The sequence below is a fragment of the Aotus nancymaae genome, unplaced genomic scaffold (assembly GCF_030222135.1).
Source record: "Aotus nancymaae isolate 86718 unplaced genomic scaffold, 86718_ANA_hifiasm-v0.15.2.pri h1tg000079l, whole genome shotgun sequence".
In the NCBI taxonomy this organism is placed as follows: Eukaryota; Metazoa; Chordata; class Mammalia; order Primates; family Aotidae; genus Aotus; species Aotus nancymaae.
Window position 1 is genome coordinate 28,599,383 of NW_026988494.1, and position 545,247 is coordinate 29,144,629.

General features: G+C 44.5%; 5 protein-coding genes, 1 long non-coding RNA gene, 1 other non-coding gene and 1 pseudogene across 9 annotated transcripts; 3 read left to right on the forward strand and 5 right to left on the reverse strand.

Moving 5' to 3' along the window:
• Nucleotides 1–4,091: 4,091 nt before the first annotated feature.
• PINX1 (PIN2 (TERF1) interacting telomerase inhibitor 1) lies at nt 4,092–80,936 on the reverse strand. Of its 3 annotated transcripts, XM_012457343.2 has the most exons (7): nt 80,804–80,936; nt 75,781–75,890; nt 72,729–72,821; nt 71,550–71,628; nt 61,051–61,143; nt 55,074–55,150; nt 4,092–4,848 (listed from the first exon to the last, which is right to left on the reverse strand). In XM_012457343.2, exons 1-7 carry the CDS (start codon nt 80,820–80,822, stop codon nt 4,330–4,332), a joined length of 990 nt encoding a protein of 329 aa, XP_012312766.2. In that variant the 5' UTR covers nt 80,823–80,936; the 3' UTR covers nt 4,092–4,329. The 3 variants fall into 3 exon arrangements, with proteins under 3 accessions (XP_012312766.2, XP_064224860.1, XP_021522840.1); XM_064368790.1 differs by lacking the exon at nt 61,051–61,143 and having other exon boundaries at nt 80,804–80,930; XM_021667165.2 differs by lacking the exon at nt 55,074–55,150 and having other exon boundaries at nt 4,730–4,848; nt 80,804–80,930.
• A 49,088-nt stretch (nt 80,937–130,024) lies between these two features.
• On the reverse strand, nt 130,025–410,568 carry XKR6 (XK related 6). The gene is made up of 3 exons (XM_012457344.3): nt 409,340–410,568; nt 156,906–157,102; nt 130,025–133,201 (listed from the first exon to the last, which is right to left on the reverse strand). Exons 1-3 carry the CDS (start codon nt 410,074–410,076, stop codon nt 132,237–132,239), a joined length of 1,899 nt encoding a protein of 632 aa, XP_012312767.3. The 5' UTR covers nt 410,077–410,568; the 3' UTR covers nt 130,025–132,236.
• Nucleotides 282,319–287,149, reverse strand: LOC110567504 (uncharacterized). Its single transcript, XR_002477906.2, has 2 exons — nt 286,542–287,149; nt 282,319–282,701 (listed from the first exon to the last, which is right to left on the reverse strand). It is a non-coding gene; the product is annotated as an uncharacterized LOC110567504 (long non-coding RNA).
• Nucleotides 378,092–379,179, forward strand: LOC105720702 (L-lactate dehydrogenase B chain-like; annotated as a pseudogene).
• Nucleotides 387,624–387,787, reverse strand: LOC135271481 (U1 spliceosomal RNA). The gene has a single exon (XR_010339647.1). It is a non-coding gene; the product is annotated as a U1 spliceosomal RNA (small nuclear RNA).
• Nucleotides 410,569–429,834: 19,266 nt separating the features above from the next.
• On the reverse strand, nt 429,835–430,581 carry LOC135271455 (translationally-controlled tumor protein-like). The gene has a single exon (XM_064368696.1). It carries the CDS (start codon nt 430,564–430,566, stop codon nt 430,048–430,050), a length of 519 nt encoding a protein of 172 aa, XP_064224766.1. The 5' UTR covers nt 430,567–430,581; the 3' UTR covers nt 429,835–430,047.
• Nucleotides 430,582–460,340: 29,759 nt separating this feature from the next.
• Nucleotides 460,341–461,218, forward strand: LOC105720678 (large ribosomal subunit protein eL19-like). Its single transcript, XM_064368720.1, is given in 3 exon segments — nt 460,341–460,830; nt 461,067–461,098; nt 461,168–461,218. Coding segments are annotated over 3 exon segments (573 nt in total).
• A 29,311-nt stretch (nt 461,219–490,529) lies between these two features.
• MTMR9 (myotubularin related protein 9) lies at nt 490,530–541,943 on the forward strand. The gene is made up of 10 exons (XM_012457345.2): nt 490,530–490,773; nt 499,777–499,885; nt 511,181–511,306; nt 515,804–515,977; nt 517,125–517,342; nt 520,460–520,621; nt 528,122–528,263; nt 529,986–530,206; nt 533,272–533,423; nt 536,466–541,943. The coding sequence occupies exons 1-10, from the start codon at nt 490,592–490,594 to the stop codon at nt 536,627–536,629; spliced, it is 1,650 nt and encodes a 549-aa protein (XP_012312768.2). The 5' UTR covers nt 490,530–490,591; the 3' UTR covers nt 536,630–541,943.
• The last annotated feature ends 3,304 nt before the right edge of the window (nt 541,944–545,247 follow it).

Sequence of the window (545,247 nt, forward strand, 5' to 3'; positions counted from 1 at the left end):
AATCAAGCACTGTAAAATCACACACTGAGCACCCAGTCTGACCTCCTGCCCTGCCCGCCGGCACAACAGGCTCTGAAACGCAGCGGCTGCAGAACCAGCGAGATAAACAGGGCAGTGGCAAGGAGGTTCTTACTCCAATGTAAGTACAGCCGCTGCCTGCTGATCCAAGGGCTGAGATCACCTGGACAGACTGTGCCGAAAGCCTTCTCTGATGCTGTTGCTTCTCAATAAACAGGTTCAATAAACAGGTCTCAGCATGTGCCTGCCAGTCAGTGAACAGGTGGAGGAGGAGGGAGGCAGAGGGCTGGCCTGTGCTAGGAAAGAGATGCTCATTGGGATCTCGTCTCTCAAAAGCATCAGTACTTTCTACAGATTGAAAACATTCTTTTTCACAGACTTGCAAACAGGTTTTAAGAAGCTGACTCACCCAATTTCCCATGCACCTCTTGACCAAGTTGGAAAAGAAAATCCACTGAGAATGTCTCATGTGCAGCATAGCTGAAAGTATTTTCTATGGCTCACCCGAATCATACCAACTCGAATTGATTGTGAAACTCTTTGCAGTTTGCCTGCTGCTTTCAAATCCACTCCCAGTTAAGAATTACAAGGACACATGAAGGGCATCTGCGACAGGGAACCGTGCAGGTGGAACTGGCTGTGGCAAGGATGGAGGAAAAGGGGCGGGTTTGTGACTATGGTAGAGGCTAGGGCATCACCGGGCCTCTGGGAGCAGCATCAGTCTGGTTATAAAAAGGCTGAGAGCTGGGCGCGGTGGCTCACGCCTGTAATCCCAGCACTTTGGGAGGCCGAGGCGGGCAGATCACCTGAGGTCAGGAGTTCGAGACCAGCTTGGCCAACATGGCGAAACCCTGTCTCTACTAAAAATACAAAAATTAGCCGGGCATGGTGGTGCACACCTGTAGTTCCAGATACTTGGGAGGCTGAGGCGGGAGAATCGCTTGAACCTGGGAGGTAGAGGTTGCAGTGAGCTGAGATAGCGCCACTTCACTCCAGCCTGGGCGACAGAGACTCCCTCTCAAATATAAAATAATAATAAAAGGCTGAGAGGCCCTTCTGTAAAAGGGGATGATAATGGTTACCTCCTGCGTTGTTTGAGGACTAAATGAGTTGACTTATTTAAAGTGTTTGGAATAAGGTCCGGCATCCAAGACCTCATACAATAAAAATAATCCATTAAAAATAACAGAAAATGAGAGAAGGCTGCTGCAGGACAACACAGAACCTTTTCAGTGGATAAATATTTTCTTGGGAGCCTACTTTTCCTCTTTAAACTCAAAGAACCAAGGAAAGCACTGGAGACTAAAATTGAGGTATTTTTACCGGGTGAAATAATTCAAGGCAAAAACAGGATTCATAGGCTACCCATTTTTAAAGTACCAAGCACAAAATGGTTTGTTGTTCTAATCTCCACTTAGATCCAGAAAACTAAGTGGACTGAAAAACAGACATGGAAAAACGAAAGCTGAGGGTATCTAGAGAAAATAGAGTCTCTGCCACCTTTGGATCCAATCTGCTGTTTGCTGAGCATATGACTCATTCTCACGCTGCCAACTCAATTATTAAAATCCTTCAGGAGCAGCCGGGAACAGTGGCTCACACCTATAATCCCAGCACTTTGGGAGGCTGAAGTGGGCGGATCACTTTGAGCTCAGGAGTTTGCGACCAGCCTGGGCAACATAGCGAAACCCTGTCTCTACTAACAATATAAAAATTAGCTGGGTGTGGTGGCGGGTGCCAGTAATCCCAGCTACTTGGGAGGCTGAGGCAGGAGAATCGCTTGAATCCAAGAGGCAGAGGTTGCAGTGAGCTGAGATTGCACCACTGCACTCCAACCTGGGCGACAGAGTGAGACTCCATCTCAAAAAAAAAAAAAAAAAAATCATTCAGGAGGCCTTTCTCTAGCCCTTGAAAACAATCATCATCACATTCTACATTCTCTCAATAAAAGTTGCATGTGGGCCAGATGTAGTGGCTCACACTTGTAATCCCAGCATTTTGGGAAGCCAAAGCAGGAGGATCACTGAAGGCCAGAAGTTCAAGACCAGCCTGGGCAACATAGCAAGACCGTGTATCTAGAAAAAATAAGAACATTAACCAGGTGTGGTGGCACATGCCTGCAGTCCCAGCACTCGGGAGGTGGAGGCAGGAGGATTGCTTGAGCCCAGGAGTTCAAGGATGCAGTGAGCTTTGATCAGGCCTCTGCAATCCAGCCTGGGCAACAGAAAGAGACCCTATCTCTGGAAAAAAACAAAAACCAAAAAAACCCCAAAAAACCAACAGTTGCACATGAAGTCTTACAGTTTGGCTGCCTTGGAATTCCTAACTCCAGGAACTACCAGGTCCCATCCGCACCTCCCTCCTCTGGTCTTCCCACCCAGCCCTGCACCCACGTCTGACCTAAATGCATCTCACTTGTCTCCTAAATACGCCTGCACACAATTGGGTATATTCTCTGGGATCTAATTTTTACTGGTAAAGGAAGTTAAAGCAAAAGGCCAAAAAAAAAAAAAAAAAAAAAAAAATCCAACCAGCATGTATTTATTTGTGAAAGTTAGCTCCCCTTGGGTTTCATGCATTCCCACTTCTCTCTGATCTCTGGCTTCACAGGCAAGATGGGACAGGCAGGGGAACTTGGGCATGTGCCCTCTGTGGAGTAAGTGACTTCAGAAACCTCTGAGGCTTTATAAGCCTGGGATTCTAACCTCTGGGGGACATGAAAACTCAGAGATGAGTCCTCAGGCTCTATATTCATAAGAATCTTTTCTCTGTGTGTGTGTGTGTCTTTTTAAACAAACAGCACTGCGCAGTATCCTTAGAGACTAAAGCCAAATGTCCTTCATGTTATTTTCTCTACATTTCAAGAATGTCGGGACCATGCTTCCTACCTAATGTGTGACCTTGAGAGTTAAAATCAAGGGCAAAAGATCACAGAATTGGGCGGCAAGTTTGGGTTCCCGTCACCAGCCACAATCTCTATATCAAATGGAGCATGACACACCTCCTGGGTTCTTCGTCCACATTTGCCTGAAGCAGGGCCAGGCAGTCTCAAGGCCTCCACGGCAGGCTGGGGACATGTGGTATGGGGAAAGGGGGTGCAGGGAAACTGGGTCCTAGGAGAGGAGTCTGAGAAAGAGAGAAGGAATACCTACGTGGATGAAAAGGAAAAGCAGGAGGAGATGAAGGCAACGCAGAGGGCAGAACAGCGGACACAGGGCTGAGAAGGCACAGGGCTGGACTCCAGAACCTCAGCAGAGCATTTCCTTCTCACGTGTCCCAGGGACGGTGTGAAGGGTCTGCAGGCATCTGAGTGAACCCACAGGCAGAGTTCAGCTGGCACACAGGGGGACAGCCAGGGCACGGCAGACGAGGGCGGCACAAAACATGGTGACGAGACGCCACTGCTGGGAGCGGGCTGAAAGGTGTCTTTTGCTCTAAGGACTTCCCAATCTGGAGACTAACTTTAGTTTCATGGCCTTAGCCTCTCAGTTTCTTGAGCCTTCTGAGGACCTCCTGATCATGACAAATAAGTAACTATTTACAACCATGTGACAGATAAATCAGTACAGGTGATTTTTCCTGAGGGACCCCAAAGGGAAACATATGAGACCACCCATTCTCGGCAGAGGAATGGCAAGAGTCCTCCTGTGAGAGCCGAGAGATGACACTGGCCCTGAGCCTGTCTACTACTGAAGCTTTGCAGTGGCGGGGGAGGCCTCAGAACCATCGGCTCTGCTGCTCAGTGGAGGGCGTTACGTTTCCCATCAAAACCACAACACCTCTCTGATTTGGGAATGTAATCATATAATTTCTACTTGGCAAAAATGCTGGTTGGCTACAGAACAAAAAGAACAATCTGAATCCAAGCTATTGCCTCTTAATCCTTTAATTAGACTGAGTCTTTCAGAAGAAAGCACCATTCATGGTTATTGAAGGGAACCAAGAGCAAACAGAGATAGTGACACACACACACACACATGCGCGCACAGACAAGCACGCACGTGCACACACGTGTGCACTTACATGAATGCATGTATTCATATGAATATAATTAAACACTCTTGCTGAAGGGCTCAGAGTTTATAAAAATTTATTTGTTTCTGAGAGCCATGATTTAGAACCTTAAAAAGGTCCTCCTGGGAACCTAACTTGGGGGAAATGTGGCGAGAGGGTGGGACTCGGCCGCCCATGGGCATGTCACAATATGCGCCCAGGCTCTCTGGGGTGAACTGTGCTCTGACTTCAGGCCAGAGTGTCTGCCCTGGCAGAGCCCTGACAGCTGAGTGGTTGGAAGGCCCCAGCTGGGGAGATTCATTTGAAATCTTTCTCCTTCTTCTTCTTCTTCTTTTTCACTGGCATTTCTTCTGGCGTAGCATCCTCTGCTATCTCTACTGGCTTTTGCAGCTTTTTCTTCCCTCTCCTCTTTTTGGGCTTCAGGGTGAAGTCTAGGCCCTCAGGCGGCTGCGCACAGTCGCCAGCATCCTGAGCAGAGGTCTCGGAACCCTGGTCCCAGCAGGGGCCTCTGAGCTGCTCCCCCGCACTCTTCTTCTTGGCCCCCTGCTCCTGGGCCCCATCCCTCTTGGGATTTTCCTCTGTATGCCTCTTGGCCTTGGGCTTCGGGGAACTCTTCACATCCTTACCTGCTGCCTCTTTGTTTCTTTTCTTCATCTTTTTTCTATCCACCTGAGTCTCGGAAAGGTCAGGCCCTGGATCTGGGACGTGGGGCTTGTTCTTCAGTGCTGCCATCCGCTGGGCAAAGTACTCCTGGATGGTGAAGGCACTGGTTGTCGTGCTTTCATTCTCGTCTGGAGTGGAGGAACTGGCATCGCCCTACGGTGGGGAGAGGAGTTAAAAGGCAGGTCAGCATCAACTGTTCATCCCTCGCTGCACCCGGGAGGCACTCACACCCAGCACTTAGGAGACAAGACTGAGTGCCAGGCTCCCTTCGGCCTCTCCCTTCTGGCCGGCCTGGACTGCAGGCCTGCAGCAAGGCGGCCGGCCACACGCTCCGGCTGAGTACTAGGTGGGGTGGGAGATGACAGGCAGAAGCTAATGTCAGAAGGGAGTTGGCAAGCCGCCTCCACGGAATTCTGAGTAAACATCTCCCTAGAAACAAGTGTTGTGGTGACTAAGCTCCCAGAATCTCCCATGAAAACAGAGACACTGGCATTCCAGAGTTTGGCGATTTTGTTAGACGTGGATGTCAGCTTCATTATGGATTATGCCGGCCTCTGTGTGCTGATCTAGAAACTTAGATGCCACCTGGATAGGTTAACCGTCCATGAGGACAGAAGCCGGATTCCACCCTAGACCCTGGCTTGCCGGGAGCACCCTTTCTCCCCGAAAGGCACAGCGTGGCCGTTTTGGCAGCTGCTCCCAAAGGGAGTGCAGAGAGAGACTGTGCGTGTCTCAGCCTCCCTGCAGAGGCACGGGCCAGCCTGGTGGCTTCTTTCCCTCTGCTGGGAACGGGGAGCAGAGAAATGCCTCATCTTTCCCCAACTAGATACTCAGGACTGTGTCTGTGCTGTTTTTAAATGTGAGGAGTTACTCACACATAACAGCTGGGATTAGGTGAGGCTTATATTTAATTTTAAATGAATATACTGCATTGTCAGGTAATTATCTAATATAAGAAAAAACATGAAAAAAAGTTATGTATCTAAAAGTACATTTTGCTCTAAAGCTTGGGAAGCAAGAGGAAATTCCCAAGGGGAGAATCTGGGATCAAGAATGAAATGCTGGGATCACCATTTGGGTTGAGGCTGCAGTAAGGTGAGGAGACGCGCCTGTGAGGCGGGAAGCGCCTTCAGCTTGAAGACTATAGGAAGATGCTCGGAGTCAGGTCAATGTCTGCAGCAACTCTGCCCATAGACTCTGGAAATAACCGAGTCATTAAACAGCCATGCTAAACAGGTTTTCAGTCACCCAGCTTCTTCCTTCATACTCATTTACTCCCACAAGAAGAGTCTGGTGTTCCACGCTTTCATGTTGGGAGGGTGAGAAAGGGCTTCTGAATAAAGCAATCTCCAAGGCAGGATTCTACTATTAATCTTCAATTTGACTGGCAAGGTTCTGCTTGTGCAGGTAACTGAATTACAAACCACCGATTCACAGTGGTCCTCAAAAAGCAGCTCAGTGGAATCCAAGATAACATCCCATTTGCAGTTCCAGCAGAATCGGTATTATCAGGTATCAATGGACAATTGGGCCTTGAGCGGCAAGTGTCCCACAGAGCTTTCACCAAAGGGTACATTAAAAAAAAATTATGTGGTTAGTTCTGGAATTTCAAAATAGGCGGAACATGTGGAATAAGTCAACTGAGTTTTGGGAAGAAGTTTACATTTTATCTATTACTATTCAATTTGTGCTGAAATTCCATCAGGTCATTTTGAGGAAAATAAAAAATATCTGCCCCAGGAGATCTTTTTGTTCTTCAAATTATTGAAAAAGATCTTCTCAAGGCTCTCCCGGCGCTAGCCAACCCCAATCTCATGAACAAGAAAGATCCTGCCTCCCAGGGACGGGCACCCTCACAGCCACACTGGGACAGGCTGGGTGACGGTGGCTGGCTCGTTTATGCAACAGAGGTCTCACTGACAATTTCACAGCACTACAGGAGCCTGCAGTCTGTGGGCCACTCTTTTGATATGTATTTGTAAGGTTGGAACTCACAACTGAGTCAAACCCTATAACTCCTTACCTTCCTCATCTATTTATTACCGTGTGAATTCCTGATTTTAATCATAGGAACCAACTAATGATATTAACCATATTTTTTATTACCAGGAAATTTAAGACCATTTTTGAGTCACTTGTTGAATTCAGTGGGACTTTCTAACCCCAGAAATAAGTATGCTTATAACCAACTCCTGGGATGTAAAGAGTTTAATGGGCACAGGCCATTGCATAGGCTTAGCAGGGCACGGAGACAGGCCAGAGAAGGCCAGCACCTGAATCCTGCTCCTTCGCAGCAAAGTGCTGGTCACACAACGATCGGCTGGCGAGAGCTGCCTAACGCGGGGTAGCCCCCGCCGACACCACAGAAACGTGCCTATTTTAAAGACCATGATGGACTCAAAGGAAAAATTTGTTGAAAATCTGACTCCTGCAGGAGCAACGGCCAGGACTCATCTTTCATACACCAAAGTCAGAAAGTCAGTTTCACTGCAGAGATTCTAATCCTGCTTCTGCATTCTTGGCCATGGCATCACATAAAAATAAACACATCTCTTCAAGAAAACTAATGCTTTTATATGTGGTCTCTATCAAAGTAAACAAGTATTGAGAAAAACAAGTTACTTTTAAGTATTTTGAAATGACAGTAACTTGCATTTTCCCACATGTCCATTAAACACACAATACAACCTCAAGAAATAAATTCTGATATTTAAATGTGACTCTTACTGCTTCACAAATGTTGAGAATGTCTCTGTTTGCTAATGGAGCTCCAAAAACTAATGAAACAAATTTACGAGTAACTTGAAAACTTCTGGTTGCACGTAAAATACTACCAAGAAATATGGTTAACTCATCATCTTGCCAAATGCGGTTTAAGCTTAGGGATTCAGGAAATGTCTCTCTCTCTTTTTGAAACTCCAATGCCTGCTGTCAACTAAAGGAAGTTTTTGCCACTAATGGGAAAAACCACGATTACTTTTGCACCAATGTAATAAAATAAGCAGAACTGGCCTGGTCTGTTCACAGCAAGCCTAATGGTCCTCTCCCTTCCTTAAGTGCTAATGAGTGCATCGCACGTGTCAAAAACATTTGATGACTGACTTTCCCAAATGGTAAGTGGGCCTTAATTTCTACCCAATCAATAAGTATCTTGTGGCTTTGAACAGAGATGACTCCAGAGCACCTGTTCCCCAGTTCACACAGCCCTAAGAATTTAAAGCCGGGCCCATGGGCACCCTGCTGAAACACGTAAGGAAGCTTCACCCAAAGTGATCGGGCCTGAGGGTCCTGCAGAAGGCAGCTATCACCAGCGTGTCAGGCACTTGACATCATGTGGCATCTCAGCCGACTCTTGCAGCAACCTGAGGAGAGGCATCCTCTCCACATGACAGGCAGAGAGTGAGACTCCCGGCACTTAATCCGCAGAAGGTCTCACAGCTGGGACACGGCAAGAGAGAGACGGCCCCAAGACTGCCAGGTGCAAAGCCCTTGCTCCCTCTACCACAGGACCCGACTCCTAGCTCCCATCTCATGGACTGCCTTGTCATCTTCCTTTCCCTTCAGAAGCCACCCTAAAACTAAAATATGTATCAACTGACCGCATAATCCAGAGACTAAGGTCCACACTCACCTAAGCTGACTGATGCAGAAAAAATATCCACAGAAATAGTATGTTCAGAAGAGAAAAACACTACATCATCTTGGTTTGCAATTCATATAAATAAAAAAAGCCTGAAGCCAGAATTAAGAGTTTTATAATTTATCAAACTAGCATGTACATTCACTTGAAAAAGTGTGACTGTCTTAAAGCAGAGAGTAAAACCCAAGTCCAGGCCTTCCACCCAGGCAGGAAGCCCTCTTGGGCAGTTGCTGGACAGCCTCCACCCGGACACTTCTGATATGGAAAGGTGGCTGCTCTGGTTCTCTGCCTCAGTTTCCTCCTCAGCAACAGGTAGATTCAGGTGGTTCATGGGCATACACCGTGTGCCATGGTTAGAGCTGGAGAATCTTAAGGCCATCTCTGGCAATTATAATTGATCTCTGAGGAAAAACAAACAGTGGGGACAAAGGCAAGCAGACCCTGCAGAGAGGCCCTGCAGGTATCAATTACAATCCACCACAGTCCTCTCCGGTCCCTGAAAGGCGCCTGAGGCTACACACACTTATCAACTTTTCTCAGATGTCTACAGAATTAGAGTCTGTCTGCCTCTTTTAGGATCCTCCATGTGGAGACTCCGTAGCTCCATGAGTATCTGCGCCAGCTCCTCTGCGCTCACGGAGGACTTGCTCTTGTGTCATTCAAATGTGTATACTGAGATGGATTACCAGTAAAATGCCCAGATACAGAGGGTTCTCCATTCTTCTCAGAAGAATCTTTTGGGGCAAGGACACGAAACAGTTTGCACAGAGACCTTAGTTAGGTCCCTGGAGCAGATGTGCTTTACCATAAAATCCCCTAGTGATGATCAACATGCCAGTCCAGGGATGGGCTTCAAAGGCAAGCCTTTCAGCTCGCCAGCCTTGCTCATACATCACTACTGATCTTTTTTTTTTTTTTTTTTCTTTTTGAGACGGAGTTTCACTCTTGTTGCCCAGGCTGGAGTACAATGGCATGATCTTGGCTCATTTCAACCTCCAAGTGATTCTCCTGCCTCAGCCTCCCGAGTAGCTGGGATTACAGGCATGCACCACCACGCCCGGCTAATTTTGTATTTTTACTAGAGATGGGGTTTCTCCATGTTGGTCAGGCTGGTCTCGAAATCCTGACCTCAGATGATCCACCTGCCTCAGCCTCCCAAACTGCTGGGATTACAGGCGTGAGCCACCGCGCCTGGTATCACTACTGGTCTTAAGTGACAAGATGATGGAATCTTTCTGATTTCTACGTTAAGACATAGAGGTCATGCTGTAACAGTAATCCTTCAATGAACTTTGTTATCAAAGTAGACAAGCAGAGCTCAATGGTAATGGATTTAGCAACTGGGGTTGTGAGCCCTGATGGCTACTGCCCATGATGAACAAATGCTCATTGCCACCACAGCCTGCCTGTCATCAGCCTGTGCTGGGTTAGTCTGTGAAAAGTTAAGAAAGCTTGGCAAGTGAGTAGTTTGACAGAACATTCTGTACCTTTTCCAAACTTTCCAGCAGGGCAGTTTTGACAAACACAAATTATGTCTCCATGTATCCCTTCAGGTACGAAGTGACTCTGTGTGACTTGTCAAGACACAGGGATTGTGAAGACCCACTGTCAGCTGTGTGTGAACTTTAAACTCCAACCAAAGGGGCAGGATGAACTGACCCAGTCACTCCCTCGCTATGCTGGCCTACAGTGCTCCTCCACATCCCCGTTCACGGTCACCTGCATCCCTTTCTTGAAGATCAAGTGCAAGACTGCTTCATTCCACAAGTCTGACCCCATGTGAGCATCCTTTCTTGTTCATTACCCATAAGAGCAATTTGTGGCTTCTATTTTCTGTATTCGTATAATTTGCTTTACACACATCTTCTCAAGGAAACAAGTTTCTTGAGGACAGGGCCATTTCTATTTCATTTGTATTCACACAATCCACAATCTCCCTAATGAGGAACAAGGTATGGTAAGTGCTCAAAAAAAGCACAAAGACACCAAACCCAGCTGGACCAAGGCTGTGAAGACCTCCCACCACCACCCACTGGCCACAGATGCTTTGTGTTTGTCAGCATGAACTCGTATGCACATCAGGCAGATCTAATGTGCAGAAGGGGCATGGGAGGGTAAGAAGAGAATCAGCATTTTGAGTGCAGATTCTTCCCAACCACAAGAAACCACTCCCTTCTCATCAGGTACCATCTTACCTTCCTCTTGATGCAAACTGCTTCTCTAAGACGTACTGCAAGGTACATCTGAGTGCTGTCTGCTGTCAGCCAGTTCCTTCCTGGCCCTTAGCAATAAATAGGAACTCAGTCCAGTGATCCATCCATTTCTCCTTCTTGCCTATCATTCCACACGTTACCACAGTCGCCTTCGAGGGGATAAGTCAATTGGAAAAAAGCAAGGTACCATGTGGTATGGGAACTGCCATGTTCTTTCTGTGGAATTAGTTGAACACAAGCAATGCTAGCAGGGGCTGAACTGTTCTTGCTGAAGAGAAGGGAGTTCTCGGGCATATCAGATACGAAGGTAGCTGCTCACTGGAAGAAGAACAGCATGGGATGGAAGTTCCACTAGCAGCCTCTGGTAGCAAGCTGTGAAGGTGCGTGCACCTACATTATAACTTAGCTGAAAACACAACCTGGGCAAGCTGATTCTAGGGAGTCATCGAAACGAGTTTGCCACTGAAGGCTGAGCTAGGCAGCAATTCACAGCAGTTGGTCAGAAAGCTTGCACTGAGCCACTATGGCGGGTGACCCTGCTCTTCTCTCTATGGCACTTCTGTGGTTTCATGCTTTTCCTTTGTGGTTTCCACAAAACTGAAAACATACAGTGTTCTACTGATGAACAGCTATTTTTACACTCACAAAAAGCTTTTCAGGTGTGAAATCTCGTACATTTTTCAAGACATCCATCACTCACATCCGGAATTAGGCTAAACACACAAAGTCTCGGTAATGAACAGCCTCAGGGAATCTGCCTGGGAGACGCGATTGGTTTTAGCATTATCAAGTATCACAAGAGTAAAAAACAAACATAAAATCCCACTGACTGAAGACAGCTGTGACTTGAAGTGGTGTTAAAAAAGTAAAGATATACTTTGGGAGGCCGAGGCGGGTGGATCACGAGGTCAAGAGATCGAGACCATCCTGGTCAACATGGTGAAACCCCGTCTCTACTAAAAATACAAAAATTAGCTGGGCACGGTGGCGCGTGCCTGTAATCCCAGCTACTCAGGAAGCTGAGGCAGGAGAATTGCCTGAACCCAGGAGGCGGAGGTTGCGGTGAGCTGAGATCGCGCCATTGCACTCCAGCCTGGGTAACAAGAGCGAAACTCCGTCTCAAAAAAAAAAAAAAAAAAAAAAAAAAAAAAAAAGTAAAGATATAATAACAGAATGAGAACTATGCAGCAACTCAACTGGAAAATACAGAAACTGTGTGTGTGTGCACACGTGCAAACAAGTATAAGAACCTGTAGCATGTATTAGGAGCCCAATCTGGAGAGGTTCCAGAGCGTTCTCTCTAGAACAGAGATTGGTGAACTTTGGCCGTGGGCCTAGTTTTTAATGATTTTTAAAAAATCATTTCTAAATGGTTAGAAGGAAACAAAAGGTTATTTTATGACATGTAAACATTATATGAACTTCAAATACCAGTGTCCTTAAAGTCTTGAATTTCCTGTAAAAAATCTTGTGAAAATTTGTTTTCTCTCTCATTAAAAATGTATACACAATAGGTGCTAAGTAAATAATCACTGAATAAATTTCTTATAAAATCTGCTCTGCGATTGTGAATACAGTACTGCTGACTTTTGGAAGTGGTAGGTGCTTTTTAAGGGCACACACATAATGTACCTTTATATGCACGTTTGGAACTGGAGGACACTGGGCTTTGACAAAGTCCTGAAGCTCCATCTCCTGCCAGCGACAGAATCCCTACTTTCCTGAACTGTGTCAGCAAACAGCAGAGAGGCTGCTAACTGCTGCCTGCTTTTCAGCAGCAAAGACAGCAGACAAAAAGTTTGGTGAAAAAGTGATCTGACATAAAAGAGAACCCTCAGCAACCCAGCAAGTATGCAGACATACCTTTCTTACAATCAGGCATCAGAACTCCACTTGGAATTCACAAACTCAACCACGGCTGACGTCGGAGTAGATAATGTGAACTAGAAGGGACAGAACAGCTTGCCATTCACTGGACTTTAGTAGAGAAATACAAAGAATGCCAAATTCCTCACATGAAGCCCAATGCTAACAGGGCTGTTAATTTTATGTCTTTTTCTCTTTGTTTTTCCCCATATGCCTAATCAGCTATTCCAATTGCCACTTATTAGGAAAAGCCGACATAAACATGTTTTAAAAGGATGGTTCTTTATGGCAACAGCTTCTCAAGTAACCAACATCAGGATCACTGACAAGAGTCATCCAGCCTCTGAGGAAAAAGAGGGAAAGAGACAGAGGAGCAGGCTTCTTGCCTCCCTGAAAGGTCCTCAGGCTCGGAGAGTCACAGTGACTCGTGTGACAACCTTTCTCGACACACTGGCCATGAAGATAAATGAGGCTCCTCCAGAGCTGGAGATGATCAATGTGACATAGGCCCCAACTTCTGAGAATGATGTCTAAAAATAATCCAAATTGACTGCATTTTATAATTCTAGGTCAACTGGTTCTCTCCCCTGCTCTCCGGAGGCAGGACAAACAGCTTTGATAAACAGCTGAGAGCCAGCACTGGCCTCTCACAGAACAGAGCAGAAGCTTCCAGCGGGTTCTGTCTCTTCCATCTTTACTCCACAGGAAGAGGTGAAAGTTGCTTAAGAACCGTGACAACTCAAATGCAGGCTCCTTACTATAGAAAGCACAGCAGTTACTGAAGGTTCTAGAAAATCTAAAATCTTCTATTCTAAAAAGAATATTTTTATAGAATAAAATCTTTATTTTGAAACTAGGAATAGGGTATGCATGGTTACATGGATTAACTAATCACTATTGTTTATAAAAGAAAAGTAAATTAGGTGAATACAGTTGACTAATTAAAAAAGCCTCCTCTTTCAATTCTTGTAAACTACATAAGGCTAATATTTTCACATACTCTTTCTTTCACCAGAAATCAATGTAGCAAATAAAAATACTTAAGAAATATTTTTATGAGTAAATTAGGGCAAGGCAAACTCATTACATGTTTAAAAGATACTAAAATTAGTAAGAATAAACAAAATTCTGAATTTAATCAAGTTAAAACAGTAAATGATGGCCGGGCGCGGTAGCTCAAGCCTGTAATCCCAGCACTTTGGGAGGCCGAGGCGGGCAGATCACGAGGCCAAGAGATCGAGACCATCCTGGCCAACATGGTGAAACTTGTCTCTACTAAAAATACAAAAATTAGCCGGGCATGGTGGCATGCGCCTGTAGTCCCAGCTACTTGGGAGGCTGAGGCAGGAGAATTGCTTTAACCCGGGAGGTGGAGGTTGCAGTGAGCCGAGATTGTGCCACTGCACTCCAGCCTGACACCTGGTGACAGAATGAGACTCTGTCTCAAAAAAAAAAAAAAAAAAAAAGTAAATGATATAAAATAATACAACAGATAGTGTTCTATCACAATAAAAAAGAGAATATACTGGGACAACTTATTTTTAGCATAGACAAAAACTAAACAACAACAAACCAACTACAAAGCCAATTCTACTCAGGAGAAAGCCTAACCAGTTACACTGAGGTTATAATTCCAATGAGCTCATAAAAAATATAAATCATTACTGCTATTAAATATATAATTCTATAATGACCTCTTCTCTTAGTTTTACACAAGCTATAATAATTTTTATTTTATAAACAAAAAAGATACCGAAAGCTTAAGTGAAAGAGTACAAGGCTGTCTCCCTGCATGCTCAGAATCCAAAACGGTGCTTGCAGCAAAACCTGCCTTGTTTGCAACAAAGCATTACTTGCAGTCCCGAACCGACCCAATCACCAGAAATTCAATGCCCTCCAGCATTCTGCTTCTCAAACTATCGGGGTAAAGGATGAGTTTTGTCTGTTCTGGTATTTTTTATTTTGCCTTTAAGAATTTCAATCCATTACAGGGCAAACTTTTTATAAAGTTAAAAAAGTTACTAGACAAATGAAATTTTAAAAAGACATCTAAAGCCCAAGCCCTAATTTATAAAAATTATTGTCAAATTACTATAAAAGCTTCTAAATGCTTACTCTGAATTTCTGTCTTTATCTTGTCTATGGACATACTTTGAGTGGCACTGCTATAAAATTTCAGCTACCAAAGGACAGAAAACAGGTGCTCAATTTAAGATAGCAGTGGCACTGACCTGGCTGTTGAAGATTGGACACACAACGGACAGAATGTGTGATCTAGGCCAAGTCAAACGCAATCATTTCCAAGACAGGGAAACAGGGTTCTTCAGTAACTTTTTTCAACATAGTTTCTTCCCATGCCTTTCTTCAAACACACTCTTAAACAGAAGGCCAAGCTGTATGACACATCAGGGAGCTTTGGCTCAGGTGGGTTGGGGGTAACCCAAAGCTCATGCCCCTCCCCTCCCCTCATTAAGGCCCCTGGGGATCCTAGAGCTCTATGGAATCCAGTTTGAAAATCAACAGCTACATTTTTAAGGTCCAATAAAATTCTAGCATTCATTATAGCACCCAGCAAAAGGAGAAGGCAAAAGCTTTCCAAGATAAAATTGGTCTTTGGCCAGAAGCGCTGGCTCACACCTGTAATCCCAGCACTTTGGGAGGCTGAGGCAGGTGGATCACCTGAGGTCAGGAGTTCAAGAGCAGCCTGGCCAACATGGCAAAACCCCGTCTCTACCAAAAATACAAAAATTAGCCAGGCATGGTGGTGCACACCTGTAATCCCAGCTATTTAGGAGGCTGAGACAGGAGAATTGCTTGAACCCAGGAGGAGGAATTGCAGTGAGCTGAGGTCACACCACTGCCCTCCAGTCTGGGCGGCACAGCAGGACTCCATCTCAAAAATAAATAAATAAATAAATAAAATAAATAAATAAATAAATAAATTTGGTCTTTAGCATTCATTATATAATATACATAACTCTTAACACTGTCATTAACCTTTCAGTCAACAATGGGCTGTTAGAATCGTCCAGCCAACCAATTTCTTCCAAAAATGGTAACAAAGAATCAAGACTAAGCTCCTCAATACTGCGAAGCCTCAAGTTGCAAACTGGGTCCTCCTGAGGCTCACAATGGCTGGTGATGACCTCAGGCTGCCCACTCTTCCGGCTCTGCCTGGTGAGGTCAGGAAGAGACCATGAGGAAGGGGAAGCAGGGGACGGGATAATGCTGTCCAGACCTGTCACCACAGTTGCCACCCTGCTCTCTTCAGACTACAGCTGGAGAAGCAGAGCTTCACCTTCTCTGCCAACCCTTCCCCCACACTGCAACCCAAAGAAAGGTCCCCCTTCTTCCTGTTTTCATGACGTCACAGAAGGAAAATCTGGGGAGGAATGTTACTTCTTCTTTCCTGGCAAGAGAGAAGGACAGAAGGAAAAATGAGCCAGTGTTTCCCTCCTCTCCTCCTGCAATAGGCCATGTGGATGTCAATTTCTTACTATCACAAAAGCTCTTAAAACCACTTGCTTCATCTGTCAACAAACAAAAAGCCAAATCTAATCCTTTCAGGTCAAACCTATGTCCTGGTGAAGCTCTAACCAAACAAAACAGCCCGGCGACTTTCAACCCTTGGGTGTGCTGGCAGGCCCTGCCCTCAGCTCACCCTCACTGCTTTCTCATTTCTTCTTTATGAGTGTCTTATTATGAAGTTATGTTTGCTGATCTACAAGACGACATAAATTTTTCCTGGTACTAAAACAACTTTCAAAAAAGCCATGACCCACTTTCTCCTTTCTGGCTCCTCTAGAAAGTAGAGGCAGGCCCAGGCCCCGTTTGAAGTCCTTGCTGCCGGGAGATGGCCAGTTTATGTCTCTCGTCCTAGGACAGGAAAAGGATGCACTCTCGGCACCATGTGCGAGGGTGAGATAAGACCAGAGATTCTGTCCTCAGCGCCTTATCAGCTTTTCCTGCCACTTTCCAGAGCAGACAGCACCATGGCTGGCAGTGAGCGAAGCTAGCTGGAGGGGGGCTATGTGTGCGAGGGGCTTGGGGACAGCAGCGAATGAGGTAGGCAGGGCGTAGAATGAGAAAAGGAAAGAGAAGAGGTTCTTCATGTATCTTAAAATGGTTTGGTCCCCTCAAAATTGCCTTTACCTTTTTTAAACACGTGGATTTGCATCTCTGGGAAAACAGCAGCAACCAGGATAGACGTTTTTATGAGGACTTCCGTTCTGGTTAGAAGGAACCACCACTTTCCTTGCTTTGAGCCCTGCCCCTCACTGCCTCGTGCGACTGGCTCCTGGGCACGTAGCACAGGACGGATCTGCTATCAGATGCTCCGTGGAATGCCTGCGGAGCCCAGGCTGCAGAGCGGGCGCCTTCCACACGCACTCGAGCCTGCATGTGGGTCTCCACCCGCACACCCACCATCTCTCAGGGCCAGGACAGTCTGCCTCACAGTGCAAAGGAACAAGGGAGGCTACGGGACACTCCTCCAAATACAGACGAATGGCATGGATGAGCTGCTTTGTTTCGCAACAAATAACTTCTGAGAATCCACGGATTACACTCTTTAGAAACCCTGGTCTCTTGAGGCTGGGTTAGGGAGGGAGTGAATATAACTCTTGGAAAAGAATCTAGACTAAGCAGGAAAATTTTAACTTAGTTATGGACTCATTTATAATGAACTCGTGAATGTTCAGGTTGAGTGTCCCTTATTTGAAATGCTTGGGACCAGAAGAGTTTCGGATTTTGGATTTAGGGATATTCGATCTGGAATATCAATATAAATATGCTAAATTGATATTCTAGGTTGAATATCCCTCTCTCGCTTTTGCAATTTGTTGCTGATGAAACCAAACCATTTGTCCTATAAAGTTCTCTCATAGTCAGATTTTGCTGACTGTATTGCTGTGGTCCAGGTAAACATACTTCTCTGTCTCATGTATCTCCTGTAGGGTTCATGCAAGAGGCAGCCTTACTTTCTAATGGAGCACTTTTCCAATGCCAGCACGTTGTTTTATGAAAAACTGGGCTGGATTTATGGTCTAGTAAGTTTGGGAAACAAGTCTGTGCTATTCCTCCCTTTGATTCATAGTGCACATCACCACCCGAGACACGTGGCGGCTGTGCTTCAGAACGACCCACATTTATTTGATCTTGAAACTCTTTTTGGTAAACACTCGCTGGTATCCCATGAAATCAGTGCTCTGCTGAACCTACTTTGAAAGGGCTATTCAAATAGATAGTTCCATTAACTGGATAAAATGAGTAGTTCTCTTGTTAAACTTGCAGTTAAATCTGTTTTCCCTAGCCTGTCCAACAGGGTGGGCTTGTGCCAAGGTATGTTTTTTGCAAAAATGACAAAAGCATAAAAGGGAAGTGAAAAGAGGACCTGGCATACCTGCCACTGTGGACACTAGCTTGCAGGGTGCCTCTGGGAGGAGAGGTGAGCACTTTCCTAGTTATCCCATGATTGAAGTGAGAATGTCTGTTCCTAGGTTTAGAGAAGTTACTCTTCCATTTTGGAATGGAGGGTAGTAAAGAAATAACATATCCTAAATGGTGCCAAGTATGGACGTATTTTCTTTGTTTACTTTGAAGGCTGCCTACAATCTAGCCATATTTTTTTAAGAATTGTGTGTAAGCAGTGAGCCTTGCAGAGTCTGACAGTGACATGACCACTGTGAAGAATTAAGATCTTGGGAGTCAGGTTCCACTTAAAGTCTGTGCAAAGTTCCAACCACAGAACCAAGAATAAATGTATAAAATAATCAAGTGAATAAAATATGGAACATAAGTCAATGGACATATAACAAAATCAAAATCAAAAAAGCAACTTCTAAAAGTGAAATGAAACAAACTTGATTCTGCAACTAGCTGGTGAACAGCCACACAAAAAGTAATTTCAAATGACTTAAAAGAGAATAATTTAGCTGTATACGCTGGATAGGAAATATGTAAAGACCAAAAGAACTGCCACACCCCCAAAACAAACCCTCTGAATCTCTCTCTCTCTTTTTAAATAATCGAGTAATTGGCATTATCCTGTGACTGTTGTGTATATAATGGGAAATAAGCACATGATTACTGCGATATTCTAATGTTCTTATTTCTGGAACCTATTGATTCCAGGAATCTTACTGTGGGTAAGTAAAGATAAAAGATGAATGGGGTTAAGCCCTTGTGGTCCTAAATCTAAATTGGCAATATGACTATAAACTCAGGATACATTTTATGATTAAAAAATTACAGTTGTATATGTAACAAGGCCTACAAATGAAGACCAATCTAGGAATAAGTGAACAACCCCAAAGCCTAAAGTGTGTCTCTAAATATCACTTACCACAAAAAAGGAATCAGGGAGAAATGGATGACTCCAAGCGTAGGGCAGCAAACGTACACAGAGGGCCTAGAAACTCTTACACTAGATTGGAAGGAAGCTATCAAATACCACTTAGGGTCATGTCAACAGTACTCAGGTCATTATCTGTGTATACAAATGCCACAGATTTTTGTACGTTCATCATGTATCCTGCAACTTTACTGCATTCATTTATCAGTTCTAACAGTTTTCTGGTAGTCTTTGGGGTTTTCTACACGTAGGATCAGGTCATCTGCAAACAGAGATAATTTTAACTTTTCCTTTTCAATTTAGAGATCTTTTAGTTCTTTTTCTCATCTGACTGCTCTTGATAGTACTTCCAGCATTATGTTGAACAGAAATGGAAAGAATGGGCATCCCTGTCTTGTACCAGATCTTAGAGGGAATGCTTTCACCTCCCCCTCCTCCCCATTGGTTATGACACTAGAGATACGTTTTTCGTAGATGGGCTTTATTTTGTTGAGAAATTTTCTTTCTATAACTAAACTGTTTAGAGTTTTTACCAAGAAAGGATGCTGAATGCTTTTTCTGTGTTAACAGAGATGATCATATGGTTTTGTCTTTCTGTTAATATGATGCATTACTTTGACTAACTTACACCATTAAACCAGCCTTATACACCAAAGAAAACTCCCAAACAAATAAAAACCTAGCCAAAAAAGAAATTAAAAAAAAAAAATCCCATTTATGATAGCATTACAAAAAAATCAAAATACTTAGGGATAAATTTAACATAGGAGGTAAAAGATCTGTACACTGAAAACTATAAAACACTGATGAACAAAAAAGGCCACAGATAAATGGAAAGATATTCCATGCTCATGAATTAAAATATTATTAAAATGTCTGTATTACCCAAAGCAACATATAGATTCAATGTAATCTGTCAAAATTCCAATAGCATTCTTAACAGAAATAGAAAAAATAATCCTAAAATCCACGTGGAAACACAAAAGACCTCAAATAACCAAAGTAATTTTCAGAAAGAAAAATAAAGCTGGAGACACCACACTTCCTGATCTAAAATTATACTACAAGCTACAGTAATTAAAACAGTATGGTACTGACATAAAAAACAGACACACAGACCAGTGGAAGAGGATAGAGAGCTGAAATAAATCTAAACATTTTTGACAAGAGCATGAAGATGACATGATGGGGAAAGGACAGTCTCTTCAATAAATGGTGCTGGAAAAACTGGGTTTCCCATGTAAAAGAATGAAATTGGACCTTATCTTACAACACACACAAAAATCAACTAAAAATGGATTAAAGATCTAAACATAGGACCTGAAACCATAAAACTACCACAAGAAAACACAGGAGAAAAGTTCCCTGACACTGCTTTTGGCAATGATGTTGTGGGTATCACACCAAAAGCTCAGGCTACAAAAGCAAACAGGACTACATCAAACTAAAAAGCTTCTGCACAGCAGAGAAACAGTCAGCAAAATGAAAAGGCAACCCACAAATTAGGAAAAAATACTTGCAGACCATGTATCTGACATAAAGGTAGTATCTAAAACTTAAAAAGAACTCAGGCAACTCAATAGCAAGAAAACATATAACCTGATTAAAAAGTGGGCTAAGGACCTGGACAGGTATTTCGCAAAAGATGACATACAAATGACCAAAAGATGCTCAACATCACTAACCATCAAGGAAATGCAAATCAGAACCACCATGAGATTTCACCCTACACCCATTAGGAGAGTTATTATCAAAAAGATAAGCGATAGTAAGTGTTGGCAAGAGTGTGGAGAAACAGGAACCCTTGTACACTGCTGGTGGGAATGCAGACTGGCATGCCCATCATAGCAAACAGTGTGGAGATTCCCAAAGGAATTAAATATAGAACTACCGTATGGCCCAGCAACCCCTCTTCTGGAAATATACCCAAAGCAAATCAAATCACCTTGTAAGATAGCTTCGCTCCCATATTCACTGCAGCAGTTTGCATAAAAGCCAAGAAATGGAAGCATCCTAAGTGTCTGTCCACAGATGAATGGATAAAGACACCGTGGTGTATGTATATATATACAACAGAATATAATCCAGCCTTTAAAAAGGAGACCTAGAGAACACTATGCTAAGTGAAATAAACCAGACAGGAAAGAAACATATGGCATGATCTCACTGATATGATGGAATCTTAAAAAAAGAGTAAGATAAAACAGTGGTTACTGGAGCAGTGTGGGGATGGAAATGGGGAGATGTAGCTCAAAGGATGCAAAGTAGCAGGTGTGTAGGTCCCCACGCCATACCTTAGATCTCTGGACTTCAGATCTAAGGTACGGTGTGGGGACTGTAGTTAATGAGAGTGTACTCTGTTAGGAGTTTCACTAAATGAGATTATAGCTGCTCTTGCCATGAAGGGAAAAATGGGTAACTATGTTACTTCATATGTGTAACTCATAACATGTTGTACAACTTAAATATACTCGATAAAAAAAAATTTTTTTTTAAAGTACTCAGAGCGGGGCGCAGTGGCTCACACCTGTAATTCTAGCACTTAGGGAGGCTGAGGCAGGCAGATTATCTGAGGTTGGGAGTTTGAGACCAACCCAGCCAACATGGTGAAACCTCCATCTCTACTAAAAATACAAAAATTAGCAGGGCGTGGTGGCTCACACCTGTAATCCCAGTCCCTCGGGAGGTTCAGACAGGAGAATTGCTTGAACCCGGGAGGAGGAGGCTGCAATAAGCCAAGACAGTATCACTGTACTCCAACCCGGGCAACAGAGCAAGACTCTATAGCAGAAAAAAAAAAGAAGAAAAAAAAAAAAGACAAGACTCAGGAGCCAGGTTCCCATTGGGTAGAAATGGAAAATTTGATCACCAATAAAGATAACAGCTGCAATGCACTGAAACATCAAACATTTCAATTCACGAGCAATACAAAAAAGGAAAACCTTCCAGTCACCTTTGGAGAATGCTAGAGCAGCTCCTCGTTTGGAAATTGCTAAATAAAGCACATAAATATTTATTCTTTCCCATATAAGGTGTTCCTCAGAGTAATCTACTAATAAGGGGAAATATACATTCCAAATTTCATTCTAAAAATGAAACAGGAACAAAGAAATATGGAGGGAGACTTCATAGATTGAAAGACATTTAAAAGATATATCAACCAATTGTTTTATGTGACCCTTATTTGAATCTTAATTCAATGAAAATCTAAAGAAAATTCAAATTTATGACATTTATGAACAATTGAACTTTGAACACTTACTAATAGTATGCAATGACTACCCATTTTTAGAGTATAATGGCATTGGAGTTATACATTTTAAAAAAGAATCCCTTAACCTTTAGAGATAAATACTCGAGTACTAAAACACCTGTGGATGAAATATTGATTTCTAGGATGGATTTGTTTCAAAGTAACAAAGAAAAGAGAAGTGTCTGGAGCACTTATAGACTAGCCATCAGTATGTTTGCTATTCCCCCAGAGGACCTGGGCTTTGTAGATATGGTCTTTTTTCCTCTCTGGAAAGCCTCTGAACCTGCCAGCTATTGCTCCTTCGAGACACTTGCAAAGGTTATCTTCCTTGATCTCTGCACGCTGAATCCAGCGCTACATCACATATGCCCCAGAGTCCTCTAGCGCAACACTCAAGGCCTTTGTTCCGGTTGACTGTGAATGTCCCAGACTTCCTGACTAGATTGTGAATAGGGATTATACCTTATTCATTTAATCGTCTGTCATGCAATCATGCTATTGGATGGCAAGAAAAACATCTGAGTTAAGGAGGAAAAGGAATTGGAGGGGAGAGGGAACCAGATAGGAAGAAAATGATTGAAGTACTATTACTTAGAAGAACTATGAAACGATGAGATGTTACCCTGAAGGGAGTCATTCTAAGACTATATATAGCCTTGTGTAAAGGCACTGAGTCAATTCAAGCCTAATCCTAGAATTTTAAAACATAAATGACTACCAGTAGGCTGTTTATGGCTCACTTATAACTTCAACTCAAAGGCAGCTGATTTTATTCACTAATTTTAAGAAGGCACCTATACGGTATGAACCTAACAGTGTAAAGCTTTGTAAGAATCCCTATAAGGAGTCTAAAATGAACTGTGACCAGTGATGGTTATGTGTCATGCATCATGACTAATCCAATGTAGAGTACCTGAGGTTCATTAAAAAACAAAATAATACGAAAGTCAGGTTTCTGCCTGTATAGTAACACACAGATCTCCACAGCAGGGAGGATAAGGTGGATGAGAGTGAGGAGGTTAATCTAGAACAAAATGACTGATTTAACTAAATGAGTAATGTCACTGTTTAACTTTATAAAGCACATCATACATTTTAGAAGATTTATAAGTAAGCCTCCCTTAGGATCACAAGGTAAGCAGGCACACAAATCCAATCTGCAACTTTAACAATTTGGGAATAAGAATTGGGTACAGTATTTTAAAGCTGATACTCCATTTACAAGTTTCATTGCTACCTAGATATAAAAGAAAACTAACGACACTGATTCCCAGCGTCTACTCAACAATTTCCTGTAAAATCTACTTTCCTCTTAGAAAGGGTGCTGACATGAAATGTCCAGATTTACTTAGGTAAAGTAGCTTTCCTAGGTCAGCTTTTCTGTTTCCAGAAAAAGAAACCTCACGAAATCTAGTTTACTGAAAGGCATAAAATAAGTTTAAGCATCTGTTAAAAAGCTACTTGGAGTTCAGGCCCACAAAATGCTTCAAAACCAGCCAGGTAAAACTTAAAACCTCCAGTCAGAATGAGAATTACAGGAGCCTGGACTAAAGTCAGGGGACAGAGGTGGCTGGAGGCAGGATGGCGTTACTGCTACTACTTTGCTTAAAACAAGCCTTTTTGATGCAGAAAAGATAAACTTGTCAAAGAACAACAGACGACAAATCAAAGACTAAAGCATTTCAGCCTTGTGCTCCTTGGCAGAGACTGCCGGCTGTTCGAAGAAATACAAACTCTGAGTGAACTTCCTAGAGGCTCAGGCGGCTTCAGATAAGAATTCACAGAACCTTGAAAAACAGAAAAACCTACCAGCACTCTGATCCCTAATAAACATAAAGAGCCATATCATTTAAATCTTAACAAAGAAAAAAAAAACTTTTTAGAAAACTCCGATAAAGTTTTAAGCTAGTTCAAGACTATGTTTTAAACAGAAATTCTGGTTGTTACAAAGTAATTCCAATGGAATTATGTAAGATTACAATATAATGACAGATAAGCATCAAGAGGTATTCTAAACTACATTTAGCACCATTAGGGAAATCCTACTAACTTCAGGCTAAGTTTAAGCTGCTCCTTGCATTATTCTATGGAAGGATTGGCCTAGCATATTAACCCATCAGAACCTTATTTTAATACTTTAAAACCAGTCTAGGAAAGACAAGTTTCTTAGTCTCCATCCAATCATGATTCAGTGATAAATTATCCAAATGACTTAATTACAAACAGTTTGAATTACAAAGAACTCCTAAGGCACAGGAAAATGTTTATTTAAATTACTATAAAAAAACACTTTCAGGTAGCTTCAAGCAATAGAGTAACACTCACTTACATAAATATTTGCTGTACTAATTACAATTAGTTCTTATTATAGCAATCCCATTGGGACACTTTGAACAATAAGCTGGGGTTGAAGCTGTTTTTTCCTCTAGAACAAAAGTTCTTAAACCCCAAACTCAAATAAGAAAGAAGAACTTGAATACAAATGCTCTTCACAACATTGAACTAACTCGTGTTGAAAGATCAATTTTTAAGTACTCAGTGTGTGGAGGTCTGTTGCTTGTGAGTACTTACCTACATATATGTGTGTATAGCACCTCCCTCCATGTAAGGAACAAATACTACGTACTCTAAAGGAACACAAATAATGGACTGAGAATAGTTCTTTTCTCTTTAGCTAGACAAGTGTTTAGGCTTGTTATATGAAAATCAAATTGAAGATGGAAGGATTACCTACCTGAAAAGATTCTGGACTGGGCATATCACTACCAGATCAAGGGAGTTTATATGGCGAACGCAGAACTAGGCCATGATGAGTAAAAAGGGAGGCAGCCACTTTCCTCACTGAGGGCATCCGGGTTGTATGTGGCTCCACTAGTGCCTTTGGTTTATAATCCTTCTTCATTTTTCACATTTTCATTGATTCAGAATGCCTTGTTATCTTACAAAAGTATTCTTAATCATTTGTTCACTTCCTTGCCAATATATTTAAAGAGCTGTTACATTTTAGGTGAATTTCTTGGGACTGATAAACCTGATAACTGAACATCAGGGTTAAGTCTATAAATGGCGTCAGTACCTTCCTAAAGCCAATACAGAAGTGAAGAGGCTTTGTGATTCCTTGCTCTTCTCTTGCATGGTTGGCGCTCTGTTTCTACAACACTAAGTAGCATGGCTGTCTTGGTAAACAGTGGAATGGCGCCAGCAAAAGCAGGGAGTTGCATGGTGCACACGTGACATATCCTAGGCAAGGGAAGCCAGGACAGTGTGAGCAGAACTACAACCCTAAGAAAGAAAGAAAAAGTCCCAAGTCTTGGCGTGGCTGCGGCATAGGAAGGACCCCTCCAGTCTATTTTAAGAAAATTAAGCATGAGCTATGCCCCCAAAGGGCTCACCCCACAGGGTTGGACCCTGTGACTGGTCAATGCAGGGGCACAAAGGCTCTGCCCCTTCCAAAGATCTGGGGCAGTTGGGAAGCGCTCCCTATGGAGTCAGCCGAAAACTTCAGTCTACACTGCAGGCTCAATCCTCTCCCTATGTAATCTTGCTTCCTCCCTCTTGCTCCCCCAGCAAGTGGTCCTGAAGGCACTCCTATGAACTTTCTGCAGGCCAACTCCCAGGAACCAATCTGCAACCCAGCACCTCTCCCCAGACAGCCCTCAGCTAGTGGCAGATTACACCCCACTGTGGCCCCTTAATGGGGAGCATGTCTATTCGACAGTCTTTGAACATTTTTAAGACTTCCAAGTAGCCCCCTGGTCTGAGTGAATTATCTCATGAGGAAACAATTACTGTGTGTGTGGAGGGGTAGGCAACATGTATTCTGGTTGTAAAACAAGATACATTTTAGCACTTTGACTCTTACCCAATTTCTCCCATGAGCTCTGTTACTTTTAATGTGGAACTTGGCAAAATGTAGTATTTTTCATGAATGCATAAATTGTGTTACAGTAGAAATGTCTGTATTTGACATATTTTATATATATATGTTTCTGCATGCACGTGCGCGCGCGCGCGCGCGCACACACACACACACACCCCTTTTTTCAAGAGACAGAGTCTTGCTCTATCACCAGGCTGGAGAGCAGTGGTGCAAACTTAGCTCACTGTAGCCTCGAACTCCTGGGCTCAAGCAATCCTCCCACCGCAGCCCCCACAGGGAGCTGGGACTGTAAGCACATGCACCACCACGCCCAGATAATTTTTAAATTTTTCATAGAAATGGGATCTTACTATGTTGCCTGGGCTGGTCTCCAAATTCTGGGCTCAAGCTACAGGCGTGAGCTACCATGCTTGGCTGACATATGTTGGCTGACAAAATACTATTTGACATTAGTATTTTGAAAGAGTTTACAATATTATTACCTTTCAGATTACACTGTAAGCTACATGGCAAAAACCATTTACCTTTTGGTAAAGAGCAACACAAGGGAAATTAAGGATAAACGTGGATTCAGCAGGGATGGTAATCTATGTGGTAAACTGAGTGAGTGCAGAGTCTCTTTACAAAGTGAATATATTAAAGCCCACTGGGAAGGTGAAATCAACAAAATTCAGGATATGGGAAATTCTGTAAGACAAGGAACCCAAAGTGTCTTCAACAATAAACTGCAAAGAAAAAAGAGAAGGAATGAGAACCTATTGGTTAAGAGAGTCTAAAAGACATTATCAAATAATCTATAATATAAAGACCTTGTTAGATTCAAACACTTACTCAAAGTAAAAAGTTAGACAGCAGGGGAAACTGGACTTGATGATATTGAGAAACTGTGGTTAATTTTTTTAGGTGTGATAACGGTACTGTGATTGTGTGTTATGGAGTCCTTATCGTTTAGATACATAATACATACAGCTAGAATGATATGATGTCTAGGAACTGCTTTGGTAATAGGGAAAAGCGGGTTGAGATACAGCTGGAATGAGGCTGGCCACAAACTGATCATTGTTAAGCTGGGTTTTGGGCACAGAGAGATTCCTTTATTATTCTCTCTACTTTTATACACATTTAAAGTTTTCTACAAGCAACAGTTTTAAAAGCGAATGTAGGTTAGAAACAATGGCTCATGCCTGTAATCCCAGCACTTTGGGAAGCCAAGGCGGACAGATCACATGAGGCCAGGAGTTCAAGACCAGCTTGGCCAACATGGTGAAACCCTGTCTCTACTAAAAATACAAAAAAATCAGCTAGGTGTGGTGGCATGTGCCTGTAATCCCAGCTACTCAGGAGGCAGAGGCAAGAAAATCGCCTGAACCCAGGAGGCAGAGGTTGCAGCGAGCCAAGATCGTACCTCTGCACTCCAGCACGGGAGACAGAGCAAGACCCTGTCTCAACAACAACAACAACAACAAGAAAAAAAAAAAAAAAAAAAGAAAGAAAGAAAGAAAAAGAAAATAAAAGTGAATGTGTATCTGTTGGTATAACATCATTAGAGTTTTTCCTGGAGTGCAGTAAGTAACCCAAGGCATCTGTATCTAAGTGAAAGTGGTCACAGAGAGTGGCCTACCTGAAGCCTGGCAGTTCCATTATCCTAGAAGAAATCATCGTGGTCTCTGACAGAAAAACAAGGCTGAGGGGAAGCCAACCAAGGCAGAAAGGTGACCCCATCTGTGCGCTGACTCAGACAGCAAAGCGGTGGGTTTCCCTTATGAGATCATGGATTGGCCGCCAGCGATGGCTACTAATGTTAGAACAGGGTTTTTCCCTGAAAGAGTCACAATTCCTCTCCCTGGCAAAACAGGAACTGGTCCTAACAGGAATATTATGTAATACCAGAACTGAGGCGTTCAGGAAAAGCAGGATGAGGGTGGGGGTGGGGATGGAAGAGCGGAACCCTTTGTGGGAGTGTGAAAGGGACAAGCCCAGCACCGGCTTCCTGCCAGCCTCCCCCTTCCTGCCTGCAGCACCTTCTCTCCCAGGATGGGCAGGCACCTCATAGGTGGACAGAGCACGGAGCGGGAATGAAAGGATCCCACCTTCTCCAGGACAATGTAACTGACTGTGTAACTGAGGGGACCCTGCATACAGAGAAGATGGGCCAGCAAGACGAGGAGCTATGCTGGACAAATGTCCTTTCTTTCTTTTTTCCAGCTGTACTAAGGTATAAGGACAGAGAAAATCTCTGTTTAAGGTGTGTCCTGTCATGTTCTGATCTACATACACATAGTGAAATGATCCCTACAGTCAAGCTAATTAACACACGCATCACTTCTCACAGTTACCTTTGTGTGTGGTGAGGATACCTAAGATCCACTTTCTTAGCAAATTACAAGTACACAATGTGTTCTTATTAGTTGTGGTCACCATGCTGTACGTTAGGTCTCCAGAACTCGTTCATCTTAGCCTCTGTCCAGAAGGGAGCCCCTTGCAATGCAGAGAGGGCAGTGGTCAAAGGGGTAGCATTTTAGGAATGTTCTCAAACAGCACAGGGACCACAGCAACAAGTCACAGGCCAAGTGGCAGAGCCGAAAATGCAAGCTGCTGAAGAGACAAAACGTCTCCATTTGTTTTCAGAGTTCAATATTGTCTGTATCCTATGACCCTGCTTTTGAGACAGACAGGAAGAGTGCACACCATTGAGACCCCACACGCACACCTCCTTGTGCCCCGCTTTTCACTGTGGTTATCTCTGGCTGTTTGGATCATAGATTTCTGCCCCCCTTCTTTAATGTATTATGTACAGGTCATGATTTTTCTAGAGTGGACAGGTACTGCTTTTGTAATTTAAAAATATGTAAAATTAAAACACACACACACACACACACACACACACACACACACACACACTAGAAAAACCCTACAAGCCTAGAACAGAGTGCTCTCTCTATGAGAACAACTGCATTCAGATCAGGCTGCTGCCAGAGCCAAGTGGCAGATGCTGGCCCTCCTCTCTGGACAAGACACAGGTTGGGGGTCCCTCTGTACTCACTCTCAGGACTCAGGTTCCCGCCTCATCTCTTTCACTTCCAGAAGGTCCCCATGTCTCTCTCAAAGTTCTTCTTCCACTACGCCCCACTGGCGTGTTTCCCGGCACACCATTCTGACCCTCTAACACTGCTGAGTGCCCACCATGCACGAATGATCCGTTAAGGGGAGATACATATAATGGCGAAAGCAAGGTCTTTCCCCTGAGGTGCTTCAAGAAGAGCTTGAGGAGTTCCCACCCCCAAGTCTATAACTCCTAGTGTCTGTATCCTCTAAACTATTTTAACAAGCATATTATCTACATCATGCTCAATTAACTGGTCTACAAACCAAATTATTATTCACAAGTTCTTCTGAGCCAAGAGTTATACTCCTGAGCTTAGTTTGCTCAAATGTCTTCCCCTAGACCAGGGGTATCCAATCTTGTTGCTTCCCTGAGCCATGTTGGAAGAAGAAGAATTGTCTTAGGCCACCCATAAAACACATTAACAATAATGACAGCTGATGCGCTTAAAAAAAAAAAAAAAACTGCAAAAAAAAAAAAAAAATCTCACAATGTTTTAAGAGACTTTACGAATTTGTGCTGGGCCACATTCAAAGCCGCCCTGGCAGCATGTAGCCCACTGGCCACGGGCTGGACAAGCTCGACCTGGACCATTACCTTTCCACCAAAAAGCTTCTAAGGAATTAATGCTAAAGAAAGGACATACACGTCCACTGGAATGGGGGCATTTGTTTTAATTTTAATTATGAAAGATCATTAATTTCAATTGCCAATTAAAAAAAAACCCTACTTGTAAAAATAAAAGTATAGTGAATTTACAGATCCTTTTGCCTCAGGGATCTCTATCAAAGCAGCAACATGAATACAGTTAATGCTGTGGTAACAAATCATGACAACATGAGTCACTTACGAGACTTTTAATATATTCTTTATAACCTGTGCAGATTTAACTTAAGATAAACTACAAACAAATATTGCAGTGAGTATCTAGTAACAGATTCAAAGAGGCAAAATAATTCCACTGGGGTGTGTGAAAGCTACACTGCTCGATGTAGCTTTTGTGTAAGCAGGTAACTACATTCAAAGATCTGGAATGGTTTTAAATTTGAACAAATGTAAACTGTTTTTAAAAAATGGACCTGCTAGTTGCTAAGCTGTTGTCATCATCAGAGTAACTCCCTTCAAAAGTGAGAATGTTATGAGTGGCAATGAAGGTGTATTTTTAGAAATGGGCTCAGATGTACCACAATATTAATGCTCAATCACTGGTAATCTACCACAGTTAAAAATTTAAATTGCAAATATATTTTAAAACATACAGATCTTAAAAATTCACACAAATATTTCCCTTAACCTACACAGAAAAATAATTTTTGTTCATTCACAAAAAGCAGCTTCATCATACATTGACTTAAAATATCTCAACAGTATTACAAAGTAAAAAGGAGCAAACCCTTCGCCTGTCACTACCTCTTTTTTTTGAGATGGAGTTTCGCTCTTGTGGCCCAGGCTGGAGGGCGGTGGTGCAATCTCGGCTCACTGCAACCTTCCACTTTCGGTTGCAAGCGATTCTCCTGCCTCAGCCTCCCAAAGTGCTGGCATTACAGGCGTGAGCTGCCTTGCCCACCCTCCTGTTACTATTTTTAAATGAGTGAAAAGATGTCTTCAAATTAGACTTTTAGGGATTTAAACCTAAAATCTGAGTGCATGTATGTCTTTAAGATGGCATTTTGTTTTTAGTGACATCAATATAACAAGTGCTCTGAATTCCTCCCAGAAACAGAAAGACCATTTATCTACTGTATGTATTCAGGGCAAGCTTCCTGTCTGGGTCAGACTGAGAAGTTTAACACTGCTGAAGAACACAAGCAGTGATAAAGGAGGTTGGCACTAGAAATGAACACCTCACATGTTTCCAAATACTTTTAAAAAGGATAAATATTATGCTTATTTAGAAAGTGGGTATGCATTCAGAGAATCGGAAGATAAAATCCAAAAGCTTCTGATTTTATAAATGCAAAATTCTAAGATTATTCATTCAAAAAAAATCACTTAGGTTGAGTGAAAATCCTATTGTCAAAGTAAGAAAACTCACCAAATCTACATGGCTAAGGATTATCAAACCTCTGCCTTTGCCAAAAGTTCACAGAAATGTCTCTGACCTGGCTACAAACAGAGGACTGGCTTGCTCCCAGGATGTCTTTCTTATCTGCTATAATCAATGAAGCAGAAAGGGTCCTTTCTAAAGATGCCGGCAAAATTTTTAACAATCAATGTCACCTTAAGTAAAAAATAAAAGTCTCTCCCCAACACTCTCACCTGGGAATGGAGCTCGCTGTGTCGCCCAGGCTGGAGTGCGATGGTGTGATCTGGACTCACCGCAATCTCCACCTCCTTGGTTGAAGCGATTCTCCTGCCTCAGCCTCCTGAGTAGCTGGGATTACAGGCACACACCATCACACCCAGCTAATTTTTGTATTCTTAGTAGAGACCGGGTTTCACCATGTTGGTCAGGCTGGTCTCAAACTCTTGACCTCGTGATTCACCTGCTCCGGCCTCCCAAAATGCTGTGATTACAGGCATGAGCCACCGTGCCAGGCCCAATAAAAGTCTTTAACTTGTGACTTTATGACTTATTTTATACTCACTGCTTGTAAGAAAAAAACCCAAGACTCTCAAGGCATACTGCATTACCTAAATAGGTAAAGTTAAAAGTAAAGTGATCTTACTTTTTAAACCAAAATCTACTCTATTAGGGAATGCCAAATATTATGATAGTTACCAAAAAACCACAAAAAGGCCCTAATTCACAAATGCCATTTGATTTTTTTTCTTCATGATGCCTAAGCTGCTGTCCCATTCAGCTGAACGCAGATGTGTATGGACAAATAAAATGGAGGTGTTGCTTTAGTTGCCTAAAGGTGGTTTAAGAAAAACTACTATTGTCGCAGAAGAAAAGTACAGGTATTTCAAAATGGGAACTGGCTGATGATTTTGGAGGTCAAAGGTGAAAGAACTTAGAGATCTGGAGAACCAGTCAGTTCAAATGATAATGGGATGGGAGATTCTGAAAAGAGCAGATAATGACATAGAAGAGCACACAGAATAACTGCTGAGTGCATGGAAGTAGCTTGTTTGCTCAGATAAGAGAGGCTTCCAAGGAACTGGGAGCAAAATCCAAGAGGCAGGGCAGCTTGGGGAAAAGGAGCTTCCATCTGAAGTCAAACACTCCAGGCATAAGAAAGGCACAGGATCCCCGGGTGGGGAAATGGAGAGTGAAAGAACTGTGATTTGTTTCATTTCAACCACAGTAGAGACATCTGCAAGAATCCAGTGAATTCCATTTCTACCTCATATCCAGTCTTTACCATAAGACTCACTCGACCACCAGCCCACCTTCCAGACAGAAGACTGGGAAAGTGAGTGAAAGAATTCTCTTTTATACGATGACTCAGCTAGTCAGGCACGCCTTCCGGGTTGCTGTTGTATTTGTTTAGTTCTATCTGATGATAGATTTTCTTTGAAACATGTAATGTTTGGAACATGGGAAGTCCTAGAAAACAAACTTGTTCCCTCCAGACAGGTGATAAAAATCCATTACTCTGCCTATATTTTTTAATCTGTGATCTTTTTTCCCTTAGTAACCTAGCCTAGCTTTCCTCAATTCTAAGAGCTGTTGAAAAGGGCTCCAGTAAAAAAAGTAACATTAAGTTTTAGAGATGTATCATGTTCATTACCATATAAAAGGCTCTAAGAAGGATACAATGAAAAACCTGCTAACAACCCATTTAATCTGTATCTCCCAAATGTATCTGAGCATGCTATCAGCACTCCCCTCTCCCACCCCAATCATCTGTTAGCAACACTGGTGGTTCCAAGGAACACATGTGGGAAACTCTGCCCTATAGCAATGCTGACAGTAAGATCCAAGCAGAAGAAACAGTCCCACAGCTTGAACGGAAGCTGATCCGGTCGCCGTCGCCCCTACCCTGCAACACCATGAACCTGCAGTACAGTAAAGCGGGCGACAGAGTGCATTGCTGCCGTGGAGGAAGAAGGGTCTGGTTTTTCAGCAGGGGTCTTCTCACTCACTAGTCTGAGTCTTCAGCCAGGTTACTTTAACCTTTGTCAGCTTCCTTGTCATTAATTAGTTCCCACCTCGCCCACCTCTCAGGGTTAGTGTCTCAGAGACCTAGAAGGAAACAGTGTTGCGACCACATTCTAAAAACCAAAAGCTCCCTCAAATACAAGGAAGGCACTGCTATTATCAGTAAGCCACTGAGTGTGTGATAGATAGGGTGTGCTGGGAGACACTGCTAACTCAAGCCTGCTAGCAGAGCCTGAAACACTCAACGGTGGCCTCTCCTGCTCTCAGTGTTTTGAACACATGGTTACAGGAAACAATACTGTTGTTTAAAACAAAAAAACAAAAACAACTTTCTAAAGACAAACAGCGCCTAAGTCATGTAGATTACTGCAGCTTCACAAATATTTATATATCACTATTTTATTCAAAATAAAAGAGAACCCCTGAATCTAGAGATTCAGAAGAAACCTAAGCTTTGAGGACCAGCAGGGGCACCTGAAATTCACTTTACTTCTAGCGCTTCATCATCACAGCAAAAAGTACCTCAAACCACCTTTTCATATTTTCAAGTAACTTGAAGAGGAAAAAAACAGCATATTTTCAGACAAAGAAATGTGCTAACTCATAACTCGTATGAGGAAAAAAACAGCACATTTTCAGAATATGCTAACTCATAATTCGTATGAGAAAAAAACAGCATATTTTCAGAATATGGTAACTCATATTCACAGAAATGTGCTAACTCATAATTGGTAATAATTTATTCAAACATTTGAATTCAGAAATGGTATAGCAGGAACCAGCAGCCTCTCTGCTATCTGATAAAGAGAAGAAATCTTCACTAACACAACCATGGCAGGACAATCTCAGCCGTCTCCCAATGCATGCACGCCTGACGTTCTAAATCATGAGTTGAACAGTACCTACTACTTCACTCTATCAGAAATAAAGCAAGTATTCGCAAAGAAAATAATGAAGTACTGAACTGACTTTTCAGGAGTAAGAGCCTCACTAGAAGTGAGGAATAGACAGTGAGACAGAGTCCATCCTGGAACTGCCCCATCGACACACTTGTTTCTGGGATGTTCGTAAGACACGGGTAGGCTGCCTTTGAATAAACTTGTCAGCCAACATTTTTGAAAACTTATCTGAATTTCTTTTCGAGTACATGTGGCCTGGGTAATGCTTATTAAATGCACATTGAAGTGTGCGTGTATGCAGGCTCGCATGTGTGTTGTTGAAATAATGAGAAAAGCACAGGCCCCAGCCTTAAGAAATTATTACTTCAAGTTGACTTCCACCCCTCCCAAATCCATTTCCCTCCAAACATAATTAGAAACAAATCAGAATGAGACTGTGGCAACATGTTATTTTTACCAGCTTTTAACTAGCACATGATTTAAAAAGTCAATATGAAGTTATACTTCCACTTGATACGTAGAAAAGAAAATATAGCAGTGGAAATTAAGAAGAGAAAAAAAACTTCTTTTTATCAGTCAAACATGTAGCTAGGACTCCCGGGTAGGAAAAGCCAACCAAGCAATTCAAAAGCTGCACTAATGGCCACTTAGGAACAGCCTCTTGGCAGTAAGCCGGGTAAAACGAAAATGCTTCCATCTCCTCCTCAATTACTTTTGCAACTCTCTCAAAAGGTAGAGCCACCTTTTCTACACTCAGAAATGGTAAATTCTTTTCAGCCTAATGCCCTGGTCAGTGTTTCTCAAATCACATACCATATTACCTGGGAGCTTGTTAAAAATGCTGTGGCCACAGCCTAAAATATGCATTTCTAGTAAGTTCACCAGGTTAGAACTGGAAGCAGTGAATCGATTACTGCTCAGTAGCTCCTCCCGGTGTTAGCTTTTCAGAAAATAATCAGTTTTCCCAAATTAAGCACAAGCAGCAATGATTTGACACTAGAATCATCATCCAAATCATCAGTAAGAGTGATCGGAGAAAAGCCCATCTGCTTGCCCTCTCAGAGAAAAACCCTTTTCCCTTTTCTCAGTTATGTATACTATTTATGACTCTCAAATTACATATTTTGTCTGCACATCATTTTCTGCCCTTTCTCTGTGAGAAAGACTGTTGCCCCTTCCATCACGTGATTTCTAAGAAAATGAGTTTGTACTCACATATAGTTACTTTCACAGCAAAGAAATGAGAGGTAACGACCCTTCCTACTTTCTTGGGAAATTGATAATCTGTACTGTAATATTTAAATTTTATTGCAATAAAACACAGTATGTAAAGAAAGGTTTTCTATTTTGTCAATTTTTTAATTTCAGTGCATTTGGAATCTATATCTGGACAGAATAACTACAAAAAATAAGACTCAGTTAAATAATTTTATTATAAACCTAAACTTATGTTTTATGCTATTAACTATATTTAAATACAATCATTAATTTAAGAGGGTCTCAGTAGAACTGATGCGACTTTAAAGGGTGTGTTCATGCTTCACATGTTTGCTGCTGCTTTTAAAAGTGAACAGTTTTCCTTGAGGCCCCCAGAGGCTTGACAGCTGCTGAGCAAATGACGGAACAGACATGCCTGCTCCTGCTTCCATCCTTCTTCTGCCTGGCTCTGTCATTTCTATTACTCTGCATTCTAGATGTGCCATCAAAGATGCCAGTTCATTCCCCACCATACCTGCTTGGCTCATGGAGGCCCATCTTCAATACGGTTTGAAATAGATGGGTCAGTGGGCTGACTGGGAGAGAGCATTCGGGGAAGAGCGGAGCCACTTGGACCACACTGGTGACCACCCACCGCTGTCTAATCCCACTCACTGTCTCTGTCTCTCAACTGGGATGCAGTAGACAAAACCACAACCCCTGCATGTGCCTGAGTGAAGGGACATGACACAGGGCCATTAGATAAGAGGAGCCTGCTGGCAGGGGATCAAGGGAGGACAGTGTCCAAGGACTATGGACTGGAACATGGATCCTGGGAATTTTACTGGGCAAAGTAGGTTTTTTCCAAGTTAGGGCCACTTCCAACAAAGCCGAACAGGCAACATGTTCGGAACTAGGGTCAGAGTTAGTCCTTACTGGGCTGTCTGTCATTCCACTAACTACTGCTAAGGCTCAGAAAGGTTAAATTCCTGTCTAAGGTCATATGACTCACGAGGGCAGAGCCGAGACTGCGACCCAGGTGTGTGTGATGACACAGCCCGGCTCTTTCTACTACACCTGTCACGCCATGCTTGCGTCTGTTACTGCCAGTCTGTAGCATTGTTTCCCTTCTCAGTTTTGATTTAAATAACTTTTTTCTATCTCCACTGTCACTTCCACAAAGTGAGACCTTGGGTGCAGGAATATTACCTAACAAGAGTCTGATGTACAGCATTTGGTATTATACTTAAGGATTCGTGAACAAGAACACTGTGTATGTATAAATGAACTTGTCCAACTGAAGAGTCACCCTGTTGCTAAACTGCACTGACGCAATCGGATGTTACCGCAGGGTTTTAAACAATGTCAACGATAATTATTTTGTGGTTCTTTTACTGAAAGTGCTGTTACAACTAACTTGGGTTTTTCTTGGTCACGGTCATTCTAAAACAATAGAATGAAGTTTATCTACATGATCTGACTGAGAATAAAGTAAAAATTCTTCTTTTTTTTTGAGAGCAAGTGTCACTCTGTTGCCCAGGCTGGAGTACAGTGGCGTGATCTAGGCTCACTGCAGCCTCCGCCTTCTGGGTTCAAGCAATTCTCCTGCCTCAGCCTCCTGAGTAGCTGGGATTACAGGTGCACACCACCACACACGGCTAATTTCTGTATTTTTAAAAGATACATCATGTTGGCCAGGCTAGTCTCAAACTCCTGACCTCAAGTGATAGCCTGCCTCAGCCTCCCAAAGTGCTGGGATTACTGGTGTGAGCCACTGCACCTGGACAAGAATAAAGTAAAAATTTGTAATGTTACACTAGCCTCAAATGAAAAAGGCTGGCACTCTCTTCTCTTTGCTTTTCCACCTCAGATCACAGCACTTGATCCAGGTGATTGGCTTACAGGACCCAAATATTGACGTATGCAGATGACACATCTGGCCCCACTCTCCTTTCTGCAAGACGGACACTAAGTCAGTGTGAAATGGAGGCCCGTGGGGGAGTCCCTGGCATCAGTCTCTTCAGCTCTCTCTATTTTCCTTATAGGAGGATAATGGAGTAGAAGCTCTATATTTTATCATGATCTCAGCAAGATAAAGAAAAGTATATTTTAGGAATACACTCTTACTGGAAAATTGAATCCTAGAACACAAAAACCTCAGTGAACTCTTCCCAGTATCACAGATTAATCATGCCTATCCTGCAGTGAGGGAAGGAAGGGGACATGAATAGAGGAAAGTGATGGACTTCCACTGATGGCTTACAAAAGCGTGCCTCCAACTCCACTCCCATATGCTAAACGAGGAGAGGATGATGGTGCCCCGGCTATCTGCTTACACCTACTTCTTTCAAGAGAATGTACATTTGCTTTACACCTTAAAGATTCTCCAGGTACTTTCAACACATATAATTTCTCAATTGGTAAGGTGAGCATAAGCTGTCATCCACATTTCCCAAGTGAGGAGGCAGAAGCTCAAGCAGATGTGGTGTGGTCCCCTTACCTAGAAGCAAAAAGCCAGAATTCTCTCTGCCCAGCTCTACAGTGGACAAGCTTAACCTCTATAAACTTCAGTTTCCTTTTCTGAAAGTCAAGAGAAGATCTAGATGGTCTTTTCCAGCTACAGAATTCTACCACTTGCCCAAAGTCACACTGAGGGTTCAGTGACAGAGCTGGGACTTGAGCCTCAGTTTCTGACTTTTAAAACAATCAGTCCTTACGGAACTGCACCAAACCACCTCTAATGAAAAAGAATTTCTGGTATCATTCTAACCTGGCTCCTGGATGCTTTAAACCTGTGAGCAGTATCTCAGGAATCCAGACTGCGAGAACAAGTTTGCCTAAAAGATAAAGGCACCTCCATCGGTGACAACAGGTACTGTCCTGGCCCCATGAGACTCTGCTGGTTACAGGAAGTGGCAAGGAAAACATCAAATGCACAAGCGCCACTGGAATGCAGCAATCTCACAGTACTGCCCCGTCCCTGCAACAGAGCAGCAGAAGACACGCTGTGTGCCGTACAAGTGCCAGCTGTATTCTACTGACAAACTGGAAGACAACCAAAGAAGAAAAAGCAAAGGACCCAAACACTTCAAAGAAATGAACAAATTCAAAAGGTAGTTTGGGGGATGGAAGAGCAGAGGAAAAAAAACCTTCAGCATAATCAAGAACCTCTTTGGAACACGCTGAAAAGCCTGTAGCATTCCATGCCAGGGAACTCCCTCCCCTGGAACAGAGAATCACTGTACAGTGAAGCTCATGAGGTTGACCGCACCTGGGTAACTGTCGCCAAGGAGACAAACTTCTGTGACTTACACACAGCAGGTTACTCCTCAGAGCACTTCACTCCACAGACAAGAACAAGGGTGACATGAATGAAGACAACCTTCACTCTGGAGACATCAATCAAATTTGGATATTTCAGTCCATCTTATGATTAAAAACTTCCTTTTTGGGCTTTCTCCCATTCTGGAACTCCTATGTCTTTGCCAGAACCCAGTATCGACAAAAACCTGTTGGTTACCCGGGATTCCTTAATCTTCCTAACTACCTGCTACTCCCAACCTTGATTTCCCCAGTAGCCAGGAGGGCACAGATGGCAGCGGCTAGAGGAACCAAGCACTCTATTGCTTCTATACCTCACTTCTGTCCCATGGGATCTGGGTGAAGAACCCTATGAAGGGAATGTGCTAGACCTCAGGGGTGAGGGATGCGGTGCTCTGCTCAGAGGACTGGGGAATTATATTCCAGGAAAGAACCAAGATATGGATTCTCTTGTGACAACTATCTTTCTTCTCTTTGTCTGCTTCCACCCTTGACTTCTATTAATATTAGTATACATGGCAAAAAGACTAATTGAAGGGATTTTAGGAGGAAATATACTAGGACATATGAGGGCAAAAAAATAAATTGTGCACTAACAACTTTGCACTTGAAGGATGACCATGACATCTTGAACTTATCACACAAAATTAAAGCATTCTGTGTGGGACTAAATAAATGTGAAAGAACATACATTAGATTTTAAAAACATTTTTATTGTGAAAAATTTCAAATGTACAAAAAAATTAATAAACCCTAATATTCATATTAACAATTAGCAAAGTTTCCATGCTGTTACATCATTGCTTTGTTCTTTGCTAACGTATTTTAAGGTGAATCCAGACACCAAGTCATTTCATCCTGAATGCTTCAGTAGAAACCACTAAAAAGTACAGAAATATCCTCACACAATCACAGTGCCATTAGCACATCTAACCAGACAGCAATTTCTTGGTATCTAATACAATCTCTAATCAGATTTCCTCACTAGCTCATGGATGTCTTTTTATGGTTCAAATCAGCTCATAAAGAAGACCGCCACTAGTGTGTGATACTTGTATCTTTGAGGGTTTTTCTAGTTACCACAACCTGTCCTCCCCCATGATCCCATATTTGTTTTCTTTCCACTGACTTACTGTAGAAATTGGGTCAATTGCCTTGAGCTCTGTCCCACATTTTGGATTTTTGTTGCTTTCTAAGGTTGCATCTCTGTAACTTGTACTTTCTGTGAATGAAAAATACTTCTAGAGATTTGATTAGATTTAGGTTCAGCATCTTGGCAAGAAGAGTTCACAGATTTATACTGCATTATGTCAGGAGCATACACGGTCTGACTGTTCTACTTCTGTGGTACTAACGCTGAACCATAAATAGTAGGTTCTTTATTAGACTGAAACATATTCTTTTCTGTTGAAAATAGATTTACTACGGAAGTGAATTCTGAATAACTCTTAAGATAGTGGATAATGTGTCCGGATTTTAGTAGGAAGTAGAAACTTAATAATTCTTTCATAGGGCTATCAGTTAAGAAGCCAGGAAATCAACCTGCAATACAGAACTACCCTTGATTTCCATGAGTATTAAAGAAGTTCAAACTAGCTGTCATTTTAACTATACCAATGAACTCATAAAAACTTTTACCTAGTTACCTAGTGAGCAACTACTAACAACCCTGAGCCAGGGCCTATGAAGGGACAAAGCCAGGACCTCCGTCATACGGGTTGAAGAGGAAGACGCACACTGGAGAGAGCAGAGCACCATCCCCTTCACTGCACAGCAGAGATTATAATTTAGGGGTCATAATGATTAGGAATGGTTTCATTGGTAGGCATGGAAACGCAGGATTAATGCTGGAGGTATTAAAAATACAAAATCAGCAGGCCTTGGTGATGTCAAAAGAGAAAAGGAAAGCGTAGATCTTGAGCTCACTCTCCAACAACTCTAGGTAAATAAGATATCCAACGATTAAACATGTGCTTGGTGCTTGCACTTTTCCCCCCACAACTCTGGGTATAGGTTTAATCCACTCACCCTCATTCTCACATGAAGTGACCCTGTCTATGCTTTAATCTAAAACTCAGGGCCAGAGAAGACTGGGTGTAACATTACAGAAGGAGCTGCCGACAGACCTCAGACTGAAGTGAAGACTCTGGTGCCACTCAGCTCATTCCTCTTTTCTCGTCCACATCACCACTATAGCTTCCACTAATCCTTCCCAATAGGGCAATTATTATTACTAAGAAGGGCAAACCTGCAACAGGTGAGGCCTGTCTCTCCTGGCAGAACACTTTGCATTCCTTCTGTGGGAAAGGAAAATGGAGCCAGGGGCAAGGTATCAGAGCTGGTGTGACCTCCTGCACGATGTGCTTGGAGCAGCCCCATCCAGCACAGACAGCCTGCCGGCTACCGGAGGCACATGCAGAAGACACCCACGTCAGGGTAATGACCACCACCATGTACTTATGGAGGCTCAGAGCACTTTCTGCAACCCACCCCATGCTTTGGCAAGATTAGTTAGGAATGGCAGAGTTCCATGACATACTTTAGACAACCAGAGCACTCGAAAGATTCATGCTTAACTTGCAGGAAGAAGCCACACTGGTGCTGAGGGACAGGAGGGTGGAGCACCACCTCCTTCACCGCACAGCGGGAGCTTTCTCGGGCCCCTTCAGGCTTGGATCCCGCGGGCTGCAGCGGGAGCTCTCAGATGCACGTGTGGACAGGAGGTCTGCACAAGACCATGGCCCTGCCTAAATACTACTCATAAGGAAGTCCATCTGAGGAGCACACAGAGTCAGTTTTTGTGTTTTCTGTTTATGTTTTAAAATGGGAATGATGCCAGGGCTAGTGTTTGAAAAAGCAGCCACTCCCACCCCTCCCACATCTATTGAGATGAAATAGTTTATTACATTTTGGAATTGATAGATGAGTAAAAGCGTTGTTACACTTTAAAATAAATATTTCTTTTGAATTGAGAGGGTTTTGTCTTAGCCTTTCTCCACTCCTTTCCTTCAATAAATATTTGCTGAATACCCTGAGCCTAACGGCCCTAACCACTTTACAGAGTGGGGAACAGCAGCCAATGTCTCCTCTACAAGAGAAACATGTGAGGCAAAAGAAGGTATAACCCCTGGGAAAACAGACCCCCAGAAACTCTGCCAGCAGCACCTGGGATGCAGCTGGAAGGCAGAGGAGGTGCTTCTGGCAGGAGGGAGGCCAGGACATGTAGGAGGACCCCCGACTTGTCCATCAGAGCCCAGGTCCATGGCCCCAGCAAGAGGGCTTCTCTAGAGAAGCCAAATCCCACTGACAGAAAGACCTGCCGACTCTGACATCTGGGGGTTCCCTAAGGAAACAGCCCCATCTGAGAAGGACTCCCTCTGCAAACAGCTTCCAACTGGCTCTTCATTAATTGTTATATTAGGCAGATGACAAGGGATCATCGGACTATGTGGGGGAAATCCTCCATCATGAAGGGAGCAAACCAAAACCAAGAGAAAAGAGGAACTCAGAGGACAAAGACAGAAAAACAATCTGTGAGTCTGTGAAAACCACAAGGCCTCCAGAGGCCGGGGAACGTATGATTGTATCTATCCATGAGACAAGAACAGGACATTATTAAAAAATAAGAAACGATGAGATGGTAAGAAATAGCTCTTGAAAATTAAAAATATGACAACAAAATTTACCTTATAATAAAAAGTTCAGAAAATTAAAATCAAGAAAATCTCCCCCTCGTCAGCCAAAGTAGAACAGAAAAATTGGAGACAAAAGAAAAATCTGAGGAGGAACTCACGATGTCAGTGCATTCAAGATGTCAATGCAACTACTGACTGCCTGACAAAACAGGGGGGAAAATTATGAAAGAGTTAATTTTCCAGAATTCATGAAAGGATATGAATCTTCACATTGAAAGTTCTACCAAGTGCTTGGTGAATAAAAACACCCAACAACTCATATTCCCATGAGGTTTTAGAATCTGAGCATATAATGGTTCTAAAACCTCCTAAAAACGAGATAAACAGTTCTGTGCAAACGACTAAAATAAGAACCGCAACAACAGCTATCAAGAGACACTAGATTAACACCTTCAAAATGCTGAAGGAAAATGATTTTCAACTCAGAATTCTATACCCAGACCATCTGCCATGGTATTAGAATAGAGATTTTCGGACCTGTGCCCTTCTCAGAAAGCTGCAGAAGATCAGTGAGGAGACATGGGAATCAGGACAGAGGAGCTAAAAGGACCAAGGATGGGGAAAAGTCCAGTAGGCCAAGGAAGTGGCTGACCCAGCAACCAGACCTGAGGGCACTGGGAGGGGAAAGTCCTAGGAGAGAGGTCTCCTGGGAGACAGATCCAGCTGACAGATGATCTGATGCAGCTGATGCTTTGGGAGTTTTATATTAAGAGGCTACCAGAGGGTCTAGAGGGAAAAAAACAAAATCACACAGATATATAGAATGCTTTTGTTTCCCATCAGAAAACAACCAAAAATTGCTGCAGGAAATGTTATTGTCGTACACTATTTGGCTTATCAGGGAATTATATTTACATAGCCATAAAAGTACAAACCCCAAATAACAAATTCACTAATTATTATACAATATGATTAGCAGTTTGAGTGGTGTAAAGGCCCAGATCCTAATCTACCAAAATACAAGTCCAAATTTTTAAAATTATGACATTGACAAATGTCAATGCAAGTTATTATTCTAAAATACAAAGGTAAACAGCACATAATTTCAGGAGAATTGAAAGTGCTGTATGGAGGAGGCGTGTGAGGTGACGTGGCATGGAGCATGACTGCAGAATGCCCTTTCTTTAAAAGCTGCTGGGTGGAGCTGAATTTTTTTACACCTGTGTGCAAATATTACTTTGATTAAAAAATAATAAGCATTTAATGTATACTCTCTCTGTATGAGACATTGTTCAAATGCTTTACAGGTGATCTCATTTAATTCTAAAAACAGTCCTAATAGATGATATTACTATTATCCCTGTTTTAAGATAAGAAAATTAAGGTACAGGGAGATTACACAGCACATCCAGTAGCACAGTGCTAGCAGCTGATGGAGCCAGGATTTTAACTCAGGCAGTGTCGATCAGAGTCTGGAGATCTTAACTCGGAAGGAAGCCAGGAAAAGATAATTTCATCTCGGGAAAAGCGATCTGATTTTCACCTACTGGTAAACCTAGATAGTCAGAACCAATCAGCCTACCTCACATGAATAAGTAGGAAGCATTTATTTTCTCCTATTTAAAATCCTGTATTTTTCTATCAACGACACAAAAACACAGCCTAAACAGCAAAAGCAGCAGAAAAGGAAAAGTTGGAAAAAAAATTGCAGTCACACAAACTGTAGTTAAAAAATGACTAAGTTTCCTTGATATATGAATTTGTTGGAAAACCATTTATCAACAGCCTGTTTCTCTCTAGCAGAGTCCCTCAAGCCGAGAGCCATGTCATTCCCCTTTGACTGATTAATTAGCCAATCAGGGGACATTTTTCATTGTGAGGTATGATGGTTTATTTCAGCTAATGTTTGGTCTCTAATGGCAACACATTAAAGCCAACTCGGCTATTTTAGCCCTGTGGAGTGACCAAAAGGCAGGAACAGAAGATAAATCAAAAGAGCTCCCTTCAGTTCCTCTTCAGTCCTTAACAAAACCCCTAAGGAGCAAGGGGCTGGAGGGGAGAGCCTCTACCAATAAGGAGAAAAAACAAATCAAAGAAAAGCACACATGTCTTCCAGTCAAAGAGTAGCCTTTCCACTTCCAAAGAGCAATAATTTATCCTCTGTTGATTTACAGACCACTGATAGAACAGGCCCCAAAAAGTCAATATCTAGCTCTTCTTCCTTTTATCAAAAGCTGTGCTCAATAGAAAATCTAGCTCTGTAATGCTTCTTACTCATGGGCTGATTTTCCCTGCACTCTGAATTAGAAGAGCTGTGAGTAACCCATCTCAAGCACTATTCACACCAAAGTCACTCCAGCCAGGAATACCCCACTGCACTGAAAGTTCTCTAAGCTCCTTACCTGTCCCTAAGCTGTGAGGGCACTGAAAACACCAAGACGTAGAAGTTTAGGAGGAGGGCAGATGGGAATATTCACATATCCAGCACAAGAAGCACATCTTCAACATGTCCACTGACAGCACAGTCACCAGGGCGGGTCTAACGAGCTGGTCTTTGCAATTACATACTTTATCATCACCATCATCACTCATCATTCTAATTTTATGAATGTTGGAAGCTGTGTTAGTCTGTTTTTGCATTGTTATAAATAAACATTTGAGGCTGGGTAATTTATAAAGAAAAGTGGTTTGATTTTGGCTCACAGTTCTGCAGGCTGCATAGGAGGTGTGCTGCTGGCATCTGCTCCTGGTGAGGCCTCAGGAGGCTTCCAATCATGGTGGAATGAGAAGGGGGAGCCAGCTCATCACATGGCCAGACGGCAGGAGGAGGTGCCAGGCTCTTTTAAAGAACCAGATCTCAAGTAAACTCGAGCAAGAACTCACTAATGATTATGAGGACATGAAGCCATGCATGAGGGATCCGCCCCACAAGCCAAACACTTCCCACCAGGCCAAACCTCCAACACTGGTGATTACAATTCAACATGGGGTTTGGAGGGGACACACCTCCAAACTGTATCAGAAGCCTTCAGACAAGACACCACTGGTTCCTTCCTTCCCAACTGATTTAAAGATGACTTCCATATTGGTAATCATATTCCTGCATCCCGCTGGCGTTTGTGTCTGAGGCCAGGACGAGTCATGGCTCATGTTGCTTCTGCCTTTTGATGCTTGTTCAGCCAGACAACTCCTGCCCTTCAGGCCTAGCTCAGTTTCCAAATCTTCTGTGTGTCTGTGTCTCCTGACAGACTCAGTGAGCATTAACAGCTCCCTGCCTGTGTCCCCATATTGTCTAAGGCATATTTCAACAAATGAATTCAATTCAGCAGAAACCTTACCAAGAACCCACCCCATGCCACACATGGTTCTAGATACAAGGAAGTATAAAAATTCCTGCCCTCATGGGGTTCCAGTCTCCTGAGGGAGGGCAGGCAGTCAACAAGGGAACTACTGAGCACGTCAGCTGGCACTCACTGCTGTGAAGGAACACAAGCACCAAATGTCTGTCCGTCCACCCAAAACCGCAAAGGACATGGTAGTAGAAGATGATTGGCACAGTCGTTACTTATCTTAAACACTAATTAAACCAACTCATGTGTTAGGAGGTCCTCTACCCTTGCTGTAATGGCAAAATGGCAGGCAGGAGCCACTTTTCTAGAGGACTCTGAGAAGGACTTGCTTCTCAGCAATGACCCTGTTTACTCAGTATGATTATATTAAATATTGTGACTATGCACAGATAGGTACAATTTTCTCAGTTCTAAAGGGTGTTTCATAGAAGTTATTTGCCATCCTAAAATATGAGAGTGCTGATGGCAACTGTGATGACAGTGGTCTTAGCAGCAGCAGCTAAGACGCACTGGGCACTTACTATGTGCTGGGCACTTCGCTAAGAGTTTTATGTGGCTTATCATTTAATCTTCCCTGGATCTTTTATTATCCCCATTTACAAATGAAGAAGCTGGGGATCATAGAGTTTAAATAACTTTCCCCAAATCACACAGTCTTCAAACTACTCTTGGGCTCAAATGCAGGCATATGAAACTCTCAAGTGCCTATTCACAACACTATATGCCCCTGAAGTGGCCCTCTAGAAGAAACCAGCACAGGACATTCATTAGATGATCTGATTTCCTCATTCTACTGGCTCAGATGTTTCTACCAGGTATATATATTTGATACCAGGTATCAACGTATAATCAAAGAACCACAGTAAGGTGAATCCTGAGACAGCCATTTCAGTTACCTACACAACAAACCATCCTATGTTTGAAGACACTCAGTGGCTTCAAACGTAACAGCCATTTCCCTGTTCACCCTATTTCTGTGCGTTAGCAATTCGAGGAAGGGCTGGGCTGGGCAGTTCTGGCTCAGGGTCTCTCACGCGGCTGTTGTCAAAGGTGGGGAGAGCTGGCAGAGCAGGGAGTTGGCCAGGCACCCCCTCCCAAGGGAAGCTCTGGGCGCCTGCGTAACTCAGTGATCAAGGTCTCTCCATGGGGGCGTGCCTGGGCACTGGGCCTCCTCACAGCTTGGGGCTTGGTGCAGCTGACTGTTTACATGAACGCTTCAAGAGCAAGTGTTCCAGCCAATGAGGCCGCAGAAGTCGCCTGGCACCCTACTGCTAGACTGTCTTGGCTAAAAGAGAATTCCAGGCCCAGCCGGGTAGAGCGAAGGGGACCAGACCCCACTTCCTGGTGCGGAGGCCGTAAGGGCCCACCTAGAAGAGCATGTGGAATGGGAGGTATTGCTGAGGCCATCTTTGGAAAACAGAATCTATTACAGAAGCATTCTACTACACAAAATGCAAGACTTACTTATAGATAGGAAAACTGAGTTTACAGATAAAATAGGAACACCCTACCCAAGGTGAAGGTAACTTCGCCTTGACACTCAACATTTCTAGTTACTCTTTTAAGTCTTGAATTTGCTAGAACAGATGACTTGCTATTTTACCTCAAGTCTATTTGACCTCTTGTTTGGACAAACCAAAAGCCTTTCACATTCATCTACTGGATAAAGCCAAAATTGCTCAGGTATACACAAATCAAGAAGAATACAAGTAATGTTCTCGCCTTTGCTGTCGTGGAAAACATAAAACTTCAAGTCAAGACTTAAACCTGCCAGCACCATTTCAAATGGGATCATTTCATGTGCTCTCTTTACTCCGTAATGGGAGAAAGTCAGAACTGGAAGGGCTTGAATGCATTTAGCTGGGACTCTTGCCTGGTACCAGAACCTGCACAAGGCGCTCCCCAGGAGGCATGCATTGTAGCCAGTGGCTCTGCCAGCCCACGCATGCTGCTTCCTTTTCCTGAGTTGTTACCTTTCTACCAATTTCATCGGTCAGTGCTAGTTCTTCCTTAGTCCTGATGCTCTGATAACCACACCCAATTCTTCCATCTGTTACTGTACATAACATGCTTTCCAGATGCCATGGTCCCCGAAGGCCATTCCCTAAATGTACTCCTTTAAAACATGACACCCAGGCCTGCACAGAGCCGTTGAGCACAGTCTCGAGGAACACAAGCAACAAGTCTATTGCTTTCTGCAAGTGGGCATGGCCTCCCTGGCACAGCCCAGCCTGCGCTCAGGACAGGTGCCACAGGACACAATTTGGCTTAGGTTAAACTTGTGGTCAGGAGACGTGTCCTATCTTCTAACTAATTTTCATCTAGCTGCTACCAAATTAGATCTTCCTAGAACTAAATGAGACTATACATACCTTCATAAACTTTCACCTGAAAACAGTGAAAATGTTTTGGCCAACTGTCCCAGCTTAGAGAGATTACTTTGAATCAGGATTCTGTTATCAATAGACAAAATGATGACAAGAATTACTGAAGTCATCATTGTTGGGAAAGATGAATTTTGGAACTCAAGTGTATATGTATTATCTGTCTTGTTTGTGGGCTTATATTTCTCCCTGACTAAAAGGGTCTTAATTAGAAAATGACTTTGGTGTCCAAATGTGGAGCAGTGAGAGGGTGGGCAGAGCAACAGGTGCAGGAAGGGGGGTCCACATTCTGTAAATCCCTCATGAAACTCACCTAACCATAAATGTCGGGTATCAGTGTGAAAATTCAAAACAAAGGAGAAACCCCCTTCAATTAAAAGGCATTTGAAAAATTAATGCAATAAAGAGACTCTTCTCAAAGATTTTCCTCCTGAGGAACTTAAGGCATTGAATCCAACCAGAAGAATGAATGGTCCAAAATACCTCGTGAACTCCACTAAGCCAAAGAGAAGCATCTGCTTGGAATTCATTTTCAGACGGGATAATCAGCAAGCAATGGGAAAGAAAGGGGACTGACAAAGAGAGACGAGAAAGGAACACAAACTACAAAGTCATTCTTTGCTTCAAAAAGCAAAAGCCAGCAGAAGAGTTCGGGGAAAATGATTATTGATTTGGTACCCTGGGAGAGTGAAACTCTCATGAGGTTACTAATTCAATCAAGTTAGAGAGGTGAAGAAATGGACAATTATTTTGCCAGGAGCCCATGCCAGAAGCACGATGTTCAGAGAAATGAAGTGAGAATGCTGGTAACACATTCTCCATCCTCACTCCGGTCTCGGAGTATTTTCTCTAGTGATAAGGCTCAATCCGGAAACAAGCTGGAGAGAGGAAGGAAACTGGGAAGGTGGGGGAGGGAAAAAATGAGAGAGAGAGGGGGAAAAAAAAAAAAGAGTAGCAGGAAGTTCAACCAGATAGGAACTGATGGAATTTGTTTTTCAGTGTCTCCAACTTCAACTTGCAAACCAAATGAGAAAAGACACACGCTCACGTACACCAGCCCGGCAGGCACTGGCCAGCCCAAGTACCTGCGCAGATCTCAAGGGGCCCTGGGAATCTCAATTCATTATCTTCGATCATTTCTTTGTCTCTGGAGAAAGCGCATACCTCTCCAATTTAGGAGCACTCCAAACCAGAGTTATTGTCTTCCAATCAATATAAAACAGAGATGGTGGGAAAGGGAGAACTTGGAAATCAGAAATGTGCAACCAGCCGCCCCCACACAGAACAGTTTATGAGAAGTTTTCTGAGCAATTGGCAGTTCCTGATGATCTTTCACTATTGAAGCGAGTACTTCTGAATAGCCGGATTCAGTAGGGAAACAGCGCCTCCTGACAGCTTCAGTGTCTTGAAGAAATACTAAGCACCAGTAAAGTCAGAGGAGAGTCCTTCAAGGAACAGGAATGCTTTATCTTCGGAGCAACGAAAAACAGCCAGAAAAACCATTCTAGAGTGAAATGCAAGGTCTGAAAGCCAGTTTCTGGCAAATTGGGTTGATTTTCAAAAACATTAAAAAAAAAATTTTTTTTTTATTTTTAAAAATTCTTTTAAAAAACAAAATGGCAAGAGCAAACATTTATTCAATAATTCTTTCTCGAGAATCCACACATAGATTATGCTTGGCATGGAATGTAGATTATGAATATTTCCTCTCTCAGAGAAGAAATACGTATTGATTAGAACATTTTAAAAGGAAAAGGCATTTCAAATATCAACCATGACGCTATACAAATCATGATTTTTATGGTAACACATCCATTTTTTAAAAAGACAAGTACAAGAACCTTCAACTGACTGAATCTCTACCACGTGCCAAGAACTAGAGCCAGTCTCATGCTGAGGACCCAGAAGTTAGAACACAAATCCTCTCTCTTGAAGGTGTTCGCTGGCCAGTATATGCCACGAATGAAAAAGTCCACATGTAAAACACAGTGAAGCGATTTCTTCTTCCTTTTCTTGTGTTTTTGAGACAGGGTCTCACTCTGTCCCCTAGGGTGGAGTGCATTGGCATGATTCTAGCTCAATGCCGCCTCCTCCCAGATTCAAGCAATCCTCCCATCACTAGTCTCCCGAGTAGCTGAGACTACACGTGGTTGCCACTGAGTCTGGCTAATTTTTAAATTTTTTATAGAGATGGTGTCTCACTACATTGCCCAGGCTGGTCTCAAACTCCTGAGCTCAGGCAATCCTCCTGTCTCAGCCTCCCCAAAGTGCTGGGATTATAGGCGTAAGCCACCATGCCCAGCTAACAATTTCTTCATTAGATGCAAAAAGGTCAGCAAGGACAGAAAGCATGATTTAAGTTTCATAAACATGTCCTAGGAATCTTGCAGTTAGCTTAGATTGTTTGTTGCTTCGTTTTGATGTGATTTTCTTTTTATTTCTATACATTATATTCAAAATAATTAACAGAGCACATTCTTGGCGTGGCATATTTGTTCCACTACACAACACAAAGTTCATTCCTACTATGCTCACAAAGAAAATTTACATTTTAAGTAATTTTTTTTTGAAATGAAGACTTTTAAATGCACAGTCTTAGATTTTAAAGCTTCTTTTTGGACCAAGGACACCTTTGAAAATCCACTGAAAGATCTGCATGTGTGCCCACACATTTTGCATGCAGTTTAAAGGAGGTCACAAACCTCACTATAGTGAGTGTACCATGAGCTATCACCAATCCCATGAGCTCTCCAACACCAACACACTCTGGATGACGAAACTGTCATGATACCACTTTGTACTTAAATATCACTTCACAGTTTAATATACTCCTGAAATTATTAAGTAAATGATTTAATCAATTGGAGCAAACTTTAAAGACATCAGATGATTTGATCTTTACAAGGAGTTCTCTAAAGACTCATAAGATACGTAACATTGAGCATGGCTAAGTGCAGGAAACAGATCATGGAAAGGACAACTGGCCTTTAGCACTGGGTAGTGACCCCTGGAGATCTGAGCAGACTCAGCATCAAACTGAGAGACCATGTGATCTGTACACACAACATTCCACTCTCATCAGACAATTCTGTCGGCAGACAATTCTCTCAGCTGCCAGGGTCACAGGTGGTGTTGGAGGGGTATGCAACTATGACTGGGGTTACCATGAGGGAGGCCTTGGTGGTAATGAAATAGTTCAGGATCTCCACTGAGATAATAATGGTTACACAATCCACAAATGTGATAAAGAGGCACAGAGCTACATGCACAGATGGTACCAATGGCAATTTCCTGGTTTCATCCTGTACTGTAGTTATGGAAGATGTAACCACTGGGGAAAACCAGACGACGGATGCACGGAGCCTCTCTACTATCTTTGCAACATCCTGTTAATCTATAATTATTTCAAAATAAAAAGTTAAAAAAACCCTCATGGCTATTAATCAAGGGCTGCAGATGTTTCTCGGATATAAATACATTCAGATCATCCAGTTCAATAGAGAGATGAAAAAAAAACACAAGCATCACAGCATCTATGCTCCAGACACTCAAGCTCTTTCTTAATTCAGCCTCCAGCTCCAACACAGAAGTCAAGTCGTTCTCCAGGCTCGCCGGGACACCTGGTCACGTGCTTCTCAAACCCTAACAGCTCACCTCTGACTAAAGGTAAGGCAAAGAAGTTTTAAAATTTAAACCATTATTTTCTACAAAACAGGAACAGCCAATCATTTTCTCACAATGTTATGCTACAGCATCAACCACTGGTGTCTCTGATGAAGCTCAACAGAAGCTGCTAAGGCCTAACTAAATCCCTTCGATGGAGATTTTTTGTTAAATGCAACTGAGTTCATTAACTTTGACAGGAGTGTGGTATGGGAGAAAGGCGGCTGATTTTGGAATTGCTGGAACACAGACTTGAAGCCCACGTGTGCCATTTTGGAGAGTTCTAACAATTCTCTCTGTGTCTCAGTTTCCTCACTGCTACAGAGGGGATGCCTATGTGACAGGATTGCTGTGACGATGAAATGAGAAAAATCCTAAGTGTCCAACACAGGAGGATTTGGCACACAGATGCTTAAAACTGGAATTCTATGACAGCAGTCAGGAGCTGTAGAAATTAAAATCGGCAGGCTTGGCTTAATGCAAGAGGGGTGCTGTTACCCAAGCCAACAATGTGGTTAACGCCAAGGTTCTGGAACTCCAGATGCTGAAGACAAATCAGCGTCAGCACCTAACTAGAGCACCCACAGAGCTCCTACTACCTTAACGGCCCACACTACCATGGTTTCTGGACTCTGGAGGTAGGTGACCTCCAGCAACACCTTGGCCTCTGCAATGCCAAATATAAACCCAGGTTGACGTGGCTATGAGAGTCAAGCAAAGCAACAACAAGCAATACTCCTGCCAACTGAGGACGGGAGCGAAACCGGTGGTATTTTCAAACAGATCTGATCAAAGGCCTCCAGTCTTTGGCTATAATAAGGGCTGTTGTAACTAAAAGGTAAAGTTTCTCAGCAACGGTCTACTCAAGGAAGGTACAGGTATACCTCAATAAAAGCAAACAATACATAAAAATCCACATGGATGTCAAAGATAAATTTACAGGTCATTTCGCTTTACAGAAAGATGTTCTTTTTGTCTTAAATGTGATTATATTTAAATAGATTCTGCTTTCTGCACACATGCGGGCATCCGTCTAATGGAAAACACTGCCTAGGCCCGACCTCCTCAGTGTGGCACATGGGCTAGCAGCAGTGTTGCCTGGGAGCTCCTCAGATGGGGATGTGCGGCTCTGGGGCCCCTCCCAAGCTTCATGAGTCGGAACCTGCAGTCTCACAAGGAAGGCCTGTGTCCATGGCAGGACTTGAGCTTTATCCTCAGGGTTATTCACGACCCCGAAGCCAGAAGCTCTCAGTACAGCTGCACGGCAGGCTGTCCCCACATTCTCAACCCTCACTCCTTACCAAACGAATGTTAGAGTAACTGCTGGAACCAGCTGGGGAGGCGTTGATTTTTTTTTTTTTCCTCCTTTTGTAATACAGACATCTGGACCCTAACCCAAGATTTAATGTAATTGGTGTTGGGCAGTACGCTGGCATTAGCCTTTTGTTTAAAGCTCAGTAGGCAGTGCCAGGGCAACGACCCTGTCGAGAACCATGGCCACAGACCGAGAGCAGAGCCTGGTAAAAGACAGCCTCACCGACACGTAGGGCCTAAATCCATCACCGGAAGAAAACATTGAACTGGAAAGAGAGAGGAAGACTGACTAACAGAAATCTTGCACAAAACACCATGCTGCATCGAGGTCGATCGTCTCTACACCAACCGGACCAGAAGACTTTCCTGGGGCTAGCATCAGGGAACTATTTCTCCTCAGACACAGGTGGGTGTCTCACTTTAACATGACTCAGCCACCAAAAAGTCGAGTAATAATAGTGTTGAAAACCTCAAGGCACCCAACACCAATAATTCCTCAAGCAGAAATCTGCCAGAGGGTCAGAAACCTCTAATCTCTTACAACTAAGAGCTTTCTGCAACAACCACATAAATCCTCTTAAAGTTCTACAAAAGTCTACAAGTACAAGTTGTCATTTCCTTCCCTGATCTGTTCAACTGTACATTTTCAAAAAGGATGCCCGGGAGGGCAAAGGCTGGGGGTGGTGGGTGGGTGGCAGGGAGAGAGAGGATCAACATGCAGGGATTTGGAGGCGCCAGTGAGAAGGCACGCGAGCCCACGGGAAGTATGGGAGGGATGTGGAGCTCAGGGTGTGACTGTGGGGTGGGGGCAGCTGTTGGGCACAGCAGAGGAGATGGAGTGCAAGAGACATGGGACTGGAATTCCAGTTCTTCCTGAGGACACGGAGACGACTGAGGAGAGTCAAGGGAGAGGACTGGAGAGGAGGCTGGGATAAGCCAGAGGCCACGTCCTCGGTGAACAGGAAGAGTAGCCTAGTCCAGGTCTCATGCTGAGCACTGAGGGCAGACATATAACCAGAAGCCGGCCTGTCTTACCAGGCTCTTTCCAGCAGCTCCTTGTGAAGGAGCAGCTGCCACGGCCTGATGTTAGAGCAGCTTCTCCCTAGTGACTGCTGCCTTTCCCGTGACTCAGCACAGGACACACAGGCACCAAAGCCAGGTCTCATTTCCCGGCCTGCTGCTTCCATCTGCTGAGGGTGTAGGGGCAGACAAGGGCTAAATTGGGACTCGGGAATTGAGTCCCAATCTGCACAGGGGATCGCCAAACAAGACTTCTAACCACTGTAATTCTGGACTCTCTAAAAACTGTTAAGAAACAAACAGCTACCACCCTAGAAATAAAGACGGCTGTCAGTCTGGAAAAATGCCAGGAATGAATAAACCAAGTCGTCTTTTTTGTTCTATGGTCACCGAAGGCCCTGGCTATGAACCAATAAAAGACCAGTACAACATACCAGGTTAGCTGAGTAATAGTGGTTGCAACCATATATTCCAGATTTTCTTAGACAATGCCAGTTCTAAATATTTTTAGCCTGTTATTTTCAGAAATCCCTATTTCAAAATCCTAATATATCTCAAACTATATCCAGGACTGTCTCTTACACTTAAAAACGGCACAAAAAATTCTTTGCGATATTATACAGCCCAATTTAATAATTAGGATTATAAATTAAGGAGTTTAGTCCATTTAGGGTGTAGTTTAGTCACTCCATTCTTTTCTTCCAGTTGCAAAGCAAATAATATTGTATAATACAGGAAATACCCCATCTAACCCCCTTACGGGTGGTGCTGATCCAGCGCTGTCTTAAAGGCTTTTACAATGGAATAGGCTGGTTCCAGAGGATGACGGGGACATTCTTTCTCCCTCCTCCACTCGAAAAGGAGTAACACAGTCTGAGCAGAACAGACAAAATCCCTCCCTCTCTCGGCCATGGAAGAGACATTTTCCCCTCTGATTATATCGGCAATGGGTATTCTTTCCCAAGTTTAATCTAGTCCTCACACCAAAACAAAAGGAACAAAAGCCAAACACCAGATGACACTTATTCTGTTTTTCTTTTTTTTTTTTTTAAGTTTCCATATAAAACATATCTACCCACTATTATTACCAAAAGGCTCATATCTAGGCTGTGTAAGAAGCCTCGAAAGTGTTTTGGAAACTTTGTCTGAAAAGTACTAGCCATAGATATAAACAGTCCTAGACACAGTTGAAAATCAGACAGTATTAAAGCGGAACATGGAACTGTATGTGGCTTTATACCTCAGGAGTCTTCTTACTCTGTCTTTTCCCAAAAATGCAGTCAAGATCTGTTTTGCTCCGAGATGATAGATCCTTCCCTAGAAAAACAATGTGATGCTTTTCAGTAAGACCATGCTTCCTAAAAGAAGGAGCACAAACATAATTCATGCAACACCTGAAAGGAAAATGAATTCTGGAAAAGAAATCAACAATTCTGTAACTACCGACTTTCTACCCACTTTTTCATTACAACTCTGTCATTAGCAAACTAAATTGATTGAATTTTAAAACCAAGAAAATGTTTTAGAACCAGAACTCTTGACATTCTCTTAATTGCAGAAACAATCCAGAGCATAGAGACTGCAAGGAAAGCTCAGTTCCACAGCTCACCCCACTCCTGCTATGTCCGCAAGGTACAATTCCTGCATCTCTGGGTTTCCCGTTTATAAAACAGATCTCATTTCCTTCAGAAACACAAGCTACTGACTTAGAAGACTGTAAAATACAGATTAAAAAATACTACTAGATACATAGCTTCAAACTCCACAAATGCACATGAATGAGAACACAGCATATTTGACCACAGGAGCTTAATAATCAACTCAACAAATAAAATCTTTAAAAGAATATATGTGAATAAAAAATACTGTATAAGGGTCACAGGGTTTCAGATTTTTCTCTTTAAAATGTTCTTTACTGCTCTAGCTATATTGTCTTTAAATAAAAGGCCGCATAAAGAGAGCAGGAAATTAAACGGCTCTACGAGTCTCATTTAAAACACTAAACTCTTTCCTTTCAAACCCACAAACCAACTGATTTAAAATTCACTTCTTTGGAATTTCCACTTCTACCCAATAATCCTCTATGAGCAGTCAGCCAAATCTATTCCCATTTGTCAATGGCATGGTAAATGGATTTTAAAACGTAACTACTCCATGTAAAGGCTTGAGGCTCTGGGTGAGGGAGGTTCTGGGTCAGACACAAGAATGTGAGTTTCACACTGGAAGCCCGAGTTCCACCGTCAAAGACTCATTTGTCTTCTTGGTTTCCTGTAGCACACTGACTTGGCAAAGTAATATCAAGACCCAGAAGGTTCTAGTTCAGTGACTATCACTGAGGCACTTAAATATGATATTGCTCAGTGACTCCGTGAAATTAAAAAAACAAAACACCCTTCAATTTAATGCAAAGCCAGGTGCCAAAACCAGTTTCCGAGGCAGCAGTACCAGATGAAGTGGCCCAGGCGGTATGACCTGTTCCCGACAGGAGGGCAGGCTCCCCGGGCTCTGCCTGCTGCTCTCCTTCCTACCTGAGCCCGACACTAGCCCTCCTGCCTCTAGTTTAGGAATAAATAGGATCCTACAAAGAAAGACCCAACAGAAAACCTACTTAAGAACAGAAGAAGCACATCACAGACGGTGCAGAAAATAAACCAGAAAAGTGGGGAAGAAAACTGGCTGTAGCGGGAAGAGGTGGACAAAGTCATCGGAGGTGCAGAGATGTCCTCACGGCTTTGCTGCCAGTACAACCCATTTTCCAATGCAAAGCACATTCAGGGTGGCAAACTGCTACTTCAGAAAAGGGAGCTGTACTTAATTCAAAATGTGTACTGGCCATCTGTCCCTATCCTCTGGAATACAGACACTCTAGAAAATGCAAATTATGATCTTTTTGACAGTCATTCGACTAAAAGGAATGCTGGAGGGATTAAGGAAGAGACAGTACATGCAAGATCACAATTCTGAAACACGACGTCAAAACATGAACACAGAGATTCAACACAGATCTCAAAGTCAAAGGCAACACTGTGAGGCTGGCAGTGACAGCAAGCTATACCAATGAAGGTGCAGCTGTGTCTAAAGTTTTGATGATGGGTTCTTGTATCAGAAATGTTTATCCTTTAGCAAAGTTCACTTAAGTAAGTGTAGAAACCAGGACTGTTACAGGCCTTGCTCTGGATTTGATCTGGAAAATAAGAACACAGACAAGAAGTAAGAGTCAGAGACCAGTGGAAAGGAACATGAAAGGTGGATAAAATGGTGAAGATGGAAGTGGCTTTGAGAGTTAAACTAATTAATGGTCCTGATGGAAAGCTTATAAACACCAGAAAATTATGGCCACTTTTGAATAAAAACCACAAATTTAAAAAGCATTTAAAAAGCTCATTTTGTTTCAGTTCTGAATTATGGTCAAATCATACAAAATACTGTTGATAAACTCAGAGAAAACAATTAAGAAAACTGAATAGGAAACAGATCTAGTTCATCTATTAGTCTTCAACCTGCGACATTTCCAAAACCAGTAAAAAAGGCCGAGAGGCAAACTGAAAGTTCCTGCAAGGATGAGCAGATCCTTTCATGGAAGAGTACTCTATTTAGGATCCTTTTAGCTGTTTGTCTAATGATGATGATGATCAGTTTCCCAGTCTATCAGAGCAGCTACTGGGAAGGAAGAAACGTGACTGCTATCGTCAGATCTGTTTACAGTTCCAACAAGCCCACATGGGAAGCAACTAAAACTATAAAAAACAGACACGAGAACTTAGGAATCATGTCTAGGATGGTTTAGGAACAGCTTAGCAATAACCCAACAAGCTCTAAGGAGCAAGCCGCGTTAGAACTGCGGTAGAACTGAGGCTCCAAAAAACCAAATCTATGGAACAGTAGAGTTGAGTTGCCCAGTGTAAAGAAGCAAAGAGCAAGGAATATGTCTGCTAAAATACAAAGCACTTAGGGTTTATGTAGGTAGCTTCAATTGTTTAGAAAATTCATTTACATTATTCAATCAAGAAGGACAAATACAATGACATACTTTTATTTTTTTTTTTTTCATTGCAAACACACAGAATTGGCAGTCAGCCTAGGGCAGAAGATAAAGGTAACTCCACTAAAAGGCACCGTTAGCAAACCAGGAAAGTGGAAAGAGTCAGTGTGGGCGACACAGGTCAGACCCTAATAACCAGTAATAAGAGTCGGAATTTTCAAAAAGCCTACTAGGTGCTATTTAATATTTACTTAAATGTCAAAAGAATCAGAAGAGGAAGTGTAAAGCTCCTCACTCCCAGTGCGCAACTGAGGGCAGGGCTAACAGCACTGTGAATACCAATTCTGTGATTCCAGACTGGAAGCCAAGCACCTGCAGCATGCGTTAGGCATGCGCTTTCCTTGTGTAAGAGGCACATAAAAAAACAGCCAAACTGTCACAGGAATAAGAAGTCTGCAAGATTCCCAGGAAAAAGCTGCACAATCACAGCTGATGCAACTTTCATCCAATGACCACACAACTGAGCGGGGAGGCGCTGTTCTCCTGACGTCTCACCATCCAGATAGAAAACCTCAAAAATGGCTTTGGATTAACTGACATTTTTCCTTCTGCAGAGATAGCCTCCATCTGCAGACATCTTTTGAACTAAAAAAACCCACAAACCATGCTGGAGTTGGCCTTTCAAATAAGTATGGCTAAAACTGACTTTTAAAATTACACAATAAATTAGCTCAAGCTAAAATTATTAACTTGGGACCAGGGAGAGGAATAAAACAATATAACTAAAACGATAGAACTAAAATGATAAAACCAACCGGGTGCAGTGGCTCACACCTGTAATCCCAGCACTTTGGGAGGCTGAGGCAGAAGGATCACTTGAGCCCAGGAGGTCAAGTCAGCAGTTAGCTGACATTGTACCTCTGTGCTCCAGCCAGAGCAACAGAGTGAGACCGTGTCTCAAAATAAAAATGATACAGCTGATATTTAGGCAGTAGCAAATTTTATAACACTTTTTGCTACTATAATCTTACCAGAGTAAAATTTTTATCTTCACTCTTAGCAAGCTATGTAAAATTCCATCTTCCTGTTTGATTTCCTGGACCATACCTGAGTTATAATATGAATCATCCTCATCAACTCAGTGAATGAGTTACTGTCATTATGAGCATACCCACTGGTTAAAATCCTTATCATCATATAAATGCTGAAAAAGCAAAAGTTCCATAAACCAGAACCTACCTTAGAATCTAACAGTCACTTACAAATGTGTCCACATTTTACAAAAGAGAAAACTGAGTCTGAAAGACGGGAAATGGGTAGATGACTCGTCAGAGTGAGTAATGGCCAGAAGCCAGATTTTCTGTGATCTAAGAGAGTCCACCTTAGAGGAGACTTTAAAATAAGCTTGCACCGTGGACTGCAAAGCTGGATGGTAAACCATTCTTTTCTTCACTACCTGGACTTTTGCTTGTCTCCTCTTTTCTACTTAGGACCAGTCTACACGTCCTTCATGTCTCCACTGGAGCTCCTCTCTGCGATCTAACAATAAATCCAGGACTCTTTCTGCTCTCCATACTGACTCCCCTCTTCTCCCCAGGCAAGGCTAATAGATACAGAACCCTCACTGGAAGACAGCAAAAGAAGGCACAAGAAACTGAGCGGTCTGACAGGGTCACCCAGCAAAGGAGTGGCTTAACTAGAAATAGAAAGCAGATGCTCCTGGCATCCATTAGATTAAAGCAGATTAACGAGGCTTATCCCAGCCTCCGCAAACGCTTCAGATCAAATCATGCATGCAGTCTGGCACCAAAGGAAAATCAGAAGATTCTACCTGCAAAAGTGAAAGTGTAAAAGGCTGCCACACCATCCGAAAGTTACAGGTCACTTTGAGTTTTACTAACTTGCTCTGCAACAGCACCTTCTGTGATCTCTAGTTTTTTTCTAGAGTCTAATGAAAAAAGAAGGGCTATTTCAGGGATTGGGTATGAAGTAAGCATTTACCCTCTCCTCAAAAGGACTGAGGGCCAACGAAGCCTGTTTCCTGTTCCGCAGCAGGCTGGAGTGGAGAGGAACCCCAGTCAGAGGGCATACAGGTGACAACCAAGAAAGTTCCTGCCTGAGAGGAAGAAGGGATGGAGCAGAAGAGCCACGGCTGCTGGAGAGGGAAGGGAGGCCCGGCCTTGCCCTGCACGCAATTCCCGACCCACTCAGCTCTGCATGGCCTCTCACCTCAACCAAATCCAGTCCTAACTTTTGGGCTCCTGGCCCGAAATGAAAAGCATCATCAATAGTGTAGAGTATGGGAATTCCAGCTCCCACTGCTATCCAGGCAGGTTCTACGAGGTAAGAGCTTCTCAGCAATGCCTTGATATGCATGACATTCATAGAAGACCAAAGCAAAGAGATATCGAGGTAGAAACACAGCCAACCTCCCAGAGAAGAACCATCAATAGACACTAGATATGACAGCGTCAGCATCATCACCATGCTTCTTATGTATACTATGTAATAAACAGGTTTTTAATTCATGATACTGTTCTACCAGCAAACAAGTGGGGAGTTGATTCTATTGCCTTAAATTGTTTCTTTCCAATGCAAGACCGCCACCTCGTGGCTAAAGAGGACAACCACACGCATAAATGATTTCACTTACTGGGAAGGGGCTGGGGAGGTGGTGATGGAAGAATAGGAATTCTCACCCAGTTCTCAAAGGGATTTCTCCCCAACTTGGCAATGACCACGGAATGCCTACCTTGTGAAATGGAGAAACTATGTGGAATAAAGGGTCAACCAGGGATTGTGCTTTATCACACTGGAGATCTCAACATAGAGCCTAATTCTCTAACCTGGCATATTAAGAGCTATTTAACACCAACATCCAGCTCTAAAAAAACCATGCAGCTAAAAATGTTGGACAAGAAATTAAAATTATTTTCTGATCTGGCCACAGAAAGTCCTTTTTTCCTCAAATAGAACCTGATTCCATTGTAGCTCAGCCACAGGACTGGTTGACAGTCTGAAGCCTAATCTGGGCCCCATCTCAGCTCTCCTGGATCTGATTCTAACAGGATCCTCGGGAAATCCATAGTCACTGCACAGACTCCAGCACTGCTTCGGAGCAGTTCAGCCGGCTGTCCACAACACATAAAGTCACTACTGACCAAGAGCAAGCATGCTGCAAGCAGCTCAGGACAAACACATAGATTTCAACAAGTGAAGAAATGCTTAATCTTACCTTTTGTGAATTTCATATAGTGAACACGGTTTTTGGAGATTTTGGACTTTTCCTCAAGGCTAAAAGATTTCTTTTCCTTCTTGTCTGAGGAGTCTTTAAAAAAGATGAAAAAAAATTACATGAAAGTCTTGTAATCCAATCTCATTTATTCTCCTAACAGTGAATGGTCCTCAAAGAAAATTGTAGGAGCCCATCATTCATGACTGAACTCTCATTAATTTGCTCTGCAACAGCACCATTCTGCTGGATCTCTGGTTTTCTTCTATGGGTCAAACAATTAGAAATATTTTCTTAATTTGCCTACTATGAATCAGGCAAGGCTGCCCTCCGGAAATTTAGAAAATCCTTGAGGAAGAAATGAAAACTTGTGTTCACACAAAAACATAGATATGAATGTTCATATTAGCCTTATTCATAATAGCAAAATACCAAAAATCGCCCCCAAGTCCTTCAACATGTGAATGAATGAACAGCTGAGCAACCCCTGAGCCATCCTTACAGTGGAATACCAATCCACTGTGAAGAGGGGGTGGCGGCTGCTACCGCAACAAATAGCCAGGAGACTTACTCAAAGAGGTCCATCTACAAAACATACCATACAACTCCATTTACAGAACATTCTAGACATGACAAAACGACAGAGGACAGACGAATGGTTTCCAGGGGACAGGGATGAAGGTATTAATGCAAACACAAAGCATGAGGTTGCTGTGCCGTCGTGGCCAATCCTGTATCTTCACTGTCGTGGTTGCTGCATGAACCTACACTTGCGATAAAATTGCACAGAACCATATGCCCATGCACAAATGAATGGAGACCAAAAAAATAATGAAAACTGGATTAGGTTCATGGTGCAGTTAACAGTAACACCAAGTGTCCACCTCCTGGTTTTGAAAAGCCACAGCAATAGAAGGCGCCACCCCCAGGAGGAGCAAGAGGAAAGGTATTCAGGACTCTTCGTACTATTTTGTGAACTCCTACAAGCCTGTAATTATTTCAAAATAAAAAGTTATTTTAAAAAGTGAATAAAGGTAAGACAGGTTAAATGACCATCTAAAAACAGATGAGAGATGGTGATGAGGTGACGTGTGACAGAGCAGCACCGGCTGTGAGCCACCACCTCCAACGTCGGGGCCTCGGGGAGGACCACTGGCAGGGGAAGAGGAGCAAAAACACACCGCTGAGGACAACATCTGAGTGGGAACTTCTCTGACAGAAGAGAAAACATGAGCCAGGAAGTATCTCTTGCCTGAAGTATCAGAGCAAGCTGATCTGGGGTTAGAGTCAATTACAAAGTAGCTAGCTGCCTGCATCCTCTCACCTGTATCTATTTGAGTTCAGACAGAAGAGTGCCTTAGAAACAGATCAGGGGTAGAAAGGAGACTAAATTTTCCTATAGTTTTAAGAACATTTAGCTATGAGATTAGAGAAAGTGGAAAAAAAGAAACGTTCACCCTAATACTGAGCACAACAAGCACGTCCATTCACTGGCATGTGAGTGACTGCAGTCCCTCCCCGGGGTGAGTAACTTCACAGGCAAAACGGGAACCATACAGCAGGCTTGGAAAGAGAAGACAGATGTGCCACACTCAAAGTAACGCCCAGCGTGGGCTCATTATTTCAACAAACTGAAACATCTCTTCTGCAGCTACTTCCCAGGGACATCCTGGATTTTTTTCAAAGACATCTACCAGTAAAGTCTTCTCTTTTGCACTTCCTATGGCACATAAAATTTTCAATGCCGATGTTCTAATCACAAATCCCTGAATCAGCTGAAAGTAGCTCCTGCTGACAGCAAGCTCATGCGGGACTAGGCGCAGGACTGGAGGCTCTCCACGCATTCTCAGATTTCCTTCCCACAGCCACTCCCTAAGAGAGCTGCTGCGATGCCTGAACTCACTGCAGAGGACGAAACTGATAGGGCACAGCCAGGAAGGAGCCGCGATGGGAAGCCCAGGCAGACATGACTGAGAGGCCACATCCTGAACCACCACACTGCACCCTTCACAGAGCTGCTCTCGCCCTTCAGAGAATAAAGCGATCACCTGGGAAGCTTCTGTACCTTCTCAGCATGCAGATAGACCGAAGGATGCCTGAGCACAGACAGGCCTTGAGGAATTACTTTCTATCTTTGTTCATGAGCACTCGTTCCTGAAAGTGCTTGGAGTCTGAGCGGATGCGCCACTCTGGCTGTCCTTTCCCGTCTGCCCCCTCCCACTTCATAAAAGAAAGGCACAACTTTCCGCTAACTGGGATCAATGAGGGACAAGTGAAAATGCTGGTGTCAAAGCAGCTGGACCAGTCCCCACATCCCTACCACCAACACAGCTCATCAAGAGGTGCACTGCCAAAGAGATGTGCTTGTTTAATAAGCATTCATCAAAATTTAAAACAGATCTGCTAATTTTACTAACTCTAATTTACCCATCATGAGGCCGGGTGCAGTCCCAGCACCTTGGGAGGCCAAGGCAGGCGGATCACCAGTTCAGGTGTTCGAGACCAGCCTGACCAACATGGTGAAACCCCCATCTCTACTAAAAATACAAAAATTAGCTGGGCATGGTGGTGGGTGCCTGTAATCCCAGCTACTCAGGAGGCTGAGGCAGAAGAATTGCTTGAACCCGGGAGGTGGAGGTTGCAGTGAGCCGAGATCAAGCCACTGCACTTCAGCTTGGGCAACAGAACAAGATTCTGTCTCAAAAAAAAAAAAAAAAAATCTACTAATCATGATGACAACTTAATCCAACTTTTTTTTCTTTTTTTACATTAAAGCCTTAGGTTATTAGAAATAAACCAAAAACTTAACATGTACTTGTTTTGTGGCAGAGAAATATAATAGGGTGGTCAATTTTTTAAAAAAGTTTAAGCATAAAAATGTATTAATATAAAATACTATGGGGTCTATGAAATGGAAATGCTATTTCGGGAGAAAAGATATTATGAATTATAACATTTCTGACTTTCTGTTGTTGTTGTTGAGACAGGGTCTCACTCTGTTACCCAAGCTGGAGTGCAGTGGCGTGATCACTGCTCATGGCAGCCTCGACCTCCTGGGCTCAAGGAATTCTCCTGCCTCAGCTTCCCAAGTAGCTGAAACCATAGGCACATATCACTATGCCAGGATAATTTTTTGATTCTTTGTAGAAATGGGGTCTCCCTTTGTTGCCCAGGCTAATCTCAGGCAACCTCCCCACCTTAGCCTCCCAATGTGCTGGGATTACAGATGTCTAGCTCATTTCTACTAAAGCAGCATTTCCTTCCTCCCCGATACGGACTCTCACTCTGTTGCCGAGGCTGGAGAGCAGTGGTGCGATCTTGGTTCACTACAACCTCTGCCTTCTGGGTTCAAGTGATTCTCCTATCTCAGCCTCCTGAGGAGCTAGGATTAGGCACATACCCCCATGTCCAGAGAATTTTTGTATTTTTAGTAGAGACAGGGTTTCACCATGTTGGCCAGACTGGTCTCCAAACTCCTGACCTCAGGTGATCCATCGACCTCGGCCTCCCAAAGCGCTGGGATTACAGCCGTGAGCCACCTCACCCAGCCAAAGCAGCACTTGTTGATGTATTTTAAATAGATGACAGTGGGCATCAATCTGCTATTGTGCTTATTGTAGTATACTGCAGACATTTAGGACTGACGTCACGGTTTTATTTTTAAATGCCATGCAATGTTCACTGGACACGTTTAAGAGTAATATAATGGTTTTATTTTAACATGTCGATATTTTCCAACAGGCCAGAAATTATATTCTTTGCAACTATGTACCTATGATTCAAAAAAAATCCTAGATGCAAATCTAAAAATGTGAGACAGGGTACACTGTTTTTCAAAATTCTCCTAGGAAATATGTGAGCAAAGCAAAAACTGAAAACAAAACCTGCTGTAAAGCACCCCTTTGCAGATCACAGGTGCCCTGCTTACTTCTAAAAATAACACATTCTTCTGTGGAATACAAGAATAAGTATGTTCCTTACAATTCATTAAAACAAAATTACCCTGTCTCATTTAGTTACTCCTTGTCACACTGAACTTAGTGTTGTAGCAGACTTAAGAGTTTTAGGAGATGCTTGTTAACTTTCATCACAGATTTTATCATCTGTGATTTTAAGTATTTAAGTGGCTCACTTCTGTAATCCCAGCACTTTGGGAGACCAAGGCAGAAGCATCACTTGAGGCCACGGGTTTGAGACCAGCCTGGTCAGCATGGCAAAACCTCATCTCTACTAAAGGATACAAAACTTAGACGGGTGTGGTGGCATGCCCCTGTAATCCCAGCTATTCAGGAGACTGGTGTGGGGGAATCCTTGGAACCCAGGAGGTGAAGGTCGCAGTGAGCCGAGACTGCCCCACTGCACTCCAGCCTGGGCGAGAGCAAGGCTGTGTTAGGAAGGAAAGGAAGGGAAGGAAGGGAGGAAGGGAGGGAGGCAGGGAGGGAGGCAGGGAGGGAGGAAGGGAGGGAGGAACACACTGGTGTGGTCTGGCTCTGCGTCCCCACCCAAATCTCACTCTGAACTGTAATAATGCTAAGGTGTGAAGGGTCGGACCAAATGGAGAGAACTGAATCCCAGGGGCAGTTTCCCCTGTGATAGTGAGTTCGCAGGATATCTGATGGTTTTATAAGGGGCTTCTCCCTTCACTCAGCTCTCACGCTTCTCCTTCCTGCCGCCATGTGAAGGATGTGTTTGCGTCCCCTTCCACCATTATTGTAAGTTTCCTGAGGCCTCCCAGCCATGCTGATCTGAGTCAATTAAACCTCTTTCCGTTATAAATTACCAGTCTTGGGTATGTCTTTATTAGCAGTGTGAGAACAGACTAATACAGACACCAAACAGAGTACCAGGTCAACTCAGTATCCTTGTTAGGACTGACAGAAATGGGGGTGCCTCTAAGAAATGGCCAGACTCAAGTTTCTGTCTCTATGACTGCAGTGGTGGGCCTAAAGGGCACCTCAAGTCTGACACCCTAATCATGTCATTGAACCTATTTAGGAAAAGTGACTGCATTTATACATGAGCAGACACTCATTAAGGTAGAAGCTGATGCCTGATATTCAAATTGCTGTATCTGCTACTATTTAATTAGCCTTAACCACAGCTTTAATATGACATCAATTGCACATGCCATATTTCACCTTACGTCTACCAGAAAGGGGACCACGTAGTTCTTCACTATTATTGTGACAAATACCAAAACACACACTACTTAAAATCTGCATAGTTAATTATAAAGCAACCCCCTAGGTAGCCACCTCCCAGGTTTGAGCCAGAATACCACCTGAATCTAGAAGCATCCAGCAACCCTGCACCCCTTCTCATTCTCTGCTCCTTCCTCCTAAAACAGTTTCTCAACTCCATGTTACTGAAATTCGGGGCTGTTCCTTTGCGGAGGGGGTGGAGGGGCACAGCTGTCCCAGGCATCACAGGATATTCAGCCAAGTCCCTGGCTCAACGGCCCCCTACTCGCCAGATGCCAGTAACATCCCCCTACTTGTGACAACCAAAAATGTTTTCAGACATTGCCAAATGTCCCATGAGGGGCAAAACTGCCCCCGGTTGAGAACCACCGTCTTAGGGGTAACCATTATTTTGCGTTTTGAGGTAACCACTCCCCTTGTTTTTCATTTGTGTCTTAACCATTTCTTTTTCTGGTGGGGGGCAGCAGGTGAAAAGGGAGCAACAGTCAGTGAAAGCGCAAAAAATCAGAATGTTCACAAATATCTGCGTAACTGCCAAGCAGGCCAGAAGCTCCTCACAAGCCCTTCTCAATCCCAAACTTCGCTCCCATGGCAATCACTACTTTCATAGTGGAGTACTCACGTCTCTGTTTTTAAAAAGTTTTACCACCTATGTATGGCACTAAACATCAGGTCTGTCTGCTATTTGTAGCTTATGTAAGTGGAATCAGCTGGATGTATCTTTGTGTCCAACTTCTTTTGGTCAACATTAAGTCAATGAGTCTTCTACACCAGAGGACACACAGTCTGTGGGGCAAATCCAGCACACCACCCTTTTTGTAAGAAACCTTTATGGAACATAGCCACATCCGCTGGTCTAAATCCTGTCTGTTGCTGTTTTCACACTCCAAGAGCCAAGGTGAGTAGTTTTGCAGAGGATTTGTGGTCTGAAAAATATTTCTATCTGGCCCTTTCTGGGAAATGTTTGTCAACCTGTTTTATAGTCTTGCATGCAACTATACTGCTTTACTAACCGTTCTATTGTCAGGGAGCATCTGGCTTATTGCCAGTTTGGGGATACCACGAATAATGGTATCAGTGTCGTTGTGCACATCTCCCAGGACACCTGTGCACAGGCTTCTGTTGGACAGGGGTCAGGTCAGGGGTATGCAGATCTTCAACTTTTGTAAATCATTCTAATCTGTTTCCAAACGGTCATACCAACTGACACTTCCACCAAGCTCTGTAAGAATTCTACTATTCCACATTGCCAGCAGAACGTGATATTGCCAGTCTTCCTCATTTCAGTGGCACGCAGTGGTATCACATGAGGTTTTATTTTGCATTTTCCTGATGACTAATGTGGCTGTGTACCCTGCCGCCTGGATATCTTCTCTTGTAAAATGCCTGTTAGACTCATGCTCACTTTTCTATCACATTGTCAATCGTTTTTTATGTATTGGCAGGGGTTGTTTATATATTCTGGATCTGAAACTTTTTCATTACATGTATTGGAAACATCTTCTGGTGGCTTCCAATTAATAACACTTCTTGATAAATAGAAATTCTTAATTTTAATAGAGTTCAAGTTACCAAGCTTTTTCTTTATGAAGTGTTCTAATGCTTTATGACCTGTTTAAGAAGTCTTTTCCTATCTCAAAGACATGTAGATATTCTTATTCTTCATCATCATCTCCTAAAAGCTTTACTGTTAGGTCCATCACATTCTTGCTAATAAATATACATGGAATTGATTTTGTGTGTGGTATGAGGGTGGGGTCAAGTTTGAGTTCTTTCTGAGGAGAGTTAACGGTCAAGGGTGGGACCAGTTAACTGTTCCAAAACCGTTTATTGAAAAGACCATCTACTTCCCACAGTCTATCTTTATGCAGTCTATCTTTATGCCAAAGTCCACTTACATTAAGCTACTCAGTCTATCTTTATGCCAAAACTATACTTACTTCAGTTGTTACAGTAGCTTTATAATAAATCTTGATAACTGGCTTTCTATAACTCCTCTCAATAATGTTTTACATTTTTTCAGGGAGAGGTTTTAAAGATCTCTTCTTAGATCTATTAAAAGAATCTGATGTCTTTTACCCTAAAAGATATAATAATATGTCATTTTATTTAATTTTTCATTTAAAATTTTAAATAATTTAAATAATATCATTTTATTTTAAACAATCCCATTATATTTTAAATTTTATTTTCTGTTCCTTTTAGATATATGGAAAGAAAATTAATGTTCATATATTGACTTTGTAACCAGCAACTCTGCTAAATTTAGCAATTATAATAAACCCATGAGTTCCAGTCTATATACAATACAGTCATATCAATAAATGATGATAATTTTATTTCTTTCTTCTTTTCTCAATCGATCCTCTTACCTTTTCTTTTTCTTCCCTTACTGCAGTTAAGATACCGAGGTAGTAAGGAAGGTCAGTTCCTAGCAGACCAGAAATCTTACAGATTGGAGAAACTTTAAGGGGAGTAGATTCTACCCACTTTTACAGACAACGCAGGCAAAATATGGTAGAGATAGATCTTGGGTTTGGTTTCCTAGTCTCAAAATAGAAGAGAACCAACCAAAAAAAAAACCAAAAAACAAAAGAAGGCTCAAGAGTGATGGAAACTATTAAAAATAAAACCCTAGGATGGGCGTGGTGGCTCATGCCTGTAATCACTCTGGGAGGCCAAGGTGGGTGGATCATCTGAGGTCAGGAGATCAAGACCAGCCTGGTCAATGTGGCAAAATCACACCTCTACTGAAAATACAAAACTTAGCTGGGCATGATAGTGGGTGCCTGTAATCCCAGCTATTCAGGAAGCTGAGGTAGGAGAATCGCTTGAACCTAGGAGGCGGAGGTTGCAGTGAGCCAAGATCAAGTCAATGCACTCCAGCCTGGACCACAGAGCAAGACTCGATCTCAAAAGGAAAAAAAAAAAAAAAAAAAAAAGAGAGAGAGAGAGAAAATAAAATCCCTAGATTCCTTATGAAATCCTCCAGAGCAAAGTAAATTTTCTGGCCATAATCGTGGCTTATGGCCCTAGATTTGCCGGCCATACGATCAGGAGGCCGACAGTGCTGAGTATCTCTGCTTGCTTTTCTCAGATGTTGTAAGGCATAACTTTCAAGGATGACACTATTGCTTCCATTTGACCAAAGAGGAAAACGAGGTACAGTCATGTTCAGCAATTTACCCAAGGTCATACAAATGAAGAGCCAGACCAGGAGTAAAATCCAGACAGTTTGACTCTGGTGTTTGTCTCTAAACCACTATACTCTATTTCTGCTTTAGTCAAAATCTCCAAGTCTTATATGGTCATTTTTTTTTTTTTGAGATGGAGTTTCACTCTTACTGCCCTGGCTGGAGTGCAGTGTCGGGATCTTGGCTCACTGCAACCTTGGCCTCCCGGGTTCAAGTGATTCTCCTGACTCAGCCTCCCGCCTCCCGAGTAGCTGGGATTATAGGCGTGCACCATTACGCCGGGCTAATTTTGTATTTTTAGCAGAGACAGGGTTTCTCAATGTTGATCAGGCTGGTCTGGAACTCCCAACCTCAAGTGATCACCCACCTCAGCCTCCCAAAGTGCTGGGATTACAGGCAAGAGCCACTGCACCCAGCCAAGCTTACATTCTAATCTGTATTTCTACTTAGTTCAACTGTGATCATAAATATAGAGATGCTTTTGTGTATAATTAGTAAGGAAGAATGTCCTTGAACTTTACTACTTCACAGATCCTGCATTTCCTAATATGCTTTCAGAAAGCATTTTCCTTATCTTTTTCTTCTGCTAATAAATTATTGCCCTTTATATTAGGACCACACACAAAACGGTTAGGATATTTCAAAATCATGATCCTATGGATAAGGAAAACTGTACAAGTTATATATTCCAACGGAAGTCCAATCTGGTTAGAAAAAATACCAACAAAGCACCTTTCCCTTCATGGTTGTGGGCTCACTTCTACACATAGCACTGCAATAAACCTTCCTGTGGTTAGATGTGTGCTGTGATTTTGCCAGATAATTACCAGCATATTCTGCTTGCTACCTCCAAGCAGGACTGTGTCTTATACCTCTGCATATCCTCACACATAAACTGGTACCCAGCACACAGCTCAATAAATGTTTGCTGAACTCAAGTCTAATACTATATTTCATCCACAAAATTCTCTTTCAATCTACCAAGTATCTATCGATTATTCACCCAAGATACACATTATACACCAGGAATAGATTGTTTATAAACTAGAATGTTTATAAAAATGCTTGCAGATTACAATAAAATCCAATTAAAAATGAGCAAAGGACTTAAATAGACATTTCTCCAAAGAAGATATAAAAATGGCCAATAAGCAGATGAAAAGATGCTTAACATCAGTCATTAAAGAAATGCAAATCCAAATCACAATGAGACATCATCTCACACTCATTAGGACGGCTACTCTCAAAGAATAAAAGATAATTATTGGCGAGGATATGGAGAAATTGGAACTCTTATGCACTGTTGATGCAGCCACTATAGAAAACAGGAAATAGTATGGCAGCTGCTCAAAAAATTAAAAATAGAATGACTAAATGATCCAGCAACCCACTTCCGGGTATCAGCCAAAGGAAAGGAAATCAGCACGTTGAAGAGATACTTGAACTTCCATGCTCACTATGGCACAACAGCCAAGAAATGGAATCAACCTAAGTGTCCACCAACAGATGAACGGGGAAGCAGCACGCGGTGCATATATGCAGTGGTAGCCTTACGAAAGAATGAGAGGTTTTCACTTGAGGCAAAATGGAAGAGCTTGGAGGACATTAAGTAAAATAAGCCAGGCACAGATAAGTATCACATATTCTCATTCACATGAAAAAGCTAAAAACGTTGAGCTCATAAAAGTAGATAGCAGAACAGTGGTTATTAGAGCTGGGTAAGGAGAAGGGGTAGGTGGAAATAGCTAAAGATTGGCTAATGGACATAAAAGCCCCACTAGATAGGAGGAAAAAGCTCTAGTGTTCTATAGCACTGTAGGTGACTACAATAAATAATACTTCACTGTATATTTTCAAATAGCTAGAAGAACAGATTTTAAATGTTCCCAACACAAGGAAATAAAAAATGTCTGAGTTGATGTATACGCTAATTACACTGATGAACACAACACAGGTGTAAGTTACAAACTGTGTACAGATATTGACATATCACACTCTACTCAATAAATATGTATAATTATGTATCAATTAAAAAATAAGAAAAGCAAAAAACAAAAAACTGATAAACATATTTTCACTGACACCTTAGGTCACCTTATTTCCCTACCTGCAGTTTCCTGCCCATGGCAAGTGTTCAGTTCAGCCAGAAGCTGGTTAAAATCATCCTGATGTGCAATCCAGTTGTCCTGAAAATACCGAAGAAATGAATGAGAGGTAAATCTGTAGTTTACCTACCTGACTGAGATGATGATATTTTGGAATCAAGGAAATCCAGTGATTAGTAAGAAATTTTAAATGTTTCATCAAAATACTATTTGATAAATTTAAGTGGATTCAAGAAATAATATAGTTAAAATGCTCTTTATTCAGATCAAGATTAAAAAGGGGCTTCCTGGAAGCCTAAGGCCTGATTTCAAATGTGAATGACTTATCAATCAATAGTCAATTTATAGCAAATAGGCAACCTGTGTGCTAAATATTAAAGTAAAACACAATGAAATTACTATATTTTTCCTCACTAGGGGAAATTATAGTTCAAAGGACAAGAACCATGAGGGACACAAATGCTCCTCTTTGCTCAGTAGAACTTAAAATATTCTAATTACTTGCATCAACCCAACTCTGAGGAAAGGGAGAAGGAAGAACCTCAAGTCTCCTGAATCAATGAGCACCCATTCATAAGGTGGTTACCTAATAAGGTCATTATAAAAAAATGAACCTGGCTTTTATAAGAGAATGAAGATCTCCCAAAACAGTGGGAAGCAGGGTTTCAATGTAGGAATCTGCCTTACTCACATTCTTAAGTGTTTTTAAGAATACTTAAGGTAAAGGAATATGGAATAGGTTTACTGGGTAACGTTTCTGCCAAGAAAATAAGTGTATCTGTGTTACCTATCCTTCAACAACTACATTTGAAATCAACCTTATGTAAACTCTTTCTTTAGTGGCTAAAAATTTTAGCTGCTCTAATCCACTACTCAGAGATACTGAACTAACCAAAGTAATTCAATTTACCTAAAGTAATTCTCCAGATTTCCTACCAGAGTCTGTTGGCTGCAAAAACTTAGGAACAAAAGTTTCAGTTTAGATAAAACCACAGTAGGCCACTGATTCTGAATTATGGCACCACACATTGAAAGTGTCAGTGCTCAGGAGGAAATGTGAATGAAATGAAGTGTGGCACCAACAGTCAGACGAATCAATCAACTGACTGGATTAAAATGTTTACATCTACAAGACTGAAGTCAATTATGCAAAGACACACAGGAGGCATGCTGCTGCTCACTTCGTTATTGATGGTGGCTCCGAGTCCCAGGTGGTTATTTTTCACTTGAACTTTAATATGATCTGTGGCTCCTTGCTCCTGAGCCCCTAAACCCTGTGGAGATTAAACACAGAGAGTCAGAACATGCCTCTGGCTGATACTCAGAAGCAGAGCACTGCTACAAAACTCACAGATGCAAATGGCAGTTGTTCTGAGTTTATGATTCTCTCCATCAAATATTTTCACAAAACAACATGGGGGAGGACTCTTAAGTACTCTGCATCAATTAACACACATGGTAAGATTTTCCAGGTAAGGGGAGATCAAGTGCAAAGACCATAAGGTGGGAAAAAAACTCAGTGTACTGGGAAACCTCAGAGGCACCCGCAGTGGCTTTTGCAGCAAATGAAGGAAATGAGATGGCAGAGGGGCTAGATCTCACATAACCTATGGGAGGAACTGGGATTTTATTTTAAATGCGATGGAAAACCACTGGTCTTTTAAGAATGACACAAGCTGATTTCCATATCTTAAAAGATCATTCTGGTTGCTGTATAGCAAATGGGCCAGAGGAGAAAAAGGAGAGAGGAAGGGAGACAGTTGAGAGTCTGAAGAGTCAATCAGTGCAAGTTACGACAGTGGCTGAAGCAGAGTGCTGCCTTGGCCGGAAAAGAATGATGACTGGGGATGGGAGAGGAAAGAAGGAAGACGGAGAAGGATGATGGCTGGGGATGCAGGAGGGAAGAAGGAAGATGGGAAGAGGGAGGACAGAGCAGGATGATGACTGGGGATGCGGAAGGGAAGAGGGAGGACGGAGAAGGATGATGACTGGGGATGCGGGAGTGAAGGGGGAGGACGGAGAAGGATGATGACTGGGGATGCGGGAGGGAAGAAGGAAGATGGGAAGAGGGAGGACAGAGCAGGATGATGACTGGGGATGCGGAAGGGAAGAGGGAGGACGGAGAAGGATGATGACTGGGGATGCGGAAGGGAAGAGGGAGGACGGAGAAGGATGATGACTGGGGATGCGGGAGGGAAGAGGGAGGATGGAGAAGGATGATGAATGGGGATGTGGGAGTGAAGGGGGAGGACGGAGAAGGATGATGACTGGGGATGCGGGAGTGAAGGGGGAGGATGGAGAAGGATGATGACTGGGGATGCGGGAGTGAAGGGGGAGGACGGAGCAAGATGATGACTGGGGATGTGGGAGGGAAGAGGGAGGATGGAGAAGGATGATGACTGGGGATGCGGGAGTGAAGGGGGAGGATGGAGAAGGATGATGACTGGGGATGTGGGAGTGAAGGGGGAGGACGGAGAAGGATGATGACTGGGGATGCGGGAGTGAAGGGGGAGGATGGAGAAGGATGATGACTGGGGATATGGGAGTGAAGGGGGAGGATGGAGCAGGATGATGACTGGGGATGCGGAAGGGAAGAGGGAGGATGGAGAAGGATGATGAAAGGGGATGTGAGAGTGAAGGAGGATGGAGAAGGATGATGACTGGGGATGTGGGAGTCAAGGGGGAGGACAGAGACGGATGATGACTGGGGATGCGGGAGTCAAGGGAGAGGACGGAGAAGGATGATGACTGGGGATGTGGAAGGGAAGAGGGAGGATGGAGAAGTATGATGAATGGGGATGTGGGAGTGAAGGAGGACGGAGAAGGATGATGACTGGGGATGCGGAAGGAAAGAGGGAGGATGGAGAAGGATGATGACTGGGAATGTGGGAGGGAAGAGGGAAGATGGTGAAGGATGATGACTGGGGATGTGGAAGGGAAGAGGGAGGATGGAGAAGGATGATGACTGGGGATGCAGGAGGGAAGAGGGAGGATGGAGAAGGATGATGAATGGCGATGTGGGACTGAAGGAGGACAGAGAAGGATGATGACTGGGAATGTGGGAGGGAAGAGGGAAGACGGTGAAGGATGATGACTGGGGATGCGGGAGGGAAGAGGGAGGATGAAGAAGGATGATGACTGAGGATGTGTGAGGGAGGATGGAGAAGGATGATGACTGGGTATGTGGGAGGGAAGAGGGAGGATGAAGAAGGATGATGACTGGGGATGCGGGAGAGAAGAGGGAGGACATAGGAGAATGACTGGGGATGTGGGAGTGAAGAGGGCGGAGGAACCAAGTAGGACTCTCAGGTTTCTGGCTTGTGTAAATGGCAGATGCTACCATGTATGAAAAATGGGGAAAACTTGGGGAAAATACATTTGGGGGAAACAAGAGTTTTATAATAGAAATGATAGCCTTGAGATGATTACTCAAGTGGAAATATCAAGCAGGCTGTTGAATTTACAAATCTGGAGCTCAGAGGACAGAAATGGACTAGATATAGAAAAATGACAGTTCCCAGATTTCAGCTAATTCAGTGTGGCAAGGGAACGAATGAGATCACCAGAGCAGAGTGCAGAAAAGGGGCCTGAGGTTGAGCCTCAAAGAGCTCTAACAATCAAAAGTCTACAGAAAAAAAGAGATAGCAACAAATTTAGGAACGGCGAGTGAAGTTAAAAGGAAGCGCAGATGAGACAATAGTACTGTGGAGGCCAAGACAAGTATTTCAAGGAGAGAGTAGTCAGCTACATCCAGCACTGCTGAGGAGTTAAGCAAAGTGAGAACAAAACAAGGGCCCACTGGATTTGGCTAATTCAAAGCATTAGATTTAAAGATCGCCAGAGACCTCAACAAGAACCATTTAAGTGTGAAGATATCAGCAGAAGCTCTACTGGAGTCAAGAACAAATGGGAAGTGAGGAAAGGGAAAAAGCGTGTAGCCTGGTTATACAGGGGCATAAAATGTACATCTCTGATGGTTAATTATAATTCCAGGTGCAACTAGTGAGAGGCACTGTCTACCAGAGATGCTAATCATGGCAGCTTAAATAAAGTGTTGACATTTTTGTTCAATCCTAATTTATCATCATAAGGTCACAACAATTTTTTATTTTGGATCGAAATCACTTACTGATCCAAAGCATAAATTTCTTCCAGCCTCCTAAGAAGGACGTTTTCCCCTAATTTCTAATCTCTTTTCATAGCTCAGATTTTTTCTGCTTTTCTCCAAAATACCTTTCCTTTAGACCACCCCATCTTCTCTAGCATCCTCTGGCCAAACTTGGAATCGTCATTACTCCAGGCAGTGTTCTGAGGATCCACAGCCCACTTCTGCTTCCGCCGACCTGTAAACGAAAAAGCATCTCATCAGCAATGCACCACCTTTCAGACCTGGAAAATACCACACAGACATACACATGCATAACTTTGTGTGTTTTATGTATGTACGTAAAATATGACCTACATTATAATACAGAAATTAATTCAACACCTAATAGAAGGTTAACACACTGCATCATTTATCCTGGTTTCCCCAATAAATGTAGATTCTAGACATATAAGTTGACTTCTTAAGATTAAAATTGAAATGTTCCCTCATTATGTGGCAAAGCAAATGCTCAATATCCTACAGCTGGGCCTTCCACACTCAGCCATCAGCACAAGTGAAAGCACCTGTGGACACCAGCGTCCTCAACACCGTCAGCAGCAGTTACAGCTTCCCATGCCATGAGCTACTACATACAAAACAATATGCAAGACCAAGGATTCAGTTAAAATAATAAATTCGTCAACGTGAGACCTGCTCCACACGCTGTACGTAATAAAGATTCAGTGTTCACAGTAACCCAATGAGGGTGGATAGCAGCGGCGTCACTGCCAGGTACGAAAATGTGAGACTTAGAGAAAGAAATTTACCTAACATCCCCAAGCAAAAACCAGATCCTTTAAACCAATCTTGGTCCTACTGACTTCAAAGCTTATATTCTTAATCCACAACATACAACAGTCATTACTCTACTGGGGAGAGTCAATTGTACCCTCCATACATGTGACCTACAGATACCACCACCATCCCTCTCACTGAGGTGTCCTGAAGCCCTCTGACCCCTCTTTGAACTTCTAAAATAACTTATCTATTTCTTAACATCTACTGTATTAGGGTATTTATATCCACCTTTCAGGTTTCCCATTAAAACATCTTCTCCTTAGGGCTCATATTCATGTCTTTTTTCTTAGGCTTCATTGCAAGAAGTAAAAAAAATATCACTTTGCCCACAGCAGTCACTCAATAAATATGTGAATGAAATAAATGAATAAAAATGAAGAATGGAAAGAGGGAAGAAAGGAGGAAGGAAGACAGGAAAAAAGAAAGGAAGGAGCATAACTGAATCAAGGGAACTGCTTTGAGTCTCATCGAAGTAACTTTTTTTAAGGCATATAAATTACTGATCATTATGAACTCAAGGTTTTATCACTGTAGGTTTTAAGGAAGACTATGGCAAAGCTAAAGAACTCGAAAGAATATGAAACCCAAAAGTCAACTGTGGCCAAATGAGAAATTTGGAGGTGTCATTATCATTTATCTGCCACATCAATCTAAACACATTGTCTCACCATCAACACAACCCCTCCTGCCTTGCCCATCTTATCACATAATTAAAAAGTAACACACCCCCTGCCAAAGAGGCTCACTGTGCCACACATAAAATCAATAGAGGCCCATAACTATGCACACTTCAGCAAAAGCGGAAGACCTTTACAAACACACAGGCAGAAAAAAGGCCACTTAACAAAGCAAAACAAGTTGGGCTCGAATTTGTAGGGTTTTGCAGAAAAAAAAAAGGTGACCCAAAAATGCTCCATCTGGCTAAGTTACCACTTTACTTACCTTGGCAAATACTCAGCATAACACTGCCTCTGCTATGAACAACACACCAGAGAGATGCCTGTTAACCAGTATTCTATATGCAAGCTGGCATCAGTGCGTCAGAGTTCCTGTCTCTATGTAGTGCTTGTCAGGAGTCTTCAACGAGGGCTTGTATGAAGGAGACAGTTTTGAGAACAAGCTCACAGTCCGCAGTAAGAACTGCACACGCTTCATATTATACACCCATATACAACAAACTATAATGCCTACACAAGAGATTAGCTATTCAAGATCAGGTCGTGTTTTCCCCGCCACCCGCCACCACAATGGCAGGTAGCTTCAACCAATGGGATCACACAAGTGTTTCCGAATAAGGATGTTAAAGGGGGAGGAGGGAAGCTTCCCATTGAAAATGAGTAACACTGGGTTAAACAAAATTTAATACTGAAGAATCTTCCAGAACGTTTACTATGCAAATGTGCAGATCCTATTAGAGGAGGCCAGCACAGGCCTGCCATGCTTCCCAGACTCACTAGACCAGAACCCTGCTTCCCTGGAACATTTCCTGGCTCAAAGGCTGCACAAGTTTCCAGGTACGGAAAATCATGGTAAGGAAAAGACTGCCTCTGAGCTGTTCCAATTGGATCACCTTTTACATGTCCTTTTTGATTCTCATGCCATAGTCTGTTCTGTGCTCTGATCTCAGTTTTGTTCGCTAACACAGTAGGCCTGACTGATATCCTGTGAAGGGCCTGTTTACAACAGGGAACCCAAGGGCTCCCACTACTGGCAGAACTGATAAGAGTGGCTCATGGTGCCTGTTCATACAAATGATATAAAGAAAATAAAAGATTTTAGTGGCTTCACAAACACTGATCAAAGGAACAGACATACACAAATAGCAGAGCTATATGGTTTATGCTGAACGCCTGCTTTCCTTCTGGGAGTCTGGAGTTTTGGTGCCTGCCAGGTAGAGGGTGCCTATGTGACCAGCCCCCAGGAAAATCCCTGGCACTGAGTTTCTCACTAGCTTCCCTGGTGGGCAATATTCCACATTTGCTATCATAACTCACTCCTGGGGGAATTAAGTGTGTCATGTGTGACTCACTGGGGGAGGGCTCTGGAAGTCTGATGCCTGGCTTCCCCTGGACTTTGCCCCATGCATCTTTTCCTTGTGCCGGCTTTGCTCTGTATCCTTTCGCTGTAATGAATCTTAGTGGTGAGAGTGACTAGATGCTGAGTCCCGTGCCTCAATCCCCCAGCACATCACTGAATCTGGGGATGATCTTGGGGACCCTTGACACAATCTGAACAGCCATGTTTACAGCATGGTGCTGCACCTCAGGTAGAAAGCTCTCAATCTGCAGATCACTACTTGGGATGTATTTAACCGGCCTCTAGCAGGACTCCCATGTGGAGATCTAACTGTAAATGGGTCTGTTGGGATACTTTTGGGGCAACTCCAGTAAAAACCATCCATACAACAGCTCAATTCCACATGACTTACGCTAGGATCCCATTTGCTCTAACGGGCGTGTTGAGTCCCAAGACCAAGGAGCAGAAGTTTTGAACAATCTCTCAAAATTCAGACGTTGACAGGAAGGATAGAATTGTTACACTAAATTAAATTTGGCCTGAGGATGCCTCCATACTTGAGTCCTTACATAAGGAACTGCATCTACTTTAGAACTTAAGCTAAGAGAAAGCCTATCTTAGGAGTATACTCTTGTAACATATAACTGAGTCTCAATTCATTACAGCAGCTGAGCTTCAGGCAATCACAGGCAGCCAGCTGATTCAAATAAGGCAAATCAGAGCAGCAACCCTAACCAAGTTGTCTCTGTATCTCACTTCTGTTTACTCTCCGTAAATGCTGCCTGGCCGAATAGCAAGCTGGATTTCTTAGAACCTGTTTCTAGTTCTGAAGGCTGCCCAATCCTCAAATCATTCTTTGCTCAATCAAACTCTGTTTAATTTGTCTAAGGTTTTTCTTATTAACAACACCAATCCTAAACATCTATTTACAGAAGATGCTATACCCATTTATCAAATGATGAAGAAAAACCCACAAAATATATATTACCATGACAAGGATCTGACAATTTGGAATAACGCTGGGAAGAGGAGAACTGAAACACTCTCTTGAAATCATGCAATCTGAATTATTGACGTCTACAAATAACATTTTACACCTCTATACTTCAGACTTTTCAAACCATGTTCATATTCACCATCTCATTAATTTAAGGGCACCTGGGGATAAAGACAGTAAGAGATTTTAGTGGTCTCACAAATGCTAATCATAAGGAACAGACATAAATGAATAGCAGAGCTAGGGCCAAAGTCGCCAAGTGCATACTGAAGTAAGCAAACATCAAAGAATACCAAAACCATAAGAGATCTTAGTTATCTAGGGTCTAATCCTGACTGCTCATTTTTACCGGTGAAAAAATAGAGCCCACAGATTCAATCTAATACATATTCAATTCTATGGGTCTCCGCTGGTCTTACTGGCAAGAATATAATGATACAGAGACAACTAGATCAATTTTGCCATTTTCTAGCTCAAATACTAGAGGCAAATTATTTTCCTTTGAACGTCAATTTCTGCCCCTGTAAACTCAGGATGGTGCCTGACCCATTTCGTTTTGTGCTCCTAGTTCTCCATCCTCTTAGAAAACAGAGTGCTAACAGCATTTATTTCACAAAATCCCTGTGCTGGTGTGGTTGATCTGTTGAATAAGCTGTTTTTGTTTATCGCTCACTACACAACTTTCAAGGACCCGCTTTTCAGGACCAAAGCACGACTGCCATCTGGTGGCAAGCGACCTTAGCTACAGGCACTATTGAGAAGTTCAGCAGCCTCTCCAGAGATAGGGGTTTCACCGATTCCACAAAGTGAAGATAAACTCATTTAGAATTACTTATCCACCCTGCACTCCCCCCATAAGTGGCTGACGTCCCATGTTTGCGACTTCTAACTCCTTTGCTTTTCTTTTTCTGGGTCCAATACATCTTGGACAATGTGATTACAGTTTGAAGTGATCCTTCTGCTCAACCTCTTTTTAACCTGAGTAAGCTGAAGTCTGGGGGAGTGAAGCAACCAGTACGGGTCCCCACGAAGGGCGGCGGCGGGACCAGTCCCGGGACCCGGTATTCTGACCCCCTTCGATTCCTCCGTGCGCGCCCCAGGGTGATTCTGAGGACGGCGTCTCCGAACAGTCGCGGTCTCTCTCACTAGCAGACCCGCGGCCAACTTCGGGGAGCTCTGAGGCAAGCGGACAAAACGAGCCCTAGGAACCCGCGCCCCCAGCCACTCAGGGCTGCCGTGCACGTCACCCGACACCTTCAGCTACGCGCCCGGGTCGGGCCTCCGCTTCCGACACTCACGCTCAGCCAGCATCGACATGTCGCAGAGTCTGTGATACCGCGACCTCTGGACCTGGGTGACTGCGGCCACTGGGCGGGCAGGAGGCTCGAGAAGAACCCGAACGCGCGTAACTCCCTCGCTGTCACACTGCAGAGCCCGGGACGCGTGCTGGTGACGTCAGTGGCGCGCGACTCCCTCCTCGAGCACGTGGCGACGAGGGGGCGGGGCGGGGCGGGGCAACCTGGGGCGTGGACGGGACTACCAGGGGCTGATGGGGCGGTGGCCGCCCGGAGGGAGGCGGAGAAAGGAGTACGTACTGGCTCATTGGCTGGAGGGAGTGTGCGTACTAAGTGATTGGATGTGGGCAAAGCCCACCTGGGCGCGTCTGCCGCGGAGCACGCGTTCACATTGGTTACCTGCAGGGTCTCCATGAGGAAGCCCTAGGTGCTGGCAGGGAGGGTAGTGGAAAGACGTGACCTGCCCTCAAACAGCTCAGTATGAACGCTATGGACAAGGAGTTTGAAAAACTTGGCCGGAGGGGAGGACTTTGCCCTGTAATGTCCCATCTCTTCTTCATACCCTACTTATGCTTTCTGAGATGAAGAGATGGATGATAGATAGATATCAGAAGATAGGTCTCCTATCTGTTTATCGGTTTTTGTGTGGGACCCCAAGTTAAACAGGTAGCTAGTTCTGGGGAAAATGTTATTTCTTTAATAAGGCGAAGAAGGTTTTATTGATTTTCTCCACCACAAGGCACACACTGAAATGTTGCCTTTATCATATCCATCTCTGTATTCCTACCAGCACCTCGCAAAATAATGGGAGTATAGTAAGGCTCCATAGATGTTTGCAAAATTTAATTGAAGTGTCCCTGTCTCCAGGGGAGTTCTAATAAGATCCTAGCAAAAACACTTTTAAGTATGGTCAAGACATGTTTTTGGATGAGTGACTCTCCAGTAAACTTCAGGGGACAGTGCACACAGAAGCCTTTCGCACATAAAAGGAAGGTAAAAAGAGAAAGAGCACCACTGAGGTGCTTCAATTGTCCTGAAGCAATTGAAGGACTAGATTCTTGTTTAAAATGAAATTCTCCCTTTAACTAGAAATCTGAACAAAAAACGTAAACTCTAGTTTCATAAAAGAAGAAACACAAAAGGATGCTTACAGCTATCAGTGAATACCCTGGGATCAGGGGAGGCAAGTGAATGGAATTTTCCCGGCCAAGGCAGGGAAGCTGTGACATAGGGAAAAAGGTTAAAAGTAGGGCGTTGGACTCAGGAAGCCAGGATCACAAGAATTGTAGGATAATTAGCCGATCTGTTTGATTATGCCAGAGAGAGTGGAAGGTAGTTATACAGAATGGAGAATACTGAATTGGTCAGGAAATCAGTGTTATTCAAGTACCTCCTATGCTGGTATATGATTTCAGAAAGGTAATCTTGTCTCTAAGTTGGCCAGGAAGATTGAAGCAGACATTTATGGCCTGTTGCCATGGTTCCAGTAGTAAATGGTTGAATTATCATTGGATCTTGTGTTACAATGAGGTGTCTCCTGGAAATACTCAGTTAGAGACCACAAAGGCATATTGTAGAAGGGACTCTGCCTTTTGATGAATGCAGTATGCTTTCCAAATTTTGTTCCAACTCCAGGAATCTGTATGGCTATAAAATATTAATGGAGATCATCTACTGAAAACGAATATTGTTAAGTTTGGGATTTAAAAAAAATTACAGATCCCAGCACTTTGTGAGGCCGAGGCGGGTGGATCACAAGGTCAAGAGATCGAGGCCATCCTGGTCAACATGGTGAAACCCCGTCTCTACTGAAAATACAAAAATTAGCTGGGCATGGTGGTGCATGCCTGTAGTCCCAGCTACTCGGGAGGCGGAGGCAGGAGAATTGCTTGAACCCAGGAGGCGGAGGTTGTGGTGAACCAAGATTGCAGTTCAGCCTGGGTAACGCCATTGCACTTCACCCTGGGTAACAAGAGCGAAACTCCATCTCAAAAAAAAAAAAAAAAATTACAGAATCTTGTTTGTATTTTAAACGGCCAGCTGGGAGTGGAAATTGCTTGCACTTGTCAAAAGAAGGTGATCCATCCAAAAGAAGGTAAGCCATTCCATCTTGTCCTTCAGTCTTTTACTAGATTCCCTAGCATAGTGCTTCACAGACATGACTGTGCATGCCAGTCACCCAGAGGTCATGCTAAAATGCACATATGGTTCAGCGGGCCTAGGGTGAGTCTGAGATTCCGCCTTTCTTATTTTATTTTATTTTATCTTGAGACAGGGCCTCACTGTGTTCCCATGCTGGAGTGTAATCATGTGACCATGGCTTGCTGTAGCCTCTACCTCTCTAACTTAGGCAGTCCTCCCACCTGAATGTCCTGAATAGCTATGACTATAGCCATGTGCCACAACGTCTAGTTAAATATTTTTATTTTTAATTTTTTAGAGATAGGATCTCCCTATGTTTCCCAGGCTGGTCTCAAATTCCTGGGCCAAAGTGATCCTCCCACCTCAGTCGCCCAAAGTTTTAGGATTACAGGTGTGAGCCAGATTCTGCATTTCTAACAAGTTCTAAAGATGTGGATGCCAATGATCCACAGACCTTTCTTTGCATAACAGTCCATGACATGAGCAAAGGTATGAATGGACTCAAGGATAAAGTATGTTCTCATTTTTTTTAACACAGGTAGTTGACTCTCCCAAGTACTTAGTTCTGCTGGTGTAGCCAAAAAGAAGCTAAACAATAGATAAATGGCTCCCAAAACCTAATATATTTACTGTCTGATCCGTTAAGGAAAATTTCGCTGGCCCCTGAATTAATTTCAAAAACACGATGCTCAGTGGAAGAAGTACATAGTGTATGATTCCATTTATATGAAATTGTAGAGTAGGCAACTCTAATCAGGCACACAGGATAGATTTGAGTGATCCACGCCAGAAGCCATTCCATACAACAGAAGAAGCCAGAAGATGTACAAAGACTAGGAAGGCTGAGATAATGAGGGACAGGTCTCCTTAAGGCAGGGCATTAGAGGGAACACTGATTCGCTAACAGCTTCTGCTGAAGCACTGGAGAGGCCCTGGGGCCCCAGCGAACTTGTTTTCAGAGCCTGGCTGCACTCTTGGTCCTTCACTCCCTGTGAGGTCCAGTTATTTGTCTTTTTTACTCCCTTGGTTCATTTAGCTGAGAGCCATATTTCCTGTTATACACTCCTTCTAATATACTTCCCATTACATAAGACAATCCAAGAGAGTGTTGGTTCTTACAAGTGGAAAAGTGAAATACACATGAGAAAGTGCTTAAGATATGTAAAGAAGAAAACATCTCTAGGACAACAAAGTTGTACCAATGGTTTGGTCATTCATAGTTAATTTAACTTCAGTAATTAAAATTCTAAAAGGTAGTACTCTAATTCTTAACTGAAAACCGTTTCTAGTTAGTAAGGTTATGGGTGATTGTTTCATCCTCCTAATGCTTTCGGTATAGTTTTCTCCTGGATGTCAGTCATATTTTCCTGCATCTTTCACACCTGGTAACCTTTTTATTTAACATCCCACATTGTGAGTGTTACTTTACTAGGGGCTGAAGGCTTTTGTATTCCTTTAAATATTTTGTTCTGGGATACAGTTATGTCCCTTGGGACAAATGTGTCCTTTGCAAGCCTTTTGTGTAAGCTTTGCTAGGTGGGCCCACAATAGTCTTTAAACTTAGGTATAATCTAGCCCCACTACTAAAGCAGTAGATTATTGCTAGTTGAGGGGTGTGATAAAGAGGAGGCCATGACCATCGAGCACAAATACTTGCATCAGACACTACATTAAGGAAGTCTCTGTAAGTCTCTTAGGACACTTTGTTAATTTATACAGTGTTAATTTATACATAGTCCCTTTAAAAAACTTTGTTGCAAGAGATATTAAGTCAAAACAATTTGCAAAACTGAAACTGTGGCACCCCATTTTTTAAAATACCACTTTTAAATAGAAAAAAGTATATATTATATATACACACACACACATATATGGTTAGTATATGCATGGAGAAAGTGGAGGAGACTCTATTCCAAATTATTAATACTGATATTTTCAGCAGAGGGGAAATGACATTACAGAAGACTTATTTTCTACAGTATGCATTTCTATATTGTCAGAACTTTTAAGTAATAATAATACATGTTACTTCTTTATTATATCAGAATAGTTTAAATACATCTATTCATTAATTTGAGAAAAGGGGCATGCAACTGTGGAAAATAAATGTGGTCTGCACATGGAATGGACATAAGTGTCTTGTCTGGAAATTTAACTCCATCTCATCTACTCACTCCAAGGCATGCTAGAAACCTGTTTATAGGCACCCATGACAGAAATGTGTCAACATTTTAGAAACCACTTGACCCCTATAGGATGCCTATGTGAATGCGGACCTGTTGGGAGTGCCATTCAGTTGACAACAGGTGGGTCCTCTGTAGATGCCCTGACTGCTGGTGCACATAGCATATGTGCAGCAGCTCTGCTCTGCTGTGGGTCCACATTTCATATTTCTTAGTAGCCTGGGAGAAGTTGGAATGGAATTAAGAAGACATATGCTGTGGGCTAACTCCAGCTTACTCCTCCATTAGACAACAATGTACTGAACTGGGGGGGATCAGATTCCAAGACACCAATTGGACCACATTTTTTAATGGTCAAAGTCACTGGTGGCAAAAGTCACAGGCCACACCCCTAAATGTGGCTTTCTCTCTGATGGCAAAAGGAATGGTCTGAGTCAGGGTTGTCTCTCGGGGAAGGCTTACCCATCTTGCTTTCCACGTCTCTCCCTGTCTGTGAGTATGAGGATGGCAGGCTTGTATATCTTCAGCCAGCTGGGGAAGCAGTTAGACTCAAGGCAGAGAAAGAGTCTCACTGAGGCCTGGAGCCTGGACGGGGACTCCTATTTGGTTTACCAGAAACCGTGCATCAGGGTAAACACCACATGTCCAGGTAACAGTGGAGTACAGTGAAGGGAAGAGTTTCATTCACTGATGTCAGCTCTGGCTTGGGGCCACTTCCTTTTTCACAGAATGAATGATTCTTTGAAGTCCAACTCTACATGGCACACCCAAAGGCTGTGATGACAGAGATGCCTCCTGACTCCAAAATTTGACTTCTAATGGAGGATGAGATTTACAAAATGCTGTTTTCTGCAACCAAAGGTGGGAAAGTCCTCACTTTTCCATAGTCTTCACAGAGTGAAGATGTCATGATATAGACACCTTTCGAAGTGCACTGGTCCCATCCAGTCCTAGATATCTCTCCCAGCCTCTTGGCACGCGTTCTCTGCCACTGCCTGACCTTCCTGAATGCTTTCGATGCCACATTCTGCTTGCCCTACATTTTCTTTTATTTTTAAAAAAAATTTAAGAGAGCATCTCACTCGGTGGCCCAGGCTGGACTGGAGTAGTGGGATCATAGCTTACTGCAGCCTTGAACTCCTGGGTTCAAGTGATCCTCCCACCTCAAACTCCTGAGTAGCAGGGACTACACGCCAGCACCACCACACCTGGCTAATTTTTTTTTAATTATTTTTTGTAGAGACCGTCTCACTATATTGCCCCAGCTGGTCTTGAACTCTGGGCTCAAGTGATCCTCCTGCCTCTGCCTCCTAAAGTGCTGGGATAACAGGACTCAGCCACCATGCCCAGGCAACTGAAAGGGGCAGGGAAATGGCCTGGTGGGATTCATCTCTCTTGGCCTAGTTGGAAAAGCCGGTAAAATATTGAAGAAAGCGGGGTTTTGGCAGCGGCCATGAGAAGATGCCCTCTGGATGGAGCCAGGCCAGAAACTGAGAAATGGAGGATTTGGGCACAGTGTCTGGTGCCTATGCCAACCCACTGGGGCCAGAGCGGAAATAGCTCAGAACATGCAGGGCAAGGCAGGCAGGGGGAAGGTGGGCAGGGGGAAGGCGGGCAGGGGCAAGGCGCCTGGCAGCTCAGCTGTTTCTATTTCCTTATCTGCTTGTTATTTGTCACCTGTGACAAATAACCTGATGCTCAGTGAGGGCACTTGGGAAGATCTAGCTCCCCTCTTTTGTGCCTATAGGGTTAAAGGAGAGCACCGCAGGGAAGGGAAGCTAAGCACGGGGAAGTGGCGGGGAGAAGAAGGGGAGCGCGGGGAAGGGAAGGGTCAGTGCAGGGAAGCGAAGGGTCAGTGCGGGGAAGGGAAGGGGAGGGCGGGGAAGGAAAGGGTCGAAGCAGGCAAGGGGGGGAAGGGCGGGGCAAGGGGAGGGGGGGCGCGGGCAAGGGGCGGAGAGGGAGGGGAAGGAAAGGGTCAGAGCTGGCTCCGGAAGGGGAGCGCGGGCAAGGGGAGGGCGGTGAAGGGGAGGGGAGGGGGCTCGGGGAAGGGGAGGAGAGGGGCCGCCGGGAAGGGAAGGGTCAGCGCGCAGAAGGAAAGGGGATCGTGCGGAAGGGAAAACCACAGTGGTGGTCTCAGAGTTACCAGGGAAGGTGACACTTGGAGGGGCAATGTTCGCCCCACAGGGAGATTCACTCTCCAGCCTAAACCCAGCCGACTGTGAGGTTGTTTTCTGCTGGTAGGAGCCATAGTTGGACCTAAACATTAATAGCAAATCCAGGACCATCCCTCACCAAGTAGGAGAATAAGGGAGAGAAGAAAACCTCCTGGGAGTCTAGGCTGTAATCAGACCTGATTTCTCAAAGAAACATATATTTTTTTCTTAAGGTTATCTAATATTATTTTATGATTCTAGGCCCTTGATTGGGACCTATACAGGACTAGCTACTCCCAGAAAAGAGAACATTTTCCAAGTGTTCTCTTTCCTTCTCTTGCTCTGTCTCTGTTATTTCCAGGCAGAGGGCAGGATCCATCCTAGGCCAGCTTCGAAAGCTCCTCCCCAGATGCTGAGACCACATTCCCTGTTGGAGGAGGTGGATGGGGAGCGTTCACACAAGGAGATGGGAGTGTAATTCAGGTAGAGTTGGGGTTTTTCAATGTACATATAAAAATCCTTAAATATTGCTTTGTGCTGTATATTTTTCCTAAGTATGACGTCGCGGAAGAAGCCTCTGAAGCCTCTTCCCTTCTTTATTCTGAGACCAACTTTCCCTTTCTGTGACCCGTGCACTCTGAAGCCTAGTCTGGAAACTCAGCATTGGCCTAGATCAGTTCTCCCTCCCCAGCATGAGTGGAGGGTGTCGAGGAGATCTATGAAGCTGCTCTGAAGGACAAGGTGTCTCCTGTAGCCAGTGATGGTGGCCGAAGTCTCCAGGGCTTCCCTTGCCCTTCCTGCACACAGTCTAGCCTCACAGTTTTGCAATCACTGAGCATGTGTGTGGGAGGGCAGGGAAGGCGGGTCTTTCTCTGAAGCAATGTAGGTAAAGGCCTTGAAGGAGGTAAAGTGAGGGGCTGGGGAGCTAGGAGAAGAATGTGAACTTACAGGAGTACGTGAACCCCACATCTCTCTGAAGAAAAAAAAATGCCGGCTCACTGCACCAGCCGGAAGACATCTTTTAAGGATGAGGATGGGCAGCAAGACCAGGAAGCAGCAGGAGCCTTAATCTTAAGAGTTCTAGCAGCCAAGAAGGTGTCAGGCAGGCCCCAGGCCACATGGAATTCTTTACCCCTCTCCCTGAGTTTAGGGCAGAGATGATGAGGTGAAGACCCCTGGCGCCCAGGGGCGATCTCTCCCTGCCCGTGGCATTGAGGTTCTGAGAAGGGACCATCATTCAAATCATTGGGCTGGCACCTGGGTGTAGAGGAGATCAGGCCAGGCCTGGGAGACAGTAAGCAGGAGAGGGAGCCGGCAGGAAGCAGGAAGCAGGATGAGGAAGAAGAGAGGGCACAAAGGAAGGAGTGGCTCAACTTCCATTTGCCTTGGCTTTAGAAGTGTGTCCAAACGGGCCTCCATAGTACATGATTAGGTGGCTGGGGCCAGGGGCCAGGGGGCTGATGGGAGTGGGGAGCCGTGTGTGTGTGTGTGTGTGTGTGTGTGTGTGTGTGTGTGTGTATGTACATATACTGAAGGTGGGGTGCAGGTGACTGAGGAAGCGAAGGAGTCCCCTCTACTTCCACTCAGTGTTTCTATCCTCCAAGGCATTCTCTTTTCTGACAAAGAAGCCCGAGATCTGGGTGTCTGCTCTGAAGGGGATGTACCTAGGAAGCAGGTATTGGAGATTATAAGTGTGTGTGTGTGTGTGTGTGCGCGCGCGCGCACGCATGCATACCAACAAGTGCAAACTGGACAGCAGTTCACTCGATGACAGGGTTTGCTCACGATAGTCCCCCCAGTCCCAACTACCAGGGAGCAAGGAAGCCCAAATGTCTCCATTTACCTCAGAGAAAAGAGGGTCTGCTATCATCTGAAGGCTTGTGTACCCTCAGAATTCAAGTGTGGAAATCCTAACCCCTAAGGCGATGGAATTAGGAGGTGAGGCCTTTGGGAGGTGATTATCCCTGAGGGTGGATTCCTTATGATGGGATTAGTGCCCTTAGAAAAAGGCCCAAGGGAGCCTCTTCACAGCTGCAGGGCACCATATATGAACTGGAAAGCTCTCATCAGACACAGAATCTGGCAGCACTTTAATCTTGGACTTCCCCACCTCCAGAACTGTCAGAAACACATTTCTGCTGTTTATAAGCCCCTCAGTCTATGGTATTTTGTTACAGCAGCCCAGACAGGCTAAGACAGAGTCCAGATTCACAAGCACAATTATACACTGGCACAGAAACAGAATCTTAAATTCCAGACCTAAATTCCCTTAGAGCCAGAATTCAGAAGAGTCCTCTCTAATTGCCTTTGATGAGAATTCAATTTAGGAAAGATTCTATTAATAGTTTAACCAGTAGGAGCTTCCCACATTTTCTCCGCAGAACCCAAATTCTCTCTAAACAGCTGAGCCTTCTGCAGGCTGAAGATTTCTCATCAGTTTAATAAGAGGTTTGGAAATGGGTGGATGGGAGGGGGCTTTCTGTTTCTTTCCTGGTAGATGTCTACCCTAATTGGCCCCTTCTTAGGCCCGAAGAGGCATTTATTTGGTATAATTGGTGACTGATTCCTTTCTAACATTTGGATTAGAACTTGAAAGAATCTAGTCACAGTCCCCTGCCCAGGGGTCATGTGTGTTCTCAGGAGAGACTGAAAATGGGGTGGGATTGAGGAAGCGAGAGCGACCCTCTACTTCGACTCAGCGTTTCTCTCCTCCAAGGGTCCTCTTTTCTGACAAAGAAGCCTGGGCTCTGGGTGCCTGCCCTGAAGGGGACATACCCAGGAGGCAGGTATCAAAGATTGTGAGTTGAAAATGTTGGGAAGGAGGGAGGGGAATGGCGAGAACAGGGGCGCTGAGGGAGACGGATCAATGATTGCTGAGAATGTGCCGTCTCTCCTCCCAGAGTCCTGGGCGCCCTATTTGATGAAAACTGTCTCTCCTCTCTCTATTCTCTCTCCTCAGAGGAGGCCCACTTTGGGACAACCTTCTGTCAAGGAGAAAGGGCTCATGCTGACATGGATTCCTTTCAGATAGTTGTTCCTCCCTTTCCTTCCAAAATAACACATTTTCAAAGTGGAGCAAGTCCAAGCACGCAGAGAAGAGTGGAGAATAATGACATGAGATCTGCTTACCACCCTGTTTGCCACATATGCTTTAAAAAATGTTTAAATCAAGCCGTCTGGATACAGTCGCTTTTGACATGCCCTCCCTCCCTCCTGGCCCTCCCTGGTCTTCCTTGCAACTGCCACCCACCATCCAGGAGAGTCCAGAATGAGTATGCTTGTATTCCATGCGGTGTTCCTCCTAATTCCGCAGTCAGAAATCCTCCTAATGGGGCAGTAAGAAACCTCTGCTGGATGTCAGTGGGGCTTGGTCTGAAGGCCATTTGCCCCAAGGATTTATTTGCAGAATTTCTAGCAAAAGGCATTAGGGGGAAAGAAAATGTTACATCAAGAAAATACAACCCAGGATGTTTCTGCCTTTCCCCACCTCTAGACCCTCATTTTCAGCACTGAGTTTTCTCTCCAGCTTCTTGTCTCAGCTTCCTTGGGTTGCCCCTACCTGGCCCCTCTCTGAACGTCCAATTGTCAGCCTGCATTTAGGCTCCAAAAGTGGGTAGTTTTGCTCTGTTCATGGCTTTTCCTGCCTGGCGGGAGGTGTGTGTCAGCAGAGAAGCAGCTGATGCCTGGAGATGTCACCACCCACTTACCTCCTCAATTTCCCTTTAACACCTCTTCTTCTCTCGGTACCAGCTGCTTCCAACTTCCAGGTGCAGGATGCATTTGGTCCAGCCAGAGGCCACCCTCTGCTCACCATGGATGCCCCTCAGCTGCCAGAATTTTCCAGTCCGCAATGATTTGTCCCTCCCCCACCATGCGTAAAGGAAAAGCCACACAAACTCATGTTATTAAAATGAACTGTTTATATTATCTCCGTTGAGTCAATACATTATAATGTATTAAAATGGAAAGGTACAAAATTGAAATAAATACTTTCTGATTCATGTATAAATCTTTTTTTTTGTCAAGATGACTTTTATCGTCAGTACATGTCACAAGAAAACATTTAAAATGACACCGAAACAATCATTGAAATCATGGTGCATGGAGGAAAAAGGTAAAGAAAACAACTTTTGGCTTGTTTTGGCATGAGACCTTGATACAATTTGGGTTCCCCAAAACCATGTGAAGGGTGGTAAAATAGAAATGCTCAAAACTGACTTAAAAAAATAAACAGGCTTTACAAAAACCCTCTTTTTTCTGAACCCAGCCACTTCTCGACACGGTCTGCACGTACAGTAGATACATTCATTATTGTCCAAGGGAAGACAGTAACTGCCTTTCATTTTAAAGAGCTTGGTGGAGAGGCTGAAGAAATGTGCTGCAGCTGAAGGTGAGTAGAATGTTCCAGAGAACAAAAAAGTCTAGATGGTCTTCAGGAACAGCACTGAGCATGATGGGGGGAGGGTCTCTGGGACGAGAGGTGGAGGTGGAGGAGGGTGCAGAGTCCAGATCTGAAGCCGTGGAGACTGAGGATGGAGTTGGGTTGTCAGTGGTGAACGTGGGTGCAGGGATCTCTCTGCCTGAGCAGTCCTGGGTTTGTCCTCAGCCTGGGAACGTCGCTCTTTCAGCAAGAGGCGAACCCTGGGCTTTGGAGACGGGGCTGGGGCTCTTTTCAGGCATAGCAGCACTGGGGAGGCTGGGGACAGGCTTGCGATGGATTCCACGGGAGGGGCTTCTCTCCTGGTTCTGACTGCTTATTAGGTGGTTATTAAGGCAATAAGGACTTAAGCAAACTAGAAGTTAAGGGCAGCTAAGTTCAGCCAGATCAAAGGTAAACAAAAGGTGAGAAGGAGTCCCTTTCTCCTCAGCTACCTTTCCCCCAAGCATAGGAGGCCTGGGCTCCTGAAGCTCTGAATTTACAGTACACAGTAGCAGACGGCTTGCCCTTTGGAAGGCTCCATGGAAAGAAGGCTCATCCCTGACTTGGGGCAGCTTGACCGAAGTTTCTACTCTCCAGAATCTCTTTCCTGTGGTCACCCGACTGGTGAGTGGAAGATGGAAGCACCAAGGTTCCTGCAGAAGATATATCAAGACCTTTGCTATCAACCTTTCAGCCCATCCCAATGGCCTTGAATGGCACATGTCCTGGAAAGCCAGGCCTGCTGCCTGTATGCCCCAGCGAGACCTGTGCTCAGCTGGAGAAGCGGGCAGCCTTTCGGGGTTCAGGAATGTTCCCCCTAGAACACATGGAATGACAGCTACAATCTCCCGGGAATGTGAGGTCCTGGGGGAGTCTCTGGAGAAGTGAAAGAAGCTCCTTTAACTTGACTCCACTCACAGGGTGATGTGCAGAAGACAGAACAGAATGGACAGAAGAAGCTTCTCCTTTCTGCTCGCTCTAGAGTGAAGAAGATGGACAGTTAGCTTGAAATGCTATGGGAAGGATGAGCACGGAGAGCTGCCTGTTATTCTGAGCCAACTTCTGGCAAGATGCTGGGCAAATCGACTGCCTGAAGTTGAAGAACTGGCTCTCAAGCCGTTGCTGCTAAAGAATGCCAGCAAATGAACCACACGCAACTGTGGCAAGTCAGGGGGACATCCCTCCACCCTCTGGCATGAGATGGCAGTCTGGGAAGGACTCTTCATGAGATGCTGGGGGCCTGAGGAGACAGAGGCATGGATGCATTGTGCTAGGATGGCTCAGGACCACCTGTGAGTGGGACATTCGTGGGGATGAGATGGGTGCAGGGAGAAATGGCAGTTGTAATGGCCACCCATCTGGGGACCAGTTCCCTGCCTGGCCTTTCTTTCTCTGGTGGAAGCCATCTTGTTTTGGTCCTAAGAAAACTGGGTGACATTTTATCCAGGAATCTAAGAATTATAATAATAAATTAAGAAAATGAATGTGATAATCAAACTGTGAGGTTACAAACAACATAAGATTGAATGACCATTGTCAAAATCAATTGGCAGGTCTGTGGAACTTTATTGTACAATCCTACTTTGATATGTGTTTAAATATATTTTCTAAGTTATCCACAACCCAAAACAGGACTCCTTGGAGGTAATCCCTCACGTTACAGCCAGAGCCACTGGTAAAGGGCTGAGAGCCACACAGGAGTTACTGCAGAATCAGTACTGGAACCCTGTGCTCTTTCTGCAGAATTCGGATATGTCGGTTGGATTCACATTCTTACATCCATGCCATGTTCTCCAGCTCTGCTCTTACATATTGAAAGGCAGGCAGCTATTTTTAAACACCCTGCCAATTAGCCTTAGGAACATAATAATATTGGCAAGTACCCTTTATTGCTTCGCTGAGCTGCAGACACCCTTCTAGGGTGTGAACAGAGCTCAGCAAAGACAGCAGCCTCAGGTCTGCATGTTGCTCTGAGCCACGAGCTGGTCTGCAGGCAGCACCAACGGGTCGTGCCTGTGTTAGGCATGTTTAAGAACATCAGGGAACACAGGAATTACATGGACTAAGTTTAGAAAACAAATAGTGACATACAAAAATGAAGGTTTGATATGGACTGCAAAGATGCAGAGGAGGTGCGCATGCGTGCACTGGCAGAATGGGTACACGGCGGAAAGGAACTCCAGAAGCATGTGAGAGACAGTTGTTAGGACAGTGCGATCGTGAAATACCACATTTCCAACTCTATCACATTTTCTATCACTCTATTTTAAAATAGATAATAATTATAATTTTTTATTAATATCAAACAAATTGGCTTTGGGACCTATGGCCCTAACTTAGGGGTCACAGCTGCAGTCCCCCTCTTGCAGAGCTGGCAGGTTGGGCAGATAACTGCCCCCAGCTTTGGCCAATTCTGGACGCTCTCATCTCCCATAAAGACACCAGGGAGCGCTCTTCAGCCTCAAGGTTTCAAGGGAAGAACCCACACCCATCCTAACTTCTGGCGACACAAAGCATGTACAGCTGCTCAACTCTTCACGGAGCACCCTCCACCAGGAAAGGTCACACTAAAGGGCCTGCCTGGGTCGTGGCACAGAGCCATGGTCAGTCTTCTCTGGAGCCTGAGTCAGGGTCTGGTGGGGAGAGGGGGTGTCACTGTAAGTGGGGAGTGGGGAGGTGGGGAGGTGGCACCCTTTTAAAGGAATAAAGCCCTTTAAAGATCTTCAGCTCAGGGGCTTGGTCTCTTTGAGAAACAGCACCATAATCTAATTGGAATAAAAAAAGTATCTATTTAATTAGAAAAAGACTCTAAGGAACTGGAGGCTGGGGAAAGGAGGGGGGACTCATGGGGCCCTTTGCAGGGATGACACAGAATCAAGGGCCTCAGTAGCACATTACAGACTTGATTTTGAAAATTCAAATAAAACCCCAAAGATTCACATTCTAGACCAGATCTTTGTAAGCTTTGGGGGACAAACCTCAAAGAGGCCTCCCAAAGGAAAACAGACCAGCTAAGCCAGTGCTCCAAGCTCGTATAAGGGGGAAGGTGAGGCCAGGAGGCCAACAGCCATTTTTCAGAAGAATGACGCCCCAGGAAGTTCCTGGTCTACTGCTTTGCATGAGGAAAACACACTTTGGCTTCTGGTGGCTCAACTGAGATAAAAGCAGAGAGAGGTCCAATAAAAGGAATTTATAGTAAATAATAGGAATACCTGCTTGAATTTAAAAGTTGAGGGTTTCCTGCTAAAATGGACTCTGCTAAAAGGGAATTCCTGGAGAAATCAGATGCCTCTAGAATGGAAGACGTCCAGGAAAGTTGGGATGGCTGAACAACAGATGGGGTTGCTGGGTGGATGGATGGACCACTGAGATTTTTTTAAAATAAGCTGTTCTCATAGGAGATTTAGTAAGGGCAGTTTATAGGTTTAGATTCTGCTATTCCTTCTTTTCATTGTTCTTCCTCATTCCTCAAAAATATAGGTGAATGAGACATCAGCTCATTTCACTTTGCAAATCTGAACCTTCTTCCCTTGGCTTACACGGGGCTGGGTTGGGAGAGAGGAATGTGGACATGTGTGTTCACACTGACCATGATCATTGAAAACAGAAAACTCTTTCCTTTTCTAGTAACTTCTATCAAACACGAGAATCTGGGAATGATATCTGAATTTCACAAATTAGAAGGACTCTGAGTTGCTGGTTGGGACAGAGGAGCATTGGGAAGCAGGGTCTGAGGGTGTCTCTGCTCCTTTTGAGCTGGGTTTCTTTGGGTAAATCACTTCATCTCTCTCTGGGCCTTGGTTTCCTCATCTGTAAAGGGAGGAAATGGGACCCCACATGCTCTCAGTCCTTTCTGACATTTGTAGTCTATGGTCCTGAAGAACTGATATCAGTCTGGAATAGACGTGAGGTAGGGGCTGAATTCTAGGATCATGAAGGGCTCTACCAGGCTTGTGTCCAAAGAGAGTCAACCTTGTTCCTGGGGAAAGGTGAGTACATTTTTAGCAGGTTTCTTGGGACTCCTGACTAATGTCAGCATGTTCACAATGCTCCATCTAGATTCTGGCTTTGAAAGAGCCAAGCAGGAGAGCAGCAGTGTCTGCCACATCTTCGTGGGATCCTGTCCTTTTGTGGTCAACCTCGACTCAGGGGAAGTAGGAAGTGCATTAGAACCTAATGAACATTTCAAAAGATCTTGAAAGGTGCCCACCAGCAGCAGACAGGGCCAGGATCAGAGCCCATGGCCAGGCATGTCATGGAGGCATGTAGTGGCTACGAGAAACAAGATGCTTGTAAAGAGCTCTGAGCTCTTAACTATGAAGAGTCAGAGAGGCAGAGGGATCCCAGTCCTGGTTTCTACTCAACTGGTCATCAAGGTTAACATTTCACTGCAGAACCACTAAGCCCAAGACCTCAGAGGACTGGCTGTGTCTCCAGGTTTGTGGAGGGAAGATGGCTCACTGTCAAGAGGTACGCTATTCTGCCAAAAGACCAATGTCTGCAAAAACACAGACACCAGAAAAATCTATCTAGGTGCTTTAATACCCCCTGTGCATGCTGGTTCCTAGCATTGGGGGTGGGGGAGATGTGTCTATCAGAGTTTGGGCTAGAAAAAATAGAATGGCAAACTCCTGTGTACCCAGGGGGAACAAAGAAGTCCATGATTCTGATTCCTTTAGGGAGAAGAACAAACTCTGCGCCAGAGATTCACCTCTATTTCCCAGAGATAATGCTTTCCAAATCTGCCTCCTTGCAAAAGCCATGTAGGAGCTACTTGGCTGAAGAGATGACTTGAAATCCCAGCAAGAATAAAATCAGGGTAATCTTGAACCAGAATAGTTTGTGCCTTTTAAGACATGCATTTCCCCTGAGCAAGTCCAGATATCCAAGGGGGAAGAGAAGATTCTGTGATCATTGTCTCTAAACATACAGCAATCCAATCTCTTAGGTACTTAAAGATCCACTTTTGCTTTAAATGCACTGAAGACCCAAGAAAATATAGATACCTCTCTCACCTAACACTGTCCTTCCTAATCTTACCTAGCATGAAACTGAGGCACAAGGAAGGCCACCCCATTTTTCTGCAGCTCTCCTATTGAAATGGTGTCACTCCTGGGAAGACAACCCAAGATCTCGCTTTCTGAGCCCTTCAATATCTTTCATTGCCTTTTTGCTTAATTCACATTTAAAGTCTGCCTATCTCTCTATATTATATGCACTTTTTGTATAAAATATAAGTAATTCTTATATTTTTGCTTAATTTCCTGTCTTTTTATCCTCCCTTATATAACTAGGTTAAAAAAAAAAAAAAAAGGATGTTCCATGTCAAGGGAAAAACCACAGCACTGCTCAAAGGAATACACCTCCAGAAGGAGAGATGACAGCCCTTGTCCACGGGCCCCAGGAGTGCTTCAGATCTGGACTGTACAGCAAATTAAATGGAACACATTTCAACAGAAATCGGCAATGGAGACATCCGAGTCAGACGAAGTGAACTACCACAACCTGGTTTTAAGGAACAGTAAATACAATAGAGATAGATAGATACACTATGCTGAATCTTGAGTACTAAAACAAGTTATAAATAGAAATATGCTAACTTAAAGAAGACGGACGTCATAGGGATTAGTCTGGTCAACAACCAATTACCATTAGGATCAAAAAGTAAACCGGCCTTTTCACTGAGTGCCTCCACAACATTTCTCAATGCACTAAGTACATTTTAACCATGCAAAAATACACAAACATCTTAACTAGGTTGTTTTTTTTTTTTTTTTGTAAAAAAAAATCAAACACCAACATTATGCATTTTGTTAATTATATTGGTTAAAGTAACAGCCAGTGGCTGCCAAATATCAGATACATCATATACATATTTTTATACAGAATCTGGACAACACAACATTACACATCAGAGAGAGAAAGAGAGAAAAAGAGAAAGAGATTATTTGTTCCTTTGTGGGTTTGTTGTTGTTGTTCAGTAAAAAAATAAAGTAAAATGTGAGAAGCAATGCTAAGAAGGTAAACACTTCAACAAGTTAAGAATACATAGGGAGAATTGCTAATCCGAAATACAGGAGGAAGAGTTCATATTTAGGTCTGTGTCTAGAATTTTCTTCACTAAGAAACAAAAGAGTACAACAGGTGTATTGGTTTGGAAAAGCAGAAAGAGCAATAACATCATGCTGTCTGCTTCCCAGCACGTTTCCAGCAAGAAGAAAAAAATCATAAGCACAAATTAACTTCACAAGTTTTGTTTTCAAAAATGTCCTCCCTTACCCAGGAAGCTGGGTAATGCAGGGGTGGGGGGCAGCTCAGTTGAGAGAGTCCTTGGCAAAGGTTTGGCCAAAACTGTTGGCCTTAAATTAGTTGGAGATATGAACTGTCTGTGGGAATTCACGCAATGAAATGCGACATCAGCTTGCTCCGTCTAGGCAAGATTTCCTGTTGCCAGCTCGTAATCTGGCCGAAGACACAACCCCCATGACAGGTTCTGCTAGCCAGGCCCCAGTCCTGCCCCTTAAACATCTGGCATCAACACAATCTTAAGAATTCAACCTGGAAAGAAAACAAGACCTTGAACACAAGCTATGGAAGCACTACCGTGGTCACGGTTAGATACAAAAACGTGAAAATTCAGATGTAATCAAAAATACAAAATCAGTTTCAATAAGATTTGCTTTTTTTTTAAACCATTACAGTGCAAGGTTTTTTCAAATTACAGTAAAAGTTATGTGTCTGCTTACAGTAACTAGAGTAAATAGCTGATTTTGTTCTGCTAGAATCAGAGGTCCCTGATAAGTGAGAATGCACCAATCTGAAATCAACCTAGCACAATAAATGGATATCTGAACATAAACACGGTTCACTGCAGTCTTTACCCCTTTAACTTAGAGTAACAAAAGAATGATGTCCTTTGCACAACTCATTAGCATGATGTTCTTCCTCCATTAAAAACAATCGTAGTAAATAGATGGTATTAAAATTCCACAAGAAAAGGACTGGGAAACCGGGGCTGAAGAATGGAGGATCTGAGGGGAGTTTCCCACATCACTGAGCTTTTCCCATGATACTTAAAAAAAAAAAATTTTTTTTTCCCCTGCATGAGCCTCTTTGGGGGTAATGTTGCTTTGCACTTCAACGCCCGTCACCCATACCATCCCACACTGTTGAGAGAGGATGAGGCACCACCTCACAGAATGAAAGCAAAACATAACGGGGTCACTCCTCAGGAAAGAAAAATGGATAGAATGAGAGCTGGGAGACCAGGCTGGGGAGGAGCCTTCAGCTGATACATGAGCGACCCTGTCAAGGCCATTGTGCCTCAGAGTCTCATGCTTGTCAAGAGAAGAAAGAAAAAGTCAATAACCCAAAAGTCTATCTGAGAACAAGAGCTGCTGTTCCCCAGAGAGCCTCAGCTTTGGGCAAGTAGCTGGCAGACAGCGAGAGGCTAAAGGCAGTGATCAGGTCTTCACATCCATGCCGAGGGACAGGAAGTGGGGCAAGGGGGACTGAGGGAGAATCCTCTTCTGAGATTTGTAGCAAGAAATAGTCTGGGACAGGTTGGGAAAGGCAGGATGCATTGAAATGCCTCCAGGAACCATCCCTCCATGCCTAAGAGGAGGGCGGATCATGGCTCCTTGACACCGACTGCAGGCCAGAAGCCCACGGAAGCCACACATTGTCCCTGTTGGTCTTTGGCTTTCCTTATGTGGCCCCTCTCTAGCCTTATCCTGAGGCCTAAACCCAAGAAAGCTGCTCTTTGAGCCATTTGGATTGGCCCCTTCTACCCTGCTCTAAGTCCCTCCTAACTGCACAGGGCAACTCTTCCTAGGTTAAGTGACTTAGAAAGGGGCAATTTTAGATAGAAAGAGGCTGCTGTTGAGGGCATGGGGGAGTGGGGCTGTCCAGCCCTGTGTAGGGTGTGGGTAGCACCCTCCCCTGTCTCCCCGGGCATGTGGCCTGTGGTTTGATCCACCTGCCTCCTACTAGTGACCTGCATTCAGGTAAGAGAACCCTTTACTCACACTCATGGCCTAAGAAAGGGAAGAAATGCAAACTCCTCTGCCACATTAGGAAGTTTTTCTAACTTTAAAATAGAGTTAGTGTGAGCTTAGGAAGCACTCGATCATTTGGTTAAGATATGGCCATTGCAGGAAGTTTGGGCTTCCTTTAAAAATTTTGCTACACTCCTCAAGAAGAAAAAAAGATCCCCCCAACCCTACAGGCTCAGTGTCCACTGGCATTCACACTGGTCTGCTACCTACTCTTATGGGTAGAAGTGGACACCTGTGCTCAGCCCAGCACATGGCCTCCTCCAGCAGGTACACGCCGGCATTTGTTTTAGGAGTCACGGAGTCAGGCAGAACTGGTGCCTCTGTCCCTCGCTTTTTGCATAAGGTGCCCACATTTATTCATTCCTTAGACCAGAGGAGATCCCACCGTACTTGGCTTCCGATTCCCACCTCTTACTAAGCTTTCCTAGACTTCAGTTTCCACCCATGACCTGTCATAGCAAAGTGGTTTTCCTGGAAACCTTCTCTGTACTCCTCACCCAGCCCTGGCTCAAAATGCAGCCACCACCTGGTCCTCTGCAGTTCAGAGGTGGTGCCCTTGCTCATTGCTCTGAGTTCCCCTAAGTGAGTGGTTCTGCAGAGCTAACTAAGGAACTGCTGACCATGGGTCTTCCCTTGAATGGAGAATTATTTTTTTTCAGACGGAGTCTCACACTGTCACCCAGGCTGAAGTGCAGTGGTGTGATCTCAGCTCAACTGCATCCTCTGCCTCCTGGGTTCAAGCAATTTTCCTGTCACAGCCCCCAGAGTAGCTGGGATTACAGATGTGTACCACCACACCCGCCTAATTTTTGTATTGGCTTCATCTTTTAATGCAAGAGAAAAATACAGTTGAATTGACTTAGGAGATGTTTGCCTTCTGTGTAAGGAGGATCTTTGGGTTCTCACGCTGATAAATATTGATATGGGTTTAAGGAGAAGCTAAATTTTCTTCCCGTTTGTTGGATGAGTGGGTATTGATAACAAACTCTTAGGATGGGAAGGAACTTTAAAGAGTGTCATCATTTTGCAGAAGAGGAAACTGCTTCAGCACATGGAGTGTTAATGTTGGTGGCAAATTCAGGACTTCAGCTGCTGCACTTGAATGTAGAAAGGGTTGATCCTGCTTGGAGGGGAGGTAGGGCTAACTGAGAGTTGGTGGTCCTGGGATGCAGCAGCATAGCTTCCTAACTCTTTAATTTCTGCTGACAGAAGTCATTTTCAACTTGCTCTACCCAGCTGCACTTAGAGAAATCACTAGACAAACTCCTAGTGGACTTTTAGTGGTCCAGTTTGCCCAATTGAACTAGGAAACTGGGGAAGAAACAACTATGTCTTGAAGATCAAAAAATAAACAATACTATTTCTCGTCACCATTAATCAGTGGACACTCACCATTGACATAATCTGTAGTGTTAAAAATGGACTTACTTGGAGATAAATATGTAATATTTTGGAAATGGGTGCCTGGTAAGTGATGGGTGCAATGAACGTGATATGACCTGATTCAGAAACTCTTTTGATAAATCACCTCAAGATATATCTCAGCATTTTCCATGAAAGTAGAACAGTGACAAAGAACGAACGAATGATTCTTAAGTGGAATTGACGAGAATTCATCATTGGCTTAAAGGGGCAATATGGGATTGGCCTGGAGCTTCTTATCTCACAGGGAACCTTTCAAGGTTAGTCAATGGATCCAAGGCCTGTGTCAAGACCTGTGTCATGCTGTTGTGTCCCATTTCTCTCTTGGCTCTTCCTAAGAGAATATATCCTTCTTCCTTGTTCTCTGTAAGCCATGTGCTTGTTCATAGTATGTTGCTTAACCTAAACTCAGGATGGAGGCATGGGATCTGTGGTCATGTAGAAACAATGGCTAGGAATGATAGCTAGAAAGGCATAGGGATGGTGAGTTTCAGGTCCTTCTTCTTTCCTGGGGGTGAGGGAGTAATGGGACCCTTTCTTCAGTTTCCAGACCAAGGCTAACATGATTATGGGTGAAGTACTCACTTTCTTTCTAAAGCAATCTGTCTCAAAGATAGAGGAATCTTTTCCTTATTCTTCCCTCCCCTTGTCTCTTCTTGATGTGGTTAAGCCATTTTTTTCCTATTTGAGAAGGACTCCTGGTGACCGATTGAGAAGGAAGATGATTGCAGGAAGCATCCTCTAACAATGGCTATTAAGGGAGCCAATATGTTGATGCACACTGGGAGTTACTTTTAGGGAAAAAAGGGGGCACATGTGTTAATTGTTTCCTTATAACTGTCTCAAATGTCCTTAACCCAGGACATTCTATTCATGAGGAACACTCAACAGTCCTTAATGCCTACATTGTCTCTTCTTTCTCTGAGCTTGGTGGTGCTAAGATGCCTTCCTTTCCTTTGAACTCGAGAGAGCTTTATCTGCACTCATTAATTTCATCTTACCTTTCAGCCCTGGATGTACAGAGGTTAGGTCCCCACCAGACTGTGAATCACTTATGGATAGGGTCTAGTCACAGGCCTGGGATACTTGCTAGATAAATAATGAGTGAGTAAGTTAGAAGACTAATGAACAGAATGAATTGACTGTGCATGAGTCCAGGAATTTCACTGAGCTCTTAGTTCTCAAGGGAAGAAATGTCCCCCTTTAACCTCAGGGAGATGGCTGCCAGTTTTGACAGGTGACATGGGGCAACATCAAGGTCTTTGCAAGCTTCCTGAAGCCAAGCTAGAGCCCAGTACTTCAGATCAGCAGTATTGGGGGCAGCAACTCCAGCTAGAGGCAGAGATTGGCTGTTTAGTTCCTTTAGAGCTTTTTGGGGTCCAAAATACAATGATGCCACCCAATGCCCTGATTTCTTCTCTACAACATAGAGAGATTCTGCCAAAAGACCTTCCTGGGAAAGATGAGAAGAACACGAATTGGCTTTAAAAGTAGATTCTCATAGGATTTATTTTAGGTACTATTTTCAGGGAAAATCTTTGGAAACAGAGAAAAAGGATGTCTTTTCCATATGCCAGTCTCAGACTGATGCCTCAAGCCCCTGCTCTTAGGCAATCTCAAGATGGATTGTTTATACACAGATCAAGCCATCCTTGGCTGCTGCAGCCTGAGATAAAATGTACCACACAGGGGAATGGCCTCTCAAAGTTCAGTGAGGGAGCAGGAAGAAAAGAAAGTTAGAATGTTCCATCAATAAAGCAAGGGAGTGTGTGGGCAGAGGTGTGGTGGAAAAGGCAGAAGACTTTCAGCCAAGACACTTGATACCACATCATGGTTTTTATCTCTTATGAATCAAGAGAAGTTGAGCAAATCATTCAAGTGCCTAAGTCACATTTTTCTCATTTGTCAAATAAAGCAATGTGTTCTATTTCTCTAGATGAAAAAGGTCATTACAAAGAATAAGTTAAATGAACTAAGAAAATATATATAAAAGCACTTAGCAACCTGGCATAAGGCAACTGCTCAGTAAATATGAGTTAAGTCTGAGATGAATAATGCTTTAGGTAACACACCCTTGAGCAGACATCATGGGTGTGGGGAACACGGGGTCCAGTGAGGGTCTGGGTCACCCTCAGCCTGTGGTCCAAGGTGGTCAGGCTCAGTAGAGCCCCAGATGGTGGGTGGTAAAGGGAATGATTAAAATTTAATATCTTGAAGTTTGGAGTTTAAAATGATTTGTGTAAAACCGAAGTCCAACTTTTCTGAATGTATGTGTGGCTGACATGGTTTGTCTATCAGCCCCAGGGATACAGGTGGTCACCATCCTACCCATTTTGAAGAGATTCCAGGCCATGGACTGGCAACAGTAGAGTTATTTTATGGAGGTTAAATAGATAATAATTATAAGGAATGAGACTAAGGGCATTTGGGGGGTTCCCATCAGGATTCCAAGCCTGCTTGTCCTATTAATAAGTTCTAAGGTTCAGAACTGCCACCCCCTGCATTTCCACCTAGACATGCTTTCTGAGGTCAAAGGCCAGGCCACACTTTAAATGCTAAGTACCAGTTCCAGGAGCAGATCTGTCTGTGGGGAGGTCCTCACATTTGTCTCGATTCTCTGTGCCTTTGCATCTCTCGTCTCAATGTCTGCATAGGGTTTTGTTTCTTTGTTTTTTAAAGTCTCAGAACATGAAATAAGGTGAACAAACTGTGGAGGAATCTATGTGTAGTGCTGAGAGAACTGGGGACCACTGAGGAAAGGATCAGAAAAGAAACTGTCTTGGCCTCATTTTCTATATACTTTTCTTATGGTATCTGGAGAGACCTGGAACCACTATATAAACTATAGGAGAAACTGGGCCTTAGCCTACATCCCAAAGACTCAATTCCTCATTAGGAAATGCTGTGCCCACAGTAACCAGTTCCTTGGCTACTACAGTGAAGGTCTGGGGCCAGTCAAGATCTGCATGGCTCAACCAATTCTGGGAGATTGCACTGGCCTCAAATATTCCAGAAGCTTGCCTGACCAGGTTTGAACTAAAACCCTATTAAGAAACAGAGACTGGAAACTTCTGTGTCTCTTGGGCAGCTTTAGGCTTAAAGAAATTCCATTTTTCATTCAAGTTCCTTCCCTTTGGTCTCAAAAACTCAGTGGTTCCAGGAATCACATGTAAAGTGGTCCACTGACACCTTCCACTCTTCTGATGTGCCCTTGCAGATGCAGACATGCAAATCACCACTTGAAGCCTCATTCCTCCTCTCTTCCACCACATGTGGAGAACTAGAGGAATGGGTTTAGATATATCAAAGCTGCAGGGGCTTAGCTTTGAGCCAAGGCATGCAAATGGATACATCTGAGCAACTGCAAGTCCAACTCTTGGGGTGTTCATGAAGTCTTTGAAGAGGGAGTGTGGTTATCTACAAGGAAGAGCCATTCCCTGAATCACATTTCTAAACCAAGAGTTAACCTAGCTTCAACTGAAGGGCTATTCTTTCAATAAGGTTGGGTGAATGTTAACAGACAGCAGAAGACACTGCATGGCTTGAATATGTGCTGCTGAAATTGTCTTGCTTTCTCATTGGAAGGAAATCAACATGGTAAGTGAATGAATGATGCATCATGACTATGGACGTGACCAGCCATATTCACCCATCTGCATGCAGGCTATGAATTCCTCAAAACTCAACTCAAATGTCATCATTTCAAAGCCTTCCCTTCTACCTTCACTTGGAAATATTTCTTCCTGTTCTGGATGTCCACAGTGTCTTGCACTTCTCCTTAGGCTCCATTTTCCACTGCATTATGGTTTTTAATGTACATGTCTTATCTCTTGTATTACATGCCTTGAGGTTTATTTAATCTTTATATCCCTGTAGTCCTAACCCTGTGCTTGGTAGAGTAAGTGTTCAATAAATATTTGACAATCAAATGATTAACTGAATTTGAAATGAGAATACTGTTCTGGCCCAAGGAAACTCCAGTGGGGTAAAATAGACGCATTATCTGTCACATAGTTCTTGCAGGGAAGGTCACTGGGCAGACCCAGTGGCCCGAGAACATAAAAAATATAAAAAAGCCTCTACCAGAGCCATAAATACCTTGAATTTAGGGTTAAAGAAATTCTTGCATCATCTGCCACATCCCATTGTAATACACCTGCTTCCTCTGGTCCAGTGATTTCAAAGCTCCTAAAGCATAGAAGCTGTTTTTGTCCAGAAGCAGAAAACCAATAACCCAACTAAGGAGTAAGAAATTGTTTCCAAATTGGAGATTTCCTTGGGAGTACACGAGCCACTAGCAACCATTAACAGAACTGAAAGCATCTCTATCTAGAATGATTACATCCTGGGGACAGTACCTTCTCCCTTTCCAGGCAACAAAAAGGTATAATAATGAGATTTAAGGCTGGGTGCGGTGGCTCACGCCTATAATCCCAGCACTTTGGGAGGCTGAGGCGGGTGGATCACGAGGTCAAGAGATCGAGACCATACTGGTAAACATGGTGAAACCCCCTCTCTACTAAAAATACAAAAAAATTAGCTGGGCGTGGTGGCGCACACCTGTAGTCCCAGTTACTTGGGAGGCTGAGGCAGGAGAATTGCTTGAACCCAGGAGGCAGAGGTTGTGGTGAGCTGAGATCGCGCCATTGCACTCCAGCCTGGGTAACAAGAGCGAAACTCCGTCTCAAAAAAAAAAAAAAAAAAATGAGATTTAAAACAAACAAACAAAACTACAGTATCCTCCCAGCAGTGCAGGAAACTCCCCACAATAACTCAACAGTGGTCCTACCCAAGGACCAGCCCACTCTGCAGAAATGTGGCCTACAAACAGAAAAGGAAAGAGAAAGAAGAAAATGCTTTTTACAGTTAATTGAAGTTCAGTTCCTTTTCCCTGTTCCCATACTGGCTCTCACATATCAGGGATTCCCTCTCAGCTAAGGGAGTTTTGCTCACGAGTAAGCAGAAGGTCACTATGAGAACAAAACTAATTGGTTTTCATCAGAAGTCCTGTTATGCCATCTCCTTGGGTTACCTTTAGAGTTTGGTCCATTGTGGACCCTTCTCTATAAGAAATAGATTAAACCTCATGCTTAGGACTATCAACATGTGTATCTAAAATTCCTTGATCACAGATACAGCAAGAAATTCCTTCTACTAACTCTGAAATTCCCATTATCTGTGTCCTGGGGAGCAATGGGGCTGGGAGTCCAGGAAGGGTGGCACCAGGTGTGGAGAGGGCCCAGAGCTAGCATGGAAAGAGAGGTCAGTCCAGTATTCAAACTTCAGAAGGGTCTCCAGGAAACAAGACCTCCCCTGTGGAAAAACTGGGGAACTGAGATGAACAGAAAGACAAGAGTCAAGATAGGCAGGTGTAGGTGGCTCTGTAGGTAATTTTCTCATGGCATTGGGTGAGCTGAAAGGTGATGATAAAAGAACCCCCAAAGTCTCCCTAAAAACAGGCTCTTCTGAGTGCACAATGGATATGTCACTGAAAGAATAGGGAATAATAATAATTGTGTTTTCTAGTACCTACAGAAAAGAAGCAAAACATTTCTTTCTTAAACATTTAATTATTTCAAAGGAAATCTTGGAATCTTGGGAAGCTCAGTGAGGTGGCAAATTCCTCAGAATAAAAAAACCAACCTTGAAAATATACTGTCATTGTGCCCATGTGTATGTTTCTGTGTGTGTGAATATATAATATATTCCCACTCACTTACTTACATATGTATATATATAAGTATATATATATTTATCATTATATTTTTCCCTTTAAATCAACATCAGCATGTTCTACCTTCAGTCATGTTTTATCTGCATTTCAATTCTTAGACGGACCTTTATATCATAAAAGGAGAGAAATAGTCAAGAACAGGCAAAGTCTAACCTAGCCAGGTTGTTTTAAATACTGACTCAGTATCATTACAGAACAAAGCAAACCTCCCCAAATACAAGTTAAAATGTCCATTACTATTACATACCAGCAATTATTTATGATAATCAAAATAAGAAAAACCAACATATTATGAAATGTTCATTTTTCTATAGCATTACATGTATTCAATGGGCAATGTCACCATTTGTGGAAATAATTCCCCCTTTGAATGACCACTTTTCCCTAGCTCCCTGGAGCTGGGGAATAATAAAATACTTAAAGGGTTTTGTTGAAGCATCATTTTAAAGGATCTTTTATTCTAACTTACAGACTTTTCTTTATACCTTTAAAACATATTGAATGAATTTAAGAAAAGCCTTACATATTTTGGCCAAAGACACAGAAAAACAAGGGTGGTTGAATCATACAAATTATTTAGGGCTCATAACCTATATGTGCTTAGTTAAAGGATGGTAATTCTGTCCAAGCACATAAATAAACGGAATCAATTGCAAACAATCCACCTTTTATTCAAGATCCCTTGAACCTGTACTGTAATTGGTCAGGATTCTTTTGAAAACCTTGAGTCTTTATGGCATCGTTGGCTTGTAGACTACAAAAGTTTCCAAATCATCGTTCCTCTGAACGTGTGGTATGAAAGAGAGTTCCAGAAGGTTTAGAGAAGAGGTGGGGGCTGGGCACAGGATAGTTCACCACCAAATAGCACAACACATAAAATCAACCTAGGGAAAATGGCGGAGTCAAAAAGTCAAAAGCAGCCAAATCACACAAGAATGCCAGGGAATCAATGAATACCGTATTTCATGCCAAGAAATTGAAATTTAAAAAAGAAGTAAAGTTGGACATAAATAAATACCAAAAGCGTCAAGAAGTCAAAGCCAAACCAATGTTTCCTTTTTCCCCCTACGCACGAACCTTTTGTTCTAAACCCAAAGCCCAATGGCATTGAGATCCATAATTTTTTCTGGAAGATTCAAGTCTGCAGAGATACTTCCCTTCCATTTGATCACTTGAGTCCACAGAAGTAAAGCACCTTTGAAACCAAGAGTTGTTCAAGAATCCTAGTGTCTTATTCAATGTGTCAAAAAAGTACAGTTAAAATAATTAGAATAATTCATCAAATGACAAACACAACAATATTGACTCTCGTGAATAGGCAAAAGGTTCCCGAGACAATTCACAACTAAGGAGACAGAGCACAGTAAAAGGCTATGATATTTCAGGAATATTCTGTGTTATAGCTTTGAACTTTATTGCAAAGCAAAAAATATATATTTATATATATATATATTTTTATCTACATTTCACCTCTGACATTGTACACAACACGAAAGCACAGGAAACCAAAAAAATCATAATGAGGTAGATACATAACACTTACAGATGGAGGAGACTAAGATTTTAAATTTGGCTTAATACTGCGGTCACTGATGTATGCATTTTCAATACAGCAGCAAGCATTGATTCACAAGGCAAGAAGCCCAGTGGTCTCAAATCCAAAAAACAAGCCCCATTTAAAAAAAATACCTGCTCCAAAATGAAAAAATATATATATATATTATTTTTTAAGTCAGGGAATCAGATGTATTCAATTGCAAACCCTGGTGAAATTAAGAAAGTTTTTATTTTTGCCTTTTGTGTCCACACAAAAAAATAAGTAATTTAAATGTATCTAATTAGGAGTAACCCATCCCATAGGGTTGTTCTATGTATTCTTGCCAGGTGGGGTTGGAGCACCTTGTGAGCTCAAAAGCCCAGCATCAATAGTAAGGGAGTCAGGGTTTCTTCATGTTCCCTAGAGTCAGCCCTCACTTCTGCAGCCACTGTGTTGGGGACTACTTTGAGCGCCCTTGGCACCTGTTGGCTGGAAATCAATTTGGCTGTGATGCATCTGGCCCAGATTTTCCTCTTTTGGGTCATCTGCACTCATAGTGGTTGAAGCAAGATCTACCAGATGGGGACATTGAGATGATCCCTTTCTCCTTCTCATTTCCAAGAACAACCCTTCCAACGGAGAGCTCAACAGGCCACCAAGAAGGCCTCGATCAGCCTTGCTCTTAACTGTAAACACATTCTTACTATAAAATGCTCTGTCAGGCAGTGATAGCTACTGCAGAGACCACTGTGTCCTCATATTTCTGTCCTGGATGGAAGGAAGATGGGGTGAGAAGAAAGCAGACATGGACTTTGGCTGGTTGAGGCAGTGACTCGGCCAAAAGAGCCATGAAACCACCAACCATGGAAGGGTCAGCTCAGATCAGTACAGTGGCCAAAAGGGAACTAAGGGACTTGAGCAAGAAAGCCAAGGAGTAACTTTTGGGTTTGTTGGACATGATTAGAAGGCTCTAGAGACTCTGGAGAAAATGTGGAAGATACAGGGCTCAGAGGCATCTGCAGGGCTAAAGGCTGAACTGAATCAAGCTCCTTGGATTGTTTAGTGGTTATTTTTACTCTGGACATGATCCTGCTTTTGGTGGGATTTGCTCTGATGAGAAATAACTGGGAATAGCTGCAGCCCAGGTTAGCCTCAGGTTAGGGGGAAGACTGAGGGGTCCCAGTGGAATGCCTGGTTCATTTGGGGATGATGGTAGATTGGAAGAGGGAACTGATCAGAGAGGCCCTCGATGAGAAGCCACGTGCACTTTGGGAGGCATGAAGTCAGCCCTGCTGCGCAGCACCACCCTGTCCTCCCAGAAGCCAGATTGTAGTGTCCCATAGGTTTGTGCTTTGTCTCCCTGCTGGACTGTGAGTGCTTTACAAGACAGTCTTTCCTCTTTGTCTTCCCAATGTCAAGCAGAGCTCCTGTTGTGTGGAGACCATCATCCAGGTTGAACTGGGTTTTTGGGAAATGCAACAGAGGATTGGTTTGGGGAAGAGGGAAAGGTATCAGCAGTGTTCCAAGGTCCTCAAAGACCCTGTGAATACATGTTCCCCTTTCCAGCAACACCCAGGGGCCTCCTTCTGCCTTCCTCAATTCATTTCAAGTCAAGACTTATATTCGAATTTTGAACACAAAACATTGGACCCGATAAATGGAAAGGAACAAGAAACAGTTCATCTGAGTCTTTTAACAACAGGACACGACAAAGATGGGCAGCTGCTTCCAGTGTGGCTGGGCTGTGAGGTTGGCAGGAGGATTGCCTTCAGGAGGCAAAGACAAGGTGAGGTACAATTTCTATTCTTGCCTTCAGGAGGAGGTTCTGGGCAAGACAAGGCCAAGGGCACTTCCAAGTGTCCCGGAGCTCATTAATCCAGACGCAGGGACTCCGTCCCCTTGGAAGCCCAAAGCAAAAGAAACCAGTCTGGATCACAACAGGCAGCAGTAGGCCAGTTCAAAGGGAAGACTGTCCAACTATAAGGTACTCAATCATGGAGGCAAGGAGCTTCTGTCCTTGGAGGCCTGTAACAATAAGTGTGATAGCCTTTTGTCAGTGACTGTGTAGAAGAGCAAAAATTAGGTGGTGTCTGAGTCTCCTTCAAACCCTGAGATTCCACTGTTCCTTGTGCTCTGAAGAAGCCCCAGCTATGCTCAAGGACTGAGGGGTTTTCCCCATAGGTAACCACTGGACATTGGCAGGATTAGAATAGTGTGTGTGTGTGTGTGTGTGTGTGTATGTAGTGTGTATAGTGTGTGTAGCGTGTGTAGTGTGTGTGTGTGCACGTCCTCACTCAGGGTGCTCGGTAGCCATTAAGCTGATTTAATTGTTGTAAACAAACATAAAACACGAGACTGCTGGTAGAGGAAGAACATGGCAGTCTTACCATTCCCTCCCTCCCACCAATCTCTTTAATCTCCCCTTTCTTCTTGCCCATTTCTGCTCTTCTCCCCACCGCCCTCTCCCTTGTGCTCCTCTCTCTCTCTCTCATTTTTTTTTCTTTTTTTGAGATGGAGTCTTGCTCTATCACCCAGACTGGAGTGTAGTGGTGTGACCTCTGCTCACTGCAATCTCCACCTCCTGGGTTCAAGCAATTCTCCTGCCTCAGCCTCCCAAGTAGCTGAGATTATAGATGCCTGCCACCACGCTTGGCTAATTTTTGTTTTTTAGTAGGGACAGGGTTTCAACATGTTGGCCAGGCTGGTCTCAAACTCCTGATCTCAGGTGATCCACCCACCTCAGCCTCCCAAAGTGCTGGGATTAGAGGTGTGAACCACCGCAGCTGGCATCTTTTCTCACTTCTATTGTTTTTAATCAGTTCACATGGAAGTGAAAATCACTGTCTTCAGCCTGCTAGTTTGATGTTGGTATTTGCATTCGTTGACTTAGGTTCTATAGTGGTTTCTGTTCCCAAATCCTAAGGTATCGGTTCATCATTCAAGAAATTCATCAAATGCATTTGCCTGGCTCACTGTTTCAGTATCTTTCTGGTTTGAATCAATCACAGAGGTTACCAAGCTCACCCCTGCATTTTAGAGATGGGGACACTGGGGCTGATGGAAGGCAATGGCCAGCCCAGGAGCAGTGAGGACAGGAGCAAACGCCGGTTCCCAGGCCCTGGCATGGTCATCCCCAACCTGAGCCTGCCTCCTCCCCAGCCCAGCACAGGGTCCATTCTGGACTGCTCCTTCTCACTGCTGAGTCACAGCCACTGTCTGCAAAAAACTCAGAACTGACCCTGTGAGGCTTAAATTTCTTAATTTGTTCTAACTCCAACTTCTCATCCCCTCTATATCCTTAGGGAAATAATCCATTTATCTGAAAGTCATCTCTCAAGGTCATGGAGAACAAAAATAAAACAAGACAGATAGAGACATAAAAGTTCTCAGGACAACCAAAGCAGACACCTTGAAGTGCTTCTGGGAAGACTCTAGTCCACAGAGCTCCTCCAGAACTTAACTGAAGAGGTAACTCAGGGTGACCTCTGGAAAGCAGGATTCTTCTTCCATGGTGACACCTTATTTTATTAATCATCCCTGAACTTTTCCCAACCTTCTCCTAGCTGCTCTGGCCAACTGAATGCAAACAAAAATGCTCGGGCTTCCTGGCTTTCATCCCAAACATTCCCCGCCAGGCACTGTGAGCTCCCTGGGGTTTGTGAGCCGTGGGGAAGCGGATGAGGTGGAGTCCACCTGGAAGAGGAGCAGGACCACTAGGGATGGAGCAGAACTGAGATATCGAGGTCTGCCCCCAGCTGAACCCCCGACTGACCATGGGACCCCATGCAAGTGTGAAGACGCCCTGAACCTCAGTTTCCTCATTTGTAAAATGGGGTGGGATATCGCACCTCACCAAATGATCCCCAGGATTTAGAGGAGATGATTCATATGGAGGCACTGGGTGCAGAGCATGACACATCTGTGGCCCTTGGTTACTGTCAGTGGAATCTGAGTCCTCTCATCCTCCCAAAAGGCCTCTGCATCACTGATGTCACCTGCTCAGACCACACTGAACTCGTTCTGACACGTGACATTCCTGAGACTACAGTAATTCTAAATGCTTCTTTCCTCTAATGGAACTGTCTTCTATTCCCATCAGGGGAAGCACAACATCTCTGACCAGATTCCTCCTTCAGAAGCAGCCAGCCCAGCAGGGCTCTGGGCTGTCTCTGACCTCTCTGGCCTGACATTCAGGACTGTACATCCATGGGCCACACAGGAGCTCAGGGCCGAGTGAATGGCAAGAACGCACATAACACAGGGCCACACTTATCCACTCTGACAGGGAAGATTTTTCCAGCAAAGGCTCTGTGTGCTGGGAATGAATTGTCAGGCTTCTGGACAGTGTCTAGATTTGGGCAGAAACTCAACAATGCTGCAGACTGCAGAGGAGGGCATGTCCCTTCCCAGAGAGGCCCCCAAATGGGTGTTGGGCACTCTGACTTGGCCCTGGGCAAGCAAGGAGTGAGGAATCTCAACCACTTCTAACCTTTGGCCACTCTTTACTCTGCCCAAGGTGGGTGAAGACCCAGAAGCCTGAGTGCCAACAGGGCAGGCTAGAGGGGACTGGGGTCATAGTCCCAGACCTTGGCAACCTCCAAGAGGCCCCTCCGAATCTACAGCTGATTTTTAGGGAAGGCCAGGAGTTGGGAAATTTCATGGTGTCCTGGAACAGATCTTCTGTGGAATTTCTGAGCCTTAAAGACAAGTCAGCTTTGGGTAAGCTTCTTGGGGTCTGGTTATGCAGGGCCAGGCCCCAGGGAAAACCCTGAAGGTCTCCAAAATACTCACTTGCAGGAAAAGAGGAACCCTTTGTTCCTATTATATATAAGGAAGAAAATCAAAGAATGAGTGAGAAATTCCCGGGATGGGTCTCAGCAGGTGTGATCTACAGAACAAGACAAAAACAAATGAATAGCTCTTCGTTCAGATCCCCTGAGTAGCTAAGAGAATGTGCAGGATTGGGAGAGGCAAGGAACGAGGCCCCTACAGGCAATGCACCTCAACAAAGGACCGACTTCCTTCCTCATTCCAAAGGAATTTCATCTCAGCTCCCACCAGCTGAGGAGTGGAAGCATGTTGTGCTGGAGCAGTTAGGCAGTGTCTGGATTTCTCTTTTAAAAACTGTCTTGGATGGCTCAGCCACCTTGTGCAAGATTTGTAAACCGTGTGCAAAACTCAGACTTGTGCAGACAACCAGAGAAGTTACAAAGCTGCCTTCTGCGTACAGGGCTTCTCCTGCTGAGTTTGTGCTTTGTGTAACCCTGTGACCTCTCTTCTTTCTCTCAACTATTTTTTTTTTTAAACCTCTCAAAGCCTTTCTCAGCCGAACTGTCTTGATGGTAGTTTGTAAATGGGCTAGAACCCGCTGCTCTCCTCTGCAACTATGCATCTGTTTCAAATGCTTCCAAATGGCACACAGTCTAGGGCCAATTTCCTGAGCACTTTTGACATTGGGCTCTCAAAGATTCCCTTTTTATCTAACTTCTGAAATGAAAGTAGATGCATTAACCCCACTTGGGCAAGTTGTCATCAGTGGCTGGCAGGGAAGGAAAGGTATTAGGAGTCCACAGTGCAACAGCAGGGACATGGGATTTGGCACTGGGTAGAGTAGCTGGGAAGGACACAGTTGGCCTAAAGCTAAGGCAGAAAATACTAGTCCACCCTCTGGGGACAGGTTACTCCATAGAGATGACCACAAAGAAAGAAAGAAAAACACCTAGGTCAGGTCCTCCCCAGAGTCCACCAGATTCCCTGCCATGGTCTTGACTCAGGACCATGATGTAGGTACTAATCCAGCTGCAGGTACATGTGATCTCCCCACTCCCAACCCCAGAGGTCACATGCTCATTTTTCCATTTAAGCCAAATTTGTTCTTGCCTTAAGTCAGCACATCCCCAAAACATATCTAAAAAGTAGAATCCATAAAGAAAATAAATATTTTGAACCAAGAAGAGGATGAAAACAAGTTGTAAACATGTAACCGAAACAAATACACATCAGTTCACTTACAGAACCAAACGAGGTTACATTGAATCATTTCCAATCAAAGAAAAGGAAAATTTTTTTTCTTTAGCTCTTAAATTTAGGAAAAGAATCACTGTAGCATGCTCACCTTGAACCAGGGATTGGATACTGTGGTTCTCGTACAAAGGAAAAAATCTGTGAGGGTTATGGAAAACAATTTGGAAATCTAAGGTGAAGGGTGGGGTGAAAAACGGGAAGATTGCATAGTTGTGAAACAGTGGCTTCTCATCAAGGTGAACAAGTGCATCATCTGATAAAATAGCATTTGATATATATTTATTCCTGTTCATTTCTGTTTGCAGTATTTTGTTCTCTGTCCACCAGACATTTCATACACTGAAACATATATACAGTACACACACACACACACACACACACACACACACACACACGCATGCTATCACAAAACATCTGAAGTACGCAGCCATCCTTTGAAAGGACCCTGCGCCGCTAGTTCTGGTGAAGTTTATATTCACCAATCATACACTTTTATCACATCCTAACCCACCTCTGGTCAAAACTCATCTCTTGTATTCTTTCATTAGTAACTAAAGCGGGTAGGGTGCAGTGGAAAAGGAAGGGGACAGGAAGGAAAGTCTCAGAAATGGTTCTCTTCTCTTGCTGAACTTCTGTGGAAATGCCTCACATTTTGGTTAGGGGGACACTATTTTTTAAGAGATGGGAAAAACAACTGCCTCTTTTTTTTTTTTTTAAGCTTTCTTGAGGTAAACATTGGTTAACGCCCTAGGCAGGAGATATATTTACAGAGCTGTAGAGACACCTTGGAAGAAAGAAGAATTGACACAAAAGCATAACATCAATGCTCAGAACATTTAAAAAAGCACATCTATGTCTTGATTGATTCTCCTTTTCTTACATTCAGCCTACTCTTTCTAATAACATGTGGAACAGAAAGATGAATAATTTCCCATATCTCACTGGGCATCCTTTATCCCATACCCAATGTAAACCTCTCTTGCGTGTATACTAAAAGTTGTGAATGAATTGACAAAATAAAGATGAGCATACTGTACATTTTTTCATTCTATCTGCCTCAAGCATATATATATATGTATATAAATATATATATATGATAGTTTACATTAATATAAGAAATAGCAAAGGTCTTTTCATTACACTTTATACAGAATCTCTGCATCTTATCTTTATTTTCTATTCTCTCTGTCTCACTTTTTGGATAAACAATTGGCTATAGCAATCTATAGTAAGGCTTCACAGAAAGAATTCTGCATGTTTTGTTTTTCTCTAAGAACCAAAGTATATAAAATGAGGTTTGATTCTAGCACCTTATACAGTATTAGTGATGTTGTTCCCTTGGGAGAAATGAGCACTACCTGACGCCCTAGGTGAATCTCCATCAGTCACAGAATGTTTAAGGTATTGCCAAAGGCAGGACAGAAAACAGAGCAGAGATGGAGAAATGCAAGGAGAACAAAACAAAACCCCAAGATTTAAGTCTTAGCAACATATAAACAAGATCTTAAAAACATGTCAAGTTGCTGTCTCCAAATTAATAATGATCTAGTGATTCAGTATCATCAATTAATCCTTTTAAGTTACTCTTGCCCATGAGGTAAGGAAATTTTATGATTCTCATTGTAGATAGAGAACCCATGTGTGGGACTTATGCAGGTCACAGGGGAAACTGAGTCAGGACATGAAGTGAGGGATGCCCAACTTCCAGCCTCTTATTCCCAAACTGTCCCCTGCCACCTTTGATTGGTGAGTCGAGATTTTGGAAAAAGCAGCTTATTGGCCACTAATGGGGAAGCAAAACAAACAAAGAATTAAAAGAAATATATATCAGCACCAAAGGAAGTTCAAAAGAAGCTGCACTTTGCTCCCTTGTCAAATATTCTGTGTTATGGAGACAGCAACTTTCACAAGAAGGAAGAAGAAAACTTGTCACAGGAGAGTAACCCATCTCATCTGTTGGTGCCCTTCCCAAATGTCAATATCCTCAAGACAGCCATTAGTTCCAGTTGAGTAATATATATTTTTGCAGAGGAATGATCAACTCCCACCAAAGCTGCATCAGAACCTCAATTATATAGTTATATAACTATAGTGATATATCTATACCTGTATCTATGTATATATTTATACATTAAATTCTTTTACTGCACTGGCACATAATACCAATTGCTGGCATTGCTGTTTGCTGCAAGTGGCCGCCTTGAGTGGAGTTACACAACAGAGAAGCACCACGAGAAAAGGCACCACAAGGTTCGAGAAGTTAAATTGTTCGTTGTCACTGCCCTGACCTCGCCATGGTGGGGGAACAGAAAAGTCTTTTGAGCAATTGATTCAAAAGCTCCCAGCCCATGTGCATCTGTCCCTTCCCACTCAGCAGGGAGAGAGGGAAGAAAGAGCATGACATTGTTCTTTTTAATGCGATTTTCTTTTTGGCTAATAGAAAAGAAAAAAGTCTCATTTTTTTTAAAAAATGAGGGGTCTCAGACACTGAAAACCCAGCCCTCCTAAAAAAATTAAAAAAAAAAAAAAAAAAAAAAAGGACAAAAGTCTTGTGCTAAGGAAAGTCCTACATGGAAATCTGCTTTTCTAGCATAGTTATTCATTTGCAAAGCATTAAAAAAAAAGAAAGAAAGAAAATGAAAGAAATTACATCCGTAGGCACAGTTTGCCACAAATAGCACCAGGTCTAGATTAGTGAGGACAGACAGATGTCCACATCTGTCCACATAGCTGAGAACCATGAGTATTGACTCTGAGTCAACATTACTCCATCCTCATAGTCTGGCCAAGAAAATGGAAGTCATTGGCCATCTGGAGCACCAAGAGTTAAATGTGCCGCTGACGAACTGGAAAAGGAGAGGAGGCAGTGGAGGACTGCAGAGTGGATATTAAATGGCATTTTAATTTTTATTAGCATACTTGCCGGCCTTGAAATACTCCTTCCTAGGTTCTCCTTCCATGCAGGGAGCCACATCCCACATGGCAATGGGGAACCTGAACAGGTGGCAGGAAGATCTGAACATGGTGTGGGGGATACAGGGACACAGCGTTCTCTACAGCCATTGTCCTTCCTGACTGTAGGTCTGGGTTGGGCAAGGGAGGTAGACTGGCCGTGCTGGTGTGACCTGCAGCGTCCCAGGACTTACTTTCTACTGTCCAAGCTGGTGGTGACAAGATAGGGAGACCTGTGGCCGGGATCAAAATGGCTCCCTGTGCTGGGGCCTTTCTTCCCAAACCTGAACCAATGCTTCTCCCAAAGACAAGAGGCTGCTTATCGGGTGGGGCAGGGTCCCACCCCATAGCCTCTGTGATATACTTATTTTCTTGAGCTGGAGGTTGTAGCTAAAACTGGTTTTCAAATTCTGATGCTTGTCTATACTAAAAGTGATGCTCCCAAGTTCAGTTTGAGGAAAAGGAATGATTCCTATCACCTTTCAACAATCTAAGTGATTTACCCAAGCCTACTTTTGGTGCATGGAAAACAGGGCCAAACAAAAGACTTCCACCAGAAGAGTTCTCCATTTGCAAGGAGACTTCTCTAGCCCCTTCATGGGAACAGAAAAGCCACCTTACCACCACCTCCCTTCCCCTGGGTCTCCTCTTAGGCTATTTTCCACTACACACCTCCTACAATAACAGACTAGAGTATCTGGGAGTCTCTGCCTGTGGTTCTAGGACAGTGGTCTCTGTCCATTTTGCTGTCTTTTATGCCTATGCCTTTCCATTTACATAAGGTTCTTGATGCTCCAAGAACCAGTCCAGCAACCATACTAGGTGAAGTCTAAATAGCAAAGAGCATTTTGAGCTGCTAGGAGTGAGAGGTGAAGATTTCGCTCTTAGTTTTTACACCTTGGGAATTTTCATTCAGAACTTTCCCTCCCTTTTGACTTTATCCATGGGCAAAGACTATGTTTTGCATGTAGTAGGTGCTCAGTTTAATTAATTAAGAATAAGGGCTTCTTTCCCCATCCAAAGGGTGCATTAGTTACGTAGCATGTCATCAATCATATGCATAAGGGCTCTCCCTGACCCATCATACAGGTGTCAATAAGCAATACCTGTGTAGTTTAAGGGTGATCAAGGGCAGGATTACTTCCTAGCCCTCCCCCAAAGCTTTGACTACATCACTTCCACAGAGATCTTCCCCAGAGAGACGAGGGCAAGAAATCAGCTCATTTCTGTTCCTTTAGGTTGAGACTTTGGTTAACAGGAGGTGGTCATGAAACTGCATCTAGGAAGGCCCAGCTCACAGGCTTTCTCCTTAGCCTGTAGTTCACTATAGACTATTTTTAATACCAGCAAACTCCAGAGTAAAGGAAGACATAGTATGAGCTTTGGAAGCTATATTCTACTCACTCAGCTCTTCTCAGGATGTAAGAACCAACCATGAGGACTGGATGCCATAAAGGCAAAGGGAAGAAGGAAAAGAATCCCAGCTGGAAAAGGTGAGTTTCACACAGTGACTAAAACTTCACGCAGTGAGCAAACTTCCTGTTCTAGTGAAACCGGAAGAGGAAACGGGGCACCTGCTATTAGCTTGGAGTTGCCAAGTCCTCAAACTTTCCTTTTATATGTGCATGCTTGCTCACTTACAGGTTCAGTGGTGGTGGGGGGAAATATTCGAAATCTCAAAAGTAATGATATTTATGACTCTGCTTCCTGAAAACCCAAAAGTACACACACACTAACCTGTTTGTCAGCTAGCCAATGTTCAGGGTGGACAGGAGCAGTGAGAATATTGTTAGCCCTTTAGGGAATATCACAAATTGTATGTACTCAAGGCTTTGAATTACCTGAGAAGTTCAACTAGTTTTGCTTTGGAGGCATCAGTTAGCAGCATCTTCACCCTTACAGAGTGAACATGGGAACGCTTCCTGGGAGAAAAGTATCCAAGAAAAGCTAAGCAAATGCAAGAAAACACCCAAGAAAATCACCATCATTATGAGAAGAGAGATTCGATTCCAGCCTCCTGGCCTCCGCTGGCTGCCTTCCTGTGGCAGGTGGAGGGGTTGAGAGAGCCAGTGACCAGGCGCAAGAGGAGCCCAAGATAACCCTGTGGGGCAAAGTCAGTGAGGCCAGAGCCAGGACCCTGTGGTCTGTTCTCAGGCACACAGGGAGCCAGAAAGTGCTGGAAAGCTCAGCCCAGCTGCAGGGAGAAAAATGGATTTGCTTTGAACAGCAAAGCACTGTGGCAGCCCCAGACATTAGGAGATGACAGTGACACTCAAAGGGCTCCTTTCTTTCTTCCCCTTCTCTCTCTTTCCTCACTTCCTTCTTGCCTTCTTTCCTCACTCCCTAAGCCCCCAACGTTTTTCTGCAACAAATGTGTAATTTTTTTAAAGTCAAAGAAAACCACCACATAGAAGGCAGAGTGGCACCATTAATCAACCCTTCCAGGATGGGACTGTCATCTTCCCATGTCGTCTTCAGATTTTTTTTTTCCTACCCCAAGAAGCCAATTTTCTGGGACACCAGAAAAACAAAACAAAACAAAAAAGTTTCTTAAAAACATGTCTTGGCACAAAAGAGTCTATGGGAGGAAAAAGATAATGAAAATTGTGTACACTAGAGATTGGGCTGGAGATAGGGGGTTGTGGAAGCTGGAATGTAGGGAAAGCAGAGTCAGTCTGCTGTCCTCATGACTGGGGCAACCATGCCAGGGGAAGGAGAGGAGATGGAGCAGGGAGACTGGGTGGTTGGTGCTGGCATGACCGTCTGCAGCCACTGGCCGCATGCCACACCCTGGGTGTCAGGAGACACAGGCTGTGCACACGTGACAGTTTAGAGGAGGGGACCCAAAGCTACCTCTGGGGATGTGGGCTTGAAAGGGTTTCTTCAGGCTTGGACAGACCCTGTGACTGCCTCACACCTGATACCAGGTCTTCCAAGTCGACTCTTACGAAGCCTCTGCCTGGATCAGAAACATCCAGAGACCACAGATTCCAACACTGCAGGTGACCTCCCTTGCTCCTCTAGTCAAAGAAGGAGGCTCAGAACCAGACTCTGCTCCAGAAAGAACCTCAGGGTTCAGCACACCCTGCTTCAGGACTGCCTGCTTCCTTCAGCTCACCTAAGTGCTCTTTTCACACATAACCAAGTATCATGTCTCTCTGGTCATGCCAATTCTGTCCAAGGGCAGAAGGGGCTCTGGGTGGCTTTTCATGCTGTGGGCACCTGGGTTTCTGCTGAAGTTTATCTGGAAGACCCCAGACTTGTCATCACCACCGCTGCTGTGGGGAGGTATGCAGTCCTGCCGAAACATGCGTTCTGCCTCCCGCAAAGCAGTTGCCCCACAGTGTCTCCTGTCTACCAGAGATGCCAGGAGGACTTCGTATTTAGGCAGGGGAGACACCTTCTCCAAGTCCTCATGGCTTCATGGGGCCAGGCTCGACCTTGCCTGCAGAGATCGTTGGTGTAGGGGAGCTGGACAGAGCAGGTTCGGTTGTCACCAGCCAGAGATCCTGGCAGCCAAAGATCATCTACCATTGGCCGGGCTCAGAGCGGTAATGTCCAAGCTTCCCTGTCCACAGCACATTCCCCTCTCTTTCCCTACTGTGGTGGCTGCTGCACTAATGAATCAGATGTACCTGGTATGATTTAAATGCCACAACTTCCAGGGAGTTGTTTAGAAAGATGCTTCCTGGGGCTCCCAGTTTGTTCTGCAAATCTGCTGAGAATACTGGCAGCAACTAAAGAATCTCTCAAGTTCCAGCAGAACCCTGCTATTGGCTTTCTGTCACTCATGGAGGAAATGAAGACAAACACCAGTTCAGGGGGGTTTCTTCATGACCCTGTGCCTGGGATAAGGAAAAAGCCATCTAGGCTAGGTCAATTTCAAGTCCGGCAAGAGCCCTAAACATTAGAATACTCTGTTTCATTAAACTGTTTCAGCCCTTTAAGAAAAAGATACATATGCATATATACATATAATATGCCCAAGACTGGCACATTTATGTATCTCGATGGATCAATAAGCTTTGAATGTAATTATATGGTCATGCACTCCTCTGTTCTGCATAATTCCCAGTAATTTCATAATCTCAGATCATCTCAGAGTTCATGTGGCTTTCAGCTCTCTCTCTCTCGCTCTCTGGCATTTAAAAATCAATGTAATTTCAAACAAATACAAAGGAAGCCATCAATAATAAGCAGGCGGCATGAGGTTAGCAGTCAGCAGGGGGAGATGTGAGCAACCACGTCACAAGGATTGCTGTTGTTGTTTTGAAGAGAGAATGACCTAGACAGCCCAGCCGCTGTGACAACAGCATTTTCACTTAGTGGCCCACATTGGCTTCACAAGTTATCAGTGAGTGTCCTAACTGCCTACATAACATCACCTGTTCCGCTCTCCAGCCCTCCACTTCTGTCAAGGCTCAACTAGGACCCAGGGCCACGCCTTTTAAAGGCACATGGATTTTAAAAAAGGAAAAAGCAGAGCCTGTCCTGGGTTTTAGGCAGGCTGGGCCCATGGCGATGCTGGAGGCCCTGTCTCAGTGGGGGTGAAATGACAGCTCCTGCAGGGGCGGGGGCGTATTTGGTGGAAGCATGCAGCAACAGTGGTGTCAAGGCAAGTGAAAAGGCTGCAGGGGTTGCATTTGGACAGACAGCTCTGACCTGAAGCAATGTGCGTGGAAGCATGGGCCTCGAAGAAGGCAGGCCTTTTGGAATCAACAATGCGAGCCACTCCTGAACACAGGCTGGAGAGGGGCAGAGACGTGGCTGAGACTCTCAGGATGATCTGGGCAAGTCAGCAGCACCAAAGCTGAAGCCCCCTTTCCTTGAGCCCAGGGTTGGTTGAAAGGAAAGGAGCATGGTGCCTCAGGACGGCCTCAGCTGCCTAAGGAAACTCACCACAGGCCTCGGCCGTCCCACATCCAAGGTACAGGCCACCATGGACCTCAGTCTCACGTCTCTTATAGCAACCAAAGACCAATTTTCAAATCAAATCACGTTTCCTTTCTCTCCATCCTTTCTTCCCTCTGAAGGAAAAGAAAGTAACTCTCTTCTTTTCTTAAAGGCTGGCATCATATAATGCTTTTCACAATACAAGTGGCTTCTCTCTGGTTCTAATATGCAGAGGAAGCCCCCACTGGCTTCTGAGGATGTTCTTCTGTGGCAGGAAGATTTCTGAGGATTCAGGGAGACTGCCCTAGCAATACTGAAAGGGCACTCCTAAAGCTAAAAGGCTCTGGGAGCATTTTTAGAAAGCTTCAATTTGGGGCTGGAATTCCAACCTGCTTAGTTCAGTAGGTGGTTTGGCTCTTTGTAGAAATTAGTGAACCTCTGGCACAGCACTGTACAAATCATTTGAATCCTCTGAGATGTGCTACAGTTTAGAATCCACACTTGGTTCACTGAGTGTGTTTGGGAAGGGAAGAATTTTTTGCACATGGAAAAATAAATGAGAAATTTTAAAAGGCTTTGCTTTATGTGAGGCAGCTAAGAAACTGAAAAATCCTCCCACCAAAAATAAAAAAAATGGCAGTCACATGTTTTGATTTGTTTTCGAGTAAAGACCCTTGTCTTTGGAAGCCAAGACTTTCCAGCAAACAACAGTGTACCAGACTCTCCAAGGAAACCAACCAGCCCAAATCCCCAGCTATGCCAGGACAGCATAAGTGAATTGTTCTCTGGGTCCGAAGACAGAAGAAAAAGGCTATGGCAAAACTGAAGCTGAGCCTAGAAGGAAAAACTGAAATAACAGAACCATATGTGCTGGTCACAAGGAATTGTCACTGCTATTTGCCTTCATTTTCCCACAGAGGAAGTAGAACAACCAGTATTTGTTTGCTTCCCACAAGAGCATTCTCTGATAGAAGTCAAAGAATGTAAAGCCCTTCCTTCTTGTCTAAATATTGGAGAAGGAAAGGAGAGTGAGTAACTTTTCTGGGGCAGAAAGACAGAGAACTCCTTTCTTGACCCACATTGAGACAACTCTGTTATTCTGTCCTCTTGGAATCTTTTAAAGATATACCCATTAATCAAAAGAGTGGAGGAACCTAATCAGGTTCCCTTCCTCCACTGCACCTTGCACACAGTAGGTGCTCAACTGGTGATTAGATTTTTAAATAGGAAGCAAGCCTGATCACCATGATACTTTTATCTTAAAAGCGCTTCACCTGCCAATGATTACTTAATCCTCACAACATCCCTGTGAGGTAGGTAAACGATATTCTTTCCATTTTACAGAAAGAGAAATTGGCCCTAAGAGTGACTTGACTTAGGTCTGTAGAAGGATAAAGTCCTGGATTTTTTACTTCCAATAACATGATCTGTTCTTGAGAATGTGCCTCTCCTTTCTTTAGATGTTTTCTCTGACCCTTTTGTTTTATTTTTAAAAAATGCTTAAGCACGTCACTCCGTAAAATCAATTTCCTCTGTTTGAAAAGAATATGTTTTTCTATTTCTGCCCCAGAGAGTATAGGAAGGAGTGACTAGATGGCCGCTAATGTTCTCCTCCCGCATACTTCAGGAAGCCTTCCTCTTCATCACCTTCTTCCAACCCATCTACTGAGTCCCGTTGTTCCCCGTGGCTCCATGTGTCCATCTTCAAAGTCAAATTTGGGACAGTTCATTCACCATCCATCCCAGTCAAAAGCAGGTGCTGATGAGAACGGAGAATCAGGTATGAGGGCTCATGCATTCTCTCCTTCTGTTACTATCAGAAATACCTTGTGGAAATAAACCATCCCAGCAGGACTTGACCTATCCACAGAACAGTCAGATGCACGGTCAAGCACAAGTCATTCCTGAATTCCAGACTATGATCTTGTCCCTTGTGCTGTCAAAACAATAATATTAACCTCAGAGAGCAGGGTCAGAGCAGGAGGGAAAGGAGTTCTGGTCAGGGCTCCGCTGGAAACGAGCAGGAGGCGTTGGCAGCAGCCACCGAGACCTGCTCGTGCAAGCTCCATCTCATTTAGGGACAGTTCCAGGATGGCCTTTTTTTCTGGGTGGGAATTTCTATAGCAAAATACACCTGAACTTTAAGGAAAAGGCCAGAGCCAGGTTGACTGATGCAGAATAGCTGAAGCTTCTGGAATTTTTCTTTCCAAGAAGATTCTCAGAACCGATAGAAAATCAGCCTCATGGCTGGCCCTCCTGGAACCCCAGTGACTCCTGGACTCCCACCTGCCCTCACTCCAGGTCCTGAGAAGAGTGGAGGCTCTCAGGACGGGTCTGTGTTCTTGCTCAGAGTGTATCTTGGTAGTTGAATTGATAACAGTCAAACCATAGTTCAAAAGAAAAAAAAAAGGAAAGAAAAAGAAATTCAACGTAACATTTCCAATTCGAATTATAAGAAAAGAATACCTGGATTTAGAAAAAAAAAATTAGTGCTATTCTCCAGCCCTGTTTGTCTCTGAATCCTTGACTGCAGGTTTCGCTCAAAGCACGCCAGGGAGGGAAGAAAACCCACATTTGGGACCCACATTTTGACAGATGGAGCAATTGCTTTTAAAAAAAAACCAAAGACGTGGTGTTTTTCTGTACTCTGCAGAGAGGGAAAGAGAAGGTGAGTCCATTTGATGATCTGAGCATCGAGATTGAAAAAGAGTGTAAGGAAGAACAAAGGTGAGAGAGATTTCCTGAAGAGCTTGCAACCACCTTAAAAACAGTCTCCAAATACTCCCCATTCACTCCTCTTGTCTGCTCAAAGCTCAATGAGTATCAGTGTTCGAATGCATCCTTTCATATATTTTCTGATACTTTAGGAAGAATTAACGTCGGGAGATTTAGTGTTGGAATTACAAGTGGCCGGCTTGAGTTAGGTGACTGGGGTCACCTGACCAGGGTACCACTGACCTGGGTTCACAGTGCTATGAAGTCTCTAAGAACTACAGGTATGTGAGACTCCTCCCTGTCCTGCTGTGCTCCCTGTTCATCCTGTGGCTTCTGGGTGCCATGGCACCTGGAAAACACTCTCTCCTCCTGTGGATCCATTTCCCAAGAAATGAAGTCACCACTTTTCCTCATATGATGACTTTGCTACAGGCAACAATGACGAATCCTCCAAGCATCCCTGAGCAGGAGAGAAGGAAGAGATTGGCCTTCTTTCTCTCCACTTTACAGATGGAGAAACCAAGGCACCAAGAGGTGAAGTGAGTTATCCACGATCACAGTGGGGACCCTGAATCAACCTGTGACACTTCCTGATCTTTCTGGGTCTAAAGGAAAGTCCCTAGGAAGTCTGCAGCTAAAACAAATCTCCTAAGCTCACTCTAGCCTGAGGATCCCAGTACTATGCTGAAGATGGACAGGCAGACCAGGGGAGCTCATTTAACAGATGATGGGCTGTCTATATCCGCTGTGACAGATGGTCAAATGTTGCATATAGAAGGATGTTCACTGGGTTACCAATTGACACTATACTAAAGGGAAGTTATTTCTTTGTCCTCATTGGTTTGAGAATGATTTTTAGGAGTAGGGGTCTTGGGATTTTTGTTAGGGATTGACAAGGCCAGCATCTCCTCCTGGTACCTATGCACTGTTCTACATGTGATGGGGCAGCCTGGGGCAGGTGTCCCTAGGTCCTGCCTGCTCATTTCCGATGTGGTCTATTCTTAGCCCTCGACACAAGGTGCTGGCCAAGAGCATGGGGAACTTCCACGGTGGTCCGTCTGCTGCCCTCAGGAGCTGTCATTAATAGCACTCACGACCTTTGGCTCCAGGACATACCAGCCATGGCCTGCCAGCCAGTGCAAGAAAAGCCACAGGAGTAAGGAGCAGATGGTGCCAGGGAGAGCTGAACAAGGCAGACAGGGTCAGGTGAGCCAAGGAAGGAGGCTGCAGCAGGATCAAGGCAGCACCCTTGTCTCTTGGTATCTGGCCAACAGCACAAGATACAGTGTTTAAGCAAGAAGTGAAACATTGAGAATAGCTAAGGATGGGTGAGAAAGGGGCTTGTGTTGCCACTGCAAGAATTCAGATTAAGCATCATCTTTTTTCCCAGTAAAGAGGCATAGGGAAAAAAAAATCTCTGGGAGGGTAGAGTTGCCTTTTTACCTTTTTAGATGTTTTGAAATTGGGAAAGGTACATATTGATTGAGGATGCTGGAAGAAATCCTCTTGCAAGCTCATGGGTTTATTTATAACCTGTGATTGGCTGGCCCCTGCCATTTCCATGTTCTGGAGGTTGAACCATGGGTGAGAATGGAATGTTGCTTCTGTGACAGTGACCAGTTTGGGCTGAGGAGAAAGAGAATAGAAGCTTTAAGAAGTTCCTACTGTGCTCATCTCGTTCTCAGCTGGACCTTGATAAGAGGAACCAATATCGATTTATGTTCACTTTCTAAGGGGTAACTGTGTTGTGCTCCATGCCGGGGGCTGCCCAACAGGGTCTAGCGACCAATCAGTGTTTGAGAGTGAAATGAATAGAACTGCTCCCTGTAAGACTGGTCCAGCCCCTAGGGTGAGCCCACCTCTCTGGGTCCTTCCATGTTACTCCTGCAGGGTCTTCCCCAGGTCTACCTTAAGCTCCTCCAGATTTCCCTGCACGGAGAGTTTCATGTGGATCTTGGCGAAATTAATTACAATGAGCTCTCTTCCTTTTACACTACCCAAATTTAAATTTCAACCTCCCCAACCAAGTCTGCTTGTGTTAATATTTTCCAGTTTGGCAAACAAAGAATAGATTTTAGCTTCTTGGTAAGAAAATCAAATTAAGGGTACACAAGGAGATTCCCCTCCTTCAGTCAGGAGGCCACCAACCAGAGCAGCTGTCATCACACATACAAGGGCTCAAGGGCTCATTTTGAGTAAGAAGCCACTTTTCTTGGCAAAGAAAATGCTATCATCTGTGCCAAACGAATGTAGGTGACAGTCCCCAGCCCAGCTCATCTGAGCAAGCCAGGAGCATGAGAATATGGCCTGCCTCATTCTCTTCTAGGAGCTGATATCCTTTGCTCCATGCCAAAGGCTCTGAGCCTGCACACTGTTGTGCTCTTCTTGCTCTGTCCCTGGATAATGGAGAGAGGAAACTGTGCTAAGGTCTGGGGGCATCAAGGCTTGGGGTTGGTTCTAGCCCTCCCGTGAGCAAGCAGCAGACCAGGTGGAGAGAAGGAAGGTGGTGTTTCCTCTAACTGGCTTGTGAAGACTGCAAAGGGGTTTAGATGTACAGGAAGAAGTGAGGCTGTGGCCCACCTAGTGCAGTTTCAAACCAGATCTGCATCAGAGACCTCCTCTTCCTCCCCTCTGTGCAGTGGGGGAAAAACTGGAAGAAGAATGGAGAAAATGATGTAATTTGGTGCTTTTTAAGAAACTGTAAATTCTTCTTTCTGAGAATCAGGCTTATATCTGGACAGGGTCAGACATCTCCGGCATGAGACGCCCCCCAGCCAGAAGAATCACCTTCATGACCATGGGCCAGACAGGATCATGGGACTCAGAGGGGCCACGGCTGCAGAGGGACTGGGTTGGGGACATGAGGATCATCAAGTCTTGGATGATTCTGCACCTGGGGAGGTGTGTGGGGGGGATCCCCAGGCCATGGGGAGGTGTGGTGTGGAGGATCCTCAGGCCATGGGGAAATGTCATCTTCCCTGCCCAAGGCTGTGTTATGATGGCGGCATGTCTGGGCAAGGGAGATGGGTCCTCTTTCATTCTGGCCCCAGATCTGCTTGGGTGAGTGTCCTACCCATCTCATTCCTGGTACCCATCTTGTTGGCATAGGCCTGACCCTGCAGAACCAGGTGATGCCTTCCAGAGGCAGAGTGCAGGAGAGCGTTGGAGACACGGGAAGATTTGGGGTGAGTGAGGCCAGTGGGGGCTGATCTGATAGCCTGAAGCCTCCCCAATACCCCTCATCATAGCCTTAAGAGACATGGAGCTCCCATTCTGAATGTCACAGGCTTGAGGCCATGAGCTCAGGGGACATCACCCCAATGTCATCTGAGGGGACTGAAGTTTCCTTTTTCACAGAGGCTGGGAAAAGAGGCAGACCTGCCGAGTAGGGGAGAAGCAGAGCTTGCAGAAACGACTCTAACACCATCAGTCATAGCTTGGCGATACTACCAAATTTCTGAGAACAAAAAGTAGAGCTAAATGTTCTATGTGGTCAGAGGAATAAAACATGGGGCTTAGTGGACATACTTGATGTGGGGGTCATTAGGGATTGAAAAGGAGATCGTTTTTGTATTCTCTATCTCTGGGCACCAACGTGCATACCAGGCCTAAATACTGCAATGGATTATTTTTCATCAGGGGGTCCTGGGAAAGAAATGGGCCCAGAGACTTAATATTTTTTAAAAAACCTAAAAACATCACAGGCATTCCTCTGGGAAGCAGCTGAAGCAGCAGCTGTGAGGGGTTGTCAGGGACTCAGACAAATGGTAGATTAAATGCTGATGCCCCATGTGGGACAGAGTGACCCTGCGACGGGGCAGCCTTACGTATCCGGGCTTTCAGGATCAAAGTCATCTGGGTCTGGAGACACAGTCACCAGGCAGTTTCAGCACTCAGTGTGTATGAAATCCTGCCTTGATGCCCAGGGCCAGCCACTGGAAGGGGAAGGGCCTGTGGGGAGGAGAAGAGCCTAGGGGAGAAGAGAAGAGCCCACGGGAGATGATGCCAGAGAGTTTCACAGTGGCTGGGAACACGGGGAGCGGCTAGAGGATGATGATAAGAGGACAGCGATAGCCTGGTCCTTGTCATCAGGTCTCCCCTGCCCCTTCCCTGCCTTGCTCTCTCCTTTCCTTGCTTTTTTTTCTTCCTTTCCCTGCTGCTGCTCACAGATACATATTTTCATTTCCTTTGTGAAGAAAGCCCTGGCATGAGGGAGGGATTCCAGGGAGGGGCGAGGATGCCTTTCCAAGCGAAAAGTGTGAAAATGAAGATTGCTGAAATGTCCTGTGATCTCCTCATTTGTTCCTAGCAGCTAAGACCCTGGAGGCCCTCCCTGAGTTGGAAGTTGCCGTCCCAACTCCTGGTGCTCATGGTCAGCTCAGCATCTGCCATTCTCTTTGTAAGTTTCATGTAAACATGGCAGGATGCCCACACATGCACTAAGTGTGCAAGAGAGAAAGAGAGGTGGCAAATCAAAATCTGTGACTGTGCTGAAACAAAAAGAAAGAAGAAAGGAAGAAATCCAAGAACAGACACACAAGCAGAAGTGGCAGACATCCCGAGGAGACGCATGAGAGTATTTCAAGGAAGATGTGCCAACGACAGATGTGGGCCAGCTCCAGGTGCACAGAGCCCCAGACCCAAGGCAGACAAGAGGTGGGACACCACCAGCTAAAGCGGATGCCCCGCCCTCCAATGGCCTCACCTTTCCCAGCCTAGCAGAGTACACCACGGAGCTCAGGTCTGAAGCCCTTGCGAGGCAGCACGCTGATGCAATTCAGAAAAGAGCCTCTGACTAGATTCCAATTCCCAAGTAACTCTCCAGGAGCCCACGTGTGGGTCCCTCTGATGGGCGTGCTGGGTCCTCCTGGTTGGTCTTCACTGCCGCCTGGCCTGCGTGTGCTCTGTTTGTCCTGCTTCCTAGAGATGGGGGCTCCTCCTCCTCCTGCCCACCAAGGAGGCCTGAGGGAACCCCTGAGTCAGGGATGGGAGAGGACCACACCACGATGCTTAGTAAGGACGCATGAAGTCCAGGAAGTCCAGACAAAGAAGAGAGCATTCAGTTTCACAACTGATATTTGAAACTTGTTCTTTTAAAAAAAAAGGTTATAGATAAACAATGAAAGGGGTGGGAAGGAGAAGCCTCACTGAATAATAATTGTTTAAAAATAAAAATAACTCCACAAACATTAAAAAAAATCCCTCAGTTATTGAACGTCTGTTAAGAATAGTTCAATGTGAGGTGTTGCACCCTAAACAGGTATATTTGGAAAAAAAATCGCAGCTACACACAGCAAAGACTAACAGTATTTACTTAAAAATATTGTGTGTGAGTCTATATATATATATATATATACTTATATATATATCTTTTTTATGATTTTTTTTCTTTTCCTTTTTTTTTTTGTGCCCAAGTAGAGACACGATGGGATTGAAACGATGCCCTAGAACTGAAATATTCTTTAAAGGAACAATACTTTCAAAAATAAAACTTTTTAAAATGATTTAACATACTTGCAACACCTGCAGAAATTCAACTTGATACAATGAGAAAACAAACAGTGGAATCAAATCCTCACCCAAACAGCACGGCCTCTAAGGCCTGGAGTCCGCTGCTGGTGTCAGCCTCACCACCCAAACCAGGGCTTGTGGGCAGGAAGCATCCCTTCCCCACAACTCCAGAGACCCCGCCCCCATGCTCTGCTGAACCAAGCCATAATCCAAGTCCGTCTTACATCAGTTTTTTTATATCTCTGGCAAGACCTCGCAGCAGGGACACACACATATATACGTGTGCTATGGGCACACACACACAGACACACAAACACACACATACTACAGACACAAAATTTCCCATTCAACCCAGATGCACCAGGTGAGCTGAATGATTTTCAGCCAACCACAATGGTGAAAGACAGAAGCACCAAACAGTCTTTGAAATGGGTCAGTTATTACAATTTTGACTTTTTATATATATGTATATATATATATATGTTCTAGTTTTCCTCTTTGTGTTATTTTTTTTTTAAAAAAAAGCACAAATGAAAAATGAAGAATTCTTTCCAGATCAATTTAAGGCTTCCCACCAAATGGAAACAGAAGAGGCTTTACACAGTATCACATGTGATAAATGTCTACCATTCACAGCCTTAAAATGATGGAACTAATTGTTGTTGCCAGTCACTGATTAAGTATTGTGCCTTTAAATTGATGTCGTTCTTTTTGCTACTATGCTGAGTTTTATTATTACTGATTATGTATATAGAAATCTCCTTTAATTGGCTTTAGAATGTCCTGTCCTTACCGAATTATTGGGGTGGCTTTTTGTTTTGTTCTGGTTTGCTTTTCACTGGGAAACGAATGTGATTCTTGCTAGGCAAATGTTAAAATGGCACATAGTCAGCCTTCAAGTAGCTTCTCCAGCCATTTGAGTTTCAAACAGCCCTTGAGCTCCTAGAAGGCTCTGCAAAGTGAGGAGAAGGTCAGGAGAAGAGGGGTAGAAACTGAATAGGAGGGAGGGGTTTTATGCATTTGCTTTTGGTAAATTTGTTTTCTTCAGTACAAATAATCAGATAGGAAGAATAATTGCTTTATGTTGTATTTGTCGGTTGGTTTTTGTTACGCTTTTAGATTTGTTTCATTTAATTGTTTAATTTTCCCTCTCCTGGTGCAAAAATCACCAGAGAGTTTTGCATGAGAAAACGTGACAGTACTTAATGAAACTCAGCACCTAAGGGCATAAGGCAGTTGAAGGTTTTTGTTTGTTTGTGTTTTTGTTCTGTTTTGTTTTGTTCTTTCAATCAGCACCAATCCCATAAATGATCTACACTTGGTGTAAGGTAAAAAACTTTTTTTTTCTTTTGGAGTGGAGACAGCTCCTCCTTCTCCACTCTATGAACCATAGCGTGGGATTTTTCAATACTGTTTCTTATGTGTAAAAAACAAAAGAAAGGTTTTCTTTTTGTTTTTACTTACAAAACATAGAGAATATCTTTGTATACATACAGCGACTGGAAAGAAAGCTTATTTGAAGGGGTCGTGACTTATTAATTTTTTTTGTAGTGGTGGTGTTGGTGTGGCGGTGGTGGTAGTGGTGGTGGTGGTGGTTCTGTGTACTGGGGGAAGGGAGGGTTATATTTCTTGCAAGCGGTGTTTACCGCAAACCAAACTTAAGGTCCCCTTCTCAACTTGGGTCAAGATGCTCTTAGAGTGAAGACTCATACTGTAGCAACTCATAGAGGAGTGGTCCGTCTCGATATCGAATGCCTACTGCGGTGGGGGTGACATACTGCAGAATGTTAATAGTCCTTCTTAGCCTCCTGTCTACAAAATGAGCATCCCAAGCTGGGTATCGCTTTCTTGGCATGTCAATCTTAATGAGGGGCCCTTCTGGGGGGTAAGGACGCCCCAACGGGGTAGGGGGCCCCATGGGTCTCACTTGGAAAACGGGCAAGCAAGTGTCAGCCGTGAGATCCTCCTGTTGTTCCGTTACGGCTCTGGTGGGCGTAACCTGGGTCCCCTGGTACCCAGGGGTCTGAGGCGCCATGGGCTCAACATCGGGGGGCAAAGGGATGCCCCAGAGCAGCTCGGCACAACAGGAGCTGGCAAGGATCTTAACTCGTGGCCCCATGGGATGCAGCACACCGTAGTATAAGAGCATCAGTGCGATCCCAGCCACAAAGCTAATAAAGACACAACACAGTGCTGGCACCGCATAGGAGTCAGTGGTCTCCGGGTCTCTATAAAAATACCAAAGGAACGTCAAGGCAGCATTCTCGGTCAAGACTATCGTATAATATGCAAACATTCGATATCGAGTCCGCCCTTCCTTGACGTTAAACCAGCAGAAAATGTACACAATCCCTACCACCATGTTGAAGAGGATCTCCTCCCACTTGGACATGCAGAAGTCTGTTCCGCCATGGATGATCCAGAAGGCCATGGCGCACCAGTGAACCACCACGAAGATCCCAAAATAGAGCTGGAAGATGGAAGCAAAGAGGGCAAAAGAGATCACTCGGGATGAGATGGTGAAGAGGCGCCAGAAGATTTGGATGACGGCCCCTCTGTAGCTCATGCTCTTCTTGTCGTCCCTGGAGTCCCGCAGCAGCTTGTGATAGGAGGCTAGCACCCAAGCCAGGGACATCAGGGAAGTCACAGAGGAGACACCTGCCGGAAAGACACAAACCCACACAGTCAAAACCTTGGACATCAACCACAGGGCACAGAGAAGCTGCCGGCTGAGGAGACGCCCACACACACCACGATCTAAAGGAGGAGGGAGAAAGAAACAGAATCAGAACCGAACTTGGAGGTCACAGCTGCTCCCTACGCTGATGGCTTGGGAGATGGAGCTTTGGTTTCGACAACCCCATTTGCCATTTTTGGGATCTCAGTGGCTCAAGGGTGATACCGAGCCCGGTGTGTTTTGCTAGGGGGCTGAGAGGTGGGGCCACCACATCTGCTGTAAACAGGCCTTGGTGGGTCCCATCTTAAGGAATCATACAATCCTTGTGGCACACAGACGTGTGGCCAGCACTGGTGTCCCTGTCACCAGCAGCCTGTGCTCCCAGAGGAGCCCACAGGAGGAATCACAATTCACTATTTAGTCAATAGTGAAGACCAAGGGTTTACTCATTGCCCTGAGTTCCACACTGTTCTCCTCTGAGAAGGTGCTGGAATCACACTTCTTCCTATTCCTCACTTCACTCAAAGTCCCAAGAGGCCCTTTCCTGAACCTTCTTCCATTTAGCTTCTCCCCCACCTGCCACCCAAGGCCACCAAGATCCAGGACACTGAGATATCCTGCCTGTTTCACAGGCTGCCTCTCGCACCCACTCTGGTCTCCACTGGCCTCGTCACAATCCCTGTTGCTTTCTCCAACCGACCGCTGCTCAAGTGCCCTGAGGCCTTGACTTGTGAGGCCCCGTTCTTCTCTGGTTGCACTCCGGGTTCAACAGCGGAGTCACTTGGGCTTTGGGGTGCCTCTTCCCCTCACTGGTTTTCTGAGGTTTCCAAAGCCTCTGCATTTTATTCCCTGCATTTCCTCCTACAACAGGCAAATATTCAGACAGTTTGAATGTGTCTAATCCCAAGTCATACTCCTATTGCCATGGAGTGATTTTATATCCAACTCTGACTACTTGATATTTGCAACTAAACCAAATGAAACACAATCCATTGTTACTGAAACCTCTCCAAATTCACCCATGAACAGCCAGTCATTATTTGAGCGCTGTCATACAATCTCCACTCAAGCGAGATTCCATCACCAGCCCCCAACTCTCCACGCTCCACACAGTCCATCTGGGGCCTCTTTTGTTGGTCTTTTCTTGTAAAATTTCACAACTAAATGTCAGTAAATGCAACAGGAGGCCTGAATGTTGTCCCACTGGCAGTGACTCCTTACAAAAACCCTACCCTCCCACGGAGCACAATTGCCCCACAACGTTCTTCCAGGTTGGAATCAAAGTTACCCAGTCATCTTCTCTCTTAAGCTCAAAGATCAGACCAGAAACCCCATTCATCAAGAGACCAACTAAACTTCCCCAGACCACCAGACTTCTGCTTGTCTCTCCCCGGGACCCGCCCGCCTCCCCACAACTCTCCAAACCCCCAAGGAGAATCCAAGTCCTCCGCCATGTGACACTCTCCAAGCACCGGCTCGGCCTCGCCTGTCTCACAAAGCCCCCTCCTTCCATCCTCTCAAGTAATGCTCAGAGTCTTAGCTTGCAGAACAGTATGGTGCAATAACAAAACCCATTAACTGTTACAATAGGCATGTATCACTTTCGTAGTAATAACAACCATGGAGATTGGAAACAAATGGGGCAACACGTCCCAAGTTCTCCATGGAAATCTATCTGGAAAACATCTAAAGAGCACTCAAGGCAACTTTCCTTTTGCTTCTCTAGAAAGTTCTGAACATGACCCGTGTCCTGCCTCACTTGTGGTACACACCAGGCATCTCACATGTGCCTGCAGTGGCTGCACAGGGTTGGTGAGTGAACATTTTAGTGCTCACATTGTCTGTTGGGCTGCAGCAGGGAGGAGAACTCCCCTTAGGAGTAATGTGATGTAGGTTGTGGATTTCTGGAGGGCAGAGGATGTGCAATTACTTTTTTTTTTTTTGAGATGGAGTCTCTCTCTCTCTCTCTCTGTCACCCCAGCTGGAGTGCAGTGGCGTGATCTCGGCTCACTGCAACCTCTGCCTCCTGGGTTCAAGCAGTTCTCCTGCCTCAGCCTTTCAAGTAGCTGGGATTACAGGCACCTGCCACCACACCTGGCTAATTTTTGTATTTTTAGTAGAGACCAGGTTTTGCCATGTTGGTCAGGCTAGTCTCGATCTCCTGACCTCAGTATCTGCCCGCCTTGACCTCCCAAAGAGCTGGGATTATGCGTGAGCCACCGCGCCCAGCCACAGTTTTTTTTTTTTTTTCTTTTTTTTTTGAGACAGGGTTTACTCTGTTGCCCACACTGGAGGGCAGAGGTGTAATCATTGCTCAGTGCAGCCTCAACCTCCTTTGCTCAAGTGATCCTCCAATCTCTTATAGCTGGGACCACAGGCCAGTGAGTCTGGCTATCTTTTATATTTTAACTTTTTTGTAGAGACAGAATTTCTTTCCTCCTCTTCCTCCTCCTCCTCTTTCTCCTCCTCCTCCTCTTCCTCTTCTTGTTCTCTTCTTCTTTTTCTTCTTCCTCTTTTTCTTTATCTTCTTCTTCTTTTTGAGACAGAGTCTCACTCTGTCACCTAGGCTGGAGTGTAGTGGCACAATCTCCACTTACAGCAACCTCTACCCGCCAGGTTCAAGCGATTCTCCTGCCTCAGCCTTCTCTGCAGTGGCTCACTTAGAAAATTTCCGTCTTGTCCGAAGTCCACTCAAAAGTCAATGCATTCTCCTAGGTAAGAGCCAAACACACAGGAACCAGCTGTCGAGGCCCTCAGTGAAATTCCTGGACAGGTCTGGGAGCATCCCGGTTCCCTTCCACTTCCAGCTCCATCATTTTCTGCATTCTGAAGATCAGACTGGAAATTGTTATACACTTCACGTTTGACTGTGACAAGTTCTCAGCAGTGACCTTCACAGCTCCCTTTCCCTGGTGCAGACCAGGAGGCAGGGCTGGCAACATTCCCACTGAGCTGACCTTAGTGCAGTGCAGCTGGCTGGGAAGTCATGGGGCCAGAGCCCCTTGTGGCTGGGGGCTGGGGAAGGGCAACTCCCCTGGGAAAGGCTTGGAGAGAGGGCCTTTGGGTGCTGATCCCCAGCCCTGGGGTCTCAGGTTCCAGAAATGGAATGGCCACACCTTATGATTGACGGCACAGAGCCAGAGGGGCAGTCATCAGGGAAGGTCCTGTTTGGTGGTTTCAGTGCCCAGGGGTCATGGCCAGTTGGGCCACTAAGCACAACCTGTGAATGTGGGCGCCCCACCGAGTGAGAAGCACTGCGACAGGGTATCTCGTGAAGGATGAGATCCTAGAACCTGGAGGGAGCAGATGAGGTGAGAGGGCCAGGAGGTGCCGTGGAAGGGGTCAGGCCAGGCAGGGAGGCTGTGACCGGGATGTGCCAGGGTGGAGCTGCATCAGGGCGCCAGCCTACAGGAGCCCCGACACATCTCCAAAATGGGAACCTGAAGGAGGAAACGACGTCCAGAACTCCCCGCAGGCAAAGCGCAGCAAGTGGGGGAAGGCATGCTCCAGAAAGCCACAGGAGTGCCTACAAACAATCACCAACTGCCCCTGTGTTTTGCAGAATGGGAGGTACAGGCCCAGCCATCTGCCGAGAGCATCAGCTCAGCCCCATCAACTCACATGTTAGAAACACACTTGATGAAGAGGGACCTAAGCATGGAGCAGGACAGGAGTGGGAAGAGTTAGCTGCATGCAGCCCCCAGATCCCAGCTTCCTGCCTCTTTCTCCCCAGCTCCTTTATCCCAGCTCATTCCCATCAGCGGGTTGCCAGGGTCAAGGTTCTCCCATTTACACAGCACAGGCCCTGGGCCCTGCATTGTCTCCTGAAGCTGTCCTTCCTCTCCTTATCTTATCTTCTCCAAGCTTCCAGAAGGCAGGCCACTTGCTCTCCTCACTCTCCTGCCACCCGCTTTCCTCCCAAATCAGCCCCGGTGGAGAACTGTTGCTCAGATCTTGCAGCATTCAGAGGACTGCTTCTGTGCCTCTCCTCCTGCCTGTGTGTGACAGTTGGGAATGGGATCTGCTCTGTCCTTCTTCACACCCCACCCTTTGCTGTCCCCCAGTTCTCTTTCTGCCATGTCTTGAGCTCTTTATGGTAGCCTTTTCCTGCCAGGTTTCTTATCCCTGTATTACAGATGAGGAAACTGAACCAGCAGTGAAGACATGTGGATGTGGTCACAGCCATATCCTGACACTTGCATGATCACCTAACTTCTATGGCATTGTACCCCAGTGGGCTGGGCCCCCAAAGGTGCCCCAAACAAGACACAGGCTTAGCTGGTTATCTGTTGGTCTGCACATCAAGGACCAACATCTCCCTCTTTCAACCCTGGCCCCCTCCCCTCCCTCCCTGCCTCCCAACATTTGGGGAATCTCCACCATCTGCTCTTCAAATTCCTATTTTGTACTTCTCCCAACTGAGTTCCTTTTAGACAGCAATTCTTCCCCTTCCATCTGTCAAACTTCCCTCTCTTCCCACATTTAAAAAAAGTCCAGTCTCTTCTTGGAAATGTTCCCAGAAAAGTATAAGGCAGCTGCGTCCACCGCCTCTCTAAGCATAATCCACTGTCTCCCATCCTCGTCTCCACCCAGGAGACAAGGCAAGAGAGTGACATGACAAGCGTACTTTCCTATTTGGGCAACCAAAAGGGAAGAAAACAAGCATCCTGATGCCTTCTGTGAGCCAGGCTCAGAGCCGTTAAATAACCTGCTCAAGGCCACACAGCTAGTAAGCAAGAGAGCTCATGCTGAAACCCCAGGCTGTTTTGCTCCCCAGAATCAGGATCTGCATGTGCTGGAGCTGGCCAATTGTTAAACCGTGGGCTGCCTGATGTCATGTTGCAGGCTTGAAATCGGCATTGTGGGAGTATTTACACCACAGCAATTGGCAAATGCTACTAATCAGAGCTCCACCAAATCCTGCTAAATGCTGGTTGTTAAACATTTACCAGCATACCACTGGTCAGGATCGCATCCTTCTTGAAAAGCATGGTGGGTGTCTATGCAAATTAGAAGGGCTTGTCTCCAAAGGGCCCTACTCCACATTCAGTGGTGTATGTCTAGATGTGGTCTTCACATGCAGGACACTACCTGCCTGTCAGTCAGAATTAAATTCGTTAGTGCTAATGAGAAAGCAACAAAGAAAGCAATCTTTTAAAACTTTTGCTGAAAATATACACACAGGAAATATTAGGCTGGTGCAAAAGTAGTTGTAGTTTTGCCATTTTAATGGCAAATAATTTCAAGTCTAATGGGTTGCTTTGAGCAGTCTTTAGTAAGCGCTGAGATACTCATTTTCATTACATTTCTGTACTTGAAAAGGGTGAGATCCAGATGTGAGATTTCCACATGGTGTCACTTTAATGCATCTCTGACATCTCCAGATGTACCCTTAAGAAGGGTCAAAGAGAAGAGATGGTAACCACATCTGTGGCCCTCACCCTCAGGACTGACATACATGTGGCCGAGGAGATCAGGAAAAACCCAAAGCTGATCCAAGTGGCCTGGTGTAAACATGAGAGAGGAGGATTTGGCCATCTCAGGAAAGCCAAAATCTGAGCGATCACACCATACCCTGGCTGGACAAAAAGCTCTTTAACATAAATGAGACGGACCAAGGGAGAAAGAATTCAAATATGGCCACTACAGAGGTAGTTTTTGTCATAGAGCATCAGGTCTTACCATGGTTTCTATGAAATCTCTCTCTCTCTTTTTTTTTTGCCTCTGAATTCATGCATATCATGTCATCTGCTAATTTTTAGTAAGTTCAAGAACAGTGATAACTTTCCTCTATTGAACAGCCACCTTGACCCAGACTCTGTGCTAGGCACTGCACATAAATTCACTCCGTTGTTCTTCCCTACCATGCTATCCACAGCAGTAGGCTGATTTCAAGATGCAGAGACTGAAGTTCACAGGCTAATTAACTTTTCCACATCAAGCAGTTAAGAAGTTGTAGAACTAGAATTCGAACACAGGCCTGTCTGAATCCCAAACTCAGATTATTTTTTGAATCACTGGGAAAGATCTCTCTCCATCCTCAACCAAAAATTAAAGAATTGACACTGAGGCTTATACATCAGTTTCTTATTAATTTGGTTATCACATGTCAGCCCTCTGATTATCTCTGTGAGCACTGACAAAGTCAAATTTGTAGGTCTACACAGCTGAGGACCCACCCCTGGGAGGCCCTGCCTGAATGTTCAAGCCACTGCAAAGCTGGTGACATACTGTTCCATCTCTCTTGCCTGAGTGGCTGGAATAGCCTCCTAACTGGCCTCTCTGCATCTGCCCTCATCCCAACACTCTATCTACCCTACAGCAGACAACATGATTAAGCTACAAGGTGTCCCTCCACGTGGCTTCCTGTGGCTGGTAGACCATCAGGGGTCACTGATTTTCAATGCCTTTTGTGTGGGAGAATGTACACACCCGCCCTGCTGGACTGAGGTGTGGTCAGGCACGTAAGCAGAAGGGCCACGTGGCCCTGCCAGGCAGAAGAGCATGCTCACCTCCTCCAGGAAGAGACTGATCCACAGGGACCCTTGACTCACTGGCAACGAGCATGAAGTAAATCAAAAATGTTTGAGGCCAGTAGAACTGTGTAGGTATTTTAAAGTGCAGCACAGCCAGCCTGTTCTCACGGATGTGCTAAGTCACCCCAGGTAAAAGCCACAGTCCTTAGAAGGGCCGGCAGGGCTGCCTTGGAATCACCCATGGAACCAGCCTGCTCCCCTTTCCCAGGAATCTCTGCCTCCAACCAGTTCAAATCTAAGCTTTTCCAGTGGCATCAAAGCTTCTGGCAAGTCCCCTTTGCCCTCCCTGGGGACCTCTCCTGCTGGCCCCTCAGACATGCTCCAGCCACATTTGCACTTGCTAGTTCCTCCACCTGGAATGCTCCTCCCCCGCTATCCCTATGTTGTTACACAAATGTCACCTTCCCACCAAGACCTTTATGCAATGATCAGCTTCTCAGCCACGGGCCCCCGACCACCACACTCAAAACTGCAACTCCCGCCATGGTTTGAATGTGTCCCTCAAAAGTTCATGTGTTGGGAACTTAATCACCATTGTAGCATTGAGTTAAGAGGTGGGGCCTTCAAGTGGTGATTAGGCCATGGGGGCCCTGCCTCCTGAATGGATTTGTGCAGTTAACACAGAAGTGCGTTAGTTATCCGGGGAGTGGGTTCCTGACTTTAAAAAAGTAGTTTGGGTTGGGCAAGGTGGCTCACGCCTATAATCTCAGCACTTTGGGAGGCTTGAGGTGGGTGGATCACTTGAGGTCAGGAGTTCAAGACTAGCCTGGCCAACATGACAGAACTCCATCTCTACTAAAAATAAAAATAAAAAAATTAGCTGGGCATGGTGGCACGCACCTGTAGTCCCAGCTACTTGGGAGGCTGAGGCAGGAGAACTGTTTGAACTGGGGAGGTGGAGGTTGCAGTGAGCTGAGATTGCGCCACTGCACTACAGCCTGGGCGACAGAGCAATATTCTGTCTCAAACAAAAAAGTAGTTTGGCCTGAGCTCTGTCTCTCTCTTCCCCCCAACTCTTGCTATGTTAAGACGCAGCAAGGAGGCTCTCACCAGATGCAGCTTCTCAATCTTCAGCTTCTCAGCTTCCAAAACCATAAGCCAAATACACTTCTACTCTTTATAAATTACCCAGTCTGTGATATTATAGCAGCAGAAAATGGACTAAGATACCCCTCAAGACTCCCTCCTGCCTTCTTGCTTTTTCTTTTCACCATAGCATTTTGCACCACCTTGATCAACTTTTTCTCTTACTTGTTACTTTCGGATTTTTAGTTTTACTATGTTCCACGGTGAATGTTAGCTCCTCAAGGGCAGTGCAGGGATTTGGTCTGGTCCTTCTGGAATTACATACAACATTGTGTGGGTATTTTTCTCATGAAGGAGTCCACAGCTATTCTTGGATTCTTTTTTTTTTTTTTGAGGCAGAGTCTCACTCTGTTGCCCAGGCTGGAGTGCAGTGGCGTGATCTCGGGGATTCTTAAGTAGGCAAACAAGGGAAGGGATCATGACCCCCTCCCCAGCCGCCATGACCTCCCACAGTGCTCTCCACATGGGGGAAAGGGAGGTCCCTGGGAGCAGTCATGTATGCCTTTGTCACTTAGGAAGAAAATCTTGGGCTTAAAGACAGGGAAGAAAAAGAAGTTAATTTACTGAGTGTTTCAGTGCATCAGACATTATGCCAGACTCTGTGCAAACATTATTTCATTTAATCTAATAGGACAATAATCCCATGAGAATGCCTGTCAGTGTCCCTGTTTTACAGAGGAAGGAATTGAGGCTCAGGCAGGTAAAAGAATTGGCCTAAGGTTACTGTATTAAGTTAGTCTTTTTATTCTGAGGCTTTCACATCTGAGGGAGAAGGAGAGGCTTGCTGACCCTGGAGGAAATGCCCCACCCAGCGTTAGTCAATTCTTAGTGAAAGTAAAAAACTCTCTGTGAGCATGCCTTTCACATGCAAACCAACTCATCCAGACCCACAACTCCCAACCGCCTCCTTTATGGGCTCGCGCTCTCTGGGTCACTATCCACCTGTCCTCATCTCCCCAGGGCCAGGTACCAGACAACTACAGACAACCCTGAGACCCCAGGGCTGCAGAAATGAATCAGACTAGGCATCCAAAGCCAGCCTCCCGGCCTTACCTGCTCCTTCCTGTGGAGACCACAACACGAGCCTTTGCTCATAGCTCTCCCCTCTCCCCCTCTGTCTCCTGACTCCCTTGGGTGCTTCTCTGTGTGCCCCCTGCACTGTGGTGTGCCGTGTGACCCTCCTCTTGAGATCTGTGAGTATATTAAACTATCTTTTCTGTGGCGGCTGCCTTGATCTGTTGGTTCTATCATACCTAAATGATAATAAAGCCTGTATTTTGAAACTTACAAAATTAGCAAGCTCTTGGAGAGGGGATTCACACCCAATACACCCAAGATGACTTTGATGTCCAAGGTTCCAAATGCCAGGGAGTTACAAAGCTGAAAGCCCTTCCCAGCAGGCTCAAATCCAAGCTCCCATTCATGGGGCCCAGGGCTTCTGTGTCTGGGTCAGGCTCCTGGTCCCATGTTCAAGATTTAGTGACAGTAATTTGCTTGCCGAGACATGAGGGCAAAGTGATTCTGAGGGTGTGCGCCAGAGCCAGGCTAGATGCCACCCTCTTCCTGCCACATGAGGCTGGATACCATCCCCATTTCCTCATCTGCAAAAAGGCAATAATAATTGAGTACCTCTCATGAGGGTGGTGTGAGGATGAAAGGGCAGGTGGCCACGAAAGGGCTTAGCTCAGTGCCTAGCACAGAGCAGCGTACACCAACATACAGGTGGGTGCCAAGAGAGAAGCACAGATCACATACATATGCCATGTTTGTTTTTGCTCATGTCATTCCCTCTTCCTAGAATGATTTGCCTGATCTTTGCTTGGCCATCTTCTCCTGCTCATCCTCCAAGCTCAGCCCAGGCATCGCCTCCTGCTGGGGCCCTCCTCTGAGCCCCCAGGATGCATAGATTCTCCCCTCCATGCTCTCAACAGCACACTATGCATTTCTCCTCCACGGCCAGTTTTTAATTTTATTTTACTTTACTATTATTTTTTAAAGACAGAGTCTTCTTCTATCACCCAGACTGAAATACAGTGGTATGATAATGGCTCACTATAACCATGAACTCCTGGGCTCAAGCAATCCTCCCACCTCAGCCTCCTGAGTAGCTGTGACTGCACGTATGTGCCACCACACTGGCTTTTTTTTTTTTTTTTTTTTTTGGTGGAGATAGCGGTGAGGGGGGCCTTGCTGTGTTATCTAGGCTGGGTTTGAAGTCCTGGCCTCAAGTCTTAGTCTCCCAAAATGCTGGGATTACAGGTGTGAGCCATCATGCTTGGTCACAGACACTATTTCATAGTCACACTTTCGTGCACTCTCCCTCTCTCCCTTCCTTAACTGTGACTTCCCTGAGGACAGTGCTCACATTTATTCTCAAGGATAGAAGCACTGTCTTACCCATTCCTGTGACCTCCATGCCTGGCACAGAGAGGACACCCAACAAATGGTTTCTTAGATGATGAATACACAGCCACATTTTCCCAATCAATGCCACAAATGTGAAAACCAGGTGGTGACACTCTTGACGCCCTGACCACAGGATGCTGTGAACAGAACCCCCTTTCTCTGCTATCCTCCCTGGATTATCTGAGGCCAGCAGGGTACAGCTCCTTTAATTGCTCAGTGAAATCAACTTTCCCCACTGTGATAGTGTCCTAGGGCTTCTGTACCAAATTACCACAAACTTAATAGCTGAGAATACAAATGTTATTAGCATACAATTCTAGAGGTCAGAATCTGTAATGAATTTCACTGGTTCAATACTGATCTGTGAGCAGGGCTGTGCTTCCCCTGGAGGTTCTAGGGGAGAATCTGCTTCCTTGCTTTTCCAGCTTCTAGAGCTGCCTGCATTCCTTGGCTCCGGGCCCCTTCCTTCATCTTCAAAACCTGCAGCATAGCATCCTCCAATCTCTCTTTTGGCTCCTTTGTCACACTGCTTTCTGTCTCTCTGATCTCCTGGCTCCTTCTTATGAAGATTCCTGTCATTATATTGAGTCCAACTGGATAATCTAGAATATTCTTCCCATCTCAAAAATCTTAATCATATCTGCAAAGTCCCTTTTGCATATAAAATAACATTTATAGGTTACGGGGGTTAGGAGGTAGACAGCTTGTGGGGCCATGTTCAGTCTACAACAACCACAATCACCCATTTAACATCAAGGTAATGGTTCTCGACTGAGATTGCGCCACTGCACTTTAGCCTGGGTGACAGAGCAAGACTCCGTCTCAAAAAAAAAAAAAAAAAAGAGAGAGAGAGGTGTGTATAGAGATAGTGTATGTATATAGAGAGGGTGAGGGTGAGTATGTGTATATATAGAGAGGGAGGGTGTGTGTGTGTATACATACAGAGAGAGAGGGTGTGTATATACATATATAAAGAAAGACGGGATGTGTATTTATCTAGAGAGAGGCTGAGTATATATAGAGAGAGGTTGAGTATACATATACATAGAGAGAGGGTGAGCATATGTATCTATATATGAGAGGGAGGATAGGTGAGTGTATATATGTGTGTGTGTATATATATACACAGAAAGAGAGAGAGGGTGTGTGTGTATATATATAGAGAGAGGGTGTGTATGTATATATACATGTGTGTATATATACACATAAAGAGGGGGTGCCTATAATATAGAGAGAAAAAGAGCGTGTGTGTGTCTGTATATATATAGAGAGAGAGAGAGAAAGGAGAGTATATATCTAAAGAGAGAGGGTGAGTATATCTATATAGAGAGGACGAGTGTATATACATATACATATGAGAGAGGGTGAGTATATATAGAGAGGGTGTGTATGTGTGTGTACATATATATATAGAGAGAGACAGGGTATGTACACACATATATAAAGAGAGGGTGAGTATACATATACATAGAGAGGGTGTGTATATATATACACAGAGAAAGAGGGTGTGTTTACATATATATAGTGAGTATAGAGTACATGTCTATAGAGGATGAGTGTATATACATATATGCAGACAGAGAGAGAGGAGAGAAAGAGGGTGTGTGCGTCTGTGTATATATATAAAGGGTGAGTATATATATAGAGAAAGAATATATATCTATATAGAGTGAGTATATCTATCTATCTATACATATATATCTATACAGAGAGAGGGTATGTATGTATGCCACTCTGTGTATGTGTGTGTGTGTGTGTGTGTGTGTGCAGTCTCTGTATTTACACTCAAAATATATTGAAATTACATTGTTCATATACTTGTTCATTGCCTGCCTCCACTAAAATGTAAGCCCCAGGATGACAGAAGCCCAACTGCCTTGCTCATCTCTGTACTCCCAGAGCCTGGCTAGGGTCCCACAGCATCCTCTGTGGGAGATTAGGCAGATAGGATGATTTCCGATTTATAAGGTGACAATGAGGCTCACAGAGGTTAACCGTTACCCTGCCCCTAGTGAGATTCTCAGCCTCGAGTGCCCTGGGCAACACAGTCTGCCAGCTGAAAGCACTTCACTCAGCCAAAGCCTTGGTAAGGATGGAGGCCGTGTGCACTCCTCAGCCACCGCTGTTAAGCGCTTCCTTCCCACCAAGAGCAAATGTCATCACTTCACCTCCTAACACCCCTCTGTGATAGAAGAGATCACCAGCGTTTACAAACACCATCACTGAGGCTCAGGGAAGGGGAGGGACCTGCCCCAGTGCATGCAGCAGTCAATGCAGAGTAGGTGTGCAAAGCCAGGCCCTTCCAGCCCCAATTAGGGGCTTCACGTGGTGTTCATGGGAGGCAGCTTTTCTCCCAGGTGACAGGAAGGCTGTGGAGGTTCCTGATAATCAGAGAAGGACCCAAAGTCCTTGGTGACTGCTGCTGAGGTCGAGGGGTGAGGAAAACGATGGGGTCCCAGCAGCAGCCAGAGGCAGGAGGATCTGGGCTGGGGGCCCCAAGATTATGTTGCAGATAACAGGCTTCAGAAGCCAGCAGCACTCGCGCCAGGGCCTGGCGGCCGGGGGTGGGGGGTGCAAGAGGCCAGGGCTGCATCAGGACTCACTCTCCTTTGGTCGAGTCCAGGCCCAAACCTTGCCTTGGGATGGCCCTTGGGCAAATTCCAGAGCCCTGGAACTCCTCTGACCCACCAAACACCTCAGACTGGTCCAGAATCGAACAGGTCGACGGGAGTAAGCTTCCCAGATGAAAAAGGTGAGGCTCAGAGAGTGCCCCCCGCCCCGACTCCGCCATAATCACCGCCTGTAACTGTGCTTACCTGTCTTGGCAAGGCAGGGTGAGGGACAGCTCACAGGGGGTCACCCCAGGTGTCCCTTTTGGAGCCTCTTCCCGAGTAGTGCATCCCCAGTCGTGAGAGGGACAGAAACAAGACGACAGTATTCGTGAAACTCCTGGGCCTTCCTTCCTCAGATTCGTAAGGAATGGAAAAGATCTTCTGGAGATCAGTTAGCTATGGTCTTTCCTGCAGCTGGAAGCTCCCACGAGGTCTCAGGTTCTTGAAAGCCTCTGATATGCGTGTCAATAATGAAGGCCCACTGCTGCCTACATCTTACCGTGACTCCCCCTACACTCCTCTTCCTTAGGCCAGAGCTGAAATGGGCTTCAGGAGGCCCTTCTCACGTGTTTCTGAGACCCAGAGAAGATGAGATTGGAGAGACCTGAGCAGTCTGCCCCGCAGCGTCCTAGCTCAGCTGACTTGTGAGGGGGGGCTCCTTAACCCCGGGATTCCCCATGTGGGAAAGCAAGGGAAATTTCACAGAAGACCAGCTCCCTGGGCAAGACCCCAGGCAGGCCGGGATGTGGAAGCAGAGGGCTCCCCGCTGGCCTCCTGGGGAGCTCCTGGTCCCCAGTACAGAGGTCCCCCTCCTCTCTCCCTCCTGGCTGCCCTCAGACACTAGAAGCTCTCCCTTTGTTCAAGGCCTTGTCTGGGCCACTCCTCCTTCCCAGGACACTGTCCTCCAGCCTGGCCACCTCCCCTCCTGCACATCTTGGCCCCACCCTCACCTCAGTGGCGCCTTCCTGGTCTCCCTGTTGAATGCCAGTAGGGAGCTGCACACAGCTATTCACTGCACACGGCTCTGCCTCCCTCCCTTCTCTTCCAGCTTGCTTGCTCTCCATGCACTCCATTTTCTAATAGCGAAAACACTTGCTTTATTTATTGCGCGTCTCTCTCTCTCTCTCCATGAAGCAGAAGCTCCATGAGGGCAGGGTTTTCCATTTTGCTCATTGCTGTATCTGTCCCCAGCTCTTGGAACTGTGCTAGGCACATAGTAGGTGATTAGTGAAGTTACTGAATAAGTGAGTCAATGATCCACCTGCAGCAGCTGCTCAGGCTCTGAACTTGCTGCCCTCAGAGTCGCCCCACGAAGCCACCTTGCTCCCTTGCACTGGCAGAGGAAGCCTGCACTCTCGTCCCTCTGTTCCATCATTTCATATGCAAACATTTCCACGTGCCCAGTTGCTACTTCATCTGTATTCACTGTCATGAACCCCACTGAGTGTGCCTTTCTCCATTTTTATTCTCCTTTAAGAACCCTCCCTCTCTCCATTGGTTGGTAGGGCGGCCTCAGTGTGGGTCTCAGAACGGCATGCAGGCTCAAGCCAGAGGCGCGTGGTGCAAGGATTAAAATTCCTGCAAACTCAAGTTTAACAGGGTAATCGTCTCATGTATTGTTTAACAAGAAGCTGCTTGGAGCTGGAGCAGGACTTGCAATCGACGCAAAGCAGATTCCTAACGGCATCTCCTCCAAATAAGAGTCGAAACACAGAGCTGGAGGAAGACTGTCCTTGGGGGAAGTGGCAGAGGCCAAGCCCGTGTTCTGATGGGAGAGGCAGGCAGGTCTGCGCTGCATCTCTCACCATCTTGGCTGTGGGTGAAGATGCGAGTCAGCTGGGGACTGGGGTCAATAGGGAGTTGCAGATCTTTCCCTTGATTTAACTGCTCAGGGCCAAGGCACAGCAATGCCCGGAGCGCCCGGGAGGTGGGGCTCGTGTGGTGACAGATGTGTGCGCCGCAAGGTCTGAAAGCTCAGAGTGTTCCTCAGAGATGGCCGACCCCAAGATCAGCACTGCAAGCCATGGAGAAGGAGGGGCTCCGCTCCACTCGGGATCCACCAGGCAGCAGGGAGCACCAGCAAGAGGCCAGGACATGGGAACCCCCTGCCAGTCTGGCCAGGTGCCTCATTACGCGGTGTCATTCAACATAACGGATCAGTTGTTTTTGGAACAAATTTCACTTCTCATTCCTAAGGAAATGGAAAATTCATGGCTCAGGTGCTAAGCTCGGATCCAATACCTTCACCTCACATAGCCAAATCACCACCCCTTTCTGGGCAGCAGCTTCACCCTATTTTAATCAAGATCCCAAGGGTCGAAGTAATCACCTTTTGTGTCCTTGATTTAGAGGGTGACAGCTAATGTCCCGTATGAGTAGGGCTGGAAAGAGACAAGAAAGTATTTTCATATAAGAAAAAGGAAATCTCCCACAAAGAGAGATGTGGATGCCTTTCACTGTGGGGAGAGGAAACAGGGAGGCCATTCAACTGATCAACTGATCCAACCGCTAAGAGCCGGGCCCCTAGGCCCTCCCTCCACCTGAAGACGGAAGCAGCCTTTACCCACAGAAGGGACACTTGGCCAGGCAGACAGAGCAGTGGAGCTGATGCTTCCTGTGGGATGCTTTCATCCTCACCAGGGAAAAAAAGTAGCAAGTGCTTGTCGGGTTGGAGCCAAAGAGAACGGCACAGACATTTGTGCCTAATGGGAGCAGAGAAAAGTAAACGAACACTCGCCCTTCTGAGTTATTTAGATGCCGTCAGTCCGAGCTCTCGCTGGAAAATGAGGTGAATGTGAAGCTCAAACACAGGCCTCTGGAAGGGCTTTGGATAGAAAAGGAGCCTGCAAGTAAAGGTGAGAAAGAAGAAAACCAAAGGAAGTTAGCCCTAAAGAGACACAAAGCAGGATCCCTAATTATCTCTTAAAGCTCCAGGTCTGTTTAAAGGAAAACCAGTGTTTATATGCACAGTTTACAATGTTCTCATGCTTCCCTGTCTTAGCAAAGATGCTTTTTTATGGCGCAGACGTGGTACTGGTACTTGTGGTTACGGATGTCTATGTGGGGAGTAGGGAACCCTCTGGGAGAGGCATGGCGTTTGGACCACGTCTAGGTGCTGTGTGATGTGCTCTACTGCAGGCCGAGGGTGGCAAGAAGCACAGGAGGCTTTCCATAGTACCCTCCTTGCTGTGTGACCTGGGACTGGATGGTCTGATGGACAGTGTCTCCCTCATCTCCACTCCCAGGAGCTCCTGCCAAGTGCTCCATGTGGAGTACGACATGCGATTTTGCGCAACATGTTGAGGTCTGCTTTTGATCATCTCTGAGAAAATTCCTTGTTCTAGAAAGAATTATGTCCCCAACCTGTGTCCCCTGAGCAGGGCTGGTCTACATGGCACCAGCTGGCCATGTTCTGCTGTCAGGGGTCACTCTAGGTTCCAGCCCCAGCACAAGCTGTGATCCCATCTGAGGACGCACAGTCTCGCCCTCTGCTGAGTTAGAGTCTGAGGGGCACACAATGGCTCAGAGGGTATCTGAGGGCACCAGGGGTTTCCTCCGAGAGTTCCTGGGGTGCCCTGGTTTTTCAGGGCCAGAGAGATCTAAGGAGACCAAAGAAATATGCACATATTGGAAGTGCAGGGCACTGGGCTTTCACAGCGGGCCGCTCACTAACTGAGTCAGTCACCTTGAACTCGTCCCTTGATCACTCTGGGCTTCAGCTTCCTCATCTGTAAGAGAAAAGTGTTGAACTACACATTTTCTCAAATCCTTGTTTCCAGTACAAAGATGCTGTGCTTTTGCATGTGGGGAGACAGGTAGACATGCAGCCTTAGAAGATGCTAGAATCTTGTTATCTATCAAAAAATTTCAGGGTCTTCCAAAGTTTTGAGGCCAAAATGGTAACAGTACCATCCCACATCCATCTCATTCTCCAGAGCCACCCATCCTGTCCTCGAGTCTTTGCCTGGGTTAGCTCTTTTGACCTCTGGGTCAGGATAGAAATGATCTCCAAGGAAAGACCAGGCAAAGGGTGTGGTGAGCTCATGTGTGTCTTTCTCACTCGCAGGGTCCTGGGGAGCTGGAGGGTCCTGGTCCCAGACCCATCCCCTTGCCTCCTGACCAGGCCAGGCTTAGCTCTACAGTAAGACAGTGAGGCTTCCCTGTGAATGCTTGGAAGAGGCTCACCTAAGGGGCTCTGGGAGACTCAGAACATTTGCAAAAAGCCAAGTCCTGGGCAGAGACTTTGGGGGCAAGAGGCAGAAGCGTGGCCTTCTGATCAGGTCAGTGTGACGGCATCTGGGGCATACACACGTGTGTGTGCTGGAGCTGACGGTCCACATCCATGCCCAGCTTGGCCACGGCACACGCCACCCTCCACTCCATCCCCACAGCAGGGACCGGTCCCCACAAAATCCACACAAGTCTGTCTGTCTCCTCAAGACTCAGCCACTGAGACATCAGCAAAGACTCAGTTGTCCTTGCTCATGGCTTTAGAGCAGGACTCCCTAGGTAGAGATCCCAGCTCTACCACTTCCAAGCTTGAGGCATTGTGCACAGCACTTAGCCTCTCTGCACCTCTGTTTCAGTGTCTGTAATATGTGAATAAAAAGTGTCCACTGAGGGCTTCTGTGGGACTTGAATGGGTTCATTAATCCCTTCGGCCCCTCTGGACTAGTCTCTGGCATACGGCTGAGCTCCCCTCAAGCCTGAATGAGCATTGTTGAGGTCATCATCTTCATCGCCCTCCTCACCGCCACCACTGTTGCCCACACTCCCTGCAATACACCCTGTGCCCTGGGCACCCAGATGCTCTCAGTCTGCCCTCTGCACGCCCTTGCCGGCCTCCATTCCCTGGCATTTGTGGTCCCGCAATCCAGAAAAGCCTCTCGACATTGTCCTTCAAGTGAGCTCTTACTCATGCAACAAGACCCGAATCAAATGTTACTCCCTCCTCCATGCTCCCAAGGAACTTGTATGTGCATCTGTTACAAAATTTAAGAAGCAGAGTGCTAGACTATAAACTCCTGAAGGGCAGGCATCTTTGCAAACCCATCCCCAGCAGGTCTGTCCTGTGGTGGGTGGTGCTGTGATGATGGGGAAGTAAAGTGGCCATCAGAACCTCATAAGGGGAGGACTCCTCAGCAGGGGCTTGGCCAGAAGAGCTGCCCCAGGCCCTATGGAGGAGAGGGAGTTCCCCACACCTGGTGCCTGCTAGTGTTTATGCAGAACCACCGGAGAATCCCCAAAGGAAGGAGGCGGACACAGCCATAACTCTTCATCCATCCCCCAACCCATCTCCCCAAAGATCTTCCTCCCAGCACCCCCAGTGAGAAACCACCACCCCTCTTTCTACGACCGCCCCTAGTACCCCTATTGCATCCTGTTGGCTCATGCTCCAGGACAGATCTCAAATCTGTCCATTGCATCCTTTCCCAAACACTCTCAATCCCACAACCTCACACCTGGCCCCCTACAGCCTCCAACAGGTGCTCCTAGCTCAGCCCTTGCTTCCCTCCCTGTGCAACAGAAAAGGGACCTTCTCCAAAAGCAAGCCTGGCCGTGTGCTTTTCCTCTGCATCCCCGCCCACTGCCCTTGCAATAAATCTAAGCTCCTGTGGTCCCCCAGGCCCTTGCCGATGGGGGCCCTCCCTGCCTTTCTCTCCACCCTCTCCCCACCCCAACTGCCAAGCTCCAGTCATGCTGGATCCTTTTGCTTTCCAGGACAAGTCAGGGTTTCCTCCCTTCAGAGCCTTTGTGGAAGCTGTTCCCATTGGCCAGAAGGCTGTATCTGCTCTTCCCAAGTTGGTTCCTGGTCATCATTTGTACTCAGCCTAACTGGCAGCTCTCTGGAGGGGTTTTCTCCAACCCCACCTGGTTGTTTGCTTCAATACACTTATCACCACGCATTGTCTAATTGTTTCTCTGCTGTGTCCCCAGAGAGAATGGGAAACTCATGACAGCATGGATTATGCCTGCTATGCTCCGCACTGTTCCTCCACACATTGCATGGCTCCTGGATAACACATCTTTGTTGAGTGTATCAGGTACTCAAAATATGCCAGGTGACATGCCATGGAGGTGGATGTGGCCCTCATTAGACCTTTGCAGCAACCCCAAAAGTACTTGTCATTCCTAATTTACAGGTGAGGAAACAGGAAATTAACTTGCCCGGTGCTGGAAAGTCAATAGGTGGCAGAGCTGGAATCTGCACGCAGCACTGTCTGACTTTTCCTACTGTTGGCTTTTCCAACCCTGTCCCAACCCAGAACACGAGTGCAGCCTTAGCAGACACAAGACCCACCACCGGTGTAAATGTGACATGTCAGAATTACGTGCTCCTGTCATTTCTTTGTTCTTCTGTTTACTTAAACTTTCAAGGAAGAACCTGCTGAATGTTCAAATGGCTCCAGCATAATAATTATATAGTATATTACTATTATTTCTCTTGAGTTTGTATTTATGGGGAAACAGGATACAAGTGTGTCTTACAGGCTGAAGATTGTTCTGTTAGCCAAGTGATTAGAACCAGAGGGTGGAGAGATGGCAAGGGAGGGAGAGACTGGCACTGGCAAATCCATGCAAAACTCACCTATTAAAGTGATAGTCATAGTGATCTTTCCAACCATCTACTAGCCCTAACGATATACAGTAGACAGGAGTCATCATAAAGCCCAATAAAGCAAGGTCAGTGAGCCACAGATCCCACCAGTAAAGCCTGAAGGCTAATTCAGAGGGTGCATCTACAATAAAAGCACTACACCACCACCACCAAGAAAATAGCCAGACATCCTGCAAGGCACTTGACATTTGTCACGATGTTTCATGGTCGTAACAACTCTCTATGACAAATACTAGCATTATCCCCATTTTAGAAATGAGAAAACTGAGGAACAGAAAGACTCAGTAACTTCCCTAAGGTCAAACAGCTATCAAGTAACAGCTTTTCACACTGCAACCCTCCAGATACCCATGGGCCATACAACCAACAGGTCTTTTCCAAGTCCACAAATTTTCTCTCCCTTCCTCCAATTTCTGATGCTTAAACTTATTTCTTTAAAGCTTGTACATTTCCTGCAGCTTGAAAAGATGGGAATGGCATTTATAAGCAGAACAAAATGGTCTGGTGATGAGAACACAACTCTAGAAGTTAAGTAAGAGAGAAATGCCAACCCTCTTTCAGGCAGCCCATGCTCAGCAATGGCTGGTGTCCTTCTTTCCCATAAACCCAGCTAATGCTAAAGCCTCATCCCTGGCTTACAGATCCACCACCCAATGGCAAGGACAGTCACTGACCTTTGTTTAGTCCACCGGGTCCCAAATATATTTAACTACAAAAGGCTGTATTGAGAAACATCCATTCCACATTACAAACAAACTTGGAGAAATGTTCACCTGACCTCCAAGCTTCCAGCACAAAAGTAGGGAATACAGGGAGGAGAAGCCAGAAGGGGCTTCCCTAGGGTGAAGGCCCAAGAGCAGCATGATACTGTCACTCCCAGCTCCTTTTCCAAGGGAGCATGCCCAAGTGGCCTCTGGCCTTACACAGACCCTGAGCCCAATAGGCTCCCACATGAGAGGACATTTAGGAAGCAACGTCCACTGCCCCTTGGGAATCCCCACTGGCTTTCTTCTCCAGAGATGTGGTTTATAATCTGAGAAACTATCATAGAGAAGACAGGCATAACAAGGAAGCTGGGACACAGATGATACAGAAGGCCAGAAAGGGGGAGAAATCTTCCTAGGACCTGGCCCTTGCCAGCCCATAAACTCCTGAAGGTTAGGCGTCTTTGCAAACCCATCCCCAGCAGGTCTGGCCCACAGTGGGTGGTGACTTGATGATGGGGAGGTAGCCATCCAAGCCCTGTAAGAGGGTGACTCCACCTAGCCCTGGAAATGATAAACACAGCCCCCCAGGTGCCCATGGAGTTTGGAAGTTTATAAAGTACTCTCTTGCATGTTATATCATGGCCTCCCCACTGAAAATTAGGTATTATTCTTTTTCTTCCAGCATACAAAAGAGAAAATGGGGTTGTGAAAAGATGAAGGTCCAAAATCACAAGAGGGTATAAGTGGTGACCAGGTCCCTGGATTTCAAATTTCCCATCAGGAGCCCACCTGTACACCACCCTGCCACCTGCTCCATCTGTTTGGGGTGTCAAGATCTGGCCAGAAATTGAAAGAGGAAAAGATGAAAGGAAGCATAACTTGGCAGCCCTGGTGGTACAGAGAAGGAAGGATTTGAAACGGAAACAGCAAAAGGCATTTTAAATGAGCAGAGTCTGCTATGGTCTGAAGGTGTCCCCTCCAAAGTTCAGATGTTGCCAGTGTGATAGGATTAGGAATTGGGACCTTTGAGAGGTGATCAGGCCCTAAGGATTTCTCTCTTGTGAATGGAATTGAGGGCCTTATAAAAGAGGCTTCACATAGCTGCAGATAGCTTGTCCTTCTGCCCTCTGCCATGTAAGAACACAGTGTTCTTCCCTTCCAGGGATGCAGCCCTCATCAGGCAGCTGAACCTGCAGGTGCCTTGATCTTAGACCTTCCAGCCTCCAGAACTGGGAGAAAACAAATCTCTGCTCTTTATAAATTATTCACTCTCAGGCATTTTGTTATAGCAGCACAAACAGGCTAAGATGGAGTCTCAGACAGCAGCTGAGTTGGCTTTGAGAAAAAGAAGGACTCAGATGGGACAGAAAGGTGTCTCTCCTCAATGCTTGCAAATGTGCCCATGATAGCATCGTTGCTCTGGGCTGGGGAGCAGCAGCCCTGGGATCTGAGGACAGGTTGGATATGGAGGTCCTACCAGGGCACCAGACATTGCCATGCCAGTGGGCAGCTCATCTTGGCACCAGGCGCTGATGCCCAGGGTTAGTGCTCACTTCCACAGAGCTCCTTGATGGTTAGGTTTGTAGAGCAAAAATGTGCACTTCAAAGACATGCTGTGATGCATCTTGCTCCAGAATCAATCACATGTGAGTCTCTTGGTGCTGAGAACAAATGATGTTGTTCAAACTGCTGCATGCTGTTCACACTCACACTATGTCTTTTCTTGGAGATCTCGTGAGGCTGGGACTCCCATGGCCGCAGCTGTGGGCAACCAGTCACACCAGTTCGTTGCCAAGCATATGGCCTGGCTCCTCAGGCATCCTGAAGATGGAGCACCAGCAAGGTTCCTCCGTGTTCCCAAGCTCTTCCCAGTGCCCAGGAGAGAGTATGTGTGCATGTGGGTGTGTCCAAGAAAGAACGGAGGCACTGGATGAGTGGTCAGCCTTGCCCTTCTCCACGTGGCTTCCCGCTTAGCTTCCGCATGTCCCAGCTGGAGCTGGACATTGACTTGGCTCCTTCCAGCTCTCCTCTCCAGGCCCCAGTTGCCAGTCCTGCAGGCACCGGCTGGGCTGTGACTCCAAGAAGCTGGAGCCCCTGGGCCACCTGGGGCCTCTTCCTGACAGTGAGGACTACAGATGCCCAACGACAGATGCTGGCTGGTGCCACCCCACTGGCAGCACCTGCTGAAGATCCTCACATCCCTCCCACTTCCGAGTGTGCCCAGAGGACAGAGGCTGTGGCTGCCTGGAGCATGCAGCTCAAGCTTCCTGAAGCCTTGTCGAAGGCCGGAACTGGGCCCTCAGCTCAGGGTGGATCTCAGGCCTGGCTTCCCCTGTGTCCAGTCCAAGTGTCCCATGGCCCCTTCTCCTTGCTTCTGTGATGGACCAGCAAGACTGTAGCCAGAAACTCTCTGGGATGAACAGATACCCCAGGGCCCCTTTTTCCACCAGGCAGCTTCCATTGAGGGCTGTTCTAGTTCAGTAGATGGGACATGAGGCTTCACCTGAGCTGAGTTCTTATATGACAGGTGAGTCTGTCAGCAGCACAGCTGGATTCAGAAGCAGGTCCTCAGGCTTTGAATGCCACCAGTCAGCTTCCAGCCTGAATAGCTTGGTCTTCCACTGGCTTTTGAAGATTAAATCCCCTTTTTGAATAAGCACCTAAGGGGACTGGAGCCTACAGAGGGCCAGCTTGGAAAAAGGAAGGAGGAATATCTGATCAGAGAAAGACCTGGGGTGTGGCTGCCCTTGCCAGACCACGTTGGTGAGGAGGTCTGTGTGGGTGTCCATGAGCATGGTGACACTGAGGGCCTGCTGGGGGACCAAGAGGACCTGAGGGGTCTGGAGGTGAGAACCCAAGAGACCAAGAGGTCCTGCTGGCCAGGGAGAGCTGGGGCAGACAGCAGACCCCTCCCCACGGTTGCCTGGCTATCTAGATCACACATGCTTACTAAGCGCTCTGCAGTCAGGAGCTTCTGGGCTGGGTCTCTTCAGCAACTTCTTGCCTTGAATACTACTAGTGATGATAAACTCAGCACCTCCCAAGACAGTTCATGCGTGGCTCCCTGTACTCTCTCTCACCTGTTGAATAGATAGTCATCTACCTACAACTTCTACCCTTCGGGATGATCCTTCTTGCCCACGACATCCCTTCAAACATCACCCCATGTGTTGCTGCCTCCAGCCCTTCCTCCTCCTGGTCCCTCTCCCCTGCTGGAACTTGAGCAGAGCTACTTCAGCTGCTCTACAAACAGGGCTTCTGTATGAGCTTGGTTTACAGTTTAAAGGGTCTGAAGGCGTTAGTGCTGCCCAACATGACTGCCCCCGTGGTCCCATGCTGTCTCTGGGCTGCGGCTCCCCCACCCATAGATGTGCAAATGCCTGGCTCTCGTCAGCACCCAAGGACAGGGGCTACTGCCCCCAATGGGGAGACCCAGGGCCCTCTACCCTGCTGGGTCCCAGCTGGCTCTGCTCTGCTCACATGAATGAAGCGGCCTGGGGGTGCCAAGCTGGCCCACACACATTCAGGACACGCCTGTTCCGCTCTTGAGTGTGGTGTGGGCCCCGTCAGCACCGCACTGGGGGCTGGGCATCCTGGGGACTCAGAGCAGGATGGGCGATGCCCACAGAGCGTGCCAGGCACGAAGCGTGTGGGAGGCGCCCGTGGTCCCCAGGTGGAGGGCAGGCCGGGGTGGCGGGGTGCGGCCAGCAGGCACTCACAGGGCAGGGTCTCGGCGCTGTTCTTCTGGATCATGATGCAGAGCTGTAGCACCAGTTGGGGCGCGCTCTCCAGGAAGGTCTCCAGGAGGCGCAGCATGTTGACGTCTGCATATTCGTACATCATAGCCCAGTAGAAGCGTCGCTGGTGTTCCTTCCGCCGCTGGCTCTGAATCCCCAGGTACATGGTGCGGATATACCTGCCCAGAGAGATGGGGAGAACACAGAGAGTGTGGTGGGCGTGGGGGCTGCAGAGGACCCTTGTCATCCCCCTAAAACCAAGAGACCCAGTGTCCCCCCCTACCCTGCACTCTGAAGTTCCCAAAGGCTTGGACAGGGTTCTGGGGGCTCTCCACAAAAAGACATGATGCTGAGGCATGGGGTGGGGCGGGGCTGGTCAGGAAAGGATCTGACCCCTCGTGGGCCCTTAGGCAAGTCCTCCTCCTCCTGGTTTCCATTCGCCCATCTGGAAAATGAGACAGTGGGGCCAGATGCCTTCCCAGGGCCTGCAGGTAGGCATCTCAGGTGAGCTCAGGGACGGGGGTGGGCTTTCTCATCTTCAGGACCCCGGGGGAAACAGTCCAGCAAGGTTGTCTCCTCTGTTGTTCTGGAGGAGGAAAGGAAGGGAAGGGAATGAACATTTGTGAAGCTCCCACTATGTGCCATTCACTGGCTGGCCATGCCCAGGTGACAAGTGGGAAGGTGTAGTTCTCATGTGTGACAGACAGGAAACAGCTCAGACTCAGAAAGGTGGCCCCTGCCGCACAGGCTCCTGTGGCTGGACAGTGGAACAAGTAGGGATCACACTAAGGCCACTGGACACCCTCCCTGGACATCAGGGGGACTCAGGGCCTGCCCTGGAGTCTGTCCAGCAGGGCCCAGGACACAGGTGCAGATCGCTGCCCACCCTCTGACAATGATGCCCAGGCTCTTTGTGGGAGGGCCAAGGGGCCGAGGAAGCAGGTTGTGGGGAGAGCACAGCCTCACAAGTAAAGCAGTTGTGGTCTCATCCCTTGCGGAGTGGGGGACCTTGAACTAGTTATTCCAGCTCTGTGTCCTTGTTACTCATCTTTCACATGGGGACAGAATGAGAGCACCACAGGGCGCGTGGGAAGATTAGTGGGATGATATGCACAGTGGGCATCCCCCTAGGCCCGCATAACAACCCCAGCCTCATTTCCACCAGAACTCTGGAACTGTGTCTCCAAGGCAAGAGAAGGACTTAAGGCACCATCCAAACTCAGCCAGCAGCCTCCAAGGCTCCTGTAGGTCAGGTCTGGTTATCACCACTTAACACATGGGGAAACTGAGGCTCTAGCATGAAATAAAGCTAGATTAATAAATAATAAATTCTGGTTCTGTTCCAGGTTCTGCCACCTGCTGACTATGGCATTTCCACAAGGCATTACCTTGCCCTGGGTCCCTGCCTGTGAGTTCACGAAATTAAGGAACCAGGGAAGAAGCTCAGGAAGAGGAAGGGGAAAGTTGCACCTGGTCTCAGAGCACTAGGAGAGGAGGAGGGAGAGATCCAGAGAGACAGAGGCAGAGACATAGTGAGACAGACACACACAGAGAGACAGAGACAGAGGCAGAGACATAGACCGTGAGACAGACACACACAGAGAGACAGAGAGAGAAGTAGGAAGGAGCTGAAGGAGAAAGCAAAAGTGAGGGGAGCAGCATCAAGTCTGGGGATCTGAAGGAAAAGACTGCCTGGAAGAGGTGATGGCAGCAAGAAACGTGTGCAGGGAGGTTCCCGGAAGCAGATGTCATCATTGGTACTCTGGGAGGGACTGAGGTGAGCCCCTGATGGAGGGTGATGGAAGGGTCAGGTGGATCAACCATGACGGGAGTGTGGGGAGGCAGGGCACTGGGGACAAGAATGCTCTGGCCGAGGCACCAAGGCAGGGTTGCATGCCAAGAGCTTTGGCACTCATGTCCAGGACAGCCATGTGCCCAGCAGAGCCTCAGTGCCATGGATCTCCCAGATCAGAGCTGCTCCCTGGACCCAAACCCAGCTCTCCTGACAGGTGGCGCCTTCAGCACACAAGCAATAGATCACCCCAGGCCGCAGAACACAAACCTAATGGTCTCAGGGGTACACTCAGACCACAGAGTCTGCCTCTTCTAGTCTTACAGGTGGCCCAACAGCTGGAGGAATGGTTATATGGCAGCACTAACTCTATCCTTCTGGGTCCCAGGTCAGTAATGCCAGCACTCAGATTCACCCAGGTCTGCCCTACCAGGGCAAAGGGAGCACCGGTTCTACCCCTCCACCCCGCATTTTCCCCAAACCGCAGGCTGCTCTGCCCACTAAGGCCAGGGCAAAGGAAACCAATGAGCGCAGAATAAGCTAATTCAACTGGAATGCCTGCCAAGGGGAACCAATCTTGACGCTCTCCTGGGTGTGAGCATGCTAGGGTGTGGGAAAAGCCAGGGTGGATATAGGCAAAGTGGGTGCCACTCCTCCCTGAGCCAATCAGCAAGCAGATGCTAGGGCCTGGAGGGCACCAGGGTCCAGGCAGAACTGAGTTTGGACAGCATGGTGCCTCCCAGGTCACCCACCAGGCACCTCCTGGACACAGTAGGAGCTGATGACAGCCCCACGCCTGACCGCCAGGCCTCAACGCAAACGCCCATCCTTTCCCACCGCCCCGCTCCTGCCCCTGCTCCACTGCTCTTAATGATCACAGCCCCACGCCTGACCGCCAGGCCTCAATGCAAACGCCCATCCTTTCCCACTGCCCCACTCCTGCCCTCTTCTGCTACTCGTAAATCCTTGGGTCCCCAGTAGACAACTAAGGGGTAATGGTTTGCAATATGATTAGGTCTGGACCCACTTTATAGGGGAGGACACCAGTGCTAGAAAGCAGGCCACCCCTGCCTCAGTCACTCAGCGCTGGGAGACCCAGGCAGGACCAGAACCCGGGTGGACCCACGACCAAAACACGTGCGAAGCCCCTGCCTCTCATGCAGGAGGGTCCTGGCAGCTCTAGGATTCTTCCTCCTCCCAGGTTTCCCTGGTGTCTGTCTCCCTCAGGATCTAAGGAGGAGGGAGTAAGGCATGCCCCCCTTAAGCCCCTGGGCCAGCACTGCTCTCCCTCGGAATCTCAGTTTCCTGCGTGTAAAACCCAGAGTTCCTGGGTGACCTCTGAGGCTGTGCTGCCCGCCGGCCCCTGCAGGGCCTCCCATCCCCTCTGCGGAAGCGGCCTCGGCCCGCAGTCACACGGTGGCGCCAGACCCTAAGTGTCGCGGAAAGGCGGCTCCAGGCGGGTGATCTCATCCCACAGGCCCGCCCCCTCCTCTGCCACCGCGTGGGGTGCCAGCCCAGAGGTGCGCTCTGAGGGGGAGGCACAGTGTCTTTAGGAGACACAGGATTGGCTGTCATTCCTCCAAGACCCCTCCTGCTCCACCTTCCTGGCGGGTTCCAGAAAGCTCACCGCATCCTTCCCAAGAGAAGACACCAACTCTCCTCCCGGATTTGCTCCTACAGTGGATGTCACCGCGTGTCACGCCATATCTCCCCTAGTAGCCTTGGATCATGAAATGCACGGGGGCGAAGACAGCAACGCCATGTATCCTCATGGAGCAGGGGCTCAAGAAAGCTGGGCCTGGTCTATGGTCTGCAGAACTGGGCAAGCTTGGGCAGGACACTTCCTGTGGCTGGGCGCAGCTATTCACCCATCACAGGAGGGGCAGGCAGGAGGGATTTCCAAGCCTCTGCCAACATCTTATGACTTCGTCTTTCTTCAAGTGAGTGACCTTACAGAGCACAAAGGATGGCCTCACATCTTTGCAAACAAAAATGCCGGATGTTTGTGTGACACTCATTTGTGCCAGGCACTGTTCTGGGCATTTGGCATGTATTACCTCATTTAATCCTCACAGCACACCTATGAGGTAGCTGCAGTATTACCTACCAATATTCATTTTACAGGTGCAACATTACCTACTAATATACATTTTACAGTACAATATTACCTACCAATATACGTTTTACAAGTGCAATATTACAGGTGCCATATTACCTACCAATATTCATTTTACAGGTGCAATATTACAGGTACAATATTACCTACCAATATGCATTTTACAGGTGCAATATTACTTACGAATATTGGTTTTATAAGTGCAATATTACAGATACAATATTACCTACCAATATTCATTTAACAGGTGCAATATTACCTACCAATATTCATTTAACAGGTGCAATATTACCTACCAATATTCATTTTACAGATGCGATATTACCTACCAATATACATTTTACAGATACAATATTACCTACCAATATACGTTTTATATTACAGGTGCCATATTACCTACCAATATTCATTTTACAGGTGCAATATTACCTACCAATATTTATTTTGTAAGTGCAATATTACAGGTACAACATTACCTACAAATATTCATTTTACAGGTGCAATATTATTTACCAATATTGGTTTTGTAAGTGCAATATTATAGATACAATATTACCTACCAATATTCATTTAACAGGTGCAATATTACCTACCAATATTCATTTTACAGGTGCAATGTTACAGGTGCAATATTACCTACCAATATTCATTTTACAGACAGCAAACAGAAGCACCGAGGTTAAAACATACACCTTGCTCTTCCCAGCTAAGTAGCTGAGCAGGGCTTCAAGCCCAGGCAGTCTGGCTTTGGGGCCAGTGCTGTTGACTGCTCCTGCCCACGCATCTCCCAGAGGTAGACCATGTGTCTCCTTACCTCTGAACTCAGTCCAACCTGCATGACAGTGGGGAAGAACGGAGTTTGCCCAAAACACCTGGGCTGCCTTCCAGTTCTGCCACCTGGCTGTGTTACCTTGAGGGACATCTCCTAACTTCTCCAAGCCTTAGTTTCCTCATGTATGAAATGCCTAGTCCAGAGTAGAACCCCAGGACATGTTGGACGAATGAGCGCATACCATATTCCCCCCTTGGAGGGTCACAGGGACCTTAAATGAAACCATGCCTGTGAGGACAGATGAGAGGTTAGAAGTCACCATGCAGGTGACAGCCATTACTGCTCCCTGAGGTGCTCTGTCCCTGTGTTCCCTTCAGCCCACTCTGCTTATATCCTTTGGATTCTATCTCCTTCCCTTACTTTGTAAGCCATGGCATTGTTTAAAGTTCCTGTTCCTTCCAGCAGAAGTATCTAGTGCTCTGAGCACAGCTTTTTGAGGGAGACACAGCTGTCATCTTCTTTTTCTTGCTGGCTCATCTGAGGCTCAGAGAGACTAAGTGACTTCCCTGAAGCCCCACAGTCAGTCATGGTTCAGGAAAATCAGAGAAGTCTTGCCCAAACTATGTTGCCCCTCTGGGGTTAGCTATGGCTCTGCCCAGGACTGGCTGGAGTAGAAAATAAGTGATTTCTACAAGGGCAGGGGCTAAGCAGCTTTGCCTATCTGGGCCCATAGTCTCCAGCTGCTTCTAATGATACTCTCAGAAACAGCATTGAAATCTCTGATTGTGAAGAACAATCCACCTTCAAAGCTCCAAACAGGGGTTAGCTCAAGTTTTGTGGGGCCTGAGGATTAGAGAACCCTTCTTTAAGGAAAATAGTAAATTCTATCAAGCACTTAAAGTGGAAATTGCACCAACTCTACACAATCTTTCCAGAAAATAAAAAAGGAAGAAATACTTCCCTATTTATCTTATGAGACCAGCATTACTCTAATGCTAAAGCCAGTCAAACACAGTACAAGAAAATAAAACTACAGACGGCATCTCCCATAGACACAGATGCAAAAATCCTCAACAAAATATTAGCACATTAAATCCAGTAATATCTGAAAAGAGCAATATATCAGAGCCAACTGGGGTTTTTCTTGGGAATGAAAGGCTGGTCCAAGATTTAAAAATCAATGTAATCTATGACATTATTAACCATGCATCATAACAGCTGATGCAGAAATAAAAGGTAACACAATTCAACATCCATTCATTTTCTCAGCTAACCAGAAATAGAAGGGAACTTCCTTAAACTTACGTAGATAAAGGGCATTTATGGAAACTCTCAGTTATCATCCTTAATGATAAAAGACGGAACGCTTTTGTCTTAAGATCAGGAACAGGGTTATGATGTCTACACACACCACTCCTATTCGACATCATACTTCTAGTATGATGTGCAGTAAGTCAAGAAAAAGAAATAAATACAGAAAGTATATGCAGATTACAAAGGAAGAGGTAAAACTGTCCCAATTTGTAAATGACAAGATTGTCTAGATTGAAAATCCTAAGCAATCTATTAAAAAGCTCATATAAATAATTAATTTAGCAAGGTCTCACAATACAGAGTCAGTCTATAAAAGTCAAATGCATTTCTATAAATAATTAATGAATAATTGGAAATTTAAAAATTAAAAATATATACCACTTAAATTAGCTCCAAAAATGAAATTCTTAGAGACAAATCTAATAAAACATGCAGGATTCGTATGCCACAGCTGCAAGATGCTAATAAAAGAAATTGAAGAAAACCTGAATGATAGAGAGACATACCATGTTCTTGGATTGGAGGATACACTATAGTAAGATGACAATTGCCCTCAAATTACTCTATAGGTGTAACACAATTCCAATAAAAACCCAAGTGGGATTCTTTTTTTAATACAGACAAGCCGAATCTAAAATTTACATGAAACTAGAATAGTCAAAACAATTCTAAAAAAATAATAAATTTGAAGAATACTATCTGCTTTTAGGATTTACTATAAAGCTACAGTACCGTGTAGCATTGGCCAAGAGAGAAACATAGATCAGCAGAACAGAAGAGAGTCCAGAAGATGACCCACATAATTATGGCCAGTTGATTTTTCACAAGGTATAAAGACAATTCGATGTTGACAGTCTTTTCAACAAATGATGTAGTAATAATTAGTCATTCATATGCAACAACTAACTTAAAATGCATCATAGGTTAAAGTGTAAAACCATAAAACTTTAAGAAGAAACCCTAGGAGCGGTTTCTGTACCTTGTATCAGACAAAGAGTTCTTAAATATGGCAGAAAAGGCATGATCCATAAAACAAAAAAGATTATCAAAATTAAAAACTTTTTCTCTGTGAATGACATTATTAAGATAATGAAAAGGCAAGCTACAGACTGGGAGAAAATATTTGCAAATCACCTATCTGACAAAGAATGTATACCTAGAATAGACAAAGAACTCTCAAAACTCACTAGTAAGAAAACAAACAAGCCAGTTTTTAAAATGGGTAGAAGATTTGAACAGATATTTTACCAAAGAAGATACCCAATAGCAAATAAACATGGGGAGGAGAGAGCCCAACATTATAAGTAAGTAGGGAAACATATATTAAAATCACAATGTAAAAACCCCACGAGAGAGCACTTCGTATCTGTTAAAATGGCTAAAAAATACCCTGACACTGTCAAGTGCTGACAAGAATACAGAGCAACTAGAATGCTCATCTATTGCAGTGGCAATGCGAAAGCTACTGACACTCTGGAAAATAGTGGACAGTCTCTTATAAAGTTAAACATACTATCCCCAAATGACCCATAGATCCCTTTCTGGGTGTTCTAGAAACAAAAGGCTTTTGTCTACACAAAAATGTGTACACAAATGTTTTAGCAGTTCTTTTCATACTTGCCAACTATCCTTCAGCAGGTGAATACATAAGCAATTATGGTAATCCATGCTGTGGAATACTACTCAGGAATAAAAAAGAACAAACCACTGATGCACACAACAACCTGGATGAATCTCCAAGGCCTTATCCTGAATGAATGAAGTCTGTGTCGATAGTTATATGCAGTGTTATTCCACTTATATGATATTCTGCAAAGGCAGAGGGATGGAGAACAGATCAGTAGCTCCCAGAGGCTTAAATTAAGGGATGATTTGCTTAAAAGTGGGCACATGGGGGAGTGTTCTGGGGTGATGGAACTGTCCTGTGAGCTGACTGTGGTGGTGAGTATGTGAATCTGTATATGCACTGAAACTCAAAGACCTCTACAAACACACATACAGTCAATTTTACTCTATGTCCATAAAAGAATTTTAATTTAAACAAAAATGTAAAGAAAAAGAATATAAAATTACAAATTCAAAATTGAGTACACGGTCCCAGAAGAGGCTCATAAAAGTGAGGGGCCCTAAAGCCTAAGCTTCAGTGGGGCTGAAGGAAATCCACCATCCCTGAACGCCATCTGGGAGGACCTTTTCCTGCTTTTCCCAAGACCTGCTTCTGCAGCTTTCTGGAAGGAATAAACTCACAAATCCTGGATGAAAAGGCCCAAAGGAAACTTTATTCCCAGCACAAGCAGGTATGAAAGCTTCAGAACTTCCACTCCCCAGTAAATAGCTGACCTGCCCAGTCAGGCTAGGAGGCAGGAAGAGCCCTGGCAGAGAAGAAGCCAGACCCACCCACCACACTTCCTGCTTCTCTCCCTCCTGAAAATGTCTCTTTGGGCCTGGCCCCAAGGACCAGTGACTGAGAGGAATACTCTACTGATGACTTCCCAAGGCTACCCTAACAAGCTTGAGGAACAAATGGGTGGGGTTACCAGGATTTAAGGGACAGCTGCTCCCATATCCTATCCTAGAGGCCCAGTCCCCTGGCGCCAAGCCAGCTCCTAAGAGGGGTGACTTCGCTGCCTACTTGGGCAGCTGACCTGTGCCTAGTGGCTTTAGGACTCTCTAGCTCTCACCCCTTAAGTGGTTTATTCAGAAACCTGATTCTGTGAGTGCGTGTATCCCACCTGGGAGTGGTGGTCATGCAAAAGGGGCCTAAGACCCCAGGCTGCCTTTGGTCCTTAAAGCTTCCCCTAAATCAGCTGGGCATGGTGGCTCACACCTGTAATCCCAGCACTTTGGGAGGCCAAGGTGGGTGGATGACCTGAGGTTGAGAGTTCGAGACCAACCTGACCAACATGGAGAAACTCTGTCACCACTAAAAATTAAAAAAAAAAAAAAAAATTGGCCAGGCATGGTGGCGCATGCCAGTAATCCCAGCTACTTGGGAGGCTGAGGCAGGAGCATTGCTTGAACTCAAGATATAGAGGTTGTGATGAACCGAGAACATGCCATTGCACTACAGCCTGGGCAACAAGAGCTAGACTCCCGTCTAAAGAAAAATAAAGAAAAATAAAAAGCTTCCCCTAAGCCTCTGGGTTCTTGAAGTTCCTGCCTTAACCCAGAGCTCTGCTTTCTATCAGAGACCAGCGGGCCTTGCCCACCTTCAGGTGCTGTGAGCAAGGCAAAGCTGTCCTAGGAAGACATTTCCAAGGCCAGGGGCTGGGCCCTGCCGCCTGGTAGGTCGTCAGGTGTCCTTGGGAGAACCACTCTTCACTGTGCAACCCCTGCTTCTCCCTGGGCCTCAGGGGTCCACAGCAGCCAACCTCCCCCTCCCCTAGGTGTGTCCCCTAACTGCACACATGGCAGCACAGCGGGTCTCAATCTTGGCTGCACCTAAGAAGTACCTGGAGTGTTTGTGGGAAATCCTGCATTGATGTGTAATGCAATGTGAACCTTTCCAGCGAGGGCCTGGTGGGCAGGGCTATGTCTATGCTGGTCACTGGCATGGCCCCTCATGTAGCAGAGCGCCTGGCACATAGCATGCCCTGGGCCCACATTAGTGAAAGGAAAGAATGGAGGAAGGAAGAGGGAGAGAAAGAGAAGGAAGGAGGGAGGAGAGAGAGAAGGAGGGAAGTGCCTAAGCTGAGAGATGGATTCATAAGCAGGAATAAAGCAGGTCTGGGCACCTCACTCAGGACTCTCACTGCAAATTACTTAGCACCCCTAGACCTGCCTTCCTCCTTGGCCAACATTTGAGGGTGCCACATAGCGCAAGACTGCAGGGCTCCGGGCTCAGGGCCCACTGTAGTCACTGTGGACGACCTACAGTGTTCCCTCTAGAGCCCATGAGCCAAACCAGGAGGGCTGCGGCCCCAGGAAGCCATGGGAAATAGGCAGGGCAGAGGCCACAGCAGGCCCTGATTTTCCCCTGGGAACCGTAAGTGGCACAGCAAGCCCTGGCAGGAGGCTGAGTTCCCCAGGGAGACCGCTGTTTGAACTCTGTGGGCACCCGAAGATGCCTGGTCGGGGAGCAGGGCTGGTTCAGAGCCACACAATGCAGGTCCCACCCTCCTCCTGGCGTTCCCAAGATCTCACCAGTTGCTGGCTTCTCCCCACTACCCAAGGAGCTGCCTTGGCCAGCAGCAGCGCACATATCCAGGACACAAAAAACTTGTGTGTGACAACCAGTGGTACCCTGACATGCCACTCACATCCCCTTTGCAAGAGGCCGACGGGCCCATCACCAGCAAACTGTTTTGTTCCCTGTATGGCGTGTGCTGTGGCCCACTGATTCTTTCCACCAGAAATCGAGCAGAATGGCAGCCCCTTCCCTTCAGCTGCTCCATGCCATCAGCTCCCAACTTGGTTATGAATGGGATGCTGAGGTTGGGGTCATGCAGGGACATAGCTCTGGTCCCAGCAGCCAAGGTGGCTGAGCCACCAGGCCAGGCTTCTCAGACACCGAGGGAGCGGGTGAGGGGGCTCCTCAATGACTCCTAGAGGGGCTGCAGTGGAGAGGAGGCTGAAGGGGCACCTTTCCCATTGCCTCACGACACGGAGACCCCTCCAGGCCCTGTCCAACAGGCTCCTTCTCCCCTCTCTGCTGTCCTTCCTCCGGGTTCACAGCCTCTTCCCATTAACACCCTCCACTCTTTCAGCCCTTGACAGTCTACAGGTTAGTACCCAGGGGCAGGAACAGAGGGGAGTGTCACAACCACAGCCACAACCACACAAAGTGATACCGCTTAGGGGCACTCAGCACCTGCGAGGCCTCCTGCTTCTGCCCCGACCCCAGGGTGGGCACCATGGGCCCTGTGGAGATGGGGAAACTGAGGCGAAGGAACTGGCGGATGTCACCCAGCTGAGTCTGCTGACCCCATGCACTGGGACTGTTGCCAAGCACCTGTGTGAGCTGAGGTTAAGCTCGGCAACTTCTGCAGGACCCTCAGCCCCTCAGGCAGGCCCTGAGCGAGCCCGGTCTGCCCCACACTGGGCCCCCAGCCTCTACCAGAGGACCGCTCCCGGGAAGACCTATAGGGGATGTGCTAAGTGGCTGCGTGGTAGGCCGGGCTTCAGCCCCAGCCTCCTGCCCTCAGAGCCTACAGTCCGTGTGGCCACGTGGCCTGGGTGCTTATGGGTGCTGAGTGCTGTGGAGGTTGTGGGGAGGCTGGGGAGCTGAGACCCTACCAACCAGCAGGGCCTTAGGCCATGTCAATTGCAACCCATGGGCTCACCAAGGGAGGCCTTGAGGCCCCAGGCCCAAGGTCACAGCAGCACATAGAACCCTGATGGCCCCTCCAGGGCCACCTCCACCCCAGCAGCCAGGCCTGTGGGATGCACTCCAACCCCTTTGTGGCCAAGACCTATTCAAGCTCTTTCCAAAAAGACCTAGAAAGCCGACCTCAAAGGCAGAGCACACCTTTCTTCTCATGCTGATAATGACACAGTTATCCCCCCCGGAGGGGTGTTTACTCGAAGCATCTTTACCCTTATCCTGTAGGATGCGGTGTGTGCTATGTCACTCAGACACACAACCACACCCATACACACACCTCCCACATGAACAGACACACTGGAACACACCACACAGACCCATACACACACTGTACTCATAATATGCATGCACTTTACACACAGTCTACTCCACACAAAGCACATCCACTCCACACAGAGGCACTGTGTTCAACAGAGCACACACACACGCACACACACACACACGCAAACTACCCAATATCCATGCATGCAACACACAGCTCAGCTTCCACCTGTGCAGATACCCGTGTACACACAGTCCCGTTGCCTTGGCCCTGCGCTCACAGCCAGCCTGGATTGCTGCGAGCAAGTTCCCCTGCCTGTGCTTCCCCTCCTGCTCCCGGTCACTCACTATCACTGTGGCCTCCACAGGGAGGCAGGGAGACCGGGCATACAGAGAAAAAAGCCAAACTCATGTTCAGCTGTCGGACCCACCTCAGCAAGGAGAGCAGGGGTGCTCAAATTACAAAGCTAAGCTCATTGCTACCAAAGCACCCGCGAGCTCACTGATACCCACACTTGCCAGTTCTCCCCTATCTGTCCTCTGCCCTGTCCATGGTACTCCCCTTTCCCTCACCCTGCGCCTGCCTTATTTGGGAGGCCTGACTTGTAGCCACAGCAAAGCTGTTGAGACATTGCAAGATCGCTTTCTCGCCTGACGCATCCTTCTGAGGGTGGAGCGGATGCCTCCTTGTGGGTCCTTTCCACGTCTGACCACATCCCAGGGCTGCAAGGGTCTAGGGCCAGGTGGCCACGTGCAGTGGCTGCAGGTGAAAGTGGCTCAAAGGAGGGGCCGAGGAGGCTTCGGGACCTCGGGCTGCATGGCCCAGGTAGGCACCGTGCCCATCTGTGGCTCTCCTACCCGCCTGCCGTTCACTCTGCCCAGGTCGGAGCCTTAGTGGCTGCTCCCTGGGATCCTGGCTCAGGAGCAGGCTGCAGGACAGAGCAGAGGGCCGTGGCACCCTTCCATCCCATTTGCCGATCTCAGGAGCATCACTGCCTGACTTGACACAGACAGGACATGGTACAGCCCATAAGCTTTTGCCAGGCAAACAGCAGTTACTATGACGACCTGGGGCTCAGTCCCATTTGACAGATGAGAAAGCTGAGGCTTACTTAGATTAAGTAAACTGGGTGGTCCCCATTGCCTCTGCACCCTGGAGCTCAATCTCCCGTGGTTGACTCTGACCCACCTTCCTGCCTGTCCCCCACACCTGCTCCTGCCCTCCGGCCACATCCATGGCTCTCCGTCCTCAGATCTTCCTGGGGGTGCCCCTCTCTGAGTCTGCTCCTGCTGTCCCCTCTGCCTGGAGATCCATCCCTGGGCAGGGCCAAGCTCCCCACCACATGCCTGCATCCCTGCCCTGGTGAAATTCCTCCCCTCATTCCCATTTCTGTGCCAGGCACTCTGCATCTATCAACTCGTCTAAGCCCCCAGAAAGCCTTAGGTTCATCCTCAGATGAAGAGAACAAAGCAAGAGGATGTGGCTGCTAGGTTCACACCCCGGTGTTGACTCGGGAGGGAGTGCTTCTACTTCAGGGCACTATGCTCTCCTGCTCTCTTTCTCTCATTCCCTCCCCGTCTCACTCACTCCTGTCCACACCCTGTGAATGAGATCATCTGCAAGCCCCATTTTACAGGTGAAGACCCCGAGGCTCACGGAGTTCAATGGCCCGCCATGCTAGAAAGCCAGACGGAAGCCTCCGTCTGCTCGTCTGTGGTGCCTGCCTCTGTTTCCTACCCCTGAAGGCCGCTCTCCTCTGATATCTGAGCTCTCCTTACCCCTCGCCGTACACTGAGTCACTTAGGAAGAGAGAAACATCTCCAGCTAGATTTTAACCCCCAGGAGGGGCATCCATATATCCAGTGCCCCTCAGCCCACCATGGTGACATCCAATCCGAGTGCACCAAAGTGAGTTTGGCCCCGGCTCTGATGGTTCTGATGGAAGCTGATCTCGTTTGACCAAGAGCTGCCTGCAACCCTGGCTTCAATTACAGGAAATAGATGTCCCAAAAATAGACGACCAGAGGCCCCAGCTAAATTCAAGCAGGTAAGATTGGGGTTGAACACAATAGAGAACTTAGCAACCAGCACCACCGGCTAAACCTACAATGAGACAGGTTTCCTGCCTCTCCCTGGACAGTTTAAGAAACAGAAACAAACTTACTGAGGCTGTCAGAGGCTCACAGCACACAGAAGGCAAGGGCTGGACCCACAGACCCCTCAACAGCCCTCTCCACTCCAGCCATTCACCACACGCCAGGGCAGGGTGCCCCACACCCACACACAAATCCCACTTTCAGACTCCTCAGAACCACCCAAAGGCAAGGTCTGGCAGCAAAAATAATACACCCATGTAGCAGTGACCTTGGCCACAGGCCTCTGGTTCACAGGCACTGGGTATGAGAACAGACTCTAGAACCTTCCACAGACTGGCTGGTTCTGAGAAACTTCTATGCTCCCCTCCACCCCACGCACCCCTCCCCCAACATATCCTAGAGCAGAAATGCCTTCTGCACAAGGAAAAGGTGGGGGCCCAGCTGCCAACCCAGCCCCTGAGAGCAGCACATCAAATCAGAGCTATTTTTAGCCCTTCTTGCCAGCATCTCCAACATCAGCTGTGCAATGGTGGTGGGCTCAGGGCGCATGTCTGAGAACACAGGGATGAAATGGCATTTCCTGCCAGGCGCCCAGGGGACATGGCAGGGGAAAACACCCTGAGGCTTCTGGGAACAGAGGCAGCTGCGGCAGATGCAGTCTTTCTGGATGTAGGGTCAAGACTGGGGTGACTTCCCTAAACACCCTAGGGCTCAGGAGAACATGGCCTGGGTGAGATTGGCTTCACCCTACACCACCCAACCTCATTTCTTCCCCCCCAGCACAGCAGGCCTCAGGCCACTACCGCCTTCTCCAAGACATTGCAAAAAACTTGATTAAAAAGACCAAAATGCTGGCCGGGCGTGGTGGCTCATGCCTGTAATCCCAGTACTTTGGGAGGCGGAGGAGGGAGGATCACCTGAGGTCGGGAGTTTGACACCAGCCTGGCCAACACAGTGAGACCCTGTCTCTACTAAAAATACAAAAATTAGCTGGGCCTGGTGGTGCATGCTTATAATCCCAGCTAACTGGGACACTGAGGCAGGAGAATTGCTTGAACTGCGGAGGGGGAAGTTGCAGTGAGCCGACCTGGCGCCACTGCACTCTAGCCTAGGCAACAGAGAGAGACTCCATCTCTAAATAAATAAAAATAAAAAGACCAAATGCCTTGGGACACCCATGTATTGGAGAAATGTGGGTTTCCTTTTGTTTCCCTGTCTAAGCTCCCAGAATAACAGAGACCAGGGTTTGGGTTTTTTATTTATCTTTGTATCTCTGATCTGAGGCACACTACCTGGCACTTACTGGCATCTGATGTTCTCTAATGAATGAATGAACACATTGGGCAACTTGTTAATAGAATCTTTGAGCTCTGAAAAGTTCGTATGTCTCTATTCCAAGCCCACAGGGCAAGGGTACAAAGCCTTTTCCTTCTCCCTTCCCTCTCCTGTCCTCAAGCCTCACTCTCCAGCCCACCCACAGTCTCCTGCCCGGAGTGAATATGGGGACTGCATTTGATTCCTCTCTCCAGCCCCATGCATTCTTTCCAACCAGGCAAGACAAGCCCCTTTCTGGTTGCGCCCTGTGATTTTTGGAGTGGAGTTGTGACCACTGCCATGCCCACGATGGGAAAGGCCACTTTGACCACCCAGATTACAACTAAAGACCTCAGGACCACACACTCCTCTCGGTGTGGCCCTGCCTGCGGCTTGCTCAGATGAATCGGCCTGACCCAACTAGCCCATCTGCACACAGACTGCCCATGGGGAATGGGGTTGAGACCAGCTCTGCCCGCAGGAAGGAAAACACAAATAGCTGATCCAAGCACTTCCCAACCACAACGGGACCCCCGATCCAAAGTGAAGTCACCCACACTCCACCGGGGGCTTTGAATCATGTAATGGACACATGCACTTGAGCAGGCTGCAGAGCCCGCCCAGGAGTGGACACGCTGGAGCCCTTGTGTAAGCTCCAGGTGCAGGGCATGGCTGAAACACCCTAGTGTCCTTTTTCAGCCCATAGTGGGTCTATCATTAATAATTTATTTAAAACACGAAGGAGATTTTTCATCCGCCTCACCCGCCCCTGGGGGTGGCGTGTCCTGTGGTTTTCCCTCTCTGTGGACCATGCTGTCCCTCAATCTGCCCTAAACATGCCCCCTTCTGACATTCCTGAGCACTCTGCTGCAGTGATCCAAACCCCTTGAGTCATATTCAAGCACTCAGCAGACATAATTGAGCTCCTACTGCATACCACGCCCTGGGATAGGCACAGGGGACCCAGCGCGGTCCTTGCCCTCATGCTGTTCAGAGACTGGTGGAGGAGACATGCATTGGGAGCCGGCAACAAGGCTGAAACAGCAGGAGAGGCTTCTAATTCCATTGCTAGGCATGAGATATTTCTATCAGAGACATCTGAGCTGAGCGCTCACGAATGGGGGAGAGTTCACCAAGTGGCTAAGAGAAAGAGGGTGCTCCAGGCAGACAGTTTCAGACGGGTCAAAATCCCCCAGGTTTTCTTGGGAAGAGAGAGGAAGGAGTGAGGGGAGGCCAGGCTGGACAGAAAGGGCAGGGGGCAGGCACGGTGGGGATCGGATGGCAAGTGAGGAGGCTAGCTCTGGCTGCAGTAAAGAGAACAGGTTGGAGTGGAAGACACGGTAGTCCCAGTGACTACGAATGAGGAGGGCTTGGTCCATGGTGGTGATGCTGGCAAAGGGGAAACCATAGCTCTTAGCGGCAGAGGAAAAGGGAGAAAATGAAGACAGGGCTGAGGGTTAGTTTGGTTGACCAGAAGGATGGTGTTGTCATTCACCAGGATGAACCAAAGAGGAGGGAGAAGGTTTGGGAGCGGGGGTGAGATATTGGGGGAACGTCCAGGCAGGCATGCCAGGAGGCCCTGTGGGTGTCACCATGAAGCACAAAACGCAGATCGGCACTGCAGATGCTGACAGTGGAGTTGAGGGAGCACAGATGGCAAATCTGGGGGCATGGCTGGGGTCACCCTGGGGGATCGAGGGAGAGCAGCCCAGGACAGAGCCCTGAAAATGCCGTCGCTTAGCCTCCATGGAAGAGGAAGGTCAGAAAGGACCAGGATGGCCCTGGTGATCAGGAAGAGAAGCACCACTTTGCCAGACCCAAAGAAGGAGACAGAGAGCGCGGCACAGCCACTGGGGCCCTGGACGCAGCTCACACCCAAGTATTGGCAAGTGTGACCTTTCACTCACCATCTAAGATGTCTTGCCTGCATCTTCTCTCAACCTTCAGTTTTTGAGGCTGAAAAGTCCCTTTCATCCGGTGCCCTGAGAGCAGCCCATCACCAGGGAACTGTGGATCCCTTTACTCTGGGCTCTGCTCAGCTCTGCCCACATTCTGGGAGCCAGGCAGGCTTTGGAGATGTGATTACACAGGTGTGTGGACCCAAGAGCCTAGGAAAGAGCACTCCTGGGCGGTCTTCTCAGCTCTGGGCTCAAACGCTCCCTGCCTCCCAGGATGAAGTGGCTGTGAGGCCTGGGGTTGGGTAAGCAATCCCTTTCAAAGTCATGTAGCCAAGTGCAAGGTCCAGGGTGGGTTGGGGAGAGGGTGACTGCAGAACGGCCACCTTCCCCTCAGAGAAGAGGACTCAGGATCTAACAGTGGCTGCCGTTTGTAGGCCAAGCACCACCAACATACCTCACGGGTGCCTCACAACAACCCTGTGAGGGAAAACCAGCGTCCCAGTTACAGGTGAAGAGGCTGGGCTTCACAGAGGTTTGGAAGCTTTCCCAAAGTTACACAGCAAGAGAACTAGAGCACTGGGATTTGAGCTCAGGTCCGTCCCCACCCAGCAGACAGACCCTCTCCCTCAGCGTCCTGCTGACCCTCATCCCATGCAGCTGTCGGTTCTGTGGAAGATCCAGCACCGCATCCACTGGAAGCCTCTGCCAGCTGAGAAGGCTGCTGTGTTCTGCACACCCCCACGCTGCGAGTGGCCTCGGGAAGCCCTTCCCCTGTGTTTCCTTATGAATGAGACAGGAGGTGAAGACCAGGTGGGCTCTCAGGCCCTGGCACTACTGTGACTCTGCAGACCTTGTAGGGCCTGCTCAGCTGCCCAGAGATCTTTCCAGCTCAGCAGCCACCCTGCAGGACCCGGTCTACCCCTCCTCTAGCACCCCCACCCTGAAGGACCCGGTCTACCCCTCCTCTAGCACCCCCACCCTGCAGGACCTGGTCTACCCCTCCTCTAGCACCCCCACCCTGAAGGACCCGGTCTACCCCTCCTCTAGCACCCCCACCCTGCAGGACCTGGTCTACCCCTGCAGGATCTGGTCTGTCCCCTCCTGTAGCATCTGTCACCCTGCAGGACCTGGTCTGTCCCTTCCTATAGTAACCCCCAACCCTGCAGGATCTGGTCTGTCCCCTCCTGTAGCATCCGTCACCCTACAGGACCTGGTCTGTCTCCTCCTACAGCCCTACCCTGTAGGACCCAGTCTGTCCCCTGCTATAGCACCCCCCACCCTGTAGGACCCAGTCTGTCCCCTGCTATAGCACCCTCCTCCCTGCAGGACCCAGTCTGTATCCTCCTACAGCACCTGCCGCCCCACTGCTGGCTGCTTTCTCATGGGGAAGGCCCAGCACCTCCCACCCTGGCATGTAGCTGTGGCTCATCAAGCCCTGCTTGTATTCATGTACACCAGCCCCATTCTGGGAAGACACGCTCATCTGTGTTGCTTCCTGGGGCCTCCCTGGGAAACAGGCTCAAAATAGAAGATGGCGTTTAGTGGAGTTTGCATAGCACCAGCCAGGGTGGCCAGTGACAATTCCACATCTTAGAGTCCAAATTGCCAGGTGATCGCCAATGCCCAGCCTTGGCCTGTGCGGTGCAGCCTCCCAGAAGGCTCCCCAAAGTCAGGCCCAGGGCAGGGCAGCAAAGGCCACATCTCTGTTGAGTGAGCCTCACACTCACACCACCCTCTCCCAGCAACATCTCCACGTGCTGCTGGAGACACCCAGGGAGTGCAGGGCGAGCCCTGGCTGGAGGAGCCTGGGTCCTGGGGCTGCTTTTGCAGAGGTCAGCTCTAGGTACTGGGGCAAATCACCCCTCCACTCCCACTTCCGGCCTCCCCTTCCATAAGACAAAGAGCGGAACAATCGTTTCTAAGTCCCTTCCACATCTCAAGTCCTGGAGGCAGCTTAGTGGACTCTCCATAACTGCCCTTCAGGGAGAAGAGCTGCCCTTGGAGGCCCATCGTGGGCCCCCTTCCCCTCAGGTGCAGTTCAGTAGCCACCCTGCAGGGCTGTGGACCAGGTTCTGAGAGGCAGGGCAGCCCCTGAAAGACTTGGGCAGGTTTGGAAGCTTTCCCAAAGTCACCCAGCAGGAGAACTAGAGCACTGGGATTTGAGCTCAGGTTACAGACGCTCCTGACTTAGGATGGTCTGACTTACGATCTCTCAACTTTACAGTGGGTTTATCGGGACATAAACTCATGGTAAATCAAGGAGCTTCTATGACTCACAACGGGGCTGTGGTTTGTACTGAATGCGTATCACTTTGGCACCATCCTGAAGTCAAAACATCAAAAGCTGAACCATCCTAAGTCGGGGACCACCGCAGTGTGGCCAGCATTAAATGAGCTGTCAGCTTACAATGGGTTGATCAGGACACAGCCTCATGGTAAGTGGAGCAGGGTCTGCTTTTCATAGTTCTCTGTTTCAGTACAGCCTCCTCTCCCTCCAGGCTTCCTCATATACATCTGTGTTGCCTTCTCGTCACCTTCTTAGGGTCCCCACAAGGTGGTCTTTCTCTCCTGTGATCAAGGCAGACAGCTGCAGCACAGAGCTGGACCTGGAGCTCACCGGGGCTCTGAGCTCTTGCTCCATAGCCAGCAAGGTGCACCTGTTCCTAGAACAGTCACCTGAAAAGAGGGCAGAGAGGCCTCCCGTGTGCCAGGCATGGAGCCAGCGCTCAAGGCTAGCAGGGTACACTGTTAGTGCTCGGAGAGGGGGATGTGACGGAAGGCAGCGAGTCTGCTGCTATCCCCATTTTACAAAGGGGAAACGGAGGCAAGCACTATTAAACAACTCATCCAAGGACACAGAGTCAGGCACGAGTGCCTACAGACTATGCTGTGCCCAAAGCACAAGGGACTCAGGGCAGAGGAGGGAACTCCTAGCCCAAGGTGGGTGGGTGCAGGGGGCGAGGAAGATTGCAGGAGGAGGTGAAGTCTGAGCAGCATCTCTGAGCTGGAGCAGGAGCCCACTTCCACAGGCCACGAGACCCTTTCCCAGCCCAGCCTGCCTCAACTCAGGGGTCCACAGGTTCACAGCTCCTCCAACATGGCCCTCTCCTGGCTCCTCTGCATGAAAAAGCCACAGAGCTGCAACTGGAAGCTTTCTAAGGCCAGAAACTGGGCGTCCTTGTCTCTCCACCCTTCCTGGCCCAGGAACGCGTGCACGCATGGCACATGGCAGGATGGATGGAAGTGGCATTGGTTGAGACCAGAGGAGGTCACGGTGGAGAGGAAGGAGCAGGCTTCCCAGCAGCCAGGGGTGGGACTCCACCTTGTCCCAGGCCAGCAGCCCTCGCCTCCTGCTGCCATCACCACCTGGCCAGTGGACAGTGCAGGGGGCTCTTCTGTGCTCCCAACCCCCAGCCTCCTCTAGGGCCCTGCTAAAGCCAGTGTGGTGCCGGCCCAAGCTCAGAAGGGTCTCATCTCCCCAGGGAGCACTAGCTCCTTGCAGAGCCTGCTAGAAGCAGAGCACACCCACCCTGGGCAGGGCTGGCAGGGGCGTGACTGTAGCAGGGATCACGGGTCCAGGCCTCTCCTGTCATTCCCATGGACCAGCCCTGAGATGGTAAGAACCACCTCATCCATAAAGTGGGGATAAAGGTCTCTTGTCGGACTCTCTCTTGACTTCCAGCAGGTGTAAATGAAGAAAGAGATGTGTCCCCACAACAGTTTTAGTCCAAAAACCCCTGACAAGAACAGAAAACCCAGTCTCCTAGACAGAGAATGCTTAATAATTCATTCGTTCATCCCTCAGCACATTCTGAAAAGAACTTGAGATGGCGAAAACATATGATCCGGTTGGCAAGCACCACAGGCCCTTGGCTTGCTGGCCAAACCATCGCCTCCCAAGGTCACCAGGAGTAACTTTCAAATGCTTTCCAAGGCCAGCAGCTTGCTAGAAGTTTCTCAGATGCTGTCCTATCAAACCCTCACAACTGCCCATTGCACAGTTACCGTTGTTACATTTTTCTACACACGAGAACCCTGAGGTACAGAGATGGTGAATTACTTGCCCAAGGCCACGCAGCAAGGATGGGGAGTGGGGATTCCCATCCAGGACTGACTGTGAGCCCCAGAACCTCAGCAGCACGCCCTGACATCTCCAGGAGCTTTCTGAGTTGTCAAGCACCAAACGGAGTCACCCGTCCATCCACGACCCCAGGGCTGCTGTCCCAGGCCAGTCCCTTGTAGCAGGTGCCCAGGAAGTCTGGAGGCCACAGCATCCCAGGTCCCTGCCCTTGGAACTCAGTTTCCAGGCAGAGGCAATGTTCAAATGAGCAAACAGTTATGGAAAATCATGCTGGGGACACAAGGGATGTGGGGAAAATAAACCTAGAGAAGTGTGTGTGTGTGTGTGTGTGTGTGTGTGGGTGTGTATGTGTGTGGCAGGGAGGCCTCCACAGCAGTGACTCGGGAACACACACCAGAATGGGACAAGGTGCTGAGCGACATATAGGTAACAGCCAGGCTGCAGCTCAGAGAAGGGAACAGGCTTGCAGATGAACAGCAAGAAGCCTGGGGAGGTGTGATGAAGACCACCACTGGCAGCTGCATGGGGGGTGGGGGGATCCCGGTTTTAGCCTGAAATAACAGTAGTGGCACCGGTCCATTTCACATGCATGGCTTCTTTCTCATCTCGCTCTCTTACACAAGTCCCGGGACCTCAGTGTCTTCACCTGCAAAATGGGAAGGCTGGTTCATGACCTCACAGCCCCTCATTCTATTCCACTCTAGAGGCTCATCTTCCCCTGGGATTGGGGATCCGGGAGGCTAGTGTCTCTTCCGAGTAGGCTGCAGCACAGCAGGTGTGAAGCTGGGCAGGCAGAACCACCCAGCTGCATGTCAGTGGCCTTGCCGGAGGAATGAGGTTTTCCTCCTGACCTGGGCTGAGCTCAGAGTGGGGAGCCCGGGCCCAGGAGGGGGCAGGGACAAGAGCTGTTATGGGGATGCCAGGTCAAGAAAAGGCCCCTGCAGAAGGGTGGGGCTGAGTGGGGTTCACGGGAGAACCCAGAGGCCACAGTCAGCCCCTTGCCCTCCTCCAGCTGGCTGAGAAAAAGCCAGGATCAGCAGGGAAAATCGTGAGCCAGTGGGTAGGGGAGTGGGAAGGAGAAGAACCGGCTATAAAGGGCACACGTGGCACAGGTCCACAGCATGACTTCCTGCAGCCCCCCTGCCCCCTCCAGGCTTTTCCAAAGCCCCCACCCCCACACCCGGCCTCAGCCCACCTGCCTCAAGGGCTGCCTCAAAGCCCCTGGCCAGGAAGGGAGCCCAAGTTCACCTACAGGGTTCCCTGCAACATTCTTGCTCTGAAGTGATTGGGTAATGGGTTAGTGACCTGGGAGGCAGCCAGTTGGGGTGGAAAGAGGCCCACTTACCACCCACATCATCCATGAGCTCGCTCGCTGTATGCACAGTCATAAACCCCCACCAAGCACTAATAGAGTCAGTACAACAGAACCTCTCCTATCTTCAGCATCCTTGTGACGCGCTGAACCTTGCCTTATCACATTTGTTTTTTCTTTTCTTTTGTTTGAGACAGGGTTTCATTCTGTTGCCCTGGCTGAAGAGCAGTGGCAAGATTACAGCTCACTGCAGCCTCAAATGCTTGAGCTCAAGCTATCCTCCCACCTTAGCCTCCCCAGCAGCTGGGACCACAGGCATGTGCCAACATGCCTGGCTAATTTTCTTTGTTTTTGTGGAGATGGTGATAGAGTCTGAATGTGTATCCTTGCCCAAACCTCATGTTGAAATGTAGTCCCCACTGCTGGGGGTGGGGCCTGGTGGGAGGTGACTGGATCATAGGGGTGGATCCCTCATGAGTAAACCTGAGCCTCCTCTTAGCACAGGGGTCCCAACCCTTGGGCCATAGACAGGTACTGGTCTGTGGCCTGTTAGGAAGCCAGCTGCACGGCAGGAGGTGAGTGGCAGGTGAGCGAGCATTACCACCTGAGCTCCGTCTCTGGTCAGATCAGCTGTGGCATTCCCATAGGAGCATGAACCCTATTGTGGGGGATCTGGGCTGCGCACTCCTTATGAGAATCCAACGCCTGATGATCTGTCACTGTCTCCATCACCTCCGGATGGGACCATTGTAGGAAAACAAGTTCAGGGCTCCCACTGATTCTACATTGTGGTGAGTTGTATGATTATTTCATTGTATATTACAATGTAATAAGAGTGGAAATAAAGTGCACAACCAACGCAATGCTCTTGAATCATCCTGAAATCACCCTCCCTCCAAGTTTGTGGAAAAATTGTCTTCCATGAAACTGGTCCCTGGTGCCAGAAAGATTGGGGATCGCTGGTTTAGTACCATCCTCCTTGGTGCTGTCCTTGAGAGAGTGAATGAATTCTCTCGAGATCTGTATTTTTAAAAGTGTGTGGCACCTTCTCTCTCTTGCTCCTGCTCCCATCATCTGAGATGCCTACTCCCCCTTGGCTTTCCACCATGATTGCAAGCTTCCTGAGGCCTCCCCAGAAGCACATGCCAACCTTACGCTTCCTGTACAGCCGGTAGAGCTTTGAGCCAATTAAATTTCTTTTCTTAATAAATTACCTAGTCTCAGGTATTTCTTCATAGCACTGCAAGAATGGCCTAACGCAGATGGGGTCTTGCTATGTTGCCCAGCCTTACATTATTATATTTGAATCTGTAACAATTCAGTGGGTCTGGCAGTATTCATCTTATTTTACAGGTGTGGGAAGAATCTAGATCATCAGATCCTCTTTCCCTCCTTTATATAATAGCTCAGGGCCAGCTCCAGGAGTCAGGAGTCTACAGCCCTCATGGGGCTTTCTGAGAGTGCCAGCACCATCATCACCTTCAGGAGAACAGCAGATCCCAAAGGGAAGCGTCGTGCCAATAGTTTCAAAGGGTCAGAGCCAATAATCACAGCACAGTGACCGGCTGCCCCTTTGTACCTCTGCTGTGGCCAGTGGGGACAGAAGGGATTGAACTAGAATCTGGGATTAATCTATCTTCAGTTTCTCAGATACAGGTAAGACATCGCTCCTCTTCTGGGCTTGCAAAAGCCTGAAAGTGAGAGCTTCCTTAAAATGTACGTTGCATCTTGCTTTTCTCACCCTAGTTCTGGCTCTCTCCATAACTCAGTATTTTTTTTTTTTTTTTTGAGATGGAGTCTTGCTCTGTCACCCAGGCTTGAGTACAGTGGTGCAATCTTAGCTCGCTGCAACCTCTGCCTCCTGGGTTCAAGAAATTCTCAAGCCTCAGCCTCCTGAGTAGCTGAAATTACAGGCATGTGCCACCATGCACGGCTAATTTTTGCATTTTTAGTAGAGACAGGGTTTCACCATGTTGGCCAGGCTGGTCAACATGACCTCAGATGATCCACCTGCTTTGGTCTCCCGAAATGCTGGGATTCCAGGCATGAGCTACCACGCCCAGCCATAATTCAATCTTCAACCTGCCCCATCCAGGCTCTGTTCCAATCAGGAAAGCACAGAGGCCTTTTCCTAGGCAGCGGGTTCAGTCACAGCAGGTGGATGCAGGTACAGTCTACTCTAGGAGTGTCCCCACTGGAACACCCTATTCCCTTCCTTCAGGCCCTTCTACTTCCTGGGGTCCACGTGCCGCTCTCCCCACCCACTCCCTCAGCAGTGACAGGCTGCAGTAACTGGGGATGATATGTGAATGTCTTGCAGGCTCCCAGGAGACAGACAGGCAGACTGTGGGATGCTGATGGCGCAGTCACAACAGGAAGGAAAATGAGAGGAGACTGCAGGGCACATGGAGCCTCCGCCTGCCAAGAGTCGCTGATGCCCAGTCTCACTCCGGGCAGCATGGCCCCGTCCCTCCCGGCCATCCAGGAGTGGGACATGGGGCTCGCCAATGTGGGAGGCCTCTCCTCATCCCAGGATGGGCCTCTGTATCCCTCCCCAGAACAAGTCAAACTGAGGAGCAGCAAAATCCAGGCAGATCATGTTGTTTTGGGCCCAGAAACTTGAACTAGACCAAATTAGGATCCAACAACGATATCACATCTAAAAATGATCTCCAATGTGATTTTTTTTTAACTGAATCAAAGTGTTAAAAAAAAACAAAACTTGTACTATAGTTAGATTTGTAATTAAACTTTGGTGCTTTCTAAATCTACTGAACTGAGAGGGAAAAGAAACCCACGTGGTTTGGAAAGTGGGTTGGCCTACTTTTGTGCTGTGTGATCTTGAGTAAGTCACTTGACCTCTCTGGGCCTCAGTCCCTCATTTGTGTCAGGCTGGAAAATCTGAACAGCTCTCATTGCCATTTACCTAATCCCTGAATCTCAAAATAGTTTCCAAATGGACCCTGCCAGCCCTTCCACGAAGCACAAGTTCCTGTTTGGACGGCAACCACGCCAAGTCATCTGGAGAAGGAACGTGCTCTGTGTGCCATCTGTGAAGAGCCTGAGAAACAGACAGAGGCCCGAGTGCCGGGACTCAGGGGGCCTGCGCCTCTTCCGAACTGGCACTAATGCGACTGTGGGATTAGGATGTTCATCTTCATTTTCACTGTGCTTCATTTGGTGAAATCAAAAGTGACAACGGGCTGCCCGGTGGGTGCTGCCATTCTCCCAGGAGGGCCCACGTCCAGCTACTCTGGGCAGGGGTCATCCTGAGAGCTGGATATCACTGGCAAGGCAGGTGGTTTAGGCTTTCATCACCCGAGACACAGAATGCCAGCACTCATTAGGGAGAGAAGTCAGAGAAGCCAGGGTAGAAATGCGTGTGACCACCACGGGAGCCAGCATCCCCTTTTACAGAGGAGGATGCCGGCAGGAGCCTGGACTCAGCCTGAGCCACCCACTGATGGAGGCAGTGCCTATTTGTGCCTACATTTTCTCATCTGTAAAATGGAGCAACTCACTCCTTCTCTGTCCTGCAGAGGAACGATACGCTCATCACCGGATGAGAAAGTACAACTTCGCTTCCAGAGCTTCCGCAGAGAGGGAACAGAACAGAAGCCTTAGAAACTATTGTTGTCATCACGGCCATTGGTCATTATCCAGCTCTAAAGGAGCAGCAGCGAGGCCTAGATGGCCTTATGGTGAGAGCGGGTCTCACCTTCTGTGCAAAAGCTACATTTGCATTTCAACAGGAAGGCGTTAAGCCAGAGAACAGGGCCTAACCCACCCGCAGACTGGGGTACCCTGCAGAGCTCCTGCAACCAGAGTGTGGCGCTGACACTCTGGGTTGTGACCACCTCTCCTGAGTCCCTGTGGGCATTAGCTCGCTTTCTGGGTCCCTGGACTGAGCTCACGCATAGATAATGACAGTTCATACAGCTTTCCCTGAACAACTTCTCCTGGTCATGGGGTCTCTCCAGTGCCCCTCACTCCCCACTCTATGGTAAGGCCTGGCCTGGAGACCACAGAAGTGGGAGAGAAATTGGATCCCCTCTGCTTGCCATGAAGAAGGGACACTGCTTCTCTGTGAGCCGGGGGTGGGGGACATAGGAGAAATAGGTGCAGGTTATATGGAGACTGGTTTTGGCCAGCACCTTAATCAGCTCTGATCGCTATGACAAAATAGCCCTGCATGGCTTAAACACTAGATATTTATTTCTCACAACTCTGGCATCTGGGAAGTCTGAGATGAAGGTGTCAGTGGCTTTGGTTCCTGGTGAGGGCTCTCTTCCCACTTGCAGATGGCCATTTTCTTGCTGCGTCCTCACGTGGTGGAGAGAGAGAACAAGCTTGCTGGTGTCTCCTTGTCCTCTTACAAGGACACAAATCCATTGCTGAGGCTGCACCTTCGTGACCTCATCTAAAACCCTTGATTTCCCAAAGCCCCACCCCCAATGCCATCCCACTGTGGGTTACCCTTCAATATATGAGTTTCGCAGGACACAAACATTCCGTGCGGGGCATCCAGTATTGGAAAAGACAGCAACAATCCTCTCAGAACAGACACCACCTTGGGCCCTTTCCTCTGGTGTTCCAAAGGCAGGAACTCTCCGGGAGGAGTCTGAGAATGGGTGGGAAGTGGTTCTCCTTCCAAACATGAGTTTCCATGACGAGGGCTGGAACTAGGGTGAGGCAATGAGGTGCCCGGAGTGCAGGATTTAAGGCAGGACTCACTCTCGGGGGCCGCTCCTGGGATTGCAGAAGCCTGAAGGTGAGGGGCCCTCCTTAAAATTTGCACCCTGGCACCTTGCTTGTCTTACCCTAGTCCTGGCCCTGTCCATCACCCAGTCTTCAACCTGACCCATTACAGTTCTCTTTCAATCAGGAAAACATATAGATGTCTTTTCTAGGCAGTTAATTGAGATACAGCAGGTGCATGCAGGTACAGCAGGTGGGTGTGGGTACAGCAGGCGGGTCAGGAACAGCAGAGGTCCAGTCTACTCCAGGATGTCAAGGGAACTCTCAAGCCCATTAACCCATAAACATCAGGCACAGTAGTAGCATTACCCTGGCAGATGACTGCCTCAGTCTCCAGGTGAAAATGCATGCTCACTCTGAAGGCTGGGGGAGGAAAATGATTAAGAGAGAGGGAGACCTTTGCTTTGATCAGGGAATATTCCCACACCTCCACAAGAAAGGAAGAAATGAAAACTCACCAAATTTCCACTCTAGGTCGGCCGTCTGCCACTTCTACATCGCTACCTTATTTGATCCTCCACATAGCCCAGCCACAGGCGTATCATTCTCAATTTACAGATGAGGAGACTGAGGCTTTGGGACAAAGGATCTGTCCAAGGTCACGGGGAATCCGAGAACCAGAACCTCAGGTCTGAGACCAAGGCCAGCGACACACAGTCCCCAGGCAGGACTCATTGTTCCCTCTCCCTCCGTCCTCTAATCACTCCCGTGGCACACACACGGGCGTAAGGGCCTGTGAAGAGGCAGGAATGAGTCTAGGAGCCTGGGAGGTTGCCTGCATTCCAGTGGGGACTGAGAATATTAAAAGCCAACAACAGACAAGTCACCAAACAACAAGAGCCATAAATAAAACATAAGAGACAGAGAAGGCCAGGCTAGACTGGCTAGATAGGGTAGGAACCTCTGAGGTCAGGGGCATTTGTCCTGAACACTGAGTGAGGAGGAGCCAGCCAGGCCACAATCAAGGGGCAGAGGTCACGGGTGCTGGCGTGCGAAAGGTGAGCGTTGGAGGCACGGCGGGCAGGGACAGAGCATGACCCAGAGTGAGGGTGGAGCGGAAGGCTGTGAGCGGATGAAGCCCAGCAGAAGAAGTTGCATTTTTTTCTAAGTACAAAGGGAAGCCACTGAAAAGATTTAAACAGTGAAGCTGCAAGATCCAATTTGCCAATTAAGAAGATCACTCCGGCTCTGGTGTGCTCACCAGCCGGGACGCTGCAGGCCACGTGGCAGCCAACTGCCAACTGGCAACACTCCAGGCAAGAGGAGGTGGTGGCTTGAGTGACGGTGGGAGCTGCGAGCCGAGGACATTGACAGTGGTGCAGAATGCCTTTTGGGCACAGCTTGGGCCTGGCGTCCTTGTCCTCTTCGCAGGCTGGCAGCTGGGGAAATAGGAGTTGGGATGGCATCCCTGAAAGCCAGAACCCAGGCCCAGCCTTGGCTCACAGAGTGAACACACCGTCCACACTTGATGAGTGAACGAAGAAACTCAAAAACAAACTCAGGACTGTCTTTTTGGGCAGAACCCCCTCCACGTGGCCCCACCCACATGGGTGGCAGGCACAGACCCAGCACACCGCCAGCTTCCTGGCAACACTGCACGGTCGGAGAGGCAGGCAACTGCAGCCCAGTGAGCTGGAAAAATGGGATTCTGAACCCTCGTTTGCACCTTTTAGCTTTTAAACGCAGAGCCTCCATCATCTCATTTGTTCACGGTCGCCCAATTCTTATGCCAGGCAGGAGTGAACCTGCCTTCCGAGGGGAACATCACCAGGAGGAAGGGAGCCCAGTGGGAATGGCTGGTCCTTCTACCACCCGAGGGCCCCAAGAATCATCGTTTCATTGACAATAAAATGGGACATTTAGTATTCACCCAACACAAATGCATGGCTAATTACACACCACCCTTCCAGAGCAAAAGCTATCCCTTTTATTCAGGGGGAAAGCATGAAAGCACCTTCTCCACTTAAAATGCTGATCTTACTGTGCATTGTTCTTTGAAGTACAATGAAAAACGTCTTGGCCTAATCATGACTTTCAGAGGGCGCAACAGAGTGGGAGGAAATGGCCCCTCGTAAGAGCACAGAGGGGACTTCTTTTCAATCTTTTTTAAGAAGTAAGAAAATCCAAACCGTAAGTAGGTTTAAGTGCTTCCCCCAACCCCCAAACATAATCTTGTCATACAACAGAGGTGCTATCAAGTCACATATCACAACTCTGATACCTAAACAGTTTTGGGGACACCATAATGCCACATTTCTGGAGCCCCTGACTTACAGTCCCAATTTGCCAAGCTAGGCTGGGAGTCAGGATGCAATGAACCCCAAGAGGGAGGTCCCCAGGAGCTCTGAGAGGTAGGACTGCCTTCCTTCTTCCCGGAGCTGCAGCCCAGGGAGGATTTCCGCCAGAAGGCACAAATGTATTTCTGTTTATTTATGATGTCTTACATCTTTTGCAACTTGAAGGAAGGTTGGTTTGATGTCGCTTACCTACTCTGTTCCGTGTTTAGGTTGATATTCTGGTTCATGTGGTTTTTCCTTTTTCTTTTCTTTCTTTTTTTTTTTTTGAGACGCAGTCTCACTCTGTCGTCCAGGCTGGAGTGCAATGGCACTATCTCGGCTCATCGCAACCTCTGCCTCCCAGGTTCAAGCAATTCTCCTGCTTCAGCCTCCTGAGTAGCTGGGATTGTAGGTCCCTGCCACTATACCTGGTTAATTTTTAGCAGAGACAGGGTCTCACTGTATTGGTCAGGCTGGTCTCAAACTCCTGACCTCAGGTGATCCATCTGCCTCAGCCTCCCAAACTGCTGAGATTACAAGCATGAGCCACCATGCCCAGCCTGGTCCACTTGTTTTTGAAGCTAGGTAGGTCTCAGTTGTGACCCCTGTTTGAATCTCTAAGTAGTGACTGTCTTTTGACCCTCTCCTTTAATCATCTCTGGTTCCCTGGCTCCTGCCCAGAGCCCGTGCAGTCAGCAGACTGATCGCCCAACAGTGCCAGAGAAAGCACATCTGGCTTCTCTTCTCTCAGTCCTTCCAGAAGCAGCCAGCTCAGAGTTCAAGCCACAGTCTTGACACAGGCCCCACTTCCCCACTGGTCTTCTCCACCGCAAACCCCTGCACGTGTGGCTGCAGCCACACAGGTAGCCGGAGACTCTGATGTGCTCTACCTCAGGGCCTTTGCACCAGCTGTCCCCTCTATTAAAACATCACTATTAAGGTATCAGCAAGACCCTTCCCAACCACCCTGTTTAAGAGAGCAGGCCTACCCCAAATGTTCCACCTCCCTTATCTGCTGTATTTTTTTGCACAGCCATTTCCATGGATATCCCTAGATGTGGCTTTGCTTTGATACCTGCCTCCAGTCTTCCTGCTGTCACTGGGATGATCAGACCATATGGGCAGGAATTTTTGCTCAGCATGAATCCACAGTGCCTCAAACAGGGCCTGGCACAAAGAAGACCCTTCCTTTTTTTTTTTGAGATAGGGTCTCATTCTGTTACCCAGGCTGGAGTGCCATGGTATGATCATGGTGCACTGCAGCCTCGACCTCCCAGGCTTAAGCAATCCTCTCTCCTCAGCCTCCCAAGTAGCTGGGACCACTTGCAAATGCCATCATGCCCAGCTAATTTTAATTATTTTTAGAGTCAGGGTCTCCCTATGTTGCCCAGGCTGGTCTTGAACTCATGGATTCAAGCAATCCTCCCACCTCAGCCTCCCAAAGTGCTGAGATTCTAGGCAACCAGCCCTTCCTAAGTAGTTGCTAAATGAATGAATGAAATGAACTCAGGTCAGTCCTGGATTCAAATCCCAGCTCACAGCTGAGTGCCACTAGGCAAGTTAATTCACTGCTCTGAGCCTTCATTTCCATGTCTATAAAATGAACAACATAATCCCCACTGCAGACGGTGGTGGCAGGGACTGCACATCAGCCTCTCAGCCCTGGGCCACCAACACAGGGTACCACTCAAGACCTTGTGCCTCAGTGGGCTGTTCAGCTCTGAGAACCTTCTTCTGGGGTCCTGTCTTGCATTTACTCCTCTGACCTACCTCCCCAGGGCAGGGGCTGCCTGAGCCTCTCCTGTATCCCGGGAGAACAACTTGCTTGGACCGTGGATGTGGGAGAAATAAATGGTTGGTTCTAGAAACCCAACATCCCCACACTTCCCTGGGGCTTCTAGGACACCTGTCTGCTCAGTTTTGCAAAACACAAGCAGGTTGAACCCCTCGGGGCTCTCCTGATGACATGGAGCCTTCTTTGGACTGGAGCTTAGACTTGGGGGCTCAGAACCACTCAGGAGCAATGTTCCTCCATGGCAGGACCCTAGATTTCCCATATTCAGGTCCTGAAATGACCCTGACACATACCATTCTCCAAGGGAGCCCAGTTCACCCAGAGCATGTTGGGGTCACTTCAATCAGTGAAAATGGCTTCTCAACATTCACGGGGAATTTGGACAACATCCTGGTCTTGAAAATAAAAATAAAATTGTCCACTGAAGTCCTCCCAATAATCAGCACCTGTCTGTCCCAGCTGCTGCTGGCGGAGTCACATGACCTCACCTGCAGGCTCTTGCCTGCCCGCCCTGGAGTCACCTGGCCAGGGCAGGGGCCCCTCGTCCCTCAGTTTCCCCAGCAGCTGCAGCTGGGCTTACTCTTGCTGCCAGTCCTGCTGTCGGTGCACAGGGAATGAGTCCTGGGCTTAAATCTGCAGCACCTTCTAAAGCCCTTTCCGCTGACATAGCCCATGTCTATGGGAACTGCATTCGGACTTAGTTTGCCCAGCCAGCACTCCAGGGCCCTGTTAAACCCAGAGTCCACAGCCCCGTGCACGTGTGTTTACAGGCCTCCTCTAATAGGGGCCCAGCTCTCCTCTTTACATCACCTTCCCTTCCCTCTCTCTTAAAGGGACTGGCCAAGGGCCACCAACTGGACTGAACCACAAGCCTGCTTGTTGGGCTCTCTGCTATCCCCTTAGGAAGCCACATTGCCAAGGCCCCAGAACCTGAATGACAGCAAGCTCCAGCCTCGTGGATGGCAGGTCTCCTGGGTCCTGTGGACACGTGTCCATCTTAAGTCCTTCCTTCCCAGTTCTGAGAAAGCCCACTTCCTTCCCAGTTCGGCTCATCTGAGTTCTGACAAGTACACCAGCCCTGTGGGTATGGATGCAAGTAGGGCACGCGCCCTTGATCCTCTCACTACAGAGATGCAAGAGCAACGGCAGAAGGCTCCCCAGAGCGCCACGATCCCCCAGGGATCTGGGGGTCCCACAGACTTTCCCACTTGAGACATAACCTAGAGCAGCTGTCTGCCTGGTTTGCTGCTGACCGCTAGCACCTAAGCACGGCAACTGGCATGCAGAGAACATTTTGCTGCATAAAGGCAGGGTGGAGGAATACAAGAGCATTCTCAGTCATCATACATGAGCTGCTCAGGCACGCAGGGGCCCTGTGGGAGGGACTCCCTATTCCTCTCTTTCCAGACAGAAAACCAAGACACCAAACAGCCCGCTTGAGACTTGGGAGAGTGAAGGCTTGGTGCCTGGAGGCGCCATCTCTCTCTTTCCGGCAGCTGCAGAGTGTTACCGAGGCAACAGACGGCTGTCTGACGGGATTTGGCAGTTTAACTCTTATTCCGTACAAAACACGAAAGTGAGAATGATGGAACAGATGTTCTTGCTTCCGACCGTTCACGCAAGGGAGAGGAGTTCGTGATTCATCTGGTCCAGGCTGAGTCCACATCATTCCTGTCTCACACCCAGCAGGTGTGGGCCACCTGGTCCCCTGTGAACCAAAGAACAGCCTTCAACCTCCCAAATGCTACGATTCCTCAAGGGCATCAAGCTCACCTTCCAGCTTGGGCTGAGGAGACAGAGCTGGGACCCTTCTGAGGTGCAACCATGCCAGGCCTAGGGCGGCAGTTCTCAAACCTCAGGTGCATCCAGATAACTTGGGTGGGGAAAAGGATTGCTGAAACACAGCAACCATGGCAGGCCTAGGGCGGCAGTTCTCAAACCTCAGGTGCATCCAGATAACTTGGGTGGGGAAAAGGATTGCTGAAACACAGCAACCATGGCAGGCCTAGGGCGGCAGTTCTCAAACCTCAGGTGCACCCAGATTACTTGGAGGAGGATTGCTGAAACAGTGACTAAGAAACACAGAGTTTCTAATTCAGTATGTCTAGGACAGGGCCCCAAAATTTGCATTTCTAGAAAGTTCCCAAATGATGCTGATGCCGCTGGTCTGAGCCACTGGTGTATACAGCCTTCCCGCTCAGAACATGGTGCCTGTACCATCACCATCAGTATCACTGAGAAATGTATTAGGAATGCAAGTTCTCAGGCTCTGCCCTCAGACCTCCAGAATAGGCTCTCTGGGGATGGGGCCCAGGAATCTGGGTTTTAACAAACCCTCCACGGAATCCCGGTGCACACTGACATCTGAAAACCCATGGTCTAAACCTTGGCCACCTACGAGAATCGCCTGAAGAGTACTTCCAATGCCCAGGTGGCACTCTGATCTCTGGGGGCGGGACTCAGCCTCAGCCATCTTTCAATCTCCCCAGGCAATTATAAAGCGCAGCCACACTTGAGAACCATGGGTCTAGAGCCTCACGACTCAAAGTGTGGCCTCGGAACCAGAGATACCAGCATCACCCAGGAGCTAGTTAGCAATGCAGATACTGCACCCCTGCATCTGCTGAGTCAGCCCGCATTCCAACAAGATCCCTGCATAATGGGTCTGCATGACAAAGTGCACGATCCTCTGATATAGAGACCCCCCTCCTCCCCATACTCACTGGCAGTGCAATCTATAAGCAAAGCATTCATCTTCTCTGGGGCTCAGTTTACTCATCTGTGACATAGGTTCACTATGTAAACTAGGTAACAACGCATCCCTCCTATGGCAGTTGTGAGATCCAGTAAGACGAAACCTGAGTTGCTTGACTGTAGGTGCGTGATATGCTGCTGTGGGAAACTCGCATGCCTCCCAGAGAGCCTCAGTGCCCTCGCTCTAGCCATTCTTAACTGCCTGGCCCCTGGGTCTGATGTTTCTTGGGGCTATGCCAGTGGTGGGAGCTGGAAAGCTAGGGCTGCCCGTAGAGGCCGCACAGACGCCAAGACCATGTGGACGGTACAGGCAGCACCAAGGCAGAGGTCGGGGAGCGTGGGGAGCCTGGTTTAGGGCAATAGGCTGATGCCAGATGCCCAGCCCTGGAGCTGGAGGCCAAGCTCGACCAGAGGAAGTGGGCAAGGTGACAAGAGGTGGGGAGAGTTGTACTGGAGCAGCAAGGAAGCAAGGTGGAGGGGTCCGCGGTGACGTGCTGGTACCAGCCTCTGCACTCAGCAGCAAAAAGCGGGGCAGAGGGTCCACAGCGACGTGCCTCTGCATTTGCTTTCAGGGATCCTGCTCCTGGTGGGTGGGGTGAGGTCTTAGGTGGTGGGCACAGGTGGAATAAGCCTACTGAAGTCAGAGAGCTCGTCCTGAGGATGAGCTAGAGAGCAGGAGGAGGGTTTCCAGGCTGCCTCGGCTCAGCACTGGACAGAGCCCCAGAGCCCTAGGAGACCTCGGTTCACACGGCACCCTCCAGGCTGAGAGGCCACCTGTGGACAGGCAGAGGCCCCGCAGCACCCTCCTGCCTCTCCCGCGAGCGAGGGGCCTGTGGCTGCTCCCCCTGGTACCCAGGGTCTGTCCCCCTGGATCCTACAGTTTGGGCAGGTGGGAGTCGCCGCTCCATTGCCGGCCTTGCATCCGGTCTGTGCTGGCGTTTGAACCGGATCTCCCACCACTCCTAGGCCTCCCGGTTCCCCACCATCCTCCATCAGCTGCCCCCACTTCTCTCTCTGCCAAAGGGACAAGTGCCTCTGAAGACTGGACTCAGCTCACCCATTTAAAAAATTAGGGAACTGAGAAATTAGCATCTTAACCAATGAGTGAAATGAATCAATAGAACATGTGTCTCTTTCCATTACCTACGGGGCCGGCATCTTCCAGTTCCCTCCAGATGCTCTCCCTGGCTTTGTGCCCTCAGGGTTGCCTATGACTCCCTTGGGTTGAGTTGAGCCAATGTCGTGGGCTCCTCTGCAGACCTCATTGTGGATTGCAACGACCCTCCCTCTCCTCCTATCCTCCAGGCCTGGGGCATTTGTCCCTAGCTCCAGGGGAGGGGACGGCACCAGCCCTCGGTGTTTACCCACCTCTGTATTACCTTCTCCCCAGTTACCAGCTCAAGAGCATTACCTCTCTTCTGCCTCACCCTATCTGATATACCACCAGGATGAGAAAGAGAATGAGATGGCAGAGTATAAGGAAAAGGAAATACGGTACTGTGAGGAAGAACGAAGAAGAAAGAGGAAAAGAGGAGGAAGAGAATGAGAGAGAAAGTTTTCTGGGCACAGGGCTTGGGCAGTCCAGGGGCTCTGGGACTGGGGAGCCACCTGCCCACTCGGAACAGCTGATAGCTTCTCCAGCAGTCTGTCCTCTCCAGAACAGGAATGGCTAGCCTTTTATTCATAACTTCCAATTTAGTATGTTAAATGAAGACCTATTTTCCACCTAGAAGTTGAAGTTCAAGCAGGGGCAAAAATAAAAAAAAAAAGAACTGAAATTTTTAGAGATTTCCTTAGGAGACTAGAGCAGAGGGTCCTAAACTTGAGTGTGCCAGAATCACAGTCTTGTGTGACAAACATCCTGATTCTCAAAAACTACCCTTAGAAATTCTGATTCCTGGGTCAGAGGTTGAGCCTGAGAATGGGTATTGTTTACAAACACCTAAGGGATCCTGAAGCAGATGATCTTAGCTGCCACTTTGAGAAACTCCAACTTAGATGCGTGGTTCCTGAAAGTCTCCATCACGCCCACAACCTGCCAGCTTGCCACCCATTGCGTCGCTTTTGGAGGCTGTCCAGACTCTTAGAAATTATGTTCCAATGTTCTCAGACCAAGATAGATCTGGTTAGGGATGTTACCCAGTGATATCCAAAGAAACTCCAGGAAAAGGACTGTCCAGGAGTAGATTTAATTAAAGATGATGGATTTGATTCTACACATTAGTAGATGCAAGGCCCTCCCTGTGAGCCAACAGGACATGACAAATGTAGGCACCTCTCCTATGCAGGCGTCCCTGGCCAGAACCTACAGCTTAAGAGGAAATCAAGAGAAGATGGTGTAAGCCCAAAGGAAGCCCTAAAACAGAGTCACGGGCTGGCAGGACAGTCATCCTGAAAGGCCAGAGGAGCTGTGAGAGTGCAGCCTAGAGAAAAGCACTGAATAACATTCTTTAACAAGAAGAGGGAACAATGAAACGTGGAAACAGGAGCCTCCCACCCACTGGGGCTGAGCTCGCAGCCCCACCGCTAGCCAGGAGGCCACAGTACACGGAAGCAGCAGATGTCCCAAGAGAGCTTACTGCCCAGACTGACACTCACCTGCCTGGGATGGTTTATTTGCAGTGCAGCCTGAAGACGGGATGTACCACCACCCTGCCCCTCACCTGTGTGAGAAGAACAGGCAAGTGCCCCTCTAAGCTCCCATGTGGGGTCTCCACCAAAAACCCATGCTAACCCCGGAGGCCCAGAGACCCTGCTGAGTTCACCCTGCTCAGGTGGTAAGTCAGAGCACCAAACGCTCGCCGCGGACGGGCGGCACTTGTGAACGATTTCACTGGGCTGTCACCTCGTGCGGGACTGCGCTGTTGGGTTCTGGTCAGATGCCTCCGGCTGCTCTCTGTGCTCTGGGAGCCCGTAACTAAGTCATCACCATCCCTTTTCATGTGGTTCTCTGGAGGTGGGGGAAGACAGACCGAGTTCCTCGACTGTGCAAACACACTGGCCATCCAAAAGGACAGGGGACCAGGACTTGGCAGAATGGTGGCCTAGGGGATGGGTAGTGAGGTCGCGACAGCTCTCTGCATCTTCACCTGTCCGAGGAGGGCACTGGACAAGACATTCTCTTGGATCCTTTCTGACCTGAATTATCTGTGTCTGGAACCTAACGTATTTATTCTCCACCGTGTGCTGGCACCGTCCTAAGCACCAAGACACAGAGTCTCAATGACACAACAAGCCTTCCTCGGAGGATCTCGACACGAAACCTTCACAGCTCAGAAATGCCCCAGCCTCATTGAGACAACTGATGTTTGCAAGACACAGTGTATCAGCTGTTCACTCCTGTGATTCTCAATGTTTTTCCTCATCAAGGTGGATTGTTAATTCATTAAGCATTAATCGGGCCTGTTTTGTCTGTAACATACATAGACTAAATTATTTTAACTACAGAACTACCTTCTCTGGGATAAAATGTAGTATTTTTGCCCTTAGATTTTATAAAGGAGCAAAATAAAAAAGACCCATTTTTTAAAAAAAGCTCTGTATCATTAACAAAATTCCAGCCAGACATTGCTCCCTCTGCCTTCGATATGAACACTCCAATAGATTCCAGTGCCAGGAAGATGTCTCCTATGGAGACTCTGAAGCATCCTTTTATCAGAAAATATAACATGTTTCCCTTTTTGTCTCAGTTGTCAGGAAGCTCAGAAATAAACTTGAGTGTTCAACTGCAGTCACATTCAACTTAGACGTGTCTGTTGTTTGGTGTCTTCTGCTTGGGTTTTTAAAAATTCTGTATTCTTTTAAGTTTCCTCTCCTTGTGTGTTTTAAAATTATGAGAAGCCTCCACATATTCTGGAGTTGAATAGGGATTAATATTCCAGAGGGGTCACAGAACGTGAAAACTAAAGGAGACCATCCCTTCCTCTAGGGGAAGAAACTTATGCTCAGAGAAGGTCAGCAACTTACCTGAGGCCAGTCAGTGGTTTGGGGACTCAAGCCTGGAGGTTCAGCCAGTCCCCCACCCAGCGGTCCTAACTACCTTCACTTTTTGTACCATATTCTCAGGAACAGGGAAATATCCCCTCCTTCTGAGGGGGACACTAAAGTCCCAAAGAGAGGAGAGATGTGGATTCTGCAAGCAAAGGAGGAGGGGCATGCTGGCCACCCATCACCTTGTCCTCTTGCTGAGATCTTGGGCCACCATGGAGCCCACCATGGGAACGAGGAACTCACCCCCTCAGATGACGTGCGTTGCTTGTTGCAGTAGGTATCATACACAATAAAGGAAATTTTTCTTGGAGCCAAATGCATTGTTGATTTCCAAAAATGGATTCCTTAGTCCCATCTCCTGTCACATCTCTTTCCCTCCACCTCTGATCAGTCCCACTGGACCCTCAGCCCAGAAGTGACATTCCGTTGAGTGCTTCAGTATCTCGGACCTGCTGTTGAAGACTTCTATTCAGAGTGCCATTCATCTCTGGCTGGAACACCCTGAGTGCCTTCCGCCCCCGACTGCTTGGGGGTTCATCCTGGCCCAAATGGGGCCTCGGGGTGACATCCTTTTTGATTTGACTCTAAGTTCTATTTTGATTATGAGCCCAGCCTAAACAGAACAGAGCTTTCTAGGAAAAAGCAACAGGAAGTTCGGGGTTTGATATCAGGCCGGGGTTTGAGTGTCTGCTCTGCCAATTACTGACCATTGGCAATTACCCACCCTTCCCTGCTGAGCTGATTCAAGATGGAAAGGGCAGATATGTACCAGCATTCTGTAAACACCAAAGGGTGCTGGTTATCATCGTATGGTTTGGGATGAGTCAGCGCGCCGGGAACGAACAAGCAGCATGCTAATGGGTCCTCCTGACCCAAGAATGGATGAGCAAAATCCTTATTGTGGAACAGTATTCAAACACGTATTTTTCCAACAGTCCAGTGGTCTCTGCCATTCTCTCTCAGTTGGCTCTGTGAGGAGGTGGGGGGACGAGTAAGTGCCCAGGAGGTACCGGGCAGCTTGCTAGGGCTCAACAGACACTAGCGGGCTCCGACATGTTAGTCGTAAGCGAACACAGTGCTGGACACTTCTAGCTTTAATGGACATTTTATCTAAGGAGTTAGAGTAAAATATGGTGCATCTGAGAGGGCTTGTGACTGATGGGCAGACAGGTGGAAAGCACCTTGACCACAGTCACAGTGAGACCAACACCGGCCGATTCTCCCCTGAGTTTCCTTCCACACCAGGAGAGGGCAACAGAGTTGAAATCACTTGCACAGAGGGAGACAGATGCTCCCCAGGAAGGCTATGGTCTCCTTGCCCAATCCTAAGGCTAGAACACAGGCCCTGCCAGACTCTAGCTCCCGGGCAGCTTGGCCACATACTCGGCCGTCTCCTTTTATAGGAAAAGTGAGTTTTTATTTCATCCCTACTCCCAGCTTAGTGGGGAAGAGGGTGACAGTGAGGGGCTGGGTTAACCAACACTCAGGCCACCTGGAAAACTCTCTCCTATTTGTCTTCAATCTCCCCTTCTCCCTCCTGCCGAGAAAAGTTACCCCAGTGAGGTTCTGTTTCTTCTCCAGGAGCTGCTTCCATAGAAAAGGAAGCCATTGTGGCAAGTAGTGAAGGAAGCGCACAGAGCTTGAGATGGGAACGCCTGGGCTCCTGGGGGATACAGAGTTCATGCTCAGCAGGTGCAGATTTCAGGGGGGAGAGTGAAAAGGTTCTGGAGGCGGATGGTGTTGATGGTTGCATGACAACATGAATGTGCTTAATGGCATTGAGCTGTAACTTACAAATGGTTAAAATGATAAAACTTGTGTGATGTGTATTTTACCATGCTTTTTAAAAAAAGAACACCTGGGTTCAATTCCCAGCTCTTCCCCTTGTTGGCGTGTGCCTCCCAGAGGCCTTGGTTTCTCTCTCCGAACACAGCCCTTGCTGCCCTGACGCTCCCAGGACTGCAGGACCCAGACAAAGCCCCGGCAGTTGTGCCAATAGCAGTGGGGGGCCTGAGATAAAGTAGCACCCTCCTGCCAGCCAACGGGCCCTTGGCCACCCCAGCAGGGACAGTGTGGGTGGTGCCACCCCAGGTGGCTCCCCCATCACCCAGCCTTGAGGAGGCTTTGAGCGGCTTCTCCCAGCAAAGAACACAGTGGCATTGAGGCCAGCTGCTGACCACCAATGAAATCAAGTCCAGCGTCTTCCCTAGCATGCCTAGGGGTGCTGGGGAGGAGCAGGTGCACTGCCCTGCAAAGCAAACAACAGCCAAGAGCCGCCTTCAAACCTCGGTCCTCTGAGCTAGCCAGAGCTGTGTGCCTGCCCACTGTGAGAGAGTTCCCATGCCCTCACCCACCGCCTGCCCTAGGAACACGGCTGAAAGAAGGGAAATTACACCTCTGCTGGGGCCCACGCCACTGCACAATGCATGTGGTCTCGCGGATCTGCGTGACTCCTCTGTGGGAAGGAGGAAAGGGAGAAATCTGTCCTGGTGAGGTTTTCAATTAAAGGGAAAGCAAACCCCCCTACAGTAGCACTGGCCAGGGGCTGGGAGATCAGAATTCAAATCCCAGCCCAGCCCAGCCCTGCTGACAGCAAGGCCAAGTCACATGGTCTCTGCTCACATCTGGCCACCTCCACCACATTCTGTAGGGAGTCTTGGGTTCAGATTCTGCTCAGCACTTGGACAATTCATTCAATCTCTGAGCCTCCCTCACAGGAACATGGAGGTATCAAAAGTGCCCCCACCTTGCCTTGTTGTGGGAGGGTTTCCTGGGGTCATGGGTGGAAAAGCCTATTTGTTGAATGAGTGACTGATTGCAAACAAGCCCGCCCAAGACTCCGGCAGGGTCCTCCTTTCTTTGCCTGCCATGGGCCTCTGAGTCCATGTCATAGTGGAGGCTCAATGAAGGGAAAGCTACCACCAGGAAGACCAGTTCCTAGAGACCCGGAAGGACGCAGACAGCAGCTCATCCAGCCCCCATTTACAGGACAGGACCTGAGAACCAGACAGGCCTGCAGGTGCCCGTCCCTCTGCGCCCCCAGGTGGTGTCAGGGCTCCCTGTGCATGGAGGCCTGCAATCATTCGTATAACACACGGCTACCAGGTGTCTGCTGTGTGCCAAATGGTGGTCACAGGAAGGCGAAAAAGACAGTATTCACCTTGAAGAGTACAAAGTCCGCGACCCAGGTAGACAACGAGGCAGCCACTGTGTCTCATTCCTGATGAATGAATGTCACAAAGCCATGGAAGTGATTCAGTGGCTTCCTTATCGCTAGGCCAGCTCACCTCTCCCTCTCTCTCTCTGTCTCTCTCTCTCTCTCTCCTCTCTCTCTCTCTCTCTCTCTCTCAGAGCAGGCTACCTAGGATTTTGCTTTCAACCCTCCAATATCGATGTGGCCTCCCTGAAAGCAGAAGACATCTGGCTGCCTGAGCCCCAGTGGGCTGAAGGACTACACTGAACCAAGGTCATCCGTGTGGATGCGGGAGGCGGTCCCTGCCGAGCACGCATGCCACGGACGCTGGTGGTCTTCCCAGGCCCATCCCACCACGCCACCGAGGCCAGGGCCAGAAAAGGATGGACAGCTGCCGAGGTCTAAGCAGGTCCAAAAAAAGACCATTGACATGCTGGAGATCACACAGCTGGTGAGGTTTTCTGACCTTGCATCCCCAAGAGACCTCGTTTCATGGCTCTCTTTAGAAGCAGCCCGAAGACCTCCCCAAGTTGGGGTGCACTGCAGATGTTGTTCAGCCCAGCACCCTCATTTTACTAAGATGGAACCCAGGAGGTGTGGCCTGCCTGAAACCATGGAGGTTTTCAGTAGCAAAGAAAGCTCTAGAACCCATGGCTCTGGGGTCCATGGGTCTCCCCCAAACCCAGGGACACCCTGCCCTCTGGTGGCCAGCTGGAGAATACATGTGGAGAATGACAAGAAATTCCCTAAACCCCTACACAGATTAAGAGAGGAGACTCTAATAAGCCAAGCAGTCTGCCAGTGGGCTTAGGGAGGCGGAAAGTCCTTCATCACTGGAGGAATCTGGGATGAGACTAAATTACAACCCTGGATGCGACTCAAAATATGTAACAACAAAACTGCACAAGCCCCAGCCCAAAAGCATGAGCCATCTTCATCAGCCAGGATGGGTGGGGATTGGCACCCCGACTAATTTTCATTGCTGTGACCACTCTCAGAGAGAGATGACTGCTAATGTCCCTCTGCCTCCAAAGATCTATCACGGAGGCGGGTTCTGGGACAGAGACAGTGTGGGGTCATAGAACGAGGAGAAGCTTTGGAATCAGGCAGTAATGTGGGAAGGTGACTTGACCACTGTGACGGGAGTAAAGCACTTACCTTCCAAGCGTGTGGAAGGATCCAGTGAGCTAATTTTTGAAAAAGTGTGGACCCTCAATAAATGGCAGCCGTTATCTTGACAACAGGTGGCGATACAGGTTATGACTCCAGAACGTATCTTTTTGGAGCAGGAACTGTCACCTACATCTCTCTAGCTTTCACATTTTTGCTCTTTTGATTAACATTGTAAACCTAGTGGGTCTGCCTTATTTAGGCGCCTTCCCATTTCAACAGCAGGAATGATGGGAATGGAAAGGAACTGGCCTCTATTTCCCATGCACCTGAATGAGTGTCATCCTCTTGCTGTGCTGGTAGAGTTTGTTTGCTAAAATCTGAGGAGGGTTCCCATGCACCCACAGGTCCTGGTGACACTCAATGATGGCCTAGCTCCACCCCCACTACCACCACCTAAGCCCTAACTCGCCATGATTCAGAACAGATTCATAGGAGAGAATAGATTTATTGCCTGATATGCATATTTAATAACTTCCAAGGATAGTTCATAACTATACCATGCAATTTATTGGTATTTAATGTTATGCATTAATGAATAATTTTTAAGCCATCCAACACTGGCCAATTTGAGAAACTTAATATAACATTCAATAACTCTTGTCAAGACCTAATAAATTTCCATGGATTTATGTATCCTATGAAATGCACTCCATCTCAAACAAATTAAATAATGCATGTGATGATGTGATGGGGGAGAGGGGAGACAATCTGTTGAAGGCTGATTTGATGGGAAACAGGCGTATTTTATCACTTGCACTTTTTATGAGGGTCTCATGCACTCTATTCCAGAGAAAGAAACAGGCACCCCAAGACACTCGGCTCAAGGTAGTTAAGCCAGATGCAGACCAGTCTCTGACCCTAACATAGAAGGAAATGAGCTTCCTCCAGCCCTGCTTGACACTCTTCTCTTGTCTTGGTTCTTTGCTTTGACAGAGATGTCCATCCTCAGCTTCAGCCACAGACCCCAGTCGTCCCCCACCCCAGGCAGGGGCAGCCAGACAGCTCCTCCCTCAATGCTGACACACTGCCTTGTCCCATGTAACTCATCTCCCTTGCAAACTTCAGTGGCCACCACGGTCTGTGGGCAGGGCCACACTGCTTAGCTGGACGTTCCCAAATGTCACCCTGCCATTGGCCAGCCTCAGCCCTGCATCATCTAATAGAGATGGTTCCTTTGGGCAAATTACTCTACTGCCATGCTCTGACCCATCTGTCCGCCCCCTGCCCAGAATGACTCCTGATCATTCCATTTTTCCTATCAAAGCCTGCTTGACTTTAGGGACCCAATTCCATCTTCGATGTCACCTTCTCCCTGCAGTCTTCCCTGCATCTCCCACTGAGAAAGAGTTCATTGTCCCTGGGAGGCTCTGGGGTGGCACATCCTACTCTGCCCCTTCCCTGTTTCCTCCCCCTAGGAAGGGCTCCTGGAAGGGCCAGGTTCACTAGCCTAGTCCCCCAACCCCTAAGGTCCCAGTGAGTTCAATATGCATTTGTTGAACAAATATATACGTTAACCAAATAATGTTCCTTTGTGTTTGCAGAAAAATGAGGAAGCAAGCTTGGGTCAGCAGCTGCAGGGGTCCCAGTGGCCTCAGGCAGCCAGCATGCTCCTGGTTCCTGGGGGACCTGACTAGAACCCAGGTCACCTCCCAAGGGGATAAGGCAGCAGGACCTCCACACCAGAGCCAGTCCCTTTGACAGTCTCTCCTCCAGTCAGGTCCTTTAAAAGACCCCCAACCCCCTAGCCCCTGAGGTGGCCAAGACAGGTGGGCAAGCCACTCACCTGCCTGAGCCATTTCCTTCTCCATAAGATGGGTTGAATGCACCCTGGCTTCTCAGTGGGGGACACAGGAAATTACACGTCTGCAGGTCCCTTGTGGACAAGGCAGGCTGCCTGGGACGGACAATGGCCGCAGCAGCTCCCGACCCTCTGGTCTCCATGGCTACTTGGACCCTCCACATGGCTTTTCTCTTGGCTCTGAGTGAGGACCCTGTGCTGTGGGGGAGAGGAGGTCCAGTGCTGTGCCGCCACACACAGATTTGCAGGCTGAGGTCTTTCCAAGGGCAGAGGGGTCTCTGCTCCTCTTGGTGTTTTAGGGACTTACAAGGACCTTTATTGTGAGCCCAAGGGAATGACCAACAGACAGGGAAGGTTTCTTCAGGTTCAGTGATCACAACCCAGTCCTGCTGCTGCCCCATCCTAGCTCATGCCAAACTCTGAGGCAGATGTCTCTGTCCCAAGGAAAACCCTATCTGAGACCAACAGACAGACAGGGGACCTTGGAATGAGATGTTCTATGCAGGCCTGGAGCACAGAGAGGGAGTGGCCTAAGAGGGGGCTTCAAGAAGAGAGAACATCTGAGCTTAGTGCTAAGGATGAGGCTGGAGTTCCCAACTGAGAGAGGCCTTCCAGGCAGAGGGGCAGCCTAGGTTCTGGAGTGCCCAGGAGGTCTTGGGAGGGCTGCAGCCTGTGGGGCTGCAGGGTCAGTGGCCAGATGGGTTAGCAAAACCCCCTGTGTTCAGACTGAGGAGGGCTCTGAATACAAGGCAGAGATGTCTGCACCAGATCCCATGGGTGACAGGGAGCTATCAACAGATATTAAACAGGGATTGATCTGACCTGGCTTATAAGTAGGAAAGTCTGCACACCTCAGCTCAACCCTTGTCTGATGTCTTCCCAGTCAGCCCTGTTTCAAAGGCAAATGATAGGTGGCAAAATTAATATGTGGCAGCAAAGTAAGAGGAAATAAAAGATACAGTGGGAACCACGCTTTCTCTTTGATTTCTCCCAGTTGAAAATCATTTCAGAAAAGAAAGCAAATGAAAGGTATGGTTTCTCAAGAAAGAAGAAAGTCTGAGGAGATTTCCTGTGTGCTCTGTTTTCTCTGTCTAGGATGTCATAGGATAACTCATTCAAAAACGACAGGCACGTCACCTCTCTGGGCACCTCTAAAACAGAGAAAGCGCAATGCTCTTTAAGAGCAGCTTCCTCCAACATGAGTGCTTCTCTACGATATGTATCTGGAACCTCATGTATGTTTAACCCACCCCCCAGGCTGAGAAGGGGCATTAGTAGCCCCATTGTGACGAAGGGAAAATGGGGGAAATGTTCTGTTTGCTGTCCCATTTAGTGTTGGTGAAAAGTCCAGGAGGTATCTTCCCAGAGTGAGATCACTTCATGAGAAAGTGATGTGGGTGCAAGTCTGGAAAAGAATCTGAAACTGACTTGTGGTGGGCATTAGAGGCCCTGGCACTTCCCTCAATTCTAGATGCTGTGACCTAACCTGCTGCAGCTATAGGTGGTGAAGTGACCAAAGGAAGGTGGAGTTTGGCACAAGGACAAGAAGGTATTCAGAGAGTGCAGACCCAGGGAGGCATGGCTTGGGGTCTGAGGACAGGCTGAGCCAGGGGCACCCGGACAGTTGGGCCCATTGGGACCCATTTCTGCTCCTTCTTAGCTGTATGGCCTTGGGCAAGCCATTTAACTTCTTTAAGCCTGTTTTCTTATTTGTGAAAGAAGGCCCATACCAATTAACTTACAGGGTTGTAAGCATCAGATGAAAGAATATATGAAAACATCTTGCAATTTGTAAATAATGCTGTACAAAAATAGATTCAGAGTGGATCTTGAGAAAAAAATAATGCAATAAAACAACCCAAGGAAAGTAAAAGGGCAAAATTAAAATTATTAAAAAATTAATAAAATTAAAAATTAATGAATCAAAAATTTTTTAAATGTAGAAGTGATACATTCAAGACCTGTTTATTTCAGGAAAAAAAATAAATCGTCAGTTAACATGATTAAGGAAAAAAGGAAGAAAGCACAAACATAGAAAATAAGAAACAGCAACAGGGAAACAACCACAAACCCAGAAGACCTTAAAGGAAGCATGCAAGGCCTATTTGCTCCATTCTATAAAGATCATTTGCTCCATTCTATCAAGATCAATCTGTAAACCTGAATGAAATGAATTATCTTATAGAATAATACAAATTACCAAAACCAACCTCTGGAAAGATAGAAAAGGTAAAGATAACAATTATCACAGGGGAAAAAAAAGTAATCACAGGGAAGAACACACTGAAAGAACTGGGCCCAGTAGGTTTTACAGAAAAATTCTATCTAATCCTTAAGAACAGACAACAGCAACAACACTATTTAAACTGCTCAAGAGTATAGAAAAAGAAGAACAGTTTACAGATTCTTTTTATGAACCTAGCATCACATTGATATGAACTCCCCCAAAAAATAAAACATAAATAAAACTATGGGTCAATCTTACTTGGAATATTATTGCAAAACTATTAAATAAAACATTAGCAAACAAAATCTACCAGCACTGCAAGAGGATGACATACCTGAGACAAATGAGCCATGTATTGCACAAACACAGGGATGTGTTAGAAAACCTATTACCATAACTTTACATAGTAATAGATCAAAAGAGAAAATTACATAACCATCTCCATAGATACTGAAAAGGCATTTTCTGAAATTCAACATCCATTCTCAATCAAAATAAAACTCTTTATTTTAAAACATAATAAAATTCTTACATGGATACACAATCACACACACACACCTCAACTCAAAAGACTGTCTCATGCTTATTTGGGAAATACTACAAGTTTCCTAGGAACGTCTATTATCAGTACAGATGTGATAGATAGGCAGCAGGCGGTGGGAAAAAGAGAAAGAATTATAAAAATTAGGAAGGAAGAGGTAAAATTATCAGTTTTTAAGTGAAAGAGTCCAGAAACTCAACTGATAAATGATTTAAAAAGTAAAGGAATATGACTAGATTGTGGAGTACAGAACTTACAAGCAAAAATCCAACAGCTTTACAAATGAAAACAATGTATTTATTTTTAAAAAAAAAAAAAACACCGTTATAAAAGTAATACAAAGATAAAGTACGCAGCAATATATATGTGAAGAAATATGTATGAAGAAAACATTAAAACTCTACTATTCGAATAATAGACTTCAAGAATGGAAAGACATCTGATGTTCTTAGGAAGTTCCAACATTGTAAAGATGTTGACTCTCCTTAAGTTAATTCATAAATTTAATGTGACCCCGATAAAAACCAATGGATTGTTGGGTGTTTTTGTTTGTTTGTTTTAAACAGAGTCTTGCTCTGTAGTCCAGGCTGGAGTGCAGTGGTGCAATCTCAGCTCACAGCAACCTCCACCTCCCAGGCTCAAGCAATTCTCCCAATTCAGCCTCCAGAGTAGCTGGGACTACAGACACACAACCACCATGCCAGGCTAAATTTCTTTTCCTATTTTTTGTAGAGAAAGGGTGATACGGTTTGGCTGTGTCCTCACCAAAATCTCATCTTGAACTGTAGCTCTCATAATTCCCACATATCATGGGAGGGACCTGATGGGAGGTAATTGAATCATGGGGGCGGGTCTTTCCTGTGCTGTTCTCATGACAGCGAGTAAGTATCATGAGATCTGATGGTTTTATAAAGGGGAGTTCCCCTGCACATGATTTCTTGCCAGCAGGCTGCCGTGTAAGACAACCCTTTGCTCTTCCTTCCTCTTCTTCTCCATGATTGTGAGATTAAAAGGAATATTATCTAGATCACTCAGCTGATATATCTGATAGAACAGCAATTTAAACCCTAGGTGTGTCAAATTCTAAAGCTTGTTCCCTTACCCATGACATTCTACTACCTCCCACACACTTTTTTCTTGCTCAAAAACTACCAAACCTACTCTTGCTGATCACAGAATTCCACCGTCTTTTGGTGAGAAAAAATTCTCATAAAACTTTCCCACAGCCTTGAGATCATGAAGTATAACCATTAAATCTCTTTCCTTCATAAATTACCCAGTCTCTGGTATGTCCTTATTAGCAGCATGAGAACAGACTAATACATGGGGTTTTGTCACGTTGCTCAGGCTGGTCTTGAACTCCTGAGCTCAAGCAATATAACTGCCGTGGCCTCCCACAGTACTGGGATTATAGGCATAAGCCATTGTGCCTGGCCAAAAACAATGGATTATTTTCTTAACTAGATAAGTTGATTCTCAAATTCACATGGAAAAATAAACAAGCAAGAATATTTAGAAAATTTCTGAAAAAAAAAATAGGAGAGAAAGAGACTACTAATGGATGATAAACATATTACAAAGATACAGAATAGTGGAAATAATATAGTACTGGCATAAAAGATGTAGGCAGACCTACTGCAGAGATTCCGAAGACCAGAAACAGACTGAAGAGCACACTGGAATATGATAAATGACAAAGGCGGCGTTTCAAATCAGGGAAGTAGATTATTTAATAAGTGATGGTGGCCCAGATGATTAGACATCTGGAAAAATGAAAAGTGGATAGCAACTTCACAACATATGTATGCTAAATAAATTTCAGATGGATTAATTATGTAAACATAAAATGAAAGAATTCAAAAATCAATAGAAGAATATTTTTATAATCTCATCATTTAAACAGACTTTCTAAATATAACAGGATGCCCAGGAATAAAAAAAGATCTACAAGTGTGGCTTTTTAAAAAGTAATTTCTGCATAAGGGGAAAAAAAAGTGCCACACAAGACAAACAAACAACTAGGAAAATTTTGTAACAACTATGAAAGATGAAAGGGCCCCCATTATCTTTATACGTCACGATCTCAAGGCTGTGAAAAAGTTTTATGAGAATTTTTTCATACAAAAAGAGGGTGGAATTCTGTGATCAGAAAGAGTAGGTTTTGTAGTTTTTGAGCAAGAAGAAAGTGTGTGGGAGGCAGGAGAGTGTCACGGTTAAGGGAACAAGCTTTAGAATTAGACACACCTGGGGTTTAAATTGCTGTTCTATCAAATATGTTAGCTGACCGATCTAGACAATATTCCTTTTAATCTCACTCAACTTCAGTTTCCTTATTTATGATGTGAGAATATCAGGATTGTTTTCACAGGTCCCTCCCTCCCTCCCTCCCCTACACCTTTCTTTCTTTCTTTTTCACAGGGTCTGACACTGTCACCCTGGCTACAGTGCAAACATAGCTCACTGCAGCATAGAACTCCAGGGCTCAAGTGATCCTTCTGCCTCAGCCTCCTGAGTAGCTGGGACTACAGGTGTGCACTACCATGCCTGGCCAATTTTTAAAAATATTTTTTAAAAGTTTTCTCTTAGAAATGGGGGTCTCCCTATGTTGCCCAGGCTGGTCTTGAACTCTGACTCACATGATCCTTGCACCTCAGCTTCCCAAGTCATAAGTTTAAGGATTAAATAAAGTGCATGTAACAGCTTAGCCAAGAACATGATATGTAGTAATCTATAAACATTACCCAATCTATAAATATGATTAAGAAAGTAATGTTAAAGCTGCTTCAAGTCTTAAAGAAACTACAGAATATGGTTAACAGATGCATCTACGTATAGGTTGAACAAATGGATGCCACAATTCTTTGTCCTGAAGAGGCACTTACAGTCCTGGGAATCTCAAGTGGTACTACTAGTTGATCAATTCACTCAAAATCTCTCAATAGTCCATTGGATAAGACCAGCATCATTATCTATTTACAGCGGAGAAAAATGGGAAGCAATTCTTTCTGTTGTTCAGGCCCCAAACCACAGAGTCAAACTTGACTTCTCTCTCTCACACACCCCACCTGCATCCAATGGATTATTATATGCTGTTGGCCACAAATTTACGTTTGGATTCCAGTCACTTCTCACAATCCCCTGTGTGACTGTGCACAACCCAACCCCTGTCTCTCACCTGGATTACTGCTGTGCAGTGGACACTAACTGGCCTCCATTCCTCCCCACATTCCCACAGTGTATTTTCCACTGCAGTCAGAGGGACCCTGCTAAACTGTAATCATACCCTGTCTCTTCTCTGCTCAAAACCCTACCACGACCTCCCACTTCACTCAGATTAAGACCCCAAGAATTTACTATGGCCCCAAGGTTTCTATAATATGGGCCCAATTTCCTCCAGGATATCCTCTCTGCCACCTAGTCTGACATCTCTTGTCTTTTCCAAATGGCCTTCTTGCCTCCTTTCAGGCAAGCTCCTGCCACAGGCTCTTAGCAGGATACTGGGCTGCTCTCTCACCAGCACCTGTAAAGCTCACTCTTCACCTCTCTCTGGTCTTTACTCAAGAACCACTTTTTTGAGGGCACCCAGGGTTTAATGACGCTATCCTTTCTACTTTGGAGTATACCCAAAATTTTCCATTGGAAAAAAATTATTTAAATAAACTTAATGGGCTATTCCCTGGGTGTCCCCTCTAAAGTTTCACCCTCCCCTCCAACCACCCACCAACTTCATATCCCCATCCCCTGCTTTGTTTTATGCTCCTTAACCCCACCTAACATTTTCCTTATTGATTTTATCTATTATCTGACTCCCTTCTAGAATGTAAGCTCCAAAGGGGTATTGATTCTTAGTCTGTTTTGTTTGCTACCATTTCCCCTGCACGTAGCACAGTACTTGGCACAAAGTAGGTGCTCAATTAATTTTCTTCAATGAATGAGTAGGTGAATTGATTCAGTTGTTCTCTCTGACATATTCAGTCATTTTGTTTGGTAAATCCTGGTCTCCTTTGCAACCTTTTGTTTTTTGTTTTGTGGAAATCCCTGGCATACCTTACAGACCACACAGAGACACTACCTCCATCTGCAGGAGAACTGAGAAACCCCACTGTCATGTAGCTGCAATGGAAGATCAGAAACGGAAGAGATGCTAGGCTAGTTCCATTTCATGCAAAGTCCACACAGAAACTAGAGCTACTGAGGACCAGGACTGTAGAGGCTATGATCTGCTGCTGACAAGGGGACAGCCCTGGGCCTCTCCAGGACATGTGAGCTGCTCAGAGCCAAGGAGGATGAAGGTATCACAGTCACAGAAATTGGGACCAACTCGGGGCACCAAAGGAAGAAAAGAGGTCAAAGAAAGTTACTAGTTTCAATTTGTCACAGAACAAACCCTCAAAACATGTGAACCATGATTCTACAAAGTCAATATCTGGAATCCGTCAGAGGCCTGCTGCAGACTGAAGGTGCAGCTTCCCCTTGCTGTCTGCTGGCCTGTGGAATGTTCCTTGATGACCGAAAGTCACAATGTCTTAGGCAACTCGCAGCAAAAAGCAGAGGGCAGTACCCTAGACACACAAAAGACTCGCTTGATACTAGCAATAGATTCCAACCCAACAATCACTGAATATGCCCATAGACAAGCTACATCCTCCTGCTGACTCACCATGACCACCCAGGTTAGGTGCCAAGAAGGAGACAGTGGAGTGACCTAGGCAGGGCATGAGCTCTGTGGAAGTTATAGAGGGAGCTGGGTGATGCCTCATGGGGGCAATATTCAGGTAAGTCTAGTTACCCGCAGAGCCCAGTGATTAAACAGGCTTGAATAGAAGACTTATTTGCTTAGATTAACAGAAGCCCAAGAAGTCTAGTTATCTGGAGAGCCCAGTGGTTGAATAAAATACCTATTTGCTTGGATTAACAGAAATGAGTAGTGAGATACCATCAAGGCTGACAGAATTGTAAATGGGCTAATATTTTTCTTATAATTCCTTTCGTTGAATTGCCTGTAAGGAAACAAGACAGCCAGAAGGGCCATTCCATGGTGATTTACAATAGGACATCATAGTTAACTAAAACTTAACTAGCCTGAAATTGTAAACCCTATTATACCTGAGATGATTGATACCTATATTATATTTAATTTTAAAAAGCAAATCCATTTCAGAAATTGAAAGAAGTCCCAGGATGGGAGAGAAAAAGTTAAAATGATGACTCTCACTATAGCAGAGTGGTTGGAAGAAAAGGTTTAAATCTGGGTTTCACCTGATGAATATGTGACACTCTGTAAGTTCCTTAACCTCTTTTAATTTCAGATATATCAATAACATTGGACCAATATCAGTATCTTTCTCACAGAAGTTATGAATGTTAAATAATACATGCAAAGCACTTAGTATAGTGGCTAGCACATAGCACTGTTCAGAAGTATTATTAATAACATTTTGATGATGCAGGAGGCAAATATTCTGTCTGGGTCACAGAGTATTAGGAAGAAGTACCACCTTAGGAATGGGAAGTAGTCTCACAGATGTCATGTAAAAATGATCTAGCCAAACCAACCTGTCACTTCTAGTATCTTTTGACTGAGCTCTGTTTTCTACCTGTAACAGGATCAGATGAAGTGTGTCATGGTTCAATCTGTATCCAGGGAATCAGAGATCTGCAAAGCAGATCCCAACTGGGAATCAGGTCATAAATGCTGCTTCTGTGTGTGATCCGCAATAGGTGGTCATTATCTCCCAGACAGAAGTGGTGCACCTTGTAAATGCTGACTGGGACAACAGTGCCCCACCTCATATGAAAGGTTATAGAAATGACAGACCCACTACATCAAAACAAGCAAACAAAACATTTTGTGACAGCCAGGTATTTGAATGAGTAGAGGTTTATACTTGCATGTGATTTTCAATGCAGTGGCAGCAAAGAAGTGAACTAGCACAAAGGCGTCTCTATCCAGGGGCTCTTAGAAAAGGAGGCTGCTGTGAATGTCTTACTGTTATTATTACACCAGCCGGTGGGAATTCAGGGCTGGAGTGCTGGCCATGGTGCTGAAAAGCCTACTCTGGCCCCGGAGGGAGCTGTCCATGGTCACAACCCATTGTGGCTGGGAGATTTTAAGACTGGAACTGCTGGGGAGCAGCATGTATTTCCAGACTGGCAGTAGTTGGAGAAAAACACTGTCCGTGGTGCTGAAAAGCCTGTTCTGGCCCTGGTGGGAGCTGTCCATGGACACAACTCACTGTGGCTGGAAGGTACTAAGAGTGTGGAGCTGCTGGGGAATGTTTGTTGTTACTGTTGTTGCTGAAACAGGGTCTCACTCTAACACCCAGGCTGGAATGCAATGGTGCAATCACGGGTCACTGTAGAGTCAACTTCTCAGGTTCAAGCACTCCTCCCACCTCAACCTTCAGAGTAGCTGGGATCACAAGCATGCACCACCATGCTCAGCTAATTAAAAAAAAAAAAATTATTTGTAGAGACGATGTTTCGTAATGCTTCCCAGGCTGGTCTCGAACTCCTAGGCTCAAGCGATACTCCTGCCTCAGTCTCCCAAACTGCTGAGATTACAGGTGTGTATCACCACGTAATACATGGTGAATACAAGGGGAATGCCTGTTTTGTTTTTTTGTTTTTTTGTTTTTTTTTTTTTGAGACAGAGTCTCACTCTGTCGCCCAAGCTGGAGTGCAATTGCATGATGTCGGCTCACTGCAACCTCCACTTCCCGTTTTCAAGCGATTCTCCTGCCTCAGCCTCCTGAGTAACTGGGATTACAGGTGCCCAGCACCACGCCCAGCTAATTTTTGTATTTTTAGTAGAGACGGGGTTTCGCCATGTTGGTCAGGCTGGTCTCGAACTCCCAACCTCAGGTGATCCGCCCACCTTGGCCTCCAAAGTGCTTGGATTAGGATTAGAGGCATGAGCCACCGCACCCGGCTGGGAATGTCTTACTGTTATTTTCACATACGCAGTAGCTGGGAGTGGGGAAGTGCTGGCCGTGGTGCTGAAAAGTCTGCTGTGGTGCTGAAAAGTCTGCTCTGGCGCTGAGGGGAGCTGTCCATGGTCACCACCCACTGTGGCTCAGCCCTGTTCTCAGCGTTCAAAGCTTTCCTGAAGCTGCAACTGCCTCTTTCACTCTGGATTCCAGTTAGCTCTTCCTTGCTTACTTGGTTGACTGATTGGCCCGGGGATAGTCATGATTCAGAAACTATCCAAAGAAATAGATTCTATTTCAAGATTAATTTGGATGTTGACCTGAACAGGATGAGTCTACCTTTTCTGGGTCCTCGGGGTTGCCATAGGTCTTAGTTTGAGGCAAAACAACAGCTCAAATCAATATAAAAGCATACTATAGGGAATCTTCCATGCAAAGTGTGACCCTTGTTCAAGCAGGGTTCTCTGTGGACTTCAGTGGTCAATCAGTGGTTAACCTCTGGACCCAAACAAGACCAGAATCATGATTTCTAGTCTAAATGTATTTAAAGGTACAGTTGCAGAATTACTGTCTTGGGTAATTTTCCTTCAGTGTTTTCCTCCCATTGCCTCTCGATTTTCTTGCCCCATTCCGTGTAAAAGAACATTTTTCTTTCTACACCTGACCATGTGTCTAGTTTGGAATTGGCTCAAACACTGTTCTTTCCTGTTTTTGCTTCCAAATATAAGAAATGGGTAAAGCCTACTAAAAAAACAAAAGTAGAAAAATAAACCCGGATCATTCTATTCCCCACTTAGATCCTGTATCCGCATTCTAGCTTCCTGTCTATAAACAGGTGGCCAACAACAGATGTCATGAGACAGCCATGTGACAGTACAGCAGGAAACACAGACCTGGGCCTGAGTTCTGCCGACAGGCCTCCACAGTCTAAATATCAAGGTCTGCACTATTCAGGGGATGGAGATCTATAAATAGCAGCACAATGATATCGTCATCACCCTGCCTGTTGCTGTTCAGCCGTCAAATGTTTTTAAAGGAGGTTACAACAAATTAATAGATGGCGGTAAATTCTATAGCCCCATTAACCATAAACTCTCTCTCTCTCTCTCTCTCACACACACACACACACACGCACATACACACAAACACACCACAGATCAACAGATTTTAGTGGCTGCTTATTAGAATAAAGACTCCATGTATCTGAAAGCCCATCCCTCTGACTGTGTGGGAGCTCTGTGTCTAACTGGTCCCCAATGCCCTCTCCGTGTGGAGGAGCAGATGTGCTCCTCTCATCAGCTCACTGGCACTGCTTCTAAACAAGGTCTCTATTCCTTCAGATAGTGAGAAATTCAGGGCTCAACCTTGAATGAGCAGCAGCTTGAAAACCTTGAGGACAGATTCAGCTTGTTAAAGGGAACTCTAATCCCTCTTGTTCTTATCATGAAGGAAGACCTAGATTGGACATCAAGAGAAAGAACCTAGAACAGATCCTCCTTCCACCATTGACATTGAACAAATTCCCTGACCTCCTCCCTCCTGTTAGCCAAGCAGTGACTGTGCACCAAGTCAATTCTGCATCCAGAGAGGAAGTCTCCAAGAGACACGTGATGATGCGATTGACGCAGGAGATGGGAAGAGGGGATGGTCCTTGAGGTACATCCACAGCCCCTGGGACAACACCACCAAATGGATGTCTCCATGATCTCACGAAGTTCCCGAATAGTGTTAACCAACCCCCATGTCGACCTGAGGTGGCAAGCCACCTCCAAAGGTCATAAAATGTCACCTTTCCCAATGACTGTGGATTCTTTACATGTCTTTTAAAATTGGGTGTCTGGTCTCTAGCAAATAGCATGGAGAAAGAGAAGTGGGAGGTGGGAAAGAGGCAAGATTATTTTTAAAAATGTATATATGTGTGTATCTACATTTATATAAATAGCAACCAGAATGGAACACAGAGGGCTCTTACTATTTTAAGGACAAGCTCCAGTAGTAAAGTAATCTTCTGAGTGACATCACTTTTTGGCTGGTAGCTCTCGCGCCCAGGCAAGGCTGGGGTGCTTTTTATTCAAGTCACATTGAATGCCTCTCACCAATCCATCCATCTTAATCAGTACCTACCACTCACAGCAGTGGCCCTGCAGTCAGAAAGCCTAGGGGATGGGGGTGTGAGGGCAGTGGTGAGAGGTGACATCATAGAAGGAAGAAAGGAAAGAAAGGGGGTGGGAAGAGCTGGTGAGGAGGGAGGAGGCAGGCACCCAGCTGTCCCACACCTCTACATGCCTCCTTCATCTGGATGACGCTCTCAGCCAGGTGGCAGGCTGAACGCGGAGCCAGCCCAGGGCCTGTGTCTTCAAGGTGGACATGCTGCAGTGCTCAGTGGTTCTAGAAGCAGGTGCCCCTGCACCTGTGGCTACGAGGCAGGGTGCAGAGGAGGGGTTGCTAAGCAGGGGAGAGGCTGGGCCTCCCTACCTCCCTCTGCTTTAGCTATAGAGCCCTACACCTGCAGCCTCAGCCCAGCCCATGCCAATCAGTGTGGGGCCTGGAGTGAATTCTGCAGCTGCAGAGCCAAATTCAGCAAACCTCTGAGTTCCCACAAAGCCTTTGTGTGCCCTATCATGAAGCCTAGATCCTGTCTGGTGTTTCACTTAGCTGCAGTAGCTGGGACCCACTAGAAACTGCAGTCCTCGGCTGGGCCTCTGAAAGTCCTGCCAGCCTCTGGACACAGTTCCCTGACCTCTAACTGATAGCTAAAGTCCTCCCTGCAAAGGGCCCATCATGCAATATGGTTGCCCACTGTCATCCTGCCAAGGGGCTCCTAAGAACTAAACCCTGGAGAAATCGCCACCAATCTGAATCAAGCCTGAGCTTCAGAACCTCTCATTTTGAGTTGTTATATTGTCTTCAGAGGCAGCCTTGGCTAAGCCAGTTCCCCCAGACTGACTCCAGGCCCATCTCCTTGGGATGGCACTCAGCTGCGTCCTTTGGATTTGACACCCCCCGTGCAGCACCGGAGGACTTGGACTTGGGTCTGTGGAGTTCTAGCTTCTCAAAATGCAGGGTAAGTGGCAGACCAGCAGCAAGATTCTTTGCCAGAGGAAGGGCAGAGGGGGGCTCTGTGAGATGCCTGTCCTCATGCCTGGTCCCCACAAAGTCACATCTGCTCTGAGAATCAAATCTGGGAACCAAAGGCCATGATGAGAGTTGGAAGTAACCTGTGTGTTATTTCCACACTCAGGTGCCTCAGAAGCTTAGGAAACTAATATGCATTGAATGCCTACTCTCTACTTATCGGTTTCTTACTCCATTTAATCAGTAGCACAGTTATGGAAGAGAAAAACATACCCATTTTACAGATGAGGAAACTAACTCAGGACTTTAGCAACTTGTCTGAGTTATGGAACTAATTAACAATAGAGCCAGAATGCAAATAAATATTGAATTCCAATGCTCATGATGACCACCCCCCCCCCTAAATTTTAGCCCAGGAAAAAGACAGCAGTGGGACAGCAAAAACATGTGGATGGGGGAAGAGAAGATGGGGATACACAGAAAACACACTTCCAGCATGACAAGTCACATCTTAGCCAAGGCCATTCAAAGAGAGATGAGCTCAACCCCTGTGTGACATTCGCCCATCTATGGTGGGGCCTCCTTGTATGAACAGCATTGTCTGAGAGGGCTCTGCAGCCAGTGGGACTCAGGCTAGGCCAATATTGCAAAAAGTCTCAATGATTCATGATCACACAGGATGTATAGATGACACCATTTTTTGCCTTTACTATCAGTGTATGCTGGTAAGAGGCAGGAGATAGGAAAAAATCCATTTGTGAGCTGTTAAATGTGGGGTGTTCGCTGGGCATCGTGGCTCATACCTTTAATTGCAGTGCTTTGGGAGGCTGAAGCAGGTGGATCACTTGAACCCAGAAGTTCAGGACCAGCCTAGGCAGCATGATGAAACCCTATCTCTACAAAAAAAAAAAAAAAAAAAAAAAAAGCATAAAAATTAGCCAGGCATGGTGGCAATGCCTGTGGTCCCAACTACTTGGGAGGCTGAGGTGGGAGGATTACTTGAACCTGGGAGGCTGAGGCTGTAGTGAACTGTGATCATGCCACTGTACTCCAGTCTGGGTGACAGAGTGAGACCCTATCTTAAAAAAAAAAATTGAGGGTGTTAAATTTCAAGACTGAACTAGAAGAAATCAGGAAAGCTGCCTACTATGAAGGCTGCAGCAGGCCAGAGGTGAAATAAACGGAGGAAGAGGAGGCTCTTTCAGGGCAGAGACTACAAATGTGAGAGCATGATCCTTCCTCTTTCCTTAATACCATCATGGTGCGATAAGGCCCAAGCGCCTACGGCTGAATCAAATGAACGGCTTGCAACTCACGCTGGCCTAAGTCCTTGGACAAGCCACCTCTTGTCGGGCCTCCATTTTGTTGTTTATATGATAAAAAGAGATTTAAGTAGATCCTCTCTAAAACGCCTTTCACAACCAAGGTTCTGGAGTTCTACACTACAGATTCATATAGACATAAATGGAGAGAGGGCTTTTCAAGGCAGCAATGCTTAGAAAATGAAATGTTCTTCTTCAATAATCATTATCTGTTACCAACTTCTCAGATCAATAATATTTCTCATAGAAATTGACTAAAATGTTCCACTGTAACTTAACTGTGGTTTTTTGCTTTCTACTAAGAGGTGCTCCTGAGGGTGGGTGGAACAGTGAATCCCCTCAGCTGCATGTAAGCTGGTGTCAAAAGCTCCAGCAGGCCCTCTCCTCCTTCGTCTGTAATTTCTGCCACTGCTGACAATATTTTGTGACTGCTCCCAGCTAATTTGAGGAAAAGCTTTGAGTTGCTTTTCTATATGCTCTGCTTTTTTTCCCTACCTTCTTTGGATGCAACAGAAGTTAAGTGAGAAGGACTAGAGCACATGTCTACACTGCTGAGAGCAAGAAATAAAACTTTCCCAATTACAGGTTTCCTTTACAATTTTCCTCTTTGAAGAACAAAACACCATACACCCCCAACTACATTCTTAGGTTTCTGTCTTCTGTATCTACAAATGGTGTAAATGGAAATGTGTGTAACGGGCAGGGGTAAGGGGTGGGCATGTGAGGTGAAGACTGTTCTGGTCTATAAGAAAAGGGTTGGCCTTAGGGAAAGAAGAGACTGATAAGGAAAGTCTGGGCTGGGCATGGTGGCTCATGCCTGTAATTCTAGCACTTTGGGAGGCCAATGTGGAAGGATCACTTGAGGCTAAGAGTTTGAGACCTACCTAAACAATATAGTGAGACCCTGAATCACAAAAAATGCAAAGCTATCCAGGTGTGGTGGCACGTGTCATAGTCCCAGCAGCTCAGGAGGGTAAGGCAGGAGAATGGCTTGAGCCCAGGAGTCTGAGGCTGCAGTGAGCTGTGATGGCACCACTGTACTCCAGCCTGGGGGGTAATAGAGGGAGACACTGTGTCTATTTAAAAAATAAAATAAAATAAAAACAAATGTCTGCTTTTAACTCTGCCTGTCTTCCCCATCAACCAAACACACACACAGGTACCCAACGACCTTTCTCATCATCTGTACTTTCTTTCCAGGGAGGGCGTTCGGTGTCCTATTTCTTTTCTCAGACTCCCTCATCAGTGCAACCTTCGTAGCTTTTCCATGGGCTTTATTATAAATGAATCCATCCAGCAAAGACATACAGAACATCGAGTTCATGCCAGCCACCATGCTCAGCTCAACAACGAACCTAATAAGTATCTGTTTTTTTCTGTGTGCCAGATGCTGCTCCAAGAACCTGACCTGTTTTAACTCATTGAATCCTCAGAACAACCCCTTGAGCTGAGGACTGTTACTATTTCCATTGTACAGATTGGGGAGATGGGGTACAAATGCTGCCCAAGGCTACCCAGCCAACAAGCAGGGCAGCCAGGATGTGAACCTAGAGGGTAGGGGTCATGGTCTGAGCTCAGCCCCCACCTCAGAGCATTCCACAGACCCTGCCTTATTCTAGCTGGAGAGATGGCCATAGGAAAAAATGATTGAGATGCCGTGTACAGAGTTTCTCCTTTCAAATGAGATGAGGGTTTTGGAGAGGAAGGCATTCCAGGGGAGGGAATGGCCAGGGCACAGGCTAGAGTCATGAGCCTCTGCAGGGGGGTTGTGGAAATGCAATAAGGCTGTAATGGGGTAAAGTGGGAGGTTCTGGGAAGTGAAACTATGAGCAGGGGTGGGTCCAAATAATGAAGAATGATGAAGACAAGGAAGGACCAGGAGATGGACAAAGCTGTCTCCCATCCCTCCCAGAGACTCCATGTCCACAAGCAGCACTGCTTGGAACTCTGAACTAGAATGTCAGGCACAATTGGTGCCAGAGGGGGAAGGCAGGGAAGCAACTTGACCATAAAATAGCACGCTGAGAGGCACCTGCGGTCTCAATCACAGGACGCTTCCCATAGCTGAAGAGGAGTTTACAAAGGTTCTAATCCCAGCCTGCATTTTACAGAAGGGAAGGCTAAAGTCACAGGGGGGAGGCAAGAGGTCTGAAGAAACACCTATGCATGCAGTGGGACGACAGGGGATTAGGGGTCACCAGCTCCCCACAGAGAGCACCCAGCACTCCCTTCTAAGATCACCCCTTCTCCCACTGACACAGCTGGCCCTGCACAAGGCATTCCCAAGCAAGCTCCCCAACAATGTAAGGAGAAGGAAGAGGAGGAATGGCCACACACACACACACACACACACACATCCCTCTTAGTTGTCATTTTGAGCCTAATTGTTTTAACACCAGCTATTACACCTGTAGAATTCTTCTCTGGTACTAGTGACCTGCAAGCCTTAGAATAATGAGTCTGTGTTTAAAAATAGCCCAAATTCCTAGAATTCACCTCTCCTCACTCTCCTTTCTCCATCTTACTGACAGGCCTGGTAGGAACTCCGCTTCAAATTTATGAGTATAATGTCAAGAAAATTTGATTCAGATTTATTAGGAGTGGTAAAGCAAAGTGTGGACAAGAGCAGGAGCTGATGAGGCAGAGACCTGGGCTCTGTCTCCAGCAGAGCAGGCTGCAAACCTTGACTGACAGCCCTGAGCCCCAGGGGATTGGATCTCCCCAGGCCCCACAGCTGGGACACTCACTGCCTCCACTGCCCCTGGGCAGCTCCATTTCCGCTGGGCTCTGTGCAGAGAAGCACCCTTTCCCCTGCAACCTGACCACCCTTTTTGGTGGTGGACTCACCAGCTCCCTACAACAGGTCCCAGACCCCACAGATTCTGTTCTTTCTGCCTCCAAGCAGCATGGCAGCAAGGGAGAAGCCAATTATGCAGCTTGATGTACTCAGGATCGAATCCTGAAGCGGTTTCCACCAGCTGTGAAACCTGAGAATCAATCCCCCGAACCTCTCCAAGCCTCCAACTCCCCTCTGGAAAACCTAGCTCCAGTGATTGTTCTGAGGGTTAACATAAAGGACCAAGTACCCTGCTCTCAGTGCTTGGAAGAAAACAGAAACTCTTACATTGCCGTTCCTTTTCTTCTCCCTCCTAGGTCTAGCTGCCTTACTCTTTCAAATCCATCATGCATGCATTAATATCAAGACCAGGGACTTCAGCCCTAAGGAGCCACTATGTGTGTGAAGGGCTCAATCGTGGGATTTATGCCCTTTGAGAAACTGGCAACAAGTTTAATATCCAACATTAAGGAAATGACTGTTATGATTCACCTCTTGTATGAAAACAGTGCACAGCCATGCCAATTCTATTCTATTGGCTAAGGAGACGCTCATAATATGGCATTAAAAGAAAAATGCAGGATACAAATTGTATTTACAATATGTCTCATCAATGTGAATGAAAATACTACAATAAAATGAGGCAAAATGTTGACAGATGGTTTCTGGATAGTGGACTTACTAGCAAGTTTTCTTTTTATTTATACTTCTTTATTTTCAGAAGAAAAATTTTCCAGAAATAAATCACTGGCCACCAGATTCTAGTTTCAGAAAAGAAGGCCTTTGTCAATGTTATGGTGAGGGGAGTCTCATAGGAACCAAAATAAAAGTTCTACAAAAGGATGTCTCACAGATGTGACCAAACAAGGAGGCAGCATAAAGAGAATAAGGAAATGACCCATATTCTGTATCCTGTTGGGGTTGGTACAAGCAAGTCGGGACAGCATGAGATGCTCAGCTCCAGGCCATGATGCCAGTCATGGGCAGGGTCAAGGAGGCATCTCCCCAAATCCCAAGAGTTAAGACCAACTAGGAGAGCACCACGGTTTCTTAGAAACTAACAAAGGATTAACAGAAATATAGGCAAGGAAGGTATTTGATTTCACTGGCTCCATATGCCTTCCTAGACTGTGGGTTTGGCTAACAGCATTCCATCTGTGAGGACAACTTCAAAACTCTTACTTTGAGGAGCACTGGAGAACACCTAAGCCAACACACTTGCGTTAGAGACGTGGAAACAGACCCATGGGATGAAATTCTCTCCGAGGCACCAAGACTATTAAAGGAATACTGAACAAGAACCAAGCCTCCCTAACCCCTGGTCCTGTCTTCTTTCTACACATTCTAGGTGGTGAACCTAGAAGCTCCATTGAAGCTAGAAGACAATAGAACAGAAAGGCCAAAGAGCCCCTCACTGGCACCCTCTAGTGCGGAAACAGTTGCAAGGCTCAAATGGTGTGCAAAGAAGAAGCAAGTAGCAATGCATCATAATATATTGTTTCCTTCCTCGTGGAGCACATAACTGCACTTTGACAGATACATATTAGGCCAGGTGTGGTGGCTCATGCCTGTAATCCAAGCTCTTTGGGAAGCCAAGGTGGATGGATCACTTGAGATCAAGAGTTCAAAACCAGCTTGGCCAACATGGTGAAACGTCTACTAAAAATACAAAAATTAGCTGTGCACAGTGACACATGCCTGTAGTCCCAGCTCCTCGGGAGGCTGAGATGGGAGAATTGCTTGAACCCAGGAGGCAGAGATTGCAGTGGACCAAGATCCTACCACTGCACTCCAGCCTGGGCAACAGAGCCAGACTCCATCTCAAAAGAAAAAAAAAAAAAAAGGCAGAAATTACATGTTTTGGAGACTCATGATTCTATCCTAGAGATCTCTCTGCTAGTTCATCTCCTCCAGGTAGAGAAGGCTGTTTTTAATTGGATGTGAAGGGTTGGTAGGGAAGTAAGACACATTGTCCAGAAAGCACATCCCTCCAGCCACCACCCAATGCCTACACCCCTTCCTTGCTCAGCCTTTGCTTTTGTTGGAGCCAAGTGTCCCCTGCCCCCTTCCTCTGCTTCAGGAGGTGCACACCAGCCCCAACCAAAACTAACCTAAAACATGAACTCTGGATTTAGGAGGGGAAATGCAGAACGACTGCTGGCCTTATAGGATGACTTCATGCATGCGGAGTGAGAAACCGAGTCCTAAAACTGCTTGAACACGTGCTATGCGTTAGATGCCATTCACAAATTTTCTCCTACTATTCAACCACAACTCAGTGAAGGAAGAATTCCCCTTCTGATGGACAAACAGAGGCTCAGAAAGCTGAAAACTTGTTTAGGGCCAGCTACTAAAGAAATGGCCTCTTTATAATGCACTGCTCTGAGGTGCCCTCAAATAGAAGCTGAAGTAGACAGCAAGGAAAGGACCACGGCTAGACTCTCGAATATTCAAACCATTAAATTTGCAAAGATTAAGTGTTTATCCCAATTGGGCAGAAACTTGTCTAATACGCAAAGAAAAACTCCTCTCTACCCCCTAGAGCAGGTCCTTGGATCCCAATTCTGGGCCGGGCAGGCCTTCCCCGACCCTGCCTCTGGACTGCCAGAGGGTCAGCAGGACCACCCATTCCCAGGGATGAGGGCTGCAGCCATCGCTGCACCACAGAAGCTCAGGCAGAGTTAGAATAGAGGGGCAGAGAGAGCCCTGTGCGTTGATGAGAAGCTGGCTGAAGTCCAGAAGGCCTTCCTGCCCAGCTCCTTCAGAACCTACCAGCCCCCAGTGGGCAGAGCAGCCCAAGCCAGCAGCTCACAGCCGGTCAGAGACAAATGGCACTGTGCTGTGGGTCTGGTCTCACCATGGCCTGGAGAGACTGTGGAGAGCCCTGGTCCCTCTGCTCTTCAGCCTTCCCAGCCCCACCCTACCCCTTGCTCCCCACAGCACTTCCTTCCAACAGACCTCAGTTTTCTAACCAGGCCAATGGGATTATAAAGATAGTCCTTCTCTTCTGCTTTAGGAAGTGCCCTAAGAAGACAAATCCATGTTGTTACTATGTGGGGGAAAAAAAAAAGTAACCTCCTTCCAGGTCCCTGCCAAGAAAGTGCAAATGCTTCCGCCTCTGTGCACTTTGTCAAAGGCATCTCTCTGCTGGGAATGTCTCACCCTCCTGAACCTGAGAGGCCCAGCACCATTCCTCCACAAAGCCACTCCCCTCTGAATTCCAAAAGCATCCCATGGCACACTTTCCTTGTATGGTAAAGACTGTGTCCATCTTTCCTCCTGAACCATGCCCTTTCCAGGGGAAGGCTCAGCCAGCACTCACTCACTCAGCAGTTCTGTGGTCTTGGAGGAGGCCTGCGTGCAGCAATACATGGTGTTTGCAGCTCTGTTCACCTCCATGAGAAGGCAGGAGAAGGAGACTGTCAAGAATCTAAGCCAATGGATACACTGAGCAAGCAGGAAGGAGGAAGGTGTGGTGCATACCCAGATCCCTGCAGCTGGGCGGGGCTTTGCCATCTGGCCACCCTCCCATCCAGCACAGGAAGGCCTTTGGTAACATGCTCGACAGGAGACACAGAAGTGACAAGTCATCATTCTCACCATTCTGACTATGGGACGCAGCGGGTGGTGCGAGTTCAATGGCCCCAAGCATTGTCTTCTTCCACCCAGCCCCACCACCATCATAGGCAAGGCATGGGCTCAGTGCTAAGCAAGGTACTGGAGAAGAAGATAAAAGGGAACCCAAACACAGTCTCCCTTCTCAGGTGCTGGTGCCCATTCCAGCTGGGATAGAAAACTCGCCAAAAGTGAAATAATCTGGGTATGGTTACAGAGCAAGGCACTTCTGAATGAAAATCATGGTGTTGAATCAGAGATTGGATAGGAGGCCCTTGTTGCAGCAAAGAAGTGGGGTGAAGCCCAGAGAAGGGGGGTGACTGGCCAAGGGGACCACTGAAAAAAACTCCAATCTAACAACTCCAAGTCAGGGACCCTCCCTGCCTGAGCTGACAAAATTCACTACTGGGGAGGACTCAGAAGGAAGGTTCAGCCAATCAGGTTAATTCAGGAAGCATCAACCCACCACCTGCCAAAGCAGGTGGGCCTTGAAATAATTAACATATTATTTACTGAGTATATACTCTATGTCAGACACCAGGGAAGCACAGATGAAGCTGCACAGCACCTGGCATCGTAGTGATCAGATTCTAACAGAGGAACAAGTTCAACATCACCACCATCACCACCATCACAGACATTACCGCCACAATCACTACCATCATCATTACCATCACTAAAATATAATCATTACCATTATCATAATTATCACCAACATCATCACCATCACCACAGTCATAGTCATTATCATCACCACCATCAATCACCACCATCATCATCTTCACCAGTGTTATCACTGTCGTAGCTACCAGACCGATACTATTATACCTAATCTGTGTCAGTACTGCTCGTCTTTAATCCTGAAATAATCCTTTTAAAGTAGGAATTATTCTCTTCATTTTACAAATGCAAAGTGAGGCTCAGAGAAGCCATGGAGCCTGCTCCAAGTCATACTGTAAGAACCAGGATTCTGGAGTAGGTCTTTTGGAGTATGAACTCTGCTCTCTTTCTGTAATTCCAAGCTGCCTCCATCAACAAGTAACTATGCTAACACATAATAAATGCTCTAGCAGACATACGTATGGAGGACAGAGAAGGGTGAGATTAATTCTGCCTACGATGTGAGCAAGAGGTTCACAAGGGGGAAAACAGTCCAGGTGAACCCTCCAGAGGGCTTTCAAGTTCTCCTGGTGGGAAGAGGGATGGCCAGGTACCTCAAGGAGAGGAGACAGCAGGTGCAGAAGTGGGGAAAGATTGGGGGTGCAGAGAGCATCGGGTCCTGGGGCACTGCAACAGTGAGTGAGCAGAGCAGTGACAGCAGGACCAGAACATGAAGACCTTGTCCACTAAGCCGTGAGCTTCAGAGATGGAGTGAAGTCTGGAAGTTATGAGAAGTCCTGGGAGTTTTGGGTTGGGGCAGTGAAATGCTCAGGTCTATGTTAAAAAGCTCCTGTGGGGCCGGGCGTGGTGGCTCATGCCTGTAATTCCAGCACTTTGGGAGGCCGAGGTGGGCAGATCATGAGGTCAAGAGTTCGAGACGGTGAAACCCCGTCTCTACTAAAAATACAAAAATTAACCAGGCGTGGTAGTCCACGACTATAATCCCAGCTATTCAGGAGGCTGAGGCAGGAAAATCGCTTGAACCCGGGAGGCAGAGGTTGCAGTGAGCCAAGATTGTGCCACTGCATTCCAGCCTGAGTGACAGAGTGAGAAGCCATCTCAAAATAAATAAATAAATAAATAAAAAATAAAGCTCCTGCAGGACAAAAATATATTGAACAGGACGTTTATTATCCTGATGTTTACAAAAAGTAGCAACTGCCTACCAGGCCAGCAATAGGGAACTGATTAAATAAAACTTGTTGCTCATCCACAATGAAACCCTCTGTAGTTATTAAAAGTGGTGATATCTATGAGCCAGCAATTCCTCTTCTGAGGATATATCCCAAAGAATTAAAAGCAGGGACCGGAACACTTACTTGCATACCCATGTTCACAGCAGCATGTTTCACAATAGCCAGAGGAGGAGACAACCCAAGTGTTCATCAACCAATGAATGGATAAACGTGTTTTACACTCATGATGAAGCATTATTCAGCCTTAAAAAGGAAAGACGTTCTGGCCCATGTTACAACATGGACGAACCTTGCAGACATTATGCTAAATGAAATAAGCCAGCCACATAAAGACAAAAATTTTATGATTCTACTTATATGAGGTACCAAGAGTAGTCAAATTCATAGGAACAGAAAGCAGAACAGAATGTGATACAGTCCCCCCACAACCTCATCCACGGGAGATATGTTCCGAGACCCCAGCAGATGCCTGAAACTGCAGATGGTACACAACTCTATATATACTAAGTTTTTTCTTATACAGTCACGTTGTATAGGGCAGGTAGTATGTCCAGCGTAGATACGTGGAACGGAGGGAGATTCACATCCCAAGCAGGGTGGCGCAAGAGTTCATCATGCGGCTCAACATGGCATACAATTCAAAATTCATGTATTGTTGGTTGTTAGAATTTCCCATTCAATATTTTTGGACCATGGTTGACCTTGGGTAACTAAAACCATGTAAGGTGAAATCTTGGATAAGGAGTGACTACGACATATATATACATATATATATATACCTCCAATGGAGGGGCTGGAGGGAAGGGATATGGGGAGTTGTTATTTAATGGGCACAAGTTTCCACTTGGGACGATGAAACTGTTCTGGAGATGGATGGTGCTAATGATCGTTCAACATGGATGTACTTAATGCCACTAAACTGCACACTTAAAAATTGTTAAAATGGTAAGTTTTATGTTATTTATATTTTCCCACAATGATGATACGAGTGTGTATTAACATGGAAACATGCTACGATGTGGTCATTAAGGAAAAATACAATCCATTATGTTGTAATCCTATTTTATATATGAATTTGCTAGCAAAAATATTATAAGACAGGAATAAAAATTTAACCAGTGGCTCTTTCTGAATTGTGAGATTATATCTTATTTTCCTCTTTTTCATGTCTAAAGTTTTCAAGGTTTCTATGATAGACATATATAATAAAAATCTTTTCTTTTCTTTTTTTTTCTTTCTTTTTTTGAGATGGAGTCTCACTCTGTTGCGCAGGCTAGAGTGCAGTGGTGTAATCTCAGCTCACTGCAACCTCTGCCTCCCGGGTGCAAGCAATTCTTGTGCCTCAGCCTCCCAAGTAGCTGGGATTACACGTGTCCACAACCATGCCTGGATAATTTTTGTATTGTTGTTGTTGTTTGTTTGTTTTGATATGGAGTTTCGCTCTTGTTGCCCAGGCTGGAGTGCAATGGTGCGATCTTCGCTCACTGCAACCTCTGCCTGTTGGGTTCAAGCGATTCTCCTGCCTCACCCTCCCAAGTAGCTGGGATTACAGCATGCACCACCATGCCCAGCTAATTTTGTATTTTTAGTAGAGATGGGGTTTCTCCACGTTGTTCAGGCTGGTCTCAAACTCCCAACCTCAGGTGATCCACCCACCTCAGTCTCCCAAAGTTCTGGGATTACAGGCATGAGCCACTACGTCCAGCCCAATTTTTGTATGTTTAGTAGAGATGGGGTTTCACCATGCTGACCAGACTGGTCTTGGACTCCTGACCTCAAGTGATCTGCCCACCTTGGCCTCCCAAAGTTCTGGGATTACAGTGGTGAGCCACAGTGCCTGGCTAAAAATATATTCAATTAAAGAGAGAAAGAAAAATAAGAGATTGATTGGTGATTGGTTCACTAGGGAGTAGAGTGAGAAACGGGCTGGGGAGAGAAAAAATGGAAGCAGAAGAGCCAGTTAGTGGCCTCTGAGTGGGCCACTGATTCCTTCATTCAGCCTACTGTGGACAATGTGGCACTGAGAGGAGGCCATCTGCCTGGGTATCACTAAGGTGGAGGGAACAGTGTGCTGCCCTGTGGTCACAATTGTCATTGTCCATTTTTTACTGCGTGTTGCACGCCTATGACATGCCAGTCATTGGAGACACCAATTCTATCGATGGGAGACCGAAAACCGCCTAGTGGAATGGAGTAAGGCATCTGTGGATGAACAGGGTTGGGGGTACCTGCAGAGTGACAACACTGTCCCTGCATCACTGGTGTCTGCAGACATTCAGGCCGGGCCCAGGGAAGTGGGGCTCAGTGTTCTAAGCAGAGGGAACAGTGTGTGCAAAGGCTCAGAGGACCCGGAGAGCTTAGGAGGACATTACAAACAGAATCTGTGGGATTTCTGTCCTTGGAGACCTTACAGACCAAGCCAGATGGCTCTATCTAGCTGGACATGGAGCTCCCTGTGGCTGCCGCTGCAGGTTACCCTTCCAGCTGCCTCTTCTCTCTTTGTTTATAGAAGCCCATCTCTATTCTAACTGTAACACGTACAGTGTAGACTCTTTCCCTAGACTCAGGGCATGAATATGATTGGTCTAAGTCAAACAGTTCATCTTGTTTCTCTTTACTAATGATTACTGTAGGAACAGACATAAGACCAGATTATGGGTAATGGACCCTAAGAGGAACTCTACGTGGTGGCTTATGATTAGGATTTGACTCCTGAATAAGACAAAAGAGCTGCTACAGAAAAGGCTTGTTTTATCTGTCTTTTTGCCTCCAGCCTGGGATGCTGTTCTAATGCTTGGAGCTGTGGCAGCCAATGTGTGACCATGAGGGATAGGCCAGGAGAGTCACAGAGACAGGGCTCCGACATCCAAACACTTTGGAACTGCTAGACCATTCTTGCCATCGTCCATCATGTATGATAGTTAAATACCTTTGTTTTTAAGCCTCTTGAGTATTCAGTTCCTTGCAGCCAAATGAGTCTTAAGCAACATCTCTGCCTCAAGACGAGGAGCTAATGTGAGAGCTTCTGTCGCTCAGCAGCAAAGCCTGGGTCTCAAGGATCATCTGATGCCTAAAAGCCAAAATCACGCCTACAGCAGCAGACCTCCGCTGCGGCCTCTCGCACTGGCGAAGAAACACAGCCAGGAATGTCGTTTCCATTCAGCTCTCCTCATCATCACCACCAATTCTGATGAGCCAGGTGCAGCGCCGATTATGCCTGACACACAGAGGAAGACGGACTGGCGGAGTCAGCTCTCCCCTCTCAAAAAGCACACTCGGTGGAAGATGCAGGAAACAAACAAACAAACAAAAAGCAAAAGGAAATCTACCCGGATACTACCTACTCCTGGTTGCTGTAGGGTTGGGGGCCAGGGGGAACAGAGGCAGCAGGACAAGGTGCCTGCAGTCTATCTCTGGTGCCCCCTGGCTCCCTGCAGCTCCCCTTCTCCTCTCTGATACCTTTTCCTAGTGGTAGAAGAGGTAAAATTCGTGAGGGCACAACCAGCAGGCAGGGAGCTCCAGCCCTTGGAGGCAGATGGCGGAGGTGGGGTGGGGGGAGGGCAGAGCAGAGCAAAGCAGCATGGGGTGAGCCCTGGATGTGTGGGTGCTCCCTGAGAGAAAAGACAGGAAAGCAGGCATTTGCCTCTTTCTGACTGTAGCATTCAGGCATTCCCTCAGGGGCAGGGCAGTGAAGGACCTCACCTGTGAGCCTGGGGAAAGGTGCCAGGTTTACTCTTTGCTTTTACTCTCACGATGCCCTGTCCTGCTCAGAAACCTTTAGTGGCTTCTGCTGTCTACAGAATGAAGCCCAGTCCCTCTAGCTTGTCTTCCACAATTCACCCCACCACACCAGCCTCATCAGCCACTTGGCTCCAACATGATGCAAAAAGGCCAAAGGCTGGCCTGAGCACCCAGGCACTCCGGCAGCCAGGCAGCCCATGAAAAACCTGAAGTCTACATCCAGGCCTCCCCCATCTTCCTCAGGCTGGACACATCCCCCAGAGGGAGCTCCTCAGGCCTGTGCATGTGTGTGTGTTTGTGAGACAGGGTCTGGCTTTGTCACCCAGCCTGGAGTGTAATGGCACTGTCCTCACTCACTGCATTTCAGGCTAATAAGTAGTGGGACCACAGGTACATGCCACCACACCTGGCTAATTTTTTTTTTTTTGGTAGAGATGTGTGAAGGCTCAGAGGACCCAGAGAGCTTAGTAGGACATTACCCGGGTTCAGCTCAAACTCCTGGGTTCAAATGATCCGCCTGCCTCACCCTCCCAAAGTGCTGGGATTACAGGTGTGAGCCACCATGCCCAGCCTCCCCAGGCTTTCCAAAAAGTTCACCAGTGAACACATGTCTGGGCTGACTGCTGCCAGGAGCCCTGATGGAGCCAGGGCCAAGCACTCATATCACTGAAAGCCATTAGTCACAGGACCCAGGCCCAGGGAGCAGGAGTCCCTGTAACCACTGTAGCTTGCTCGGGCTCAGCAGCCAGGGCCCCATCACTCTCTACCGAGGCTGAGGGAAATCTCTTGACATGCACAAAGGACTTCCAACTCAGAAACAGCAAGGACCTGAAGGATCCTTTACTTTTAGATTGTTGTCTAAAGTGGCGTATAGGGGTTTTATTAGCACAGACAAAAAGCCAGGCCCCAAATTACACCTCTCTTGCAGCTGTTGGGGGCGGTGAGGGGGGTCCCATTCTGGAGCTTCTTAGTCTTTAGCTAATAATTCCATAGTCAATCAATCAATCAATCAATCAATCAAGTTCTGTGTGTATGAGTAGTGAATGTCTCTTTCATCCTCTCTTGCTGAAAAGATACAGGGTTTGGCCAGGCATGGTGACTTACATCTGTAATCCCAGTAATTTGGGAGGCTGAGGTGGGCAGATTGCTTGAGACCAGGAGTTCAAGATGGGCCTGAGCAACATGGAGAGACCCTGTCTCTACAAAAAGTACAAAAATTAGTCATACATAGTGATGTATGCCCGTAGTCCCAGCTACTTGGGAGGCTGAGGTGGGAGGATCACCTGAGCCTGAGGAAGTCAAGGCTGCAGAGAGCTGAGATCACACCATTATACTCCAGCCTGGGTGACAGAGTGAGATCCTATCTCAAGAAAAGGCAAAAAACAAACAAACAAAAAAGATACAGCATTTGATAGCAATAGCATGAGCTTAGGACTAAGACAAATTCGGGTTCAAAATTGGCCCCAGATCTTCTACAAAATGTCTAGCCAGCATTCAAAACTATCAAGGTTATCAAAAACAAGAAAAGTCCGAGAAACCACCAGAGTCTAGAGGAGTCTATGGAGACGTGATAGCTAAATGCAATGTGGCATACTGGACAGTGTTCTGGCATAGAAAAAAAGGACATCAGGGAAAACTACAGAAATCTGAATAAAGCATGGACTTTAATTAACACTAATGTATTAATATTAGTTTATTAATCATGACAAACGTTCCCCACTAATGTGAAGTGTTAAGAGTAGAAATGGCATGGAGTGTAGGAGGACTCTCTGTAACACCTTCATAACTATTCTATAAATCTAAAACTTTCTAAGATAAAATGTTTATTAAAAATACAATAATTGTATTAGTCTTTTCTCACATTGCTATAAAGAACTGTCTAAGACTGGGTAATTTATAAAGAAGAGAGGTTTAATTGGCTCATGGTTCTGCAGGCTGTACAGGAAGCATGGCTGAGGCGGCCTCAGGAAACTTACAATCATGGTGGAAGGTGAAAGGAAGGAGTCATCTCTTATATGGCCATAACAGGAGGAAAAGAGAGAAGCAGGAGGTGCTACACACTTTCGAACAACCAGATCTCGTGAGAACTCACTTGGTATCACAAGACTGGCAAGGGGGAAGTCCACTCCCATGATCCAATAACCTCCCACCAGGCCCCTCTTCTAACATTGGAAATTACAATTTGATATGAGATTTGGGCAGGAACACATATCAATAATGATAGTAATAATAAAAACTGGTCCCAGGCACTTGGCGGTAAGACTTTGGGCAAATGACTTCCCTTCCCTAAGGCTCAGTTTCTTGTTTATAACATGAGACAACAGTATCTGGCTCATGGGGTGGTGTGACTACTGAATAATGCAACACACACAAAATGCCCTAGCACAATGCCTAGCACTGAGAATCATTAGACACATCTTTTTAAAACCCCAACCAAAAAATGTATTTTTGGTTTATTATAATAACAAATAACCAGTCAATATTCAAAATTTTTTAGTTTTCCCCAAAATGTTCTTTATGGCTTTAAAATATATATTTTTTGCCCCAATTCCAAGATTCATGCTTTCTATTTCATTTTCAGGCCTCTTTATTGCCCTTTTTTCTAAATGATGCCCTGCCCCCACCTTTCTTTTTCCTGTCATGACATTGACACAAAGTTAAACCAGGTAGTCACAGGAGGAAAAGAACAGAGCTCCCCACCACAGCCGTGGTATAACTGGGGCTGAAGACTGGCTTGAGTGATGTGCCCCCTTTTCACTCATGTGACTGCTGGTTACGTCAACTGTGCCCAGGTCCAGGATGGCCTTCTCTGTGCCAGGCATTTTGCTGAGCCCACTGTAAACACTGCCTCCACACCTCTCAGCAACCCAATCAGTCAAGATTATTATTATCCCTGTTTAACAGATAAGAAAACTGAGGCTTGGGCCAGCTCAGTAATTAGTCCTACAGCAGTCATCATCAGAGCTGGGATTTGAACTTGGCTACAAACTCATGCTTTCCCTACACCACAGTCCCTGCTTCAAGGAGTCCCCACATATAGGAATGGACTAGCACAGAAACAAGCATTTCAATAATACAGTGACATCAGTGCCATCACACAGCACGCAGGAGAGGCACGGGAACCACCAGAAAGGAAGCCCTTCTTGGGGTGGCCAGCAAGGCTTCCCGGGGGATGTGACATCCTGCCCTGTGGCCAAACAGTGGATAGGCTGTCACCAGAAGGGCACAGGTGCACAGCGGACAAGGCTGGGAAGGAGGTGAGCACCAGGTCAAGGAGGGTCCTGAACATTTTCATTCATTCTTTTATTTGTTCATTCGTTCATTCAACAAATATTTACAGAGTTTCTTCTAAGTACCAGGTCTATTGCAGACACTAAGAAAACAGCAGAAAAGAAACAGAACAAAAACTTCTGGCTATGTGGAACTTAATCTAACAGGAAAGAGACAGTAAACAAATAGATAAGTAATAGAGATGGCAATAAGTGTTGCACAGAAGGATAGAGCAGAGAAAGGGACAGGGAATGCCTGGGGACAGAGGGCTGCGATGTGGGAAGGCCTCAAAAGACATTTGAGTAAACAGCTGAAGGAGGGAGGGAACTGGTTGTGAGAGTGACAGAAGAAGAATATTCCAGGCAGAGGACGTTGAGCCAAGAGCTGAGACTTGCTTTTGGGTCCACTGCAGGGCAGCACATGGTGCTAGGGGGTAGCATGAGGGAAGGAGGGAGGGAGGGAGACAGGGAGGGAGGGAGGAAGGCCAGTGCAGTGCGGCAGCTCAGGTGTGCACCTGCCAGAAGCCACAAGCTTGGGGATGGTGCAAGAGGTGGCAGCGAACTAATGAGCCAAAATGATTCCACAGGTGGGGTGCCCATGTGTCTGTGGCAGGAGCTCGGAGCTATTCTCATCCCCACTAAGTACTATGAAAAGGAGAATTTGGGACAAAGCAGGCAGGGCCTTGCAGTCCCCATCAAAGCAGATGGAGAAGTCCACCTACCTCAACTGTGCCCATGGCCAGCACTGCAGAAGCTACCACTGACCTGTCATCCAGGCCACAGGACCCCCCCGCCCAGACTCCAGAGCCCTGACAGCCGGCAAGGGGACACAAGGGACAGTAATGAACCCCCAAGCCCCTCTGGGACTTCAGCTATGTAGATAAATTTTACCTGGCAAGTTACTTAACATTTCCGGTTCTCCATTTCTTATTTGTAAAATGGTGATAATGATAGCACCCATCCTTAAGAAAGACTAAATGAGTTAATATGTGTAAAGTGTTCATAACACCATTTGCACGTAGCAGGAGTTCAATAACTGTTAGTGTCTATCATTATGAATGTAGTTGTTACTGCTGCTATTATCATCACCATCACCATCAACAGCAGTCCCTAGCTACATCCTTAGTCTACCCAGACATTTCCAGTACATGGAGGAGGACAAAAAGGAAAAGAAAAAGTGCCCCCACACATCCCCCTAGATTGCAGGCCCCCTCCACTGCCCTCTTCTTTCCCTCCAATCTGCATCCCCTCCTTTTCTCTGGGTTAATTTTGTTTTAATCTTTTCTTTGGATTCATCCTGGCGCCGATGTAACACATCCATAAGTACATTAACAGCTCATTAACTGCCACAAACTAATACATTTTATCTCATGTCAGGCCACGTCTAATCAATGGTCATAATAAATGCAACTCCATTCTAATAAGCTTCTGCGCTTTCAGAACATCTTTCGTCCAAGGCTTTGCTGACATCCTGGGCACCCCAAGAAAAAGGTGGTATCTTGCCAGGTTGAAGTATCTTGGCATGTAAGAGCCATGAAAGCCCTAATGGGATATCTGTCTGTAGACATGCCTTATCCCTCAGCTTGAAGATGAAGTGAGGCCCAGAGAGGGGAAGTGAATTTCCCAAGTCACACAGCAGGTTGGGTGTCAACCTCAAATGAGGAGTTTCCAAGCTACCATGTATTAAGCCCTTAATACCATGAGGCATTTAATCCTCATAGTGACCCTAAGAGCAGGTACTATCTATGCTTTGATTTTACCAATGAGGGCACCATGGTTTGGTGAGGTTAAAGGACTTGCCCATGGTCTCTAGGATAAGGCCGAGGAGACTGACCTTCACCACCATGTGGTTTCCTAAAAGTTTCTCCATCAAGGAGAGGAGAGGAGGGACAGGAGGAAGGTTTACTTTAGCCCAACACAAAGTGAGATCTAGGAACATGGACCCTGAGGGCCACAGAGATGAAGCTTCAGGAAGCCGACTCTTGTGTTTATTTGAGATGCGCGTTGGGTTTCCCCAGCTGCCTCTAGGGGCTCTTTCTGGGTCAGCCTGGCAGAGGTGGGTTCCAGATGGCAAAGGACTTAGCTGTCTTTGTACCAGCAATTTGCTGCCACAAATTCATTAAGAGAGACACATAATCAACACCCCCTTTTGTTAAATTGCAGTGGCTCTGTGTTGCTGGTGAAAATGTCCCCATCCATTAGTCGAGTGCTCCCAGAATTAGCGGGGATGAGAAGGCCTCCCCCAACTGGTATGGGAACCAGCACCTTCATGTTTAGACCAATTCTCCACCCACACTTTGCAGAAGGAATTAAACAAAAGTCAAAACCTACTTCAGCTGGGTTCCTGACACAGTAGGGATTTGTTCTCTGAAGTTCTGGGACGTCCTGAGTCATCCTGACCACGGCCCTGTCTTCCAGCCCACCTGTATCCCAGTCACTCATGGGAGGGTCCCTGTAAGGCATCAACATCCAGGCCTGCAGGACAGACCCAAATCCATTCCCAGCTACTGTGTATGTAAAACGTCAGCTTTGTCCAAGCGCGCCTTTACTCACACAGCAGACAGGCCTAATGGGCCAGAAGGGATTTGTTAGGCTCTCTAGATCCATCATAATCTGTGTTTAAAGGCCCCCAAATGCCCATTTAGACAATCCACATTTTCTAACAGCCAGTAAATACTCTGGGACCGGGTCAGCATTTTTAAAGGTCCTTAAATAGCTCATTTGCATAATCCATATTTTCAGAGCCCCTAAGCATTCATCCTCCCTATGTAATCTCAATCTTTATTATGTGTGAGGAAGAAAAGACTCCAAAGGAATGTAACCGCCCTTCACGTCCCTTCTGGGAAAATTGATTGTTTTAAAAATGACCACATTTTCAAAAGCAGGCACAGAACCATCCACAAAAGGAGAGTATCTAAAGGAAAACCGTTAACCTGTGCAGGCCTGTGAATGGTCTTTCCTTAAAGGCAGGAAAACCCTCTGTGGGTTCCCCAAGGACACTAATTACACAACGGGCCCTGCAAACACTTCCAGTAAGGTTGGTGCCTCCCCTCTCCCAGGGGTTCCCTCCCGGAAGGGAGGAGCTGCAGGCAGGTTCCCCCAACAGCTTTTCAGCAGCACCTTCCTAGGCTTCATCTCAGCTCAAATTCTTCCCTGAGGGAAAGGAAAGGCAATTTGTTAACAAAATGTAGGTCCCAGGATTGAGGCTCACTCAGCTCAGATCTGGGGCAAAGCCTTTGCCTCCTGAGTAATAGCATGGATCTTCTTGTAGTCATGAGTAAAGACTCAGAATACCATGAGAAAAAGCCCTTTTGGAACCACCGGGACCCCAAACCTCAGCATCACGCAACATACTCATGTAACAAACCTGCACACGTACCCCCTGAATCCAAAATTAATAATTAAAAAGATGAATCCAAGGCAAGAAGGACGCACACTGCTGCCCCTCCACTGTCTCAGAGAGGAAAACTATGTCTTCATCAGAAGGTTATCCAAATTCCAAACCATCTTCAGCCACAGGCAAAACGCAGTTCGTCCTTGCCAACGCGAAGTTGAGCCTAAGAAGCAGACGTGAGAGCGCAGGAGATGATGATTCTGTTCTCGCAGATTTCCGGAACAGACAAAACGCATCTACACCAGGGAAGTCAGGGCCTGGGTTGGGAGGAGGCGCTTGGGGGCGCCTCTGATCGCGTGATCTGGGTGCCCTGCACCTGGCCGTGTTCACTCGGGAAATGCTGTGAGCTGCACTTTTTTTTTAAGTAACCCAAATTCTTTTAGTTCCAGTTTCAACTTCCTTAGCATCGCTCTGAAATCCTCTCATGCTGCACTTTTATTTTTACCCTTCTGAGCACATCCGGGATGCCCAACTCTCTGGAAAGAGGGATTTTTTTTTTTTTTTTGGGTCCAGATTTTTGCCATTATTTAGGAAAGGTTTATGGGAAGGAGAATATTTATAGCAACAAGGACGTGTCTAAATGTACTGGAGGCTTCTTTGCCCAGAACTCCCACATCTGCTAGAAACCATCACCCGCCCCACCTCTGGGAGGCACCCTGAAGAGAGTTGGGGGAAGAGAAGAGGAGAGGGGGGCGCCGGCAGAGAAACCCGGCCAGGTCTGGCCAAGGGCATGTGTGTCTGAATCCAGGTGCTCTGGGCTTCTCTAGCCTCAGGCAGGCAGCGGGGCTGGCAGTGGTCGGGACCCAGAGCCCCCCCCACTGGCTGAGCTCAGAACCAGAAGGAACAAGGGAGCAGAGAAAGCTGGGGGCGTGCGCCGGGGAAGAGAGGCAGAGAGAGAGATGAAGGTGAGAAGTGGGAGGGTAAAGAGGGAAACGGACTCGGACTGGGGGTGGGCTCGGCATATCTAGAGCAGTCCACGGAGAACGGTGAGGCTCAGCGGAGAAGTGCTGTGCCCGAGGCGCCCCAACGGTGGGCGGCGGTGCCCACTCGGACGCACGCTTCTCTCCAAGTCCCGACTCCTGCGAAGGACGGGGCTGCAGGGCGGGGTCCACGAGGGCGGACCGCAGGGCTCAGTCAATCCGGCTGGGTTTGATCCGCAGACCCCACCCCGCTAAATCCCTGCACCCTGTCTGCGCTCCCTGCCCTCTTCCACTACGCGCCCACCCCCGCCCCGAGCTCGCCCGTCCTTCTCTCTGGGCACTCCGCCCTGTTACCCCCTCGCATCCCACCGTGGGGGCGCAGCTCCCCTGGCCCAGCCCGACGGTGGGAGAGGGCGGCCAGCCGCACCGAAAGCCCGGCCCCCAGGGGTGACAGTCCTCCCCGCACCCTGAGGCTGCCGTGAGCCGGGGGCCTCTTTGTCCTTCTGCCCCGCGCTCTGGATGGGGAGGGTTGGGGCTCGCGGCTGCTGGTGACTAGGCGCGCGGGGCTGAGGACCCTGGGGGAGTGTGCGCTGGGGCAGAGGGCCTTAGTGCCATGGGGCGCGTGGGGGCGCACGCGGAGTAGCGCAGCTTGGGGGGGCGGGGTCTCTCGCGACACTGGCACCAAGCTCGATCCTGAGCCCGCAGCTCCGAAGCGGGGAGCGCCTTCGCCCACGCTTCACTCCCCCCCTCCCCCGCACGGCTATCACCAGGAAGCCCCCACCCGCGCCCAGGCAGCGCGGGCCCTCGGCAGGGGGAGGTCCACGGCCCCGCCTCCTCGACACTGCTGCGGATGACGTCACCGAGGCCCCGCCCCCGCCCCCGCAGAGAGCCTTGGGGAGCATCCTGGCCTGCGCTGGCTCCCCAACTCCTCCTTGCCCCGCTTGGAGCCGGCGCGTCCCACCAACTCTTCTCTCCCTGGCCAGCTGAGCCCAAAAGGCCTGACCTCTTCTGTTTTTTTCCAGTTCCTTCCTCACTTTCACCTCTTTGAAGACCCTCCACCACCCAGATCTTCAGCAAGCAACTCACCTTTCCTTTAGATAGACAAGATAGAGATAGATTAGAGAGAGTAGATAGAGATTAGATCGATAGATTAGACAGACTGATAGATGACAGATGTAGATGATAGAGATTTGCATACATATGAATAGATCATAGATAGATGGGTGATAGATTGATCATAGACGGATGACAGATGGTTGGATAAAGACATAGTTATAGATAATAGAAAGGCATAGATGATAGATACATATAGACGAGGGAGATAGATGGAGATGATATATAACACTGTAACACGTATAGATAGGCCACAGATAGGTAGGGAGTAGGTAGATAGGAGTTAGATGGACAGATACACATACAGATATAGATATATGTCCTGAAGGGACAATCCAGACCCCTGGCTGGCCAGGACAGTACCCAGGCTTTGGCAAGCTCCTCGATAGATGGCAGCTTAGCCTGACAACTCAAGTGGTGGCTGCAGGCAGTTTGAATACAGCTCCAGGGCTGCGGGCTTGCCTGCAAGTAATACCAGACCTTTGTTCATTCTTTCAAGCAACCGCTGAGCCTGTTGCAGCTGCCCGTGGCTGGGTCCCGGCACCCAGAGACGCTGGGCCTGCTTGAGAGGTGCTGACATCCTGGTAGGCATCAGTGACACCCCCACAGAGCCTCGCCTGATCCATGTGGCAGGTCCGGGAGAGGGCAGGGAGGGGTGCTGGGAAACACGGGAGGGGCTGGCATTTGACCTGGGTCTTGAGGATGGGCAGAGGTCCCCAGGAGAAGAATAGCCACGTCAGTCAAAGGCAGCAGTAGGCGCCCATAGCAATAGAGGGCCTGGTCCCTCCTGGGCCAGGAAGCAGTTTGGTGGGGATGGATCCCAGGACCCTGAGATGACAGTGGGTGCTGGGGTGTAGCTTGTGCTCAGAGAGGAGGAAAGCTGGCTGAGGCCGGGCTGAGAGGGGTCCTGAGAGCCCATCTATTTCTCCTGTTCTCATCTCCTCTGTTATACCTGTCCCCAGGCACCTGAAATGACAAAGGGTGCAGCCCCCCCCATCCTCGGGGCCAGGACTTCAAATTTATACACAAGTGACAATCCCAGAGTCAGTCAGCCCTCCTTCAGGAGCAGCTCCGGATGTCAAAGGGTTGCGCTGCTGTTGGAAGCCCCTCCCTTTGTCTGACCTGAATCCACCTACCCACCCAGGGACAGCCTCCCTCTCAGGGTGACTCAGCCCTGGGCTCCCAACTCCCTCCCTGCGACCAGCTAAGACTCTAACTGGTTACCATAGAGACCTCGAGGAGCCCGGTTCATACCTCTCCTTCCTGATGAGACCTGGATGTCTAAATTGCTCTTTAGATGAATGCTGTGCACAGCTGCTTACCTGCAGAGGTATTTGACAGGCAGCATTCCAGCACTTTCCTTCCCTGCACAAACTCAGGAAGGGAGCGATGGCAAGAGAGGGAGGCCAGATGACAGATACCTCCACTGCTGGGCCTCCAGGCTAGCACTTCCCTCCATAAGATGGTGGTCCCCAGGGAGAGGGGGACAAAGGACATGAAGGCAGGAGCTGAAAACTGCCAGAGAAGTTTGGTGTCCCTAGGAGAAACTACAGGTCATACCAAGATTTTCCATTCTTCTCGGTCATCTTCAAGAATGCACTTGGGAGAGATGGATGCTTATTTGTGAAATGTTGTCTTTCTCAGCAAAGTTTTACACACATACACACAGAACACCAAAAGATTCTTCCTGAAGCACGGTCCATTAAGCTCCTGCCCCAAACCATCAACAGCACCCCACTGCCAAAAAAGAAGACAGAAACCTCAGCTTCCTTTCTACCTAGCAACCTTCCTTCCTGCCCTTAAGAACTCCCGTTCCACTCTGCACACCATACCCTCAGCAGACCACCTCCTGCTTCCCAAAGGCGCTCTGTCTTTCCTGCCACTGAGCTCTTCTGGAGCTGACCCTCTGCGTGGGCTGCTTAGCTCCATGTGTACTTCCTCAAGCTCAGCCCCAATCCTCAGGCCCCCTCACCCTACTCCCGCCCCTCAGTTAAAATTTCACTACTCCTTCCTGGCTGCACTTTTGGAGTCCTGTTAGAGAACAGTCTGCCATGCGCCACTGAGACTTAACTGTGTCTGTCATCTCCATGGCCGGGGGCCCCTAAAAGGCCAACATGTTTCATTCACTGTCATGTCCCTTCACCCTTCATAGGGTCTAGCATGGGGCCAAAAGCCAATGTGAACTGCATGGCAGTGATCCATCCTCCCTGTCCTCCCTCACTTGCTTTCTAAGATCTTCACCAAAGATGAGTGAGGAGACCGTGGATGGGCAGACCCTTCACATTCACCCAGGGAAGCCTCCACGCCCGGTAAAGACACGAGGCTACAAGAGCAGGGCAGCTGAACTCTTTGCCTCTGGACTTCGGGACCACCCATTGTCACTGTTCTTCTTCCATCCCAGCTCTTCAGAGCTGTGACTGGCTGGAGGGAGGGGGGCTGCTGGGCTCCCTTCTCTGGGGATGGAGACAGGGGAGCCTGGCCACAGGCACAGGAGGCAGGACTCAGGGACGGGCTGCTAGAACGTGCAGGTGACATTCCCGCTGTACCCAGGCCCAGATCTAGGTTCCAGTTTCCACCCAGAGGTGGTGTGAGCAGTGTGGCAGCTGGCTCTGGCCACCAGCATACAGTGAGCTGAGTCTGCAGGGCCGTAACCCTGACAGGCCCCAGACGTGCCTGCAGACTCAGCCCTCAGAGGCAGAGGCTAACACGGTTAATTGGTTCCAACCTTCAGCTAAAAGTAGGAGCATTGATCAGGTACCCGTGAGGCTCAGAAGCTGTGGCCTCTGAGGATGCTGTACTTCCGTGTTAGCTCGTACCCAGAAAAGAGAAATCTGATCAGAGGTGCTCACTTCCCAGCCAGGCCAGAGCAGAGCAGAGAGGCGGCAGACTATAAATAGTGGAGGAACCGCCACCGAGAATCTACCGGAGAGGAGGGATATGGCCCTCTTCCCCAGGCAGGAATGGTATGCCTCTCCAAGGAACAGCAGGGCTCATCAGAGCACAGGACAGGAGATGGTGGGCTCATCCCCACCCACCCGAGGCCCAGTCCCCTTTCCCTGTCTGCGAAGGGCTTGCCTCTGCCCGGACTCCGTGGAGTACGGGGACTTACAGGGCAGGCATAGGATGAGGGGATTTCAAATAAGGGTTTTGGGAGTTGAGTTCAGGCTCTCAGTGGCGCCAGGGCTTGTCCGGAGTTCATCTGATTTCAATACAGGAAGCTGACACCAGCTGTGTACCCAGACACAGAAACACAAGTCCACTCTCCTGTCACTTAGCCATTCCTCCAGGAATGCATCCATCCATCCATCCAACCATCCATCCATCCATCCATCCATCCATCCATCCATCCAAATATCTAGTTATTCAAGCATTCATTTGACAAATAAGAATTGAGTCCCAGTGACATGGCACGCCCTGTGCTAAGTTCCTTGTGACTTCACCTGTAAACAGTGCTGGTTCTACCTGTACTCACAGGGTGCCTGTACGAATCCATCAAGGAAGGAAACACCAGTGTGCTTGCACTTGGAAAGTGTCACACATGTATCGGTGAGTTGTGGTTTTGAACACTCCAGCCCCTAAGAGCTTCCTTCCCCTGTCTGGTCCTCAAAATCTCAGCCAGGGAGCCCTTGATTGCTGTCCACAGGCTAAGGCTTCTCAGGCCAGTGTTGAACTGCTCTGCCTTGTTCCTAAGGTTTAGAATATAATTTTTGAGATCTTTCCTGAAGTATGCTTCCTCCTGAACTTGTGTGCACTTGGGCAGGTCAGGTGACCTCTCTGTGCAACAGTTTCCTCCACTGTAAAATGACGATGACATGAATAACTACCTCTTAGGGCTGCTGCGAGGATCGGAGAGTCAGCATATGTGAAGTGCTTAGAACAGTGGCTGGCACAGAGTAGGTACTATCTAAGGGTGAGCTTAGTAGATGGAGATGATTCAATCTGCCCCAGGAAATGGGGATTCAGGCTCACTTTTAACAAAGGGAACTTGGAAGTCTTATGAGATAAATGCTTCTGGCTCTAAGATAGATCAAGACCTAGTCTCCCAAGATCTTAAATCATCTCCATACAGCAGCTGCTCTGGGAAGGAGCCTTGGGCTCCTCCCACAGTCTCAGACCAGAAACTCTGTGTCCTAAGACACTGCAGCCTCTTATAGGAAGGCACTGCAGGTCTCACAGGGAGCAGAAGAGTTATACAGAACCCGTCTTCCCTCTTCCCACAATCATGTGGGTAAAAATCTTGGATTTTTCCAGAACTTTGAGTAGTACAAGGGGTACAGCTAAAGTGATGGGCTGCTGAGAGTTTCTAGCTGCTGCTGGATTCCATTAAGTTCCATTGGATTAAGGATGTGCTTAGTCTATAAACCCATGGGCAGAGATGCTGCCTTGTTTAAGTAATGGTGCACATTCATAACACAAATACAAATGGATAGTTATTTCTTCCGGGCCCAGCACAATTCATTAGTAGCTTCTGGCCTTCTGTTCCTTTCAGGCAGAAAACAGACCCGGCTCAGAGAATAGCGGCTGGGTCTGCTCAGGACCCAGGAGCCCAAAGGCACACAGGATCCCAAAAGCTCCAGAGTCCACAGAGACTTTGCAGTGAAGCACGTCACAGATCATGACTGCAATATATTCTCAGTGCTTCTTTTAATCAATTCAGAGCCTCAAACGTTCCCTCTTCACTTTCCTGCTTCATTCTTCTATGCTAAGACTGACTTAGCCTCCTGAGATACTAATGTGATAAGACACAATTCCTGCCCTCAAGGAACTTTAAGGTAAGCCTCTCTCCCTGACCTTAGCTTCTTGAACTTGGCCTTTTTCCATATGAACCCCTTTCATCCTGCCTACCTTCCTCCTATCATCATTGCTGGCTGGTACCAGCTGCTCACTTCTGTGTTTCCAGCGGCATTTCTTTAGTCTCTGCCCCCAGCTGAGCACTGGACTGCACACTGCAGAAAAAGGGGAAGAAACAAAGGCACTGGCCTGACAGAGTTCATGGCCCACTGGGGAGCTTTTGCAGAAATGTAGCCAAAACAGTCCCTGCCCTGGAGAGCTTTCAGTCCACAGGCAGTGCGTCCTAGATAGAAAGGGGCCCTCGCTTAAAGAGGTCCAACCCTTCTCACTCATGTAACTATGGCACGTAACAGACAGCAGGTGCCAGTAGCACAAACAGTTCAGAGAAAGATGCTGCAGAGCAGTGTCGCCTTAGCATCCCCGGGAAAGGTGCACGGGCTGTAACCAAGCCCTGCGGCTCCACCTGGGTGATCATGGCCGTTGCTAGGAGAACAGTTTTGCATGTGGGCACAGGTACTTCTGCTCTGCCTGCAGTGACCCAAAACTCTCCTGCTGATCAAACACGTCCAAGCAGTCCCTCTGGGTCCCAGGCAGAGGGCCCACTCCAAGTAGGAGACCACACAATGACCTTATACCAACACAAGTGAGGTCTTAGACACACGCATGGGACAAAGGCTGGGCGTCAGAATCCCAAACTCAGTCACCAGTGGACGGATGAAGCGGGGAGCGGGAGCAGGGGAGAATGCACGTGCTTCCACCGGTGCCACCTTTTTCCATCCTTCTGACCCACAGAAGGGTGACGTTATTTCCCTCTTACAGATGCAAACACTGAAGCTCAAAGCAGTTATTTTGCCCAAGGCCTTGCGATTAGCAAGTAGTAGAACCACGACTCAAGCTTTTTATTTTTAAAGCTGGGGCTTTTCAACTATATCATGCAGACTACAAAAGTAGAGAGAGCATTTCCACTTTTTTATTTGTTATGAATATTTCGTTAACCAATATTAAGTTCCTCAGGCACCTGTGTAAGGTCCTCCAAGTCCTAGGGCAGGAGGCCAGGGCTCTAACTCAAGGCCATGATCCATACAGGAAAGGCGGCCCCTCCCTCCTTCCCCAGCCGCAGCAGGGCTGGTGCTGCAGTGTCAGCGTTCCAAGGTATCCGCCAAGGCAATTTCAGCTCCAATTTGCTCCAACTCCAGACCAAAGGCTCAGTCTCTGCCTCTGATGTGCCAAACAAAACCAGAGACAGGAACTCGTCTCAATCACTGAGTCAGCTGGCGGTTAGAAAATGCGCAGGCGGAGAGCCAGGGAGGGCCCTCCCTCCATGTCCCCATTTCCTAGACTGCGCTGTCCCCTGCGTTCCCTGCGTTTTCTGCACCCAGGGCAGCTCCCAGAGCAGCTACTGGAACCCTCTGCAGATCCCAGACCCTGCTCTGCCCTGGAAGCAGTGAGGTACCTCATAGGCCCCCGAAGTCATCTGAGGCTGGTGGCTTGGTGACCAGTTTGACAAACACTGCAATGGCTGCAGGGTGCTAGGATGGGCAGGTGAGTGCATGGGTGTGCATCTCTCCTGTGGATGAGGCTGTCTTTTTTTTTTTTTTTTAAGAGACAAGATCTCTGTCACCAGGCTGGGGTGCAGTGGCATGATCACAGCAAGAAATCCTCCTATCTCAGCCTCCTGAGTGGCTGAAACTATAGGCAGTGCCACCACACCCGACTAAATATATTTTTTATAGAGATGGGGTCTGGCTGCATTGCCTTGGCTGGTCTTAAACTCCTGGGTTCAAGCGATCCTCCTTCCTCAACTTCCCAAAGGGCTAGCATTACAGCTGTGAACCACTGTGCCACCTGGGACTACTTTCTAAAGAGATATTTTCTATCTTAGAATCTATAGTGTCCACTTGAGGAGGGGGCTGGTGAGAGGTAGCATAAAGGTCTGGCCTGTCCCCCTTTATTTAGGGTTGAGGAATCCCATAGCAAGAGGCTGCTAACTCTGCCTTCAGCAGGGCTGGGAGCAGATTCTCTCCACTAGCTCCGTGAAGGGGCCTCTTCCTGAAGATCATTTCTCTCCTGCCACTAGGCCCCCTGCAGTGCTGACATTCCCATCCTGAACTCTGTGTCTCTCTACGCCTGTCTTTATTACCAGGGTACAGTATCCTTCCTCAGCTAGGTGCATTGGTTGCCAATGACTCCCAAATGAAGAACATTTGCAGATAGCAAACTTAAAACCCTAAGAGAAGAATAGGGTGGGGGGAATCATGACTGCAGATGAGCTTAGGAAAGTCCTTAGAAGTATTTCTTCACATGCATCACAACAACATGCAGCCCTATACCAAAGACATGGCGCACATCCTGAAGTCTTCACGAAAGATAATCAACAACCAATTCCCAATTTCCATCCTTTGCTCCACAGAGGTGGTTCAGGAATTCCCTCACCCTCAAGTTTCAATAAGATACTAATGAATTATTTTTGCCTTGTTGCAAATAACATACCTGATAGGAGTAGTGTGTTGTGTGTGGGTATGTGTATGTGTATGTGTCTGTGTGTGTCTGTGTGTGTGTGTGTGATTCTCTATCCAAGGGTTTACTCCCTTTCTCATTTCATGACTTTGGGTTGTTGACTCCCGTTCCTTCCCCACCTATGCCCTGCCCAGTTGGGTGACCTGGGACAAACTGCCCGACCTCCACATCTGTCTCCTGATTAGTGAAATGGGGCTATGACAGAACCCATGCTGTAGGGACGCTCTAAGATTTCAATAAAGTAATCCAGGTAAGGCACCTAACCAAGTGTCTGGCACATCATAAGCATTCAGTCAGTGGTAGCTATTACATCTTATCAATAAACTCAAATATCGCAACCTACCAAGTGTCTGACTGTCCTCAGGGCTGGGCCTCCCCAGGAATTCATCTGTCCCATGCTGGGAATGTCACAATTCTGCCCATAAGGCCAAATCACCCTGACTATTTTGAAGCAACCTCGCTCCCACATTTCCACCATCTGTTGAAGGCATCTCCTCTATTGGCCCCCAGGGAGGTCCAAGAGGGCGGAGTCGAAGACGGGATGGGGAAGAGAATCTAGAACTGTTTACTCTTAAAGACAGTGCAGACTAATCGAGGGCTGTAAAACCTCAGTGCTGGGGCCCTGGGAACTTCCAGAAGTGAACCATCCCTCCTCCTCCCAGAGTTACACGCACATCCCAGGTTGAGGCAGCACCTGTGACTGGTCCAGCCGCACACTCACCATCAGGTGGTCAAGACCTGCTCTCTCCAGTGGCTGCCTCCGGCTCTGTGGCTTCCGGCAACCAAAGTCCACAGGGCGGAGGGATGGTGCAGTCAGGTCTCTCCAGGAAGTGAGCAGCGATACGAACTAGGTATCCGCCACCAACGGCTTTCTCCAAGGTCTTGGAGCTGACTGCAGCATGCCACACAGGGGTGAGCAGGACTTATTCATCATAGGGTCAAATGGCTCTGACAGATTTCCAGACACTTCTGTTCCTGCCTCTTCTTCCAAACACACACCCATCTGTAGGAACCCTGTACTCACCTCCGCCAGATTCATGTCTACTCGAATAAAAACGTCAATTCAGTGGTTACCTTTGATGTCCCTGTGCCTTTCAACACATTTTTACATAATCTGACTTCAGAGCATTTTCTTTATAATATACTTCCTAAGAGGAGACGATGCCTTTGGTTAATGGAGACTATTCAAAAAATACCTATTGAATACCTGCTAGGGCCTGCTGAGAGCCAGACACTCGGGGTGCAGGGAGGGGTTGGCAATGGGATAGAGGAAGCCGGAGACACATCCTTTCCCTCCAAGAAGCTTAGAGTGGGGGTGGTGTCGGGGAGAGAGAAATTCACACAACTAATACCAGGCTTGGTAAGTACATGGAAAGGAGTGAACACAAATTGCTTCAGGAACAAAAGCCTAATTCCTGTGTTTGCATGGGCCTCTGATTGCAGGTTTGCGAATTCATGAGTTAGGATTTATTAATATACATCATGGTGCATGAAATAAAGCTCTTGATCTAATAATACTAATACACACCAGACAGAGCATGAGCTGGATGAGCAATTAGCGAAGCTCTGGGGTGTGACATTAGCCTTGCTTCTGGAGGGAGGCATAACGCTGCCTATGTTTACATACAGCCGTGCTCCCAGTATGGCAGCCACCAGGCACACGTGGCTACTATAAGCACTTGAAATGTGGTCGGTCCAAACTGAAATTTGCTATGTTAAATACACAAGAGATATCAAAAGACCAGCTATCAAAGAATCAGTACAAGAGATGAAAACAGCTCATAAATACACTTTATATGGATTACATGTTACAGTAATATCTTACACTGTCATGCATCAATTAACAATGGGGATGCATTCTGAGAAATGTGTCGCTAGGCGATTTCACCACTGTGCGAGCATCAGAGAGTGACTTACACACGCCTAGATGGTGTCGCCTACTACACACCTACCACACACCTAGATAATGGTCTAGCCTACTGCACACTTAGATGGAGTTGCCTACTACACACCTAGGCTATATGGCATAGCCTATTGCTCCTAGGCTACAAACCCGCACAGTACATTACTGTACTGGATACAGTAAGCAGCAGTAACACAGTGGTAAGTATATGTGAATCTAAACATACCTAAATCTAGAAAAGGTACAATAAACATATGGTACTGGCCGGGTGCGGTGGCTCACGCCTGTAATCCCAACACTTTGGGAGGCCGAGATGGGTTGATCATGAGTTCAGGAATTTCAGACAAGCCTGACCCACATGGTGAAACCCCAACTCTACTAAAAAGACAAAAATTAGCCAGGTGTGGTGGCACGTACCTGTAGTCCCAGCTACTCAGGAGGCTGAGGCAGAAGAATCGCTTGAACCTCGGAGGTGGAGGTTGCAGTGAGCCAAGATCATGCCACGGCACTCCAGCCTGTGCGACAGAGCGAGACTTTGTCTCAAAAAAATATGTATATATGGTATTATCTTCTTACAGGAGCATCCTCTTATATGCAGTCCACCATTGACTGAAATGCTATTGTGTGGCATGTGATTATGTATACTGGGTTAAATAAAATACATTATAGAATTAAAATTAATTTCATCTACTTCTTTTTACTTTTTTTTTTTTTTTTTTTTACTGTAGCTACTGGAAAATTAAAACCCCAAATGCGATTCACATTTATGGTCCACCTTATCTTCCTATTGGCCAGTGCAGATCTAGAGCATTCATATTCATTTCGTCATTTAATTCTCACCACCATGCCACAAAGCAGGCATTCGCCCCATTTTACAGGCAAGCTAATTGAGGCTCAGAGAAGTAGTAAATTACTCCAAGTCACACCACATTAGTCTTCAGCAACTGACTTGAGCTGAAGACTACCTTGTGTCAGTGGCTCAAGGCCTTGCAGCAAGACGAAGGCTAAGACGGCCACGTCTACTGGCGGCGCGGCCTGGGGCCGGTTATTTGCTCCGTTACTTGTAACATGGTGGGTAAGAACAGAAGGAGAAGAGGTACTCAGCGTTCAACAAGTGAAGACGGTCATTGTAACATACGTCCAAAAAATATCCCTGCACCTGGCACCTCCTACCTACAAGGCCCACAGTTACACCCTTGGAGGCTGGGCTAGGAGCCCCTCTCCTACCCCATTATCAATATCCCCACACACACAAGAGCAGTGCATTTGTCACAATCGATGAATCTACAATGACACATTGTCATCATCCAGACTGCATAGGTTACACATCGAACATTCTATGAATTTTGGCAAGTGTATAATGACCTGTACCCACCACTACATTATCATACGGAGGAGTTTCACTGCCCTAAAAATCCTCTGTGCTCAGCCTGTTCATCCCTCCGTCCCCACAGCCCCTGGCAAACACTGAGCCTTTTACCCTCTCCATAGTTTTGCCTTTTCAGAATGTTGTCTAGTCGGAATCACATACAAAGTAGACTTTTCAGAGTGGCTTCCTTCACTTAGGAAAAGGTTCCTCCCTGTCTTTTCATAGCTGGGTAGCTCATTTCATTTTTAGTGCTGAAAGATGTCCCATTGTTTGCACGGATCACAGTTAATCTGTTCACCTGCTGACGGACATCTTGCTTGTTTCCAAGTTTCTGTAATTATGAATAAAGCTGCTATACGCATCGGTATGCAGGTTTTTTTGTGGACATAATTTTCAGCTCCTTTGGGTAAATGCCAAGGAACACGACGACTGGATTGTATGATAAGAGTATCCCTAGTTTTGTACTGTGCCATTTTGAGTTCCCAAAAGGAGTGAGAGGCACGCTACTTTGATCAGCTCACGGCCGCGTTATTCTTGTTTGTAGGAGCTCCACCTTCCTGGCCAGACCCCAGCCATCCAATCTCACAGGGGTTCCTACAGGTAGCATTTGGCACTTGGTGCATGGACCTTTGCTCCTTACTAACAATTACAGCTCGTGGCAAGCACTTCACATGAGCTGGGAACTGGGCAGAGGTCTTTCCATGTCTTGTCCCATGGACCCTCACAGCAGCCCTATGGGCCCTCACAGCAGCCCTATGGGCCAGGCACTGTGACAGCACACATTTACAATCAGGAAAGCTGGAGCTCAGACGTGCTCAGTGGCTTCTCCAAGGTCACACTGTTGGCAGGTCACACTGCTGGCAGGTAGGATTTGAACTCTCTGCAGGAGGCCCCCTGGGTTGGCCTGCTGTCTGGTACCTATCTCTCCATCTTACTTAGCTGTGAGCTCCTTAAGGGCCAGGACAATACCTCATTCACCTAGGAGCCACCCCTACCCTGTGCCTGGTGCCTCACCTGTCAGGACACCAGTGATGCTGGCTGAGTCCTCAACGACCCTCCCAGTCCTGTGTGGTTGGCTCTGCTCCTTCGTGTGAGCTGTCCCCAAGAATCCCACCTTGTCTCTATCATCCCTCCAAGGCCCCTTCACCCTCACAGCCCCAATTTTCCTTCTGGGCCAGTGAACCCCAAATCCCACACCCAACTTGGCCTTGTGCAAAGACCTTCATTTCCCTTTGTCTCTGAATGCCATCATTAGTTGTCCCTTTAGGAGACCCTTGCAGACCCCTCATATTCACTGGTATGGACTGACTGTGTTTCCCCACATCCATATGTGAAATCTCCAACTCTCAATGTGATGGCATTGGGAGGTGGGGTCTTCGGGGTGATTAGGTTTAGATGAGGTCATGAGGATGTGGCCACTATGATGGGATTTGTGTCCTTATAAATAGAAGTGCATGAACCAAGGAAGGCCATGTGAGCACGCTACCAGGAAGAGGCTGTGCCTGCCCGTCCTCACCAAGAACCCAGCCATGCTGGCACCCTGGCCCCAAACTTCAGCCTCCAGAACCAAGAGAAACCAGTGTCTGCTGTGTGAGCCACCAGTCTCTGGCATTCTTCACAGCAGCCCAGTTGACTGCCATCCACCATGACAGAAGGGGACCTCACTGTCCCTCCTTGCCAGTCCCCCCATTTCCTCACCTCAGTGCCATTTCTACCTGCCCTTTTGCCAGTCCCCTGAAACCCTGGACTCAATAACTCTTCTCTCTTACTCAAATTTTCACTTCTCAATTTCCCCTTCAAAATCTCTCTCGGGTTCCTTCCTTTCCATCCTGCTCCACGATCCTGGCTCACGCCATTTTCCATCCATAGCAGAAGAACTCTAATAGTCTATGTGGTGTCCATACCTCCAATCTCCCTTCATCCAATCATCATACACACAAATCTGCAACAGCAATACCACCTAAACCATGTGGATCACTCCACAACTTGCTATGGCTCCTAGTGCTGCTTGGAAAGAATGCACTCTGTTCTAGTATTCCCAGTCTACAGGAGTCTCGGCCCTAGCTGTAGCTGTCCCAGCTCACTCTCCACAGATCTTTGCTCTGGCTCAGTCCACCCCTTCTCTGTTGGCTGCCCGAGCTGGGCTCATTTCCACCTCTGAGTGACTCCACATACAGTGCCCTGGCCTGGAGTGCCCTCATCCCCCTTCCCTTTCCATCTGGGTGATAACAGGCATTCTAGAACGGTCCCAAGGCCACCCAAGGCCACAGGATCCACAGGTCATTCTAAACTGGCCAGATGGAGAATGTACATGCTACCATTGTTTCTCTGCAGATGCCATCAAACCACAGGCCTCTCTTGATAGCTGGTGTCTCTTGCTCACCAGTAGGATGCCCTCCAGTGAGGAGGTGCCTAGCAATCCTGATTGTATACCCTTGATCCTTGATTATTGTCAAAGTAAAAAGTAAGCCTAGTGACAACCCCCAGCAAAACAGCCTCCCTCTTGAGAAATCTAGCATGTGGCTGAGTGCCAACCAACCAGCAACAACCCCTGCAAGGGTCCCTTGCAACCTCAGATCCCACAAGTGAGAGGGACATTCCCAGGGATGGCATGGGGGGAGGGATTCAGTTAATGCCTTATAGACAGGACCAGGTTCCCCTAGGACAGCATCCCCTCATGGACAGTAGCTCCTCGTGGACAGTAGCTCCTCACCTCTGCCAGCCAGCCAGTTTCTCCACACTCCCCTAGACATGGAGGGTGGGAATGGTATGAAGTGAAACCTTCCTACTCCAATGACCTCATCTGAAAGCCCCAAAAATGAGAAGCCCAGAGAGGGAAATGCCCTCTCAGACCCCTCATTGACCACCTATGTCACTACCATTCAATAAATGTGGTATTTGTTACAAGTTTACTATGAAGTAGGTACTCTTGTGACCACTTTAAAAATTAGAAAACTGACGCTCTGGAAGTGGCACAGCTAGTAAAAGGCAGAGCTGGTAGAGCGCACACTTCCTGGCTGTCTCCTGGCTCACGGCAAGCCCGTTCCATCTAACTGCTGTCTTCGTTCACAGGGGTGAACCATGGTGGTCTTGTTTGAGATGACCCTGCCCACTGGCTGCTACTGATTGAACCAGAGGAGGGCTCCTGATCCAAGCTGGGCCAATCAGAATTTGGTATTGGGAAATGCTGAGAAAGAGAGAGAAAGAGCAAGAGAGAAAGAGAGAGTGTGTGCCCAAGAGCGCGCGAGCATGAGGGATCCTTCAGACTTCCATCTCCTGATCCCTAGCAACCCGATGGCCCAGCTGCACCCTTGCCTTGGGTCTCCTGAGATCCCTCCTTGGGGCTTATGCCAGCTCAGTGGGTTCTCTTCATGTAGAAGGAGAGTAAGCAACAAGGTCTGAAGCAGGTCTGAGTAGGGCACTGGAGCTGCAAAGACAAGTGTAGCCCACGGGGGTTCCTGGCTGCAGGAAGTTGGAGCCCACAGCAGAAAGAACCACTCATGGAGACTGGCCATGAGAATAGAACAGTAAGGCTGGAGAGCGAGGGACACTCAGCAGGGATCTGCCAGCATCCCAGGGCTGTGCTGCACAGAAGAGGCTGTACTCTGAGCTGGGCCAGGGAAGGGATGGAAAGCAAATGGGTTTCATGCAGATTTCAAATGAGGCCCAACTGCAGCATGCTAGAAGACATTTGCTAGAAAGCACAAGGTCACCACTTCCTCCAAACTTCTCCTAACTCCAGCTAAAATAAACGTTGCAGTGAAAACAGGACTTTATTCACATGGCCCTGCCCGTACTTCGTTCCTGTACTGGAAAGTACTGATGCAGAATCCACGTCTGATTTATTTTTGCAGCCCAAAGCACCCAGCCCAGTCCCCAGCCTATCCTCAGGAAGTCTGGAAGGGTGCCTGTTGAGTGAGTGCACGTGGAGATCCCCCCCACCCCCTGGCAGGCAGCCTCTGCTTACCCACAGCTGCTTTCCAAGCAGGTGTGTGGGTCCCCATTCAGGGCTTCTGAGACGAGGCTCCCCAGTGGGGCAGGCAACAGGTTTGCCACGGAGGTCCCTTACTACTCCTGAATTCTAAGGTGTTACTGCCCCTCTGGGAGAATCTTGCCTCTTCTCATCTAGTTTTTCTTCTGCTTCTTTTACAAATTGGCACCAGACACAGGGCTGAGAGCCAGATTAGCGAAGAAAGCTGTCAAAAAATATCTCCCCTCCAGAAAAAGCAAAGGAAAACAACATCTTGGTGGGTCTTTCCAGGGGAAGAAAAAGTGAAATAGTTTCTTTCTGCCTTCTATGTGTTGCCCGAAAATGGCAGTTTTGCAGAGAGAAAACATATTTTCCTGAGCAAAGCTGTTTGTGGTGTGAAAGATAGAGCGTGTGTGCTGAGTACAAAGACATAAATTGGCCTGAGGCTCAGCTACGCACACTATTTTCACAGGAGTTTAGATTAGGGAGGAAGGGGTTGGGGAGAAGAAAAATAAGATCTCTGTTTTGTGAACATGAAAAAATAATATTGGCCTGGATCAAATTCAAACTTGGTGTCTGGCACAAGGCAGGCCTGTAATAGAGATGTGTTGAATGAAGGGAGGGAAGTTGAGGGCAAGACTGTTTGCCCTTCCCAGGCTCGCCAGAGAATGTGCAGGTTCACTCCAATAGCAGGATGCCTTGGGAGCTGGGGCCGATGCAGACTGCAGCTAGAGGTCTGCTCCAGGGCATGGTCAGGCATCCCTCCAAGCCCTGCCTCCTGCCCTCTCAGGACCTACCTCACAAGGCTCCTGAGAAGACTGAAGGAGGTAATGCCCACAAAGGTGTTGGCACTGGCCCTCCCCTCGTGAGCACTGAGGAGCAGTGGTGGCTTTGCTGGTGGTGGAGATGGTGATAGTGATGGTAACCATGAAGAAAAAAGATGACAACGATGATGATGATAAGGATGATGACGGTAATCATGATGGTAATGATGATGATGGTAGTGGTGATAATGAGGACGATGAAGAAGCTGATGAAGATTATGATAATGGTAATGATGGTGATAGTGAAGATGGTGATGATAATGAAGGGGTTGATGGTGATGGTGGTGAGGATGGTGGTGGTGAGGATGGTGGTGAGGATGATGGTGAGGATGGTGGTGGTGAGGATGGTGGTGGTGAGGATGGTGGTGAGGATGATGGTGAGGATGGTGGTGGTGAGGATGGTGGTGGTGAGGATGGTGGTGAGGATGATGGTGAGGATGGTGGTGGTGAGGATGGTGGTGGTGAGGATGGTGGTGAGGATGGTGGTGGTGAGGATGGTGGTGAGGATGGTGGTGGTGAGGATGGTGGTGAGGAAGATGGTGAGGATGGTGGTGAGGATGATGGTGAGGATGGTGGTGGTGAGGATGGTGGTGGTGAGGATGGTGGTGAGGATGGTGGTGAGGATGGTGGTGAGGATGATGGTGGTGAGGATGGTGGTGGTGAGGATGGTGGTGAGGATGATGGTGAGGATAGTGGTGGTGAGGATGGTGGTGGTGAGGATGGTGTTGAGGACGGTGGTGGTGAGGATGGTGGTGAGGATGATGGTGAGGATGGTGGTGTGGATGGTGGTGGTGAGGATGGTGGTGAGGATGGTGGTGGTGAGGATGGTGGTGAGGATGATGGTGTTGAGGATCGTGGTGGTGAGGATGGTGGTGAGGATGGTGGTGGTGAGGATGGTGGTGTTGTCGATGGTGGTGAGGATGGTGGTGAGGATGGTGGTGGTGAGGATGGTGGTGGTGAGGATGATGGTGGTGAGGATGGTGGTGAGGATGGTGGTGGTGAGGATGATGGTGGTGAGGATGATGGTGGTGAGGATGGTGGTGGTGAGGATGGTGGTGTTGTGGATGGTGGTGAGGATGGTGGTGAGGATGGTGGTGGTGAGGATGGTGGTGGTGAGGATGGTGGTGGTGAGGATGGTGGTGAGGATGGTGGTGGTGAGGATGATGGTGGTGAGGATGGTAACGATGATGATGATGGTAATGATGACAGTGATGGTGATGATGATGGTGCTGATGATGATAATGATGATGATGGCAATAAAGAAAAAGAAACTGATGATGAAGACGATCATGATGGCAGTGATGGTGATAATATTGTTAATGGCCCCCACCCCACTCATTATGGGCCCTGCTCCATAACCTCTTCTTCCCTTCATTGTTCTACCAGCCCCTTAGATTAGAAAGGGGTTTCCCCAAAGTCTACCTGAAACAGTCGCTCAAATGGTAGTCCGATAACCACCTGAATGAGAAAGACTCTGGGTATGTGTGAATTATGCAGATGCTCAGGTCCACCCAGACCTTCAGATTATGACTGCCAGGGATCCAGAAACACACATTTTAAACAAGCTCCCCAAGTAGTTCTTCCATATACTAGATGTGGAGAACCACCCATACAATCCAGCTCCCTCATTTTACAAACGAGGAAACTGAGGTCTGGAGAGAAGCAGTTTGGCCAGCCAAGAATGGCAGAGCCAGGACTAGAACCACATCCTCAAATTTCAAGAGCAGCCCCTTGTTGCTCTAGCGGGGCCTGTTTAGTCAACAGTTACGTGCTAAGTGCTAACTGCAAAGCACAGTCCAGGAAGAAACCAAATCAAAGAAACAAACCAGATAAAATGCTTGCCCACAAGGAGACACGGCCTGCGAGGAGGATAGAAAGAAGAACGATGGGGAATGGCGAGTGCCAGACAAGGAGAACAGAGAGGGCCCGAGGGAGTGCAACAGGAAAGGCTGCCCAGGGTGGGAAATGAGAGGCTGGAGGATCTCCAAGATCCAGGAAGACGGCATGGAGGAGCCAGCACTTCAGCTGCAGCTTTAAAGGATGAGCACAGTTTAGCCAAACAAAGTAACAAGAAGGTGCCACAGGCCTAGAGCAGCACAAGTAAAGGCCACGAGGCAAAATGTCCAGGACATTTATGGGGAAGGAGAAGAAGCCGCATTTGTCTAGAGCTCCAGGTGAAATGCACCACACGAGGCACAAGGATGGGGGTCGGCCAGAGAACACAGGGACCTGATGCTGAGCAGGTGAGGTTGGCTTTTACCCTACGAGTAAAAGAGTGTGGCAGGAAGGGGGTGACATGCATCTTAGACAGGTCAGCCTGACAGCAGCTTAAAACTAGATGGAATGGGTTATGACTTTGTCCCTAAGCCTAGGCCCCTAAAGATACCAGCACAGGACTGCCAGACCCTGGCCAGGACAGCTGCCCCTCCCTAGGCCTGCCCATCCTCTTACCTCCCTCCCTCCTGCCTCTGATGGGGCAGGGGTGGTGGGTTGGAAGGGGGTGTGTGCAACACTTACCATGGTCAGGGCTGCTCTGTGCTCTGTCCCCACCCAGTGCACCCATCTCCATCCAGAGCAGCCAACCCTGCCTCTTCCCTCACAGTGCTACATAAGCCGAGCTTCTCCTGTGGTATGATGCCAAGAGACTGGCCAAACCCTGAGAGGCCACACGTGGTGGGTGAGGGAGGTGAAACCGCCACATCACCAGCCAGTGCCCTGAAGACTCTGAGTTTCATATGCATGCACATTTAGTAGCAGTGAGACCCTGGGCCAGTTACTGAGTCTTTCTGAGCCTCAGTTTCCTCATCTGTAAAATGGAGATGATGATACTTACCTTAAAGGGCTGCCATGAGGTCGAAAGACAAACTAGGACAAACAGCCAGTCCCGTGCCCAGCCCAGCGTGGGTGCAAGCTATCTGGTGGCTGCTCGGATGATGATGATGACGATGACAACGATGACGTAGCACCCCATTTCCAGCTCACACCATCGGCATCACCGCCAGCATCAGCAGCATCATCAAGCCATCTTCCTGCGTTGTGGCAGCTCAGGCCCCCACTGGCCATGCAGGAGCCAGGAGATCAAATCATGAATGGGGCTCTTTGCACTTCAGGCAAAGTGCAGCTCAGGAAAGAGAGATTAAGGCCAAATCTCTGCACCCAAACAGGATCCGAGAAGTGGGGTAAACTGGGACTCAGCAGATCTACATAAACGGAGGAGGAAGCCCCAGGGTGGCCTGGGGAGGAATCCCAGTGACATAAGAGCAAGTTCTGCTCTGCGGATGAACTTCAGGAACCCAGCTGCCTCTTGAAGTTCTGCTGAAGAATTTGGAGACCTGAAATGTCCTATTCTACACGAATAAGCATTTCAAAAATATTGATTGCAACAGCTCCTTACATGTGTACAGACACTAGTGTGTCATTTACAAAACATTTTCAGATCCATCATCCCTGTGGGGAGGCAGGGAAGAGACTAGTGAGTTGATGTGATAGATGGGGAAACTGAGGAGAGGGAGGTAAGTGGTTTCCCTGAAATGCCACAGGTCACATAAGGAAAAAGGCAGGTCCGATTCTGCCTATACCTAGGGCTTCTCTGTGTGTGTCTGACCAGATGAATGTGAGAAATCTGAGTTGAAGTTACCTGTGAAAGTCCTTTTTATTTAATTGTTTTTGTTTAAGACAGGATCTTGCTCCATCACCCAGGCAGGAGCAGAGTGGTGCAATCACAGCTCACTGCAGCCTTGACCTCCCGGGCTCAAGCAATCCTCCTGCCTCAGGCTCTCAAGTAACTCGGACCACAGGTACCCACTACCATATGTTGCCTAGGTTGGTCTCGAACTCCTGGGCACAAGCGATCCTACTGCCTCAGTCTCCCAAAGTGCTAGGATTACAGGCACGAGCCATCGCATCCAGCCTGAAAGTTCCTTCTTACCAGGCAGAAAGAGAAGCACTTCCAAGCTTACAGGATTCTAGGAAAGTTTCTAATCCAATCTCTCCATGTCCCAGATGAGAGGAGGGAGACCTAGAGGAGGCCACTGGGCCCCTATTTAAAGTAAGACTAACCCCAAAGAGATCTTCTCTAGTCAAAGAGTTTCCAAACCGTTGAATGTGACTCTTGCTACCAGCAGCGTCAGTATCAATGGGAGCCTGATAGGAATGCACAATTCTCAGGCCCCGCCCCAGACTTGCTACATCAGTATCTCTCAGCAGGGATCCAGGGATCCGCATTTTAACAAATTAGCCAGGTGGCTGCACATTAAATTTTGAGAGTTTAGCATACTTAATCTGATGCATGCCAAGATCTGAAAAACACTGCTCTCAAGATTTGGGGGTGGGGGTTCTTTGGAGGGTTCAACATATGTTTAAGGCACATTTCATTATGTTGATGTAACTGTGTTTTTAAACCACAATTTAAAAACAGTCCTTACACCCTAAGTTATATACCAAATTTTAACAACTTGAAGGCCACCCTGGGCCACAGACTTAAGTCACATTTTCATGTCTGAACTCCTTGGAAGGTGGCTGCCTGTGTTCTTCTGTGAGCACAGGGCGGAGCGTGTCCCATCCTGGGCAGCGCACCCTGGCTCGAGCTAGGACCGCTCCAGCAAGCTCGCTCAGTTAACTCCCCGTGTGCCCCTGCTTGAGATGCTCCCTAGACTGAGTATGAAAGCCAGCTGAAAACGTCGGTGCCTTCTGCAGGTTTCTGTATTTATTATGATCCTACTTATGCTTATGATGAGGCACAGATATCATTTAGTGATTCTACAGAAATAACACTTGTCAAACTTCTGCATCTGTTTCACCCAACAATTGTAAGCTGAACTGTGAAAAAAAACCTTTTACCATCCACAACCACCACTTACGTGATTAACATGAGTTGATCAAGAATTTTAACACGCTTTTCTTTTTTTTAAGACAGGGTCTCGTTCTGTCGCCCAGGCTGGAGTGCAGAGGTAGAATCTCAGCTCACTGCAAACTCCACCTCCCAGCCTCAAGCCATTCTCCTGCCACAGCCTCCTGAGTAGCTGAGATTACAGGTGCATACTGCCATGCCCAGCTAATCTTTGTATTTTTGTAGAGATGGGGCTTTGCCATGTTGCCCAGGCTGGTCTCCAACTCCTGGGATCTAGCAATTCACCCACTTCAGGCTCCCAAAGTGCTGGGATTATAGGCATGAGCCACTGCACCCAGCCTCAATGCTTTCTTTTCTTTTCTTTCTTTCTTCTTTCTCTTTTTTCTTTCTTTCTCCCTCCTTCATTCCCCTCTTCCTTCCTCTCTTTCTTCCTCCCTTCCTTCCTTCCTTCCTTTCTTTCTCAGACTCTCGCCCTGTTCCCCAGCTACAGTGCAGTGGTGCCATCTTGGCTCACTGCAATCTCCACCACCTGGGTTCAAGCGATTCTTCTGCCTCAGCCTCCCAAGTAGCTGGGACTACAGGTGTGCGTCACCATGCCAGGCTAATTTCTGTATTTTTAGTAGAGACAGGATTTCACCATATTGGCCAGGCTGGTCTCAAACTCCTGACCTCATGATCTGCCTGGCTCAACCTCCCAAAGTGCTGGGATTACAGGTGTGAGCCACCGCACCCAGCCAATGCTGTGTTTCTTAATACTGTGTTACACACATGTAAAAATGATTGAATGCTAAGACCAATTTCTAAGACAAACTATTAACTACCATCCCTGATTTCAAATGTGTGTGTCATCGAAAAGGGTCGTTTTTCTCATTTGCAGGTTCAAAAACAAGTGACATTCTAAGTTTTAACCTATGGGATCCTTTATATGAAAAATGTTACTTGTATCTAATTTGTTTAGGAGCGAGCTTGTGTATGATTTAATTTGAGAAAAAAAAAGTCTCTACTTTTTAAATGTTAGAAAATTACTAACTTAGGACAACCCTCTTGTTTTATAGCTAAGGAGTTTGAGTCCCTACGAGGTCATGTGAGTCACCCAAGGTCACACAGGTATTTTAAGTATAATTAAATCAGAGAGGAGGGAGACATTTATCATGTGGAGGGGCACTAATAAATTGTGGGGAGAGAGAAGAGTACACTGCAGGGACTCAGAGAAATAATTGTAGTCACTGTGTGTGTGTGTGTGTGTGTGTGTGTGTGTGTGTGTGTGGCAGGGTCGGGCTCTGTTGCCCAGGCTGCACTGCAGTGGTACGATCATGGCTCACTGTAGCCTCAAACTACCAGGCTCAGGTGATCCTCCCGCCTCAGCCTCCTGAGTAGCTTGGACCACAAGTGCTCACCACCACACCTGGATATATATATATTTTTTTTCTGAGATGGAGTTTTGCTCTTGTTGCCCAGGCTGGAGTGCAATGACACAACCTCAGCTCACCACAACCTCCACCTTCCAAGTTCAAATGATTCTCCTGCCTCAGCCTCCCGAGTAGCTGGGATAACAGGCATGTGCCACCATGCCCGACTAATTTTGTATTTTTAGTAGAGACTGGGTTTTACCATGTTGGCCAGGCTGGTCTCGAACTCCTGACCTCAGGTGATCCGCCCACCTCAGCCTCCCAAAGTGCTGGAATTATTTTTATTTTTGTGAAGCCAATGTCTCCCTGTGTTGTCCAGGCTGGTCAAGGACTTCTAGGCTCAAGTGATCCTTTTACCTTGGCCTCCCAAAGTGCTGGGATTACAGGTGTGAGCCATCACACCGGCAAACTTCAGTCATTCAATAAACTTAAATGATTTCGATTGCCTCAGTTTGGCCAGAGGCAGTTAGGTGGGCTTCTGTGGCTTTAGCTACCCAGTACACTCACTCATCTCCCCCTAGGGCTGCTTACCACCCACCTCAGTTGTCCACCACACTCCTGGCTCCAGGGAGGGTGAGCATTCCGACCCCGCCACTCTGAACTCATGCTCCCCAGGAAGAGGCGCAGGCCCAGTGAGAACCAGCGAGGCCTCAGGGAATTTTGGCAGGAAGAAGCCTGTAGTGTCAATCACCCCGCCAAGACAAGAAGACAAGCGCACGCCACCCAACTCAGCTGCCCTAGAAACGCAGAGCTAAGGGGAGGCCACCAGCAATGTACCGAAGCCATACAACCCATTCCAGATCTCACTCATGGTGTGCAACAGAAGAGGGACAGTGCAGACCCAAAAGGCAGGAGGAAGCAACACGGGAGTGGGGACTGAGGACCTGGAAAAGCTACAGAGTGGCCGGGTGATGAAGGCCGGGAGAAGAAGGGTCTGCGGCCTCGGATCAGCCTGCAACAGCCATGGTCAGGCCAAGGCCAGCCCTTCTCTGCTTACCACACATGGCCGTGTGTGCCGGATGAGGGACACACACTCCCCATCAGGAACTTCTGTGTGTCTTTTCTCTTCCAAGATAACGACAGTGGGCCCTGATGGACCCATGGCTGGGGCCAACGAAGAACTTGGAACAGAGACCAACAGGCACTGGCCCCAACGTCCAGGATGAATGGAACGAGACCTTCTGGTGCAGGAGGGGAGAGTCTGATGGTAACAGTCCCAGCCTGGTGGCCCATGCCCTCCACAAGGACTCCCACCAACTCCTGTCTGTACTTGCCCCTTCCCAAGAACAGCAGCTGAGACCACAGGGGCTTGAATATGCACCTGCGAATGACTAAGTGCACGTCCAGGCCCTACCTGGGCATACAGTCCCCACCTGACAAGCACCTGGAGGCAGCCCAAGCAGACCTCTATGAACACCAGGGACACCCGCACTCCAAAGAGCAAAAGCACGTCAGCCTGTTAGCGGAGCAAGCTTCCTGTCCATGCCTTAAAAGCATAACTTGCTAACTGCTGAGGTACTGAATTATTTATGCCACCTGGCTGGGGTTTCCCACCTTCCAGCAATTGCTTGCTTTCCCACCCCAGTCCTGCCACCCTCTGCTTCCCTCACTGTGGGGAGGTGAGGAAACAAGTAGGAATGGAGGCCCAGGCAGTTCCTCGCAAAGGGTGAGACCCTGCAGTGAAGACCCAGGCCAGGGTCCCTACTTTCCACTCCCTTGTCCATAACGTCCAAAATGCCCTACTTTCCATTCCCGCAGAAACAGGAGCCTTCCTGCCCGGGCCTCCAGATCTGCCTCAGTCCCTCAAAACCACCATAGCCTCATGCCTCGGTCCCAGCACATTGGGAGGCCAAAGCAGGAGGATTGCTTGAGCCCAGGAATTCCAGACCAGCCTGGGCAACATAAAGAGACCTCCTCTCTGCTAAAAAGAAAAAGAAAAATTAGCCAAACATGGTGGCACCCACCTGTAGTCCCAGCTACTCAGGAGGCTGAAGCAGGAGGATCACTTGAGCCCAGGGGGTCAGGGCTGCAGTGGGCCATGATTGTACCACTGCACTCCAGCCTGGGTGGCAGTGTGATCCTGTCTCAAAAAACAAAACAAAACCCACCACAGCCTGGGATGCTGATAAACAACAGAAATTCATTTCTCAGCTCTGAAGGCTTGTGAGTCCAAGATGAAGGCAGCTTTGCTGTCTGGTGAGGGCTCTCCTGGTTTGTAGACAATGCCTTCTCACTGTGAACAAACCTCCTCAGCAGGGTACTAACCCCATCACGGGCTGCACCCCACCTCCTAAGACCAGCACATGGGGTTAGGATTTCAACGCATGTGTTTGGGGCACATAAACACTCTGGCTGTAGTTAATGGCCTCCTGTAAAACGGGCGTCATTGCTCGCAGTGTCTCTCTCACTGGGACAACTCAGGGAAACCCAAACGTCAGTGGGGACTGAAGAAGACGCCCAGGAGCAGGTAGCCACGTGCATCAGGCAGATGCTTGGGCAAATGCTTCGAGCATCTCCTCTGTGTGAGCTGGAGCTGCAGGGACCTAGGAGCACGGTGGACCTTACGGACAATGGCCCATCATTCCACCCTCTCAACCAGCACTGGCGGAAATGGCTGCCACCCCTCCAGGGTCGGAGGAGAGATGCTGCTGAGACATTAGGGACAGCTCAGTGTACCGTACATGCCTGAAACACAGTTTAGAAATGATATTCATGAGGAGTTTATAAAAAACTTGGAGGATGCTTGTGACAGAGCATTAAGGGAAAACAAGCAGAACAGAAACCTGTGCAAAGAACATATCAACTTCAGTTTTGGGAATAAGGCTGATGATGCAGATGTCAACAAGGTCAACGGAGGAGCCAAAAAAGTTCACACTTGCTGGTATCTGGGTAGTGGGGTTGTGGGTCATTTTAGATGGGACTGCAGGGAGAAGAGGAGAGGGGCCCAGGGCCCTGGAGGCTCGAAGAGGCTTGAAAGAAACCCTCTGCCATCTGACCCAGGCCAGGGCAGGGAAGATCCTGGGGCCTGACACTGCTAGTGGAATAAGACTTTAAAAATGATCTAATATATTGAAATAGTTGAGGAAGTTTTCTCTCTGCACACACACATATATACCCACACATACATAAACACACAACACACAAATGCATATGTAAACCACACACATGTATACACACACACACTCTCATTGTACCGTATATATAAGTTTGTGTATTAAACCCTCTTCCCACCCCACATGGCCTCCCACAGTTAAACACCATACAATAATTTTGCAGAAGTCCTTCATGACTAAATAAGCAAGTACAAATGCAGCTGTCTGATTTTCCCATTTATACCAATAGGAGGCATTCTAAACACACCATTCTGCCTTCTTCACATCACAGCAGGACTTTGGCAGTTTATCACAAGTTGAGTCTCCCTTATCGAAAATCCTTGGGACCAGCAGTATTTGGGATTCCTAATTTTTTTTGGATTTTGAAATATTTGCATTATACTGATTGAGTATCTGATATGGTTTGACTGTGTTCCCACCCAAATCTCATCTTGAATTGTAGTTCCCATAATCCCCACATTGTGGGAGGGACCTGGTGGGAGGTAACTGAACCATGGGGGCAGATTTTTACCGTGCTGTTCTCAAGATGGTGAGTTATCACAAGATCTGATGGTTTTATAAAGGGCATTCCCCTGCACACACTCTCTTGCCTGCTGCCATGTAAGACATGACTTTGCTCCTCCTTTTCCTTCTACCATGATTGTGAAGCCTCCAAGCCAGATGGAACTGTGAGTCCATTAAACCTCATTTTCTTCATGAATTACCCAGTCTCAGGTATTTCTTTATGATAATATGAAAATGGATTAGTAAAACACCCCAAATCAAAAAATCCCAAATCATCTGAAATGTTCCAATAAACATTTCCTTTGAGCATCATGTGGGTGCTCAAAAAGTTTTAGATTTTGGAGCATTTTGGATTTTGGATTTTCAGATCTGGGATGTGCCACCTGGACTAACATTTGGATCCCAGCAGTGGTCCCTTTCATGGCCCATGCCTTGGCAGAAGTGGGGAAGGGGGCAGCTCCCTGGGTATCCCTAGCACTTGGGCCCAGAGGAGGCCTCCCTACACTCCTCCCTCTGCCAGGCCTCTGGCACTCACTGAGGGGAGCATGCAGGAGACTTGAGATTGGCCATCCCCACGGGCCCAGGGTGGTGGTGGTCCCCAGGCTTGTCCTGCTGCAGTGCTATCACCAGCCCTGGGAGGTTGGGGCCCACCCAGAGGGGTCCTGGTTGGAGGAAGCCTCCACAGAGTACTCAGAGCATGCAGGGTTCCCCAGAAACTCCATACATTACAGGAGGATAAAATATTTAAACCTGTACAATATAAAATATTAACTTAATTATCATAAATAATACATGCCCAATGCATCTTTACTGAAGAAGAGAAGAAAACAAAAAAGACGAACACTCTTAGCATGAGTACTTGAGCATCGGTTAGGATGCAAGGTGGGTATTGGAAGTGAGTCTCCCTGCAGCAGGAACTCAGCTTGCATGCTTGCAGCTAAGCAGCTGGATGCCTGCAAGTCTAGGAAATCGTCCATCTTCCTCCTGGGCCACCCAGCCTCCTCTTCCTGCTCCTTCAGGGAGCGAGCCCTGGTGGCTTCCTTCTTTACCTACCTAGGGCTCTCTGGCAGTCCCTCCTTCACATCACAGCAGGCCTCGAGGAGTTCATTTTCGGTCCCATGTGCCTCGGTCTCTGCCCCAGCAGCTGCAGAGCCCCTGGAGGGCAGGCACTGGGTCTTGCACTTCCCCTGGGCAGTCAGCCCAGGAAATCTCTACTGAATGAATGAGCGTTCCCACTTGAGAACTAAAAACAAAATCCTAAGCCTCCCAAACCACTGAATGGACCCACTCACCTGTTGGCCAAGGGAACCCCAGAGAAACCTTAAAAATTAAGTTCCCGCCCATGGCAGGATAGGTCAGGTGTACCTCATCATACACACTCCCTTTTCCAGTTCAACAGTAGACACAGCTGACCAGCGTTAATGCTAAAGCAGCGATCATAAGATGGAAGGAACAGACTCTTTGTGGTGATAAGATACCCAATTATAAACAGGACCTAAGTGGTGAAGTCAGGCATCCCTACACTTAAAGATTCAACTAAGCTCTGACTCCCACACAGGTTTTCTTTTTCTCCAGCAGCTAAACAGCACTGGCTTCAAGATAAGCAATAGTAAAACACTTGCAGCTCCACCAGACGCTGCCAATAAGCCCCTGTTCCACCAGCTGTAACTACAGCTTTGACTGGTCAAGAGACTGATTTCAGTAACTTTCTCCTGATAAGACCACCGGCTGTGGACTGGTTCTGGCCAGTTTACAGAGGCTGAGCACTGAGTGTCTTCGTGTCCTTGCCTCAGCTTTTAACCTACAGGACCTAATTGTACCGCATTTAAATAAGTCTCCACCCCAAAATGAACATGGAACATAACGTGCACGTTTGCTTACGATACATGTGTGCATTCCCCCGTCATGAATATTCATGGCTCCTCCCAGAACCTGTTGCATATGTATATTCAGCCAACCTCTTCAGCAAAAAAGTGCTTGGTTTTGGTTTTCAACCAGTGGTTCCATTTCCCACCTGCAGATTGCAATCTCCTTCTTAAGAAATAAAACTCTCCTTTCTAAATTCATCAATTGTGTGATTTTTCAGCTGACACACCTGGGGCCCTTCCATCACCAAAGTTGGCATGAAGTGTGCTTTATGGCAAACACATCTACAAACATTCCCTCAGATCATTTTCCTAATAACTCTGTCTTATAAGCGGGCAGCGTGATGATTTTCTCATTTTTTTTTCTCAAGAAGGAGTCTTGCTCTGTTGCCCAGGCTGGAATGCAATGGTGCCATCTCGGCTCACTGTAACCTCCGCCTCCTGGGTTCAAGTGATTCTCTTACCTCAGCCTCCAGAGTAGCTGGGATTACAGGCGCACACCACCACACCGGGATAATTTTTTTAAATTTTTAGTAGAGACAGGGTTTCACCATGTTGGCCAGGATGGTCTCGACTTAGTGATCCACCTGCCTCAGCCTCCCAAAGTGCTGGGATTACAGGCGTGAGCCACCTCGCCCAGCCAATTTTCTCATTTTACAGATGAGGAAATGGAAGCTTAGAGAAGGTAGGTAGCAGGCTGGAAGAAAACTTTATGGTTCTAACCTGAACTCCAGTGATCTTGCTTACTTGTAACATTCCCTTGTTTGTTCTTCGTGTTACCGTTTCCACCCTCCAATCACTCGTCTTTTTTTTTTTTTTTTTTGAGACAAAGTGTCGCTCTGTTGCCAGGCTGGAGTGCAGTGGCACCATCTCAGTTCATTGTAACCTCTGCCTTCTAGATTCAAGCGATTCTCCCGCCTCAGCCTCCCGAGTAGCTGCAGATTATAAGTGCACGCCACCACACCTGGCTAATTTTTGTATTTTTTGGTGGAGACAGGGTTTCACCATGTTGACCAGGTTGGTCTCAAACTCCTAACCTCAAGTGAGCTACCCACCTCAGCCTCCCAGAGTGCTGGGATTTTAGGCATGAGCCACTGTGCGCAGCCTCAAATCACTCTTAAAGATATTAAATATTTCAATCTGACTTTGATTGTCTCAATAATGCCAGGAGGGGAGGATGGGCAGGTATTACCATCCTGGCTCCTACTTCTTAGGGTCTGTGTGAGTAGTTATAAAACTATTTTCTCTTTTAAGCTTCCATTTCCTCTTCTGTAAAACAGAGATAATACTACTACTGACCTCCTAGAATTATTGGAAGAGTTAAATTAAATTACGTGTATATGGTGCTGAGTGTTGTGGACAGCTCAGAGAAGATGCTTGAGCCCAGCCATCATCATGAAAACCACATCACCAACCACATCAGGTCTTTCTCCTGTTCTTATCTTATTCCTGTTCCCTTCCCTATTGAATTTCTATGGTTTCCACCACAGAGGCCATGCACTGGTGTGACCTGGGGATTACTACAAGGAAAATGGAAGAAAATAGATGTTTACTGTGTCTCAACACTTGTAAGTTTAAAAAAAAAAAAGAAAAGAAAAACAATAGCCATAGTAGCATCGCTGTTATCAAGTTAATAAAAGATAACAAGTGTGTCAAGGATGCAGAGAAACTGGAACGCTTGTGCCCTGTTGGTGAGAATGTAAAACGGTGCAGCTGCTGTAGAAAACAGTCTGCAGTCCCTCAAAAAACTTAAACAGAGAATTACTATATAATCCAATGCCACTTCTGGGTATATACCCAAAAGAATTTAAAGCATGGACTCAGGCTGGGCACAGTGGCTCAGACCTGTAATCCCAGCACTTTCAGAGGCCGAGGCAGGCAGATTGCTTGAGGCCAGAAGTTCGAGACCAGCCTGGCCAATATGGTAAAACCCTCATCTTTACCAAAACAAAAATTAGCCAGGCATGGTGGTACGTGCCTGTAATCTCAGCTACTTGGGAGGCTGAGGCAGGAGAATCACTTGAACCTGGGAGACAAAGGTTGCAGTGACATGAGATTGCACTACTGCACTCCAGCCTGCGCAACAGAGTGAGACTCTGTCTCAAAAAAAAAAAAGAAAGAAAGAAAGAAAAAATAGAGGAAAAGAAAAAAAAAGAAGAAAGCAGGGATTCAAAGAGGTATCTGCACCCTTTATATGAACATTATAATGTTCATTATAACCTCATAGCAACATTATTCACAGTAGCCAAAAGGTAGAAGTATAACTCAAGTGCCCACAGGGGGATGAACGGATAGAGAAAATGTGGTTATTACATACAGTGGAATATTTTTCAGTTATAAAAAATAAGGAAATTCTGACACATGCTACAAGATGATAAACCCAGAAGATGCTATGCCAAGTGAAATAAGCCAGCTGCTTATTCACAATAGCCAAGATAAGGAACCAACCTACATGGCCATCATGGATGAATAGACAAAGAAAATCTCAGACAGATAAAGATACAGATACATAGATAAATGTTTCATAGAGTCTTATTCATCCTTAAAGAGATAACTAAATCCTGTTATTTACAACATGTATGAGCCTGGAGGACAGTATGCTAAGTGAAACAGTGCATGATCTTGCTTATGTGTGCAATCTAAACAACTCAAACTCTTAGAAGCAGAGAGGAGGATGGTGGGTGCCAGGGACTGGGAAGAAGGGAAATGGGGAGGTGTTGATCAAAGGATACAAAGTTTCAGTTCAGCAGGATGAAAGAGTTCTGGAGCTTTAAGGCACAGCAGGGTCACTATTGTTAACAATATATTGTCTACTTGAGATTTACTAAGAGAATAGGTCTTAAATGTTCTCACCTCCAGAAAAAAGTAACTATAGGAGGGGAAGCTACATTATTAGCTTACTTGAGGTTAATCATTTCGCAACGTACACACAGTGTATCAAAACATCACATTGTATACCATAAATATATAGATTCTCTTTGTCAGTTTTACCTCAGTAAAGCTGCAAGGGGAGGCAGAGTTCATAACACTAGTAACACAAAAGATATGTTAAGAATTTTTTTCTATTTTTCAATTTTTCCTCACAGACACTACCACGTGGCTTTCAGGGGTTTCTAAGAGTAGGATGGTGATTCCATGACTGTGTACTTTTTTTGCTTTAATGCAAATATACAACTAAATCTAAAATGTACCGTGGCCCATTTTCCATGAGAAAGAAACCAGTCACAAAAAGACAAATTCCACACGATTCCACTTCTATGAGGTCTCTAGAGGAGCCAGATTCATAGAGACAGAATGTAGAATGGGGTTGCCAGGGCCTGGAAAAAGGAGGCATGAGGAGTTGTTTAACGGAGACAGAGCTTCAGCTTAGGAAGATGAAAGTCCTGGAGATGGACAGTGGTGATGGCTGGACAACAGTGTGGGTGTACCTAATGCCACCAAACTCTATGTTCACTAGTAGTTAAAATGGCAAATTTAATATATGTATTTTACCACCAAAAAAATTAGCCATAACAAGAGTGAACATGCAATTACCGAATCCCACTACATGATCCCAGGAACAGGCTCAGTGGATGACACTTTCGTCAGTTCATCTTTACAACCTTCTTCTGACTGGTGTTGAAAGTACCAGCTTTACAGACGGGGACGCTAAACTTAGAAGAGTTACCTGCCTTGCCAAGAAAATTCTCAAAGGCAGACACGTTAGACTCCAGCGCCCGTGTTCTCTTGACTGCCACCCTGAATAGCTCCAACTCTTAAGCAGCCCAGAGTGATGACAAGGGGACTCTCTCTATCCCTGGAACACACACACCCCACGCTCAGTCATTGCAGCAGCCAGGAAGCCACATGTTGGGCTGGTAACACTCAGCCCTGGGGAAGCCTAGCACCGAGGACACTACGAGGCTGAACTTCACTGTACGTTTGTATCTCACTGGCAGGTTACCTCACACCACCAGCAAGCAGAATCCAGCCCTTGTTTCTCAACATTCTTTGCCTACAGTTCTGAAACATCAGGCTGTTGAGGGCAGATCACTCAGGAAGTTCAGGCCTTCTCTGCATGGGAAGGAAACTACTGCTCTCTGGAGGCCTTGCCTTCTCTCCCTGCCCCACCCACCAGCATCCCTATGCTCCTATGATGAAATGGTTCCAGATTTCCAGAAATGCATATTGAGGTCTCTTAATATGTACAGCAATACCAGAGAGCAAGGACACCTGAGCATGTGTTAAAAATACAGGTTCCTGGGACCAACTCCTATGTGTCGAAGTGTGTCGGTGAAACTGGAAGATCTGTATTTTTAAAGCCCTCTGGGGATTCAGATGAGCAGTGATGTTGGAGAAGAGGTGGCCCAGGGGTCTCTACAAATGAAGGGAGCCCTGGAGGCTGAGCACCCTTCTGGGGTGACTCCGGACTACGCAGGCCTCTGGTCCTTAGCGTTTGGGCTACCCCGCGTCCCATGAGGCCCCAGACGCCCCAGTGGCTGGTGTCTGGTGCTGCCCCTGCCTCCACGGAGTCCCAGGTCAGGCTTACAGCCTCTGCTTCATCCTCTCACGAGCCTCCCTCCTTACTCCTGACCCAGGGCACCGTCCTGACCACTCGCCCCAGTCGGCCCCTCCTGTCCGTGAATGAAGCGGGCTTGGCTGGCTGCCCAGGTACACAGTGGCCGAGGTGGCTGCAGGCTCTTATCAATGAGATCAACAGGGCATCTGCTGGGGACAAGTCGGGACAAGATCCCATGACTACGCCCTGGACGGCATTCCAGAGGTCACCCTGCTGAAGTGGCTGGCCATCGCGGCAAGAAGCTTTTCTAGGGGAAGAAAGGGCTCTGGGTCCTGGGCTGCTCAGGAGCCCATTGGAATGGATGCTCCATTCACCTGTGTGCTGCAGAGCAGTGCTTATTCTTGGAAAAGGAACCTGGGGTTCTAATGGCTGGAAAGCACCCACTGGCTTAACAAAACCTGCTCCTGGCATCTCTGCTGTCTTTCTTTCAAGTCTCATTTGGGGCGTAGCCAAAGCATCTATCTGTTGCCCCTTTTCTCAGGACATGACCCGGCAGGAGGGGTCAGAGCACTTCCAGGCTGGGGCTTTATTTGACTCTATGTGTGGACAGCTGGAGGCCTGGATGGAGCACAGGCCCTGACCCGGGGCTGGCAGCTCCCTGTGTCTCTCTGCAGGGGCTGCGGGAATCAGCCTCTTCCAGGGGCGGCTCTGTGTGAAGACTACCAACACCTGAAGTCACTATGGACACAGCATGAGGGATCCTTCACTGGGGAGCCAGAGAGGGAAACTAATTGAGGCCCCAGAGCAGGCTTGGCAACCAGACCCATCCTGCAAGGATGGCTGCCAAGGCCAGCTCAGGTGCCCACCTCCCAGTGGGCTTGTGGGGGAGGTGCCAGTGTTAACATGGGAAACACCCGGCTGATAAATACCAAAAGCATCCTGTCAGTGATGGGCGAGAAAGAAAAAAAAAAAAAAAAAAAACCACACCTGTTGGGCAGATTTTTCCAGTCTTTTTCTACTTAGCTTTAAAAGCCCTTCAAGAGTCACTGAGGGGCAAAGAACACAGCCGCGTGGCCAGGAGAGAAAGACTGTGTCCACTGCAGAGAGGCCAGAAGGACATTTCCGCTAGAGCACCCATTGCCTTTCCCAGGCCCCTCGTGAGGAAATCATATTGCTGTAACCACACAGATCTCGCATTTCTACTAAGAATTCTCCCTGGCCTTGAGGAGCAGGCTCTGGTCTTCAGGGTTTTCACTTCCAGAACAGAAACGTTTGCAAGGAAATATCAGGAATGGATTCCCATCCTGCTCCCAGCGCTGGTGCTGTCATGGCTAGCACATGTCTACTGTGTACTCAACGAGACAGGCAGATTCAGTGACGCTGGATGAGTAACAGACAAGCGTGCCAGATACAGGGAGGGGTGATGTAACCGCGACAGGATTCAAGAATGTGGCCAACATCAGCTATCGCTGAGATCACGGCTGACCTCAGCAATCGTGACGTCCACACTGAGTCCTGGCTGGAGCGAGTCACTCCATCCCTCCAAGACACCATCTCCTCATCAGTGTAAAATATGAGGGTGTGCCTGGATGATGGTCTTGGAGATCCCTTCCAGCTCTGACAGTCTACAAGACAGTTTACAACATTACGAAGAACAATGAGAAAAAGACAACTTTGTTGATGGAAACATTTTTAGGTCCCCAGCAAAATCCAAGGGACAGAAAAGGGAGAAAGGAGAGGGAAACAGAAGAGAGAAAGAGCTTTCATTTTATGAAAGAAAGAAAGAGGAAGGAAAGAAAGAAAGAAAGAGAAAGAGAGAAGGAAAGAAGGAAGGAAAGAAAGAGAAAGAGAGAGAGAAGGAAATAAGGAAGGAAGGAAAGAAAGAGAGAGAGAAAGAAAGAAAAAGAAAGGAAGGAGAGAAGAGAGAGGGGAGGAGAGGAGAGAGAGGGGAGGGGAGGGGAGAGGAGGCAGGGCGAGGTGGCTCATATCTGTAATCCCAGCACTTTGGGAGGCTGAGGCAGGTGGATCATAGGTCAGGAGATCAAGACCATCCTGGCTAACACAGTGAAATCTCATCTCTACTAACAATACAAAAAATTAGCCAGGTGTGGTGGTTGGCGCCTGTTGTCCCAGCTACTCGGGAGGCTGAGGTAGGAGAATTGCTTGAACCCGGGAGGCAGAGGTTGCAGTGAGCCGAGATCACGCCACTGCACTCCAGCCTGGGTGATAGAGGGAGACTCCGTCTTTAAAAAAAAACAAAAAAACCTTACTTGATATCCCAGAAAAAGCAATGAAGGAAGAGAAAAGGAGCCACAGGGGAAGAAAGGAACCATTGCGCATATTTTTCTTTCAAAGGGAAGAGCTGTTTGGTAGAGAATGGCTTCCCTTTTCTACCGCCACATCCACCGGCCACTCGCTCACATATGACCTGCCTCTTCTTCTCTCCTCTCCTGTTCCCACAGATGGATGGTCATGTCCCCAGAACCACTGGCACCATTCTCCAACACCTACCTCCCATTCCCCAACGCCATGCCCTGCTCTTCCCCTCTCTGGTCACCCTCATCCTCAGAATAGCAGCCCAGATATTTCAAAACTGAAAACATCCTCTGACCTCACATCCCTTCCAGCTACGGCCCTTATTTCTCTGCTTCTCCTTGGGGCAGAACGTCTCAAAGAAACACCAGTATTCACCAGCAGCCCCTGCCAGTCTCTCCAGCTGAGTTTTCGCCCACACCTCCTACCAAATTCATTCTTGCCAAAAGTCATGAAAGCCCTTAGTCCTCCTGAGTCTGACGTCCAGCTCTCAGCACTCCTCTCCCTTGGCCTTGTTGAACATTTAATTCAGTGGATCACCCGCATCTGCTGGACTCCTTTCTTCCCTTGGCTGCCAGGCCTCCTTCCTCGTTTGCTTCTAGCTCACTGTCCCCACTCTGCAGGTGCCTGTCTCTCCCTTCTCCCCTCTGTGCTCACCTCCCGACCATGGCTTTTAACATCATCTAGACACTGATGACGCCCAAAGTGACATATCCAAGCCCTACACCTCCCCAAGCGTGTTTCACAGGCATCTCTACCTTTCCAAATTCAAAACTGAACTTTCCCTCCAGGCCTGTTCTTCCTTCAGACTTCCCCAACAGAGTTAAGGACACCATCACATTATCCAGTTGCTCGAGCCAAAAAAAAGGGAAACCTTTGGTTCCTCTTTCCCTCACGCCCCATGCCTTCTTGCCCAACCTGCAGAATGTATGTCTGCGTCCCCCAACTTCTCCCTTCTCATAACCTTGGCTGCTATGACCTGACTCCATTCACCGGTAGCTTTCCCCACTGCCGCCACCCTACACGGCAGGGAGAATGAGGGATTTGAGGCTAAAATAAGACTGCAGCCCTCCAGTGCTGAAAGCCCTCCGATAGCGTAGTCTTTTTTTTCTTTATTTCTTCTAAAACAAACAAACAAAAAAATGGGATACATGTGCAGAACGTGCAGGTTTGTTACGTAGTATACGTGTGCCACGGTGGTTTGCTGCACCTACCGACCCGTCCTCTAAGTTTCCTCCTCCAACAGCTTAGTCTTGTACTTAAACATAACGCCTGACATTCTTTCGACCGCCTGCCTCTCTGTCCCCTCCCCCAGACCCCTCACCCCTCTGCTCCAACCAAGCTGGCTTCCCTGCTGCTCCTCCCACTCTTTAAGCAGGTACACACCTCAAGGGAGCTGCGCTTGCAGTGGCCTGCCTGGAAGGCTTCCTGGATCTGATGTGCTCCTTCCCATCACTGAGGTCTCTGCTCAAGGACAGCAGCTCAGAGGGGCCTCCCCTGACTCCCGAATTTAAAACAACACCCCCATCGCCATAAGGCACTACCTGTCCCCCAGCTCTTGTTTCCCAGAGCACATCTCGTCTGAAATGCCCCCATTAAAATGCAGACTCGAAGACAGGAGCTTGTGTGTCTCGGTCACTGTGGAGTCTCCAGGACTGACACTAGCTGGCATGCAGGCAAGGCTTTGTTGAATGGGTGAGTTGGTGAAGGGAAGGGACGGGGGTGCTGAGGGCGGGGGCGTCTCCTTCAGCCCCGCTCCTGGATGTGAGGCTCTGGGTACCTGGCTGGTGGGGGAGCCCGGAGCCGGGTTCTCTCTCCCCCTGGTTTTCTCTCCCCATTACTCCCACCCTGATTTAAATCTGGTGTCCTCTTCTCTCTTCCCTACCCCCACCCCAACCTATTTCCAATCAGAATGTCCTGGCCCACTGGGAGTGATCCCAGAGCAGCACACTCCAGGAAAGCTTGGGGACCTCTGGAGGGCCCCTCACGATTCCTCTGCTGCCCGCACTCCTCCCACTCCCGCACCCCTAGCATGGGCTAAACTCTCCTAAGCTTCCCGGCCGCCTGCAGAAAGCCTTCTGGGCTGTCTCATGCCACCGGGCACCTGCATCGCTGAAGCCCTAGCCTGTGCTGCACCTCCGGGATGCTTGGTCACAGCACTGAGGGGCTCAGTCAGGGGTGCCAGAGAGCGCTGAGTGGGGCCCAGCCTAGGCGTGAGGGGCTGAAGCCCAGCTCACCCCCCACATGCCACGCTGGCACCCAGGGTGGAACCAATGCCTCCCAAGGGACCACAGACCTCTTTCTGAGCCCCCAAAGGCACTGCACAAAAGCAGCAGCCCGGGATCCACTACTGGGCTGCCCTGTGCCATCCTGGAGAAATCACTTCCTCTTTCAGGCCTCAGGCACCTTGGCTACTTAAACAACAGAGGAGGCCAGGGCTAGGGGCATGGGGCTTATTTTATTTCCAGTGTCTCTAAAGTCTCTGTGTTAAGCAACCCCAAGATCTCCGGCCCAGCACACTTAACCCTCTCCCATGAGTGGTCCTACTCCCCTGCCAGCCGGAAAGCCCATCAATCATAGCAGATCAATCCCAGGTCCTCCTGGCTCTAATTAGAAAGAAAGCTGGCTCCCAGGGAGCTGCGTCTCTTCCTCATTCCCAGACAGAGGAGGCAATGAATGATTCATGGCAGGAGGAGGGGCGGTGTCTCTGCAGGTCTTGGTCACCTGCTCCCAGCAGGCACTGCCCTCCTGCACCCACTTCCTGACTCTGGCTCCCAGAAACAGATGAGCTCTGACTGACTGCCAGTGCTGGAATTTATCAATGGCTTGTTCTCTCTGAAACCAGCTTTCATTGATCAAATCTGTTTCTAGCCTCTGTTCCTGAGAATTCCCTCAGGGACCAAGATTCACTTGTGCTGCCTTGTGGATAAAAATAAAAACATCCCCCAGTTCACACAATGTCACTTGTGGCCTTTCCTTCTCTCCAACAGACATCCCCCCATGCCACCTAAGCACGGAGGAGTGGGGGAGATGTTCCCTAGGTCTCTCTGCCACTAGAATTTAATGATTTTAACACGTATACATGGAGTTTTCAGCCATGTGCAAACCTGCTTCCTGGAGAGAACACGGGAAGATGCTGACCAGTGTGCCACGAAGACAGAACTGGAGCGGATGCTTTCCTTTCTTTGAATTTCCTCTCACACTACGTGATAACACTGTTTTGTGTGAAATAAAATACGGTGGGAATGTTTGGTGGGGAATCAAAGGGTGCAAGTTCCAAGAACGCAGACTGTCCTGACTGCTGGTAGGTGTCACTGCGGGTGGTAAATGAAGTTAGCAGCTGGAAAGAATCGCATGCAAAGGGAGCCATATCCCCCTCCCTCTTCTGGACATGGCCATTGCCCCAAAGCAAGCCACATCTGGGCGGTGAGTGCTGAGCAGGACCGGAGGTGAACGGAGAGAGCACACAGTAGTTTGTCCTAACTACTAACCCTCCTCTCATGACCACTAGATGCCACAAGGCCTGAAGCCTGGCTCACAGACTGTATGCCCTGGACAAGAAATCCATCCATGCACTGGTGTTCTAGCTGCGCACTGCCCAAGTATGCAATGTCCTGGGGAGGGGTGCTATTTACATTGTAGACCATCATCTGAGAGTGTGTGCATGAACAGAGTCCTGCAGTAGCAGTGAAGAGCTACATAAATCCACGTGGCAAAGTTATAAGTGTATATGCATGCCTGCCTCATGAGGCCCTATCCCAGGACCTGCGGTTGCTTCTCTTTCCTGTCAGCCCTTTAGGAAACCCCATTTCTGTCCCTATCAAGGGAACAACCCACAACTGCTGCCTATCCTTGGTGGTGGGTGGGAAGAAGGAAGGGGGTATGGGTGGATGGGGTGTGACATTGCTGCCATGTGTGAGGGGCCGAGGGCAGGGGCTGCCAGGGTGGTGCTCACTGGGCCCTGGGAGCTCCCCCGAGGAGGAGGGCCAGCCCCCCTCATACAGGTGTCCAGGTCACACGATGGTGAGCCACCCAAGGAAGAGGCCCTTTTCTAATTCACGCAAAGGCCCTGTGTGCTAGTGGAGGCCTGGGCTTGGGCCAGTCCCATCTTCTCTGCAGAAGGGCAAAGTCAAAGCGCAGCCAGAGGGGCTGTGGACAAGCAGATGGCCACACCCAGAGGTTTGCTTTGATGTTTATGGGGGGACGTATTTAAGAAAAAGTATTCCTGACACTTATTAAAGTGGTAAGGGTGACTTTACTCAGGGGGACTACCACCCAGGTATAGGGAATACCGCCCTGGGGTTTTCCAGGAAGTGAAAGAGATTGGGCTCAACTCTGATGACAATAAAGACACATAGAGATGCACAGCCCAGAAGCAGCGTGGGGTGGATGGATGGGCATCACTAAGAGGAAACGTGGAGGCTGGGGGGTTCTGGCTGCAGGCAGACCAAGGCAATAAGGTCCCTAGGGTGGGGGAGGAGTCATCTGATCAGATAGCAAAGGTAGGGGATTGTCACTAAAATCCTGACCCAGCAGGATTCTTGCTACAACTGGAGTAAGTAGGCCAAGGCCAGAGCCCAAGGTCGGGCGGGACGGCTCAGCGGAGCCTGCCTAGAGGCAGGTCATGGGTTGTCTTCGAGGAGGCTCCTGTGTCTAGGAGAGCTGTAGGCCTCCCTCAGCCCTGCAGGAAGCAGCATGGGGTTCCACGTGCCCCGCCTCACAGGACAGCAGCCCCTCTGGGGAGTCTGGACGCTGCCCCCAATCCACATCCCAGGACAGCTCTGTCTGATAAATAACACACTCGGTGACTGGGGCCACTGCATGGACGCAGCCTCTTCGATTCACCCAGGTCTCTGCTTGCAAAGCGCACATGGGGCTTTCCAGAATGCCCTGCACAGCCTTACAGTGACCTCCCCTGGTAGAGGCAGCACAGTGGGCCTGGAGCCCACTGCACAGGAAGGAAAGCCATGGGGTGGCGGGGGGGCAAGAAGCCCTGGCCTGGGGACCCTGGGTCACAGTTCTGGTCACACAACCTACTGGTGACACCTGACCTCCTTCATGCACCCCTCCACACACTCTGTGTTCCAGGCAAACGAACTTCAAGTAGCAACAACAGGAAACCTGTCTGAAGGCCCTTCCCCCGCTGCAGGGTCTGTGCAGCCCTTGGGTCCTGACTCAAGGTTCCTCTCCCACCCCATTTCTCACCGGTGCCCCCTGCTGGAGGCCCCACAGGAGGCCGTGGAGGACGTCCCTACTGCCCCAGGCTGGGGAGCTTCTGCCTCTAGGAGAGCTAGATGAGAGGCTTCCGGAGTCGTCCTGCCGCGCAGCTCAGACTCCGGGAGGCAGAAGCAGGCTGAGCCTGATTACTATTCCCAGGGGATTGCCGCCTGCTTTTTATTTATGCGTTTACTGGGAAGCTCTTTATTTACATTGCTGTAATTTACATTTCCCACAAGTGCCTTCCTTTCCCCTCTCCTTCCCTTCTCCACGTCGCTAAACGCGGGTTCCCCAGTTGCTCCTGAATGCCGGCAGCGCACAGGATCTTCTGAGGACTCCTGGGTAAACATGCCCCGTGTTCACCTGGAAAGTGTCAAAAGGGTGGGCAGACATTTTTGTGCACGTAGCAGGCTCCTGGCACTTGGTTCGGAGATGTTCAGCTACCCCAAAGAAGAGCACCATCCCCAAAAAAGCACCTCTGGCTGTCTGACCCCAGCTTCCCGGGAACTGGGGAAGGGCAGGTCATTGGGGCCACTGTGTTCTGGAACCTGAGTGGCCTAAGGAAGCAGCCACACAAGTGCAGTAATTAACGTCACCATCGATTTGGTGAAGTCTGAAGGGTGCTTGGACTCTCTGCTACCCACTATCTTGTCTTCAATGGGAGAGGGAGCCATGAACCTTCTCCATGTCTTGCAGTCTCGGATACATCAGCCTTCCTGCCCGCTCCCGTCCTCCCAGGCTCCAGGCAGGGGATCAGCTGGGAAGACACAACTCTCTTTGCCCCCTTCAGGCCTCTGGTCTCACCCTTGGCCTCACTTCTCCCAGCCCAGGCTAAGAAACCCGCAGGCAAGGTGGATTCTACCCCTGCATTGGTGCCCAGCAGCCCGGGTCTGACACCTTGTCCTTGTCTGCCTGGAGCCCACTGTGCCCTTTCTCACTGCCAGGCTGCTCCCTCTTGCCTGGCTGCACTCCTTCCAATCCAGGTACAAGGTGCAGCCATGCCACTGTCTTTAAGCACAGTCCAAATCCCACCCTTGCTCAAAAGCCATTCTTGACGCCCCTCAACCCAATCTACGCACAAAACCTCTTCCTGTGCTTCTCCCTCTCTTCATGGATCCTGTTTGCCACCCAAACTCAACAATAAGCAATAAAACATCAGTTACTCTATAAGGAGCCCCCGTTCTATGCACTGCCTGCTTTATTTGTCTTTATCACGCTTGTCTAACTCACTAGATACCTTATTTATTTCTAGAATGTAAGCTTGCATGGGAGGACTTGTCTGTTCTGTTCACTGCTTTGAAACAAACAGGGGCTGGCACAAAGGAGAGGCCCCAAAACCACCTTCTGAATGAATGAATGAACAAATGGATGAGAAGTGACATTTGTCCAGTGGTCCCAGTGTTCCGCCCTCGTCACATGCATCATCTTGGCTCATTCTCACGACAACATGCTGAGGTAAGTGCTTCTCTCTCATTTCACACATGTGAGGAAGTCCCATGAATTCCCAAGGTCACAGAGGGTGGGCAGGTGTAGTTTTGTTCAGCAGGAGTCCTTGCATTTGGTGGAATGAAGGAAGACCTTAGGCTCCACTGACCACTATGCCCAAGCTTGGTCTGATGTCACCGTCTGTCCCCATCCTCACCTTCAATGCCCACCGGTCACACCCCAACTCCTCCAGGACACTCTTCCTGACCCCTTCAGTGGGGCCTTGGGCTTTTTAAGTCACTTAAAAAAAAACAAAACAAAAATCCCTTTATTACATTCACACCTACCTACCACTTCTAAATGAGGAGCTACCGAGGACACAATGCACAGACGTGAATCACAGCCCTGAGCACCTGACGCATCTTACAAGCACTGAACATGTAATGAGCGCTTGTTAAATGAAGAGAAAGAAAACAGCTTGAAAATCACTGTGTCTGTGTCTTGTTGTATGTCTGTGGCGCATGTGTTCACCTTAACTGTAAATGATCACCTTCATCCCCAACTTATTTTATGCCCAGAAACTATTCTAGAATATTTGAGGACTGAATATTGGAGTGTGTATCCCGCATCTGAGCTGTGTTCCGCCGGCACCCAGCATGAGCCTTGTGGGTGATTAGGGCAGGTGGACAGTGGCCCAGAGTGTGACAGCCCGATAGAGGAGAGGTTAAGGTGGGTGTTTGTGTCTGAAGAGTGCACTCGTGGGTGGGGTGCTTACCGTCTCTAGGAACTGGCTGATCCTGGGAAAGGCAGTCCCTCCAGCCTCAGCAAGCCCCAGATGTTAAAGCCTCAGGGCACAGATGCTAAGAGACCTGGGTGGTACCACCCAGCTGAGAAAGGGCACACTCCCTGGCTCCAGGCACTGGCCCCTCAGGCCTGGGCTTCCAGACTTCTCCCACCAGGCCTGGAGCTAACTCTCCCCCAAGAGAATGCTCCAGCAGGCGGTGATAGTTCACCACCTGATCACAATCCTCAGACTAACACTGGGAGGAGACAGAAGCTCAGAGAAGGGAAGGGAATCGCCTGGGGTCACACAGTGCATGGCAAGGCTGGGTTCGAACACAGCTCTGGGGCTCCTAGAGAGGATCAACTGCACAGCATAAGTCCAGGGTCCCTTTACGGACCCTCAGCATGTCAGAAGGGGCAGGCCTGGGAGTGCATCCAGACCAAGGCCCATTTTTCGGATGAGGAAATGAGAATGACTCCCAGGATCAGGATGAAATCTAGATCCTCCGTTCACTCCTACTGTGTTCTTCCCCACACCCCACCTTGACTTATTTCATAGAACAGTTTTACTTTATTAATACAAACCCGGTCATCATCATCATCATCATCTTCCCAATTTTCATGCCCGTGGAAAAACTTACCCACCTCCTTTGTCCCTAATGCAGTAAGAAAGCACTGGCCACCCCCAAACCCAGATGGATACTGGGGGTCAGGCAACCAAGATGTTGGGGTTCAGTGGACTTAGGCTGTGATGAAAGTCTGCATCTGAATGAGCTGATCTTTCAGACTCTAGAGGAGGAGAGAAGTGGGCTGCCTGCGTGGAAACCCAGCCGCCCTGAGCAGGGCTGAACCAGAGCCAGCGGAAGTGGGGAGCGGCAGAGTAAGAGAAAAGAAACCTGGAGCCGATCTTGCCCACTTAAGGCACAGAGCTTCTCTCCAATCAGGCCCTGAGCTTCCGGCCTCCACCTTTGCACAGGCTGCCTCCTCTGCCTTTCCCACACCCCCTTGCCTGGGGGGAGATCCTCACTTCACCATTCAGGTGAACTGTCAGGTCCCAGGGAGGAGGAGGACCCACTGTGCCCTCCACATGTCCTGTCCATCCTCTGGGATGGTCTTAGCCGAGGACACGGCTAGAGGCTATTAAAACAACCACTGCTGGCCTGTCAAGGCGGCTCACACCTGTAATCCCGGCACTTTGGGAGGCTGAGGTGGGTAGATCACTTGAGGTCAGGAGTTTGAGAGCAGCCTGGCCAACATGGCGAAACCTGTCTACTGAAAATACAAAAAGCAGCCCTGAGTGGTGGTGGGCCCCTGTTATCCCAGCTATTCAGGAGTCTGAGGCAGGAGAATCACTTAAGCCTGGGAGATTTCACAAAAATCTCAAACAAACGAAAAAACAGAAAACACTGCTGCCACCTCTACCGCATGCCTGTCGCTTAATGCACATTGTTCTTAATCCGTACAACTTCGCTGCCAGTCGGGTGGAATTATCCCCGCTTTACAGAAGAGGAAACTGAAGCTCAGAGAGCTGAAGTAGCGTCCTGAGCCCTTGGCCAGTCAGCGGGGCAGGACCAGGCTCTCTCCCAGCTTTGCCCAAGGCCTCCTATCCAGACCAAGAGCTGTGCAGGCCCAGCATCCCACAGCCTGGATCCACTGCTTTCTTGGGCTCCTGCGGGGTTTGGGCGCTCTGCCGCTGCGCTCCCCACGTGGCGACCCCCTGCAAGGGCCAGCGTCCTGCAGGCCGGCCCAGCGAGGTCCCCGCGCCCCAGAAATCTTTATTGAGCAAATGAATGAAGGAACAGATGACGGAAGTCAACAGAATGAGCGCCCGGGAGGTACCGGCTCGCGCTTTCCGCCTCCAGCCCCCAGCAAGCAGGAGCGGGGCTGGCGACCGAGGGGAGTCCCTGGCCGAGGGCACCGCGCAGCCCCGCGTCCCCGCGCCGGCGCCCAGAAGGAGGCCCCGCCCGACCGGCAGCTGCGGAGCCATCTGCTGCGAGGGCGGCGCCGCTCCAGTGTTTGTTTACAATCCGGCCCGGCGGGCGACAGGAGCTCGGCTCCTCTTCTAGGCGGGCGGCAGTGCCAGCGGGGGAGGCTCGGGGCGCGGGGGTGGCTCAGGGCGCCGGGATGCGACGTGGGAGAGGCGCAGCTTTGCTCCTCGGCTCTCCGGCTCCCTGGCCCGCGCCCGGGGCCGCTCCCACCCCACGGCGCCCTCTTGCCCCCTGTAACCTCCTGCGCGACCCCACTGGAGTGCGGTCCACCAGGACAAGAACATTTATTTCCAGGATCCAGGAGTGTTCAGGATTAAGGGAGGTATGGCGCAGGGTGGCACCTAAAGAAACCAAGGCTCCTGCCGGGTCCCTGTCCGTGACGGGATGGGCATTAGGCATTTCACAGAATCTCTCTCGAATCCAATAGCTCACCCAACTCAGGGGATTCCCCTTTGTGACTGTGGCCAGATACAGGCGATAAGGTCTGGATTAAAATTCATCCCGGGGGAAATATAATTCCATTTTTTTAAGAAAAGCGTTCTGAGGTAAGTGCACTTCTGGTGCACTTAGCAACTGCTTCATGGACACTTGGAGAAAATGTGTATTCTGCAACTGTTGGATGAAGTATTGCATGCAGGTTATTAGATTCTGCCATTTATTAGATTTTTATTGCTATCCCCCACAGCAACCACAAGCCTAGGGTTGGCTCGGAGCTTGGGGAGGGTGGCAGGCGGAGATAAAGAGGAATAACCCCAAGGTCTAAGCTTAGAGGTGCTAGCATCCCTCCCGCAAGTAAAGGGAAGTGACATCTGGACAAAAGTGATACTAAGAGCCAGGCTTTGAAGAGACAGCTAGTGTAGGAGGGGCAGCCAGCAGCAGGGTTTTCCCTCCTCCCGCCTCCCTGCCTCCACACCTCCACCTCTCCAGCCGCCACCATTGCCCCCCGCCACCCCAGCCTGCAACCAGACCTTTCCTAGACCATGCGGACCTGGAACCCCTGCTTCCTCCGCAGCCCTGCAGTGCCTTGATGGTGCCACTCGCCAGGAACTAGGGCTGCTCCCTCTACTCCCAGAGAGATGGTTGTGGGAGAGGTGACCTGATCCTCTGATGCCCAGGAACTTGTTTCTACATGATTATCAGTCTGTTTGGGTTTTTCTCCTGGATACAAGGGACTAAGAGGTTACAAAGTCGTAACAAAGAGGAGGTTACACTTCCTGCCCACAAAGGAGCTCGCAGTCTAGAAGGGAAAGACGAAATGGACAGGAATCACTATCATTCAGCACCTGCCTACTATGTGCCAAGTGCTGAGTTTGGTATTGCTGTGGCAATTCATCCAATAAGTACTTATTACATCCTGCACTGCACTGGGCCCTGTGGATGGAGCAGAGAACAAGTGTTGTGGATGAGGAGAGACAATTAAAACAATTCCAATAACAGCACCTGTGCCATAAGGGAAATACCTCTTTTAATCCTGATATGAACCCTGATGAAGGATAAATATTATCATCCCCATTTTACAGATAGTGGCTCAACAAGGAGAAACAGCTTGCCCAAGATCTCCGAGACAGGGTTTGAAGCCAGGGCTAAAGCCTGTGTTCTGAAGGCAACATCCACCTAGTGGGGAGGGTTGGAGATGGCTCGTCTGGTAGCTCTGGACTGAAACGGCTGGGCCACAGCACCGTGAATGGCAAAGGTTCCTTGCTGGAGCTAAAGCAGAATAGACATCCATTTGGAGAGCGCTGATTTCACAACTCTGAACCAGCTGGGCACAGAGGCTCAGGCCTGTAATCTCAGCACTTTCAGAGGCCCAGGCAGGAGGATCACTTGAGCCCCAGGAGTTCGAGACCAGCCTAGGCAACATGGCAAAACCCCAACTCTACAAAAAGTTACAAAAATTAGCCAGGCGAGACGGCATGCACCTGGGGAGGCTGAGGTGGGAGGATCACCTGTGCCTGGGGAGGGTGAGGATGCAGTGAGTTGTGCTCATGCCACTGCATGCCAGCCAGGGTGAGGGAGTGAGACCCTGTCTCAAAAAAAAAAAAAAAATTCTGAACCAGTAAAAATGGGAACAGACCCTGTGACTAGGAGTCAGCATCCGACAATCCCATTTGGCAGAAGCACAGGCCTGTCTGGGTGAGCTTCCCTCAGTACACATCTGTTCATTCATTCACTCATTCAACACATCCTGAAAGCTCGCCCTGCCTTGCTGGAAGGGCCCATCCCGGGGGCTGTGGAGGTGCATAGGAATGTGAATTAAATATCCATTCCCCTGTTCCAGGAGCAGAAGCCCAGGGCAAGGCCAGCCCATTAAACCTACTTGGCCCAAAGAAGAGGGAAGGGGGCTGGGCAGAAGAGGCAGGAGGGCAGCCGTTGGTGGTGGTGTGAGGACGTCACCATCACTGGAGGCTGTTAAAATGAGTCTATGTGCTTGGGTCAGCCAAGGACGTGGCCAGCATCAGCTGCTGCTGCTCTTAGCTTCCCGGCCCGTGTCCCTCGGCTGGCCCTGCTCCTCCCTCCAAAGAGCAGGCAAGAATTCTAACAGGGTGAAACCAGGACAGTGGCTGGCTCATACATCCAGGGGAAAATGATCTGAAAACACCGAATTCCATGGGACAGACGGGCAGGGAAAACCAGGATGCTCAGAGAAACCAGACCTGACAGCAGACAGCAAATACCATCCCATCTGGAAGAATGACAGGGCAGGAGGAGAAGCTGCATGCGTCGGCCCATCCTGCCCTGGCTAGTGCATGTCAAGGCACTGAGAGAGGTAGATCATGGAGAGTAACACAAACTATCACGCCCCAGGAGGCCTGGGAGCCAAGGCCAGAGGGTGGGGAGGAGCTGCAGTCTTCTCAAAAGACCCAGGGGGACAACTGTGACATATGACCCATAAGCCAAATATTTATAAATGGATTCAGATCTTCTCCTAAGTTGATGCCTGTATTTATAGGTTCCTTCATTTAGCCCTAACTCTCCTTATCTCTCTAGTAAGATCTTATAAATGAAATGCACACACACCAATACTTCCAGCTCCATGAGGTCAGGAGGCATTTCATTAACACCATCTCGCCTCTACATGTCTGGTCCAGCAAAGACCCCGGCAAAATGAGGGCTGATTGGCTGATTAAATGCACTAACAGGGGAGAGTTTCTAGTTAAAACAATTTATCTAGATCCTTTAAAAGCAAAGAATCCCACAAGAGTAAACATAATTACCCTTTAATGTGATCTGGTTTTTAGTTGGAGTTTCATCTATTTTATGGAACACACTCTTTTTTGACATAACAGCTACGTACTTAAAGAAACTGTTCCCTCTTCTCCCTGGGCACAGAGCTAACCCCACCTCTCAGCCTCTGTGGCAATAACCCTGGCCATGCGCCTGAGTTCTAGCCAATGGGAGGTGAGTGGAAGTGGGTGTCCCTTCCAGACCTAGTACTGAAATTCTCCCACAGGCAATTCTCTATTCCTTTGCCTGGTGCACTGGCTAGAAGTGAAAGACTCCAGCACCCCTGGAGATAGAAGATGGAGTAGCCTAGGTTCCTGAATCCTCATATGGAATGCCACCCACAATTTGGCATTTGGACTCCTATATGAACAAGAAATAAACTTAAATCCTATTAAGGCTGGGCGCAGTGGCTCATGGCTGTAATCTTAGTGCTATAGGAGACCAAAGCGGGAAAACCACTTGAGGCCAGGAGTTCAAAACCAGCCTGGGCAGCATAAGTGAGACTACCACTTAAAAATAAATAAAGTAACATAAAATAAGATTAGCTGGTCTTCAGAGGGATAGGACTAATAAAGAAAAATAAATCAAACCTAAAAAAAATGCAAAGAAAGAACAAAAAGTAAAAAAAAAAAAACCCACAAAATAAAATTAGCCAGATGTGGTGGTGTGAACCTGTAGTCCTAGCTACTGGGGAGGCTGAGGTGGGAGGATCACTTGCATCCAGGAGTTGGAGGCTGCACTGAGCTATGATCTCGCCTCTGCATTCCTCCTCGGGTGACAGAGCAAGACCTTGTCTCAAAAAAAAAAAAAAAAAAATCCTATTATGCCACTGAGATTATGTTATGGCACTGACCTATTACAGCACCCAGCACTAGCCCAGCATGGGCACTTATATGCATAACATGGCTGGCAAGCCAGGCTTGGGTAGGGGAGGTACGGTAAGGGTTAAATTTTAATATATGGGGAGGGGCCGATGCCAGGAACGAAGATAAGGAGTTCTGAGAATTACTAGTATGCTTGGCTTGGCAAAATTTTTTGGAATCCCCCCATTCCCTTTTCCACCTGCAACTTGCACCTGGCTACAGATACTCTCCACTTACCATAATCAAGTCTCCCCCAAAGTGGCCACTTGACACTGGGGTTTAACTGATGGCCCCAGATTATTTTCAATTAGAGATTGAGTGAATGCCTATCTTTCTCTTTGAACTTTTTCCTGAAGATAATAATTTCCCTTAATCTTCTGAACTTGCAATTGGGTGTGACAAAAAGCTTACAGAGCGCCTTGTTCTGCCTCTATTTCATGCAACCTTCTGAAGTTCTCTTTTATATCCACATCCATCAATCCTTCCCTTTCTACTGCATTTGGGTTCGATCTCTTTCATGCATCACTTCCCCACATTGCCTGCCTGCATCCTCCAGTCTCGCTCTGCTCTGCCCTGTTCCCTGTTTCTTTTCCAATACATGGTTTCCTTCATCTTTCATGCATTTCCTCCCTTCCCAGTGCTCCAACCACAACCCCACTTATTTTCCGAGACACACTGCCTCCCCATTAATCTTTCAGCTGGGAAACAAGGGCTAAAGCTTTCCTTTCCATTCTTGTCCATCTCTGTCTTGGTTAATTAGAGCTTTGTGAATAACAAACTAAAACTGTTTAACTCTCTGTTACATCCTGACTCCCCTATCCCTTGTGGTTGTGGCCCACCATGTGATCACATAGTTCCTAATCTGTTATCATGCTAAGAGGGAAGAAAGTCCCCAACATCTTAAAAGAAAGGAAGCAGAGTAATTTATAGACAGAAAGTGCTTAGTCAAAAGTCTACTGCAAGCATTGTCACTGATTTGTTCTCAACTTTTCCCTCATTAAACTTTTCATTTTCTGCCATAGCAAATATAAATCAACTTCTAGCAAGTTTCCTTAGACATTTCAAATACTTGCACGCTCTAGTCTTCATTCCCTTCTTCCTCAGGCATTTATAATTCTTAGAATTCTTCTACTTCCAAAAAGAACTGGGAGCATTCACAACAGAAGGCACACAAATGATAAAAGTAACTTACAACGTAAAAAAATATGAGCCACTGTAGCAAATGGCAAGGTCCATGAATCTACGTATCCTAGGTTAAGGACACTTATTGTCGCTGAGTGCAAAATTGAATCCTGAGCTAAGTGCAAACAGAGTTAAAAACAAAGCAAAAAAGGAAACAGAAGAAGTGACAAAGAACTCAATGATAAAAACAAGAAAGCATCCTGTACCTGCTTTGTTACTCTTGCAGAAAGTCTTCGAACTACTTTAAAAATATTTCTTTCCATCCTGCCTTTGCTAAAAGGATGTGACGCAGCATAAAATTTTTAAAAAATCATTTTTGTGAAAATAAAGACAAGACATGCTAAATGGGATATACGTGTGGAAGGAAGACTAATTCTAACTTTATTTTAAAAGCCTAGACTCATGGGAAGGAACACAATTGAGTACAGAATTTAGCTGTGAGCTTCCCAGCACCCATGGCAAAGAGCGAAACACAAGAAGATGATAGAGCTGAATTTTTTTTCTAACCACAGTTACAAGATAATCACTTCATAACTACGAAAGGAAGTTGTCTTATGGGTCCTGTCAGTTCCCTTACTTTTTACAAAAACTCTTCAGGGTTTCTATCATGTAATCTTCAAAATCTTTGGCCAACTCCACCATGCAGTGGCTTCATCATATGACTCAACTCTCTGCCTGCACTGAGGACATGACTTTATCCTTGGATGCAACGTTTCCCAGGCATTTAGGTACCGTGGCCACGACAGGCCTCAAAGCAGCCACTCCAACTGCAGTGTCACCTTCTTATTTTTTTTCTTTCATTCTACTTGCATTTTTACTTAATAAGTTTTGTTATCCTGGGAAATCCCTACCTTGCGGGACTAACAGCCTCAAGAATGTTTGTATTCCTTCCTGGCTGTGAACAACTTCCTCCTTCCTCGCTTTCCACCTGAATTCCATCTTTCCCTCCAAGTCCAGCTAAAGTTTCATCTCTTCCGTGGAGCCTTTCCTGATAACTCAGCCTGACAGCTGGAACGTCCTCCGCGGAGCCCAGGGCTGGCTCCTGCCTCCTACTACACAGCCGCTGTCCTCAAATAGGCAGTGGTATAGCTTCCCTAGCAACCGAGCACATCGCAGATGCCCCATGCACCTGGCAACACGGCAGGGCTAAGCGATGGATGTGGGCCACAATGCCTGAGTAAGTCCCTCTTCAAGCCTCAGTTTCTCCAGCTATAAAATGGCAAACGGGCTGGGGAAGAGGGGGCTCTGTATTCTCTGAAGTCTCTGCCATCTGGAAGTCCTGCCTTCTTTGTTGTCCCCCAAATGCACCCTGACTTGGGCGTTTTCTGCTGCTTCTGTTTTCCTTCCAGGGAGCCGCACCCGTGGGTCCTTTAGCAATGAGCAGCCCTTCTTGTCTCGACAGCCCTGCTGCGCCTCACCTCTGCCCAAGGCAGGCACATCCCAGAGTCCTGGACAGCCTTGTGACCCCCTCTCTCCTCTCAAACTGGACTGGTCTCTGCCTGTTTGAAACAGACTATTTTTAGCCTCCATTTCTGTCTGCTCAGTTTTTCTGCATCCCACCATTTCTATGGCATCTTCAGTAATGCACTGAAATTTCTGTCCCTGTTGAAACACTTAGTCTGTTCTTGATTTTGGACATAAGCCACCAAGTCCTGGACTGTCCAATGACAGAGCTGCTCTATTCTAGTTGTGGTTCTGCCTCCTGGTAGGCTCTGCACCTCTGTGGACATGGCTTAACCTCTCTGGGCCTTGGTTTCCACATTTACCTGACAGAGACAGCACCTGCCCAGGCTGACTCCAAGTTAGCAAACGAGACCATGCCATTCCAAGTGTGGTCATAAGGACCTCTTCCCTCCAACTCCTGGCTCCTCCTGGGACCCAGCTCACATCATCCCCAATCCCACACTCTGCTTGACCAGCTAACGAGGCCAGTCCTGGGAAAAGCCTTTCCTCCAAAGCATGTGAACAGCACTTTAGAGTTTACAAATCACTTTCTCATACGCTGTCCTTTGAGACATTACAATCATGGTGACCATTTTCCAGATGAGGCAGCTGAGGCTCAAGCAGCTCACCCAGGACGTGCATCCAGGTCTGCAAAAACCAGACCTCACGCTCCCCATCTGCAGTAGCCTGGGGGAACGCTCGAGAGGCCCACCTGAGCTGCAGGTGTTCACACACAGTGGTCCCAGAACCCACACTCCCACTCCCCACAACACTGAGGGATATGTGGGCCATTGTCACCTCCCCACAAGGGCTCAGTCCCACTGCAGTAGTGCGAGACGGGGCTGTGCAGGTGCACATGTAAGCTTCATGAGGGTGGTGCTGTAAGGAGGCAGGGACAAGACCCCGGACCAGGATGACTGTGGGGGACAAGGCTGTGTGACATTGCTTCATCTTGCCCATAAGCTGTGGCTGAGGGAGCAGACAGTTTCAGAGAGACGTCACCCAGGCTAGCAGGGAGGGGAAAATGTCTGACGCGGGCATCTGAGTCATCCTGGCCGAGGAGGAGGAGGAGGCTCTGACTCTCCCAGCAGGGGCAAGGGCGAGAGCCTGGGGCAGCAGCTTGAGGTCCTAAAATAAACCTGCACATTTGGCTTGAGCTTGCTGCTCTGTGGATTCCCTTGCCTCCCGGACACCAGGAGCAGCCATGCTGGCGGCCTGGGCAGAGACCCCCACCTGGGTGATCTCCACCCAGGCACCTCTCTTCTGACCATCAGAGTCCTCTTTGGACATCAAAAGGGTTGAACTGGACCATGCCTGAGGTCTTTTTGAGCCGTGATGTTCTAGGATTCTAAATCTGTACAATATTTTGGTGGTTATTAACTATCTCAGACAGCGGAACATTATCTTACACATGGGCCAAGTGAAAACAGACATTTCCTGAAAGGTAACGATTCCCCAGGTGAAAAATCCACCCCAGTGCCGTTTCTCTTCCTGTTACCAGCTGAGTGGGGGAGGGACAGATGGCTGGTGGGTACCCACAGGCAATTTCCTCTTCTTTCCGGGGCCCCGCCCCAGACTCCCTGAAGCTGCATGTGGCCACACGACAGGTCCAGAGAACGGGACAGGAGTCTCGGCCACTTCCAAGGCAGGCGTTTCAGAGGCAGATGTGCCTCTCCTCTCCACACTTTCTGCCCCATCTGCCAGCTGGAGCACAGGACTGCTCTGGGGTGGCACTGCTGAGCCTGGGGGTCTCCTCACGACTGCAGCCGCACCCATGCTCACTGGCTAATGCGGCGGCAGGGTGCCCTCGTCAGTCTGTGTTGTGAGTAAATGTGGGGTGGTTCCTGTTGCTTGTCCACCTCCTCTGCTGGATTCTGGGCTCCCTGGGGTTTGGGGTCACATTTCACTTTTCCTCCTGTCTCCAGGGCCGGCCTCAGCACCTGACTCAATAGTGGTTTGTTGATTTAAGAAAAATGCACCTTCGACAGCCTCTCCCACCCCATCTGCTCTTTGTGGCCCTAGAGTTGGAGGCTGGGTGCCCAGTGGCTGTCCTCACCCCCTGGCAGGGGCCCTTCCAGCTCCATCATCTCAGAACACTGGAGAAAAGGGGGCCTTTGTAACCACCTCCTCCAGAGGCAGGCTGGGGGCAGCTATCGTCATCCTGCTGACTGAGTAAGGGCATCCCTGGCATACGGCAGGTGGGGGCTGGGCAGGCTGAACATCTCTTGATGGGAAACAGTCCCCTCCATGAAGGACTGTCCTGCCCAAATGCCATGAGTGTCCTGACACGGATGCTTGGGATCCTGACACTTCTTGAGTCATTTCCCAGTTTTTCTCTTGCCCCCTTTGCCCTGCCATTTACTAAAATCCCTTCTGTTCCCTGCCTGCTCCCTGCCTGCACCATGCTCTCTTCTCCTTCTCTCTTCTGTAGACAGCTGGCTGCTTCAGGCAGCCTGGAATGGCATCTCACAGGTACTGGTGCCCACAGAGCTGTGTGGACATGGGCAGCGTGGGCTTCTCCTCTGCACACAGCCTGCCCACCCTGCCTTTCCCCAGAGAGAGGCTTCCCAGGGACATGTGCTCCTACAGGGGCTGCTGCCAACCCAGCCAGCTGGACACTGATGGTGTGACACACACGTGGGCTCCCACCAGCAAACAGCCCACCCCTGGCCAGTGCGGGCCCTGTCCCCTCATCACACCCCCCTGCTTCCCCCCACCACATCCATGTGCTGGCAAGAAGCACAAACTATCCACCCCCCACCCCCCACACCTATCCATGTGCTGGTAAAAAGCATGATCATTTGCCCTGGATCCCTGTGGTGCTGGCCACCCTGGTTATAACCGATTTCTTCCTTCAGAAAGGCCCACCAGGCAGAATCTCCTCCCTTATCCGAGTCCACTCCTGTACCTATGTTCTACCATCTGCCCCTCCCCAGGCTGCTCCTTTCCAATGGGGCGGTTCTCCCACTGCTCCATGGCCAGCCCGCCCTCGGGTCCCGGTCATGGCTAACTTACAAGAGCAATTACCAGAACTTCCATGTTTTCCCTTCCCCAAGTCGTGCTCCTTCAGCAGAGCTGAGAGCAACACCACAATCGCTGCCACCAAGTGGGGCAGCTCAGCACAGAAACATGGCGCCCTAGGGTCCTCCTTAATGGGACAAAGCGTAGAGGCCTCATTGTCTTTTTTTTTGAGACGGAGTTTCGCTCTTGTTACCCAGGCTGGAGTGCAATGGCGCGATCTCGGCTCACTACAACCTCCACCTCCTGGGTTCAAGCAATTCTCCTGCCTCAGCCTCCCGAGTAGCTGGGACTACAGGCGTGCGCCACCATGCCCAGCTAATTTTTGTATTTTTAGTAGAGACGGGGTTTCACCTTGTTGAGCAGGATGGCCTCGATCTCTTGACCTTGTGATTCACCCACCTCAGCCTCCCAAAGTGCTGGGATTACAGGCGTGAGCCACCGCGCCCAGCCGCCTCACTGTCTTTGATGAGGCAAGCAGGTTCTACTCTCTAATAATACGACAAAAAAAAAAAAAAAAAAAAAAATCTACATTTGGAGGGACCCGCTCCGGCCCTCAGTCTCCCAGGAGCCCTGGGCTTCTTTCTGAGTCTGAAGCAGAAGCAGCCCCTGTGGCCGTCTCCCACCAGAGGATCCAGCTCTCTCCATCTCCCCTGACTCCACCTGCAATGTCTCTCCTGCAAGGCCCTCCCTGGCCAGCCAGACCTCAGGGTCACACAGGTTTCAGCTCACACGACTGCACCCCCATCTCCTTCCCTTCTTCACTTCCTCTGATGACCCTCATGATGGGTCATCTAAAAGCCATACCCCCAACCCCAAGTGCCATCTTCCCCTGCCCCCAAGCTAAGCATAAAAGAAAGCACCCCGGAGTGCTTTCACTCCCGGGAAGGGATCAGCCACTGACATTTCCAGAAGAGGGCTCTGGAGAGCATCAAGAAGCAAACACAATAAAGGGCGAGAGGGGAACAGAGGTGCAAGAGAGTTCAGGGGTCAAGATTTCTGTACTGCAGAGCCTCCCAGAGCCTTCAGTGCACGCATGGGCAAGTGGATTTCCAAGAAGAGGATGCAGCATGCAGTGTGGCCCAGACTCACTGGCAGGCTACGCTTTGTGACATGGGACCTTCTAGGAACACATCGTGGGAAAAACTATCTGAGTCAACCTTGGGTATTATAATGTTCTCCGAAGGGCCTTGATATTGACCCAAGGAATAGTTAATAGAGGCCAGGCTGGTTTCTCACTTCCACCCTTCTGCAGGCGTTTCCCAAGCAGTGTTTCCTAAAGGGATCGTCTGAAGTTGAGCCATGAACTACGCAGAACTCTCCCTACCCCCAGCCCCACAGCTTCAGCTTCCGGGTTCTGGACATGGTTCTGGACATGGAGAAATAGAAAGCAGACCCTCAGGACAGTGCTGGAGGACAAGAGTCCTTAGTCTGCAGTCCCCGTGATCTCCAGGACTGTCACCACTCATGTATTTGCTCTGCATCTTGGTTTACGTTTTTGTAGAACATGGACGTTATTCATCTGTGCCTCATCGGTCCCTGCTGAGAGGTTTAGGTAAAAGATGGAGGCTGGGTTTGTACCAGTACACTTCACTGAAAAAAATATTTCCTCAGTGACTCTAAAGAAACGTTATTGCTAGATTTCACATATGCGGGCAAGAACTAGAGACTTTGAGGAGTTAAGACCTATTTTTGGGTCGGGGAAGAAGATCAGAGAGGGGCCAGTTGGGGAGGTGGTGGTTAAAAGGCAAAGCAAAATAAACAAAGAAAAAACCAGGTAATGAGTGAGCATGCTCTCCCCAAAGCTGGTCTTCAGGTCTTCAGGCTGGTCCCATCCTGATACATGCCAGTGACTTACTGGTACATCCCAATGGGCAAAACAGCAGGAGGTCCAATGGGATTAAAAATGTGAATGTCTTGACTCCCCACATTTACATAGCACTTTACAGTTTAATACACAAAACACTTTTATACACATGATTCCATAAAATCCTTACCTAGGAGCCAGAGTAGAAAGGGCTCCCTGATTTATAGATCATGAATCAATAATTAGGTGATGCGCTCAAGATCGCCCAGCTTATTAAAAAATCAAAAACCAAGATGGAAGCCTTTTGCCTTCCGGCCCACTGCCCCTCATTCCTGCTGCTGAACCCACCAGACCGAGAGTACATGGCAAGTAAGAATATCAAGGAATGAATGAACAAATCAACCAACCTATCGTTGGGGCACCATCCCAAGAAGCTACATAGTCACTGGCACACAGGGGGCACGGCTTAGGTGGCACAGAGGGTTGGCCATCTCCTCCTGGCCAGTTCAGCTCATTCACTGCAACAGGGTCGTGAACAAAGCAAATGTTTGTTAATGGATACTCATATCACATTCTCAAAGCTGGGCAAAGCGGTGAGATGGTGTGAGGTCTCAGAGCCTAGACAGAGCTTCCTCACGGGTGTGTGGTCATAGCTCAGCATTTAGGGCCCTGGAGCTACTGAAGAAATTTTTTTTTTTTTTTTTTTTGAGATGGAGTTTCGCTCTTGTTTTGTGATCTCAGCTTACTGCAACCTCCACCCCACCGGGTTCAAGCAATTCTTGTGCATCAACCTCCTGAGTAGCTGGGATTCCAGGCATATGCCACCACACCTAGCTAGTTTTTTTTTTTTTTTTTTTTTGTATTTTTAGTAGATACGGGGTTTCACCATATTGGCCAGGCTGCTCTCGAACTCCCCACCTCAGCTGATTCACCTGCCTCGGCCTCCCAAAGTGCTAGGATTACAGGTGTGAGCCACTGCGCCTGGCCACTGAAGAAATATTAATAAGATGAGGATGAGGCCTGTTGTGGGCAGAATTTGGTCCTCCCTGAATTCGGAGTGGAATTCCTACCCCCAGGACCCCAGAATGTGACTGTATTTGGAGATGGGGCCTTAAAGATGTAAAATGAGGTCGTGATCCAATGCAACTGGTGTTCTCTTGGAGAGGAGATTAGGAAACTCACAGAGGGATGACTATATAAGGACACAGGGAGAAGGCAGGGGTCTGCAAGCCACGGAAACAGGCTTCGAGAACCCTGCTGGTACCTGGACTTAGGACTTGCGCTCTTGGGAACTGTGAGACAGTAAATGTCTGCTATTCATCGGTGCCCCCAGTCTTTGATGTTTGCTATGAGGGTCTTAGCAAATGAATACAGGGCCCAAGGTCAGGCTGGGACCCACGAAGGCGATGTAAGGCGGCCCAGCACCCCCACCCCACTGGGCAGTCATCCACGTGAATGTCCTCTGTGTTCACATAACAGGACATTCACTCTTCCTTTCCTGATGAGTGTCCACTGAATACATGCACTACACCAAGAAAATCAGATCATATTTAGACCTTCAAAGAGCTTAAAACCCAGAATAATATAAAAACACACAGTCAAGATAAATACAGAGAAAACACCCAACTGTTTTTAACATGATGTGTCCAACAGGCAGTGTGGGGGTTGACTGTTTCCTGGAGGAGCAAGCTGTCCGTGGTGACTGCATCTCTAACTAACCCTCTGACACCCAGTCAACCCACATCAGTGATGAGAAACCACCTGTACGGCCAACACCGTCCTCTCGGCTACCCCCCTGCCCACCCCGTGTCTTGGTGAGGTCTGTTGGAAAGACAGCAGGGCTCCTCTCAGCATCTACATTTCACAAGCGGATGTGCAGGCTTACAGAAGGTTATGAGACTTGCCCAAGGTCATGCATCTTATACTGGTGAAGCCGTAAGTCCCCAGGTCTCACACTGAGTGAAAAGAGAAGGAAGAGAACTCCATCCCCCAGCCCAGCTGGGACTCTGCCCCCGGAACTCTGGGTAGACAAGGCGGGGGCCACCCCTACCAGGCAACAACACATGTGTTCGGGTGAGGGGACACTGGTGGTCAGAGGGCAGAACATTTGTGACCAGAGTGTCTCAACTGTGCCTGAGGCTGCCTGCCAAAGTTGCCCCCACATGCTAAGCCAGGCGCGGCGGCTCACACCTATAATCCCAGTATTTTGGGAGGCCAAAGTGGGCGAATCACTTGAAGTCAGGAGTTAAAGATGAGCCTGGCTAACATGGTGAAACCCTGTCTCTACTAAAAATAAAAAAATTAGCTGGCGTGGTGGTGGGCACCTGTAGTCTCAGCTACTCATGAGGCTGAGGCAGGAGAATCACTTGAACCTCGGAGGCGGAGGTTGCTGTGAGCCAAGATTGTGCCACTGTATTCTAGCCTGGGCAACAAGAGCAATACTCCATCTGGAAAAAAAAAAAAAAAGTTGTCCCCACATGCTAAAGGACCCTGTGATTAGCATATTCCAAAATTAGGGTCCTGTCTATCTTTTCCTGGGAAAGGCAATCATTCATTAGCTTGTCTGAAGTCGCCACCTTTCCCGCGTCCCTGTGGAATACATGTGTTCTTGTATGTTTTGAGTATTGGGATCCCTCCTGATGCGCAATAATTAAGGGCTGTAACAAGCCCTGAAGACCGCACTTAAGCAAACATTGGCTGAGGGTCACCTACGTGCTAGGAACTGCAGCAGGTCTTTGGAGGTTAGCTGATTTCAGAGATGCATCCTGCCTGTGAAGACCTCAGTCACACCTGGAGAAGACCCGTATATGAAGGACTGGCATACACGGCACAGTGAGACATGCCCTAAGGTGTCAATAGTCCTGGGACAATGCCCCAAACCTGGACACTCTGGTAATAACATTCCCTGCTCATCTGAAACAGCCCGGATTTAGTCTTTTGCTGTAACATATGCACCAATCAATACTGAAGATGAATTAAATTGATGAAAATCAATCCCAAAGCCAGTTTTCCTTTCCAGACCAAAACTTTTCATCAATAACAGAGAATTAAAAGATGTCACTACATTCTGATACCTGCATTGCACATAGTTCAAACACAGGTTGTGAAATGGATTAAGAAGTAGGAAGCCTTGCCAAGGAGCGTGTTCTGCTGGCCTTTGGCAGACGGAGGGACCAGTGAGAAGCAAACAGACAGAGAGGCACCCATTCCAGAATAAAGCGAAAGCCCTGGAGGCCGACTGCTCGATCCAGACAGGTGACCCAGGGCTCTCCTACCCACTCAGTGGGCGGAGTCCAGGTGGTGGAGTCCAGAATGCTGCCAGGAAATGAGGCGGACACACAGAGAACACCCAGCAGTCTGTTCAGCTGGTTTGAAGAAGAGAATAGGAAAAAGCAAAAAAGTATAGAGACAGATTTGGGGGACATCACGGAAGACTAGGAAGTGGAGGCTTTTAGTTGCTGAAGGGTTTTGAGCAGAAAGCTAACAGCTTCAAAGAAGCAGCTTTGTGCCTATTCTTAGAGCAACAGGGAATCTGAGTATTTCTCAATGTCCCACCTCTGAGGCTCATGGCCCCAGTGACGGGGCTGCTCTGTCTGCTCCAGCAGGAGCAGAAAGGAAGGAGCCAGGGCACAAGGAATTGCAGACGCCGTGCTCCCTCTGTGTTCTGTGCCGTTTCCTAGCCTTGGGTCTCCTCTGTCTCAGGAGCCCCCACATGGTCCCATGGCCACTGCCAGGTCACTATGGTAAATGTTGAGTTAGTGATGCTGACAAGATCCACCCTGCAGGACTGCCCGGCCCTGCCCAGAGCTGACGGAGGCTCTGGCCTCATGCTTCATTCATTTATTCAATCAATCATTCCCTGGGCACAGGCCAGACACCAGACACTGTGCAGGATGTGGGGATAAAGAAAGAAATGTAGGTGATTATGGAATCACAGGTGCATCCCTCAAGCACATGTCCAGTAGGAGAGTCCTTCATCTCATCAACAAACATTCTCTGAGAACTTGGTATGTACCAGAGCAAAGCCAGGCACTGGAGACACTACCCCTGCCCCAGGAAGCACACAGTCCAGGGTGGGAGACAGGAAGAGAGATGATGAAGTGGAATGTCCTACCAGTCGGGTGGGCCCAGGTGCTTCAGGGTTCCAAAGTAGAGTCTGCACACCAGGCCTGTACGAGAAGATCACGAACTGCCGCTGAATAAAGTTCTCATGCTGGAGCATCTGAGGGCAGCTGCGCTCTGGGAGTAGGATGAGCAAAACAGCACCGAGACCCAGGATGAGGGAAGCAGGGTGGCAGAGTCCTGGGGAAAGCTGCTCTAGGGCAGAAGAAACCTCTGTAGTGTCCCCGTGGGGCAGAAGACCAGCCCTGGACTCAGGGCAGAGCCTGGGGACAGGAAAGGCTCGGAATGGCCCACACGACTTGGCTGGTGGCACCTTCCCTGGAGGCTGGGGCACTGGTGGAGGTGGGCAGGGAAGATGATGCTGCCCCCGCCCTGCAGAGGCTCCCATAAGGAGCCCGTCATGTCTGGGGTAGGGAGCATAGGAACCCTGGTACGGCTTGAACTCTTGGGAGAAAAAGGGCGGTTGTCTATAAGGTGCTACAGTCCCCTGGTGAGAAATCTGAGCCCAGTCCCCTTGATTGGTCCTACTCAGGAAGTAGGCAGACGGGGTACCCACAAAGAGCCTGGGCTTTGCTCACTCTGCCCTCTGAGCAATCCCTGTACTATGTCCAAGACAGTTTCTCTTCTGCCAGTGAAGCCCCTTCCAGGGCTGGGGGTTGAGGAAAGAGTTCCCAGAACCACCCAGTAGATGCTTGATTCCTCTTGGCAAAAGCTGATTCTTCCCCAGCCCAGGTTGATGATGGGAAAGACTATCATGACCCCTACGCTATGCAAAAAGCACTTCCAGCCACATTCAAAATTAGATTCTCACAGCAATCCTGGGAGGTAGATGATGGAGTAGGCACTATTGTTCCCAATTTATTGATTCAAAAATGTAACTTGGCCGGGTGTGCTGGCTCACACCTGTAATCCTAGCACTTTGGGAGGCTGGGGTGGGTGGATCACAAGGTCAGGAGTTCGAGACCAGCCTGGCCAACATGGGGAAACCCTGCCTCTACTAAAAATACAAAAAAAATAGCTGTAGTCCCAGCTACTCCTGAGGCTAAGACAGGAGAATCTCTTGAACCTGGGAGGCGGAGGTTGCACTGAGCTGAGATCAAACCATTGCACTCCAGCCTAGGTGACAGAGCGAGACTCTGTCCCCCATCCCCCAAAAAAGTAGCTTGATCCTGAGGAGATATTTGTACTCTGTGTTCACGGCAGCATGATTCTCAATAGCCAAAAGATGGAAGCAGCCCAGGTATCACTTGACACATGAAAGAAGAAACTAAACGTGTCCATCCATACACTGGAATATTATTCAGCCATAAAAAGGAAGGAAATTCTGGCACACACTACAACATGGACGACCCTTGATGACATTATGCTAAAAGAAATGAGCCCATCACAAAATGACAAATACTATATGACTCTTCCTATATGAGCTCCTTAGAGGAGTCAGAGTCATAGAGGTGGAAAGTAGAATGGGAGCTGCTGGGGCTGAGAAAAGTGGGATAGGGAGGCGCTGTTTATTGGGTGTGGATTTTTAGTTTTACACCATTTGAAAGTTCAGAGGCGGATGGTGGTGATGGTTACACAACAGTGCAAATGTCCCTAACACTACTCAACCATACACTTAAAGATGGTTGGGATTGTAGATTTTACGTTATGCACACTTTACCATATTTTACAATTGTGACTTGAATCCACATTTCCTGCCTGCTAGGTCCTACCCTGACCCTCACCCCATCAGTGGAGGGGCATGAGACACTAGAAGAACATACGGCCTGGAGTCAGGCCAGGGACCAGGTGAGAGTCTTGCGAACTGTGTGACCTCAGCCTCCGTCATCTCTCCAATCAATTTTCTAACCTATAAATGGATGCTAATACCTAATAATGACAGCAAAGTGCCTCCGGCACAGGGCAGGGCCCAAAGAAAGCCATAGGGGACAGTAAGAAAGGGTCCAGCCGAATCCAGCAGGACCCGGGGCCTCAGCCATCACGGGCAGTGACAGCAGCCTCCTTGGCGCAGGCTGGCCACCTCTGGGCCTAAAGAAGACAGGCAGTCCCATGTCCACTGCCACTTAAATCTCAAGGACAAGTCCAGGTCTTTACTTTGGAGGCTGAGGCATGAGAATTGCTTGAGCCCAGGTATTTGAGACAAGTCTAGGAAACACAGTGAGACCACATCTCTACAAAAAAACTGAAATTAGCTGGGCATGGTGACACATGCCTGTAGTCCCAGCTACTCAAGAGGCTGAGGCAGGAGGATCACTTGAGCCTCAGGAGTTTGAGGCTACCGTGAGCTGTGATCGCACCACTGCACTCCAGCCTGGGCAACAGAGCAAGACCCTGTCTCTAAGAAAAACTCCAAAGCATAGAGCATTGTGTCCAGCTGCTGAGAAGCCCAGGCAGCAGCTTGCACTGGCTTTGGGCCAGTCCAAAGCCTCAGCATGGCCTCTTTCCCTGTGTGGCCTTGGAAGACTCATTTGATTTTTCAAGCACCATCCAGAAAGTGTGGACACTCATGGCCCCTCCTAGGAGTGGCTGCAGGGTCACAGGGGGTCCTGGGCTCCCAGTACCTGCACACTGAGGGGCTCTGTGAAGTCATCTCCCTTATATGGAGTCTCAAGCGCTTTGGTACAAGACTGTGGCCCTCAGTGAACTGTTCCTCTCTACATGCACCTCACTCAAGGAGGAGAGTGTGGGAGGAAGCTGGTGGCTCAGGGCCAGGCGAGGGCCTGATGCTTCACTGTGCACCAGACTGGGTCCTGTAAATCTCCAGGAGGAGGCGACCCTCAATGCCTGAACCCACTTCGGTCTCCTTTGGCTGAAGCTGCTGAACAGCCAAGGAAGGCGCCTGTGGCTGTTCCACACCCCCAGCTCCCTTATTAAGTGGGAACCCTCCAGCCTCTCCGGAGAGGAGTCCCATCCTGTCTTCCCAGCTGCGAGAATGCATCTGGGTACAGATTCTGGTCCCCATGGCAACCGCTCCGATCTGTGTCAGCACAAATGGAGTCTCCTGCTGCTGCAGTCGTAAGAGGGGGACTCTGGCTCGCTCCTCAGGGCAGGGACCCAGGGGACCCACAGGAGAGAGGCTCAACCTGGGAGCAGCCTCCCGGTGTCCACCCGCACTGGCTGCCGGGCTGGCCCTGCTGGGCAGGGGAGCTTGGGGTGGGCAGACCTGACAAGCACTGCCCCTCCGTGGAAGGACCTCAAGACTGACCTTGAGCCTGACCCCAGACCACTTCAGACAGTGGCGCTGGTAGAGCCCTCTGGGGAAACATATTCTGCAGCCTCTCTCGGTACCTGACTCTAGGATTTATTCAGTTTCATGGAGTCTACTGGGAAGACAGACCTATTTTTAAGATTTCATTTGGAAGGATGAAGTAGGGGAAGGAATTCCAGAGGGAAAGGAGAACTGACACTTACTGAATTTCTCACTGTGTGCCCTGAGACTTTATCGACATTGTCAACTTCAAGCGGCACCGTGAGTCTAAGGGACGTTGTCTTACAGAGAAATGAGGCCCAGAGAGCTCCTGCTGCTTGTCCAAGAACACACAGCTTTTAAATTCTGAGATCCACAGCCAGGGGCCGTCTGCCATTCTGCCTGTGTGTTCCCCACTATTCCACGCCCTGCTGACCCCACGTGAGGGAGGGAAGGCTTCTTCCCATCTACCGGTAACCTTGAGGTCACTGGTGAATCCCTGAGTCCTAAGGAAGGGAGGATTTGGGGAAGGAAGTGCAATGGGGTGTGACAGTGGCAGCTATGACAGGACCTGAGAGTTGTGACTCCCTTCCTGTGAGTCTCAAGATGAGAGGGTGCTCGATAGAGGCCACCCCATGATAGGGTGAAGGCTGGGCTCCGCAGCAGTCCAGGAAGGTGCTAGCAGTGGTCTTGAGAGCCCGTTTGGGAATTCTAGGTATGCGTGGAACAACAAGAGAGAACAGTGACGCCAACCCATCCAGCCACAGGCCTCCAGCCTCGGCACTATGGGAGCAGAGTGGACATCCACTCCCATGGCAAGCAGGGCGCCCAAGGGGGGCCAGAGGCCTTGCCCTCGTGAGTTGTCATTTTCAGCCAACTTAGGCTGATGGCCAAACACAACTTCCAATGGCCAAGAGAAAGGGGCCCTGGATCACACCAGGACCACTCTGGGGTGAGAAAAAGGGAGCAAGACTGCAGGAACAGGGCACTGCAGGGCCGTAAGAACCCCAACTCTTCTGCAGCCTGAACTCCGTCCCTCCTAGGCAGAAGGCTGCGCAGGAGGACACAGTGCAGATTCCTAGCCACCTGCTCCCAGGGAGGAAACGCCTTCTTCCTTCCATGACAAAGTGGCCTCTGGGCAAGAGATACCAGGGGGCACAGCTCTGTGTGCATCTCCCGGCTTGCCTGCAATGGCAAGAGGAAGTGTGTGTGTCAGAGGCAGGGAAGGAGAGATGACCTAACTGTGTATCAGTTGGGGAATAAATGAACACATTTTGGTGCATTACAGTATACTGAACAATAGAATAAGTGCAGCTTTTTAAAATAAAGAAGTAGAATTCTATTTCTGACTTGAGAACTGTCCACTATGAATAAAGCAAGTTGCAGAACAATATAGTGACTATTATCCCATTTTTGTCAAATAAAATCTGTCTATCTGTGTATGGGTGTGATGAAGCATCCATATAAGATCGTCTGGAAGTCTACACTGCATCAATTGCTAGTAACTGTCGCCTCTGAAAGGGGAAGAAGGAACTGGAACCAGGAAAAAGGACAAGGAAGAAAGAATGTTGGTTTTACTTTATATCCTTCTTGGAATTGTGTTAGAAAGACCAGGTAACACTGTTGTAATAAAAAACGAATAAGGGGTTGGGCGCGGTGGCTCATGCCTCTTATTCTTCGGGAGGCCAATGTGGCAAGATTACTTAAGTCCAGGAGTTTGAGACCAGCCTGGGAAATATAAGGAGACCCCATCTCATCTCTACAAAAAAGTTTTTAAAAATTAGCTGGGCATGGTAGCATGCACCTGCAGACCCAGCCACTGGGAAGGCTGAGGCCGGAGGATCACATGAGCCCAGGAGTTTGAGGTTGCAAGTAAGCCATGACTGCACCACTGCACTCCAACCTGGGCAACAGAGTGAGACCTTGTCTCAAAAAATAAATAAGTAAAGTGAAATTGAAAAATAATGGGCTGGGCGCAGTGGTTCACGCCTGTAGTCCCAGCACTTAGGGAGGCTGAGGTGGGCAGATACCTGAGGTCAGGAGTTCGAGACCAGCCTGACCAACACGGAGAAACCCCATCTCTGCTAAAAACACAAAATTAGCTGGGCGTTGTGGCACATGCCTGTAATCCCAGCTACTTGGGAGGCTGAGGGAGGAGAATCACTTGAATCCAGGAGGCGGAGGTTGCAGTGAGCAGAGATTGTGCCATTACACTCCCACCTGGGCAACAAGAGCAAAACTCTGTCTCAAAAAATAGTAATAATAATTTTTTTTAAATCACAAAAGGTCCCCAAACACCTCTAAACAAGAGTGCATGCCTGAGATCAATTTTTCGAGTGAGCAATTCCCTAACCTCTTTGCAGAGACCCACTTTAGAAAGCAAGAAAAGAATGCCCACTTGAATTTTTTTAGATGTCACAGATTTTTGGTCCTTTGCCTTAATAGAAAACCCTGGTCTTCCCAGTCATTAAGTCTCCACAATCAGAGAGCTTCAAACACACAAACACAAAGAGATCTCTTCTCACACAATTTGTCCAAGCTACAGCCTATGCCAAATCAGGGATGTGTCTCTTTATAAGAAAGGACAGGCTTTAGAAACAGGGTGGAGAAGGAGAAAAAAAAAAGAGATCAGTACATGTCAAAAGAGATATCTTTTGCAATTCCACTGACCTGATTATTGGGCTCATTTTAGCAATTTAACTATTTATCTATTTCTTGTTCTCTCAACAGCAGACTGTAACAATCAAAACTTTGGAGATGTAAAGTCAACACTTGCCACTGCTATGGGTCTGTCCCCAGTTCATCATCACAGTGGCAGTCTGGGCTGGCCCCCCAGGTGGTCTTCAAAGCCACCTTCACAGCCTACTGCTGTCCAGACAGTAGGCCAAGAAGTCTTTGTTGAGCACTGGATTATGCTAGGAAATAATTTGGAGGAGCAGGCAGGTGCCCCCTTCTCGAAAGAGGCAGTAATCTAGTCAGGAGGACTCTACCCCCAGAGAGAATGCAAGAATACCAGACACAAGCTGGGTCTGGCCTCTCTGTGGCTTATGCAGGCCTCTCTGGGCACCGTTTACCTGGTTGAAGCTGCCAACCTCTTTGGAGAGGAGAATAGAGTTATTATCGCCTCCATTGTACACGCGTGAAAACTGAGGATCACAGAAGAAGAGCATATGACATTATACACAGGATGTATCAATGGCAAATAAGCAAGAAGAAAAGTCAGGGGTCTGTAGTTATTTGGGACAAAGACCTGCACTGCAAAACCATCAGTAACGGTGAAACGGTGAAACGGTTAACTTGAGGCAGCAGCAACAAACTGTTGTAGGGACTGTGAGAAGCAGTCTACCTCAAAAGAGCATGATTTTGCCAAAGCCAGATTCCGAGAAACATCAGGATCCTTAAGAAAAGCATTTAAGTCACATTCTGAAAACTAGAGCTTCCACAGAAAACTAGAAGGTGCCAGGAAAATCCAGAAAGTAGGCTTTTACTTTAGCTTGACCTCAGCTTCCTAATGCATTAATCACTCAAACGGAATGAATCGGTTCCTGCAGGGGCAGAGTTACACAGTTATCTGTTATCCAATGTCAAATAGGTTATCCCTTGATTAAGGTCTTAGCACGCATGAGAATTTTATTGAAACGATTTCCATTCTCCGCACAGCGGTTCATCACAAATATATTTGGCCCAGTGTATTTCAAATGTGATTTGATCACACATCAAAACGCGGACATTTAATTCATTTTAATCGAGAAATTAAATGCATCTGCCTTGCTTCCTCTCCTGGGGCTCTTCCATCTCAGGAAATCCCCACACCAGCAGGTCTGGAGAAGTCCCCAGCAGTAAATTCACTCAGCCTGAATTCTTTCTCCTTTCCCCAAGGCCCTCACCCCAAGTTCTGATCATCAAGTTGAAAGGGAAACTTACGATCAAAGGAGATGTAAACAAGAATAGCCTGTCAGTTCAGTGAAGAGAGAAAGAAAGGCTTTAATGTGCACTGGTCAATCAGGGTCTTATTCCACAAGTGTTCATGAGGAATCAAAGGAATTTCCACTGTTTCCCTGGTATCACCTGGGCTGCTGCCTCTTGGCCTGTGTCAAAGACAACAAAGGAAAATCGTCCTTGCCCTTTGAGGTGGGACTGGATGCCAGCCAGCCCCAGAGGCAGTGGGTGGTGCATGGTTCTGTTCCCACTGGAAGATGCTCTTATCTGCCTACCCTCTCACCTAAGACCTGAGGAAGTGCCTGGCCAACAGTCCAGCTGGAGGGGAGCTAGCAGTTAGACCAGGGCACCGCAGGCTTTGCAGACAGAGACTCAGCTCCTTCCATTGCCAGAATATGCCGCTGTCAGCCGAGGAGTCATGACCTGGGCAGAGGAAATTCAAGAAGCCAATTTCTGCTCTGTGTATAGAAAAGGTGGTCCCCGCCTGCTTGTGGGGGCATCTCCAAAGCCCAGCTCCACTATGTACGATCCTACTAACAACTAGGAGTCTGGAACATCTCCCAAAGTCTGTGTGGGGCTCAATACCATGTGCAATCACTTTGCACCCTGATACAAATGTGGGAGCAAGAGTTGGTCGATGTTGGAAGGGCTTAGTTAAGACCACTGGTAAACCTCAGAGCCAAAAAAATGGGGAGTTCAACCTGCAACCTGGGAGAAAGTCAAAGAAGAGTCCTCTGTCCCAACAGCAGTCCCAAAAGTCACTCTTCATCCCTCTAGACTCCGGCTCTCCTCACTTCCTGACTGGCACACAGCCCAGGTTTGACGGAGCCTGGGCACTGAGCTGGGCCTTTGGGCCTCCTTGAACACTCTCCTGAGCAGGAGACTGAGTGACGTTGAAACTCTGACGACCCAGGGTTCCAGAACTGAAGACGAGCCCAAGAGCAGGAAAGCGGAGTCCCAGGCAGTGGCCTCAGTATTTCTATTTCTGTATTTACTTCTCGTCTTTATAGCTGCGGCCAGCCAGGTAGCCCTGGGTGGGGCCTCCTCCCTGCCTCACCTCCCAGCCCTTTCTGCACAGGCAGCAGGCAGAACTCCGTGTGCTTTAGAATCCTCCTGCTCTGAGGTCTCTGATCCTGTGAGTCTTTTCTGGAACTCGAGAGCTGCTGCTGCAGAACTAGGTCACTCTCCAAGCCCCCCTCCCCACGTCTCGGTGGCCAGCAGGAGCCCAGAACTTCAAAGAATCCATGGGGTTCCTCTGCACAGAGCATCATCCACCACACACATGACTCACACATTCGCCCAGCCGCACCACTTGGAGTTTAGTGACTCCCTGGGAGTGCCTCATTGGAGTGAGGAAGGAAAGGGAGTGCCTCCTGTTCCCTACCTCCCCATGCACCAGCCCATGTTGTGATTGCCCTCACTTACTGGGAAAGCTCTCGGCACGCTCTGCCTAAAAGGCAGTTGGGAGCCACCTGTCAGGGAACTTCACCACTGTGCCCTCACACCATCACCCCTGGGACTTGATGGTGGCTGCATCCTTATGTGGGACCAGGCTTTCTTTTCATTACCCTCCCCTTTGGGCTATTCCCCAGCTTCAAGTTTTATATCTCCAGAATGTGAAACTTCACCGGTGCTGGGCTGGGTTTCCCCTTGGGGGCCTGGGGATGCATCAGCGGGGAGAGAGGATAGGAATGATTTCATCAAGAGAAAGCCAAATGCACAAAGGTATTTATCTCAGAATTATTCATAAAATTAAAAAAATCTGAAAGCGATCTAAGTGCTCAATAGGAAGGGAGTGCTTGGTATCAATAAGAGCTCTGGAAAGCTGCTGTAAAAGTAACTGAAAAAGCACATCACCGTATTAGGAAGTGATCTGAATATATTAAGAAAGAGAACATGGAACTGTATGCCCACTATGATTACAACTACGTGTTTTAAATTTTTGCAAGGAAATGCAGAAATGAATAAAGTTATTGAGATAGATGACAAGTTTGTTGTTTTGTTAAAAAAAAAAAACCTCATTCGATACTGTATTATTTTTAGAATAAGTAACATTAAAAACTATAGGAATCTGGAGAGAAAGGGACCCTAAATGGGAACCCCTAAGTCCTGGCTTCCAGCCCTGTCTCTGACCCATCTACAACCACACAGCCTTGGATACTTCGCTCTAAGCCTCAGTTTCCACAATGATACACTAAGTTCCGCTGTGTGACTGCCTGGGTATTTTCCGGATCGGAATTCTCACAGTTTTGTTCATCCATAAACAGTGCTTACTGACCTGATTGGGCTATGACTTCAGCCACTGATATTCACCAAACCAAGAGAGCTGGAAATCTGGTCAGAACGCCATCTGCGTACACTGCTCCCAGTAATTCTCAGCAATTTGCCACATATGATTTCAGCCATGCTTGACTTTCCAGGGCACAAATAGAAGCTACTATATTGCTTCAAGGCTGAATCACTTAGCACTTACCAGAATTCAGATATGATTTATACCGTCATTTTAAAATAAAACTCTCCTGTGTCTAAGAATTGCACTATTTACCATAGAGCATTTCCTAATTTTGGACGTTAAAAAAAAAAGAAAATATTTATTCAGAAAGCACTTCATATTTACATAGCACCTACCGCTAATGAAACATCTTATCCGATCTTAATGATGAGATTAAGGTGTAAATTTAGAGCTCCACCCACCAGCCTGGTGTATTTCTTATTCAGTCCAAGTCTGTTTGAGATAACTTACCAGACTTCAGCTTTCAGACTTAATGTGTGGGAGCTATTTTTTCCCTTCTAGAAAGAAGCACTTGCCAGTAATGTTTTAGCTATTTCCCAAGGCTCAGAGAAGGTTCTCTATGTTTTCCTATGTTGAAGGTGGGACTCTGCCAGCGTGGAGGGAACGGAAAGGTCACTCACACTCAGCGGGGGAGAGCTGTACTGTCCATGGTCTTCCTCACAAATTTGCAATTGGTCAGCTCCTGTGAAAACACTGGCTTACTCCTATGAAAGGAAGTATCTGCTGAAGAACAGCACCCAAGGCACGCCACCATCTCCAGGGTAAATGCCCTGCCTCCGCCTGCATCCAGGTGCACCTGCAGTTTCCCGCCCCCAGCTCATCCCCTCCTCTAGCCTTTGCCGCCTTCCTTTGTCCCCTTGGCTTCCTCCTCTGCCTCCTCCTTCCAGGGTCTCCTTTGCAGCACTCCCTGGCCTTCCAGGAGCTACCTCCCCTTCTTGTTGCCGAAAAGCCGTTGGCACAGAGCTCTGTGGGCATCACACAGACCTCCTCCTGTCACCCTCTCGGGTCCACCTCTGAGGCCCCCATGCTAGGTGGGAGCCTCATCATCTCTTTAACCGTGGCAACAGATGAAGCACGTGCTCTCATTCACAGGGTCCCTGGAGTGCCTGCTCTGCATGCTGCATGCTGTGGGGTGTGGTTCCTGCTCTCAAGGAGCCCACAGCCACCTGCAAGGGACCTGGCCCACAGAGAGTGCCAAGTGCATGCTTGCCAGATGTGAAAGGGGTGTGTGTGTGTGTGTGCGCGCGTGCGCAGGTTGCATTAATCCTCATACCGATCCCCTAAGTGATCTTGGTCAGAGGCAGGAGAATGGGGAGTGGGCAATGGTGGAAGGGGAGGGCGCTAGAGCGAGAGATGATTCATTGTGGTGCCCAGGAAAGAATGCCTGCCACAGGACGGTCTCCTATGAGGCTTCCCTTCTGCCCTGCCTTGCTCAGCATCAGGCAGGCCTCCCACAGGCCTCTCCTCAGAAGAGTCCAATTTCAGACCATCAGCATGGCCCTGAGACAGCAAGGTTCTCGCTCTGCCAGTCTCTCCCCCTCCTCCTCATACCCCAGCTGGAAGCCACTGCTGCCAGAGGAAGGGCTGGCAGATGCCTCACCTCATATCACTCAGGGAGTCTGAGAATGCAGACTCCAGACCCCATCCAGAGCCCACTGAGTCAGAATGTCTGCAGATGAGACCCAGGAATCTGCATTTCCACCAACTTCCCAAATGACTCTTGTGCTCACTAGAATTTGAGAATCACTCAATTAAGCTCTAAGCTTCTGACTCAAAGTCTTCTCTTTGGCAGGGGGCCTGAGTGCCCCAGAGGACACTCTCATGGTCCTGCCAGCTGCCCACTTTCCCTCATGGAAGAACAGGACCAGAAATCAAATGTGTTTTTAAAAAAGAAAATATATATATTTTTAAAAAAAACAGAAGTGTAATTCATGATCCTGATCCAGACTCTTGCTAATGCACGAACTCACCTGAACAGTTGCTTACATGTAAATTAGTTACTTGAGAAAGAAAATCACATTACAGGCAAACACAGAGCTTGCACTTGGCCTGACCTACAGGACATCCTGGATGTCTAAGGATCATGAGACCCAGCCCAAAGCCCAGGCTGAGAATGTGCCTGGCGCACAGTGGGAGCTATTCGCTGTTATCCATGAATGGCAGCCATCGGCAGAGGTGGGTTTTCAACACGGAGACGCTCATCAGTCTCACACTTCGTCATTTTTATCATCATAGTACTGGAAAGTCATTCCTAATGGGAGAAACACACTATACCCTGGCCAGCCCACATTAAGGCAACCCGAGACTGACAAGTCTAAAATGTCAGCTAGAAAAAAAGCACTCAATAACAATAAGTCAAGTTGCACACACTAGGAAGATGCGGTGAGGTTAAGTGACTTACCTCAGCTACAAAGTGAACCCCCAGCAGCGGGAGAGACATAACCCAAGTCTCCAGTGTCCCACTCTGATCCTACCTCTTTTCTAGATCCCGCTGCCTCTCCAGTGAAAGGGGAGACTTCAAATGAAAAGTAAGCACAGTAGCTTGTTCTGCTGCTAATAGAGGCAGTGGTGTGGCTGCTGCCAGCATCCTCTGAAAAGATTTAACACCAGAAATATTCGAAACAGAACAGAGGCGTCAGAGGTCACCCAGCCAGTCCTGTCCCGCAGGGATCAGTCCCGCCTTCTTAGCGATCTCCCAGGAGCGGCTCCAAGGTCTCTGGAAGTTGAGATGGGCCCCGCAGAACTCTACCTTTACTTCCAGGGCTCAAATGTGAACAAATAGAACCAATTAACCCCGAACTCCCCTCTGCACTCTCTCCCCGGCCATGCCCTCACTCTACTCTGCTTCTGGATCTAAAATCTTGTGTACTCTACAAGTCTTCTCTATAGCTCACCTCTTCCTCCTTGCCAATCCTGTAACACCACAGTATAAGACTTGGGTGTTGAAATATCGCTAAGTCTACCCTTAGAGGAGGCATTCAACCACTGTCCCAGCAAAGATCCTGCTTGGCTGCCACTGTTGGTAACCATCCACGTGCACTCCTCCCCTTCTTCCTTGCTAACAGGACTCTGATCCTGATTATTTTCCCCACCGCGGGGAAGGGCACTGACCTCCAGCTCAGGATGAATTCTCAAACCTCTGGACTCAAGCGATCCTCCCACCTTGGCCTTTCACAAGTGCTGGGATTATAGGTATGAGCCACCGCTCCAGGCCTTCTTGGTTTTTCTCTAGCAGTAGCCCTTGGTTGGTTCCCTTTCACACCATTCCTGGTGCCACCTGCTGGTACAGACCTGCATTCCTATCTCTCACCCAAGAGATAGGATGGCCTAGAAGTGAACTTGGAGGAAGCAAAGGTTATAGAGACCTGGGGTTAACTTTCAGCACGGCAACATGATGAAGTTTGGTCAAGGAGACATGGGGAAAGCTGGGGGGCTTATGGACAAGGTTTCCTCCTTCTTAAAGAGAGATACAGGAAGAGAACTCCTCTCCTTCCTCCGGACATGGTCATGTCTCAAAATGACGGCCAGAAACAATGAAAGCATTTTGCATCCACACCAAGGGAACCACCCTGACATTCTGAAGACGGTAGATCAAAAAGATGGAGGGAACCTGGACTTCCAGGGTCATCCTTGAGCTACTGAATTAGCTAATCCTAGAGTCACATATCCAGCAACCTCCTGGGGAGGGCCCAATCCATTCTTCAGACAGTCTGTGAACATCTGCTCTCACACACAAAGGTCATCTCTAACAATAAGCAGTGCGTTTCCGTCACTAGCAATGCTCAAGCACAGGCAGGAGGCAGAGCAGGGACTTCTGTCCTGAAAAGGGTGAAGTCTGCATAAAGACCTCATCTGTCCAGAGTTTCTAAAGAGCCTACCTGGAGAAGGAAAAACCATTAAAACAAACAATTTGCAACTGATTTGTTGAAAACATATAAAGTATCACCACTTGTCAGATTAAAAATTGTTTTCCAGGAATGTAGTAGGAAGAAAGCAATGCAAAGAAGGTTAGTAGCTTTAAGAATTCAGATGTCTGTTAGAAAAAAAAACTCTAAGAAAAATCTGTTCAGTGTCAGGTCAGAAACATAGTTCAGGCTCACATCTTGTAACACCAGTATCAGAAGACATCTTCAAATCCATACCTGTGTATCAGCTTACATGTAAAAGAGATGTTGCTAAATATCTACTTGAGTCTGCACCCAAAAAAGGATTTTATGGAAACCCAATCTGACATAAAATGATAATTCTGACCCAGATCCCCTTACAGTCTTCCACAGTCAAGCATAAAGCCAACTGTTTCATTACGGACAGTTTCAGATCACGATGCCAACACCATTTATTCGGTCCACCTCTCCCACTGCTTTGTCATGTTACTAATTTTCTGTGGCACTGTCTTCCCTCTCCAACTAAATGCAATGTCCCTAGAGAGGCAAGATCATACCTAGAGTACACGCTGGAATCTAGATTGTCAGTAAACGAGAGGGCTGAATGGCTGGAGTGGTACTTAATATCCTTCCTTAGGCGACAAAGACAGGAAGGAGTACATGGTACTCCTATTAAAATCAATGAGCTAAAGACACTAAATATTTAGATTCAAGTGATGAGGATTAAACCATAATCTTAACAATGATTTCAACGGTCTAGACATACAATCTGAAACTCATTTATTTCTTCAGCCGGTATTTAATGAGCTCCTATAAGTGCAAGGCATTAAAACAGAATAGAATGGTATCAGCCCTTCAGTGTCTAGCCTAGCAAGATTAAATGAACTTAAACGTGATCAGTTCCATATTAGAGGTATAAGGCATTATGGGATTGTGTGAAAGGTGTGATTATCTGTGGCAGAGCAAATTGGGTTAGGCTGTATGTACCTTTGCACATAGAAGATGCCCAATAAATGCATGATGGATGGATGGATGGGGTGACATTTCGTAGGCTTTGAAAGGGTGTCATATAGTCAGAATAAGGGACAGGAGATTCCAGCCAACAAAACCACATAAGCCAAAGCAAATGGGCAGGAAAGCACAGGACATGACCTAGGACCTCATGGCTGGAGCATCAGGTTCACTGGAGCATAAAGCTAGAATGAGATCCAGGAGTGGAACACCACGGACTTCAGACCTTGCCTGATTTAGAGTGCCAGATGCAGGGACTGCAACTTGACAAGTCAGCTAAAAGAAAACCTTAGAAACCTACTGCATGGGATGAAAGCAATATTTATCACACACTCATGCCAGGCTGGGGGTGAGTGCTTTTTCAAAATGAAGTAGGCTGGGTCAGTGGCTCCCACCTGTAATCCTAGTGTTTTAGGAGGCTGACAAGGGAGTATTGCTTGAGCCTAGGAGTTTGAGATCAGGCTGGGCAACACAGCAAGACCCCATCTCTACAGAAAATTTAAAAATAAATGGCAGAGTGTAGTGGTGCATGCCGTTAGTCCCAGCTACTAGGGAGGCTGAGGCAGATGGATTTCCCTTTTTTTTTTTTTTTTTTTTTTTTTGAGACAGAGTTTTGCTGTGTTGCCCAAGCTGGAGTGCAGTGGCACGATCTTGGCTCACTGCAACCTCTGCCCACTGGGTTCAAGCAATTCTCCTGCCTCAGCCTCCCAAGTAGCTGTGATTACGGGTGCCTGTCATCACACCCAGCTAATTTTTAGTAGAGATGGGATTTCACCATGTTGGTCAGGTTGGTCTCGAACTCCCGACCTCAGGTGATTTGGCCTCCCAAAGGGCTAGGATTACAGGCGTGAACCACTGCACCCCACAAGAAGGATTTCTTAAACCCAGGAGCTCAAGGCTGCAGTGAGCTATGATTGTTCTACTGCACTATTGCCTAGGTGACAGAGTGAGATCCTGCCTCTAAATAAAATAAAAATGAAATATTTCAACAATGTAAGTAAAAGATAATAATATTACAAGGAACACATGTATACCCACCCAGCTTTGCCAAAATTTAGCGTTTTGCTTAGTTCCATTTCCAAGAAATAAATCACCTACTATGCAATTAAAACCTCTCTATCTTCTCCATCATGTTCCCGTTCCTGGAGGAACCGCTATGTTGAATTTTTTGTTAATCATTCCCATGCATATTCTACTATTCTTACTAGATACATACTTATTCATATGCACACACACATATATAAATACATATAATAGTTTGCTTCAAAATTTTACGTAAATGGTTTTATACCATAGCTGTTCTAGATTGCTGTGTTCACTCAACTTTTTTTTCACTTTTATCCATGATGACACAAATGAGGCTTTAAGAGTTGTACAGTATTATAGTATTCTGTTAAATGAATCTTTGCAATTTATCCAGTCTCCTTTTAATTTTCCCACACAGAATCTTGCCCAGTCACTCAGGCTGGCATGCAGGGGTGCAAATTATAGCTCACTGCAATCTCAAACTCCTGGGATCAAGCAATCCTCCCACCTCAGCCTCTCACATAGCTGGGACTAGAGGTGCACACCACCAGGCCCTGCTGAGTCTTAGTTTATTTTTTGTAGGGATGAGTACTCACTATGTTGGCCAGGCTGGTCTCAGATTCCAGGGCTCAAGTGATCCTCTCACCTCAGCCTCCTAAAGTGTTGAAATTACAGGTGTTGAGTCACTGCACTCACCTCTGGTCTCTTTATAATGGATTTTTAAAAATTATATCCAACATTTTTGCCACTAAAAGCAATGTTGTGAAGGATAGTCCTGGCAGATGGTAGGTGTGTAGACTCTGTATTTTATTACATATTGCTAACTTGCTCTCAAAAACAGAGTGAAGCAGTTTACACATTCAGCAGCAATATGCATTATTAGTGCTTGACACACTTGCCTACATTTTATGCCATATGCTAGACATGAAACAGTATGTTATTGTTTTAATTGCATTTTCTGGATTGCTAATCAGGTTGAACATCTTTTCATATACTGATCTTTTGACTTCCTCTTCAGAAACTGCCTGTTCATATTTTTTGCCCACTGTCATAAATTGGGTCTTTTTTCCTTATTGGGTTGAAGGAAGTTCTTTATAAATTCTGAACACCAATCTTTTGTTAGTTCTGTGTCCTACAAATATCTGCACACCATCTGTGGCTTATCTTCTGGTGTTCATGTGTCCTGGATATAGTTTTATTCCTAACTATAACTCATGAAATACTTACAATCAACCCCATTTGATAGGTGAGAAAAGTGATTCAGTGTGCTATGTACCCTCAGCTAAAATGAAAAAAAGAGGCACAACTTGAGCCCAGGTCTCTATAACCTTTGCTTCCTCCAAGTTCACTTCTAGGCCATCCTATCTCTTGGGTGAGAGGTAGGAATGCAGGTCTGTACCAGCAGGTGGCACCAGGAATGGTGTGAAAGGGAACCAACCAAGGGCTACTGCTAGAGAAAAACCAAGAAGGCCTGGAGCGGTGGCTCATACCTATAATCCCAGCACTTGTGAAAGGCCAAGGTGGGAGGATCGCTTGAGTCCAGAGGTTTGAGATAAGCCTGGCCAACATAGTGAGACCCCATCTCTAAAAAAAAAAATTTGTTTATAAATTAGCCACATGTGGTGGTGCATGCCTGCAGTCCCAGCTACTTGGAAGGTTGAAGTGGGCGGATCACTTGAGCCCGGAAGGTGGAGGTTGCAGTAAGCCAAGATCGCAACCTGCATGCCAGCATGGGCAACAGAATGAGACCCTGACTCAAAAAAAAAAAACCAAAAAAACAAAAAACAAGAATTGACTAATGACTGAATGACAGTAGCAAGGACAAAGATAAGGCTGTATCCACGCTAGGGGGAAGATGGTACCATTAAGGATGCAGGAATAGAGGAGGAGGCAGTGTGAGTTGATTTTACATGTGCTGTGCTGAGGTGCTGGTGTTAAGTCTTACCAAGGAGTTGGAAATGTGGTGCAGGACATTTGGAAGCCATTTGTAGTGATGCCCTGCAGCTGGGGGTTTGGGTGAGTGACCTGCATGTCAAACTGAAGCAACTGAACTCCAGCTTTGGTGGCCCCAAATCCATCCCACCCATGGGACTGTTCGAGTCCCCCAAGAGCTCCTCTCACACTCACTTTTTCCTCCTTCTGTATCTGACATCCAGCACCATGCCAAGCTCATCGTAAGTATTCAATAAACATCTGCTGAATGAATGAAAAATGTTACATTTTTTATACAGATCCACCACAATCTCTTATGCAAAAATCCTGTGGTTTAGAATTTTTTGGCCCTTAGAAAAGTAATCAAGTATAAGTGACACCCACTGGGGTCAAAGGTACAACCCCATTCTGCAGTTAAGCATACAAATATTCATAGCAAGTGAGATAAAGAAAGAGTATATATCATATTAAATCACACGAGGTCATATTTTGCTACCAAATGACCTCATGCCAAACTTAAAAAACACTCAGGTTTTGGAATGTGGAATTGCAGATAAGGGACTGTGAACTCATGCTTTTAAAATTCTTCTGACAACTCAAGAGTAAGAAATGTATTTTTCACCACAACTCATTGCGCGCATACACACACACAAATGTAAAAGTGAGCAAATGTTTTAGCAAATAATACATATCCTTACTATATCTGAGGCACTTTGATAGTTTTTTATTCTATTTATTTTAGTTATAGAATTCTGATTGCAGCCCATTATACTGAGTTTGCAGCCCAAATAGAACACTTTGACCTGAGACCCCCGCCTCCTACGTTTAGGGGGTTAGGTGAGGACCCTGGCTGGAAAGATCTGATCCTCTGGAAGCTGTGATAAGAAAGCTCTGCAGCTGGGGCAGGGGTTATCCTAGGTGATAAAGCTTAAAGGAGAAAGGGCTGCTCGCATAGTCGAAGGGAGCTGGCCATGGTCCTGCCCTGCAAAGAGGAGCCGGCAGACTGCAAGAAAGGCTGCACGAAGCCCACAGAGAAACTCTTCCCCCTGGATGATGATCAAGAAGCTAATTCTGCCCTGCTTCTGGAGGCAACTTGGTCAGAAAATAACTCTGAATCCCTTTCAACCTCTTTCAACTTTTCTGGCCTGCAATAATCAATAAATAGGTTTTTCGCCATGGAAGATTGGAGCTGAAAGGGGCATGACAGACCAAACCATCCAACCAGTCAGTCTGCCTCATCTTACAGGAGGCCATGAGAGCCAAGGAGACCTGGAGCGACTGGCCCAGTACCCGGCTGACAGCCTCCTGCCCACCATGCAGTCCTCCACTACCCACAGCTGCCAACCCTTCTGCCCGTCCCTCCCTCCATAGCTTTTCTTTTCTTTTTTCTTTTTTTAAGATGGAGTTTCACTCTTGTCACCCAGGCGGGAGTGCAATGACACGATCTCAGCTCACTGCAACCTCCGCCTCTTGGGTTCAAACGATTCTCCTGCCTCAGCCTCCCAAGTAGCTGGGACCACAGGTGTGTGCCACCACACACAGCTAATTTTGCATTTTAGTAGAGACGGGGTTTCACCATGTTGGCCAGACTGGTCTCGAACTCCTGACCTTGGGTGATCCCCACACCTAAGCCTCCCAAAGTGCTGGGATTACAGGCTTGAGCCACCACACCTGGCTCCTCCCCAGCTTTCTAGTCCAGCTTTTATCTCAAGTCAAAACCTCACCCACTGCCCTCAGCACAAAGATAGTTTGCAAGAAAAACATCTCTGCAAGCAGTTCTGGTGCTTCCCCGCTCCCCGCACTCCATGGTGGGCGGTGTCTTGTGCCAGTAGCACTTAATACCCGGCCACATCCTGAGTCTCTTAAACAGTCAGATGTTTTCGGCAATGTGGTCCTTTTCTTCTTCTTGAAATTATCTAAGATGCATTCAAATTTAGTTTAAGTATTTTATACTTAAATATTGGAAAGTGATATAAAAATAGTGTGATATCTACTTCAAGTCACGCCTATCTTCCCCTTTTTTCATTTCTTGTAAGAAATAAATGTACTATCTATAATTCAAAATTTACACTTTATACTTCAGGGTCTTTATGTTTTTTTTTGTTTTTTGTTTTTGAGTCAGAGTCTCACTGTGTCACCCAGGCTGGAGTGCAGTGGCCCAATCTTGGCTCACGTCAATCTCCACCTCCCAGGTCCAAGGGATTCTCCTGCCTCAGCCTCTGTAGTACCTCAGATTACAGGTGTGTGCCATCATGCCCAGCCATTTTTTTGTACTTTTAGTTGAGATGGGGTTTTGCTATGTTTGTCAGGCAGGTCTGAAACTCCTGGTCTCAAGTGATCCTCCCGATTTGGCCTCCCAAAGTGCTGGAATTACAGGCTGGAGCCACCGCGCCTGGCCATTTTCTACTTTTTGTTTGGGGCATTTGTAATTTCCCTCTCAAATGGATCACAGGACCTCATAAACACAAAGGGACCACTCTTGGGAACCCTCTGTCTCCCAAACACCCAACTTCAAATCATCCACTGCGGTGCACAGAGTGGGGGCTGGTGGGACCGACATCGATGGAGTGGTCACTAGCAGCAGGACACTAGGCAGATGACCACACCTACTCATCCTCACAGCCCTCTGACGTGGCCTCAACGTCAGCATTGTCAATGTCATCATCAGCATCATCCTTTTTTTTTTTTTTTTTTGAGACAAAGTTTCACTCTGTTGCCAGGCTGGAGTGTAGTGGTGCAATCTTGGCTCACTGCAACCTCCGACTCCCTGGTTCAAGTGATTCTCCTGCCTCAGCCTCCTAAGCAGATGGGATTACAGGCATGCGCCACCACACCCGGCTACAGCATCATCATTTCTGAGGCTCCAAGAACCCCAAGTTACTTGCCCAAAGCCTAGGCCTGCCTGCACCTTCCTTCTCCTCTCCTGCAGGCTGACAGATACTTCTTGAAAACACGAAATTCCACTTACAAAGCAAAACACTACAAAAATTAGGTTGAAGGAGGGAGAGCATCAGGAAGAACAGCTAGTGGATGCTGGGCTTGATGCTTGGGTGATGGGATGATCTGTGCAGCAAACCACCATGGCACACGTTTACCTATGTAACAAACCTGCATATCCCTGCACATGGACCTCTGAACTTAAAAGCTGGAAAGAAAAATAATAGGTTGATACGTCAGTCAAATTTCCTTATAAAATCTTTAACGAGGAAGGCTGCAACTCCAGGCTAGAGAAACAGGGATGTATTTTCAGTATTAAGTCAAGTTCAAGTTTGTGCGAAGACATAAGTGACCCATTTTTGGTTGACTTTCTTTTCCCAAACTGTAAATATTATCTGCCAGGTCTACCCTCATCTCAAATGAGATTCTGCTGTACATCAGACAGCGACGAATCTTGGTTTTAAAAATTATACAAATGTAAAGTATTATTACATATATTGTATCTTCTAAGTTAAGGGAAAAAAAGTTATTTGCTGTAGTGTTAGTAGCACCTAAGGCAAGCAGGAGAATTGGCAGGGGAGTCAGAGGTGATCACATGCCAGTCAAACATGTAACACTGACTGGTGAGACTGGTGCTTTCAGGCACAAGTGTAATTCTTCAGGGGCTCCCCTGGCACACACTGTTCTGAATCCCCTTTCTGTGGAAGCTAGAATTGCAGCCTGGTTCTCACAGTGAACAGATGTACTGACTGTGACGAAACGCACCCACTATGCCAATAAATCTAATGAGTAACTCAAGCCAAAAAAGACACACATCATGTGCAAGGTGATAAGCCCACAAACTTACAAAGGAGCAGAGCCACGCTGCACATGATATATGTTCATCAATTACAGATGACTGGATAAGCTAGCATGTATCCATCTGATGGAATGCCAACTAGCTAAAAAACACTTTTAAATCATATTTCAAAATTTGGTGAAACAGTTTTACATGAAAGAGTATGTTGCAAAACTTTAATAAGAAAAAGAAGTTCACACTTTCCCTTAATTTCCAATTTTTTGCAGTGAACATGTATTGTGTTTTTAACAAAACACTATTAGAACACTGCAAAATGAAGGCATTTGTGTATCTAAACTGAATAAGGTATCAAACGGATCAAAGCTTTCTGTGCTACTGCTCCATTCCTCAGAGGCAAATACTTGAGAGAGACAGTCTGGAAAAAGAAGGTAGACCAACATTAGTCAAGCAGCCTTTTCCTGGAAAAAGTAACCATGGGAATCAAAGGCCCATGAGGTTCACTTTGCCCCACATCCCAACAACCCAGGACAGCCAGGCGTCCTGCTAACAGCAGGGTCCTGGGGCTCCAGCCCACAGAGTCTACAACTGACTTCCATGCTGGTGTCTTCTTTTGTTTTGCAGTTTTTAGCTGTTTTTCAACAAATACCATATGAAAACTATGCATACTTAAGACCTCAGTGAATGTCACCCAAACACCAAATGAAAATCTAGCTGGAATAAAGACATTTGGTTTCCGGATGGCAGATTCTGAGAGATTTCACCCACTTGCATATGATTTGCATGTCCTTTGTACCATCTGATGAGAACGGTGTGCTCCATCAATCGATGCCACTGAGTTCTCAAGTTCCAGTTCCATCCAGAAGATGGAAGTGTGCCTAGAGTCAAGTTAAATCCGATTTTCTCAGAGACAGTGAAGTAAGTATGTCACCAGCAGCAGGACACTTGCCATCTGACACGGCAAGGCTAAGAGCTCTCATACAGACTTTCCATCTCCTTAGCCCACTCGCCCCCACTCATAAGCCCTCAAGAGACACACATTGATAATAAAAGTATTTGTGTATTTTCTCTATTGGGTTTCCAGAAATGTCATTTTAGTCACACCCTCCCACTCCCCACGTCTACATTCAGGATGCAACACCCCAACCAGAGTTGGTACAATGCAAACATTCCACGAGGAGTTAGAAAACATGGGTTCCAGCACAAACTTGAGCAATCTGCCACTCTGAATCTATTTTATTATGTGTAAAAGTAGATAATACCAGCACTGCTGAACCCACAGGGCAATAATTTTTAAAAAGCCAACAAATCTTGGTTAAAGAAATTATATAGGCTGGGCACCGTGGCTCACACCTGTAATTCCAACACTTGGGGAGGCCAAAATAGGCAGATCACCCAAGGTCAGGAGTTCGAGACTAGCCTAGTCAACATGGTGAAACCCCATCTCTACTAAAAATACAAAATTAACTGGGCCTGGTGGTGCACGCCTGTGGTCCCAGCTACTAAGGAGGCTGAGGCAGAAGAATCGCTTGAACCCGGCAGGTGGAGGTTGCAGTGAGCTGAGATTTTGCCATTGCACTCCAGTCTGGGGAACAATAGCGAGACTTCATCTCAAAAAAAAAAATTTTATACAAATGTATAGTATTACTAAATATATTGTATCTTCTACAGTTTACAGACCAGCAGCCTTGGTTTCACCTTCCAGCTTGTTAGGAAGGCAGAATCCCAAGACCCACTCCAGAAATACTGAATCAGAATCTGCAATTGAACTAGATCCCCAGGTGACTCACACGCACGTGCGCACACACACACACACACGCTCAGTTTGAGGACTGAGCTGGAGGCCTGTAAATCCTAGTAGCATTATTTCTAAGAGCTGGTACGTGAGCAAGAGGACTCAGTGGACAGAGTGAACTTAAGGTCCTATTTTTAGCAGTCTTTAGTTTTCCTGATGTTACTAATGCTGTGTGTTCTTTTCACTTACAGAATACGAGGTGTCAGAAAGCACACTTTGGAACTGTGTTTTGGTAATTTCACAGCTAGGACAGGAACTCTGTCTCATCAGAGCTATGCCGAAAAGCTTTCTCCACAGGCTAGGATGACTACGTGGTCATGCATTTTGAATTATGTTCCTGTTTTTAACTAAATATCCCTTACAGAAAGGTTCAAGGTACTTCTTTTAGAGTATTTGAGAAGTTTATTTTTGAATAATTTATATATTGCTTGCATAAGTTATAAGAACCATTTAGAAATCTTACTTCCTTAACTATTAGTCTGTTCACATTTCTTGGAGGAACAGGAAGCTCTACTTTTTTTTTTTTTTTTTTTGAGATTAAAGTCTCATTCTGTCACCAAAGCTGGAGTGCAGTGGCACAATCTTGGCTCACTGCAACCTCCACCTTCCGGGTTCAAGTGATTCTCCTGCCTCAGCCTCCCGAGTAGCTGGGACTACCGGTGGGTGCCACCACGTCTAGCTAATTTTTTTGTACTTTTATTAGAGACAGGGTTTCACCATGTTAGCCAGGATGGTCTCGATCTCCTGACCTTGTGTTCTGCCCGCCTCAGCCTCCCAAAGTGCTGGGATTACAGGGGTGAGCCACCACGTCTGGCCAAAAGCTTTACTTTCTTTTGAATCTTAAGAGGGGATAGGAGAAATACAAATTTTGTTATGTATCAAAAGTTGGTTTTAAATAGACTTTGAGTCTTGGAAACTTCTGGAATATTCCCCCATGGAAATAAAATGATCTTCAGATTCTGAATTGAGTCATGGAGGTCTAACCTAGAAAGACATACTCATAAGAATTTTCTTTATTGATATGGTCCAGGAGAATAATGAGCTGCTTCTCCCTTCCCTAGCCCCTGGATACCCTCAGTGCTCCTCCAGGCAGGCACGCTGTCCATCTCCACCTTCCTCTGTTCAAAGAGGAGCAGCTGCTGCCTCCCAGGGAAGAGCCAGGTGCCCTACTGCAGTCCCCACACGACTGAACCACATTTCCTCTTCTTCAGAGCTCTTCTCTTAGCTGGGGACGGCAGGAGGACCATCATCCAAGCAAAGTCACACTGAAAATCCATAAGCTCGGCGAGGCTGTCCAGTTGACTTTTGTCACCCTGGCCTCTAATATCATAGCCACACCATTGCTGCTGCCCAAGAAATACCTATTAAATGGATGAATCACTAAAACATTTTTAAAAGATGATGCTTATTAACACAACTCAACCTCCAACTGGGGGGAATTTCAGGCTCTGGCTTATAGTGAAAATTCTGGGAGAGAAGGGGCTGGAGGCAGGAATGGCACCACTGGGCAGGGCAGCTCTGCCTCCAGAGCAAGCTCTGAGATCAGCTCCTCTCAGGCAGTCGCCAGATTATTTCCCCTAAATCCTTTACTTTCTTTACTTCTAAATACAGACTCTTTAAAATCTCCAAGTTTCCTTGCAACTCCTTAGGAAGGGGCAGTGAAGGACTTATTCACTTGTTCAAATATTACATAATTATTGAATTTCTAACGTATCTTAGGCATTGTTCTAGGTCTTGAAAAAAACAGCTACCCACAGAACAAAGCCCCTGCCCTCCCAGAGCTTATATTTAGTGGAGGAGACAAAACTGTAAGATGAGGTCGTGATGGAGGTGATGAGGAAGTAAGGGAGATCGTGGAAGAGATGCCACTCTAGACAGGCTGGGCAGAGCCCTTGCTGCAGAGGGGACAGTTTAGCAGAGATCGAGGTCTGAGCACATGGGGAAGCGCATCCTAGACAGAGGGAGCGACAAGGCAAGGGCCCCGAAGCAGGGGGAGTTAGCCACCCTAGCAGGGTGGGCACCGGGTGGGCGAGGTGGTGCAGCCTGTTTTTAAATAGTGCTCACTTTTTTTCTTTTTGTTGTGTTTTGTTTTGAGGCAAGATCTAACTCTGTTGCCCAGGCTGGAGTGCAGTAGCACAATCTCAGCTCACTGCAGCCTTGACTTTCCCAGACTCAGGTGATCCTTCCACCTCAGCCTCCCAAGTAGCTAGGACTTACAGGCGTGAGCCACCATGCTCAGATAATTTTTTATTTTTGTAGAGATGAGGGTCTTGTCACGTTGCCCAGGCTGGTCTTGAAATCCTTGGGCTTAAGCAATCTACCCGCTGAGGCTTCCCAAAGTGCTGGATTACAGGTGTGAGCCACTGTACCTGGCCTCATTTAAAAAAAAAAGAATTTATGACTTCCACCTAATCCAGGCCTTCTACCTAATGAGACACTGAGCCCTTAATTAAGACTTTGGGTTCCACTCATCGTGTTTCATATGCAATGATTTAGTCTAGAAACTTATGAGATTTAGTGACCACAAAGTGGCTGGGAGGATGGCACGGATAGAAGACCCACCACTGAGCAGCTGGGGGGTGCAGGTCCAATCAGACAGTAAGACCACTTCCAGAAGGTGCTTTCTCTAAAACTAAGCTAGCATTCACACTTAACCCTTGTAACAACTTTCTACACTGACAAACACAACATAATTTTGCTATATGATTTTCAGCTTTTCAGAAAAACGTGTTCTCTCTTTGATATGCCTAATTAGGCTAGTTAAACCAGGAATCAAAGCAGTTTCTGGGGAGGAAGTTAGAAAGTTGTGTTTTCAGTTTGGCTAGGACTTGTGCCAATCATTTTATACTACAAAAGCTTTTGCTGGCGTTGGCCTCGGACTCAGTGCTTTGAAAGCTGGCTGCAAATGTGTTTTATGCGCAGGTGGTGCTGGGGGCGTCCACTGGGGAAGTGGTTAGGAGACCAGTTCCCTCACCCGCCTGCTGGAGGGACCTCTGTCTCCCTTACTCACCCTGCAGTGGTACCGTGCACATCTGGGGAAAGAGGCCATCACTAAAACTTTGAAAAGCATGCATGCACGCACGCACGCACGCACGCATGCACACACACACTGCTCACAGGGAGTATCTGCAGTACGGAATTCTAGTACTGTGCACCTCAGTTACAGACATCCCAATTTTTGAAAGTGTCCATAATTTATAGCAAGAGATATTTGGGCAAATGCAGAAATTATACACAGTCACTGAAACTAAGTTTATAAGAGTCAAAAATTGGAAAGAACCTGATTAACAAGAATTGTAAACCGCTTGACTTCCAGCAAGAGAGATCTGGTTACATCCATGCAGAAGCCTTGAAAAAAGATGCTGTGCTTGGAGAACATACACTGCACACGGCTGAACAAAGGAATCTGAAATGACGATGAACGGAGTATTAGCAGTAGTGACCTAGTGAATTTTGTTCTATCCTTATGCACTATTTAAAATTTTTATGAATTATGTCATTTTTATGAGAAAAAAATTACCTGAATTTTGGAAAAACAAGGATAGAGAGATGAAGACAGGATATTTTTACTAACCACCTTCTCTTCTGTTCCTCATCTGCCAGAGATTGTAAACTGAGAAGCCACAAGAGCCAGTGAATTTCCCCTCCTTGGTGGAAACTCTCACAGGAGAGAAGTCCTGGAAGATGGAAGTGGCCTCTCCTGTGCAATGGAACTCCCACTCCTTAGCATCAAATTTGCAGCCCTCCCTGATCTGCCTCATTTTAAGTACCCTTGGATTTGACCCTGCTCACCCTTCCTCATGCTGTTTAGTTTGTGTGGTTATCTCGGCCTGGAGTGTCCTCCTAAGCCCTTTAGGGATGTGGCTCACCCTTCAAGGCCCCAGCTAGAAACGTTCTCCTTCCACTAGCAGAACCTCCACAATCTTAGTGTTGTACCTTGCAGTCTAGTTTGTTACAACCATGCCCAGCTCCATAAATAATGTCATGGAGATGCCATCTGGGCTAGGCCTTGGGGAAAAAAATCTGGGCAAGAGGAATGACAGCAGGAGAAAGGAGGAGGGTGTGCCCAGCTGCATTTAGAAAACAGCGAGAGTTGAGCAGGGTGGGGTGGCTCACGTCTGTAATCCCAGCACTTTGGGAAGCCAAAGTGGGTGGATCAACCAAGGTCAGGAGTTCAAGACCAGCCTGGTCAACATGGTGAAACCCCCTTAATACTAAAAATACAAAAAATTAGCCGGACATGGTGGCAGGCACCTATAATCTCAGTTACTCGGGACGCTGAGATGGGAGAAGCACTTGAACCTGTGAGGCAGAGGTTGCCATCCATTGCACTCCAGCCTGGGGAACAAGAGTGAAACTCCATCTCAAAAAAAAAAAAAAGAAAAGAAAAAGAAACAGCAAGGGCTTCTAGATGAGTCCAAGAGTGGCTGGAAAAGCAGTAACTGGCTGGAGAAATTTCAACAGGTTTTTTCTTCCTAAAGACAAACCTGTTGGTCAACCCCAACTGACATAAACATCTCACATCTTTTTCCCTACAAGTTTGTATTGTATTGGAATTTGGAATACTGAGACCTGCCCTCCATCTCAACTGGGCATCCCGAGGACTTGCCTGCATTTTCCCATGAATTCTCCCATATTCGAATTCATTCATGTCGTCCATTTACCACTGCTAGAATGGCAACTCCATGCTTTCTTTTGCTTCCCAAGAGCCCAGAACAGTGCCTGAAGCCTAGTAAGCATCATCAATGTGCAAAAATGAAGAATTTACTTCAACATGATGTCCAGCTGCCCTGTGCTTCTCAAGTTCCCCTACCGAGCAGCTCTCTGAGAAGACAATTCTGCTGTACTTTCATTCTGAAAAACGTGGGGAGAGACAGGAAGCAAGAATGGAAAGGGACAATCTCCAATTGTTGAGAAATGTGGTCTTTTCAATCACTCGGCAGAACCTGTGTCTATGGAAAATTCTGCCCACTCACAACCTGAAGCCCACTGAGGCACCAGGGTAAAACTGTGTGCACAGTTACTATGCGCCACTGAAAGGCTACTTGCCTGCAAAGCTTCCATCAGGCAAGAGGAAGATGAGGGACAGAGCTGACAAGGAAAGAGTTTATGTGCAGTGAGTGCTCAGCAGTCATGAAAACCTACAGAGAAACCAACACCACCTGTCCCTAGCTCAGAATCAGCTGCACTTGGAGGATTTTCACCCCATCCCTGGCACTTCCCTCCCATCACTGCCTTCTTATTCTTGCTCCACGTTTCAAACCTATAAGGTGGTCATCAACCTCAAGATGAAATGGAGCCAGGAAGGTCAGAGGGAGAGAAAGATGAGGCACACAGAGAAAAGGCTTTTATGAAGTCTTTTACTCCACTCAGACCAAATTCTCATTTTTTTGGCCAGAATTTAGGATTTATGTATTATATATATATAATACTAAGTGTAAGATTAGCTGCCGATGGCAGTTTTTTTAATTTTAGAAGAAAAGGCAGCTACTGAATTAATCCTACTTAACCTCAATTTAAACAGATAAATATATTAAAAAAAAATCCAGGGAGGAGACAAAAACTACAATTTGTTACAATGACTTCTTAGAGACACGAACAAAAACAACATAGGAATGGCTTATGCTGGTAGATGTGAAAAGCAATGCTCCAACACCTGCCTTAAACTTCCTAAAATCATCAAGGAATCCAACCACTCAGGAGTTCAATCAAGCCACCCAGCCAGAGACCTGCTGAATCAAGCCCCACGAGAACGCAGAGAAAGCACACTCTGACCTTTCCCAGAGCCACAGGGTCGCCTGCACTTGGAAAGGTAATTCCTTATTTCTGAAAGTGGAAAAACTACCTGACAATGATCTCAGTATTTCTAGAGTCCACAAATGGGGCTTTTAAAATGGCATGCTAATCCATTCTGTGATGTGGGTTTCTAAAGTCAAAATGGGGCCGTAAAAGCTCACTTTGAGAGCTAAAGAAAACCCCAATTCCTAAGGGAAAACTTCTGAGATATTGTTTGACTAAAAATGGAGCTTGCTTTGGAGGGAGACCGAGATAAACTCCCTGCTTCTAACTGTCATCAGCAACCCATCGTCAGAAACTTGTGCTTTCTCTTCAAAATAAAAAACTGCAAATCTACACAATTTTTGGTTATGTCATATTTTAGGTAAAATCATCTCAATAAGTATTGATTTAGCATCTTTTCTCTGCTGCAAAATTGGGAATGTTCAAAATAAATTTTTAAAAATTTTAATGGCAAAGTAATGCCTTCCAGGGTTGTGGAACTTAAAAGCCCTTCCTGACAGTTTTCGTATCCACAGGAGGAGATGCGGAGTAATACTGCAAATGAAGTCCAAAATATCCCTCGTACCAATTTCAATTTATTCAGTAATTTCATTCTTGCTTTCAAGTCCCAGAGAATACAGAAAGCAGGTGTCTGCCTCACTAATCATAGCCTAGGGTTTAATAATTCAATGTTGAGCCCCCTAAGAAAAAGTCTCCAAGGAAAAACTTAATGCAGCGTATGGCAAGCTTTCCCTAATGAGCAATTCAGCACGAGTTCTGCAACATCCTGGAACATAAAAGGACGCACTTTGGAGAATTGTGAAACTGACTAGAGATCACTGACTTCCTCTGAACTTCCTGCCTGCTGGCATCCATTGAGGAAGGTTGTCAATCCCAATCTTAAAGAGGCCAAGGAAGAAATCTCAGTATCTTTCTTGGAAATTTTCTCCTTGACGCAGTATATACACAGCACTTGGAACAGAGGCTGGCACTCAATCAGCCGAGATACAAAAATGGGTATTCAGCATAAATTTTTCTGGAAAATGCCCTTCCACTGGGAATATGAAGACAATCACCACACAGCCCAAATGCATCATGGATTCAACCTTGGCTTCTCTTCCTTCAGGGCCCTTTCCTTCAGTTCTTTAATAAAAGTAGTCTAGTCACGCAAAACTATGACATATACAGGCAGTCTTAAACTTCATATTGCAGATGATCAGAAATAAAAATAATACAAGTTATAACCATTGCATCATTTTTGGTCATTTATTAGTGTTCAATTAGTTTTTTGCAGATTGGTGGCTATTGTACAGGTTGAAAAATGATCCACATCGCTTCTTGGCCTTCTGGCTAAGATCAAGTGTGAAAAGTTATCTGCAAGGTAACATAAATGATTTCCTCAAAGCCTGTCGCCATGATCTTTGCGTTATCTGAGGCTTCCGTGCTTTTTCACATGTAACTTTTGGAAACCTCTTCAAGAGATTTCCACAAAGAGTTCTTGGACAAGTGTTGGTTGAAACAGGAGGATACCGGCTGTCCTTTAACCTCTACCACATTAGGTTTTTTAAAACAATGTCTCCCACCACACAGCAATGCTGAAGTAATTATCTAAACTTTCCCAAACTGTTCTTGGAGATCCGGATTAATTTCCTGTGAGTTATGGGTTACGAGACAAAGAAAAGCAAACAGGTCCTCTAGGCAAAACTGAGACCTGAAGATGCTAATATTTACTGCACACTTCCAAGAATCAGCAGCTGTCATTCCTCTGACTTGATAAACCAATACAAAAATTTTTTTGTATCTTTAGAGAACTCAGGATTACAAACTTTATTATTTACCAAATAAGAACATACAATAGAGAAAAGGACATGAAGGTTTAAGGAACAATTTTTAAGGCTGAAAAAAATGAAGTCCCCATCCTGTCCTTTTCTTTTCTATTTTGCCACCGGTTGGCAGTCACACTCCACCAGCCATTCAGGAACTGTGGGGACTCCTGGTACTCAAGCCACCTTGGCCTTGGCCTCAGGGCTGCAGGACACAGCTTACACACCAGCCCTCACCACTGCTAAGTCAAGACGGGGTCTCCCTCAACTCCCTTCCCCACCCCGTTCCTACTAACTCACTACCACTGGTAACGGGATAGAAAAGTTGCAAAACACGAATTTAGATAATTATATTTATACGACTTACTAAAAACTTCTTCACAGTATAAAAAGGTACTTTATTTGGACAAAGTTGGCTCCATGCACAGAAAACTTGATATTCATTTCCAGCCGCCCCGACCTCAAGCACTTGTAATGACAGTCAAAAGATGCGAAACTCTCACTGGAGAAATACATGGACCCTGTTTACAATTTTTATACATGGAACACAAACACAGACAGGCAGCTTCTGAAAATACTTGTACATTACATGAAGGTAAAAATAGCATCATGCTTTAAAATGGTTCTCAAAAAATCATTTCAAACAACTAGGTTTTAAATAATTAGGCCACTTAATTTTTATTAGAGCAAGAGTCAGAAAATGATTGTAGACTATATCCTTTTACACAAAACACATTTGCAGGGTTTCTAAAAAGCTATATACAAAAGAAAAATTTTAGAATATCCTCTTTTCAATGTCAGAGTAATTTGCTAATATTTCTAAGGGTTATGTTAGCTTTTATTTTTTTTTAAAGTAAGACATACCTGGATAGTCAATAAGGATTCAGTGTAGGTTCATGTGGGATTGCAAATCTGGTCTATTCTTTTGAGGAATCTTGCTTTCAAAATCTTACTGACATGACCACTTTCTCTGTACGTGATTGGTTTTACTGGTATCTAAAGGTCATACATGGGTCTCTTCAACCACCTTCTTAACTCAGAACTCCAGAAGCCAGTGAGCTCCAGAGAGGCTTTCCCATGCCTGAGGCATGCTGAGGTCCATTCCTGGCCTCAAGGGATATGGTGGTGAGAGGGAAGAGTGGACACCAACACCCCGCAGAGGGCCTGACATGGAGCAGATGTCCAGTGGAGACAACTGTCATGTGCACAACTAAAAGGCTACCTTTAAAATACAATGCTGGCCGGGCGCGGTGGCTCATGGCTGTAATCCCAGCACTTTGGGAGGCCAAAAAGGCAGATCACTTGAGGTCAGGAGTTTGAGACTAGCCTGGCCAACATGGTGAAACCCTATCTCTACTAAAATTACAAAACTTAGCCGGGCATGCTGGCGGGCAGCCCTAGTCCCAGCTATTCGGGAGGCTGAGGCAGGAGAATCACTTGAACCTGGGAGGTGGAGGTTGCAGTGAGCTGAGACTGTGCCACTGCACTCCAGTGTGGACAACAAAGCGAGATTTCGTCTCCAAAAAAATAAATAGATACAATGCAGCAAAATGTTTACAGACAAACATTAGACAACCCAGACCCTTAAGCCCACATCTATTCTATTTCTCTACAAGAATCTGCAGGAAGCGAGACAGAAATGAACGGCAACAAGTAGACTCTACTGTGAGGCAACTGAAAACCTCTCAACCCCAGAGCGAAACATGGCAATGGGAGGCAAGAAGACGGAACAAACTGTGATGCTTCTATCTTGACTTATGACAAAAGGGCTAAAATTGGGCAACATTTTAAAGGGCTAGAAAGGAATTGTACTGTGACTACTTGGCAAAGAAAAGCAACATGGATAGACAGGACTCTAATTTTTTTTTTTTTAGATGGAGTCTCGTTCTGTAGCCCAGGCTGGAGTGCAGTGGCACAATCTCGGCTCACTGCAAGCTCCGCCTCCCAGGTCCCAGTTCAAGCAATTCTTCTACCTCAGCCTCCCAAGTAGCTGGGATTACAGGCATGAGCCACCGTGCCCAGCTAAGTTTTGTATTATTCAGTAGAGACAGGGTTTCACCATGTTGCCCAGTCTGGTCTTGAATTCCTGACTTCGTGATCTGCCTGCCTCAGCCCTACAAAGTGTTGGGATTACAGGCGTGAGCCACTGCGCCCAGCTTGATTTTTTTTTTTTTTTGAGACGGAGTGTTGCTCTGTCTCCAGGCTGGAGTGCAGTGGCGCAATCTCGGCTCACTGCAACCTCCGCCTCCTGGTTTCAAGTGATTCTTCTGCCTCAGCCTCCCGAGTAGCTGGGACTACAGGTATGTGCCACCACACCCGGCTAATTTTTTTTGTATCTTTAGTAGAGACGGGGGGTTTCACCATGGTGAGGATGGTCTCGATCTCTTGACCTCGTGATCTGCCCGCCTCGGCCTCCCAAAGTGCTGGGATTACAGGCGTGAGCCACCGCACCTGGCCCGATTTTTTTTTTAAGAGATGGTCTCACTCCATCACCTGGGATGAAGTGCAGTGGCACAGTCATAGCTCACTGCAGTCTCAAACTCCTGGGCTCAAGCGATCCTCCTGCCTCAGCCTCCCAAACAGCTGGGACTACAAGCACATGCCACCACGCCCAGCTAATTTTTATATTTTGTAGAGACAGGGTCTTGCTATGTTGAGCAGGCTAGTCTTGAACTCCTGGCCTTGGGCAGTCCTCCTGCCTTGGCCTCCCAAAGTGCTAGGATTACAAGTGTGAGCCATCACACCCAGCCCTGATGAATTTTAGACTCTTCTGTGCTTGGCGTTATCCCCACATTTCTATCAACATTAGGGAGAAGGAGTGAGGAGAGAGAATGCGGATCCGGGCATGGTCCCACTTGGGCTCCTCTCTCAGGAACACTCTCTCTGCAGATGCGAAACAGTGAGGCACACATTGCAAAAGACCAGACACAGTACTTCAAAAGCATGCACAAAAACCCTTCACATCTGAATACATGACAATGACTTTCAGGCCAAGCGGACTGACCGCAGCTCCCCTCCTGCTGCTGGGTTCATCTGCAACAGACAGGAATGTTTGCGAGGTGACAGCTGTATTTTTTTCACATAAAAGATCTGTTTTACAAGGTTATTTTATCTGGCTACAGGTCCAATGCATAAAAGACAGTGCCATCCTGTCTCATGTACAAAGAGCAACGCAGCCTGGATGCCTCCCAAAAGTGCGGCAGTGCAACCCTGATGGTGCTCTCCCATCTCTCCACTCAGTCCCAGTATTACAGTTTCTTCAGGCTGCTTGATTCTTCCACAATGCGCCTGTTGGTGAGGCTGTATTTTGCCGGAAAGTTCCAGTGAACGATGTAACAGGTGTAGGATCCCAGATCCCAAAACAGAGACTGGAACCGCGCAAAGGGACCCTTGTGCTGAAGCACATTTCTAATCCGATCATCAGGTGCATCTGTTCTGTTAAATGCCCACTACACTTACAAACAAATTAATCCAATTCAGAAATAACCATACAATTGTAAAATCTGTAAGGAATAAGGAAGGAATTATCTGTGAATCTTGCCAATTTTCCTGAAAAGGTGCTGCAGATTTAAGTGTTACAAAACAACAGAATCCTAAATTTCTAGTCACTACTATAATTTGAAGTACACATGTTAAACTGTAAATCTGATACCCCAAGACATAAGAAAAAATCACACTTAGGGAGAAAACCTTCATAATAGTTAGAAATGTTAGAAGAAATATGTTCATTTAAAAAACAGGACATTAGTACTCAACTTAACGAAATAAACCCACTAAGCCAGCAGGAGGCATCGCCTAGGAGGACTGAGGCTCAGCATGCCTTAGTGTCTTAGCCTCTGCTTCTATCACCTGTGCTTCTGGGGCAGCCCTTTGCAGAGAGTTTCAGTCCATTTCATTAGGAAGCTCTTCACTGGTGGCTGTCTGTTCTATGCATGGAAAGGCAGTGAGTGACGACCTTCAAGACCTGACGCTCCATTCCAAGGCGACAGAGAACCAATCACGAATGGGCGCGAGAACAGAGTCAGACGGTGGGCCGAGGTACAATGAAGAGGATCATCTGAATCCAGGCTTCCTGACACATGACCAGGGCCAGTCCATACACCCACAGAAACCAAACAAAGACGTGTATCTGTGCAGTCTTCCCAGGAAAAAAAATCCATAGATTTCTTCAGATTTTCCAAAGAGTTTGTCTGAAACTTCCAAAATAAAAAGAACCATTGTTTCAGGCTTATTTTCTCTGGATGTTCCTATGTATTTAGTGCACCTGAACTCATAAGGATGTGCTCATCCCTCGGTAAAGAGTCAGATTTCCGAATTCTCAGTGATATACCGGGCTGTGAAGTGCATGGAGCCAGAAGGTGCAGATTCCCCAAGAGACACATACTGAAATGCTTTTTTAGTACAACTGAGGCTAACACAAAATCTGAATAAAAAATGTAAGGCTTTATTTGGAATCTTATTTCCCTATGTCTAGACCTGTTCTATTTCTAGCAAGTTTCTAGGAAGCAATCATCAGACCCTGACTGTATTCATGCCATCATCTCCCCTATGTTCAGCTGTCCACATTATTTTCTAAAGTTACACAACATGGACAAAAGACCTTTATTAATATTTTCTCTAATATCTAATATATTTAGTTTTAGCTAAGTTAATCTTTGAGCCACACATCCATTCAGAACATAGCAGACCAAAATCAAATTCATTGTTAGGAAATGTATCAATACTTCCAAAGATCACATGCCATACCCTTAAGATACTGCAGCCCACTAGTATGAGCCGCCCAACCTCAGAACACCCACAGGTCCAGGCCATGTGTGCATCAGCTCATCCTTCCCAGGAAAGTCACTTCCTTCCCTGAGAGCACTTTAAGAGAGCTCTGGGCGAGTTTGTCCCCCAACCCCACCACCACTTTTTATTCTTAGGCTCTGAAGTCGTTCCCTCTTGGGTCTCTTTGATTTGTGCTCACAGTTTTCAGAATCTAAGATGGTCTTTAAAATATTCATTCCAGTAGGGACCAAGTTTTCTCCTGCCTGGTTAATTCCTTCTGGGTGTATCAAATGGCTGGACCCAGTCAATATTGTGGCTAGAATTGGCTAAGAGGAAACACCTCTATTGACGAAAGTATCACAGAATCAAAGTTTCTAAAAGCCAGCTAAATGACGAAGCAACTAAACAGGCAATAGAGGTTCAGATTAAAATTTAACATGACTTTAAAAAACCTATTTAATGTGGGTCTTTTGTTTTTACTTTTCAGATGGAGTCTCACTCTGTCACCCAGGATGGAGTACAGTGGCACAATCTCAGCTCACTGCAGCCTCCACCTCCCGGGTTCAAGCGATTCTCCTGCCTCAGACTCCTGAGTAGCTGGGATTACAGGTAGCTGCCATCACACTTGGCTAATTTTTATATTTTTAGTATAGATGGGGTTTCACTACGTTGGCCAGACTGGTCTTGAACTCCTGACCTCAAGTGATCAGCCCGCCTCAGCCTTCCAAAGTGCTGAGATTACAGGCGTGAGCCATCACACCTGGTCTTAAAAAACCTACTTAATGTTTTCACTGTGCCTTCTATTAAATACATATCAGCCAATTTCTCTTAAAACAAGCAAAGCAAAAAGGGGCCAGGGGTATTGAGGTAGCCTATTCAGCTTCCAAAAGCCATCCACTAGAAACGTCATGAAAACTTCTGCTACACACTAGTTTCAGGAATACTGGACAATCCACCAACAATGAAACTTTCAATAAACTAATACATGAACACTCCCCTGAGTGTCTACTCAGTCTCTATAGTGCCTTGCCTTCTCTTCAACCTTTCCCCTGGATCCATTTCCAAGTCGCTCTGAATGTTATCTTAAAAATCAGTCTTCCCTGTTTTGGTCAATTATTTGACCATCATATGTATCTGCCCAGAAAGTTCCTCAAGTCTCTTAAGCCCAGGAAAAGGTAAGAAAAAAGATACCCACTCAAGGACTCTCTGACTCTCCTATCAAATACAAGTTCTCATACATTCCAATGGCCGAGAACACACTAATCTACCATGTTCAGGTACATGGAGTACCCTCAACTTTCAACTTTTTTAAGAATAAATGAGCTTTCCTGGAGATTGAAGTTTTTTTTCCTTCTCTTCCCTCTCATTCACAGTGCCTACCTTTTGGCCACTAAGTTTGCACTAATTCATTCACCCAATAACAGAAAGGGGTGGCTGCTGCGGGGGCAAACTGAACAGCTCCTTCTCCCTCCTCATTAGCATTTCTGTCCTACATGATAATGTCTCATTTTGAAAACTGGTAGCATTGCGCCACAAGTACATTTGGATATAATCTGGGTAGACTTGGCATATTCTAATACATTCCATTCTAAGACCAGTTCCAGGTTGGAATTTTGTCATTACTGCCTTAAGGATTGTCACTTGATGATTTCTTTCTTCCTAAAAATAACTACCTCTGATCTAAGTAATTTACACTGCAAGCAGACAGAAAAGAAAAGAATAGCCACAGGAAGAATTACATAAACTACCTGAGAAAACTGAGGTTCTTAAGAACCCCAAAACCTTCAAAAGGTAACTGTCTCCAAAGTATGACACTAATACGGATAGCTGATAATTTGAGACATGCATGTCAACCCAGAAGTACATCATCATAATTATCTGTTATTATATACACTTTAATTTACTGATTCATCTAGTAAGTTGCAAAAACAACATGATTTCCAGAGTTCCTAAATATTTCCAATATATTGAAATTAGGGATCCAAGATTCTGAACATGCCATCACCAAAAAAAATTGCAAACCTAAAAAACAAAAAGGAAACAAATTAAACAATGTCAAAGGAAAGATTTTCTTAGAAATGGTCAATATTTACTTTTATAATTTTCAAAACATTTTAAAGTTAATACTTTTTCTCATCTTACCATTCATTATAAGCTCTTAAGTCTAACATTAAATTTTATTTAAAAACAAAGCAGTTTTCATTAGCAAAATAAATATCACTATACTCACACCCACCACCTCTATTTAATTATAGAGTATTTACTGGGTCAAAAGATTTTCACATTTACAATTTGAACCTTTTAAGTGGCATTAGTTCTGTCTTTCTTTTAAAAGTTGTCATCATAGTGACAGACATTCAGATGGATAAAGAAAATTATAGATTTTGTTCTTATGCAACTCACACCTTTAGAAACTAATTTTTTAGTTGAGTAATAGTGGTTAAAGTCTTTGTGCTTCGATCACATTAACTTTTAGCACATGAACTAAGAAAGATGCTCTTCAAAGCTGTTCTAATCACAAAGAGGTAGGCCTTTTTCAAAAAAGAAAAAAAATTTTTTTGGCAAAAGTATAAGAAATAAAAATTTCCAAAAATAAAAACATCAGTATTGTTTCTCACTAAAAATACTAATATACAAAAGTGAGCTGTATGGACAAGGCTTCCATGCTATTTAGACCAGCTTATTTAATTATTCCAGAGAAAATCACGAGTTCAGAGTTCTTATTTCCAAAAGCATAAAACAACACATCAGGTGATACAGTAAAACAAAGGAACCACTGAGTGCACACTGGTTTCTCTTTTAAGAACAAGGTGAAGCTGGCCTGGGGAAGCAAAAATTTAGAGCCCACACACATAAAATCACTGCTCTCCCAGTCAACCAATGGGGCCCGGGTTTCATGGCCAGCTTGTGGGTAATTTTTTCTTAGAGTATGTGAATAATTCTCCCTATCATTACAGAAAGCCACATACATGAAGAAAAAGAACACATTTTATATGTTGAGTTACTCTCAACATCTGAGACTAAGCAGTAAGAAAATACTGTTTGTAGGGAAGTAACGCAGAATTACATGACAACGGAACCTCTAGAAGAAAACATGAAAATAAAGATGACTTTTAAAAAATGATGATGTTTTCAGTTCCTTACAATTTGCCTTCTGTAGCCCCCTCCAGAATGAGATGAAATTTCATTTTCTCAGCATCTCATCAATTAAATGACTATATAATTTAGGCTAAAGATAAGTAAATCTGTGATACTATATTTGTTATTAATGCTATTACATGTAGTAAAATAAATGAAGAAGCATAAAGAACCACTTATTTGAAATAATGGCTTAGTGTGAATCTGAACTCGAGCAAAAACCTTATTGGAATTCTATTCTTAGGAGAGTTAAACACAGTAACTGCCTTATAAGCACTGCTACCTCAACATATTTAACAGGACATAGTCCATCAGAATATGCTTAATAACTAAGAGAACACTCTCCTACACCCAAAAAAGTTTTACTATAATGTAAAAAGAAGCCATTGTATTATTTTCAACTATAAAATACATTTTGCTGACACAACTAACATTCTCTATAGGCATCTCATACTTTAAAAAGTAAAATAAACACGCAAATATACATAAAACATTAATAAAAAGTTGTGGCAAGAATCCTTACTTTCTAGTCTGAAAAACCTGCAAGTCTGAATTCCCTTTTGTCTAAGAGCAAACCCTATTGTTTAAAAAAAAAGTGATTTCCATCTGCAAACTCCCAATGGCTCAGGTTTTTTCATACAATAAATATTTTGTTGCTGATTAGGTAGCTCACAAGAGCCCACTTTAAAAAGCTACGTTTAAACAGCTCTAAAAGGCTGAATTAGCATTTATGATGTGAACCCTCTTGTAAAACATTTGAGCCAGTTTAGGTAAGATATGTCAGTATGTTGTTTAATACCTTTGGTTTACAACTTTAAAATGTTTTTAATCTTGAGGAGGAAGGAACTGGGGTAGAACAGACACGGAAACACATGAAGGCCTCCCTCTCGCTCGCTCTGCCATTACCATTCGGGCTGAAGTGGTTTCAGGACGAGGCGATCGCTCACCTTCTAGTCAGAAATCAGATGACCTCAAAACAACCTCATTTCAGGCTGAGGCCTCATGTCTTTCGCTTAGAGCTAAAAATAAAAATACATGTGAATGAACATATGAGCATGGAATGAAATCTCTAACATGACACTAAAATATAAAATATTAGAAGCCATTTTTATCACAGAAAAATGAAAATGTACACATTTCTACACAGAGAATCACAATACTATTTTGAATGGAGGGGTTCCCTTCTTATCCTGTTGGCCACTGGGTATCATGACAATTGAAATCCAAGTTGGTTCTACAAAGACAAAGCTAAAGTCGTATTTGATTCATTTCCTGAGATTATAAAACATTTATTTATTTACTTATTTATTTGGGACAGAGTCTCGCTCTGTCTCCCAGGCTGGAGTGCAGTGGTGCAATCTCAGCTCATTGCAGTCTCTGCTCCCGGGTTCAAGAGATTCTCCTGCCTCAGCCTCCCAAGTATCTGGGATTAAAGGCCCCCACCACCATGCCCACTAATTTTTGTATTTTTAGTACTGATGGGGTTTCACTATGTTGGCCAGGCTGGTCTCAAACTTCTGACCTCAGGTGTTCTGCCCGCCTCAGTCTCCCAAAGTGCTGGGATTACAGGCATGAGCCACTGCACCCAGCCAAACATTTATTTTTTATAGAGTTAAATTTAACAATATTTTAATGAAGTCAGCCACTTAGATCTTCTTTAAACATATATACGAGGGCAAGAAAAGACAATGTAATGCTAAACCGTAACAACAGCCTGGCCCTCAGAAATGTATTTTTGTGTATTCACAACTCTTGGTTCCTATAGCAATACTAGCAGAATACAAAAATTAACCTGTTTCTCCCACCAAAATAAAGCACTCACTCATTCAACAAATACCGAATGTTTCTAAGCACTGGAATTAAAAGCTTGGTATGACAGAACGAGTTCTAAACCTCATCAGCGAGTCTGGAGTCCTCAGCCGTCTATTTCCTAATTTGGAGTCTTCAAGTCTGGGCTATGATGCTAAAGAGATTCCACAAGAGGTAGAAGGGCAGTATGTATTAAGTGACAACAGAGTGAGGCTGCAGGATTTGAAACAAAATCCACTGAGAACCCTGAATCTCTCCGCTGTCAATGGCCTCCACTCATCACGTGTCTGTCTCTTCAGTGTGAAGCTTATGCTTTCAAAATCCTACTTCAATCCTGGAAATTAATTCTCTCTCGTTTGGAAAATGCTGGTAGTTTTGGTCCCAAACATAATGTCTCAGGCTATTCCGAAAGGTTAAGTCCGCCAAGTACCTTCAAAAACCACTTATTTTAAGAGCACTTCATTCAACTGAAGCCTTAATTTAAAATTCAGAAATTCTGCTGCTAAAGTTACACTTATAGAATTGGCCTTAGCTATACAGTAATAAAGACAAGTATCTTATAAAATGTTTTACACCATTCACCTATGCCCATTAAATATTATTCATAAATCATCACATATAGTCTACACTAACATTATTGTTCTATGTTTTGCATTTGTCTGCTGGTTCTACATATACCAATGAAATTTTTTAATTTTGTGGGAATATGATACATTACCAAAAAAAAATCAAAATACATGCACCTGATTCCAATTAAGCTTCATGTTCATCTTAACCTATTTATGCCTAATGTTCCATTATTGGAACACTAAGCTTATAAGAGTTATTTATATCTTACTGCTCAAGGTCATCACAAAGGCCTGATTTTTCACACAAAAAAATGGCAACCTCCAGCATAAATGGGTTTATACAAGAAGAATAAATACATTTCTGAGTTGGCTTATCTTCCATAATTTTTCATGGTGTCCAACTAAATTTAATATCTTGACAAATATTACCAAATTAAATGTTTTGACTCTGAAGTTCATAGGTCTCAAAAAATACTTTAAAGTAATATACTGCAATTTATGCTTAAATATTTAGAATAAAGAAGACAAGAACTGTTGGGAGTCATATCTGGGTTTTAAGCAAATCAAAAAGCTTTGAAAGTTCATTTCTCACTGATGTTTTATAAGATGATTCTTAAGTTTTAGATTTTACTGCATTCAAACTTTAATCATGGAAAACTGTATGCTGGTCTTACGCATAAGCGTGAAACCCTTCCTCCTTTCCCCTGACTGTCAGAGGGCCCTATTCTTTTTAGCTCATGGTAAGCTTCAGAGAAAACATAACTAATTCATAGATACCCTTTTTCTACTCTAAACGTGCTCATCTATGTATCCCAAATTTGTCCTGTGTCAACACAGAGAACCTGTTGGCTACCCACAGCTCAATTCTTGTTTTGCTTTTCTTTTCTCTTTTTTTCTTCCTTCCTTCCTTCCTCCTTCCTTCCTTCATCTCTCTCTGTCTCAGACTCTTGCTCTGTCACCCAGGCTGGAGTGCAGTGGCACAATCTCAGCTCACTGCAACCTCCGCCTCCTGGGTTCCGGGGCATGCCACCATGCCCAGCTAATTTTTGTATTCTTAGTAGAGATGGGGTTTCTCCATGTTGGCCAGGCTGGTGTCGAACTCCTGACCCCAGGTGATCTGCCCGCCTTGGCCTCCCAAAGTGCTGGGACTACAGGCGTGAGACACCATGCCTCGACTATTTGCTATCATTCTTTGGAAAGAACTAACAGCAGCTGAGAGGCTTCATTCTCCTCCCTAACTTAGATGTTCCCCTTATCTCCCTAACCTCATCCATGCAGCAGTCACAGCTGCATTTCCCCCTTTTTGCTTCAACCACTTTATGTTTTGTAATGCCAGTTATGGTCCACAACAACTGTGACTGTTCTAATTCCACAACTTTAACTATTTCTACTTTAGTTTAGGCCTCTGATGATAAAATAAGGAGACTGAATCTTCAGAGGTATATTTCAGTTTACTAACTATACACTCAGTCTTTATAGTTTTACTACTCAGAAAATTCTATCCATCACTTCAGTAATATTATACTGTCTCCTATTTCACCATTTCATCATTGATGATGATCCCAATTTATTATCAGTAGGATTGATGAATTCTAGTGAGTTACAAATTTAGACCAATTATAGAATCAAACTTCTATAAAAACAAATGCTATTTAAGAATATTCAACGTCAAAGACATTTTCATGAAAAACTGTTTCCTTAGTTTAGACTCAATCTTTTTTGCAGAAAGGGTTAAGCCCTATGATAGGCTAGGGGTAAACCTGCAACCTGAACACTCTAGTCCCCTCTTAGAAGTTTGCCATCTGCTCCCGGCACTTGATAGATTCTAAGATTTCCTGCCTAACACATAACCCAGCAAAAACCAACAGCATTCTTAATTTCTGTGGGAATCCTGCAACTTCACACATGCAGCTTGCACTCTAAACACAATACATTTGTCAGTCAGAAAATCCAAAATTGACAGATTCCACTGGAAGAAAACACAATGTCCGAATGGCGATGTGGAGATAGCGACTGGCCATTTGGGAAACTTAAGGCTGCATCGCTATCGTCAGTCCTTAAGCCAAAAGAAATTCCAGAAATATCACATTTAAACTGAAAATGTGAAACCATTAAGAATGTCTGAAGAAAATATGGCTGAAATTTTTAAAAATACATTTTAAGGCACATGAGGACTTTAACTATGACATAAAGCCTAGAAGCCAAAAAAGTACACAGCTGATTAAAAAGTAGCCAAAAAAACCTCACTTATAAACAAACAATATAAACTGAAAAAAAAAAAACATTTGTAGTAAGTATTAATAAGGATAAAGTTCTTATAAATTGCTAAGAAAAAGAAAACCCCATGATAAATGTGCCACAATTATAAACAATTCAAGGAAAACAAGACCAGTAAGTATATAAAAATATCTTAAACCCACTCAAAAGCAATATAAACCCAAATGAGATGCTAACAGATTGACACTATAATTACCATGAGTATGGGGGATCAGGCACCCAAACAGACCGTTAGCAGAGGTATACACCAGCACTAACTTTTTGAAGAACAATGACATTATTTACCAGAATGTTAAAATCCGCATGCTTTTGAACCAGAACTTTAACTTCTGGGATTACATCCTTCTCTCTTCTCACATGTAGGCAAAAATATTTGTATGAGGAGATTGTTTATAACTACACTACAGCAGTACTATTAATTTAATAAAAATGAAAGAAAAAAATCTGCAAAACAAGCCCAATGTCTGTCAAGGAAGCTGGTTTGACAAAAATGTTACCTTTCATGTAGCCAGGGAAAAGTGTCCTGGCTTTATTATTAAGTGCATAAATGATGTTCCTGAACAGATATACAATGCCATTCATTTCAAAAGTACTATTTCTTAAAACAAGTTCAAGAGACAAGAGGTAAGAGGGAGGCATGAAGAAACACAGGAGGGTTACCCAAGAGCCTGCTAGGCACTACAGAATGGGGGAAAGAGCTTTTTGCTTGTCACTTTATCCGTCTACAGAATTTCCCAACCATGAACAATTATTCCTTTGATAACAAAAATGTTTTTCCAGGATGCTTTGTTATTTCAGCATTTCAAAATTCTATGGATTGAGTTCCTCAAAACAGAAAGAGATTGAGAACCATGAGTCAGGTCTATCAGGAGTCACTTTGTGAATGCTGGGATTCATTCGTGGCCAGAAGCAAAGGTGCTGGGATAGCACACAGGGTGGGGACTGCCAGTCGGTGTGAGCTCTGTGCTTTTCTCACGTGGCCACTGCTTGCCTCTCCAAGCCTTGTCCTTCTGCACACATCGTCTTGCCAAGTACACTTGCATGCAAAGTGTATGTTCACTCCTGACTCCTGTAAATGAGAGGCATGCCCCAAGGTCTGGTGTTTGCTCTTAAGGATTTAATGGAATATTCAATATTCAATAGCACAAGACTGTGCCACAAAGTGAATGATAATCAATTGTTTTCCATCTCTTCCATCCCAGAGACAAGGCCAATCCAGTCGAACTACTGTTGCCACAGACTCTGTCAATGTACAGTCTTGCCTTTTTACGAGACACCCACTATTACAGACAGAAGACATTAAACCAGTCAGGCTGCCCAGTAAAACATCCCTGAAGATCAGTCTCCAGGAAGGAGGCAAAACAGAATGTGCAACCAAACTATTATTTGTCCATTTTACTTTACAGATCTCATATTTGCCCCAAATCAACACTAACCAGAGATAGAATTATTTGGTTACACAGCTGAACCATTCGGCAAGAGGACAGGAGGCATAATCACACCAGCATAGTCCTCAAAGGCCCCTCCACCCGCCCAAAATGACAGCAGTCTCGTCTCACAATTACAGTTTCATTTCTGACTACAACCCATGGGTGCGTAACCACTGGCAGATATAAGATTTTGACATTTTTCCATTGGCACTTTTATTTAGAAAATAAGATATTCTTGAGATACCAGGCCACTATAATTGGTAAATAATGTCACTGTTCTTTAAAAAGTTACTGCCAGTTTAAACCTTTCCTAATGGTGTGTTTACCTTTGGTAATCACTGTTAGCATCTCATTTTGGTTCATATTTCTTCTGAGTGCAGACTGACTCATACTATTTAATCTGACTTGAGCCCTCACTAATATTTGGTATGGTTGATTCTGTTTTCCATGGGAAAACTAGGCAGAAAAAACTAACACACAATTTATTATCTAGCAATGGAATAAACAAGCTCACTAACACACTAAGTTCAAATTTAAGTGATTAAAAAGCCCATGCCAGCTGGGCACGGTGGCTCACGCTTATAATCCCAGTACTTTGGGAGGCCAAGGTGGGCGGATGACCTGAGGTCAGGAGTTCCAGACCAGCCTAGCCAACATGGCAAAACCTCTTCTCTACTAAAATTACAAATTTATCTTTATATATATATATATACAGCCACACATCTGTATTTCTTATTTTTCAAGAGATTGAATCTCCTGAAGAAATCCACTATGTACCCCCTGGGGGAAAAGAAATTAAAAATGAAAAACAAAAAACAAGTCTTTTCAGCTCAGTGTACTGCGAGACACTATTTGGAAATGAACACACCTAGGCAGTTCCAGTGTCCCGCTGCCCCCACCCAGCATCTGCACTGCGCTCTCTCTTTGGGACCGCTCTTCCACCATGACCTTCTTGGCTTGCTAACTCATCTCACAGAGGATCGGCTCCATGCTACCTGCTCAGAGGAACCACCCTGAGCAGCCTCTCTAAAACAGTCCTGTCTCTTCATCCCATCCCAAGCAATCTCTGGCCCCCTCCCGCCCTGCTCGAGCTCTCTCCCTAGCACAATTTCCTACTAACATAATATATTTTTACTTAATTACTTTATCTTCCTACTAGAATGATTCTGATTTCCTGGCATTTACGTATGAAACTATCGTTTAATCATTCGAGGGAGAAAAAAGCCAACCTTAATGCTATTCTATTATCAGGTGTATTTATCTTACCAAAAAGGAAACTGAAACCCCTCCTTTTGGCAAAATACAAACCAGGATGTGGGTAAGTTTCTACCCTTCATCTCTAATGGACTCTTGAGATAATCAGTAACTCACTCAGCTGTGGGGCCAACTCAATGTGAACACAGTATACACATCCAATGAAACACGGGACGTAACTGGCCAGAAACAAGCACATACATTTTTTTGAAGTAGAGGAGTCACAGGCAGAAGCTGAAAAAACAATTATTATATAGGCTCCATAGAATTAGAAGAAAAATCTTTGTCAAGGCTCAACAAAATACTGCAATTGATTGGTAAACTGGTGAAGCAATTATAAAAGCAAAACTGTGAGTACAAGAGCACTTTAGGGCTGGCTGAGGTGAACAGAAATTCAGAAGAAAAGAGTTTAAAACGCTGCGGGGGAGATGGGAGGGGGCAGCACAGGAAGCCCACAGAAGGAAGCAGGAGCAGACAGAGACGAGAAAGTGAGCCGTGAGTAAAACACGGCTCCATCATTTCCAGGGCATTATGAAAATACAGGGCGCTTCAAAAAAAATAAGTATTATGAATTTCAAGATGCCAGCAGGAAAATGTGAAAGCAAGCATGGGGCCATGAGGGAGGGTGCAGGTCGCGTGCCCATGACCCTGGCCCTGCTCACCCTGTTGAGGATCAAGCTGAGGACCAGAGGCGAGGCAACCACTGATGCTGCAGGCTGCAAGAGGGGCCAGGCAAACGTGGACCATCTCCTTAGGTACAGACACCCTAGCACCCCGCACAGTTTACAGGGCATATCGAGGCCCAAAGATACCTTCAGGTGCACCCAGGTTATTGTTGTTTTTAGGTAAAGGCGAGGGAGGACAACACACCAAAATCTTTAAACACAATTCCACGACTTAGTATGAGATTAATTACCACAGAACAGGTGGGAGCTTAGTAGGCAGGAAACACGGAATTGTAAGGTTTTATTGGAGGGCCATAACGGAGACGATCTGGAGCTTCTCACCACCCAGGGAAGATACTCGTGGCTTCCTGAGACCTATACACTCTAACTGAAATACCTAATAAATAGCGGCAGGAAGGACAGAGAGGGCTTTTCCCTGTTCCTTCTTAATTGCAGGACAAATTCTATACCTGCAAAAAACTAAAAACAACTGTGTTCCCTTCCTCAATCCCAAATCCTCTCTGGGTTAAATATTTCCATTTTTCTCTACTGTTCTACATCTATGCATCTGTACCTACATCACTCTTCAGTTTGCCAAAGCCTCTCATAAAACATCCGGGACCCTCTCAGAATGTTTAATACCAAGTACAACAAAACTGATGCTCTCCTGTGTTCTGAGTATTATCCTTCTACCCATGCAGCCTAATGCCATGTTGCTTCTCTGGCACTACCTTCTAGTGACTCACAACAAATTCGCTGAAAACTCTAAATCTCTTTGTCTTTCTTGCAAATATCAAGTAGGTCTGTTCTTCCCTACACTTTGGCATTTTTTTGTTTTTTGAGTCAGAGTCTCGCTATGTCACCCAGGCTGGAGAACAGTGGCGCGATCTCGGCTCACTACAACCTCCGCCTCCCAGGTTCAAGCGATTCTCCTGCCTCGGCCTTCTGAGTAGCTGAGATTACAGGCATGCATCACCGCGCCCAGATAGTTTTTGTATTTTTAGTAGAGACAGGCTTTCCCATGTTGGTCAGCTTGTCTCGAACTCCTGACCTCATGATCTGCCTGGCTTGGCCTCCCAAAGTGCTGGGAATACAGGCATGAGCCACCGCGCCTGGCCTACTTAGGCGTTTTTTAAGTGATAAAGTACAAAACTTTACATTTTGTTTTGCTATATTTTATCTTATTTTTGGCCTATCTTTCCAACCTACTCAGTTCTTGAAATTTTTTTGGTTCTAAAAACGAATGTGTCATTTTTCTGGTTTTCGATTATAGAGACTCAAACTTTCAAAAAGCTCCTTCATTTTACTTCTCAGCTTTGCAGCACTGGGCCATGTCACTTAATGAAAACACCTTATATCTCACAAGAGGCCTTCTAGAACTGTAGTCACCTGCTGAATTTCCAAGACCCAGAGACTAATCCTCACAGGGTCAATAAAACAATCCATTAATGAACAGAGTCATCTCCAGAGTCACTTTGAAAGAACTGAACCATTGGATTAAAACCAAAACAGCGATTCAACCATCTTTAGTGAAAATTATAACCACAGAGACCAGGAGATATTAGAATCCTGGGGCCAATGTGTGTGTCCCTCCCACAACCCCCACAAACAAGCCATGTTGGAAACTGACATAAACCACTGGGACCCAGACACGGGTCTGAGGATTGGAATGTGGACACTGAGGGGCACCGTTACTGTGTCCACCCCAGAGCTATGACAGTCTAGTTTTAACACTGATTTGATGTTAACCAGTTGAAATTTAATGAAGCAATACAATTTTGGCTTAAAATTTTAATACTGTTACCTAAGGAGGACATGGCTATTTTAATGCATCGTTCATACTAAAATTAGAATGCTTTTTTCTATTTCAGTTTTCACGTAAAATGACATGCATTTGATTTATCAGTGGAGGGAAAGAAATAGAAGAGTTAAGCAATCCAAGTCTTTAAGGCTTTACCAATTAATATGGGACTAATTAAACAACAAATTAGCTAGAAGGAAGTTAATATATAAAAGAGAATCTGAATGTTCGGTTGAGCTTTTTCTATTAGAAACAGGAAACCACACTGTTCTGGTTTTCAGCTTGCCCCACTGGCCAGACCTTTGCATTCCCTTTTGCTGAATTCTTCTCCTCTCACTGACCTCTAAAGCTCCAGTGCTCCCAGGCTCAGTTCCCAGGCCTTCCTGTCTACGCTCACTCCTGTGGGAAAGTAATTCAATCTCAGGACTTTGCCACCTGTGCTGATGCTCCAGATTTGAAAGGTCTTAATCAGATCCCTGAACTCCTGTCTCCATCACAACTGCCTACTTGATAGCCTGTCTCAAATGTCAAACAGGTATCTGCATATTCAAAACCAAATTCCTGATCTTCCCGATGACCGCAGCCTGGTGGAATTCTAGTGTTACATCTCATTAAGTGGAATTGCAGGAAAGGAGTTGGTTAGTTATGAAAGTGAAGGCAGTTTTCAAAGACATTTATCTGAGTACCACCTAGAGTACCCTTAGTACTCTACTGTCCTAGAGTATAATCCTCTTGTAGAGAATGATACACAAGATGACATTACCCTGATGCTGTTAAATGGCTATTCATTAAATAGCTATTCCATCCTATTAAAAAAATTTCACATCATCCTTTCCAACTTTCTTTCTCTCACATCCACTGTCCAGCTGACCAAATTTGCCCAAACTTCAAAATATATCCAGAATCTGATCACTTCCTACCACTTTCACTGTTACCATCATCATCTCTTGCTCTGGTCACTGCTAACTGATTTCCTTCTATCCTTGTTCCCTCGTTTGTTTAACAGAACAGCCAGAAAGTCTTTTTTTCAAAAGAATTAAGATTTCTGTTTGTTCTGTTCTCTTTTAAACTGAGGTGAAATGTACATATACTGAAATTAAGCAGATCTTAGGCTTCAATTCAATGACTCAGATGCATCCACGTAATCAAGACCCCAATCAAGACAATACTTCCAACTTCAGGCTATGATAAATAAAGGAGTTTCTTTCAGAGTGATGAAAACACTTTGGAACTAGACAGAGGTGATGGCTGCTCAAAATTGTAATCTACTCTTACATGCACTGAATTGTTCATTTTACAATGGTTAATTGTATGTTAAGTGAGTTTCACCTCAAAAGGCTCTCTATTTCTGTGAAAACATACCCCAGGTATAAAAAGCTAAAAGGTTTATCACTGCAGTCGTATCATTGCAGGAGTCAGGTACTTAAGTGACTTTTCAGTTTTACTGATGGTACTTAACAACAACAACAAAAATCTTACCACCAAATGTTTCTTGAGTGGTCCACCTTTGGCTTTAAATGTTATCAAAAAGTGGAGAGCTGCTGTCCACTTCCACAGAAGGACCACTAGATGCCCATCTTCAAGAGTCAGTAACTAACTCTAGAACCCAATGAGAATATTCATGGCACATGAACAGTCTCAGAATACCATGCGCACTGTTAGGAAGACATTTCTTAAGAGATTATATACACTTAGCGTCACACGGTTTATACATTATAAAACCTTCATTCTACCAGATTTTTAATTCATACCAAATCTATAATTTAAGGATTTTGCATTTGCATCTAATTTTTAAAATCAATGTGGGAAAGAGGACAAGGAAACAGGACAGAGGGATCTTTTCCATCCAGACAAGCCAACTGTCTTTAAAGCATAATTCTTTCCATTTTCTGCCAGTTCACAATAAATGTGTGAAGACAATTCAATCTTCACTTTTTTAAAAACCAATCTCAGCTGCTTGATATATAACAGGAAATGAGGAAAAAGGATATCTGAGGTACAAAGCTCAAGTGTCAATCTGAATTCTTAGTTCCAGATTGAATGGGAAATCCCTAACACATTTCTTACAGAAAAGGTCTGACAATAAAGTACTGAAATTAATTCTCCAAAGCCACGGAAAGGTAATCTCATTACATATTCAAAACATACACTTCTGAAAAGACAAGGAGGTCCTTTACATTCTAGAACTAGACAGTATTTAGCATTTAAGGAAGTTAAGTAACACTACTGAGTGGCTGACTGTATGTATGTATTTAGGGTTATTAAGATGTTTCCATTTAGTTTATAGTTTAATTTTTTTAATGCTTCCAAAATGACAAATTTTTCAGCAAATAGTTAAAATTCAGTTCCTCTTCACTTACTGGTCAAGACCTAAGTTTGGGATTTTTATGTTTTTCCAAAGCACACGTTTTATCACTGTATCTACACTAAGCCACGCAGTAGCGTGGTGGGTCTTTATCCATCCAGTCTCCTTGGAACCACGAGGATCAGGGGCGAGAACCGGGACGTGTGTGTTACACCCAGACAGTGCAATAGATAGAGACAACAAAAGAAAGCTTCATTAAAAGTCTGCACCCAAGTGCTGCGGTCTCTGCAGACTTTCTTAGGCTGCCGCCTATGGCTAAGACTTGGCCTTTGCTAGCTGGCATTTTTTTTTTTTTTTTAAGTCACTAACTCCACTTAAGGATGAGTAAAAGGCCATTCAAGAGCTGATATCTCCTTCAGACGAAGGTACAGATTGGGGACCTTCCATCACGAACCAAGAGATATGCTGACCAAATGAGAAGTACCATGGATGCCGCACAGGGGGCCTTTGTAAAGAACACTGGATTCACATGTGTACACACCTCCCAGAATCAATGCAGAGCTTCAGGATCACAGTCCTTTAAGTATATGCCACCTGACTGCAGCAGTGGTAACAGTACCCTTGTGGAGCAACAAATATGCCAAGTGGTAGATTTCGTAATCAAACTACCTGAATTCTGAGCAGAAGACCAAGAAATGATGTCATGACATCACATACAACATAAGCACATTTCATAAATCACTGGTTACATAACTAAGGACCCTGTTTTAGAGATTCTGTTCAGGGGGGATTTCTCTTCTAGCTGTGGATGGTAATCCTTGTTCACAGCTATAATAATCTCAATGAAAAAAACACTCTAAATACTTGGCATTGTATTGAATTCAGCATTTGTACACTCTGGTTCATGTCAGTGAACCTCTTTCATTTTCCATAGCTTTATAGTTCCCAGCCTTTTTCTTTATTTGTTACACAGATGATTCAACTGTATCCTATTTCTGTTTCTTTTTTGGTTCTTAATCTGGATTATGCCTCTTTAGCTTTCTACGTGGAAATGTGTGTGAATTTAGGAACTGAAATTTACTGGAAAGATGTAAGACACAAGAAAGAGTAATTAACATAGACATCATGATGGAAATCATTTTCTTGAATTTTTCTTTATTTATGATGTTAAAGAAGAAAATTCCTTAGAAACACATTTAAATTTCATGATGTAAGTAAAGCTAATTTTTTAAAAAAATATTTCTGAATGGCTTAAAAGCATAAAATTCAAAAGGTAAACAAAGGTACACAACAAAAAGTCTTCCTTTCATCCTTGCCATTAGCTGCCAGTCCTCTTCCCCTGAAGTAGCCAATGTTGTCTGCCTATGCTTTCACACAGTCATGTAACACGTAACAACATTCTGGTCAATGACAGACCACATATCTAACAGTGGTCCCATAAGTTTATTCATACCATATTTTTACGATACCTTTTCTATGTTTAGCTATGTTAGATACACAAATACTTACCTTTGCATCACAACTGCCCACTGTATTCAGTACAGTAACATGCTGTATGGCCTAGGAGCAACAGGCTGTACCAGACAGCGCAGGTGTGCACTAGACTACACTATCTAGGTTTGCATATGTCACTCCACGATGTTGACACAAGACTGCCTAACTATGCATTTCTCAGAACATTACTGTTAAGTGATACATGACTGTGTATGTTTTTTCCCTAGTGCTGCTGGGCCAAAGAGCCATCCATATCTTCTCTCTATTCTGTGTTCTGATAAAGTGAGTCTCAAACTTCAGCATTGCCCCAAGATTCTGATCCAGGAGGTCTGGTGTAGAGCCCTAAAATTTGCATTCCTAACAAACTCCCAAGTATGCCAGGCCTACACTTTGAAAAGCTGTGATCTAATAAAATCAAGTCATCAATTGTCTTTGAGACAAGACAGCCTCAAAATCAAAGTGAATGCATCACAGTCACAGATGGTACTCACAGAGCTACTGTCTAAACAACAACAGCATTCTGCAGTTTGTACTAGTTTCCTCTCAACCAAACCTAAGTAATTTTTTCTTTCTTTTTTTTTTTTTTTAAGACAGAGTCTTGCTCTGTCAGCCAGGCTGGAATGCAGTGGCATGATCTTGGCTTACTGCAACCTCCGTATCCTGGGATCAAGCAATTCTCCTGCCTCGGCCTCCTGAGTAGCTGGGATTACAGGCACCTGCCACCGTGCCCATCTAATTTTTGTATTTTTAATAGAGATGGTGTTTCACTATGCTGGCCAGGCTGGTCTCCAACTCCTGGCCTCAAGTGATCCTCCCACCTCAACCTCCCAAAGTGCTGGGATGACAGGCGTGAGCCGCCGTTACCGGGCCAACTAATCGTCAACTTTTATTTTCTTCATATTGGCTTTGTCCCTTCATTCATATATATATATTATATATATATTACACATTTTCTTTTCTTGGAGGACATTTTTTAAAATTAGTTTCTTTTCACCTGTAATGTTTTGTATGATATGCAAAGGAAAAAAAAAATCTTCTAGTGGAGATGCCAGAAATAAATGCCCTGAGGACAAAAGTTGTTCTTCAAGTTAGGCTAAAAAAGATACAAGTAAAAAAGAAGAGTTAAAAGTAAATTTACCCATTTTTGAGATCAAAAACCTCTGTTAAGAAAAACAGCAAAAAGTAATTCACTTGACATCTAATGTTACACTGAGGAGATAGTGAGTTTCAAGTTGTACTGCAAGGCAAACATATGAATATCGTTGGCTTCAAACACAAATGTAAAAGGGAGAGGGGTACCAGAAACTGAAATTTAAATGCACATTTCTGAAAAGCTTATCACTTTCAGGCATCAAAACTATGGTACCCAAGTATGATCACTGCTCTGTTTGTAACCAGCTAGAATCACATTTTGACAGATCTATAAAAACATGGCATCAACTTCACACCAGGCCCTGCTTTGTTGAGAGGCGAGGTAGGGCCTCTGAGCTGGGGCACAGCGTGTGAACAACAGCCTTAAGATCTACCTCCTGGAGAGAGGGCAAAAACTAGGAGGAGACCAATCCCTCCTTAGGAACGTTCAAGACCTTTCAGAGTATGGACCCTGAGCTGGAGGGAATGGTGTGTCTCTCAGAGTATACTCTCCAAGGAGATTAAAAAAGGAATAAATGCTAATACAGTACAGGCTGGGACTCAGCAAAGAATTGTGTGTCTAAGAATAGACTAACCTTTGCTGGGAAAAGCATGCTGGCAGGGCTATACCTCCTTCTTTGGAAATAGTGAGGTGGCTGAAATACCCTAGGTCCAAAATCCACCCCGTCCTCTATAGCCTGATTCCTTTTAACACCAATGTTACTTCCCTAAGAAATGTCAGGTCTTACAACCACCCGACACCCAAAACATATTAACTCTATGCTTTCCATTATATCATAGACCTACTCAGATCATGTCATCACCCACTAAAACCCAGCAAGGCTTCCTCTCATTTATGGAATAGAGTCTAAACCCTATGACTTTGCCTATGGTGCTATTCATGACCCAGTCTCTTATCTTTTTTGACCTGATCTTCTATCAAACAGCCTCATCCTGCAATTACTTGCAATTCCGCTAAAGCATCCTTCAGGCCCACAGCCCTAAGCCTCAGCACATGCTGCTGTTCTATATAAATGGCCTTCATCACCACACCCTAGTTCCTGGTTCATGTGGAGAACTCTCACACTCTACATTTGAAACAACCAGGCTTCCCTTCATGGCACCTTCCTTGCCCACCACCCCTACCCTCTCCTCTATGTCCCAAAGCAACCCTCTCCCACCTCTTTCATAGCACTGATCACAGTGTGTGTTACTGCTCTTCATCTAAATTACCTCCTTTTCCATACCCTAGCCCAATTCCTTAAGGGCCTTGAAAACAAAGACTCCTCTCTTATGTATCTTTGGCCAAGATTAGCAAAAACTAAAATATTAGCAAAGATATAGAGAAATGAGTAGCATCATACACTGTTGGACAACTCGGCATTGACTACTCTGAGTGGAAACACTGTCCACTTGACAATTCTATGCACTCATTTCTGTCTCCTAGGCACAATAGCAGGCATTCAACGGGTGCCATATGAATGTGTGGAATAACATCCTCATTTGTTAGATTTTCAGAGAACTGAACCAGAAAACTTGCATTTCAAATATTTTTATATTTTTTGAAAAGAAATTGGATGGTCCATTTTACTGTGACTGGGAATGTAAACTGGTACAACTGTTTATGAAGGCTATTTGAATATACGCACGCACACGCACGTGCGCACACACACGCACTGCCCCAACACAAATTAACCTACTAGGGAAATAATCATGGACAACACAATATTAACAAAATTGTCTACTGTGGTGTCACTTAAAACAGTAAGAATTAGAAAAGGCATAAATGACCAATAACAGATCATTAGGTTGTACTAATTAAACTACAGTACAACCACAATAAAAATGCTATGAAACCATAGGAAATTATGTCATAGAATGAGATATAATGACACAGAAAGATATTTCCATTACACTCTGCTAAAGTGAAAAGGCTGGCTACAAATTTTGATTGTATTTGTTTGTTTCTTTAAAGTATGTATGTCAATACATGCATAGAAAAAGCACTAATTTTTTTAATTGAGAAAACTATTAAGTTTCTACCATCCTATAATTTAGAATCTCCCCCATGATAGATAGCATAAAGTTACTAAAAGTTAATCATGATTTATTTACAGTTTAATATTGCTATCTTTGAATATCATTGTAACAATTAGGATTTAAAGACCCAAAGAAGGATGGCTTGCCTTATCAGATATCAAACTATATTTTAAAAATACATTAACTAAAATCGTGTGGTATGAACAGAGGAATAGACAAGTGATTAATTCATGAAAAAATGTCTGAAAACATGTACTTGTACATATGTAATTTCTGAGGTAGAATTTCAAATAAAAGAAAAAATAGGAAAAGGAAAAAAAAAATAAACCACCATACAGAAAAAAATTTCATATGAATTCAAGATCTGAATACTTAAAGAATAAAAGGAAGACTTTAAACAAGATATAAATACAGAAAAGTACATTTTTAAAAGCAGAAAATTTCTCCCAAAATGCAAAAACCACTTTTAAAAGGCTGATAACATTTTAAAGGAATAGATTCATATATTGCTTATATAACTCAAAGTTACCAGTGTTTCAACAATTCTAAGGTGCATTTTTTTACCTATGGAATTGAGATATTTCTTATAATAGATGGCACCTTATAAATTATTGCCATCTTTTTTTCTTTCTTAGAACATAAAACCAGGGCATCCCACCACCAAAAGTATCTGCGAGCAAAGGAAAGAGGGTGAAAAAGCTTTATGTATGGGACTTAGACGTGAATTTCCTCCATTACTACGGACTAAATGTTTATGTCTTTCAAAAATTCCTACATTGAAGCCCTAACCCCCAATGTGATGGTACTTGGACATAAGGCCTTTAGAAGGTTATCAATTAGGTCATGAGAATGGAAGCCTCATGAGTGAGATTAGGACTCTGTCAGTAGACAAAAGAGATGATCTCTCTGCCACGTGAAGAGGTTAGGTCTTCCCGTACCAGAAGCCAAATTGGCTGGCACCTGTATCTTGGACTTCCCAGACTTCAGAACTATAACAAAGACACTTCCATTGTTTAAGCCACCCAGTCCATGATATTTCTGTTATAGAAGCCCTAACTAAGATATCCACATAGAACATCTACACACAATGTGGTTACAGTTCTCATCATTTCTTTTTCTTTTTGCATATTTGTAAGTCTCTAAATTTTCTAAAATGACCTACCACATGGATTCTTTTAAAAGAAAAAAATGGTAAATATGAAATAGACACCACCTTCCTCTCTGACATTTCTGAAACTAGGGCATGCGTGATTAACCTTGCTGCTAGCTCCAGTCCATCCATCCATCATCATACTAAAACATATGGCTGTAGAGAGTGGAGAAGAGCCGTATGTGGTGAGGAAAGTGGGAGAGCGGAATTCCAGAAGTGTCTACTGAAGCAGTGGTTTAAGTTTTAATTCCTTCAAGAAACCAATACATGTCAGAATTAAGTGAGAAAAAGAAAACAACTGTAAAAAATACAAAGGAATCCAGGATAATAGAAATCGTTCTTCATTCACATATTCTAGCTAGAACAGTGAGAAGAAATTCTCTCTCAAAAGTGATGGTCCCTCACATCTTAAGCCTTCATGGAAGTCTTTTCTGAGAATAGCATCTCTGCTACACTAACCTAGGAGAGGGCCAGACAACTGCTGTCATGTACCCACCACCCCAGTGTTGTGGAAGAAAAAGACATCAGGGAGTTCTCTTTAGAACCTGCTCTTCTATACCAAATGAACTTGGAAGACAATGAATGGAAACACCATTCCATGGTGTGAGTGATGCGATGTGAAGTGCAAGCAGCAGAGAGTCTGCAGAAGAAGCTACTCCCCTGAAAGAGGAAAGAAGAAAACCAGTTGGCTCTGAATTGAATCCCACTCCAGTCCTTTTTCTCTTTACCATTTCCCCTTAAACCTCAGGCTTTCTGAGCTGCACCATAATTCTAAGATCTTCATTCAATTAAGGAAAATGAGGAAATAGTGCAATAAGACTGATATGTTAAACTAAAGAGTAAGACTTCAGTCCAAAATCCTATTTCACTACACAACTCCCCCTTGACCACAGAAAACCCACCAAGCTCATTCTCTCTAATGTCCTGATGAAGCTGTCAGCAACCTTCTACTTTTAAAGACACCAGAGAAGAAAGGTGAGCTCCTCCATCGCTGTCTTCAATGAAAACAACATTCTTAGGGAGAATGCTTGCCTCTAGCTTGGAATCTCACCTTCTCAAACCTGATTTTAAGACCCATTCCAGAAAGATATTATAAATACAAAGATCATATGGAGATCCTGGAGGTACCTCAACAAAGCATCACCTACTAGGACACACGTGTGTGATGTCTCATGCAGACATGTTAGCAGATGATAAGGCTCTCCTACCATCTTCTCACATTAGTCTGAATAACTTTGAGTTAAAACCACCTTATGAGGGAATAGGACCCTGGTGAAGCATCTGCTATAAAGAAATATCACATTTTATGAGCAAGTTTCTAGCTGTTGTCAATTATCATTCAATATAGCACACCACAGGTACCCAACCTACTAGTGAACAAGTGCTGTGATTTAATGTCTTTCTCTACTATTGGCTCTCAGATGGTTTGCCTCCATTAGTCTTCCATTCTCTATTTGATTTCAGATTCTTACTAAAATAACTAAGCGGAGAAAGTGTTAAGAAGCTGAATTGTCTCTTATTTAATTTTAATCCTCCCTCCTGGGCCTTCCCCAACTCTATGCAACAAAGGTGGTATAATCAGTTTTTTGAAACATCAAAACCAAAATATTCTTACAATCAAGGGGTCTTCGGGTTGATGAAAACAAGGAGATTATGACTTCTATGGCCAGAAGAACAGTTAAATTCCCAGTCCTCTGAATTTTCACAAAATAACTAATATTACTGGAAGTGTTATATACTCTCTAAATAGGCAAACTATATAAAACAAAAATTTACGTTCCAAAGCCAGAATATTTTTACAGTGAAGTATCTGGACCACTTCATTAGCAGATAATAAAAAAAACTAACCTCAAGATGAACTTTTCAATAATATTCATATTCACTAATACGTAGTTTGCTAGCTGCCACGTTCTGGATAATTTTCAGTTACTTGTTAGGGATTAATAAAAGCAATTAGTTTTCTAATCCACTCTAAGGTAATTTCACAATAAAACCATTAACCTTTAATATTAGATGCAAATTGTAAAGCTTTACCGGGCAATTTTATTCTCTTGGCCTTCATGACAAGGCTGTTATTTTATAAAAATTCTTTCCTCCATGAAAAAAGATACAATTCTTCACTTTTCTGTACAAAATTAAAATTTTCTTTAAATGAAATATAAAAACAGAATAAGTAGCAAAATCTAAACTCATAAACATCATTTCCAACGTAACTCAAAGAATCCTGTCGTCTTCAAGGCACAGGCAGGTAGAGAGGCAGAGACTAGGCCCCAGCCGTCACAGCCCCGCACCAGCCACTGTGCAGAAGGAGGCATGGGCTCTCGGGAAGGAAGAACCCCCAACAGCCTCGGGCGTTCACTGAAAAGCACAGCAGACCCATTTCTCACCAGTAGCTGCTACTAGGAGGGGTCTGCACACTCCACAGAGCCAGGGAGTGCGACCCAAGGGACTGGACAAGTCTTGCCTCCAGGAACTCATGAAACATGCTCCAGGGTCTTGCAATGAGGAGAAAGTGCTGGGAGTAGATTCAAAAATGAGCAAAACAGAGACAAAGAAAAGCAAAGCCAGGTAAAACTGGGAGAGGGGAGGCAGGAAATCTCAGAGAGCAAGCTCCCTGCACAAAAACCTCAGCTGAAAGAACTCTAAGGGTGCAGTGTCTACCTCTCTGAAGCCTCCTAGCAGTTGAGGAAAACCAGCATCACATACAAATGAATATCACAAGCACTGAGGTCAAACCCCACACAAAGTTACAAGAGAAAGATTTAAGCAGCAAAATTCCCACCGACAAGAAAAGCACACTGAAGAAAGCACAATTCAAAATGAGCTAGAACATGTTAAAATGATACAAGGCATAAAAGAAGGTAAGTAGAACGATTTCCTTTTTAAAGTTCAAAAAACAGGTAAAACTCTAGGAAGCACAAATAAAAGAGAAACTCGTTTTATACATAAAGATTACATAGAAGAACACGTAAACAAAAAAAGGCTTTAAGTCAAACAGGCGGCTCAATAACAAATTTTTTTAAATAAGAGATAATGAAGAGATAAAAAGAATGCAAGAGAAGGAATAAATACCAAAGACAGCCAAAGAAGATCTAAAACAGATAACAGGAGTCTCTGACTATAAAGCAATAGAAGCAATAGAACAGAACAAATACTGAACACTATAATCCAAGAAAAGTTTTCTGAATGAAAAATGATCTGAAGCTGATACTGAGAGAACATACCACCTCTCTAAGACTATCAACCACAAATGGCTAACACGAGATCTAAGAAAAAGTCCTTTGGGCATCGAGGCAGAAAGACCACATGACTTACAGAGAAAAGTATCACCGGACATTTCCAGCAAGTTTATGCCAGAAACAGTGAAACATATTTAAGATACATAAGGAAAGAAAATGCAAGCCAATAATTTTATCTCTAAGTAACGTGACCTTTTTGAGACCAGCCTGGCAAATATGGTGAAACCCTGTCTCTACTAAAAATACAAAAATTAGCCCGGTGTGATGGCAGGTGCCTGTAGTCCCAGCTACTTGGGAAGTTGAGGAAGGAGAATCACTGGAAACCGGAAGGAAGAGGTTGCAGTGAGCCAAGATCATCCACTGCACTCCAGCCCAGACAAGAGCTAGACTGTGTCTGATAAAAAAAGAAAAAAGAAATCCAGAGACATATATGAAAGACTGCTACGAGTATAAACTGATTACAGTTATTTGCAGAACCAAGTTAAAATGAGAGTTAAGAGGCAGAGATTATAACACGTAATGGCTAAATGCTATGTTGACATAGTACAACAGTTAGACACGTAGGAGAATGAGAAGAGCAGATGCAAAAGATTGTAACTGTACTGAGTAGTCAAAATGGAAGTTGCTAATGCTAGCACTGTTATTCAGAGACCTCCTACGTGTATTGTGGGACAAAGCAAATAAGTAAGTCTAAGATAGTCTATCATCATGTGTTATGCACTGAATATGTCCCTCCAATATTCCTATGTTGAAACACGAATCCCCAACACCCTCACACTGGGAGGCAGGATCCTTGGGAGGTAATTAGGTTTAGATGAGGTCATGAGGGTAGAGCCCCCCATGATGGGATTTGTGGTCTCACAAGCAGCTTTAAGTAAGACACCATGTGAAGCTGGAAGCCAGAATTCTCAGTGTAGAAAAAAGAAAACAGAGCTGTAATACATAAGAGATGATGCAAACATCCTGCAGTCCTTAGAGGACAGGTGGCTTGCAAAGAGAAACAAGTCAGACGCGTACTTTGATGGGGAACCCAGCTCTGAGGACTCCCAGACCAGTGCTCTTGCTTCAGTACCAGGCTCCAGTTGGTTATGTCAGAGAGCTCCACAGCTCTCCCCCAATATAAGTGATGGTGTGCCCATTATCAGGAGTGGAACAGCAGCTCCTGATGGGAGCCTACCTCTCTCCTTAGCCTTTGACTGGTAACTCTAGTCACACTCTCAAGAGGATAACAGCTGACATGAAAAAGACCCGGGAGTATAACCAACGTATGCCACTCAAAGGCAGGACGGTAATTATCTTTGGTGCACAGGGGAGCAGGGGGTGACTGGGGAGGAGTTTGGGGTGCTGGTAACATTTTGTTTCTTGATCTGGTAGCTGGTTATAGGGATGTCACCAAATTGTCACTCTGAAAATTCTCTAAGCTGGACACATAAGATTTGTGCATTCTTCCGTTTATATACTATATTCCCAAAAAAAAAAAAAAAAGGAAACACCAAAACAAGTTGTTCTGAATTTTCTGAATTTGAAGTAAAAATATCAGTATGAACTCAAGATATTTTATTTTTACATACAAATAAATTTCAGCCCCATCTACTGGGAAGGCACAGAAGCAACGATAAACCCAGTAACAATCTGCATCCAGCATCTATAGTGAGGTCTTGAAGCATCATTTCCAATTAAATAAAACCAGGACTTCTTCGAAAATGGCTGATTCTAGGCCTGGGCAAGAAATGTAAGCAATGAACCTGAAACATCTTGACAAACCAGACAGCAAGAAAGTTATCAAAGGCTTATAAAGTCTGATCAAAAGGACTCAGGAGTCAATTTAAAAAGATTCCCTTTGGCCAACTGATAACAGTTTGGATGTTTATTCCCTTCAAATCTCATGCTGAAATGTAATCACCAGTGTTGGAGGTGGGGCCTGGTGGGAGGTGTTTGGATCATGGGGGCGGATCCCGCATGAATGGCTTAATGCCATCTCCTCGGTGATGAGTCAGTTATTGCTCTGAGTTCACAGGAGATCTGGTTGCTTAGAAGTGTGTGGCACCCCTACTCCTTGCTCCTGCTCTTGCCATGTGAGATGCCTTCTCCCTCTTCGCCTTCCACCATGACTGGAAGATTCCTAGGGCCCTCATCAGAAGCAGATGCTGGCGCCATGCTTCTTGGACAGCCTGCACAACTGTGAGCCAATTAAACCTCTTTTCTTTATAAATACTCCATCTCGGGTATTCCTTTATAGCAACACAAGAGCAGCCTAATACATCAATGATGGAACAACGTGAGTTTCAGTGAGGATGAGAATGACACTGAATTGTAACTTGTCAACTACGCTGAAAGCTCTTGAGATCATGAGTTTTTTAAAAAAAAAAAGAAAAGAAATGAACTGGTCACCTTCTAAGGATGAGAAGAAATCAATTCATTATTTTGAAAGCCGTGTAAATAAAAGGAAAGAATCAAGTATTTATCTTGACTTTCCTAAATAAATTCAACAACCAAATAGTAGATGAGAAGCATCTTCTTATACAATTATTCCAGTTAATAAATGAAAAAAAAATGACAAAATCAAATATCACCATTTTACAACCCCTAATAAATTAATAAATCTAGGCACTGGGCGTCAGTAGCTAATATCCAAAAGAGAAAGAGAGAAAGAAGAAGAGAGAAAGAGAGAAAAAGGAAAGAAAGAAAGAAAGAAAGAGAAAGAAAGAAAAGAGAGAGAAAGAAATAAAGTGCAAACCAGACTATATGCATTCTGGTAAAACAAACACTATTGAAAGCTCCCATGATAATCATCAGCTGGACTGTGCCTCTGCAGTCCAGCCTTGGGGACACGGCAAGACCAAGTCTCTTATTTAAAACAAACAAAAAAGAAAAACACACTACAACAGTTAATTTTGCTGAAGGGATTAAACCCAAATCTCACAATGTAACTGGATTTAGCTGCCAATCTGCAGAAAACACAAGACGACAGAGGAACATGTTGAATTACACCAACAGAGTGCAAACTGAGAAACTAGGTATTAAATGGCTGGAGCAATACCTACAGATTAGGAGACTTAAAAGACAGTCTAAAAAAACTGCCAAAACCAAATTATTTAGTGTCTAGAAATGTACAGTGGGGTGAAAGAGCTATAAAGGAATGTAAAGAAGCAACTCCTAGGAAAATCAGAAGAGTGGTTACTTTGGAGGAAGGGAAGGCATTGTGATTAGGATGGGACATATACAGGAGTTTCTAATTTCCTGCTGTGGTCCTGGATGGTGGCTAAAGCGGATTCACTTTACAATAACCCATTAAGCTACTGCATTCATTTCTGAGGGCTACCAAAACAAAATATGGCAGACTGGTGACTTCCACAACAGAAACTGATTTTTCCACAGTTCTTGAGGCTGGAAGTGCAAGATCAAGGTGTCAACAGGGTTGGTCTCTCCTGAGGTCTCTTTGGCTCACTAACAGTCACCTTCTCCCTGTGTCCTCATAGGACCTTTCCTCTGTGCATGTGCATCCCCGGGGTCTCTTCCTCTTCTAAGAAGCTGCCAGTTAGATTGCATTAAGGCCTCAGCCCAACAACCTAATTTAACCCTAGTTACCTCTTTCAAAGTCCTAGCTCCAAACACAGTCACACTGGGAGTTAGGGCCTCATGTATGAATCCGCTGAGGGGGCTTGAGGGATGCACAATTCAGTCCATAAACGCTGTATATATTTATTTGATGTGGTTTTGCTTTATAAAAAGGGGTGTGTGTGTGTGTGTGTGTGTGTGTGTGTGTGTGTAGTAGGCTCTACAGGTCTTCTCTGCTTTCCCCTGAAACTCTCCTGAAATAAAGGAACAAGCGGGTACAACCCCATAAGGAAAAGACAGAAGTGAGGATGCTAGATGAGAGATGGTGTAAGTTCCACTGTTTGATAGCACAGTGGGGCACTACAGTTACCAACAATATTTGTGTATTTCAAAGTAGCTACAAGAGAACTCAAAAGGTTCCCGAAACACAGAAATGCTAAGTACTCAATGTCATGGATACCCTAAATAACCCAATTAGATCATTATACATTCTATCCATGTAATAAAATATCACATTTACCTCATGAATATGTAAAATATCATGTATCAATTTTTAAAACCCACTGCTGTTTTATCCTTTATGAATAAGCCATTTGTAGAAAACAAGGTGAAAGTAAATTTGATTGTCTAAGTCCCCATCCCCCTGGAGTTCTGGAAACAAGCTTCTTCTCTGATTCCATCCCATTTCTTAAATTGGAATATCTAACTATCTGGAAAAGAGGAGTTGGACAGAATGATCTCTTGAAATTCCTTCCAGGATGGGTGTGGTGGATCACACCTGTAACCCCAGCACTTTGAGAGGCCAAGGTGGGTGGATCACCTGAGGTCAGGAGTTTGAGATCAGCCTGGCCAACATGGTGAAACCCCATCTCTACTGAAAAAAAAAAAAAAATTAGCTAGGCATGGTGGCAGGCGCCTATAATCGCAGCTACTCAGGAGGCTGAGGAAGAAGAATCACTTGAGGCCGGGAGGCAGAGGTTGCCTCTAGTCAAGATCAAGTCACTGCATTCCAGCCTGGGTGACAGAGCGAGACTCCATCTCAAAAAAAAAAAAAAAAAATTCCTTCCAACTTTGAAATCGGTTATTCTTTTCTCCTCTTCTATCTCCTCCAACCATAATAAAGATGTGTATTGTTCACTTTATTCATTGAATGCAATTTCGTACTATCTTTCCTTAACTTAAAATTATGTTAGAATTTTTCACAAGAAAAAATAAACCCAAACTAATATGCTTCATGTAAGACTCTTTTGTGAAGGCCTAAAAAATGTGCCCCTTTTACCACAGTCCATAACTGCTTCAGGCTATTCTTCCAGTTCCTCTTTCTCCTCCTGCCCAGTGACATACTCATTGGATATTTAGAAAATAATAATTTTTGTCTCAAACATAGAGAATTTCTACTAGTGAAAGTATGCAACCTTGAAATTTAATTTTTCCTTCCCAATTTTAAACTGCATTTATTGAACTTTAACCCAAATTCATGTATACTCATAAAAATAGAATCAAACACTGTGCATTTGCAAGGCATATATATAGAAAACATTTACATTTACTTTGGAAAAGTATTTTGTAGGACTGCAGAAAACTGTGTAAGAGTGAAGAACATGAACATAATTTACTATAATTTTCTATTATTTGTTCTGTTGAGATTGGCAAGATTTTAATCTTGGTTCATAATCAGTAAGAACAGATGTAATATAATTCTACCCATGTCAACAAGATGTGACATTTCCATAAAAGCTCATGCTGAACCACACAGCACTGACAGCAGAAGCAACGACACAGTCTGGAAGCATGGTGGATTCAGATCAGATGAATCCAGGGTCTCAGTTCAGAAAATCCAGACCCACGATCCATTTGACAACCTTTTTATTTTTTTATTTTTATTACACTTTAAGTTCTGGGGTACATGGGCAGTTCATTCAGGATTGTTACATAGGTATACACGTCATGGTGGTTTGCTGCACCCATCCCGTCACCTACATTCAATATTTCTCCTAATGTTATACCTCCCCAATCCCCCCGCCCCCTGCTATCCCTCCCCTGGCCTCCCCACCCCCACCCCGCCCCCGACAGGCCACAGTGTGTGACGTTCCCCTCCCTGTGTCCATGTGGTCTTATTGTTCAACACCCACTTATGAGTGAGACCATGCAATATTTGGTTTTCTGTTCTTGTGTCAGTTTGCTGAGAATGATGGTTTCCAGCTTTATCCACGTCCCTGCAAAGGACGTAAACTCATCCTTTTTTATGGCTGCATAGTATTCTATGGTGTATAAGTGCAACATTTTCTTTATCCAGTCTATCGCTGATGGGCATTTGGGGTGGTTCCAAGTCTTTGCTATTATCAACAGTACCGCAATGAACATACATGTGCATGTGACATTTGACAATCTTTCAACAAGTTTATTTTTATTTTCTCAAGTTTGTTCAATATATCCATTCACATTCCCTTCTGCCTTCATTCCCTCCTTACCCTTGGCCTTTTAAAATGCCATTACAAATCAGCCTTTTCATGTTCCCAGTAGCTCCCGTCAGCAAGGGAAAGAACAATAAATAAACCTGTACTAATATTACAATTTTGGCTATGTAGAAGCAAATGGGAAGTGCTTGTTGCTTATGTAAAAAGCAAATGCTTAGTGCCTATTGGAAAGGAAAAAAACAAGTTCTGTTCAAAAGGATATTAAACCAAATACTGAATATTACTTAAGAGTCATGAAGATCATAGGAAAAAGGAAAACAATGGTAATCATCAAATTTATTAACAAATTACTATAAAAACAAAGTGGTCCCTTTTTTCTCAATTTATATTTAGGTACACAGGCTTTAGCTAAAGTATACAGAATTCAAATGAGAATCTTAAGAAAATTTTCCCAGCACTAAAATGTGAAACTCTTAGGGATCTTAGGACCTGAATGCTAAGGACCTTAGTACTATCAGCTGTGAGATACAGGCTGTGGATACATTTGTGATTCAAACTTCTCTAAAGTGTTTAAGGGCTCTTTGCTTCTCTACAATGGTCCTTTCCGAAAAATTCAGAAGGCCCTCAGGCCTCTGATTTCAGAAAATATCTGGGCATTTTGCTGGCCTTATCTACGCCAATCAAGGTTGAACACATTTTTAAAGTTAAGCGAATATATTTAGTGGGAGATTTTAAAAAATCTAGATACATAACAAATCAAGGGTAAGATAGAAGAAGAGTCAGAAGGAAGGAAAGAAGAAGGAAGGGAGAAAGGAAATATAAATTACCTCACCACGTAAGAGTAATCTGTTCCTACCAGGATGAGATGTCTCGCCCCTGAAAAACTTTCCCTGGACTTTTGTCCTAATAAATACAAATTTTGAACAAAGATTCTCGTTCTCTTGTTAACTTCAGTAACATTTAGTCTGCTTATTTCACTCATTTGTTTCCTTTCATGTAACAAGTGAAGAGAACTAAGTTAGCAACCCAGAGAACTAAAGTGCCAAGCCAAGAAATGACAAGGTGACCCTCAACTAGCTTCTGGACAGTGTTTCCTTCCTGGTCATTCCTTTCAATGAGTGATATAAACAAATACAATCATCCAGTCAGCATTCCAAATGACGAAAAGTTTGCTATGCAGTCCTAAGCATACTGCTTTTACTTTCCATAGTTCAGCAAAAATACTACTGGATTACTGAGGCTTTAAAATGCCCCAAGCTGTAGCCCGCAGATCTGCACTAGCTCACAGAATGCCACAGTTTGATATGCTTCTGACCATGATCACAGAGTAATACTAACAAAATCTTGCTATTTGAAAGAATTAATTTTTGAATTACAATTAGAATACAATTAGATTATTCCACATTGCCCAGCGAATTATTATAACTGTCAACATTCACAGTTTAAGCCAATGAAGAAACTAAGCCTACATAAAAATAACCGCCACCAAAGTACAAGAAAAGCTATATGAACAACTGAACTCAATCTTAATGGTTCCTTTGGATAACTACTCTCAATTGACCCAAATAAACCAATTTACAGGGTCAAGAGAGAGCATGAAGGAACTAAGGCCTCTGTTAGAAATGAGGAAATAGGAAATTACTTGTGCATGTAGCATGTATAACATACAGAACAAGCATTTCTGAAAATGTGACCAGTTTTAATAGGTTGGATAACTTTAGGCCCAAAAACTCTACTACTACTGCTTTTCGGAAATAATTAAAAATAGTACAGTTTAGAAACTTTGATAATATTAGAGAAGAATCAATACAAAAGTAATAACATCAGATAAACTTGTCTTTTGTTCATTCAAAGCCCTGACATGGGATTATAAGCTACAACAGATTTTTTTTTTTCAAATTCTCAAATACAAGGAATGATTTTCTTTTAATGAATTGCAATATATCAACCAGGACAGGGCTGGTTTCTATGATTTCCTCTTAATTGGTGGTAGCAGTGGTAACCATCTAATTCTTAGGATGGACAAGTGACTTTTGAATATCTCAGTAATGAGATCTCCATTCTTTGATCTGCTCAAGCCAAAAGCCTCCAGAGGTATGTTGGACTCCTTTCTCTCTCTCTCTTGCATACTTGCATCCACCTCATCAACAGATCCTCAGGCTCCTTTCCTCCCAAGTATTTCCACACTCCAACTACTTATCATCCCTACCTCTATTACCAGGGGTGAAGCAAATATTCCCTTTGGACTACTGCAAGTATTCTTACTAATTGGTCTCTCTGCTTCTGCCCCTGCCCTTCAAGATCATTCCCAACATAAAACTCAAGGCAATCCTTTTAAAAGCCTATGTATTTAGTAAAGAGGCTGGGCTTGCCCAAAAGAGTCATCTGGCCTTTGCCCTTGGCTAGTTGGAGGTAATCTGTGTCATATCTAATAGAAGTACCCTTGTTTAGAGTAGGGGTTGGCAACATTGGATCTTAGGGTAGGGTTGGCCATATAAGAACCAATCGTGATTTAGGGTGGCAGCTTTGGCTCACATGATATCGGTAGACATAAGTTCAACTCTGTGGGCATTCAATCAATCAAACACGCCTATCTCAGGAAGTCTAATAAAAACTCTGGATACCAAAGATCAGAAAAGCTTCCTTGCTTGGCAACAATCCATGTGCACGGTCACACATCAGTACCAGGAGGGTAACACTGCCCAGACTCCACAGGAGAGAATGGAAGGTTCACATTAGAATCTTCCCAGACTCTGCTCCATGGATCTCTTCCTTTGGCTTACTTTGATCTGTATCTTTTCCTTGTAATAAACTATAACAATAAGTGTAACAGCCTTCAGTGAGTTTCTTAAGTCCTTCCAGCAAATTGTAAGACTTGAAGGTGATTTTGGAAACACCCCAAACTTGTAGTTGGTGTGAGAAGTGAGAACAGTGTTGGAAATCACACCTTTAAAACTAACAGTTTGGCTAATGCTGGGAACATACCAATCAGTGTACTTTTTACAGTTTTCTTGAAAATTAAGAGTTTCTAGAATACATGTAATCTTCCTTTTCTGTTGGTTCCTTCTCTGCCTATAAATAGGGTCCACCCTCCAATTTTTGAAGAGAAAACAAAAGTACCTTGTCTTCTGTCCTCTTTGCTTTCCACTGACTGCCTCTACCCTCTTCAAATCTTCTCAGTAAGGTAATCTACACTCCTTTAGGGACTTACATTTTAATTCTAAAATTCTATCATATTCTTATAAATCTGCTATATAACATGTCTACTCCTCCTGGAAAGGAAAGACGAATTAAGAAATATGAAAGGTTTTCAAGCAGCACAGCCTCATAGTATCTGAGCTACATCAGAGATTAAAACAAACAGCAATCTTTTGGCCAGAACCATGGCTCCATCCTGAGGCCCCCAACCACTGGCACCTGCTTCACCAGTCTTGATACTGCATACTTCCACAACTGTGCTCATTTTACAAGCTCATTTTATCACTCAGAAAGATTCCGCTTGGCTTGGCTATGGTTACTAGAGCCTTACTATCTTGCTTCAGGCTTCCAAATTTTAAATGACATTATTTAACATTTGAGCAGCTTGGATTCCTTGCCTTATCAGTTAATTAGGGGTCAAGTATTCCATAGCGGTAGTCTGATAGGCTTAAAACGGAAAGGAAAAAATTTGTTTTTAAACCAGTAGGACCAAAGACTTTATAATATGAATATTTTAAAATCCCATTTTATAAAGTAAACAAAGGACTCCTCTCAAGATAAAAAAATTAATAAAGACTTCATAACAGTTGTGCACTATCTTCAGGATAAGGAGCCTTAATGGAATTCATGATCCTTACATGGGATTCAAGAACTATATGCACACAAATAGAGCTTTACTCTTCCTACAAGAGGCAATAGCTGTTTGTTTTATACACAGACATAGTTTTCTCTGGATAATTTCAGCAGTATCTCAGCACACACAGTTTAACAGGTCCTTATGAAGCACCGTCCTAATCACCTGCAGAGACACTGGCACTACGGAAGTCTCACTGGCCTCCCCACCTTACTCAAACCTCCCACCCATCTATTTTCCACTCTGTTCCACTCCATTCCACTGCAGTCAAAGTGATCTTACTCAAAACGCAAACATAATTTTCTGTCATCAATGGCTTTCCTGCATTCTCAGGATAAAGTCAAAATCTTTTAAAGACCTTGCACCACGTTGCCCTCATCACAAGGTATCACTCTCCCCTCACCCAGCAAGCTCTCACATTATCCCCTCGGCCTCAACATTTCCTACCCCCCTGTTCCGCCAGGTCCTCTTTACTCCTCAAGGTGCAGATCTCACCATACTAGAGAGGCTGATGACATCTCAAAAACAAGGTCACTCCCACATCTGCTCCCTCTGACGGCTTCCCTTTCCAACATGAACCACTTTAGTCCAATATGTCTTCTCACTAGACCGGACGCTTGAGAGCAGAAACCATGTCTTTCTTCCTGCTACACCCATAGTGCTTTGCACAGATTTGTTGAATGAATGAGTCCAGAGGCAGGAAATGTACTGACTCTAAAGGTTTCGAGTGTATTACTAGCACAAATTATGTAATTTTATTAACAGTTATTTGCAAAAATCCACTGTAAAAGGAATGTCTTTCTTTGAAGCGAGTTGTTTGTAATTACGATACTAGACAGCCTTTCAACAATAAAACTTAAGTATCAGTTTTTGAGTGTTTGGAGTGAAGCACATACATTTGCACCAGGAATTTAGAGCAGAAAGATATAAATGCAAAAGTAATGGCTGCCTAATGAAGTTTTATTTTAAATTAATTTCCAAAGTCAATTAATATCATGCCCAAAGGGCTTTACAACAACAACCAGAAACCTCTTTTCTTTAAGCATAGGGTCAACCCTACGTTCAAACATACACAAAATTTTAATGTTTTATTCAGGAACAATTTCCCTTATAAAAGACTCAATTTCTTTATAAATAGTATCTATCAGATTAGAAATGAACAAATCGCATTGTACAGAACCAATTGAATTCATTTTTAAATAATAAACTATCTAGGACAAAATAAACTACTACAGACCGTAGCTTCATTTCCTTCAGCACCCTAAAAAAAAGCATGAACAGAGTGGCTGCTCTGGTCAAAGCTTGCAGTCCAAAGCGTGAGAAAGAGCTGCTGAATGTCTCCCATTACATACATTTTTTTAAAATTCTTTTATATACTTATTCTTAAACTTAATGATCTCAACTAAGTTTATCAAGGGCATGGATTCTCTGACACCTCTATCACCAGAACTGAGCAGAGACCTTAAAGATACTAATAGAAGGAATTAAATAAACACAATGAATATGTAACAGCAAGATGGAAGTTCAGGTCAGAGCTGAACTTACCCGTAAGCCAACCTAAGTTCTGTGTAAGTCTGATCATTCTAAATACAGTCCACACATGCAATTCAGTGCAAATGAGATCACGTCGTCCTCCTCTCCTGACGCAATGAAGGAAGCGTCTATTCTGCGTGGACTTAACCCTTCCACCTTTGCAGGAGCTATTTCAATTACCTGCTTTCCTTCTATTTAAACACACTCAAGACTCTCCCAACTTGCAACCAAACAAACTTCTTTGGGCCCCTCAACTAGCTGTCTCACTGCCCAGGCCCTTCATGCCCAAACTTCTTCAAATAGCAGCCCACATCTCTTCACCTCCTACTCACTCCTGAACTCATGCAAGCACTACACAAGTGAAGCAGTAAATCGCTAAGCCATAAAACTCAAGATGAAAACAATTTACACACAAAATTATAAAGTCATCTAAACATCTTAAAATTTATAAATTGAGAAACTTAACCAATTCTCTTTCCACCCTATGCATTCTCATACCTCTCTAATTTTACATCCAGCCCCTTCCCTCTTCACCTTTTACTGTGGCCACGTGAGAATCTGCACCAATTCCAAAGCTCATCGTGCTTCTTTGCGTAGGTCTTTGTTGGTTCTGCTTCCTCTGCTTAGAATGCTTTTCCAGCCTTCTGTCAATTTAACTCTTACTCATTCTTCAAGGCCAAATTCAAATAACATCTCCTCTCTGCAGCTTTCCCTACCATCTCATCCAATGTAAAACTACTCCTGAGAATACGCAAGACATCTTATTCTGTCTCCTTACCTGCCTGCCTCCTCAACTGGGTTGAATTCCTGGAGGACAGCCATTACATTAACTGAAATCGTAAGAGTTTCAAAGATCTGTGAAACCCCTAAAATTGTAGGCAGTATTTTGTGTATCTTAAGGTTTTTGGACAAAAAGTCTATAGCAAATATCTGCTTGTCAAAGAGGCACGTGACCCCAAAGTTGTTAAAAATTACTTCCCCGAAAATTAGCACAGTATCTAGCACATAGTAGACATCCATTAACTATCTATTAAATTGTCATCGACATACTACAAAGTGACTGCATAATGGTAAATCACAATATTTATTTTCAGCTGGGAGGAGGAAAGACAAATCTTTGCTTATTTAGAATTCTTACAGAAGAATTCTAAATGACATAGGTAAATACTCCTCAATCCAGGAGGTGAAGCCTTAACACCCCACCACAGACACAGATGCATGCACACACAGAGTCCTTCAGGGTAGTCTACACTTAGGAACTTGCTTCCAAGGAATATGGGAGCAAAGGCAAAGAGAGTAACTTTATAGTGGGAAACCTGGCAAATGGGATCTTAACCAAGTGATGGAGATGAACCTCAGCCATGATGTCATCTGACTATCATGCACGCTCTGATATGAGGTAACGAGAGGGCACTTCACCTCTGGGGGTTTCCAAAAATCCATAGCCCAGTTTAATGAGAAAAATGTCAGAACACCCCAAATTGACGAACATCCTACAAAATGCTGACCGTCACTCCTCTAAATTGTCAGGGTGATGAAAAGCAAGGAAAGACTGAGAAACTGCTGCAGCCCAGAGGAGACGGGGACATAATAACAAAATGCAGGAAGGTCCACTAGGCTGAAGCCTGGAACTGAAGGAAGACACAAATGGAAAAACTGGAGAAATCTAAATAAAGCCTGGGGTATAATACTAACATATCCATGATGGTTTCTTAGTTTAGACAAATGTACCAAGGTCACATAAGATTCTAATGTGGGGGAAGCTGGTGAGGTGTATATGCTTTTCTATAAACCTAAAAAATGTAAAATTATTTTCAAATAAAAGGTATGTATGTATGCATGTATGTATGTATTATTTTAGAGACGAGGTCTTGCTCCGTTGCCCAGGCGGGCGTACAGTGGTGTGATCATAGCTCACTGCAGCCTCGAACTCCTGGGCTCAAGGGATCCTCCTATCTCAGACTCTCAAATAGTTAGGGATTATAGGTGCATGCCACCATACACAGCTAATTCTTTGTGGCTTTTTGGTAGAGATGAAGGTCTCACTATGTTGCTGGGCTCAATTTCCTGGTCTCAAGCAATCCTTCCATATTGGCCTCCCAAACTGCTGGGATTACAGCTGTGAGCCACCATGCCTAGCCAAAAAATTTATTTTTTAGAGTCTCCTTTATATAGTGACAAATCTCTCAGATTCCCAGTTTCCAAACTTCAAAGAATTATCAGCAAACAGACCAGTTATCCAATCTCCATTAAGTTACATTAGATATGGTATAAAGGGTGTTATACTCAAACCAAAGCAAAAATCTGTTGAGTCAATTACAATTATGAGAATTATAAATTACAACTTAAAAGTTGGTGACTGGCATCTACTTCTTGATAATGAAGCTTCAAATGTGTAATTAGTTACTTTTCAATTCTAAACCACGCAACTTGCTACATTGAAGCATGGTGTTGCGCCAGGCCCTGGAACACAGTGAGGAGCAGGGAAAGGCAAAAACCAATTGTTAGCCATAATGACAAGGGAAATTCAGGGCGCAACGGAAGCAGAGAGCAGAAGCATCTAACTGTCTGAGCGAGATTATTATGGAAGGACCAGAAATTATTTAATAGTAAAACTTAGAATAAGGCCTGAAGGATGAGAAGCATTAGCCAAGAAAAGAGGAAGACTGAGTGTACCAGGGAAAGAAAACAGCACCCACAAAGACTACAAGTGGTGAGAGAACATGGCCAGTTGTTCAGGATGGCTACAGCTAAAAGTGCTAGGCAGGGCCTGGCAAGAAATGAGACAACCAGATTTTCAGTCTGCTTTGGGAGCTGCGCCTAGAAGCTTGGCTTTGAGTTACTTTATTTTTCCCAACGATTCTGGAGTAACTAAAAACCTTTGTATTCATTAGTCACCATTAAGACCCTATCCAACACATTCCCTCTTACGAAAAGAATCCACCGCCATCAAGAGAAAAAAAAAAAAACTAGTTTTAATTAACCACAGGTCTCTGTGCTCAAACCTACTTATACAATCATATTTCCCTCCAGCATGTGCACAGACAAGAATGGAAGGCTTACAAAGATGCAAAGATGACAAAACAAGGACAGACACAGCTAACACAATTTTTTCAGTTCTATGCTTAGGTTCAAGTACATCAACTGCACAAATATAGGCAGACATGAGCCAAGGAGAAAGGGAATACTTACTTACCAGAACACTAATCCCACCAAACTGCATTCAAGCCAAAAATATAAAATGAACCTAACTTCCTGCAACAGAAGACCCACTTGCCAGCACTCAGTAGCACACGTGATTAAAAGTGCCATTTGTGAGGCCAAATTGCATGGTTCTGAAACCCTGCTGTACCTTTTACAAGCTGTATGATATCGGGCAAATTACTCACCTTCTTTAAGCCTCAGTTTCCGCCTTGCGACACGTGGATATTAACAGTACTAGCTCATGAATTTAGTTTGATGTTTCAATGAATTAATACACATCAGCTGTTATTAAAATGCACTATATATTCCCACAGGGGTATCCAATTCTCTGGGCTCTCAATGATTAGCCACCTTTTCCTTTCTCCCTCAAGAAAACATGTCATCAGAGAAAATCAAACATTATCTTCAATCTACTAGATCCACTGCTGTATATAATTTAAGTAAGTCATTCTCAAAACTTAGTTTACTACTAATAACATAGCCTGTACAACCCCAAGTAATGACCACAACGCAGTCTGTTAGGGCAGCAATGAGAAATACTGACCTAGATCACGAGAGTAAAGGACAGCTGCTGTCCACCCAGCTGCCCTCCCCTCACTTCTTGCTAAGGGATCCTGCTTTTGTTCAGCCATCAGCTTGCCATGTGCTTTCAGGCAGGCTGAACCCACCCCCATTTCCTACATTGGCAGCATCAGCTTCAATCAGGTGCTTGAGAAAAACGCAAATTCTCAGTTCGCCATCCAACCTAGAGCAGAAATTCTTCAGCTGGGGCCCGGTGATCTGTGTTTTCACAAGCTCTCCAAGTCATTCTGATGCACAACAGTTTGAAAACCGTTGACCCAGAACCACTGAGCTAATAATGGCAACTCCGTGTCTGTAAGTTTAGAAATGGGGTATACGACAATCCTAGCCAAGAAAGGGCAACTTGTAGAAATTTTGCTTACTCTTAAAAAGAACACAAAGTAGGAACCTTATCTCTTCTGGCCTTTAGAATTTTGTTGATTAGAGAATATATGCTTAGACCCCCTGCAGCTATCTCATGACCCCAAGGGCAAGCCAAAAGCAGATCCACCATGCTGGGTCCTTGATAGAATCAAGCTGACAAAATAACTAACCAGCGACCTGCACTACCTATGGGAGCTCCTGATATGTGAGATATTATCATGTTTCATCAAATGTAAGACCCATCAGTGGTTAAGATACATCATTATTTTGTTAATCACCATGAGGAAAAACTGCTGTCAACTGAATTGATACACCATGCATTTAAATGGATCACGTCTCAATTTCAGAAATAATCACATATGAAGAAAACGTACATCTCAGAAACAAACCAAAAAAAAAAAAAAAAAGTTAATTCCTTATTGCATAAGCCAGATGAGCAGGGTTTTCTGTTGTTTGTTGCTAAAAACATCATAATTTATTTTCTTAAGTGAATATTATGTTCAATTCTGAGTATTCAATAAGATGCAGAACATACAGATGATGGACAGGAATAATGGTGAGTCTGAAGCTGAGATGGCCTTTTAGGGGAAAAGAAAGGAATAATGGTGGGAAATCCTGAAACAAAAGGAAGAGACAGTGAAATATTTAGACAAGAAAATAAATAAAGTTTAGAAGGATTTAGCACCTGGCTGTTCTTTCAGATATTTTCATCTTTCCCACACACTGTAAACACTTTCAGTGGCCCCTATAAGTTCTTTACCATGCTGGGAGCATTTTAAGTCCTTAGTAAACTTACTGATTAGTTAACCACTTTGGAAGCTATCACAAAAACTTTCTCATTAATGGTACTATAATATTTAATATATTTATAAAATCATAAACTATTTACTAAAGTATATCATCAAGTGCCTATAATTCAAAATTCTGGCTGGCTTCACTGAAAAAAGATGGAAATGAAAGAAGAAAGGTTTAGCTTGACTTTGTAAATAGAAATTGTACTTATTTACTCAGGTTGTACTGAATACAAGGAACCAAGCAAAATGAAAAAAATACAAAAAAAACAAAAAACAAGAAGGCGGCCCACCAGAGCACCTATCTCATCTTAACCCACTTCACAGAGTTCTATATCCGGAAAGCAATCCGACTTCATCATATTTTACCTGTAAAAAAAAGTGACCCAGAGAAATAAAGTGATATGCTCAAGATAAAAAGTTATTTTTTACTTTCTCACACAGGGACCCACCTAATTGTAAAAGGAAGCCAAACGTTTTAAAAAGAATGAGCAGAGGAACTATAATTCAAGAGTTAAAGAGGAGAGAAAGCCGGGAAAGTTGAGAAGAAGTGGATGTTGCACGTGGGCTGTGTCAAATGAAAGGAGAACTGACATGCTTACCACAGAGTAAACCCAGGAAAAGCCGCCTTCTCTCACATGGCCCTGAAGAGCCTCACTCCAGCTTCCTAAACTCACTCCAGCTTTAGGGCCTCAATTTTCCAAATGGTGATATCAGATTCACTAAGGTCACAACCTAAAGCAGAGTGATCTTGATCAATTGTGGAAGGGAAAATATCAAAACAAAACAAACCCTCATGTTCTTACTACAATCAGGTACCAGGTAGTTTTGTTTCAAATTTCATTTAAAAGTAGCTAAATACAAAGTGAAAATTTCAGTAATTTGGCAGTAAAAAAATTATAGAACATATTTTCTTCTCCATAAATTACAAAAGAGAAACTTCACTAATTATTTGATTACTTAAAACAGTCCAACTTCTGATATTCTAAAAATTTTCAAACATTCTTACAAAAGGCCTATTGGTTAACCTAGTAAGGCACTGAACCTCCACGTTTTAAGATGCTCTGTCAGGCTGACACTTGGGAGCCAGAAAAAGAATTCTCTAAGAAGCCAAAGTGTTTCAATTTAATCTATTACCACTAACAGTGATGTCACCTCCAATTTTCATATTCCTGCAGAGCTACAAGGTACGAGTGTTTTAGGACTTCACAGACATTTTTGCGAATGCATCACTTATCTTATGCTCAGTCTAGCTAATCATTTTGGACAATGAGCCTGCAAAAATGTCACAAAGTGAAAAAGAAAACAGCTCTTCTCTAAAGAAAAACAGGTTATTTTATCCAATTGGTTCCACCTGCACAGGAAAACAAGGAAACTAGAACCCTTTACTGAAACAGTACCACACTAAGAAAAATTGTCATAAAACTAAAATTATTTAAATGATAATAAATAAATAAATTTAATAAAAATTATTAGAAAATATTAAACCATGCTCTGTGAAGGCCAGTTGTAATAATTACCATTACAACTAATCTTTTAAACATGAGCAGATTTTAAACATACAGTTCTGTATAAAGTATAAACATTGCACAGCTTGTATTACCCAGAAGAATGTATTATCAAGTATATTTCTATATGCATGGAGTTATAGCAAATGATTACTGTTGCCGGGAAAATGTGACTGGCACATCAGAGACTTTAACTCTGGTCACCATTATCACTTCCCAAGTCCTCACCTAGGATTAAAAAGCTCACAAAATCCACCCAAATCTGCATATACCACATTCTTCCTTGGTCACATATGTAACTATTTCCCTGCATCTGCTGGAGATAGTTAACTATGACAAAATGAAGTCCTACAATAAAATCTAAGGGCAAATATGTAGAAAACTAATAGTGAGTAACAAAATATGCACTGAATGCAGCCCAGGCCCTCAGGAGGAATAGAATGCATCACTTTGTTGTTTGAGTGGTCTGCTACTCACTGGTTTGGTTCCAGACCACGTTTCTACCGCACCGACTTTGTGCTAGGAACTGTCGGAGTACATAAACTCATTAATTCTTCCTTTGAGGTAAATGTATTATTGTTATCGCATTTTACAGTTGAGGAACTAAAGCAAAGAGAGTACAGTAACTTGTCCTACCTAAGTCACAGGGTTAAATGAAGGGCTGGAACTTTACTTTGTTCTAAATCTTCTCTGTGGTCCCTGTCCCAGCTCTCACTGGAAAATACACACAGGCCAAAAGCAGAAAGAGACATTACAAAGACAACCATCCCTCAACCCAGCTATGTAGCTAAGTTCCAGACACATGCTTCCAAACAGTAATGTGAGCATGTTTTGGGAAGCCACTCTCATGCTGATTTCAAGTGTACAACCCCCTTGCCTACAGTGGGGAAGATAAACAGGGCCAGGCCAGCACTACTTCCTACCTGCTTCCCTTCTGGGTCTGCCTATTCACCACCAGAAAGTCAGAAGTCAATCATCCCTCAGGCTTCTGCTTCAATTCAGGTAGAGCTGTGAGGTTTGAAAGTGCCTCAAGCAGAGCCCATAGTTCTCTGATCCTTTACAATATCAAACTCTGTAATTGTGTGGCATAGCAACCATGCTAGGAATGAGGTCAATTACTTAGGTGCTCGCTAGACTTTTTCCTTTTCTCCACCCCTGGGGTCCAGGCTCTTTTCCCAGCACTTACTCAGGGCTGTCATTAGCCCTTTCCCCTCAGTTTGACTGCCCCTGCATTTATGTTATTCTAAGTCTTCTCCCCATGGGTTCCTGTGGGGGAAATAAAAGATCTGAAAGGGGAAAAAAGGTGAAAAAAATGAAATAAAGTGAAAATTCAAGAAGTTCTTGTTTTAAGTATCTATTTTAAAAGACATATGGCTTTGCACTTTCAAAAAACCAAGCATTACAAGATGTATGGCCAAAATACAATCAACAAACACACACAGTTACATATACAACTAAATACACACAAACATGCATGCCACAATAGGGAGGGTCTTTCTTAGGATCCCCCTTTTCTTTTCCACCCACTAATTCCTAACTACACTGTTCTTCTCTAACCATGTAACTATTTTTCAATATCAATTTGTCAGATGTGAAATATTAGCAAGACCACTACTAACCTTGGACACCTAAGACCTATCTCCCAGACCAACGCCATCATTTAACTAAGAAACAATGGCACTGAAGCTTTGCTTACGATCTGTAAAACAAAGGTAATCCCACCTGCCTACCTTCCCACTTTACCTTACTAACAGGAGGTTCAAAGGAGATAATGTGTGCTTAAATACACCAAGGAACCAGAAGTACCAACAGGATTAAGATACACCTTGAATCCAAGAAAATCCCCTGAAGCAGCATGTCAACACTAAGTAATCCAACCTTTCCCTTGGCTATCACTTTTTTTTTTTTTTTTTTTTGAGACAGTCTTGCTCTGTCACCCAGGCTGGGGTGGTGCAGTGGGGCAATCTTGTCTCACTGCAATCTCCACCTCCCAGGTCCAAAGGATTCATGTGCCTCAGCCTCTCACGTAGCTGGAATTACAGATGGGTGCCACCATGCCCAGCTAATTTTGGTATTTTTAGTAGAGACGAGGTTTCACCATGTTGGCCAGGCTGGTCTCAAACTTCTGACCTCAGGTGATCTGCCCGCCTCGGCCTCCCAAAGTGCTGAGATTACAGGCGTGAGCCACCAAGTCCGGCTGGCTACCACTATTTTAAGCAAAGTAGTAAGTGCAGGTGCGCTTTATTTGATTTTAGAGAGAATTTTAACCAAATGATGTTTCCGGTTTAAACCTGGACACACAAGGTGAGGGCAATAAGGGAAAATGGAGAAGACGGCACACTCTCTTGGGCATCAGCATCCTTATTTGATTAGCAGAAACCATAATTATAACTTGTTAGCAACTCTTTCTAGTTTTCCCCAACTCAGTCTTCAAAATAAATGCAGTGTATTAACTCTTAGACTGTAGAAAAATTAACAGTGAATCCAAATTCAGTATCAAAATGATTCATCAAAGACAGAAGTAGCTAAGGAACACCAGAAAGACACTCTTGCATCAAAGAGCCTGAAATTCTGGTTGAGATAATCATTTCTAGCTCACATACAATGCTAGAACCTGTCTTCTGAATGTACTGTGTCTTGTAATATCTAATGTTACATGAAGGGACCGTAAGTTCTTAAAAAGCCAGGTACAATGACCACTGTTTAATGTTTCCTGTTAAATAACTCTAACTTTCCATATTTGTAAACGATTTTACATGTATGTATATAAATGGAGATGGAGTCTTGCCCTTTCACCCAGGCTGGAGTGCAGTGGTGCGATCTCAGCTCACTGCAACCTCCACCTCCCAAGTTCAAGCGATTCTTCTGCCTCAGCCTCAGAGTAGCTGCGATTTACAGGCATGTGCCACCATGCCCAGCTAATTTGTGTATTGTTTGCAAAGATGATGTTTTACCATGTTGGCCAGGCTGGTCAGAAACTCCTGACCTCAGGTGATCCGCCCACCTCGGCCTCCCAAAGTGCTGGGATTACAGGCGTGAGCCACCACACTCGGCTTAACCTAACATTTAATAGGGAAAATGCTAACACTAGTATTCAGCTAACAACTATACCAAAAACTGTAACAGAATAACAGAAATTGAGGAGATACAGGAAGAGGGTCTGACAAGTAAAGTGCGATCTCCTATCTGTAGCGTGTGGGGCGGTAGAAGGAAAGGCTTCCAGTGGCTTTTGAAATGGACTATTGCAAGAGAACAAGGCTGACTGAGAGATGTCAAAAAAATGTCAGAGTAGGGAGTTCCAAGTGGCCTTCTACCTCCCTGCACCTAAAACATCAAAAAAACAAGCACCGACTTTCAGAAGTAACTTTGACAGAACTCTGGAAAACAGTCAAAGGCTTACAGCAACCAAATGAACATTGAATCAAGAACTTCAAAGGATAAGAAAGCTTTATGGCATACTTATTTGCCCTTGCCCTACCTCCTCCCAGTGTGATGGCAGCCCATATTCCAAGAATGGGACCCTGGTCCTGGTTCCAAAAGGAACAAGTAGAAGTTACTCATAAATTTTTGGTAACTCCATTCCAACCTGTCAGGGATACATGAAGAACTGACACAAACTTCATGCTAAGCTCAAAACTCATCCAGCCTGGAAAAGTGGTTGGCACTGCTCAAAAACAAAAACAAAAACAAAAACAAAAACAGACACCTGGCATCAAAGAATACAAATGAGACATGCAACAGACCACCTGAGGCCTGGGAAGAAAAGAGGAGAAGAAAGCTGCCTTAGGAAATTAGGGAAATCAAAAGCAGCCATATATATGGGAGAAATTAGAAAGCCACACACATGCTCAGAATAAAACCCAAGAAGACCTTAAGCTTTTTCACCTTAGGCTAAATACTAGGCTAGGCACAAGTCTGGCTATCTGTTGAAGGAGAGCTCCAGCAAAGAGCCAATCTGCAAAGACTAGAAAAGGTATTTTTGTTTATTTGCTTTAGCCTCTGGCATTCCAGGAAATCTCTGTCAAAACACAACCAGGCTAGGCGCCATGGCTCCTGCCAGGCCTGGGTGACATAGTAAGACCCCATCTCTTAAAAAAAGAAATCAAAAAACAAAACAAAGAAAAAACAGTACCAGAACATTAGCTAAGAACCAGAGACTTCAGTGACCACACAAGACAAGGAATATAATCCCTATAAAAATAGTTGAGAAAAGTAACTTGACAAAAAAAGAAATAACCATAAAACCATAAAACAACAAAAAAGCAAACCTCGGTGAAAGAGGAGACTCTGATCTCCAGAGACACAACATTATAATTTTCAAACATCCCATTTTCAACAGCAACAAAATCCTAAGGCATATAAGGAAAAAGAATAGTCCATTCAAAGGAACAAAATTAATTGACAGACCATGTCCCTGAGAAGGCCAGACAAAGACTTTACAAAGCAACTTTCTTAAATATGCTTAATGTCAACATGTTGTTGAAGCTGAGAAGAAGGATACTATATTTGATAAAATGATAAATTCAATCAGAAATATAATAATTATAAACATAAATGCACCAAACACAGAGTCCCAAAATACAGGAAACATTGACATAACTGAAATGAGAAGGAGAAAGCTCTAGAATAACATACAAAAATACATCCTATTCAATAACAGATAGAAGAATTTGACAGAAGTAAGGAAAAAGAGAATTTGTACAACACATAAATCAACTAGATCTAACAGACATATACAGAACATTTTATCAAACAGCAGAACACACATTATTCTAAAGTCTCTTCTCTCTGGAAGAGACCATGTTTGTCCACAAATAAAGTCTCAATCTATTTAAAAAGACTGAAATCATACAAAGCACTGATAAAGAAAAGTCAGATAGTTAGGATAGGTCCTTGGCAAAATTATTTTAAACAAAGAAATAGTCCAAAAAATCAGGATACAGGCACAGATAACGAAGCTTGCACAAACCTCCAGCCCACTCAGATAAAGGAACAAGACCCAACCTAGAAATGCCTTTGTTCTTTGTATAACCAGTGGGCTTCCAGGAAATAGTCTCTTCTTCTTTTGTGGACATGTACACAGTGGGCTCTGGTGGGCACTTTCCTTTCCTTTTTTGGACATGCTTTAGACTATGAGCCAAGCCTCTATGAATTATCACTTCAACCTCAGATTGGTCCCAGGACAAGGTTCTGGGCCAAGCTTTCACTTCAGCTCCTGACTGGTTCCAGGCCAAGCTGAGTATGCTTTCTCCAAGACCAGTCAGCACATTCCTTCCCTTCCCAGTCCATAAAAAACCCCAGACCCAGTCTCATAGTTGGCAACCCTCTTCCAGGCCCTCTCTCTGAGGTGGAGAGCTTTCTTCTTTTGCTTATTAAACTTTTAAACTTGTACCCTTCGTGTCCATGCTCCTTAATTTTCTTAGTCATGAGACAAAGAACTTCAGGTGCTACCTCACAATAAAAGACTGTTACATTGTGATGCTTTGGTAAGACTGTAACAGTATATTCTGCCACCACAATGCACTGAAGCTACAAATCAACAAACAAAATGTAGCATATATCTACAGAATGGAATATTATTCAGTCTTAAAAAAGGGAACGAAACTCCAATGTATGTTACAACATGGATACCTTGAAAACATTATGCTAAGTTAAATAAGCCAGAAACAAAATGACAAATATCATACAATTCCACTTATTTGAGGCACTTAAAACAGGCAAACTCAAAGAGAATGGGAAGTTAGTATTTAATGGGTACAGAGTTTCTGCTTGGGATGATGAAAAAGTTCTGGAAATGGACTGTGGTGATGATTACACAACACCGTGAGTCTACCTCATGCCAGTGAACTGCACACTTTAATACGATTACACTGTTTGCCTTTTGACTAAGATTAAGTGTAAAAATGGTTAAAATGATAAATTTTATGCTATATATATTTTACCACAATAAAAATTTAAATGGCTTGCAGATCCGGCGCCGGAGACGCAGGCAGCTGACATTGTCTTCTCCGCACCACTGTTTCTGCGGTCTCCAGAGCCTTCTCTCTCCTGTGCAAAATGGCAACTCTTAAGGAAAAACTCATTGCACCAGTTACAGAAGAGGCAACAGTCCCCAACAATAAGATCACTGTAGTGGGTGTTGGACAAGTTGGTATGGCGTGTGCTATCAGCATTCTGGGAAAGTCTCTGGACTTTCTCTTGTGGATGAACTTGCTCTTGTGGATGCTTTGGAAGATAAACTTAAAGCATTCTGGGAAAGTCTCTGGACTTTCTCTTGTGGATGACCTTGCTCTTGTGGATGTTTTGGAAGATAACTTAAAGGAGAAATGATGGATCTGCAGCATGGGAGCTTATTTCTTCAGACGCCCAAAACTGTGGCAGATAAAGATTATTCCGTGACCGCCAATTCTAAGATTGTAGTGGTAACTGCAGGAGTCCATCAGCAAGAGGGGGAGAGTCGTCTCAATCTGTTACAGAGAAATGTTAATGTCTTCAAATTCATTATTCCTCAGATTGCCAAGTACAGTCCTGATTGCATCATAATTGTGGTTTCCAACCCAGTGGACATTCTTACATATGTTACCTGGAAACTGAGTGGATTACCCAAACACCATGTGATTGGAAGTGGATGTAATCTGGATTCTGCAAGATTTCGCTACCTTATGGCTGAAAAACTTGGCATTCATCCCAGCAGCTGCCATGCATGGATTTTGGGGGAACATGGTGACTCAAGTGTGGCTATGTGGAGTGGCATGAATGTGGCAGGTGTTTCTCTTCAGGAATTGAATCCAGAAATGGGAACTGACAATGATAGCGAAAACTGGAAGAAAGTGCATAAGATGGTGGTTGAAAGTACCTATGAAGTCATCAAGCTAAAAGGATATACCAACTGGGCTACTGGATTAAGTGTGGCTGATCTTATTGAATCCATGTTGAAAAATCTATCCAGGATTCATCCCGTGTCAACAATGGTAAAGGAGATGTATGACATTGAGAATGAAGTCTTCCTGAGCCTTCCATGTATCCTCAATGCCCGAGGATTAACCAGCATTATCAACAGGAAGCTCAAGGATGATGAGGTTGCTCAGCTCAAGAAAAGTGCAGAGACCCTGTGGGACATCCAGAAGGACCTAAAAGACCTGTGACTACTGAGCCCTAGGCTGAGAAGTTTAAAAACTACAACGTGATTAACTCTGAGCCTTTAGTTTTCATCCATGTACATGAATCACAGTTTGCTCTGATCTTCTTCAATATGTGAATTTGGGCTCACAGAATCAAAGCTTATGCTTGGTTTAATGCTTGCAATATGAGTTCTTGAACAAATAAAATTAACTATTGCAGTGTGCTTCTAAAAAAAAATTTTTAATGATTAAAATAGTATATTTTGTGTTAGTATATTTTGCAATAAATTTTTAATATAAAAAGTGGGGAAAAAAGAGAGATAGGACAGTTATGGTGATCTCACAGACGTACATAACAAAATCTCTCTTGTAGGGACTTGAGAAGTTTGCAACTTCTAGCTGGATCTGATGACAGATCAAAGTTGAATAAGTTCCTGGTTATTAGATAATGTCTTGTACTGAAAAATGAATAAATCAGAGTGCTAAACTGCTGCCCTTTGCAGCTCCTCAAAAAATAAAACAGAATTATCATAGGACCTAGCGGGTCCACTCCTAGGTATATATCTAACAGAAATTAAGATTCATGTCCACACAAAGCCTTGTAGAGGAATTTCTAGCAGCCTTATTCATAAAAGTCAAATACTGGAAACAAGCCAATGTTCCTCAAATGCAAAAAGGATGAACAAAATGTGGTATATCCATTCAATGGAATATTAGTCAGTCATAAAAAAGAAATGATATATTGATTCAGGCTACACCATGGATGAATCTTGTAACATTAAGTGAAAGTAAAAGAAGTTAGTCACAAAAAAAAAGTTAGTCACCACATAGTATGATTCATTAATGAAACGTCCAGACTAGGCAACTCTACAGAGACAGACTACAGGTTAGCAGTTCCCAGGGGCTGGAAAGGGAAAATGAGAAGTGACTACTATGGATGCAGTGTTTCTTTTTTGTAGGATAAAAATGTGCTAAAATTAGCACATTTGTGGTGATGGTTGCACAACTCTGTGAATATATAAAAAGCACAGAATCACACACTCTAAGTGGGTAAATTTTGTAGTACATGAATTATATCTTAATAAAACTGTTACACATCATCGCTGCCCTTTGACATTCCGATAACACATCTCAAGTGCTGAAGCAAAATCTCAGGGGGCACAACAATAGCATCTGGCATTGGAGCACATTCTCAAAATTCGGCTTTTTTCTTTTTTGTTGTTGAGACGAAGTCTTGCTCTGTCGCCAGGCTGGAGTGCAGTGGGGCGATCTCAGCTCACTGCAACCTCCGCCTCCTGGGTTCAAGTGATTCTCCTGCCTCAGCCTCCCAAGTAGCTGGGACTATAGGCATATGCCACCACACCCAGCTAATTTTTGTATTTTTAGTAGAGACACAGTTTCACCATGTTGGCCAGGATGGTCTTGATCTCTCGATTTTGTGATCCACCCGCCTCGGCCTCCCAAAGTGCTGGGATTACAGGTGTGAACCACTGTGCTCAGCCCCCCGCTTTTGCTTTTTAAGTCTTTGTAATGTTTTAGAATATTCTGAGATTTAAATAATTTACAGAGGAAAACTAGGTAATTAACCTTTGCTGTTGTAACTAACAATGATATTCTGTCCTATCACCCTTCATAAATGACTACTCCAACATAAGAATTTAGATTAGCAACCTTGAATTCTTGACTCTTCCTAGTTTAGAAATTATGAAAAAGAACTGAGAAAGTATTTCACCATTTTTACATACTCTGTTCTTGAAATCCTAACATCTGTGTTTTCACAATGTCAACTGCCTGGTCGGGTAGGGGGACAGAAGAGCTAAGAAAGGAAGGATCTGCTAAAGTGTGGTCAACCATACAGCCAACCTGTGTATGAGGTACTCTGCAACATGAATTGCCATTACAAATGTTGCTGATGTTATAATTAAGTGCATACCCATGCATGTGTGCATGTGTGTGCACACATACACATTAGTTCAAAAGATGCCCCCAAAAATATCATATTGTCTATTTAACTACTAATTGCCAGAGATTAAGAGTTGCATCTCTCAAAATGCCATTACTTCATGCTATATACGTTGGATTTTCCCCTCCAAATATCATGTTGAAATTTGATCTCAAGTGCTGGGGCCTGATGAGAGGTGTTTGGGTCACTGGGGCATATCCCTTATGAACAGACTGATTCTCTTGGGGATGGGGAGTTAATTCTCACTCTTAGTCCCCATGGGAGCTGGTTGTTAAAAGGAGCCTGGCCCTTCTCCCGGCTCTCTCCTGCTTTTCGTCTCGCCATGTGATCTCTGCCATACCAGTCCCCTCAGCCTTCTGCCAGGAGTGGAAGCAGCCTGAGGCCCTCACTGGAAACAGATGCAGATGCCATGCTTCTCGTACAGCCTGCAGAATCATGAACCAAATTAATATTTTTTCCTTAAAAGTTACCCAGTTTCAGGCCAGGACCAGTGGCTTGCACCTATAATCCCAGCACTTTGGAAGACTGAGGTTGGGGGATCATTTGAGGTCAGGAGTTTGATACCAGCCTGGCCAACATGATGAAACCCCATCTGTACCAAAAATACAAAAATTAGCTGGGCATGGTAGTGGGTGCCTATAATCCCAGCTACTCAGGAGGCTGAAGCAGGAGAATAGCTTGAACCCGGGAGGCAGAGGATGCAGTGAGCCGAGATCATGCTACTGCACTCCAGCCTGGGTGACAGAGCAAGATTTCTGTCACCCAGAAAAAAAATAAGAAAAAAAGAAATTACCCAGTGTCAGGCCAGATACAGTGGCTCACACCCATAATCCCAGCACTTTGGGAGGCTGAGGCCAGCAGATTGCTTGAGCCCAGGAGTTTGAGACCAGTCCTGGCAATGTGGCAAATACCCATCTCTACAAAAAACACAAAAATTAGCGGGGTATGATGGTGCACGCCTGTAGTCCCAGCTACTCGGGATGCTGAGGTAGAAGGATCACCTGAGCCCGGGAGGTTAAGGCTGTGGTGAGCCATGATCAAGCTTCAGCACACCAGCCTGGGCAACAGACCCCATCTCGAAGATAGATAAATGAATTGCCCAGTCTCTGGTATTCCTTTAAAGCAACACAAACAGACCAAGACACTCCACTAAGATACATACTTTATGTCAGTTTTGCCATCTTTAGGGTGTTTGGTTCCAAATTTTAGATCTGCACAAGAACCCTTTTCTCACAGCTTCCCATGGAAGTCACTGAATTATCATAATGGCATTGACCTCCGTATTCTGAGCAGTTTCCATGCACCCATTCCTGCTTCCAAATACAGGGAGGTTTGGCTTACTGTTGCCGGGAACTGGTGATATAGAAAGCACGGTTTTTCTTTACTTTTTTTCAACCACAGAAAAAGCTTCCACATAAATCAATTTTAAATTGCAAAGCTTTTCTTCTCCTTTACTCCATGGCTTTCTCCAGATATGTCTGCCTACTCAGCAGGAGCAAAAGCCAGAAAGCATGCTGGCCCCAAAGAAAGACACCAAGAATAAAACACTTCAGAAGATTCACGGGGAAAACATTTACTTTAACAAAGCAAAACCACAAGAAGGATTGTCGCAGGCAGGCTGGCAGCAGCGACACTGTTTCAAGTTATACATTCAATCAATTGTATAACATCTATTACCTGGTATTTAAGTTATTAACAGATCTATAATTTCCATTTACCTGATTTGGGGACCAAAAAGGTATGACTTAAATATAACAGCTTCCAGAGAACAGAGTTGTGCTCCCAAAAGATGGCACAGCATCGTCAGAACATGATTCTGGAGCCAAACTGACAAAACTGCAATCTCTTATTACGCTGCAGGATGTTGCAGAAGTTGCTAATTTCTCTGTGCTTGGGTTTCCACATCTGTAAAATGGGGGTCACAGTGCGTACCTCCCAGGGTTGCCATGAGAGTTCAGTGGGTGATACACACGTGCAACACTGAATGCCCTGGACATGGGAAACTCCCACTGTGAGGCAGTAGTTGTGATTCCAATAACACCTGGACAGTAAGCCTTCCTGGCCGGTTGTTCTACTTCAGAAGGGTTTTCATCTGCTCAAATCCCACCCACCAGGTCCCTCATGCCACTGCCACCTCAAGAGAACCAGTGTGTGACTGCCAGTATGTACCCACCCAAAAGTCACTACTAGAATAAAGAATTATACTCACAGATCACTTGGACAGCTAGTTATTAGACAGAATACAGCAGGAAAAAAAGAGGGAAGAACATGACAACTTACTGCTGATGGGGTTACCCTCGGGTGCTGTGGGATGAGGGGAAGACTTTCACAATTTATTCTATGCATATCTGTATTTTTCTCTGACTTGTTGATAACATATATTTCCTCTGTACATTTGCTTTAAAATGAAAACAACCACTGGTCAGGTCCATTTCAATTAATTTCTATTAATCCTTTTAATCCATGCAACTCACTGGCTAAGGCTCTTACAAAACAAAATGACTAGAGCCACCGATTATGCCCTCTCAGTGAGTGAAATGAAGAGGGAACCTCAAATTGCATTAGGAACACACGTGGAGATTCCAAACCCTTCCTCTCAAGGAGTAAGTCACTCACTCCTCTCTCTTCCAGATGGCAAGCGACACTCCAACAAAACCCACATATTTAAAACAAGTGCAGAAGTGTTTATTGTATATCCCTTTCCAAAACAGCTGCTCAAGAGAATGTACTCGTGCAGCAAGAAGGAAATTGGAACGTATGTCCGGCTAATGAAATCTTCACGAGCCGAGCACCGCGCCGTCTCCAACACTGGGAGCTGCCAGCTGCTGCCTAAATACTATTTTCCAGCATCTTCTGAAGGCTAGTAGTTACTCAAATAGATTTTTAAAAGAAAATGAATGCAAAATATTGTAATTATTACAAGATTATTATAATCAGGCATTCTGTTCTTTCCTGTGAGGCACGGAACAAAGTGGCTGTGACTATTACAAAGGGCACCAAGTGTCTTCCTCTGGTTACTTACTCACCATCCAGAGGCCACGCTCAGTTACAGGACAGAGGCCCTGCCCTTTCTACTTTCCAAGTCTAGCTCTCACCTGGAGTCTCTGGAGCAAGTACCACAGGGCTTCTCACTATCTCATCCACAGCACCAGAGAAGCAAAAGAGAACAGATGATCAACGGACCCCTTCACCTTCTCAAATGCCCCAAGTCTGCCTTCAGGAAAAGACAGTATTTAATCAAAGTTCCACGGTAATTTAGAATTACTAGTTCCCTTTTCCTCTTTCTAGGACAGGTACGTGAAATTTTACTTTACAAAATTACAGGGTAGAGGAAACAGAAAGAATGTGTTGCTCTTCCCCTAAGTGGCCTGAAGTCATGTGTGAAAATGGTTCACTATCCACTTGACCCAGAAAACCCCACACAATCATGCACATCCAAGAGGTTTAAATCTTCACGTTCACTTTACGAACACTTGTGAGACTGCCCAGGCCATCAAGATCACATATATGAAAAGCCACTAGGTAACTGAAAGATGTCACTTTACAGAAATGGTGTGTACCATTCTGATGTTACAATGGTACAGTCATTAAGTGTGCCCAGGCCAAACAGCAGGGCTGGACAGAGGTGAATTTTTGCTGCACATGCTTAAAAATGGTGAAAGTAATGCTGGACTTAAGGGTTTAGATGTACATTCTCTGGCCATTGAGCATTTCCAGGTGAACAAAGCACCTAAGATGCACCATCAGACTTAACAGAGCTTATGGCTGGACTAACCCATACATGGGCTCTCCCAGCCACATTGAAATGATCACTAGTGAAAAGGAACAAATTGTTCTTAAATCAGAAGAAGAGGTTGCACAGAAGAAAAAGATACCCCAGAAGAAACTGAAGAAACAAAAACTTATGGCACAGGAATAAATTCAGCATAAAATAAATGCAATCAAGAGTCAAGAAAAATAAAGAATCTGCTTGCAAAATCTACTCCTAAAGGTCCCTCTGCTGTATATCCTCAAAAAAAAAAATTAATTTCTGATTATCGACTTGAAGAGAATTACTTCACTCTGAAGGCAGCATATGATTTTAACATCCGTACACTATGCTTCCTTCTCCTACTAGACTAATGTTAGCTCGGCGTGGTCACCACACCTTCTGAAATACACTGCTCATCAGTCCGTCAACAGTCCCCAAGGAGCTCATCAGCATTCGTCATGACCCATCTTTTTTATTGCACAAACAGCATAATGCAAGTAAAAGAATCCAGGTCAGCAACTTATAGTCTCTCAAAATAAAAACAGGGGAACACCAATTTGCATTTAAAGCCTGACAAATTAGTATTAATTTCTCACCCCTAAGAACATGATCAGCCGCAATATACACTCTTCTGTGGATGTAAGGCAAACGACCTCGTAAAACTCATTTTACAAGGTTCCCAACTTGTATAACGAATGTTTCCAAACTGACATGAATATCACTGCCCTATGCTTAGCATCTTTAGAGCACCTTTACAAATTATCCCATTTCAAAACCTGAAAAATCTCACAACTGAAATAAACCTGGGAAATTATTTCCTCCAATTGGCCAACATATGCGTAAATCCTTTGTTTTGATCTTTATAACCATTTTTAAGATTAGTCAAATGGGTATGATTATTTCCAGTTTACGGAATCAGAAACTGAGGTTTGGCTGAGTAAAGTGACATATCACATACAATAAATGGTAAATGAAGATCTGTTATGTGTACTATGTCAAAAATAAAGTCACCTAAAGTAAAACTTAAGCATGACACCAATACTTGGGAAAATTGTTTGAAATATACTGATTAACTGGTATTTTTATTAAAATATTCCTTTAATTATGCAGCATATCTATATATTTTTAAAGAAATTACGTCAAGCCAGATTTTTCATCAAATTCTTTTCCTAAACATTAAGATACTGCTACACAGCATTCCTCACCCCCCAAAACTTTAAGACTACTCAAGCACAGGGTGGGAGGCAGATGAAGTCAGCCCAGCCACTCTGGGTGTGGTGATGCCACAGCATCGAGGACTCCTAGGCCCCACCAGCACTTAGGGCATCTCCCTAGAGGTAGGGTATCTTCCTCAAAGAAAACCTCCACCCCACCAAATCCGAGCAGGAGACCTCCTCTGGCCATCTTCCTGGTGACTATTTTTAGGTAGTTGGATGCTGGGCAAAGTCTGGCACCCTGGCAACAACACGCCCCTGCTGGCAGAGTGACAGAATCCAGCTGTGCCACTGACAGCCACTTTCAGCATGACCAATGCTAAGCAAAGGTGGGGAGGAGAGGGCATCTCCCACAGGGCAAACATGCATGCACAGTTGACAGGACACCCATGTCATCTCATCCAGACCTTGTGCTATGGAGGTAGAGCGTTCACTCTAAAGATGGAGAAGCTAAGGATCTGAGAACCCAGTACTTGTTTCAAAGTCTGGACCCATGGCACTATGGAAACGGAGAAGAAGCACCACTGTGCCAGGGTGATGTGATAGAAAACGAGGGCACACCACACTTCTGTGGGCTTCAGCACGCAGGTAGCTGCAACAGGCTGTGTAACCTCCCACAGCTACAAAGACACTTTCCCGCTCTCCTATGGAGAAGCTGTAAATCTGCCAATGTTATGACCTGCATTACACCATCTCTTCATAAACACAAAATGCCCTTATCTTAAGGGTTACCTATATCCAAACTTCAAGGAAACAAACTGCCTTCATTTTTTTATTAGTCATGCAGACACTGGGTCAACTACAAAAGAGTTTCGAAATGCGTTATGCTAAGAAAAGACCATCAGTGTTACAGGTTCAATTCTATCTGCCAAAAACATAGATGGAAATCCTGAACCCCCACCCTCCCAAAATTCAGAACACGACCTTATCTGGAAATAGGGTCATTGCAGACAAAACTTAAGGGGACATCATAATGGAATAGGCGGGACCCTTCACCTCACATGACTGGTTTCCTATGAGAAGAGAAAAATACGGACAGGGACGCAGAGAGAAAACACCAGTGAGAGAGGCAGATGCTGAGGTTAGATGGCTGCAAGCCAGGAATGGCAAGGGTGGACTGCCACCCCAGAAACTAGGGAGGGGCATGGGGAGCACTGCCCCGCTCACATCTTGACTGTGGACTTCTAGCCCCAGGCTCTGAGAGAATACATTTTTGTTGTTTAAAGCCACCCAGTTCCTGCTATTAAATACTTTGTCATGGTAGTCCCAGGAGAAAACTCACACAGTGAGCTAATGTCCTGCTCCACCTAAAGCCCCTTCTGAGACGGAAAGCCTGAAGTCTGAGGTCCTTCTCCACTACACCCAAACAGAAGGGATCCCATTGCACCTAGTTTATTAACAAAGGCAAGAGATCACTGCAGCACAGAAAGCAGAGTGCAAGGCCTAGTGACGAGTGGGAGCCAGGCCTTCCAAACTCCAGGCAGAAGAGGCAAGAAACCATCCTATAGAGAAACAGCTTATCTTTTTTGGGAGCGGGGGCGGGGGGGAAACTCGAACACAGTCCCCCACTACCACAAATTATGCAGTCAAGTTTCCCACATTTGGGGAAATCACAGGGTTCAGCACATCCAGAGTGCAATGGATAAGCCTTGCCCTGGGAAAACCACCTTCATGATCATGGTATCTCCCCTGCCAGGTAAGTATGAGATAACTTATCTTAATAAACACTATTAACGGTAAAATTACTGAAAACTGACTACAAATACGCATTCCAGTCAAACTAGTCATTTTGCATGCTCAACAACGAAATCAGTCTACTCTAGACAGTCAGCTCCGGATGGACTTGCAGCAACCTCAAGGATCAATAATAGTAAGAAACCTTGAAAACTACAAATGGGCCAAAAAACATAAGGTATTAAAAATGAATTCTCTCATTAGTCTCAGGTGACTTCAGTCATCAAGCAGCTATGAAGGAGCACCACCTGAATTCCAACCAGAAAGAACTTTTTTGTACATGCACATCCAGATTCAAAATAAAGGATGCCAAATGCCCTAACCATGGAGAAATCACTAATAAAACCACACCAAATTTTTAAGTCCAAACATCTGAGAGGTATACACACACACACACACACACACACACACATCAGGGGGATGGAGGAAAGCTTGATCAAACAAAGTTTCTCATTTCACATATGGTAGTAATGTTGGCTCAATATACGACTCAGAAAAGCAATGACAAAACACTTAAACAGCTGCTAAAATATCAACTCTTCTTCCCTTTTTTTTTTTTTTTTAAAGACAGAGTCTCACTCAGTCACCCAGGCTGGAGGCTGGAGTGCAGTGGCACAATCACAACTCACTGCAGCCTCGATATCCCAAGCTCAAATAATCTTCCCGCCTCAGCCTCCCGAGTAGTTGAGACTACAGGCATACACCATCACGCTAAATTTCGTAGTTTTTTGGAGAGATGGCGTCTCCCATGTTGCCTAGGCTGGCTTATTTTCATAGTTTTTTGGAGAGATGGGGTCACCCATGTTGCCCGGCTGGTCTCGAACTCTCAGCCTCAAACAATCCTCCCATATCAGCCTCCCAGAGTGCCGGTATTACAAGTGTGAGCCATCACGCCCAGCCTTCTTTCAATTCACTTTCTGATTGGCTTTGGTTCTGTCTGAGCACTAAAGGAATAAAGTCACCCAAAAAGAACAAGCATTAAGCTAGAAGACCCATTGCAAGGTGGACAGCTGTCATACACATTGCTTCCTTTAGGTAACTGTTAACTGACAATTTTCTAGTGGGTAAAACTCGACTTTAACCACCATACATAAAAGACAGATTAAGATAAACCTCTACATACTTTCAGTCCACCTACCATTTCAAAGGCAAGAGATTAAAACCACCACCTGAGCCACCAGTCCCTGGGGAATGGTACAAGCAAACCCTCCAGGTTGGCTGAGGCTGTTCTCAAAGTACCATCAGAATTAAATACTTCCCTGATATGTGTGTGTGTGTGTGCACATACACATTTGTTTATAGAGGTTTATAGAGATCCTAATATTTGTGTTAATTAATATTACTATCTTTGGTGAGGCGATTTTAAAGGGTTGTTGTATAGTTAAACAATTTATACTCAATATATTCATCAACTGAAGAGTAGAACGTTTTTCAGTCAAAAGCTGACATATGTATATGTCATAATGAAATTTTTTCTTAAAAACTCATATAAACATTTTTAGATTTCTTCGGTGCTAGATAATGTTTTGACTTTTAGACAGACTGTATTTCAGATGACATGCGTGCCTAATTTTATTCTTGAATATGGATAGCCTTTTTATACAAGCATATATCAAAGTGTAACTAGATTACAAAGTAAATGTCTAGAGTTTTCTCCTGGTTCCACTCACAATGAGAACTTAACAGGCACACATTTGTAACTGCTTTAACATTGTTAGATCTTTATTTGAAGAATTTATTAGCACTTTAAACACATAAGCAAGGCTTTTTTAATATAGTGATATGTATGGAAAGTAGAATAGATAAGGTATATAAAAGAAGAAAATTTGGCCAGCAAGAATGTCATCAATGCTGACTCAAATCTTCAACACTGTGGGCCAGGCAGAAAAAGCTGTCAGTATCTAACATTCAGTAAGCACTTACTATATGCATTGAGCACTGTTCTGAGACTTGACATGTATTAATTCTGAGCTCAAAACAACCCTATGATGTAGCAATATCTTCCACAGAGCTGTTCCTGATTTTTTTTTTTAAAGACAGAGTCTGGCTCTGTTACCCAGGCTGGAGTGCAGTGGTGAGATCTCAGCTCCCTGCAACCTCCGCCTTCCAAGCTCAAGCCACCCTCCACCTCAGCCTCAGTCTCACCATGTTGTCCAGGCTGGTCTTGAACTCCCAGACTCAAATGATCTGCCCACTTCCCAAAGTGCTGGGATTACAGGCATGAGCCAGCATGCCCCAGTTTGTTCCTGATCTTTGTACCCAAAGCACTATTTATCGTATAGCGTTTTAGAGTTAATATCTTGCCCAAGTTAACTGGTCTATGGCAGGGCTAGGGACTTGGGCTCCAAAAGGGAGCACCACGCCAATGTTGACCTTGCTATAAGGTGCTGGTGAGTCCCATGATCACAGGTGACGTTGTAGGAAGGAGAGTTTGAAAGAGCACTCTTCTGACTTAAAATACCACACATGTCCTTTATGGGAGTAATCTCAGGCTTAATGAGACGGGCTGTCTTTTTAAATCCCGTCATTAGGCCGGGCGTGGTGGCTCACGCCTGTAATCCAAGCACTTTGGAGGCCAAGGTGGGTGGATCACCTGAGGTTGGGAGTTCAAGACTAGCCTGACCAACATGGTGAAACCCCATCTTTAAAAAAAAAAAAAAAAAAAAAGCAGTTTAGTTGTTTAGTTTCACAGGGAGGGGAGCACTATACACAGGGGTCTGTTGCGGGGGAGAGGGGAACAGCAGGGGGGTGGGGAGTTGGGCAAGGATAGCATGGGGAGAAATGCCAGATATAGGTGAAGGGGAGGGAGGCAGCAAATCACACTGCCACGTATGCACCTATGCAACAAACTTGCATGTTTTTCACATGTACCCCAAAACCGAAAATGCAATTAAAAAAAAATAAAAAATAAAAAAAATAAATCCCGTCATTACAGGCATCACTGTGACGCATTAACACCAGGACTAACTTTTTACCTGGTCATGGTCACATTGTGTTGGAGAAGTGCAAGTAATCTGTTTTAAAATATTTTTAGGTGACAAGTGAGACTGGTCCCCAGCTGGTCAGTGTGTCCAGAACACTGATAAGAGGTATACCTTGAGCTCAGATGGGTCGGTTATGTGGATAAATTAGCAGTAGTTTTGATTTTTAAGTTGGGCAACATTCCTGGGTGAGGAAGAAAGAAATATTTTGTTTGTTCATTTGTTTGTGTGTTTAAGTTGTAGTAGGGCTAGGAAGAAATAAAAATATCTCAAGTATTTGTAAAATCTTTTTAATTGTGGTAACGTATACGCAACAAAATTTCCCATCTTAACCATTTTCAAGTGTGCAGTTAGTGGCATTAAGTGCATTCACACTGCATCATCAGTCACTTCCGTAACTTTTTATCTTGTAACAACTGAAACTCTGTGCCACATTAACAGTAACTCCATACCTCCCCTTGCCCCAGCCTCTGGCAGGCCCCTTTCTACTCTCCGTCTCTACGAATTTTTGACTCCTCTAGGGACCTCTTGTAAGTGGAATCACACAATGTTTGTCCTTTTGTGGTGAGTGTATTTCGCTTTGCATCATGTCCTCAAGGTTCATCCATGTTACAGCACGTGTCAGAATTCTTTCCTTTTTGAAGCTGAAATATTCCTTTGTATGTGTCTTGTATGTACTTTGTTTATTCACTCATGTGTTGATGAAAGCTTAGGTTGCTTCCACTTTTGGCTACTGTGAATAGTGCTGCTACGAATGTGGGTGTACAAATATCTCCTTGAGACCCTCCTTTCAATTCTTTTGGGTATATATCCAGAAGAGGAATTTCTGGATCATGTGGTAATTCATGTTTAATTTTTTGAGGAATCATTATATTGTTTTCCACAGCAGCTGCACCATTCCACATTCCTACCGTCAGTGCACAAGGGTTTCCATTTCTCCACATACCTGTCAGCACTTGTTATTTTGGCATTTTGTTTTTGTTCTTAGAGACAAGGTCTTGCTCTGCCACCCATACTGGAGTGCAGTGACATAGTAACAGCTCACTGAAGCCTCAAACTCCCGGGCCCAAGTGATCCTCTTCCTTAGCCTCTTGAGTAGATGGGACTACAGGCATGTGCCACCACACCTGGCTTTTTTTTTTTTTAAACTTTTTGAAGACATAGGGTCCCACTGTGCCAGGCCCAAGCTGGTCTTAAACTCCTGGCCTCAAGTGACCCTCCCACCTCAGCAACCCCAAGTACTGGGATTACAGGCATGAGCCAGCACACCTGGCTTATTTTCTGGATTTTTTAAAATTATTTAAAATTATATCTGTCTTAGTCAAAATTAACTATAATGTAAGGTAAACCAATTCATTTTCTATTTGATCTTGAAAAGAGGTCCTAATATCTATGTTAATTAATTTTACTATAAGACCCCTAAGTAAGGTTTTTGGAGAGTCTGCCCAAGTAGGCTTATGAAGTGAAAAGGCTCAGGAATAAGGGTTTAAATATAGGTTTAAGGGCTTTATCATTTGCAGTATTATGAACGTTTGGAAGCAATGTACATAATAGTGTTTATCTGGAGCAAGCTCAGAGATGGCTTAATACAATGCCAACAAGTTAGGATTGTCTATAGTCTGGGCAATAATATCCCCTGGCTACAACAGATGATTCCAGTGTAAGGGCAAGACAGAGCTGGCACCAGATAATATAAGCAAATATAATGAAAAGTGTTAAAACTCTATTAATAAGATCAGCTAGACAAAAAAATTATCTCAAAAGTGTGTATTTGACCTCTACCATCATACAGAGTCTGTTAAAGGTTTCAGAGTATAGTTTTATTCTAATTATAATTTGCAGTTTAATCTCTCAAGTACAATAGTCTGAGAAGATAACAATTACTTATTAGCCACACAGGTCACAGATTTTGGCTTTTTAAGAAGAAACAAGAGCCCTCATGCAGACCCCTGGTACAGTCGCAACCGGTGGAGACACTATAGAAATAAATTTTTAAATTACTAAATAGCTTCTAAATACATAGACACACACACCCACACACACTTACATTATTTCATTTATTAGTAACTTAATTTTTAAAAGCCAATTAAGAATGTCAGAAAATGTAACCTAACACTTGGAACTAACTGAACAGGTATTTGAAGACAGATGACTGATAGAAACTTCAATGCTAGAATGGTAGTTTGTTTTTTTAAATATTTTATGGTATTCTATAAAAACTTCCAAAACATACTGACCTGTTTTGATGAAGATATTTCTGGTTTGGTTTTACATATAAGTCATATTTAGATATTTAACATCTTCATAAAGAATTTTTAAATTTTTTATTTTTATTTTTGTAGACACAGGGATTCACCGTGGTGTCCAGGCTGGTCTCAAACTCCTGGTCTCATGCAATTAACCCACCTCAGTCTTCCAAACTGCTGAAAATACAGGCGTGAGCCACCATGCCCAACCTCCAAAAGGAATTTTTATATCATTTTAATCCATCCCCAGGGGTTACTAACATACAAACCAAATAGAATTCCATATATTTTAGTATACGGCAGGTCCTCAAATAACATCATTTCATTGACCATCATTCAGTTACATAGTTGCTAAGAAAAACCCATTCCCAGCCCAGGCCACTGTCTTGTGGGTTTTCTCCAGGTACTCAGGTTTCCTCCCAAAGCTGGGCATATTAAGTTATTAATGTATTTACCTGGTCCCAGTCTAAGGGCATCACATTAAGTTATTAATGTATTTACCTGGTCCCAGTCTAAGGGCATGGGCGGGGTTATGAGTGTGAGTGTGTCCTGTGATGAGATGGCACCCTGTCCAAGGCTGGTGCCCACCTTGTATCATGAGCTCCTAAGATAGAGGTTCTGGCCACCTGTGACCCCCCAACTGGAATAAGTGGGCAAATAATTATCTCATTTTTTACTAATCTTTCTCAAATGTATGTATGGCTCACCTTTATTTCAATCTTTAATACTAAAAGTATTTTTGTCTTTACTTAAAAGTTTGGTGGTGTTTTGTGACCAGAAACATGCCACAGAAATTTAACTCTTGTATCAATTAGCCTATGGGAAAACTGGTTTCCATATATGTAGTTTCACTTAAAACTGCAGTCTCTAAGAACTTATTGATAACGTTAAAGATTTACTGTATAGGGTTTTAGAGTAAATTTCCAAATGTAGGTATCATTTTGCACATTTCTTAGCTATTTATTTGGTGGTCTATACATTCAACAGACGAGCACAAGTAGTCACTTTTGGGGATAGTTTCCTGGGGTACAGCACCTAATAAAGTCTCCAACGATGTGACATGGTTTTGTGAAAGTATATAAGCTGTGCTCATAAACCAAGATCCAATCTTTCCTCAACCAGATGAACTTTTCCTTAAGACCTGAAACATTAACAAGTCTTGGGTACAGGGCTACAATACTTTTCATTGAGTCCATGAAGGCCATTTTTACCTCAATGAAATCTCATCTAAAGAAAAATTACTCAAAACTCTAGTTGTATTGTTTCAAGAGTGTTTAGTGCATTTAGTATGGCCCACTCTTAAACTTCACAAGTATTTTTAAAAGCTAATTTAAATAGTTACCTGTTTTAGCTGATCAATGGAAACAGGGCTCAGACTGTTTCTGTAAGACCCTCAGACTAAGAATTTTAAGGGGACTAGGCAACAGAAGCCTTCTGTGGCTACATATCCTAAAATACTTCTTTAGAGAGAAAGCTTGCCAACTCCCAAATCAAAACAGAAATCAAAGTTTTAAAGGGAAATTGTCTTACACTCTGCAATCAATAGCATCATATATATATACATATATATATATGTATATACACACACACACACACACATACACACACACACACACACAGACACATTCATGCCCCCCATGCCCATCCCACTTTAATCTGGAGGGTACCTGATCTACACAGAGAATTCTTTTGAGTCTCTGTCCACCAAAACTCAGGCTCCCTCTCTTGTGATGTGAAGATGTTGTCCAGCCACCCTTGATCTAGGTACAGTCCATGGCTAGTTCTTCACAATGGCACATGAGTGGAACTGATGGGTGTCACTTCACTTCAAACCAGGGTTTTGTTTTGTTTTGTTTGTTTGTTTGTTTTTGAGAGAGAGAGTATAAGTGAGTCTTGTTCTGTCAACCAGGTTGCAGTGGCACGATCACAGCCCCCTGCAGCCTCAACCTCCTGAGCTCAAGCTGTCTTTCCATCGTAGCCTCCCAAATAGCTGGAAAACACAGGTGTGCAACACCACATCTGGCTAATTTACCTTTAATTTCTGTAGAAACAAGGTCTGCCTACATTGCCCAGGTTAGTCTCAAACTCCAGGGCTCAGGTGATCCTTGCACCTTGGCCTCCCAAAGTGATGAGATTACAGGCATGAGCCACCATACCTAGCCCAAGCTAGAGATTTTAATAAGTAGTTACACCTTCTCCATAGTTTCTTTCCTTTCTCTGACTGAATGCTGAGGGTAGTGAGTCCCGAGAGGATGTCAACGCCACCACCAGCCATACCACCCCAGAGTAAACAATACTATGCTAGTGTGTTCAGTCCCTGCCATTTTTGTTATTACAATTATTGAGAAAACAGACTGTAATAATCACTAACATACACATTGTAGATTTGCTACCTCTCATACTTAAGTAACTTCGACTTAATTTGGAAGTTCTCCCAATCACCCTTCAAAAAGAGAAAAAAAACATGAAAACAGATTGTTTATACTGCAGTAAGCAGTCTGTTTATTCTACCCATCAGTCTTTTCCTTGACAACTGACTGCTGTTGCTCTTTTTTTGTTTACTGTATGCTCAGAAGATTCATTTAAAACCTCACTAGAACCACATTTCCAATGAACCAAAATGTAAAACCATTCCTGCTTCATGTGTGTTGTTCAAATGCCGATGCTGCACTGAGAAATTATAGCATTCCATCCCATGGCTAGGTTTCAGAAGCAGAATGTAAAAGCGGACTGAAATAGCTCCTCTTCAGTTCTCTATTGCAGAGAAGGGCCAACAAAGCATAAAAAAGGTAAGAAATGCCATTTAACCTGGAAACACTATAGGATATCTCCCAAAGCAACCGAAACTTGACATTCTCAAAGGTGCGTGTTGACACCATCGCTGATTCAAAAACATGCCAGTTATGTCACAACACATGTCTCTGGGACGTGGATTCCTTCCCACATGATGGCAAAATGGGAATGACAACAGTATCATGGAGAAGAAATGTCGGTTCATGGGCAATTCTTCCCAGTATGTTAATGTTTTGAAGCTATTGAGGGCCAAGATTTTTTCACAAATAATGAGAAAGACTTAGAAAAAAACAAGAAGACAACCTTAAGAAAAATGCTGAGAATTGGATCAAAGTACGTTCCTTTTGTTCAAGCAGTGGGTATGGGAGTGGCTGGTTTAGTGGCCTCAGTATCTGCTGGCCTCTGCACCACCCAGTGATGGTCTGCCGGCACAGGAAGGCTACACTCTGAAGCAGATCTTTAATTCTGGCAAAACTGGCCTCCAGAAGAAACTCACATCTCCAAGAATGAATCTACATAACTTGGGGAAACATGTCCCTCCCTGTATTTTTACTTCAACTCTCAGTGCTTTTGTTAATGCTCCACTTAGAAAGTTACACAGTTTAAAGTAGTCTGGCCTTAATCCTATTTTTTTTTTCTACAGTCCTGTTATTTTTAGTGTGTGATTTTGCAGAATAAGAAGTTTTTCAGGAACGTGTATATCACATTACAGTAGATATGAGCCCATTACTAATTGAGATGGTGAGTTGAAATGCTAAGCAAAAAGCAAAAAGACACCCTCCAACCTCATCTGGCCCCACTCAAAATCAGGTAACATGCCTGACACATATCACACTTAATCATAAAGTCCTGCTGGGGTACACATCAACCCTTTCCCACATTACTACACCTCAGAAACCACCTAAAAATTATTATGTGGTCCCTTATCACATAGTGGACGCCCCAAACACAGTCCACAAATGCTAAAAACATATTCAAATTCTGTTTTTTTCCAAACTCATCATATGACTGTCTCTAATTTCAGCTTTGTTTTGACAACTTTTGTTTAATCTGCAAACTGAGTAATGAGTCCTATATTGTAGTTTCTCTTTCCTTCCAATCCAAAGGCATATATACCATCACCCTCTAGGCCCAACCAAAACCACCTGATAGCTTAAACTCTGAACACGGAAATCCTTTATTGGAAGACATCATCTTTTCTTTCAGTTTTCTTCAGCTTTGAAGGCAAAATGGCATCTTTTATATGTACAGTATAGGGAGATTTATAACTCTTTAGCTGACTACTCAAAAGCTGCCTTCCTTATGACCAAACAAAATGACAGAGTTGGAGTTCTGCTCATTTGTATGCAGAATCACTAATGAGCAGAGCATCCAACCCACCCTGCTCTATGCAAGTCCACACACTCCAGGCCCCACCTCTGCCAGCCCGGCCTCTCCTAGGATTTCTGACCCTGAATTCTCCATTACAAGATTCTCAGATTTTCTCACCACTCCCATGTATGTTTCTAGGTAGAGTGCAAAGGGAAGGTACTTCACTGTGCATAGATGCAGGAGTGCTTGCTGATGTGCCGCACTACTATCTTACCAGCAAACACCATTCAACTCTTCCTCATCCCCTCCCCCAGCTGTTCTCCCCAAGAATCTATCAAGCAAAATGTAGTTAAGTCATTTTTCTTCTCCACTCCCTTCTTTCCTGTCTCTAATGACACTCAATACCTATTAGGTCATGTCTCCTCTTTCATTCACCAGTTTCTTTTTAGGAATCCTATCCATGGCACAGATTTCAACAAATATAACATTTCTGAAAATTTGAGACACAAAATTCACTGGATTGAGATATCAATTTCCCAGCATAATAAAATGCCTCTAACCTGGCACTTCTGAGCACCAATGGGGATCATCTGTATTCACAATAATGACCTTGAACACTTCAAACTTCCAAAGAAGGAAGCTTCTGAAACAAAGGAATCCTCAATTATATGTCATAATTTTAATGCTAAATGTCTTTGCTGCATTCTAAATCCAGGCATAGTACGTGGCAACAGCAACTGTTTAATACTGACTTTTTGCCAAGCCACTCCAGCTTAAACTAAGGTCCATTCAGATTGTTTAAATACTGGTAATCCACTAGAATCACCTGCGGACCTTCTTTTATCCATCCTGCCCCTCTAAATCTAACATGCCTAGTGCTAAAAAGGTTACCAAAAATAAAAAAACAAATCTCCAAGCCATTCTAACATATGCTCCCTCTCCTTGAGAACTACCTCTTAATATTGGTAGAAATCAACCTGTACAACTGTGCTTCTCATTACTGTCTGTACACTGCTTAGAGAACTTTCCAAAAACCTAGATTTTTAAAATACATAGATCCTTGGGCCCATCCCAGATCTCCTAGGTTATAATCTCTTATGGCAGAATCTGGCTCCTCAAGTGATTCCAATGCACAGCCAAGGTTTGAAAACAGCTGCTTTGGACAGGTGCGGTAGCTCACGCTTGTAATTCCAACACTTTGGGAGGCCAAGGAAAGCAGATCACCTGAGGTCAGCAGTTCGAGACCAGCCTGATCAACATGGTGAAACCCTGTCTATACTAAAAATACAAAAATTAGCTGGGTATGGTGGCGCATGCCTGTAATGCCAGCTACTTGGGAGGCTGAGGCAGGAGAATCGCTTGAACCCAAGAGGCAGAGGTTGCAGTGAGCCAAGATGGCACCACTGCACTCCAAGCCTGGGCAACAAGAATGAAACTGTGTCTCAAAAAAGAGAAAAGAAAATAGCTGCTTTATAACCTCAGGATAGAAATGCTGTTCTTAATGTTTCCAACAGGTCAACAGAGAACCAACATATCTGAGTACAGTATTTACACGGGACCTGCAGGGCATGCCAAACCTACATATTCCTTTCTGTAACGCGGAAGTCACAGGGATGTAAGGTCCATCTACCTTGAGAAAGAGAATGAAGTACTGAAAACTACTTCCTAAGACACAGACCCAGAGGTATTAATATTATGCAGCTGTTTGATTCATTAGCAGATACAATCAACTACAAGAGTTACAAGCCTAGCCTAAGCTCTGCAGAGTTTAATATTAATACATTAGACATCATGTGGGACAAGTCCTAATGTTTATGATAAATTATGTTGTTTGCTGAGAATGATGGCAAGGAAAACCGAGCCGGCCCCCCAGGCAGAAAACTGCTTGGGGCATTCTAAAGTAGTGAAACAGTATATGTATATCATACACCAGTTAAAAGAATTCTTTAAGCACGGGATATGAGACCCCGGCCCCCTGGCTCCCTTGTGGAAAACACTTTCTAATTTGTCTTTGATCAGTGGTAGGCAGGCACCAGCTGCCTGCCTGCTTTATTTTTGTTCTATGAGAAAACACAGAACACCTGTTTGTTAATAATAATCACCTGTTCAGAGAGAATAACTACGTGGGTCAGAATCTGCTCGAGGCCCCCAATTCAGAAGGCTGTAGGCCCCCTGATAGTTTCACCTTGCACTCTATCTCCTGTCTGTTTCTCAATTCCTTCAGCACCACCTGGGTGGGGGTCTCTACGACTGAGCTGGACTTGGCAACATCAGAGCTCTCAAAGAACCTCAGCTTGTATACCAAGAGGCCCAAGGGGTTAAGAATATCATTCCTCCATCTTCCATAAGCCAGAGAGCAAAGTCCCAAACTAAAGCAAACTAATTCAGTCCTGCCCACAGCTTGGACACATCAGGGCTTAAAAGCAGGAAGAAGAGTTCCTGCTGTACGATGAAACCTGTTTTGCCATCAGTGAGCTCTGGCTTCGAAACTTTCCTCCACCTGCCATAGGTTACTTAATCACTTTAAGCCTACTTCTTCATCTGTAAAATGGGCACAAAACACTTGTGAAAATTAAGTGAGACAATATATACAAAAACAATTTTCTATTTCCTGTCCTCCTTAGTAATTTCTCTATGCCTCCTCCACTCTGCTTGAATTTTTCTCACACATTACCACACTAGCAGGGCTCACCTCAAGTTTACTCCAAGTATCAGACGCACATGTCCTCTCCAACACATTAAACTAGGACCTAGGGGGCCTTGGGGGCACTTTGTTTCTCTAAAGGGAACATGAAGCTTAAACTCTTTAACTGTTCACTGGCAACCCACTCAACAGACCTGATAACTCAGCTCCTAGTTATATTAATAGGACAGCAGTGGCTAGCACACCTTAAAGGTTAGAAGTACTGGGGAGCCTTTTTAAAATACAAGTCCCTACCACCAAAAACTACTTGATAATTGATTCCAGCAAGGATTTTCAATAGATGCTAAAACTCTAAGGTAAAGGGAAAAAAGACATTGGCACTTTGCTAACATATGAGCCCACAAGTTACGTACTAGTTGCAAAGGGAAAAAACTGTATTTAAAGAAATCAGGCAGTCACAACCTGAACCAAGAGATAAAACTTAGCCTCACTAATAGTGGGGAAAAACAGGTAAAGAGCACCTATGATATGATGCCAACAGGAAGACAGCAGTAGTTCTGACAAAAATTTGTGCCTCAATGTAGTTCAGCCCCTAGATGCAACTTCATGTTTACCAGAAATACAGAGGGCAGCTGACACCTAGAAGAAACACTCAGACAACCCAAAATACCAGCAGACAAGAGAACTGGCCTGGACCCTGGAAAAAAGTCGATGTCATGAGAAAAAAAAAGGGAAGGGGGCGGAGAGGGACTGTTCTAAAGAGACAGAAATGTAATTCATAAATTTTTATTAAGTCCCAGTTTGGAGGGGAGAAAAAAACCCAAAAACGAATTTGCTGAGGTCAACAACTAGGCAAATCTGAGTACGAGTCAGCGATTAGATGATCTGATAGAATTAAAGATAATTATGGAAATACTGTTAATTTTCTTAGGTGTGATAATGATATCGTAGCTTTGTAGAATTCTAAACATTTCATATTTGAGGTGAAGTATTTAGAGGTGCAACATCGGGATAGGATATATGTTAAATATACACACACATACAGATAAAGATATCTATATTAACACTGGCTGGGCACAGCACCTCAAGCCTATAATTCCAGCACTTTGGGAGGACAAGGCAGGACTGCTTGAGGGCAAGAGTTCAAGACCAGCCTGGGCAACATAGCAAGACCCCATCTCCACAAAAAATTTTTTAAACGAGCAAGGTGTGGTGGCACACACCTTAGGCCCCAGCTACTCAGGAGGCAACGGCTTGAACCCAAAACTTCAAGGCTGCAGGGAGCTATGTTCAGGAGGACTACTTGAACCCAAAACTTCAAGGCTGCAGGGAGCTATGCTCACACCACTGTACTCTACCCTGGGCAACAGAGTGAGAATCTGTTTCTTTAAAATTAAAAAAAAAAAAATTACTGCCGCCAGGTGAATGCGAACAGGTGTTCACTATACTGCTCTATTTCCCTGCATGCTTAAAAGCTTCAATAAAAAAAGTTGAGGGCCAGGTGCGGTGGCTCAAGCCTGTAATCCCAGCACTTTGGGAGGCCGAGGCGGGTGGATCACGAGGTCAAGAGATCGAGACCATCCTGGTCAACATGGTGAAACCCCGTCTCTACTAAAAATACAAAAAATTAGCTGGGCATGGTGGCGCGTACCTGTAATCCCAGCTACTCAGGAGGCTGAGGCAGGAGAATTGCCTGAACCCAGGAGGCAGAGGTTGCGGGGAGCCGAGATCGCGCCATTGCACTCCAGCCTGGGTAACAAGAGCGAAACTCCGTCTCAAAAAAAAAAAAAAAAAAAAAGTTGAGCAGAAATACACATTCCCTGGCTCAACTCCCGAGGCTCTGATCCTTAAGTCTGTAGTAAAGCCTCGAATCTGCTTGTTAATAGCCCCATGGGCTCTCCTAACACAGGGGTCTCTGTCACACATGAAGAAACACAGCTGAAGTGAGAAAGAAGGGCCTGAGTTCTGGATTGCCCTGCCTGCTTGACTTTACTGGCAACTTCCCAAGCCATAGGTTTGGCATCTTCCTCAAATCTGCTGCCTTTCCTCATTTGTCTGGTGTATTTAAGATGGAAAGAAAAGGAAGCATCATGGTGATATGAATGTTTTAGTTCACCTACCTATGGGTGAAAGCATATGGCTGGGGCAAAACAATAACGATCAACCCTACCTTTCCTCCAAGAGGGTTGTGAAGAAAATGGTATGTAGCTCTCTGTGAACTCAATATTCTCATTTCTTCCTAGAAATGTGAATGAGTGATGAGTGCAGTCCATGCTTTAAATCAATGACCAAGCTAAAACAGAAATTGCTTCTTCACATTTAAACTAAAAAGACAAAAACACTGCCTTCAAAATAAAACTTACTTTAAAAACCATTTGTTGATATTTCAAGATAAAAGAGATCAATGAGAAGAAATTTTTTGTTAGCAATCTGCAAAATACCTTAGGGTGCTGTAATATGTTTTGAGCTATATTAAAATAATGCAATATACCAATTCTACCCACATTAGAATACAGAAATGAAAAACCTAATGTTGAATTTTATGTAGAACTATATTAATGTCACTGTAACAATATTCACTGAATTCTCTAAGCAAATCCCATCTTTCCTAAAACTTCGACTACTGCCAAAAAAGAACTTATACGTTAATGTAAAAACAAAAAAAATTCACTTAACAGAATTATTTTCTAAAAGAGCTCAACTGACATGGATGCTATCACTAAATAAACTTTATTTTTACAAACATTAACTTTTCAAAGTTAAAGAATACATCTCGAACAATAAATTAGAGTAGGTAATTTTAAGGTTCTGACCCCCCCAAAAGAAATTAGCTTCGGTAAACAACAAAACCTCCAAAATACATGGCTTAAACAGATATGCATATATTGCTTTAATCTACCAGTAAAAATTTAAAACAGCTTACAAAAAAAGACTACTTAAAAATATAGTTTAATTTTAGCTGAAATTGCAGATTCACAAAGTTAGCTGATAAAGTCAGCACACGTTTCTCAGTAAGTTTAGTCTGCCATAAATTTTAACATTAACTAATGAGATCTACAAACTGTCCCTATAGGTAGGTGAGTGACCAAAAGGAGAATTTGTTTAGTAAGTCAAAACAATCCCTGGTAGGATTAGAACTCTCTACTCCAAATCAGCACCTAGGAAACATACACACTTGCTTTAAAACTACTTTAATTGATCAAACCAGAGTCTGAAATTCCTTCTTTACATCTGTTTTCAGAGCACAAACACCTGTAGCATAATGAACTTTTTTACATTGAAGGGATATTAAAGTTCAATCCATTTAACTCCTTGTTTGATAAATATGAGGAAACTGAGGCCAGTGGTTATTTGTAACTTGCAGAGTGATAAACCTGACTTCTTAACTCCAACACACTATGTCCTGTGCTTTAAATATTTCCAACAGGAGTAAGCAGTGCACTGTCTTTAGGCACTTAGTCAAAAGTAACTGAACTTGTTAAATGAGGCTATATTTTTATAATTTTTTTTTTTAAGTTTTACTTTTTAAGAGGCAAATAAGGCTGGGTGCAGTGGCTCACACCTGTAGTCCCAGAATTTTGGGAAGCCAAGGCCAGTGGATCACCTGAGGTCAGGAGTTCAAGACCATCCTGGGCAACATGGTGAAACCCCATCTTTACTAAAAATACAAAAATTAGCCGGGCATGGTGGTGGGTGCCTGTAATCCATTACCCAGGAGGCTGAGGCAGGATAATCGCTGGAACCCGGGAGACAGAGGCTGCAGTGAGCCAAGATCACACCACTGCACTCCAGCCTGGGCAACAGAGCAAGACTCCATCTCAAAAAAAGAGGCAAATAAGAAATTCAGAATTTCTGATAAGAAACTAGATAAACTGCACATCATGGGGAGTAAACTAAAATTTTAACCATAAACTTATTTGCAGACAGCACGTTATAAAGCAAATCATCCCAGGGTGAAAATGGCAACGTCTGAGACACAGTTTATTTCTTTTTACATCCCACAGAATCTTTCCAACATTCCAGAATCTACCTACTGCATAAGTCTAACTAGTCAATTGACCTTATGAGTAAGTCTACAGTAGCAAATGATGTTGAAGACAGAAATGAACAACTTGTGACTTCTAGTAAGCACCTGCCTGCTAGATTTAAGGAGCGCCAGCCTTCTTACAATACAGATTTTGATATTTTGTTTCTGGATCCTTCTGGAAACACTATGCTGCATCACTAGTTGCAATTTTACTCCAAAGCATGCCATTTTTTCATCCCCTTCCCTTGAAAATTTACCGTAAATGTCAAGTTTTTACGGTTACTGTTCACTCAAACACAGGAATATTCAGAGATGTTCTCATCATGTTTATTCTCCTGGAGAAAACATCTCTATCCCAACTTAACCCGCTTACCCTCACAGCTAAGCATGTATTTCTGGATTTTTCAGATGGGAGGAGGGAGAAGGAAAGAAACCAAGTGGGCAACTTTATGTGGTTAAATCTGCTCCTTCTTTTCCTTGATGGTACCAGAGGGTCTTGCCCACTGCAACATTATACAAAACAATGATCCTACTTCTAGTGTTTTTACAGTTTAACATTTTATGTTTACACCTTTCCTTCTTTAAGCACTCCTGTTTACATAAGGTAGAGATCCAATTTTTTTTAAATAGGTAGTCAATTGCCAATATCATTTGTAAAATAATTCTTTCTCCAACCACTGATTAGCACTGTCACCTTTACTATGTACTAAATTCTCACAAACATATCAATTATGTAAGACTTTTTTCTCCTTCACGACCTACCTGATTAATTTTTTTTGCACATTGGTCTAATTATTGACACATTATAGCACATCCACTTTCTCATCAGGCAAAACTCAACATTTTTCAAAGCTTTTTTGACTACTCAAACACATTTATACTTTTCTCAGATCAATTTTACTCAACTTTCCGCTCAGAAAAATCCCACTGAGTTTCTTTTTAACTAGAATTCCATTAAGTTTATGGTTAAAATGAAAAAAAAAAAAAATACTATTTTTACAATGAGATTCCCATCCATTAATAAGCCTATAAAACTCTCTCTCTCTCTACACACACACACACCCTACATGTATACAATCTATTAATGTGTCTGTGATGGTACCCTGGCCTCATCATATGAATCTCCTATTTGTAGATATCTTAATATTGAAGATATTACTATTCTTAAACCACAAAATCTTAGCATTAGAGGGACATTACAGATCACTTATCTCAACACCACTCATAATCCCAGTTATGCTTATCCCAATTATGCTTCCTCAAGCTTATTTAATAGAATCATTTCAGAATTAAACAGAATTATTATACCTTTCACACACAACATAAACATTATTTGTATCCCATAAAAGGGAAAGAGAAGTGGGCTATATTTATTGAAGACCGCTTTGAATTTGGGAATTCATTCAGAATGAGATTAATACTTGAGCTCAAAAAAAAAAAAACAGAAAACACAGAGTACCACGAGTGCATACCCTTGAGTAAGCCCCAAGTACACTTAGACACTCATGTTTCCAAGGTAATGTCCCTTTGTTATGGTATTATCCAGGGGCCAAATTTAATGGTACCAGATCATTCCCTTCCCAATTCTGCCATCATTTATTAAGAACACAAATCTTACATCCTTCTCCAAACAGAATAAGCCTGAAATCCAATTCTAAAGTGTTTCTCAAGCCTGAGGTGCCCATGTAATCACCCATGGGTCTTCTAAAACTATGACTTCTTGGGTCCTCCCTGGGGAGTCTTCTTCAGCAGGTCCAGCAGTGCCTGGGCTTTTCTATTTCTTTACGAGCTGCAACGGATTCTATTCTCAGCCAGAACTAAGAACCACTATTCTAAAATATTCCACATGAACAAAGACCCATAATAGACGAAGTAACTCTCCACAGAGGAGCAGAGAGGAGGGCAGGCAAGTGATTAAAAAAAAAAATAAAGCGTCTTCACCAGCCCAGCAAGTTCACTACTGATTGTGTGGAGAGCTGCATACCCAAATTACACCAGTCTCGAATCAGAAAACAACGCTGAAAACAGAACTGTAGACTGCTCAGCTGGATAGTGCCATTATGAAATGCAAAATGCCTCTTCCTTTTTATTTCCCTGAAGAAAACCCTCTTCCACATCCCATCTCCCCAAGATAAAGAACCAGTGACCATCCCCTTAAATATGGCAAGCTGTATAAAGAAGTAAATTCCTTTTATTCTGAAACATTAGAGTGCAAACACACACATAAAACTAAACTCATTAAATGGGAGATTAATGATGTGGCGATGACATTTTGGTCAAAGCACTGCTGCTTCTTGACTGAAGAGAACTGACAATGCGCTAAGCAACCTCTAAAAGTAACACAAAAGCAGAGAAAGGACAATAGCTGAAGGGAAAACCTGCATACATCAATGCAACAGGCAAACTAAATCACACTGTTCCTAAAGCCAAGCCCTCCAAGAAAATGCTCTCTATTAACAACACATTGTACAAATGTGAAGCCCAATGTGACTCATGCTCCTAGAATAAGTGATTCATATGCCTGTTATCCCCACGAAAGACACCTGAGAAATAAAGCACATCAAGCTGTACAAAGGTTACATGTTTAGTAATTAGTGAGAGGAAGGCATGCATGAAAAGACCTTAATCACACACTACTGCTCTGCAAAGCAGGTTCATGAGACTACATAATGCTACAGACAACCACTCTTCCATGCTCCAATTTCAGCCCAGCCAGAAATATTTTCTTACATTCTGTAAAGTCATTTGATAAAACAAACCAAGTATTTGCCATCTTGACAGCAATGGCAAGATGCACAGAAGTGCCTCACCTTAATATCGAGGGAACCCAAATTTATTGAATAGGTGTTGTGCTTTGTCCAACCTATAACCAAGTAATTTTACATTTTTTAAAATGTGAAGAGACAAGTATTCATAGTTTAATGGAATCAGTTTTGACAATGTACAACTTCACTGATATCTTTTCTTAAAGATGTGGCCCAAACCAAATGATAGAAATACTAGATCTTGACGTTTATGTCATGTGACCATAAGACACAGCAAAGTTTCAACAGCAAAAATGATTACAAAAACTATAACCCCAAAAGATCTGCAGTAAAAACAGAGATGATGTATGTTTATACACACTGACAAGCAATTGTTTGCCAAAAGATTAAAACAAGAATTCCTCTAAAGCTTTTACATATGAATGATTTCAATGCAAACAACATGCCTAGCAGGTAATAAAGCAGCAGACCTTGCTCCTAGAGTATTTCAAGCAAAATCAGCTAACTGAAAAAAAAAATTAAAAATAAACTCCTTCCTCAGTAAATACTGCTTTTGAAGTACAGCTATGTTAGAAGAAAGAACTTAGCAAAATTAGCATGTCTTTTAATAACTTTAGGAAATATTTAGCCATACACTCTAATGTTGAAAAAAAAAGTAAAAAAAAAAAACTAGACAGTAAAGTCATAGGCACTTTAAAAATATATCTATATCACTGCAGATGAAAGTTAAGATCAGGAAAAAAAAATACTCTACATACAACTAAAAAAGCTAAACTGACATTTAAAGTGTACTCTTTAGTTTGTCCTAAAATCTGGACTTCCACTTTGCCCAGATACAATTAAGGTTTAGGTGAATGGACGTAGGATTCTATTCTACTCCAATTTCATTCTGTCTCAAAGCTTACTACTAATAAATGTCCAGGACAGATTCCATTAGAAAGAGTTCTCACAGGAATTTTAACCTGACACCAACATTTTTATAGCTCACACTTAGAAGTTCACCACATGGAGATAGCTGACTTCGGCTTGTTCAGCAGAAGCCTACCAATACATGCTGCTAAAGTCTACTGGTATGTTAAAATCTCTCTTCCCCATACTTTTTGTCCCTCCCCACCTTCATTCCTGGCATCTTAACCAGAAACCCCCTCCAAAAAAAGGTATCTCCAATACCAAACACACTACCTTTGATTCCGTATGACTTTGGGTGTGTGGGTGTTTGGGGATTTACATTTCAAATTTAAAACGTATTTCAGAATTTTATTTGACCCCAAGCTATGCTCATAACAGCCAAAAGTTAATCAGCACTTTTCCTGTTTTATTCCCTCACTTCTTATAAACTTATCAGCAGGAAACAAATTATCTGCAGACAAATGCAGCTAGAGAAAAAGCTGTTTGGTTCAGCCTACAAAGGCCAGTAAACAACTCTGGGTGGTGCAGGGCCTACAGAACCACCTAGCGTGAATTTGCATGTAAACTGCAGGACAAAGTTCTTGCATCCACTCTCATGATTTGACTTAATTCAATCCCATACTTTCTGGAACGTTTTATTTAAATAAATTCCGAATAGAGATCTGCACAAATCATAGAAAAGACAGTATACTTTATTTCAGCTAACCTAGGTATATCTGTTACTTGAACTACTAAATGCCTAAAATCTCTTACTAGGCTCGGAGTTGGGGCAGTCTAGGCAAAATGTCTTCTCACAGAAGCCATGCACTTGAAAAGCTTGTCCCCGTGTAATTTATCTTCAGTAAATGCTCTCACCTACAACTCACTGTTTCCAGAATACACCCAAGCTAATTTAAGTAAGAGGGCACAGATGTACCCAAGTGAGAATGGGGTCATTGCCTCAGTTTAGCCAGTGAGGCAGTCAATAAAGGCTCCTGGCAGAAAGAGCACCTGCAAGTGATTTGTGAGGGACTGAACTGGCACACGGGAAATTTACCAAAGGGTAAAGAGCCGCAAAGCCAAGCTTGGGTCTTGTGTAAATTTAAATCACCTACACACTGGCCTGACTACCAAAAACACTTTTTCCCCAGAACAGGTATCCAGGTGGCTAACTGGTTTTCTGGAGGTGAGAGTAAACACCAAACGCTCGCCCCATCATATTTTATCCCATTTTTACCTGTCACTAAAAGGACACGTCTAATCCAGCACACCAAAAAAACAAGTCTTTTTCCCTTCTGGGAGGGCAGCGGTTTGGAGTCATTCGCAGGGGCTGGGAGTGCAGGAGAAGGAAGGGGCGTGGAATCCAGGAGTGCTTGGAGGCGGCAGCGAGGGTTTTTCCACAGGGCCCCACGCAGGCCACTGCAGAGGGAGAACGGGGGAAGAGGGGAGGATGTCTCACCAGGGAAAAAACCGGAGTGTAGAGGCTGGAGGAGGGAAGGCTCCACCGGGCCGCGAGCCGGAGTGCAGCCCAGGGCGACCGCGGCTGGTTACCTCCGGAGGCAGGGGAAAGGGGCGCCCGGGAACGGAGGTCTGCAGAGGAGGCGGGGAGGGCCGTGTCAGGGGCCCCGCCAAGTGAGAAGCGGGGACGAGTACGGGCCAACGGCAGGACTCGGCCTCCCCTGACCAAAGGCGTGGCCAGGGATCCAAATCAAACGCTGGTGTTTTGGAGACGCCAGGGGCGGCGCGCGGCCAGTCCCTCCTTGGAACCCCCAGCGCCGGGCCCGTCAGAAAGGCCGCCCCGCGAGGCACCGGGAGGACGGAGGGGTCTCCGCAGGGCCGGCCCGCCCCCACCCCGCAGTGTTCTTACCTCCACACCTGCCCCATCTGCAGCAGGTGGATGACCGACTGCCAGATCCACACGGAGAGGCGGCACAGGCGCTGCGCCCCCGGCGTGGCCGAGACCGCCGCGCCGTGGCCGTAGCCGGCCCCCATCATGGGGGGGCCCCGGCTGCTGAGCCCCTCCACGGCGCCCAGCCCGCCGCCCGTGTAGTCCTGCACGAACCAGCGGAAGCTCAGGCTCTGCACCAGCAGCGACGGCACCAGCACGAAGAAGAGGGTCAGCCCGAAGTAGACGTAGTCCCCCTTGCGGTAGTAGTCGAGGGCCAGCCACAGGTCGGTGACCACGTCCCCGAAGAACACGAGCAGCGCCAGCACGATCCACAGGCAGTCGAGCCACGGCCGCTCCACCTGCGGCGGCTGCGGCCGCGCGGCCGAGGGCGTCGGGGGTTGGCGGTCGGCGCCGGGGGCCGAGGGAGGCTGCAGCGGCTGGTCCCCCCCGTCGGCGGCGGCGCTGCGGCGCGGCTTCCTGCCCAGGAGGGAGCGCAGGCAGGCGGAGCGGCAGCCCCAGTAGCACGAGGAGGTGTTGCAGCAGTGGCAGATGTGCAGCGAGCTGCTCTCGTCGGGCTCGCTGCCGTCGCCGCCGCCGCCGCAGCCGCCTCCCCCGGGCTCCCCGTCCTCCTCGCCGCCGCTGCCCACCGCCTCGTCCAGGTTGTGCAGCTGAGCGAAGCCCACCCCCACGCCACCGCCATCGGATTTCGCCGCCATCTTGACTCTCTTCCCAGCTCCGGAGGTTGGGGGGGAGGGACGGCGGGGGGGGGGGAGAAGGCAGGGAACGGGGAGGGGGGGAAACGAATGGAGAGGAAGGGGGGCGGGGAGGAAGCGGGGGAGCAAACGAACGAGGGGGGAGTGGGCCAGGGAACCCCCTCCGCTTCCGGGTAGTTGGCGTCACTTCCGGGCGAGCCCCCCAATCGCACGGCGCCCGCAGCTCCCCAGCCCTACCCTCCCGGCCAAGATGGCCGCCCTCCTGTGCCTCAGCTGCTGGGCGGGGGACCGGGGGGTTCTCCCCGCCAGGGCTCCCCTTCCCCTCTTCCGTTGACCCCGAAACCCATCAGGTTGACCCCTCGGCGTTTCAGAATCCGGCTGGGCCGAGTCACGCGGTCCAAAGTGATCCCTGGAGGGGGCAGTGCCAGACGTTTTGGGGTCCCCTTCCTCAGCGTCGCAGCTCACAGCTTTCCTTCTGGAGAAACGCCCCCTAACACTCTGCCGGCTGCTGGTGGAGGGGCGGGACCTTTGAGGGAAGGGGCGGAGCTAGTGCAAAGCAGGTGATTACGTGTCACTTCCGGGAGATGGGATGACCTCATTGTGTAGTTAGACAACCCCCCACCCAACCCTCAAAATGTCTGTGTCTCACCTCTGGCTGTTTCTGTTTTCTTTGAAATTTCTCTTTTATTCTTCCCTTATTTTGAGGGTCTTTAAAAATTAACTAAGTCAGTTAGATTTTCACTAGCCACTTACTGATTCTCACTTCCATTTAGACACCTCTCTTCTTACCTCTGTTGACCTCCTGATTTTCCTGTCACTGACAACTTTACTATCTTTTAGAATAAAGTTTCCATCATTCCCTTAAGAAGACTTAAGGGAAAATTCAGTTGGAAATCGGCCTGGTTGTGTCTTACATGTTGGAGTAAGGAATGAATGGGCATATTGTGACCTTGAATGTATTTTCTGCCCTATGGAAATATATTCTGCCAACTTTTTTTTTTAATGTGCAATTTTTACATTCTGTGATCTTAATTTGGAAAACTCAGAACTAGCCAGGGCTTAACCTGTATCAATTATTTGTTCAGATTATTTAAATGTGTAAGGAGTGCCTTTTAGAATTTTTTTGGTGCTAAAGCTCTGTGGGTAAACATGGCTTTAAATGAGGAAAAATGTTATCAATGTGCTATATCATTAAAGTAGGTGCAGGGTACACTACTTAAACTTAGCTAACAAAATTACAAAAGTGAAGCAGCACTGAATGGATTTGAATTACAATGATTTTCCAGTGAAAGTATTTTTGAAGCCAGATAGCCAAAATAGGGCAAGCTACATGGTTACAGTTGTTCCTGATCAGATGACATGAACATTTTGAAGTTATGAAAAGAGTAAGGGGAAAAAAAATTCCTAGATTTTCTCATTGACCTCCCTAGATTTTTGAACTCATTTTTCTGATTTTGTCTACATCTCCCTTCAATAAAGTCTTCTAATAATGCCAACAACTGTCTTTAGAATGTTAAGAGTACAAATTAGGTAACATTAGTATGGCTGGAGGTTCTATGAAAGAAAAGTGCCTTTGACAACTTCAGAAGTTACTTTGATACTATTGAATACTGTGGCACCTAAGAGTTTGGGGAGTGGCAGGGTAGATGGGGATACTACATTTTAGGATACAGCTTTTCATGAGTATGTATGACAATGTGAAATCTCTGAAGACTTTAGAGAAAGTACTAATAGTGAATTTTTACCCCCAGACGTTGTGAAGAGGGAAGTGATTCCAAAATCAACTTTTAGAAATAAGTCTTACAACTCTATCCATGTATTTCATATTATGTTTTAAGCCTCTTACTTCCTATGGTAGTAAAACTTAAGGCCAGCAGGTAAAGATTATTTCTGCATATAGATGGGACTCTGTTTTTTTTGCTGAATTTGAATGAGTAACACCTCACATGGCATAAATATAGAGTAGGATTGCCCAGGTAAGGACCCCAATTTCACTAAAATAGTAACATGAATAATATGAGCAAAATTACCCCTTCAAGTCTCAGTTTTCACCTTTATATAATGGGAATAATAACAGTACCTTCTCTGAAATTAAAGCAGTGCCTTTAATCTGCCCAGCAGATTAAAGGTGGTAATCCATTCAAGGATCTCAATATACCTGATAGGCAGTAAGCACTACACAGTAACTGCTATGATTATCACCGTTGTTACTATGTTTGCATAATACCAATATGTAACTACTTAAATTCTATCACTGAGTAGATTTGGTATCTCTAATAAAAAGATAGCATTTTGAAATACTTGTAGAAAATAGGTACAATTAATTTGTGCTTTCAAATATATTTTCTCTATTTAGGCTATGAGGCTGTGAAATGAGATACCAAAGCAGGCTGTAATGGCATATTTATGATTCCTATTTCTCTGTGCCCTGAAAGAACATAATCTACTAGTGAAATTAGCTAAGTAAATTACACTCACTATATAAGGCTGACAAATGAGCTTATGAGTCAAAAGTGTTTATTACAATTGAAGTTTCAAGTAGATACATAAGATTCTCAGACTGTCAAGTGATTTCAACTTCACATTTGCTGTTTCAACAATTTTATCCTCTACTTTCTTTGGAAGAAGGATACATTGTAGAACCCAGAAGGCTCTAAAATTAAAATCAGTTACAATGATAATAAACCTCTCATGAAGACTCACTGAACAATTAACATAAATCTGGACTATGCTTTGGATGGTACGTTTTTATCTAGAATTTATGGGACAATTTTTGTTCCAAGTAAGCAAGCACTTAGCACAATACTGAACACATAGTGGACACTCAATAAATATTGATTAAATTCATGCAAATTAAAATTATTTGAGTTAATTAACTTTCCAGATAACTGAAATTTCACCTTTAAATGCTAAAGAAAATGGGTTTTACATTTTATGGTGTAAATCTTCATACAATTCAATGCTTTATTACAGAGGTACCCCAAAACTTTAGTTAAACTCGGGGGGAAATGAAATAAATGCATTGCCCATTGGCTTGCTCTGTGCACACCAGGCAGACAGTTGACCTTTTCTTGACAACTTGACCTTGAAGTGGCCTTACGCTAAGAGGCTCTAACTATTTATGTGCCTACCCCAGCCTGCTAAGCACCACTGCTGGTAGTGGTAGCAGTGGCGGCTTTTTCTAACAATATTTTTTAATCTCTGCTTTTTTTTATTCAACCAATTAACAACTTTGGCCCCTGTATTTACACTTGAATATAGACAGAGAAGCCAAACAACAAAGCATGTTGGAGTTACATGTAGGACAATACTAAATCGATTTTTAGAGCCTCTTCTATGAGTAAAATAAGAAAGCTTTAACATACAGAAGTTGTGACACAGATTTTAAATGTTTAGAAGCCCTTTGAGGTTTTTCTTCCCAGTTCTCTATTTTCAGAAAGGCAAAAGGGAAAGTTAGGGTTGAATACTATTATGTACTAAACAGTCTCCCATACATGATTCCTTTTATTTTATGACAGTCCAAAAAGGCATGAGGATTAGTATTCCCATCTTAATCGTCTAGAAAACAGACTCCAGTCTGCCAAATGAGTTACCCAGAGTCACATGGATAAGGGGAGCCGTGAATCCAGACAGGTGTAATTCCAAAGCCTGCTACTTACCTTGCCGTTGCCCTGGGCCAGGCAGCTACTGGCACTTCCAAATGAAGTTAATGTTGCTGTGTTAGTCAAAGTAGGGACCCTATTACAATGCTGGTATGCACATAGGAGACAGAACACTTGAATTCCAGTATGGGGATAGGCCTCAGCAAAAGCGTTACAAAGAGACTGTCTTATACATTTTTCAGAAGGTTTTCCTAGTTTGAACCTACATAAAGCTTCAAAAGAGTAGGTGGATGTCATCCTCATCAATTCTGTGCCTTTATCTTATCGACTTCTGTAGATTTCTTTGAGTGCTGAGGAGTAAGCTGATAGAACCCATTATCCCTAGAATCTGCATTTCTATACTTGATGTTAAGAACTGAAGTGTTAGCAAGTACTCTCATACCTTGTTGCTTGTGACGAAAGGGAATTTGGCAGTACTTAACCAAAATTTCAAATGAAGGTACCCTTTCAGACAGCTGTCCCTTTTATGGGACTTTAAGGTACATATGTACATGTCAGAAAGTACATGCATACAACGTTATTCTTGTAGCATTGCTCACAATTGTGAGAAAGAAAGGAGGAAAGAAATCCACATGTCCACCCAAAGAGGAACTAGTTAAATAAATTATGATATATTTATACAACAGAATATGGTGCAGTAATGTTGAAAAATGATAGTTTTTAATGATAAAGAGTTGCAGAATGCTTTGTTACACAGAACTCAAAGTGCAAAACAATAGAACATGTTGCATTTTCTGTAAGAAAGGGGGAAGAGATAAGGTTATCTTTTCCTATTTGCTTGTATTTGCATAAAGCAACTCTGGAAAGATACCTAAGAAACAAAGTGATTACCTGTAGGGTGATGATAATGGTGGGGAAAAATGGTGTGAGTAGGGACAAGGATGGGAGAAAGATAATAAATGCCTGGGAGAGGTCACAGGGAATGTGCACACATATGTAGTGTCAGAGATCGGTAGGAATGAAGGGTAAGTACATCTGTATTCTCTAACAGTAACGTCACTGAGGAGTATTTCGTAAAGTTATTTGTCTCTTAAGAACTAGCTATAACTCGGGCCGGGCGTGGTGGCTCAAGCCTGTAATCCCAGCACTTTGGGAGGCCGAGGCGGGTGGATCACGAGGTCAAGAGATTGAGACCATCCTGGTCAACATGGTGAAACCCCGTCTCTACTAATACAAAAAATTAGCTGGGCATGGTGGCGCGTGCCTGTAATCCCAGCTACTCAGGAGGCTGAGGCAGGAGAATTGCCTGAACCCAGGAGGCGGAGGTTGCGGTGAGCCGAGATCGCGCCATTGCACTCCAGCCTGGGTAACAAGAGCGAAACTCCGTCTCGGAAAAAAAAAAAAAAAAAGAACTAGCTATAACTCTAACATCTGTGAATTGATTTAAACACTTCTTGAGCTTTTTTATATTTTTATCCACTATACTGTCTAAGGATAATAAGCTTCATATATTAACTCTCCAAAGAGCAGAGTACAGTGTAACTTTATCATACATACACTTAACATATGTGAAATCAACTAATCATGCTCAACCAAAAGAAAATGAGGATTGCTGGGTGCGGGGGCTCACGCCTGTAATCCTAACACTTTGGAAGGACAAGGTTTGAGGATCTCTTGAACCAGGAGTTGGAAACTAGCCTGGGCAACATAGCAAGACTCTGTCTTTGCAAAAAAAAAATTGAAAATTGAAAATTAGCCTGGCATGGTGGTGTGCACCCATAGTCCCAGCTACTTGGGGGGCTGAGGTGGAAGGATCACTTGAGCCCAGGAGGTCGAGTCTGCAGTGAGCCATGATTGCACCACTGCACTCCAGCCTGGGCAACAGAGCGAGATCTTGTATCAAAAAACAAGAAAGAATATAAGAAGCAATAACAAATCAAATCATATAGTCCATTTCTGAGAATGAGCATAGAGCATTCTGTGTCTCCAGGTTGAGTGTGAGATGGGAAATGGAACACCGTAGACCTCTGTTTCTTAGTTTCTAATACAATTATCTTCCCAGGCAAAGTGGGATTCTCGGACTTAAAGATTTGTGTTTGTCCTCCCACTTGCCCTGCAAATTCAAACCAAGTCTTTTCTCTGGTCCTCAACCAAAGGTACAAGATTATATCTGATGCTGGCTTAATTGGTCTTTTGGCCAAGTGATATGATGTCTCCAATGCAAAGAAAATTTGGGGCATACACAGTTCTTAGGCTCAGTGCAGACCTTAGATCCCAACCAATACTACCAGGACCCCAAGTAACATGAAACCCCACTGTGCTGTCTCCTTCAAGTTTAGACACATATCCTGGTTATAGTATTTCAGAATGTGACAGACACCAAATTAAGGCTAACTTCATTCATTCTTTGCATCTGACTTCCTTTGGTACAGAGAAATGTAACAGATCATTTCTGCAATGTACAGTCCTATTGAAGACAGGAGATAGACACCCACCAACATAAGTAAACAAAACAGCATTATAAACAAGTCACGAAGTGATGCTCAAATTTATACAACAATTAGTGACTAGAGTTTAACATAAGATATTCATTTGTCAACAAATATGTAAGCACCCACTACATATCAGGCACCATGCAGGTGCCGAAAACAAAACACATTGTTCACGGAGCTGACTCTAGAAGAAGTGGCAGATAGTGACCAACTAAACATACAAATGAGTAATTATAAAGATGAAAACAAGAAAGCATTTGTAAAAGCTTTTTTTTAAAAATGAATAGTTTTTTTTTTTAAAGGGATCTACTGAAACATGAGGAACCAGAACGCCAGCTCTAAGGTGACTTTTAAGTTGTAATTGGAACAGGAGGGACTATTTTTGGTGATGGCAGGGTTAGGGCCTGAGCTATAAGCTCCTGGACCTGAAGGAGGCCGGTATGTGACACCATGGGGCAAAAAGGAGAGGGGATCCAAGGAAGACTGAGATGGAAGAAAGAGGCATTCCAATTGTGCTAAGGAATTTTTATTTTATTCAAAGTGCAAATGGAGTGGCACTGGCAAAAGTAACAAAATAATTAGGGAGAGGAGCGAGAAGAGTTAAAGAAGGCATTTACGGGGTATGGAGAGAATTCACCAAAATGCTGGAGTTCTGGACAGAGGTGTAGGTAAGGGGAGGGAGGGGTGTGAGGCAAGGATTCCACAGGCTCCCATCAGGGCATCAGGCTGACCAGAGACAAGGGTTTGCATGGACAACGGGTAAGGCTAGAGAAAGAAGATGCCAGCAGGGAGAAGGCTAGGGAGCCTAGAAAGTTAGGCTTGATGCTGGAGGCAGTGGGAGCCCCTACAGTCAAGACAGTGGGGTGAAGTAAAGTGCTAAGGACCCAAGGGCTTGGTGCTAAGGGTATGTGTTTGGGGCTGTCAGGAAGGGGAGAAAGGGAGGAGACTGGTGATGGATTCGTCCTGCTGAAATGCTTCAAAGGGAGAAAGGACTTTGTTATATTTGAGCCCCATCAGATCTCAGCCTTCATCCGTCTACACTTAAGGGTTTCAGCCTTTTAAGTCAACCTTACACAGAAGCCCCTCGGTCCCACGGACATATTTCACCACACAAGTGTAGACTGGGTGCCTATAATACATCCAGAACTATGCTAAACACCTGGAGAACAAATAATTATATAAATATTCATGCCACGAAGCTAACTATGATCCTCTCTGTGTGGTGGGGTCATATACTTCCAAGTGATGGTTGAATTATGCCCTTCTCTGGATCTTTCTTTTTAAAATAAAAATGTTTTGTTTTTCTCAATCACAGGAGGCAGGCTCTGTATTTAAATCTTAGCTCTGGCATTAACTAGCTATAGTATTTGGGGCAAGGTACTTTAATTCAAGCCTCCCTTCATCAACCATAAAAATAAGGAGAATAAAATTTACCTTGCAGGGTGTTTCATGAGGGTTTCATGAAATAGCACGTGTGAAAAGCACCTGCTACTGATACACGGTTGGCCCTGGCCAATCACTTGAAGACCTTCCCCATTGCCAACTCCCTGGTCCACCGATTTGTACAATACACATTTTTCCTGGTTTTCCAGCATCGTGTAATTATGTCACTGTGTAAGCTTCTAGTGGGCTTTTGCCTTTCAGCACAGCACATGCATGATGCATAAGCACACACGCAGCCCCCAGTCTCGATTGACTTTGAGCGAGTTACTTCCACTCTTAGGTTTATTTTCCTAATATATGGAATGGTGAGCACACCGCTCCCCCCACCAGCTTATTGTGACTTCAATGCCTGATGCACACGAAAGGCTCAAAAAATATTTGTCCTCCCTCCCTAGTCACTTCCGCTATTTGCTTTCTGTGGCTGCTGTAATGAATTACCACAAGCTTGTTGCCTTAGAACATTAAAAGTTCATCTGACGATCTTGGAGGACCAGAACTCCAAGAGGGGTCTTAAATTCAGGGTGTTGGCGGGGCACAGTGGCTCACACCCATATTCCCAATAGTTTGGGAGGCTGGGGCAGGAGGATCGCCTGAGCCCAGGAGTTAGAGACCAACCCTGGCAATACAGCAAGAACCCGTCTCTACAAAAACTAGAGAAATTATCTGGGCATGGTGTCACATGCCTGTAGTCCCTGCTACTAGGGAGGCTGAAAGGGGAGGATTGCTTAACCCAGGAGTTCAAGAATGCAGTGAACTATGATCACACTACTACACTCCTGGGTGACATAGTGAGATATCTCAAAAAATTAATAAAATAAAATCAAGGTGTCAGCAGAGCTGTGTTCCTTCTGGAGGCTCTAGGAGAGAAACCCATTTTCCTGTCTTTTCTAGGTTTTATATTCTGCCGGCATTCCTTGGCGCCTGCCCCTCTTTCGTCTTCAAAGAGAGGAATCGCTTCACTCCAACCTCTGCTGCTGCCTCTGCATCTCCTTTTCTAACTCTGACCTGCCTTTCTATTTTTTTTTTTTAATAAGGACCCACCCATATAATTTAGGATAATCTCTTCATCTTAAAATCCTTAAGTCAACCACATCAACAAAGTTTCTTTAGCCATGTAAGGTGACATAGTCACAGATCTGGGAGACTAGGCTGTTGTCATTTTTAAGGGGGGCCATGATTCTGTCTACCGCTCCCTTTAACTTTTTCCTAATGTGTAAAACCTGAACTCATCATCCATGGCCCTAAAATGAACCATCTCCTCCAGCTTTTTGTTGTTTTTTGCTTGTTTGTGCTGCCATGATGCCAGCTTCCCTGGGTCATTGAAACTTCTAGCCAATGACACATAAATTCCAAGACTAGTGAGCTAGAGTGAACTTGAACACAGCTCTCCTATAACAGATGAGGAAAAGGAAGCTGACCACAGAAGAATGTTTCTATTGAAGGCCACACTGGTTGCCTTAGCCTGGGGACTAGGATTTAAATTCCTGATATCTGGGCCAAGGCTCTTTCCACGATATTATGCTGATTCACATACCTTATAAAGTTGCACAGCTTCCTCATTTTTAAAGTTTGAAATCTCTTTTTCTTAATAGCAAGAATACTGGACTTACAAGTTATATTAGTTAGTGTTCTTCAGAGAAACAGAACCTAAGAGAGAGAGAAACAGACAGACAGACAGAGATACCTATCACTGCAGGAAAGCCAGTGGTTTAGTTAAGTTCTTTCTTGAGATCTGAGGGAGGGAGGGCAGGGGTGTAAATCCCAGTCTCCCAGTCCAAGTCTGAAGGCTTGAGAACCAGAGCGCCAATGTCCAAGCCAGGAGAAGATGGATGTCCCAGCTGAAACAGAAGCACATTCGCCTTTCCTCTGCCCTTTTGTTCTATTCAAGCCCTCAGTGGATTGGGTGATGCCGACACGCATTGATGAGGGTGATATTTACTCTACAGACTCAAATGTTAATCTCGTCCAGAAACACCCCCTACAATCACATCCAGAAATAATGTTTTACCAGCCATCTAGGCATCCCTTAGTCCAGTCAGGTTGACACATAGAAGTAATCATCCATAGAAGTTAAGAAAAAAAATAGGTGTGAGTTCCGGTGATGCCATTTGCCATATACCATTTACCAGCTATATGACCTTGGACCAATTCAGATTGAATCACAGTTCTCATGTAAAATAATGTTAATATCTCTTATCTTCTCTACCTTCCTACAAAGCTTGTGGTAATAACCTCTCTTGTAAGTTTAGTAGGTATCTTCTAAATCATAGAGGTATAAAAATATAAGGAACGATTTTTATCCAGGTTAAGACCTCCTACCTAATCTCCCTGACTATTCTCTTCTTTGCCCATCCAGCCTGCTTACCAGCATCGGGCTAATAAAGCTGAAGTATGATAATATCATTATATTTAGAGAAGATGTCATGGCTCACTGTTGCCTACCATACCAATCCAAACTGCATTCTTTGGTTTTCAGATCTTCCATAATCTCACTTCAACCTACAGAGCCACTATTAGTTTCACTATTGGCCAGAGCACACCCTGCTCAGGAAAATGTCCTCCTAATCCACATTTACCCTGCTCATTCCTGCACTGGAGCTACTGGTCTTGCTTTGATTCATTTGCAAAGTCTTTCCTCCTCTCCCTTTGTCTACTTTTCAATTCAAATCAATAAACTTAACCAGGGCCTACTATGAAGAAGGCGTCATGGTAGCAAGGGCTCAAACTCCCTCTCATCTTTCAATACCTACTTCAAATTCCACCTCCTTTAGCAAAAATGTTCTTGACTATTCTAGCATAGAATAATACCTTATTCCTCTGAAACACTGTAGCATTTAGAATTTGTTCCACAGTTTATTTATATGCAGTCTTACATTCTCTTAATCCATGTGATGATTTTTTTAAATTTAGAGCTATAAGAAACCATCATTTCATCTAATCCCTCATTTTAAATAAGAGAAATCTGAGATTTATGTATTCAAGCAATATTTGAGTATTTATTGTGTGTCAGGCACCATACCCAAGGAATTGTGGTAAAAAGAAATAGATACATCTCTCCTTGGAGCCTAGAAGAAAAGCGTCTGAAACTCCCAAAGAAAGGGAGTAGACACACATCAAGTAGAGGGCATAACCTGTGCAGAGGCAGGGAAAAGAAAGAGGAGCAGTGGGGTTTATGAAACTGTGTGGTTTGTCCACAGCATTGGATGGAGCAAGGGGCATGAAAGGAGAGGAAGATGGTGAGTGTAGACAGGAGCCAATTCTTGAAGATTCATAAATATCAGGCTTAAGATTTAAGACCAGGTGCAGTAGCTCCTGCCTGTAATCCCAGAGCTTTGGGAGGCCAAGGTAGAAGAATTGCTCAAGGCCAGGAATTTGAAGCTGCAGTGAGCTATGATTGCCCAACTGCACTACAGCCTGGGTGCCAGAGCACAACTCTGTCTCTTGAAAAAAAAGACAAGGTTGATCCTGTGGACAGTGGGAAATTATCCGAGGCTTTTATCAGAAAGGTGACAAAACCAAGTTTGTGATTAAGACAAATAGCTTTGATGACAGTGTGGAAGTTGGAGCAAAAGTTGACAAGTATGCTGGGCCAATTAACTTGTATCTCTGTAAACCAGTATTTTTGTGGTTTCAACATTTGTTTAATGGTGACAAGGAGAAATGAAATCTCTTTTGATAAAAATCATATTCAGGAAAGATTAATTTTTCCTAGCCCAAACAGAATCAAATTTCTCTTCTAAAATTGGAAAAATAGTTCCTTCTAGTATATACTTTTTATCTCGTCAGTTCTACTTTATAATTTTTTGAACTAAAGCACTTTGGGGAGTATATTTAGGGTTTAAATTTTAAATAATAAAATAAGCCTCTCCTTCCAAATACTCAGCACTACATAATGCATCATTTGGTTTTAAAATTTCAGTAGAATGCCAACTTTTAGTTAATTATAATCACAAAATCTTTGGGAAGAAACCCCAACAAAATATATCTGCCTGATGAGGATTTTTTTTCCTGCTCCAAAACACTGTCCACTTAGGTATATGTAGTAGACAGACTGCTAAGATGACCCCCAGTGATTCCCCTTCTGGTGTTTATGCCACTGTGCCATCCCCTCCCCTTGAGCATAGGCAAGACCTATGACCCACAGAATATGATAGAGGTGATGGGATGTCACTCTCCTGGATTATGTTACCTCACGTAAGACTTCACCTTAGCAGACTGCAGCCAGAGACTCAATGACTTAATGAAGCAAGCCGCCATGTTGGAAAAGCACTTGTGGCAAGAAAAACTGCAGGTGACCCCGAGGACTCGGGATCAGCCTCCAGCCATTAGCCAGCAAAAAAATTGGGACCCTCGGTTATATAACCACAAAGAAGTCCATTCTGCCAACAACTTGAATAAGCTCGGAAGTGAATTCTTCCCCAATCGAGCCTCTAGATGGGACTGCAACCCAGCCAATGCCTTTATTGCAGACATATGAGAGGCTGAGCAGAGAATCCAGCCAAGCTTTGCCTTAAACTCCTGCCCCACACAAACTGTGAGATAATAAATGTGCATTGTTTTAAGATGCTTAACTTGTAGTAATTTGTCACAGAACAATTGGAAACTAATGTGGCATATAAATAGAATCAATTCATGTTTTGCTAGTTATTTGAAGTTGTATGAAAACTGAACTAATACCATATTTCTACTTGATACACATATTTTCTTGTCTGTATGGACTGACAAGAAATAGCCTTTCAGTCCTCCCAGAGGTCTGCCTCTGTAGCCTCCCAGAGGTCTGCCTCTGTATCCAACCCCTGGTTCAACGTTGGGTGAAAACAGAGACTGGGAGACAAATGAGAGTGCTCTTGTCATGGTCTAGATGAGCTCCTCAAGGCCCGTGCCACAGCAGGGACATCTGGGAAGGAGAAGAGGTGACAGATGCAAGAAGCCACTCAGTGGCTTATTTTATATTTCGACTAAACCATTAACTTGTGCACCCATCATAATGTACAGTCATAATTGATGCTCATAATAGTGACCCTAAGGCAGGATTGGCAGGCATCAAAGAAACACTGAGTAAAATACAAGACGTCAACAGTATTTTCAGTGTTCTACTTCTTAAGATGGAAGGTGGGTTCAGAGGTATTCATTTTATCATGCTTTATAATATATATATATATACACACACACACACACACACATATCATTTACATATTTGTTATGTATATGTCATGTAGATTCTTTAATATAGATCTCATAGTACAGAATTTAAACAGATAAAGATCAACCTAAAGTCCTTCTTCATTATCCATCTATTCTAGAAATATTATCCACCAGAAAAAGGTTGCTGTGTTTGAAGGAGTGGAATTCAGTTAAACAACACAAACTCTACTAACCAGGGGATCACGCTCCCTGACAATACCATTCATTGAGGTTGCAGCATAAATGTGAGAAAAAAGAAAGGCTAAAGAGCAAAAGGAGCCAAGATGAGAGGGCAGAAAAGGAAAAACCAACTGAGAAATTCCCTTGTATAATGCGAAAGACGGGAAGGAAGAGATCGGGATGAAGAAAGGTCAAGCTTGGTGGGAGGAACAGGCTGAAGAGAAAAAAAATGCAGCATTATATGTAATGTTGATGAAAATAATTCACACATCACATGCAAAGTAGGTTCAGAGAGGCTGAGTCAAGCACAGAATTGGCATTTTTGACCCACACATGAGCTCTTTTTGATGTGCAATTTCAGTGGTTGTGGCCACTGAGTAAACAGGTACAGCAATTGTCAGTAGCCATTTTCTGCTACATATAGCAGGGAGCGCCTTCTTCATTTCACACTTGCAACCAATGTTCACTGGGCAAAGTAACAAGGGAGATGCAGTGCAGGCAGGATATAAGATTAAGACACAGCCATACCCTCCAGGGACTCTCCTAGTAGGGAGGAGGCAGAAGAGAGGCACCAAGCAAAACTCTCTTAGTCCTGGATCTATATTGGCAGCCAAGAGCTGAACCAAGCAGGCAGATATATTTTGTTTGGCCAATACAGTGTGTGGGTGTGTAGGTTGGTGTATGTATGGGTGTGTGTGCAAAAACCTGAAATCTCTTTAGGCACCCTCCATTCTAACCCAGTTCCCACCATTCCTAAAAGTGACCATTCCCATGGTCACGTCACACATTCACCTACGTGCTTGGTCCTTGAAGGTATTGAAGTTTCCATTCCCCTGTGTAAGTGGATGCATTTGATTCCTGTGTTTTGTCATTCTTCTAGCACTTTCTTATATAACAATTGCTACCATGATGATATTCCTGACTAGATCAAACAAGTTCTTTTCAAAATAACAGGTACCACCTCCAGTTTCCTATGCTTTCTCTCTGCTAATGCCTTTGTTCCCAGAACTATGCTCTAGACTGATAGTTTTAATGATTTTTCAAGAATAATCCCTAAATCCTTTTCTTGGTCTGTGTGCTAGAGGATTATTTTCTGCCCACATCACTGGACCGGCCTTCTTGCTCCCCAATTAATTATTAGTTTGTCTACATTAAATTACACTTGCCATCTGCTGATACAAATCACAGAAGTCTCAAAGTCCTTTTCAATGCTTTTCCTGTTTATTGTTGGTTTGTTCTGCCTCTTATCAGCTGAATCAGCTGAAAACTGGGAGATTTGGCTGCTAATTCTTTCTTTTAAGTCTTTCCTCTATAGTGAAACTTCCTTCTGAAGATTTCCTATAAAAAATATGTACGTGTGTTAACGCATATGTGTGTGTATGCAGTTTTTAACACTTAAGAAAAAAATCAGTATACTCAATCTTCCTAGAAAAGTAAGAAATGTATTTCTTGAGCATACATTTCTTGAACAACCTTACAATGGGTGAAAAAAAAAAAACCTTACAATGAGTGAAAAAAAAATGAGTTCCAAGAGATACATTAAAAAAAATAAATAGCATAAATAAAAACAGATTCCTCAAAATATAACACAGCAAAACCAACATAAAACAAAAGAACATGGATAATAAGTTTGAATCATAGGGTGCAAATTTAGATGTGGAAGAAATAAGACATTGTTTTATTTTTAGTTAGACAATTGAACTGCCATTCCAGTCCTAAGGCTACAAGACTAGCAAGCTTTCCGCTTCAGTCATCCTGGGGTTGTCCACCTGAGGATGTGAGAGTTCTGAGGTCTTACGTACGACCAATGCATTAGTCTTCTAAGGCTGCCATAACAGATTACCACAGGTTGGGTGACTTAAGTAACAGAAATTTACTTTCTCACTGTTCCAGAGGCTGGGAGTCCAAGGTCAGGGTTTCAGTGGGGTTGGTTTCTCCTAAGGCCTCTCTCCTTGTCTTGTAGATGTCATCGTCTCCCTGTGTTCTCATTTGGTCATCCCTCTATGTGTATCTATGTTAGAATCTTCCTCTGCTTATAAGGATACTAATTGTATTGGATGAAGGACCACACATATGATCTCCCTTTAATTTGAACATCTGTTTAAAGACCTGATCTCCAAACACAGCCCCATTCAACACATAGGTTTTAAGAGGACAAAATTCAATCCATAACAGGCTGGCATGGGGCCACTCCTTCTCTCCATGAGCCAGTCATCGACACAGAGATAAGAGCCTCACCTCTGACGACTGGGTGCCAGGTCCCACAGGCCCACTGCTTTCTGCTGCTTTTAAACACTGTTTGGCTATCAGGACTTATTCACAAGACCAGGACCCTCTAGTGCCCAGGGCCCCACATTCCAATTATACCACACCCCATGCAAAATACCACCACGTCTCCCTGCACCCCAAGGGGAGTGGCAGAGGCCTCTGCTATTCCAGCACCCCCAGTCCTCACTTCTGTTTTACATATGAGAAAGTCTTCTTAGTTTTGAAAAGACCCTTGCTTCTTCAGACCCTTCAGTTCTTAATGAACCCATTTCTAAACAAAGGTCTGGAAAGCTGGTAGACCCTTCCTGCTTCCTGCCTGCAAAAAGCTTCCCTGGGGTGATGAAGCACCTGCTTGAATTGAAAGAATCAAAAAAGTAGGAAAAATTAGGGTCTTAAACTATCAGTTACATATGATTAATGTGTATGCCTAATTCCATTATTCTAAGAGTTTCATCTATTATTGTAGTTTTAAATTTTATGGTTTTTTAAAATCAAGAATGACAGGATCTTATGAAAATGGAATATGTTATTAACAAATGTGACAGATATTTATTGACTACATAACATTTTACACTTAGGACATGCAAAATAAAACATTTATTTTAGAGTATAAAACACAAAAATGAAACAAAAACTGACACAATATAATTATTGCATCTAAATGCCTTCTTTAAAAAAATACATTTTTTTCTGATTTGAAAATAAAGATACATGTAATTGGTTAAAAACTTGAAAAACAGGCCGGGCACGGAGGCTCCCACCTGTAATCCCAGCACTTTGGGAGGCCGAGGCAGGTGAATCACTTGAGGTCAGGAGTTCGAGACCAACCTGGCCAACATGGTGAAATCCCATCTCTACTAAAAATACAAAAATTAGCTGGGTGTGGTGGCATGTGCCTGTAATCCCAGCTACTTGGGAGGCTGAGGCATGAGGATTGCTTGAACCTGGGAGGCGAAGGTTGTAGTGAGCTGAGATCGCAGCCTGGATGACAGAGCAAGAGTCAATCTCTCAAAAAAAAAATATTTAATAAAATATACTGTTAACTTCATGTACTTAAAATTGCAACCAAACTGGCTTTTAAAATGTTTATTTCAAACTCCTAAGATTCTGCTTTCTGAAGTGAAAACTAGCATTTCCCAATGGAGAGGAGAGTTAACAAATCTTCTTGTTTTCTAGAGAATAGAGATAAGAGCCAGCTCTTGTGCAGTGCAGATTTGAATGTGTCTGATTTGGGATGAAAAGTCTACGAATGTGATTTGTGACTTAGAACAAAGAGGTGCTAGGTAAGTTTTGTATGTTTTTGTTTGCTTACCAAAGACAAGCAAACTCACCTCAGTGAATTCACTTGCACCATGCATTGGGCTAGGAATTCAGCACTCATTATTACTTAATTTTTACTACGCTCCTGAAGATAAAGTATTCTCATTTTGCCTAGGAGAAAACAGACCCAGAGAAGTAATTTGCCCAAGTCACCTAGCCAAAAAGTGGTAAAGCTGGGACTTTAATTCAGGCCCACCTTAATATAAAGTTCATGCTATTTCCAGTATTCCCAGCAATTGAAGTAGAATTATAAGAGAACTGGTCAAGGTTGGGGTAGGAAAGAGAGTGGAATCCTTAGTACCACTGTGGCTAACCTTCCAATTTTGAAAACACAAAATACGAAGCTAATGAATTACACTTTACTTAGATTAACTTATGAAAGTTTTAGGAGTCACTTCTACTATCTAATGGAAAAAGGAAGATTTATTGCATGCATGAAGAAAACATAGAAGTAAGTAAAAAGGGAAAAAATGACAATTTCTGTGTCTAATAATTCAGAAACTTACGGTTGCCTTTTTTCTTAATGAAGTTCAGTTGAAACATAAAGAATTATAGGATTCTGGCTGGGTGCAGTGGCTCATGCCTGTAATCCCAGCACTTTGGGAGGCCAAGGTAGGTGGATCACCTGAAGTCAGGAGTTCAAGACCAGCCTGGCCAACACAGCAAAACCCCGTCTGTACTAAAAATACAAAAAAAAAAAAAAAAAAAAAATTAGCCGGGTATGGTGGTAGGTGCCTGTAGCCCCAACTACTCAGGGGGCTTAGGCAGGAGAATCACTTGAACCTGGGAAGCGGAGGTTGCAATGAGCTGAGATCGTGCCATTGCACTCCAGTCTGAGTGACAGAGCAAGACTCCTTCTCAAAAAAAAAAAAAAAGAAAGAAAGAAAGAATTATAGGATTCCTTTAGGATATGTTTTAGGTATAAAACAGTGGTTTGGGTTTTGCCAGAATTCCTTATAGGATTTTAGTATTGTATGGTTCATTAGTTCAGGAACTTCAAAGTTTTAAAGGTAGTTATGTAAAAATGTAAAATCACCAGCACTGTTGTCAGTGCTCACACTTAAAATTTTAAAAACGTAAGTACAAATCACATGGAATTTAATAGTCTCTAGCTCAGTTAATACTTTTTAAGGGTCTGCAGTGAGTATAAAAGGATTTTAAGTGAAATATTCAACATTTGAAAAACATTTTTAAAAATATTAAAACATTTTTTGTCTTTTCTAATGGAAAACAGTTAAGGATGCGATATTTGATTCCCTACATTTAATAAGCACTTTGCTAGGTTCTATCATTTTTTTTAGTCCATGTTTAAAAAGCTCAAAACCAATAGTACATAATGGAAATGTTATTTTTTCCTGTAAGACTAAAGTAAATGATCAGTTACTGCCACCTCCCCATTGACTCAAGCATTCTTGAAACACATCATGTAACAGAACAATTTGATGAGATCCAGGGTAGAAGGATCTTGTTGGATCCACTCCTGTAAGCTTCAATCAATGCCCTAAACCCTTTTGTGTCCCAGTTTTATTACGTTAAAATAGAAAAAATAATATTGTTCTCCTACTTATATCTTAAAGTTAATAGGAAGATCTGGTGTGTGCAAAGCCTAGCTTATTCATCTCTGTGCCCCTCACCCTCATACCTGGTCTACTGGGCATTTAATGAATGCTTGATTACACCGAGGAAGGAAATCCAGCCGAGGAGTCTAAAAATAAAACCAAGCATCTGTAAACTCAGGTCTACAGTGCTCCTACCCACCATTAAACTTGTACAACCATCTGGAAACAGTGTCTGTGTTTGTACTTTGTACTAAGGGATATCTGTGAATATCTTGTATTCACAGAAGGAGAAGAAAGAGGAAGGTAAAATCCGAGAACATATATGTAAAAATCAACTTAATTTAATGGTTTCTAAAAGGGTGTTTTGGATTTTTAAAAAATCTTTTTGAGATAAGGTCTTACTCTGTTGCCCAGGCTGGAGTGGAGTGGCATAGAAATGACTGCTGTAACCTCAACCTCCCAGGCTCACTTGATCCTCCTGCCTCAGCCTCCTCAGTAGCTGGGACCACAGGTGCACGCTACCACACCCAGCTAATTTTTAATTTTTTTGCAGAGACAGGGTCTTGCTCTGTTGCCCAGACATCAAGTGATCTTTCTGCCACAGTGCTGGAATTATAGGTATAAAAGGGTTAAATATGAACTTGCATTCACCCATATTGTAATTTAAAAACAGAACAAAAAGTATTCGATTAAAAACTATAAACAAAGTAAGCAGGCATATATGATACGAGTAAATAAATTAATAAATGACTATAAACAATGAAAATAAACTTCAATTTAATATGAAGACATCTTAAGGAAGGCAGGAACAGGGCCAAGAAAAGGAAGGAAACAACTGTCTTCCATGCTCACATTAGTCCAAAGGTAAAGACCTATGTCACTTACTAGAACTGCTTTTCTAAGTGCCTGGATTGATACTTAAAATACGGTTATACTACCTGAAACTCAAAAAAAGTAAGGATGGGATGAATTTTACTTCTTGAATTGGAAGGATAGGTGTTTTTGAAATCTTTTATTTTTTTTAGACATATATATTTTTTATTGCACTTTAGGTTCTGAGGTACATATGCAGAACATGCAGGATTGTTGCATAGGTACACACATGGCAATGTGGTTTGCTGCCTCTATCCCCCCGTCACCTATATCTGGCATTTCTCCCCATGTTATCCCTCCCCAACTCCCTACCCCTATGCCCCCACAACAGACCCCAGTGTGTGATACGCCTGTCCCTGTGTCCATGTGTTCTCATTGTTCAACATCTGCCTATGAGTGAGAACATGCGGTGTTTGTTTTTCTGTTCTTGTGTCAGTTTGCTGAGAATGATGGTTTCCAGATTCATCCATGTCCCTTCAAAGGACATGAACTCATAGGTTTTTTATGGCTGCATAGTATTCCATGGTGTACGTGTGCCACGTTTTCCTTGTCCAGTCTATCATTGATGGGCATTTGGGTTGGTTCCAGGTCTTTGCTATTGTAAACAGTGCCACAATGAACATACGTGTGCATGTCTTTATAATAGAACGATTTATAATCCTTTGGATATATACTCAGTAATGGGATTGCTGGGTCAAATGGAATTTCTATTTCTAGGCCCTTGAGGAATCATCACACTGTCTTCCACAATAGTTGAACTAATTTACACTCCCACCAACAGTGTAAAAGCGTTCCTGTTTCTCCACATCCTCTCCAGCATCTGTTGTCTCTTGATTTTTTTTTTTTTTGAGTTTAAATGCATTTTATTTTTAGAGAACCTACATGACATGTTTTTCTTAAAAACAATGCCTCCACTCCAAATAAATCATGGTCAAAATAAATGAAGATCTCAAGATGACATCAGTCCCATTTGTCTTAAGTCCTGGTGTGTGGATGACAAGCAGGAGCCAGTTATGATGACAGGTGATAGATCCAAAGTAATTGCCAAATTTGTTAACATTTTTTCATTTCTAAACCATCCTTAAAGAAAATCATATATGGGGTCACACCATCCTCACGGTAGTCCAAAAGAGCAACCATGCCATCTGGATTCATGTTTTCACCAATAAAGAACTGGTAGTTTTTGAAATTAGCAAGGATGTGCTTGATTTGTTCTGCAGCCCCTGTCATAAAAGGTTTTACTCTTTCTGGTCTCTGTTCTTCAAGTTTGCCTTTGATTGATTTCATATAATCTTTGATGTACTTCTTGTAGGCTTCTTTTGTGAAACTTGTTTCCTGCAGGTGATGGTTCATGACAATATCGACACCAGTGATTACTGTGCTTTCGGTACCTTCGCCCTCGGGGCCTTCAGCGGAGGCATTTCCACCAATGAGCGAGTCATCAATGTTACCTTCTGTCCTACTGACCATCTTCCCCTCCACCTCCAGGCACAGCCCGTCCGCGATCTCCCAGATCTTGTAGATGTCAGAGAACATCTCATCGTGGCTGATGAGATCCCGGTAAATAATCATGATGGCGGCTGACGGGTGAGGACGGCGGCACTAGCTTAGCAGGAGCTGGAAGCTCGGAGCGAGCGCTCTGCAGCCGGAGCGGCGCTAGGGGGGAGGGGGGAGCGGGCCGTCTCTTGATTTTTTAATGATTGCCATTCTAACTGGAGTGAGATGGTATCTCAATGTGCTTTTGATTTGCATTTCCCTAATGACCAGTGATGATGATCCTTTTTTCATATGTTTGTTGGCCTCATAAATGTCTTCTTTTGAAAAGTGTCTGTTCATGTCCTTCGCCCACTTTTGAATGGGTTTGTTTTTTTCTTATAAATCTATTTTAGTTCTTTGTAGACTCTGGATATTAGCCCTTTGTCAGATGGGTAGATTGCAAAAATTTTTTCTCATTCTGTTGATTGCTGGTTCACTCTAATGATTGTTTCTTTTGCTGTGCAGAAGCTCTGGAGTTTAATTAGATCCCATTTGTCTATTTTGGCTTTTGTTGCCAATGCTTTTGGTGTTTTAGTCATGAAGTCCTTGCCTATGCCTATGTCCTGGATGGTTTTGCCTATGTTTTCTTCTAGGATTTTTATGGTGTTAGGTCTTATGTTTAAGTCTTTAATCCAGCTGGAGTTAATTTTAGTATAAGGTGTCAGGAAGGGGTCCAGTTTCTGCTTTCTGCACATGGGTAGCCAGTTTTCCCAGCACCATTTATTAAACAGAGAATCCTTTCCCCATTGCTTGTTTTTGTGAGGTTTGCCAAAGATCAGATGATTGTAGATGTGTGCTGTTGCCTCCGAGGCCTCTGTTCTGTTCCATTGGTCTGTATCTCTGTTTTGGTACCAGTACCATGCTGCTTTGATTACTGTAGACTTGTAGTATAGTTTGAAGTCAGGTAGCGTGATGCCTCCAGCTTTGTTCTTTTTGCTTAGAATTGCCCTGCCCAGCGAGGAGGTAGCCTAGTCACAGTCTGCCAGCAGAGGCATTGCTGAGCTGCTGGGGGCTCTGCCCAGCTACTGTGTGAACTTCCTTGTGGTTTTGTTTATAGAGGTTTAGTTAGAACTGCCTCAGTAATGGTGGTCTGCCTCAGTAATGGCGGACTGCCTCTGTAGTCATAGACTGCTTCGGTAATGGCGGACTGCCTCAGTAATGGCGGATGCCCTTCCCCCAACAGAGCTGGATGGTCCCGGGTCCAGCTGCACTTGCTGCAAAACTCTCAATTCAGAGTGTTTCAGATTGCTTGTCTTTGTGGGGATGGGATCGACCCGCCAAGCCAGATCACCTGGTTCCCTGTTTTAGCCCCTCTGCTGTAGGACTGCTGGAGGTCCACTCCAGACCCTGCTTGCCTGGAGATCACCTGTTCTTGTGGTACATATGAACGTCTAGGTGACTCTGATTGGCAGCTTCCAGCATGCCCCACCCACAGCCTACTGCTCTGGACTTTGTCAGGTGTGACTCTTCCGTGAAAAAAGGCAGCAGCACATCAGGAACTTATAAATAAAGCCCCACCTTCCTGGGACAGAGCACCTGGGGAAAAAAAGGCGATTATGAGTTCCACTGCAGCAGACTTAAACGTACCTGCCCAGCAGCTCTGAACAGAACAATGGATCTCACAACTCAGCACTTGAGCTCCTGTAAGGGACAGACTGTCTCCTCAAGTAGCTCCCTGACCCCCAAAAGAGATACCTCACAAAGGAGAGCTCAGGCTGACATTTGGCATGTATCCTACCGGGACAAAGATAACAGAAGAAGAAACTGTCAGCAACCCTTACTGTCTCCCTTTGAGTTGGTTCTGTCACAAAGTCCTGTCCTTCTTTCCTCCATAATGTTCCCAAATTGCACACCCATTTCCCCTTTTGCATGTTTTGGGGTGCCGTAAAAATCATCTCTCAAGCAGTTTGCTGCTGTCATGCCCCTTCTCAGAAACATACATGGGCTTCTAATGGCTTTTGTTTTTTGAGACAGGGTCTTGTGCTGTCACCGAGGCTGGACTGCTGTAGTGCGATCTCGGCTCACTGCAGCCTCAACTTCCCAGGCTCACACAATCCTCTCACCTGAGCCTCCCAAGTAGCTGGGATTACAGGTGTGTGCCACCACGCCTGGCTAATTTTTTGTATTTTTTGTAGAGATGGGGTTTCACCAAGTTGCCCAGGCTGGCCTCAAACTCCTGGGTTCAACTGATCCTCCTGCCTCAGCCTCCCAAAGTGCTGGGATTACAGGCGTGAGCCACCATGCCTGGCCTAATTAGTTCTTGAGTTAAATTAAAACTAATCATGGGCTCTAAGGTTTTCCACTAATTTATCTAAGAGCCCTGTCTTCCCACCTCCTGGGTCTACTGTCTTCAGCTCAGCACAATGTCATCTTCCCTCCTGCATCTAGAGCTCTCCAAATTCCATTTTTCTACGTGAAAAAAGCAAAGAAAAAAGCCTCCATTCCCCTCTCTTCCACCAAAACATACCATGGTTTCCTCAAGCAAAGAACAAAACAAAATGTGTTTAGAAATCACTGTGGAAGGCTCTCTCTGGAAAGCCTTTCCTTTCCATGTCAGAAGCCGCTTTTAAAATCACTGAATATGCATCTTTGTTCTTTTCCTTGGTGTATTTTGTTTTTGAATTTTTGTTTGGTGGAACCAAAATGGATTGGAAGCAGGAGGATTATACTGGCTGTGATGTCCGGTCCCTTCACCTGAGTGGGCCTCACTGTTCCTGCCTCTGAAGTGGAGAGCATCCTGAGTGTTCCCCTAAATGCTGTGCTGTAGGATTAATAGTAGACAAAGCACGTGGAATGTGCTTTGTAAGTTCTAAACTCCTTTGCAAATGCAAGACAGTGATAATTATTGTGATTATTTTCTGCCACCCAACTGCACTTCAGTAGTTCCACGCACAGCTTTATACCAGTGTAGTCCTTACTGGGAAGCATTTTAAGCTATTTTGCAAGAATGATGATACAAAATGTTCATGCTCTACCTTCATTACGTTATTACTCTAGTGTTATTTACTTCATTCCATTTTTCTGACAAGCTTTAAGTTTTTTGCAAGATCTGTATGTGTCCTGCCTTGAATAAGGTTAAAAGTCAGCAGCTAGGATACATGAAGCCGTAAAGCCACAACGAAGCACCTTTTCTAGACAAGGGGCTTAGAGGAATAAGATTCCAGAGTATATGTTCCATTCTCCTTGGGGTCTTTCTCAGTAGTTTTTCTTCTGAAGCAATTTGGGAGCCCCAAAAGAAAAACACCCCATGCAGCAGCCAGCCTCCCACCCCCATTGCTCCTTCATCTCTGCCTAAGCAAGTCACAGTAATATTTGGGATTGGCAAAGCTACTTCCTTCCCCGGAGTTCACAGCGCCAAGCATCCCCTCACAAATGCACACAGCACTCCTGCAGAGTAGGTGGGCGGCAAGCTATTTCAAGTCCTTTTCTTCTATCCCTACCAAAGAGCCTTAGCTTTCAATAGCTGCACAAATGAGTGAGCCATTTTGGTTATAAGATTATGATTCGCCTATCACCCCCCATTTAACAATATTAAAACAACTTTTGTCCTCCTTAAAATCTGTGCAGCCAAGTGTGTGCTGAGTTAAAAAAGAACATAAAGACTGTCCTGGACGGTCTGCACGTGGAGACTGGACGTTAGACATGATTTCCTTTGTCTGGCTTTGGAAAACTCCCACTGGACAAATAGGATTAAGTGGGACACTTTTCTTTCTCTGGAGACTCCCAAACCTCACCCCTTTTATAACCCTTTATCCCTGCACACAGCCCTCTAGATCTCTGTTCTGCTGTCATAGTGGACGTTCAGAGATTCTTCTCTGTCTCCGTTCTTCTCTGCCCTACCAGGTCAAGGACTGATCACTGTCATTACATAACAGAGCCAAGCCAAATATCACACTACCAAGTTAGGAGCACCTGCAGGCTCCCCATTCCTTCATCCAAGCAGGTCCTCCCAGAGTTTCCACTGTCACAACTTATCTGACCCACTCTTACAGCAATACCTCATGCTGTCGACTTCTGAATCCTCCATCTCAACTTCTTTATCCTGGGCTCCCTCTGTTAAATAACCGGATTTATAAATGGATGGTTTTAAGTCTGCCACATGGAAGAATGGAAGGGAAGATGGGAACTAGCATTTGTCAAGTAACTACGATAAGCCAAGGGCTGTTTTAGGCCCTGTATATATATAGTGTTATATCACTTGATTGTCACACTAGCCTACATGTGCTTCTGCTCCATGTGGTCACTCAGGCATCCAGGTCATGGAGGTGCTGCCATTTTGTAGTTGGACTATCTGAACCCCATGGCTGACTCAGTCACTATAGCAAAAGAAGGAAGCCCAGAGAGTTACATGAGGGCTTTTCATTGCCTTAGCGAATGGCTCATACTGACATTCCATCGGCTAGAATATTCACATGACCCTGCATAACTCACTGCAAGGGGACAGGGAAATTGGTAAAAGCAGATGAGATGTTCAGGGAGTAGCTATGTCCATGCCAGACTAGTAGAAATTAAAGGTTAATAGCTATATGCCTGTATCTTTAAACATGCATGTGACTTTCTGAATGACTGTATGAAACCTCCCTAAATGACATACCTGAATCACCTGGGCTTCTGTTTTGTTCATTTAAAGAGGTTTCCCTCAATTCACATTCTTTGAACTCTTATTCAGTGTTCAGGATTCTGAAGGTGGGGGCCAAGAGTGTGTTTACACATTCAGGGGTAAATCAGACACATGCCCAAATAAATCTAATATTTTAATAAAAGGCAGATTTTGATGGATGGAACAGGGAAACTACCAAGTGCTTTAGGACTGCAGAGGAAAAAATTGTTTCCTGTCAAAAAGCTAGGAGAGGACTTTGAGGGGATTTATACATTTCAACTGGGCTTTAAAGACTGATTAGTATTTCCCAACAGGTTAGGGAGAAGCAGGGCAAAGGCCTTTGGGCAGCAAAGCTCAGGAGGTGTTCACGGCACAGCAGGCAGTCTGATGCTTGGCATAGGCATGGTGTGGGAGGGGAAAGTAGGGAGATGAAGCCAGAATATATGCTGGATTCAGACAGAACCAGAGGGTCATGAACACCATGCTTGGAAGAGTGGATACTGTGGGGGAAACAGGGAACGCAGGAGGGCTCTGAGCACGGGGATGCCATGGTGGGATCTAGCCTAGCCTCTTCTGGAGGCAGCCATCAGAGTATTAACTGATGATTTTTTTTGTCTTCCTCCCTTTGAGAATTCCTAGTCTTCATGAACATATTTATTTTCCTTTTATCCTGGGGTTTGTAATCAAACATGAATTTAATCTGCCTAAACACACATATCACAGAAGCAAAGTTTGTATTCTATCCAAAGAAGCCTGTAATCAGGCATTCACACTCCCTCAGCTTTTGGGGTGTTTCCTTTCTTCCTCTGTAAAATAAGTGTTCTTGTAAAATATTGCAATTTCAGAATAAAGATCAGGGAATACAGCCCAGCCTCATGCTGTACTTGGGTTCTGCCGTATGTTGAATTTGAATTGGGCTGAATCCGGACCCTCACTATGACTAAAGGCCAGCTTATCATCTACTTGCTGTGTGCTTTAGCCAAGTTACTTAACCTCTCTGTGCTTGAGTTCCTTGACTTAGTAGGAAACAGTATTTATTATTTGTTCCTTCCTTAAGTACATATTGATCAGACCTCCTATGGGCCTGGAAATGTATGAATCATAGAAGACCTTGGTGAAAGCATTTTATCTGCTTGCAAAGGAAGGAGGCAGAGGAAGAAATGAATGAATGTGATTTGCATACCTACTGTGTGCCAAGACATCTGCTTAAGGCTTCACATGTGATTGTCAGTGCTACCATGACTCCCAGGAGGCAGGGATTTCCCCCTTCCTATGATGAAGAAGCCAAGACACAGCCCTGGTAACCAGCACGGTGGCATTTAGCTGCCGAGCAGCAGAGCCAAGCTGGGAGTTGTGCAAACTGTGGATCCCAAGGCCTGCCTGGTCCTACTCCACCATGGGCCGATGGGCTGGGAGCAGAAGCTTGGATTTGCCACACAGCCTTTTTCTTCTGAAACCCTCACACCTACCACTGGGACTCTTGATACCCATTTGAAGTAAGAAAGAACAATGTGTCTTGGCTTTCCTCTTTTTCTTTTTTTTTTTTGAGAGGGAGTTTAGCTCTTTCACCTAGGCTGGAGTTCAGTGGTGCGATTTCAGCTCACTGCAAACTCTGCCTCCCAGGTTCAAGCAGTTCTCCTGCCTCGGGCTCCCGAGTAGCTGGGATTGCAGGCACCCACCCCATGCCCACCTAATTTCTGTATTTTTAGTAGAAACAGGGGTTTGCCATGTGGCCAAGCTGATCTCAAACTTCTGTGATCTGCCCAGCTCAGCCTCCCAAAGTGCTGGGATTACAGGTGTGTCTTGGCTTTCTTGATGAGTTTTTCTGGATCTCACTCAGCTGTGATGGATCAATTCCTGCAGGTGTGGGCCCTGGGCCACCTCCCCAGCCTCCACGTGCCCTTCATCCCCCTGCAGACTTGCTGCTTCCACCAACCTCTCTAGAGGCTTCCTTGAATCACCATTTGGTCCCTCCCTCTTAATTGTTCACAATTACTCACATTCCGAGTCCTACAATAAGCAAAGAAAAGGGTAGCATTTTCTAAGACATATGTGTTTAGAGTTTCTGGCAGATTCGTAAACTTATTAGTGCCTCTGCACACCATATAATTAAGTTCAAATTATCCAAGGGTTTAAAGTAGGGCCTGCTGCTATCGTGCTGCTGAAAGTGCTAAGGAACAAATACTTGCCTTTTTTTATATAGATAGCTCTGCCCTCCTTTCACTGAAATTCCTACTCTCACAGGGCTGAGGGACCAGCAGGGCTTACCTGGACTGATGAGGGGGCTCATTCTGCTGGGAAATTTGATTTTAGAGATGGCACCATCAACGCTGAAAACATGGAAGTGGAGGCACGCGTTCCAGAGCATCTGCGGTTGCATCCCCTAGAAGGGGCCTGTGGTCAAGGCACATCTGTGCACAGGAGGCTGGAAGGGAAACGAACCCCAGGCAGAGGCTCAGATCCAGAGCCTGTGTCTTGGTGACACTCTAACAGAAGTGCCTTGAGGCTGGAGCTTCAGAAGGAAGTGGGTGTACGGCTGTGTAAGTGATGGGTGTCATGAATAAACACATGAACACAGGAATGCATGCACTGTGGGAGCCTGGAGGGGACTATGAGATAGAGAACAGGTGATCCTGGCACAGGTATCAACAGCTGAATGCCCAGTGTGTGCGTGGAGGAGTGAGGGTTCAAAAGGCAAGGAGGATGTACCAGTGTGATAGAGACGAGCACCTGCGGGCATGGAGTGCTCAGGATGCACGGGGGCGTGGAGAGAAGGGAAGAGCAACAAAGGCTTCAGGTGGGGAGCCAAGGGGGTCCTGAAGACAGCTAGGAGTTCGCCAGGCAGAGGAGGGGGATGAGCATCCCAGGGAGAAGGAACGGCAATGAGCAAAGCTGCAGCAGCCAGCAGCCTTGGGGAGCCAGTCAGTGAGCAGCTCCGCTGGGTTCTGGGAAACACGGCCAGAATTTTTGGCAGCAGAGACTCAAAGACCTGAGGTGAGCCTGCAAACAATGGTAAAAATGCTACCTGGTTTTATGTAGGAGAGAAATATGATCAGATTTCTATTTTAAAAATAATAATAATTCTGGTCGGATGCTCACGTCTGTAATCCTGGCACTTTGAGAGGCCAAGGCAGGAAGATTGCTTAAGACAAGGAGTTTGATACCAGCCTGGGCAGCATAGCGAGACCCTATCTCTACAAAAAATTATAAATTAGCCAGATGTGGTTCTGCTTACTCAGGAGGCTGAGGTGGGAGGACTGCTTAGCCCAGGAGTTCAAGGCTGCAGTGAGCTGTGATTGTGCCACTGCACTCCAGCCTGGATGACAGAGCAAGACCCTGTCTCAAAATACAGAAGTGAAAACTAATAATAGCTCATACTGCTTGCAGTGTGAGCTGGGATGGTGAGCTGGGGCTAAGATCAGTTGGAACAGGGATTCTCTAATCATGGTGTTTGAGCCAGCAGCAGCAGCTGCACCTGGAATCATTAGAAGTGCGAATTCTCATCCCAGACCTACTGGATCCGAAATGCTGGGGGTGGCTCCCACAAATCTATGCTTGATAAGCCCTCCAGGGATACTGACACACACCCAGGGTCTAAAGGAGGCCGCTGCAGGAATCCAGGTGGACAAGGGTCCAGATGAACAATGGACCAAAGCAATGACAGTCAGGATGTAGAAAAACTGGCGGGAGAGGAGCTATTTGGGTGGAATCCTGTGTACCTATCTTACGCCATCCCTGCCTTCTGCATTTTGTGTTCTGTGAGGTCTTGGAGACACAGACGTTGTTTCTTTCTGTACTTCTTAGCTCCCCGCCTGGTCCTTCAAACACAGGTGAGGCTCAGGTGAGGGTTGGCATTGTCACCCATCACGACTGGTCCAGGGACTCAGGGGTGAGACTGAACCCAAAAGGTTCCTTAAGTGTCCCAAGCAGTGGGGAGAGGAGTTGCAGGAGAGCTGCAGGAGCTGAGAGATACACAGCTGTGACCACAGCAACCCAGACCTCCCAGGACAGGTAGCCAGAGAGGAAGAGAAGAGACGATCAAGAGAGAAGGAAGAGTAAGAAAGGGAGGCTGAAGATGGAACAAGGGAGATGAATAGAGGGAGGCAGGGAGGACTTGGGAAGGAAGGGTAGAGAAAGGAATTTGGGGAAAAGTGGATGGCTCTAACATTACCTTCCCTCCCTCCTTCAATCTCAGCACCCCCAGCTCGGGCGGATCCTCTTTCTGCCTCTCCTGATGTCATGGTGCCTTTCTTGGTCCCAGCGGCTCCACGCCTTCCACCTGCAGAGTATTTGCCTGGTCTGCATGCCCTCTGCAGGTCTACAGGCCCCTGCAGTACTCCCTGGGTCCTAGCATGGGCCAGCCAGATGGGGCCTCCTTATTTCCTACAACCTCTGCTGGGTCACACAAGGCCTCCACATCACAATGTGCCAGGAAGACATTATGCCATGGTGGTAAAGAACAGGGGCTTGGAGTTCTAAGTTCATCCCTTTCCTCTGACACCTCCTGGCCCCTAGGATAGGGTCTAGCACATGGTGGAACATAATAAATGAGTGAATCAATGAACTAGCTGTGAAACCTGGAGCAGGTTGATCATTCTGAGCCGCCCTTTCCTCCCTGTGAAATGGGCTAATAATAGTGTCTATTTCACAGAGTTGCTGGCAGAATGAGCCACTGTGTCAAGCGCTTATCCAGGTCCTTACTCAGGGGGTTAGAAAGGGCTTGCTGCACAGGAGGTGGAAGCATCCCCACCACCTACTACAGCAATGCCTCTCAGTGTGGTATGAGAACCACCTTCCTCAAAACCATCTGGAACAGAGGCTGGGTGTATAAAATCGTCGAAAAGAGAGCTATCTTGGTCCTAATCCAGCAAAGTAAAAAAGATTATTTTTGGGAGGGAAGCCCAGGACCCTGCATTTCTACAAGCTCTCTAAGTGATTTTTCCACCCATTCTAACATTTAATAGCGCTGTATTAAGGTTTTGGTTTACAAATTAAAACACAGAGTCAACACATGACTATAACAGCTCACAGTCGAAGACACCAGAGGGAGGCTTCAGGGTGGAAGGTGAACCCTCTGCAGTTGAGTGTAGGAAGTAATGAAAGACCTTCGTGCTGTAATGGAGTAGCAAACGTACTATCCTAATGCCTGATGCTAGAGTTCCTCTCAGAAACGAACTATCTTGGATAAGCCTCTCGGTGTGGACAGTGATGTACAGAGGGAATGGATTAGTCTTGCTAAGACCAGAAAATAAATTACTGAACTGTTCTGCATGGAACATGAATTGAGGACAAAGAAAAGAGAAGGAATGGAGCCCTGAGCAACAGAGAAAGTGAGGCTGAAGCCATGGTTTGGAAATGACTTAGGGAATCTGGGGAAACAGATGCTGTTCTGAGATTATGGCACATGCCACGATCCCCGGTTAATTTCAGTATTTTTAGTAGAGATTGGGTTTAGCCATGTTGGCCAGGCTGAACTTCAACTCCTGGCCTCAAGTGATCCGCCCATCTCAACCTCCCAAAGTGCTGGGATTATAGATGTGAGCCACCACACCCAGCCAACTACAACCTTTATTCAGGGTTTATTCATTGACTTCCCTTTTCCCTTCCTCCTGTCCCCTGACCCCCAATTAGCAGATCTTTCACCTCAGCTCAGTGACATTGGTCAGCTATATCCCTGCTTCTCCATTCCCACTGCTATTGCTCGATTTCAGAAACTTGCTAATGATTGCTTCCTAAGAGTCTATATTTACTCTCATCACAGCCTCAAACCAACCCTCATACAGTTGCCGAAGTTCACTCTCTGATGAAGTTTTAATAGTCAGAGGCAGCAAAATGTGGGGAATAAAATATATAGAGATCCTAGAGCCAGACTGCCTGGGATTCAGCTATACGTCTCTCCTCTCATGAGCTGCGTCTTTGGGTTGAGCAAGTTCTTAACCTCTCTTTGCCTTAGAGTCCCCATCTGTGAAATGGGGATGATAATAATAACAACTCCTGTTAGGATAGTCATGAAGATTATGAATTAACTTGTGCAAGGCATGTTATTATTACCTTGCTTAAAAGGACTGTGTGGGCAATCCAAGGAACCAGGGATAAAGCTTATGCTCTAATTTGAATTATCCCTGGCATTAAAAATCTTTAACGTTCTGGCTGTTGGTTGGCATTCCCCACCCCATCTCTTTATACCACCCTCACTCAGCCGAAGCTCCAACCAAGCTATTTAAGTTCCTAGAATGTGCTGTGCACATGCTAACATCCATGATGTCATGCCAACACTTTCCTTTTATGGAATGCTCTCGCAGAGCCAGCTCTTTCTTTTCTTTTTTTTTTTTATTTTATCTTTTTTAGGGGAATGGATATGCTTCCATTCCAACCACTGCTTGGAGAGTTCCTATCTCTGATGGATTCAAATACACACATAGACACACACACCGACCACCTTGCTGGGATTTTGATTAGGACAACATTAAATATTACATCTTTCTGTCTAAGAACATAGTATATCCCTCCATTTATTTGGGTCACGTACAATTTTTCAATAAATTTTTGTAGCGTTCTGTGTAGGAGAGGCCTTGCACATCCAGTTGGTAGCTTTTCATGCCATTGTAAATGGTATTACTTGGGAATTTCTATTTTTCCATGTCTTGCTAATGTATAGAAATACATGTGCTTTTTGCATATTGACCTTGTATCTGATAGCCTCACTAAATTTACTTATTATGCAATCATGTTGTCTGCAAATATGGACAGTTTTCTTTCTTTCTTGCCAATTCTTATACCACTTCTCCTTTTGTCTTATTGCATGGCCTGGGACTGTCTGGACAATGGTGAGTGGAAGTGATGATAGTGGGTACCCTCACCTCATTCCTGATTTGGAGGGAAAGGTTTCCAAAAAGACCTGAGCACTTACAGTACCAGTATGAAAACCTGTGTACATCTGTAATAGTTAAGATAGTATGGTACTGGTGCAAGGACAGACAAGTAGATCAATGGAACAGAATGGAGAGCCCAGAAACAGACACACACGTATGTAGGTAGTCACCTGAATACAGTCCTGGTGGTGTGGAGGCACAGTGGGGACGGGTCATCTTTTCAATAGATGGTTTCATATCGATTAGATCTCCATAAAGGAAAAAAAAATCATCGTCCTTACCTCACAACAAACAAAACAACTTTTGCAGATGGGTTGCATATCTAAATATTAAAAGCAAAACAACATAAACTTTAGAAAAAAAATAGGAAGAACATTTTCATGACCTTGCAGTAGGCAAAGACTTTTTAAACAGGGTGTACAAGGTGGTAGCCATACCATTAAGAGTGTCAGAGGTGACCCATAGATTGGGAGAAGATTTTTGTAATATGTATATCTAACAAAAACTCTTATGCCGAATATATAAAGAGCTCCTACACATCTATAAAAAAAGGCATGCCGCTCCATAGGAAAACTGGGCAAAATACATTAACAGTCATTTCAAGAGGACGTCCAAGTGGCCAATAAACCAAGGAAAATGTGATAACTTCATTTGTCATCGGGAAAATGCAAATTTAAACCAAAATGAAATATCACCTTATGCCAGCCAGAATGATTAAAATGAAAAAGACAGAAAATACTAAGTATTGGAGAAGATCTGGAGTTCTCATCAACTGTTAATAGGAGTGTATATTGGTAGGACTACTTTGAAAAACTGTGTTATAGTCTCTATAAAGCTGAGCATATATATGCTGTAATGACCCTGCATTTCTATTCCTAGGTATATACACCACATAGAAAGGTACACATATTCACCGGAAGACTTTGTTTTTTTTTTTTTTTTTTTTTTTTGAGGCAGTGTCTTGCTCTGTCACCAGGTGCCAGGCTAGAGTGCAGTGGTGCAACCTCAGCTCACTGCAATCTCTGCCTCCTGGGTTCAGGCAATTCTCCTGCCTCAGCCTCCCGAGTAGCTGGGACTACAGGTGCATGCCACTACACCAGCTAATTTTTGGATTTTTTTAATAGAGACGGGGTTTCACCATGTTGGCCAGAATGGTCTTGATCTCTTGACCTCATGATCCACCCGCCTCAGCCTCCCAAAGTGCTGGGATTACAGGCATGAGGCACTGCGACCAGAGGACGTTTAAATGACTATTCATAGCTGCACTGGTCATAGCAGCTAAACACTTGTACGCCGGAAAATAGGTATTTCATTCTAGGAACTACTATATAGCATAATGAGAATGAATAAACATAGCCACACATAACAATACAGAAAAGTCTTATGAGCATAATGTCAAGTGAAAAGAAGTCAGATACAAATGAGTACATATTATATGATTCCATTTATACGCAGTTTTAAAACAGACAAACAATTCTAGGTTGTTAGAAGTCATGAGGACATCCTCTTGAGAGTTTAGCAACTGGAAGAGAGTGTAATGGGGGCCCCTAAACAGGTGGTAGCTGGCAATCTTTTTTTAAGACAAGGTCTCACTCTGTCATCCACACTGGAGTATGTGGTATGATCATGGCTCACTGTAGCCTCAACCTCCTGGGCATAAGCAATCCTCCCACCTCAGCCTCCTGAGTAGCTGGGACTACAGACATACACACCACACTTGGGTAATTAAAAAAAAAAAAAGTTGTAGAGACAGAGTCTCACTTTGTTGCCCAGGATGGTTTTGAACTCCTGGTCTCAAGTGATCCTCCTACCTTAGCTTCCCAATGTGCTTGGGATTACAGGCATGAGCCACTGTTCTTGATCAATGCCGTTTCTTGATCTGGGTGTAGATTCCATGGATGTGTGTCTTTTGTAAAACAATTATGCAGCTTGTGAAAACAATTGTGATTTGTGTACTTTTCTATATGTATATTATATTTCAAAGGAAGTTAAAAAGCCAAGATAATGAAAAGAAAAGACAAAATAAGCAGAACCTTGGGCCCTACCCAGGCACACTGAATTAAATCCCTGGGGTTAGAGCCAGGCTGTAGCCAACCTCCAATGGCCCCTCTGATCTTTACTTCCTCAAATTCACAATCTTGGGTGGCCATCTAACTCACCAAATAGAGCTGCCCTGTGTAACCAGTAGGATATTGTGGAAATAATGCAATGTGACTTCTGGATCTAGGTCATATATGGCATTTTGGCTTCTATCTTGCTCTCTCTCTCTCTCTATCTATCTGTGGAAAGCCACCTTATCATGAGGACACTCAAGAAGGTTTATAGAAAGGTCCTCATGGTAAGGAACTGAGGCTTCCTGCCAACAGCCAGCACCAACTCACCAGCTATGTGAGAGCCTCCAGCCCCAGTCAAAACTTCAGATGACAGCAGCCCCTGCTGACATCTTGACTGCAATCTCATGAGAGACCCCAGAGTCAATACCAACACCGCCTAGGAAAACTGCTGCCATACTCTAGACCCACAAAAACATGTGATATTATAAAGGTTTGTGCTTATAGCTGCTTAGTTTTGGAGTAATTTGTGAAGCAGTAATAGATAAACAACACAGATCAAGACATACATATTTTTAAAAACTCCTAGATTTGGAGGTACAGCTATGGTCTGGAGCCTTTGACATGGTATCTGCCCCGATAAGTATAGGAGCAATTGTTTCGTGTTACTGATATCCCTTGCTGGTCCTCACTGCTCACCTTTGTGTGCATTCAGTGAAGGAATTATGTTTTGTTCATCTGGGTACCTTCAGTGCTCAGAGAGAACCTGGCACAGAGTGAGTGGTCCATCAGTATTTGATTAACTGGAATGACCCTTCCAATAAACACAGAGTAGGACCTACCATTGCCATCAGCCACCTGAACCATTTCAATTTATCTTTTCCATTCAAATATTTTATTTTATTTTTTGATACAGGGTCTCACTCTGGCACCCAGGCTGGAGTACAGTGGCATGGTCATAGTTCACTGCAATCATGAACTACTGCTAGGCTCACACGGTCATCTCATCTGTCTCCTGAGTAGCTGGGACTACCGCACGTGCCACCATGCTTGGCAAAGTTTTTGATTTTTTGTAGAGATGAGGTTTCACTATGTTGCCCAGGCTGGTCTTGAACTCATTGACCCAAGCAATCCTCCCACTTCAGCCTTCCAAAGTGCTAAGATTATAGGCATGAGCCACTGCACCCAGCCTTAATATTTTTTAAAAGAGTCTACTTTGAGCCAAACACTGGGCTCATGCTGGAGTTGCAAAGAAGAGGAAAGTCAGCCCTTGTAGCCAGGTAGTTGGTCAAGCAGGGACGTCAGGCATCAGACATTGGAGACACTCAGGGGCATATGCCAGGGATTGTCTAGGAGACTCTGATGAACTGATCAGTTCAGCTTGGGAGGGCTGAGATGTTTTCAAGGGTAAGCAATGCTTGAACCATGACCCAAAGAGTGACTGGGGGTGTGACAGCTGGACAAGGAAGAAAAGGGTGTTTGGGGAAGAGAAAAGAACTATGTGCATCAGCAGCATGACTTGAAACCACAAGGAATATTGGAGGAAAATGGCAGGAGGGTGAGAGATGAATATGGTGATAAGGAGGTTGGATGTATTCTGTAGGTAACAGGATCATCAAAGCATGAAGTAGAGTTTAGCATAACCTGGTTTACAATTTTAGAGAGATACATCTGTTTGCAGTGTGGATTATGGATTATAAGGTGACACTGAAGATTGCAGGGCCACTTGGAAAAGGTGAGGACATTGTAATTGTCCAGGCAGGAGAAGATAAGGGCTGGCTATGCAAAGGCAGGAAAAGGGGGAGGAGGGCATAGGTGTGAATGGGATGCTCCTACAGGCAGAGAATAAAGTTGGTTTGGAGTCTGAAGCTTCTCCACCTTCTCTGGTAAGAAGGTTGGAGAAAGGGAGGCGAGTAAGAGGTATATTATCCAGGCAGTGTGTTCTTTTAAAATTTTCCTTCTAAGAACCAGAAAAAGATGGAAAAGCAAAAAGGCGAGGAGGGGTGGGATTCAAGAGGAAACTCAGTACATATGCTAATGTCACTTGGGAACTGTAACCAGCTCACAATTTCCATCTATTATCTTGTGTGAAAATATACTTCCAGCCGAAAAGAATAATTTTTAAAACATGGGTGTGAAATAAATGAGCACATGAAACCATGTTGTCCAAAAAAACAAAACAAAACAAAACAAAACAAAAAAAAACCCAGCAGAATATTTTCCTTAGAAAGCAGCCTTCGGGTGACACTGACAGCAGCCTGCAGCCCCAGCAAGGATCTGTGCTTTTGTCTCTCCATGATTTTCAATGGGAAAGAAGCTCGCTTATCTGAGAAATGCATCTGAAACTCCATGGCTGGCAGGTGCTTAAGAGCACTGAACAGATGTCTGTCGGATGCACCAAAAGTCATAGGTGTATATTGGAAAGTGCAGATGCACCACATCCTTGCTACCATAGTGGAGAAAATATCCCAGATATGCACCAAGAGTCTTCGTGCATTGGCCTTGCCGACCTTTCTCCTGCAGGACTTGGCGCCTGCAATGGGGGCTATCCAGAGACCTGTGTTCACTGGCATTGGAAGGATCTTACTGACCCCATCTCCAAGCAAGACTGAACCTAGCTAACCAAAGATGTCAGTGTGGCTTCTGAGGTTCTCTCCAGCCTCATGAGCCTTGTGTTTGCTGGTGTTTATTCTGCATCCTGGGTCCCCCTTTTCTCACCTGTCTCCCTCTGGGGCACTAACCTGCTGCCTCTCAGGCTCCACTGCTGCCTAGTCCACCAGTCTTACTGACAAGGCCCCAGTGTACTATTTTGGCTGCTTGGTATCCCTTAGACACCTCTCCAAGTTGACTCCCCTCAGTCCTGGATTCCACCCTTTCCCCTTTCTCTTTTGGCAGATAGATGATGTCTTAATCCATTTGGGCTGCTGTAACAAAACACCACAGTCTGGGTGGCTTATCAACAAGATAAATTTCTTTCTCACAGTTCTGGAGGCTGGAAGTCCAAGTTCAAGGCATCAGCAGGGTTGGTTTCTCCCAAGACCTCTCTCCTCGGCTTGCAGATGGCTGTCTTGTGTCCTCACACAGTCGTCCCTCTGTACATGGCTGTATTGTAGTGTCTTTTTATAAGGACACCAGTCATACTGGATAAGGGCCCATCCCAATAACCATATTTTAACTATATTACGCTTTAAAACCCCTGTTTCCAAACACAGGAACATTCTGAGGTACTGGGGTTCAAGGCTTTAACATAGGAATTTTGGGATACACCTTGCAACCAGTAACATGAGCTATTGTGGTAAACTCCTAACTTCCTTCTCTGCCTTTTTCCTCACCCCTCTGGTCCAGCTGCATGGCACTTCTACCGCAATCTTCCTTGAGCACAGGTCTGAGCACACCGCTTTGCTGCTCAGCATCCCACACAAACATTCATCACTCCCTGGCTTGTCACACAAGGACCTCCATGCCTCACCCCAAGCAGCTTCTTCTGGAGCTTCAACTCCCACTGACTCGGCCCTCGGAGCTCTTCTCCCATGCTGGCCACTTCCTCTGTGTGCCTTCTCCACACAATGACATGAACGGAGCTCGGGTGACCTGCTCTTCCCACACTTCCTCCAATGTACAAAGTGGGCAGTGGCTTTCCACAGGAAGACACCATGGCATGAGAAGTTGACTTGAGCAGCAAAAGACCATGGAGAAAATCGTGAGACGCCTGCCTGGGAAGCCAAAGGGCTGCTTGCACTTTCTTAGTCCTTCTCTTTATCTGTCTTCTTCAGAACTTGCCTTTTGCTCCTCCTCCCCCAAGTAGATGGTTGAAGATATTTGATCGTGTTTTTAAGTTGAGTGTGAATGGGGTTGAATTAACTCACAGCTATTTGGAGGCTTCCATGGAATGAATTGTGCCCTCTCCCAAATTCATATGTTGAAACTCTAACCCCTAATGTGACTGTGTTTGGAGATAGGACCTTTAGAGTCATGATTTAAGGTTTAAAAAGAGTGAGGCTCTAATCTGATGAGGCTGGTGTCCTTACAAGAAGAGTAAAAGATATGACAGAGGTCTCTCTCCACATATGCACAAAGGCAAGGCCATGTGAGGATGGAGCAAGAAGGCGGCTGTCTGTAAACTAGGAAGGAAGCCCTTACCAGGAGCCAAATCTGCTGGCACCTTAATATGGAAATTCCATCCTCCAGAGCTGTGAGAAAACACATTTCTGTTGTTTAAGTTATGCAGTCTATAGCATTTTGTTATGGCAGCCTGAGCAGACAAACACAGGGGTTTTCCCAAAAGGAATTGCTTCTTTTGCCTGGCATTGTTGATAGTGAGACGTGTATGGCTCATTCATCAATAGCTCTTCCTTTGTATGAGCAGCCTGGCTTGGACACTTCCTGATGTCTGTCCCTCCAGAGGTGGATGTAGAGTGATCCCTTAAGAAGGCCATTATCACTGACCAATGACAGAAGGCGGAGCAAGCCCCTTTCCTTCCTGATGCAGGAGACTGGTGTCGGTTAGGAAATATCAAGAGCTGGGAAAGGTTTGAGATTTCAGCCTACTTGTAGTCTAACAAGTTAGCCTGCCACACTTTCACGGTTGCTGGTAGGAGACACAAGACTCCTGGGTCAGAGACAAAGGACTTCATTACTCATAGCAATAGAAGTAACCAGGTGTCAGCATTTGTGTTCATCTCCCCAGTCCCATTTCTTGGAGGCTAATGTGACAAGGGTCAGGTGCTGTCTGCAGAGGCAGTGGGTGACTTTCCCAGAGAAGAAGCTCAAGCTTTGGAAGCCCAAGTCTTTCATAGTGGACAGTAAGCTTATCTGAACTTTGCTCTGGAGGGAGACATTGCCTTTATTATTTTTGACAGTAAACAAATCTGCTTTTTGCTGCTGAGAGAAACACTATTGCTCTCTTACAATGCTGCTTGCCATACAAGTATCCTTGTGGTGTATCTAGTGAGATGTATACGCTAGTGCCTCTGTCTCTCTGGTTGAACTCTGATTGACACTGGCACCTAAACAGTTGCAATAAGCTGCACTATTTATTATCCCTAGGAAATATGCCTTCTAGGTAATGGAAATGGTCCTGGGACCTACACTGAAACATAATTATTTTGCATCCTGAAACTTGACAATATGTCTATTGTGAAATGTAGGTTTCATCATGATTCAGGAGATAACTGCCATTGAAAAGATAGTTTGTTATAGTTCCTGAGAGAAGGGGCAAGGCATGCCACACCATGTCATGGTGGGAGTGGGGGACACATAGAGAAGCACTGGGGTTGACCAGGAGGCAAAGGTAGAGAGGAGAAGTGTGGGTAAGAGCCTTTACTGTTGCTTCTGCAGGAAAGAACAGGTGAGGCAGGTGAGCAGTCTCAGGATTGGCTAAGTGTGACTCCTTTCAGTGGGTTCTGGGGCATAAGGGCTGTTCCTAGTTGCCTGGAACCTAGCCCTGAGGTGATGGTGGCCCAGAGTGCAGGAGCCCCACAAAAGAGGTGGTTGGGAGGTGGGGTCTGGATGGGTTGGTTTTCATGTGAAAGGTGTGCTCACAGAAGAGCTCTTTACTTCCACTAAGTACTGCCTAACCCTGAGTGGGGCAGTCCCTCCAGCGTCAGCAAGTCCCCAAGATGGTCAAGCCTCAGAATTAAAAGACTTGCTTAATGTGACACCACACCAAGCCTACACTTCACTGTGAAGGCCTAACGCCAGAAGAATGTAGAAAACTAACCAAACGCCTTGCCTGTCACCATCACTCAGCCTTTTGCCCTCTCGGTTAATCTAGTGTAGCTGGGCAGCATATCAGCTAAGGCACTTCCAGAATTTAAAAGCATCCCACTACATAGCTGCTCAGTCAGTCGGCAAGTGTTCCCCGAGTGGGTGCTGTGAGTGAGGTACTGTGGCGGGGGGGGGGGGGGTCCTGGGGAGATGGGAGAACCAAACACACCTGGCCCTGGCTGATGGCACTGAGGGTCAAGCTGAGCCCATAACCCCTGCCCCCAACCTGAGCAACATTCACTTGTCTTCTCAAATTGGGGGAGCATTTCTTTGGGGGCACATGTGGGCCTGAAAACACAGCACATCCCTTCTCACAAGGCAGGGCAGGCAGGAGGGAAGACTGCCTTCTGGAACTTCTTATTCCTACCAGAGGCATCTCCAGAGTGTTCTCTGCAGCCCATGTGCATCTTCCATCAGGGAGCCAGATGTTGTTTCTTGGTCACATTGGAGAAACTGTGCCTGCAGGTGGCTCAGCTCAACCCTGTGGTGCTCTGCTGTGATCTTCTGGAAAAATTGTTAAAGTGTTTTTGTAGCTTGGAAGGGCATCTAATTTGGGGATTCGCCTCTGCTGTTAGTCTTTCTCTCGCCTTCTATCACATTGTCTGGAGGTGGGGCAGAGACTGTTTTAAGCAGCACTCTCTCTTCGATTGGGCGAGGAGCCAGAATGACTTGCAGCTGTTGACTGACACACACTACCCAGGGAAGTGCAGGACACTCCTAATTATGCAAATAGGAACTTCTCGTAAAATAGACATCAAAGCCCTAGTTTTTAAATCTTGTTGCAGTAAAATGTCTTAATTTGGGTTTCCGGAAATGACTACGATGATCTTAGGAGATGTATAAGTATATGTATACAAGACATCAGCATCACAAGATTGTCGTGGACCATTTGTCCATCTGCCTTGGTCCTGTAATGGAGAAAGCACAGTTCCTGGAGTCTGGCCTAGGCGTGAAAACATGTCACGATGAGTCTAGGTTAGCAACAGTCTGCAGGTGCTTACTTCTTGGGGCGAATTTCAAATTAAGGTATGATAACACCTTGCAGTGCACTTAAGGATTAGGTCAGAGGCTGGTGTTTGGGAGAGTTCCTCCAGAATTGTCTGGAGTGCTTCTAGAAATCCCATTCCTGGGCTCTGGTTTCAGAGATTCCGATAGGATGGGTCTGGTGTGGGGCTTGGGAGGCTGTTTTTCTAAAGTTGCCAGGTCCCTGTGATGAGGAGCCTGGTTTGGGAACCATTGGTTTAGTCTTAGAGTTTTGCTTTTTGAATGTGGTCTCCATCCCAGTAACTTCAGCATCACCCAGGGACTTGTAGACACACCCAGCCTGCATCTTCACAGAGTCCCCAGTGGATTCTGAAGCCCATGGAAACTTGAGAAGCAGGAGCTAAGGGCATCCACAGGCCCAGGTGAAGTACGTGGGAGAGAATGAGGATCTCACTGCTAATCAGGAAAGCCTTTATGGAGAAGTTAGGATGTTCGGAGGATATAAAAAGCAAAGAACAAACCACTGCCCCTATTTGACTGTTAGTGCTGCTAACAGAGCCGACTGGATCTCCATAGATTGGGCAAAGAAGAAGACTCCTTAATTTGAGTAGGCATATGATCTAGATTATAGATCATGGAGGAAAATTAGGAAGTTGGATATTCTGGCAAATCAGACAGGATTTATTTTGAGTGCAGGGAGGAAGCGATTCCCTGTTATGACATGGGACGTGGCAGTAATGACATATCACAGTAAATGCATCTCTGAGCTTGAAATCCCCCGCTGGTTGAAGCACGCACTCTGTCTTAGGATGTCTGGCAGGACACTGGAAAGTCTTACCAGTCCTGGGTTAGTTTCTCCTGTGTGGCCTGTCCTGGGCATTGCAGGATAGCCAGTGTCCCCACCCACGACACATCATTAGTGCCTTCCAATCATCATGGCACCCAAAACTTCCTTCGATGATTTTCAAGAGCTCCATGTTGACAAATCACTAAATCGGATAACTCCCAAAGCACTGCCAGAAAGAGCTCGCTTTGATGCTAAGATCTCTGGGGTGTCACAGATAAAGGAGATTGGCAATGTGCTCTAAAGTCTGGGAGTTATATTGCAGGCCATTCATTGCCGTGACCTGACCAGAACATAAGACACAAAGGGGACATGAATCTAAGAAGGAAATATGGCAAACCAAGCCACAGTGGTTTACTTTTGAGAGCAAATCACAACCTTTAAAGAAAAAATAAGAAAAATTACTTTTAGATATTACTATCAGAATTTTGCAAGCAACTATAGTTCTGGAAGTACGGTTTGGGGCACTCCTCAAGCCCCCAGGCTCTGAGGTGTGGTGCTGGTAGTGTGTGCACGGAGGTCCGGAGCTTGAAATGTTGTGCTACATGTGCCCAGTATGCTCACTCCATATGTCTCTGGAGTGAGACAAGACTAGCAGCTCCGCCCCTTGCTGTGTGGCTGCGGTCGATTTACTTGGCCTCTCTGAGCTAATTCTATAATTAGTAATGCCGAACTCATATTCCTAATGTATAGGTAGTTGTAAAGATTACATATTGCACACAAAGGGCTTAGCTCAGTGCAAGGTACTTAATAAACGACGTAAGCTACTATTCATTTTTTATAATAGTATCGGATCATTGTCTTTTCAAATTGTCCACTAGAGGGTGCCAAACACTAGCCTGAAACTTGGAAAAGCTGTTGTCCAGATCCCCACCCCCGACAAACACCCCTTTTGTAAAACATGCTCTCAAAATCTTAAGCACTGATGTCAGAAAAAAGACTTGGCAGACTTCCCATTTGCTTTCCTCTTCACTCTTGAGAAGTCCTACACCTAAAATAAAGACGCTCAACTTCAAGACTTAGTTTAAATCAAGATATGGCCCCGGCTTTAAACCAGCTGCATATACGGGACAGAGCAGCAGGGGCCACCTGTCACAATAACACAGCTGGCTAAAAGTCAGTTCGCTTGTGATATCACCGTGTGCTAGCAACTCTAAATAATGCCAGTGATAAAATACTGTTCTGCGAAACAAAATATTTTGTTGTTCAAAGTTCCAAATAATTTCTTCAGATATGATTGCATTTTAGCAATATCTACGAAAGCTTTAATTTGATACATTTCTTACCATTAATAATTTTATTCTATCTGGAAGTTAATTCAGAGAACTCCCTGTGGTACAGAAGCGTCTACCCAGTGGACATAGCCACATGCATTTTTTTCCTGTTTATTCACACACAGCGCCAGCCCGCAGTTGGCACCTGAGCTGCAGCTGTCTCCAACCCCTATGTTTAAATAGTAAATTCAGAACAAACCATGATAACCGTGCTTGTAATGATGAATGGGGTAGATCTTGAGTTATTTTACTTTTGCCATTTTATGTGATAAAACTTTTAAATTGGTGTTTAAACTTTAAAACTAAGAGAAACATGAGATCATTTTTTTACCGGCAAAGTGCAAATTTAGTTCATATGTGATGTGTTCCTAAATTTGAATAATATTGAAATTAAAATGTACTCTTTCTTTAAATTGCGTTTTGAAACTAGAGATTGTTCATCAGGCCAATTTTTAAAAAGCGAAGAAACTAGAGACTGACTCAAGAAAATGGCGACTACTAATTGCGTGATTATCATCATTAAAATAATTTTGTTGTATAGTGAGTGCGTTAAAAGTTATCCACTCCAGCTGTCAACTATTCTAGACCTGCTTTTGTCTTACATCCCAACTAAGTTGCTTTGCACATCCAGGAAAGGACGGCGGACTGCCGGGGAGAGCCCCAGTGACGCTGAGAAGACACCTAGTGGTGGGCAGATGGAATTGGCTGCTCTCCTGAGCATGCGCACTGCCCCTGGATGTCTAAGTCCTCCAAGGCCTGTCTGTTCCACTCCTGCGCCCTTGGAGACCTTTTATTTAAGGAGACTCCACCTATTTTGGAAGATCTCAGAGCACTTTACAAATATCAACTTTGGTCTACACGCTGGGGGAAGGTTCAATCTGTGTATCCTAGACGAAGGGGCAGGCTCAGGGAAGGGTGACCGCGTTGAAAGCCTTGCTGTGAGTGTGTCCTGGCTATGACCACACCATGATATACGCATGTTATTACATCCAGACCTGAGCTTCAAGAATGCATGAGCTACCCTCCATAAAACTTGGTCAGTGATTTTCTAGCCAGAGATACTGACAACCTTTCTATTCACTTCTCCCGTATATTGTAGGGTTTCAGGTTCCCATTCCCCAAATTAGAGGGGTGGGGAGATCACCAACATTCCTTCCTACCCGTAGAACATGTTTCTAGCAGCATAGCAACTCCATTCCCCAATAGCTTCCAAGCTAGTAACAGTTATTACCATTTGTTAAGGGTAGAAGTGCACACCAAGTCAAACTGTTCTGCCTACTTTATTTCTAATTCTTGCAGTAACTTCAAGTAAGTTGCCAAAATGTCACCCAGTCAATGATACAAACAGCCAGTCCTCTTTGTATCTCGGAGCACCAGGCATTCTTCCAGGCATGTATAGAAATGAGCTAATTCTTCCCCCAACCTCCAAATCCTTTTTTAAGTTTTCAAATTAAAATTGTGGCAAACTACACCTAAGGCAATATTTACCATCTTAACCATGTGTAAGTGTACAGTTTCACGGTCTTCAGGACGTTCCCACTGTCATGCAACCATCACCATCCATCTCCAGAATTCTACTTACAAAACTCAGGCTCTGTACCCACTAAACAAGTACTCACACTTTCCCTTCTTCTTCTCTCCCAAATCTTACGTATAAAGCAAATAGTGTTATTATCACCATCCCCATTTTACAGATGAGGAAACAGAAGCATTGTGAGATTCAGTAACCTTCCCTGATCACAGCTGGTTGGTGGCAGAGCTGCGATTCAAAGCCAGGTGGTCAGGCTGCAGAAGTCATGGCCTCAACCACTCTGTGCCTCAGGGGCACCCCACAGTACTGTGCTGTGCTGTCTCTTCTGCTGTCGAGCCTATCTAGAAGATCAAGAAACAGTAGCCTAGGAAGTTGAAGCAAGTTGCAAAGGCTGAGGGGGCTCTGTGTTTCAACCGCGTGGACCCCAGGCTGGCAGGCCTGTGGCTTCCCTTAGATTAGAGCAGTGACCCTGTCCTTCTTGGTCCTGTAATCTCTTAACCACATCCCAAAGCAGCTCTGATCCTCTCCCCTCAGTGCCGGGTGCAGGCCGTAGGTTCCAGCTTGCCTGTGACTAGACAAGTGGACTCTGCATTTTGACCAGTGGGCAGCAGACTAAGCCCACCTGTGTTGTTCTTGCTCAGCTGCATGGTAGCTGGGGGGATGCAGCCTGTGCTGAAACAGCCTGTCCTCCCTGTCACTGCCAAGGAAGCCCCTCTTCTCCCATCAGGCCAGTGCTGCTAAGGCAGGAAACCTCCCTCCTGCATACCTCCATCAGCTGCTATCAAACACTGAATGGGAGAGAGAGCTGGATCCTTACCTAGCACCTGTGTTCAAGGAAGGGGTGCTAGGGAGATGGCATACCCCCTCTCCCATACACAGATCCTTATTTATTTCTGTTGGTATTCTCATCCTATTTTCAACCATTAAAATGAGTAGCCCTGAGGAAGAGCAGCTTCACTATGAAGGGACTTAATAAGAAGACAATTTTTCCCAGTTGACAATGTAAGCTTGAAAGCCTACCTTGGAGAGGAAGAACTTTGATACTTTACATCTATTTCATCAGCACATCTTATTTTACCCAGAATAAATTCCAACACTGACCTCTGCTCACTCCACCACAAACACCCTGGCCCAGGCCCCATTGTCCCTCACCTGTACAGGCCCCTCAACCCTGCCACTTTCCAACTGTTCTCCACAGGCAGCCAGAAACAGCCTCTAAACTGTCAACCAGATCCCCTAAGATCAGGAACGAAACAAGGAGGACCACTCTCGTGACTTCTCTTCAACACACTACTGGAAATTGTACCCATAGCAATTAGGCAAAAAAAGAAATAAAAGGAATCCAAATAAGAAGAAGGGAAGTTAAAAAAAAAAACAGAAGGGAAGTAAGTTTATCCCTGTTTACAGGTGACATTATCTTATACGTAGAAAACCCTAAAGATTCAACAACAAAAAACTGTTAGAACTAGTAAATGAGTTTAGCAAGTTGCAGGATACAAAATCAACACACAAAGATCAGTGTATTTCTAGACACCAACAATGAACAATCCGAAAAGGAAATTAAGACAACGATCCTATTTGTAACAGTATCAAAAAGAAAAGAATATTCAGGAATAAAACTAAGGAGACAAATGGCTTGTACACTAAAAACTATAAAATATTGTTGAAAGACACAAGACACACACAAAAATGGAAAGACATTCTATGTTCATGGATTGGAAGATGAAATATTGCTAAGATGTCATACTATCCACAACAATCTACAGACTTAATGCAATCTCTACCGAAATTCCAACAATGTTTTTGTTAGAAAGAAAAATCTATTCTAAAATTCATATAGAATCTCAATGAACCCTAAATAGCCAAAACAATCTCAAAAAAGAGGAACAAAGTTGAAGTCTCACATTTCCTAGTTTCAATCCTTACTACAAAGCCACAGCAATCAAAACCATGTGGTGGTGCCATAAAGACAGACATAAAGACCAACAGAATAGAATAGAGAGCCCAGAAATGAACACTTGTGTAGATGGTCAAATAATGTCGGACAAGGGTGCCAAGACCATTCAGTGGGGAAGGAAGGTCTTTCAAGAAATGGTGCTGGGAAAATTGGAAATCCACATGCAAAAGAATGAATTGAACTCTTATCTTATACCACACACAAAAAATTATTCAAAATAGATCAAAGACCAAAATATAAGACCTAAAACAATAAAACTTTTATAAGAAAACATAGAGCAAAATAATGTCTTTATGATATTGCTTGGCAATGACTTCTGGATGATCTCAAAGTCAAGGCACACAAGACCAAATAAATAAACTTTACTACATCAAAATTTAAAGCCTCTCTGCATTGAAGTACATAATCAACAGAGCAAACTCAACAAGACGACTCGTGGGATGGGAGAACATATTTGCAAATCATATATCTGATAAAGGATTAGTATTTAGTATATATAAAGACCTCTTACAACTCAAAAACACAAAACAAACAATTCCATTTAAAAAATGGGCAAAGGGTTTGAATAGAAATTTCTCCAAAGACAGTCAAATGACCAACAAGCATATTAAAAGATGCTTAATGTAACTAACCGTTATGGAAATGCACATCAAAATCAGATATCACCTCATACCTTCACATATCATTAGGATGCCTGCTATCCAAAAGACAGAAATAGCGTGCATTGTCGAGCATATGGAGAAGCCAGAACCCTTATGCACTGTTAGTGAGAATGCTGAATGGTGCAGCTGCTGTGAAAAGCAGTATGGTGATTCCTCAAAAAATTAAACATAGAATTACCATATAATCCAGCAATTCCACTACTGGGTATATACCCCGAAGAACTGAAAGCAGAGTCTCAAAGAGACCTTTGCATATCCATGTTCACAGCAGCATTACCCATAATAGCCAAAAGGTGGAAGCAACCCAGGTGCCCATCAGTGGATGAATGGATGTACAAAATGTGGTCTGTCCATACAATGGAATAGTACTCAGCCTTAAAAAGGAAGGAAATCCTGACAAAAGCTACAACATGGCTAAATCTCTAGAACATTGTGCTAAGTTGGGTAAGCCACACACTAAAGGACAACACCGTATAATTCCACTAATATTCGGCAGCAGAGTAGTCAAACCCATAGAGACAGAAGGTAGAACAGGGGTTCCCAGGGACAGGGGAAAGGAGAGTGGGAGTTGGTGTTTAATGAAAACAGAGTTTTCGTTTGGGAAGATGAAAAAGTTCTGGAGATTACGGTGGTGGCAGCTGCACAGCAGTGTGGTTGTACTTAATGCTACATACACTGAAAAAAATGGTTAAAGTTGCAAATTTTATGTTGCGTGTGTTTTGCCCTATGCCCCCCAAAATTAGTCTGACTATGTGACATATTTGCTCTCAGCTCTCACTCAGAATATAATCCAAATTCCTTCCTCAGTGGAGCGGCCTCACACACCAGCCACATGGCCCCTCCTCTCTCACGGGCCCAACATGTTTCTGCCCCAGGCCAGTTGCAGTCATTCTGTGTTTCCTTAGCTGGAAGGCTCTTCTCCCTGGCCATTACATGGCTGGTTCCTTTATTTAACTCGGGATTCTGTGCGATCCTCACTGCCTTTGGCCACCCTATTAAAATAGCACATCCGTCCAACCCCATAGCACACCTTATTTTTCTTCATGAGTTTCACCGATGCCTGGCATTACCTTAACCACTCATTTATCTGTTCATTATTTGTCTCCTGCACTGGCATGTGTGCTCCACGCAGGCAGGGCCTTTGCCTTGCTCACTGCTGTGTCTCCCCAGGACTAGAATAGTGCTGGCTCATAGCAGAGTTTAGGAAAGATGAGTTCAACAGTGAGTGAATGGACAATGCCTTACCACAGATGTGTTGGTGAAATTGACAGGAGTGACTGATGGTGGAATAAAGCGCCCACAAGATCTCGAGAGTTGGTGTGCTGGGCTCAGCGACTGAGATGAAGCTTAGCAGGGGTGCTAAGACTGCAGTTGGATCAAAAGCATAAGAAAGTGCAGGATGAGGAAGAAATGGCTTCACAGCAGCTGCACAACCAGAAAACACTTGAAAGCTACAAAGTGGTGGGAAGCTCATGGTGGGATAGATGGGCCTGCAGAAACAACCCATGATCTCAGGCTGCATGGGGTGGGCAGAGCAGGGGGCTGGTGCGCTGTGCAGGAGACACCCATGGAGCAGCCCTGTCAGTCCTGGGCTCTGCACTTCAGCAGTCAGAGGTTATTCAAGTACATCTTGAGCATAGGGACCAGGATGGCAAAGGCATTCAAAATTACACCCTCAACAATACATAGTTCCAAATAGCTCAGAGGAAGAAAGTGAACATTCTCAATACCAAGAAATGATAAATGTTTGAGATGATGGATGTGCTAATTACCCTGACCTGATCACTGTACATTACATATATAAAAGCATCACTATGTATCTTGTGAATATGTACAGTTATTATTTGTCAATTAAAAATTAAAAATCATGCTTTATAAAAAAAATAGAAGGAATGTTTAGCTCATAGATGGTGGATTTGGGAGCCAGACAGAACTGAATCAAATCCTGGTTCTACCTTTTATTAGCTGCAGGACACAGGCAGAATTCTTAACCTTAATCGTCTCTAGTTGTATGACTGTCAAGGCCAGTGCCATAAAAAGTAAAATGTAACTGTTTGATTTTGTAGTTATACACAAAGGCTTGTACTGTGTCCTGTAGAAAATGTGAAGAGTCATCCTTTAAAAATATATATCTTTGCTGAAATCGCCAATGAAATGTCCTATGTCAGGGTCCCAATATTGGGTACAAAATGTAGCACTGAAACTTGATGCCCAATTTTTATAAATATTTATCTATAGATGGACATCCCAATCTGAGGCAACACATGTATGATCAGAACTAAGAGTGAGTATAAATGATGGAGCATCACGATAATAGGAACAGATAGAATATTTAGAACAGAAACATCCCTAAATGAATAACAACTTGTGTGTCTCTTCTGCTAGGTTGTTTATAAGCTAAAACAGTTCTGTTCTGGATGATCTTGGTAAATCATATGCTTGCATCGTGACTGAAATCATCTTGAAAAATTTTGCTTTTAAAGAACCTGAAAGCTGGGAGTGGTGGCTCATGCCTGCAGTCCCAGCTACTTGAGAGGCCAAGGTAGGAGGGTCACTTGAGGCCAGGAGTTTGAGCCCAGCCTGAGCAACATAGCAAGATTCCATCCCTACAAAAAAATGAAAAATTAGCTGGGCATAGCTATGCATGGCTGAATATTTGTAGTCTGAGATACTCAGGAGGCTGAGGCTGGAGGATCACTTGCGCCTAGGAATTGGAGGCTTTATGAGCTATGGTCTCACCACTGCACTCCAGCCTGGGTGACAGAGAAAGAACCTGACTCCAAACAAAAATAAACAAAAAACCCTGAAGGTGGTACCCTTCAGAAGTGTTCCTTTTGGAATACAAAGTCAATTTGGATTCCCAAATACAAATTATTTCGTATAAATCGGGGCACCGCAGGTTCTACTGTGGAGTCGCCGCAGTGTCTGATGAGGAAGACACAGAACAAGAGCCCTTCCTCTGGGATTTAAATGCTGGTTTTCCTCATCATGGGTTTTTCCTTCATGTCTCCGGCCTTCAGTGGAGTCAGGTACAAGCAAGTGATGATTGGCTGATGAACATACTGAACAATGCAGTCTGGTTTTTTGTTTTGTTTTGCTTTGTTTTACAAAAGTGGAAATATCAGAATGTGACAATTTAGAATGACCATATAATTTATCAGTTGGAATACTTCAGAGAGTGAGGGAAGGGGAGAGGGCGAGGATGAATTGGTACACTGGGATCAAAGCGTAAACCAGCACTGTCCTTTGTTGCTGCTGCAGCCGAAGCCATGAGGATGCTCAGGCTTCAGAAGAGGCTCACCACGAGTGCCCTCCACTGTAGCAAGAAAGTCTGGCTGGACCCCAATGAGGCCAACTCCCATCAGCAGATCCAGAAGCTGATCGAAGTTGGGCTGATCATACGCAAGCCTGTGACTGTCCATTCCCCAACTCCATGCCAGAAAAGCACCTTGGCCTGCTGGAAGGGCAGGCACATGGGCACAGGTTAGTGAAAGCGCACAGCCAATGCCCGAATGCCAGAGAAGGTCACTTGGATGAAGAGAATGAGGATTCTGTGTCAGCTGCTCGGAAGATACTGTCAATCTAAGAAGATCGAACGTCACATGTATCATAGCCTGTACCTGAAGGTGAAGGAGAATGTGTTCAAAAACAAGCAGATTCTCATAGAACACATCCACAAGCTGAAGGCAGACAAGACCCGCGAGAAGCTCCTGGCTGCCCAGGCTGAGGCCCGCAGGTCTAAGATCAAAGAAGCAGCAAGTGAAGTTGCCTCCAAGCCAAGAAGTAGGGGATCATCAAGATTTTGTCGGCAGGGCACAGTGGCTCACACCTGCAATCCCAGTACTTTGGGAGGCTGAGGCGGGTGAATCACAAGGTTAGGAGTTCAAGATCAGCCTGGTCAAGATGGTAAAACCCTGTCTGTACTAAAAATATAAAAATTAGCCAGGCGTGGTGGCAGGCACCTGTAATCCCAGGTACTTGAGAGGCTGAGGCAGGAAAATTGCTTGAACCCAGGAAGCAGAGGGAGGTTGCAGTGAGCTGAAATAGTGCCATTGGACTCTAACCTGGGTGACAGAGCAAGACTCTGTCTCCAAAGAAAAAAAAAAAAAAAAAGACTTTGTCCAAGGAGAAAGAGACCAAGAAATAAAAGCTCCCCCTTTATCTGTACATCCTAGCCTGTGTGATTACATAGATCAGCCATTAAAATAAAACAAGCCTTTAAAAAAGCAAAAACAAAAGCAGGGCTGCCCTGAGAAAATGAGAATGTATGGTCACCCCAAGTGGAGTCCCTTTGTGTGGATATGGCGTTGAGAGGCACAGGCCTGCCAGGAGCTGCTTCATAAGGATTCAGTGTTTTTCTTGTGCAGGGGAATGAATTTTCATGAGTATGAAAGATGAATGAGAAGACAAAGACATTCCAGTTCCACCCACTGGATTAGCCAGTTTGGTTTTGACAGTTCTGTCCATCTGTTTTACATTTTCCAAGTTTGGGAAATGCACATATAGAGCCGGATAGGAACATTTTTAAATGACTCATTAGCTCGCCTGAAAGCCACAAGAGCTTGGCACGGGTTGAAGGTATTCTCCAAGTGTTAAAGCTGTATGACTGTCTTTGCAGGAAGATAAAGAGGTGCTTTGCAACAAGAGAGGGCTCCACCGCTCTGAAAACACCGGAGGACATATTCCTTAAGTGTCTGAAGTCCAATTCATCTGGACCCAGCACGCCCACTGATGCCTTTGCCACACCTTTACAGACATTCTAGGGTTGTGCTGCTTGCAGGTGACACAGTTAATTATATGGATAAAGATGTAATAGAATTTTCTCTCCAATGTTTTTGCACCCAGATGCGGATTCTTGTCTTTTTTTTTTTTGTGCGATGGAGTCTCACTCTGTCACCCAGGCTGGAGTGCAGTGGTGCCATCTCAGCTCACTGCAACCTCTGCCTCCTGGTTCAAGCAATTTTTGTGCCTCAGCCTCCCGAATAGCTGGGATTACAGATGTGCACCACCACACCCGTCTAATTTTTTTTTATTTTTAGTGGAGATAAGGTGTTGCCATTTTGACCAGGCTGGTCCCAAACCCTTGGCCTCATGCAATTTGCCCCCCTCGGCCTCCCAAAGTGCTGGGATTGCAGATATGCACCATGATGACTGGCTAATTTTTGTATTTTTAGTAGAGACAAGGTGTTGCCAATGTTGGACAGGCTGGTCTCAAACTCTTGGCCTCATGTGATCCACCCACCTCGGCCTCCCAAAGTGCTGGGATTACAGATGTAAGCCACCACACCCGCTGATTCTTGTCTTTCTAACATGTGTGTTCTCCCCAGCAATAGGCATGTGCATTGATCTAGGTGCCACCAAGGGGCTGTTATGGAAAAATCAAAGATGGTGGAGATTCAGAAAAATCTGTCAGGTTGTGAATATGGGGCTAGATCTTGGAAAGAGCAACAGAAAGTAAACTAAAAACCAGACGAAGGGAACTTTTAGGGCAGTGAAACTATTTCCTGTGATACAATAATAATGGACACATGTCATGATATATTTGTCAAAACCCACCGAGTGTACAATTCAAAGAGTGAAGCCTGATATAGACTAAGCCTTTAGTTAATGATAATGCTGTATCTTTTTCTGGTATTTCTATTTTATTTATTGGTAACTTTTTAAACTTTAAATTTTAATTTTTTTTCTTGATAGTGTTGGTGAAAATCTTTTTGAAATATAATTTAATTCTATTTTTTCAATTGATAAATAATAATTATACGAATATGACAAATAATTGATGTGGTACATAGTGATGTTCCCCTAAATATAATGTGCAGTGATCAGATCAGGGTAATTAGCGCATCCATCATCTGAAACATTTCAGCACTTCTTTGCATTGGGAATGTTCAATATTTTCCTCCCAGCTATTTGAAACAATATATTATGTTAGGTATCATCATTTGTGTAGAACACTAGATCATATCAGAATTGTTTTGTCAGCTATAACAAACATACCCCACTAATACAAGATGTAAATAATATGGAACTGTGAGCAGGGAGCCTGGGCAGGGAGAGATATGTGGGAATTCGGTACTTTCCAATCAATTTTTCCATAGGCCCCAAATTGCTCTAAAAAAGAAAATGACAAATAGTGCCTCACAGAGGAGAATCATGTAAGATGCTGACCAAGACACAGTGGGCGTGCCCAGGCCTCCTCCTTCATTCATATCATGCACCTGTGTGACGATCCTGCTGGGGCCGTCATACACTGCTGGCTAATGCCAGTGCAGGGCCTGAGCCTCTTCAGTGGCCATTCCTCCCAGCAGGCTCCGATAGGCTACCGCCACATCCCGTGTCCTTGGACTGCTCGATGCCTTGCCCGGGATGGCCACTGCGGTTACCCCTGAGTGACTGGGGTGAAGTATATTGAAAAATGCCTCCCCTGCCATCTGTGATGCATTTCAGGAACCTCTTCCAAAGGTCCTGAAAGTTCGAGCAGCAACTGCCCTGGCTGTGGCTGACTTGATGACCCACCTCCTTGGGCTGGCTTTCTACTTTCCTCTGAGTCACTCCTCCCACCCCTCACTCCTGCTCCCTAGGACCACTTCCCAAAAAAGCCCTGGATGCAGACCTTCATCCTAGACTCTGCTCAGGGGAACAGATGCATCTAAGTGCATTTAAATATGTGCATGTAGGCATGTCACACCCAACAACGTTAAAATGACGACGCTGCCCAACTCTTTGAAATTTGAATTTTATAAACAGGACTAATCTTATCAAGCATATTAGATCTATTTTTGCCATCTTTGTTTAAGTGTTATGAAAAATATATATTTCTATAGGCAAAAAGCCAAAAGCCAAAACCATGAGCATATACTTTCTTTCTCTTTGTTTATAATTTAAAATATTTTCCTTGAAAAATTTCCAGATACATGATACATAAAGATTATTCCCTAACTGCTTCCACTTAAATCATTCCCTAATTACCTTTAAAGATCTCAAGTTAATTAGGCATCTTAGAAAATGTATTTTAATTTGACATTGAAGAAAATATAATCACTATTATTATTAGAAATAAAGCTCTTTAAAACCCACACAGCAAAGGTGAAGTGATTCTGTAGGCTCACCTAATTAGCAGTGTTTTATTTAAAGACATCAATTGTTACAGCTCTCATGAAATAAATACATAGGTTTACATTTCTAGTCTTAAATACATGGTGTTAGCACTGATAACCTACATGGCAAGTAGAAGGAACTTGGGATATTCTATTTAATTAAGCTTGAGATAAGATAATAATTCCAAAATTATACAGAAACTAAAATGTTATGTTATATCTCACACTGTGATAAAATCAGAGAGAAAATACTTACCTATCTATTTTGCCAAAATCTATAATTTATTGAGTATACATCAGCTGGATTTTTATATAATTCTTCTGTATTTATTTTTAGTAATATTGAAATCCTTTACATTTTACCTAAATTTTTAACACAGAGGGGTGTTTTGTAAAGCCATCATCTGACTGCTAATTGGTGGCTTCATGATGATTTACATTTGTTTCTTCCTTGTAATTCAACAGTAGGAACTCCATGTTATTAAACTAACATTTGCATTTTTCCTTTTTCTGGTCCAAAAGCTTCTTAGAGAAAGATGTAATTTAATATTAGAAAACAGGAACACTTTTCACAGTTCTATTAATGACTTAGTTGTTTATACATAGTTTAAATTTTTTAATTTTATGCTAATTAGGGTAATATATACCTTTATTTTTATCATCTTAACCATTTTGAAGTTTACAGTTATAGATGTTAAGTATATTCACATTGTTTTGAAAGATATATACGTTTGATGAATGTTGTAATAACTAAATTAATTTGAAAAAATGTGTTCTCATTTGAAAATCTCCTTTTCCAGGAAGGAAACTATTGGATGTTTCAGTTTCCAGAAGGCAGAATTCCTTCAACTATTTAAAATACCCGTACATGTCATTACAATATATAACTTTTCAGCTAGGTGCATTTAGGCAAATTTCACACTTCATTTCTGCTGGGGAAAGGTTTTCCTAAAGGGCCACATATCTACAGCATTTTGTGTTCTGGCATAATTTCTTCAACTTTTTTGCACTTTGGGGAGGCTGAGATTCTTTGTCTTATTCACTACTGTTCTTTGTAACTTCTAGAAACCATCAAAATAGGAGCTATACTGAATTTGAAAGACTTTCCAAGTGTGTTCGCTAATTCCCTTGGGAGACAGGCTATCCCAACTATTCCCATTTGCATTTCTGCACCATTTTGTTAGCTGTGCTAGGGATGTAATTAGTTAACACATCTGGTATCCCGTGGATTGGCTAGTGTTAAAGATTTCACAAATTAATACAAACCTTTTTTTTTTTTTAAATTGAAGTGTTCTTAATTAGTTTAAAAATAGCTCTCAACTTGCTTATAACCAGCATTAGTATGTTACAACTTGTTCTCTTCCTAAAGGTGGGGAAGTGAGATTGACAACAGAGACCTATCTCCGTAAGAATGATTTGAGAAAGGGTGTTGTTGGATCAGAGTCTGACTTCCTGTCCTGATAGCAGGAGTGGGTAGGGGGAATTTCCTTCAAGCAGCGTGGAAAAGGGACATGGGAATGGATGCAGGTGGAACAGTGGTTCCTGATGTGGCTTAGGCAACCACTGGACACTGGGCATTTTTAAATCCTGAGATTCAAGAGCCTCTTGAAAATGTCTTATTTTGATTGAGGAAGGAGACCTAAGCATCTAAGATCACCTCCCCCTTGACTTCCACACTGCATTTCAAGGGAAGAAAAGGCTGGCCGACTGGCGCCTCCCAGATCGCCTTTCTATAGTGGCAGGCATGGTGTGGGGAATCTCTCCGGAAGACATTATTTTTACTTAAACAAGATCAATCCCCCACCCCACTCCTCCATCGACCAAGACCCTTTCACAAGTAATTTCTAAGGCTATAAACCCAAGACGCTTCACGTGTATTATCTAGAGTGTAAGCCTATATAAAAGCAGAGCTTCTCTCTGTTAAACGAGCCTGGCTGTTAGACAAAGAATTGTCACCTGGCTCCCGGCAGTAATAAAACACCTCTTCTTTCCTAATTGGGTGTCTGAGAGGCTGGCCTGTTTCTCGAGGCCATTCCTGCATCATGATCATATCACATTCTCTCTGGGAAGGCCATGGCAAGTCCGGGTTAACTAGTGCACTAGCTAAGTCTAGTTAGCTTAAGAATCTTTCTCATAATGCATGAACATATACAAATCAGGAATTTCTTTGGTGACAAATGTGTTTCCTGAGAACCAGAACCACCCATAATGCAAACACATAAAAGAGATTTGAAAATTGAGTTCCTCAGTCTCTCTAGACATATTTCAGGTGATTAAGAGACATGTATAGCTAGTGGTGACCATATTGACATCACAAATATCTACTGGACAGCTGAGGTTTAGACCATAGTCTCTGAAACACAGCTTAGTACAGGTTAGGCATCCACCTGTGATTATTTTGTGTCTGTGTTCAGTAGCTGCTGCTGCTACTTGCTACCATGACAGCTGCCTCTTCCTCCTGTGGTCGGTGGGTAGATTTAGGTTCTTGATCTTACCACACAAAAGCATTTGAGAGTGACTTCAAAGTAAGAGTAAGCAAAGAAGTTTATTTTAAAGTGAAAGCACCCTCTGAGAGGCTGAATGGGCTGCTCAAAGGGAGAGACAGCAGCTAGTGCTTTAAGATGAATTCCTTTTATGGGAACTGTTCGTACCTATTCACAAAATACTGGTGAGGTCAAGTATGCAAAGGCAGACCTGCGGTTGATGCATGCGCTCAGCATCTGCACGCTCTAACACATAACACATGTATCACTAGCATATAAAATCTCCACCTGGGGTGTGCTTTTTTTACTATTAAAATGAAGAAAAGGTCACTGTAAGCTAAATTGTGAGCCTAGCTGTGTAGGTGGGACCCTGGAGAAATCCTCAGTGCCCCTCAAGGCAGGAATTTGCAGCTAATAGCTTCTTGGGTTTTGGATGCTGATTGGCTGGGTACTGGGGAAGCTACATTATGAATAAGTCTCTTTCCCGGGATGTACTTGCTATCAGGAACTTGTAACCATCTGGCAGTTGGCTGGCGTCCCGTAGGACTGTTTATCTTGCAAAAGAGTCAGGTGCTGATGTAAGAGGGTGCAAGGGATGCAGAGCCCACTGGGCTTCACCCAGAGGAAAAAGTCAGTAAGTCAGTACGGCCTCCTAACCTTCCTTATCCTGCCTCACTCCTCCTCACTCCTCGTTTTGTGGCTGTTCTATTGAGATATAATTTACATACTGGGCAATTCATCAATGTAAAATGTACAATTAAGTGGTTTTTAGTACTTTCACGGAGCTGTGCAACCATCACCATAATCCACTGTAAACATTTTCATCACCTCAAAAAGAGACTCCCATATGCTTTACTCATCACTCCCCAATTCTCTCATACTCTTGGCTCTAAGCAACCACCAATCTATTTTCTGTCCCTACATTTTGCTTATTGTGAACATTTCATATAAATGGGTCATGTCATATGTGGTCTTTTGTGACTGTTTACCTCCCATGCTGTTTTCAAGTTTCATCAATGTGGTAGCATGTATCAGGACTTCATTTCTTTTTGTGGCCAAATAATATTTCATTTTATGGATATATCATGTTTATCCATTCACAGTTCACAAATATTTGGGTTTCCATCTTTTTCTTTATGAATAATGCTGCTATAAATATTCATGTACAAGTTTTCATATGGAGATACATTTTCATTTCTCTTGGGTATATACCAAGTAGTAGAATTGCTGGTCAAATGGTTATCCTATGTTTAGCTTTTTAGAGAAACTGCCACACTGTTTTCCAAGTGGCTGCATCATTTTTACATTCCCACCCGAAATGTATGAGAGGTTTAATTTCTCCACATCCTCACCAAAGCTTATTATCTTTTTGATTATAGCCATCATGGTAGTTGCTAACAGGTATCTCATTGTGGTTGGTAATCAAAAAAGAGTGTTGGATTTTGTCCAGTGCTTTTTCTGCATCTATTTATATGAGCATGTGAATTTGGTTTTTGTTCTATTGATAGGGTGTATTACAATAATTAATTTCCAAGTGTTAAGCTAATCTGGCATTCCTAGGATAAATCCCACTTGGTCATGGTGTATGGTTCTTTTTATATGTCACTGGATTTGATTTGCTAGTATTTTGTGGAAGATTTTTGTATACATAGTAGTAAGAGATAGTGATTGTAGCTTACTTTCTTTGTGATGTCTTTGATTTTAGAATTAGGGTAATACTGGCATCATAGAATGAGTTGAGAAGCATCCCTTCTCTCCTGTTTTTTGGGAGAGTTTGTGAGGAACTGGTATTGATTCTATAATTCTAATAATTTAAGTCTTCTTTCTTACATCTTGGTGAATTCTGTCATTTTTGTTGATCTTTCCAAAGAACTAGCTTTTGGTTTCTTCGTTTCTTTGCTGTTTTGTATTCTCTATTTCATTAGTTTTCATTCTGATATTTATTATTTCCTTTCTTCTTCTTGAATTAGGTTTAGTTTGCTCTTCTGTTTTCAGTGTCTTAAGATAGAAGCAATTGTTTTGAGATTTTTTTTTTTTTTTTATATGAGCATTTACTGCTCGAATTTTTCCTAGGCACTTTTTAAGCTGGATTTCATAAGTTTTGGAATGTTATAGTTTCCATTTTAATTCATCTCAATGTATTTTCTAATTTTCATTTTGATTTTTCCTTTGATCTACTGGCTATTTAGGAGTATGTTGTTCCATTTCCACATATTTGTGAGTTCCCCAAATTACTTTTTTTTTTTCCCAAATTACTTTATGTTACTGATTTCTAATTTAATTCCAGTGTGGTTGGAGAACATACTTTGTATCATTTCAGTCCTTTTAAATTTACTGAGGTTTGTTTTATGACCTAGCATAAAACCTACTGTAGAGAACATTCCATGTTCACTTGAAAAGGATACACATTTTGCTATTGTTTGATGGAGTATTCTAGAGCTATAGCAGATTTTTTGAAACTCACTCTGGAAAATTTCAAATATGTACAGAAGTAGAGATAATAATATGATAATTGTGAGTTGAATTATGTTCCTCCTCCAAAATATTGAAGTCCTAGCCCCCAGTGTCTGTGAGTCCTGACAAGTCAGAGCTCAGTGAATCCCAGGCATTGTAAGAACATGGACCCTCTGATCAATGATGGACTCTCAGGTGAGGAGGTTAAAAGGCACAAAGACATTGTGGCATGCTGACACAGTGTCCTCTGGTCCAGAAGTGAAAAACAAGCTCTGAGTATTGGACTTCCAAAAATGTTAAAGGCAAAAAGTCAATACAGCTGAGCTGATAGAGTTTGATTCTGAGTCCCAGCAAATCTCCTGTCGAATTGGGACCCCATGTGCTGGAGGTGGGGCCGGGTAGGAGGTGATTGCATCACAGGGGTGGAGTTCTCATGAATGGGTTAACACCATTCCCTTTGTGCTGTTTTTGTGATAGTGAGTGAGCGAGCTCCAGTGAGATCTGGTTGTTTAAAGGTGCATAGCACCTCCCTACTCACTCTCTTCTTCCTGCTCTGGCCACGTGGGATACCTTGCTCCCCTTTTGCCTTCCATCCTGATTGAAAGGTTTCTGAGGCCTCCCCAGAAGCAGAAGCAATTATGCTTCCTGGACAGCCTGGAACCATGAGTGTGAAGCCCAACTTTTCTTTATAAATTATGCAGTCTCAGGCATTTCTTTATAGGAATGTGAGAATGGACTAATCCATGGGCCTTGTCAAAATTTTATGGTATGCAGAGTAGACAGTCCAATACCCGATTGTCTGAGGATCTCAGGAGAAGGATTTTTAATGCAGAATTAGGTTGTTTGTCAAAATGATTCTAAAATGTTACACTGTGTAAAAGTTGTCAGAATCAATATGCAGTTGCTTGTGTTAAAAACCTAAACAATAGACCCAGGGAAGGCCATGAAGGGAGGGTTCCCATGCACAAATACCTGATAACAGGAGTTACCACAAAAGACTGCAAGAATCACAACCTTGCATAAAAAATATACTTCTGCAAGGACATCTGCCCAGCAGCTGCCTGTCTAACTTCAGACTGGCACCACCCTTATTATTGCTCCTTGTAGCCAAACATAATTATCTTGAAACAATTATGCAGCCCTCCTCATTTTTCTTCAAGAAATCTTTGTCTTCATTTACCTCCTGAATAGGCACATAGTTTATTATGACACACATATTCCCATTGCAATGCCCATTCCCAAATGAATATCATTTTCTATTAGAGAGCCTCTCTCTGTTATTTAGGTTGGCGGTTGTCAAAGCATGACTTTGAAGCCAGATCTTAGCATGTCTTTGTTGTCAGGTTATCAGGTACTCTGTAGTTTTCTGTTTGGGTGCCATTAGTTAAGTATAGGTCATGACAGATGGTAATTACTGTTTGTAAAACTTGCAAAATGCGTATTTGTTCCAAGGTCTCACAGTCCCTTTTATTTCTTTAGACATATTTAAATATTTATTTTAATTTCCATTTCAATATCCTGTCTTTTTGAATGCATTCCTACTGTTTGTTCTTCCTCGCAATTCCTGCTCAAATGATGGTTTCGTCTTGTGTCTTATAACTCACTGTTGTGAAATTCTGTTCTGTGGAACACATCTGTAATAATTTTTTAACTTGAGATGTAGTCCTCAATGGAAGATTGATAGTTGTTTTTGCAGATACTGGATACATTAGCAATGCAGAATAACTTTTTTGTTTGTTTGTTTTAGTTGTTTTGTTGTTGTTGTTGTTGTTTTAAAGACAGGGTCTTGCCCTGTCATTTGGCTGGAGTGCAGTGGCACAATCATGGCTCACTGCAAACATGGATTCCTGGGCTCAAGTGATCCTCCTGCCTCAGCCTCCTGAATAGCTGGGACTAGAGCTGTGCACCACGACACCTGACTAATTTTTAAAAATTTTTCATAGAGAGAGGGTTGCCCAGGCTGGTCTTGAACTGCTAGCTCTAGTGACTCTTCTGCCTCACCTACTAAAGTGCTGGGACTGCAGGCATGAACCACTGCACACACTACAGGATGTCTTTACGTTGTAAATTTGGTGTTTCCAGAACTCTTAGAGAGTAGAAATTCTGACTCTAAACTTGTGTGATGGTAAAATACAAATTCTTAAACGTGTTTTCTCCCCTTCACTCAGAGGCAAAATCAAGGTAGACAAGTTTCCTTACTAACTCCTTAAGAAAGGTGGGATTTTTTTTTTCATGTTACCCATTGTGTGACTTTTAGGGTCCCAGTCTTATGTAAAATAAAAAGGTCTGAGAGACTTCTTACCTGTGTGGGCATTAAATTTCGTCTCCTTTTCTCCTCAACTAAACCATGTCAATGGAATCTCTAGGTCCCCAGAAACTGGCAGATGTTCCTTAAGCAGCAACTGTTTCAATGTCCTTGCTTATCTTTCTGAATTCATATGTTCCATTATTTGTGGTCTTTAGGGATTTTTCTTTTACTTTTTTGCCAGGCCACCTATATATTTAATAATTTGTTGCTTAAAAAATATTTAGACAATTATAGGATTTTTTAAATCAAAACTCTCATTATGGTTCCTAAGTCTGCCATATTGCCAAAAATGGAAGGTTGTAATTTTTTTTTATACTTAGAGCTCCATCTCAGCTGGAACTTATTTTTCCAATTAGTTTGAGGTTGGGCTAAATTTCATTTCTGTAGATTCTAACAGCATAAGGAAAGGTACAATGGGCCCTGAATGGGAGTTATGTTAGGCACTTTCATGAGTTCGGCTTTAGGGGCAAAATGACACAAAAGCAAAGATCGAGTAATAAAGAGATGGCTTTCACAGTTTTGATGAATGTCTTCTATCCATCCCAGACCTGCTCCCTTTTGATACAAAAGGTGCAAAGCGACTTTTATTCTATTCTTCCCAGTGCTTTGTTCGCTGCATTTCCCCTGCCTCATACCCGAGCTTTTTCCTGCTGAGCTTCAGTCACAAGGACCTTCCATTTGCTCTTCATGGTTCTTACAAGTAAGGTGGGACCTGAAAATAAGTGAAAGAGCAGAAGGATGGGAAGACTTAGGGATTTTGGACTGAGTCTGGGTCCACATAAAGGTAACTCACGGCTGTTGATAAGAATAAGTGTAGAGTAGGAGGCTGAGGCAGGAGAATTGCCTGAACCCAGGAGGCGGAGGTTGCGGTGAGCCGAGATCGCGCCATTGCACTCCAGCCTGGGTAACAAGAGCGAAACTCCGTCTCAAAAAGAAAAAAAAAAAAGAATAAGTGTAGAGTAGCTGATCAGCAAATCTCATCCCATTTAAAGACAGAAACTTAGAATGCCAGGATAAATCCCATTGCAATCAGCTTCAAAGAAGTATCCTAATTCTTTGATGTATCAAATATGTGTTAAATAGGTAAGCCATTGGGTAGGACTTCAAAACCTACTTTGTTATAGAGAGATTTAAAGTATAATACATGTGCTTTCAGAGCGGGGGTCTTGATATGTTGCCCAGGCTGGACTGCAGTGGCTATTCACAGGCAAGATCACAGAGCAATACAGCCTTGAACTCCTGACGTCAAACAATCCTCCTGTCTCAGCCTCCTGAGTAGCTGGGACTACAGGTGCTCACACCACCATGCCTGGCTCCAGGAGCCTCTTTAGAAATGACAGAACACTAAATGAAGACCATCCACTGTTTAAAGGTTCATAGCAGCCTTTTTTTTTTTCTTCCCTTCCTACCCTTTGATCAGAAAAGTTTGCTCTGTCTACTTTTTGAGGACACTGTATTTTATTACCATCCAAATATTAGAAATAACTTATATCTATGTGATAGAAGTCCCAATATTCTATTTTTACTTTTTCCTGCAGCAAAGCCTAGATACTCTTTTCTGATATTCTGCTTCTCTCCTATAAAGTCTGCCTTGTTATTTATCTCCATCTTGCTCATAATTACACAGCATTGTCGGAGGGGTTTCCCTAGTCCTAACTTGTAGACCTTCCAATGACTACATGCTTCTGATTGCTTTTACAGTAGTGATCACACTATTTCTTCCCACCCTTCATGTCGTGATTCTGTACAGAATCAGAGCAGCTTCAGAGGTGTTGTCTAATGAGAAGAGGAAGGCTTTTCCAAGCTGTCTTCAAGGCCCATGCCTTGATGTTTTCCCCAAGTAATCTTTTTTACTTAAAATGTCAGACCATAATAGGACCTCTAATTAAATGGTTGCTCTTATGTGAAGAATAGGCTGAGGCTTGGGCTGGGTGCCGTGGTGTGCATCTGTAATCCCAGCACAGTGGGAAGCTGAGGCAGGAGGATCGCTAGAGCCGAGGAGTTTGAGACCAGCCTGAACAACATAGCAAGAATCTGATGCTACAACAAAAATTTTAAAATTAGCAGAGCATGGTGATGCATGCCTACAGTTTCAGCTACTTGGGAAGCTGAAGGAGGAGAATTGCTTGAGCCTAGGAGTTCGAGGCTGCAGTGAACTATGTTTGCACCACTGCATTCCTGCACTCCAGCCTGGGTGGGAGAGCTGTTTGCTAATCATTTTATGTTTTCCCAAGCTGTTCCAAGAATTTGGCAGGAAGCTGACATCAACTTATATGTCTATACTTGCTTTCCAAATAACCCACTCAAATGCTGAAGCTGAAGACTTGTCGCCTGTATCTAGGAATGGAACCGAGAATGGCCTTCCATGGAAACATTCTAGTGACCATCTCAGCTACCTGAAAGACTCACAGATTGTGACTGGTGGGGCTTCTCTAAAAGTCACCATGGTACAGTCTCATGCAGTGGAAAGATGGCAGGTCTTAGAACCAAATGGCCTTGGGTTTAAATCCTAACTCCCCCACCAGCTGTGTGGTCGGGAAAAAGTTGTAACTTTTTTTGTGTGTGTGATGGGCTAGAAAATGACCCCAAAGATATCTGAGCCCTAATCCCTGGAACCTGTGAATATTATCTTATATTTGAAAAGGCAGTTTGCAGATGTGAATAGGTGGAGGATCTTGAAATGGGGAGCTCATCGTGGGTAAGCTGGGTGGACCCTGCATTCAATTATAACTCTCCTTATAAGAGGGAGGCCAAGGGAGAATTGGCTGCCCAAGGAAAAAGGCAACATGACTACTGAAGCAACGGGATTTGAAGATGGAGGAAGGGGCCATGAGCCAAGGAGAGCAAGCCATGTGGCTCAGGAAGAGCCTCTGCAGAGGATGTGGCCCACTCCATACTTTGATTTTGGTCTAATGAAAATAACTTCAGACTCCTGAACCCCAGAACTATAAGAGAATAAATGTGCATTGTTTTAAGCTACCAAACTTGGGGTAATTTGTTACAATAGTCACAGGAGACAGACATGGTACGTAAAAGGCCTGGCATCCAGTAAATACTCAATAACTATTGGCCACCACCCCCACTCCATTCTCCATCATCTGCCTACGCTGGGCACTATTCATTGAGCTGTCACTGTATAGCGGCATAGTGGCAGTCACAGCTTCAGGAGCAACTGGGTAGCTTGTAGAAAATCTTAGCATCCCAGAGGTTCCTTTTTTTTTTTTTTTTTTTTTTTTTTTTTTTGAGGCAGGGTCTCACTCTGTTGCCCCAGCTGGAGTGCAGTGGCACAATCTCAGCTCACTGAAACCTCTGCCTCCCAGGCTTAGGCAATCCTCCCAACTCCACCTCCTGAGTAGCTGGGACTACAGGTATGCACCACCATGCCCAGCTAATTTATTTTTATTGTTTAAATTTTTTGTAGAGACAGGATTTCACCATGTTGACCAGTCTGGTCTCAAACTCCTGACCTCAAGTGATCTGCCCATCTCAGCCTCCTGAAGTGCTAGGATTACAAGTGTGAGCCCCATGCCAGGATGGCTCCTAGAGGTTCTGATTCACTGGTTGGGGTCGGGGTTTGGGCATCTGTATGTTCCCCCACACCTACCCAGGACGTCCTGATATGAATGCTTTTCACCCCACAGTTTAAAAAACACTGCCCAGAGTCAGTAATGATGGGCTGTCACTGCCAAAGTAACCCCAAGGGGACGCTGACAATCAGGAGGAGGCTCTGGAGCCAAAGCAGTCCAAGAGATGGTGGGAAGCAACCTGGCACCCGCAGGCCCTGCCTCCTGCATTTCAGACACAGGCAAATTAAAAGACTTGAGCAAACGCTAACGCAGCTTCTCGTAGCTCAAGGCCACAACCCCAGGATGTCCCTAGTTCCCCGTAAAGTGCCTCCTTGAAAAAACAAAACAAAAGAAACAAAAATTTAAGGCTGCCAAATGAGTTCACTGTTTGTTCTATCCAATGTCTGACATAGGTCCCTTGCCTCTCTTTCTTAGAGCATTTACGAAAAAGGGCTTATAACTGTGAATTCTTCCTCCATCTTTAAGAGGTATAGGTGTGTGCTATGATTCAGAAGAGTCTTTCTCAAGGACCTGAAAGTGCTTCCCTTGAAATGTAACAATCGGCCAGGCACGGTGGCTGCTGTCTGTAATCCCAGCACTTTGGGAGGCCGAGACGGGCAGATCACCTGAGGTCAGGAGTTCAAGACCAGCCTGACAAACATAGTGAAACCCCATCTCTATTAAAAATATAAAAATTAGCCAGGTGTGGTGGTGCATGCCTGTAATCCCAGGTACTCAGGAGGCTGAGGCAGGATAATTGCTTAAACCTGGGAGGCAGAGGCTGCAGTGAGCTGAGACCGTGCCATTGCACTCCAGCCTGGACAACAAGAAACTTGGTCTCAAAAGAAAATTAAAACTTAAAAAAAAAGAAATATAACAATCAGGAAGGACAGGACAGGGCCCTGTCTCCTGGTGCAGACACAGAGGATCTAACAGCATTGACACCCAAGCCCCCTCTAGTTGCCCTCTGTACTCCCCTACTCTCCCTTTCAAATGCCCTGTGTACAAATCAAAGTTGAATTCAGTTCATGCTGGACTCTTTTTCCTATTGCAATAGACATTGCTGATTAAGACCTGTCCAGACCAATTTAACTAGCGTCTGGCTTTGCTTGTTTTTGACACTGATGCTGACAGAACGCCTGCTGAAGCCTTAGGCGAGGAGATGCTCTAAATTCAAAGTTAGAAGAAACAGACTGTCATCATTCAAAGTGAAAACCTGGAGGTACACAGAGATACACACACACACACACACACACATATACACACATGCACAGATACTTCTGAAACCAAGGAGAAAATGTGAAAGTGATTCCAGTGACTAAAGACTTCTCATCAGGGAGGAATTGACTAAAATGCAGTGGAAAGCCAGCAGAGCAAGGTACTCCTCTCCTGGTGTCTAGTCACATGCTCCTCCACTCCCTGGGGATGGGAAGTTGTAGAAAACAGAGACCAGAGGCCAGCCTGTGGGGCCGTTCGCTGATTCCTTATTCTTCGCCTGTTCCTCACTCACTGTTAAAGAAAAAATCCATGCAATGTCGCTGGTTAAAGCACAGTAAGGAAGACTTTATTTAAGGCCGTTGTGATAGATGAAAGGACCGCTGCAGGAGCATCTTGCATTGGCGGAGAGAGATTAAGCTCCACTCCAGACACAGCCTGGTTGGGGGGTGGTTAGTGGGGTGAAAATTACTAAGAGGAAGCATCAGGCACATGAGGGATTCTGGTTGAACTAATATAAGAGGATTGTTGCTAAAGGCAGGCAAGAGTGAACACACATCACCTGTGAAACGGTGGAGGATGAGGAACTTGATTAGGTATCGAAGATTGGGTGTTCCTCACTAAACGGACTTAGCAGGGCTCTTTACCAAAACTGGATTTTACAAGGAAGTGCACAGATGGGCCTGCAAGAAGTTTCAAGACTCTAACTCAAGCTTGGCCCAGCAATGCATCTTTGTCGCCAATCCATCTCTAAAGTAAAAACAGCTAGACTAAGCAAGTAACGAACAAGGAAGCATTGGCAGTAAAAAAGAGAAAAAAGGACCTGAGGGTTAAATTTTTTTAAAGAAGGATTTCAGTCCCTGTCCTGCCACTAACTAGCTATGTGCTCTTAGCTAAGTCGTTTCATATCTCCGAATCTGTCTTCTCACCTGCAAAACGAGTGGTTAAATTGGAAGATCAACTTCAACTCCATGCAGGCATATGTATCAAATGCTTATTGTGTACCAGCTGCAAAGATAAATGAACCCCAGTCCTTGCCTTCATGCAAGTAAAGGAGTTATGAGTGCTTGAAAAAACATAATGAAAATGACTAGCCTGTAGATGGAGCCTGAGTGGGGAAGGGAGTGATGTTAAGGATGGACTGTAGAGACTTGAAGTGTACCTGAGAAGGGCAGATTTATCCTGAATGAAAGTCAGGAAAAGGAAACCACAGTCAAAAGATGGAATTTCAGGATTTGAACATTTCAGATGCATAAAAGTTCTTGATGACAAGATGACAGTGCACAGACTTTAAATTATGAATGTGTGACTCAACAATTCACATTTGAACTCTTATAGGTAACCCCTTAACAACAGAACAATAAAGTGCACAGCAGCAGTTGCTGTTGCCAAGTCTTTTGGTGATCTTAGGGATCCAATTATCCTCAAACTGGTGGGCGACTATGCTTCCCAGTGTCAGCCCCATTAAAATCAGTCTACCAACCCTGCTGCTCCGGACCACGTGTGGTGCCAAACCTCCACTCATGTCCATTATTGGGTGCTTAGCTGTCAGGTCAAAATTTGATACATCTTTTCTTAATTTGTTTTTAAAATCTTACTTTTGAAAACATTTCAGACTACAGAAAAGTTGAAACAACAGTACAATAAACATGTTTAAACCCTTCACGCAGATTAAGCAATTGTCAACAATTTGCCACATTTTTGTTGTGTGTGTGTGTGTGTGTGTGTGTGTGTGAGAGAGAGAGAGAGAGAGATACGGTTTGGATATGTGTCCCCACCCAAATCTCATGTTGAATTGTAATCCCTAATGCTGAAGGTGAGGCCTGATGGAAGGTGATTGGATCATGGAGGTGAATTTCTCATGAATGGCTTACCACCACCCCCTTGATGCTCGTGATAGGGAGTTCGTTCTCATGTAAAAGTGTGTAGCACCTCCCCTGTCTCTCTTGCTCCTGCTTTCGCCATGTGACATGCCTGCCCCCACCTTTGTCTTCCACCATGATTGTAAGATTCCTGAAATCTCCTCAGGAGCCAAGGAGATGGTGGCACTAAATTCCACAGTCTCAGGTGTTTATAGCAATGAAAGAACATACCAATACAGTGTGTATATACATACACATAACACATGCATACACATAGTACATATAATAAACATATGTATACTCATGTTTTCATAAACAATTGAAAATGACCTGCAGATATTATGACAGTTAATCTTCAAACATTTCAGCGCATGACTCTGCAGAGAAAGGACATGTTCTTCCATAACCAGGTCATAATTATCCTATCTAAGAAAATCAACATAACTCAGTAATGTTATCTCCTATACAACCCATGTTCATGCTTCCCCTGCAAATGTCTTTTGTGGCATGTTTTTCCTGATTGGGGATTTATGAGGTTTTATGTCTCACATTTGGTGGTTACATCACTTTAGCCTCTTTTAGTCTAGAGTGGTCCTCCTGCCTTCTTGCTTTTGTTTTTATTTTACATGGCATTGGATTACTAGGAGAGCCCAGGCCTCCAAACTGTAGAAAGTCTCCCCGCAACAACCCTCCATATGGACCTGACTAATGGCTTCCTCATGCTTAGATTCAAGTTAAGGGTGCTGGGAAAGAGCACCTCCCGGGGGAGTGCACCTCTCATTGTGTCAGCTCTGGAGCTCAGCACATCCGGGTGCTGCACTGCTATCCCTTGGCTATGGTGATGATCACCAGACGTCTCCATTAGAAATGTATGTTCTTCTCTTTGGAATCACTGAGTTATGGGTCGAGTGGTATCTGCAGATCTGTCCTCTTAAGGTGATCATCTCTGAGAAAAGCAGAGCAGGAAAAGAAGAGAACACCAAAGGGGGAGAAAGTCAGTAAGACAGGGCATGTGGAAGGCATGTCGTAGTCCAGTTAAAAAATAAAAAGATTGAAAATGTAACTACATATCACATTTATAATTATATGTAGGCCTGGCACAGTGGCTCATGTTTACAATCCCAGGATTTTGGGAGGCTGAGGCTGGAGACTCACTTGAGCCCCAGAGTTTGAGAGCAGCCTGGGCAACATAGTGAGACTCCTCTCTCGAAAAAAGAAAAAGAAAAAGGCCAGGCATAGAGGCACATGCCTGTAGTCTCAGCTATTCCAGGGGCTGAGATGGGAGACTCACTTGAGCCCCAGAGTTTGAGACCAACCTGGGCAACATAATGAGACTCCTCCCTTAAAAAAAAAAAAAGAAAAGCCAGGCATAGTGGCACATGCCTGTAGTCTCAGCTACTCAAGGGGCTGAGATGGGAGAATCACTTGAGCCCAGGAGATTGAGGATACAATGAGCTGTGATTATGCCATTGCACTCTAAGCTGGGCAACAGAGTGAGACCTTGTCTCAAAATAAAATAAAATTGAAAGCTTCACTTAAATAGTGCAGAGAAATAAGAAATGTGAAGCTGGGGAGTTGTGATCAAGGCTTGAGAGCAGACTGAGGTTGTTTCACTAATTATCTGGACATTGACCCTGATTTAGGGTCAATGACAATAAAATAAGCCCTAGCAGTAATCACTGAATTATTGTTGTTGACATTCCCACCTAGTTATCCTACTTCTTAATTAGGCCTTTATTTTAGATGTGTCTCTGTATTTTAATTATACCCAATTATATGTAATTGCATATTCTTAGTTCATTTCATTATGGCTATGAGCAGAAAAGCACTTTGCCAGAAAAGTGTGCTGACTTTCCACATACTCTTTTTACTTTTCTTTCCAGTTGCCAGTGTGCACAGAGGAAGTTAATTTGTATAGACAAGTTTCCCACCCTCAACAGGGGTCCCGTAGTATAAATTCTTAGATACTGCTCCTATTGAGAAGTGGGGTCTATGTCTTCTTGACATTGAGTGGGCTTTCATGACTGTTTAGATCAGCAGAGCACAGTGGAAGCGACATTATGTGGCATCTGAGTCTAAGTCATGAAAGATGACCCAGATTTCACTTTGCCCTCGAATTCTGCTATGTAGGCATCCTCACTGCCCTGAGGCCACCATGCTAGCAGGAATACCAAACCAGCTCCCAAGGAGACCATGAAGAGAGGCCCTGAGACTGCAGAGAGAGAGAGAAGGAGAGAGGGAGGAAGGGAGGGAGAGAGGGAGAGAGAGAGAGAGAGAGAGAGAGATGCCTGGACACCCCTAGTGGCTTCAGCCTTTCTCCACCAGACCCCCCGTTATTCCAGTTTCATCCACCAACTGATGGGTGTTGGTTTGAGCAACTATGTTTGGGATATATACCAACAGGGCCTCCTCCTTTCACTTCACCACTTTCTTCTAAGGTGTTAGATTCTTGTTCTTCTGATTGGTTTCAAAAATGAGTGGCTCAGGGATTGAAGACACAGAACCCAGATATAGAAAATATGATCATTAGAGTGTAACATCTGAAGGCAGACCCATCGATTACATTATTGTCCCCACAACTTTCTTTCGTTGCTCTGTGCAAGGAAACCTTAATCCTCCATTGACTGGTTAAGAAAGACTCATCTTCTCCCGATATCCACAGTTCAGAATCTTTAACAGGCAAAAGCAGTGCCAATTAAGTCTAATTTAAATTAGTGTGACAGAAAAGGCCTGGGCCTTGGACTTAGAAGCGTTGCCTTTGGGTTTCTGCCTCACTGCTTGGTTTTGTCATTGAAAGGATGTCATGTCCCTCTGAGCTTCCATTCTTCCTCTCTGAACTGGGAACAATGCCACCTATCTATGTCACCAGGTTATTCAGAGAGTCATATGTGAGAGAATACTTGAAAGCATTCTGTAAGCTGTAACACACTAACCAAATGCAAGAGATTATCAGTTTTATTGAGTTAATTTGTATAGATAAGTTTCCCACCCTCAACAGGGGCCCCGTAGTATAAATTCTTAGACACTGCTCCTATTGAGAGGTGGGGTCTATGTCTTCTTGAAATAGACCCTTTCCATAAGGCACTGAGAAGTTACTTATCTGCTTTAATTCCCTCACCTGCAAGGTGGGAACAATATAATTCCATCGTTTCCCTATTCTCATCAAGACACTGCTATAATATGTGCAATAATAACCAAAGTGACTCAGATTGGGATGTGGGGGGGTCAGGGTGGAATATATTAAGTAAATAATGGCTTCAACAAACATACGCTGAGTGGCTACTATGTACAGGCACCAAGCTAGGTTGTAGACATACTGAAAGCAATAAATGGCCCTTCCGCTAGAGGAAATTACTGTCTAGTGGAAGTGCTGAGCAAAAGGGGGAAAGCCCCTTGTAAAACCATCAGGTCTCATGAAAACTCACTCTCTAGCACAAGAACAGCAGCATGGGGGTAACTGTCCCCATGATTCAATAACCTCCCACTGGGTCTCTCCCATGACACATGGAGATTATGGGAACTACAGTTCAAGACTATGGGAACCAAGTTTACTATGGACACAGAAAGCTCTCTTAATACAGTTTACTAAGTAGTAATGAGGTAGGAGGAGGCAGGACTCAAATCCAGGGGCTGGGCTCAGACACTAGACCAAATTAAGGGCTAGCTAAAACAGGGACAGGATGGAAGCCGCTTTCCATAAGACTCGTCCACCAATGCGCCACGTCAGTTTACCATTGCCATGGCAATGCCCAGAAGTTGCCACCCCTTTTCGCAGCAACAGCCCAGCAACTTGGAAGTTACCACCTTTCCTAGATATTTCTGCATGATCTGCCCCTTAATTTGCATGTAATTAAAAGTAGGTATATGCTAGGTGCTGCTACTCACGCCTGTAATCCCATCACTTTGGGAGGCCGAGGAGGGCAGATCACGTGAGGTCAGGAGTTCGAGACCAGCCTGGCCAACATGACAAAACCCTGTCTCTACTAAGAATACCAAAGCTAGCCGGGCGTGGTGCCATGCGCCTGTAATCCCAGCTACTTGGGAGGCTGAGGCAGGAGAATCGCTGGAACCCAGGAGGTGGAGGTTGCAATGAGCTGAGACAGTGCCATTGCACTCCAGCCTGGGCAACAGAGCAAGACTCCACCTCAAAAAAAGATGGTAGGTGTAAATATGACTGCAGAACTGCCCCTGAGCTGCTACTCTGAGCATACTGCCTGTGGGGTAGCCCACTCTGCAAAGAGCAGTGTCTCTGCTATTGCTGTGCACTACTGTTTCAATAAAAGTTACTGTTTAACATCACCAACTCACCCATGAAATCTTTCATGGGCAAAGCCAAGAACCATCCTGGACTAAGTCCCGATTTCTGGGCTTGCGTGCCCTGCATCAGTAAAATTAGAGAGTCACTGAATTAGTCTGTTCTCATGCTGCTAATAAAGACATACCTGAGATTGAGTAGTTTCCAAAAAAAAAAAAGTTTAATTAACTCACAGTTCAGCATGGCTGGAAGGCCTCAGGAAACTTGCAATCATGGCGGAAGAGGAAGCAAACACGTCTTTCTTCACATGGCAGCAGCTAGTAGAATTGCCAAGCGAAAGGGGGAAAAGCCCCTTATAAAGCCATCAGGTCTCATGAGAACTTACTCACTATCACAAGAACAGCAGCATGGGGGTAACTGCCACCATGATTCAATTACCTCCCACTGGGTCCCTCATAGGACACGTGGAGATTATGGGAACTACAGTTCAAGAAGAGATTTGGGTGGGGAGACAGCCAAAGCCTATCAGTAACCAAGGTGGACTCAGTGTGCATGGCTGGCAACACAGCATGGTGGTAAAGATCATGGGGTCTGCACTTGACTGCTTGAGTCTAGATCTGGACCACTTATTGCCATCTGATCTTGGAAAGGTTCCTAAGTTCTCTATGCCTCAATAAAAGGAGAATAATAACTAACTCTATCAGTTTGCTAGGGCTGCCATAACAAAGGATCAATGCCTGGGTGGTTTAAACAACAAATTTCTCTTACAGTTCTGGAGGCCAGAAGTCTGAGATCAAAGTGTTGGCATGGTCGGATTCTCCTGAGCCCTCTCTTCTCACCTATCATATGTGTCTGTGTCCAAATTTCCTCTTAGTATAAGGACACCAGTCATATTGGATCAGAGACACCTCAATTATCTCATTTAACTTACTCTTTTTGTTTTTGTTTTGTTTTTTTGAGATGGAGTTTAGCTCTTGTTACCCAGGCTGGAGTGCAATGGCGCGATCTCGGCTCACCGCAACCTCTGCCTCCTGGGTTCTGGCAATTCTCCTGCCTCAGCCTCCCGAGTAGCTGGGATTACAGGCACGTGCCACCACGCCCACCTAATTTTTTGTATTTTTAGTAGAGACGGCGTTTCACCATGTTGACCAGGATGGTCTCGATCTCTTGACCTCGTGATCCACCCGCCTCGGCCTCCCAAAGTGCTGGGATTACAGGCGTGAGCCACCGCGCCCGGCCTCATTTAACTTACTCTTTAAAGGCCCTGTCTCCAGATATAGTCACCTATAGAGGTACTGAGGGTTGGGACATCAACACATGAATCTGGGGCAGGGGGAAGAGACACAATTCACCCTAAGATCAACCTTAGAGCACTGTAGAAGGAATACATGAGAGACATTTAGCCAACGTCTAGAACACAGAGTAAACACTCAATTAGTATGAGCTATTATTATATGGTGCTATGAAGCTTATGTATGGTGAAGGGGAAGCAAATATGTGAAGCAAACACGTGAAGCCCATATTTGTTAGGGAAACTCATGGAAGGCGTCCCATAGGCAGTGACCTCTGAGAGATCTGAAGGATGGTAGCATTAGCAGGTCAAGAGACAAGTTGCTGGGAGTGAAGTGAGTATATACCAGGCAGAAAGAACACAAAGATCATTTAAAGCACTGCTTTCTCAAATTTAATGTATGTATAAATCATCTAAGAATCTTATTAAAATGTAGATTCTGATTCAGTAGGTTCAGAGTGAGACATTTCTAACAAAGATGCCAGGGGATGCCAATGATGCCGGTCCCTGTTCCACGCTTCCGTGTAGTAACAAGGTTATAACTGGGTGCAAAGTCTCAGGAGGAAATGGCAAGCTATTTAAGGATAGCTGGCATGAAAACTGAATATGGGTGGATATTAGAGATGGCTGAACAGGGAAAGAATAGCTGAGATGAGACCCATGATGGTGATCTCTACCTCAAAGACTAAATCACAAAGGGCCTTATAAGTTAAGGAAAGGAAGGAAGGGAGGGAGGGAGAGAGGGAGGAAAGAAAGAAAAAGAAAAAAAGATTTAGAGCACCAAAGACAACCAAAGAGCTTCCAAATGGATAAATGAGTTGAAGGGGAACCCCACTAGGAGGAAGAAAACCAATTATTTCTCCTGTAAAGTAGATGAGAAATGATGGTAGTTTGAGCTAACAAAGTGGCCTTGGGCAGGAAGAGAAGTGGAGGGATTCAGAGACAGGAAAAGATAGAATCATCCATTTGGTGATTGGTTTGCTTGGGGGAGATGCAGGGAAGACAGAAGAAAGACCTGGAATGAGGTTACTGGGTTGGTTTCAGCTGCTGACTGTCAATACAAAATGACTAAGCACATGGAGGACGGCTGTTCCTTAGGCGCCCACACAGGCCACATCTTCTCTGTCTTAGATAGTCCTGCTAGTTTTGGAAATGGTCAGCCTGCTTTGATCAAACCACCTTCAAAAGGCTGCAATTTCTGCTAAGTACTCACAGCCTAGTAGGGTTACACAAAACCAGAAACATAACTCTGTACTTCAAAACTTAACACTGATTTTTGTATTTTCTCCCCTAGTGTGGCACGTGTTAAACTTCCCAAATTAGCCATGACTCCCTGCGGGCAACGGCCATGTCAAACCTGCTGTTTCTGTTTCCCACAGTGATGATGACCAAGTAGGCACTGACTAACAATGGTTGACTGTTTGGGGAAATGACATCTAGATGATTACATATCAATGCCGTTTGTTATCTCACAGAGTGATCATAATGATAACATCTGTAAGGTGTTGAGTAAGTCTTTTGTATGCATTACAAATGCCACTGTCTTCTTTGGGTTATCAGAATTCTCTAAGATCCTTAAGTCCTGACAGTTTGGACAAGAATATGTTTTGACTACAGCTTCATTGAATTATTTTAATAGGATGGAAACTTATCCATTACTGTTAAACTCCACCGCCATCTACTGTTCATATAAGAAAGCAACATATTGTGCTCTCAATCCCCTACCTCACCTTTAGGCTCCATTCCTTACAATTGAATTTTTGTTTTCCTCAGATCTCAAGAGCTTTCTATGCTTTGAGCTTCAACACAAGTAGATGAAATTTTTAAATCATTTTGTTACAATAATCCAGCATGATATTATGATATTGACAATTTTTTTTTTTTTTTTTTTTTTTTTGCAGACGGGATTTCACCATGTTGGCCAGGCTGGTCTTGAACTCCTGGCCTCAAGTGATCTGCCTGCCTTGGCCTCCCAGAGTGCTGGGATTACAGGCGTGAGCCACCACGTCCGGCTCCTGACAATTTTCTTTCATGGGCAAAAAAGTTCATGGTGTTATAGAAAAGTAAGCATTTTTAACTTAATGAAACCATGTTTTCATGTGCCCACCCCCTGCATAATGAAACCAAAAGAAAAAGGCAATGGAATTACTGAAAAATGCATCCCCACCTCTAGCAGGTATCACTAAATTGGATATCTCTGTCAGCTACTTTCCATTCAGAGTATGAACCTCAGCCTTCAAGGTCCTGTTTTCAAAAGATATCTTCTCCATGAAACCTTCCCTGATTCTTCACTCTGGAATTAAATTCTTCCTTCCACAATTGGTAATGGTTACAATGATCCACATAAAGGAAGAAAGTCAAAAATTCCAGTTAAAAAAATAGCTTTACAAATTATCCCCCTCATCTTCCCTACTCTGTTGGTTCCTGTTTCTAGACTGGACTCTGAGGTGTAACAATATTATTGGTACGGGTGGAGAGTCTTGACTACAAATTGTCCAGGTTCTTAGCATTTGAACAAAGAATTGGACAAACTCACAAAGCAACAAAAGAACGAAGCAACAAAAGCATATATTTATTGAAACAAAAGTACACTCTACAGAGTGGGAGCAAGCTCAAGCAAATGGCTCAAGAGCATTAGTTACAGGATTTTCTGTGGTATAATTTCTTTTTCTTTTTTATTTGAGGTAGAGTCTTCTTGTTCTATCACTCAGGCTGGAGTGCAGTGGCGCAGTCTCCACTCACTGCAACCTCCACCCCCCTAGTTCAAGCAATTCTCCTGCCTCAGCCTCCCCAGTAGCCTTCCAGCTAATTTTTGTATTTTTAGTAGTGATGAGGTGTCACCATGTTGGCCAGGCTTGTTCGGAACGCCTGACCTTGTGATCCACCCGCCTCAGCCTCCAAAAGTGCTGTGATTACAGGTGTGAGCCACCGTGCAGGCCTGGGGTTTAAATACCATCTAGAGGTTTCCCATTGGTTACTTGGTTACACTCTATGTAAATGAAGAAGTGACCCTTAACAAGTCTGATTGGTTATGGGAGTTGACCAATCAGAGACTGAAGTGAAGTTACAAAGTTACACAAGAAGACTTGTCTTGCAACCAGTCTGATTGATTGCAGGAGGGAACAAATCAGAGGCACTTTCCATTTTTCATCTGCAATGCAGTACAAAGGGAGTAGCCTCTAATTCTTTTGTTATTTCGGTGTGGAGAGGTGGGACTTCCCTTATGATTCAGTTCTAGGAAGTAGGTAAGAATCGGCCTTAAGGTTCCAGACCCTATTCTCCTGCCTCATTTCCCCTCTGTGGGATACGATCCCCATAAATCTTGATGGGAAGCAGAGGGACCACTGGTCTTTCTTCTGTAACTACTTCATACTGACTTGGGGCGTGTTCCCTGCCTATTTGGGATTACGGAACTCTCACCCGGCTCTGTCTAGTGGAGACAGGGCAGCTTCCTGATGGCCAGGGATGGTGTCTTCACCTGGAACTGGCTGGAAACCTTGTTGCATGATTATCTGAAGCTTGATGGTCTCTAGGCCAGAGGAAATAAATTTGGTTAATTGATTTAACAAACATGGTCCAAAAACCAAGGCAAGTATAATCATTAATAATGGGCCAGCCAGAGGAAGGAGCCATCAACTCCTACTTAGCATTTTTGACCAGGAGGCCCATGACCCAGACAGCTGTTGTCATATCTTAGAAGCCTGGTTAGCTAATTTCCCTGTGGCATCCCTTATTAATCCGAATTGGTTGACATAAAAACAGCATTCTTCCTCTAGAAAAAGACATAAGTCACCTTTTCCAGCAGTTGGGAGATCCAGGCCCCTTCTATTTTGTAAAGCAACTGCTGCCAAGGAGTCTGTCTGATTTTGTATGGTGATGATACTTTGGGCAATGCCATCCAAGCTTTCCACAAAATCCTTGGACAAGCGTCGGTAACAGGATAGGGAAGTTGCAAGCCCGCATTCCTACTCCCACTGTTATTCCTAGCCTGACCAAAAGGCATATGAGTTGGATGGCTCCTTTGTGCCTGGTGGTTGGAGTTAAAGGTATAATGAGTAATGAGGGATCGGTTGTTGGGAGCTATATATATATATGTATATATATTTTGAGACAGAGTCTCTTTCTGTCACCCAGGATGGAGTGCAGTGGCTCACTGCAACCTCTGTCTTCAGGGTTCAAACAATTCTCCTGTCTCAGCTTCCGGAGCAGCTGGAATTACAGGCGTGTGCCACCATGCCCGGCTAATTTTTTGTATTTTTAGTAGAGATGGGTTTTCACCACGCTGGCCAGGCTAGTCTCAAATTTCTGACCTCGGGTGATCTGCCTACCTCAGTCTCCCGAAGTGCTGAGATTACAGGCGTGAGCCACTGCTCCCAGCTGGGAGCTACATTGATTTCGGAGGCTAAAAACCAAGTGTGCAGGTTCCAGTCCAATTGGCTGGTAAACATAGTAGGAACTGATGCCACATAGGGAAAAGCCTCCTTGTTCTTCAAGACAAAAATGGTTTTCCATGGTGAACATGTGGGATAGCTTGTTGTTTTCACTTTCCCAAGTGGCTAAGGTCCCTGCTAAAGTGACCAAGGGAAAATGTGAACCCAGTTAGTGGGCCCACCTTCATAGTACTTAGACTGTGTAAACAGTACCCTCGACTAGGAATGGTTTCCATGCAAAGCATACAGGTTTTCTCAATGATGCAGTTTGGTTAACTGCATAACTTATGTGATCATGTGAGGGTTAATTTCTAGGATGTGGTTGCACTGATGACTTCAAGTTTCCCAGGGCCGGACCAGAATTTTGGCTTCTTTCAGTACAAAGTGGCATCTGGAATTTTAGTTCTGTGTATGTTGACATTGGGGCCCTAATGGGTTTCTGTGGGAATGCAACCTCAAAAAGGTTGTTTTGATAGGACTAGAGAAGGTTTACTGCTCATCCTGTCATTTTAACCTTTGTCATTTCCACACTTTTGAGGTCTTATAAGTTGTCCAGATTCATTAATTCAAAGGGAGTTCCTCCCTGGTAGTTGGAATGATAGGTCATTTTTTCAAGGGCCCAAGTACTAGCTGGGATTAGGATGGCAGTGTATCTGGATGAAGGTGGAGATAAACAAAGCCAACAGTCCTTTGCCAGAGCTGGGCTGGTGGTATTTAACAGTCTTTGCATTAAATTTGAAGTTCTTAATAAATACCCAGAATCGATTAATTGCCGGAGGGGTAAAGTGAAGCTCTGTTGTAAAAGCTGCCTCCCAGTATGCATGGTCCCAGTATACACTTGGCTGTGGGGGACCATTATGGAACAAAAAAATACATATTTGCAATTTTGTACTATAGAATGGGAACTTCAGGGGGTGGATACCTATGCTGTTAGGAATGCTAATTATAAAAATGAATTAAAACACTTTACATATTACAAAGGAAGTGATTCCATCCATTTGGACGAAAGCAACTAAACTGTAAAACTATCAAAAATAGCTACTACTATCCAGTCTGAAGTAACTATGCAATAAAGACACCAAGGAAAGTTGGCAGGCATTTACTTATGTCACTTAAAACAATTCTACAAAGTGTTTTATTTTAAGAAGGGAACATTTTAAGAAGGGCAAAATCAAAAGCATGGACAAGTGTTGGAATGACCTGATGAGGTTGTGGCAATTTACTTCGTGAATTCTGTGAGATTTTGTTCAACTTGCTGGGCTTAGGTACTAGATGGTGAGGATTTCAAAGGTCAATGAAGGCACAGCAGACCAGCACTCAAACATATTGCTCCTCTGTTTCCTATTTTTGAATAAAAATGTCAGTTTCAAGTGGGCGGTGGGAAAGGAACAAGCAAAGGAGTAATTATTTGGATAAATGTTTGGCGTAATGAGAGCGTCGGAGTAATTATTTGGATAAATGTTTGGCGTAATGAGGGCGTCTGACGGGGAGGCTGTGCGGTGGTGACCGATGCGCTGGGTTTCATAGCTGCAGACTGAAGCCCAGGCTCTGCTGCAGAGTAACTGGGTGGCCTCCAGCAAGTCAAGTAACTTGCTCTTCTGTGCATTCCATCTACAGCTACTTGGCTTCCTCTCACAGGTATTCTTGTTTTTCCTCTTTTTTGCTCCAGGTCACGCGTCGTGGTGCGGCGCTCTCGGGGAGCCTGTGGAGCTACCCTGTGTCCCTCCCTGAACCCTGGAGGATTCCCCAAGGTCACAGTCACCACCTCCATCCCATGCTTCCCATCTCTTCATGGCTAAAGCATAACAATTGTCACAATTAACGGCAGCCCCACACTCTGAAGAGCTTCTGGAGGGGAGCTCTACTCAAGAAGAGGGAAGCAAGACAGGGACCTCCCCCCGCCGTCCTTTCTTCCTCGGTCTCTTCTGGTGAGGAATATTTATATGTGGGTGAGAAGGGCAGCGGGAGGGCGTGAGGGAAAAGACAAGCTTTTTTTCTCGTAGGAACTCAAATCTTCCGTTCTGGCTGTGTTCTCGGAGGCATTTCCAGAGTACCTAGAGGTGAGCAACTTCCGGCTGCGACCGCGACTTCCGAGTTTCGAGATCGGCTGCTTCCGCCCGGAGTTGCTGTGAGCTCCAGCAGCAAGTAGCCACTTCCGCCAGGAGTCCCTAGCGGCCAGGGCGTGGAAGCGGGCCCTGATGCGGCATCCCCCTTCTTCCCTCTGCCTGCCCACGCGGGACTGGGTGCCCAGCGGCAGTGGCGGTCCCTGGGCCTGTGGAAAGGCGTTCTCTGTGGCCGAGTCCTGGGCCCGGCGGACCGGGCGGTGCGAGAGAGGCGCCCGGGCCTAGCCCAGCCCCAGCTGCTGTCTCCCGCGGCCGGTGCCAGCGGCTGCAGGCCTCGCCGCGCCCACCCTTTCTGGGGCGGGCCCAACCTCACCGCCCGGCCAGCCCCGCCCCACAGGCCAGCCCCGCGCCGGGTAGTTCCGCTTCTCTCCCTGCGGCGGGGTAACCGCCTCGCACCTCCTGGGCTCGGTTCCCTGGCTCCGGCCGCGAGGGGAGCATGGAGTTTGCGGAGCTGATTAAGACCCCGCGGGTGGACAATGTGGTGCTGCACCGGCCTTTCTACCCGGCCGTCGAGGGCACCCTGTGCCTCACGGGCCACCACCTCATCCTGTCCTCCCGGCAGGACAACACGGAAGAGCTGTGGCTCCTCCATTCAAACATCGACGCCATCGACAAGCGGTGAGTGCCCGTCCCACCCCAGCTCCGCAGGGGACCGGGGGGTCCCCTGTGGGCGCCCCGGGGAACACTTCCTGGCGTTTTCAGCCCATCCTGCCGCCCAGTTGGCAGGCAATATGAGCCAGCCCTCTGTGGCCTAGAATCAGGAATTGAGTTTTACCAAGCAGAAAGCCGTCCAGATGGAAGACCCGGTTTCCATTAAACCTGGATGGAGTTTTCAGATGATCATTTCTGGTTCTTAACACCATTTGGGTGGATTTTCGGCATTGTCTTTATATTCTTCTTGCCCTGTCGTATTCCTTGAATCGGTATTGTCAATTGCTGTTCATGAAGTTGTGGTTGGATGTGATTTAGGTAAGTCTTTACCATTTTTGAGGAAAACGCAACCGATTACAAAGCTATGAGTGTCTACATACCACAAAACCATTTTTTTATTTCTGAAAAATGTTCAGTTTATCATGCGTCTTCTGGGTCATCAATTTTATTCTCACTAAGGGAGATTTTGATGTATTCCCTTCATCTTTACCCAGTTCTGCTTGCTGAAAGAACAGGGTTGGCTCTCAAGGAAAGGCAGCGGCCAATTAACCTCTTTATCCTTTTTGCACTCCAGACTTTATCTTTCCAAGGCAGTTCCTCGAAGTCAGAAAGTTATACTTTCATCTGTAGTCAAAATTCCCATCTCCCTAGTGGCTTCTCTCTAGTCAGGAGAGGGCAAACTGATTATCCAGTTTACACTGAAGGATAAATGAATGATAACAGTGTTTCTGTTGCTTCCCAGGAGAATTTGGGTATTAGGAAGATTCCTAGAGAAGAGGGTATGCCTTAAAATAATAATTTCTTTTCTTCTTCTTTTTGTTTTTTCCTGAGGTGTAGTCTAGCTCTGTTGCCTGGGCTGGAGTGCAGTGGCATAATCTTGGCCCACTGCAACCTCCAACTCCCGGTTTCCAGCAATTCTTCTGCCTCAGCCTCCCGAGTAGCTGCAATTACAGGTGCGCGCCACCGCGCCTGGCTAAATTTTGTATTTCTTAGTAGAGGTGGGGTTTCACCATATTGGCCAGGCTGGTCTGGAACTCTTGGCCTCATGATCCGCCTGCGTCGGTCTCCCACAGTGCTGGGATTACAGGCATGAGCCACTGTGCCAGGCCTAAAATAATAATTTCTAATGATAGAATTGCAAGCAGTTTCAGTGAAGCAGTGGTGGATTGAATGATTGATTTGTGCAGGAGGCTCTTATCAGTCTCAAGTCACCTTTTGCTGTATGAAGTCTTAAGTGGGCCAGGCACGGTGGCTCACGCCTGTAATCCCAGCACTTTGGGAGACCAAGGCTGGCAGATCACCTGAGGTCAGGAGTTAGAGACCAACTTGGACAAAATGATGAAACCCCATGTCTACTAAAAGTACCAAAAATTAGCCAGGCATGGTGGGGGCGCCTGTAATCTCAGCTACTCAGGAGGCTGAGGCAGAAAAATCGCTTGAACCTGGGAGGTGGAGGTTGCAGTGAGCCGAGATTCTGCCACTGCACTTCAACCTGGGCAACAAAAGCAAAATTCCGTCTAAAAAAAAAGGTCTTGAGTGGACTCTCATTGAAGATCCAAACCCCTCGGTCATTCATGGCATTCTGTGTCCTGGCCCTAAACTGCTTTCTCACTTTATTTCTTGCCATTTCTTTTAACGAGCCCTTCTTGCACTTCTTCCATGAACCCCTTTTTTAGCAGCCAGTCCGTCCTCACCATTTACTGGCGCTTGTGTATGTCCTGTATTTTGTCATCTGTGTATTTTATTGACTTCTTCCTTCTGCGGGAATGCCTTGCTTCTCCCAAGTTTGTTAAACATTCGCCAAATGCCTTTATGTTCAGGACATTTTGTGAGGCCTTTAGGACACTGAGATGAATAAAATATATTACAGCTCTTATCTTTCAGGAGTTCACAGGCAATGAGCTTGTTACCCATCTATGAGTATTCGGTTTAACTGTTTTCGTCCTCCACCTCCTTCACAGATTCTTCTGTTAATTACACAACTGGAATTCATTTTTATCTCCTTTGAAACTTCTAACTGTGACTTGGGCATACAGCTACATAGGAAATAAAAGGATTGACCACCGAATGGTCAGCGGTGCCATTGAATACAAATTAGTAGTGTCTCCATGACCATCAACTGTCTTTTCTTTCTGATTTACCTTTTATGGTGGTTACTGTTCATTCATTCGTTTCCTCCTGTTTACCTTGCATTTACAAGGTGCTGGGCCTTGTAGTGCATGAAGAAGAAGGCAGATGAGACGTGAACCTTTGACTTTGTTAGGAGAGAATGATGAACTGTACACACATTTATCCTTTTCCTGGGAAGCAGTGTGGTGTAGTGGAAAGAGCATTGGGGAGGTATCAGATCAGAGTTTGTTAAATTTGTGCTTTCAACAAATCTTGACATCCATGTTTTCCATGTGCACTGTCTGAGCTGTGCGATTACAGTGGTAGCTAAGACAAGGTGCTTAGGTACTGGCCGGGGAGATGGACAATCCAGTAAGTCCAGACACAAATAAGTATGATGATGTCAGATAATAAGTGCCAGGAAGGAAAATAATAGAAGATGAGAGGATAGAGAGCACCGGGAGGCAGTGTCTTTTGAAAGGATTTCAGAGAAGACAGGTGATGTCTTGACTAGAGACAGCAATGAAATGAGGATGCTAGAAATAAGAGCATCTGGAGGAAGAGCATTCCGGCCGGAGGGAACAGCGAATGCAAGGACTTGAGATGGGGAACATGCTTGGCATGTGCAGACAAGAACAAAGAGGCCGGTATGGCTACAGGGCAGGAAATAGAGGGTAGGAGATGTCTGTGGTAGAGACATTTGCTGGAGGGATAAGCAGTGGCTAGACCCTGGAGAGCCTGCAGGCCATTGTAGTGGTTTCAGTGGGAGCCCTTGAAGAGGTGAAAGCTAGGAAGCAACAGCTGATAGATGTTTTAGAAGATGATTCTGGCTGTTTGCAGAAAATATACTGTACAGGGGCAAGAGTGGAAGCAGCAGGCCCAGTTAGAGTAGAGTAGTTCACATAAAAGGTGATGATGGGCTGGGCATGGTGGCTTATGCCTGTAATCCCAGCACTTTCAGAGGCTGAGTCGGGCAGATCACCTGAGGTCAGGAGTTCGAGACCAGCTTGCCCAATATGGTGAAACCTTATCTCTATGAAAAATACAAAAAATAGCTGGGCGTGGTGGCACACCTGTAATCCCAGTTACTCAGGAGGCTGCAGCAGGAAAATTGCTTGAACCCGGAAGGCAGAGGTTGCAGTGAGCCGAGATCATGCCACTGCACTCCAGCCGGGGTGACAGAGCCAGACTCTGTCTTAAAAAAAAAAAAAACAGTAGTGTAGTCACAAGGAATGTGATTTGGGATGTGTTTTTGAAGGTTGAGCTGCCTTGCCTTGCTGGTGAATTGTAAATGAGGTGAGAGAGAAAGTCATTAACGATGATTCCTTCAGTTCTGCCTCTTACTAAACAAGTGCCTTTGGGCAAGCTACTCAACCTCTCTGAACCTTGTAGAAAGTTGTGTTGAATAATGCTTTACAAGTCTGTGGAATACTTTAATATACATTGCTGACATCATTTTATTTGATCCTTTCAACATACAAGGTTGTACACAAGTTTTACAGTTATACCTGGTTTTTTTAATGGACCTCAGAAAATTGAGTTAATTCTACTCAGTTGATGACTCATCATTTTCATGATTGATTCCTTAAAAGGTTTCCTCTGTTTTCTTTTTTCTTCATCCATAATTTTCACTTCCATTTCCTGCCTTATCCACGATCGCTGTAGGCAACATGTTAGTTGTGTATGAGTGTGTGCACACATGCCTGTGTGAGTTTAATTTGCCTAACAGGGAGTATGTTGTAGATCTTGTTCTGCTCCTATGTTGATTCAATATTCTTTCAAGGTCTCTTCATATTGCTGTATGTATAACCATTTCACTGCTTCTGACAGTAGCATAGAATTCCAAAGTATCTAAAAAAGCTTACTTAACAGATCTTTTAGGTAACCTCCAACTCCCTGCTATCACAAACAACTCTGTTAAACATACTCATTCATGTCCCCTTATATAGTCTTGTGCCATAATTCCTCTGAGACTGCACCTAGGATGGGATTCAGCCATAAAGTAGGTGCATAACTCATTTTACAAACTAATTGCTTTCCAGAATGATGATTGCAGATTGCCTTCTCATTATGGTGCAGGAAAGGTACCTCTTCTCCACTTTCTTACCAACATTTGGTATTGTCTTTCTAATTTTTCCAGTCTGAAGATTGTGAAGTAGTTATTGCTTTATTTTCATTTGAATTTTACTAATTATTAATGAGTTTAATTATATATGCTTGTGAGCAATATAGTTAATTTTTTTTTTCCTTTCTGTGAATGGCCTAATTTCTATGGTCTTCTTATAAACATAGGGTTTATTGTCTTTCTCATGTTGATTTGCGGGTTCCTTGTGTACTCTGTGGGTACTCATTCTTCATTTAGGCTTTATGAATGTCTTCTCCTAGTTTGTCATTCATCTGTTATTTTATCTGTGATGTCCTTTGTTGAATAGAAGTCTTTAATTTTAATGCAAAATTTGCCAATGTTTTGCTTTATGGTGTATGGTTTAAGAACTCCCTCCCCATCCCCAAATCACCAGGATGTTCTCCTACACTTTCTTCCATAGTAGCTTCATAGTTTTACTGTTCATTTTTAGGTCTTTAATTCATTTGGATTCTATCTTTGTTTCAAGTATGATAGGAACCTATTTTTCTCCATAGAGCAAGCAAGCCAGTTTTCTTAATCCCATCACCTGACATCCCAGCCTTGGCTGATTTATATCAAGTTTTCCTTATGTATGGGTCTATTTCTGAGCTCTCTGTCGTAATCTGTTGGTTCATTAATCTGTTCTTTAGTCATCATCATATTTTCTTCTATGGCTTTGTGATATATCCAAAAATCAAGTAGTGCTAGTTGCCAAGCTTTCCTTTTTTTTTTTTTTTTTTTTAAAGTTGACAACACTGTTTCGACCCTTATATTTCCATTCAGTTTTGGAAAACTTGCTATATTCATGGGATTTTTAAAAGTCTTTAATAATAATTGAAGATTCACAGGCCGTTGCAAAAAATTGTGCATGGAGGTTTTGGAATCCTCCACCCAGCTTCCCCTAATGGTGACATGTTTTATGACTGTAGTATTATCAAAATTAGGACACTGACATTGGTGCAGTGCTGCTAACTAGACCACAGACTTTATACAGGTTTCATAGGATTTTTAAAAAATGAATTGTTTTGGATTTATAGATTCATTGGAGTCAAATTGACATGGTACATTATTTAGATCCTCCTTTAAGTCCCTTAATGGAGCTTTAAGATTGTGTATATGCTGGGTGCTGTACTAGGAGCTAGGGATGAAGAAATTAATCAAACATGGCTTCTACCTGAAAATAACTAAGAGCCATTATAAGAAATAAACATATAAGCTAGAAAGTTTAATAAAGTATTTTAAATGCTCTGATAGGAGTACATACAGGGCATGGATGGGACAATAAGGAGAAAATGGTAAAATAGAACTGTATCTGACAATTGATGTGAATCATAGGAATTTTGTGGAGGGAGCCCTTACGCTTTTAAAAAATATTTTTCATGGCCTACCGTTCTATAAGTAATAGTAATTGACTAGAAACATTGAATAAATGGAGAATACTTTGATAGTTTATAGCATATTTGTTCTGATATAAGATAACAATTACTTTTAACTCCTCTAGTCATTCACTATACTTTATAACAACTAAGTAAAACCTGCCAGACTAACAAAACAAAATTCACTTTACAAAATGAGTTAGTATGACAAGAGTAGATGATGTGAAAATTTACAAAAGAATAACCATATGTCTTGTACATTTTTTTTTTTCATTTTTTTTTACTGATAATTTGGTTGTGTGTCTTTCACTTCCAGCTCGGCAGAGTGACAGTGATTTTTGAAACAGCTCTATTGAAGTACAGTCGACATATAACACACTACACATATTTGAAGTGTAAACTTTGATGTGTTTTGATGTATGTACACATGCTGATACTATCGCCATAAGTTCAAGATAATGAATTGATCACCCCCAAAAGTGTTCTGGTGCCCTTTTGTAATCCCTTCCTTCTTTTCCAAGTAGTCACAGTTGAGTTTGCATTATCTAGAAATTTATGTCAATACAACATAAATCATGCAGTACTCTCTTTTGAGATTTGTCCATGTTGTATATATTAATAGTTTATTCTTATTGCTGAGCACTAGTCCACTATGTAGTACTCCATAGTTCATGTATTCACCCGGTGATAGAAATATGGGTTGTTTCCAGTTTGAGACTGTTAAAATACAGCTGTTTTTCACATTCTTATGCAAGTCTTTGTATGAACATGTGGTTTCTTTTCTCTTGGGTGGCAAGCCATTTACTTGCCAGTGGAATGGCTGGATCAGATGTGGGTATATGTTTCACTTTTTAAGAAGCTGCCCAAACTGTTTTCCAAAGTGCTTGTATTTACAGTTTTACATTCCTGTGAGCAGTGTGTGAGAGTTCTAGTTCCTCCACATTCTTGTCCTCACTTGCTATGGTCTGTCTTTCACATTTTAGCCATTCCAGTAGACGTTAAATGATATCTTACTGTGGTTTAAATTTGCATTTCCCTGATGACTAATGGTGTAGGGCATCTTTTCATGTGCTTATTTGCCATCCATATGTCTTTTTTTTTGCTAAGTGACCGTTCCTATGTTTTGCCCATTTGTAATAAATAATTTGCTTTCTTTGAGTTTTGAGAATGTATGTTTGTATATACATACAGTCATGTGATTTATTATATATATGATGGTAGTCCCATAAGATTGTAATGGACCTGAAAAGCTTCTCTTGCCCAGTGACATTGCGTTTGTGGTGATGCTGGTATAAACAAACCTGGGGTGCCGGTCGTTTATGTATGCTATATTGTATGTATAGTTTAGCACATACAATTGCATACATCACATAATATTTATAAATGACCATAAACAACTTTGTTACTGGCTTATGTATTTACTATACTATACTTTTTATTGTTATTTTAGACTGTACTCCTTTTACTAGTTGAAGAATGTTAACTGTAAAACAGACTCAGGCAAGTCCATCAAGAGTTATCCAGAAGGCATTGTCATCATAGGAGATGCTCTATGCATGTTATTAATATTTCCCCTGAAGACCTCCCAGTGGGGCAAGATGTGGAGGTGGAAGACAGTGATATTGATGGTCCTGACCCTGTGTAGGCCTAGGCTAATGTGTGTGTTTGTGTTTAAGGTATTAACAAGAAAGTTTACCAAACAAACTTTTTTAATTGAAAAAAGCTTATAGAATGAGGACATAAAGAAGGAAAATATTTTTGTACAGCTCTATAGTGTGTTTGTATTTTCAGCCTATTGTCATTACCAAAGAGACAAAAAGTTAGAGATTAAAAAGTTTATAAAGTGAAAAAGTTACAGTAAGGTAAGATTAATTTATTGTTGAAGGAAGAAACATTTTAACAATACGTGTAGTGTAGTCTGTTGATGAAGTCCTCAACAGCCTACAGGAATGCCCCCGGTGGCTTAATCTTTTCATGCGCTTTAACCCTGTCCTTCAAGCAGATGTTTTACATTTTGAAGATGTCCAATTTGTCAGTTCGTTCTTGTAGAGATTGGGATTTTAGTGTCTTATCTAAGAAACCATTGTCTCACCTAAGGTCACAATATTTTCTCTCATGTTTTCTTCTAGCAGTTTTATAACTTTAGGTTTTACATTTAGGTAAACGATCCCATTTTGAGTTAGTTTTTGTATATGGTTCATGATAGAAATTCAAATTCTTAAAAAAAAAAAAAAGGCTATCCAGTTGTTCCAGCACCATTTGTTAAAAAGACTGGCTTGTCTTCAGTGAATTGTCTTTCTGTCTTTGCTCACGTGTAAGTGGATCTGTTTCTGGACTCTTTTTTTTCTGTTCAGTTGATCTGTTTATCATCATGTCATTATCACACTGTCTTAATTACTGTAACTTTATAGTAAGCCTTGAAATTATGTAGTGTTGGCCATCCAACTTTGTTCTTACTCAAAGTTGTTTTGGCTGTTTGAAGACATTTGCATTTCTGTATGAATTTTAGAAGCACTTTTTCAGTTTCTACATAAAAGTCTTCTGTGATTTTGTTTGGAATTATGTTGTATCACTAGATGAATTTGGGAGAGAATTGACAATAAAAAGAAAATTCTGGGTACATTATACAATCATCATCTGCAAGTAAAGACAGTTTTACTTCTTCCTTTTCAATCTGTTTTTATTCTTTTTACCTTACTGCACTAGCTATAACCTTCAGCACAATGGTGAATAGAAGTGGTGAGAGTGAACATCTTTGTGTTATTCATGATTTTAGAGAGAAATAATTCAATTCTTCACCATTAAGTGTGCTATTTAGGGTTTTTTTTTTTTTTTTTTTTTTTTTTTTTGTAAATGCTCTTATCAGGTTGAGGAAGTTCCCTTCTGTTCCAAGTTTTCTGAGAAATTTTTGGTTTTTCATGTTTTTAAATCAGAAATGGATGTTAGATTTTGTCAAATATACTTTTTATAAATGGATACATAGTATGTATCACTTAAGTAAATGAAATCTGAAATAAACTATTTTCCTATGCTCCAGAAATATCTCTCTACAAGCACTTAATACATTAGTTACAGATCTTTTTCCTGTTCTTTGAAATAAGACCTCAAATAATCTCCATCAAAATAATTAGCCTAATGTGAATTACTTTATATATTTGAAATTAAAAAATATACATATATAGTAAGTAACGTATGGCTCACGTTTTAATGATTTAGCCTTGCTTCTTCCTTAATTAGACTAATTGAGAAGAAAGTTAATATAGATGGTAACTACAACTACTTACTCTTTTCAAATAAATAATAATACATTTAAAGTTAGTAACATATGTGTTCCTAAACGTGATTTGCAATTTCTTACAGATTTGTGGGATCACTGGGGACCATCATCATAAAATGTAAAGATTTTCGAATTATTCAGTTGGATATTCCTGGAATGGAGGAATGCTTGAATATAGCCAGTTCCATTGAGGTAAGTATTTTGGAAGCAAAATCTAATGAAACATAATTTTATACTATGACTCAGTAAAGCTCTTACATTTCTTCATTAGATAATTTAGTCATGTTCTCTGACTCGAATACTGAAGACTGATAGGAAAAGCCTCATCCTGGTTCATTGTTATATGAGTGTAGTCAGGCTTTCTTGACTTCCAGCAGTGTCTGGTGTTACTCATTTTATATGAATAGCCCAGATCCATGAATTGCTTGGAATTCCATGGAATTGCATTTCCAGTGGCTTCATGGAATTTCCATGAGTTCATGTTGGTTAAATAACAGATACTGTTTCACTTGAGTGTATGAGTTCTTATTTGGGGAAGCCATCAGAAGATTTAGTGAAGAGATTCTTGGGAGAAATTTTAAAGTTTTGCTTGATATTTCATGTTCACTATACACATCTTGGTACTTTCTCTGTGCCTAAGACTGTAAACTTTTTTTTCTTTCCTTTACTTGAAGTTTGTTCAAGTAAAATATTATATGAAATTCTAAACCAATAAAATAGATACAGTTAGAATTGCTTTTGGTCAGCTGGGTGCGGTGGCTGACTCCTGTAATCCCAGTACTTTGGGAGGCCGAGGCGGGCAGATCACCTGAGGTAAGGAGTTCAAGACCAACCTGGCTAACATGATGAAACCCTGTTTCTACTAAAAATATAAAAAATTATCCAGATGTGGTGGCACATACCTGTAATCCCAACTACTTGGGAGGCTGAGGCAGGAGAATCACTTGAACCCGGGAAGCAGAGGTTGCAGTGAGCCGAGATCACGCCATTGCACTCCAGCTTGGGCAACAAGAGCAAAACCCTGTCTCAAAAAAAAAAAAAAAAAAAAAAAGAATTGCTTTTGGTGACATTACATTGAATAGGTATGGATTTGGAGACCTAGAAGCCCTTATTGACTCGACTATTCCCACCTGCCCTCTGAGGACTTCCTTAGAGACACTGCAAACCACTAGTGAGTTAACCAGTGCACTGTTCACTTCTCTGCCAGGTTAGCTGCTAGAAGTGAAATTGTTTCTTCTTGAATATACTAGTATATCTTTTGTAATTAATGCAGTCCTAAAAATTTGAATAGAAATATTAATAAATTACAATATGATTATTGTACATTATTATTACATATATATACATTATTACGTGTATTAATATGTTATTGAATCATAGCACAGTTTGACTCTTTGTTTTACCACTTGGTAGCTTGTGACCATTGGTAAAGTACTTAACATTTCTCTGATTTGTTTTATACTTTGTATAAAACAAGGATAATAGTACCTATCTTTTAGGGCTGTTGTAAGATTTTATTAGTTGATGTGTGTAGAATACTTAGTATAATACTTGGTAAATAGCAGCTACCATTTGAGGGTCCTCTGTCATTACTTAGTATAATTTTATGGTGACACTTTTTAAAAAAACTGTGGTTAGAAAACACCTAACGTAAGATTTACAGTCTTAACCATTTTGAAGTGTACAGTTTAGTAGGGTATAATAACTTTATTCACATTGTTGTGCAACAGATCTCCAGGACTTTTTCATCTTGCAAAACTGAAACTCTGTGTTAAACAACACATTTACCCCTCTCTTCAGCCCCTGATATCCCCCATTCTACTTTCTGTTTCTCTGAATTTGATTACTTTACGTATCTCATATAAGTAGCATCAGAATATTTGTCTTTTTGTGACTTTTTTCATTTAGCATAATACCCTCACAGTTCATATGTGTTGTAATTTCGGCCTTTTTAAGGCTGAGTAATCCACTGTTATGGATCTATCTGGTGAGACTTTTAAAAAGTTCTTTCTTTTCTTTTTCCATATATATATATATATATGTAACTGCACTTTAGGTTCTGGGGTACATGTGTAGAACATGAAGGATTGTTGCATAGGTACATACATGGCAATGTGGTTTGCTGCCTCCATCCCTGTCACCTATATCTGACATTTCTCCCCATGTTATCCCTCCCCAACTCCCTACACCCAGCTGTCCCTCCATAGTTCCCCCAACAGACCCCAGTGTGTGATGCGCCCCTCCCTGTGTCCATGTGTTCTCATTGTTGAACACCTGCTTGTGAGTGAGAACATGTGGTGTTTGTTTTTCTGTTCTTGTGTCAGTTTGCTGAGAATGATGGTTTCCAGATTCATCCATGTCCCTTCAAAGGACATGAACTCATAGGTTTTTTGTGGATGCATAGTATTCCATGGTGTATATGTGTCACATTTTCCTTGTCCAGTCTATGATTGATGGGCATTTGGGTTGGTTCCAGGTCTTTGCTATTGTAAACATATGTGTGCACTTGTCTTTATAACAGAACGATTTATAATCCTTTGGATATATACCCAGTAATGGGATTGCTGGGTCAAATGGAATTTCTATTTCTAGGTCCTTGAGGAATTGTCGCACTGTCTTCCACAATAGTTGAACTAATTTACACTCCCACCAACAGTGTAAAAGTGTTCCTGTTTCTCCACATCCTCTCCAGCATCTGTTGTGTCCTGATTTTTTAATGATTGCCATTCTAACTGGAGTGAGATGATATCTCAATGTGGTTTTGATTTGCATTTCCCTAATGACCAGTGATGATGATCCTTTTTTCATATGTTTGTTGGCTTCATATATGTCTTTTTTTGAAAAGTGTCTGTTCATGTCCTTTGCCCACTTTTGAATGGGTTTCTTTGTTTTTTTCTTGTACATCTGTTTTAGTTCTTTGTAGATTCTGAATATTAGCCCTTTGTCAGATGGGTAGATTGCAAAAATTTTTTCCCATTCTGTTGGTTGCTGGTTTACTCTAACGATTGTTCCTTTTGCTGTGCAGAAGCTCTGGAGTTTAATTAGATCCCATTTGTCTATTTTGGCTTTTGTTGCCAATGCTTTTGGTGTTTTAGCCATGAAGTCCTTGCCTATGCTTATGTCCTGTATGGTTTTGCCTAAGTTTTCTTCTAGGGTTTTTATGGTGTTAGGTCTTATGTTTAAGTCTTTAATCTATCTGGAGTTAATTTTAGTGTAAGGTGTCAGAAAGGGGTCCAGTTTCTGCTTTCTGCACATGGGTAGCCAGTTTTCCCAGCACCATTTATTAAACAGGGAATCCTTTCCCCATTGCTTGTTTTTGTGAGATTTGTCAAAGATAAGATGATTGTAGACGTGTGGCGTTGCCTCCGAGGCCTCTGTTCTGTTCCATTGGTCTGTATCTCTGTTTTGGTACCAGTACCATGCTGCTTTGATTACTGTAGCCTTGTAGTATAGTTTGAAGTCAGGTAGCGTGATGCCTCCCGCTTTGTTCTTTTTGCTTAGAATTGACTTGGCTACGCAGGCTCTCTTTTGGTTCCATATGAAGTTTAAGGTGATTTTTTCCCATTCTGTGAAGACGGTCATAGATAGCTTGATGGGGATAGCGTTGAATCTATAAATTACTTTGGGCAGTATGGCCATTTTCATGATACTGATTCTTCCTAACCATGAGCATGGAATGTTATTCCATCTGTTTGTGTCCTCTCTTATTTCCTTGAGCAATGGTTTGTAGTTCTCCTTGAAGAGATCCTTTACATCCTTTGTTAGTTGTATTCCTAGGTATTTCATTCTCTTTGTCGCAGTTGTGAATGGCAGTTCGTTCTTGATTTGGCTCTATTTAAGTCTGTTATTGATGTGTAGGAATGCTTTTGATTTCTGCACATTGATTTTGTATCCTGAGACTTCGCTGAAGTTGCTTATCAGTTTCAGGAGATTTTGGGCTGAGACAATGGGGTCTTCTAAATATACAGTCATGTCATCTGCAAGTTGACTTCCTCCTTTCCTAATTGAATACTCTTTATTCTTTTTCTTGCCTGATTGTTCTGGCTAGAACTTCCAATACTATATTGAGTAAGTGGTGAGAGAGGGCCTCTTTGTCTAGTGCCAGATTTCAAAGGGAATGCTTCCAGTTTTTGCCCATTCAGTATGATATTGGCTGTGGGTTTGTCGCATATTTAGAGATGTTCTGTCAAAACCTAGTTTATTGAGAGTTTTTAGCATAATGGCTGTTGAATTTTGTCGAAGGCCTTCTCTGTATCTATTGAGATAATCATGTGGTTTTTGTCTTTGGTTCTGTTTATGTGGTGGATTATGTTTATAGACTTGCATATGTTGAACCAGCCTTGTGTCCCCGGGATGAAGCCTACTTGATCATGATGGATAAGCTTTTTGATGTGCTGTTGCTGTCGGTTTGCCAGTATTTTATTGAAGATTTTTGCATCTATGTTCATCATGGATATCTGCCTGAAGTTTTCTTTTTTTGTTGAGTCTCTGCTAGGTTTTGGTATGAGGATGATGTTGGTCTCATAAAATGATTTGGGAAGGATTCCCTCTTCTTGGATTGTTTGGAATAGTTTCAGAAGGAATGGTACCAGCTCCTCTTTGTATGTCTGGTAGAATTCAACTGTGAACCCGTCTGGTCCTGGGCTTTACTTGGTTGGTAGGCTATTAATTGCTGCCTCAATTTCAGCCCTTGTTATTGGTCTCTTCAGCGTTTTGACTTCTTCCTGGTTTAGGCTTGGGAGGGTGCAAGTGTCCAGGAATTTATCCATTTCTTTCAGGTTTACTGGTTTATGTGCATAGTGTTTGTAGTAATCTCTGATGGTGGTTTGTATTTCTGTGGAATGGGTGGTGATAGTCCCTTTATCATTTTTTATTGCATCTATTTGATTATTCTCTCTTTTCTTTTTTATTAATATGGCTAGTAGTCTGTCTATTTTGTTGATCTTTTCAAAAAACCAGCTCCTGGATTTACTGATTTTTTTGAAGGGTTTTTTGTGTCTCTGTCTCCTTCAGTTCTGCTCTGATCTTAGTTATTTCTTGTCTTCTGCTAGCTTTTAGTTTTCTTGATCTTGCTCCTCTAGCTCTTTAAATTTTGATGATAGGGTGTCGATTTTAGATTTTTCCTTGCCTCTCATGTGGGCATTTATTGCTATAAACTTCCCTCTAGACACTGCTTTAAATGTGTCCCAGAGATTCTGATACGTTGTCTTTGTTCTCGTTGGTTTTGAAGAACATCTTTATGTCTGCCTTCATTTCATTGTTTATCCAGTCAACATTCAAGAGCCAGTTGTTCAGTTTCCATGAAGTTGTGCGGTTCTGAGTTAGTTTCTTAATCCTGAGTTCTAATTTGATTGCACAGTGGTCTGAGAGACTGTTACAATTTCTGTTCTTTTGCATTTGCGAAGGAGTGATTTACTTCAATTATGTGGTCACTTTTAGAGTAGGTGTGATGTGGTGCTGAGAAGAATGTATATTCTGTGGATTTGGGGTGGAGAGTTCTATATACGTCTATTAGGTTTGCTTGGTCCAGTTCTGAGTTCAAGTCCTGGATATCCTTGTTAATTTTCTGTCTAGTTGATATGTCTAATATTGACAGTGGAGTGTTAAGGTCTCCCACTAGTATTGTGTGGGAGTCTGTCTCTTTGTAGGTCATTAAGAACTTGCTTTATGTATCTGGGTGCTCCCGTATTGGGTGCGCATATATTTAGGATCGTTAGCTCTTGTTGCATTGATCCTTTTACCATTATGTAATGCCCTTCTTTGACTCTTGATCTTTGTTGGTTTAAAGTCTGTTTTATCAGAGACTAGGATTGCAACTCCTGCTTTTTTTTGCTCTCCATTTGCTTGAAAAATCTGCCTTCATCCCTTTATTTTTAGCCTGTGTGTATTCTTGCACGTGAGATGGGTTTCCTGGATACAGCACAGCAATGGATTTTGACTTTTTATACAATTTGCCAGTCTGTGTCTTCTGATTGGGGCATTTAGCCCATTTACATTTAAGGTTAATATTATGTGTGAATTTGATCCTGCCATTTTGATGCTAGCTAGTTGTTTTTCCCATTAGTTGATGCAGTTTCTTCACTGTGTCAATGGTCTTTACCATTTGGTACGTTTTTGGAGTGGCTGGTACTGGTTGTGCCTTTCTATGTTTAGTGCTTCTTTCAGGAGCTCTTGTAAGGCAGGCCTGGTGGTGATGAAATCTCTCAGCAATTGCTTGTTGGTAAAGGATTTTATTTCTCCTTCGCTTATGAAGCTTAGTTTGGCTGGATATGAAATTCTAGGTTGAAAGTTCTTTACTTTAAAGATGTTGAATATTGGCCCCAACTCTCTTCTGGCTTGTAGGGTTTCTGCGGAGAGATCTGCTTGAGTCTGATGGGCTTCCCTTTGTGGGTAGCCCGACCTTTCTCTCTGGCTGCCCTTAGCATTTTTTCCTTCATTTCAACCCTGGTGAATCTGACGATTATGTGCCTTGGGATTGCTCTTCTTGAGGAATATGTTTGTGGTGTTCTCTGTATTTCCTGGACTTGAATATTGGCCTCCCTTGCTAGGTTGGGGAAGTTCTCCTGGATAATACCCTGAAGAGTGTTTTCCAGCTTGGATTCATTCTCTCTGTCACATTCAGGTACACCTATCAAACGTAGATTAGATCTTTTCACATAATCCCATGTTTCTTGGAGGCTTTGTTCATTTCTTTTTACGTTTTTTTCCTCTAATATTGCCTTCTCATTTTATTTCATTGAGTTGATCTTCAATCTCTGATAGCCTCTCTGATAGCCTTTCTTCTGCTTGGTTGATTGGCTACTGAAACTTGTGTGTGCTTTGTGAAGTTCTCTTGTTGTGTTTTTCAGCTCCATCAATTCATTTATATTCTACTCTAAGCTGTTTATTCTCATTAGCATTTTGTCAAACCTTTTTTCAAGGTTCTTAGTTTCTTTGCATTGGGTTAGAACATGTTCTTTTAGCTCAGAGAAGTTTGTTATTACCCACATTCTGTTTCTGTCAATTCATCAGACTCATTCTCCATCCAGCTTTGTTCCCTTGCTGGTGAGGAGTTGTGATCCCTTGGAGGAGGAGAGGCATTCTGGTTTTGGGTGTTTTCATCCTTTTTGCGCTGGTTTCTTCTCATCTTTGTGGATTTATCTACCTGTGGTCTTTGTAGTTGGTGACCTTGGGATGGGGTCTCTGATTGGATGTCCTTTTTCTTGATGATGAAGTTATTTCTTTCTGTTCTTTAGTTTTCCTTCTAACAGTCAGGCCCCTCTGCTATAGGACTGCTGGAGGTCCACTCCAGACCCAGCTTGCCTGAGGATCACCTGTGGTGGCTGCAGAACAGTAAGGGTCCCATCAGTTTCTTCTTCTGTTATATTTGTCCCAGAAGGATACCTGCCAGATAACCACCTGAGCTCTCCTTTATGAGGTGTCTCTTTGGATATACAAGGCTTGGGGAGCTACTTGAGGAGACAATCTGTCCCTTATAGGCGCTCAAGTGCTGAGCTGTGAGCTTCATTGTTCTGTTCAGAGCTGCTGGGCAGGTGCGTTTAAGTCTACTGCAGCGGAACTCACAACCACCATTTTTTCCCCAGGTGCTCTGTCCTGGGAAGGTGGGGGTTTATGTATAAGTTCCTGATGTGCTGCTGTCTTTTTCCAGAGATGCTCTGCCCAGCGAGGAGGTAGCCTAGTCACAGTCTGCCAGCAGAGGCGTTGCTGAGCTGCTGTGGTCTCTGCCCAGCTGCTGTGTGAACTTCCTTGTGGTTTTGTTTATAGAGGTATAGTTAGAACTGCCTCAGTAATGGCGGACTGCCCTTCCCCTGACAGAGCTGGAGTGTCCCGGGTCCAGCTGTGCTTGCTGTGAGACTCTCAATCCAGAGTGTTTCAGATTGCTGGTCTTTTTGGATGTGGGACCTGCTGAGCCAGATCACCTGGCTCCCTGGTTCAGCCCCCTTTTTTTCAGTTGAATGGGTGACTCTGTCTTCCAGATGTTCTAGGCGCCAGTTCAAACGACTGCCCAGATTTGTGTGAGTTTTTCTGCACCGCTGTGCTGGCTGAATCAGCCGTGCTGGAAACCCGTGGCAGTTTTCCGCTTGGGAATCTCCTGTTCTGTGGGCAGTAAAAACTCGTTTGGAAATGTGGTGATCACTCAACCTCTGCGTTCTGGCTGGGAACTGCACTCCAGAGCTGATCCTATTCGGCCATCTTGCATCTTGTCAAAAAGTTCTTTCTTTTCTAAAGCAAGTAACTATCACCAGTGATTGTAATTTTTTCTTTGTTTTTAGTAACCTGAATTTTCAGGTATCAATGAGCTTAAGACAGGGTGCATTTGCTTTATATTTTTATAAACAATATTGAATATTGGTTCAGATTACAGATAATAGAAATACTACTTGGATAGTTTAAATTGAAGAGCTCACACTATTTTCTTTCCATGGTAACCAACTATTTTGATATACACTGAAATTTTAAATTGCCTCATTTTCAATTATTACCATTAAATTATATCAATTAATCTTAGGTTTATAGTACTTTCTAGACTACTATAGGGACATTGATTTTTTTTCTCCATGTTTGTATAACTAACTAATCTGGACTTTGTGTCCAAAAAATGCTACCAGCTTAGCTATTAAAATGGGTAGAAAATCTTAAAAATCTGTCAGTAGGATTTTAGTGATTTTTAAAATGGGAATAGAGAAATAGAAGAAAAACTGTTGTAGTACCAAGTAAATGCCACATAACACATTTCTTTCTGCCTTTGTTGAATTTTAAGGAGATAAGAAGATGAACTGAGCTGTTTGTCTTACACATCTGTCATTTGGAAGTAATGCATGATGTTGATTTGATGTAATTTGTTAAGTTGAATGAGAATGCATGTCGTTTATAGACTGTTAAATTGAAATAATGTCCCACTATCTGGCCAGAGGAAGATTACCCACTTCCATTGAGAATGTGTGTGTTTGTGGGTTTTGTGGGTTTTTTTTTTTTTTTTCTGTTAGGAGGTTGGATTTTCACTGACCAGTCTACGTTTTTCTTATTCCTTTGTGACAGGTGATCTGTAAGATAATTGGCTGGTCTGTGTCAGAGATGCTGCCTGTAGTGAGGCCCTGTGGTGAAGAGAAGGGGGAAGTGTGTTCCCACTTGCTGTTGCTGATCAGTTATTTAAGTAGCTGTATACATTACCTAAAGTTCTTTAGAAACTGACTCGTTACATAGGAGCCCTTAGGACTGAAAAGAAGCCATAAGTTATGAGCTCATTTGACCTCAGAACATGAATGCTCTGTTGAATGTCCCCATCGCACAGTGAATAACATAGTTAACCTGTCCTTTATCCTTTTCCTGGCACACAGTCCCTCCTGCTACCCCTTCACCCTCCTCCGCATACATCTGGACATGATTTATGAGTAATAATTGAATTTCTCACATAGCATAGCTGAGCTGTCCTTTGTAATCAAGAGTCCATATACCCAAATATATTCTGCTGCCACACATAGAATCCCATTGGAAGAATAGCTGGCAAGTGCTCAGTTCTCTAAATTGTTGCAATAAGTTGGTGAAGCTTTTTTTCTGTGCTTCACCTGCCTTTGGGGTTGAAATGTTTTCAGTTCTCTCAGCATTCATGTGTTTAAAGGAAAAGACCTCTCTCTAGTGACATAAGGTCTCAAGATGAAATATGAGTGCTTATTGCCTGTCAAAGTGATTGCTGACTTGCATTTAAAATAATGGTGGTGCTGATTGATGGCAGCTCTGAGTTAGGTCAGACATGGACACTGGCCATTCTGCTTCTGTTTGTTATGATTGGCAGCCAAAGACAATATAGAAGTAGGAAAAAATATGTGTGTATATGTGTGTGTGTATGTGTGTGTGTGTGTGTGTGTGTGTGTGTGTGTGTGTATATATATATATATATATGGATGATGGATTATGCAGCCATGCTTCTCCATATTTTGTTTTGTGAGGTAGGAGAGAAGGTTTCATGATTTATAGATGGATAGAAAAATAACTTTGGATGGAGATGTTTTTGCTAAACTGCTGAGCTACATGTCCAATCTATTATTAAGTAATCATGGGCCTATCCTTTTGCACGCCTGATCTTCCTCTGACCTGGAGGGAGGTAACTGCATTCTGAGCATGCTGTTGGGCCTTCTCCTCCCATCCAGGTGAATGTCTCCATCATTCCTGCAGTTTGAATTATGCTAATTGATATGGTATCCTTTTTTTTGTCCACTTGTAGAAATACTTTTTTCCATAATCGCCCTGTCAGAAGGGTGAATCTGCCTGGTGATAGAGAATGTTCTGTCTGTTCCTCCCATCTATTCAGGTTTTCCTGTGTTTATTACCCAGGATTCAAGTGCTCCAGATAAATATAGGTTCATTTGGGGTTGATAGGGTTATTGCCCCCATTCAATAATGGATCCCTGCAGCATAAAGATATGATACCTGGCCAAATGGCATACCAGTCTAGGAAGGGAGGAAATGAACACTGTTGGAATTTCTACATATGTAAAGCATATATAATAGCTGAAATTGGCCAGGTACGGTGGCTCATGCCTATAATCCCAGCACTTTGGGAGGCTGAGGTGAGCCGATCACCTGAGATCAGGAATTTGAGACCAGCCTGGCCAACGTGGTGAAATCACATCTGTACTAAAAATGCAAAAAAATTAGCTGGGTGTGGTCGTGGGTGCCTGTAATACCAGCTACTCACGAGGCTGAGGAAAGAGAATCGCTTGAACCCAGGAGTCGGAGGTTGCAGTGAGCTGAGATTGTGCCATTATACTCCAGCCTAAGTGGCAAGAGCAAAACTCTGTCTCAAAAAGAAAAACTGGAATTAGTTAGATTTTATTATGTGCCAGACACTGTTCTATGCCTGTTACACATTATCTCTCTAAATATCCAACAACCCTATGAAGTAGGTATGTTATTTCCCCCATTTTAAAGTTGAGGAAACTGAGGCATAGAGTGGTTACATTACTTTCCTACTGCACAGCTAGCATTTGGAATTTCAGTCCAGCATTCTGATTCCCATCTGACTATAGACCTCTAAGCTGTATCATCCTTTTTTTACAGTTACTAACTAACTCTGATTTCAAATAATTCGCATATGTTTATTTAGGCTATAACTGGATTTTGAGACAAGACCTTACTAACCAAAAACTGATCCCCAGAAATACTTAGACCTTTTTATTAAACTTTATTAAGTGATGTCAAGAGGTGTTACTTGATTTTTCTTCTAGAATTGGTATGCACATTTTTTGTTCGTTTTTTCCTCCCATCAACACTTTTGAGTATTATGTGTCAGATGCCTTATTAGTTACTAGAAGCATGGAAATTGCTTCAATAAGACTTTAATTGTATCTAGTGATAAACACAATGTTAGAGAAACATACTGGGTGCCCATCATTATTAGACCACATTTGCTTAATACTAATTTCTCAGTGAGAATGTGTTTCCAATTGTGGGTGTTCCTTTTTTGTCTTCTTTTCTTTTTGCCCCCAGGCATTGTCTACCCTGGACTCCATCACTCTGATGTACCCTTTCTTTTACCGTCCTATGTTTGAAGTGATAGAAGATGGCTGGCATTCCTTCCTTCCTGAGCAAGAGTTTGAACTCTATTCCTCAGCTGTGAGTTAACTTTTGAGAACTTTTGAGAAGTAACCCAATACCTTATTTGACTTGTGAAAATGATCACTTCTTTTGTAGAGTAATAAGGTGAAGTTGACTTCTCCATTGCTAATCTTAATACATTTAAAAGGATTGAAGCCATACAGAGTATAATCTCTGATCAAAAAGGAATTAAATTAATAATCAATAATACTAAGATATCTAGGAATACCCCCAAGTATTTCTAAATTAAACAAAACACTTGTAAATAATCTGTGTGTCAAAGAAATTAAAAAACATTTTGAACTAAATGATAATGGTAATGTAACCTATTGAAATTTGTGGAATACAGATAGCTAAGGCAGGGGTTGGAGATAAACTTGTAGGTTTAAAATTTTTATACTAGAAAAGAAAGAAAAATCTAAAATCATTCATCTAAGCACCAACTTAAGAAGCTAGAAAAAAAGAGCAAAGTAACTAGAAAGAAAAAATAATAAAAATAAGAGCAGAAAGCAATAAAATAACTAGAATAAGCAAGTTTAGCCAAGTTGGTTGATCTAAGATCAGTATACAAAAACTAATTGAATTGGCAACAAGAGATCTGGCAATGAATAAAATAGGAATAAATTTAACAAGAAATTCAAGATTATGCACTGAAAGACATAAAACATTGGAAGAAGTTACAGGAGATCTAAATAAAAGAGATATACTGTATACATCAATTGGAAGACAATATGGTTAAGGTCAGTGGTTAGCTGACACATGTGAAGGACCATTAGATAATAGATGTTTTAAGCTTTGTGGGTCCTGTGGTCTCTATTACAACTACTGAACTCTGCTGCTGTTGCATGAAAACAGCAATCAGACAAGACGTCAATGAATGGGTGATACTATGTTCTAATAAACTTTATTTGCAAAAACAGGCAGCAGGCTGAATTTGGCTCATTAAAGTGGCAATTCTCCCCAAATTGTTCTATAGAGTCAGTGCAATCTGTGTTAAAATTCTAATAGGTGTTTTTGTGGAAATGGACAAGATGATACAAGTTTTATGGAAATGCAAATTTAAATGTATAAGTTTATATGGAAAGTCAAAACAGCTTTGAGAAAACAGTAGTTAAAAGGATTTACATACTTGATTACAAAACTTGTAAAACCACAGTAATCAAGAGAGTATGGTACTGGCATAAGGAAAATGTTAAGTAGCTGATTAGAAACAGCTAAAGGGAGAATAAGTGATTTGGAACATAGATCTGAAGTAATTACTCAGAATGCAGAACAGAGAAAGAAGATGGAAAAACAGAGAGGTTAGACACATGCATGCATAATAAAGGAAGAAGATCCAATATTTATCACATGGGAGTTTAGGATAAAAGATGATAGAGACTGGGTATGGTGGCTCACACCCGTAATCCTAGCACTTTGGGAGCCTGAGGCAGGCAAATCTCTTGAGCTCAGGAGTTTGAGACCAGCCTAGGGAACATGGCAAAACCCCATCTCTATGAAAAAATTTAGCTGGGTGTGATGACGTGTGCCTGTGGTCCCACTTACTTGGGGGTCTGAGATGGGAGAAATGCTTGAACCTAGGAGGTTGAGATTGCAGTGAGCAATGATCATGCTGTGGCACTCCAGTGTAGATGAGAGAGCAAGACCCTGTCTCTCAAAAAAAAAAAAAAAAAAAAAAAAAAGATGATGATGATAGAAGAAAGACAATATTCAAATAAATAATGGTTGATAATTCTCCAGAATCAGTAAAAGTTATTGAACCCTTAAGCCAAGGTATCCCAGCAAATACCATACAAGATAATAAAAAACATCTTTATACATGTTGTTGTTCAGCTACTGAACAATAAAGCAAAGAGAGTATCACAGAATTAGAGAAAAGCCAAATTACCTGCATGGTGTTAGATTAATAGAGGAAAAAAATTTGATCAATATCTATTCATGATAAAAGCTCTTAGAGTTGGTTTTGAAGGGAATTCATCTGATCTGATAAAGGATGGCTACCAAAACCAAAAACATACCAAAAGCAAATCTTGTATTATTCCCTCTAGGTTCAAGAATGAGGCAAGAATGTCCATTATTACTGTTCCTAGGCAGCTCAGTAAGACAAGAAAGAAAAATACAGGGTATAAGGATTGAAATAAAGGTAGAAAAATTGTTATTTGTTGATTCTATGCTTGTCCACATGGGAAAAGGAAAGAATCTTGAGATCATAGGGATTTCTCTACACCAAACACAATTCGAAGAGATGCAGTTAAAATGCAACAAAGATTATAAGGTTTCTAGGAATATATCTAAGAAAAGATAGAAAGACCTTTATTGAGAGCATTATAAAAATTTATGGAAAATTTTTTAAAAGCTTAAATAAGTGGAGAGACAATATACTCATGGATAGAGAGACTGAATATTCTAAAGATATAACTCATTCTCTCTGATTTATAAAGTCGATACAGTCTTATTAAAAACCCCAGTTGGTTTACACTGAATTTGATAAAAGTTACATGGAAGACCAGAAGACCAAGAGGAGCCGAGTTACTCTTTGAAGAATAAAAAGGTAAGAGGAGGAGACTTAGCCTACTAGGTATCAAACTTATTTTAAAAGTTATGGAAGTTACTAAAGTGGAACAGTGGGATGGGATAGAGAACACAGCACATTTGGACTGACAGAAGTGGCATTGCAGATCAATGGAAAGTCCTGTCATTCTCCAGAGTAGGAAATCAATAAATAATATACCACGGTGAAAATTCAAGAAATAACAGTGTAATCAAGTTGTTTAGAAATTTAAAGGTAAGTCGGCGTGGTGGCTCATGCCTGTAATCCCAGCACTTTGGGAGGCTGAGGTGGGTGGATCACCTGGTGTCAGGAGTTGGAGAGAAGCCTAACCAACATGCTGAAACCCCATCTCTACTAAAAATATAAAATATTAGTTGGATGTTGTGTTGGGTGCCTGGAATCCCAGCTACTCAGGAGACTGAGGCAGGAGAATTGCCTGAACTCGAGAGGCAGAGGTTGCAGTGAGTCAAGATTGTGCCATTGCGTTCCAGCCTAGGCGACAGAGTGAGACTCCATCTCAAACAAAACAAAAGAAAACAGAAATTTAAAGTTAAACACCAAAAAAGCTAAAAATACTGAAAATGATTGCCTTTGGGGAAAGCAAATTGGGATGGGCTAGCAAGGAACAGGTAACTCCATTTTTCTAAAAATAATAAATCTTTTGAAACTGTGCGTTTATTTATTTATTGTTTTTTGAAACAGAATCTCACTCCGATTGCCCAGGCTGGAGTGCAGTGGCACTATCACAGCTCACTGCAACCTCAGCTTTCTGGGCTCATATGATTCTTTCACCTCACCATCCCAAGTATCTGGAATTATAAGGGTGTGCTACTACACCTGGCTAATTTTTGCATTTTTAGTGGAGACCTGGTTTGGCCATTTTGCCCTAGCTGGTCTTGAACTCCTGGACTCAAGCAATTTGCCTCCCTTAGCCTCCCAAAATGCTGGGATTACAGGTGTGAGCCACTGTGTCTGGCCTAGAAACTATGTTTTTAAAACTGGTAACATAAATACATTTGAAAAGTGAAAAAAATTAAGACTGAAAATGTGATACTGTATGTTATAAAAGCATTTTTAAAAAGTGATAATCTTAGAGTACATCTAACATACTACGTTAGGTTAGGCCAGCTCAGATATACAGAACATGCTGAAATTTACATATAATTTGATTTTTTTTTTACTGTAAAACTTTTTGACAGTCTTCAAGCAGTTTTCAGTTCTGATTTTTAAAATAAGTTGTCATTTGATAGTTTTATATCGTATACTTTTAGTCCTTAGTGTATTGAGTTTGAAATTATTTCATTGACTTCTAAGCTTAACCTTCCTTAGTAGTGAGTTGTTACTGTTTTAAGAAAGGTGTTACCAATCTCATATTTTTCTCCTTTTCTAAATAACAGAAAAGAACAAAGGACTTGATCTAGGTAGTAGCTCTGTTCTCATCTGTCCTGGGGATGCATTATCTGGAGTATTACAGTCTTACTTGTGCTTTAAGAAGATCATTAACAAACTAAATGGGACCCAGAAAAGGAAGAAGTGGGGTGATGCTGGCCATGATAATTATGGGTGTGCTTAATATATTTAACTTGGAGAATAGAACACTAAGGAGAAACAACCATCTTTCAAACATTTGATAGAATACCGTGTGAAATAGGGAACTTGTCCCATATTGTCTGAAAGTTCGGTAAAAACCAATAGAGAAAGTTACAGAGCAACAAGTTTTGCTCAGGATCAGAGAGAACTTTCTAGGAATTGTTGATACCTAGCAATGCAGGAAGCTGGCCCTGAACCATAGAACTCCTTTTCTCTGCAGCCATTTACGTATAAGCTAGATAGCCTCCTATTCAGTTCCTGAGAAATGGCTTCCTCGTCAGTGAAAGTTGATCTCTAAGGTCTTTTAAATTTTCTCAGATTATTTTGTGACATTGAGATAGTTGCTTAGCTTTGAAGTATTCTGTGTTTTTCAGACCGGTGAATGGAGGCTAAGCTATGTCAATAAGGAATTCGCTGTCTGTCCCTCTTACCCACCAACTGTCATAGTGCCCAAATCCATTGATGATGAAGCTCTTCGGAAGGTAGCTACATTTAGACATGGAGGGCGCTTCCCAGTACTAAGCTATTATCACCAAAAAAATGGGATGGTAAGTGCACGGCGCTACTGTTTGATGTACCGAAAGATTTGGCTGGGGGATCTTTTCGTAGAAATGTTCCTTTTTTCTATCTGTCTGTTTATCAACATGATTGTCCAGGTCTCCACCACTAGGACTTCCTTCATGTCAGCTTTAGGGAATCAGGAGTAGAGTGTTTTCTGTGGTGAGGATGTGTCTCTGAATTCTTTCCATGATCCTGCTCAACCTCACAGAAGCCCTGAGAGACACTGTGCAAAGGAAACTAGTGTTTATTTGATGTTTATGGCAACATTCTTGTGGTAGAAAAATGAGAAATTTCTCTGCTCAGAATAATTTAATTTTTCTTACCAACTTTCCATGTGAAAGGCGAATTGAGCAGAGCTATTTATTTTCAAAGGTAGAAGAGTGATGCTCATGTCATTTAGTCACAACTCTAGTAAACACTGGATTAAACAAGGAGCTAAAATAACTTCCTTATAATGGTGGTCTCTTGAAAGAACTCTAAACCATTCACCAGGGAAGAGATTAGTATAATAGACACTGATTACTGGAGAAAAGTTTCGAAAGCAAACATTTCCAGATAGATAGTTGGTAGGGTAGTTTTTGGAAACAAGTAGTTAAATCCTGGAATACTGAAAAGGATGGTAGAGGCCACTGGAGAATAAATAATAGACAATCAGCTTTTGAGGTATTGAAAATGATTTCCCAAACAATGAGAACAGTGTTTGAACTTTAAAATTTTGCTACTGGTGCCTTTACTTTCTGTAATTCTTGTTAAAACCTGCCAACTCTACGTATGTTTAGTTGAAGTCAAGGTTTACTGGCTCATAGGCCATTATTATCTTTATTACAGGGCCAAGTCTACAGGTATTTGACCCACACACTAAATGAATTGCAATATTTGATCTTAAAGAGGTGATATGATTTATTATGTGAAAGTATTTTGAGACAGAGAAATTGTGTAAAAGCTCAAGGCTTATCTTTTACAGTTACTAATCGTTGTCAATACATGCAAATATGTCTTTGCTTATGGATCAAATCCATCTCCACAGTGTCACAGGATTATTTTTGAGATACTCTTAATCTAGCTAATTTCTTTCTGTTTTCAGAAACTTTAAGAGCAACTGCTGTTGAATTTTCAGCTTTACTGTGCTTCTAGGTAATTATGCGAAGTGGCCAGCCACTCACTGGCACAAATGGGAGGAGGTGCAAGGAAGACGAGAAGCTGATCAATGCTACCCTCAGGGTGGGGAAGCGTGGCTACATCATTGACACCCGATCCCTGAACGTGGCTCAGCAAGCTAGAGCCAAAGGAGGTGGCTTTGAACAAGAAGCCCATTATCCCCAGTGGAGGCGAATTCATAAGTCCATTGAGAGGTAAGATTCCGGAGATAGTAAGGACTCTTATTAGAAGCTAATTACAGTGGACAAGGTGTTAGCTGTTCAAAAATTACAAGTGTTCAAATTAACCTATGCATTAATTTAGGGTCAGTAATTGGCTAGTCATCTTCTCATTTTTTTGATCAGCTTTATAAAGTTTAATTGACAAGTAAAAATTACATATTTGTGATGTACACTGTGCTGTTTAGATATATGTACGTATACATTGTAAACTGATTAAATTAAGTGAATTAACGTAACTATCACCTCACATAATTACCATTTTTTTGGATAGTGAGAACATTTAATATTTATTCTCTTGGTAATTTTCAAGCATATAGTATATTATTTTTAACTACAGTTGCCATGCTGTACAATAGACCTGCAGAACTAATTCCTCCTAACTGAAACCTGGTAACCTTTGATCAGCATCTCCCCATATCTGTGTCTCCCCTCCGCCAGCCCCTCCTGCCACTTTCTCTTCCTCTGGCAACCACCATTCTACTCTCTGTTTCTATGAGTTTAACTTGTTTAGATTCCACATATTAAGTGAGTTGATGAAGTATTTATCTTTCTGTCCATGGGTGCCTGGCTTATTTCATATGGCATGATGTCTTCTAGGTTCATCCATCTGTTGCAAATGAAAGGTTTCCCCTTTCTTTTTTTTATTTTGTTTTTTTTGAGATAGAGTCTAGCTCTGTCATGCAGGCTGGGGTGCAGTAGCACAGTCCCAGCTCACTGCAACCTCTGCCTTCTGAGTTCAAGTGATTCTCCTTCCGTAGCCTCCTGAGTAGCTGGGACTACAGGCACATGCCACCACACCTGGCTAATTTTTGTATTTTTAGCAGAGACAGGGTTTCACCATGTTGGCCAGGCTGGTCTCAAACTCCTGACCTCAAGTGATCCACCTGCCTCAGCCTCCCAAAGTGTTGGAAGTACATGCGTGAGCCACTGCGCCCAGCCTCCCCTCTTTTTTAAGGCTGAATTGTATTTTATTGTTTATCATACCACATTTTCTTAATCCATTCATCCATTGATGGGCACTTAGGTTGAATCTGTATCTTGGCTATTATAAATACTGCTGCAGTGAACATGGGAGTGTGGATGCCTCTTTGAGATCTTGATTTCATTTTGAATATTCAAAATATTTACCCAGCAGTGGGATTACTGGATCTTATTGCAGTTTCATCTTTAATTTTTTGAGGCACCTCCATACTGTTTCCCACAGTGGCCATACTAATTTGCATTCCCACCAGCATTGTACAGTGGTTCCCTTTTGTCCATATTTTCAACAACGCTTGTTAATCTTGTCTTTTTAGTAATAGCCATTCTAACAGGTGTGAGGTGATACCTCATTGTGGTTTTGAATTTCATTTCTCTGATGATAAGTGAGGCAGAGCATTTTTTTTTTTCAAATACCTATTAACCATTTGTATGTCTTCTTTTGAGAAATGTCTATTCAGGTCTTGCCCGTTCTTTAATCAGGTTGTTTTTTTGCTATCCAGTTAAGTTTTTTACATATCTTAGATATTAACCCCTTATCCGGTGTATTGTTTGCAAATGTTTTCTCCCATTCCATAGGTTGTCTCTTTACTCTGTTGATTGTTTTGCTGTGCAAAAACTTTTTAGTTTGATGCAGTCTCATTTGTCTATTTTTGCTTTTGTTGCCTATGCTTTAGAGGTCATATCCAAAAAAGTCTGTGCCCACACCAATGTCAAGAAGCTTTTTCCTTGCATTTTCCTCTAGTGGCTTTAGTTTCAAGTCTTATGTTTAAGTCTTTAATCTACTTTGAGTTGATTTTTGAGTATGATGTGAGGTAAGGGTCTAGTTTGTTCTACATGTGCATACCCAGTTTTCCCACCACCGCTCATGGAAGAGACTCCTTTTGCCATATAAGTTCTTGGCACCTTTTTCAAACATCAATTGACCATAGATGTGTGGATTTATCTCTGGGCTCTATATTCTATTCCATTGGTTGATGTGTCTGTTTTTATGCCAGTACCAAACTGTTTTGATTACTGTAGCTTTGTAGCATATTTTAAAACCAGGTAGCCTGTGAGGCCATCAGGACCTGGGCTTTACTTTGATGAGAGATTTTTTTTTTCAGTTTCCTTATTCATTATTGGTCTGTTCAGATTTTCTTTCTTCATGACTCAGTCTTGGTAGGTTGTATGCTTCCAGGAATGTATCCATTTCTTCTAGATTATCCAATCAATTTGTTGATTTGTAATTGTTTACAGTAGTCTTTTATGATCCCTGTATTTCTGTGATATCAATTGTAATATCTCATCTTTCATTTCTGATTGTATTTGTATTGTTTCTCTCTCTTTTTTTAGTGAAAGAACCTTTAGCTAAAGGTTTGTCAGTTTTATCTTTCTTTTTGAACAGCCAGCCCTTGTGTTTGATAAGTGAAAGCTGTGCTCTTGGAGGCCTGCAGGAGTCCCTGTCACCAGCATTCTTTCTCTAAGCCAGCCCTGTGGTCTCATCAACACAAGGCCGGCTCCTCTGCATGTGGATCAGCAGTTGCCACACTGAACAGATTTGCTACATATGCTTGTATTTTCCTAAGTCAAAGACTTGAGAGATTTAATTTCTCCCCATATCGACCTATTTTCACACAGTTTTCTCCACCTGTAGTTTCTTGTTTGCACTGTAAAAGAGTCATTTGTAAGTGTCTCTAGGTGGGTGAGTGGGAGCTGTAGCTAGGTAACAGTGGGATCTGAGGTGGGCTGGGTAAGACTGCTGATGGCACAGGGTCTCTAGTGTTAGATTGGTGGGAACAGGATTGCAAATGTCAGTGGCGCTGTGTCTCCTGACCTGTCATGAAATGCAGGGTTCTGGCCTCTCCTCTAGCCAGATAATTCACCTATGTGAACTGAGTTTCATCTATCTAGATGAGGAATAGGTTACCATGGCAGGCATTTTAAGCTTTGCAACAATGTGTGAATATTAGTTTTTCAACCTTTAATCCTCAAATTACTGTATAGCAGGGTTAATATTTTTATAGTATTTTGAACTACTTTTGCTCTTGGATATGTTGGAGGCTGAATCTTTGGTTTCTTTATCTTTCTGTTTTTTGGGTTTTTTATTTTTTACTTTCTTATTTTTAAAAGGTATCACATTCTTCAGGAAAGCTTAATCAAACTCGTGGAAGCTTGTAATGACCAAACACATAACATGGACCGATGGCTCAGTAAATTGGAGGCCTCTAACTGGCTGACTCACATCAAAGAGATTCTGACAACTGCCTGCCTCGCGGCTCAGTGCATCGACAGGTAAAGTGCATTTCAGTGGACATGTGCTGATAACTAGACTTTGTGTTTATCCAGACACATTTATACATTATGTGAAAGTCTGCAATAAATTACAATGTAGGCTAGTCAGCAGCATCCCATTATTGATGAGGTGTGTGCCTAGCGTCTGACATTTAATAGATAATGTTTGTTTAATAAATGTGAACCATGTACATCTACATGTCTTCTGTGACACGAATTTTTAAGTACTAATGGACCTATTTTTTTTCTATAACATCCTTAAATCATGAAATTAGCCAATTTTTTTCTTAAACTATGAAAAAGAATGAAAGGAAGTTTTATTTTTTCTTAAAGGAACAAACTTAACCTCCTTACTTTTGAAATATTAATGAAAGAAAACATATAATTTTGTTACACAGTAAAACAATCCTTTCTAACCTCTGGGATATCTTATACTCCTTGATATGTGCCATTACATCTGGATCTCAAGTTGAGAAAACTTAATGGTAGTGATGTTGAGTATATGAAGTGATTTTAGTTTATTCACTCAGTTAAAGGTTGCTAATCCTTGAGCCTTGTGGCAGAAGACTTGAAAAGAGGCAGAAGGATTGGCATAAATTCTTGCAGAAGCTTAGAATGCCCTTTTTAAGAAGGGGATTCCACTGAAACAGTAGGTAGGTATAATGTTATCACCACATGGCTAGATGGCACTTTTCTTTGAGATTTTAATTTGTTTTATTTTTATTTTTTATTTTTTAATTTTTTAAATTTTTATTATTACTTTTTTTTTTGAGATGGAGTTTTGCTCTTGTTACCCAGGCTGGAGTGCAATGGCGCGATCTCGGCTCACTGCAACCTCCGCCTCCTGGGTTCAGGCAATTCTCCTGCCTCAGCCTCCCGAGTAGCTGGGATTACAGGCACGCGCCACCATGCCCAGCTAATTTTTTGTATTTTTAGTAGAGACGGGGTTTCACCATGTTGACCAGGATGGTCTCGATCTCTTGACCTTGTGATCCACCCGCCTTGGCCTCCCAAAGTGCTGGGATTACAGGCGTGAGCCACCGCACCCGGCTTATTATTTTTTTTACTGGGTGGCTGAAACAACAGGAATTTATATCTTTATAGGTCTAGAGGCTGAGAAGTCTGAGATCAAGGTGCTGGCTGGTTCACTTCCTGGTGAGGGCCAACATCCCAGCCTCCAGACAGCTACCTCCTTGCTATGTACTCACATGGTGGGGAGAGCAAGCTGCTGTCTCAAGGACAGTGATCCCATCATGGGGGCCTCACCCCCAAGACCTAATCTAAACGAACTCCCAGAGACCCACTTCCCAATACCATCACATTGAGGGTGAGGGCTTCCCCCTAGAAATGTGAAGAGGACAAAAACACTCAGTCTGTAACACCCTCCTTCCTGGAAGGTGTATTTTCATTTGAAAACACCAATCCTTGACAGTGCAGCCAAACTTTTTAACGCTAAAGATTTTGACCTGAATGTTTTGTGCTTTAGGTTTTAGTGGGGTTGGTGTGCTTGTGCTACTGGGTTGAGAGAAGAGAGAGCTTTTTTTTTTTTTTGAAAGAGAGAAAAAATTAAAGAATGAAGGAGAGGAAGAAAAAGGAAGAGAAAGAGGGAGAGAGAACGGGAGTATTGCTTTATTGCCCAGGCTAGAATGCAGTCTAAAAATGGGAATTGAAAACCTCTTTTATGCCAATAATTGTGCTTAACAATGGAGACAGGAAGGAATAAGGGAAGAAAATAAACAAGCAGCCAACCAATATTTCATTTAAACCTATGAAATACTATGCAATTACTGATGAGTGATTTACTTCCAATTATAGAGTCACTTTTAGAATAGGTGTGATATGATACTGATAAGAATGTATGTTTTATGTATTTGAAGTAGAGAGTTCTATAAATGTTTATTAAGTTTACTTGTTCTGGGTCCTTTTACCATTATGTAATGTCCTTCTTTGCCTCTTTTGATCTTTGTTGCTTTAAAGTCTATTTTATCAGAGGCGAGAATTGCAACTCCTGCCTTTTATTTATTTATTTATTTTTGCTGTCCGTTTGGTTGGTAAATCTTCCTCCATCCCTTTGTTTTGAGTCTTTGTGTATCGTTGCATGTGAGATGGGTCTGGATACAGCATACTGATGGGTTTTGGCTTTTTCCTGTCTGTATCTTTTGATTGGGGGATGTAGTCGATTTAAATTTAAGATTAATAATAATATATTTGAGTTTAATACTGCCATTTGATGCTAGCTGGCTGTTTTGCCCATTAGTTGATGTAAATTCTTCATTATGTTAATGTTCTTTACTTTTTGATAGATTTTTGGAAAGGCTGATACTGGTTGTTCCTTTATATGTGTAGTGCTTCTTTTAGAAGCTCTTGTAAAGCAGGCCTGGTGGTGGTGAAATCTCTAAGTACTTGCTTGTTCGCGAAACATTTTATTTTTCCTTCACTTGTGAAGCTTAATTTGGCTGGATATGAAATTCTGGGTTGAAAGTTCTTTTTTAATTTGTTTTATTGATGCTTCTGTATGAGGGAAATATATACATAATTTGTTATGGACAGAGAGAAATGCATAATAGAATGGGTTACTAAAATCATGTCGTAAGTTAGTAACAGAACTGTGAATAGGTAGAGTCCCTTGGGGTCAAGATTGTCAGGCTATCCCTGTTCTTTTTGTTTTAGGCGTTAGGTAAGCCCATTTAGCTAATAAAATGTGGGAATTAAAGACCAAGGTTCTGTGGCAGAGAAATAACAAATGCATAAGGATATTGTTAATACTGAGGGTTTTGTTTCTTTTTAACCTAAGTTTACCAGATTTCTCCTTACATTGTAAGTACGTAGGCTTCTGTTTTCTTATGAAACAGGAATTGCAATAAGCAGTTATCACCACATTGTCTCAGTTTTCAGCTGTAATAACACGATGATACAGATGAAGACACCCCGCAGTGCAGAGTGCAGAACAGTTCTCATGATCTCCACCTTCATTTAGTTTGAGCTGGTTGCCTTAAAGGCAGAGACTTCCAGACTCTTGGGAAGGTTCAGGATTTTGGTTTATTTTGCTATGTTTGGGTTCCTTTTTCTGATATATATTAGCCTATTATTTATACCTCCATAAAAATTTGCCCTTATAATTAATTACTGAAAGCATTAAAAATAGACTTGAAGTGAATTGAATTAAATTTAGAATATCTCAAGATAATTAAGGTACATTTGCAATATATACAGAAGACTTAGAGTACATGCTCATCCCTTTCAGCCTAGTCATTAGATTTTATCCTCAGAATGGGGTTAACCTAACCATAAGTGACTTCAAGGAATCCATTACTTTTCAATTCTGAACCCCCAAATAATTCAGCAGAAGACAACAAGCTAAGTACATCATCTACAGTATAACAAAAATTGGCATAACCTGAATGTCCAACTATAGGATTAAGTAAATTGCAGCTCATCACTGAATAGAATATTATACACAGGCATACCTTGGAGATGTTGCCAGTTTGGTTCCAGAAAACCACAGTAAAGCAAATAATGCAATAAAGTGAGTCACATTAATTATCAATATTTGGTTTTCTAGTGCATATAAAGTTATGTTTATACTTTAATGCAGTCTGTTAATTGTGCAATAGTATCATGCCTAAAAAAGCAATGTATATACCTTAATTTAAAAATACTTTAGGCTGGGCGCAGTGGCTCATGCCTGTAATCCCAGCACTTTGGGAGACCAAGGTGGGGGGATCACCTGAGGTCAGGTGTTCAAGACTAGTCTGGCCAATATGGTGAAACCCTGTCTCTACTAAAAATACAAAAATTAGCCAGGCATGGTGGCGTGTGCCTGTAGTCCCAGCTACTTGGGAGGCTGAGGTAGGAGAATTGCTTGAACCCAAGAGACAGAGGTTGTAGTGAGCTGAGATCGTACCACTACACTCCAGTCTGGGCGACAGAGCAAGACTCTGTCTCAATGAATGAATGAATGAATGAATAAATAAATAAAATTTTATTGGTATTTGAGATTATTGACCCTGGTAGAGGGTCTTGCCTCCCCATTGATGGCTGCTGACTGATCAGGGTGGTGGTTACTGAAGGTTTGGATCACTGTGGCAATTTCTTAAATAAGACAGCAATGAAGATGACCACGTCAATTGACTCTTCCTTTTGTGAAAGATTTCTCTGTTGCATGTGATACTATTTGATAGCATTTCTCCCACAATAGAACTTGCAAAATTAGAGTCAATCCTCTCAAACTCTGCCACTGTTTTATCAGCTAACTTGATGTAGTGTTCTGAGTCTTTTTTTTTTTTTTTGTCATTTCAACAATATTCATAGCATCTTCACCAGGAGTAGATTTCATCTCAGGATACTACTTTCCCTGCTCATTCATAGGAAGCAACTCCTTATTCATGTAAGTTTTATTATAAAGTTGCAGCAATTCAGTCAAATCTTCAGACTTCTATTTAGGAGACAGGATTTTGCTCTGTTGCCCAGTCTAGAGTGTAGTGGCAGGATCACAGCTCACTGCAGCCTAGAACTCCTGGGCTCAAATAATTCTCCCACCTCAGCCTTCCAAGTAGCCAGGACTACAGGTGCATACCACCATGCTCAGCTAAATTTTTTTTCAATTTTTAATAGAGATGAGGTCTCTCTTTGTTGCCCAGGCTGGTCTCAAAGTCCTGAGCTCAAAGTCCTGCCTCAGCCTTCCAGAGTGCTGAGATTATGGTTGTGACCCACTGCATCCAGTCTTTTTTTTTTTTTTTAAGAGACAGGGTCTTGCCCTCTGTCACTTTAGCTGGAGTGTAGTAGCACAATCACAGCTCATTGTAACCTCAAACTCCTGCTTTCAAGCAATCCTCCTGCCTTGGCCTCCCTAAGTGCTGGGGTTACAGGCATGAACCACCATTCTCTGCCTTCATGTTACACTTCTAATTCTAGTTCTTTTGCTATTTCCATAACATCTGCGGTGACTTCTCCAGTAAAGTCTTATACCCCTCAAAGCATCCATGAGGTCTGGAATCAACTTTTTCCAAAATCCTGTTAATGTTGATGTTTTTGCTTCCTCCCGTGAATCACAGATGATTTTAATGGCATCTAGAAAGGTGAATTCTTTACAGAAGGTTTTCAATTTGTTTTGTCCAGAACCATCATAGGAATTGCTAGCTAAGGCAGCTATGGCCTTATGAAATATATTTTTTACTTAAAACTTGAAAATTGAAATTACTCTTTGATCCATGGCCTGCAGAATAGGTGGTGTTTTAACAGGCACAAAAACAACATTCATCTCCTTGTACCTCTCCATCAGAGCTCTTAAGTGACCAGGTGCATTCAGTGAGCAGTAATGTTTTGAAAGGAATCTTTTCTTCTGAGCAGTAGGTCTCAACAGTGGACTTAAACTATTCAGTAAACTATGCTGTAAACAGACGTACTGTCATCCAGGCTTCATTGTTCCATTTATATGGCACAGACAGAGTACATTTAGCATAACTGTTAAGGGCTCTAGGATTTTCAAAATTCCAGAGGATCACTGGCTTCAGTTTAAAGTCACCAGCTGCATTTTCCCCCTAAGAAGAGAGTTAGCCTGTCCTTTGAAACCAGGCACTGATTGCTCCTCTCTAGCTATGAAAGTTCTAGGTGACATCTTTTTTCAGTATAAGGCCATTTCATCTACCTTGAAAGTCCGTTGTTTAGTGCAGCTGCCTTTATCAGTGGTCTTTGCCAGATCTTCTGGGTAACTCTACAGCTGCTGCGTGCAGCACTTGCTGCTTCTCCTTGCACCGGGATGTTATAGAGAGATAGCTTCTTTCCTTAAACCTCATGAATCAGCCTCTGCTAGTTTCCAACTTTTCTTCTACAGTGTCCTCACTTCTGTGAGCCTTCATAGAACTTTATAGAATGGAAGAGAATGAAGACCTTGCTCTCAGTTAGGCTTTGGCTTCAGGGAATATTGCAGCTGATTTGATCTTCTATCCAGACCACTCAAACTTTCTCCATGTGAGCAGTAACACTGTGTCACCGTATCATTTATGTGTTTGCTGGAGAAGCACTTTTAATTTGCATCAAGAACTTCTTCTTTGCATTCAGAACTTGGTTTACTGGTGCATGAGGCCCAGGTTTTGGCCTGTCTCAGCTTTCAACATGCCTTCCTCACTAAGCTTAATCATTTCTAGCTTTTGATCTAAAATGAGCCATGCTACTCTTCCTTTCATTTGAACACTTAGAGGCCATTGTAGGGTCATTAATTGGCCAGCCTAATTTCAATATTGTTGTGACCCAGGAAATAGAGTCTCCCTGGAAAGAGAGAGTCAGAGGAACAGCTGGTTAGTGGAGCAGTGAGCACACACATAGCATTTACCAATTCAGTTCACTTTCTTATATGAACGTGCTTCGTGATGCCCCCCCAAATTGCAGTAGTAACATCAAAGATTACTGATCACAAATCACGATAACAGTGGTAATAATAATGAAAACTTTTAAAACATTGTGAGAATTACCAAGATGAGGCAGAGACACAAAGTAAAACATGCTGTTGGAAAAAGGGTGCCAGCATACTTGCCCGACACAGGATGGCTGCACACCTTCCATGTGTGGAAAATGCAATGTCTGAAGAGCAGCGGAGGGAAGCTCCGTGAACGAGCTGTGCCTGCGACTGTTCATATCCTAGCTCTGAAGATGATGTACAAATGTGGAAGGGCACGCATTTAGGAGTGAGAATAGAGGAAACTGCCTCTTATGAAAGCTCTGTGTGGTATATATGTACATGGGAAAAAAACTGACAGTAGTAACCAAACCTGAAGCTGTTGTGTGAAGATTTTTTTTTTTTTTTTCTAAAATTTCCTTCATTGTTTCAACAGAAAGGGTGGAAGAAGGAGAGGGGAGAAGATGTAGTAAATTGGGTTTTGGTGTTTTCTTTCATTCTCTTTAGAATAACGGGGTCCCAGACACTCATGAGTCTCATGATGCAGTGATGTGTTTACCACTGACTTTCTGGATTGACAGTTTTGTGTTTGCTTTTTTCCCGTTGTCGCGTGAAAGTGTGGTCTACGTCTTGTTTTCCAGATCCGTTACAGTTTATGAAGGTGTTCTTGTAGTCAGCTGATGGTGGAAAGGTGGAGTCAAAGTCAGAAAAATCATCTGAATGTATGTTTATAGGTTTGATGAGAAGAGGCTTTAACCAGCAATTAAAACAGAAAGGGTAAATGCCTTTTGTGATAAGGGCTGCTTTTTGGTTTTGTAAAGGGAAAGAAAAATTCAGCTAAAAAGTTCTGTGAAATTTGTTACAATTTAAAGAGGTCTTGCCATGTGAAATTTGGGATTCATTATAGTCATATTTTTTTCCCAAGAGAAACTCTTATCTATCATATGCCTCATTTAGATTCTAAACTCTACCAGTCAGAGCAGAATGTTGCACTCAATAAACTGAATAGACTAAAATCTTATACTCAATAAACGTTCGTTATTAACAGAGTTCATTGACTATGTCAGGCATTTTCCATTTGTCCTCTTCCCTGACTTTCCTTTCAGGGAAGGAGCATCAGTACTGATTCACGGGACAGAAGGAACTGATTCCACACTCCAGGTGACCTCCCTGGCCCAGATCATCTTGGAGCCAAGAAGCAGGACCATTCGTGGTTTTGAGGCCCTGATTGAGAGAGAGTGGCTGCAGGTGAGAAGAGTTGTTTGATTCTCAGAGGAACTGCTAACTGATGCTGTGATCCTGGTTTGTGTGGTAGCTGACATAATGTGTGAAATTTTGATTAAAATTTCTAAATTGTGTGTTTAATTTTCTGCAGGCCACTTAATGTATCTTCTCCTCATTTCTGGGTCTCTCTTTGCCTGTATTCCTTACTTGACACTTCCTTCCCTTGGCAAACTCTGGTTGGCTGTGCTTTGTCACATACAGGAGAAATACAAAGAATGAAATGGAAGATAGTACTGTCTCCCAGAAGCTGAGTCTCGACAGATCAAAGACATAAGCAGTCGGGGAAGGAGGAGTGGGGCCTGTAGTTGCGGGGAAAGAGCTTTAGCCCTTTCTGCCTTTTCCCATGCTCCACCCTGCCCTCATGCCTAACCAGGTGAAACATCTCTGCTTTTAAGATCAGCTTCATGCCCTTATTTTCACGAAGTCTGAAACCTTAGTTTCCTTCACAGGTAAAACTGAATCGTATAATGTTGGATGACTACCCGAAATAAAGGTCTCACTCATAACAGGGATTGATATCCTCCAAATCAGAGATTACTTATGAATATAGTTTTACTATGTAACCTGATAAATAATTGTAGTTGAAAGCAAACGGTTAGATATCTTGAAAGCAGACGTGTTTCTGGCAGAAAGAATTTCTGGCCCCTCTGGTTGCAATTCACATTTATTATGTGCTTATGATGTTACATACACCATGTCCACTCTGCCTGACAACTGACCTTACCTCTATTTAAATCAGACCATTCTAAGTTTATGCTTTGTATTTGGTGAAAGTCTGTTGAGCTATATTCCTCATGATGCATAATAGGCAAATAAATGACTGACTTAGTTATATGTTATTTTAATGGATATCAAAATTCTGTGAGCCACTGTAAAATATCTAAGGCATTACCTTTGTCACATACAGTAGTAGAAGGACCCAGAGACAAAGCAGATCTGTGAAATTCCTAGCAGAGTGTATGATTTGGGTTAAGGTCAGTACTTGGCTTCTTAACAGGAGTCAAATGAAGCTTTACTTTGGTCAGTAGATGGCAGACTCTTGCCGTTCTTTTTGGAAGAAGAGGGTAATTAAAGATAATTTTATCTCCAGTAGCAAAGTATTCATAAAGATCTTTCAACACAATAACTTTTCATATGTAATTAGAGATTTACTATCAGAGCTGATGTTACAAGGTTAATCAGAGTTCCATATTTGTCTCTACTTAGGGGAGGCTTGTGTATAACACAGGCTACAGTGTTCAACAGAAGGTGATGATTCTTCTTTGTTTGTACTGAGAGCTTATGTTCTTTGACTGTGCTCCAAGTTTTGGAGACCTAGAAAAATTTATTTTGAAAGTTTATTATGACTTAAGTTCATTATTCTTCCATAGGATATTCTAAGGGCAATTGCAGTTCCTATGGTCATGCTTTAGCTGCAGAGCCTTATTAAGGATTTGGAAGTGTCTTTTTCCTTAGTTGCTGACATTGTCTATTTTATACCAAGAAATCATTAATCTGTACAACAACTACCCTAATAATATGATGTTCCAGGTACTAGGATTGTCACTGTAATTGTGTGTAGTGGTGTTGGTAGTGTGATTGTATGTAGTGATGTCGTTATTGTGATTGTGTGTGGTGGCGTCGGTAGAATGTGCTGCCATGTGATCTCACCAGGATTTGACTGTCACCCCTCCATCTTCTCCCTAGGCTGGTCACCCGTTCCAGCAGCGCTGTGCACAGTCAGCCTACTGTAACACCAAGCAGAAGTGGGAGGCTCCTGTATTTCTTCTCTTCTTGGACTGCGTGTGGCAGATCCTTCGTCAGTTTCCCTGTTCTTTTGAATTTAATGAGAATTTCCTCATCATGCTCTTTGAGCATGCTTATGCCTCACAATTTGGAACATTTCTGGGCAACAGCGAAAGTGAAAGGTGGGTACACTGCTCACACGGGGACCTTTCTGTTTCCGCTGTTTTGGCTACTTCCTAAAGGAGACCACGATTTGGCTCTCTTATTAAAATTATATATAAGAAGGTGGAGGCTACAGTTAATTATAAGTTAAATGGCCTGAAGTATATTCTTATTATGAGACAATCTCATGCTAGGTGAGAGTATGTCCTAGACTTTCCTGTTAGATTAAAATTAGTCCATACATAAATTAAATGGGGCAACCATCTTAAATGTTAATTTCTTTACATAGGATCATAGTATCTTACACATGGAAGAAGCCTTAATTTATAATTAAGCTCTTCCCTCTAATTTTATTAAGAAAGTAAGATCCAGAGAAGTTAAATGACTTTTCCCAGGACATACAGCCTGTTGGTCATCAAAAGTATGGCCTGGAGCAGCTGCCCCCAGCTATTTTGGCACCAGGGACCGGTTTCGAGGATGACAACTTTTCCATGGATTGGGTTGGTGCGGGACTGGTGATGGTTTGGGGATCTGTTCCAGCTCAGATCATCAGGCATTAGATTCTCAGAATTCTCATAATTCTCTCTTTAGATTCTCATAAAGGTGTACCCTAGGTTCCTCGCATGTGCAATTCACAGTAGGGTTTGTGTTCCTGTGAGAATCTAACGCGGCTGCTGATCTGACAGGAGGTGGTAATGCTCGCTCACTTGCCGCTCACCTCCTGCTGTGTGGCTGGTTCCTAACAGGCACAGATCCTTACTGGTCCGTGGCCTGAGGTTTGGGGATTCCTGGCTTAGATTACAGGTCTTCCTCCTCCTGCTCTAGACTTTGTTACACCTAGAAACTGTCCTCAGGCCCAGAGTGACAAGCTCACCTCACAGCCAGGCACCATCAAGTGTACAGGTTCATTTAGAAGATCTGCATCAGAATGATATTTCAGGGAGCTTGCCCTGTAGTCTCTGTGGGTACAATCATCAGGCTACCTTGTCTCATGGCTGGCAGCCACTGTTTTCTAGAGCATGTGCTGTTTAGCCCTGGACTGTATTCTAGCAGGGAGGGACAGGAGGAGGGATTGGCAATTTCTATAGCCAAGGAAGTTTGGCGAACGTGGCATAATGTCTTCCCCTCTTAGAGGGTCATGAACACATAGTCATCGAAAGCTTTAAGACACCCTTCAGTAAAGCAGTGTCTATAACTTTAATTCAACATTTAAGAAATGTGTCTGACTATGAATTTCTTTTTTGGTGTTAATATCTTCAGGACTAGCTTTCAAGAAAGGGATCACAAATAGATTCCCATTCTGCTTCCTAGTTGGTGGAGGCTGCCAGTAACGCTGATTGAGAAGGATTCTGAAGTGGTGTCAGGCTCAGCCAGAACAAGTTCAGTGGTTGGCTGGCCATGGGCAGGGGGCACAGGGCCGGAGGCAGTGGATGCAGTAATATCCTGTCCTTGCTGTCCCTGGCTCCTGGGAACATGGCATGGGACATGTTACCCCAGCAGTTAAAGCCCAGTGCTACATAGGCTCTGTGATTATGTGGATAATTTTTATTGCTAGAGTAGAAACAATGCACTAAGTCACATGTAGCTCATAAATAATCAAGTGGTTTCAGAGACCAAACTGATTTTATAATAAAATTTCAGCTTAAACGTATTCTTATGAGAATTGAATGTACTATCTTTTAGGTTGATGTAAGGTGACTATCTTTCAATCTTTGTTAAAATGCATTTTTTTCTAAAACATGTCAATCGACTGTCTTTCTCTAACAGTTTATTACTTGATAAAGAGTATTACAGAGTTTTAGAATTATTATGAAGCCTGTTCATTGTATGTGGATATAGATTAAATATGTATTTATATCAAGAGTCACATTGATTTTTCTTCTGTGACAATCTGTATGTCATGTACATGTAATTTATTTTCCCTAAAAGCTAAGTCTCTTAAAAAATTTTAAGTTTTCTTTGAGATTTGACTCAACCTCCATTTTTAATATTAATATGAGCATAAGAAGGATACAGTAGACTTTGGGGACTTGACGGGAAGTGGGGAGGGGGATGAAGGATGAAAGACTACAAATTAGGATGCAGTATATACTGCTGAGGTGATGGGTGCAGCAAAATCTCACAAATCACCATTGAAGAACTTACTCATGGAACCAGATACCACCTGTTCCCCAATAACTTATGGAAAAATTAAAATTTAAAAAATTTTAAAAACAATTAGAATGTGACCGGGCGCGGTGGCACATGCCTGTAATCCCAGCACTTTGAGAGGCCGAGGCGGGTGGATCATGAAGTCAAGAGATTGAGACCATCCTGGCCAACATGGTGAAACCCCGTCTCTACTAAAAATACAAAAATTAGCTGGGTGTGGTGGCGTACACCTGTAAACCCAGCTACTCAGGAGGCTAAGGCAGAATCTCTTGAACCTGGGAGGCGGAGGTTGCAGTGAGCTGAGATGGCATCAACTGCACTCCAGCCTGGTGACAGATCAAGACTCTGTCTCAAAACAAACAGACAAACAATTAGAATGTAGTTATCAAACAATGTAAATAATGAAGACCCTGCGGGTCTTTCCCGGCATTCATATTTGTAAGCTATCCTGGTTGTTTCCTTACAACAAGCTCTTTCTTATAGAAACCATAAGTAGGACATAAATGTCAAAAAAAATGTGTATAATTTTTGTGTTTATATTATAGGCTTCTCAGAAGCAATCAAAAGGATTAGAAAGTTTTTTCATACTTAGCTATTTTAAATTAAAATACAATCCCAAATCCAACAAAAGACTTTTGTATAGTAATGTTCTCTGGGTTAAGGTTTAACGCCAAATGTGATGTGACCAGATTCTGTTTTTATCATCCTGCCAGCTTCTTGGAAGCCTGTAAAATACTCTTTGGTTTGTTACTGTTAAATTCTAATGCCGATTAAGCTTTTTGACAAACCTGTTTATTTTTCAACATTTTGTTTCTCTACTGAAAGTCTTGTGTTTCTTCTTTCATACTGAGAAGAAATTGTCCTATTAAGAGGAGCATTCATTAATGGTTGTTGTAAATTAATTACTTTAACAACAGTGTTCTTTCTTGATCAGATGTAAGTTGAAGCTACAGCAGAAGACAATGTCTTTGTGGTCCTGGGTCAATCAGCCCAGTGAGCTGAATAAATACACCAATCCCCTCTTTGAAGCCAACAACCTCGTCATCTGGCCTTCGGTTGCTCCGCAGAGTCTTCCGCTATGGGAAGGTAAACCACACATCCTTTGCAAACTTCTTAATGGTCAGGTGTACACCCAGCTGCCTGTGAATTTGTGCTGTTGGTGACATATGAAGATGGTGAGCTGGACCATATGAAGCTGTCTGAGTGGTCCTCTGACCCATGTGAATTGTCATTCTCAATGTGGGCATGGTTCTCTCTTTCAAATCAATTATCTAGCCACACTTTATTTTTCAGTTCCCGTTGAGAAATTAACAGCGTTTCTTTACATTGCTGTTTATGTTGGATTTTTTTTCTAGATAAGAAAGTATATTATTCTTTGCCTAAGAGAGTTGGTAGGTAGTTGGGACATGAATAAATTGTAAGCTCCTCAGGGAGGGTTTCTATCTATTTATTAAGCAGTCATTAGCATATGTTCTTGTATTAAATGCTATTAAAGAGTTACATGGCTGGAATTCCAGTAAGTTTCTATAAATGGACACAAAATACCAGCAATGCAGTAACGCAGATATTTCATTGTTTTTATGGGACAATAATCTATGCTTAATTTTTAAATCTAAAGTAGATTTTTTATATACACTGATTTTTCCAACTACTAAAGCTTATCCCTTTAAGTAGTGAAGCTTGTTAATAAAAAAAATAACGAAAAATCTTGCCACGTGTGGTGGCTCATGCCTGTAATCCCAGCACTTTGGGAGACTGAGGTGGGTGGATCACTTGAGATCAGGAGTTTAAGACCAGCCTGGCCAACATGGCAAAACCCCAACTCTACTGAAAACACAAAAATTGGCCAGGTGTGGTGGTGCAGGCCTGTAGTTCCAGCTACTCAGGAGGCTGAGGCAGGAGAATCATTTGAATCCAGGAGGTGGAAGTTGCAGTGAGCAGAGATTATGCCACTGCACTCCAGCCTGGGTGACACAGCAAGACTTTCTCAAAACAAAAATAACCAAAGTCTGTCTAAACTATATAGTTGTTCATTAAACAAAGACTATAAGATACCATTTAACTTTTTAAAGTTATTTTGAAGATAGTAAGCACATATTTATTCATGTTATATTAAACAGCATAAAGTATACATATAAGAACGGTAACTTTTTGATAAATTAGACTGAATTACCGTTAATGCCAGTTGTTATACCGTGTTCTAGTATGTTACACTCTCAAAGGCAATTCATGTGTAGAAAACTATTTGCCCTTTGTGTAAACAGGTCTCAAGTTGCTTTGCCTTCCCAGTCTGAGACAGTTTCTGTCTCTTCTCTGGATGTCAGCTGTCACATCTAGTTCCTCTTGGCTTATCTGCCATTAGTGGCTTCCTTCCACCTCAGTTCATGCTTCTAATCTTACCTATTGAGGCATCCCCTAGTTTTCATTGTGGGGAAATGGCCTTAGATGGTCGAGGTTCTGAGTGTGAGCTTTAGTGCTTTGATTTTGTGAAGTGACAATGGCTGCTTAGAACTTCTCTTTGCTTGCTTTCGTGATTGTTGTCACAGTCACAGTGTAGGGCTCGTGATCTCTTAAATGAGAGGTTACAGGTGTACTTCTAGTTCAAGACTTCTGGAACAATGTACCTAAAAGCGACTGTCATGTTTAATAACTGATGAGAGTAGCTGTTCGGGAGAAAAGTCACGTTGGCAGCTGGGTGACCTGACGGATGATTTCACTGCTTTGTACCAAGTCTCCTTGGGAGCTTAGAGACAGATGATGGGATGCAATCCTTGTTGTTCTGTGGATGAATTCCCGCCACACCGGAGTTTCAGTGCGAGTTTCATGCTCCTCAGCCTAGAGCTGGGAGAAGCTCTCTATTAGGTAAAATCCTACGGTAGGCATATGTATTGAATGAGGCTGCTCTTCAGCCTTAAAATGTCTCTGCTGTTTACATCATAGCTAACCATTAATATTTAGTAATTCCTGGATTGAAGAATAATAGGTTCATATAATAGAAAAATCAACATGGTGGGTCAGGCTTTCAGCTGTGGTTCTGCTCCCCCTTTCTGATAGAGCCTGACATTTGGACCTGCATAGAAGGGCTCATTAGGACCCATGGCAGTTTGGTTTGTAGAAAGTGTTTTAATGAATCATAAAACCTTCGTGCACTTACCGTCTACTGACACAGTATGGCCTGGCAAGTTTTCATGCCTCCTTACTCTTATCTGTAAGGCCTTATTTTGGTATGATACAGTTAACATAGGGCTATGGAGTGGAAAAAAATATTTCCTTCTAGTTCATAATAAAAGGATAATTATTATTATTTGGGAAAGAAGTGGTTGGCTGCAGTGTTGAAAGATTGCCTCTTAGGTAACCGAGAGAGAGCCTGTGAGCACATGTGCTACAGCTTAGGCTTTCAGATAACAACTTGTGTGCTTCCGCTTTGGCTGTAGCTGTCACCTCTGGTGAAAATGGTTTCACACATTTAAGACATCTTACATGTCCGAGTAAAATTCTATAATTATAAAAATAAATGATTTGTATTGGGAAATTGGAAAGTTTGTGACATTGTAAATTATCAACTTGTTTTCCTAAATATATCATAGAATGGTATTTGGATCTACTTGATAATTTTGTGGGATATTTCCGAAGAATCAATGAGCATGTACATACAACTAGTGGCTTTTCAGATATTGTGTTCAATTGCATTATTTTCAGTACCTCAAGATTCCTGTATATTTTACAGTATAATAAGACACAGATATGAGTTGTGGAAACAAGACAAAATAATGTATTTGGGAGGCCGAGGTGGGCGGATCACGAGGTCAGGAGTTTGAGACCAGCCTGACCGATATGGTGAAACGCTGTCTCTACTAAAAATGTAAAAAATTAGTCGTGTGTGGTGGTAGGTGTCTGTAATCCCAGCTATTGGAAGGCTGAGGCAGGAGAATTGCTTGAACCCAGGAGGTAGCGGTTGCAGTGAGCCGAGATTGTGCTATTGCACTCCAGCCTGGGCGACAAGAGCAAGACTCCATCTCAGGAAAAAAAAAAGGATGTATAATACATAAATTATATCATCCACAAATATAATTTTAATCCATTGTATATACCTTTCTTCCTTCTGTTTTCCATTCCTGGATTCAATAGGTATTTTCCTACGTTGGAATAGATCCTCTAAGTATTTGGATGAAGCATATGAAGAAATGGTTAACATCATTGAATATAATAAGGAATTACAAGCAAAAGTCAATATCCTTAGAAGGCAGTTGGCAGAACTGGAAACAGAGGATGGGATGCAAGAGAGTCCCTGAAAGGTCTCACACCCTTCGTAAGGACCTTCCTGGGCCTGTGTCCACCTCTCTCTCCTTGTGCCCTTCAATTCACTTTTACACGGTAGCCTTGAAGTGAAGTCTTTAGACGTGGGTCCCCACTAATGTAATGGATTTCTCAATACTGTATGAATAATGAAACTATCATAACTCATGTTTCATGTGGCCTGTTAGGTCCTGTCACTTGGAGCAGGAAGGAGGTGCTAGTCATTTTATTTTTACGTGAAATAGATGACCTATTTAATGCCATTTGTGTTCATGCCATTTTATCCAAAGCTTTTTTTCTGTGTCCACTCCCTAAACAGCATTCTAGAGCAGTCAAGGAGACAGTTAATCTCTCTAGGGACTATTTGGTGGTTTAAAAAAAGGGTCAGACTTTTAAACACTCTGAGCATAGAAATGTTTCTCAAAATGGTAGTGATTGATAAACCAAGAATTTTGTGTTTAACATACCATTTCCAGTGTCTTTGCCACGTAAAATATCCATTTCTTTAAAATAGTTTTGGACTAATGAAGCTGAATCTGTCCTCATTCTTGTCTGTCAAGAAAGGAAAATCTGTTGTTCAAGGTAAATTATTTCTTCACGCGCAACAGGTGTGGTCCTCTGATATTTACATTGAGAAGAGTTAAATTTATTTTAATGTAGACACTAAAAGTATGTGCAATATAGAATTAAGGTAGGAATTTGTTACTGATTGAGAATTGTTACTGTTGAATTGTTTTTATTTTAGGTTTTGACCATACATATACAATGTGTATCAAATGCTGGTTGTAAAATTAAACCATCATCTAGAATAGAGTTAATTTGTTATAATTGAGCTACAAATATGGTTTTCTTAAACCAGAGATGATGCACTGCCCTTGTCTAAAGTTCTTATTGCACTGGTTTATATATGTATGTGTGTTTATTGTGTGTGTGTTTTTTAATTTGTAAGTATTCTAAGAATTTACTAATACTAACGTTAAAATTTTCATGTTGACCTGAGCCTTTTGCAGTTTTATTTTGACTCTATTGATTTGTCCATTATGTGTTAAGCAAATATAGCTTAAGTGAAGGAAGTTTATAAATATGATGTAACTCTGTGTTTTAAACTTCAGGACAGATTTGAGTGTTTCAATGTTACAGAAACAGTGATGGCTGTATTCATGCTCTGCTAGTTTTTGCCTGCAACTCTAAGTATTTGTGGTTCGGTATTTTGCACCTACATTTCTGTTAGGTGGCATTGCTCATTTTAACAAATACGACCAATTCTAGTTTTTCTTTAAAAGGATAGTTATGAGTAATCTTTAAAACCATTTCCATACCATCTGTATATAACCATTTTAGTAAAGAACACACCACACTGAACCCTGCTGTAGAGCTGTGTGTTGAGCTAAAAACGTAATTTTTTAAAAATGGACTAGTAAAATCTGTGGCCACATTGAGAGCCTTCGAAAATGGCAAATACTTTTCATCGCCAGTTGCCCAAGTTTCATCTTTCTTCTGCTTCCTCAGCTTTGTAGCAAAGGCTAGACAGCAGCCCATAGTCCACAGTCTCTTTGGGAAAATTTGCCTGCTGCCTTCTTTAAGCTCAGCTTATTCTTGACCTATTTTCTTTGCTGTAGTTATGAACCTTGAGGCATTAAAACCCCATGGAGGGTTTTAATGCAAGGAGCATAAGAGGTGTTCTTATATCTCTGCATTGTGTGAAATGTCCGTCTTAGAAAAAAGGAAACAGCCTCACTTTTTTGTGTCCCTCAAAATTGCTTGCTATATCTGTTAATACAGCTCACCTTTTTGTTTTCTCCTCTTTTTGTCTCAAGATTGTATATGAAGGAGCCTTTTTATTCTCAGGTAACAGGCATGTAAGGAAAACCATCTAGAGAGTTTTCTTTAGAAGTGACTCCCATTAGCTGGGTGTGTGCCTGTAGTCTCAGCCACTAGGGAGGCTGAGGCAGAAGGGTCCCTTGAGCCCAGGAGGTTGAGGCTGCAGTGAGCTATGATCACATCAGTGCACTCCAGCCTGAGCAACAGAGCGAGACCCCGTCTCTAAAGGAAAAACCAGAAGTGACTCCCACTGCTTATATTGATAGGCCCGTAGGACTTCCATGGGTGGAAACTTGAGAGGGAGTTTGTATTAGGCTTGGTTATGGAGCGATTTCTGTGCCATCAAGGTAGACCCATCTTCCTGATTAACATTTGCTGTGTGAGCCAGTGTACAATCATAGCACGGAATTCGCATTTCGTCTTCTCTGTCTTATTGAGACAACAATCTATACTGTTTTGGCAAGTTTGCATTTTAGTATTAATTTATTATAAATAGGGGTTGTCCAAACTTCAGGTCTGTTTACAGGTTGTAAAAATAAACTTTGGTGTCAGTGCATTTTCAAAAGTGTCATTTGGTAATGCAAATATTGGAGTTTTCCCAAAGCCAAAAACTCTGTCAAAAATAAGTACATTATCAGGCCAGGCGCGGTGGCTCACGCCTATAATCCCAGCACTTTGGGAGGCCAAGGCGGGTGGATCACGAGGTCAAGAGATCAAGACCATCCTGGTCAACATAGTGAAACCCCGTCTCTACTAAAAATACAAAAATTAGCTGGGCGTGGTGGCGCACACCTGTAGTCCCAGCTACTCAGGAGGCTGAGGCAGGAGAATTGCTTGAACCCAGGAGGTGGAGGTTGCGGTGAGCCGAGATTGCACCATTGCACTCCAGTCTGGGTAACAAGAGTGAAACTCCATCTCAAAAAAAAAAAAATAAGTACATTATCAGTACAATTGGAAGAGGGTTTTTAGTAGTACCGTTAAGTTCGTCCTTTCTTGGATAAGAGTAAATAAGATGGATACACTCATGAGAAGACACTTGTTAAACATTGCATTTGGAGAGTTGCCTTTGATAAATGTGGTATTAAACACTTTAATGAAGAGAATGGTGGCAGGATGAGTGAGCAAGCAGATTGCCCCGGAGGAGCCGGTAATAATCACATGAGAGATAACCAGATTCCTGCATATTCAGCATCTTCTCTATTCATGTGGAGTGAAAGCTGGTTTTTATTTGGAGACACATAATGTAGGCCCCACAAAGGATATTTTTAAAATACAAGGGATCACCACAATCCTCTATCGAACATATAAGGATCCTTAGATTCAAATAAATACTTTTTTTTTAATATCAGAAGAACGTTATGGTTGATTATACATTTTTAAAAACCTGAAACTTTTTTGGTGACCGGACTTTTCAATAAATATTTATTTGGCCAAAGTTTTTTATTTTTATTTTATTAAATGGGAAGAAACAAGCAGAAATAGTAACACTCGGTAGGTTTAAAACAATCTATAAATGTATTTTATTTCCAAGAAAACTTAGGATCTCAAAGCAAGATTTTAAAGTGATTTTTGAGAAGACCTGGGGGGACAATAATAAGACATTCATGTCAAGTCCCATGTGGGGAATTTTAAAACATTTCTTTGAACTTTGAGGCCTTTAGAGGTGGGATTGTATTGCTTTTTGTTTTAAAGGATGAAATTTCATGAGATTTTAGTCTTTGATTCAGTCAGTATTTGGTTTATGTTAAAGAAAAAATCAATATCATCGAAAAGATTTGACCATAATTTACTTTCTTCAAGTGAAAAACAGGAATAATGTTTAGTTGCACTTTGAAAAATCTGCTTAAAGCATAACTCTTGTAGTTATCTGGTTTAGGAATAGTTGTCCTAATTGTCAGTCAGAAGTAGGTCATCAGGTTCACTTATTGTCAGACCTTAATCTGAGATAAAGGTTTTGGTATTTGCCTACTTCTAGACAGAATGAATGAAAACAACACAAGGGTATTATGAGCACTCTTTATCAGAAAGGTGTTTCCTGGACCCAAAATGGGCAATAGTTAACAATAGTTGATCCTCTATTCAGGAAGCTTTGAAATTTATTAGAGAATGAAGTCATTCGGTACATCTAATACAGTTTTTTGTTTTTGTTTTTTTTTTAATTGGGCAACCCTCAGAACTGAAGAGGTTCAGAGAGCTCCCAGGTTTGTGCTATACCTCAAGACCACGTAGATAAGCTACTGCTTATTCTTTCACATGGGCCAGGCCTGTTCTCCTCCAGACCTGGTATTCTAAGTTATTACCAGGTAGTATTTTTATGTTACCCATCATCTTAAAAAATATTATAAGACTGATTTCTCCATTTATATGTATTCTCAGATGATGAGATATATACTATAATTTTCTTATAGTATCAGTTTTCTTTATTTTCTTAAATAAAACTACTTCTACCTTCACTTGGTCTTTATAATCCACTGTCCACGGCATCTTCCTTTAAACCAATAGTCCCATAAGAGACCCTCAGAAATTCTAGGACTGGGTTTTGAGATGTCTGAACTTGTTATCTAAATCCTTTTTAAGAAATCTGATGTCCTAGCTCTTGAACTACACTGTGGAACAGTAGTTTGCACCCAATTTAATGGAAGATGGTGGGCTCACTGCGAACACTACATTGTCCTGCAGAGTAATTCTGATGAGAGTTTACTGAGTTCTAGAGCCATTCTCTTCAACTGTCTGCAGGTCTAAGGATTAACTGTATTTGTGATTTGTAACAAAACTGAGCTGTACAACACTGCCTGTGTCTGTCTGGCCAAGACATTTGCTTCACTTCTAAAATGTACATTTCTTTGCAGAGGTGAATTATTCTACAAAATACACCCTAAATCTCATTGTTTAAAAACCGTATTGATCTAATACCATCTATACAAAAAATGTTGTACTTGCAGAACTTAGTTTATTTAAAAAAAAAAAAAAAAAGAATGTGTATTTCTTCAATAGCCGGGTATTTGGACTGTACTCTTGATATATTTGAATGTGACTCTTGGATTTAAGTGCACTATTACTCATGGCTTACACAATAAAATTGCACTGTATGGCAAATGTGTCTTTAATGTATGCTTTGCTAAAACTTCAAGAGTGCTGTAGGTACAGGTTTCTATATTGTTAACCTGTCTATACACACATACATATATATGGTCTTAGGAAAAAAAGCTGAACTTTTCTAAGTCTGTGTAACATTTTAATATTGTTTGTAATATTCAGTAAGTGATAATTTCACCTATATCCTATAACTATAATCATTCACCTTGAGTTGGCCGGTTTGTCAACTGAATTTACTGAATCAAGAAACAGTCTTGTCGAATGTGGTACTGTTCTTAGTGTGTGATATTTATGTGTGGTGTTCCTTTGCCTCAGAGGACAGTTGCACAGATGGCTAGTGTTAAATTTCTATAGACAGTGGTAATAAAATTGGAATATATTTGTGCTGATAAATCTGTGGGCTTAATTTTTTTTTTTTTTTTTGCAAATATTGGTGAAGGTTTGGATGGTGTTTCAATTAAAACTGCTATACATTTTTTACCTTCTACTGTGAAAAAATTGAGATCTGCAAAAAGGTTGCAAAATAATTCACTGATCTCCCATGTACCATTCACCTAGATTGAATGATTGATAACATTTTCCACATTTGCTTTAATACCGTGTGTGTGTGTGTGCGCGCGTGTGTGTTTGTGTATATACACTATTGTTATTTTGCTGAAATATCTGAGTTAGTTGCAGACATTGTGATTCTTCCAAATACTTCACAGGTCTGAATTAGGAGTATGTATTCTATATATTACTGAATTGGTGTGCATTAATATACACAGATGAATCAATGAGGGTAAAAGGAAGGCTCTTTCTTAGAGTAGAGTGCCAGCTATTAAATGTAGAAAGAAACTGGAATTAGAAAGGCACTATTTGGCAAATTATCACAGTAATCATTGAATTAGGCAATGCCCATCAGTGAATGGCAAAACTAGAAGGTGGAAGTTTGTGAAGAACAGAATATAGTCTCCAGTAGCTTTCCACAAAATACTTACTAGTTACAAAGGAGAAAATACTAACTTTATAGTGAAAGGAACTGGTAGATACCACCTTATCTAAGAAAAAGTTATCATTAGTAATGGGACATACCAACACCATGTGCTTTCTGAAATGATCCATCCAGAAACATTACCACTTTTGGAGTGAAAAAGCACAACCTGAATCTAATTATGAGGAAGCATCAGACAAACCTAAAAACAAAATAAGTGATCTGCTTTCCTTCTTCTTCCTCTTCTTCCTCTTCCTCCTTCTCCTCTTCTTCTTCTTCCTCCTCCTCTTCCTCTCCTTCTTTCCCTTCTTCCTCTTCCTCTTCTTCTTTGTTCTTTCTTTTTTTTTAAGTCAGATGTCTGCTGTCCAGGCTGGCATGCAATGGCATGATCATAGCTCACTGTATCTTGGAACTCCTGGGCTCAAGTGATCCTCCTGCTCCAGCCTCCTGAAGCAAGTACTGCAGATGAGCACCATCATGCCTGGCTAATTCTTTAATTTTTTTGTAGAGACAGGGACTTGTTATGTTGCCCATGCTGGTTTTGAACTGGCCCCACGTGATCCTCCCACCTTGGCCTTCCAATGATTAACAGATATATAGACCAATGGAACAGAATAGAGTACACAGAAATGGATATGTAAATGTCAGATGATTTTCAAGGATACCAAGACCACACAATGGGATAAGGACAGTCTCTTCAACAAATAGTGTTGGGAAAAACTGGATATCCATATGCAAAAGAATGAAATTGAGCCTGTACCTTACACTGTATACAAAAATTAACTCAGAATGGATTAAGATCTAAATATAAGATTTTAAACTTTTAAACTCCTAGGAGAAACCATAGGGGGAAAGCTTGATGACATTAGATTTGACCATTTCTTGGAATATGACACCAAAAGAAGAGGAAATAAAAGCAAGAAATAGACAAATAGGACTATAGCAAAATTAAAAACTTCTGCACATCAGAGGAAACAATAGAGTGAAAAGAGAGACGTGAAATGGAAGAAAATATCTGCAAATTATATCTGATAAGGGGTTAATATTCATAATATAAGAAACATACAATTCAACAACAATAACAAAAGCATGATTGAAAAATGGGCAAGGGACTTGAATAGACATTTCTCCAAAGATGTAGATACGGCTAACAAGTATGAAAAGATACTAAACACTAGTCATTAGAGAAATGCAAATCAGAATCACAATGAGAGATTACCTCACACCTATTAGGACCATTATCAGGAAAACAAAATACGTATTGGTAAGGATGTAGAGAATTGGAATCCTCATGGACTGTTGGTAGTAATGTAAACTAATGTAACTTCTATGGAAACCAGTGTAGAGGTTCCTCAAAAAGAAAAAGAGAAAGAAAGAAGGGAGGGAGGAAGAAAGGACACACTTCTAGGTATATATCTAAAGGAACTGGAGGCATAGTCTTGTAGAGAGAATTGCACACCAGTATTCCTTGTTTTGCTATTCACAGGCTGAGGTGGAAACCAATGTCCATTATTAGGTGAATGGATAAATGTGGTATATACATACAATGCAATATTATTCAGCATTAAAAAGGATGGAAATCCTATCCCATGCTATGACATGGATGAACCTCAAGGGCACTATATTAAATGAATTAGTCCAGTCATGAGAAAATAAAAACATTATATAAATCCACTTAGGGATCTAAGTCATATTCATAGAAACAGAAAATAGAATGATGATTGCCAGGGGCTATGGAAAGGAGGAAATAGAGAATTTCTTAATGGATATAGAGTCAGTTTTCAAAAGAAAAAAGTTATAGAGATCTTTTGCACAACAGTGTAAATATACTTAACACTACTGAACTTTACACTTAAAATGGTTAAGATGGTAAATTTTATATTACACTTGTTTTTTTACCACAATTAAAAAAATATTTTAAATATTTTAAGCATGTTGGTTAATTCCTATAATCCCAGTGCTTTAGGAGATGGAGGCAGGAGGATCACTTGAGGCCAGGAGTTCCAGACCAGCCTGGACAACACAACAAGACCTCATCTCTCCAAAATTAAAAAGAATTAGCTGGGCATCGGGTTGTATGACTGTAGTCCTAGCTACTTGAGAGGCTGAGGCACGAGGATTGCTTGAGCCCAGGAGTTTGTGTGTGTGTGTGTATTATATATAATATATTATATATATATATATATATACATGTTTTAAGGTGAATTTTAATACATCTACTTTTCAACTTTCAAGTATTTTTAATCAGGAATGTATATAGAGTGACATCAGCAAAATGGTGGAACAGGCAGATCCAACTGCTTGTTCCCACACAGAAACATAAAAAAACAAGCAGAAATTGTCAAACTATGTTAGAACTCTGGAAAACAGTCAGAGGTTTACAGCAACCAAGCAAATCAAGAAAAATGAATCAAGAAAAAGACTACTTGAAAACTTGAGGAAGCTTTGTGGCATTTTTTACCTGGTCTTGCCCCCAACACCTCTAGCATAGAGGCAGTCTTGGGGCAGTTCCAGCCTGTTTTCTTCGTGTGGAACTCTAGTGTCTGGTTCAGATCCAGCTTTATTCACAGATCAGACTTTACTCACAAAGTATTGCTTATGTCTGTTTTAATCTGTTTAGGGAACTTCTTGAAGGACTGACAAAATGTGCTTATCTCTGTTTCTTCTAACTCAGAACCCAAGCTGGAAATATGCATTTGGGCATTGCTCAAAAATGCTCTAAGG

What these genes read in the sequence shown, in the direction of transcription:
- PINX1 (XM_012457343.2), bottom strand. An exon ending in GAGCCACCATCAATAACGAA is followed by an intron (nt 71,629 to 72,728) that starts GTGAGCAGCAGC and finishes CGGTATTTTCAG; the next exon opens with GACAACTGGATTGCACATCA. An exon ending in CTATATGAAATTCACAAAAG is followed by an intron (nt 55,151 to 61,050) that starts GTAAGATTAAGC and finishes TTGTTTTTCTAG; the next exon opens with GGAAGGATCTATCATCTCGG.
- XKR6 (XM_012457344.3), bottom strand. Translation starts at nt 410,076, where the DNA reads ATGGCGGCGAAATCCGATGGCGGTGGCGTGGGGGTGGGCTTCGCTCAG. An exon ending in CAGATGGGGCAGGTGTGGAG is followed by an intron (nt 157,103 to 409,339) that starts GTAAGAACACTG and finishes CTCTCTGGGCAG; the next exon opens with GTATATCCGCACCATGTACC. An exon ending in CAGCGCCGAGACCCTGCCCT is followed by an intron (nt 133,202 to 156,905) that starts GTGAGTGCCTGC and finishes TCTTTCCGGCAG; the next exon opens with GTGTCTCCTCTGTGACTTCC.
- LOC135271455 (XM_064368696.1), bottom strand. Translation starts at nt 430,566, where the DNA reads ATGATTATTTACCGGGATCTCATCAGCCACGATGAGATGTTCTCTGAC.
- MTMR9 (XM_012457345.2), top strand. Translation starts at nt 490,592, where the DNA reads ATGGAGTTTGCGGAGCTGATTAAGACCCCGCGGGTGGACAATGTGGTG. An exon ending in ATCACCAAAAAAATGGGATG is followed by an intron (nt 515,978 to 517,124) that starts GTAAGTGCACGG and finishes CTGTGCTTCTAG; the next exon opens with GTAATTATGCGAAGTGGCCA. An exon ending in ATTCATAAGTCCATTGAGAG is followed by an intron (nt 517,343 to 520,459) that starts GTAAGATTCCGG and finishes TATTTTTAAAAG; the next exon opens with GTATCACATTCTTCAGGAAA.